General features: G+C 46.7%; 13 protein-coding genes, 5 long non-coding RNA genes, 2 other non-coding genes and 1 pseudogene across 66 annotated transcripts; 13 read left to right on the top strand and 8 right to left on the bottom strand.

Moving 5' to 3' along the window:
- Positions 1 to 36,749: 36,749 nt before the first annotated feature.
- On the top strand, positions 36,750 to 37,902 carry SP6 (Sp6 transcription factor). Its single transcript, XM_081582369.1, has one exon. The coding sequence runs from the start codon at positions 36,750 to 36,752 to the stop codon at positions 37,875 to 37,877; it is 1,128 nt and encodes a 375-aa protein (XP_081438495.1). The 3' UTR covers positions 37,878 to 37,902.
- A 6,479-nt stretch (positions 37,903 to 44,381) lies between these two features.
- SCRN2 (secernin 2) lies at positions 44,382 to 48,009 on the top strand. Of its 3 annotated transcripts, XM_081582362.1 has the most exons (8): positions 44,382 to 44,450; positions 44,832 to 45,005; positions 45,312 to 45,493; positions 46,034 to 46,233; positions 46,679 to 46,894; positions 47,016 to 47,181; positions 47,272 to 47,452; positions 47,690 to 48,009. In XM_081582362.1, the coding sequence occupies exons 2-8, from the start codon at positions 44,832 to 44,834 to the stop codon at positions 47,846 to 47,848; spliced, it is 1,278 nt and encodes a 425-aa protein (XP_081438488.1). In that variant the 5' UTR covers positions 44,382 to 44,450; the 3' UTR covers positions 47,849 to 48,009. The 3 variants fall into 3 exon arrangements, with proteins under 3 accessions (XP_081438488.1, XP_081438489.1, XP_081438487.1); XM_081582363.1 differs by lacking the exon at positions 44,382 to 44,450 and having other exon boundaries at positions 44,734 to 45,005; positions 47,381 to 47,452; XM_081582361.1 differs by lacking the exon at positions 44,382 to 44,450 and having other exon boundaries at positions 44,734 to 45,005.
- LRRC46 (leucine rich repeat containing 46) lies at positions 47,980 to 52,933 on the bottom strand. 4 transcript variants are annotated; one of them, XM_081582366.1, is made up of 9 exons: positions 52,880 to 52,933; positions 52,633 to 52,707; positions 52,427 to 52,532; positions 51,055 to 51,178; positions 50,185 to 50,231; positions 49,791 to 49,900; positions 49,533 to 49,602; positions 49,218 to 49,366; positions 48,518 to 49,013 (listed from the first exon to the last, which is right to left on the bottom strand). In XM_081582366.1, exons 2-9 carry the CDS (start codon positions 52,640 to 52,642, stop codon positions 48,643 to 48,645), a joined length of 987 nt encoding a protein of 328 aa, XP_081438492.1. In that variant the 5' UTR covers positions 52,643 to 52,707; positions 52,880 to 52,933; the 3' UTR covers positions 48,518 to 48,642. The 4 variants fall into 4 exon arrangements, with proteins under 4 accessions (XP_081438490.1, XP_081438491.1, XP_081438492.1 ...); XM_081582367.1 differs by having other exon boundaries at positions 51,055 to 51,163; XM_081582364.1 differs by having other exon boundaries at positions 47,980 to 49,041; positions 49,185 to 49,366; positions 52,633 to 52,933.
- Positions 52,934 to 53,105: 172 nt separating this feature from the next.
- MRPL10 (mitochondrial ribosomal protein L10) lies at positions 53,106 to 58,823 on the top strand. The gene is made up of 5 exons (XM_081582368.1): positions 53,106 to 53,169; positions 55,061 to 55,230; positions 56,421 to 56,585; positions 56,839 to 56,983; positions 57,866 to 58,823. Exons 1-5 carry the CDS (start codon positions 53,118 to 53,120, stop codon positions 58,120 to 58,122), a joined length of 789 nt encoding a protein of 262 aa, XP_081438494.1. The 5' UTR covers positions 53,106 to 53,117; the 3' UTR covers positions 58,123 to 58,823.
- A 1,646-nt stretch (positions 58,824 to 60,469) lies between these two features.
- On the top strand, positions 60,470 to 72,499 carry OSBPL7 (oxysterol binding protein like 7). Of its 3 annotated transcripts, none has more exons than XR_014080147.1 (23): positions 60,470 to 60,585; positions 61,950 to 62,099; positions 62,208 to 62,333; positions 62,506 to 62,559; positions 63,152 to 63,265; positions 63,578 to 63,688; positions 63,783 to 63,900; positions 64,532 to 64,635; positions 64,963 to 65,055; positions 65,133 to 65,265; positions 65,355 to 65,449; positions 65,646 to 65,741; positions 66,377 to 66,514; positions 67,084 to 67,177; positions 67,856 to 68,088; positions 68,201 to 68,338; positions 69,118 to 69,181; positions 69,282 to 69,360; positions 70,335 to 70,479; positions 70,576 to 70,720; positions 70,851 to 70,933; positions 71,145 to 71,267; positions 71,450 to 72,499. XR_014080147.1 is itself a non-coding variant. In XM_081582359.1 (23 exons), the coding sequence occupies exons 1-23, from the start codon at positions 60,574 to 60,576 to the stop codon at positions 71,556 to 71,558; spliced, it is 2,550 nt and encodes an 849-aa protein (XP_081438485.1). In that variant the 5' UTR covers positions 60,470 to 60,573; the 3' UTR covers positions 71,559 to 72,499. The 3 variants fall into 3 exon arrangements, 2 of the variants coding, with proteins under 2 accessions (XP_081438485.1, XP_081438486.1); XM_081582359.1 differs by having other exon boundaries at positions 62,001 to 62,099; positions 70,807 to 70,933; XM_081582360.1 differs by having other exon boundaries at positions 70,807 to 70,933.
- Positions 72,500 to 77,647: 5,148 nt separating this feature from the next.
- Positions 77,648 to 99,726, top strand: LOC145542791 (uncharacterized). 2 transcript variants are annotated; one of them, XR_014080145.1, is made up of 6 exons: positions 78,188 to 78,245; positions 79,470 to 79,607; positions 80,850 to 80,931; positions 97,013 to 97,620; positions 97,814 to 97,975; positions 99,143 to 99,726. It is a non-coding gene; the product is annotated as an uncharacterized LOC145542791 (long non-coding RNA). The 2 variants fall into 2 exon arrangements; XR_014080146.1 differs by lacking the exons at positions 79,470 to 79,607; positions 97,013 to 97,620; positions 97,814 to 97,975; positions 99,143 to 99,726 and adding exons at positions 77,648 to 77,949; positions 79,608 to 79,776.
- Positions 99,727 to 113,604: 13,878 nt separating this feature from the next.
- Positions 113,605 to 113,709, top strand: LOC145544058 (small nucleolar RNA U13). The gene has a single exon (XR_014081282.1). It is a non-coding gene; the product is annotated as a small nucleolar RNA U13 (small nucleolar RNA).
- A 20,778-nt stretch (positions 113,710 to 134,487) lies between these two features.
- TBX21 (T-box transcription factor 21) lies at positions 134,488 to 145,361 on the bottom strand. Its single transcript, XM_081582357.1, has 6 exons — positions 144,617 to 145,361; positions 137,145 to 137,299; positions 136,661 to 136,782; positions 136,033 to 136,182; positions 135,820 to 135,881; positions 134,488 to 135,580 (listed from the first exon to the last, which is right to left on the bottom strand). The coding sequence occupies exons 1-6, from the start codon at positions 145,105 to 145,107 to the stop codon at positions 134,965 to 134,967; spliced, it is 1,596 nt and encodes a 531-aa protein (XP_081438483.1). The 5' UTR covers positions 145,108 to 145,361; the 3' UTR covers positions 134,488 to 134,964.
- A 20,664-nt stretch (positions 145,362 to 166,025) lies between these two features.
- TBKBP1 (TBK1 binding protein 1) lies at positions 166,026 to 183,775 on the bottom strand. 15 transcript variants are annotated; one of them, XM_081582351.1, is made up of 11 exons: positions 183,100 to 183,160; positions 181,444 to 181,703; positions 180,947 to 181,069; positions 180,605 to 180,709; positions 179,409 to 179,589; positions 178,252 to 178,427; positions 177,997 to 178,058; positions 169,496 to 169,614; positions 168,585 to 169,312; positions 167,244 to 167,569; positions 166,026 to 167,132 (listed from the first exon to the last, which is right to left on the bottom strand). In XM_081582351.1, exons 2-10 carry the CDS (start codon positions 181,666 to 181,668, stop codon positions 167,441 to 167,443), a joined length of 1,848 nt encoding a protein of 615 aa, XP_081438477.1. In that variant the 5' UTR covers positions 181,669 to 181,703; positions 183,100 to 183,160; the 3' UTR covers positions 166,026 to 167,132; positions 167,244 to 167,440. The 15 variants fall into 15 exon arrangements, with proteins under 15 accessions (XP_081438477.1, XP_081438479.1, XP_081438475.1 ...); XM_081582353.1 differs by lacking the exon at positions 183,100 to 183,160 and adding an exon at positions 182,091 to 182,766 and having other exon boundaries at positions 178,252 to 178,424; XM_081582349.1 differs by lacking the exon at positions 183,100 to 183,160 and adding an exon at positions 183,612 to 183,775 and having other exon boundaries at positions 166,026 to 167,569.
- LOC145542789 (uncharacterized) lies at positions 183,359 to 190,497 on the top strand. Of its 2 annotated transcripts, none has more exons than XR_014080144.1 (4): positions 183,359 to 183,632; positions 184,628 to 184,734; positions 186,778 to 186,870; positions 187,584 to 190,497. It is a non-coding gene; the product is annotated as an uncharacterized LOC145542789 (long non-coding RNA). The 2 variants fall into 2 exon arrangements; XR_014080143.1 differs by lacking the exon at positions 183,359 to 183,632 and adding an exon at positions 184,004 to 184,112.
- Positions 190,498 to 190,881: 384 nt separating this feature from the next.
- Positions 190,882 to 214,946, bottom strand: KPNB1 (karyopherin subunit beta 1). The gene is made up of 22 exons (XM_081582339.1): positions 214,588 to 214,946; positions 214,426 to 214,484; positions 212,172 to 212,354; positions 209,713 to 209,913; positions 208,684 to 208,836; positions 207,118 to 207,177; positions 206,463 to 206,552; positions 205,729 to 205,839; positions 204,730 to 204,831; positions 202,974 to 203,198; positions 201,884 to 202,075; positions 200,986 to 201,116; positions 200,296 to 200,443; positions 199,899 to 199,970; positions 198,242 to 198,386; positions 196,937 to 197,019; positions 196,346 to 196,453; positions 195,821 to 195,964; positions 195,604 to 195,709; positions 194,851 to 194,965; positions 194,034 to 194,195; positions 190,882 to 193,105 (listed from the first exon to the last, which is right to left on the bottom strand). Coding segments are annotated over exons 1-22 (2,631 nt in total). The 5' UTR covers positions 214,628 to 214,946; the 3' UTR covers positions 190,882 to 193,104.
- Positions 214,317 to 227,583, top strand: LOC145542787 (uncharacterized). Its single transcript, XR_014080141.1, has 5 exons — positions 214,317 to 215,706; positions 222,038 to 222,176; positions 224,893 to 224,975; positions 225,266 to 225,325; positions 227,017 to 227,583. It is a non-coding gene; the product is annotated as an uncharacterized LOC145542787 (long non-coding RNA).
- On the bottom strand, positions 217,272 to 227,857 carry LOC145542788 (uncharacterized). The gene is made up of 2 exons (XR_014080142.1): positions 227,257 to 227,857; positions 217,272 to 219,351 (listed from the first exon to the last, which is right to left on the bottom strand). It is a non-coding gene; the product is annotated as an uncharacterized LOC145542788 (long non-coding RNA).
- Positions 227,858 to 231,259: 3,402 nt separating this feature from the next.
- LOC145542786 (large ribosomal subunit protein uL11 pseudogene) lies at positions 231,260 to 231,830 on the top strand (annotated as a pseudogene).
- A 12,854-nt stretch (positions 231,831 to 244,684) lies between these two features.
- Positions 244,685 to 380,776, bottom strand: NPEPPS (aminopeptidase puromycin sensitive). Of its 7 annotated transcripts, none has more exons than XM_081582332.1 (25): positions 380,149 to 380,231; positions 377,727 to 378,310; positions 345,160 to 345,331; positions 337,352 to 337,436; positions 291,687 to 291,764; positions 282,725 to 282,846; positions 274,765 to 274,872; positions 273,368 to 273,568; positions 272,815 to 272,911; positions 272,666 to 272,699; positions 271,715 to 271,829; positions 269,349 to 269,513; positions 268,393 to 268,497; positions 267,924 to 267,984; positions 266,388 to 266,497; positions 263,723 to 263,786; positions 261,513 to 261,652; positions 259,584 to 259,718; positions 258,412 to 258,631; positions 253,516 to 253,658; positions 252,839 to 252,895; positions 249,990 to 250,097; positions 249,354 to 249,509; positions 249,031 to 249,078; positions 244,685 to 246,160 (listed from the first exon to the last, which is right to left on the bottom strand). In XM_081582332.1, the coding sequence occupies exons 3-25, from the start codon at positions 345,280 to 345,282 to the stop codon at positions 246,008 to 246,010; spliced, it is 2,628 nt and encodes an 875-aa protein (XP_081438458.1). In that variant the 5' UTR covers positions 345,283 to 345,331; positions 377,727 to 378,310; positions 380,149 to 380,231; the 3' UTR covers positions 244,685 to 246,007. The 7 variants fall into 7 exon arrangements, with proteins under 7 accessions (XP_081438458.1, XP_081438457.1, XP_081438456.1 ...); XM_081582331.1 differs by having other exon boundaries at positions 377,727 to 377,837; XM_081582330.1 differs by lacking the exon at positions 377,727 to 378,310 and adding an exon at positions 350,757 to 350,927.
- Positions 284,350 to 284,454, bottom strand: LOC145543875 (U6 spliceosomal RNA). The gene has a single exon (XR_014081121.1). It is a non-coding gene; the product is annotated as a U6 spliceosomal RNA (small nuclear RNA).
- On the top strand, positions 380,446 to 398,086 carry MRPL45 (mitochondrial ribosomal protein L45). 2 transcript variants are annotated; one of them, XM_081582337.1, is made up of 8 exons: positions 380,446 to 380,522; positions 381,469 to 381,646; positions 382,033 to 382,150; positions 385,953 to 386,051; positions 393,978 to 394,026; positions 394,925 to 395,074; positions 395,440 to 395,613; positions 396,022 to 398,086. In XM_081582337.1, the coding sequence occupies exons 1-8, from the start codon at positions 380,457 to 380,459 to the stop codon at positions 396,106 to 396,108; spliced, it is 921 nt and encodes a 306-aa protein (XP_081438463.1). In that variant the 5' UTR covers positions 380,446 to 380,456; the 3' UTR covers positions 396,109 to 398,086. The 2 variants fall into 2 exon arrangements, with proteins under 2 accessions (XP_081438463.1, XP_081438464.1); XM_081582338.1 differs by lacking the exon at positions 394,925 to 395,074.
- Positions 398,087 to 398,092: 6 nt separating this feature from the next.
- GPR179 (G protein-coupled receptor 179) lies at positions 398,093 to 414,910 on the bottom strand. Of its 2 annotated transcripts, XM_081582327.1 has the most exons (11): positions 414,117 to 414,910; positions 412,726 to 412,834; positions 411,021 to 411,108; positions 410,365 to 410,600; positions 409,497 to 409,565; positions 409,023 to 409,132; positions 408,492 to 408,730; positions 408,186 to 408,324; positions 407,466 to 407,571; positions 406,610 to 406,756; positions 398,093 to 405,203 (listed from the first exon to the last, which is right to left on the bottom strand). In XM_081582327.1, the coding sequence occupies exons 1-11, from the start codon at positions 414,908 to 414,910 to the stop codon at positions 400,131 to 400,133; spliced, it is 7,110 nt and encodes a 2,369-aa protein (XP_081438453.1). In that variant the 3' UTR covers positions 398,093 to 400,130. The 2 variants fall into 2 exon arrangements, with proteins under 2 accessions (XP_081438453.1, XP_081438454.1); XM_081582328.1 differs by lacking the exons at positions 411,021 to 411,108; positions 412,726 to 412,834; positions 414,117 to 414,910 and adding an exon at positions 410,792 to 410,952.
- Positions 414,911 to 420,758: 5,848 nt separating this feature from the next.
- On the top strand, positions 420,759 to 449,313 carry SOCS7 (suppressor of cytokine signaling 7). Of its 9 annotated transcripts, XR_014080134.1 has the most exons (11): positions 420,759 to 421,851; positions 429,239 to 429,303; positions 431,874 to 431,978; positions 432,458 to 432,559; positions 433,444 to 433,574; positions 434,045 to 434,213; positions 436,281 to 436,409; positions 444,916 to 445,051; positions 445,466 to 445,619; positions 447,678 to 447,761; positions 449,053 to 449,313. XR_014080134.1 is itself a non-coding variant. In XM_081582324.1 (10 exons), exons 1-9 carry the CDS (start codon positions 420,884 to 420,886, stop codon positions 445,587 to 445,589), a joined length of 1,929 nt encoding a protein of 642 aa, XP_081438450.1. In that variant the 5' UTR covers positions 420,759 to 420,883; the 3' UTR covers positions 445,590 to 445,619; positions 449,053 to 449,313. The 9 variants fall into 9 exon arrangements, 3 of the variants coding, with proteins under 3 accessions (XP_081438450.1, XP_081438451.1, XP_081438452.1); XR_014080135.1 differs by lacking the exon at positions 432,458 to 432,559; XR_014080138.1 differs by lacking the exon at positions 447,678 to 447,761 and having other exon boundaries at positions 436,281 to 436,447; positions 444,870 to 445,051.
- A 1,585-nt stretch (positions 449,314 to 450,898) lies between these two features.
- LOC145542779 (uncharacterized) lies at positions 450,899 to 453,413 on the top strand. The gene is made up of 2 exons (XR_014080140.1): positions 450,899 to 451,454; positions 452,675 to 453,413. It is a non-coding gene; the product is annotated as an uncharacterized LOC145542779 (long non-coding RNA).
- Positions 453,414 to 466,164: 12,751 nt separating this feature from the next.
- On the top strand, positions 466,165 to 549,107 carry ARHGAP23 (Rho GTPase activating protein 23). Of its 8 annotated transcripts, none has more exons than XM_081582318.1 (24): positions 466,165 to 466,338; positions 500,212 to 500,373; positions 502,883 to 502,910; positions 504,122 to 504,217; positions 504,419 to 504,497; positions 504,661 to 504,715; positions 507,645 to 508,809; positions 510,429 to 510,584; positions 510,807 to 510,918; positions 511,069 to 511,126; positions 513,038 to 513,181; positions 518,363 to 518,680; positions 519,987 to 520,048; positions 520,316 to 520,446; positions 520,987 to 521,108; positions 523,010 to 523,165; positions 529,095 to 529,173; positions 531,760 to 531,833; positions 532,098 to 532,187; positions 533,075 to 533,200; positions 539,326 to 539,367; positions 539,930 to 540,026; positions 542,026 to 542,057; positions 546,635 to 549,107. In XM_081582318.1, the coding sequence occupies exons 1-24, from the start codon at positions 466,330 to 466,332 to the stop codon at positions 547,661 to 547,663; spliced, it is 4,422 nt and encodes a 1,473-aa protein (XP_081438444.1). In that variant the 5' UTR covers positions 466,165 to 466,329; the 3' UTR covers positions 547,664 to 549,107. The 8 variants fall into 8 exon arrangements, with proteins under 8 accessions (XP_081438444.1, XP_081438443.1, XP_081438442.1 ...); XM_081582317.1 differs by having other exon boundaries at positions 466,166 to 466,338; positions 504,119 to 504,217; XM_081582316.1 differs by lacking the exon at positions 466,165 to 466,338 and adding an exon at positions 474,931 to 475,032.
- The last annotated feature ends 10,108 nt before the right edge of the window (positions 549,108 to 559,215 follow it).

Genomic DNA, 559,215 nt, shown 5'->3' with positions numbered 1-559,215 from the left:
CCTGGTTTACAAAGTAATGCCCTGGAGCCAGTGACAAGGATGAGAGTGGTGACATGTGGCCAGTGTGAACACAGGTTCCAGTTAGCTTGGATGCTGGGACTGGGAGAGTCACACGTGGGTGGGTCCCTCCTTGGAGAGAAGAGCAGTGGAGACAAGGGTGACTGCAGCCTGGCCTGGATCCTTCCAGTCACTGATCCTTCCTGACGGGGCCCCCACCCACCAGCTCCACTCCTGACTCTCGTCTCATCCCTGAGCCCTCAGGGACAGTGCCTCCCCCAGCTCCTGGTTTCCCCGACTGAAACCGAGGCTCCGCATTGCTGAGATTTTACTAGAGCGCCCAGCTGGATCCCACCTTTGATCTGGCTTCAAAAAATAAAAAAAAGCAGTACCAGGAGAGTAATTTTGCCAACCTGCTGGGAAGGAAGGCAGGCTGGAGGCAGGTCCTGACCAGCCCGACCCACTCCTCCTTGGGCCTGTCATCCGAAGGGGGCTGGGGGCCAAGGGAGCAGAAAGCCCTCTCTCCCCTTTGATTCCCCCCTCCCTTCTGGAGTGCTGACCTTGAGTTTGTCCTCCTTCCATGCCCTGCCCGCCTGCCTGCCAGCCAGAGAAAGGCCAAGAGGACAGTACAGCTGCACCCCACCCTCTCCCGAATAGGGGGCTCCCCACTCCAACCTCTTCCCTGGTGGGTTGGATTCCGGCAGTGCCCTGCTTGGACTGGCTGTGCCTCCATCTCCTCCCCACTGTGCCCCGGCCTGGTCCTGGGGGTGCTGACCCACCACTCAGGGTGGGGCCTGGCAGTGAGTGAGTCTCTGTCCACCTGGCTGGGCACCCGAGACATTACTCAGTTGGCTGTCTCAGCGCCAGCTCTGGTCTTGGGAGGCTGGACTAAGAGGCGGGGAGCGGAAGGCTAGGCTGGAGAGAGGGTGGATCGGCCTTTTATGGCGCTTCCTCCCGTCCCTCTCCCTGTGGCGCTGCCAGCCTGGCCCAGGATTTCCATCTTCTGGCAGCAGCCCCGCCCCCTCCCAGTTCAAAGGCTCTGGATCTCCACCTGTCCCACGATGCTCACCCGGCCCCTTTCAAGTGGTTTGCAGTGCACCCCTCCCCCACCCAGCTGAAATTTAGGGCTTCTCCATACAGGTGCAGGGGATGTGGGGGACCAGGATGATGGGGTGCTGAGTCCAGAGTCAGGGAGGAGACCGAAATACACCCTTGAACCAACTAAACTGCCCCCAGTGTGGAGCCCTAGACACAGATAATCCTGCCACAGATTGAGTGGGCAAGAACTGAGGGTGTGGGGCTGAGTCAAGTGCCTTCCACTCCTGAGAGTCCCAGCTCAGCTTTTTGGCTCATTGGCTGATCTGAGAGATGATCACTCAGCACCGGGGTTTTCGTTGTTTCTGTGTCCTTACTGGGCCATCCTTATCTCCAGGTAAGACTCCTACCCCACGTACACACTCTACAAGCTCTCCCTAAATGTTGAGACTCTTCCAGAATTGTTGGGAACCCATCCACCCTCCTGCCCCCACTTCCAGGCCACTGTTGCCCTTTCCTTATCTGGGAAAAGGGACCATGGGAGCAAGAGCCCCACCGTCCCCAGAGGGAGGCCCTCCTGGAGGTTGTCCCCTCTTCCTCCCCCCACATAGCCCCAGGCACCTCTCCCTGACCTGCGGGCAGAGAAGAGTCCAGGGTAGGGGAGGAAGTTGGGAGTCACCTGGTGGGGCGGGGTCCCCACAGTGATAGCCATCTTTCTGGCAGCTCCAACCTGTTCTCGTGGTGAGTAATTTTTTTTTCCTAGAGGAGAAAGGTGAAGGCTTTGGTGGGGAGTTACTCCGGCTCTGAAGTGTCCTCACAACTTCCCCGGGTCCCCTCCAGGCCTTGTGCAAGAGCTGTAAATCTCTCACCACCCACAGGCCTAGGGGGTGGGGGAAGGCTGCACCTGAGACTTTCATGTTTGGAGGTTTTATGCATTTGCTCCTCAGTCAGGCTCCACAGCTCCTGCCTGGGGCCTCTCCCCAGCCTGTAAAAATCCAGTCCCATAAATCTCAGCTGCCCCCCAGGGGCTAGCAGTGTGGCTCCCACTCCACCCCCTACCCATAAGCATCCCCCCACCCCAAGAGACAGCAGACACAGAGCAGCAGCAGGGGATGGGGAGGAGGCAGAAAAAGTTCTGAGCAGGGCAACAGTTGGCTGAGGGGTTTTCCTCTCTCTTGCTGCAGCCTAGCTGGGTCCTGACCCTGTCACTGGGTGATCTGTTGCGGCAGCTTCCAGCGCTGGAGGGGCTTATGGGGGGTCCCTGATGGGGAGCCCCTGGCCTCCACTGCCTGCCAGCATCCACCTGAGCCTCCTGAGACAGGTGGCTGTCTGTCTGCCAAGCCCCCAGGTGCAGTCAGAGGTGGCAGGTAGCCCAGTGACTATGCCGCTTTCCTGGATCAAAAATGGGGAGCCTGAAGAATGGGAAAAGGGGTTATCATGGCTGAGACCCAGAGGGAATGACCTTCATGGTCCAGAGGGATCAGTAATAAGACACAGGTCGCAGCTTCGAAGGCTGATGGGGGAAGACTGGACACCCACCCAGGACTGAGGAGAGACATGGAGGGTCTCAGGTTGCAGGCCCTGGGGAGTCTCAGGGCGGGGACAGGCAAGGAAGGGATGGGCTTGTGTCCAGCACAGGAGGGGCTCAGGAAGGACCAGATGAGAGCTGCAGAGGGTACAGGGTGTTTCCCAGAGGAGGGAACAGTCTGTTCGAAGACTCCCAGGGGGAGAGGATGCAGCCTGGGCGGCAGGTTTGCCAGGTATGTGAGGAGCCTGTGCTTGGCTCTGCCGTTCCTGGAATCAGAGGTAGGAAGAGAGGAATGGCCTTCCTGCTGAAGGTCAGGAGAAGCAAGGTGGGCGTTGGGAGAGAGGGGTGGGGGGAGCTGAACACAGTCTCTACGGCAGAGGATCTCCCATCCTGGGGTCTCACTGACCCTCCTGGCTTTCAGGGCTCTCTGGCCCAAGCTTAGAAGCAAGTAAGTGCAAATGTTAGTCGCTCAGTGTCCGACTCTTTGCAACCACATGGACTGTAGCCTGCCAGGCTCCTCTGTGCATAGGGATTATTTCGGCAAGAATACTGAAGTGGGTTGCCAATTCCTACTCCAGGGGATCTTCCTGACTCAGGGATCAAACCTGGGTCTCCTGCACTGCAGACAGATCCTTTACCATTTGAGCCACAGGGAAGTCCTAAGCTTAGAAGGGTTGCCCTCAAAATGGGAAGAGAAGAAGCCATCCAGCATGGTGACTATGCAGTCTCTGGCTAAGACCCAGGTAGACAGATCAGGTCCATTATCTCCAAGAGGAAGCAAGGAGAACTGTGTTCAGCATGGGCAATCTCGGAGAAACCCTTGGGAAACCCAGCTTCTCTGCCCCAGAAATCATCTCACCCACCCCTCCCCTTTCCCCCATGTGGAAATTCAGTTTGACTTACATCCCATCTCTTTACTCCCATCGCCAGGCTAGGACAGTGCTAGTGGCTACAATCATTCAACACTTATTACATGCCAGGGACTGCTCTAAGTGCTTTGTATGTGCTTAGCCCCACTTTCTAGATGAGAAAGCTGAGGCACAGTGAGCTTAAGTAACCTGCCCAGAATCAGCAGCTGGATAATGGCACAGTCAGGTGCAGCCTGGCTTTGGAGCCTGTGTTCTCCTCCCCTGCCCTCTACTGCAGAAGCAAAGGTGTTGCGGCTGAGGCTAGAGCAGAGAGCATGCCTGCACTCCTCCTGACTCCCACAGAAGCTAGGGAGTGGTGTCCTCTTTCCCAGGTTAGGAGCAGTGTGGCCTACCTAACATTCTGGTCCTCCCTGGGGCCCTTTGCCTCCCTGGGGATGCCTACTGTAGAAGCAGTATCATGTACTAGCTGCTGACTCCCACTGGGTGCCCTGCTTCCGCTAGCACCCAGCAACCAGGGGGAGGCTACAATAACAAAATGAAACTAACTCAGCCGGTTTCCCGCCCCCACTAGGGGAAGAGGGAGCAGCCTCAGCTGGACAGCAACCAATCAGGCACTTTTTACTGCCCACACTGAGGACTGTCATAATCCTCAGAGCTTGGCCAGGATGAAGAAGAGGAAATGGGATGGGACGGAAGTCCAAGATGCCTTCAGAGTTCATCCTAGCCATCTCCCTTCTTCCAGGTGGGAGAATGTTCTTCCTTCAAGGGAGGCCTGCAGCCATGGAAGTCAGAAGGTCTTTGTGTTTCACAAGAATTCTTCAGCCTTGGAAAGGGGTTTTCTCTTGTCCTCAGAGAAGAGGAATCCCAAGTCTGTTTATTCCAGGGATAGGGTCAGCAGGGAGCTAGGCTCACACCTGGGACCTGGACACAGACATGGAAGCCTCTGGCTGGTACTGTTAGGGGAAGCACACTGATTGAAACCGCCCACCCTGGTCAGGCACCATAGTAACCATTCGCATGAGTTATTTTATGACAGGAGATCCTGTTAAAGAGTACGGAACTAATAAGCCACCACCAATGGAAGAGTTCGGGAAAGGTCAAAAGGAGACACCGCGTGTCCATCCACTTCCCAGAATCCCTCTTGCTAGCATCCATCTTGGCTGAGCGATGCGTGCGCCACCAGGAAAAGACTCTGAATTAGAATGATTGGCCAAAGACCACATGGAAACTAATCCTATCACCATAAAACCCAAGACTGTGAGCCACGCGGCAGAGCTGTTCTCTTGGGTTCCCTTACCCTACTGCTCTCCACCCGGGTGCCCTTTCCCAATGAAATCTCTTGCTTTGTCAGCACGTGTCTCCTCGGACAATTCATTTCCGAGTGTTAGACAAGAGCCCAGTTTTGGGCCCTGGAAGGGGTCCCCGTTCCTGCAACAGTACCACTGGGATGTTGGCATCAGGGATCAGGAAACCACTGTTTTTTCAAGTACAATCTGACTCTTCTCTCAGATCATCAGTGCCCTCCTCCAGACTGAACACCCCACAAGACAGGTGTTTTGGGACTTCTGGTGGTCCAGTGGCTAAGACTTCACACTTCCAAAGGAGGGAGTGTGGGTTTGATCCCTGGTCAGGGAACTAAGATCCCACATACTTGGTGACCAAATAAATCAGTAAATAAATAAAACACTTTCAAAAAGAGATGTCATTCCAAGAGAGGGCCAGGCGTTTGTCCACTGACCCTTCCCTCAAGTGCTCAGAGCCTTGTCCACAGTGGGCACCCCCTGCTGTCTATCAAACAATGATTCTGCCTTTGGCCCAAAGGGAGGCTGGGAAATGTAGCCGTAACCTTCACTTCCTCATCTATAAAATGGAGTAATAATAATACCAACCTTACAGAATGAGGCAGGGCAAAGGCTGATAGAGTTTTGCCAGGAGAACGCACTGGTAATAGCAAACACCCTATTCCAACAACACAAGAGAAGACTCTACATGTGGACATCACCAGATGGTCAACACCGAAATCAGACTGATTATATTCTTTGCAGCCAAAGATGGAGAAGCTCTATACAGTCAGCAAAAACAAGACCAGGAGCGGACTGTGGCTCAGATCATGAACTGCTTATTGCCAAATTCAGACTTAAATTGAAGAAAGTAGGGAAAACCACTAGTCCATTCAGGTATGACCTAGATCAAATCCCTTATGAGTATACAGTGGAAGTGACAAATAGATTTAAGGGACTAGACCTGATAGACAGAGTGCCTGATGAACTATGGACAGAGGTTCATGACATTGTACAGGAGACAGGGATCAAGAAAATCCCCATGGAAAAGAAATGCAAAAAAGCAAAATGGCTGTCTGAGGAGGCCTTACAGATAGCTGGGAAGAGAAGAGAAGCGAAAAGCAAAGGAGAAAAGGAAAGATATTCCCATCTGAATGCAGAGTTCCAAAGAATAGCAAGGAGAGATAAGAAAGCCTTCCTCAGCGATCAGTGCAAAGAAATAGAGGAAAACAACAGATTGGGAAAGACTAGAGATCTCTTCAAGAAAATTAGAGATACCAAAGGAACATTTCATGCAAAGATAGGCTCGATAAAGGACAGAAATGGTATGGACATAACAGAAGCAGAAGATATTAAGAAGAGGTGGCAAGAATACACAGAAGAACTGTACAAAAAAGATCTTCACGACCCAGATAATCACGATGGTGTGATCACTCACCTAGAGCCAGACAACCTGGAATGTGAAGTAAAGTGGGCCTTAGAAAGCATCACTACCAACAAAGCTAGTGGAGGTGATAGAATTCCAGTTGAGCTATTTCAAATCCTGAAAGATGATGCTGTGAAAGTGCTGCACTCGATATGCCAGCAAATCTGGAAAACTCAGCAGTGGCCACAGGACTGGAAAAGGTCAGTTTTCATTCCAATCCCAAAGAAAGGTAATGCCAAAGAATGCTCAAACTACCGCACAATTGCACTCATCTCACATGCTAGTAAAGTAATGCTCAAAATTCTCCAAGCCAGGCTTCAGCAATACATGAACCGTGAACTTCCAGATGTTCAAGCTGGTTTTAGAAAAGGCAGAGGAACCAGAGATCAGATTGCCAACATCTGCTGGATCATCGAAAAAGCAAGAGAGTTCCAGAAAAACACCTATTTCTGCTTTATTGACTATGCCAAAGCCTTTGACTGTGTGGATCACAATAAACTGTGGAAAATTCTGAAAGAGATGGGAATACCAGACCATCTGACCTGTCTCTTGAGAAACCTGTATGCAGGTCAGGAAGCAACAGTTAGAACTGGACATAGAACAAAAGACTGGTTCCAAATAGGAAAAGGAGTATGTCAAGGCTGTATATTGTCACCCTGCTTATTTAACTTATATGCAGAGTACATCATGAGAAACGCTGGGCTGGAAGAAACACAAGCTGGAATCAAGATTGCCGGGAGAAATATCAATAACCCCAGATATGCGGATGACACCACCCTTATGGCAGAAAGTGAAGAAGAACTAAAGAGCCTCTTGATGAAAGTGAAAGAGGAGAGTGAAAAAGTTGGCTTAAAGCTCAACGTTCAGAAAACTAAGATCATGGCATCTGGTCCCATCACTTCATGGGAAATAGATGGGGAAACAGTGGAAAGTGTCAGACTTTATTTTTTTGGGCTCCAGAATCACTGCTGATGGTGATTGCAGCCATGAAATTAAAAGACGCTTTACTCCTTGGAAGGAAGGTTATGGCCAACCTAGATAGGATATTTAAAAGCAGAGACATTACTTTGCCAACAAAAGTCCGTCTAGTCAAGGCTATGGTTTTTCCAGTGGTCATGTATGGATGTGAGAGTTGGACGGTGAAGAAAGCTGAGCACCAAAGAATTGATGCTTTTGAACTGTGGTGTTGGAGAAGACTCTTGAGAGTCCCTTGGACTGCAAGGAGATCCAATCAATCCATCCTAAAAGAGATCAATCCTGGGTGTTCATTGGAAGGTATGATGTTGAAGCTGAAACTCCAATACTTTGGCCACCTCATGCGAAGGGTTGACTCATTGGAAAAGACCCTAATGCTGGGTAGGATTGGGGGCGGGAGGAAAAGGGGACGACAGAGGATGAGATGGTTGGATGGCATCACCGACTCGATGGACATGGGTTTGGGTAGACTCTGGGAGTTAGTGATGGACAGAGAGGCCTGGCGTGCTGCAATTCATGGGGTCGCAAAGAGTCAGACACGACTGAGCGACTGAACTATAGGGTTTGTTGTGAAGATTCAACCAGAAACTGTGTGTGCTTGATCCACGATAAGAGCTCAGTAAATGAGAGCTCTCATTAGCTCTTTGGGCAGCTAGCAAAAGGGAAGAGACTCCTTCCTGGGCAGCAGCTTTCTGCCAATCAGAAGCTAGATGGGACCCCAGTCTCCTAGGTTTAGATGGGAGTAGCCAACACCAACCACTCTGTTGGCTCTGTGTGGGTCTGTGCATTTCATTGCTTCAGAATGCTGGGGAGAGGTGTGGCGGTTTCTTTTTCTTTTTTAACCACCCTGCATGGCTTTTGGATCTTAGTTCTCTGACCAGGGATTGAGCCCGGACCAACGCAGTGAAAGCGCGAGTCCTAACCACTGGACTGCCAGGGAATTCTCAGGCATATGATGGTTTCTTTGCTAGGATGGTGGTGGTCTCAAACCCAACAGAGATGCTCATTCAGCATGGGCAGGAGGATGGACACAGTGACCTCTCTGAGACCGTGGATTCTAAAATCACTTGAAGGAAGTGAAAACGCACCTAAGCTGAACACACACACCTTCTCTGTCGTGGATCGAGAAATGCCCCTGAGTTCAGAGTGGTCCACAGGCTGCTTCACTTATTAATACTGCATCTCGTCACGTGGAAGGGGGCCTTGGGGTTGACAGGTTGACAGATGTCGGAAGGAAAAGGAGGCACTGTCTCCCCAGCTGGTTCTGCCCTGAGTAAGGACCCTGGGTTGGGCTGGGCAGGTTGACACTTGGCTTGGAGCCAGGGCCCTCAGGCGGGCGTGACAGGCCAGTGGGAGGAGAAGGGAGAACCATGACAGTCTGAAAGAGATGGGGCAGACCCTCTGCCTCTGTCTTAGGCCTCCAAGGAAGAAGCAAGTGAGAAGGGGAAGGCAGGGTGGGATGAGGCGCTCTGAAACTCTTGGGGGGAAAATGCTTTTGCTTTTCCCTTCTTTTCAAATTAAAAGTCTCCCCCACTGGGAAGGAAGCCTTTCTCATTAGCTCCTATCACTCCCTGGGTTTACCTTTGGGGTGATCTGTTTACAGGAGTGGAGAAATGAATGTGCCCGTCTCCCTCCACCCTCCTCCCTCCCCAGGGCTGGCTGTTGGCTCTGCCTGCCAGTGGGCAGGGTCCTGTGCCCAGCACTGGGAATAGGTCCAGAAGGAGACTGTTCCAGGGAGCTCTTGGTTAGGTACGGGAGACATGGTTCTAGACCACAAAGATCTCCCAGTCTGAGGGGAAAAACAGAACACATCCCTGATTCGTCATCAGAGTCCAGAAACAAGGACACACAGCAAATGAATGAAATCTTGAGGTGGTGCTGGAAGGATGGGGAGAAAATCTAGGAGAGGGGCTTCCTAGAGGAGAAGGTGAAGGAGATTTAGGGGGAGAGGCAAGTGAGTGTCATTTATCCTTAAGCTATGCCCATTTATCTGAAGAAGAAACTGCCTGAGACTTCACGGTAAATCTAAGCTAGATTCCAAATCCCCCCTTTTTCCCGGGCAAAGATAAGGTGCAGAGGAGGGGAAGCAGCAGAGAGCAGGACAGACCCAAAGGGGAGGGGGGAGGGGAGCGTGTCATTTGGTGAAGTTCCTCCCTAGCCCATGGATGACCCAAAGTCACTGAAATGACAAAGAGAGTGAGGCAAGTTGAACAGGTCCCTGTCTGGTGAGTCAGGGAGCCGGCTGGCTGGCGGTCTGATCCTATGAGCTAAATCCCCAAATCTCCGGGATTTTAAAGGCTCCCTCCCTGTGTCCAGCTTTGACCACCAGGTAGGAATCTGCCCCCTCCCTGACCCCCTCCTCTTCCTGCTCTTTGGCTTCTCTCTGGCCTCCAACCCTGGGGCCTGAGGGACCTGTTCTCTCTGGAAGGCTGAGTTACTTCTCCCCCTGCCCAGATTTGGGGTAGACCTGGATCAAAATGTCAGGGTGAAGAGGCCATGCAGATGGGCACAGGGCAGCGGAGGCCAGAGAAATCCGTGTTGTCCAGCTGCTGAGAGACCTGGGGACTGCTGGATCCCACTCCAGTAAATTCCAGTGGAATTTACCCTATTTAAGAGGGTGCCAGGGGCAGGAGTATGTCATAGGAGAGAAGGAAGAGGTCACAGGGGTCCCCGGAGCCCCTCTGTGTGGGTGTTAATTACCATTAGAGGGAGATCATTAGAAAGAAACAGTGCAGGGACTTTCCTGGCAGTCCAGTGGTTAGGCCGTCCAGGCCTCTGCAGTTCCACTGCAGGGGCCTGAGTAAGATCCCTGGTAGGGGAACTAAGACCCCACAAGCAGTGTGGAAAAAAAGGGAAAAAAAGAAGGAGAAGGAGGAAGAAATACTGCAGGGAACCAGACACTTTGGCTCTGAGTCTGACCCCTTGGAGACATCAGGAATCTCCCATCAGCCCCTGCTCTAGGGAGGCCTAAGCCAGGCCAGCCCAGGGGGCTCTCCAGACACTTCCAAATCCAGACACTTGAACTGTGTGGCCTCTCCGTGAGAAGGACCTCCTGAGGTGGTGTCTAAACCATCCCCCTGTCCCCAGGCACATTCACAGGAGTGGGTCTCCTTGGCAGAGTCAAAGGTTCTCTATGTCCCATTTGGGGCAGGGTAGGGCATAGGGGAGCAGGACACGAAGTCCTCCACTTTGTTGGAGGTAGACCCTGAGCCCTGGACGCTCTCCCCCAGGCTCCAGGAGCTGGCACCGCAGGCCTGCGCCCGACTGGCGACTGGCGGGGGAGGCTTGGAGCCTGGCTGAGCCCCAGTCTTAGGAGGGAGGGAAGACGGTGGCGAGGGGGTGGGATGTCTCTTCCGCCTGGTAGATTAGTGACTCTGAGACAGGAGAGGGCCTGTCACCGGGCCCATAAATAAAGCAGCTGAGTCTCTCCCTCCATCTGTGTTTATCTGTCTGGCCTTGAGTTTCCGGGAGAGGAGATGTCTCCGCACCCCCAGCATCAAACGCCAGGCGCAGAGGGGAGGGGGGCAGCTTCTTCTCTCTGCTCTCTACCTCTACCGTTTCTGCTTCCTCAAGCCCTTCCTCTCAGCCCCTCTCTCTTTAGCCTGGTCACTGACTCCAGGAGGACCTCTGAGAGCAGGTGGGGAGGGGAGTATGGCCTGGGGTCTCTGCCAGAGGGCTCTGCCATCCCACCCGGTTGGTGCTGACCCTCCGTGGACTCCAGAGAAGGTGCCCTGCTCCCCGAGGGAGGTGAAGGGCAGGAATCAACAGGCTGCTGTGGAGCAAGGCCCTCCTCAGGAGAGGGAGCCAGGCGTGCTCCTTAGGAGACAGAGACCATGAGGGACCAGCGAGCTGGGAGCAGCTCTGAGGAGGCCCTGCACCTCCCCTCCGACTACCTGCTCATTCTTCCTCTCAGCACCCTCCTCCCCTCTTTCTGCCTCCTGGGGGCCTCGAAACTCCAGGATGTTCTTAGAATTCAAAACATACCACCAGGGATTTATAAAAGACTTTTCAAACATTAATCTTTTTTTTTTTTTTTAAATACTTATTTACTTATTTGGCTGCATGGGGTCTTAGTTGTGGCGCACAGGTTCAGTAGTTTCAGTGCAGGCTTAGTTGTCCCGTGGCAGGTAGGATTTAGTTCCCTAACCAGGGATCGAGCCCACGTCCCATGCGTTGCAAGGCAGATTCTTCTTCTTCTTTTTTTTAAATTCTTTAAATATTTATTTATTTATTTGATGGCTGCAATTTGTCTTCGTTGCTGCACAGGTTTCTCTAGTTGTGGAGACTGGGGGCTACTCTCTAGCTGTGGCTCTTTTGTTGTGGAGCATGGGCTCTAGGACCTCGGGCTTCAATAGTTGCTGTACATGGGTTCAGTAGTTGTGGCACATGGGCTTAGCTGCCCTGAGGCATGTGGGAACCGGTATCCCCTGTATTGCAAGGCAGATTCTTCACCATTGGACCACCAGGGAAGCCCCCCTTTTTAAAAAACTTATTTCTATATTTTTGGCCACACCCTGTGGAACTTTCCCAACCACGGCCTGAACCTGTACTCCCTGAATTGGAAGGGTAGAGTCTTAACCACTGGGCTACCAGGGAAGTCTCTACCAGGGTTTTCTGTCCCCAGACCACTTGCATGGATATCACTGGGCAAGGGAAGGAGAAATGCTTGTCTAAATGCACGTTCCCGGGACCTCAGAGACTTACTGAATCAAGAGGGGCTTGGGACCTTTTGTTTTAATGAGCATCCCAGGTGATGCTGGTGTAATTCAAGCTTGAGAACAACCCCCTTGTGCTATATGAGGGAGGGCACTCTTCACCACACCCGCAGGCCCAGCTCAGTTCTTGGGACATGGTAAGTGTTCAATAAACGGCCGTCAAGTGAATGCATTTCTAGCGATTACTCCTTTCACTCCAGCTTTCTTCCCTGGCCCTCTCCAACAATCGCAAATCTACACTTCCTCCTCTCTGCTGAGGTGATAACCCATCAGCCAGACCCCTTAGTGCCACAGGTCTTTAAGTAGACGTCACCTGCATTTATCACTGGCACTTACAGAAACATTCTAATAGCAGGGATTTTAGGCTCATGGGCAGATTGGTGGGGAGCATCCACTGGGGCAGGTGAAGCCCCTCAAGAGTTGATGTGGGGAACCATCTCTGTCACTCAACTACAGGGAGTATGGTGGGGTTTGGGGCTCCTGTGCAGAGGGCAAGGAGTGGCAGGAGCCAGAGAAGGAGCAAGTCATGAGAAGGAAAAGAGTATTAATAGAAACTGTGTGAAAGAAGACCCACAGGCTAGATGAGGTCTAAGGAAGGCGAGAGCACACCTGTTGCACAACTCAGGTCAGTGGCCCCTGGAATCTTCCAAAGGCCCCAGCATCCCAGCCAGGAAAGCATTCTATCTAAGCCTCAGTTTCCCTGAATTGCAAATTACCACCTCTGGAAAGAGAGGCAAGTCTCTTTCAGATGTGGAGCCTCTTTGTATCAGGTTTGCATTGCATTTGCATTAATTTTCTTGGGCTGCACCAATAAAGGTAGCATACGAATTAATACCAAGTGGCAAGTTCTCAGGTAAGGAGTCTCTCGGAGGTGAAGACAGAGAAGATGTGAATGAGCAACACTCCGGAAGATGCAAGCAGTGTCAGAGCCCCCCACTCCTACCCCCTCAGGCTTACTCTGACAGGTTTTCCAGCCCCGGAGTAGAGAGGATAGACTAGGACTTTCGGATCCTTGACACTGCCGGCCCCAGGAAGCCTAGGAGGACAGAGAACAAGGGACCTCCAAGCATTCTGGTGGTGGTGAGGGCAGTTCTGATGAGAAGTGTTCTCAGAGCCCCCCAGGGCAGCAGAGAGACTGGGAGCCAACCCCAGGATCGCACTAACAAGGCAGATGGCAAATATTTGCCCTGAGGCCTTAGAGAGGGATGAGGGAGGCAGGAGGCTGGGAGAGGAGGAGGGGGAGGAGGAGGCAGATTCCAGGCCAGTTTCCTGAGGAAGGAAGAGGCAGAAGACCCCCAGGCAGGAGAGGGAGATGGCAAAATCAGCCACCTGGCCATGGCACAAAATTGAAGGAGAAGCTGAGAAATCAGCCAGCTGGTGAAGAGCTGGGAGAGGCAGACTGCCTGGGTCCCTCCTCCCCTGAGAAGGGCCCCTCCTGAACAAGGCTCTAGGCAAGTCGGGGAGGCAGAGTCCTCAACCCTAGGGGAAGGTCCTAATCTGATGGTAGAGACACAGTTCCACCCAGGTGGGGGCCTCTGTCCCAAGGACACCGTCCAGGCCCTTAGGAAGGCCCTAGTCCAATGGAAGAGACACAGTCCTTGCCTGCAGCCTGTGCTGGGGGCAGGGGGCGGGGGCAGAAGGGGATATTACACACATTCTCAAAATTACTTAGGAGTTCTTTCAGCAACAATAACAACACAGCCAAACTTAGGGGACAAACAATGCCTTTCACAGACAGAGGGGCCCCAACATAAGGGAGCAATCAGTTCAGCAGGGTTAATCAGGGGAGGCTTCCTGAAACAGATTCTGAGTGAGATTTTGAAGAGAAAGTCAGGGATTAGGGGTTCACTCTCTGTGGAACTGAAGCAGGGAAGGGTGGGAGCTGATGGGGATGAAGATGGAGATGGTGGTCTCAGAGGTCTCTGAGCAACAACACCAGATGGCCCTGATACATCTGGAAGAGCTTTTTTCCAGAGGTGGTCATTTGACATTCAGAGGAACCAAGCCCTAGAGAAGGGCTTGAACCTAGAGAAGTGACTTGAACAAGATAACCCAGCAAGTTAGGGGCAGAGCTGAGACCAAAGACCAAATTTTAGGGCTCCTAGTCTGAACTCTTTCCCCTCCCACAGTTGGCACATGGATAGCCTAGGGTAGTTGTCAGAAGGCTCCAGGAGCCCTGCCATCCTCCAGGTGGGCTCTTAGCGCAGGGGAAAGTACCTGAATTTCTTGAGGCCTCTTTTTCCCCATCTGTACTTTGGGCTCTTTCATCTAAAGAGGGGAAAGTCCTTTGCAGGAAGGCCCTAAATGAATCCAAGGTATTAACAGGACTTTCTAACAGTTTTCCTGTAGCAAACTTGGGTGGATGAAGAGAGTGGGGGTTGGGGGGGGGTCAGCGGAGACTGAGGTACTCCCAGCTCATCAGGCATACCTCACTTCCAAAAGGGCCTGATCCGAAGATTTTTGAGGGGGCAATAAAAGAAGACAAATTTGCATTTTATTTGCATATCAACTGTGTGAATTCCAGGTCTGGCCACGTGCTCTGGAATCTCCCTGGCTCCTGCTCCCTCTTCTGTGGTTTCCCACCTGCCTGGGAGCCTCCCGGTTGCCAGCTGTGTGGCCACAGCTGGGGAAAAGGGGTGAGGGGGGTTCAGATGCTGGCCACTGGCTTCCCCAGGACTGGCACAGAGTCCTCCGCGTCCCAGCCCCGCCCTGGGTCCTGCTGGCCTCGCTCTCCTGGGTGCCCAGGAGGCCTCCCCGAGGCCTTGTGGGAGGCTCCGGGCTGGCTGAGCGATGGCTCTAATCATGCTGAGGGCCTCCTACAGCTCTGCCTGCCCCAACCGGGACCCCCTCTGAGGGTAACCCAGCGGGAGTCCCTCGGGCCCCCCTGCCCGCGGGGGCCGGTGAGAGCGGTCCCTGCTCTCTCAGCCCCCGCGCCCTCAGCGAGGCCGGGTGCTCAGCGGCAGTGGGCCGGCGAAGGGCTGTCCCCTCCCACTGGAGCCAAATAATTGCCTCCTGCTTTGTTGTGTGGTGTCTGGGGCCCGGGGCCTCTCATTTGTGGGGACGTGCTGTGGCGAGAGCCTCCCAGCGTAATTACCCTCCTCCCCATCGCCGCCGCCGCCGCCACTGAGCCTCCTGCGTCCGCTGGGCCTTACTCACCCCTGCCGGCCTGCAGCTCCCCCCGCGGCCCAGACACAGGGAACTCCCCTCCCCGGTCCCCAAGTGTCCTTTCCCGGCAAACTACCTCTCGGCCTCCCCCCCCACGCACCCTTCCCGCCTTCCACTCCCGCAAGCCAGAGTGGGGAGGAGCAGTCCCGGCGGCGGCGGCAGCCGGGGTCTGTGTATCCGGGACAGGGACCTGAAAGGCTATTTCTGGTCTGGACAAACCCCCACCCCTGTCCCTGCCCCGCAACCTGATCCAGGCCTGGGCTGTGGGCACGTGCCTCGCTTTGCGCAACATCTGGACAGGCGCTGCACCTGTCCAGACTCGCTCCCAGGGAGGGCTGGAGCTACCTGCGACCCTGATACCTGGAAGAAAACACTCCACTCTAGCTTCTTCTGTTTTTTTTTTTCTCCCATTTGCCATTTCTCAACCACCTGTTTACCCATTTGCTGTAAAGGAAAGGAGGAAAAGAGAGAGAGAGATTGAGAGAGAGGGCCTGAGGCACACCCAAAGACAAAGGAAAAAACAAGAGACACAAACAAAGAAAGTCTACAGAGGAGGCTACTCGGAGAGCAAGAGGCACACGGAGACGAAGGACAGAGAAATGCAGAGCCCTTCGCCTAAAATGGGGACACAAGAAGAAACAGATGAACACACAAAATTAGAGAAAACAAGCTCCTTATTTCTTGTATTCTATTAAACCTTGGGTGACTCTTGGAGCATAGATCATTGAGGTTGGATGAAGGTTGGACTTGGAGGATGAAGGGAGGTAGTAAGAAGTATTGGGATGAGCCAAGACTTTTTTTTTTCAGTTGAAGTGTAGTTGATTTACAACAGCATGTTAGTTTCAGGTGTACACCATAGAGACTCAATATTTTTATAGATTATACTCCAATTAAAGTCACTACAAAATAATGTCTATATTTCCCCATGCTGTACAAAAGCTCTTCAATTATGAAAAGATAGTCACATATCACAAAGGTTTGCTCACAGTAGGTGTGCAATCCATCTTTATTGATGGCAGATGACCCCTCTCTTCTGAAGCTCAAACAACTGAAAATTTGAATGGCATTTATAGGGATGTAGGATGGACTTGAGGGGGACTTTTCAAGCATAAGAACCATTTGTCATTCAACAAATATTTATAGAGCTCCTACTATGGGCCAGTCACTGTTCTGGGTGCTTCTGATATAATGAATGAACACAAAAAGGATCCTTGAGAATACTTGAGAAGGTCAAGGACTCTGCCTGCTGGAAAGAAGCTCAGAAAAGTACAAATCCCTCTTAGTGTGTTTTAACGGAGCTGCTTAGAGAGGATGAGTTCAACGGGTGCTGAGACTTGCCAGAAAACTAGGGAAGGTGGTTCTCAGCTCCAGGTTATGGAGACCATCAATCAAACCAGTGGGCACCAGGTCTCCCCACTGAGTTCGGAGCAGGAAAAAGTAGGCCCCTCCTGAGGTCACATAGCACAGGCAGAGGTTCAGTATCTGATATGACTGTGGGTTCTGGGCTGCCCACTGAGAAACCCAGACATTTATCCCAACCAGACAGACAATGTCAGGGGAAGCACCATCATTGTGTTCATGCATTTCTCTCCTGGTTCTTTTCTCAGTCCCTTCATACACGTCTCGCCACCTCAGTTATCAGGAAGTTGTCCCAAAGGTCCAGCTGAAAACCCTCTCCCTCAGTGGCAGTAGAAGAAAGAAATGCCTCCTACCCTTTTCCAGGGTAGAGGAAAGACAAAGAAGCAAGGATGTCATTTGATGAGGTGGAGACCAAAGGCTCTTCCACCAACACCCCTCCACCTCTCCCCAGATACCTCTTTTAGGCCCTGAAGCAGAGGAGGAAGATGAAAGGGACAGAGCTGACCTTAGGGGATAGGGGGGTGGAGAAGGTGGGAGCTGACTGGAAATGGATTTCAGGAGCAGATAGAGGGGGTGGGGCAGAGGAAAGCAGAGATTCTGGCAATCTCATTGGTCCCCTGGGCATCGAAGCATCCATTGGCTCTCAGCAAAATAGCACTAGTTAGCGTGTTAGTGTGAGTATTTGGGGGGGTGGTGGCAGGAAAGGGGGTGCAAGAGCCTCCCCCAATGTGTTGACTCTGTACAGTTTCTTATCCCCCTTATCCACGCACACACATACAGTCCAGAAATTCTCCAGGAATCCGGCCCCACTAGGTCTTCATTCTGGAGTGATCACTATGATCTTCTAGCCGAGGAAAGAGACCGATATGAGAGGTCCTTCAAGGATTCATAAAGCATAGTTTTGGCTTGACATGTAAAAATCTGTTAATGCAAACATTTATTGAAGTATGAGATGCATATAGAAAGGTGGCTCAAGAGGGAGATAGGATATGTGGCTGATTTACCTTGTTGTAAGGCAGAAACCAGCACAACATTGTAAAGCAATTTTCTTCCCATTAAACAATAAATTAAAAGAAAACAAACAGAGAAAGGTACCACAAATACATGATAGAAGTAAATTAAAAAATGAAGTGAAAATTCACAAAGTGAACACACTTGGGTAACCAGCACTCAGCTCAAGGAACAGAATTTGACCAGCACCCCAAAGCCCTCACTGTGTCACCTCCAGTTATTAACCCCCACCCAAGAGTAACAGAATATTCTGACTTCAAAGAGCATATAGTGTTTTTTTTTGCCGATTTTTCAACCGTCATATAAATGCAGTCATGTGGTGTGCTCTTTGTATCTGGCCTATTTCACCGCAGGCATTTGTGAGATTCATCCTTTGCTAGAGTTTGAACCCATCCATGAGGAGACGGATGGGATGTATCAGAGATCTTTCCCTTTGGGTCTTAAATTCAGGCTCCCCTGAGATCCCTTTCAGTATCCCCAGTTCCCAAACAGGAAGAACACTCTGGGAGACCTTGTTCTCTCGGGCCTCCTATCCAAGCAGGGATCTGGGAACTGCTGGTCCCAGACCACACCCCTCTAAAGGGACTCAGAGGAAGTCCCCAACCTGGGCAGGGTTAATTAGATGGCGCTTTGAGATCTCAGGATGAAAGGACTGCCTAGGGCCATTGTCCTTGGCCTGCTGTCCAGCTTGGCAGGGGAGGGGAGGAAGTATGCTACCCCCTCAGGCCCAGGGATGGAGTATCAGCCTACTGGGGTTGGCACCACCAGGTTCTGGAGGATTCTCCGCTCTGAGAAGCTTCTGCCCAAAGAGGCAGGAAGCCCAGGGCTGAGAGACTGGGGAGAGGGGATTCAAGGGCCCACGCCCCTGGGGTCTGCCTCCCTGCCTCCCGGGCAGCGCCCAGACAGCCCGGCTCTGGTGCCGTGTGTGGTTTCAGGATAAGCTGCCGATGCCACCCAGAGCGCCCTGCTGACAGACAAGGATCTCACCCGCTTTCAAAGACGCCCTTTCATCTGCCAGGGCTAATTACACCTGCAGAGAGGAGGAGAGGGCACTGGAGCCAGCCCCCTCCCTCTTCCCCCTTCCCAGCTCCCAAGCCCCCTGCCTCAGGAACCCTTCTCCCTCCCATCTGCCTGTTCTAAAGCTCCAGCAGCAGCCTCAGCACCTGCCAATTATGGCTCCTCTAGTGACAAGTGGCCCTGTCTCCTGGGAGGGAGGACCCGTGAGGTCAGCAGGCTGGAGGGTGGGCCTGTGTGTGTACAAGAAGATTGGGGCTTGGGGGCTCTGGGTGGCATTAGGAGGGTTGCTGAATGGCTCTAGACAGTAGGTCCTGAGAGTGTCAAAGTTCAAGTCCCCAGTGGAGGCAGTTTAATGGTTGCCATGAGCACCTGGGCTCTGACTCAGGCAGCTCTGGGTTGGAGTCTGTTCCATTACCTTATCAGCTGCAAGACTTTCCTCTCATTTATTCAAGCCTCAGTTTTCTCTCCTGTAAAATGGGGATATTAATACCTACCTCACAATGATTGTGAAGCCTTGAGCCTTTAGCAGGTGTGCATTTTTAGAAACGGAAAGATGTGGGAAGACTCTTTGGACCCCCAAGACTGAGTAAGTCCCCATAGTACTTGACGTCTACTTCTCTGCAGCCCTTAGTGCATGCTTGGCAACAATCTGTTTATTGGTCCTGTCATCTTGCAAATTCTTTGAGGCTGCATATTGGATCTGCCTCCAGCCCAGTGCCCAGAACACAGCAGGTGCTCACTACAGGGTCTGCCGGTGAGGGAGGGAGAGTGTGTGATGGAGGCACATGAGTGCAGGGCTCCTCTGAAGTGAGGGTCTCTGCGTGAGTGTACGTGACCACTGCAGGTCACAGTGACACCATGAGGGAGTATGTCCGTCAGCACCTGCATGTGTGGTCACTGTGGGCCGACAGGGAGTGGAGTGAGTCCATGGTATCTGTCTGTGTTTGGTTCTGAATGAGCCTCTCAGTGAGTGATGATCTATGAGAGTATGCGGATGAGTGAAGGTGTGTGTGTGGGTGTGATGGCAGAGGATCGACGTGATTGTGTGTGAAGCTGTGTCTGGAGTCTGAGGGTGGTGGGGGCCACATACAAGTCTGACTGAACCTGAGGGTCGGTTTAGGGTTTCCAGTGGTGATGAGGTCTTTAGAGGAGCAGAAAAGGTCCCCAACCAGAGGACTTCTTCCTTCCCAGGCCCCTCACCTCAGAGCTGGGAGGGAAAAACCATGCCAGCCCACTCCTTAACACCACAGCCCTCCTCCTTGTCCTGGTCCATGGGAACAGGTGAGGTGCTGGTGGCGAGTTCCCTTCGGAGGCCTTGGAAGCTCGGTGGCTCCAGGGGAGGGGGCCGGGGGAGGGCCAGAGCCCCCTCCCGCCCTCCCCTACCCCTGACTGGCTGTAGAGCCAAGCAGTGATCTGCCCTTGCACGGAGCCCTGATTTCACACTTCTAGTGTTGACTGTGGGGCTCTACACTCAGAGACTTATTGGTCCTACTACCCCAAAGCGAGGGAGTTCTTGGGGTCTAACCCAAATTTTCTGTATGCTAGGCCCACCCATGCCCTGCCCTCCCCTTGTCAGCATCCTTACATAGACACAAACCACTGATGGTGGGTACCCTGGATGCTCAAGTCAGGGGGTACCACCGACATCACATTTTTACCCCTTTCCTTCTTTTTTTTTTTTAATATTTTTTATTTATTTGTTTTGCCCCTTTCCTTCTAAGCTTCCTCATTTCTCTTCACCTCCCCACGTTCCTTCCTCTGACTACGCAGCTCGGGAAACGCGATTGCCCAAGCTCATCCTGACAGCAGGTCCTGCTGGGAGTCTAACTGACTTTCTTCATGTTCTCAGGCTCTGTTTGGGGGCAGGCTCCAGGGGGACCCCCCTGGAACAGCATGATGAGACGGGATCTGACGGCCGGCTGAGGTCACCGGCCACTGAAGTACGTCAGCGGAGGGTGTGTATGTCCCAACTGGCCACACAACCTCCTTTCATCCTTTGTTCTGCCTGCCCGGCCCATTCCCACCACGGATTCTTGGGTTCCCAGCGTGGCATGTCCGATGAGCCAGAGTCTTCGCCCGGACATGATCCTTTCCAGGCCCTGCCCTCTGCTCATCTCCTCCTCCCTGTCTCCCTTCCAGCCACTTTCAGGGTGGAGGGGTGGGGGCGGTTGCTTGCAGTCTGCCCCCGCCACCTCCGCCATCGCCCCTCTCCTTACCAAGCCCCCAATGGCCACCAGGGGAATTGTGGTCAGACACAAGGAAGTTTTTTGTTTGTTTGTTTGTTTGTTTTCCACAAGGAATTTTTATCAGGAGTATCCTGTGGCAAGGCCCTACTTCCCTTGGGAGCAAAGGAGCAGCGCTGGTCAGCGGGTTGGGAGGGAAGGGAACGCGTGTGCCTGGGCAAAGAGTGGATGGGGGACTTCTCCCTTCTGCCCTTGATGCTGTCCCCAGCACCATTCACCACAGATGTCTGGCTGCTCCGGTCTGGCAGCCAGTCCCCAAAGATGTCTCCATTTACCCTGGCATAAAACTGGGTTTCCACATCCTAGAAATGGTTGTTCACATTGGACCCTGCCAGCGGCCTGTCTGACCCCGTAGTTGTCCTGGCTCCCAGCTCCCTCCCAGGCGTCACAACGCTGCCCCAGCCTGAGCCCGTCTTCTTCCTCGTCTCCAAGTCTCCAAGGACTCTGTGGCTTGGATCTTCCACTCCAGGCGTCTCCTCACATCTTCCTTCCCCTTCTTTTCCAGGGAGTCCTCACTCGACCGTGCTTCCTCCTTCCTTCCCTGCCCCTTCTCCCCAACCCTGGTGCCCCTGTTTTCTGAGAGTCTGCCGGGGTGTGCACTGGGTCTCTCATAAGTAAGCCAGGAGCTCCCTGAGGATGGGGCCTGCCCGATAAGAAACACACCAGGGACAGGAACCTTGATATTTTCCTAATTTCCAAAAAAAGTTCATGAGGGCAAGGCTGGGAAAAATGAGGGAGGGAATTAGAGGGTATTATCAGGAAGTGATGGGAAAGAATTGACAGGAGCTGAAGCACAGATAAGCACGGAGTCTCCCTGAGCCCTGGCCCGGGAGCAGGGCAGAGAAGAGGAAGGAAGAGTCTTGAGAGCTGAGAGGGGAGTGGCAGGGTGGGAAAAGAGACAGTCTTGGTGGCTTCTCTAGCAGGTCTGACAGAAGGTTCCCTGGAAGAGTTTACCAAAGCGAAGGCCCAGAGAGGTGAGGTTTCCTGGGGGAGCCAGCCTTGGCGGTCAGTTGTTGAGATGGAGGAAACCTGTGTAACTGGTCCCTCTTCCTTGAGCCCTATAAACCTGGCAGTAGTATTTGGATGCCATGGGCTCACTGCGGCCATCCCAAGTCAAAAAGTTCTAACTGAAGTCTCCGGGCATCCTCCAGTCTTGGCCTGGAAGAGAACCTATTGGGTTCTCATCCTAGATCTGCCATTAATTAATTTGCTGAGTGATCTTTGGCAAGTTTCTCCACTTCTCTGTGCCGCCCTTTCGTGTCCCCACCTCTCCATCCCCTAAACAGGTGCCCGAGGGAGGAGGTGGAGCCTCTCTCCAACCTGGCTCTGAGGCAGGAGGATGAGTGAGAATGACCTCCCCAGAGTCTTTTTGCTGCCGGTGGTCAGAGCCTGTCTCTGGTCAGTGGAGGAGGTTGACAAGAGGACAAAGCGCTGTTTTCCTCCTAATGGGGACATTACTCTCTCCACACCTCCTCCCTGCTCCTCCTCAGGTGCGGCCTGAGCCCTGGGCCCCCTCCCCTGACACACCCATCTTCCTGCCCACCTGGGGCCCTGCACTGGAGCAGGAGAACCCTCTGGGAGAGAGACTAGCCCAGCACTCCTGATGAGCAATAATTTGTTTTATGACAGAAAAGGAAATTGTCTTCAGTTTCACAAGAGCGAAACGAATTCGTTTGAAGTAGTTTGCCCTGCGGCAGGCAGGAGAAGGTTTCTCCTGAGCTTGTCTTCGCACTCCTTCTCCCCCTTGCTCCCTCTTCCCTTCTAATTATTGCAGCTTCCAAGCTGTGGGCATGAGTTGATGCCAGGCTGTCAGATGCCAACTGCCCCAGGATCTCACCTCTTGGGTGTGGATAGGGGGATGGAGCCACAGGAAGAAGGTGAGGTGGCTCTCAGTTCAGCTTCTGCCATGCCCCAAGACTGGCACCACCATGGAGGGCCAGGGCAGAGGGCAGCTCGCCAGGGCCCAGGAGGGCCAACAATTCCAGGCTTGGGAGACCACTAGCCCTGTAATGTCCAGGGAGGGGTCTGTCATGCCCTGGTGGGCTTTGCCTTATGGACCACCCATGTTTCCTGATCAGCCCTCCTCCTCATCCTCTCTGATCTCGGCCTAGAAGTTGAACTCCCTGGTGGCATCTGAGCAAGTGAATGGACCATGGCCACTTGCTGGCATCAAAACTCAAAGATTCATTTGAGGGCAGCCAGGATGGGGAGGAGAACACCAGTGGATCACCAGTGCTTCCACTAAGAAATCCAGTGGGACGAAAAATCATGGGACCCTCCTAGACTCTTCTCAGGGCCCCTTTCTTCCTCCCTTCCACCTATCCATCGTTCCATTCATCCATTCAGCAAACTCATAAAGCCTTCATAGAGTGCCAGGCACCTTTCCAAGAACTGGGAGGGAAGTGATACACAAACCCCCTGCCTCCATGAAGCTTGCTCTCCAGCAAGGGTTTTGTTTAGTTACAGAGGTGAGGGGCTGTGCCCAGCCTGGGCCTGGGACAGAGCAGGCACTTACAAACATTTGCCCAATCTGAATCAGAGGTGACACTACAAAAGTTCAGCTGGTGAAGGAAAAAAGGAACCCTTTGTTTAACTCCTTCCCTGCCACGCTCCACCTCCAGACTCCCTTCCTCTCCAGGGAGTCCTCCTGCAGAGGTCCTGACTAAGGGTGTGAAGCGGGACCTGCTGTGTGGCAAGCATACAGACGCCAGGCTCCAGGCTGCCAACCTGGCACCGCTGCTTGGCGCTGGGCGCCCTCTAAAACAACAAACTTCATGTCTCTAATTCAGCACTTCCTGTTTGTCTTGATATTATCTCCTGTCCTTGAAGCCCACAGGCCCAATCAGGGATGCGGTAAAGGGCTAGAGCTCTGGGGACTCAGAGAGAGGCAGAGGCCAGAAGACCCTGCCCTGTAGGTTTCTAGTCTGTTTCCAAGGGCACCAGGCAGAGGTTAGTGGTCTCATGTTCCAGGGCCCTCAGTGAGGAGCCTGAACCCCTCCATGTCCACACTAGAGGAAGTTTCTAGATTCTGGGTTCTGATTATCACAGGTTCTTGGAGCAATAATACACCTTCCCCTCTATGACTCTTGGTTTTCTGGACACTGCAAAACAGGGGGAATTCAGAATGGAAATCACCGAGATTCACTGACCTCTTTCATTTTCAACATGGCTGGGAAGTTCTTCTTGATGTCTAACTTTGGTACCTTTCACTAGCCTTTGGGGAATGACTCTGACTTTGGGTGCTTTGACACCTATGTCTTACGTGTCTCAGGTTCCTGAATCAATATTGTAAGCACTTTACAGACGAAGCTTCTTCTAGACTTTAAAATCCTGCTGGGACCAGCTGTCTCCCATAAATCAGTCCCCCACTGTGTGAGCATGTCCACCATGTTAGGCATCAAGATGGCGGCCCCGTGGGTGGTAGGATCAGGGCAAATTCCAGACAGGCCCCCACCCCGGCCAGAGGGGCAGCCTCTGCCACCCCCAGAGCTCCAGGTAATAACCTAGGGGCCACGCCAGGCTCGCCAGCACCTGAGCCATCGGCAGCAGATAATGACTGGGGAGCTGGGCAGGCAGAGCCAACCCCTCAATCAGGAAGCAAATTAAAAAGGGGAGGAATCTCCCAGACAGACCACAACAATGAGACCGGCCCCCTTTCCAGGGCACTGCCTGCCTTCCCCCTTCCCTGTCAGATTTCGCCTGCCAGGTCCTGAAACCTAGCCCTCCCCTCTAATTCGCCTCTCGTGCAATCCAGCTGGAGGTTGTCCGGGTGACCCTGGCTGCAGGTTGGTGGCAGTGCTCAGCCGGCCACAACACAGGACACTGGGCCTCTCAGTGAGCCACGTCTGCCAGCCTGGTCTTGGATTCCTGACAGGGCCCTGGGCATAGTGGGAGTGAAAGAGGAAGGGTCAGGGCATGCTTTTGTGATTTTGATGCTCCATCTTGATGCCCACAAGGCAAACCCCGGGTGGCTGGGACAATAGGATTTATAGATAACCCACAACCCCTGGCCTGGCAACCCCTTCTCCTCTGCAAAGGGCGCAATTCAGTTCAGTGCACCATCAGTTTATTGTACACTCAGCACTAGTCATTGTACCAGATGCTGCAGGGATACAAAGAGGAACAGAAAAACTCCAGTCTCTCAAGGGGCTTATGAGCTCACACACATACCGCTAACTGTATCACCCATCAGGCCGTGTTCAGCCCTCTGTATTTTAGGACTCTGGGAACACAGAAAAGGGTAACTTAGAGAACTGGGAAGGCTTCATAGATGAGGGGAACATATGAGTTGGGCTTCAAAGGATCAAATAGGAGCTCACAGACAAAGAAATGAGGAAGAGCATTTCAAATAAAGAAGACTATGGGGTGTAAAAATGTATGGGCAATAAGGATGAGAAGCAGCCTCCTGTGGCTGGAGCCTGGGAAGTGAGAGGGGTGAGGTTGAAAAGGTAGGCCAAGACCCGATGGGGATATGGGGCTTAAATTCCAGGCCAAAGTGTATACCTGGTCAGATTTCGCCTGCCAGGTCCTGAAACCCAAACTTCCCCTCTAATTCTCCTCTCGTGGGATCCAGCTGGAGGTTGTCTGGGTGCCCTGGCTGCAGGTTCCCTGTAAGACTTCCTCTTATAGGGAATGGGGAGCTATTGAATGTTTTTAAACTGAGGCATGACATGATCCGCATCTGGTAAGAAGAACTGTAGCTGTCCACAGAAGGACAAAGGGGCTTCTGCTTTTTCTGCCTCTGCTTTTCTCTATGGCTGGTGTGCAGCCAGCCCTTTCTCCCAGCTCCCACTCACTATCCTTGGCCCTTTTGTCCCAAATCTCCAACTCTTTGTTCCAAGCAGGCTAACAGGGCAGAGCATTTCACTCCTCTAGCTCTCACTCCAACCCTTCATGTCCTTCCACCTCCATCACACGACTGGGGAGGAGGTGGGACAGCTGGTGGGGAAGCTGGGTTCACTTCCTTCATGGATCTTCGGGTGTCCAGGCATCTGTTGCGCCTTCCCTCCTGACACAGGTTTCTGCCTTCACCACTACCCTCCTCACCTAAGGAGCTTCTGGAAGCATTGATTCCAGGGAAGTAGCTTTCCAGTTCCCTCAGCTGTGGCTTATGTGCCCTTCTCAGAGAAAGGCGCTGTGCTGAAGACCCCGTGGCATGAAAAGGACATGGTTCCTGCCCTCCGGGAGTCTACTGACCAGTAGGGAAGATAAGACAACTCCATGGAAACAGCATGTGGAAATCAATGCTACGGAAGTTCAGAGGAGCGAGCCAGTGACATGCTGCTAGGAGCTGATTCCACAGAGAAAGCACGAGCCAGGAGCATGAGGATGAGAAGATTTCTTGAGGGCATAGGCAGGGTGACGGGTGGAAATAATTGGAGCAAAAGTAAGAAGGCTATACATGTTTTGTGAAGATTAAGTCCAGTGAGGGCTGGGCTGGAGGGTTGAATAAGGACCAGTGCAAGTAAAGACTATGAAGGTGATGAGGCCACGTAGAAGGTCTTTTTCTTTTTTTTTTAAGGAGGGTCTTAAATGTCACAGTCAGCACTGGGGAGCCACTGGACATGTTTGAGATGAAAGTCGGAGTGGCATTTCAGGATAATTAATCTGTTATTGGTCTGCAGGATGGTTTGGGTGGGTGGATATAGAAGTGGCAGAAAACCCCTAGGAGACCTAAAAACTAATCCAAATGAGAAGTAATTCCTGGCAGCTATTCACCCTGGTTGGCCCGCTATCCCCCTCAGAACCTCCTACCACTTCATAAACCCTTGCTGTGCTTTCTTGGGGGGGAAAAAAAAGTAATTCCTATCACCAAATTGGCATTTCTCTATAACTTTCACAGATCAGTGCTCATTCATTCATTTGTTCATTCATTCATTCAATAAATATTTAAGCAAAATTTGTTGGTATTGTGCTCAGTCATGCCTGGACTGTAGCTGGCTAGGTTTCTCTATCCACTCCAATTCTACAGGCAAGAGTACTGGAGTGGGTTGCCATGCCCTCCTGCAGGAGATCTTTCGAGCCAGGGATCGAGCCCACATCTCCTGCATTGGCAGGTGGATTCTTCACCAGTGTGCCACCTGGGAAGCCTTTAAGCAGTGCTTACTAAGTACCAAAAACTGTTTCTTCATTGCTTTCTCCTCTCTGTCTCTATCTCTGTCTCCCTCACTTACTTTTGGATTTGAAGACAAAGGTAAACTTTCACCCACACACATTTGGGGAACTTAGTCCAGCCTCCTCATCTCCCCGCCCCCTCCCCACAAGCTAACCCAGTAGCTCTTGCCTTTGGAGCAAGTTTACAGGAAAAAAATGAGATAACTACCCGCAGTAAGGATTTGGAGAATGGCATGAGATAGGATAATCTGAGGGCAGGAGCGTAAGCAGCTTGGGCAGCAGAAAGCTGTTGATGGAAAGGAAAAGCAAAGTTGAGAGCTGAGTGTAGAGGGGACCCGGGATGTCTAGGGGAAGAAGGCTGGGGAACAAGGACAGAGGTGTAGAGAAGAGTGGGAGATAGGCCTCTGGGAAAGGATGGGGGCCAGGAGGGAGGAGGGACAAATTAGAGAGCTAGAGAAGGAAGTAGAGTCTTAGCAGCTAGAGGTGGATGAGGGAGGAGGTGGGGACTGGGAGGCGAGGGCAGAGGAAATGGGCCCAGGCACTGGAGACAAAAGTCTGCGAGTCTGAGCCTCTGAGGAGCCACCTGGAAGGTGCAGGCAGCGGCAACATCAAACTTGGGATCGGAGGGTTGGCTCTGGGAGTGAGCTGGAACTGGGCGGGGGGTGGCTGGAGGGGGAGCTGAGAGCAAGAGAGGGGCTTGAATCTACAATGGACCCTGCTGGGTCTTAAGCTTCATCCAATACCCCCTCTTTCCTCTGAACACTGGAAGCCTGGGCTCCAGAGTCCCACCCCCCACATGCAGGTTGAGGCCCCGTCACACCACCCACCCCCACTTTCCTACCTCGTCACTGGTGGGAAAGCACTTTGTTCCAAGGTGCGAATAGAGATGAGGAAGGGGGTCTCCTGTCAGTTAGGGTCCAGGTAAACCAGGATCTGGGTAAAACCCCTCCCTGCAAACCAGTCAGGGTCTCCAGGCACTCTCTACTGATCGGAGAGCTGGGGAGGGGTGTGGGCCAGCAGGTCCAAGCCAAGGGCTTCATCCTTTTCCTCCCCCAAAACCCCCCACCCCAAGATTCTCCCATTTTGGACTGGACCTGCTACCTAAGCATATGGAACCGATTGAAAGAATTTGTATGCTCACCTTATAATTTATGCAAATCAACTCTGTAATTAACTATAATTTGGAGGCATCCTTTGGTATTTGAGACATTTATCCATGAGGAAATGCCCTAGTGATAATGCTCCCGTATTAACATTATTTACTCCACCTGTGTGGTCTCCTCGGCTTGTTTCCCCCCTCACTCTGATTTTCTGGGCTGGAAGGTGGGGAGGGCCAGGGAAGCCCCTCCCTGGAGCCTGCCTCCATCCTGACGCCTGGGCTCTCCCAGGGAGTTGTACATGAGCCCTGTCCTCTTAATTTTGCCTGGGATTAAAAGAGAGGGTGCAGCCGTGACTCCTAAGCCCCTTACCACTCTACTCTCTCCTGCCTGATGGGTGGCTTTCTGCTGAGCTTTTTTACACTCTTAAGGGCTTCAATGTTCTCATCTCTGAAATGGGTAGAAGAAGGACCTGTCGGGGCCTTTATAGGATAATTACTGAAAAGCTAATGAAGGGACTGGGAATCCCCAGTCTAGAGATTTCTGGGGGTGTAGGGGGAGGAGCAGGACAAGAGTTCAGGGTGCAGACGCCCTGACTCACCCTGTGGGAGACTTGGTGGGGGAGGTGGCAGGCAAGCCCTGGGCTATTGGGATCTGCGCGTGTGTAGGGGGTGCACAGCAGCTGCTGTCCCAAGTGCCGAGGGCACTGGGCAATGGTCAAGAATGGGATGTGGTCACATGAAAAGTCTCCAGGCTATTCTATGTGGGTCAGAATTCCTAGCTTAGGAGAGCTTTGGGAAACTGGTCTTAGCCTGTTTCATCTGCTTTCCCCTTCCTGATCTTCTGTCCCTGTCTCCTCCAGGACACGCTTCTGTTAGCCAGCATGCCTAAATACACAACCACTCTACCATTCAGTTCTTGTGGTTGGGGACCATGGGGGTCCACCTAAACCCACCTCTAGGCCCCTTCTCCCTTTGCAGGCTGTGTTCCCAGCCTCTTCACTCTCCTGGCATTCCAGGATGGCCGACCCCCCTATAAAAAGTTCTTGGCTGGGCTCTGCCTCTGGTCCTAGGCGAACTCTTGTCCATCCCAAGCTGCCCCACCCTATCCTAAGTCAGGGAGAATGTCTTCCCTTTCTATTTGACAATGAGAGATCCAAGATCCAAAATGTGAATTACATTGGATCCTCCTGGCAGTTCCGAGTTGAGAAGTAATTGAAAGGGGGACAAAAAAAAAGGGAGAAGGAACAAGGCTCCAGCAGAGAATGAGAGACCCACCCCAGCTGCCAGAAGAGCCAGGAACACTGCTGGGGAGCTCTTCAAGAAGGGACCATGTGAAGGGTGTGTGTGTGTGTGTGTGTGTGTGAGGTCTTAAAAGTGCCTTCTTTCTTTCCCATGTCCATGGTGGAAACAAAAGAAGGGGGACGGAATTGGAGAGCTCCTGCCACGCCAGCTCTTTCCTCTGGCGATGCTCTCATTTCCTCCATCCTGGGAGAACCACTTTGTCCCTCTCCCATCACCTGTCCAACCTCTGGGGAGGGAGATGTCCAGCATCCCTCCATACCCACCCCAGCTGTCTCTTCCAGCTGAAATCCTCCTTTCTTGGCAGACGTCAGAGACTCAGATCTCAGCCCCACCACTCCCCCAGGACAGCCGGGGGCCACTGTTTCCTGGATTATCCTAAAAGCTTCCGAGGCCGTGAGGACTTGGCAACATCCCTGCCCAAGTCTCTCACCTCCCCCTCTGGCTCTGACTGTTTCATCCTTTATAAAGCCTGACTCTTCCATCACCCCCACTTGCCCCTCACTGCTGCTGCCAACTCTGGGCTCCATGGACTGGTAAGAGGGGCTGTTCGCTGTCCAGTTTAGGGGACAGGAGGACCATGTCTCCATTCCAAAGTTGGGATCATTGAGAAGGGGTTAAAAGGTTTGATTCTCTCTGAAGTGGGGAGGGGAACATAAGAGGGAGATCTTGGAGGGGTCTGCATGGAGAACAAAAGAGGATTTTTGGAGGTCTCTGGACTGGGCTGAGATCTGAGGGAGAAGTAGAGTGGGAATTCATCAATTGATAGATGACGGAGGATTTCACTCTGAGAAAATAGAAGGGCTAATATAACAGACATTCAGGGCACACACTCAACCACATGGAAGTCCATACATGATAGCATATCTGCAAAAGTCATAAGGGGGAAACAACCGTTTATGTCCTGTGAGGACCATCCTTTATGATGGAGGAGAGAGGACCAGCACCCCACATTCCAGACCTAAAGGTACACACAGGTGTGGTGAGTACACATACGTTTTTAGACACACACACACACACACACACAGATGTACTAGCCTCAGTTGGGTTCATCTTTCAGACTGAGAGTGAGTGTGATGCTAGGGACATTTGGGTTTATAATAGAATTAGTGCACAAGTAGTGCTTTGGGAAGACCCCCAAAGAGGGAAGGAGGAGGAAATAGCAACCCACTCCAGTATTTTTGCCTGGAAAATCCCAGGGATGGATGGAGGAACGTGGTGGGCTACAGGCCATGGGGTCGCAAAGAGTCGGACACAAGAGTCGGACACGACCGAGCAACTAACGCTGAACGCTAAGTGCTTGGCCCTGGGTAGGCTCTCAGTAAGTGTTAGTTCAGTGAATAAAGGATGAATGAAAGAATAACATTTGACTCCAGCTCTGGACTCTGTCCAGTTTCCCAGGAGCTTGGGAGAAGGGGGGGCGCGGACGGAGGGGGGCGGGACAGGAGGGGATATGAGGAAGGTATTAGTGTCTGTGATCACCAGCTTGCTGAATGCAACCTGGAGGCGGGGGTTGGGAGTAGAGAAGAACAAGCAGCTAGGAGACCAAGAATCAGCAGACTGGGGTTCTGGCCCCTGCTCTGCTTCTTACTTGTTGAGTGACTTTGAGCTACTTGCCTCCCTGTTCTGGGATTTAATTTCAAAATGAGGGTTTGCACTGGACAATTTTTATGGGCAGAAATAGCTTTGATATTCTCATAGTACAGTCTCTTCAGAAGGACACTTGAGGTTTGGAAGGGACCACAGCAAACCAATCCAAGATGGGACCAGTTTGTCCTATCTTAACATCAGGATCTTAATAGCTCTGTGCTGGGGAATATTTTAAGAATTTCATCCTATCCACCTTCAGGATCTAGGGGAGCCAGACTTCCAGGGCCATCACTACAGCTGAGGCTAGATTGAACAGGGGGCAGAATGTATGCTTTAGAGCCTGACAGATCTGGAGTTGGTTTCCTTCTCTGTCCCTTAACAGCTCTGCAATCTTGGGCAGGTTGTTTAACTTCAGCTTCCTCATCTGTACAATGAGGGGATAATAGCAACTACTTTGCTGCATGCTCATGAGAATTAGAGATGTTTGTGCGAAGCACCTGGAACACAGTAGGTGCCCAATAAATAAATGCTGGATATGATGAACATGGAGACCAACAAGGCTGCTCCAGCTACAAAGTGGATTGCTGACTGTAAATGAGGCAGGAGAAAGAGAGGAGTGGCAAGAATGGGAGACAGACACTTTTGGCACAATCTGTTTACCCCTTTAGGGGGATGAGAAATGGCCCAAGTCCTGGACAGATCTCGGTGGGCAGCATGCTTCAACTTTGAAGTGAGATATCAAGGTAGTAGGCAGGGGTGATCTTGGCAGTCATGTCAACATTAGACTATGAGCATCATTAAGTAATGAAACTCATAGCAAGTGGGAAATTGAAAGGGCTGGAACCAAAGGAACAAAAGCAGAGGGGGATCTGGAAGAAAGAAATTGTTCTGAGTCAGAGGCAGAAACCCAGGGAGGGCAGGAAGTGAGGAAGACTGACTTTTCTGAGACAACTGCACTGTTGTTGAATTTCACAGTGACAATGAGCTCCAGGCAGATGGAGGGTCTTTGCTTCTGGGAAAACTAGGTGGCTGTGGGTCAGGACCGGGCGGGGTTAAAGGGGAGCAGGGTAAAAGCGCAGTGGGATGTCTACCATCCAGGGGCAGTATACCTTTCTGTGTTCTTTCCAGGGAAAGATGGAAACAGGAAGACAAGACAAGCTGGTGCCTATACATAAATGAGAGAGGGGCTCGGGTTTCCCACCGAGAGTTAGATCTGTGCTCAGGCGTTAAACCAGAGGTCAGTGGGCTGCTGGGAGGACGAGGAGGAGGAGGAAGAGAATTCCTAGGGGTCAAATCAGACTTAACCCAGAAATTCGAGTAGCAGGCTCTTCGATGTGAGCCTGTACCTCCGTTCCAGATGTGGTTATGAACTCAAGCGCAAATCCAAGTCAAGATTTGCAGGCTGAATGCATGGAAATAAAACCATGTGGACAGAAAGGGGGTGTCCATTTAGCCGTGGCCACAAAGACCCAGAGCCGTTCTTGAGAATCAACATCTCAGGGGTCCAAGAGTCAGGAATGAAATCCCAATCAGAAAGTGCAATCCCTGACATCTGGGCGGTGCCTCTCGGCTTCCTAAGTGCCCGCCCGTCCTTTACCCCACAGGGCGGCTGCTCTAACCGCATTTCACCCATGAGGAAACTGAGGCTCAGAGCAACCTGATTCACCAGATTAGAGTAGCAAATGCAGGGCTAAAGATAGAATTTAGGTCTGTCAACTTCCAGTCCAAAGATCTTTGTGAATATATCTTAATTCAACAAACACTTGTTGGGAACCGACTTATTTAATAATTATAACACTATAAACGATACCTTCCCTTTACTACAAGTTTACCAGGGGCCCCACGGGTTAAATGCTTTAGGAACATCAGTTTCTCTAAGCCCCAGGAAACCTCCCCCCCGACTTGTACCCAGGTTGTCCAGATGAGGAAACTGGGTCTTACAAACGAAGGATTTGCACAGATGAATCAAACACTGATTCTGGATATGAGAATATGTATGTTTGGTGGTGGAGAACCATACACAGAAAGATCGATTTTCAAGTGCCTTGTGGACTCAGTTTGGCAGTTTAATAGTTGCACTTCCTACTCAGGACAGGTAAACCAACGGCGGTGGAACCGGGGCTCTATCTATGAAAATGAATAAGCCTAAATTCCATTCAGCCTGTATGAAATAGATGTAAAGACAAAAACGAAATTTAAAAAGCAGATGGTAGAGCGCATAGGGAAAGCCAGCCGGGGCAACGAAAAAAATTAGGAAGTTGATTAGAATTCCCCTTGCAACATTTCAGGAGGTCGAAGAGGCAAGTACCGGGAGGCACCCCCTGGGAAGGGAGACTCCTAGCCTGGCGCCCAGGCCAGGCTGACGGGGAGGAGACGGGAACTCCCCGACCCGTCCGCCCTGGTTATCTCAATCAATTCCGATCTGGAGAGAAGTTTTTAGGTGGGCGTCGCAAACGCCCTGAAACTTTGCAGAGGGCTGCACTGTGTATGTGCATTTGTTTTTCTCAGAGGAATCCAAGACCCTTCCCCAAAGTTATGAAACTTGGGTTTAGACATTCAGATGAGAATTGGGAAGGAGAGAGGCAAGGGGTCGCGCACATCTTTGCAGAAGTGTCCTTTCCCCAGGCTATCCGGGCGCCTACCCCAACTTGCACAGTCGGGTACGCCAGAGGGCGAGAGGGGCTGGGCGCAGGCTGAGAACCTTCGGGTCCGAGGGGAACGCGACTGTATTTGAGACGCGGACCTGGGAGGCGCTGGGGTTGCTGCTCAAGGGTAGATGGAGAGTGAGAGCTGAGGGGGCAGGTAGATACTGGCCAGACGGGTGGGAAGAGGAGAGGAGGAGGTTACTCAAAAAAAGGTGAGCGGCCAGAGAGTCGGGTAGCAAGAGAGAGCGCAAAGAACCTGGAAAGGTGGTGGTCGTGGAGAGAAGCGGCTCGGGGAACGGTGAAGGAGGGCAGCGGCCAAGACCAACTTCTCACGGCCCAGGCCTGGGGTAGACCGGACACATACTCGGAGCTCAATCTTGTTTCTTTCTTTCCTCTTCGTTCTGGGGCAGCTCTGCCCAACCGGGGTGGGCGGGTGGGTGGAGGGCCGTCGAGGCAAACGGCGCCCTAGGGTGACTTGGTATCACCCTCAGGACCCGCCTCCTCCTCCATTCCCGCAGGGTCTGAGTCCTGCGTGGCCGCCAAACCGAGCCAGCTCGAGGGCAGTATTCCACTCGATGGGGCGGGCCCCAGAACCCGGGAGACACTCCGCCCAGGCCCCTAACCCCAGCAGTGGAGGGGCCAAGGAGGAGCAAGGGAGGGGGCGGAGTGCGACCTAGTTAGAGATCACCGCCCCCCCGCCGCCCGCCCGCCCGTCCGCCCTCTCCCCCGGGCCCGGCCGGGTCCGGCCGAGTCCGCAAGGGTTAAAGGCGGCCACAGGTGAGGTGGGCGGGGCCGTGAATTCGGGGAAAAAGGAGCGCAGGGCAGAGGATGAAGGCAGAGAGCGCGGTGAGTCACGGGCGGAGCTGGCCTCGCTCGCTCGCTCGCCGGCTCCCGCCCGCCCTCCGCCCTCCCGCCGCCTCTCTCCGCCCCTCCTCCGCCGCCCGCCGCCGGGTCTGCTCGCTGCCCCCGCTAGCCCTCGGCTCCTGCCGCTCGCCGCTGGAGAGCCCGCTGGCGCGCGGGGCTCAAGAGCGCCCATCTGGAGCGCGCCAGCCTGCCGTGCCCGGAGCCCGAGCGCACACTCGAGGTAGGAGCCCGCCCGGGTCCGGGCGGCAAGGGGCGCGCGCATCAGGGATCTCCTTGGAAAGACGTGCCTGGAACGCGCTGCAGCTTCCTCTGGCCTCGGGGGAGGTGGTCCTAAAGAATCTAAGGGGTTCAGAGCCCCGGCGGAGTGAAAACGGGGCGGAAGGGAAAGGCTGCAGACTGGGGAAACTGGAGCGACTGGGACAGCTGGAGGACTAGAAACTTGAGGACCGGGAGTACGGAAGTCTTAACCACCTGAGCGCCTGTGATGGGAGAGGCAGCCGGCGGAAGAGGGAAGAAGGGTGTCTCTACCCGCCTTCCCGCCTGTGGAGCCGCAAGCCCGGCTACGCGCCCGGCTGTCTCCCTTACCGAGATCTCGATAGCAGGCTAGTGCATCCCAGGATTGGGTTCCCTGGCCCTGCGGCTGGAAAGGCCACTCTGGAGCCTGCATCGTTAGCCTGTCCCCCAACCCCCACTCCAACCCCTGGGGCAGTTCCCAGGCGCCAAAAGCTATTAGGGTCCCAGACCTCACTGCTCCCACCCAGCCCCTTCTGGGCTGCCCCGCCTGGGCCTGAGGCTCTGTTCCTGCCGTTTCACCCAGTTCCTTTCTTGTGGTGAAGCAGCAGGAGCTTGAGTAGGCGCCCTAGTTCCCTTCTCCCTCCCTCTCCCAGACAACCTAGGCGACCTCCCTGGTACCCCAGAAGCAGAAGATAGTAAGGTCATCCAAATCCTGATTTGGAAGGGAAAAAATCCCTGCCCTAAACCACTGCGTGTCCTCCCGCCACAATCAGCAAAGGCCCAGGCACCCGAACTCACACACTCCAGGCATCAGGGCAGGGCTCCCAAATCTTAGGGAGAGGTGGTGAGATGAGGGGTACCTTCAAGTGACAGGTATGTGTTCCAGAAAGGGGCCCACTCTTTCTGGAGGGGGGTGGTCTTTAGGTTCCCAACGGTTTAAGGAAAGAGAAACAGACCAGGAATGGAGAGACCTGGTTCATGGAGATACATACTAGTTGATTGAATGAATAGATTGAATGTCTTTTTTCAAATGACTTTTCCAATTATGGCTCAGTTTCCTCTTCTTTAAAATGAGGATTGAAAAATAAAATAAGAGGATTGGCCAGGAGCAGTGGTTCTCAACACTTGGTTGCATGTTAGAATCATGTGGAGAGCTCCTAAAAAGGATCCAAGTCTAGAATGCACTCCCTGTATAATATCTCTGGGTTATTCTTCCTCTTAATTTCTGTGCGATTCTGGCTTTTCCTGTTGCTTCCCTCACTCTGTCCCTGAATCCCTTACGGGGGCGGCAATTTTATCTTCCTGAGCTTGCTGGTAAGCTCTTCTCTGGCTGACCCCTTCTCCAGGGAAGCAGACCCCTCCAAGCTTCATATCTGGGTCTCCCCTAGATTGGAGGAGGGTAGAGGTAGCAGCCAGAAGGCTGGCTGGGCGCTGGTGTAGGTCAGGCCGGAGAGGGGGGCTTAGCTTTCTCTGGTGGAGAGAAGTCCTCTGGAAACTGTCACTGTAGCTGTACCCCAGGAAGGTGAAGTCCCTGCTAGAGAGAAAGGGAATGGGGGCCAGATATGGGAGTGGGTTTGGTGGGGCTGAGACAATCCAGCCAGGCAGGGAGCTGGGGGGAGTGGTGTAGGGCAGAGAAATGCTCTTCTTCACTGAGCATGCCTCAGGGATGGAAAGGGCTCTTTTTCTAAAACCTCAGAACCTGCTTGGGGCTTTGGGAAGTCAGGTCACCTTAAGTTTTGGGTTAGAACACCTCCCTCTACCCAGCTGAGTCCTGAGTTAAGGTGGGGACTTAAACTAGAGATGACCCTAGATTCTCCATTCTGGCCGGCAGCAGATCTGCGGGGGGGAATTTTGGAGGAGGGATATGGGAGCAATGCCATTGCCACTTACACCCAGCTGGGCAGCTAGGATGGTTCTAGAACTGTAATCTAGGTAAATATGACCTGCTCACCTGGGACCAACCCAACTCCCAGGATGAGCTGGGTCCTATAGGAAGTATCACGTAGGAGAAGGTGAACTTCTATTAGCGTCTGCCCGCGGTGGAGGGCCTCACACCCTCAACCCTTCCTAGCACTCTTAACTGGTCTTTAGTCCACACCCAGAGGTGCTTTCCCCCCTTTTCACCTGGGGGTGGGAAAGGAGCACTTGGTCCGGGAGGGGATCTGGGCTGGGAAGGAAAATGAGCCAGTTACTTTCCTCACTTTATCTCTTCTTTGCCTCCTTTAGGTCCCACTTGAGGTGCCCTTGACTATCCCTGTCCCCCATCCCACCCCGGATCCCGGCAATGCTAACCGCCGTCTGCGGCTCTCTGGGCAGCCAGCACACGGACGCGCCTGCCGCCTCCCCGCCGCGCCTCGACCTGCAGCCTCTCCAAACATACCAGGGCCACACGAGCCCGGAGGCCGGGGACTACCCCTCCCCGCTGCAGGCTGGAGAGCTGCAGAGCCTCCCGCTGGGGCCCGAGGTGGACTTCTCACAGGGCTATGAGCTGCCAGGGGCCTCCTCTCGGGTAACCTGCGAGGACCTGGAAAACGACAGCCCCTTGGTCCCGGGACCCTTTTCCAAGCTCCTGCAGCCGGACATGTCACACCATTACGAATCGTGGTTCCGGCCGACACACCCAGGCACCGAGGATGGCTCGTGGTGGGACCTTCATCCGGGTACCAGCTGGATGGACCTCCCCCACGCTCAGAGCGCGCTGACCTCACCTGGCCACCCCGGGGCGATTCAGGCTGGCTTGGGGGGCTACGTCGGAGACCACCAGCTTTGCGCCCCGCCGCCCCACCCACACCCGCACCACCTCCTCCCAGCCGCCGGAGGGCAGCACCTCCTGGGGCCTCCCGACGGGGCGAAGGCGTTGGAAGCGGCCGCCCCGGAGTCCCAGGGCCTGGATACCAGTCTGGACGGGGCGGCCCGGCCCAAAGGCTCCCGGCGGTCGGTGCCTCGCAGCTCAGGCCAGACCGTTTGCCGCTGTCCCAACTGCCTGGAGGCGGAGCGACTGGGGGCTCCGTGCGGGCCCGATGGGGGCAAGAAGAAGCATTTGCACAATTGCCACATCCCAGGCTGTGGGAAAGCTTACGCCAAGACGTCACACCTGAAGGCGCACCTGCGCTGGCATAGCGGCGACCGTCCCTTCGTGTGCAACTGGCTCTTCTGCGGCAAGCGCTTCACGCGCTCCGACGAGCTGCAGCGCCACCTCCAGACCCACACCGGCACCAAGAAGTTCCCCTGCGCCGTCTGCAGCCGGGTCTTCATGCGCAGCGACCACCTGGCCAAACACATGAAAACCCACGAGGGCACGAAAGAGGAGGCAGCCGGGGCAGCGGCGGGCGAGGGCAAGGCTGGCGGAGTGGAGCCCCCCGGGGGCAAAGGCAAGCGCGAGGCTGAGGGCAGCGCGGCTCCCTCCAACTGAGCTCCTCCGTCCTGCCTCCCCGCTGGTCTTCCCTGGGGCCATCAGAAGAGAGCCCTCGGGCCTGATGCCCCGGTGGGGGGGCGGCTTGAGTAAGAGGAGAAAGTGGTTATTTATTGAGAGGGAGGAAAAGTGGTGTGGGGGTCAGGGAACCGGGGCGCTAGGGGTTTCGTAGTCTCTGGAGCTGGACGGGACAGACGCGTTTGACTGTTTTGACTGGGCAGGGAGGAGCTGCGCATGCCGGTCAGTTCTCCCCTTCCTCTCTATTTCACTCACGCCCTGGGCTGGGGGTTGGGGAGGGATACCCCTGTGGCGGCTGGAGGGCGGAGGGCACAGGTTGGAGGAGACAGCGTGTCCCGGGAGCAGAGGAGAGTGGGGCCGCCCCGGGCGCTGGGGGTAGCTGTCTGGACACGTCCTTAGCGCCTGGGAACCGGGACATAAAAGGGCCTCCGGAGCCGCCCTGCGCCCCGGGTCCCTTTCATCCCCCTTAGATTGCTTTTACCCCAGGGTTTCCGGAGGGAGAGCTGAGATGGGGTATCAGAGGCTGGGGGTCCCCTTAAGGGAGGAGATTCTATCTGGCTGGGAGGGTTGTCGCCACAGAAGTAACGCCTTTGATGTGCCTCCTTATTAAGCCTTCCAGACCCAGTCTGATGGAGCCATGAAGGAAGAGGGGAAGAGGGCCAGAATCCAGCGACAGCTTCCAGCAAGACCGGTGGGGTGGAGAGAGCTAGATGTGGGGGTTGAGCAAGGAAGTCTCTTCTAAAAAAATGGGAGAAAGGAATTTGGTCAGGGAGTGGAACTAAGCCTTTCCCTCTCTAACTCTGATTCAGCCCTTAACTCTTGGTCTTTATAAAAATAAAGTTCAGTAGCCCACTCTGGTCTGTCACCCCAGGTAGGCCTTCAAGGCAGCCAGGAGCCCCTGCTCCAGAATTGATGTAGTTCCTCACCCTAGGTCCCTCGGCATTTGCCCTCCCCTTAGGGATAGAAGGAAGAGGGTTATCTCGGCTGCGTGGGGTTAGGTGGGAATGTCCACCTCCAATTGTTTGGCTCTGAGTGGAGAAGTCTGTCCCTGCCTGGCCATCTTCTCTGCTCTGCTCCTTAGCAGAGACGCTAAGCCCCACTCTTTTTTTTAGCTCAACCCTCCCCTTTCCCGCTGCCTACCAGCCTTGCTCCTCCTGTAGAGTATATTAGGAGGCTCCCCTTCCATATGAAGAGGTTCTCTTGTTGGAAGGGGTCTGCCTTCTGAGGTGATGTCCAGGAAACATTCCTGTTCCCTTCTTGAGATGCTAGAAATACATCCTGATGGTGATCCTGGAGTCGGGAACGTGGGGAGGGGGGAAGCCAGCAGAGGCTGAGCCAGGCACTTGGAAGGAAGCTGATGGGGGAAGGGTCTGGTGGGCCATAGGACCCTGGAGCTAGTGGGCTTTTCCAGGCTCCAGATAGAGGTCTTAAGGTTTCTCCTGACCTCCCTTTTCCCTGCCCTTCTTTCTCCACCCAGAGCCCTATGCAAGGGTTAGTTGTGTATTGATTTTTTAAGTTATAAGCAAAGGGTATTTTATTTAATATTAGGACATGTGTGTGCATGTTGTGTGTACCTATGTGTGTGTGTATTTCTGTGTGTATGTGTGTTTCTCTACTGAGCCTGGGGTCTCCAGCCAGGGAGACCCCGTCTTGTTCAACCCAGCCAAGGTCCTCTGGCCTAAGGCCCATAGCATCTTTTCCTTGGGGATGCTGGAGCCCAGTCCAAGGACTGGGTGCTTTTTGGGAAGTGGGGCTGGGATCTGTGGAGGGATATGTTTGTATAGAAGAGAGCCCTTCTTATGAGGGGTAGGGTGACTCTCCCTGAAGGACCCATGGGCCTGCGGTAGGTTAAGAAGTCACGTCCTTTCTTTATGCTCCCTCGTCCCTACCTCCTGCTTATCTGACCAGAGGTCCCTTTCTTTGTGGAGAGAGTTGGGGGCAGAAGAGAATGGGCAGTGCCTGCAGGTTGCCGGGCCCGGTGGACAAGGGGGAGGGAGAGAGGGTTCCGTGGGTGTGAGATGCCGTTTTCCTCCACCCATCGAAACCAGCTGCCCTCTCCCTGTGCCACCAGGACAGTCTTTCCCAGTGACCATTCTCAGGGGAACTCCCTAGTGGGTGTTGAGGAGGGGGTGTGGATGTTCCCCCCACGGAGGCCCCGAGCTCTAAGGTGTGCGGGTGAGGGCTTTGGATAGGTTTTCTTCTGCTCCCCTTTTTTATAGACCGAGGTTGCTTGGCTGTCTGCCCCCTTCTAGGCAGCCCCCTAGAGGAGAAATGTAGGATTTTTTTTTTTTCCTTTAACTGCTGTGAACCCACTTTAGGGGGGTGGGGGGAGGAGGAGGAAGAAGCGGCCTGTGTTTTTTATGCCATAATAAAGTCATCAACCACATCACTGCTTCATTTGTCTTCCAGCTCTGGCTTCCTTTTTGACTCAGGGTCCCTCAGCAGCGAGGACCAGGCTGGTTGCTGGGTGGGGTGGACACTTCTCTTTGATCCTGCAGCCCTGGGCAGCCTCCCCTCCCTTTGTTTGGGGGCAGAGCTGAGCTGATTGAAGGGTCCGATCCTGCCCTGCCCAGAGGTTGTTGGTGCAGGAGGAGGGTGGGGTTCCCTCGAGGTTGATAGCTGGGCCGACTGTCCCTCCCTGGTCTTCACCTGTGGAGATGAAAAGATTCTAGATATTTCCTTCCTCTTCCACATGCAAGCCCCTTCTTTAGCCTCCCCCACCAAGAATGCTGCTTCCCTGCCTTCCCAGAGGTGGCCAGCCTCTTGGCCCCCTCTCCCCGCCCCTGTGGGGGTGTGCCTGTCAATCAGGCCTTCTGGTTGTGAGTGAGGTGAGGGTGACTGACAGCGATTTCTTCACCCAGGATGATCCCTATCAGGGACAAGGTGATGAAAGGCAGCCCAGATATCTGATGGGCTCCCGCCCAGCTGGAAAGTATGAAGGAAAGGTTCCTACTGCAGCTCCCAGCTAGAGACCCGCCACAGTTACACAATCACGCTGTGCACAGAAGTACCTCACTGGGTTCGTGGAGCACCCCCAGATATGTGCGAATGCATACTTTTCCAGCCTGCTCCGTGCCTGATGCACAGTCGGTGCCTGACACATGTCAGAGTAAAAGCCTCATGACTCCAGAGTCCTAAACCTAGGAAGGTTGACAGGGATCAGTTTTTGGCTCCAAGGGTGCAGAGTAGGTTACTATATTCCTTCCATCTTCCCATCCTACATGATGGCCAAAATTATCTACCCTAGTGGGACTCCTATTCTCCTCACTCTAACCCTAACCTACTTTCTCAGAACCAAGTCTGGTACCCAGATTGGCCAATTCCATCACTTGTTTGGGAGAGTCTGATGTCCCCAAGTTTCTTAAATGGGGGTATCAGCATGATTTAGGGATTACAGCAGACTGGTGAGGGGGCCAAATGTTTATTTTCATATGCTGCTGAACTTAGACACCTGGGTGGAGGCGCGGTCCTGTGACCTCAGTCCCACTCCACTCCCTGTGACTCTTCTTTTTGTCTTCCTGGTTCTGGGGACTTAGACCCCAGGAAACTGGCGAATCCTCTCCTCCTGTCCCCCATCACTGCCCCCAGGGAACAGGAGGGCAGCTGTGGGGCCGGCTGGGCCTGTCTGGGCAGGGCTGGGGCTGCCCTTCCTCCCCTTGCAGCTCCTCCCGCTGACCTGCATTCTTAGCGGGGGCCTTTGGTGGGGCTCTGACGATTAGTCGCTGGCCCTGGCAGCAATGCTGCCTGGCTGCCCCCGTCCCCCACAGTGGGGCCTGGGGCCACCTCTGACCCCTCAGTTCTGTTGCCCCTGGTAGGACAATCCTGGAGGGGCTGAGAGCAAGTTTGGGAAATAAGAACATGGGTCTGACCCCTCTGGGCAACGTCTCTGAGCCACTCTCTTCTCTCCTAGGAAGTGGGAGTAGAAGCCCTCTAGGGTGGATGAGAAAGTGACAGGGGAACCAGCAGCCTGGGAACTGCAGCTGGAGGCTGTGCTGTACGGCCCCAGGCCTTTCCTCCTGCCTGTTCCTGCCCCCCAGCGGGCACCTGGGGAAGTGAACGACATGAACGGGCTTTCCAGCCCAGCAAGGCGGGTAGTCAGTGTTGATCACCACACAGCCTCGATGTTTGCTTCTGGAATGACGTCCAGTGGCAACCTCAAGACCCCACCCCACCCTGTACATCACACCAGAAGCAGCCTTCACTTGCCATTAATTCTAGCGAGTCTGACTGCTCAGCATCTGAGCAGTGTGGGTTTGAAAAGAATCTCAGGAATCAAGTAGTCCAGTTGTTCCCACCTGGAAGAGGGCATATTAGAACCATCCATGGAGTTTTTCCAGATACCCCGATTCACACCCCAACATCCCACCAAATTATGTCCCTTGGGGGTGCAGTAGAACAGCGCTTCTCAAACTTTACACCTGGGTGTCTTGTTAACATGCAGACTCCCATTCAGTAGGTTTGAGGTGGGGCCAGAGATTCTGCATTTTTAACAAGCTCCCAGATAACGCTGATGCTGGCAATCCTCAGACACTTTGAGAAGCAGAGTATTAAACTATTGTGCTATGCAATGGGAGTTGTGTGGTTGAAATATAATCCCTCCTCACCCCACCCATGATTCAGAACCACTGATCTAGTCCAATGCCTTCATTCGTTACTGGAGACACTGAGGCCCTTGCAGATAAAGTGACTTGCCCGAAGAGGCCTGCGGCACTCTGTTATAGCAGGAAAAAGGAGCAGGATGCGATGTTGGTCTGCACAGTTCCAGGTAATGCTCTTCTCCCTCCAGCCCAGCTTCTAGGTCAACCTTCTGTTCAAGTGGCAGTCCCCTTTCTGAAAGTGACACCCATTTCCCTGGAAACAGCACCCTCTTGGGAACCAACCTTGTTTATCTGGAGGCAATCAGAAAATGTCTCAGGACTTTCCAGTGGTTAAGAATCCGCCTGCCAATTCAGGGGACATAGTTCGATCCCTGGTCCAGGAAGACTCCACATGCCTCGGGGCAACTAAGCGGGTGCACCACAACTACTGAGACCACCTGAACTCTAGAGCCGTACTACGCATAAGAGAAACCACCACAGTCAGAAGACCAGGCACCACAACTAGAGAGTAGCCCCCTCTCGCTGCAACTAGAGAAAGCCTGCACACAGAAATGAAGACCCAGAACAATAAAAAAATAAATAAATAAATAATCTTTTTTAAAAAAGAAAATGTCTCAGATTTCAGATGTCCCAACAGCCTTATCTGGTAGCTTTTCCCCAGCCATCAGTCCCACAACTGCCCACAGCCTGCCTCCTGGGGAAACCTCAATCTCCACCTTCATTCCCATCCCAGGAATGACAACAGGCTGGGATGCTGTGGCCAGAGCTCTGAGCAGCAACCCTGATTGGTTGGCACGGTGAATGTGGGTGAAGTATGTAATTCTGCAGTGTCTCCTCTCCCCACATTCCAGAGGGCTCCATAAAGCAAACAGGAGTGAGATGCATTCACTTAAATGCTGGTTATGGAGATAATTTTTACAGGAAAATCACCTGGAAAGCAAGACATTTGAGATCAGAGTCCACCTCCATATGGATATGTGCCCCCTTGGCCAAGATTTCTCCTTTGCTGTTTCGGTTACAAATCTTTGGACTAGAAATTTCCAAATTTCCTTTCAAAGCTAACTTCCAATGAGTCTGAGCACTGTGGGGCAGAATTGGCCTTTGGGGACTCGGAATGGATTTTGTGCATATGAGTTAGTTGCTTAGCCGTGTCTGACTCGTTGTGGCCCCATGGACTGTAGCCCCCAGGCTTCTCTGTCCACAGAATTCTCCAGGCAAGAATACTGGAGTGGGTAGCCATTCCCTTCTGCAGGGGATCTTCCCCACCCAGGGATTGAACCTGGGTCTCCTGCATTGCTGGCAGATTCTTTACCATTTGAGCCACCAGGTATATATGCCTTAAAAAAAGGTATTCACTTATATTATTCCCAGGCCTCCTGGCCTGTGACCACTCTTGTCGATCTTCTTTCTTTCTTTCTTTTTTTTCTATCTTATTTCTGAGGGTTGGGGAGTGGGAGGTGGGGGATGGGGAGGAGCAGGGGGACCAGGGCAGGACGGGGATGTGAAGGAGGGTCCACCAGCCTGGAATTGTGCCTTTGGAATTCAAATTAGATCACAAGTAGCAGAGGTTCTTCTTTAAGCTCCAGATGCCCTAGCTGTCCACGTTCTCTAACAAATCAGCCAAGTTTTCTTTCTTCCCTTTTCACGTGGGCTTCTTTCCACCTCCGGCTCCCTCTCCCAACAGTGACCCCACTGGAGAAACTAGCGGATTCGTCGCAGCCTTTATCCGGCCTAGAAGCTGCACCCGAGTACGGCAGGCAGCAAGCAGGAATCCGAAGGCCGCTTCGCTCCAAGAAGTGGTGCTGGCGCGCACTCTGCTGGAAAACGAAAGAACTGCAGGCGCTCGATTTCGACTCCGCCCCCGAGCACAAAGCCTTCCAGGTCACCTGGGACAGACCTTACCAGAAGCGGAGGCTGTAGGACTCCGGACTAAGCTGGGGATTTGCACGGAGAGAGGGTGAGGAGCATAAAGTATAGGGGGAGCGAGAAAAGGGCCGACAGAAGAGGGGCTTGGGACTCTTGGAAAGAGGTTGTGTAGCGAGGGAGGCGCTCCTGCGACTGCCCTGAAGTGTCACGTTCCCGAGTTGAGCAGGGCCCTCGTAGCCTGCGGTCTGGCCGTCTGCCGATTCCCAAACCTGGAGCCCGAGGAGAGAGTGGGCGTTTCCTTCGCTCACGCCGAGCAACGAGCATGCGTGCGGTGCTGTGCTTCGTAAACCCGTCGCAGTGTCTTCCCCTAGTGTCTGCACGTGTGGGGACGGGGGCTCCCTAGGACTGCTCCCCGGTCAGGATGGTGGAGAGGTGGCTTGAGAGGGACACACGCATCCCCATCTCTCCCCAGATGGCATCGTGGAGCCCTGACACCCCATGTTCCTGCGACTGCTTTGTCTCGGTGCCCCCGGCCTCGGCCCTCCCAGCCGTGATCTTTGCCAAGAACTCTGACCGGCCCCGGGATGAGGTGCAGGAGGTGGTGTTTGTACCGGCAGCTACTCACGCCCCTGGGAGCCGCCTCCAGGTGGGTTAGGCCTTATAGAGTGCTGGGAGGTGTGGCAGAACTAGGAATTCTTCTAAAACCTTCCTCCTCGGTTCCCCCCGCCTGAGAAGCTACCAGATGTGGTGAAAAGAACACGAGCTTTGAGTCTACTGACTGGGACCTAACCTGTTATTTCGCCTCTGTCGACCTCAGTTTTCTCATCTGTATAATGGGGATAATAAGACCTTCCTCAAAGGGCTGTGTAGGGTGATGGGCACAGCGCAACCACCTTATAGGTACCTTCCCCCTTTCTAAGCGGATTTTCCCTTTCTCCTCCCTCATCTCCAGTGCACCTACACTGAGGTGGAACAGGTGTCAAAGACCCATGCTGTGATCCTGAGCCGCCCTTCTTGGCTGTGGGGGGCTGAGATGGGCGCCAATGAGCATGGTGTCTGCATTGGCAATGAGGCAGTGTGGACCAAAGAGCCAGTCGGGGAAGGGGAAGCCCTGCTGGGAATGGACTTACTCAGGTGCGGACCTGCCCTCCTTCATCCCCTCAATACACCAGAAATCTGGGGCTGAATACTGACCCAGGCCACCCTCACTGCCCCCAAGCACCTCCCCTTTTCTGCCCACTTTGTCGTCCTCCCCAGGTAGGCTCCCCCCCACCCCTCCCCTCTCCTGGCCCCATCTCCACAGTCTGTTGAGGAGCTCTGGGCGTCTCCTGGCCCAGAAATAGGGCAGTGGTTTAACTTTTTTTCAATAGAAGGAAAATTTTTTTCAAGTGAAATCTCATGAAGAATTTTGATTTGTAAAACCAATAAACATGGAGCAGCTCTGGTAGAAGAGATTGGAGGGCTCAGGGCACTTCTTCCTCCAAGAATGTGTTTCAGTCCGTTTCATGAACCCCTCAGAGCACAGCTTGAAAACCACAAGCCTATAGATGGTGGCAATTTTCTCTGTGACTTGGGCTCATCACCAAACCTCTATGGGACTCTACTGTCCACTGAAGCTCTGCCATCAGCACTGATACCCCATCACCCTTCTTTCCCCTGGACTCTTTGTGCCAGGCTGGCTTTGGAACGGGGCAGCTCTGCCCGGGAGGCCTTGCACGTGATCACAGGCTTGCTGGAGTGCTATGGGCAGGGGGGCAGCTGCCGGGAGGAGCCCACGCCATTCTGCTACCACAACACTTTCCTGCTGGCCGACCGGACTGAGGCCTGGGTGCTGGAGACGGCGGGGAGACTGTGGGCTGCACAGAGGATCCAGGGTGAGGGGCCTGGCGCTGGGGCCTGCCTCCCAGAAGTGTTCTCCTTTTGGGGTGGGAATGATGGTGGGGGCAAAGAAGGCCCAATCCAGGTGCAAATGTCTCGGGTGGTGGGGACGTCCAGGGACATGGGAGATGAGCCCACTCGGGTACCTTACTTCCCCCCTCACTTGGTTGAGTCCTCTTGTGTTTCAGCCTGCAGCTTCCTCTGGGGAGCCTTCCTGGACTTCCTGGTGGCCAGGCTTCTCCCTTCTACACAAGCTGGGGTGCCTTCATGATGATGCTCTCTGCAGCTGCCGGCTCTCGTTTATTCATGTGATCAGTTTATCTGTCCCCTCCATGAGGGTTGTCTTGTTCTTTTCACCACTGTTTTCCCAGCGCTTAGCTGAGCACCTGGCACAGGACAGGGGCTCAACAATACATGAGCGACCCCCCATCTCCTCCACAGAGGGGGTCCACAACATCTCCAACCAGCTGAGCATCAGCACGGACATCTCGGCAGAACACCCTGAGCTCCGGCCCCACGCCCGGGCCCAGGGCTGGTGGGACGGGCAGGGCACCTTTGACTTTGCCCAGGTCTTCTCCCTGAGCCAGCAGCCTGTGCGCATGGAGGCTGCCAAGGCCCGCTTCTGGGCCGGGCGAGAGCTGCTGCAGCAACAACAAGGTCAGTGAGTGGACAGCGTGGGGCCCAGCTCTCTTCTCTCCCACAGCCTCAGGGGGCTTACTCGGAGGCCGGAGGGCCCCTTTATGCCCCCCGGGGGCCCTCACTGTGTCCTCCTTGGCAGGGGGTATCACGGCAGAGGTGATGATGGGCATCCTCAGGGACAAGGAGAGCGGCATCTGTATGGACTCTGAGGGCTTCCGCACCACGGCCAGCATGGTGTCCGTGCTGCCCCAGGACCCTGCCCAGCCCTGTGTGCACTTCCTCACTGCCACACCAGACCCATCCCGGTGAGAGGGTGGGGAAGCTGGGGGGAACGTCCCAGGCAGGGGAGACGGAAGGGTGCCAGAGCTCTCATCCTTCCATCCTTGTCCCTCTAGGTCAGTGTTCAAACCTTTCATCTTTGGGGTGGGGGCGGCCCAGGCCCCCCAGGTGCTGTCTCCCACTTTTGGAGCACAGGACCCTGTTCGGACCCTGCCTCGATTCCAGACTCAGGTGGATCGCCGGCACCCCCTCTACCGTGGACACCAGGTGGCCCTGGGGCTGATGGAGAGTGAGCAGGTAACCCCGGGGAAGAGGGCCTACCCTGGGGGGATGACACACTTCCTCCACCCCAACTGGGACTCTGGAAATATGAGGGCAACTGGGAGCAAAGGAGACTCTAGAGCTGAGGAGAGGAGTCTCTCCCTTCAAAGTCAGTCCAGGAGAATGTTGGATGTATATCCTTTCTCCTGCTTATGTGAGATGGCTAATCCGGAGGGAAGCCTGTCCTGGGGATTCATCGCTGCCTTTCCTCAGGCTCGGGGGCAGCAGCTTCGGCAGAAGCAGCGGGACCTGGAGCAGGAAGGCCTGGAGGCTGTGCGGGGGCTGCTGACCAGGGAGTGTGCTCCACCCACCCAGGAGCTGGGCGGCCTCTTCCAGGCCTTTGTGGAGAAGGAGAGCCAGGCATATGCCTGAGCCCAGGCCCTCCTGACTTGGCCTGGGGTGCAGGGGGCTGCGGTGGGCACAAGATCCTCGGGGTAGAGGGCTAGAGCAATCCCCTCACCTCATCCCCCACCCCAGCCTTGTTCTGAGTGGCCAGGTCGGCCTTCGCCCTAATAAATGTGTTTTATTTTCTTGTTCAGTGTCCAGGTCCAGTGGGGGTGGGAGAGCCAAGAGAGGACAAAGGGCAGCCCTGAGGTGGCTGCAGGGCCTCTGGGAGCCTTGCTGGGCAGCACATTCTTCTGACTTGGTGAAGGTGGTGGAGGAACCTGGGAGAAGAGGTGGCCCCCAGCACGTGGGTGTGGGAACACGGGGGAGCATGGCTGGTACAGCAGGTGGCTGCTCATGGGGAGAATTAGAACCACATGTTTTTGGTTCTTGGCTTGAATCTTGGAAGGGCAGTCCCTGGTCGGGGGGCGGTGGTATGCGATGTGTCTACTGTGAGATGGCATCTCCACCAGGCAGTGCCCGCCTCCTGCCAGCTCAGAAACCAGGTGGGGGCCCTGAGGTGGGGTGCCAGTCCCTTGGGCAGTTCCTGAAAGATCCTGTTCTTTAGAATCAGGCTCTGTATTCCTGCCATTGTTTCTGGGTGCTTTTTACTGACAGCTTCCCCTGAGATGCCCCAAGTGATGTGGAAGACTCAGGCAGGGCCTGGAGATACTTTATTGGGGACAGGCTCCTGCCACAGGCCAGGGCTCTAAGGCCAAGGTGGGGCCCTCTCCTCATTCCTCCGTGTGCCTGGGGCTTCGCTGATAGCAATGGGCTGCATTTCACTTCTTGATTCTTTTGGTCACAGTGTTGGTTGTGCTGGGGGCCCCAGCCAGAGAGGCCTTGGGGGCTGCGGCCGCTCTGGCCCCTTTCCTTGCCTGCACAGTGCTTTGCTGGCTCCTGGAAGTCAGAGGGCAGAGTTTCTTGGTGGTAGAGGAGGCCTGTGGCAAGGAAGCAGGCTCCGGAGGTGTGTCTTTCTCTTGCCTGGGGGTGATGGAAGGGCTGCTGTCCCCAGCCATGGGCGCCCCCGGCCGCTGGGGGAGGTCTGTGAGGGCCGGCTGCGTCTCCACCCTCAGCTGGTGCTCCAGCAGGGCTGTCTGCTGCCTGTGCTCCCGGTGCCTGCTCGTCTCCTGCTCCAGCTCCTTGAGGAAGCCTGTGAGGGGCGGGATGGTGGGTGGTGGCTAGAGCCCCGGGCTTGGCAGAAGCAAACTCTCCCCTACCATCCCTAGTGGGGAGGAGACAAGGCAGGTTGGGAAGAACTATTCTGGCCCTGGGACCACCTCCCCAGACACCACTGCCCGTCTTAGCTTCTCCAGGACCCCACAGGGCAGCTGTGCACTTTGGAAAGCAGGGTCACCTCGTTCTGAGCAGAATGGGCCTCTCAGCTCTGGGAACTCCTCGTCCTCATCACTCAAGGCTGTATCCTCCTCGTCCGAGGTCCACCGCTCTGCCACAGGCTGCCCATCCAGGTCTAGGAGCAGTGGCAGCGCTTCTGTCACCAGCTTCCTGCGGGGCGGAAAGAGCAGAGGTTACCCAGGAGGGCACCCTGGGTGTGGAGCTGGGAGGATGTGCAGACACAAGCTGCAGCAAACACACCGGGAGGGGTGGTGTTCTTGAGCTAGAAGATGGGCCTGTGGTCAGGTCAACACAGGAACCTTCAGGTCCTCCTCACCTATAGCCATCCTGGTTGGTGCAGCTGTTTCCAGTCAGGTTGAGGATGAGAAGGCTCTCGGGGAATTCATCTGCACACAGCAAAGAGAGGGGGGATGAGGTTCGCACCCCCACCTTCCAGTCCAAAGCCACTGCCCCTCTGCACAGCCCCCCAGGCCCCCTGGAGGATGTGCTGCGGATGCAAGCACAGGGAGGAGGGCAGAGAGGAGGGAGGGCACCCAAGGACTTATTCCATGAGGCAGGGCAAGGGCGTTCCTACCCAGCTTCAGTATTTCTATCAAGTTCTCAGAAAGGTCCAGAAACTGGAGGTGTGGGAGATCACGGAGGTTTTCCACTTGCCTAATCTGGTTTCCTGCCAGAGACAGGAAGCTGTAGGGGAAGGGAGGGGGAAAGACAGCTGAGTCACAGAAGAGCTGGGAGAAGGGATGGGGGCCCCAGGTGCCCGGGCCTCCCTGGCTCAGCAGCTGGATGAGTGGGGACACAGGGCCTCCTGGGGTGAGGGAAGCAGAGCTAGGCTTGTGGGGTCCTTGGCTGACCAGCAACTGAGCTTGGGGACATTTGAGCCAGTTTTCTGGAGTATTACCAGGTTTCCTCCCCTTCATTCTAGCTCTTCTCCCCTCCCCCAACCCTGCCGGAGCCCTGGCACCATGTACCGTAAGGAGGGGACGCAGGCCAGGTTCTCAATTCGCTGAATCTTGTTCTGCAGGAAGAGACCAAGGTGGGGAAACCAAGCTAAGGTCAGCTGAGTGGGGTCCCTTTAAAGGGACAAAGCCCTAAGACCATGTCTACTCTTGAGGCTGGAGACCTGGCCCTTTGGGAATGATCACCCCACTCCTTGAACAAGTCGTGAGTGCCTTGGGATGATTTGCTTTCTCCAAGTCAATGGCTGAGGACATAAATTTGGGGCTGGCTAAACTTGATTTAAGTACCCTGATCACCCCACAACCTGGAGATCAGAGAAAGGAAACCAAGAGGGAGCCAGGAAATGGAAAGGCCTTGGTGGTGGACTGTACACACAAAGGGAAGAGCAAACCTGTACTACTTTGATCTGGCCAGTGTCTGTGGGGGAAACTTTGAGGGATCTGGGTATATTCAACCTAAGGGAGCCTAGAGATTAACCCCCCACACCCCCACACCCCCACCAAAAAGCCTTTGAGGTTCTGAAGAATGCAGAGAAATCTTATGGTTCCCTCTTCCTTTCCTTCAAAACAGGGAATGGACTTGAGCTGTAGAACATGAGAGATTTGGGACAGATACCATCTAGGACTTCTAGAACAAGAAAAGTGTCTGATAAAAAAAACAGTGATTCAAGAGCATGGTCAGGATCTCTTTTGGGTGCATTGGTCTTTCAATTCAACAGAATTCCTGGTTCATCTGGAAACCATTTCAATGAAGGTCTGCCTGCCTGAACACCAGTAAATGGGCAAGATGACCTGGTTGGCGTCTTTCAGATTAAATAGACATGGCTCACGGGATGGAGTCCCCTCCCCAGGGAGAAGGAAGGGCAGGAGGCAGGACATTACCCCTTGCAGATAGAGGCTGTGAAGATTCTGGAGGCCCTCTAAGTTCCTGATAGTGGTAATTCCTTCCCGGTCCAGGCGAACAGTCTGCAGTTCAGCAAGCGTGTGGAACCTGGGCAAATGGGTGCTGTGACAGAGTGCCACTTCTGTGGTCTCTTAGCAGGAAGATGGAAGGGAGGGTGTTTTAAGGAGGGATGGATGGCTCAGTGACTCTGATCAGATGTCAGGGACACTGCTTGACTCATGAGGTGGGGTCTAGATTGGGAACCTGGGTTGGCTTGGAGACCTTACTGGGAGGGATAAGAATGAGAGGGGAGTGAGAGTCCTTGGACTGGGAAACTGGGTGATGGCAGCTTATGGTTCCTGCAGAGGTGAGGGCAGACTTCCTCCAGCCAGCTTGGGTTGGGGAGGCAGGGGCTGGGACAGAGAGGAGATCCTTCCTCACATCCCTTCTGAGTGGTCCTTGGAAGGAAAATCACTTGTTCCACCCATCCATTTGTTCATCCCGCAACATTTACTGAATGCCCATTAGAGACAAATGAGAGTCCCTGCCCATCACTACTAGGGAAGCTGGCCAAACATCTATGACAAGTGGATGACAGAAGCATGTGCAGAGGATTAAGAGAGTACATAAAGACTATACATTGAATGCAGAGGGATTCGGGGAATGCTTCCTAGGGAAGGTGACACATAAGTAGGAGTTATACTGGAAGGAGAGCCAGGATGAGAAGGCATTTCAAGCAGAAGGAATAGTATGTGTGATTCCAGCCTTTCTTGAACTGCAATGTGCCCATGAATCCTTTAAGGAGGTCTTGTTAAAGTGCAGATTTTGATTCAGTAAGTGGGCCTGAGATTCTTCATTTCTAACAAGCTCCTAGGTGATGCAGATGCTGCCCACCCACCCTAGCACCACTCTGAGTAGTAAGTGCTAAGCTGTGAGAACATAGGGTCTTAGAAGAATCACACTTATGGAGACTGGCAAAAAATAAGGTTGAAAAGGCACTAGGCTAAAGTGTTTGGATTTTATTATGGAGGTGCTAGGAAGTTAAGGAAGGTCCTATCAGGGAGTGTCTGATCAGATTTGGTATTTAAAAGGATCACTTTGGCAACAGTTTGAGGTGCCTGGACTGGAGGCAGAGAGACTAATTAGGAGTTTGTTGAGAGGTGATGACTTTAGACCCTTATTTAAGGCAGCTGAGAGGGCAAGGTGAAAAACAAATAGAATGATTTTTAAGGAGGAAGAATCAGCTGGACATTGCCACTGATTGTGTAAAGAGAGGGACAAAAGTAAGTTGACAGATCAGTAGAGCTCAGGGGACTGGTCATTCTGTGTGTTTCAACATTCCAGCACCCCTTTCCTCTCCAGTGCACTTACATCTCTGACAGATCCTCATCCTCAGGGAAGGCCAAGTTCCGCCTAGTGATGAGGGCTTCAGTAATGCACACGCCACTGACTTCCTCTGGACTCTGGGCAAGTTTAGCTGTGAAAAGATGAGTCCAACGGTTACATTTCCCTGTTTTTGGAGGCCTGACTCTACTGTTAACCAACTGTTCTACCTATCACCCCACCTCCCTACTCACCTCCAGGCATGATCTAAAAGTTGCTGGCTTGCGGAGCGATTGGAATGAAGAGAAGTAGAGCAGCTTGGACAGCCCCTGGGAATGGAAGAACCCAGGATGGTATGAGGAGAGAGAAGCTCAGAGAATGGGGGACAAAGGAAAGGGGTTGATTCAGAGCTAATTGTTGGGGTGGGGCAGAAGACGAATGTAAATCGAAGCGGAGGATCTGGAGTTGGAGGGGTGTATAGGGGCTTTCCAGGCCGCCTACAGGGGGATTGTAGGTAGATAGCTGGGCAGACGGATGGAAAGAGCGGTTCGAGGCGTCGTTGCTAGGAGACCGGACGCCTGATGACGCGCCGGGGAGGGCGGGCTCGCAGGTGCCGGGCCCGGCGCATGCGGATTGCTGCTCCAGCCGGCGGCTCCGCCCTCCGCTTCCGGTCCTGGTACTACCCACAATCCTTAGCTCTTTCCGTCGCGCCAGTCTCCTAGTCGTTCTTCCGGTGGCGATGGCTGCGGCCGCGGCTGGGATGTTGCGAGGGGGTCTCCTATCCCAGGCGGGTAAGGAGCGGCCCACGTCTTCTCGGCGCGTTCTGGCCGATGCTCTCTACTCGTCTCCCTCCTTTGCTGCTGGTCCTCTCCCCAAGTCTCTTATCCCAGACAGCTCCCGATAACTGTAGATATTAGTTTAATGAGTGATTTTTGAGTACCTTATATAGACCAGGCACAGTGATAAGTACTTTACATGTATTATTTCTTTTAAACTATAAAGCATCCTATGAAGATCGCTGGCCTGATCTAATTTCCTGTGATTCCAGATTCTAGTAGTAACAGCAACATAGCAGAAGCGTCGGGGACAACCACAGCACTTATTTTCTATCTCCTAGTCCCCCTGCCTTGTTTAGGGTTTTAACCCATCACCCAGTTTTTTCTGCCTCCAGAAATTAAGATCTCAGGCCTTCTCTAGCCACCCTCTGCAAAGAAGGTCTCCCCTATTAAGTCGGTATCTATCACCCTGTTTATTAACCCCTTCGCCTCATCACAAACTGTTTGCATTTGTTTGTTTTCTATTAGACTTTAAACCCCATAAAGGCAGAACCGTATTCATTCAGCATAGCCATCAGGTGGCATGGTGCTTGACATTAGTAGGCATGCTGTAGATATTTAACGAATGATTTTGAGTACCTTATATAGACCAAGCACAGTGATAAGTACATGTATTTCATTTAAACCTTAAAGCATCCTGTGAAGAAGGCATTCTGTTCCCCTCTTTACAGGTGAAGAATGGTCAAGGTCACAGCCAGTAAGTGGCAGAAGAAAGATTGAAAATTGGCTCCATGTGTGTCAATTCTATCTCAATAAAACTGCAGAAATTTGGTTCCATCTGATACAGAGCTTGTGCTCTCAACAGTTAGGTTTTGTGGCCACTAGCAAGAAAACCGCTCACTTCAGGAAAATCTCCATGCTCTCTGATTATTAGAGCCACCTTCTGACTGAAACTTTCCCTGAGATCCCATCCTAGGCTTGGGGAGGGCTGAAAATGGGAAGCTGTAACCTGAGTCCTTTTGTTGAGGATGAAGGGGTTTCTTTGGCCTTGGTATTTTGAGTGTTTCCCTTGTCTTCTGAAGGGTGCTCTGCAGCAGTGCCTGTAAAAAAGAAAAGTAGACAGGAGAAAAACTTGGTTGGGAGGAGGTGTGAGGACAGTATAACTTTTTCCTCCTGCTTCAAATCCTGGGGGAAGGAGTAGTGCTTAGAGCAGTGATTCTCCAACTTCAGCTGTCATCAGTATCAGCTGGAGGGCTTAACACGCTGTTCTCTGGGCTCCTCTTCAGAGCTACTGACTCAGGAGATCTAGGACAGGGCCTGAGAACTTGTATTTCTAACAAGTTCCTGGGTGATGCTGATGTTGGGCTGCGAGGTGGTGGTAGTGCATACTTTGAGAACCACTGGCTTAAAGTTGGCAAATTATGGCAGGGCTGCTCACTGTCTTTTCTCCATAGTTGTATTAGAAACAAGCTACATCTGTTTGTTTACATAGTGACTATGGCTGCTTCCACGATACAGTGGCAGAGTTGAGTAGTAGCGACAAACCATATGGCTCTCAAACATAAAATTTTTGTTTGGTCACTTAAGAAAAAGTTTGTTCAACTCTTTCCTTTTAAAAATGTGTTCGAAATACTTTCTCCTTTGTTCCTGTTTTTCATCATCTCTGTGCATAAAGAAGAGCTGGAGAAGTGGGCTCCTCCAGGATCAAACACCTGAGCTAAGGTCACCCATTAAAGAGAAGAAAAGGTTTGGGGATTCAGGCTTTCCAGCAGACAGTTCCTTGTTCCACTCAATGCCAAGGCTAGCTTTGTGAGCTCTGTGCATAGAGGGTGGGTTCTTTGTCACTGGAGCAGACTAAGGCTTCCAAGAGGCTACATCTCACCACATGGCCATTTTCTTCTCCCAGGCCGGCTGCCCACCCACCAGATTATCCGCTATGGCTCTAAGGCTGTTACCCGCCACCGTCGTGTGATGCACTTTGAGCGGCAGAAGCTGATGGCTGTGACTGAGTATATTGCCCCCAAACCTCTTGTCAACCCAAGATGCCTGCCACCCCCTCCCAGCCCCCCGCAGGAGGTAAGGAGGAGGCTGGGCATGTGGCTTGGTGGTGGGATGGTGGATTAAAGTGATCTTATATCTGCAGCCATAATGAAGTAGCACTCCAGGACATGGTCATCCACATGGTTACTTCCCCACTTTGATCCCAGAGTTCAGATCCTTTAAAATGGAATCTGCCCTTGATTCTCTGTTGGCCTCTTGGACTCAGTGGATTGGACAGGTGTGGGTTTCCTTCACTCTTGTCTCCAAAAATGTGTGCCTGACACTCTCCACATAGGTGAGGGGAAGAGAGAACATCCCACCGATCTTGAAGCTTCCAGGTTTTCTTAGAGGAACAACAGAAAGTTTTTGGTTCTTGAAAAAGAGCAGAAAGATCAGTGGAGTATTGTTAACTTGATAGTGGTTCTCAACTCCCCAAGTTCTCAACTTTGAGAAAAACTGTCTTGAGAAAATGAAGTCTTGTTCTGTGAAAATACCTTAATTTTTAATCAACGCTGCAAAAGAGTAATCTTATATTTAAATTGGTAAAAGAATTCAACACGAGTACTGTGTCAAAGGGATAATTAACTAATTTTGACAGTATTATTATCAAAATAACATCAGCTGGGTCAGACTGCTGTCCATTTCAAAGGGACTGAGTGTTCTCAGGTTTTAAAAACACTGCTCTAGGCACATGGAACTGTGTTCAATGTTATGTGCCAGCCTGGATGGAAGAGGGGTTTGGGGAAGAGTAGCTGCATATATATGTATGGGTGAGTCTCTTCGCTCTGCACCTGAAACTACCACAACAGTGTTAATCAGCTTCACTCCAATACAACATAAAAAGTTTAATGTTTGAGAGGAAAAAAATGCTGTTCCAGGGGATTTCCTGGCAGTCCAGTGGTTAGAACTCTGCGCTTTAACTGCCAAAGGCTTGAGTTCAGTCCTTGGTCAGGGCACTAAGATCCCACAAGCCGCATGGCGCCATCAAAAGACGATAGTACAAAATTTAAAAATAATAAATACTGCTCTGAAGCCTGTAGTTATCAGATGGAAATGAAAGGGTGGAATGAGAGAATGTGTCTCTGAGAGTCAGGGGCCCGGTTCTTCTTCCTGTGCCCTAATCTTCACTTGGGCATCACTGGAAGCTCCGGCACCCATTCCTGATCAAGTAAGGAGTACTAGAAGGGGCAGCTTATGTCCCCTTTGTCCTCCCTTCTTGACCTCAGGAGACAGGCCTCATCCGGCTCCTCCGTCGGGAGATAGCCGCAGTTTTCCGAGACAACCGAATGATAGCTGTCTGCCAGAACGTGGCTATGAGCGCGGAGGACAAGCTTCTCATGCGGCACCGGCTGCGGAAGCACAAGATCCTGATGAAGGTCTTCCCCAACCAGGTAGGGAGCGGACCCTCATTCCCCACCTTTTTCCCCACCCGCTCCACCCCCATGTCAGACTGCAGCATCTCTCCCAAGAAGTGGCATTCCCAGCTCACTTCCATGGCAGCTCTCTAGTCTGGGGCCTGAACTGTGTTAGGGGTTGAAGAGACCTTCATTAGCTTGAGCCCACAGCCTGGTATGGCTTGTGACCAAGGTGGGTGACTCTTCCTCCAACTCAACCCCAGTTAGCCCTTCTCTCCTGCCGATCCAGATCCTAAAGCCCTTCCTGGAGGATTCCAAATACCAAAACCTGCTGCCCCTTTTCGTGGGGCACAACTTGCTGCTGGTCAGTGAAGAACCCAAGGTCAAGGAGATGGTGCGAATCTTGAAGAGTATGCCTTTCCTGCCGCTGCTGGGTGAGCAGCCGGTTGGGGGTGGGACTGAAGTGGAGGGTGCTCCGGCAGCCTGGTGTCACCTTCAAGGCTCGTGTGGGTAAAACTGTGGCCATGCCTGGAGGGGACCCCTTCTCACAATGGGGCCTGCCTGTGTCACTCTGGGGAGGGGAAGTTCAGACACCTGGAGTCTAGTCAGGGGCTGTTTTGTTGTTTGTTTAGTCACTAAGTCCTGTCTGACTATTTTGTGACCTTATGGACTATATCCCACCAGGCTCCTCCCATCTATAGGAATTCCCAGGCAAGAATACTGGAGTGGGTTGTCATTTGCTCCTCCAGGGGATCTTCCAGACCCAGGGGGTGAACTCGGGTCTCCTGCATTAGTAGGTGGATTCTTTACCACTGAGCCACCAGGGAAGTCCAGTAAGGGGGTAGTGGGTGTTGAAGCCCACACAGATGAAGATACTTAAATAGGCCAAGGGAAGGGTGCTGAGGGACAGGATTCCTCTGATGCTGAGAAACCCTGGAAGCTTCTGTTAGAGAATGCTGATTTCACAGTTATCTGTTGGTGGGGCAGGAATCTGTGTGTATAATACAGATAATAGAAATTCCACCCCCGCCCCCGCCTCCATCAACACACGCCATGGTTCTTCAAGGAAGTTTAGGAGGAAACACTGATGTTGTGGGGTTACATAATACATGGAAGGGTTTTCCAGGAAGAGTTAGGAAGGAGAGGAGGGGACTGATGTGAAACGTTGGGAGTAGGGTGGGACACAGGTGGGAACTGGACTTGGGGGAAGGCTGGGAGGTGGTAAAGGGCGGGGAGAGCAAATTCCTAGGGTGGGACCATTGTCCTTGAAGAGGAAAATCATTTGTGGGAGCCTCGCTGACCCTGTGTTCTTCTAGGTGGCTGCATTGACGACACCATCCTCAGCAGGCAGGGCTTCATCAACTACTCCAAGCTCCCTAGCCTGGCCCTGGCACAGGGGGAGCTGGTAGGAGGGCTCACCCACCTCACAGCCCGGACCCACTCCCTGCTTCAGCACCACCCCCTCCAGCTGACTGCCCTGCTGGATCAGTACGCCAGACAGCAGCATGAGGGGGACCCCGTCGTGCCAGCCAGCGTGCAGCCAGATCCTCCCAACCCTGTTCAGGACTTGTAGCCAGCCTCCTGTACCCAGCCTGCCCATAAATACACTCTGCCCTGTTGGCTGTCAGAGACATGGGGAACTTAGGGTGGGGAGTGGTGTTGTTACCTGGCTTTTACTGACAGTGATCTCAGTACATGGCCACCCAGAGATGTAGGGGAATTCCATTTCAGAATGGAGGCTTGTAATCACTATCTTTGTTCCTAGTTTTCCTAACTTGGGACCTGATAGGAGCCATCTCTTTCTGTTTTCCAGGTCCAAGGCGGAGAAGCCCTGTCTTCTGTGTTCACTGTGCCTTGCTGCACATGCCTCCCAGCCTAGCCCCTTGTGGCTCCTATGTGCCAGAATAGCTCAGCTGAGTAGTTAATTGTGCTGAGAGTGGCATCTGTTGAGAGCCTGCTGTGCCAGGCTCACTGCTAACCACTTTACATGTGCTAGTTCCTTGATTTCTCACACATTATCCCCATTTCACAGAGAGGAAGACTGTGGGGAAAAGAAGTTAAATAGCCTGTAAAAGGTCATGCTGTTAGTAAGAGGCAGCACAGGGCCTGAACCAGGCTCTTTTCAGCTGTAAAGATGCTCCCCTGGTTTTCTACACTAGAGCTTTCTCATTAGGGTCCCAAGAGTGCTTTGAGTGTTAATTCTGTACCCTCAGGGTGTGTCATGTCACGGGAAGGTTGGAAGCACTGCTTTATGATAAAGTGAAATACATTTTACTTAACTGTGTTTTGCTCTTTATAAGCTTATCCTCCCTGTAGACATATTCCCGGGGTCACCTCTGACTCACTTCCCTTCCTAGAACATCTCCCTCTTCCCATGTCCAAGCCTGCCCCTTCCCTGTACCTGCTCCCACAAATGACACTGCTTACATGTTTGTCCTTTTGAAGGCAGCCACCCGCTTTACCAAGTAGCTGACATGTCTCAGGTTGTTCAAAACAAAAGAGCTGAGGGAGGGAAAACCAGAATTCTGTTTTAATGACGGGGTCTGAGGGCTCTTAGGAGGCCTCATCGAACTGAAAGTTTCTTATGGAGGATGTTTAACTCGGAGCCCGCCCTTGTCCTTGATGGGAGCATGTTCTGGGTGGACACGGGCGATGCACGGAGGTGGCCGTGGATCATTTCTGGGACTTGGCACAGTGCCGCAGTTTCCTTGGTCCTAGGCAGACGCTGCTCTGGCAGTGGTGATCTGTGGCAGCTTTTCCTTCCCTGGTCCAGGATCAACTTCCCACCGTGCCCAGCTCTGTGCCCTTCACGCAGGGATGCTCAATCAACATAAAGTGAATTAAAAGGCCCTTGAGGCTCCTGGGTGCCAGAGCTAGTCTGGCCAGTGCTCTCCCTGACTCCAGAACCCTGCCAGGTGCTAATAACGCCCTCCTGGGGTGGTGGGAATAGTGCCGAGGTTCTGAATGGAACAGAGAGCATCTTCTGAAAGATGTAAGACCCTTCAGGGTAAGCCGAGACCCAGGCGGTGATAGCTGGATGGGAAAATGGCTCACATCATATTGGGAATCAAAGAACCTCAGACTGCACCCTTCACCCACTGGCAGTGCCTGAGGCCACAGCATTCGAAATCCACTTCTTTCTAGAAAGGGGCTGTACTGCACTTAAAGCTGTCAGTCCAGTTCACATCCATTTGAATAAATTCCAGACTTTTTAGCAAGAGCAAGTTTTTAATTAGAACTGAACAACTGGACACTACTCTAGCAAAAGGGCAAAGGTGCTCAGAGAGGGAGGCCGAGCTAGCCCTTTACCAGCCAGCTGGTTACTGCCCTGGACCTGATCCTGATCCAGACTTGGTAGGCCGGGAGTGGGTGGGTGTGTCCTACCACCTAGGTGCTTCTGGCCCCCATGTGTCCTGACCTGGCAGCGCATCACCCCCTGTGATAACCTCACTGTGGCCCTCTTAACCTTGACTGCCCTGCTGACTGTGCCCTTGGCAGCATCAGCTGTGTCCCCTCGGGGCATCCCTCCCTTCCTGTCAACTTGATAGCTCTGCTGGCTCCAAATCTAGCCACCTATTTTTGGTTGTAAAAGGAGAAGTGGAGGTTAACAAGGAAACGGCCTTGGGTACTAACAGGTCAAGGCAATGCTGGTATGAGTAAATTCTTTACCACCGCTGGCTTGAGGCCAGCAACTCCCCAGTACTCTGTGATCTATCTGGAACTGTGCCCAAAGGGGACTCTGTCCTCACTCCCAAGCCTCCTGGGCACTGGGGAGTCAGCTCAGCCCTGAGTCCTCCGGGGAGCAGGGGGGCAGAGCTGAGCGGCCGCCTGGAGCTCGGCAGGAGGAGGGGCCGAGGAGGGGGAGGTGAGGAAATCCGGCTAGAGGGGAGGCTCCGACGTCTCCTTCCTTCCTGGTTCCTGCTGCAGCTGCCACTACTGCTCAGCTCTGAGAGCAGGGAGCGGGTGGCTCAGAGACCGTGACTCAGAGGCAGAGCGGTGCTCGGGCCAAGGAGCACTGACGTCCATGGACCCTGGGGTAAGGGGGCTGCCCTGGCATCAGCTGACATTCCCTGAGAGGGCTTCCTCCCACCTGAAGCTGGTGGGTCACTGCTCCGGAGATGAGGGCGGGAATGGAGCTGGAAACGGGGCACCCACCTGGCTCACCTCTACCTGCGCCCTCCGTAACAGAGTCTGCCCCTCCACCCACAAGCAGTGAGGGGCCAAGATCCCACGGGGCCAGGAAGAGGGCACAGAGATGTCCCAATACTGGAAGAGTTTGGGAACTTCCAATGGCTAAATGCAGGCATTTCCCCCAGATCAGCCTCTCGTAGCGTAGCATGGACCCCTCTGCCCTGACCTTCCCGCCACCCGCACCCCCCATATCCCTGTCCCTCCTGGCCTCAGCTCCTCAGGTGCTTGCTAGCTCCACCGGAAGATGTGAGCTGTTTTCCTGGCCTCAGGCCAACCTTGCCCCTCCAGTCCCCTCCCCCATCTCTCACACACGCAGTCTCATGCATTATTGATCTCCCCGTGGAGTCAGGATGGCCAGGACTGGTGCCCAGGGTGCCTGTGGGCACGGCTGAGGGACCAGTGTGGACCTCAGCATGTGTCTCCATCAGCCTGTCCCCAGCTCTCTCCAGGCAGGTGGTGGTTCTCAGGAGCCCCAAGGAATGGGATGGAAAAAAGGGTCTGGGGGGCGGTGGACCGAGGGTCCGAAGTGGGCATCCTAAGAGAATGATTGATGGGGGCCCAGGGGAAACTGGGGGCTGTCTCAGGGCTCAGTTTCTCCGGGCAGAACAATGGGAGCCCATGAGCTAGAAGATATGGAGGCCAGTTGGTCAGGCAGCTGGGGGGCTCTGTATGGAGCTGGGGTCAAGGGTTGGGGGGGAGCTCTGTAAAAGGTTGATGGCAGGGGCGTCTGCACTTCTGTGGTGGTGGTAGTGGGGTCGGGATCCTGAGGAAGAGAAGCTGGGGTGAGATCTCGCCTGCCCAGTCCCTGAATCCCTCTGTCCCTATTTCGGAGCCTCTTCCTTCACTGCCCGGCTCACCTCTGATTCCTGGGTGAATCAGAGAAAGCACCCAGGGAATCCTCCAGAGAAAGCACCCAGTGTGTCCTAGAGCCAGAGAATGTGTGTGTGCCTAAGGTGGGGTGGAGCGGACTTTTCAAGGTTTTCTCTTGGCACCGGCCTGCCTGCCGCGCGCTCCACCTCTCTGGGCAGCGGCTGCAGCCAGAGGGTGTGGGCAGGGAGATCTGCCCAGGGTGGGGATGGGCTCGGGATGGGCTTGGCAGGTGAGCAGAAGATGTGCTGGGGCTCTCAAGACTCAGAGGGACCAGGAGGAGGTGGAGGTGGGGAAGGTGACAGCCAAGTCTGTGCTAACAGGGTCTCTCTCTGCTTCAAGGGCCCCCTCAGGACAAGGTGATGTCCCTCCCCTTTTGCTCTCCATCCACAGCAGGGAGTGGCCACTCCCTTCCCCATGGACTTCCAAGAGTGGGACCCTCCCTCCCTGGCCGAGAACACTCAGTCTGCAAAGCCCAGTGGTGCCCAGCAGGTCTGAGGGTGGGAAGCAGGCGGGGGTGGGGGGCAGGGGGACTGGCCCTCAGGGGACAGACAGATGTGGTTGCCTCACTGCTCCCCTGCCCTTTGTCGTGGACTGCAGGCCTCTGAGCTGTGGGAGGTGGTGGAGGAGCCTCGGGGCCGGATGGGGGCAGAGGGTATCATGCCCGAAAGGCAGGAAGGCCACCTGCTCAAGAAGAGGAAGTGGCCTCTGAAGGGCTGGCACAAGGTAGGGTGGCAGGGCAGAGGGAGGGGCCAGATGTGGCGGCCAGAAGGGATGTGTGGGGCCGCTGGGCAGTGCAGGTGGTCTGTGTGTGAGGAGAAACTTCCATGTGGTTGCTCTCCCCCACATCCTTTCCTCTCCGCCCCGCCGGTCCTGTTCCCTCTGGGCATCCTCACAGAGATACTTCGTGCTCGAGGATGGGATTCTTCACTATGCGACAACTCGGCAAGATGTGAGTTGGGGCTTCAGCTGGGGGTGTGAGAGGAGGGGGCCCTGGGCAGGCAGGGGGCTTCTGGAATCCCCCAGAGCCAGGCCTGAATCCCAGGTATGCCGTTTTCTGGATGTGGGGTCTTGGGCAAGTTACTTCCCTGGGTCTCAACTCCTCACCCCTAAGGTGGAGAGAGGGTGATCACCCACTTGTAGAGTCTTTGATGGGTGAGGGCTCTCGGGACAGTGCCAAGCTCAGATTAGTGCCCAAGACCGAGGGGCTTTATCATCCCTGTCCTCATACCGTGCTCAGGCAGGAACGAGAAACTAAAGGCCTAGACACCCAGGCTCTCTACAGGAGGTTCTTCTTCCTCAGCCCTGCCTGCAGACTCATGAGGGTGGGAAGTGTTCCTCGCTCTGTGACTATCTGGAGCTCTGGTTGTGACGTGAAATAGCGGGCTGCCCAGTGCACAGATGGATGACTGACATGTCCTGCTGACACTGTCACTTGAGCCTGAGGGTGAACCTGACCTTTGAACGTAGCTTGACCTCAAGGGGATGGTGGCCCTGGTGGCCTCAACTCATCTCCCTTCCCCTCTTTGGTCTCTCCATCCCAGATCACCAAGGGGAAGCTCCATGGCTCCATTGATGTCCGACTGTCGGTCATGTCCATCAACAAAAAGGCCCAGCGCATTGACCTTGACACTGAAGACAACATTTACCACCTCAAGGTGACATCCGTGGGAGGCAGGGGGTGGCTTGCCCCCCCAGCCTAGCAGAGGCACTGGGTCACACAGGAGAGAGGGGCAGGGGCCGAGGGGCCACCTGAGTTTGACCAGAAGGGAGTTCCCACCATGTACAATAGCCAACGGCAAAGTGGCCCTGTTGGTTCTTATGTGAACAGACACAGAGAGGGGCCTTTGCACCATCTGTGTGCTGTAGGGAGAGACCCTGCCTGCCTGGGGACCAGAGCCCTGACTTCTTGCCCCTAGAAAGCAATCCTTCCCTTCATGCATCCCTCTCGTTCTCCATCGCCTCTGCAGATCAAGTCCCAGGACCTGTTCCAGAGCTGGGTGGCCCAGCTGCGTGCCCACCGCTCAGCCCAGCACCTGGATGTGCCCCGAAGCCTGCTGCCCAGCACCACCCACCGGAAGGTAAAATGGGCCCCAGGGCAGGACCTGGTCACGTGAGGATTCAGGCTGAGACTCAGAGAGGAGGCGCCTTCCTGACCTTTGACTCGCCCCACAGGTTCCCGGTGCCCAGCCTCCGGCAGCGGGTAGTGCCTCGGCTCTGCCGGGGGTTGGACCTCGGGAGAAGGTGTCTTCCTGGCTGAGGGACAGTGATGGGCTGGACCGCTGCTCTCATGGTGAGGGACCCCTGGCCCCACGCCTCCGTGGGGAGGGCCCATGCTCTTGTGTCTAAGTGACATCAGCAGTCACAAGGAGGAGAAAGTGTGACCTTTGTCCCTGCTCTGGGAGGCCCCGTCTGGTGGGGGAGACAGCCTCTACCTCTAGGCTGATCAGGTCTCCTCAGCCCCTACCCCTGGAGCCTCAGGCTCACACAGATAGCGGGGCTAGAGCTGGACACAGGGCCGGGACCCATGACACAGAAGATCCCGGATGCCAACGCAGGGCGGGGTCCTGAGGAGGAGTGCCAGGGAAGGGGTGTGTTCTAGCGCCAGGTTCCTAGAGTTGGGGGCTGTGATGTTGGCCAGGGAGAGGGAAATGCAGACCGAGTCGGGAGAGCCAGGGTGAGGGCCACCTGGCCTGTGTGGAGGCAGCTGAGGTGAAGTGTGGTCGGGGGACAGAGTGCCGACTGGGCTGCAGGTGCTCCCTGGAGGCCAAGCCGTAGGGTGGGAGCCGGGAGCGGCTGTGGGCTCGTGAGTGGGAAAGGAGAGGCAGTGTCGGGATTCCCAAGGCTGCTGGTGAAGTCTTTGGAGGAGGGAGGGAAGCCAGCCAGTGCTGGGAGAGGGCCTTCCTCATCCATCCTCCCCACAGAGCTCTCGGAATGTCAGGGCAAGCTCCAGGAACTACACAGACTCCTCCAGAGCCTGGAGTCCCTGCACCGGATCCCCTCCGCCCCTGTCATCCCCACACACCAGGTGAGGTCTGGATGGAGACAGGGGCCCGCCCAAGGCTCTCTCCCCTCTTGCCGTATTAATTCCATCACCTCCCCAGACAGGTCTCCTGTCCCCCTTACATGCTGCCATTTCCTGGAGAGCCACCGTCTCCCAGTTGCCCCTCCCCACCGTGTCCAGACAGCCTCCGGGCTGTCTCTCTGCCCCTTTGGAGCGACCCCTCCCCCCGGTGCCTAGGCGGCTGCCAGGCTGTCGGTCTTCTGCTGCCTCCTCCATGGCCGTCCGCCTCTCTCTTGGCTTTGGGGGTCTTCTCCACCCTGAGACCAAAACTCGCCCACCTCGACTTGCCAGGCCTCAGTGACGACGGAGAGACCCAAGAAGGGGAAGCGGACGAGCCGCATGTGGTGCACACAGAGCTTTGCCAAGGACGACACCATCGGGCGGGTGAGGTGGTCTCTGAGATGCTGGGTGGGAGGCACTGAAGGAGGCTGGGCCCTTCCACCCTTCCCCTTCACCCACAGGTGGGTCGTCTCCATGGCTCAGTTCCCAACCTGTCTCGCTACCTGGAGTCCCGAGACCCCTCGGGCCCCCGAGGGCTGCCACCCCCAGACTATGCCCACCTGCAGCGCAGCTTTTGGGCCCTGGCCCAGAAGGGTGAGTGTGAGCTGGAGGGGTGGCTGGGAGCAGGTTGGGGAAGGGCGAGGGAGAGGAAGGGAGTCTGATGGCCGGGCCTGCCCCCACAGTGCACAGCTCGCTCAGCAGCGTCCTGGCTGCCCTCACTGCTGAACGGGACCGACTGAGGGACCTGCACCAGGGTTTGGAGCCATCCAGGCTGGGGGTGAGCCTGGGGACGGGGTGGTCAGTGGGAGGAGCGGCCTGAAGATGGCAGGCCTGGGCAGGCCTGGGGGTGGGTGCAGGCCGGGGCTGGGAAGGGGGTTGGTTGAGGCAGGCCCTGTCTGACAGGCCTTCAGTGTGTGTGTGGGGGGCTTCCCCTATCCCCGTCCTGTACCTGCACTTTCACTCTCTTCCTGCAGGTCTCTGAGACCTCGGCCGGCCCGAGGCGCCTCCACTCGTTGTCCGTCTCCTCCGACACCACTGCAGACTCCTTCAGCTCCCTCAACCCCGAGGAGGTGGGAGCTGGGTGGGCGGTGGGGCCCTCCTTTCTCAGCAGGAGTGAAGGCAGGGTTTGCTTTCAGACCTGAAACTCCAGCCCCTTTCACAGAACACAGACAGCAGCCATATCCAGATCATTTAATAGTGTGTAGAGTGCTTTTAAGTCAGGATCTCGTGAGGAAGCCGATTCTTACCCTCAAGTTCACAGATAAGGAAACTGAGCCTCAAAGGATCTAATGATGGGCCCAGGCTCCTGTACTATATGGGTTTGAATTTGGCTGTACTGCATGCCGGCCTCGTGACCCTGAGTCTCCTAATCTACAGAGTGGGGGTGATAATGGTACCTACCTTGCAGAGTGAGTGTAGGGATTGAGTTGATACATGCCAAGGGCGTGGAGCTGGGCTCAGAGTCAGTGCGGGGAAATGCAGGCAGTTATTATGGAACCCGTGTCTCCTCACTCCCAGGCCAGGATCTTTCCCCAGGCTTCTTACCACATGATGCTCACTCCCCTCCACATCTCCTCCCGTTCTCCACGATTCAGACAGTAAAAGTCCCCAGTCACACTTCCTCTCGAGGGAACTGTCAGGCCAGGGGAGTCCGGCCCACCTCTCCCGGTTGGGCCTCAGGCCAACACCAGTCTTGCTCCCACAGCAAGAAGCTCTGTACATGAAGGGGCGAGAGCTGACCCCTCAGCTGTCCCAGAGCAGCGTCCTATCCCTTGCTGACTCCCACACAGAGTTCTTTGATGCCTGTGAGGTTCTCCTCTCTGCCAGCTCTTCTGAGAATGAGGTGAGGGAAGGAGGAAGTTGCCAGTGAGAGGGGAGGGACCCTGGGCATTGAGGGCTGGGGTCCCGGGAGACTAGAATCTGTAGATTCCCAAGTCCTTTCTAATCAGCTTAGCTGCTCTCTCTGGGAACATGGCCAGACCTGCTGGGTTTGTGTGGCCCTGCTTAGAAATCTCTGCTGAGGACCCTTCCAGTTTGATGTGCTCTATCTTCATGGGTTCTCCTGAGACTGCTGCCTCAGCTCCACCCCCAGTCATCCTTCTGTGACCCCATTTCAGCCTCTGCACTCCCTTGACCCTTGCCTTCCCAAACCTGGATCCCAGGAATCCCTTACTTCCCTCCCTTCATGTCCACCAGGTGCCTGAGCTGGGGGTCCTCTCCCTCCCAAGGCGGCAGGGCACACCATGACACCAGGCCTCCTGGGGCAGTGTCTTAGGGTTCAGATCCCCCAAATATGTTCTCTTCCCCTTCCCACCAAAGGGCTAGCTGGGCAGATACTCGCCAGGCCCTGGGTACTGCCCAGCTGCCCCGGGGAGGCCTAGTCTGCCCGGCCTGTCATCTGTCCTGGCCCAGGGCTCGGAGGAGGAGGAATCGTGTGCCAGTGAAGTCACCACCAGCCTGTCCGAGGAGGTGCTGGACCTCCGGGGAGCCGAGCGCTGTCAGAAAGGTGCCAACCGGGCGAGCAGGAGGGAGGGCTGGAGGTGGGCCCAGAAATGGAATGTGTCCGGGCCCAGGCCCCTTGGGAAGTCGTCCCTTGTAGGACTGGTGGGCTGATGGCTTTGGATGTTGACTCCAGGATGACTTCGGAAGTGAGGAAGGCTCAGCTATGAGCTGGGTTCCAGCAGTGGCTCTGGGGGGGTGGGGCTGGCTCAGCTTGGGGCCAGCCTCCACGCTGGGCTTCTGAGAAGGCTCATGTGGGCCTCACTGAGGCAGAAGAGCCCACTTTGCCACCTTTTATTATAGCATCATGGCTTTGTAGTGTCACTTTAAACTTTACTCCTTGGAGCCTGTTTCCTTGTCTATACAATGGGCAGGATAATCTACATCCTGACCTTGGTTTCTGTGTTTATGAAAGGGAGTAGAAACCAAGGATGGGACTCAAGAAGGGATTCTGGGGTGCAGGGTTTCCATTTCCAACAGTGGGAAGTGTCCTCTGGTTCTTAGCCCTGTGCCCACCTAAATCCCCGGGAGCTCATCAAGAATTAGCCCCCAGCCACCTGCCCCGGCTCCTTGTAGTGAGTCGATCCTGGAGCCTGGGAGTGAGCACACTTCGGGGCACTGCAGGAGCTTAGGAGGGGCCTCGATGTGGTGCGCAGTGGAGAGGGACAGGCGAGTTGTGTTCCAGGAGGAGCCGTGGGGCCGCCCCGCCGCCGATGCCTGCCGGCCGCCAGCGGGCCCGGCACTGACGTGAGCTTGTGGAACATCCTGCGGAACAACATTGGCAAGGACCTGTCCAAGGTGTCAATGCCAGTGCAGCTCAACGAGCCGCTCAACACCCTGCAGCGGCTCTGCGAGGAGCTAGAGTACAGCAGCCTCCTAGATCGGGCCAGCCGCACTGCTGACCCCTGCGAGCGCATGGTGCGCCGGCCCCAGCCCCAACCCCACCCCGGCTGCTGCCACCTCCCACCACCCCACGGAGTGGCCGTGGGGTAACATCTCCTCTGATCCCCTGGTGCCCCGCCCCCTGCAGGTGTACATTGCAGCCTTCGCAGTGTCTGCCTACTCCTCCACGTACCACCGGGCGGGCTGCAAGCCCTTCAACCCTGTCCTGGGGGAGACCTATGAGTGTGAGCGCCCTGACCGAGGCTTCCGCTTCATCAGTGAGCAGGTGGAGGCCAGGAAGAAGAGGGCTGGTGGGGGAGCCATGTGGATGAGGCCAGGGAGGATCCAGGCTTCAAGGGGCCAGGGCGGGGGTGAGAACACCCCACAGACGGGCAGTCAGGAAAGGAGGTCCCCGCTCTTTGAGGAGATAGACTTGAAATACCTGCATCGTGTTCTGGGTCGAGGAAGCTCATAGAAGGTTATTCAGCTCTAGTGAATGATCTTGAGCTCAGTCTTGAAGGATGGATTGGAATTGGCCAAGTGTGCAAGGAGGTGGGAGACCAGGCTGTTCCAGGCAGTGTAAAGGTATGGATGGAGCACGTTTGGGAAGAGTTAGAGACAAGGCTGGAAGACAATGCAGGACCAAACCTTGAGAAGCCCTGTGGGTGAAGATAAGGAACAGTTGATTGGTTGATTGGTTGGTTTTTAAATCCTGAAGGCCACAGGGAGTCATGGGAGGGTTTTAAGCAGTAGAGTGACATTCTTAGAATTGCACTTTGTAGAGCACACTCAGGCAGTGGTGGGCGCTAAGGGATGGGGAGAGGCAAGGAGAGCCCTGGAGGGGAGTGAGCGAGAAGGGAGAAAGTTGAGCCTTGTGGGAAAGGAGAGGATGATGGAATTTGGGTGGTGGCCAAGGATGACAGGGACAAGAGACCTGGAACTAGCTGGTCTTCTGGTTCACAGGGGAACTGGGGGTGGAAGTGAGGGGTGTTGGGGGCCTGGGGTCAGGACCAAGACTCCGTGGTCCTCAGGAGCAGCCTCCAGAGAACTTCCTTGCTCTTCAAGGTCTCCCACCACCCCCCCATCTCAGCGTGCCACGCGGAGTCTGAAAACTTCATCTTCTGGCAAGGTGAAGGTTGGCGCTGGGAGTGAAGGGCAGGTGGGGAGGGGCTGGAACACCCTATGGTCTTACCTCTGCTGTCACTCTCCCTCCCCCAACCCAACTCCAGACATGAAGTGGAAGAACAAGTTCTGGGGCAAATCCCTGGAGATTGTGCCTGTTGGGACAGTCAACGTGAGCCTGCCCAGGTGAGTATTCCTAAGTGCTGGGCAGCCGGGCCCAGCCCACAGGCCATCTTCCAGGCTGGGATGGGGAGGTATCCTGAAGCTGCTCAGGGTAGGGCAGTGTCTGTACACTTTACACCCATGTTTACAGCAGTTGTCAGTAAAGAAAGGGGAAAGTCTTAGAGCTAGAAGGGCTCATCAGGGCCATCTGACCAAGAGGCTTTCACAGTTTTTGACCATGACTCACAGTAAGGAATGCATGTGAGACTTGTAACACACACACACACACACACACACACACACACACACACACACCTAAAGTAGTTTTAGGACAAGTCACAAACCATATTTGAAACACCCTCATCTAGCTCATGTTACAGGTGGGGAACACACACACACACACACACACACACACACACACCCCTAAAGTAGTTTTAGGACAAGTCACAAACCATATTTGAAACACCCTCATCTAGCTCATGTTACAGGTGGGGAACTGCCACCAGAGGCCAGTACGAGGGGTGCAGGAGACCCTGGGCTTCAGGGCCAAGAGTCCTGGGTGGGAGTCTTAGTTCTGCCACTTAACAGTTATGCAGCAGCAAAAATACTTGAGTCTGCTCATCTATAAAATAAGAGTAATAAGTAATAGCCAGCAGAAGTGGGTAGTAAACAGGCTGTTGTATATGATCAGCCTACCATGGTCCCCAGCATCCAAGAGTAGGGACCCTGTCTATGTTTTCACTCCCATGACTTAGGCACTTAGGAGCTTTCTCAGTAAATGGAGATGTACTAGTTGAGTACTCTCTGGGAAGGCTGCTCTACTTAATAAATATGTCATCCTTCATGGAAGGGCCACGAGCTGGAACCAGGACTCCAGGGTTCCTTCCCCAGACCTGAGTGACCTGCTCTGATGAGAGAGACATTCCCTGGGTCAGGGTAGCACTTGTTTCCCAGGGCCAGCCAACTGCCCCTCACCCGCCCTGCTTTCTCTCTCTCAGGTTTGGGGACCACTTTGAGTGGAATAAGGTGACGTCCTGCATTCACAACATCCTCAGTGGCCAGCGCTGGATCGAACACTACGGGGAGGTGCTCATCCGGAACACGCAGGACAGCTCCTGCCACTGCAAGCTCACCTTCTGCAAGGTGGGCAGCCCCCGCCCCCACTCTCTGCCCCAGCAGCCCCTCCCCCAGGAGGGGAGGGGACCTCTCCCTAAGCCCCCTACCCCACCCCCACCCCAGGCCAAATACTGGAGCTCCAACATCCACGAGGTACAGGGGGCTGTGTTCAGCCGGAGTGGCCGTGTCCTCCACCGACTCTTTGGAAAGTGGCATGAGGGGCTGTACCGCGGACCCCCGCCGGGCGGTCAGTGCGTCTGGAAGCCCAGTAAGTGGGGTGCTCAGGGCGGGCTGGGCAGGGACGAGGGCAGCTGCGCACAGTCCACCTGCCCCAGCCCCCTGCCTTCCCCCTAGACTCAATGCCCCCAAACTATGAGCGAAACTTCGGCTTCACTCAGTTTGCCTTGGAGCTGAATGAGCTGACCGCAGAGCTGAAACGGTCCCTGCCTTCCACGGACACACGGCTCCGGCCAGACCAGAGGTCAGTGCCACACGGGAGCCACTCTGGCAGCACCAGGCTTCTCCCTCCCCATGGGGGTTTCCGCACAGACCTGGGACTGTATCCTTCCTTCTTGGTGTTGCCTCCGGGAGATGGGACCTATCTGGGGGCAGAACTGGGCAGGGACAGAAGCCTTGGATTTGAGGGCCCCTGAGGGTGGGGCGGTTCCACTGACGGTAGTCTGGGTGCCCAGGTACCTGGAGGAGGGGAACATACAGGCAGCCGAGGCCCAGAAGAGAAGGATCGAGCAGCTTCAGCGAGACAGGCGCAAAGTGATGGAGGAGAACAACATTGTCCACCAGGCTCGCTTCTTCAGGTGCCTCCGTGCCCCCCTCTGCCACCACCCCCTTGCTGCTCTGCCTTTCTCTGAACTCAGGGCCACCCCCTCCCCACCAGTCCCTTGCTGCTTTGAGTGGGGCCCGTAGTGTGAGGCAGTATCTCGGGACCAGCCTCAGTGCTGACGTTCACCCCTCTCCTTCCCTGGTCCCTTTCCCCCAGGCGGCAGACGGACAGCAGCGGGAAGGAGTGGTGGGTGACTAACAACACGTACTGGCGGCTGCGGGCCGAGCCGGGCTACGGGAACCTGGACGGGGCTGTGCTCTGGTAGCCCAGGCCCCAGGGGCAGGAGGCCTCGGTTCCTCCCTCCTGCCCCCATGGACACATGGACGAGGCCAGGCTCTCCCACTCACTGCCCTAGAGACCGAAGGGGCAGCCCTGGCTCTGGGCCTCTACCCTCTGCCGGCCAGAGGGCCTTCATCTCAGCCCATCACCCACCCCTTGTTTGGGGTGCGAAGCAGGATTCGTGCTTCCCCAGTCTTGTTGCCCCCAGACAACCGGCATGTAAGACCCTCTTTGCTCTGTCATCCCCCTTCCTTCCCTCCCTGGGGTACCTGGGAGAGTCTCCAGGCCCTCCAAGATCTTCCCCATTTCAGTGCCTTCCTAGGACACAGGGGACCCCTTGATGCTCCCCAGGCTTCCTTGGCCCAGGACTCTGGCCCCAGCTGTGAGGCTGTGAGGTTGGAGTGAGTGAAGGAGAGGGGACGGCCTTTTTTCCCACCCCCGTCCCTCCCATGCCCCATCTCCAGCATCTTTCCTCCATGCCCTGACCCAAAGGGGCTCCCTTTGCTTGGCCCTGGCAGTCTCTCCCATCCTCCCAGATCCCCTTCTCCCAAACCACAAAACGCCTGCAGCCGCCAGCTCCTTCGTCCCTGGTCCTCAAGTGGTTTCCTTCTGTCTCAGCTCAGCGGATCCCCCCAGAGCAGGCAGGGCAGGAAGGGTACCTGGCCTCTGACCCACCGGGAGTGAGTGAGCACACGTGAGTGTCTGTGTAGAAGTGTGTGTGTGTGTGTGTGTGTGCGCGTGCACGTGCACGTGTGTGCCTGTGTACTGCTTGCGGGCGAGCAGGATCCCTCATGTAGGCCGGACGTCCCCCCCACCGGCAGGGGGAGGGGGTGTCTGTTGCCATTGCTGCTCATCTTACCAGTCTGCCTCTGATAAAGGTGAATTGCTATGACATTCCAAGCTCCAATAAAGACTGTCTCAAACTTTGGCCTGTGACCATTCCTTTAAAAACACGTGTGCTCAAGCTCGGGCTTTCCTCGTGGCTCAGCTGGTAGAAAACCTGCCTGCTAATGCTGGAGGCACAAGAGACTTGGGTTCAATCCCTCGGTTGGGAAGATCCCTTGGAGAAGGATGGCAACCCACTCTAGTATTCTTGCCTGGAGAATTCCATGGACAGAGGAGCCTGGAGCTATAGTCCATGGGGTCGCAAAGAGTCAGACTCGACCGAGCAGACAGTAGGCAGGCAGGCTCAAGCTCAGTGGAAGTCCGTAGCTCCCCACTCACCTGGGCTAAAGGCCCAGTGTCATCTCTCTCCCTAATCCTCACCTCAATTGTGCCTCAGTGGCTCTCAGCTCTGGCCCCTTCCCCAGTGATACCTGGCTTAGACTGGCCCTCATCAACTTTCACCTGGACTATTGCAGTATCCTCAGAGCCTCCAGTCACTTCCATTTTAATGCTGGCTTTCAGGCCGATATTTCAAAAGAGAAATAAATTTCAAATACATCCATTGCTTCTGAGTGCCTCAGGGAAAACCCAGACTCTTCAAACAGGCAGAAACCTATGTGGTCCCTGTCCCCCATCCCCAGCATCCTTGGTCAGGTCTGTGCTTACCCTCTCACTCCCTCAGTGACTTCAAGGAAAGGGCGCGGGGAGGAGAGGGACTGGAAGGGATGGGAGAACAGGGCCAGCTGCATTTCCCCACCTACCCCCCACCACCTCCCAAGTTCAAACCCCAGCCCTGTTACTCCAGAGTTGTTCTGACCTTGACCAAGTGCTTCACCTTTCTGTTCAGAGACTCCATTCCCTCATTTGGCTTCCTTTGTGTCTTAGAGGAGAACGTATGTCCGGGCTCCTGATTTCATTAGTGGTCTCCTAGCCCCTCAGCCCACCCCACTGCCCCTACAGGCTCTGCTCTGGTGTGAGGGATGTCCCAAGAGGAGGTCATGCTTTCTCAGGGGAGCAGCAAGAACAGAGGGGTCCCCTGAGCTAAAACAGCCCTTCCAATCCTAGTCCCTTCTTCCCTTGCCTCGAGCCCTGCCCCCACCCCGCCCACTGCCACCCCTGGGGGGCTGTGGTCCACATTTCCACAGTTTATTTACAGAAGGTGCTAAAAGGAACACACTTGTCTTGACACCATGCACCAGAAATAACCTCAACCCATTCCAGAAAAAGCCGAAGCCTGCACACATTCAGGATCTTTTTAAAACACGATGTGCTCTCTTCCTCCCCGACCCTTTCTACCCAGAGTCACACACAGCCTGACAGACCAGCCTGTGTTCAACTCCCACGTGTTTTAAGAACTAGAGTTTCAAATAGACCGAATTCCAAAGTTATTTTTCTAATGGAGACAGGAGACTAGCCGCAACTCCTCTGCCCACAGGAACCAGGTCATCTGTGGCTTTTGCCATGGAGACCAGTATCCTCTCTCCTCCCCGGAGCCAGCTCAACAGCGGGAGGGAAGGTGCTCAGGCCGGTTTTGCTCCTGCTGTGGCATTCCTGCTGGAGGACCCTTGTCTCTCAGAAGACCTCCCCACCCAGCCAGGGCCTGGTGCACGGCTGCTGATGGGGGCGCTCAGGCCAGGCTGAGGGGAGCCCGGATTTCTGGCTGCAGGCTGTGCTCTGTGGACAGTGTGAAGGGGAGGAAGCAACTGTGGGTACAGAGGGCGGTGGCCACCTTCCGGGCACCAGGAAGACAGGCATGGAGGGTGCTCGAGTCTGCTCTGAGGAAGGAAGGCCAGGCCCCCTTCTCAAGCCCTCTCAGTCTAGTCTGAGGACGGACGCACAGGAAGACTGCTCTCTGTGGGCCTCAGGGCAGCCCAGCACAGACCCCGGGCCTTGTTCAGAGAATAGGGCAGTCCCGGGCAGAGGGGAGGATGTAGGCTCAACGGCCCATATTTTGATTCAGCTTGGGAAAGAGGTAAGGTGGGAGACACCAGTTTGTAAAGCCAGGGGCCTGTTTCCCTGGATGAGCAAAGATCAGAGCTTGAACAGCAGAGAAAACCAGGGCCCAAGGATGGTGGCAGAGGATGAGGGAGGCAGGCAAGAGCCATCAGTCTTCAGCTCACCTGCCGCGGACGCTCCAACCCCAAATCGCTCCACCTAGAGAGATTGAAGTTGTCTTTTAAAACTTAACGACTGAGTTGCTGTTGGGGATATCCAGGTAGCAAGGGGCAAAAAAAGGCCAGATACACTTAAAACCTGCTCCCACGCCCCATTCTTGGATCTTCTGAATAAAGGGTGGTTTGGTGTGTGTGTGTGTGTTTGTGTGTTTGTAGTGAACCGCAGAGGGGAGGGAGTGCTGAACCAGGGTTAGGCCAGGAGCCAGTGTCAAAGGTAAACATAGTCGAACGTTAAAGTGGTGAAAACAGATTTTCCTCAGTGATTACCAACGGGAGGGGAAAGAGCTGAGCTCCATTCTGATCTGTGCAGAGGACCCTGGGTGGTTAAGGGGAGCATGAAGGAGTGGGGAAGGGCAATGGGGTCTCAAGCAGCTTCAGAGAAGAGAAAACTACAATGTCAGGAGTATCAGTGCGATGAGGCCAGGTTGCCCACGAGCGGCAATTATCTCAGGATTCTGTCCTCCGAGAGGGACCAGGAGACACGGCCTCTATCCTTCCTGAGTGACTTCAAGAAGTGGCGTTCAGGTTCTTGTGAAAAACACTCTTGTTGGAGGAGGAGGAGGGGGGACAGAGGAAGGAATCATAATGACAAGCCCTGTTTAGTAAATGCTCTAAGAAAGGGAGGTCAGGGGCCTGGGTCAGGTGTTGGCTAGAACAAGCAGTGAATTCTGCTGGCGGCATCGAGCTTTCCCAGGCAGGCATCCTGAGGGGGCTGGGGTCACTCTAGGGATGCAGGGCCTGGGTTTGGTCCTCTCCTATTGCAGGTGTTTGGGTGGAGTCGTTATGTGCTGATCTGCAGCTCTCAGGGGGCCCTTCACATCCCCTTCTGGAGGACAGGATGCGGATCTGACCCTCCCCCTCAAGCTGGAGGCACTCACCTCCTTGCTCCCCGACACCATGCGGCCCACGTGGCCATGAGAGAGGCTTTCCCACCTGCTCCACGGCAGGGAGAATGAGCGCCACATCAGGCAGCAGTGGGGATGCCCTCAGGGTCCGACCGACGCCCACTCAGGATGCAAAGGTTCCGATGCCTGACTCCAAGTCCACTGGTTTCGGTCTGTCCCCAAAAGGGTACACGGCTCTCCTGTCCTCAGCGCTCTCATTCTAGTCCCATTCTCCACAAGCACCTTAAAGGTCCCGGGTCACATTTCCTGGGATCCTTTTTAGGGAAAGTTTAGGGGGCCCCGTGTGGCTGGTCATTAGTTTAATGATGCCCCCTTCCTGGAAAGGACCTGCTGATCAACTGACTTTCCCCTTCAGAGACCCTCTGGTTCCAGCATGGGCAGAGGAGGAGACGGGGCTTAGTGCTCTCCCCCCTGGGCTCCGTCTCTGTGCCCCTTAGTGATCAGGGAGGGCAGAGGGACTTCACAGGGACCCTCACAGGCTGGCCTGGGCTGAGTCTTGCTCACCTCTTCCTCGTTCAGACTTCACCAGGTCAATTGACCTAAAAGTTCAGGGACTGATCCACCCTGCTTCTTGCCATCCTCCCCTTACCTGCCCCTAAGAGCCCATGTAGGGAGGGGTCACTGAGAGCTCTCAAGATCCCCACTACAACAGGGTCAGCTCTGCATGGGGCTCTGGGCAGGGTGCCCCTGGGGGCTGAGAGAATCTTGGCCGTAAAAGTTGGAGTTAATGAGACTATCCATGTCTCATGAACATATGTTATCATGTAGTACAAAATCCTCAGGTTGCTGGAAGATGCTTTTGGGCCCTAACATATTTGGAGGGGTGCTTTCCTATGGGTAAGTTCAGACTGTTGGCACTATGCCCCATGATGCCAGGACACTGGGGATGCTGAGCCTTGCTGGTTCCTAATAGGAGAGGCCTCTCAGAATGATAGGTGGGCTTGACTATGGCAGAGGCTGTAGGTGGAAGAAGAAATTGGAAGGGTCTGGACAGGAGCTAGAAGGAGAGAGAATGCGGTGAAGAGCTGGCCTCAGAGTCCAGGATGGAGGCGGTGAGATTCTTCAAGCATCCTGGAGAGGGCGTCTGGGTGTTTTGAAAGGACTGATTCAGGCACATCCTGAGTAGCTGGCTGCACCCACTATTGTGCAGTGGCTGGCCCCCAGCTCACAGCACAGACACCATTTATCAGCAGTGCACTCAACCCCTGTCCACCTTCACTGTTTTTTCTTTTTTAATATTTATTTATTTGGCTGCATCAGGTCTTAGTTACTGCATGTGAACTTTTAGCTGTGGCATGTGGGATCTAGTTCCCTGACCAGGGATCAAACCCGAACCCCCTGCATTAAGAGTACAGTCTTAGTCACTAGACCACCAGGGAAGTCCCCACTTTTATTCTTCAGAAAACACTCACTGGGCCAAGAAACCCCCTTTCCTGGGAAACCCAAGTGTCCCCAACCACACCCAGAAACTGCCCTGGAGGTCTGGGGGTCAGAGAACTGCCCCAGGGGCTGTTTTAAGACAACCCCCCCCACGCAGAGCCCTCATTAGAGAATTTGCCACTAAGTTTCCACTAAGCTTCTATTAACACCTTTCCTGCTTCTGTAGCCCTTATTAGACCCATTACCCACTGGCGCAGGAAGCTCTGAATTAGTCTTGTCCCCTAACTTTGAACTTCCAAAGAGAAAGGCAGGCAGAATGCAGAGTAGGAAGAGGGCCACCCTTCAGTCCAGACAAGAGGTGTCCCTGCCAGCGCCCTCAGCTTTGAAAGGTCCGGTTCTAGCTTTCCTCTGACAGTGCTCCTCCCACGGGGAAAGGGATCTATAAGGTGGACGGAATTCCTGACCATCTGGCTTCTAGACCACAGCGCAGGGATCTTTCCCAGGCACACCATGTCCTGGGTTAACTGCCTGCCAGAGTGAGCATTTCCAACCCATGGCAGAAATGGGGGTCTGCCATTGGCCTGTGCCAGGTCTCCCCCCATTGGTGAGGAACTTGGAGAAGTCTGGAAATTCTGAATTGGAACCTGACCTTTCAGGTCATAATGAAGTTACACTTTGTCAAGTTTGGACAATAGAACATATTTTATCTGCTAGCTCGGTCTACAGTATTTAATACATGAGGGGCTTCCCACGTAGTGCTAGTGGTAAAGAACCCACCGGGCAATGCAGGAGATGTGGGTTTGATCCCTGGGTTGGGAAGATCCCCTGGAGAAGGGCATGGCAACACACTCCAGTATTCTTGCCTGGAGAATCCCGTAGATAGAGGACCCCTGGTGGGCTACAGCCCGTAGGGTCACAAAGAGTCAGACATGACTGAAGCAACTTAGCACGCACTCATACAGGCCTGCATTTGTACTCCTGTCCCAGGCCTGGGTAGATTCTTTGTGTTGTGCTTCTCGAGGGTGTATGCATGGTATGTGTGTGTGTGTGTGGCATGTCGAGGGGTGTCATTGTGTCTCCTGGGAAGGATGAGATTGGGGATGAGAAGGAAGCTAGGCCAGTGCCAGTTTAGCAGAGAAGTCTTGGCTGCTGTGGGAAGTCCTCTGGCCTAGGACCCTGGAGAGAGCTAGAGAAGTGCAAGGTGGGAAGTCCTCCCTACCTCCACCAGCAATACTAGCAAGAGATGCCCAGGGCAGTCTCTCTCCTCCAAGCTAGGTCATCAGAGGCCAGCGCACTCCCCTTCCACCATCTTCAAGGCATAGAGGGCAGGTGAGAACCCTGGACTTAGAACCAGGGAGATCTAAGTTCTGGCTCTGGCTCTGCCATTTCTGCCCTTCTCCAATTCTCCTTCTGTAGGGTGGGTATCAGAGATCCCCTGGTGGCTCAGTCAGTAAAGCATCTGCGCAGAATGCAGGAAACCTAGGTTTGGTCCCTGGCTTGGGAAGACCCTCTGGAGAAGGAAATAGCAACCCACTCCAATATCCTTGCCTGGGAAATCCCACGGACAGAGGAGCCTGGGGGGCTACAGTCAATGGGGACTCAAGAGTCAGACAGGACTTAGCAATTAAACTACCACCAGGGTGGGTATAATGATAATGGGCCAGTTTCTCTCCTTTTCAAAGGAGATTGTGGGACCCAGCGTTCTCTAAGCAGTGGGACTCGGGACAAGGGTGGCTTCAGATGACCTTGACCACAGTCACCGCTAGCTCTGCTGCCTTCCTGTGCAGCACTAGACCTCCTGAGAGAGAAAGAAGCAGAGGTCAAGTGTGGGCATGCAGACACCAGTCGATGCCTTAAGTTTCCCAATACTTTTGCCAAGAAAAGAAGGATACAAAGCATCTTCCCCAAAAGATGTGAGGTTCAAGCATTGGTGGAGGGCGAAGGACAACACCCCCCACTCTGTGGGCCCCTCACCATCAGTCCCTGAGACAGAACACAGCACCCCTGTGCCTGTTAGCCTGACCCCCTCCCCAGTTAAGGAGCCTCGGGCTGTGAGGAGCCCCTGACCCACCTGCACCAAACACTCCAGGCTAAAGTAGTCAGAAAGTCCTGAAAGGGCAACACGTCCTAGGCTGATGAAGATGAAGGCTAAGGGGGCAGAAACGGGCACCTGCCCCAGGCATCACCTTCACTTTAACCTTCATCTTCACCCGTGGCACCGATACAGGATGGCCGGGGTGGGAGGTGGCCCCTGCGCGTGCGGACACCCAGATTCGCAGTAGCACTGGGGGCCAGAGCCGTGCAGCCCGGGTGCAGCTGGCCCTTTGGCCGCGGGGCGGAGCCCGAGGACCGCAGACGCCCGATCTAGGGCCCCGGCCAGGCGGGAGGGAGCGGCGCGCCGAGTCCTCGGTCGCCTCTGCGTTTCCCCGGGGGCTGCGGGGCTCGGGGTGCGGGGGACACCCGGGGTATGGGGGAGACCCGGGGTCCGCAGAACGGCTGGAGTCTCCGCTCTTTTCTTCCGCGCGGACGATCGCGGGTCCCCTGGTCCAACAGGTTCACCGGGCGCTGCGGGACACGGGACCATGTCTCCGTCTGCAGCGCTCCTGCTGCAGAGAGGGCAAGGGACCTGGGGACCCAGTTCTGGACAGTCTCCCCCGACAGCCTGGACCACTCATCCTCTCCATCTCATAGGTATGAAATGTGTCACATGGATGAACATTGGAAAAGGAAGTCCTGACCGAGGGGAGGACAGAGAAGGAGCTGCGTGGGCTGGAAGAGCCCGCAAGGGATGAGGGCAAGAGGCATGGAGGCGGAGATGCCTGGAAGCAGGATAATTTAGAGACCCCTGTCAGGAGAGGAGGTAGTGACCAAGTTCCCTTTCTAGGTTGTTGGGTTTTCCTTGGTTTTTGTTTGTTTGGTTGATTTTTTACCCCTATCCGCCCGTTAAAAATAATGCATGTTCATCCTTGGACAGTTAGAAAATACAAAAAAGATCCGTCTCCCAAAGCAAAGGAAACAAAAGCAAAAATAAACAAATGGGACCTAATTAAACCTAAAAGCTTTTGCATAGCAAAGGAACCCATCCACAAAAGGAAAAGACAAATAACTGAATGGAAGAAAATATCTGTAAATGAAATGACTGGTAAGGAGTTAATATACAAAATATATAAAACAGCTCATACAGCTCAATTTCAAAACCAAATAAATCGATTTTAAAATAGGCAGAAAAAGATAAAAATCAACAGAAGATGTGAATAGACATTTTTTCCCGAAGAAGACATACAGATGACCAATATGCACATGAAAAGATGCTCAGCATCGCAAATCAGCAGGGAAATGCAGATCAAAACCACAGTGAGATATCACTTCACACCTGTCAGAAAGGCTATCACCAAAAAGACCACAATTAAATGTCTATGAGGATGTTTGCCACAGTGGCTGCACCAATTTACATTCCCACAAACAGTGTACAAAGTTTCCCTCTTCTCCCCAACACTTGTAGTTTTATGATAGCCATTTTAATGGGTGTGAGGTTAGCAAATAGTAATATTTTTGAAGGGGGTTAATTTTGCTCACTGTGATTTGACAGGATTTTTAAGAGGTCATTTTTTGCTTGAAATATGATGTAAACATTTCATGGAAGGAAAGTATGTTTTCAGACACTAGAAAATCATATTGTCAACATTAAAAGGAAAATACTTTCTTGCATATTTTTACATATGAGAAAAATATCAGGTGGAGGAGAGATGGAAGCCTTAATTAAGCATCTTATCTCCAAGCCTAGACTCAGTACAAATCCTTTGGCTCCCAACTTGGGCAAAATCCAGAACCAGAAGAGTAAATGTGTCTCTCATTCAGAACACTGATGGTTTAGGATAATGTTGCAAAAACCCAAGGGATGAAACGAGGAGAAATTTTTTTTTTTTTTTTCAGGAGAAGGGAAGGCAGCAGCGCACTTGAGATGACTCTGATCTGTCCAGGGTGCTGACAACTCACAAGACATGCTATCGAACAGGTTGGAAAGATTTGATGCTAATTATGAAATTAGCTCCAGTGGCTTTATGGCTTCCAGTCTCAAGAAGGGTCCAAACTCCTCCCTCACCCTGGAGAAAATAAAGTCTAAGACATCGTGTCTTGGACCAAATAGACTAGAATCCCAAGGAACTTCTAGAAGAGTTAGAAAGCTCAAAAAGAAGTACAACTAAATAATGATTTAAGAATATATGAACATTGGATTAAAATTTTTTAAGCAAAAAAGTAATCAACTCATGACTCAGGATAATGGTAAACTCTGGGGGAGACTCAGGCATCCAGGTAGGAAAGGAGGACACAGATAGATGCAAAGTTATTGGTATTGTTTTGGTTCTTAATTGAATGTTTGATTCATAGGCATTTATTTTAATATTACACTTTAAGTCCAAGGCATATGCCACATGTATTTTTTTACATGAACCAAAAATGCAATATAAAAGATATGAAGATTAAGAATATTCCTTAAAAGAATCTTGAAAAAAAAATTAAGCCTAAGGATGTATTTACCTGGTGCTGAAAGAAATGAAAGCTTTTATTTTTTCATTTCTAACACTGTTTTTTACTATCAAAAACATTTAAATTGCTAATTTTACACTTTTATATTGAAAGTGTCATTATATAAAATTATCATAGACTAGAATAGAAATATTTCTTTGTCACTCTCATTTTATGAAACTTTTTGATCCAAACTGCTCCTTTGGTATCATTGTACTTATTTTCACTACTGGGACTGTTTGAGCACTTCTATCTGAGCTACTTGAGGAGAAGCATTGTTTGCATCATGTATGATGTTGTCCCTGGAGATGTTATCCCAAGATACCCACTCACCATTTGTGATCTTCACAATATAACCATGTATTGTATAAATGTTTAATTTTTATTACAAAAGCATTATGAAACAATGTAGAAGGAGCATACAATGAACCCCCATATTCTCATTCTTCAGAACTAGCAATTATCAAGCTTTTCCCACACTTGCGTAATCTAGTCTTCCTATTATTGTTTTAAACTCCAGACCTCACATCTTTTCAATTCTATAAATTTCAGTATGTGTCTTTAATGTATGGATTGTTGTTGTTGTTTAGTCGGTAAGTCATATCCAACTCTTTGCAACCCCGTGGACTGTAGCCCTCCAGATTTCTCTGTCCATGGGCTTTCCCAACAAGAATACTGAAGTGGGTTGCCATTTTCTTCTCCAGGGGATCTTTCCAATCCAGGGATGAAACCTGAGTTTCCTACACTGGCAAGCAGATTCTTTACCACTGAGCCACCAGGGAAGCCCTTAATGTATGGATGTTTTCTTCAAAACCCCAGTGCCATTATCATGCCTTGAAAAAAAATAATAATTCTTTGGTGTCATAACATCTAGTCCATTTTCAAATTTTCCAAGGGTTCCAAAATTTTTTTTACGGTTGGGTCATTTGAATCTGGATTCAGTCAAGGTCCACACACTGTACTTGATGATATTTCTTAATATCATCTTAATATCGTCTTTCTATCTAGAGTAGTACACCCTATCCTCACCCTTCTATTATTATGTTGTTGAAGAAAACTGGCCAGTTACCTTGTAGAATATCCCATATTCCAGATTTCTCTGTGCCTTTGGGATGGCATTTAAATTTTCCTTTGTCCTCTGCGTTTTCTGTGAACACAAATTTAGGTCTAAAGCCTTGATTCAATTCAGGTTCAACTTTTCTCTTGGATAAGAACATTTCAGAGGTGGTGCTAAGTCCTTCACATCGCATGTCCCCAGAAGGCTCATAACGTCAGCTTGTTCCATTCTTAGTGGTGCCAATATTGATCTGTGGCTTCAGGAGGTAACAGCTTGAAGCCTTCACTGTGAAGCCGTTCATCAACCTTGCATACGCAAAGTGCCTTATGTGCCTTCTGGGGACATGTGATGTGAATGACTTAGTACCACCTTTGAAATGTTCTTATCCAAGAGAAAAGTTGAACCTGAATTGAATCAAGCCTTTAGACCTAACTTCAAGTTCACAGAAAACAGAGGATATAGGAAAAGTTAAATGCCATCCCAAAAGCACAGAGAAATCTGGAATATGGGATATTCTACAAGGTGATTGGCCTGGTTTCTTCAACAACATAATTTCAATAGTAGAAGGGTGAGGACAGGGTGGATGGACTACTCTAGATGGAAAGAAACTTCATCAAGTTAACCCAATCCTCTTAATATATGGGCTTCCCTGGTGGCTCAGATAGTAAAGAATCTGCCTACAATGCAGGACACCTGGGTTTGATCCTTGGCTAGGGAAGATCTCCTAGAGAAGGGAATGGCAACCCACTCCAGTCTTCTTGCCTGGAGAATTCCATGGACAGAGGAGCCTGGCAAACCGCAGTCCGTAGGGGTCGCAAAGAGTCGGACACAGCTGAGTGACTAATGCTTAATATGTAGAAAAAAATGCAGAAATACAGAAAGGAGAAATTAATCACTCATGTTCCTGCCTCTGAAAGCAATAATAAATGCTACTTTTTAGATCATTTCTTTCCATGTTATGCATTCATTTTTCCTTGCTGTGGTCATATTAATGTGCATTTTTATAATACCACTAAAGAATTTATAGGTGTTATTAAAACTTTACGCACATCAGTTTAGTTGCAGCAATGGACTAATTGTTTGACTGTTACTAAAACTTCTGAGCCTGTGTAGCATAGGGCTGGCAGTCACTGGGAAAGAGGCTTGATGTCCTCCTAGGTGGGTGGGCTGGACAGTGACTTGTAGAGCTCTACTGTGTCGGGGAGCAGACTCCAGGTCCCTCACTCAGGCTTAGAAGCTTCACTGTCTGCTTTCACCTACTCAGAGAGAGAAGTGCCCTCTGATTTTGGCATCCTAATTTTAAAATGAATTATTGTATTTTTTCTTGTTTGTCCATAGGATAAAAGTCAAATGTTATATGCTAAATTTTCATTAAATAGTCATGTTATCTTAAAAAAAAATAAATAAATAAAGTCATATCCCATATAGTAAAAGCACAAACAAGAAGCGGATATTTGTTACAGCTTTGGTTTTGATGGCAAAAACCTTACTATCCCACATGGGCCCAAATGGATTAATCCAGCAAAATAGAAATTGAAAGGCTGCTTTTCACATGCGTATGAAATGGCTTTCAGCAAAGATGACAGATTGTACACATGCGCATGATGTGTCTCTCTGCCAAATCACCACTAAATAAATCAAGTTGAATCATTTGGGCAGTATTTATTAATAATTGAAGTATAATCATACAGTAAAATTCACCCTTTTAGGAGTACAGTTCCATTTAAAAATTTTTTCTATGCATTTTTACTTTCTCTGTGCATTTTCAACAAATGAATATTGTTACCCCCACACACGGTTTCTCTTGTGCCCTTGCGTTGTCAACTCCTTCCCCTACCCTATTCCGGGCAACCTCAGATCTGTTTTCTGTCGCATAGTTTTGCCCGTTCCAACATGTCATATAAAGAGAATAATAGTATAATATATATAGCCTTTTGAATTGGCTTCTTTCACTTACCATAATGCATCTGAGATTCATGTGGTTGGGTGTATCAATAGTTCATTTCTTTCTATTGCTGAGTAGTTTTCCATTGTATGGATGTATCATAGTTTGTCCATTCACCAGTTGAAGGACATTTGGATTATTTCCAGTTCTTAGCAATTATGAATAAAGTCACTATAAATATCCATGTACAGATTTCTGTGTGAACTTCAGTTTTCTTTTCCCTTGGATAGATATAAAGGGGTAGAACTGCTGAGTCATATCTTTAACTTTATTAGAGACTGCAAACTGTTTCCCAAAGTGGCTGTACCATTTTGCATTCCCACTCAGAATGGATGAGATCACTACTTGCTCCACATTCTCAACACCACTTGTATTATTAGGAATTTTTTAATTTATTTTTTTATTTGTTTGTTTTTAGCTATTTTATTTTTGGCCTAGCTGCATGGCTCATAGGATTTCAGTTTGCCAATCAGGGATTGAACCTGGGTTACAGCAGTGAAAGCATCAAGTCCTAACCACCAGACCGCCAGGGAATTCCCATTTTTGAGCTATTTTAATCGATGAGTAGTGTTATCTCATTGTGGTTTTAATTTGCATTTCTCTAAAGAGTAATGATCTTAGCATCTTTCATGTGCTTGTCATTAATATATCTCCTTTATTGAAGCATCTCGTTGAATCTTTGCCCCTTTATCACTGGGCTGTTTTCTTATTATTGCATTCTAAGAGCTCTTGATATATTTAAGGTCAAGTCCTTCATCAGATATTTATCTTGCAAATATTTTCTCTTAGTCTGTAGCTTGTCTTCTTATTCTCTTAATGGTATTATTTGAAGAGCATAAGTTCTTAATTTTGATAAAGTCCAATTTTATCTATTTTATTTATTTATTTATTTACTTTCAACTGCACTGGGTCTTCCTCGCTTTTTTCTAAGGCTTTCTCTGTTGAGGAAAGTGGGGGCTATTCTTCGTTGCAGTGCATGGGCTTCTCATTGCGGTGACTTCTCTTGTTGTGAAGCATGGGCTATAGGTGCATGGGCTTCAGTAGTTGCAGCATGCAGGCCTGGTAGTTGCAGCTGGTAGGCCCTAGAGCATTGGCTTCGTAGTTGTGGTACAGTGCACAGGCTTAGTTGCACTATGGCATGTAGAGTCTTCCCAGACCAGGGATCAAACCTGTGTCCCCTGCAGTGGCAGGCAAATTCTTATCTACTGCATCACCAGGGAAGTCCAATTTTATCAGTTTTTTTTTTTTTTTTTTTGCTTTTGGTATATAGTATTTAGCAGATTTTTGCCTAACCTAATGTTAAAAAATAATTTTTCCTACATTTTCTAGAAGTTTTACAGTTTTATATTGAGGTCTCTGATCTATATTGAGCTATTTTTTTTAAAGTAAATTCTCTTTTAGAGTGATTAAAAATAAGGAAAGTAATCCTATTGTTACTTTAGTTTTTACCATTTTTACCACTCTCCATTTCTTTAATGGAGCAAAACTTCAGTCTGCTTATCACATTCATGGGTTATTTTTAATAGCTATTTATAGACATTAAAAGAAAAACATAGCAATTGAGATAGGAGACAGTATCAACAAAATTTTGGCAACTGGGAACAAGTGGTGAGTGGTAATGACCATACAGCTAGCAGTGGGAAAAGCCCAGTAAGGAATCTGATTTCTATGTAATTTCCCAAAGGCTCTGGCATAGAAGGTACCAGGCACTTCTAGAAGTGGGATAGAAGGTAAGATTCAAAAAAGGAAAAAGAAGATTGTTTAAAACCCTGTTTAAGTAACATCTGTATCCTCTGATTCTCTTCATACTCAACACAGCTGAACAACTTCCCCTTCCAATTCCCAAAAGAAAAATGGAGTTTTACTGCGTGGAGAAATTAAAATCAATAGTTTCTGCCCTGTGAGGTCCCAGATGTAGGTGAGAATGGAATTACTATTCAGGAAACAAGAGGGTAAGTGATGTGATAAATTTTGAGACCCCCTTCCTGGACCTCTTCTTCTGCTCAGCACCCAGACACTGGCCTCAAGGTTTAAACTTTATAGGCAAGGGGTCCAGGGGACCCTCTTGGAGAATCTGACTAGCTTATGAGGAAAGATTCAAAAGGTCCAGCCAGATCACTACATGAGCCCACAGTAGATGAAACTCAGGCACTCCACTAACTCAGCTACTCCAATAAGTGTTCCATGTCCTATTCTCAAACATAAGCAGACAAAAGGGTCACTTGCTCTTGGAAAAGTCTAGTGACAAGGCTTTCCCCAGGTGTGAGTTTCGACCAGAAGGTTTTACAAGGGATTTCTTTTTTAGGGAGTGGAGAGGCACCATGAACCCAGGCCCATGGCAGTGAAAGCGAGGAGTCCTACCCACTGGACCGTCAGGGAATCCCCAGAAGAGATTTATTCAAAGAAGATAAAACTGGTTAAAAAATCAGGGTTTCCCTGGTGGCTCAGTAAAGAATCCACCTGCCAGGGCAGGAGACACGTGTTCGATCTCTCATCCAGAAAGATCCCACGTGTCTCAGAGCAACTAAGCCTGTGTGTCACAACTACTGAGCCTGAGAGCCCCAGAGCCTGTTCTCATCAAGAGAAGCCTCCACAATGAGAGCCCACCCACCGCAACTAGAGAGTAGCCCCTGCTGACCGAACTAGAGAAAAGTCCATGTAGCAAAAAAATATAAACTGACTAAAAAATCTAAAACAGATTCACATGAAAGCACACGATGTCAAAATTTCCAAATACCAGGAAAAGATCCTACAAGTTTCTTGAGAAAGAAAAAAATTTTTACCATATGAAATGTAAACCAGAAAAGCTTTCCCCAAAGATAACACCAGAAGTCAGAAGAAAATGAACCATTACTTCTCTGAGGGTAAGTTAATTCTTAGAATTTTGTACCCACAAAAACTACCAATTTAACATGAATTGAAACCAAGAATTCAAGATGTACAAATTCTGAAAATACAGGCCATGTCCTTCTTCTCAGGAAGTTACTAAAGGATATATTCTATCAAAATGAGAGTGGAAGTCAAGAAAGAAAAAACAAGGAAAACGGGCATCAGGAATTCAACCCAAGGGAGAAGCAGAAGGATGATTGCGGAGAGTGGCCAGCCCAGACTGGCGCAGAAGGAAATATTCTGCTCAGGAAAGATTCTTCCATAAGACAAAAGCATCAAATTACCCGATGCAACTGAAAATACTGAGAAACAATTTGGACAACTGGCAAAAGGTTTGGGGTTGAAGTAGTAATATATTTCTAGAAAAATAAGTGAACAAAAACAATGACTGACTTTGGAGGGCAAACAAAGTTGCTCAGAAAAGGAAAAGTACTCATAGGACTTCTGTGAATTTCAGCTGTAAATAGGGCTTTACATGGTTCCAGTGATGTGAACATGGACTACTGACCTAGTCAACCAGGTTTCAGCCAAATTTATGATATAATTATGTGGATAAGTGAGGATGTATGAGTAGGGGTTGGAGGTGAGGAAGGTAAATCCTTATTTTTTATCCTGGGAAGTAAACAGATAATGTATCAAAATTGAAAAATTAGTAGCTATATGAACATGTTATTTTGAGTTAAGAGAGTTAAGGGAGTTGCCTCCAAGGAAAAAAGAATAGGGAATGTGAGAGGCTAAAGCTTTTCATAACAAATCTTCCAGAACAATTTAGTTCTTTAAACTACTGTATGATAAAAAGATAGAAAAGCTAGATCATAAAATTAAATGATGAGTAAGATTTATGTTTGTTGACCAGGAAACATTTCTATTATTTACTCTTGAATATGATAAGCAAATTTCAGAGTAATGTAAATAATGTGATCCATTGTTTTTTTTAATGAAAAGAAAAAAGTAATCAATGTGTATATATATTTAATTGTTTATATAGCATAAAATGGCTCAGACGGTAAAGAATCTGCCTGCAATGTAGGAGACCTGGGTTTGATTCTTGGGTTGGGAGGATCCCATGGAGAAGGGAATGGCAACCCACTCCAGTATTCTTCCCTGGAGAATTCCATGGACAGAGGAGCCTGGCAGGCTACAATCTATGAGGTCCCAGAGAGTAGGACATGACAGCGAACTAACACTTTCACTTTCACATGAGCATAAAGAATGGTGTGTAGGGATACACATTAAACTCTAAACAGTAGTTATGTCAGAGGGACGGAAAACAGTGGGGAGAGAGAGAAATGATATCATGGTCTTTATGTCTTTTGCATTGTTTGAATTGTTATGAACATAAATTATTTTGTAATAAAACAATTAAGAATGGCCTCTCTTTGCAACATGACAATGTGATTCTAAATGCTATTGATCTTCTAGATGTCTGAAAAAAAACACATGAGGCCATTTAAGAAAAAAAATTTGAGAAATAGATGTTAAAATTAAGTAATTTTCATCAGATATTAAAATAGTTTCTAAATTAGTTAGGTCAAATGTGTTTTTTACTAATCATCAAATGGATTATGAAAAATAACACAGAGCAGAGGAGACAGGGGCACATGTAAGAATTTAGCCTGTGCTAAAGGCAGCATCATAAATCAATGGGAAAGAAAGAAGAGTTTGACAAACAATGCTACAATAGTTTATAAACCATTTTGGTCAAAAATAAAGTCAGATTTTTACCAAACACCATACACTAAGATAAACTGCATATATGTTGTTAATACAGCAAACAAAATTAACATATTTATGTTTATATATCTGTCCTTAAAGCGATTTAGACAAAAGATTTGCTTTTTTTTGTTGCAGAAGTGATGCTTTCTTGATGTAGAATATATTGAAACCAGGCATACAAAATAAAATGTATAAGTGACTCTTCCTCCTATCCCCACTTTTCAAGGTCATCAATCTTATCATTTTGCAGTAAATGTGTTCAAGGGTTTTGTTTTTTTTAATTTTTGTTGAGCTAATCGTAGGCTCATTTTACAGTTAAAAGAAATAATGGAGAGATCTGACATTTTGTCCAGTCTCCCCCACTGGTAACATTTTGCAAAACTATAGTGTTATAGTATTACAACCAAGATGTTGATATTGATACCATCCATGCAATTTCTCCAGAATCCTTTAGTTTTACTTGTTCTCATCATTTGTGTGTGTGTATTTAGTTCTGTACCATTTTACCACCTGTGCAGGGTTGTGTATTCACCAGTACAGTCAAGATGCCGAACAGTCCCAATATTGCAATGATCCTCTCCTGCTGCCCTTTTATAACCACATCTCCCTCCCTCCATCCCTTCTCCCCACCGTCCCTAACCCCCTGGCAAACAATAATCTGACTGCCATTTCCAAATGCTTGTCATTTTAAAATATTTTATAATTGGAATAATACAATATACAACCACTTGAGAAAGGCTCTTTCTTTAATTTTAATTCCTTGGTGATTCATCCAAGTTGTTGTCCATGGCAATAGTTCATTCCTTCTTATTGCTGAGTAGTTTTCTATGGTATGTATGTGTCACAATTGGTTTAACCATTTATCTGTTGAAGTACATCTGAGCTGATTCCAGTATTTGGCTTCAGTCAGTCAGTTCAGTCGCTCAGTCGTGTCCGACTCTTTGCAACCCGATGAACTGCAGCACGCCAGGCTTCCCTGTCCATCACCAACTCCCGGAGCTTTCTCAAACTCATGTCCATTGAGTCGGTGATGCCATCCAACCATCTCATCCTCTGTTGTCCCCTTCTCCTCCTGCCTTCAATCTTTCCCAGCATCAGGGTCTTTTCCAATGAGTCAGTTCTTTGCATCAGGTGGCCAAGGTATTGGAGCTTCAGCTTCAGCATCAGTCCTTCTAATTAATATTCAGGACTGGTTTCCTTTAGGATTGACGGGTTTGATCTCCTTGCAGTCCAAGGGACTCTCAAGAGTCTTCTCCAAACCACAGTTCAAAAGTGACCCTACAGACTGCAGCCCAACAGGCTCCTCTGTCCATGGGATCCTCCTGGCAAGAAAGTGGAGTGGGTTGCCATGCCCTCCTCCAGCATTTGGCTTATATTCTATTTATTTGTATTAGAAACAAAGCTTGCTATGAACATTCATGTACATCCTTGTGTTTGTGTAAACATGTTTTTTTCACTGGGATAATTGCCCAGGAGTGCAATTGTTGACTCCTATGTCAGTTGCATCATCCAGATGTTTTTACACATGCAAACTACGTATGTGTATGTATTTGTGTGTGAGTGTGTGTGTGTATGTGTATGTATTTTAAAACAGCAATAATTTGATAAACATCTTTCTATAACTTTTGTTTCTTTTTGAACCTAACAGTATATCTCGGGTATCTTTCCATTTGCATATGAGGAGGACTACATCAGTCATCTTAACAGATACACAATACTTTCCACTGCATGGATTTACAGAAACTGTGGCTTGGGCCAAACAAGGCCCCCAGAAGCATCCTCTCCCCAGAGCCCAACCAGTACTGCTGCCAGCTCCCACAGTGAGATAGCCTGGGGTGAGCTTCTCAGCTTGTCATTTCTTTCCCTTTTTGCTTATCAACAATTAATTAGACTGAAGGACACTAATTTCTTTGTCCCCTGCCCTTTATTTACCCCACATCTTCCTCTTTTTTGGATTCATTGCCTTTTCTTCTTGAGTGCATCCTCAAACCATTCTTTTAGAGAGTATGTAAGCTTTCCAGGTGACTCAGTGGTAGAGAATCTGCCTGCCAATGCAGGAGCGGCAGGAGATTCAGGTTCCATCCCTGGGTTGGGAATATACCCTGGAGGAGGAAATGGCCACCCACTCCAGTATTCTTGCCTGGGAAATCCCACAGACAGAGGATCCTGGCGGGCAGTCCATGGGGTCGCAAAAGAGTTAGACACGACTGAGCAACTGAGCACTTCATGAGTGTTAAACTTTATTAAGGTTTGCATACCCAAGAACCTCTTTACTTTGTCTCCTCATTTGAAAGTTATTTTGGATGCATTTAAGATTTCACGTTTAAAATCTTTTCCCTTAGAACTTTTAGGCTATTTCTCTCTCTTGTCTTCCAGCTTTGCGTTGCGTTCATGACGCAAGTCATTCTGATTCATGATCTATCTACATAGTCTTTAAAAATTACTTATTTAAAAAATTTACATATAGTAAAAATCACCCTTTTTGGTATACATGTCTGAGTTTTAACAAATGTATACATCATTAATCACTACAGCAGTGTAGACATGCAAGATTCATCACTTCAAAAAGTCCCCGGGTTGCCCCTCTGAGGCCAGCTCTCCTCCCACCTCTGCCAACCCCTGCTCAATTCTCCATCAGCTATTCCAGTATGCTGGGCATCTGCTTAGCTTTCCCCACTCTTGGTTTCAGAATATTCTCAACATCACTGGACTCTAAATGCCAACACAATGTGTATGTGGGTTGATCTTTTAATTCTTCCTCCACTAGACTTGGTGGACTCTCTCAAATCGAAGATGTATAAGAAATGCTATTGTATTTCTTTATTGTTCCTCCCACCCTCTACCCTCTGTTCTCTTCTTATAGCACTTCTATTAGATGGATGTGGAAATTCTACAAATACCTTAAGCTTCTCACTTACTCTTTCCATCACTTTCATCCTTCTTTGCACTGTATTGTGGGAGATTCTTCAGTTAAATATTCCAGTTAACTAATCAGCTGTTTCCGACTGTTATTCAACCATTTTTTGAGGTTTTTCTCCCCCCGGCAATCAAATATTTAATTTCTAGGATTTCTGGCTGTATGTGTGTGTTTGTGTGTGTGTGTGTGATATTTTGCCTTTGGTTTTCAGTCATTCACTGCAGTATGACAAACTACTCCAGATCTCAGTGTCTTGAAACAACTATTTGCTCGTGATTCTGTCCTCTTGACAGGGCTCTATGGATGGTTCTTCTATTGGTCTTGCCAGTGGTCCGTACAGCTGCATGAAGCAGGGATGACCAGATCTCACTTGCTGTATGCAATTTAAGTGACTTTTGTTCAGTCTCTTGACTTGATCTTTCCAGCAAGGTAGCTGGACCTCTTAAATGGTGGCTCAGGGCTGCCAAGAACACTAACAGGGAACATGCCAGACCTACTTAAGGTTAAACCCAGAACTGGCACACAGAAGTCATAGTGTGCTGATTAGAGCAGGTCCCTGGCCAGCCCAGAGCCAACGTGAGAGGGGACTACCACGGACAGGCTCAGCAGGAGGTATGGTTCTTTAGAGACTGCAAGTGACAGGTTGCCAGCCACCTCTCTGGAGATACTGATTGTACCTCTTCACACGTCTCATTTTTCTGTTAACTCTCAGGATATTAGACACAGTGTGCCGCCAGGAGGGATGAGCTGGGAGTTTGTCTTCTGGGTGTGAGGATGCCTTGATCCTGCTTTCCAGTCGCAGGGCCCACACTTATTTTTATCATTTCGGCATCACTCCTGTCTGCTGCTCAGCAGTAGTGACTAAAGGGATGCAGTGCTGCCCACTCCTCCAGATGCAGCATTTAATCACTCTGGTTCCAGCTCCAGATCCATTCCCTGTGTAAAGCATGAAGGTATTAGTCGCTCAGTTGTGTTCGACTCTTTGTGGCCCCATGGACTGGCGCCCACCAAACTCCTCTGTCCATGGAATTCTCCAGACAAGAATATTGGAGTGGGGTGCCATTTCTTTCTCCAGGGGATCTTCCCCACCCAGGGATCCAACCTGGGTCTCCCACATTGCAGGCAGATTCTTTACCGTCTGAGCCACCAGGGATGTCATGATTTTCTTCCTCACGAAGACTGATCTGGACTGATCTCCATGTTGAAGAAACTCTTCAGCATTTCCAGTTTGCTCGTACTATTTCCCTCTCCCATCTTTTCTGTCCTTTTGTGGGATTTGGGGTGAAATGGGGTGCAAAGGTGTGCTTAATCTACCATAGCAATGCAAAGTCATGGCAAGGATTTGCCATAATTCAGGTAACCATGTTCCCGCAAAGCCAGGGCACCAGGTAGCCCTGGGATAACCCATTGCTCAGTCCTGGATATCTGGCGCCTCCTTCTCCCACTCTCCTCCAGGAACTGACAGAGAAGTCAAAGAGGATGGTGGTACTGAATAAACTTTGAACTCCAGGGGTCAAGCAGGTGGTAAGTGGGGCTTTGGGAGTCATCAGACTAGTCATCAGCCTGGGCTGTCTTTGGCTGTGCTGCCCACCACACGTTGGGCTCAAGGACCCATTTCTTTTGATGGTCAGGCAGGGGCCCCAAATCCTGGCTCCTGTCGAGTGTACTCCACGGACAAAACACAATATCCTCTGTATTTCTAACCGCTTATATCTGACCTCCTTCTCGAATTATTATGGAGCCTCGGGCTGTGAGGAGCTCTTGACCCGCCCACCTCAAACAGAGGAGAGACACACCCAACTAAAGGGGGCCAGAAAATATGGGGAGGGCAGCGAGTCCCAGGTTGGAAAGGATGAGGGTTAAGGGGGCGGAAATGGGCACCCGCCCCAGGTATCACCTTCACTTTCATCTTCATCTTCACCTGTGGCACCGACACGGGGTGTCCAGCGTGGGAGGTGACCCCAGGCGTGTGTAGACACCCACCTTCGCGTGTGTGTGGAGACCCAGGGGCAGAGCTGCGCTGCAGTGCCCCGTGTCCGCGGGGCGGAGCCCGAAGACCGCAGACTTCAGAGCGCCGCCCCGGCCCGGCGGCAGGGAGGGGCGGCGTGTCGAGTCCTCGGCCGCTTCTGCTTTTCCCCTGGGGTTGCGGGGCTCCGGACGCGAGGGAGACGCTGGGTCCGAGGGGGCGGCCGGAGTCTCCGCGCTCTCCCTCGTCATACACGAAACGATCGCGGATGCCTTGGCCCGACACGCTCACCCGGCGCTGCGGGGCCGGGGACCGCGCCCCCGCCTGCGGCGCTCCCCGCTGCAGAGAGGGCAGGCCGGGGGACCCAGTTCTGGGACCCTCTACCCTCAGAGTTAGTGACCAAGGGGATGGAGAGGCTGCAGGATGACGAGAAGGCTCCTCAGGTCCCGTGAAAAGGACTGAGGACCAAGAGGTTTTTAGGGGCAGGGGAGTTTGGAGAAAAAGGTGTGGTGGGGGCAGGGGGAACAAGCCAACGCGCACATCGTTAGAGGCAGGGGTTTTCTAGGCTTAAATGCTCTTTGCATTCATTTAATTAAATCATTTGCAGATAAAAGTGATGCAGATCTATTTGAGAAAATTTGAAAATTTACAGCAAAATTAAGAAAATTATAAATTGTATTTAAATGTGTATCCTGCTTTTAAAACTTAAGGGCATATATTAAGGGCATTTTCCAATATCAAGTAATTTATAAAAGTGGGATTTTTGAAGTTGTATCATATTTTATTGAAAAAATAGATGACAACTTATTTAGCCAGTTCTTTATTGATGGAAGATTAGGTTGTTAGTTTCTAAATATTCTCTAAATCATGCTGTAGCCAACATCCTTACACATGAATCTGTGCCAACAGAGGCTTATTATTTTAGGATCATTGAGTGAAATATTATGAATACTTTTTCTCAAATTTATTTTAACTCTTAAAGAAGTACTTATAAAATGTGTAAGCAATCCTAAAGGATACAAAAGAAGACATTGAAGATCTGCTCTCACTCTAACTCCCCAGATGTGACATTGCTCACATTAAAAAAAAAAAAGTATTTATTTATTTGGCTACATGAGGTCTTAGTTGCAGCATGAGAACTCTTAGTTGCAGCATGTGGGGATCCAGTTTCCTGACCAGGGATTGAACCCAGTCCCCCTACATTAGGAGCAGGGAGGCAGCCACTGGATCACCAAGGAAGTCCCTGTTCACATTTTTGTAGTAAAGGTTCAAGATTTTTCCGTATGCATTGAAAGATAAGCATACGTAAGGTATAATATATTTGTATAGATAGGGGCACAGCAGATCACATAACCAAAACATCATTAAAAAAAATTTTTTTTAAAGAAAATAAATTATTGTAAAAAAATACATTCATTCATTCATTGTAAAAGCAAGAACAATCAAACAAATTAGGGAAAAGGAACATAATTGCTATGATAATGATGAACACCCCTCAAATCCTTGACTCAAGTCTAACTTCAGGTACATAAGATGGAACTGCTAAGCACTTAATTAGGAGCAGTGAGCTGAGACGTGCAGTCATCTGCTTATTTACCTGCCCATGACTGAGCGGGGGCCTGTCCTAGGGAGGTTGTCAACTCCTCCCTCAGATCACAAGAGCAGGAGGGAGCCCATGTCATTGGACTTATTACTATCAGTGTGCAGAGTGAAAAATTCACATCTCTACAAGCACCATCACACTGTGCTGTGCTTAGTTGTTCAGTCGTGCCCCCATGGCCTGTAACCTGCCAGGTTCCTCTGTCCATGGGATTCCACAGGCAAGAATACTGGAGTGGGTTGCCATTTCCTCCTCCAGGGGATCTTCCCAACCAGGGATTGAACCCAGGTCTTACTGAAGCTCTCTTCTAAGCCAGGCCCGGCCGGGGCACCTGGAACATGGTGGATAATAATCCTCAGTGGAGGCTTCCTAAAGGATTTCTGCCTTGAAGGGCAGGTTAGAGCTGACACAGAGTGGGAGGCCCCGGGGGCTGATAATGCTGAGACCTTGCAAAGCCAGCGCTCAACCTTTCCAAAGGCCTGAAGGAGACTGCTCTCCTGAATGCCATGGGGGAGGGGGAGGATGGGCATTCCTTACACACACAGCCACACCCAAAGCATGACAGAAGCCCAGATTTGCCAGTCTGAAAGGGGCCCACCGTTCAGAGGCCCCAAAACACAGAGGGCTGGGCGACCCTGGCTGACCCACGGGTGTCTGCTCTCATCCCTAGTCCTTGACACAGACCCTGGAGGACGGTTCAGGCTTGGGTAGCCTAGGGGTCCCCTTCACTGGTGCAGCCTTCCTAGGGGGCCCTCCTAACACGATCTCTCACTTAAAGTACTGAGTCATCTTAAGTGACCTGTGATCTTAGTTTGCCCACACTCACCACGCCCTGTGGTTTCTCTGTTTGCTGGTCAGTTCCTGGAAATTTCCCCAGCTCTGAGGGTTGGCGTAGACAGAAGAATGTCTTACTGCCTGAGGAGGGTGGAGGAAGCCTCTGGGCTCTCAGACTCTAGGGGAGGGTGTGAGGAGAGCAGTTCAGCCTGACAGAGCCGCTGGGTCAGTGGTGGCCATGTCTGGGCAGGACCCTTCTGCTTGCTTGGCCTGCAAGACTTTGCTCCAGGCTCCAGGAAAGAGTCCAGCCTTTCCCCAGGCCCTCAGGGCCCCTGTCCTCTCAGAATCTCAGATGGTAATGGCACTGGGATGATGGCTTCCGTTCAGTCTGCACCAGGCTGCTCTGGGGTCTCCCCTCCAGCACCCCAGCTTTAGAGGTCTGAGGGCCTGTCCTCCAGACCCTCACAGGGAATCACTAGGCTTTTATCATGTGACCACAAAGCAGGCCTGGGGACAGAGGGAGGCAGGGACAGGCACTCATCTTCCTGGATTCTACTTTCCTTCCTAATGTCATTTGATTAGTTGTCATTTTACAATAAATGTGCCTTTTCCTCAAAATGGTTTATTATATTTTCAAAGGGGGTGAGAGAATTGTGTGAGCTGCTGGTCCCCCACAGTATACAAATGTACACCTTTAATTCACAGGACCCAGGTGCCTTTTTGTCATCCTGCAGCCTCGGCATCTGCTCGGTAACTCTGAGGGGCCTGCCGTCTCTGCAGCGGGAGCGCCGCCGGCGGAGGCGCGGTCCCGGGTCCCGCAGCACCCGGTGAGCGTGTTGGGCCGGGGGACCGCGATCATGTGCGCGGAGGGAGGGCACCAAGACTCCGACGGCCCCCGCGGACCCCCGGTCTCCTCTGCGCCCAGAGCCCCGCAGCCCCCCGGGCAAGAGCAGAGGCGACCGAGGACTCGGAGCTCCGCTCCCTCCTGTCCTGCCAGGGCGATGCGTTCGGGCGTCTCCAGTCCTCGGGCTCCGCCCCCGCGGCCATGGCCCCAGCTACACCCCAGCGGCCAAGCTGAGCAACGCAGCCCTGCCACCAGTACTCCTGAGAAGCTGGGTGTCCACAGGCGTCGGGGCCTCCACCCACCCCGGCCACCCCGGGTCTATGCCACAGGTGAAGAAGAAGGTGAAAGTGAAGGTGATGCCTGGGGCAGGTGCTCATTTCTGCCCCCTTAACCTTCATCTTTATCAGCCTACGATGCGCTGCCCTTCCAGGACTCTCCGGCGCTTTTTAGCCTGGAGTGTCTGACTCAGGTGGGTCCGGAGCTCCTCATAGCCCGAGGCTCCTTAATTGGGGAGGGGGTCAGGCTAACAGACGCAAGGATGCTGTGTTCCCTCTTGGACTGATGGTGAGGGACCCCATCTTTTGAGAGAGACGCCAGGTCACCACCTGCTCTGTTTCAGCTGTTAGGGAATTTTAGAAAGTGTTTTTGGCTCTCACCTGCAGTTGTCAGGATCCCGATTCCTTCCAGCCTTCCAAGATCGACTACATCTTCTTCAGGAGCCAGTCTGCCACACCATTGCCTGAGCTGCATGGCATAGTTATCCCCACCTTACAGATGAGAAAACGGAGACCGAGAGAGGTGACGACAGTCGATGACGGTGCCAGGTATAGAACCCGGTTTTCCTGTAAACCCAGTGTCATTTCCTTTGCCCCTGGCTTCCTTTGTTGTGAAGCAGGGAGGGGCTGGAAGTGACTTTGCCCTGACTGGGCACCCGAAGGCTGCATCCCCTCAGAGTTGGCTGCAGGAAAGGTGGCCCTGGGCCTGAACTGTGGAGAGGAAGAGAGGGGGAGAGGTTGAGTCTGTGGGACTTCCCTTCCCTACATCCCACCTCTTCTACCCTTTACCAGAGGGATGCAAGAACAATGGCATCCCATTGGGTCCTGAGTTCTCTGCTGAATCAGACCCTGGGCCTAAGCTCCCCACCCCAACCCTCACCGTCTCAGCCAGCGCCAGGTCAAGGAAAGTCTCTGGTCTCACCACCTCACAATCCCTCCACTTACGCTATCTCTGGAAAATCAGGAACTGCAAGGACCAGAGCTGGACTCACATGACCCAGCCCAGACTCCTGACAGGCTCAGTTAGCTGGGGGAGGTGGTCGGGTGGGTGAGGGGTCTGTGATGGCATAAGGCTATGAACCATTTTGAGAGCCTGGTGGGTGAAGTTAGTAGAGGGGTCTGACTTCCGGGTGTTGGGGTGGGGATGAGACAAGCAGTGAATCCAGGCACCTGACACTCCCTTTCCCAAACATCCAGACCTCAGGGTAGCAGGTTCAGGGACAGCGCTAAAGGTGGAGGATATCTGGGTCTCTGAGGAGTAACAGGTGGTGTGTATTGAGATGCACATAGCCTGAGTTTGGAGATGATTCTGTATGAGTCCTTTATCATCACTGGGCCAAACCTTCGTTCACTATGGCCTGTGAAGACAGTAAGTCCTGGTCAGACTCTCCATATGGAGTGGGCTCTTTCAGGAAATTGGGTGCCCTCTTGTGGATACTTGAGGAAATTCACTAGATCTTTTCCACTCCAAATATTGAATAGTTCCATGACCATTTCCACCCACTAGCCTATTCACTCACAGACCATTTGGGGGGTGGTGGTGGGGGGCGGTCTCTCTATTAAGGACGAAAAGATCCTATGATTGGATTTCAAAACATGAAACCCTAATATAGTCTAAACAAGCATTTGCATAGCACTTACTATATACTTTACAAGTATCAACTCATATATCCCTCACAGCTTACTCATGAATAAGTACTAATTCTTCTTTTACAGATGAATAAATTGTGGCACAGAGAAGTCAAGTAACTTGCCTAAAGTCACACAGCAACTCCAAATTCCAACTTCCACCACGCTGTCTCTTATCATTTGGGAAGCCTCACCCAGTGACACAGGCCCAGCCAGTGGATATGTGTGCTGCAAAGTAAAGAATGTCCCCAGGCTCCTTCTCTGACTCCCCCAAAGCTCACCTGACACCTCTCACAGATCGTGTCCTGCTACGTGAATGGAGGGCCAGGAGATTCCCAAGAATCTTCCTTCTCTGACCTTTTTGGTTCTGGGAAGTGGACAGTGAGGGAGGAGGCAGGCTACTCAAAGTTCTGCAAAACTCAGGGAGAGTCAGAGTTCTCTAGGGCAACATGGTCCCATTACTAACTGAACCAGAAGCCAGTGTAGACACAAGCCAGTCGGACGGCATTCACACTGCCTTTCTACTCCCTACCCTCTTGGCATGGAGAAGGTCCCAGGGGGAGATCATAAGACCCACCTCTCTTCTGAAACCTGGAGGTATATGGCATCAGAGGAACTCCCTCTCTACCATTCAACGAAGAAGGAAATTAAACTTCTTCCTAAGACCTCCACTCACTCATCACGTGTTAGTTGACAGTGTGCTGGGGGTGATGGGAGATGGGGGCGTGGAGGTGGATAAAGAGCAGCTCACTCCCCTTTAGGAACTCTGTCTAGTAGAGGAAGGACAGATGAGTAAATGACAACTGCAACTCAGTGTGACAGGTGGGCAGTGGAGGCGACTGCTGCAGAAAAGAGGGCTGGACTCTGCTCGGGGGAGGGGCGGGAAGGCTTTGAAGGAGGTGCCACTTGAGATTGGTCTTGGAGGGTGAATTGGGATTCATGGGGAGGGCGGCATTCCAGGCTGAGGCTCAGAGGCTCAGCCAAAGATGCAGCAGTTGAAAACGGCAGAGCAAGTGCAGGACTCTGAGCATTTGTCTGGCTGGCATAGAGCCTGTCTGGGAGGAAGACAGGACACTGGCCAGAGAGTTGGGGTCAGATCATTTGCGAGGCTGAGGAGTTTAGAATTGGCATCATAAGTGCAGGCAGGGGGTGGTATTGACCTGGCCAAAGAGCATAGATGAAGAGGCAACTCGCCATGCTCAGAGGGAGCCCGTGGGAGAGAGAGGCACTGGTCCACTGGTTTATTAATGTTTTCATTAAACTTTTATGAAGTTCTCTATTAGTCAGAACTCTTTTGGCTCAAGTGGTAGAGACCCACCCAAACCACCTTAAACAAAAAGGAGATTTTTTTGGTTCACAAGACTGGGGATGGCACTGTGAGAGCCTCAAGAGAAGGAAGCCATCAGAGCCCCATCTTGCCCGCCTGCGGCTCGTCTCCATCTCTGCTGGGGTCTGCTCGGCAGAGACCCCTTCTCATGGAGGAAAGGTGGCCACCCAGAGCCCCATGCCTGTGTCATCTCAACCAGCACTCCCAATGTGGAGAGGACCTCCTTCCTGTGTCTGCATATTAACCCCAAGGGAGGGTCTCATTGGTCCTGCTCAGTCAGTAACACCCATTGGTCTAATCACTGTTGCTGAGACTGTGATTAACCTGGGCTAAGTCATGTGTTCACCTCTCTAGAGAAAGCACCCCCACTCACAGCTCCTCAGGACCACACTGAGTAAAGGAAGAGGTTTCCCGAAGAAAAGAGGGTTCTGTTATCAGGAGGAGATAATCCAGACTGGGGGGGAAAAAAGTCATTTCTACTTTTGTCTGCCAAACACTCTAGCTGCTGGGGATTCAGAGATAAGATCCTGTCTCTACCATCAAATAACTCCCATCCAGATGAGTTCGATGGTTGGAAATTATCATGATAATGAGGAGACAGAGGGGCTCTCCAGACACTTTGGGAACCCAAGAGAGGAGCACCCAACGCAGACTGAGACAGAAATAAACCAGAAAACACATGCTTCCAAAAGTTGCCCCTCAACTGAATTAGGAAAGATGAACAAGAAATTAGCGAAGGGAAAGGGAAGCGGCAATGAAGAGTCTGGTGGCCCGTGAGCTGGTCAGGTGGAGAGACCAGGAGATGAGTGTGTTGTTTTGGATCTAGAGGTTGAAAAAAAGGCTTACGTTGTGGATATAAATTTGGAATTCATCCCAGTGGGTGGTAGCAAAAACCACAGGAGGATGCTGTCACTCAGGGAGAGCGAGAGGAAAGCTGAGAACGCCCACGCTGGATGCGTGGGTGGACACAGAGGAAGCAAGAAGGAAAGTGTCTGAGAAAAGGACAAGCAGATCAGCGGCCCGTGGTGAGAACATGATTTGTGCTCTCAGGTCCCAAGGCCTCTGCAGAGGTAATTCACTCTCACTGGAAACTTTCTAGGGGAAAGAACAGATTACCTGCAAAGGAATGAAAACTAGATTGTTAACAGACATCTCATCAGCAAGCCCCCATGCAAGGAGAAGGTGGGGCAAATCCTGCAGAGGGCAGGGGGCATGGCAAGACTGCTAGCTGTCCCCAGCATCTGCTCCCCCACTCTCCCTTCATGATAGAATCTTGGGTGTTCAGCTGTACACAGAGTCACCCAGAACCAGGTTTATGTCTCCAGGCTCCCTTGATGCTGTTTGGCCATGTGAGTAAATTTCAGCTGTGTCTTCCTTCCTCCTTCTCACCTTCCTCTATCCATCCTGCTGCCGGGAAAGCCAATAAGAAGCCATTATCTTGGACCATGAGAACAACAACCACATCTAATGTGTGCCAGAAAACTGGGAGGAGCCTAGTCCCCTGCTGGCTTTTACATGAGAAAAAAAATAAACTTCAACTTGTTTGAAGCACTGCTATTTTAGGTCTCTTATTTACAGTGCTAAACCTGATTCAGACTGATGTTGAGAGGAAATTACAGCCAGCATATCAATCAAGTGTGAGAATAAAGTGAAATCATTTTTGTACAGACAACAACTCAAAGAGAAGTCAGGAAATTGATGTTTAAATGTATTATTTAAAGCCCTAAAAATAAGTAATAGAAGGAGTAAATAAATAGGTGACTGGTAAGGATCAGGGAAAGACAGGGAACAGTGAAAGCAAACTAAATTCATCACCTTTCATTGCAGGGAGTCAGGAGATACTGTTTAAACTTGATGAATTAAATACACAGATATTAGCATATTTTCTGGCACCATGAAAGTACCATCAGGAAGGATAAAAGGAGAAATGGTGGAAGATGATTACTTCTGGGGAATGGGCCTCAGAATTGATGGGGGAAGACTTTAAATTTTCAATTTTACTTTCTAGGTACAGTGTAGACGTACACAGGAAAATATCTGAAGGATACAGACCTAACTCTTAACTATGTAAACCTCAGGGAGTACGCACTCCCAGAGGAGGAGGGTCTGGGGACAGATAAAATTTCACTTTATAACTTTCTGGGGACTTCCCTGGTGGCTCAGAAGGGAAAGAATCTGCCTATAATGCAGGAGACCTAGGTTAGATCCCTGAGTGGGAAAAGATCTCCTGGAGAAGGAAATGGCTATCCACTCCAGTATTCTTGCCTGGAGAATCCCATGGACAGAGGAGCCTGGTGGGCTATAGTTCAAGGGGTTGCAAAGAGTCAGACATGACTGAGCGACTAACTTTAACTTTTCACTTTCTTTATAACTTACTATATTATCTGGTGTTATAAAAATGAGCACTTATTATTTTTGTTAAAGAAAAAAACTTTTAGTGTATATTTTTTAAAAGAATAGGAGGGAATAACAGATAGCAGTCTTCAGTCTGGAAAATGCCACAGGCAGAAGGATGGGATCTGCGAGGTCTTATTTCCCTGCCAGTGAAATAGGGTTTCTCTTAGCAAGTCTGATCACCCCTGATTTTGGCCACTGCTTGGATTATCTTGCCCACTGTCCATGGCCAGATCTGAGAGGAGTGTAAAGAGCATTCCCCTCTCTGGAGGTGTCTGGCTCAAGTGCCCCACTCTTGCTGACATAGTTAGAGTTGGAATTATCTCAGGATCAGGCTTGGGATTTCTCTAGTGACTTAAGTCCCTGAAATCCTAGTTGGCTGTCTGCCAGTTCCGTTCCTAGGGATGCCATGTGTGAGTAATGAGTGTCAGAAATCTTGCCTAGTCATGAAACCTGATTCTGAACCCACTTCTTGTGGCTTGTCTCTTAGCAACAAGCTTGGGAGCTCTGACTATCCATCTAGGCCTTAGGTCAAGATTCTTCCTTGGCGTATGGTCATCTGGGGTTCACAGCCCAGCATCCTTTTTGTGACTGAGATCTTGAAACTCCTTTGAGGAAACTAGCTTTCCCCTTCTCATTCTCGGCCAAGAGATTTAATCCGGGGTTGTTTCCTACCTCTAAGTCTAGGGAAGTGCCATCAGTATGTCCCCATCTCTCTCATCAAAATGATTGCTCAGGGATGGGCAGCCCAATCAGAACTAATCAGAGGACTCTTGCTGAAAATGCTGGGACATGGATGTGTTCTTTCTTGATGATATTAAACAAGGAAGCTTGTAGCCCCAGGAGCTGCTCTCAACCATGAGAGCTGTTGGGACTATGAGGGGAGTCATCCAACACTGAGGAAACAGAATAAAAAGATGAAGAAAAAAAATTAGGTTATGATTATGATGGATTGTTTCTTCTGAGTACTCTTAACTTTACCACTGAAAATAAAATTCTGCTTTCGCAATTATAGGTAGCTCACAACTGTCTCTAAGTGATGTTAGATGATCGGACTTAGATCATTGGTTAGATCTGTATTAACAAATCTTAATTATACAACCTCCTCTAATGGTCCAGTTTAGAAGAAAGATTTTTGGTATCTTGTAGCACCATCTGAGGGCTTCCCTGGTGGCTCAGAGGTAAAGAATCCGCCTGCAATGCAGGAGATGGGGGTTTGATCCCTGGGTTGGGAAGATCCCCTGGAGGGGAGCATGGAAATCCACTCCAGTATTTTTGCCTGAAGAATTCCATGGACAGAGGAGCCTGGTGGGCCATAGTTCACAGGGCTACACACAGCTGGACACGACTGAAGCAACTTAGCACTCACACAACACTACATGAAGGCCACAGGTAGTAATCACATTCAGTATCTAATAAAAGTATTATTTTTAATAAAATCTCCAATAATTCCAACAGCATTGGGCACATAGTCTGAGCCCTAAAATAAAACAGGAGATGGTTAGACAAGCTGATCCATTTCCATGAGGATAATGAGATTAGAAAGAATGGTTTATTACTGCTTTCCACACCTCTTGGCCAGGTCCACATTTTTAATTCTGTGTCATACAACACCCCACTTCTTGTACCAGTTCTTCATGGTCAAGATTCTTTTAGTTGCATGTAAAGCAACCTCACTTAAAGTAATTTAATGAAGAGAGGGCTTTTTGGCTCATGGGATGAGAAGGGCAGGGGTATATCGTAAACAGGGATGAAATACTGCTCTCTCTTTCTCAGTTGAGAAATACTTTCTCTCCCTTTCATATTCTGTTTCAGCTTCATTGTCTTCCAAATTAGGGTGGCTTTCTCTAAGCAAATTAGAGAACATTGGCCGCCCATGGCATCCAGGATTGTACCTGACAACTTCATGATCAGAAAAGAAACAAACCTCCTTCCTGTCAAGAACAACCGTAAAAAATACCAGGAATGGGTTTGATAGGTTTATCTTGGGTCATGTGTACACCTCAGGAGTGTAAGATGCTGTGATCAACTTGTACTGGATTATATATGCAGTCCAGTATCTGTTACCAGAAGAAATGGGGAAGGGGATGTTTAGTAGAGAAAAAAAAAAAAACACTGAAAAAATTTATGAAAAGATTGAGTAAAAAACAATACTTCTACATGCACTCACATTTACCAGTTAGAACTTGCTGGTTAATAACATCTCATTTACAACTTTAAAACATCTGTAACTGTCAGAATAAATTTAACAAAAAGTGTTCGAGAAAACTATGGATCTTCAATGAAGAACGTAAAATACAGCATGAGCAAAAATAGATTTTGATCTCAGATGCAACAAGTTAATATTCTAATGCAGTGGATACCATCTTCAATTAATCTATAAATTTTATATAATCCCAGTGGGATTATTAAAAAGGGAATTGAAAGCACTGATTCTAAAATTAATCAAGAAGATAAAAGCATGAGTATAACCAAGACAACTCTTTAAAGAGAAAACTAATGAAGGAGGTGTTGCTATCAAATCGAAACATAATATAAAACTACAGTAATTAGACACGTCTTTTTGGAGGGACTTCCCTGGTGGTACAGTGGTTAATATCTGCCTGTCAATGCAGGGGACACAGGTGCTCCGCAATAAAAGAAGCCAACACAACAAGAAGCCTGTGTACCACAACCAGCGTATAGCTCCTGCTGGCGGCAACTAGAGAAAGCCTGTGCGCCGCAACAAAGAGCCCCATGTGCCCCAGTAAAGACCCAGCACAGCCAAAAAAAAAAAAAGTGTATTCTTGGCGATGGTTCAGTTTCCAAGTAAATGCAATAGACATATTTTCCCCTCTTCCTACTGCTAAGTGCAACTGAAAACCCTGGATCTCTTGCATAAAACAACGTAAGAAAACTCTGAAAGGTGAAAAGAAGAAGGTGGACTGTCATAGGGACCTTGTGACCTGAAAAATAACACAGAGGTGAGTTCTCTGGGTTTCCTTTTTGCTCTATATATCCCAGACTGGGTCTTGAGCCAGCAATCTGGAAACACCAACAGGCCACAAAAAAATAAGCAAACCCCATGAAAACCTACTCTCTCCAGCTAAAAGATCAGGAAAAGGGCAGCTTAGCGATATAGACAAAATTTGAACAATAGCCGTTTTACTACAGCCAAACACTACCAAAATATCCCCCCAAATGAACAACAGAAACTGACATAATCTCCATACATGCCAGCAAAGACCAAGTGAGGAGTCAAGACCCAGGCTTGCCAGACTGTAAGGAGACAACTGACTCTTCTTCCCCCTACCTACTGAAGTCAAGGAAAGGCTGAATAAGGGGTCAGGACTTTCACTGCCACTGAGGGCGGTCTCCTATTCCTCAGTGTCAGTGGAGACGATGTGAAGAATCTGGACTTCCATTTCCACCTGGCAGTAAGGAGGGGGTGTCAACTCTTTTATTGCTGGAGCAGTGTCAGAGAATGCTAGCTAAAACAGGAGGTTTAAATAAGATCCAGAATATCATAACATAATACTCAAAATGTACAGATTTCAGGACAAAGCCACTTATATCAAGATCAAGAAGTTTTCAAACTGAATGAAGAAAAGAAAATCATGCCGACATAGACAACAGGTATGTTAATGCTATATGACCATGATTGTAAAGCCGCCAGGATTTTTAAAAATTCTTCAATAACATGCTTGAAACAAACAAACAAATAGGAAGCCTCATCAACGAAATAGAGTTTCAGCAAAGAAATAGGAGACACGAAGAACCAATAAAATTGAGAAATGTAATAGCGGAAATTTTAAAACTTGGCTGATAAAAGATCTCTAACACTCCTGTCATCAGAGTCTCAAAGAAAGGAGAAAGAAGGTAGGATTTTAAAAGTATGCAAAGAAATGACAACTGAAAGTGTCTCAAATTTGGCAAAATATATAAACCTACAGATTCAAGAAGCTGAGTGAACTCCGAAACTCAAAGAAACCAGCACCAAGGTACTTCACAGTCAAACTTCTGAAAACGAGACAAAAACAACGTCTTGAAACCAGTAAGAGATAAATGACATCTTTCCTATAAGGGAAAAACAACTTGAATGGCAGTGAATTTCTCATCAAGAACCATGGAGTCCAGAAAGAAGTGGCATGTTTTCCAAGTGCTGAAAGAAAAGCGGTGTCAGCCCAGAATCGTATATTTAGCAAAAATGTCCTTCAGGAATGAGGAGGAAATCAAGACACTCTCTGATGAAGAAAAACTAACAGAATTTGTTACCAGCAGACTTACCCTTTAAAAAAAAAGACTGAAGAAAATTCTCTAAACATAAATGAAACTACAAAGGAAAAAAAAAGGAATTTTGGAGCATCAGAAAATAAAGAACATGAAAAACAAAAATATAAGTAAGTTTGGGTTACCCTGATGGCTTAGTGGTAAAGAATCAGCCTGCCATTGCAGAAAACATAGGTTTGATCCCTGATCTTGGAGGATTCCACATGCCTCAGGGCAACTAAGCCCTTGGGCCACAACTACTGAACCTGTGCTCTAGAGCCTGGGAGCTGCAACTACTGAGAACTACAGAAGCCCGTGCACCCTAGAGCCTGTGCTCTGCAACAAGAAGCCACCACAATGAGAAGTCCACACATTGCAACTAGAGGTAGCCCCTGCTTGCCGAAACTAGAGAAAAACCCGCACAGCAGCGAAACCCAGTACAGCCAAAATATAAATAAATAAAAAATTTAAAAATATATGAGTACATTCAGCAAACTTTCTTTCTTCTCTTGAGTTTTCTAAATTATGTTTGATGGTTGAAGCAAAAATTGTAATACTGTCTAATGTGGTACTACATGTACAGGGAGGAGATATTTAAGACAATTATACTAAATATGGGGAAGGTAAAGGGACATAAAGGGTGGTAAGTTTTCTGTCTTTCATTCTAACTGGCAAAATGACAACACTAGTGGATTGTGACTAGATATACATAATATATAGTACAATAACTAGCAACTACCAAAATATACAAAGAGATATATTCAAAAATGTTACAGACAAATAAGAGTGAAATTCTAAAATATGTTCAAGTAACCTATGGAAAGGCAAGAGAAAGAAAGCAAAGAAATGAAATACAGAGAAAACAATCCTAAAACAAAACAAACAAGCAAAAAAATGGCAGACTTAATCCATAACATATGAGTTATTACATTAAATGTGAATGATATAAATCAGTGGTCCCCAACCTCTTTGGCACCAGGAGCCAGTTTTGTGGAAGACAATCACTCACTTCCTACTGTGAGACCCAGTTCCTAACAGGCCACAGACCAGTGGCCTGGGGGTTGAAATCCCTGGTATAAATACACCAATTAGAAGACAGTGTGGCAGAGTGAATGAAAAAATATGAACTAACTAGACTGACCATTGAACAACGTGGGGGACAGGTTTCAGGACATGCTACCAATATCAAAATTCGTGAATGTTCAAGTCCCAGAGTAGGCCCTCCATATCTGCAGTTCCACATCCATTGATTCAACTAATTATAAGTATTTATTGAAAAAAATCCACAAGTAAGTGGACCCACACAGTCCAAGCCTGCATTGTTCCAGTGTCAACTGCATATGCTGTCTATAAGAAACTCACCAAATATAACACTGGTGACAGACTGAAAATAAAAGGATGGAGAAATATATACCATGAAAACATCAAAAGAAAGCAGGTGTGGCTACAGTAACATCAAAGCAAAGAAAATTACCAAACAGAGATGAAAGGGTCAGTCTATCACAAAACATAGCTACTGGAAATGTGTATGCACCAAAGAACAGAGCTGAATCAAAAAAACAAAGAACGAATCAAAAACTGAATGTAAAAATAGTAATTTGAAAAGATATATGCATCATCTCTATGTTCATTGCAGCATTATTTACAATAACCACGACGTGGAAGCAACCTAACTGCCTATCAATAGATGAATGGATAGTGAAGATATGGCATACATGTACAACGGAATATTACCTAGGCATAAAAAAATGAAATCTTGCCATTTGTGCCAATTTGGATGGACCTAAGAAGGTATTATTCTAAGTGAAATAAGCAGACAGAGAAAGGCAAACACTGTATGATTTCGCTTATATGTGGAATCTAGAAAACAAAACAAATGAACAACAGAACCAAACAGAAACAGAGTCATAGCTACGGAGAACAAACAGATGACTGCCCGAGGGAGGAGGTGGGCAGGGCAAGGAGAGAGATAGGTGAGGGAGATTAAGAGGCACAAGCTTCTAGTTGCCAAATAAATGAGTCACGGGTATGAAATGCACAATGGGGCCAATATAGTTAATAACTATGTAATATCTTTGGACAGTGACAGATGGTAACTAGACTTTGGTGATCATTTTGCAATGTATAGAAATTGCAAATCACTGTGCTGTATACCAGGAACTAACATAGTGTTGTAGGTCAATTATACTTCAAAAAGCAATCAAGGTCATAGAAAAAGAGATCAGATTTGTGATTAGCAGAAGTGTGATGTGGGGGAGGGGGAATTGGATGCATGGTCAAAAGTTACAAACTTTCAGTCATAAGACAAATAATTACTAGCTATGTAACTTACGTCATGATAAATATAACCCATAGATGTATGCTATATATATGAAAGTCGCTAAGAATATAAAATCTTAAGAGTTCTCATCACAAAGAAAAACTGTTTTTTCCTACTTCTTTAATCTGATATTTATATGAGGTGACAGATACTCCATTAAACTTATTGTGGTAATCATTTCATGATATATGTTAAGTCAGATCATTATGCTGTGCACCTTAAACTTATACAGTGCTTTATGTCGATTACATCTCATAAAACTGGAAGAAAAATGGATGAAGGAAATAAAATTATATAACTGAAAGAAGAAATAGACAAATCCACAATTAAATTGGCTACTTCAACATCACTCTCTCTACAACTGATAGAACAACTAGACAGAAAACCAAGAAGTATACAGAAGAACTTAAGTATACCATCTACCAACAGGATCTAATTGACATTTATAGAACACTCTACTCAACAACAGCAGGATACATATTCTTTTCAAGTGCCCACAAAACATATACTAAGAGAGACCACATCCTGGGTCATAAAACAAAGTCAATTTTTTTTAAGAATTGAAATCATGTAGAGTATGTTCTAAACCACAGTGAAATCAAACCAGAAATCAATAACAGAAAGAAAACAAGAAAAATCTCCAAACACTTGGAAACTAAATAACATATGTCTAAATAATCCATGCATCAAAGAGGAAGTCTCAAAGGAAGTTTTTAAAATGCACTGAATTAAATGAAAGTGAAAAGACATATCAAAATTCATGAGATAGAGCAGTGCTTCAGAGAGAAATTTATAGAAAAGAAGACATGATCTAAATACACCAATTAGACATCAGAGATTGGCAGGCGGAGTGAAAAAATATGATCTGTCTATTTGCTGTCCTCAAGAGATTAATTTTAGATACAAAGACAATGAAGAGGTTGAGGTGAAAGGATGGAAAAGATAAGTCCATGCAAACAGTAACCAAAAGAGAGCTGTAGTGTCTATACTATTGTCAGACAAAGTAGAATTTAAAATTTTGTTAAAAGTTACAAGAGACAAAGAAGGAAATTATATACTGATAAAACGTTTGATAACAATTACAAACAAATATGCACTTAATAGCAGAATTCCCAAAATATTTGAGGCAAAACTTGACAGAGAACAAATTAGGGCATAACCCCCAGGGATTAAGGAGGAGGTACGGGGGTCCAGAATGGAAGTGAGTGTGGCTATGAAAGGGTCACAGGAGATTTTGTTATGGTGATGAAAATATTCTATCTCTTTATTGTATCAGTGTTGATATCCAGGTTGTGATACTGTATCACAGTTTTGTATTACCATTGAGAGAACGGGATAAAGAATACCTAGACTCTCTCTGTGTTATTTCTTACAAGTGCATGTGCTTAGTTGCTCAGTCATGTCCAACTCTTTGCAACTCCATGGACTGTGTAGCCCGCTGGGCTCATCTGTGCAAGGGGATTCTCCAGGCAAGAACACTGGAGTGGGTTGCCATGCCCTCCTCCAGGTACAACTGCATATGAATCTACAATTATCTCAAAGTAAAATGTCATTTAAAGTGTGTTATTGAATCAGTTCAGTCACTCAGTCATGTCTGACTCTTTGTGACCCCATGGACTGCAGCACGCCAGGCTTTCCTGTCCATCACCAACTCCCAGAGCTTACTCAAACTCATGTCCATTAAGTCAGTGATGCCATCCAACCATCTCATCCTCTGTCATCCCCTTCTTCTCTTGCCTTCAATCATTCCCAGCATCAGGGTCTTTTCAAATGAGTCAGTTCTTCGCATCAGGTGGCCAAAGTATTGGAGTTTCAGCTTCAGCATCAGTCCTTCCAATGATTCAGGACTGATTTCCTCTAGAATGGACTGGTTGGATCTCCTTGCAGTCCAAGGGACTCTCAAGAGTCTTCTCCAACACCACAGTTCAAAAGCATCAATTCTTTGGTGCTCAGCTTTCTTTATAGTCCAACTCTCACATCCATACATCCATTCATACTGGAAAAATCAAAGCTTTGACTAGATGGATATTTGTTGGCAAAGTAATGTCTCTGCTTTTTAATATACTGTCCAGGTTGGTCATAACTTTTCTTCCAAGGAGCAAGCGTCTTTAATTTCATGGCTGCAGACACCATCTGCAGTGATTTTGGAACCCCCCCAAAATAAAGTCTGTCACTGTTTCCATTGTTTCCCCATCTACTTGCCGTGAAGTGATGGGACCAGATTCCATGATCTTGGTTTTCTGAATGTTGCGTTTTAAGCCAACTTTTTCATGCTCCTCTTTCACTTTCAAGGTTCCTCTTTGCTTTTTGCCATAACTGTGGTGTCATCTGCATATCTGAGGTTATTAATAGTAATGGGCACATGTATGAATTTTTAAAAAGAAAATATCCAGAAAAATACCCATGTATACCTTTGAGTGTGATATTTGGTAAGGACAGTGTTGCAAATAAATGACAGACTAAAGGACTAATCAACAAATGGTGCTATGATAATGAATGTTATCTTTTATGCACCTATTTCCCCTGATAACTTAGTGGGGGATGTATTGATTAGGACAGGTTAAGCTGCTGTAACAGAGATCTCAAACTTTAGCGGTTAAAAGAAAACAACATATTTCTTTTCCTTTGGAGACCTCTAATTTTAGGGTGAGTAGGTGGCCCACCTCTGAGCATGATTAGAGGGCATATCCCAATCTGTGGAAAATTCTTAAAGAGATGGGAGTACCAGACCATCTCATCTGCAGGCTGCAAAACCTGTATTCAGGTCAAGAAGCAACAGAACCAGACATGGAACAACGAATGGACTGGTTCAAAATTGGGAAAAGAGTACGTCCATGCTGTTTATTGACACCCTGCTTATTTAACTTATATGCAGAGTACATCATGTGAAATGCTGGGCTAGATGAAGCACAAACTGGAATCAAGACTGCTGGGAGAAATATCAATAACCTCAGATATGCAGATGATACCTCCCTTATTGGCAGAAAGTGAAAAGGAATTTAAGAGCCTCTTGATTAAGGTGAAAGAGAGTGAAAAACCTGGCTTAAAACAACATTGAAAAAACTAAGATCATGGCATTTGGTCCTATCACTTCTTGGAAAATAGATCGGGAAACAATGGAAACAGAGACAGACTTTATTTTCTTGGGCTCCAAAATCACTGTGGATGGTGACTGCAGTCATGAAATTAAAAGACGCTTACTCCTTGGAAGAAAAGCCATGACAAACCTTGACAGCATATTAAGAAGCAGAGACATTATTTTGGTGACAAAGGTCAGTATAGTCAAAGCTATGGTTTTTCCAGTAGTCATGTATGGATGTGGGAGCTGGACAATAAAAAAGGCTGAGTGCTGAATAATTGATGCCTTCGAACTGTAGTGCTGGAGAAGACTTTGAGAATCCCTTGGGCAGCAAGGAGATCAAACCAGTCAATCCTAAAGGAAATCAGTCCTGAATATTCACTGGAAAGACTGATGCTGAAGCTGAAACTCCAATACTTTGGCCACCTGATGTGAAGAGCCAACTCACTGGAAAAGACCCTGATGATAGGAAAGAGGGAGGGCAGGAGGAGAAGGGGACAGCAGAGGATGAGATGGTTGGATGGCGTCACTAACTCAATGGACATGAGTTTGAGCAAACTCGGGGAGATGAAGGACAGGGAAGACCGGCATGCTGCAGTTCATGGGGTCGCAAAGAGTTAGACATGACTGAGAGACTGAACAACAACAATCTTTGAAGATATGACCCCAGACTCTGCATAAATTTCATTTACAAAGTTGGTCAAACAGTTGGTCAAAAAGTTGGTCAAAAAGTTCTAGCTGGACAAGCAGACTGCATTCTAATGTGAAAGACTCTCTCTCTCCATATATGTAACTGTGTTATATATTATACTATATTCTACTATATTATATAGAAATATATATTTGCATGAAATGAAGGAGAAAGAAGAACAAGTTAAATGATACCATGAAAATCAACTGGTCAGATCCAGGAGGTGGGATACTGTTCTACAGAACAGTGGATCTGGCTTCTTAGAAAGTCAACAGCGTGAAAGAAAAGGTCGGGGAACTGTTCCATATTAAAACATTTTTAAGAGGAATACAATCAAATGAAAGATGTTGACTCTGGGAGCAGTGCAGGCAAATCAATCATGAAATACATTTGGGGGACAAGGACTTAGTATGGGAACTTATTAGCAATTATTGTTTATTTTGTCAGGGTGATAATAGCATTGTGATTATGTAAAAGAGTGTTCTTCTAGATCCTTTTGTAGTTCATGAGTGTGATGATTGGGTGTTCACGCTGTTGGGTGACATGTGCCTCCCTGCAAACCTTGTTACGACACTGGCACATTACCTGTCTGAGGTGAGGAAAAAAAAAAAGAGTGTTCTTGTTTTTAAGAGATGCCAACTGAAATATTTGGAGTTGAAATATTCTAATGTTCATAATTTTAAACACATCTGAAAAGGAAAGATGGAAAAAATATGGGAAAATATCAATAATGGTGGAATCTGAAGCATTTGTTGTATGTTTGAATTTTTCCTAATATAACATTTTAAAAGAATAAAGCTGTTACAGAATATAGCATCCAAGAAAACTCCTTGGCCCTGGTGATGTTCAAGAGCCACCTTGGAGAGTGCCCTTGATCTCTGCCAACCTGCCATCAGTCCCACAGGCTTGATTCCCATCCAGATGCATCTCACAGTCTTTCTTTTTAAAAGGCAACCTGCTGTTCCTCCAAAGTCACAGCATCCATCCAAAATGTACGCCCACTGCTTTTTCACTGAACTGTAGCGCTAGGTTTCTCTGCCTGGTATTGAACAAGAGGAGCAGGCAGACCTTGGGTATGACTCTCCACTTCAGCCTGTGGTTGGGGTCCTCATCACCAAGCTAAAAGTTTTCATTGCTGGCTCTCACCTTTAACTCCATGATCAGAAATTGGCTATTAGCTAAGCTTCACAAGCTTTTGCTGCTCATACGGAACCTGTACCTCAATACTTCACAAGTCCTAGGAAAGGGGGTGTCAACCTTCTGAGGGATCAGCAAATAATTTCCACTGGGGTAAAATGAGGATGTGGTCTCTGTTCCCTCATTCTAACCCACCCCCACACTTTTTCATCTTGTTTCCTGATCCTCTTGATATCACTTTGGGATGAACTGGATACACAACCTCCCACTACGGGAACAGAATGTGAAACATATTTTTCATCCTCTTACTCACAATGATACAATTTGCATATTATGACTAGGGAGGGGTGTCTTAATCAATGTTCTCTTAGTAGTCCCAGAATCCTGCTCCAAACTAAAAGGAAATTATTGTTAGCACATGGAAGTGGCTCAGAGGACAAAGAGAGGAAGTTCAAGAGGACCTTGCAAGGAACTGGAACAAGGAAATTCTTTCTCACTGTCACCCTTGCTCTTGCTCTCACTCCCTCTCTCATCCTTTATTTCTGTATCTCTTTGTACATCTTCTTTTGCTCCTGTATCTACGAACTGCATTCTTTGTATTTTCATATACTTGGCTGCGTTGTTGCATTGCAGTCTACACAATCTAAATCAAGCTGTACTCCAAAGTAACTAGTGATTCTCAACTCCAGTTCCTTCATGCATCAATTCCTCTTCCAACCAGCTATGATGGGAAGGAAGGATCACGCTATATAAACATGGCCTTCAGGGTCTTACCCCTGGAGGGAAGGGGTTGTGATTAGAGTCTGCATAAAGGAGGAGTATAATCTAAAGACACATATCTATTATTTTTTCCCAAAACCTTTATTGTTCAACTATTCATTTAACTTATTTGTAGCTAATAATCCCAATTAGTAAGTTGCCTCACTCAATTATCTTGCCATTTCAAGGTCCAAAAGAAAATTCCAGGGAACTATCAGCATCCTCAATTAAGTAAAAGAAATCTGGTAGGAGAGAATTTTTATCCAAGGATAAGAGGAAGATAGATAACATAAAATTAAAAAGGGAAACAAATCTAATATCAGAATTTAAACTCTTAGTGAAGGCTCTAAAGAGCACGACTGAACTGTGGGAAAACTGAATCTGTGTAGTAAACGATCATACTGGTGTGTGTGTGTTTGGACGTGATTCAACCACATATCTGTTCCACAATTTCTCCTTCATCACAGAAGGATGCTTGTCATATAAGAATATGAGCACAGGCAGTTATACTTTCTCAGATATTTCTTGATGCATTTCCTGTGTCCCCTTCCCCCAGTTGGAGAAACCATTGGTAATTTACATATAAGTAACTCAAACAGGCTGAGCTTTGCTGAGTCTGACAAAAGATTAGACTAGTGTTTAGTGTAGTTTCACATATTAAGCCCGGCAGTTACTTTTATATCCAGCTATTTAGAAGTGTTGCCATTATCAACTCTCCCAAAATAACATATAAAGACAAAGCCGTAACCATACACATTCACAAAGGCATTCATGTAAATTATAAGTACAGGTTTATATAGTCAGAGATATGGTTTTTCCAGAGTTATATATGGATGTGACAGTTGGGCCATAAAGAAGGCTAAGTGCTGATGAACTGATGCTTTCGAGTTGTGGTTCTGGATAAGACTCTTGAAAGTCCCTTGGACTGCAAGGAGGTCAAAGCAGTCAATCTTAAAGGAAATCAACCCTGAATATTCATTGGAAGGACTGATGCTGAAGCTCCAATACTTTGGCCACCTGATGTGAAGAGCTGACTCATTGGAGAAGACCTGATGCTGGGAAAGATTGAGGGCAGGAGGAGAAGGGGATGACACAGGATGAGATGATTGGATGGCATCACCAACTCAACCTACATGAGTCTGAGCAAACTCCAGATTACAGTGAAAGACAGGGAAGCCTGGCATGCTGCAGTCCATGGGGTCACAAGGAGTCGGACATGACTGAGTGACTAAACAACAACAACTGAGATAAACTTGGAAATCTCTCTCAGAGTACAGAACATAAACTTTGAAAGGTGAAAATAAAGTCATAGGGAGAGAAACAGAGAGTAGAGATCAAGTCAAAGAATGACAGATGTTCCTGAAAAATAAATACTGGATGAGAGATAATCAGAGAGAAAATTAAATAAAACTTTCCTAATAAGGGGGGATAAAAAGGCCAACTTACAAAGACTGAAAGATTTATAAGTTTCTATTCAAACTCAATGACGAGTATTTAGTTTAAAAATTGTATATTAGCTCTGGCCCCCAATGTGACAATGCTCCCTCAGAATGAATACTTAAAACAGAAATAACAATAACAACCTTAAATATGGAGCAGAATCAGGTTGCTAACTGTCCCCTTCAGAAGCTAAAAGAGAAGAAAAAATTAAATCTGAGGAAAATAAAAGGATGTATTAATGATTAAAACAAAAGTTAGTGAACTAAAGCATAGAAAAAAGCAACAAAAAATCAGTAGAATCAAAGTTTCTTTGAGCAGATTAATACCAGTTATAAACCTCTAGCCATGGGGGGGGGGGAACAAAGTCAGGAATGACAAAGGGGCCTCATTTCATAGCCTATTTAAAAAGATATTTTTTAGAATTAAAAACATATTTCTTGCTACTCTCTCCATTCATCTCATCAATCAATTAAAAATAAATGTTTAAAAGTTTTAAACAAAAGTATTTAAAAATTTTTTTAAAATATTTCTTCTTTGTCAATTTTGTGATTTTCATCATTCCCTCACCCCACATCCAGCCACCTTGGGACATGAGCTCATCACCCTAGGACATGAACCCACCCACCACTGGGCTGGCACCAACTCCGGGACCCCTGAGATACACAGCCAGCTGCACCAGGACACAGCCCTGTCTACCAGCATGCCTGGAGCCACTACACAAGGCAGGGCCTGGCAGCCAGCCGTGTTGAGGGCTGCCTACCAACTTGCCCACAGTAGTCAGTCCCACCACACACAGAACACATAAGCGGTACCCCTAGAGCATATACCTTTGGTGACCAGAGGGGAGTGTTCTGCTCAGCCCCACAGGATGTCTTCTATGGGAGTCACTTCTCCAAATCCAGGAAATATAGTCAACTTACTTAATACATAGAAATAAACAGAGACTTAGGCAAAATGAGAAGACAGAGGAATATGTTTTAAATGAATAAGACAAAAACCTGAGACAAAGAACTAAGTGAAGTGGAGCTAGGTGATCTACCCAATAAAGAGTTTAAAATGGGACTTATTTGGTGGTCCAGTGGCTAAGACCCTACACTCCCAATGCAGGGGGCCTAGGTTCAATCCCTGGTCAGGGAACTAAATCCCTCATGCTGTAACTAAGAGTTCATCTGCTGCAACGAAAGATCCTGCATGCCACAACTAAAGCTCTCACAAGACACAATGAAGATTGAAGATACCACGTGCTACAGCCAAGACCCAGTGCAATCAAATAAATAAATAATTTTTAAATTTTTTAAAAAAGAGTTCAAGGTAATGATTGTAAGGATGCTCAACAAACTCAGGAAAAGAATGGATGAATGGATGAACACAGTGAGAATTTTAACAAAGACTTGAAAAATACAAGGAGGGACCAAACAGAGCTGAAGACTACAGTAACTGAAATAAAAATTTCACCAGAAGAAACTGACAGTAGATTAGGTGATACAGAGGAACAGATCGGGAAACTGGAAGAGATCTATGGAAATCACTCAAGTTGAACAGAAAAAAAGGAAAATAAGAAATTTAAAAATGAAAATAGTCTGAGAGACAAATGATATAACATCAAGTGTACTGACATTTACATTAGAGGGGTCCCAGTTGGAGAAAAAAAGAGAAAAGGAGGCAGAACACTTATGTGAAGAAATAATAGCTGAAAACTTCTCTAACCTAGAGAAGGAAACAAACATCTCAGTCCAGAAAGCACAGAGAATTCCAAAAAGATGGACCCAAAGAGATTTAGACCAAGACAGATTCTAATTAAAATGGCAAAAATTAAAGGTAAAGAGAGAATCTTAAAACCATCAAAAGAAAAGCAATTAGTTATAATACATACAAGAGAATTACCATAAGACTATCATCTAACTTCTCAGCAGAAACTTTGCAGGCCGGAGGGAGTGGCATGACATATTTCAAAGTAATAAAAGGAAAAAACTTACAACCAAGAATACTCTACACGACACGGCTATCATCCAGATTTGAAGAGTTTTACAGACAATCAGAAACTTAAAACATAGTTCCACTATATATTACAATTATCTTTCAAGTAGATAAATTAAAATTTTTAGTTGGAGTTTCAATAACAAGCTTAGAATGCATTTGAACTGAAGAGATCATCAACTTAAAATAATCATATATATAAAGATATGAATATATAATATATCCTAAGCCCCAAAACAAGTCTCAATGTATTTAAGAAGATTTAAATCGTATCATGCCAAGCATCTTTCCCACTCACAATGGCTTGAGACTAGAAATCAACCAAAGAAAAAAACTGCAAAGAAAATGCACACACGTGGAGGTTACACAGTATACTACTAAATAACCAATGGGTCACTGAAGAAATCAAAGAAAATGTTTAAAAATATCTGTAGACAAATAAAAATGGAAACACAACAATCCAAAATCTATGGGACGTGGTAAAAGCACTTCTAAGAGGGACGTTTATAATGATACAAGCCTACCTTAGGGAATAAGAAATAGCTTTAAAAAAAAACAAACAAACCTTACCTGATGCCTAAAGGAACTAGAAAAATAAGAACAAACAAACTCAAAGTTAGTAGAAGGAAAGAAATAAGATCAAAGCAGAATTAAATGAAATAGAGACTTAAAAAAATGATAGAAAAGACCAATGAAATAACAGCAGTTTCTTTGAAAAGATAAACAAACTGACAAGCATTTACCTAGACTCATCAAGGAAAAAAAGAGAGTGGGCCCAAGTAGATAAAATCAGAAATGAAAGAGAAGTTTCATTTCACACCACAGAAATACAAAGGATTGTAAGAGATCACTACAAACAATTATATGCCAATAAAATGGGCAATCTAGAAGTAATGGATAAATTCCTAAAATAATAATCTCCCAAGACTGAGTTAGGGAGAAATAGAACAGGCCAATTGCCAGGTATGAAATAAAACATATTGAATCATTGAATAAAACATTGAATCAGTAATAAAATAACACCCAAAAAACAAAAGTCCAAGTTCAGTTCAGTTCAGTCACTCAGTCATGTCCCACTCTTTGCGACCCCGTGAACTGCAGCATGCCAGGCCTCCCTGTCCATCACCAACTCCTGGAGTCCACCCAAGCCCATGTCCATTGACTTGGTGATGCCATCCAACCATCTCATCCTCTGTCGTCCCCTTCTCCTCCTGCCCTCAATCTTTCCCAGCATCAGGGTCTTTTCAAATGAGTCAGCTCTTGCATCAGGTGGCCAAGTATTGGAGTTTCAGCTTCAACATCAGTCCTTCCAATGAACACCCAGGACTGATCTCCTTTGGGATGGACTGGTTGGATCTCCTTGCAGTCCAAGACCAGACAGTTAATAAGTGAATTCTACAAAACATTTAAAGAAGAAGAGTTAACATCTGTCTTTCTCAAACTATTAGAAAAATTTGAAGAGGAAAGAATGCTTCCAAACTCACTCTATAAAGCCAGCATCACCCTGATACCATAACCAGACAAAGATACCACACACACACAGACAAAAAAATTTACAGGCCAATATTATCGATGAACATAGATGTAAAAGTCCTCAACAAAATATTAACAACCTAAATTCAACGATACATTAAAAGGATCATACACCATAGTTAAGTGAGATTATCCACTTGGCCACGGTACATGATGCAAAAGTGGTTCAATATATGCAAATCAATCAATATGATACACCACACTAACAAATTAAAGAATACAAACTATATGACCATCTCCATAGATTAAGGAAAAGCTCTTGACAATATTCGACATCCATTTATGACTAAAACTCTCAACAAAGTGGGTTCAGAGGAAACACACCTTAACATAATAAAAGCTATATATGACAAATCTACAGCCAACATCATTCCCAAAGGTAAAAAGCTGAAAACATTTCCTTTAAGATCAAGAATAAGACAAAGATGTCCACTTTTATTCAATATAGTATTAAAAGTCATAGCCTTAGCAATCAGACAATATAAAGTAATAAAAGGAATACAAATTGTCACTGTTTGCACATGACATGATATCAAATAGAGAAAATCTTAAAGACTCCACCAAAAAAAACCTATTAGAACTAATAAATGATTTCAGTAAGGTTGCAGGATACAAGATTAATACAGACAAATCTATTGTATTTTTTTATATATTAACAATGCACTATCAGCAAAATAAAGAAAACAACTCCACTAATAACTGCAATAAAAAGAATAAAATACCTAGGAGTAAATCTAACTCAGGAAGTAAAAGAGGGCTTCCCAAGTGGCTCAGTGGGTAAAGAATCCGCTTGCAATGCAGGAGTCGCAGGTTCAATCCCTGGGCTGGGAAGATCCCCTGGAGGAGGAAACGGCAGCCCACTCCAGTATTCTTGTCTGGGAAATCCCATGGACAGAGGAGCCTGCTGGGCTACAGTCCATGGGGTCAAAAGAGTCAAACATGATTGAAGTGACTCAGCACAAGCAGGAAGTAAAAGACTTGTACTCAGACACTGATGAAAGAAATGGAAGACTATACAAACAAATGGAAAGATAAATCATGTTTATGAATTGGAAGAATTAATATTGCTAAAATGCCACTCCCTAAGGTAATCTTAGATTCAATGCAAGTCCTATCAAAATACCAATGACATTTTCCACAGAATTAAAATAAATAACTCTAAAATTTGTATGGAAATACAAAAGGCCCTATTGAGAAAGAAAAACAAAGATAGAGGTATCATGCACTCTTATTTCAAACTATATTACAAAACTACAGTAATCAAAAAAGTATGGTACTGGCACAACACACACACACACACACACACACACACACACACAGATCAAGGGAATAGACTTGAGAGTCCAGAAATAAACCTGCACTTATATGGCCAATTAATATATAACAAAGGAGACAAGACTATACAATGGGGAAAAGACAACCTCCTGAATAAATGGTGTTGGGAAAACTGAATAACTACATGCAAAATGAATCAAACTCTACTAATTTTTCATACCATATGCAAAAACAAACTCAAAATAGGTTAAAGACTTAAATAAAAAAACTGAAAACCATAAAACTCACAGAAGAAAACATAGGCAGGGGACATATGTATACCAATGGCTGATTCATGCTGGTATATGGCAGAAACCAATACAATATCATAAAGCAATTATCCTTCAATTAAAAATAAATAAAATTTTAAAAAATATATCCAAAAAGCTTCCCCTCCACAAAAAGGAACAAGAGAATTTTGGGGGATGATGGATGTGTTCCTTATCTTGATTGTGGTAATGCTTTCATGGATACATACATATGTGAAAACTTTACAAACTGTATAATTTAAATATGTGCCATTTATTTTACTTCAATTATATTCAATAAAGCTGTTAAAAAAAAATATAGACAGTATGCTTTTTGACATCTATCTTGGAAATACCTTTTTGGATATGTTTCCTCAGGCAAGAGAAACAAAAGCAAAAATAAACAAATGGTACTACACCAAACTAAAAAGCTTTTGCACAGCAAAGGAAACTATCAACAAAACAAAAAGGAAGTCTACTGAATGGGAGAAGATATTTACAAATGAGATATCTGATAATACTCAAAATATGGAAAGAACTCATACAACTCAACATCAATAAAACAGCCAATTTTAAATTTGGCAGAGATTTGAATAGACATTTTTCCAAAGAAGATATACAAACAACCAACAGACATAAAAAGATCACTAATCATCAGAGAAATGCAAATCAAAACCACAGTGAGATACCATCTCACACATGTCAGAGTGGCTTTCATCAAAAAGACAATAAATAACAAGTGTTGGTGAGGGTGTGGAGAAAAAAGAACTTGTGCACTGTTGGTGCAGTCACTATGGAAAACAGTATGGAGGCTCTTTTTAAAACTTTTAAAAATAGAACTTCCATAGGATGCAGCAATTTCATTTTTGGATATTTACCCAAAGAAAGCAACAACACTCATTTGAAAAGATACATGCATGCCAACTTTCATTGGAACATTATTTACAATAAGCAAGATATGGAAGCAATCTAAGTGCCCATCAATAAATGAATGAATAAAGAAGATGTGGTATATTTATGCAGTGGACTATTATTTGACAATTAAAAATGAAATCTTGCCATTTCTGACAACACGTATGGATCTAGAGGGTATTAGGCTAAGTGAACAGTACGAGAGCTGAGAACTTACAGATGTACAACATGGATTTAGAAAAGGCAGAGGAACCAGAGATCAAATTGCCAACATCTGCTGAATCATAGAAAAAGCAGGAAAATTTCAGAAAAACATCTACTTCTGCTTCATTGAGTACAATAAAGCCTTTGACTGTGTGGATCACAACAAACTGTGGAATATTCTTTAAGAGATGGGAATACCAGACCACCTTACCTGCATCTTGAGAAACCTGTATGCAGGACAAGAAGCAACAGTTAGAACCAGACATGTTCTAACTAGAACAATGGACTATTCCAAATTGGGAAAAGAGTACGTCAAGGCTGTATATTGTCACCCTGCTTATTTGACTTATATGCAGAGTACATCATGAGAAACACTGGGCTGGATGAAGCACAAGCTGGAATCAAGATTGCTGGGAGAAATATCAATAATCTCAGATATGCAGATGACACCACCCTTATGGCAGAAAACGAAGAGGAACAAAAGAGCCTCTTATGAAAATGAAAGAGGAGTGTGAAAAAGCTGGCTTAAAACTGAACATTCAAAAAATGAAGATCATGGCATCCGGTCCCATCACCTCATGGCAAATAGATGGGGAAACAATGGAAACATTGCAGACTTTCTTTTCCTGGGCTCCAAAATCATTGCAGATGGTGACTGCAACCATGAAATTAAAAGACGCTTGCTCCTTGGAAGGAAAGCTATGACCAAACTAGACAGCAAGTTAAAAAACAGAAACATTATTTTGCTGACAAATGTCCATCTAGTCTAAGCTATGGTTTTCCCAGTAGTCACATGTGGATATGAGAGTTGGGCCATAAAGAAAGCTGAGCACTGAAGAACTGATGCTTTTGAACTGTGGTGTTGGAGAAGACTCTTGAGAGTTCCTTGGACTGCAAGGAGATCCAACCAGTCCATCCTAAAGGAAATCATTCCTGAATATTCACTGGAAGGACTGATGCTGAAGCTGAAGCTCCAATACTTTGGCCACCTGATGGGAAGAACCGACTCATTAGAAGGTGGGAGGAGAAGGGGATGACAGAGGATGAGATGATTGGATGGCATCACCGACTCAGGGAGCATGAATTTGAGCAAGCTCCAGGAGATAGTGAAGGACAGGGAAGCCTGGCGTGCTGAAGTCCATGGGTTAGCAAAGAGTTGGACATGACTGAGCGACTGAGCAACAACAGCAGCAATGCTAAGTGAAATTAGACAGAGAAATACAATGCTACATTATCTCACTTATGTGTGGAAACTAAAAGACAAAATAAGCAAAATAAAACAGAGCAAAAACAGATTCAGATGCAGAGAAAAAAATGGATGGTTGCCAGAGGGGAGAGGGTAGAGAGTAGACAAAATAGATGAAGGAGATTAAAAGGCAGAAATCTCCAATTACATATCAGACAAATCATGGAAATATAATATACAGCACAGAAATATGGTCAATAATATTGTAATAACTTTAGGGACAGATGGTTACTAGACTTATTGTGGCCATCATTTCATAATACATGTAAATGTCAAATTATTCTGTAGTACACCCAAAACTAACATAATATTGTACATCAACTATATTTAAATTAAAATTGTGTATTGATTACCAAAATGATAATAGAAGAATTTTCCTAATGTATAAAACCACAGAAGCAACAGAGGTAAAGGAAGCAGATAATAAATTTCAGCAATTTTTGGAATATAGAAAATAGATAGCGGAATCCCAGTTCAGTCGCTCAGTCATGTCCGACTCTTTGCAACCCCATGGACTGCAGCATGCCAGGCTTCCCTGTCCATCACCAACTTCCAGAGCTTTCTCAGATTCATGTCCATTGAGTCGGTGATGCTATTCAACCATCTCATCCTCTGTCATCCTCTTCTCCTGCCTTCAATCTTTCCCAGCATCAGGGTCTTTTCCAATGAGTTAGTTCTTCCCATCAGATGGCCAAAGTATTGAAGCTTCAGCTTCAGCATCAGTCCTTCCAATGAATATTCGGGACTGATTTCCTTTATGATTGACTGGTTTGATCTCCTTGCAGTCCAGTATCTGATTAAGCAAGATGGAGCAACAAACTGAAATGTAGCCACACCCAAAATGCCTTCAAACAGAATCAACAAGGGTGAACTGATTTACCAACCAATAACCCTTAAGAAGGGCTTCCCTGGTGGCTCAGATGGTAAAGAATCTGCCTGCAATGTGGGAGACCCAGGCTCGATCCCTGGATTGGGAAGATCCCCTGGAGGAGGGCATGGCAACCCACTCCAGTATTCTTGCCTTGAGAATCCCCAGGGACAGAGAAGCCTGGCAGGCTACAGTCCATGGGGTAGCAGAGTTGGACACGACTGAGCGATGAAGCCCAGCACAGCAACCCTTAAGAAGGGCTTCCCAGGTGGCACTAGTGGTAAAGAGCCTGCCTGCCAATGCAGGAGACATTAGACCCAGGTTCAATCCCTGGGTCAAGAAAATCCCCTGGAGGAGGGCAACCCACTCCAGTAAAATTGCCTGGAGAATCCCATGGACAGAGGAGCCTGGTGGGACTGTAGTTCATGGGGTCACAAAGAGTCAGACATGACTGAAGCAGGCACGCAACCCTTAAGAAGCTCAGGACTTGGGAGTATATCAGGCAGGTGGAGTTAAGGCTAGGAACTGAAAATTAGTGAATGGGCTCAAAGTCTGAAATCATGAGTATCAAGATATCTACCACCACCTGAAAGAACAGAGTGTTGTTCTCTGAAGAAAGTGAGAAGAGATATGGGACTTGGGGATGCTAAAGTAGGTGGCAGGGTGAGGCAAAGCTGAAAGCAGAAAGTTTAAACGAAAATTTATAAAAGAAAAAATTGGACCTCTAATTTCTCTTCTTATATTCTACTCCTAGAATGCTGTCAACCATGAAACAATTTGAGTCTCCTTTAAAGAATTGAATGGTATCTTAGGAGAAAAGACCTCTGGACATGCCTCTCAGGTTTCACTGTGAGGTTTCCAACCTAATGAACCACCTCCCAGTGATGTGGCAGTAAATGTTTAACAACCAACAGTTTGGGAGAAAGTGTGCCCTTGCTTGTACCATTTGCTGATTTTCCTAGTATAAATATTCCCACAGACAATTTCAAGTTACCAACTTGATGTTGCTGAATGCAGAGTTGGGATATGTGTGCCCATTCAGCTTTTGCAAGCTGGTATAAGCCAGCTCCAGCACACCATTGCCAGGTCCCCAACCTAACCATCCTTTGATATCACCCTGAAATGAAGCCCTTTTATTAAAGGGCTTGATTAACCCCTTCTCCACTAAATGGCAACCCACTCCAGTATTCTTGCCTGGGAAATCCCATGGCGAGAAGGAGCCTGGCAGGCTACAGTCCATGGAGTTGCAAAAGAGTCAGACATGACTTAGCAACAACAGCAATATGAACACACAAGTGCTTTCAGGTAAGCTTCAGTGCCTGCTTCTTTTTAAAATTATTATCTTTATAGTGCTTTGTTCTCAAACACAGTCAAGGATTACTAAATACAAATAAGCAGAAAAAAAGAGTTTTGGAAAAAAAAAAAAACAGATACATTGCAAGAGGCAAGGGAAAAACTCCACCTTCCAATTACTATGCTTAGAGATATGAAAAGATATTTTACCCATAAAAGAAATACAAGGTGCTATAAAAAACATTAGGAAGACAAAAGAGAGTTTGTAGAATTCAAAACAAGAAAAATTTTAAAGTCTATAACAGAATCAGAAGATAAAGACAAGAAACTCACTTGAAATACTAATAGAAAGAAAAAGGATCAAAGTTAGGAAATAAAATTAGAGAATCACCTTGGATATCTACCATATGATTAAGACATTGAGAAATAAAAAAGAATGGATAAAAGGGAAAATTTCTAAGAATGAAGAACAGAGTCTCTGATTTGGTAGGTCTCATTGAATGCCCCAGAATAATAGACCAAAAAAAGGCTTCCAACCAACACATATAATCTAGAATGTTCAAAACCCTGGGGATAAAGAGAGGATCCAAAAATCCAACACAAAGGATCATGAGTTAAAATGGCATCAGACTTCTTCAGAGCAATACTGAAAACTGAAAGACAATGGAAACATGCCTTGGCAATTTTAAGAGAAAATTATTCCCACTGAGGCTTTTATATCCAGCCAAGCCACCAACCAGACATGCAAGTGAAATAAAAATATTTTCAGACATGTTGAACATGTTAGTTTTACCTCCTGTGCATCATAAAACTCCTTCAGAATAAAAAAATGCCCTTCAGTAAAATAACAAAATAAACAAAGAAATGGAAAGACGTGATCCAGGAAACAGGAGATCCAACACCAGAGAGACAAGAAAGGAATTCTCAGACTGATGGTGAAGGAACGATTCCAAGAGAACAGTTAGGCACCACATGTTACTCTCCCACCCTGAGAGGAAATCGTTTCCCTTCCTCTTGTATACGGTCTGGTCTTAACCAATAGAATGTAGTGTGACTGATGCCATTCCAGTCTCAGGCTTGGCTCTTAGTGATCTGGAAGCTTCTGTCTCACTCTTTTGGAGCCCTTAGCCAAGAAATAGAACTTTACTGCTGGAAAGAAAAGTCCAGCCGCTACTTGGTGTTCCATATCTGTTGAATGAGAGGCAACGCCTGTGGAAGAAAGTTTCCCCAAGTTAGTCTTATCGGATTTGCATGGTTTAAAAGTCAAACATGACCTTACAAAGACCATCAAGCGTAAAAGAAGGCAAACACACTATGAGTGAGGACCAGAGGAAACAACATATTTAGGCAATATCCCTACCATCACCCCCACAAAGACAGCACATGTTGAAAATTTCAAATATAAAATACAGAATGGCTATGTACAGAATCGTTACAGAAACAAAAAATGCAATTATAAGGAAATTATAAAACAAAATCATCAGGATTGTACAGATTGGAAAAAATAGAACTTACAAAAATGCAAAGTACAACTTTGAAATAAAGCAATGGAGATATAAAATACTTACGAAAAGTGTTTTGTAAACTGTGAAAAAAGAAGCCCTAAATGGATGGGCTAATCAATCAGCATATTTGATATAGCTGAAAGTAGACTTTAACTTAAAAATATATCCCAGTAATTTATCCAAAATTCAGCAAAGAAAGGCAAGAGAAAAGTATAATAGAGAGTTGTGTGGCATGAATAATAATAGAATAAAAATGTCTGACATCCATCTGATTGAAGTCCCAAAGGGTGAAATTAAAGAGAATGGAAAGAAGCAATATTTAAGGGGATAATGAAATAATATAATATTATAAATCAACTATATTTCAATTAGAAAATTATAATTGACTGAGAACTTTCAGAACTGATGAAAACCATGAGTACACAGATCCAGGAAGCACAAAATATCCTAAATATGAGCAAGAAAAATAAATTCATAACTTGTAACACAATAGTGAATATTTTGGACATCAAACATAAATAGAAGATCTAGAAAGCAGAAAGAAACAGACAGATGACCTATGAAAGAATGGCAATTAGAACAGCATCAGATTTCACAAACAACAACAGAAGCTAGAAAACAGTGAAATAACTTCTAGTAAATGATAAGAAGAAAATTACTAACCATTTAAAATCTTCTTCTCAGCAAATCTCATTTATTAATGAGGGCAAAAACAAGCATTTTTATAAGAAACAAGTGCACGTGGGGTTTATAAAGAGACTCTTGCTAAAAGAACATATGAAGAATTTAGTTCAAGAAGTAGGAAAATAATTCCAGAAAAAGGTAGAAATGATAAAAGGAAAAGTGAACAAAAAGAATAGTAACATAAAAGTAAGCCCAAACAAGTACTGTCTCAGTAAAATAATACAGGAGTCTAATCTGTGGGGAATGAAAGAGTACAGAACTGAAATGTTCAAAATCAGTAAGTTGGGGAGCAAAAGCAATAGTGAGTCAGAAGGGGTAAGAGCAGAGCTAAAGTGATCTAAACATGAGTTTGAACAAACTGCGGGAGACAGTTAAGGACAGGGAAGCTTGGTGTGCTGCAGTTTATGGGGTGGCAAAGCTACCAGGGCTTCTCTGGTAGCTCAGTTGGTAAAGACTACCTGTAATGCAAGAGACCCTGGTTCGATTCCTGGGTTGGGGAGATCCCCTGGAGAAGAGAGGCTAACGCCAGTATTGTTAGAGCTTCCCTAGTGGCTCGGAAGGTAAAGAATTCTCCTGCAATTCGGGAGACCAGGGTTCAGTCTCTGGGTTGGGAAGATCCTCTGGTGAAGGGAACAGCTACCCACTCCAGTACTCTTTCCATGGAAAGAGGAGGCTGGCAGGCTATAGTCCATGGGATCACAAAGTCGGACATGACTTAGACTGAATAACAAGGTGATCTAAAATTGCTTTATTGACCAGAATGGAGGGCAAAATATCATTCAACATTAAGCTGTTAGGTTAAATGTGCATCTAAAATGTCTAGAGATACCATTAAAATGAGAGAACTAGGTTACAGAAATACCAAACCAGCATTAAGGGGAAAAGTGGAGTAAATAGGGGAAAATTATTCCCACAAAGGCAAGGAACTAGCACTTGTAGTTCTGGCTGGTACAATAAGATAACAAGAAAAAATTACAAGGATAATGATTCAAAACGAGGGAATAAATTTCTCATTATTTGAAATAACCAGGTTGTCCATAGAGAAAGTAATGAATTTATAGCAAACTACTAAAAAATAATGAGCTTAAGAAAATGGCTGGATCTTATGATCAGTATACAAAAATTAATTATAATTCTACACACCAGTAACAATTAGGAAATATATATTTTTAAAAGATGCCTTTTACAGAGAAAAAAGCTTAATACCTAAGACTAAATCTAATAAAAGATATACAAGATCTATACTTAGAAATTATAAAGTTTTACTGAGAGATCTTAATGATGACCTAAATAAACAAAGAGGAACTTTTCTGGCAGTCCATTGGCAAAGACTTTGTGCTTCCACTGGAGAAGGTAAGGGTTCGATCCCTGGTTGAGGAACTAAGATCCCACGTGTCCCATAGCATGGCCAAAAAAAATTTAAATAAATAAATAAAGGAAGGAAGAAATATTCCATGTTCATGCATAGAAAAATAATATAAAGATATATACATATTATAAAGTTCAAAACAACGAAAAGCTAAATAATATTAGATATATAAAGTGTTAACACATAATTTTAAAAAGCAAGAAAAGGATGAACACAAAATTTAAGGTTGCTGCTGCTGCTTAGTCACTTTAGTCATGTCCAACTCTGTGCAACCCTATGGACTGTAGCCTGCCAGGTGCCTCTGTCCATGGAATTCTCCAGGCAAGAGTACTAGAATGGGTTTCCATGCCCTCCTCCAGGGGATTTTCCCAACCCAGGGATTGAACCCTGGTCTGCATTGCAGGCAGATTCTTTACTACTGAGCCACCAGGGAAGCCCAAAGTTCAAGGTTCTGGTTATCTATAAGGATAAAGCAGGAGATAGGATGGGGTAATATATATAGCTAGCTATGATGTTATTAATGTTTTAGTCCTTAAGTTGTGTGGTGAGTTAATGTGATCATTATATTTATAAATAAATAGAAAATATTTTGAGTCCTAAAATTTGATTTTAGAGGCTTCCGTGGTGGCTCAGTGGTAAAGAATCTGCTTGTTAATGCAGGAGACATGGGTTGGATCCCTGATCCAGGAAGATCCCATATGCCTCAGAGCAACTAAGCCTGTGCACAACTACTGAGCCTGCTCTCTAAAGCCTGGGAGCCACAACTATAGAAGCCCACATGCCCTAGACCCTGTGCTCTGCAACAAGAGAAGCTACTACAGTGAGAAGTCCTTGAACTGCAACTACAGAGTAGCCCCCACTCACCCCAACTAGAGAAAAGCCCATGCAGCAATGAAGACCCAGCATAGCCAAAAATAAATAAATAAAAATTTTAAATAAAACTATTAAAAATTATTTTAAAATTGGTTAGTTTGCTGCTGAACACAGATATAACTACAACAAAAATGAAACTAAAACATTATCAACTGAAAAAGAACAGTTACTAGATAAAGTCAAATAAAAACAAAGCACAAATTAGCAAATTAATAGAGGCTTCCCAGGTAGTGGTAAAGAGCCTGCCTGTCAATACAGAAGATGTAAGAGACATGGGTTGGGAAGATCCCCTGGAGGAGGGCATGGCAATCCATTTCAGCATTCTTGCCTGGAGAATCCCTCGGACAAATGAGCCTGGTGGGCTACAGTCCATAGGGTCACACAGAGTTGGACATGACTGAAGTGACTTAGCACGCATACACACACACACACACACACACACACACACACACACACACACACACACACACACACACACACACACGGCGTGTGAAATCCTGGGCTGGATGAATCACAAGCTGGAATAAAGATTGCTGGGAGAAATATTAACAACTTCAGATATACAGATGATAACACTCTAATGGCAGAAAGTGAAGATGAACTGAAGAGCCTCTTGATGAGGATGAAAGAGAATGAAAAAGCTGGTTATCATGGGATCTGATCCTATCACTTCATGCAAATAGAAGGGGAAAACAGTTGAAGCAGTGACAGATTTTATTTCATCGGTCTTCAAAATCACTTTGGACAGTGACTGCAGCCATGAAATTAAAAGACGCTTGCTCCTTGGAAGAAAACCTATGACAAACTTAGAGTGTATTCAAAAACAAAGATACCACTTTGCTGACAAAGGTACGTATAGTCAAAGCTATGGTTTTTCCAGGAGTCACGTAACAGATGTGAGAGTTGGACCATAGAGAAGGCTGAGTGCCAAAGAATGAATTGACGCTTTTGAACTGTGGTGCTGGAGAAGATTCTTGAAAGTCCCTTGGACTGTGAGGAAATCAAATCAGTCAATCTTAAAGGAAATCAACCCTGAATGTTCATTGGAAGGACTGATGATGAAGCTGAAGCTCCAATACTTTGGCCACCTGATGCGAAGAGCTGACTCATTGGAAAAGACCCTGATGCTGGCAAAGACTGATGGCAAAGGAGAAGAGGGCTGCAGAGGATGAGATAGTTAGATGGCATCACTGATTCAGTGGGCATGAATTTGAGGAAACTTAGGGAGATAATGAAAGACAGGGAAGCCTGGCGTGCTGCAAGCCATGGGGTCACAAAGAGTTGAACACGACTTAGTAAGTCAACAATATACATAGGGCTTCCCAGGTGGTGCTGTACTAAAGAATCTGCCTGCCAAGCAGGAGACACAGGAGATGTGAGTTCAACCCCTGGCTCAGTAAGATCCCCTGCAGAAGGAAATGGCAACCTGCTCCGGTATTCTTGCCTGGGAAATCCCATGGAGAGAGGAGCCTGGCGGGCTCCAGTCCTTGGGGTCGCAAAAAGTTGGACACAACTTAGGCCTAACTACCACCACCATATATATGTGTGTATGTGTGCGCTCAGTCGTGTCCAACTCCCATATATTTTGCATGGCACGTGGGGGTCTTAGTTCCCCAACCAGGGATTGAACCCAAGTCCGCTGCAATGGAAGTGTGGAGTCTTAACCACTGGACCACCAGGGTAGTCAGACTGTATAATTTTAAGGTAAAATGCATTACATTGACTAAAATCTCTGTGTATGTGAATTCATATATATTCAGTAAAATAAATAAATATATTTTGGAAAATATATAATATTTGGGAATGTTTATCTAACTGAAGAAATGCTAGTAATGAACTTTTGTGAGTCAAATAACAAAGCATCAAAACATCTGCAACCAGACTTCTAGAAGAAGATAGAAGAGTATGACTTGATCACAACTCCCTTCACTTCATCTCTAATGAAGTAAACTAAAACCATTTAAAAATAGTGAGGGAGAAAAGTATTGTAATTACCCACCAGAGTTCCCAAGAAAGGAAATAAGATCAACTTAATATCATTAACTTCAAAGAGTGAGAGCCAAGGGGTAGGGCAAATGGAGAATTAATCTGTATTCACAGAGTGCAATATGGCTGACTTCCTCATGTCACTTTAAAAAGATGAACTTCCAAATCCAAAGAAGATGGAACCAAGGATATGTCTGTCTCCTTGTCTCTTCCTTCTTCTAAATAGATGGTGATGAAAGTTACCTCTGGGCAGAGACCAGTAAAAGAGTCGATGTGAACTATGAAACATAAGCAAAATTTTCCAGACTCTAAACAGAACTAGAACAATACCCCAAAGCCTGTAACATTGTTCCCACATTAGAATGGGGTATACTCTGGGCTGGGGTGAGGCAAACATAGTAACTCTGACCTGTTACTGTTTCCCATAAGCTCCTTTTTTAACCTTTGCATGCTCTTTCAGGAAATATTTCTTATCTTGAAGGAAGATTTATTTTGAGTTCAGCAAGTCTCTTCACTCATTTGAGAGTTTAGGGGGTCTTGATGGTTTGCTTGGTGGGTTGTTATTATCATTATCATTAGCTTCTGTTAATGAAAATTCAATAGTTTTCATTAAGAAAAAAAGCATTTTCAGTATGATTCCAATATCATAAATATATTTCTGTCTATCCAATCCATCTATTGTTAGTGATAATTATTGATGGGTGGTAAGATTTAAGATAATTTATTGTTGTCTTTATATTTTTCCACAATGCTTCAATTCTTTAAAATAAGCATGTATCATTTTACAACCACAATTCAGTATGTGTGCAAGGAGAGAGAGAAACAGCTAGAGGATGATAATACTGACAATGACAATAGTGTACACCTTGAGGGCTTACTGTTTTTCTGGCACTGTTCTAAACTCATTACATATACCAGGTTGGATCAAATGAAACTGCCAATATTTGGCTGTTCTTGACCTACGAAAACAGCAATTTCATGTGGTCCTATTTACATTTACTCCTTTAATCTTTGAACAACCCCAAGATGAAGATGGAGATCCCAAGCTGCCAGAAATGCACAGAAAAATCAAGTGTCATCCTTTTCTGCAGAGCCCCCATCTGCACCCTCACACCCTGCTCTACAGTCAGGGTATCCCAAGATACCTTAAGAGGTGGCATCAGCCATCAACCTGAGCACCAAGGCAGGACACGTTGCTCTAATTCAGTTTATCCCCTGAATGAAATCACCTCTAGTTTCTAGGAGGGTCTTCGGAACTTCAAGTTCTGTTCTAGAGCAGAAAGAACAGTTTGGGTACAGCTGCAATTCCCAGTAGACTCCCCGCCTTTGTTCCCCACCCAGGTACCAAAGGAGGACACACTTGACAGTTTTGTGTTTATTTCCAGAAAGTGATGAAGACAAAAGCAATATATCTAGACACCACTCTCTGTACAATAAATAGCCTCCCGTTTCCCAAAAAAGAGAAATGCATCCTCTCACACCATCCCCTGTCCCCTACGCAAGACAGTGCTTCTTCAAAAAAAAAAAAAATTATTTTATTTATATATTTTTGGCTGTGCTGGGTCTTCAATGCTGTGCGGAGCTTTTCTCTACTTGCGGGCTACTCTCTAGCTGTGGTATGTGGGTTTCTCATTGAGGAGGTGTCTTTTGTTGCAGAGCCCAGGCTCTAGGGCTCGCTGGCTTCAGTAGTTGCAGCGCGTGGGCTCAGTAGTTGCAGCGCGTGGGCTCAGTAGTTGCGGCTCCCGGGCTCCAGAGCACAGGCTCAATAGTTGTGGTGCACCGGCTTAGTTGCTCCATGGCATGTGGGATCTTCCTGGATCAGGGATTAAACCCGCGTCTTCTGCACTGGCAGGCAGATTCTTCACCACTGAGCCACTTGGGAAATCTCAAGACTTTGCTTCTTGAGTCATGCACAACCCCCACCCCCTTGCCAGCCCCTTCCTCAACACTCCACTGTGTCTAAGAGGGTGGGGCCCAGGCCAGTTGTTCAAAGTCACTCGGGTCCTCTCCCTGACCCTGGCTGGCTGACTTACAAAATCCACATGTCTTTATTTCCATATCAGGGATTAACACACACACAAATGAAAATGCTGACAGTTACTCTACAGAGGAAGAGATCTGCGTTTCCAGCCGGGCCATCCCACCTGACCCTGACTCCCCCACCCCCAACCCCAACCCGCAGAAGAGAGGAAGCTCTTTTGTGTCCCAGACCTTCCGTGCTCCGTTTTATGTTCTCCAGCTGCAAACCCACAGCCAGAAGCAGCACCAGGTATATGACTGTAGTTGGGGCAGAGGAAGGGGCAGAGGACAGTCTTCGCAGGTTTCCCTGTGGGCCAGGAGACAGGAAGTGAACCTCAGAAACCTTCTTGGCCCCCCACTTCCTCAACCAACTACAAAAGGAGACAGGACAGAAGAAGCTGAGGATGGCTCAGTCCTGAGTTTGTGGTGTGGTTGGTGTCACCAACCTAACGACGCTCTTCCTGTTCCTTTCACGTCATCTGTTCAATTGGGAAAACAGTTATAAAACTGGCCTTCAGTTTCCTTATCAAAAGAAGGGGCCCCCGCAGGGGAGGAGCTGTCACCACTGGAAGGATAGGGGGACACACGCCTCCTCTTAGAGTCTCCTTCACCCAGTCCTGAGTCGCTGGACTCTGGCCGGAGTGGGGTGATCCCAGTCCACAGGGAGGGGGAACCCTGCTCCTCTGGCCCCCGCCCCTCTGAGGCTCCAGGGCCAGGTTCCATGGGCAGAGTTCGCATGGAGCGGAACCAGTTGGCTGGGCCCACCTTGGGAGGGTACTGGGGAGCCACAGGCCAGCCAGCTCCAGGTGGCAGGACTTCCTGGCTTCGGTAGTAGGACATGGTGGGCCCGGGCGCGGAGGGCAGGAATGCAGGCTTCATGCTGACAGCTCGAAACTCGGCCTCGTAGCTGTGGTCCCGGGGGGCTCCCAGCCAGTAAGTCTGGGGAACCACATCCTTGGCCTGGCCGGGAAGGTCGGGGTAGAAACGGCTGGAGACGGGATACTGGTTGGGGAGGAGAGGAGAATAATGGTCTCCCCCAAGCAGTTGACAGTTGGGTCCAGGTGAGGAGGGGACGCTGGTATCAACGGATGCATACATGCTTTAAAAAAAAAACGGGGCAAAAGACAGGGGGTCATGAATAGAACTGGTCAATTAGGAACCTGCCTGTTGCACGACCCTCCCCATACCTCCTTCCTGACCTGCCCACTGCCCTTTGGCACCCCCCACACACTTCCCCACCGCAGAGGCAGAGAGGGGACTGAGCACTTGTCTGGAGTCCCAGTCCCAGACAGACAAGGAAGGCCTCTGCCAACACGAGTCGAACCCAGGGGCACTTACGACTCAAAGTTCTCCCGGAATCCTTTGGCAAAAGGGTTATTATCAATTTTCAGCTGAGTAATCTAGAGAGAAGGGAAACAGAGTCTTCTGAGTGGCGAGTCTGAGGCTGGGGAACTTCCAAATTCACTCCCAAGAAGTCGAGGGGCCCTGCTCTTCCCTTCTTCCCACCCCAGCCTCCCAGGTTCAGCCCACCCTCGCCCAGGCAGCCCTCACCTCGGCGTTCTGGTAGGCGGTCACGGCGATGAACTGGGTTTCTTGGAAAGTGAAGATGTGCGTGTTGTAGGCCGCCTCCGGCTCTCCATCCTTGACTTCGACAATGTGCAGCCGGGGCTGGTATTTATGGAGGGACTGAAGCACGATCATCTGAGAGGGGGTGAGACGGCTGTGAGCGTGGGAGGAGGGAGTATAAAGGAACCCTCTCCTCCCCCACCCCACCTATGGCTCACCCTATGGCCAAGCTACAAAGGACCCTGAAGTCATCATGATCACTCTGCCCTGCCAACAGGTAACTTCTCCCAAGCCTCCAACCTAAGTCCTGAACCTCCTCAGGGCACCAAGGGCACTTTTAATAGGCTTGCCCAACTCAAAGAAACTCTGCATCCACTCCCTAGGACCACCAGTACCGACTTGATAACAATGCCCAGGCTGGGTTGTCCCATGTTGGCCTGAGTGTGACCCCCGTCTGCCTTGAGATTCAGCTTCCTCTCAAGGTGGGTGGAAAAGAACCAGAGTGAGAGAGGAAGAGAAGTCACTTTTATAGAACAGAATCAGCCTTCAGGACCCACTGTGGCCTCAGGGACAGGGAAAGGTGGGGGGGCTTTCCCAAGCAGAGGCATCCCACCTGGGTCACATTGTTGGAAGCCCCCTTGTTGTTCGTGAGCTTTAGTTTCCCGAATGACACCTCCTGGCGCATCCAGTGGGCTCCGGTGTTGGGGGAATCTGGATGGACGTACAGGCGGTTCCCTGTGGACAGTTAATCTTTTTGGCATGCAGCCCCTGGGACCAAGCCCCTGGTCATGTGGGGCTTCTTTGCCTGTTCTGAGGGGCATGGCAAGAAGGATGGAGGGGAAGGACAGACGGGGCAGGATGGAGGAGGTGTGGGCAGAGGACCAAGCTGAAGACAGGATAGAGCAAAGTAGAAGAGATGACAAACAGAATGAAAGTGAGAAGTGGGAGGGGAAGGGATGGAGTGGGGTGGAGTGGAACTAGAGAATTAAATCCTAGGAGTCAGAGGAAGGGGGTTGGGGGGGGTTCCTCTTGGATCCACCAGGGGGCGCACAGTCTTAGAGAAATATCATGCCCCCGATTCCCAAGGAGGCAGGTACCTGGAATGCTGCCCTCCGCCTTTCCACATTGCACCCACTTGCCGCTCTGATACCGCCAGTGGTGCTGGTCCACCAAGACCACGTCCACAAACATCCGGTAATGGCTGGTGGGCTCCAGCCCAGCCACAGTAAATGACAGGAATGGGAACATCCGCCTGGGGAGAACAGAGAGGCCCACCAATATCATCAGCCCCCAGTCCCCCGGACAGCCGTTCCCTGTGCAAAGGCCGTCCATCAGTGGTGTGCTGGAGGCAGCTCCCATCCTCACCAGAGCCAGCTGGGGAAGTCCAGGAAGTCTGCCAGCCAGTTATTAGACAGCAACAATTAAAAATTAAATCAGGACTTCCCTGGTGGTCCAGTGGTTAAGAATCCACCTGCCAATGCAGGGGACATGGTTCGATCCCTGGTCGGGGAAGATGTCACATGCCGTAGGGCAGCTAAGCCCATGAGCCACAACTACTGAGTCCTTCGAGCTCTAGAACCTGTGCGCCACAACAGGAGAAGTTATTGCAATGAGAAGCTGCTTACTGAAATTAGAGGAGTAGTCCCCGCTTGTGGCAACTAGAGAAAGCCCGTGCAGCAATGAAGACCCAGCACAACCAAAAATAAATATCAATAAAGATTAAATCATATAAACTACCATGAAATATATTACATTACAAGTCAAGGTAATAAATACTCAAAAAAATCACTTCTCAATATTTTTTACTACACTTTACTATTATCTCTGCTCTTGAGACTGTTTATCGGTATGGTGGAGATATACTAGGTAATATTTGCTGCCTCACATCTCTTCCCAACTCCAAGTTCAGTGATAACATGTGGGCAGCTTACAAGTAGCCATTAAAGGGATATTTACCATGGAAATCAGTAAACACTATGAAGCAGGGCTTTTAAAATTTTTTTTCTTTTTGAGTGTCAGTTGCTAACATTAGCTGCACAGCCCTGTCTCTAGCTTTAGTTTGCTCCCTGGAGGGGAGCAAAGCCACAAGCCAGCCCCAACACAGGCTGTTCCTAGTAGCTCTTCATCTCTGAGTTCCCCGAACCCCGGTCTGGCCTCAGTCTGTCGTCCATCTTCTCGCTGCAGCTCTCACGGTGCTAACACACAGATAGCCCCAGAGCGGTCATCCGCAGGCTTTCCCTGCCCCGTCCTCCTGAGCCTGACGTCTACAGTGCCACCTGCTCCAGGCCTGGGTCTTCAGAGATGTAGCTAAAGTCCAAGCCGGAGCTTTCCATCCACCTGGAAGAGGGACTCTATTGAGCACAGTTCTCATGATCAAAGTCCTGGTCCCCAGGAAAAGTGGAGGAAGTTGGATTTGGGATGCAGTGCTATTGTGCTGAGTAACAGATTCAGAGGAATAAGCACGGCCATACCACAACCATCTCCATCACCTCCACTGTCACCACCCCATCACCAGCATCACTACAACCAGCACCTCCGGCATCACCATCACCATTACTACAACCACTATGATCATTACCTCCACTATCACTCCCCCAACCCCAACACCACATCAGTACAACCAGCACCTCCACCACCACCACCATCATTACAACCAATATCTCCACTATCAACCACCGTTACTACAACCAACACCTCCACCATCACCAGCATCACTACAAGGAACACCTCAATGATCACAACTCCCATCACCACCATCACTACAACCAGCACCTCTACCGTCACCACCGCCTCTCCGGCTTAGCCTGTCTCTTCTAACTCAAGCAGGAAGAGCAGACTTTTTAAGATGGCAGAGTCAAACCCTCAACAGAATTGCTTTTCATTCCCACACACTTCTCTCCTCCTCCTACAAGAAGCCTTGCAGGGTGGGAAGAAAGGCACTGGTCCATGAGTCAGGAAACCTGAGGGACTGAGAGTTCCAGGGGCCAAAGAATGGTTTCAGGTGGATCCCAGTCTACAGTCCAAAGAATTGGACACAACTGAGCATGCACGTGCACACACACACACACAGTCCCCAGAGGGTCCCAGAACAACATCCCTAATAACCTTGGAAAGATCTCTGGGGAAAGTACTGTCACGTTCCTGCCTTCCCCAGACTCTCCTGGGCTGAGAAAAAGAGACTTACTGGCCTTATGGCCTTGGATAAGTTAATTCCTAAACCAAACCTCACTTTCTTCACCCATAAATGGAGATAACAATTCCTGTCCACTTTTCCTCTCAGAGCTGTTAAGAAGTTTGAAAGATGTGCAACTCAGCTCACCGTCTCTCCTATCCCACCCTCATTCCACCTTTTCCCAGGCCCAGAGTGATCAAAACCCTCTGGCCTGGCTGAAGAACCCCAAGCACGAGTCCAGAGTTCTGGTTTGAGGCCTTGGGTCCCAGGAGCTTAGCATGCCAGTCAGCTGGAGAAATCAAAGTTAGGGATGAGGCTTTGAGCAATCGAGAGTGAGAGCATATTTTCAACCCATTGCTACTGCTAACTCATTTTGCAACAGTGGTCAGGTCATTCATGCTTCCTATATTGTACCCAGTTCCTATCCAGACATGTAGTAATAAAGAGAGAGAAAGGAACTTATTCATTGTGCCTCTACTTATGGAGCAGCCAGTTCACTTAAAAAGTCCTTTGAGGTACAAAATGTTTTTTTACAATTTCATATCTGAAGAAAATGAGGCTCAGAGAAGTTTGGTGATGGCTTCTTGGTGGAAGCACAGAGCTGGTGTCTCCTGATGGCAGGGCACATGCTATAGTCTCCACCGCTCCCTCCTGCTTCTTACTAGTAGAGGGAAAAGCAGGAGACACAAGAAGACTGGGGTGGGGTAGGGGAAAGGGAGAGGAGAAGGGAGGTCTCAACTTCACCCTAAAAATCTAGACTCACCACCAGCTGGGATCCCAAAATAGCCCTTGATTTACATGACACTTTGCTGGGAAGGAAAAGGGAGTCTGGTGCCAATCTGAGCCCCTAGAAAGACAGCTCACCACTCCTTAAGGACCATCCACCTTGCAATGATTCACAGAGTCATTATATCCCTTCCCCATCCTGAACACTTCTGACAATGCTCCAATTCGCGGTTATTAGGCATAAATTTAAAGGAGATGGTTTTTATCAGTCTAGGCTTCCCTGGTGGCTCAGACGGTAAAGAATCTGCCTGCAATGCAAGAGACCTGGGTTAGATTCCCGGCAGGAGAAGATACCCTGGAGAAGGAAATGGCAACCCACTCCAGTATTCTTGCCTGGAAAATCCCATAGACAGAGGAGCCTGGCAGGCTACAGTCCGTGCGCTTGCAACGAGTTGGACATGACTGAACGACTAACACTTTTATCAGGCATGTTCACAAAATATTGCAAAATTGATAGCACCTAATTTCTATGGAGCATGCAGGATAATTGGTTCTTTGGTGGAGGTGTAAATTGAAACCACTTTTGAGGAGGGATTTTTTATTTTTATTTTTGGCCATGCTCCACGCGGAGTGCAGATTTTTCCCAACCAGGGATCAAACCCCCATGATCCCTGCAGTGGGAGTGCGGGGTCTTAACTACTGGACTGCCAGGGAAGTCTGAGGAGCGTGTTCCGGCAATGCCTTTACGGATCCAAATGCAAAACGGACCTGAGCATCAGGAGAGCGCCTCCTTTCAGTAACCTCAGATCCACTGAATAGAAGTCAGATGGCCACCAGCAAACAGGGGAAGAGAAAAAGCAAAGCCATTTTCACCTACCCCACGACAAATGAAGCCCATCAGCCCAAATTAAAGAAGGCTTAAAGCTAAAAATATTTTTTAAAGATCTAAAAATTTCTTGGAGTTGGAATGTAGAGAAGAGAAAACCAAAAGGGCTGAGGCCTGCAATCGAGGATAATGCAGGACTGAAATTGTTTTACCAAGCCCTAACCTCGCACATATATACACAAATGCAAATTGAGCTGCTTAACAACAGAGTTATCTTAATTATAATAATCAACTAATCACACCCAGAAAAGTGGGGATTGCCGGCAATTACTGTACACCCACACACCCACACACGGAGACAGCCGCCTCGCTCTTCCTCTGCTGAGAATATCTACCATTGACTATCAGACAGGCTGCCTCCCAGAAACAACATGAGGCCGGGCAACATGAGTGCGCTTATCGGACCACAAACACACAAACTTGAACTCCAAACCCTCCAGTTGGCCAGTCCATCTTCCTATCCCCTGTTTCTCCTCCCGGTCCCATCTGAGCCGCCTGGATCAGTCTCTGGACCCCAGAACCACCCCCCCGCCGCCCCCGCTCCCCATCCCACTCCTGCCATGGAGGAGAGCATGACTGTGTGTCCTGTCCACACTGCGGGGTGGGTCTAGGGTGGGTAAGAATCTGGGAGGGAGTGAGTCAGCCCCAAGGGGAAAGGCTACGGGGCTGTGGGTGGGCCTGCTGGAAGGATTTTTCAAAAAGGAAGAAAGTCGTGGGTGATGTGGTGGTGACTGATGGATCACTGGAAACCATGGAGGGACAGGCCAGTCTGCCAGGGCAGGAGGACAGAAAGGGAGCTGGTCTCTGAACCCGTCTTACTTTTCAGAAGCCAGTAGCTGAAGGAAATGGCCGCCGACTTCCCAGATCACTGGAGCCTAAGTTCACAGACCTGGGTGCCGAGCTGGGGGCAGTGTGTCCTCGGTCTCCTCCACCCCACCCTGGGGCCCCTTGAGGCCTGATCCAAGAGGAGGCCTCAAGGGAAATGGTGAGAGGCCACTGTCCCCTTCCAACAGCTCCAACCCACGAAGTGTCTGAAGCAGTCCGTCAGGATGGATTGAAAGCGTGAGGATTGTAAAACTGGAGCGCGCGAGCATACAAAACAATTAGGGAAATTTGATAATATTTAAGAATTTCTTTTCAGGTTTGCTAATGGTATTGCGTTTATTTTTAAAAACCCATTTTTAGAGGTGCACAGAGAACTACTTAAGGATGAAATAATACAGTGTCTAGGATTTACTTACTAATTACGCTATCACTAACATAGTTTCAGACCAGAGGTATGGCCAAAAGGAAAGGAAGCAAAGCAAAGGAAAAGAAAAGTAGAAACAGGATTGGACCAGTATCGACAGCTAGGTAACGGGTAGCTGGAGATCTGTTACATGTTTCTCTTCACTTTTGTATATATTGGAATTTTTCATAATAAAGGAAATTAAGTGTGTGGGTTTAAATAAAAGAGACAACAGGGGACTTCCCTGGTGATTCAGTAGTTAAGACTCCAAGCCGCCTAGGCAGGGGGCTCAGGTTCAATCCCTAGTTAGGGAACTAAGATCCCACATGCTGTGCAGGAGTGCAGGATGGACAAAAGATAAAAAATTAAAATTAAAAAAAATAAAAGAGAGACAACACAACTGTCAAGAAAGGATTATTCAGCAGGAATGTAAAGGAGGTTGTAGATGTAAAGGAGACAACCAATACAGCAATATGAACTGCACTGTACCCTAAGACCCACAGCCAGTCCTGCACCTCCAGATCCCTGAAGTTCTGCTGAAGCTCTGCCCACCCCAGCCCTCAAGACTGGAGGGGCAGAAGCCTGGCCGCAAGTCTGTGGGGAGACCCCAGCAGGGCCCGGGGTGGGAACGCTTCCTGACCACTCAACGGAGTGGAGGCTTGAGTTCGGGTCTGTGTGTGACCAAGTGCAAGCCATCGGCCCCCCGGGCCTCAGAGCTCTCAGCTGCAAACGGGGAGGCTGCCTGGCCTACCTAGTGCAGTGAAATAATGGAAGTGAAAGCACTATGAATGCATCAAGGCCTTAGGACAGTGTGGGTAGCTGTTTTTACTCCTGGTCTTGGGGGAGCAGAAAAAGAAACCCAGGCACATACCATCTGGGAGTTGGCACCAGTTCTGCCAGCGATGGATGTGCTGTGTGACCTCAGAAAAGTCTCTTACTGTCTCTGGGTCCATTTCCCTGTCTGTCCAGGAAGAAGACGGTACAGGATCTTCTGGGTTCCCTCCAATTTAAACATGACAGCCTAGAAGTCTAGGCTGTGCCTAGGTGCACCCAGAAGGGGGCTAGGTTTTGGGGAGAAGAGAGGAATTATCAGATGGCCTAGAAGATGAAGGCCAGGGGATAAAAGAAAATGCCGTCTTTCCTGGGTTCATCCCCGAGAAAGAAGAGTTCAGCAACTTGAAGCCAATTGTGATTGGTGGACAGGTCCCTCAATCCCAAGCCATCCCACAGAAATCATTCATCAGGACAGAAAAATGTTCCAGCAATGCCCAGATATTCAGTCTACCCTGAGGGATCTAGTTCCATGGCTCAGGCTCCCCTGAGCCCAGTGCATGCAGGGTGGGGTTTGGGGCCAAGGGTGCTGCTTGAATGAATGTCAACCCTCTGGCCCAGCCTGGCCTCTCCCTTGTCCCTTCCCGAGCCCCACACTTCCTATCTGCTCTTCAACACCTCTCAGGTCCACTGATGACACAGTCGCTCCACACAGAGGCCCTCGGGAGTTCTCTGCCCACACAGACCCTCCCCGGGAAGGGTGGGTGCACACTCTCACCCACCAGACGCAGTCAGGGCCCACTCAGAGTGGAGTTTGCTACAGAAATAACACACAACTTGCAAGTTTCTCTTTCTTTCCCCACGTAGGAGACTCTCTCCGGAAGCAGCACCCTTGGCCCCAAAACCCTACCCTGCATGCACTGGGCTCAGGGGAGCCTGAGCCACGGAACCAGGGGTTTCCCAGGGTGGACTGAATGTCTGGATCAGGGTGGGGCAGGCTTTCAGGGACAGGCCTTGAAGGGTACAGAGAGTGGGACTGGCTGCCAGCTGGGACCCTTGAGGTAGCTTCACCTGCTCAGGCCCATGGCCATCTGTGCCCTCAGGCAGGGACCGTGTCTGGAAGGAATCTATGCCCTCTCCCACTGTACCACCTCCCTCCCCCCACCACACGCACACATCAGACACATGATCTCAAAGTACTACCGGAAAGGAAACTTGGCGAATACGTCTCCATGTCACCAAATCCCAGTTTTACACGTCTCCCTCCCCAAGAGCTGACCTGTATACAGCAGCAGCAAGGGCACTGGGAGAGGTGGGCACAGAGGGCCCCTGAGATGAGGGCTGGTTTGTTGTCCGCTTCACTGCAAGGTTCTGCCCTCCCCTCGGTTTCCCAGCGCATAGGGGTGAAGAGGTGCCCTGCTCTGTCAGACCCACAGCACACACTCCCCCTGCGCCCTGGGTGTCCCCCACTCAGGCAGAGAGCCGCACACCAGTGCCTGGGGAAACCATAGGCACCCTCGCCCTAAACCAGGACCATGGCTCCCTATGTCTCCTCCGTTCCTCATGGGTTTCGGGTTGCGCCTGTCAGTGCAATGTCCAGAGAGTAAACAACTCCCAGATTGTCCCCACCTCAACTCCCTCCTTCCCCTCAAGGCCTGAGCCAAAGCTGCGAGGGACACGGAGACACTAGCAAAGTCTAGACAGAAAAAAAGAAGCGCGTCTCGGTCAGGGCAGGCAGGACCAAGGGGCTCCCATCATTCGGCGCTCCGGCGCGCGCCTCACTCACCGTCCCTGCTTGGTGATGATCATCTCCGTCTGGTGCTGATTAAACTTGGACCACAACAGGTGGTTGTTGAGCGCAACTCTCAGGTTCCCGGACACCTCCAGCCCCGCCCGCAGTGCATAGTCCTCGCGGGGGCCCGAGTAGAGTGTGGCGCGCGGGTCCGGAGCCGAGTAGGCGTCCCCCGGCTGGTAGCCCTCGGCGCCCGGCGTCGGAGGGAAGGGCTCGCTCGCCCCGGGGAAGCCGACGGCCTGGGGCCGGGTCGTGTAGGCGTAGGGTCCGAGGAAGCAGCCTGGCGTGGCGGACACCAGGGGGCCCCCGGCATAGGGCGTCTCCAGGCTGGCACCCCCGCGACGGTCGGTCGCGTCCTGCGCGCCCGGCTCCTGGCAGAAGTAGCAGTTCTGCGGGTCGGCGCCTGGCGCCCGGCCCTCTTCGCTCGCCGGCATCGGCTCGGTGCCCGTTAGCATGTCTCCGCAGCCTAGCTCCACGATGCCCATCCGGGGCGGGCTGGCACCTTCCCGCGGGCCGTCGAGGACCGGCCCCTCTCCGCGCGGGGGCGGGCGCGGGGGTCGGCTGGGCAGAAGTGGGCGGGGGCGCGGCCGGGGCCCTGGGGCTGGGGGGAGGGGCGGGGCCCCACCTGAGCCCTGGCTCGGACGCCTGGGTCCTGCGCCCGCGTTTGGCGGGCGCGCGGCAGCTCCCGGGCTCCCTCTCCAGCGGGCCGCTGTCACTAGCGTCGCGGCGCCTTTGCTGTGGCTTTATGAAGCTCTCTCGGCCACCACCACCCCCCACCCCGCCACCTCGGCCCCGCCCCGCCTCACCCCGCCCCTCCTGGCTAATAACTCGGCAAATTCTACGCTGTTGGTGAGGACGGTAGGGCCCCCACCGTGCAGAGCAGCGAGTCTCCGGTGCGCCTTGTAGTTCACGCTCAAAGACTTTATGCCTTCTGGGAGAGTCAACCCCTCCACGTGAAACGCCAGACTGTTTCTCTCCTCTGGACCCTCGTGGAAATTCCACCCATCCTTGAAGCTTCAGCTCAAAGGCCCCCTCCTACGGGAAGCCTTCGGTGATGACCCAGATGGGCTTACTCGCAGGCTCCAAGCCGCTTCACCCATGGCCATGTGACAGATGTTCAGATGCTCACTGTGTGCCCAGGCTCCGTGCTGAGTGGCTTTGTGTGAAGTGTTGCCCTCTTCCTCTTTGCCAGAGGCCCGAGCGGGCTGTGTCTCATGCATCTGTTCCTTCAGCCCTAGGGCAGATGTGGGACCTGGTGGGCAGCAAGTCCATCAGGTGGACTGCATAGCAGTAGCTGAGGGTTTGCACGTGGGTATGTCAGCCATGGGCACTGGAAGCAGCACTGGACTACCAGTGCTCAGAGTCCCAGGACTAGCTCTGACCATCACTCAGGCATTTGTGACCTGGGCAAATCGCTTTCTTTGCCTGAAAGTCAGCCTCAAGTCCCCTAGGCTAGAGGAAACAAACTGATGCATTTTTTCAGAGGGCCTGGGAACCTTACATGAAAGAGGACACCTGGGTGGCACTTTACAGTCTATTATTATACCTGGATGGAAAAGCAGCTTTGAACAGACCCAGAGCCGGCTGACAGGAAGGAAACCCACCACATGTTCTGAAGGGCTGCCTTGGTGGTAGGACTCTGGGGGCTTGTCTTTCTCTGTTTTCCTTTTCTGTTGACTAATGTAGTTATATTCCTTTTGTGATGATTGTTTTCCCCCTGGTTGAAAATATCTTCATTGGGAGTTTTCCTGTGAATAAAGATAAAACACACTCATATAGAAAATTTAAGCAGTACAAAGAAGTAAGATAGGACCCTATAAATCACTTCAAATTCCACCCCCCAGAGGCAAATAGGATCATCATTCGTTGCACACCCCTTCTTGGTCTGTCTTTTGCACATGCACACACGCATACCATACATACATACATACATGCTTTGTAATGTTTTTTCACTCAACAAGGTGTAATGGAATTTTTCACATGTCAATATATAAAGATTTACATTTGTAAGAGTGTTTTGAAAAATACCTTAACATTTTCATCATGTTAAAGGTTAACCTCTTCTCTCTTCCCTTCCGCTCAAGCCCTCCTCAGTTCTCCCCTGGGAGCTGGCCCCATCTCTGCATCCCTGTCCCAACTCAACAGGGTTTCACCTTCAGGGGCCCACGGGGACTCTCAGCTCCCAACTAGAGCTGAACCAAGAGGCAGGTTGGCAGGTGAAGGCAAAGCTGGGGACCCCAGGAGGCGGGCATGACCCAGGGAGGAGGGGAGGAAAGAGCATGAGCACATCCTCTGGGCACAGAGGCCAGCACAGCACAGCACCAGAACCCGGGATTGGCCTCCTCCTGGCCCTTTACCCACCTTCTCCATCCTTACAGAAGGGGAAAGTTTCTGCCTGCTGTTCCATGTGGGCTGCATTGCTTGAAAGACAGGGTGACCTTGAGACCCTTGGCTACTTTTGGGGAAACATGAAAGATTTTAGTAAGTCTTCCTTGAATGATGACTGGTTTCCCCAGGAGACATGAGGCTGTTGAATGCTGACACCTCTTCTGGGAGACATTTTCGCTAAGTGCTTGGCTGTGGAGGGCCAAGTGGGGCCTGTTCCTGTCTCTCCCCCTCCTCCTCTCCATGCTCATCCTCGGGTCAAGGGATCCATCCCCCCACCTCTGAACAGAAGAACCTGAGCCCCTGCCCAGCTTTGGGGACAGGAGGGATTATGAATCTCAAAATCAGGTGGACCTGGGGACATGTCCCTGAAGGAAGAGGATGGCAGGAGGCAGTCTTTGTGTAACCTGATGGACGGTTAGAGGGTCTTACAGCCTGGCTCATCAACCCCAGTTCCTCACTCACTCCCTCCAATTCCTTCCACCCAAAAAAAGAAAGTGCCTGTGAAAAGCGGGGGCTGAGTAGCCCTGGTGTCACCACTGCCAGTCCCGCCTCTCTGCCAGCTTGGGTGAGAAGAAGAACCCTGGCAGTGAGACCTCCTCCTCCCTTGGCCACCTCATCCTCTTCCCAGGCCCCAGGGCTGGAGAGGTGGGGGAGGTGGAGCAGGATAAAGGCCCCCCTGGGATCCGCTCACTTCCATCGCTGCTCATCCCAGTCCCTCTCTCACGGATCTACCCACTGATCATCCAGAAGGCTGGTCTGGGTGGGGAAGGAGCAAAGGACAGTTTGTGTCTCCTTGTGTCTCCAGGATGGGAGAGACACTGTCTCCAACAAACATCAAACATCACGAGACAGGCTGGATGGGAAATGTGGGAAAATGAACAATTTACCAAACTCTCACACACTACTTGTGGCAGAGCCAGGGCTGGAACCCCCATCTCTTGACTCCTGATCCAGTGCTCTTCCCACAAGAGTGTTGCCTTCCCATTTTGAGGAAGAACAGTCGTGATAAATGAAAAGTCACATGATCATATCAGAAAAGGTTTGGAAAACAGAAAAGAAAATTGCCCCATATCCCACCAACCTGGACAGCAGTTTTCTTCACCCTGTTCTGCCTGTATTCAAGGCTTCTTTTCACGCCATTTCCTATCAAGACTCTAAAGGAGCTTGGCTCCCCCGATGCCACACAGCACCTGCCATGACTGTGGGTCACAGGTGGTGTCTGGAAGCTTTACAGTGTGAATTCCTCAGACCTACCTCTGAAGATTCTGATTCCCAGGTCTGTGGCTGGTTCTCCAGTATCTGTCCAGGTGATGCTGGGCCCCCCCGGAGTCCATGCATCCCACTCTCAGGCCCACTCCCATTTTGCCATTCTACCTCCAAATCATGTCCCAACTTGAGAAAGCCTGTGCCCTGACCCTGCTTGTTGTGTGCCCCTTGGCACCTGGAAGACTGTGTGATGGTTGAGGATGGCCACTACAGGCACCGAGTACATTTTCTTATCGAAGTGCCAGCACTAGGCAATTCCTCACCCCAGAATCTAACCATCACCTGTGTCCTCTCCTTACAATGTGTGGATACTTAGCACTCCCAGGAACTGGAAGGCTCTTGAATGGGCTCATGCTGCATGGTGCCAGGGTAGGGTGCTGAACGGCCCACAGGGCAGTCACAGGGGGTGGCTGTTGGTAGAGACCTAGCATATTAGGACACTGCTGCTGCTGCTGCTAAGTCGCTTCAGTCGTGTCCGACTCTGTGCGACCCCATAGACAGCAGCCCACCAGGCTCTGCCGTCCCTGGGATTCTCCAGGCATGAACATTGGAGTGGGTTGCCATTTCCTTCTCCAGTGCATGAAAGTAAATAGTGAAAGTGAAGTCGCTCAGTCGTGTCCGACTCGTAGCGATCCCATGGACTGTAGCCTACCAGGCTCCTCCGTCCATGGGATTTTCCAGGCAAGAGTACTGGAGTGGGGTGCCATTGCCTTCTCCAATTAGGACACTAGGATCCAGGATTTCTGCCTCCACGCTGCTGGGCATAACCTGAGAGGCTGTGAGAGGGTAGATGAGTGAAGCGGGGAGGGCAGCATGCTGGAGAAGAGGCAGGACAGGAAAAGGAGAGAGCACAGTGAGAGGGGGCTGGGCTGGGTTTCTGAAAGATTCAGACATGGAGAGGGACAGGGACCACACAGTCAGAAACCCAGAGTATGACTCAATAGAAAGTCTCAGGCCAGGAGAGGGAGATCTGAAAAGAAGACAGAGGAGATGGGCCAGGGAGAGGGAGGTTTGCAGGCAGAGATACTTGTGGCAACGGAAATGGTGTAATTGGCTTAGAACCCCAATTCCAACTGGCTGTGTGGTCTGTTCAAGTATCTTCACCTCCCTGGCTTCCTCGTCAGTTCAGTTCAGTTCAGTTGCTCACTCGTGTCTGACTCTTTGCGACCCCATGAACTGCAGCACACCAGGCCTCCCTGTCCACCACCAACTCCCAGAGTCCACCCAAACCCATGTCCATCAAGTCGGTGATGCCATCTAACCAGCTCATCCTCTGTCGTCCCCTTCTCCTCCTGTCCTCAATCTTGCCCAGCATCAGGTTCTTTTCCAATGAGTCAGCTCTTCGCATCAGGTGGCCAAAGTATTAGAGTTTCAGCTTCAACATCAGTCCTTCCAATGAACAACCAGGACTGATCTCCTTTAGGATGGACTGGTTGGATCTCCTTGCAGTCCAAGGGACTCTCAAGAGTCTTCTCCAACACCACAGTTCAAAAGCATCAATTCTTTGGTGCTCAGCTTTCTTTATATTCCAGCTCTCACATCCATACCTGACCACTGGAAAAACCATAGCCTTGACTAGATGGACCTTTGTTGGCAAAGTAATGTCTCTGCTTTTTAATATGCTGTCTAGGTTAGTCATAACTTTGCTTGCAAGGAGTAAGCGTCTTTTAATTTCATTGCTGCAATCACCATCTGCAGTGATTTTGGAGCTCAGAAAAATAAAGTCGTCAGTAAATGGAGCTAAAAGACTTTCTGTCAGGATGACCAGGTCTCAAGTGAGGTGTGAGGCAGTGTGAAGGCCATGGGGTTCTGTCCCGAGGCAAGAACAGAGCAGAGGCACAGGCAATGCTAATGTGCTTCCTCCCCTTCTCCTCCAAGCTGCCCGTAGTTCCCTTCCCTCCCTCTGGCATCCACTGGTTCCCCACAAAAGGCCCTTCAAATCCAGATCTCAGTCTCCACTAGGACCCTGGGCCCAAAGAGAACCTCTCTGTGTAAAATCCCATCCCAGGAAGGACAGTCTTCCCCTCCAGACACCCATATACCATTCCCTGGAGACCGGGACAGACCAGACCCCAGGGACTCGGGGGTCACAGAGATAAATTAGGCTCAGCCTCTGCCTCCAAAAACTCCTAGCAAGGTGACCTTGGGATCAGAGTTCTCGAGCCCCTCAGTGCACTTGCCCTTCAGATGTAGGCTTGAAACATGCCAGCCTGTGCACATACAATGAACAGCACCCATGTGTGAGCAAGCACATGCACGCACACACAAACACACAGCAACACTAGACAAATCCCTGCAGCCTCACCCCCTTCTCGTGTCCCACATGCAGCCTCCCTGAGCTCCTTGGGCATCTGCTCTGCTCACCCCCACCTGCTCTGAACCTCCTCCCGCTCTGGCCCCAGAGTGCCAGTCCTTCAAATAGCATGGCCGGAACCATCGGATTAACAGCCAGGGAGGGCAGAAGGGGAGTGACAAGCACCTGTAGAAGCCCTTCCCTGTGACAGCTGCGGGAGTTTCAAGTCCCCAGCACCCAGCCCCAGGTGATCAGTGTGGGCTCAACACTGATCAAGGTCAAGGGCTCCGGGTTCTCACTCCCAGGCTGGTTCCCCTTCCCCACCCCTTACACCCTGCAAGGCTGGAAAGCCTTACCCTTTAGATCCAGGCCACACCGGGTTCTCCTGTATTTCAGGCCTCCCCTGGGGGCATCCTATCCTGGATCAGCTCTTCTGTCTTTAACCGCTGTCACCCGGGGCCCCAGCTCTTCACACTAGACCCACACCCCACACACACACCCACAGAGCACCCCACCTCCACTGCGTTCCCAGGCTAGGGTTCCTGCCCCCTCTTGAAGGGACCTCAAGATGTTGGGTGCTTGAGCAACATCTTGGGGGCATGCCAGGCTATGAGTGGGCAGTCCTGAGCTTCAGGGAGGCCCTGGGGAGAGAGTGTGTCCCTCCCCTTCCTGGGGAATCTCTGCAGACAGGCCCTTAATCTCAGGCAGGAAGCAGAGTCCGGTTACCAGGAGTTGGGGGTGGGGTAGGGTGGGGATACCCAGGGCTTTGGTTAAAGGGAGCTGGTGTTGGAGGGGTGCAGACAAGAAAGAGCTGAGTAGTGGGATGCGGGCCAGGGGTTAACCCCTCCACAGCCAGGCTCCTCTCTGCTCCGCATCTTGTGCCTTTGGAGACCGTACAATCCCTTGGCACTGTCAGGCCTCTGCCAGGCCAGGCCTGTGGAAGGCCACTCCCTAGGGCCTCTGGCCACAGGACAGCCAAACAGCCCCTGCCTGGCCCCTCGCTCTCCAAGGCTCTTGCCTGGCTTCCTGTGAGCCATATGTATCCCTGTTTGCCCCGTGACCCTATTGGTCTCTCAGGGCCTCTGAGTCTCTGAGTTTCTTCTCTGCTATATCTGTCTGATTCTGGGTCTCTTGGGGTCCCCTATGTTCCTGCCTGCCTGGCCATGTGTTTTCTTCACACCCATCTCTAGCTCTGGGATCTGTAAAATCTTGGGGTGCTTGTCCTGAGAGTAGTTTCCTTGTTGCTCTCTCGGTGTCCGTCCATCTGCTTACTCTGGGGCTGAATTTGCAAATATCTCTGTATCTCCACGTCTCTGTCAGTGCCTTGAGGTCTCTCTAGGTCTCAGTGTGCCTGCTGCATGTCTGTCTGTCTGGGACTGGACCCCCATCTGTGAGTCTGCTCTGGGCCTGTCTCTGGCCTGAGGCCCTTTGGCTTGTCCATCTGGTTAACACTGTGGGGGTGGGAACTAGATGAGGCAGACTTAGGGGATGGACCAGAGAGGAAGGGGAAAGGGGGGCACAGGTGGTAGTGTGGGGGGCAGGTGAGGGGACAAACCCCATTCCTGAACGTTGCCTGAAGCCAGCTGGACAGCCCCGAAAAACCAGGCTAGAGCTCTTCCCGGACAGTGGGCAAGGGAGAGAGAGACCTGGTAAGAACCCTTCTGGTGTGGGATGAGGGTAGAGCTGCACAGATACTGAGACAGATGTCAGGTGAGGAAGACTCAGAAAGAAATGGAAAGGCAGAAGGGGAGTTCTGGGTTCTGACCACAGCTCTGTCACCAACTCCCGATGACCTCGGGCTAGGTACTTTCCCTCTTTGTGCCTCAGTTTCTGCTCTGTAAAATGAAACAGTCAGTAGAGACCATCCTCTAGAGCCAGGGGGAGGCAGAAGACTTCCCTAAACCCAGGGCAAGAGACTGGTTGCCCTTGTCTGTCCCCTGAGGGGTATCCCAAAGTCTCTTCCAATACCAACATCCTCTGTGTCAGTCCCTCAGCTCCCGGCAGGACAGAGGGAAGAAAGGGGATTAGATAGCAGGAAGGACTTCCTGCTGCACAGCAGGAAGGTGAGGATTCTCCTCCCAGCGGTCCTGGGGCCCCTCTGTTGGGGCTGAGGGTGGAAGGCCAGGGAGGGGGTGGGGGCTCAGCAGCTGGCTAATTAGCCCTCGCTCTCAGGCCCTGGGGGAGGGGCTGGCTGGACTGAGAAACCAACGCAAAGTGACAGGGGCAGTTTTGACACACGGTGGAGCTGACGGGCCCAGGGGGCCAAGGCTTTGGTTTGGTGGGCGGGGGATCCCATCAGATGATTAAAAAATAGGTCAGAGGGAAGACGCCGCAGCCGGCATTGGGTCCGTAGTGAGAACGCCAGGCAGCTTCCCCAGGGCTGCAGGCCAAAATGGGGTGAGGGGGCTGAAGAGTGTTTGCAGGGGTGGGAGTGCTGGGAGTGGGGACAAGGAGGCTGCAGGCCTAGCAGCTGGCCCTCTGTCTCCCTCATCCCTGTCTCATGGGGACACTCTGAAGTCCTACCTGCAGTCCGCCTTCTGGCCTTCCTGCTGCACTGTGGTCTTCCTCCTCCAAGGCAGGAAGATATAGCTCTTCCTCTGTTTGGCCCTACCTCACCCACCATACCCATCCTATTCCACAAACACTAAGACCACCGCCCACTTTGGAAGTCCTCCTTACCCTCTGCCTCAGGTCCCCCTCTGCAAAAGCAGCTTGCTGACTTATCCCTCATTTCTTGCCCATCTGAACAAACTCACTTCCCACTATGTGCTCTTTGTTCTTGCCAACTCTGCATCCTGCTTGTTGGGCCCTCTAGCCTGTTCTCATGGCTTTCTTTTCTCTCCTTTCCTCCTTTCTCCTTCTCAACTCTGTGAAACATAACAGTGGCCTGGGAAGGACAGAAGGCAGAGAGCAGGGAGGAGTGAGGTAGGAGACCCAGGAGCCTGGGACAGGTTCATCTTCCAGCACTTCACGGGCGAAGGCTGAATGACCGAGTCTGGACTGGATGATACAAAGCCCTGAGACGCTTGGGAGCATTCCCTCTGTTTAAGCAGTTTAGAGTCACCTCCCACCTCATCCACTTAAGGCTGAGAAGTTGTCTGCCCACAGCCCTTCAGACTGCAGCTCAGTCTCATTTCCCTTTCTGAGATCCCCCAACTTGGGAGTATGGAAAGATTAGCACACACAACTCGGGGGGCAGAGCCGAGGCCTTGGCTCTCTGTGCTGCGCTCCATTCTCCTAAATCCCAGGCACAGGCAGAAATCCCCAGACAGCCAGCGGAAGTCCGGGCAGAGGGACAGAGCTGGCAGGAGCAGAGCCATCTCCAGCTGAGTGGACGCCTGGGTCCCAGCCACTGCAATGGCACCCAAGGCCATGTTGGCACTGAAATGGATTGGCTAGATCTGACCTTGAGTTTAACCCCACTTACCATACCAGACGCAGATCTGCTCTGACACAGTAGTCGGAGATTTCCCCGGGAGCCTGTTGGCTGCTGCCCACCCCCTCAGTTACCCAGGAAGTGTCACAAGGCGTCCTGCTAACATCTTTCTACCAGAGCCATGGGCGGCTGGAGGCCCCTGGACCCTCATCTCCAGCCACAGCGGTCGTGAAGCTGGTGTGACTGCCCTTAGCCTGCCCACCTCATGCCTGCCTCCATTTCTTTCCAACCAGTGGCACCAGAACCTGACATGTTCTGTGGGTTGGGGAGGGATGGCTTTGGCTAGGCAAGTTCTCAGCAACTGGACCAGTGGCTGGGGTTAGAGATACTGGGCCCATGGTCTTTGCATTTCACACACACACACACACACACACACACACACACACACACACACACACTGACCTGAAATCACCACCCAAGGCTCAGGGCCCCAGGAATGGACTGTGTACCAGGGTCCTCAGGCTCTGGCTGTCGTGGACATACTGCCGAGTCCAGTTTGTGCTTTGTCTCGTCTGTTGACTCCCAGCAAGTTGGAAACTGGAAAAACCCGAGTTCTTCCTAATAATCCCACTGCTGCTTGGGGGCACAGAGAATGAAAAAAGAGAACACTCCCAGGCAATTCACACTCTTGATTTCATTAAGCTCCACAACACCGCAGGTCAGTGGGGCAGGGATCACTGTACCCATTTTGCAGACAAGAAAACTGGGGCATAGAAAGGTTAAGTACATTGTCAAGCTGGTGACCCCACACTGAACCCTTATGCTTGCACACTTCCCTTCCCATGACCTCACCTGTAAAGAGGATACTAAGGTTCTTCATTTTACAGATGAGGAAACTGATGCTCAGAGGGTGATTTGACTTCCCCAGGCTCTCAGCTATTTTTATCCCCTATCCTTCTCTGCTCACAAGGATCCTACTCAACCAATTCTGGCTCAGAGTCCTTCCCCTCTCTCTGGAGAAAGGCAAGACCTGAGGGCCACCCCAGGTCACCCTGGTGTGTGTTCCTCTGTCTTTGAGAAGTCATTCCTAGTGTCCTGTCTGATGACCCTGCAGAACTGAGCTCCATTACTCAGCAAAGCCCATCCCACTTATGGGGCAAGGGGGTGGAGGAGCAGGACTGAGGAACTAAAAGGGCCAGGGACTGGCTCAGCCACACAGCGCAGGCCAGGCTGGGCATGGCAGCAGTAGAGGAAATCGGGTCCAGATGGAAGAAGCCAGGAGTTCTGGTTTCCAGGTGCAGGCTTCCAGGGGTGGGAGCAGAGACCTTCCTCACTCTTTTGAACTCCCTGCCCCTGAACACTGGGCCCACTGCCACACATCCAAGCCGTATGATGATTCTGTCTGAGTGGGGAGGAGGCCTGGGAAGCTCTTAGAGATGGGAGGAGGGCACCCCTGGGCATGCTCCCTACCAGGCAGTGCTGCCTCCCATTCTCTGCCCACTCCGAGGTTCATCACACCTCAGCTCTGCCCTTCTGCTAATAGAATCTGTGCTCACTTCTCATCTTGCTTCTCACCTGGAGACCTGTGAGAAGCAAGGCCAGTGGCCATGACGGGGGCACAGAGCTGGCTGGAGCTGACAGCTGCCCCACCCCTCTCCATGCCACCTGGATGGCCTGTGATTCTGGGACCCCTTCAAGCCGCTGCTGTAGCCTCAGTAGCTCTAGAACAGCAAGCGGGACTTAAGAGCTCCTGTTCTTGGCTAGGAGGGAGGAGGGGGCTTCCTCTGACAGCTCATGTGGGGAAATTGTGGGCCCCAGACTCCTCTAGATCTAGACCCCCTGAAATGCTCCACCCTTCCTTAACAAACCCAGAGAAGCCTTCCAAAAAGATCAAGCGAGACAGTTCTTTCCTCCCCTGCACTGTTAAGTTCTCCCTCGAGCCTAACTGTGATCCCTTGCAGAGGGGTGGAAGGGGGCAGAGATGAATCGCAGTTTCTTATAAACCTGGTGGCTTCTTGTTCCCCGACGACAATACAGCGGAGTTCTGTGGTTCTGGCTCTGAGTCAGGCCCCATCGCCCGGGCGTCCCCAGTGCCACCTCGCTGCGCCCCGCCCCAGACTGGAAAATCAGGCTCATGCCTCTGCCCGAGTCAGTGCTTCCCCTGCTTCCCCTCACGATCTCGCTTTCCCCTAAAGGGAGGTATTTCCTCGAAGCTGGGAAAAGTCAAGGGGGCAGAGACGTCGCCAGTTACCGGGAGGCAGGAGGCGGACGGTGGGCATGGGGCATGGGGCGGGGGTGGGGCTACCCTGCCTTCCTGTCCCTCCCCTCCCCTCCCCTCATTCAGCCCAGCTCCTCCGTCCTGCTCTTCTAGCTAGTCGGATGTGTGTGTGAGTGCAAGAGCATAGTATGTGTGTGTATGCACACTTGTACAGCTGGTATTGGGGGTGGGCTCCTTAATCCCCAAGGGTGAGCGTGGGATGAAGGAGGGGAGATGTCATGCCACAGGTGTGTCTGTGAGTGACACAGGGTTTTTCCACATGTATGTTATTCACATGTTCCTTGTCCACCATATACTCTCCAGACCTCCCAGAATCACAAGTCTGGTCCATATGGACCCCACTCCTTGCAGCCTGGGTATTAACCATATTCCCTTCCTCTCCTTAAGTGAGAAGCCTGCCCTCCTTGAGCTTCCCCACAGGATGGGGGATTCAGGGATTCAGTGAGGAGGTAGGCCCCTCCCTTCGCAGAAAAAACAGCCCTTCTTGGTCCCACCAGGGGACCCCCAGTCCTTAGCTGGTCCGGACAGGTGACAGCTAGGTCCTGCAGACCTTCAACCTTTCCACCTAGTCAGAGGCTCAAAGAGACACGAACCTCATGAACCCCACTCCCGGACCCCAGATGAGGGCAGGATGAGTGCAGGATGAGTTTGGAGAAATTGAATCCCAGGGAGGCGGCAGTTGAAAAAGCCTGAGTCGGCAATCTGGGACTCACGTGCGCCCACCCGCAGCCCGGGGGCGGGGCGGGGCGGGGAGAACGAAGGAGTGAAACAGAAAGAGAGATGGAGAGACGGAGCATGAAAGCCGGAGAGAGAAACTGAGACAGTGGACAGTCAGAAAGAGATCGAAGGGCCGGACTGGGGCGGGGGGCGGGGCACTGGGAGCAGAACTGCGGCGGCGACCGCGGGCGCGCTGGCAGCAGGGGTCCAGGGAAGGGTTGCCTTTTCCTTGCCTTTTCCTTTTTTCACGGGCATCACAGATGCACAAGCGGTCACCGCGGAAAGAATGCAAGTCTTTCATGTCAAGAAGGGGAAATCGAGGCTTAGTGATAGAGTCACTTAAAAGGGAAAACCGAGCTGGGGAGGACCCACCCTCCTGCTTCCCAGATCGGGTTCGTTTTTTTTTTTTTTCCCCGAAGCTCAGATGGGTTTCTGGAGGATACTCAGGCTCAGCCGGAACTTCCCACGTTCTCTGTGGTGGGGCGGTGGGGTGGGGGGGGATGGCAAGGGGGAAGGAGACTGGAGGTTAGTCTTGACACGGATTTGCATGGCAAGCGCACTTCTTCCTCTGAGATGTTACAGATCAATAAAAATAGCAAAACTTTCGAAAGGATGCTTTTACGCCACTTTACAAAACACAACATTGAGAGGAGGGAATGCAACCTCCTCCCTTGGTGCAGGAAGGAGGAGGTCGCCAAAGGGGCCAAAAGTGTCAACATCCAGAAGAAAGACAGCGACTCTCTTACCCACACACCTCCAGCCCACACTCAGGATGACCTGGATTGTCTCTTCCTGACTCTGAGAAGGATGGAGAGTTAGGCCCTGTCAAACTCCAGACCATCAAACTCTAGGTGGCACTGACCAGGGGCTAGGCATTCCCATTTCAGCCTGGCTTCTCCCATCTGCAGCACCCTGCCTGAAAGACCACCAGCAGAACTTGGCCCAGAGAGTGGACGGGACTATCTCCAGGTCACACAGCCACCTGGGAGGGAGGTGGGAGAACGCCAACTGAAGACTGTGGTCCCAGCCCCAGCACCCAGGCCCTGCCCAGGGGACCCACTGCAGCCAGTCATACCTGCAGCATCATCTTGGCTCCTGGCTCCCTTGAGAATTGGAACTGGAATCCCAGGCTGATTGAAAGGAGACTTGCTGGGGACCTAGTGTCCTCACCCTCAGCCCCTGTCTTTTCTAAGCTGCTGCGTGAGGCAGCCCAGGGATATCAGCTCCCTCCACCCGGTGATCACCCGAGACCTTGGGCTCACGGTCATGCTGGATACAGTGACTGCAGCCCTGCCACCTGGGAGCTCAGCTTCCAGTGAAAACCTCCAAAAGAAACCACTTTTCCAAGTCTGCCTCTGAAAATCTGGGGGGCTCATAGGAGGGGCTTACAACCCCCTTAGTCATCCTAGGAAGCCAAGCTGAATAGCAGTGACTGATATTCACCCAACCACAAGCCAATTTTGTGGTTTCAATTGTTTTCAGAAGGAGCAGCAGTGCAGTGGCAGGAGGCCCTGGGTAGAGGAGTGGGCTGCCTGCTGGACCCCAGCCCCTGTCTGGGGCAGTGACGGGGCAGAGTGGGGGCACTCTACTCTGCCCTAGCACAACTCAGTCCAAGCTCAGGAAGGCACAGAACTGCCCCCACTTCACAGATTCACAGGGCAAGGGTTCATAACACCCAGGAACACCGCCCTCCCCCATCCTCTCCACGTCCCCCCAGTAACTTGACTGGTCAGGCTGGCTGCTTCCTGGATCCAAGGTGAACCCTTTTCTTTTCTTTCCTTTTTGTTTCATTTTGTTTTTCTTTCCTTTCCTTTTCCTTCCTTTCTCTCTTTCTTCTTCCCTTCCTTCCTTTTATCCTTCCCTTCCTCCTTTCCCTTCCTTCTTCCCTCCCTCTCTTCTGTCTCTCTCCCCTTTTCCTCTAATATGTGTGGCAGGAATAATTCAGGAGTCATAGCAAAGTGAACAGAGGCTGCTAGAAGGTTCCTGTAAATGAATATGGCCTGCCAGGCCCCAGATCCAAACCTATGGATGCCCAGACCCAGCCTCCAGCTCCTGGGGCTGTGGCACTCACTGCTTCCCCTCATCCAACCTCAAACTACATCTGATCACTTCCCTCAGGAGCTGGGAAAAGATCTGGATTAGCAATAGGGGAGTAGATTTTAGAGGAATCTCAGCAATATAGAATGCCAAAATGTCAGAGCCAAGAGGGAAATTAAAACCATCCAGTCCAGTCCCTTCCTTTCTTTTTCCTAACTGGGGAGCAAAAGCTCTGAGAAGTGATGCAACATTTCCAGAGCTTGAGTAGAACGAGAGGTCCTCACTGTCAGGATAGGCTCTGGGCACCTCCTGCCACTGCCCCACAGGGTGCAAACTTTCTCCCTTTTCAGCTTTTAATATTGATCAACTTCTGGTCCTGATGACCAGGAAGAAGAATCAGGAAATGAGGGGTGGGCCAGAAGCAAGGGGGCAGATGCAGATCAGAAGCAGCTGGGCACAGAGGTTTCAAGCTTCCCTGAGAACATGCAGCATCTCCTTGCCCTCTTCCTCCAGGAAGCCTGCCTGAATTACCTTTGGTGGGTGGGGGGACCGTCACCCTCCACACTTGGGACAGGAAGTGGGGTCTGGACAGGAGCAGGGGGGGTGTGTGTGGGAGAAGCTAGGGAAGGGGAGGCCCCCCATGGGGAAAGAAGCTGCCCTAATGAGTCACTGCTGCCCAGGTGCAGCCCTCCTGGGGGCTGCCCATCTGTGGTTAAGATTAGCATGTGATTTCTACAAAGGATTGTGGAGTGGTGGGCTAGAGCTGGCTGCACCAGCTTGCAAGAGGTGATTGTGTGGGTCTCTCCCCACTACTCAGTGCCATCCCAGTGGCAGCTCAAGCTGGAGGGCTGGTTGTTGAACATGTACCAGCACACCACTGGGTAATGGGGTCAACTGCAAAGCCCAGAGCATACGCATGTGGGACTTCATGCATGTGTTAGTGTACAATGTTCCTGGGGTCCACATGAGTCATGTGTGAATGAATGGCAGTGCATGTCCATGTCCATGTGGCACCTGGGACATACTGTGTGGCACTGTGGTCCTGTGAGACTCTGTGCGTGCATGCATGTTGGGAGAAGCGTGTCTCTGCAGATGGGTGTCACTGGGAGCCTGGTAAGTGAGGAAGGGTGTGTGTGTGTGCAGTTGGGTCTTTGGAAGGGTGTATCTAGGGCTATGTGTGACAGGGTGAGTCTGGAGGACCAGTGTGGGGAAAAGACCCACATGTGCCGACTGTAGGGGACTAAGGGTGCGCCTGAGATCAGAGACACCCAAATCCCCTGTGCCAAGACCCCCTGTGCCAAGTCCTGCTCAGGCCCCCCTCTGTCCTCAGGCTTAACCACCTGCCATGCCCAGAGGGAGTGGAATCCCAGGGCAGGCAGGGGGCTCTCTGATCCTCCAGGTGAGCTCTCTGTGTGTGCTGGGCACACCATAAAGGCCAGCACCAGAGGGCACTCTCCCCTTCCCTGCCCCTCACCCATGCTTCTGGGTGACCTATCTCCTTCACACCATCTCCTCCTCCCCCACCTCCCATCCACAGATTGCTTTTGCTGTGGGGGGTGAGGGTGAGAAAGTTCAGCTCCCGCGACACTCACAAGGTCATGGGCCCCAGGAAGGGGGAAGGATCTGATGATCATTCAGTTGGCCCCATCCATCTACTCACTGTGGGCTGAAAGCCTGGACTGGGCATCCCTCTGGAGCAGGGGGCCCCGGACAGAATAATAACACAGGCTCCTGCATCCCCATGCCCCTCTGCTGACCACCCCCAGCTCCTCTGCCACAGGGAGTTTGGCTCCACGATCCCATCTCCCCACCCTCGGCCAAGAAGTCCTGCAGGCCTCCTGCCCCAGGCACAGGGGAAGCAGCCTGTTTACTATGGCTGCTTTCCTCTCCTCTCCTTCCCTCCCTGGTCTGTAAAGGCCAGAAGAAGAAGAGCATGATGCTCGGACAGTGGGAGAGGGACTGAGATGAGAGACAGGCTTTCACACCTGTGATCTTCTCACTCCAATCCCTCACCTTGTCTGGTGTGAGGCCATATGTCTTCTGATGCCTGAACCCACACTCATCTTTCCTTTCTGGAGCCTTCAGTCCTCTCCCTGGCAATGGGTCATTCCGCTCTTCTATCTGCCTCCGTCCTGCACTACCTCGATGCCGGCCCAAACTCCCAGCCTCTGAGAGAGCAAGGGATTCACTGTGGAAAACATTCAGGGAACTGGTTCCCTTGGTTCCTCTAGGAAATGTGCCCTAGTGTCTTCATAGGAAGTTCTTCCTAAAGTCTAACCTAACGGTCCTTCTGCTGTGGCCGTGCCCAGCATCTTCCACTCTAAGCCAGTCTTGCTCCTTTAGCTGAAGCTGCGCTCTCAGGCAGTAAAAAAGTCAAGCTCCAAAAACGAAAACAAAAGTCTCCCCTTGTCCCCACAGCACTCTACACACCCTGCCGCCACAGAAACCCGCAGGGCATTGGAGCCTTCATCCCAAAATGAGTCAGGGCCCCTCAGAGAGGTTGATCTGGGGCACAGGAATTTCCCTTCATGCCAAGCAAGGCTCTACTTGACACCGACCCCTGTCCAGCCTCCTTGGTCCAAAGGGGCAAGATATGGGTTTCCACCCAGAGGGGCTGGGCCTCTTGTGGGTGAACCCAGCTGGCCCTGGAAGAGGGCAGAGGCCTCTGCCCTGGTCTCTTTTAACACCAGATTCACTCCCTGTTTGATGCTAGAGGGGGATCCATGCCGAGCTCCTAAGTACGGAGCTGGAGGCAAGAAGTGCGCAGGCCCCCTGAGCAGTCTGCGTTGCCTGCCCCACCCGTGCTCCACTGTAGCCGCCATTTTCATTCCAAGGCAGGAATGGAAATAGAAGCATCTCCCTAGGTCTGAGGACCCAGGGGACCCTCAGGCGGGTGCCAAGAAGCCAGCTGCAAATCTTCAGGCTCCTTCTTTCTCCTCCTGTGCTCAAAGGAGCAAGATTTCCCAGTGGGGAAGGAAGTGCTGGGTGGGAGTGGGAGCGGGAAAGGGGTTCCTGGCCCTGGCCAGGAGAGGGGAGAGTGCAGGCAGCGGGTGCACTGACCCCTGTGGAAGCTGGCATACTCCCCCTCCTGCCCCCTGCACTGCATATATTCTCTCCCTCCAAAATAGCATCTCTGGAGGGGGAGTGGGGGTAGTTCTCAGCTCATCCTTCACTCCTTCCCGCAGTGTGTTCACAGCTCTTGTGGCTGTCTCTTGTGACCTGGTTTCCCTGCCAGGCCCTTCTGTTCTGCTTCCACCCTCACCGTGGGCTCTTCCAGGTCCCAGGACCCACTGGCGGAGGGTCCCATCTCCCTCTACTTGTCCCCTCACGTTCACTATCTCCTGCCTCCAAGCCGTGACTGCCATATCGTTCCCTGCCCTCTTTGGGACAGAAGTAAATTCAATGCATGTAAACTGAGCACCAAATGTGTTCGTGGGGGTCTGTGTGCTAGTCCCTGGGGTAGTGGAGAAGTAAGTCAAAATGAACAGTCCTGGCCCTTTTCTCCAAGGATCGCAGAGGACAGAGAGCTGACAGTTGGCAATACCTCCAAGTAAAGGTGGACAGAGGCCTCTTCCATGGGAGTGCCTGCTCCCTCCCACCTCATGACCCTAGGGCCAGGGTCGCACCTCTGGTCTACCTCTCACCATTTCTAGGATCTACTCACAAGCTCCCCTGCTAGTGTTAGGATTATTTCTCGGGCAGAATGTTCTCTCGAGGTTGGCAGGGGACATCTGGGCCCTGCCCTGGGAAATGAAGCGCCTACTCTGAGGGGTGAGGCAGGACAAATTGAAGAGAACAACACCGCTGGGCAGAGCTGGGGTCAGCACAGCTGTGCGAGGGGCTCCAGGGAGAGGGTTCCCAGAGGAAGGAAGGGAGGTGGTGTAGGCTCCCAAGAACGGGGCCAGACTGGGGTGCTTGGGACCCAAGGGAGGTGGGGTCTGCGACGGGATGACTGCCCAACCTGAGGAGGAGCAGCAAATGTAAATACATTTCCCCACCAGGGGCCAGCGAGTGATGGGGGGTGGGGGGTGGCTGCCCTCTGGCCTTCAGCACCAGGAGTGTTGGAGCAAGGAAAGAGAACCTCAAAGGCCCCCCCCAGGGAATCACCTTCCTCCTTGTTATTTCTGGCTCCATTTCTTGGTCAAGAGGGTGTCAGTGGTAATGCAAATGAGGAGGTGTTGGAGGTGCTGGCCGACACCCATCCTGTCCCCCTCCCAGCCCTCCTCTGCCCTCCCTTCCCCTAGGCCTGCACTCACAGCGGATTGGAACATAGGCCGGCCCGCCTGGGGCCTTTGCCCTCAGCTGAGTCGGCATGGAGGGGCAGGGTGACGCTGCGGGTTCTGGGGGCCTCTGCCTCTGCCACAAGGACAGGGAAGCTACCACATGGGCCTTCAGCGGATGCCCACAGGCCTTCCCCTACCCCAACCCGTCCCGCCCTCAGCCCTGACAGGCCCCCCTGGGTTATTAACGTCTGCATAGACAGTCAATGCCTCAAACCAGGCTGCCAATGGCAAGGGCACACCCGGGAGCTCTGTCCGCAGCACCCCCTTAATCGGGGCCCTCTGCAGAGGTCCATTAGATTTCAAAAGGCACTGAGGCAACGGGGAGGCACAGCTCTGAGTGCCAGAGATTTCTCTGGAGTGAATCAACAGAGAGATTAGAGGACGAGGGCAGGAACAGGAGCGTACTGGATCTCTCACGGTTCCCCTGAATGCGGTCTCTGTCCAGACTCCTGGTTCAACCCCTTCTCTGTGAGGACTGCCTTGCCCCAGGCGGTTCATCTCTGTGTCTAACCGCCATTCTTCCTGCAGTAGCCAAAGTGGCTCTGTTCTTTGCCCTGGCTAAGGGAGAAATGGGACTGGGGGAGCAAGCAACCCTGCCAAGATATCACTGACTGAAACCCCCACCAGCTCTGTTCTTCCTCATTAGTCCTAATCAGTGGGGTGTGGTGTTTCTCATTAACACGGCTGACTCACCCACACACCCCTTCCATTTGCTAGCGATCAGCTTCCCACCCCCCAACCCCCGCATCCCCCGCCTCTCACACACATACACCACCACCACCAACAGCAGCAGCAGCAGCTTCTGAAAGAAGCTCTCAATTCCTCAGCTGATCGCCTGGCACAGCTTCTACAGGGACCCAGGAGAGGGGTGGGGTGGCTGTAGGCTGGTAGCTCTGGCTGAGGAGATCAAAGATGAGGCCGGGAGGCCCACAGGGCAGCTGGTGGATGAAGGAGAGACAGAGGGCAGTGGGGCCGGAGCTGGGATATTGGGTGTAGGCCTTTCCTCACCTTGGAGGTGAGGCCACGGATGGCTTGGAGTCTGTGACTCCTCCCTGCCACTGACCCCCTCCTCCCCAAGTCCAGCTCTGCATCTGTGCTGGTGAAAGTAAGTGGGTTCCCAGGTGTCATCTCCAGCCTTGATAGGGTCTTCCCCTGCTTTGCTCCTGTTGAAGTCGTCCCACACTCCTCACCTCTCCAGGAGCCCAGAGATCCAGACCCCTCTGCCTCCCACTCTCTCAGGCCCTGGAGTCCCTGAATTACTCCCATAGAGTAACGAGCATCCTCACGTCGGATCGCAGTCCAGATCCCGTTGGGAAGAGAAGGATGAGTGTTGGCAGGGCTCCTCACACCCTAGTCCTCTCCTTCGGGGAGGCATTAAGTTAAAAGTTGCAGGTCTAGAGGAACTGGGCTAGGGAAACACCAGCTTTTTCTTCCTTCCTCCCCTTCCCTTCCAGCCCCAAGCAGCTTCCCGTCCTGCATCTGAGCCCTTTCCCACGTCCCCAGAGATCGAGGAGACATGTTGCTGGAATCTGCACCTGACGTTGCCATACTCCCTCCCCCCATGACAGGTGTGTCCAGGTTGCAGGTAGCTGGGTTTCCTCACCCCTTGAGATATATGCCCAAGGACCAGGTGAGGTTACACAAGCCACGCCCCCACACAGCTCATTTCCAGGTCATCCTTTGCCCTTTTTTTCAATGGCTGGGATTTCTCTTTGCTTTGTGTCTTTTTACCACTCCTAATTTTCTCGTGTCCTTCTAGCAAATGCTTCCAGGGATCCAAACAAAACCCAGACACCTGGGTGCTGCCTTCATCCGTGGCGGAAAGAAAACCTCTTCCATGAAGTGGATGAAAAGCAAACCAGGGGAACTCATGTGCCAGATTCCAGAACCCTCTCTCCCAGGGCTTGTAAAAAGCCATGTCCTATGGGGATGTCTGTTCTTGCCTTCCCTGGTACTCAGGACTTGGCTGCAGATGAAATCAAGTTTGGATGAGCTTTTAGCAGCTATAGTTGTCAACTGCAACACAGGAGCAGGGAAGTCTCCCTGTGGGGGCTGCACCTTGGCACTGAACGGGGAGGGATGTAAACCCCAGGTCTGGAGCTGGATCTTGGGTCTTCAGTGAAGAATGGCTCCTGCCTTTTGCTTTCAAGTGAATCTTTGGCCAAAAAGTGTCACATGGAAATGAAAGGCACCGAGATTTGATGAGTAAGTAGGTCAGGCCCTTTCTGCAGACAAGAGGGCACAGCCCAAGGTGGGGCAGAAGTCATAGGTTCACGACCTGGCTCTGACCTCCCAGGCTATGGCACTTTTCAAGGCAGCCGCTGAGCCACTCCCCAGCTCTCTGACCCACAAGGACATGGAACCCAAATAAATGTTCCTTCCTTTTTAAGGCTCCAGTCTGGTTCCTGGCATGAGAAATCATTTGATGGAAAAAAAAATAGTGCTACGGGTAAACGAATCCTCAGGCTACAGAACCTCTACCTGCCAGACCTGCTGGGAGGGAAAATTCACGAGTCCCTGACACTTGCTCAGGGCTGGTCATGAAGCCACCCTCTGCTGCTCCCCATCTGTTCCAAATAAAATCCACATCACAAGTCACCTGTAGCCATTCGCATGCCTGCGTCTCCAGAACCACCTGGGAACACAGGGGCCCTAAGCATCCCCTACTTGCCCTCCCGTGGTTGTGATTACTTGAGACAGTTTCCAAGACCTTCCACCTGGAAGGGTTCCCTCCCTCCCCCAGCCACAGAGAGCACAGACGGAGCGCAGATGGAACAGGTAAGTTTTATTTGGACTTTCAACTTGTTCAGAGAGCTCAGGGGCCCCACCTCCCCTTTCCAGTCCCCCTTCCGTTTCCCCTCCCTAGGGGGACACTCAAGGTACAATGCCATGTGTCCCTGGAGTCCTCGGCCCCTTGCCCCCCCCCGACACACCCCCTCCCTCCCCTGCACTAAGGAGGAGGGGAGGGGTGTGAGGAGGTAGGGGGCCTGGAAGAGTTGGATCAGAATGGTACATGCACTGACAGCAGCACCCACTGCCCCCGCCCGGGGTGAGACCTGGGAGAGGCTCGCAGTGGAGGAGAGTGGATTCATCGTGGGGCAGCAGGCTCTTGCCTGGGAAGCTCCCCACCTCAGCCCTGGGGACCCTCTGGCCTCCTGCTTACCCGTCCTTCTGAGGGTACAACTCTGAGGTAGATTTCACAGAGGGAATGTGGGTTGCTGGGGTGTAGGAAGGGGGTTAGCTCTTTTGAACTTGATCTCCACAGCACCCTGGGCCCATCCTCAGGTTCTGGCCTGGGAGGCCGGGCTGATGACATCCACCCAGCTAACGGAGGCTGAGTCACACCTGGGCTCCAGGGCACCTGTGGTGTCGGGGCTTGAGTGGGGTCAGGTGGCGGGGATGCACCTGCCTTAACAACCTGTGCCTTGACGCTGGGGGCTCCAGGAGAAGGGCATAGGCCTGGGAGGCAGACACAGATGGTTCCCCGGACTGAGGGTCATGGTGCTTCAGGGCAGCCTCTTGGGGCCAGATGCTCCCAGTCCTTCAGGGTCCTCCCTCTCCTCTCCCACCCTCCCTATTCCCCAGGGTGGGCTGAGGGGGAAAACAGGGCTGGCCTGCAGGGAATGGCAAGAAACAAGATGCCTCCTTCCCCCAGTGGGGGGGCCCATGCCATGAGCTCCAACCTGGCCAGGGGACGGAGGAACCGGCATCAGTGTGCAGGGCAGGCTCTGGGACCCCAGAGGGAGGCGCTCCCTGGACAGAGCACAGCCTGAGAAAGGTGGCCATCTGGGTAGGGGCTGGGGGAGCTCCTGGAGTCTTCTGATACCCTCCCCTCCCCCAGGCCCAAGCACTAGACACCTTCTTGGATCCACCTGTTTGAGAACAGAAAGGCAGGAGAGGCTGGGTAGGATATGCCCCTCCCCATCCCAGCCCATCCCACCTCCCCAGCAGAAGCCAGGGAGCTGGGGAGAGCCTCAGCTGACCTCCTGGGAAGAGCCAGGGCTGAGTGGTGCCTCAACCAGGGAAGACGGCACACACGTTGACTCAGTAGCTAGTGGAGGTATCTGGGGGTCGCAAGGGGCAGGGGCCCCCCACGAGATTCATGCAGCATTCAAAGTGAGTGAGTGTTTGGGGGTGATGGGAGAAGGCGGAGAAACTGCCAGTGGGGGGGGGAGGCACCCTAGATCTTGCTGTTCTCCAGGTGGGAGTCAATGTGTTTGATGAGGGCATCATCTGGGTACCCGACTGGGAAACCCAGCTGGCAGAGGGGGCAGCTGCGGATATCAGAGCCCACTGTCTCCATCAGCAGCTGCGGGGAGAGAAAGGAGTTGTTTATGGTCCACATCCGTCCTTCACAGTCCCCACGTTCCAGCTTGCCCTTTCCTAAGACTCAAGGCAGGGAGTGCTGCAGCGTGTAGAAGGCGTCTGGGCACTTCTGCTCCTACATTCCCCCCCTCCCCCTCCCTAACCCCTTTCCACCAGTTCAGCGCCCACTCTCCCAATCCTGGGCATGGTGTCCCCAGGTGGTGCTGAACGGGGAGGTAGGTACGCTCAGCTTGCCAGGATATCTGTAGTAATGAGGGAAGCCAAGACCCAGACATGCCCTCAGAGTGACTCAGACACAGCTCCCTGATAACTCAGAGCAACGGATAACCCTAAACAATGTACAGCCCCGAAATAGTTTTCTGCCTGCCTTTGGAATGTATTTCGGTCCTTCCAGGTGGCAAGGGTTGGCTCTGATATCCAGGAAACTCACTATGTCTGTGAAACGATACAGCCCTGAGAAATGGTTGTCTTCTAGGACAGACAGAAAAAGGCAGGGGCTATGAGGCCTGATGAATAGAATTGAATGAGCAGGACTGTCCCTGTCGGGACCCAAGACCGGTGTCAGCATGACCTCCATCACCAATTAATAGCAGATGTTTACTACTGAGCCAGGCACTGGGCAGAGTGCTTTGGGTTCACCGCTTCCCTCTTTAGAATTCTCTAATGGAACCAGATAGTAAATTATTGTCCTCATTTTCCAGATGAGAAAACTGAGGGCCGAAGAAGACAAGGAAGTTGCCCGAGGTCCCAAAGCTATTAAGTGTTGAAGTCCAGAATCAAAGCAAGGACTGTCACTCTGAAGACTGGGTCTTTAACCATGAAACTGAACAAGTTTTAAACAGTGGGGCCCCAATTCAAGCCAACAAAAGGCCACTGGAGAGAGATGGGACGCGCCGTCAGGGGGAGGGGCGTGGAGTCAAAGGAAGGGAGCCCCGCCCATCAATCAGGTGCGAAGCCGACGGCGGGGCTCCCGGGTCTACCCGCCAGAGCGCACTCACGTTAATGGACGGCCAGGACTGCGCGTGCTCGGCGTGAGCGTAGGCAGTGGCAGCAGGCGACTCGGGGACCGGGAATCCCGCGCAGAATGAGGCGCAGCGGATGGCGCCGGCCTCCGGGCTGGGCGGACTGGCGGGCACGGCCCACTCGTCCTCCTCCGACGGCTGCTTCTCGAAGCGCAGGCGGATGCCCTCGAAGGCGCGCCGCGGACTGAGGGGCCGGCCGGGGCCGTAGAGCTCGCCGCCGTAGGCCCGCGGCTTGGGCAGCGTGGCCGCCTCGGCCTGCAACCAGGGCGGGGAGGCGCCCGCGTAGCCCGCGCCCTCCGCCATCTCTGAGTAGCTGCGCCGGCCCTGGAAGCCGGCCTTCACATGGTGGCTGGGCGGCTTGGCGTAGCCTCGCTCGGCCAGCGTCCTCTCCCCGGGCGGCGGGGGCGGCGGAGGCCGGGGCTGCGGGGCTGGGCAGGTGGGGGGCCCTGGGGAGCGGCGCTGCGGGCTGGGGGACTGACACGGCGGCGGCACCGGCGAGCGGCGCTGCGGGACGGGCGACGGACAGGAGGGCGAGGCCGGAGAGCGGCGCTGCTGGGGCGAGGGGCAGGGGGGCCCAGGAGAGCGGCGCTGGGGCACAGGGGATTGGCATGGGGGGCATGGGGGCGCCGCGCGGGCCGGCGGGGAGTGCGAGGGGCACTGGGGGGCTGGGGAGTGGCGCTGCGACAGCGGCGAGTGCCTCTGGCCTAGAAGAGAAGCAGAACAGGTCAGGTGACAGTGGTGCGGATAGAGGACGTCAGGACTGGGGAGCCTGGGCCTTGCCAGCGACCAGTGCCAACCCACCCTCCTCCCGAGTGGAACGGGCCGGGGCACCGGGGAAGGAAGCGGAGGGTGGCCACTGCTGCCCTCCGCCCTCTGGGTCCTCTCACCGCCACTCCGGGCCTGCTCCTGCAGCAGCGTCCTCAGGATCCTCCCCTGCAGGGAACTCAGCTCCCGAAGCCGGCCCAGCTCCTCTGTCAGCTCCGTATAAGCCAGCGCCAGATTCACCCTGAAGGATACCCAGTCACCCGGGTCAAGGCTTGACCTCAGCCTGCCCCAACCCTCAGGTCAGAGGGCAGAGAGTGGGTAAGAGGAGAAGGGAAGTGGGTTTACTGTCACAGCTGTGGAGGAAGAACGGCCTCTGCCCTGGCATCTGGCCCTCCCCTCCAGACCCTCCTACCCCCGCTGCAGAAATTCTCTTGGGCATTAAGGGCCACCTCAAAGGGGAACCTCTTCCAGGGGTTCCCTACACCTTACCTGGGGCTAGGGCAGTGGTTCCCAGACTATGGGCGGGGGCTGGAGCGCTCAGTGTTTCAAGGGCTCCCTAAATCTGTGTATTCACTGAGCATTGTCTGTGGCCTGAACACATCTCATACAGGTATGTGTGAATGTGTTTCTAATCTGTGCAGAAACTGGTGACAAATAAAACACAGATTCATCAAAAAGCTGCACTGAATTTATAGTAGCTTTTGTCGCTGTGAGTTTTCTCAAAGTACTCATACTAATAGTGAAGTACAATCAGCATATGGGGGCGGGGGGCCAGAGGAGTTCTCACCTTTGGAAGATTAGAGACCGCTGTTGCACAGCCTATGAAGAGCCCCATTCCATAAGTGAAGACATGGCCTCCTGGCTTGGCAGAGGTGCTGACTGATACACTTGAACCCAAGTATGCCTAGGTCCACTGCTTTGCTCCTTTCAGCCTTGCAACTCCCAGGACCACCAGGGAGCCCTTTACCTGGAGATCTCTGTGAACAGCTATTGTGCCCAGCACACCTCCAGAGGGCACCACTCACATTAAACACCTAACAAAAGTTGCCTTATTCTGGAACTTCACTGAGAGTTCCTCAAACGTAAAGATTATCATCACTGTGTTCGTATTCCCAGCATCTTGTCCAGGATCTGGTACCTGGTAGCTGTTCAATAAGTCAATATTGAATTGAGCGTCTCTTACCATTTTTCTTTCTCGTTCCCTTTTTTTTTCTTTTTTGCCAGACCATGCAGCATGCAAGATCTTAGTTCCCAGGCCAAGAATTGAACCTGTGCCTCTTACTGTGGAAGTGTGGAATCTTAACCACTGGACCACCAGGGAAGTCCCTCTTCTTCCCTTTTTTCCCTCCGACTTCCTGCTCAGGCCTCCAGGGCACCCACCCTCATGGAGCTGGAACAGACTCAGCAAAGACTTCAACCACTTCCTTTTCTTTCCCTTTCTCTTTGGGTCCCTTTGACCCAGAATCGCTGAATGAAAGTTACCATTCTCAGCATTGCCCCTCCTCTCTCTCCCACCCCAGCCTGCACACCTCCAGGGAGCCGATCCTGATATCACAGGAGACTCTGCCATGGCCTTAGGTCACCACTTTCATCTCTGATCTGGGCCTGGACAGAGCCTGGGAGGCAGGGGATTTTGTTTCCCCAGATCTTGCCGCCTCACCCAATCCAGAAGGGACTCTGGAACTTTGTGGAAGTTGGAGCTGGAGGGGACATGGCAGGCAGAGGCTTGGCCACTCCAGAGGGATTTGTCTCGGGGAGGAGGCGGGGGCAGGGGGGTGTTGCCCCAGTAGCTGGGAAGCAAAGAGAGGGCCCTGTTCTCATCTCATGGTAATGGGACATGTAAGAGAGGGTACCTGTGAATGGGAGGGAGCAAAGGGAGGTGTGAGACCAGTGTGATGAGTGAGGAACAGTGTGTGTGTGTGTGTGTGTGTGTGTGTGTGTGTGTGTCTGACCAACCCCAGAGAAGAGGAGGACGGGAAGTTGTGAGGTTAGGGCTTCAGAGGGCAGGAAAAGCCGAGGTGCAGCGGGTAGATGGTGACTGAACTCATTCGCTCTCGCCCTGTTCTCTCACTAATCCTGGGGCACAGCTGGGTGGAGGGGGGAGCCCCTCCCACAACAAAACTATTTTTAACCCATCTGGGCCAAAGCCAAATTATTGCAAACAGGCTGGGATTCTGGGGAACAACCCCACTTCTTAGCGAGGGAGAGTGCCCTCTACCAGTCTGATGGTGGACAGGGGTGGAGAGGAACAGAGGGAAGGAGTCCTTTGGGGAGCCTTTGCCAAGGTGCTGCAGCCTCCGTCCCATCATATCTCAGCCCTCGGGTGTCCTATGTCCCCCACCCTCCTCCTTAAGTGTGGGTCTATGGGAAGGAACGGCATCACCCTCATCAGACTGAGAGGTCCAGTCTATGGCCCATAGTAAATTGGGGACTTCCCAGTGGCAGGCTCCCCGCTTCAAACCAAGGGGATCTGAGGGTAAGAGCTGCATCTCCTCCCTCAGACCGGGGGCTTTCCAGACAATCATGCTAACCCCTCAGTGGTGAGGGCAGGAGGGGGCTCTGGGCAGGGCACAGATAGAACATCCCCTCTGACCAAGCAGCCAGTTTCTCTCCCCATCTGCCTTCACTGCGTATCTCAGGTGACAGATACAGGTCGTCGCCTTCACACCCTGCCTCAGAGATCTCACCTGCCACACTCAGTTGCCAGGCCCCATCTCTCCTCTGCCTGCCTTCCTCCCCTTGTCAGGAGCTACCCCAGTTTCCAGCACCGAGTTCCTGGCACCCTCCTCGCAGCAAAATAGACAAGGCAGCACGAAATGGAAGGGAGAAGGCCCTAGCCCAGGACGCCCAGCCCCTCTTCCAGCTCTGCCCCCTGTGTCCTCCCGGAGCTCCAGGCAGCCCTCAGAACTGCCTCTGAGACCCTGGGCAAAGTTAGGCGGACCAGATCTCCTGGTGCTGTGGGACCTCCCTCCTGCATTGGGCGACTCCTCACCTCAAGATGCGCAGGCCCGGGCTGCTAAATACGCTAACGACCTGAATGACTCACGTTAGAAAACACTGCCAATTCAGTGGAAAAAAATCTCAACTTCACAACACAACCAAGAGTCGCATGCGTGCACCTGAATACACATTTCGCTTCCTGGCCCACACCTGAGTGCTATTTTCCACCATCACGGCTGTCTGGGAAGGCTGGGTCAGGTGAACGGCAGCAGATGCCTGCATCTGGGTGCTTCCTCATTGCTTAAATTATGAGGGGCAAGTTTCGTCTGAGTCTCTCAGAACTTGGGAAGCACCCAGAAAAGAATCATAATCTGTACGAGCCCTCATCAGAGGCCCGGCATTGTGCTAAGAACTTAATCTTCACAACAACCCTGCAGTGTTGGCCGGCTTATTACCTCCATGTTACAGATGAGAAAACCGAAGCTTACAGAGGTTAAGTCAGTTGACCAAAGTCATAAAGCCTACTAATAGTGGAGTTGCTGGAATGGGAGCTCTGGTCTCCTAGACGCTGAAGTCGAGGCTGCTCACTACTTAGCCATCAGCTGCCTTCCAAAAGGATCAGGGAAGGAGGAAAGGATAGGTGGGAAGGCAGCAGAAGGCTAAGAGGAGGAGAAAGAGGCTGGGGACCTCCAAAGTGGCCTGGGATCCCTGAGCATCACCAGCCCTGCCTGGGGAGGGGAGAGGAAGGTGCTCGACACATGTGGAAGTGGAAGGACAGAGTTTATATTAAGAGGCCAGCTCAAGGTCACAGAGCAGTAGTAGCACAAAGCAGGGACTCAAACAGGCTCTTGGCACCTCAGCCTGCTGAGCTGGCACCTTTGGAGAAGCCAGAGTGCAAATGGCAGTGCTGGAAGGAAAGAGGGCTCCCAGCCGCTGTACACCATTCCACCCTCTGTTGACTTATCCTTTCATTCTTTCTTTCCACAAGTTATTCAGGGAGTTCAAAAACTCATGTGGAAACAATCATCTTCACTGTTATTGATAAAGCAACAGAGATGAGAAAGGCTTGTTCTTGCCTGGAGAATCCCAGGGACGGGGGAGCCTGATGGGCTGCCGTCTATGGGGTTGCACAGAGTCGGACATGACTGAAGCGACTTAGCAGCAGCAGCAGCAGCAGAGACCTAAGCATCTGCTTCTGTAGAAGGCCTCTTTCTGCCCCAAACCAGCTGGGAGACACACAGGCCTGGTTCACTGGGTGCCCTGTGATGCGCTGAAGCCTCCATGAGGATGCGGATGTGGCAGGGTCAAGCTTCAGGCTAGCACTGGGTCATGGAATTAGAACTAGGGACGGGCTCGAGGTCAGGATTAAGGCTGGAGTCAGGGTCTGATGAGATCATTTTCGGTCAGGACTGGAGACCGAGTTGGGGTCAGGATGAGGGATAGGGGTTTACAGGCACGGATGGGATCAGGATCAGAGCTGGTCATGTGGTCAGAATCCCTGGCTGACAGAACCAGGAGGAAAACAGAAATCCAGCATTCCCAGCTCCTCCATCCGTGCCCATAGCTGCCCCTGCTGCCGCCCAGCCACCTCACTCTTGCAGGGGCATTTAAGGACCAAACTTTCCACTCCCCACAGGCACACCCAGCGCTAGTCTTCCCGCCCGGCCTGACCCTCAGGGAGGGGACCACAGGCACCCGGCCGTGGAGCGGACTTGAGGTTGCGGGCTGGGGGGAGGAGGAAGTCGCTTGCAACAACCCAGCGATCTACCACTTCCTTTCAGGCGCCTTGAGCCCCTTCACTCTCCTCGACCAGCTATGACTTGTGGTCCACAGAGCCCGGCTCTTCATGGCAGCCCTTGCCAGACTTCCAGCTCAGCCAGATGTTCTCTGTGTCTAGAAAGCCTCCCCAGATGCAGCTAAATGAAGTTTCACAGCAGGGATGGAATCAGAGTCCTCCTCCAGGCTGGGGGCCCACAGATCCCAGCGTGCCCAGGGCTGTCCTGGTTGACAGGAGTCACCTGGCAGAATTATTAATAGGGCTTCCTTTCACTTTCAAAAGTGATCAGTCAACAAATCATCGGGCCGCTCCTCGTATAAGGACCTCCTACCTGGACAAGAATTTGAACCATAAAAACACCACAGAACCTGCTTGGTGTTTGCACTTAATTTCTCTGATTACTTCTTTGTACCCTGATTTGCTCAGGGGACAACACTGTCACGTGGTTTTTGGTGAGACTCAAATGAGACTTTATAGGTAAACTGCCTCGCATGGTGTCTGCTGGAATGAGGACTCGGGGAAACGCCTAGGAGATGGGAGGTGAAAGGGGGAAACCAGTTTTGATCCATTTAAGGAGATACCAGCTCAATGAGTTTGGTTTGAATGAGGGGAGGATGTGGTGTTCCTCATCGAGGGAGAGAGCATGGGTAAGAGTTGCTCTCTGCCTCCCTGGCAGGGAGAGGGTCAGAGATGGTTCAAAGTCCACCAACCCTTCAGACCACAGTTAGGTGGGCGTGCTGGGCCCGCGACTTCAGAACCCCTCCCCACCCTTGGGGAGCCCCAAGGCTGCAAGTGCTCAGGGCTTCAGTCCTGTGGGCCGGGCGTCCGGGCTGAAGGAAATTTGAAAGAAAGGAAGTAGGGAGGGTGAGAAGCGTGAAGGGGGAGGCCCTAGGCCCGCTGGCTCCGGGGCATGAGACTGAGCTCAGGGTACACGGGGGTCTCCGACTTCCGTCCTGACCCCCCTACACTGCCCTTGACCTCTGTGCAGAGTTTCCATCCTCTCTCTCTCAGAGTTCACACTTCTCCCCCACCACTAACCGCAGCCCACGCAGAGGCTTGTGGGCGGAGAGAGGGGGGGTGGGGGGGTGGGCGGAAAAGCACCCAGGCTGCAACACTGAGCCCCCCATGTTGGGGAAAAAGACCTATAGTTTTCCCCCTCATCACTCATACTGAACCCCCATCTTCTCATAGGTGCTCCCCTCGTGGATGAGCCCCCTCCTTCACTGGCCCTGCGTCCCCTCACTGAGCCCCTTTTAGAAGCCCCCTCTCCACAATAGCTCTTCCACCCTCAGTGCTAGCCACACCCTCAGGAAGGCCGCACTCAGGACCTGAGACCCTGAGTAGGCCAGAGGAGGGGGGCCATGGGTCTGCACCTCTCGCTTGCCTGTGACCCGTCTGGTCTCCACTCCCATCTCTTCCTTCATTATTGCCTTTAGCCCCTGGTCACTGAAGGTGGGTCACTTCAGTAGGCACTGACCACCAGATGCTGGGCTAACCAAACGGCCGGGAAATCTTGCCCCGAGGTCAGATTTGGAGGGTGGCGGTCTGGTCTGGGTGCCCATTTTCAGAGGAACACTGATGATGGTCTTGTGAACCAGGGGCTGGGATGGGGGAGACTGGAAACCTTGGGGCTGGGACTGCCTCCAGGCCTGGCCCCTCAGCACCGGGAGGCCTCACAGAGGGGAATTAATAGAGGCAGCGGCAGTACAGGGAAGGCTATGTGAACAGTCAGGACTCCCATGATAAAAGTGACGACCACCCTGGAGGCATCCGCGCCAAGGAGGGGGAGCACCTCTCGGGATACACTGAGTTCCCACTGAGGCGTGGGCTGGGCTCAGGAACCTCTGTGGCCCCCTATTCCGCCTTCACACCTCCATCCGGATAACCCATCTCGGCTATCCTCTCCTGGAAAGCCCACATGTAAAATTCCCACGCGCCTGAAGGGTCAGGCAGAAGTAGAAGGAAAGGGAGGGGCTGGTGTGGGGAAAGGAGCTGAGAGCAGGTGACTGAGGCCTCCTCAGGTGGGAGGACAGGGGAGGGAGCACTCGGGAAGCAGCTTATTACCAAAAGGAGCTGAGCTTATAAGAAAATAAAACTACTGGGGGAGTGAGGACTTCCTCTGAGAATTAACTCTTGCCAAGCTGGGGCTGTCCAGAGATGCTTGGCCTGAAAGGAAGTGTGAAGCTGGGCAGGCAGGGCCCGGCTGGCTCCAGGGGCAGATGTCCGGGAGGCTGTGAGGCAGAGTCCAAACCATGGAGACCCGGGAGAGGAGCTGGAGGTCACTTCAGGTAGGACCAGCCCAGAGCAGAGCCCAGCTCCCTCTGGCTAAGAGACAGGGTGGGGACAGGTACCTTGTAGGGGGAAGGAAAAGGAGCTGTTCTGGCCAGGATGAGTGGCATAGATGGCACGACCTCCAGAGGCATCCGTGGGAGGGGTTCTCTTTTACCCACTCACTCACTCGGCCCCTGGGGACATGCCACCTCTTCTTGGCCCCCCCATCACCTTCCACTCACATCCCTCAGCAGTGATGGACCGCTGAGCCTATGAGGGAAATCTGGGGCCAGAGAGGTGAAATCAGCAAAGCTGAACCACTCTGCATCCCAGGAGGGGTCCCTGAGATTCGAAGCCTGGCTGTTTATAGACTCCAGCCAAAAAAAAATTCCTCTCTCTGGGTTCAACCTATTGAGGAAGGCTTCTCTACTGGCCTTCTGGGAGCGAGGTGGATTCAGTGAGCCATAAAGGGACCTGCAGTGTGACTTTAGGGGCAAGCTAGGATTCTAGAACATGTATGTGTATGTGTGTTTTCTGGGTCTGGGCATACAGGCTAGGACAGGCTCTGAGCCCCAGCCACAAGCTAGGGTGGACCCTCTCTGCAGAGGCCCCTAACAGGAGTCCCACCCATTAGTCCCACAAACTAGGTTCTCACTCCCCAGCTATCACAGCTCCACCCAGGTCCTCACCCCCAGGGTGCAGGGGGAGGTGAGGGTACCCCTGACTGACCAGAAGCAGGGAGGAAAGTGAGGAGGCCCAGGGGGTCCTGGAGCTGGGTGTGTGTGTGCTGGAAGGTTGGCTCCTGCCCTCTCCAGGCCTCAGTCTTCCCCACCAATGAAACGAGGGAGTCTGCGTCACACTCCTCATCTTGTTGGGGGAAGGCTTAGGCGGAAGGACGTTTGTGCTCTATTTCTCAGAAAGTGGGAGAGGATGAGTTCGGGTGAGGATGTGAGAGGCACCAGGCTCACTGCTGCCAGGCTGCGTGCACCCTCTCCCTGGCTGCCCAGTGCTGCCCCAGAGGCCCCGCTACTAGGCACCCCACTGACAAAGCACCCTTCCCACCTACTGTTGCTTCTCTTTAATGGTAGGATCCCCAAGGGACACCCCAGCCTAATACATTCTAATTCCCGGCTTGCTGCTGCATGAACTCAAGGAAGTCTGTCCTCTCCTAAGTCTCAGCTTTCTCTCTCCTGAGGTAGGAGACAAGGTACCACAATCCTGAAAGAGACCATCTCCTTCCTCCTCGTCAGGGAGGAGCTGGTTAACCCAACTGGCTGGGCCTTGTTACTGGGATATAAAATGAGTCCCAGAGAGACCCAAAACTCACCAGAGGACACAACACAGCAGCAAAGCTGTCAAGGAAGTCTCTCTCAACCCGACACCTCGGCAAGACACAGGCCTGGGTGCCAGAGAAAGCAAACAGAACCTCCCAGAACCTGAGCATGCCAGAACCTTGCCTCCTTCCCTGTGAAGGATGCAGAGTCATACAAGCAACCCAAAACACAGCCCTGACTGCTTGGAAGAGAGGTCCCCCAAACAATGTGGAGGGGGAAGAGTGAACCAAAGAAGGAACCTGGAAAATGCCACCCCCTGGGTTGCAGAGGTTAAGAGGAAGAGGATTACAAAGTGACTTACTGATCATCCCCAACTCTTTTCACCCACGCCATGTCCCGCTCCGACTGGTTGGAGGCTAGATCCTAAGGGAAAGATGGAGCAGTCAGACCCCAACCTCACTGGCCTGGACCTCCCTTCTTTACCATTCCCAGGGCTGGTCTGTACTCAGTGAGGAAACCCCAGATCTCTGTAAGAGTTCTTTCCAGCAGCTCCCAGCACTCCACAGAGCTCCACAGGTGCAAGAGCAGGGGCCTGGGGTTGGTGCCCCTCTTTTACCTGGGCCCGGGTCTCCTGCAGCTGCTTCAGCTCCCCCTGCAGCCGCTCACACTCGGCCTGGAGCTGCTCCTCCCGAAGCTGAGCCCCCCGGGCCTCTCCCTGGGCAGCCTCCAGAGCCTCTTCCAGCCGCCGCCGCTCCAGCTCACTCATACTCGGCGTGGCGCCTGGCCAGCCTGCTGCAGAGGAAAGGACAATGTCACACTGGAACCAGCTGCTGGGCACCCTCCACCCACTCCCAGATCAACACAAAGTGAAACAGGTGAGAACTGCAGCATGAGGGTTCCAAGAGAGACAGCCAGAGGCAGCCACCCCAGGATGACAGATAAACCTCTACTGAGAGCAGAGGGCAACGATGGGCTGAGTTGCTTTTTCTACCCTTCCTGGAGGTCAGGGGAGAGATAAGATGGGCTTTGGAAGAGTTTCCCTGGTCAGACTCCTCTGCAAGCATCCTTAGTGTCCTCTCCTAATCACAACCAAAGACAAGCAGGGGGACTCTGGGTGGGGCCGCCCTCTGCTGGCATATATAGGAATTGCAGGGGGAGCCTGTGAATGAAGGATTTAAGGGCGGGATGTCCGTTGGGTGGTGAGGTGAGGGGACAGTTGGTAAGGAGGGATGAGGTGATTATGGGAGAAATTTAAGACAGTATAAGCTGAGTGCTGAAGAACTGATGCTTTTGAACTGTGGTGTTGGAGAAGATTCTTGAGAGTCCCTTGGACTGCAAGGAGATCCAACCAGTCAATCTTAAAGGAAACCAGTCCTGAATATTCATTGGAAGGACTGATGCTGAAGCTGAAGCTCCAACACTTTGGCCACCTGATGTGAAGAACTGACTCATTAGAAAAGACCCTGATTCTGGGAAAGAAGAATTCTGAAGGCAGGAGGAGAAGGGGACGACAGAGGATGAGATGGTTGGACGGCATCACTGACTCAATGGACACGAATCTGAGCAAGCTCTGGGAGATAGCGAAGGACAGGGAAGCCTGGCGTACTGCAGTCCATGGAGTCGCAAAGAGTTGGACACGACTGAGTAACTGAACCGAACTGAATGGGGTGCTGATTAACAATCTGAAACCCTGGAGGTGTCCAATGGGGTTGAAATGGGGGGCTGGCTGGGGGGACTTCGGAGTATGGAAATCAGGGGTCACTGAGATCTCACCGTGACTCAAGCCGGATCCCCCTCTCAGTGCCAAGTAGTGCAGGTCCAGATCAGCACAGGGCGGGGCAGGGGCGGGTGGGGGGCTCAGGCTGGGGAAGTCTACATCCCGGAGGCCTTGCTGCTGCCGCAGCTGCTGCTCCAAACCACAGATCTGCCGCAGGTGGGTCTCCACCAGGGCCCGCTATAGAGGGAGAAGAGGGGGTGAGGGTCTGCTCCAGGCCAGGGCACCCCAATGGGCTCCCTAAACTCAGGACTGCCCCATGTCTGGGTATCCATCACCCCTCTAAACTGAGCAGAGGCCCCAGGTCACACATCCCAACTCCACTCTCCAAGTGGCCATGAGTACAAGGTCCCTCCCATCAACTGCAATGCAGATGTTTCTGGCTACTGCCCCCTGCAAGGTCACAGCTAATGCCTCTTCCCTGTCACTAACACGCAGAAACACTTCTAAAAACACTCAGCCCCCTATCCGAACACTGCCACCCCCTCAAGAACATAAAAGCTTCCATTTGTATATGTGACATAACTACTCTGGGCTTTGTGTACCTCATCTGTAATATGGGGCTAACCACACCTACCTCTGAGGTCAGTTTGTTACAAGGATTGAAATCAGTGAATATACCTGAAGAGATGAGAATTATGCCTGGCACACAGGTAAGTGCCATGTAAGTGTTTGCAATTAAGTCAAAGCATTTTTACATGAATGTCCCATAACAGCTCAGCAAGGTTGTTATTATTTGCCCCACTTCTCAGAGGCAGGACAGAAGCTAAGTGACTTGACCCAGGTCATAGCTAGGAGTCAGTAAGAGATCATGTCTCCTGATTGACACCTGCCCACTTGCTCACCCGCATGGCCATACTGTGACTTAGAATCACACACAGGCCAAGGCCCATCCCAGCAGTCACAAACACTTCCAGTCCCCTCTGCCCACATCCATACAGCCTTCCAGCACAGTGCTATAGGCAGAGGGTCAGCCCAGCGTGAGACCCAAACATACACACAGACTCACAGTGTTCTACAGGGCCACTCACATAGTCATCTTCTATCACTGCAGGGTCAGGATGTACACAGAGTTTCTCACAACTTGTATAACACACACAACCCCACTCACAGACAGACATGAACATGTGGAGTGCGTACCACAAGCACACAGCCAAGGTCACACCCTCAAGCACCCAGGCTCCCTGGACCTCACCATCTCCCCCAGCTCTGTCTCCAGGTCACTCTTCTCCACGCAGAGCTTCTCATAAGCCTGGATCATCTCCCCAAGCTGTTCTTCCTGCTCCTTGTTTTTCTGCAACTGGACGAGGCCCAGAGAGGGTAGAGGGCAGCCACAGTCAGGCCTACCTTGACTTGGGGGCAGAGCAGCACCCTGGGCCTCCCACCCCCACTGCCAGCACCCAGTGGAGGGGCAGGCGGAGTTGAAGCTGGTACTAGGGAGGACCATGGCCATCACTGATCAAAGAGACGGAAGGCCAGAGGCTGGGGTTGGGGATTATCAGAAGTGGATTGGAGCAAAGACTCAGGGAGGGCTCACCTCATGCTGGAACTGGTTGAGCCGTTGCTGCAGGCTGACTTTCTCCACCTCCAGCAGGGAACCATCCTTGATTTCATATAGAGAGAAACCGTGCTCCTCCCCAAAGTCACTGATCAGTGGGTACTGCAGATGAGGTAGGCCCTCAGAAGAGCTTCAGCCTAGCTGTGTCCCCATCCCACAACCTGACTCAAGAGTTCTAGCCTCTCCCGCCCAGCTCCAGTCAGATCTGTTCATTCCGATTCCCATGGCCCGGTAGGTGTCTCCCACCAACCAGATCGTTTTTTAGATCTAAGGTCTAGTGCTCCTAAGAGGACCCCTCCCTGATTGGTGCTGGTCTCTCCCGAGTCCCCATCCATCCAGAGCAGCCACAACCCTCACGAGGGATCCTCGAGTGCCCCAGACCCCTCTTTCGGATCCCTGGAGTCTCTGCCGGATCTCCGGCAGCCCCCTCCCCTGCCACACACACAGTCAGACCCCCATCACCCCCAGGTTCTGACCTTAATCTCGTAGACTTTGAGGCGGCGGCGGAGGGTGGCATTCTCCCTCTCCAGGCCCCCCAGCCTCTCCTTGATGTCTCCGTAGGCCGTGATCAGGGCAAAGTGGGAGGCAGAGCACATGTCCTCCCCCAGCGAGGGGTCTCCAGGGGCATCCAGCCACACCTCACTGGGCCCCAGGGCCTCCTGGGTCAGGATGCTGATGTCATCCTCAAACATGGACTCCATGGCAAGAGCCTGGGCCACGGTCCACCCTGGGCCTCCTGGAGAGCAGGAGCAACGGTGGGGATGGGGGCCCAGAGCTTGTCCCAACACCCCTTGTCCTGGCCTGAGGAGCTCTGTGGCCAGCTGAGATGCAGCCTGGTCCTGCCCCTGTGTCTCACAGCTCCCTCCCAGACCCATCTTCTCTTCTCTGCTGCCCTGGGGAAGGGGCTGGGACCAGAGACAAGTAAGACTTGCAGGGGACAGGGGGAGCGGTGACAAATAGGGACAAGTAAGCGAAGCCAGAAGCAGAGAAGGACTCTTTCCGGAACCCAGGGAGACCTGTGGACAGGAGAGCGCTGCCTTCCCAGCACAGGGGGCCCAGATGAGGCCTGCCTTGACTTACTCCTCAGCCCCCTCACCACCCCACGCCTCACTTCCCCAAATACCTCTCTGACAAGCTCCTCTTGCCAGGCCTCCGGCACCCCTGGCTCCTCCCTAAGGAAGGCCCAGTGCTTCTGGGAGGGTCAGCCCCACCACTGTCAGCATATCCTCTGCTGGGCCCCCGCCCAACTTCCCAGCTTCCTCCGGTAGGATCCCAGAGTTCAGGAAAAGGAAGCGCCTCCCCCACTCACACTGGGTTTGTGGCAACCCTCCAGGCCCTCCTCACCCCTGACCTGGGACCCACAGGAAGTCCTCGGCTGAGTGTCTGAGGGAACACAGAGGGAAAGGGGATTCTGGGAGAGGGCCACCGGGCGCAGGTGAAGAGGGCAGACAAAGAATTCCTAAGCCCGGCCTGTGTGCCAGCACACAGGGAAGTGGGGAGCCCTGGGAGGGGGCAGGAATGACTCAGGGCTCCCGAAAGAGTAGGCGAGGGGGTGCGTGTGTACTTCTCCTGGCCCTGTTTATGAATGTGTGTCTGTGGCTGGCATGTGTGGGGGGAGTGTGTGTGTTTGTGAATGAGTGTAGGTGTGTCATAGTCAATGAGCGCCTTAAGCGGAGATGCAGGCGGGGGTCGGATGGAGGGAGAAGTGACCGGGAGGCCGTGAGTGTTTGTGTGTGCGTGTGTGCACGCGTGCGTGAGCGTGTGTGAAGGGTGGGGACGTTCGGGGCCGTGTGTCACGTGAGGCACTATGGGAATGTCCGAGGTGTGCGCGCGCGCCGGAGCATGTGTGCGCGTAAGAGAGGGGGCTCCCGAGGTGTGAGTTGAGGCAGTGGGGTCCGCGACCTCCCAAAGCCGGGCAGCAAAAGCTTGGGTGGAGAGGACTCGGGCCCAGGCCCCAACACCGCCCCGCATTAAGTGCCAGGGAAACGCGTGTGACCGGGTCTCAGTAAGAAGTGTGTGCGCGTGTTTGTAGGGCTGGCCCCACCTTTAACCCTCTCCTCTCCAAGCCTATACCCTCTCCCCCAGCTCCGCTCACCAGCGCTCACCACACCCCCGACCCCCCGACCCGCCACCTCGAGCCCAACCCCACGAGCTGGGGCTCTGCCGCCTGGGCGATCGCGACCCGCGTTTGCTTCCTCTGCATTCTCTCCCTTCGGCCCAGCGGCCCCGCGCGAGCGCAACGACAGGCGGATGGGGAAGGGGTGCCTCATCGGCCCGGGCCCCTTCTGCGGCCCCTTTAAGAACCGCCCTTTAAACCCCTTTAGCTTGGCCGACAGAAATTGTCGCCCCTCCCCTCTCAGAGGCCGAGACCAGGCAGCCCCCTCCCCCACTGCCGCCGAGCCCCGGGCCCCTAGTCCACCTCCCGGGGCCAGGGAAGGGGCTCTGGACGCGGTGCGGCCTGAGAAGCGGCAGAGGAGGGGGGAAAGGGGGAAAGGGGGAATGCGAACGGCCGACGCCGGACCCTTCCCCTCCCCGCTACCCGGGACCAGCTGCGGCCAACCTCCTCTCCAGCCCACCCCGCGACCCCCGGGGGCCGACCCTAGGCGCCGCTCCCCTCCCCCAGCCCAGCCCTGCCGGGACTCACAGCTGCTGCCGGTTCCTGCTGGTAATCGCAGCTTACCCCCTCCGCCTGCTCCCTCCCCAGACGGGCACCGGTGCCCCCACCCCCCTGGCACCGCGCTCCGCTCTCGCCTTGTCGCTGCCGCCGGGTCTCTCCCCACCCCCCACCCCTCCCCCCAGCCCCCCTCCCTCGCTCCCGCCCCGCTCCTCCTCCGCCGCCGCCGCCGCCGCCGCCGCCTCCTCCTCCTCCTCCTCCTCCTCCTCCTCCTCCTCCCCGGCTGCTCCGGGTTTCTCTGGCTGGGAAGGCGCCACGGACCCCGCCGCGGCCACCACCACGTGGCGAGGGGCGGCCGGCTCCCGCCGTGCGGCCCGTCCTGGCTGTGCGCCCGGCGCCCACCGGCTCCCTGCCGCGCGGCCCGCTCTCCGCGCAGTATGGCGTGGCGGGTGTGTGTGGGCGTCTGCGGACAGCGTAGGGACTCGGGTGGTGCGTTGGGATTTGCTTTGAGGATGTATATTTTAGGGGAAAGTGAGATTCTTTATTGGATTGTTTTGGTCTTTGCTCTTTTGAGAAGGAAAACATTAGACCTACTCTTCATTGCTTTTGGGGGAGGGGACATTGCTCTGATAATAAATACAGTAACCGTAGGGTTCAGTCAGATTAAATCAGTAACTTTGGAAATGAGAATGAACTGAGGAGATAAAAGTTCATTAGGAAGGAGAACAGCTTCCCTCTCTCACACACAACCCCCTCCCTCCAACACACAGAGGCACCCACAGGCCAGCGAAATGAACAAACAGATTTCACCCTTTCCACAAAGAGTATTTGAGCACCTGCCAAACTGCTGGGCAGGAGTCACAAGTTTTTGTCCCTTTCCCACTGTGTGACCTTAGGCCAGTTACTTAACCCCTCTGAATTAAATTGGAGATAATTCCTGACCTGGACAACTGTAGAAGAGGGATAGGAACTTAAAGGTGATCTGTGACTCGTCTCCTTCGGGGGGGTGTTAAAGTCTTTTTGGTTATTCCCTGATGGATTAAAAGACGTGGGCAGAGGCATGGTCAGCCTGGCTGCAGTAGGGAATGATCCGGGAAATTCTGGAGGACTCTGGCTAACTCCTGACAAGCCGACCCTGGAAGCAGGGTATAGGGTAAGTCAGGGGCTTTGGGTGGGCTCAGCATTTATAACTTGAAGCCTCACATCTGGAGAGAAGGTTCAGGCTGCTGGGAACTTGAGCCTACCTTTTAGGCTACTGGAGGAAGGGGTGGTGAATGTGGAAAGGACAGGAAAAAAAACGTTTCTTGCTTGCTATGAGCTTTGAGAAGCAGCAGCAGCAGCAGCAGCAGCTCCCATTTTGTCCCACTGTAGGGAGAAGAGTGGACTGAAGGGTGAACTCTTCCCAGAAGAGCCAGCAGAGGCTCTGTACTCCTTCCTTTCAAAGAAAGGGATTCTCACCGGCTTCCTACCCCCTCCTTTTCCTGCTGTTTTCCCTCCCAGTCTCTCCTTCTAGCCTTTTACAGTCCAGAACACTGGCTTTTTCTGAGCCATGTGGGACAATCCACCTGCCCTTTAGATAGGAAGGCTACCCAGCTGGGACATCTGTCACCCCACTAATCCAGAGGGCTGGGCAGGTGTCATCTTCCTTAAGACTGCACAGGTTCTCTTCTAAAACTCTTAGAAGACCAGGCAAAAGACTGGAGGCTGGGCTTAAAGGTAGTGGGGTTGCCTGAGGTCTTAATGAGCGTGGACTGGGCCATCAGCTGGACCTGAAACTGACTGGCAGACCTCTCACTGGAAAGGGTAATGGGCCCAGGTATAGTCTAAGCACACACCTACAGGATTCGTTGTCAGCTCCTGATGCTTTTGGGCTGCTCAGGGTTCAGGCCAGAGATACCCAGCAGGGCCAGCCCAGTGATTTATCTGGGATTCTAAGCAGTTAGTAGCAAAAGCCCAACAGAGATTATGCCTGGTTCAGGTGCCCCCAAAATACCTCCTTGGAATCTAGGCCTGATTTCATAGCATTCTCCCATTTCTGGTTCTGTTGTTTGTATTGGACAGAAATTGAGAACAGGGACTGCATTTTATCAGTCTGTATCCCCTGCTGCCCTGATAGTACCTGCTCGCTGTACATTTATTCAACAAGGATTTCTTGAACACCTGTTGTTTCTCCTGCCTTCATGGAGCTTATATTCTAGTAGAGGGGTCAGATGGGAAAGAAAATTTAATAAATGAAACAGTTGTTATAAATTGTGATAAAGAGTAAGAAGACACAAGGGGCAACAATAAAGAATAATTTTTTTTCTGGGGGGGTGTGAGAATCTGCTTTAATAAAGTAGTCAGAGAAGGTCCTCTGATGAGGTAATGTTTAAGCTAAACTTTAAAGGGTAGGAAGGAGTGTTCCTGGTTGAATAAGTGGGTGAAGTTGTGTGACTTTTGGATGTTACCTTTCTCACCTGAGAAAACTGGTGATTGGTCTGAATCCCTTCTAAGAACCCATATTATCAGAGTTCACCATGATAGAGACAGAAAAAGGTAAAACCCAGGGTCCTGGTGAAAGGAGAAGTGGGGGGTGAGAGGAGAGGAGGGAATGTGGTGGATGGCTGAGTTACTGGTGGGAGAGACAGAAGCAGGGCCCAAGTCACCCAACATGTTTTCTCCTTGGAAATCATCAGGGTGGGGACTGTCTCCCACTCCCAGGACTCTTGCTCTGGAGAAACACTATCTTTCCTGTCCCATTCTTGCCTGAAATGGAGGAGGTGGTGTTAGCAGCTGGCAAAAAGATTGAATCAAAATAAAATGCAGATGACTCCAAATAGAATCAGGCAGGCAGAAAAATTGATTAGACACGTGACAATGCTGGATTCAGTTGCCACCTTAGCTCTCTCATTCTAGACCCTAGAAAATTAGGGTTTGCTGCAGAACCATCCTGGGATTCCAACTGTAGCTGATAGTCTTCCATCAAATCAGCGGTTTGCACAGTGGTGACGAAACTCATTCCTTCCCCAGATACGCCAGTTTCTGTGGAAGTAATGTACATCTTCCAATCAAATCTGCAAGGTTTGGGTGCAAAGTTTGTATAACTATTTGTGCTTCATATTTTTCACAACTATGTTCATTTCTGCTATCTCCCAATTAAAAATTAGTCTATAGGCATATCTTGTTTTATTGTGCTTCACTTTATTGCACTTCCCAGATACTGTTTTTCACAAACTGGAAGTTTGTGGCAACCCTGCATCGACCAAGTGTATTGGCACCAATTTTCCAACAGCATTATTTTTAAATGAAGGTACGTACATTTTTTTTCAGACATATTGTTGTTGCACATTTAATAGACTACAGTATAATGTCAATGTAACTATGCACAGGGGAAACCGAAAAATTGGTATGACTTGCTTTATCAAGATAATCTCTTTATCGGGACGGTCTATAACAGAATCCAAAATATCTTTGAGGTATACCTCTACTGAATTTTTTTTTTTATTTTTACTTTACAATATTGTATTGGTTTTGCCATACATTGACATGAATCCGCCATGAGTGTACATGTGTTCCCCTTCCAGAACCCCCCTCCTACCTCCCTCCCTATCCCATCCCTCTGGGTCATCCCGGTGCACCAGCCCCGAGCACCCTGTATCATGCATCGAACTGAATTTTTGAATACTATGTGCTGTCCAGCAGATGTGAGCTCCATGGGAAGGTGGTTTTATTTGCTTCATTCACCACTGTATCCCTGGAGCCTGGCACATAATTCAATGATAGTTATTGATCAATTAATTAATTAATGCATGTGTTGAGATCCTGTGCTTAGAACTTTCTATTTTCCTTCATTGGGATCCCTATTTTGCAGATGAGAGTCTCCTGATCAGAAGAGAATTTGTACAAGGTTATACTCTAAGGACTTAGAATATTTTGAAGGGCAGGGCTCAGAAAATAGGAGGCATTGCTCATTGCTATGAAGAGCTAATTCACAGGAAACCATTTCTCAATTATTTTCTTCAGGATGGTGACAGGCTGCCCCTCTGCATCCAGAGGTCAGGCCCGGCTCCAAAGCTGAAATGTACTTTGCTTTCAAACAAGAAAGTATGTTTCATACAAAGAGTTAAGCTCAGGAATCTATGGCCTAGGAGCACCTGGGAGACGGAACAGCTCAGGCCTCCTGCCCGGACTGCACTGCCCAGGATCAGCTGATGGCACAGGGGTAATTCAGAGGTGGAGTGTACGTTCGGGCCACCAGGCACCAACATCCACCCTGCCCCCCAGCCCTGGTTCCCCAGCTTCTAGCTCAGAGGGAAAGTGAAGCAGAAGTACAGGGAGAAGATTCAAACTCCAGCTGGGAGGAAAGTTGGCTTTAGGAAGTATGTCACACACCTCCCCCCTCCATCCTTGAACTGAGTTTGACAGTTGACAAAAGGTTCACAGTGGACCTCATAGAATTAAGGCAAAATGACTTCATCATTTAATTCCAAAATCCCTTCATCCATGTCTCTCCCTGCTTGTTACCTGTAAGCTCGCCGGGAGCAGTGGCTCATCTGCTCATCCTTGAGCCGCGAACAGCACAGTCTGCAACAGTCCAGCGGGACAAGCCCAGTATGAGGAGTCAGCACTGCTTTGCTTACCGGTGTCTTTGGGCAAGGTTCTTGCCCCTTCTGCACTTCTCTTTTCTCATCTGTGAACTGGGACTAAAATGGTGTCTTTGTTATAGGGTTGATGAGGGTTACTTGTATTAGTCTATTTAAGATGCTTATTACAAGCCTGGCATCTTGTTAAGTGCGTAAAATTAACACTGTATGACTAACTATTGACTAATCCTGCTTCCATTCCTCCAATTAACCCAAGGTTAAGAGGCTAGCCTGAAGTCATCCAGCAAATGAAGAGGGTAAGCGCCAGGAACCCAAGTCTCTGCCATTCCCAAGTTTCTGAATGCTCTGCCCTTCAAAGGCTAAGTGATGCCATTTCAGAGACTCCCTCAACTGTACTGGCATGTCATTAGTTCGACAAATATTTATAAAGGTCTACTGTACTTCAGACACTGCCCTAGGCTGAGGAAAGACAGTCAAGGTCACCAAATTTGGGAGCCTTCATTATAGTTGGGAAATCTGGCAATAAATAAGCAACAAATGTTACCTTTAGATAGTGCTGTGAAGGAAATGGATGGCATATCTTTAATCTGTACAGTATGGATCCTTGTTTTGTATCACTAAGATGGACAGTATCTGTCTAGGACAAATGAGAGAACAGCTTGGGTTTTGGTATCTGACCGACTTGGGTTTGAACTCTAGCTCCTTTGTGACCTTGGTCTGATAAATTACCCTTTCTGCCCTTCATGCCTGTATATTCTCCCATACAGCAATCTGTTAAGGTTGTGAGAATTAAGGTATAATAAAACAAAATCTTCTCAACGTTTACAGTTTTTCACATCAGGGAGGTCAGGCTGGAATCCTTGATGAGGCCAGGTGCAACTGTAACCTTGTACTCTTAATGTCCTTTCTCAGTGTTAGTTGAGGAGGGAGTTAAATAGGAATGGGGAATTATCTGGAGGACTGTTGGGACGATTCTTAGGGGAAGCAGCTCCTCATCATTTGATAATGAACAGATCCCATTCTTTCCTCCAAGTATACTTTCAATGGAGAAATGTTCTTGCCATCACTCAACGTTTAATGCAGTCTAGTAAGAATGACAAGTTACCCTCTATAACCCAGTAATCTCCAAAGTTGGGTACAGGAAAAAAAATATTAGCACTCCTACTTATATTTATTTTTCATATAATTGCTTTTTAATATCTATTTTTCTGTCTTATGATTACACAATATATGGGGTACAGTAGTACAGGTATATAATTTATCAACACATAGGGCTATGCATGATCAAAAATTTCTTACTGACGGGTGTGCAATCAGAAATGGTGAAAGGCCACATGGAGGCTAAGGTAGGAAAATGAAGGTCAGCCCTCATTTTACTTGCCCAACATAAAGTAAGAAAGTGCATTTTCCCATAAAGTAGCCTGCAGGCATCTCACTGCACTAATAAACAGCAGGGTGAAAGAAAAGACCGTTTCTTAATCTTAAGTTAGTGTTCTTTCCTCTACAAGTTTCGGGCCTGGGGGGGCAGAGGTGGGGAAAAAGTGTAAGCAGAAATTAAGTACACGCTGCCAACTAAAAAATCCAACTTTTGGGTAAGCCATTAAATAGACCAGATCATCAGCCTGAAAAATATGCACAAGACAGGACAGTCTCCAGCAGCTTCAGATTTCTCTGGGCAGGAAACCTCCTCCATGTAGTTCTTTCTCACTGCATTTGTAGGAAATTGTTTCTCACTCATTTCCCATTGGTAGAGCTTGTCCTTAGATGTGTCCTTCCTCTCCCCAACTCACATATCTATCACCATACATACCAGCTTCTTTCAAACAGCTCATTTCACCTCCAAGGAGGTGACAACATCTAGAACCAAAAATGAAGCGGCAAAATGTTGAAAATAAAAATAAAGAGGACTTTATTTAGAAGATAAAGGTGGTGGTATCAGTTTTGGTTAATAAAGTTGGGCTCAAGTGTTTTAACAGGTCTTTTACTGCCATCACAGACTGGCATGCCAAGGGCATTCTGAATGCCAATTACAGATTGAAGTTGTTTCAACATCCAAGATACTATCAAAAGATGATGGAGTCTGAATTTTTCTTAAAGTTGGACTAACACACTTTTATATAAGAGTGACTAGATTACTTGGTTCTGAAAATGAAAATACTACACTGAGCAATTCCCCTCCTCCACAAGTCCCTAAGGCAATGTTGCAGTTGCCTCTGACAGCCAAAATCTCAACATTTCAACAGAAGGGAGCTGGGAGGAACTGGGAAAATGAAAAGCAAAATTAATAAATGTAATTGTAATTGATATAGGCAGCTGCCACTTGTGGCAAACCAAAGCCTAGTCTGATGCCTCTTTTCTTCACATTTCACTGACATCTTACCAGACGGTAATGACATTCTTGAAGGAATGTGCCAAGACTAGAGTGGGGAAGGCCCAGACAGTGAGTGGACAGAATGCATTTTGCATCCAGTTGCCTTAGGTGGTACAGCTGATTAAGGACAAATACCCAGTGGGAAGACCCACTAGCCAAAGGTAACTAGAAAAGAGGAGGATAATAAATGCGTAACCAGTGCAAAGAAAACTGCGAGGCACCAAGACCACAAACCAACCAGCCCACTTTCCTCCTCTCCATCACTGAATGGATCTGGGAGAAAGCATTAGTAACAGCACTTGTCAACTGCTTCCCTGGAACAAAACATGACAAAACACACGGAAGGTTTTGTTTTCATTATGGTTCTCGGTGTACTTTATTCTCCTGCTGTCTAGCTAAGCAGCCCACACAGGACAGAAATGGGTAGCACTGAGGAATGATCAGATTTTTTTTCTCCCCAATATTCCTGCCCCCTCCCTAAGCCCTGACCAACCCTTATCAGGAATGGTTAGTATATCATCCTTTCCCTTAAGGAACTAAAATTTAAACAAGGCATTAGAAGGCCAGGTCTCTTCATAGGGCTTAGGAGCTGGTGTGAGCTCTTTATTCACAATGGAGCGTCTTTCCTTCAAACACCTGGATTTTTTTTTTTTTTTTTGTACACTGGTTCATAGATCGGCACTTGACTTTGAACCTGGCACCAAAAGGCACAATATCTGATACCCTGTACAAGAGCTATTAGAGATGCTGCCATATGGATGGGCAAAACTGAGCCAATCCCGCTTACGAATGGAAGGCCTGAACAGGGAGTTGGCAAAGAGAAAAAAATGTAAGCCCATATTTTTTGCTAGAATGGAAGTAAAAGTGGGAAGTTAAGGTCTTATTTTTTAATCCTCCAAATACCAGGAAGCAATTTAAAATCTTCCTTGGTGCTTTTGAAAGCAGCATATTCAAAATGCCAGCAAAAACTCCTAATAATTGCAAAATCAAAAGGGGATCAAAGCTCACCGACATCCCTCCTTATTGCTGAAAGAGGCTAAAACCAAAATTCAAGGTGCCCTGTTCCCTTGTAAAAGGGAAAATAATTGTCTGATTTATCGTTATCATAGCACATCACACTTTAAACAAAAATATTAAAGCGTGTGACCAGGGGAATGTTTTGACACCATTTTATTAATCTTCAACTTCAGTGGAAAAATATAACCTTTTCAAGTGCCATTTTCATCACGAGTTTTAATGTATATATGTGTGTATATATTTACACACACACATATGTATTCTTTTGATCACTTGGTTTTGAAGTGCAGCAAGAGACCAATACCTCATTATAATCAAATAAATGAGAACAGAAGGCCAAGCAGTTTCCAAATGGTTATTTTATCAGATTGTTTATAAACATTAAATTTATCCTTGTTTGCAATCCAAAATAGTTACCTGAAGTTTGCTGTTTGTATGCGTTTTGTTTTTAGTATATGTTTTCTAAACTCTTTGGCACAACTTTCTGGGGGCGTTCAGACTGCCACGATACGTATCAGGAGAGAACTTGTCTTTTGTGCTGCCAATTCTGAGCATTTAAATTTTGGTTTGTTTGGGTTGTGGCTTTCTTTTGAAGTCTGCATTCTTTATTTGTAACAATTGTATTTTTATTTTTTCTATATCCTCTAACTCCAGAGTTTTTTTTTTCTCCCCCCACCCCCCCACTTCTACATTCACAGTTGAACCATATTATTAGGAAAGGCGCCTTGATGAAAAGATCAGGATGGGAGCTCTGACCATTCGTCAGTGTTTTCCCTAAAATTAAAAAAAAAGAAAAAGGAAAAAAAAAAAAAAAAACCCCAAAAACAAAACCTAAAGAGCGTCTTTTCCTTTTTTTTTTTCTTCTCTTACATCTCTTGTGCTGCATCAGTAGACCGAACTTCAGTTAGTTTTATGAAATGCAACATCTAACCCCTTTTTTTTTCTGGGAAAAAGAAACTGCAATGACTTGAAGTTGAGAATGTGGATACCGCCTCATTCACACACACTCATTCTCAGACTGTAAAGAATCCCTCACCCTCCTTTTAGCCGGCACGCATACAGTACCAGTACCATGTGGCAAAGGTACACCAAAGGTGGGCTTGAGACTCAGGCTCCATCTTTCTCATCAGTAGCAAAGGCCAGGCTGCCTTTTACAACAAAGCACCACAGCTGAACCCAGTCCCTCCTCCTCTCCCAAACTAGTCATTCCACTTGGCACCGGCCAAAGGACAGAAAAGCTAGTTCTAGCCTCTCCTGGGAAGAGAGAGCTTCCTTTTTTATAAGTAAATCCACTGTTTTTCTCTTTTCCAAGATGGCCGACGTTATGGTTTTCTACGAAGTCAGTGCTTACTTAGCTCACTAACAGCACTGCTGTTGGTGGCTGCAGCTGCTGCTGTGGCAGGATTTTCAATATGGTGTGTTTTCAAGCCTCACTCACTCATTCTCTCATTCCCAAACATTCAGCATCCGTGCACACTCCTCACTTCCGGGTTTTTCAAAAGATTGGAGATTTCCAGTGGGGGTCTCAGGTTATCATCCCAATGGTAACAGATCTAAAAACAGATGGAAAAAAGGTCAATTTTTGAGATCACATATAGCCAATAGAGCCAAACATCTCACTGATTCCTACAATTAAGTGCTCAAAGACCTGAAGTGAATTTGTCAACTTTTCAAGGACTGATTATTTTTATTAGTTCCCTACATGCCATCTACCTGCTTTCATTAGCACTTACAAAGGGTGGGAAACTATAAAAATAAAACTCAAAATGGCCAATTTTATTGAGATATGTGTGTGTGCGCTAAGTCACTTCAGTCGTGTCTCACTCTGAGCAACCCCATGGACTATAGCCCACCAGGCTACTCTGTCCATGGAATTCTCCAGGCAAGAATACTGGAGTGGGTTGCCATGCCCTCTTCCAGGGGATCTTCCCAACTTAGGGATCAAACCCACATCCTTAATGTCTCCTGCACTGGCAGGTGGATTCTTTACCACTAGTGCCACTTGGGAACCCCTGAGATCTGTGATGTAAGATAACTGAGTATGTGAGAGAAAAACAAAGCTACACTTCAAAGCAGAGATCAGACAACTCCAACTTTGGATATCTTTTGTAAAAGAAAGCCATGTCTAAAAGCACTTCAGTAAAGAAAAGAACATGAGGAAAGAAATAGCAGAAAAAGATTTACGGGAAAAGGCCATTATCGCTGACTTTATTAAGGTTCCAAAATGATTTGGGGACTTCACTGAATTCTAGTCATATAAATTCTGTCCTTTATCACCAAATACTTGACTCAACGAAAGATGGGCTGCCTGACCCTTCCACTAGTCCAAGGCTGACAAACAAGTCCTAGCTCAGAAGCACTTGTATGGGGAATAGTACAAAACAAAACACCAAAAGAAAGCCCTTGTCAGAAAAGTCTAAAGAAAATGTACCTCCTCCCCAAGAAAGCAGAAGAAAGAGGGCAGTGGGAACAAGCTCTTACCAAGCTTGGTTCTTCAGTTTCCGCAGTTCTTTTGTCGCCCATGTAGCAAGGGTTTTTGCTTTGTTAGTCTTCGATCTCCGTCCTTCAGTTAACAGTTCATGGATCATTGGCCTAGCTTCTACTAATTTCAGTACATCCTTCCCAAATGCTGTACACAAGTCCCTGTGCAAAATAAACACACCTGAAAATGAGCTTTTGGCCCTACAAAAAGATCACGTTTAGAACCTTCCCAACCTATAGCTACGCTAGCTATAGGTGTCTTGGTATTTACCTGCTTTTTAAAGCCAGAAAAAAATTTCAAGATAAGTAAGTCTAACACCTGCCCTCAACAGGTTACAAAAATGAGATGTAAAGAAAAATAGAATGACTTACCCAAGGTTCCACAGCTAATTCATGGTAAAATCAGAACTAGACTCCAAGTCTTTGAGCTCCTCAAAATCAGTGTTCTGTCTTCTAATGATGCCTCAGAAACCCTCAGTAGAGGAGGCTAAACAGAGGTAATTTGTTGACCAACATCAGAATATGAGATGGACATAGATCTGATGTTGCTTCTATACCTCTTTGAGAGCTCACTTCATAGAGTTTGGTGGGAGAAATTAGAAATCTGGAGGGCCTGGAATGAGATTAGAGCTAAGTCCGAAATGAATTATCACCTAAGAACTCAAAACAGGGTAGGATGGGGTCTATTAAAGAAAGAAGTCCCCTCTGTGCCAAAAAGGGTGGGTAATTACCATCCAGGCTCAATATTCTTTACAACATGTCTTCTCATTTTCTGTGAGAAGTTCTATTCAGCTATCAGAAGCAGGGTATAACCTACCCTATCAGTCCAGCAGCACAAGCTACTACTCCGTCTGTATGATCCTCATCTCCAGCAATGTGGTCAATGAAAGACAGAATAAATTCTACTCGGGGCTGTACCAGCATCACATCCGCTATAAAATAAAGAGAAGGTCTAATGAGGTTGCCCTCCACCTGGCAGGAATACACCCTGTTTCAAAATTCCCAAATACCCTACCCCCATCATGGAGGCTTCAGTCCAGAGAACTAGTCGTACACGGTTACACCAAACTATTTTTCCTCATTCTTCAAGTCAACAGAAGAGGTAGATACTCCTTAACAAACAGAAGTATGTATATATGTAGAAGGACAAATGGAATCTTTCCTTTAAGCCTATGATATCAGAAGTGTGAATACAATATTTCCCCAGTCAATAACAAAAACATCAGGTGACAGAGGAAATCTAATCCTCCAATCCTTCAATTCAGATGACTGGATGGGGGGGAAGAGCAGCGTATCTCAAGAACTCCCACTTGGGGTTGGTATACATGCACCAGCATTAACAGCCTTGCTGGGTTCCATCCCTTGCAATGATCAAGGTGTGAAACAACACAGCTGAGGAAGCGGTGGTCAGAAATAATAAAGTCTATAACCTCCCCTAAAGCTAGAGCACTGTTCTTCCTCCCCTTCTTTTAAGCACTAAGTGTTAGTTTACAAGTAAGCCATGCAATGAACACATAGTCCATCTGGCTATGTGCACACTAGACTAAGTCAACTGGAATGTATACTCAACGGTGTACGTTCTCCTGGTCTCCCTTCAATCCCTGGACAATTCCGGTATAGGCTTCCAAGCAGCCTTCCCGTAGCTCATTCAGATAATCCACCATGTCATAGTCTGACTGCAAGAGAAAAAGAACAGAATCACTGTATTTGATGGCCTTTGGTTGTGCATTTGTCAAAAGTCCCACTCCTTCAATCAGGGCTGGACTTGAAGATACCTTTAAGCTTACCTTGTCCACTTGGGCCTGGGAGGCCTGCTGAAGAGTATTCAAAACAACCTCTAGGTATTTTTTAAACTCTCCACCAATAGCAAGGGCAATATCACCAAACACTGACAGAATCTGTGGCTTCACAGACCTGTGGACATTTTCATTCTGACAAGGAGGAAAAAAAAAAAGTTCTGTCCAAAGACTCAAAGAGCTTTTTTTTAACAATAAGCAACTAATATATTGGTATAGACCCAATATATTGGTTATAGACCTGTAAGTGACATACACAAAAATCAGCAGTGATCATCTCTAGATAGAGGGAGAGATTATATTTACTTTTCCTTTGCACTTTACAGGTTCCCACCTGTGCCTCTAAGGTTCCATACATTGAGCATGTATTCCTTTATTTCCTTAGGTTAGAATCATTGTGTGAAAATGAACAATTCCCTTCATAAGCCCACAGCCAACATTCTGGAACATACAAACTCTCTGTCACGGATCTTGATGTTTAATCATCTTTCTAAGATTGTGTGTGTAGACACTCACCCCCAAGTTCTCCAGTAAGAGCTGCATCACCTCATCACAGAAAGGTAAGATGTTGGATTGCAGGGCACGGCATAAGTCTCCCACTAAGCCCACAGCCGCCAAACAAACCTGCAAAGAATCAACTCGATCATCTCTGGAACAGAAAAGGCTGCCTGCAGGGGTAAGGCATGATTTTTACCTAGCTACTGATCCTTTACCACATGAACCTAGAGTCAAAGAAGGAAAGACCCTTCTTCCCTGAGCTTAGTTCATTTTAACAAGCAATATGGCAAAAAGAGAACTAGGATTATTTAAACTATCATTAAGAAAGGACAGAAAAGACAATATTCACCAGGGATGGTGGTGGCAGAGAAAGGTGGTTTATTGAAAACAAAACAAAACCTTTCTGAGGGTGCTACTCTGGTGTGTCTAATATCCAGTTTCTTAGTGACTACTTTTAGTTCAGACACTTATGGCAACAAAGTAGCTCAACCCTTGGAGTGATACATGGGGAAGCGCCACCTGGGTTACAGGATCTGGATTTCTGTACTATAATGCCTACCAGGTATAAATGAGGACATAAACATATTCTTTTTGAAAAGCACAGCTTACCTGGTACTCAGCGTAATTTTTCAATCCAATGCCCAAGAAGGGTTTAAAGGCCTCCATGTACTTTAGGAATTCACCACCCAACACTGTAAAAAAACTCAATCTATTAGCATCACAGAAGTGAGCAAAAATAACCATCTTAGTTCTCCCCAAAATGTACACACTCCAATCAAAAGGCTGGGTAAAATGAGAGTTAAATACCAATTTTATCATAAAGACATTATTGCTGTCTTGGACAAGCCAAATTCATAACTGCTGGAGATAATGCCAAATCTCCAGAGTGGGATTTCATTCTGGTTGAAACTACCAAGCGGTACAGCTCTCAAGGAATGTCAAGGTTAATTATGAATTGGCTGAGCTAGTAATACTGACTTCCACTTCTTCATCTGATTGTAACATGAACTCTTTGGGAGCCAGTTTGTTTTTTTTGGCCTCACCATGTGGCTTGTGGGATTTCAGTTCCCTGACCAAGGACTAAACATGGGCCACAGCAGTGAAAGCACCAAATCCTAATCACTAGGCCACGAGGAGTTCCCAGAAGCCAGCTTTATAAAACAGGATCTTTAAGCAATTCCATCAGGGACTTATTTAACAAGCCAGTCAAGAAAAGCTGTCTGGGTTTCATATTCAATTCAGCTACTCTGGGAACCAAAATTAACTCCTGTGCCCTGCCAGGATGGTCACAAGGTGCCAGATTGGTTGGACATAGGCTCCTTATGCTAGAAATGAGTCTGCCTTAATAATACACCTTATAGACCACTACTGAAGAAGCATTCCTGGTTTCTGAATCACATATGGTTTCCCCAAACCAATTCTGAATAGTTAGCTATGTAATAATCAGAAAATCAATTAATTCCTAGAACTCAGTGTTTCATTCCATTCCATACTAGGCACCATATTATCTCAACCTAGATCCAAAGCATTAAAACCCAAACCAGAATGTACCAAGTGCCAGGAAAGAAAACATAAACCTTTGCTTCCTCCATCCTTTACAGGCGTCAAAGCTTAATAAAGCAAGTTAAGTTTCAGGGGGAAAAGGAACCTGATGAACATGAGGTAGATAACAGCTCCCTCTACCCCACAAAGAGCTGCCAACCTGACTTGCAAATTGGCTCCCATTCACTTCAAGGAGAGTGGCAAAGCAGTTATACACAGACTTATACTTATGTTCAATCCAACTCTGAACTGACTCAATATCCCATAAGTGAAAAGACAGGACTATGCCTTTTGTAATCAAAAATTCTTCATGGCTACTGAAACTCTCTTGCATTCTAAAGAAATTTCCTTGCCTGATTGAGGCTCACTGACCTTCCACCAATGTGCTAACTGCCATTAGGGCATCCTCTTGCACTCCCCCAGACCCAGCTGTGCTTTGGAACATCCTTAACAGGGAGGCCATGACCACATCAGAGATCTGCAAAGCATCTTGATGTTGCACCTTCCGGAGAACATTCTGTAAAATGAATAAAAGTTCAGAATCTGTTGATTCCAAACCCTCCAACCAGCACACCATACTGTGTCTTTAATTTTTTTTTTTTAAATCAGTTAAGTCTCTAGAATTTTTGGGGGGGAAAAGCCTTTTCTGCTCAAAAGTTTTGAAAGTGCAAATCACCTGACACAAAACATACATCTAAATAACTCATCTATTTCCCAATTCAGAACAAACACAAGAGGATCTTCCATCAAGTGTGACAAATCAGCCTCCATATTTAGCTGTATTGAAATGGCAGTTAAATTATTTCAGCTTTGAAGAAGGACATATCATATGAGAATTGCTACTCATAAAACAAAAAAGCAACCCTTTCTATGGCCTAACCCATTTACAGATTATGGTCAAGAAAGTCTTGATAAAGCCAATCTGACTTTTCCCAATTCAATATTCCTCAAACCTCCCTCCCGGAGAAGGCAATGGCATCCCACTCCAGTACTCTTGCCTGGAAAATCCCATGGACGGAGGAGCCTGGTAGGCTTCAGTCCATGGGGTCGTGAAGAGTCGGACACAACTGAGCGACTTCACTTTCACTTTTCACTTAAATGTATTGGAGAAGGAAATGGCAACCCACTCCAGTGTTCTTGCCTGGAGAATCCCAGGGACAGAGGAGCCCGGTAGGCTGCCGTCTCTGGAGTTGCAAAGAGTCGGACACGACTAAAGAGACTTAGTAGCAGCAGCAGCAAACCTCCCTCCTTACCCTTTGTTTCAACTAATGTCACTGGATCAGGAAAGACCTCTTAACAGTCATGTTTTAAAAAATTAAGTCTCACATAAGGAGACTTAAGGAGAAGGGAGTCATAGGTAAGACGACCTAGTTAGCATCACTCAATTCTATAACCTAGTACCTACCCTTAGCACTAGACAAGTTCCAAGGTTTCCCTTTCTTAGGTAAAAAAGGGAGTAACTCTTCAGCCATGCCATCACTCTAGTCATGATCAAGAAGCAACATTTTAATTTTCCTTGTCTCTCCTCAGAAAAAAAAGTCTACTGTGATTATCAGTAAATTATAAACTTATAATCTATATATTATAATTATAAATAACAAAGTTTCCAATAGCGATTGCTTCAAATGATGATGGCAAAAACACAAGGCTCTGTTTTTAGCTCAGTGAACCATAGCTGGGAACCAAATCTGATTGGGTTACACTTGAACAACCTAATGAAAATCAGAAACTAAAGGCTGCTAATACAAAATAGCTTCATGTTTGGGAGGACCATCACAAATGGAGGAGTTTCCTTCCCTACATTGTACAAAAGGTAAATTGCATTACATTGTACAAAAGGCAAATTTTATGGACAGACAAGAAAGGAAAATGGGAAACTCTCCTAATCAATCTGACGAACGTCTTTTGAGAAGGGCTTTTGACCATCATCACCCACAATATCATCTGTGTGTTCTGTGTGTGCGTGAACTTGTCATCCTGAGACACAGTGCTTTCCCTGGTGCTATTAAGTGATAAGGCACCATCATACCTGAAGAGTTGCGCAGAGTAAAGACTGAAGGTCATTGAACTGGATCCTATCCGATGTGCTCTGGATATGTGACTACAAAGAAAAGAAGATCGTGTTCTGAATAAACACTTTCTAAAAGGCTCTAAACGCCCTCCCAAAAATGCTTCCATTTTTGCTGGATAAATAATCTCTACTAGTGCTAAATGAAAGTAAATAAAAAACTTATGTATATATATGGTGTAACACATATATGAATAAACTGTAGCAAGCAATGCAATTGGAAGTCACAACATTTTTTGTATAAGCCTTAAGTCTAAGAACATGTATACTTAAACACCAAAAAAAAGAGAACAGCCTTGAAAACAGAGCTATGTGTAGAGTACCACACCCTTCCCACCAGGAAGGTGTTCAGTCTCACCTCCATCTGGAGCACCTGTTGCAGTCGTTCCATGATGACTAGAGTAGTTTTCTGAACCGCAGGGTAACAATCCTTGGCACTGTTTTTCACAATTTCCATTAGTGATTCGTATGCAGAACTCCTCAGGTTGTTCTGGTGTCCATCAGGTCTGTAAGGAACACACAGCAAAAAACCTTAAAGTCTTAACTGAGAAAGGACAGAGAGTCGTTATTACGTAAACACACTGAAAATAACCCAAAAACCAATATGGCTTCAGACCTGATCTGAATTTGGCAGACACAATACAGCCTGGAACCAAAATTTCCATCTCTGAGCCAATGATTATGTTCAATATGGTTTCCAGACCTGATAATTAGAATGGCCCTTTTAGAAAGAGGCTAAAATCATATGAAAAATAGTCAAAAATGCTGAAGAACCCATGTGGACAAAAGAAGAGGTTGCACAAAAAGCTATGAAAAAGGTATCTTGGGAATTCCCTGGTGGACCAGTGGTTAGGACTCCATGCTCTCACTGCCAAGGGCTCAGGTTCAATCCCTGGTTGGGGAACTAAGATCCCGTAAGCCAGGCAGTGAATCAACAGGATTCTTTTCATTTCTCCTATTGCAATGTTTCATATTAGACAGCCCCCACAAAGAGTGTAAAAGGAGTCGGATGCAAAGACACCACTCATTTCTGTATAGTATTAGTTACCTGTCTGTGGTCTCCAGGAGCTTCTGAACTATGAGTTCAAAAGAAGAAGATAAGCAATAGGTAGCTGGTTCTTCCTGATCATCAGCTACATCTGCAGCTTCGTAAGCAGCTTCAGCCAGACTGGAGAAAGCCTTAAACACAGACAGAGTAACTATTAATTAGTCCTGAAAAGAACCCCATTCCAGGATCACCTCATTTTCCCTTAAGATACCCTGGGCAGTGTTCCTTTCCAACTGATCTAAGAATAAATCAATGGCAGTGAATCTTTAATTCTTCACGCCAAGGTCATCTCAAGACAACATCTTTAAGTATCCTTAAAATTAAATAAATGTATGTATCTATATTTATATTTTGTTTCTCCTCTAAACAGTACAGTATTCTCACCTACCATGAACGTCTGCCACTCCACTTCTTCTCTCACCATCCACAGAAAGCCTTCCAACCCCACTCCTTTCTTATTTGAACTTCTTCCTCCTAATCCCAAAGGTCCCTAGTGAACTATGCGCAGCCCATACTGACTCAGCACTTGGACCGCCCACCTTCCTTCCCTCGTGCCCCCTTCTCAGCAATGGTACTTCTCGTAGCCAGCAACTCTCTACCTTAAAATTTCTTGTCCCCAAGCCACTGAAGAAAAGAAAGAAAACCAAGTCCAGAGAGTTTTCCCACTGGGTTAGCGTGACTGTTCTAAACAGTTTGGGAACCAGTCACCATGAGTCAACAGCTCCCTCTGGGTCATGCAGCTCACATCTCCCCCACATTTTAACTGATGAAATTAGGAAGGAGATGCTATTCAAAAAGAGCCTTCTAGTGAGGTAGACCCATTTCTCTCCCACACCTCCTACTTCCTTGCCAGTGGCTTAGTCAAGCTCCTTATCTCAACAGGAAGAAAACGCCTCACCCAGCACACATTTGAAGCCACTCTGGGTTCAGCACTGAGACCCTCAATCAGACACTGCAGCAGGGGAGTCAAGTAGACATCATTGATGGCGGCTTCAGGGAGCAGCTCACAGATTCTGCCCACTGTCCATGCAGTTGTATCTCGAACAACTACACTGGGGTCTTTCATTAATTCTATTAAGGTGGGCATAGCCTGTAAATATAACAGTTATTGGCAAAACAAAACAAATAAAGCCTGTAAACTAACAGTTATTGGCAAAGCAAAACAAAGATTGACATTCATGCTGACCAACACCTCAGAAGAGGCAATACTGATGGTTGGGTTTTAACTCAAAGTTATCAGAACAGTTTGGTCATTTTATAAGATATGCTTGTCAAATATTCAACAATATAACAAAAGTAACTAGAAACATGAAAAAGTCCCTCTCTCTTCATCAAATCTCAGTATAGTTTTATTAAGACTTTGGTACGAATACTTTCAGCCATCTTTACTGAATTTATTCAGGCAGAGATCCCAGAATGCAGCTGAAACAGCATTTAGCTATTCCTGAAAGGTTGAGTTCTATATACTAAACAACTAAAATGCACTTTTGTGTCACTTGTTGTAGCAAAATAAATACAACACTTTCATTAAGATTTTTCATTACATGTCATTTTGTCCTGAGGACTGAATACTCACATCATTAAAAACCATGGAGAATTATTTTTGTTATAATATTTAGTGAAGAAAAAAGAACAACAAGAAACAAGTTGTAAAAACATTCATATGGTTAAGACCTCCACCCTAGTACACACACGCACACGTAGAAAAAATCTTCAAGGATAAATACAAAACATTAATAGTGTTATCCTTGGGCAAGAGGATTAAAGGTAACTTTTTTGGGGGCCTTTTCTCCATTTTTCAAGTCATATGGTTTTTGTAATAAAAGTTAACTAAGAAATGCATTGTATGCCTCATTGACAGCAAACAGCTATCTAGAAGTGACCTTTGTGGATGATTATTTACAGCTTTGTTCTTAAAGACAAATCTTCAAGCAAAAAACTAAACAATAAACAACCCACTTTCCACCCCTACACTCCCTGAGCTTCACCTGTATAACTAGTGGTTTGAGTTGATTGGGCTCCGGTCCTTCCAAGATGCAGCCAAAAGCCATCACTGCTGCATCCCGGTACCGCCAGTCAGGGTTCTTGATGTGTTCTTTGATGAAGGGAAGGACATGCGGGACAATGTCGTCCTCACAGCAGGTGGCCAGGAGCATGAGGCACACCCCTGCCGCTTTGCAGGGGTTCCAGTCGTCATCGTCGTCATTTTCATCCTGGTGAAAGAACGTAGCACTAGTTCAGTTCTTGATCAAAGAAGCTCTTCAACTCAAAAGGTCCTCCGACTACAGTACTCCCAATTATCATTACAACTTAAGCTTTGGGGAAGTAAATAAAATAGAAAACCTTCATATCTTTATCTCCTCCACAAAAACTCAACACAGCCTCTGTTAAACAAGATGCAGACAGAGGGAAGGTATTTCTCACTACTGTACAACAAGATGAACAAACTCCCACTACATGGAATACAGATGAATTTCAAATACATTGAGTAAAAGGCAGAACAGAAGAAAGCGAAATGACTAGTAATATAAAGTTCAAAATTACTCAAAACCTATGGAGTTAAAAGGGAAGAGGAAGAAGGCATGGGGGGGAGCCTTCTGATATGCCAGTAATTATTATATTTCAATAAAAATTAAAAAAAGATTACATTTGGATCTCCCTTGAAACTAGAAATCAAGGTCTTTTTTATTGTGGCCATTCACACCAAAGTAATTTAAGACAATTATACTTATCCAGTTTCAGAAAAATCACATAAAGAATGATTTGTTCCCAAATGAGAAGCACAGCAAAAATATACAAAAGGAAAAATACTCAGGTCAAAAGATTAAAAAAAAATAAATAAAAGCAACTGTAAAACTGAAAGATGAGATGAAAATTTAAGGGAACACCCAGTCCATTTGAAAGTAATATATCTCTACTTATCTTTTGAGACTGCTATATTAAGAATCATGAAATTCCCTAAAAACAAATTATATTCCTGTATACAGAGAAATTTTGCAGTGCTCAGTTACAGTATTACTTCCTCAGAGCACTGCCAGCTCTTTGGTATATTTCACATGCACCAGAGAACAGGTGAGGTGACAGAATCTTTCTAAACACCATATCAAAACAAAAGGAACACCATAAAGCCAAAAAGGAACAACGGAAACCAAAATACACTTCCTGGAAGATAACTTCTCAGGGCTTCCCTGGTGGCCCAGTGGTTAAGGATCCACCTTGTAGTGCAGGGGACACCGTTCAATCCCTGGTCCGGGGAGATCCCACGAGCTATGGGGCAACCTAGCCCGTGTGCTACAACTAGGGCTGCACCCTAGAGCCCACATGCAGCAATTCCTGAAGCCCACGTGTCCTAGAGCCCATGCTCCGCAACAAGGAAAGCCACTGCAGTGAGAAGCCAGCTCAGACAACCAGAGAGTAGCCCCACTCTCCACAACGAGAGAAAGCCTGCGCGCAGCAACAAAGACCCAGCATAGCCAAAAATAAATAATTTTTTAAAAAAGAGATAATTTCTCTATTTACTCATTAAACCCACATTCTTCATGAAGTCTTGTTACTCTTATCTGGTCACAAACTACTCAGAGCCTAAAGGACCTTACAGATCCAGTTCAGCTCTTTGAAGTCATGGATAACAGAACATCAAGTTGTTTCAGAATTGCGGAGTTCCTTCATGGCAACTGTTCCACGGCAAACCAACCATTACCGAGGCTTCACAGTTCACTTGACTAGATTTGGAGTGTAACTCACCTGTTTAGTTAGTGTCTGTGTGAGGATTGGAACCAGGTACTGCAGTGCTCCCTTGGCATAAAATTTGCTGGTGTGCTCAGGGGGCCGTCCTTGTTCTGCTGCCTGAAGAGAAACATACAGCAAATTCTGGATGGCAGCAAACACACTATCAAGGCACAGCATGTAAAGGTGCACAGTGAGAGCTGCCCCTGGGTCTGCACAGAAATGCAGGGACACAGAGACTTCCCTGGCAGTCCAGTGGTCAAGACTCCACGCTTCCACTGCAGGGGCACGGGTCCCACCCCTGGTCAGGGAAGAGCCTGCAGGCCCTGAGGAGCACTCCATCCCCCGCGAAAACACACAAAGCACATGGCAACACACAGGATGAGTGGTCTTTGGAGGCACTCATTTTGTCTAGCTACTTCAATGAGATTCTTTTAGGCCATACATATAATCTACCTTAAAGGATCAAGGCAATCTTAAGAATTACATTCTTTTTACACTAATTGAACTTTGGATAAAGAGATGCACTAAGCTCCCATAAGGAGGCCAAAAATAAGACGGTGCTTTCTGAAGGACATAAAGACAATTAAGGTTGGAAACAAAGCCGGAATTTTAATCTGCAAGTGCAGAACTAACCCCTTTCTCCATATCTAATTTCTTCACCAGAGTCAGTAAGCTATCAATTATACATCCCATCCTTGCATTAGGACTTCCAAAAGAAAATAATTCAGCATCAGATAGCATCTGGTTAAAATGTGACTGCCTGCTGCCCCCTTGTGTTCACAGGACTAATATTTACAACAAATCCCTGACTGGTAAAAATAGATGCCTCATCGCTTTGGTTAGTAAAAAAAAAAACAAACAAACAAACACCCAAATCTCTACAAATGGAGATACCCTCTAACCCCAGTCAGAATAAAGCTCTCCCAGAGGAGAAAAATAACATCCACAAAAAAGGTAAGTCCTAAAACCCAGTCAGAATAACAGCTCCCACCACATCAACCCTCCTAGGCTCACCTCTGAGGCTTCAATGGCCAAATCCATTTCCTCATCACAGACGTTGGACCAGAATTCTATCCCTTGTAGGGCCACCTCATCAATGTCACTTTTCATTGCTTCAATTGTGATCTTAAGAGAGAAAACAAGATACCCCAGGTTCCAAATAAGTGCTGGTTCAAGTTCGACCCCTCCTACAACCACAGATATTCAAGTTTCAAAAATGTAGATTTATGAAAGCTAGGTCTGAAATGAAAGGCAGGAAGAAGAAACAGAGTTTTAAAATATACTCTTTTTATGAGTACAAAGTTAGCACAAGTTTTCTTGGCACACTGCTGATGAATTCAAATCTAATACTCAAGGAATTTCCTTGATTTCACAACATTAAATAAAAAAATTACGGAACTGACAGAACAGCAACTAAGAATAAGGGGCTTTTGCAATTAGCTACATGCTAAGGCAATGGCACCCCACTCCAGTACTCTTGCCTGGAAAATCCCATGGACGGAGGAGCCTGGTAGGCTACAGTCCATGGGGTCGCTAAGAGTCGGACACGACTGAGCGATTTCACTTTCACTTTTCCCTTTCATGCAATGGAGAAGGAGAAAATGGCAACCCACTCCAGTATTCTTGCCTAGAGAATCCCGAGGACAGCGGAGCCTGGTGGGCTGCCGTCTCTGGGGTCGCACAGAGTCGGACACGACTGAAGCGACTTAGCAGCAGCAGCAGCAACTGCATTAAATAGAAGTACTTACTGCAAAAAGAGCAGGACCCATATATGTCTCCATGTACTGATAATATAAGGACATTATCTTCACCAGATTCTGTAAGGCAGCCACTCGTACCTTGTGCAAACAACAGATTAAACAGTTTACTTCTTAGTTTAATAGCAAGGCAATCTGACAAAGGTAAATAAGTAACTGCTTCACTTAAGTGGGTCAATAATCTATAGGGTCAATCGAGGTATATTTGGGTAATATTTTCCTCTCCTTCTTTTATACTTTAAAGGTGTCTGTGGAACCCTTGGCAGGACTAAATTCACTATTGCCCTCAGACTGGATGTTACTTCCACCTGCTTCAAGGGTCAAGGTTTAGGTTCCCAAAGTAGGAAAGCTGTTTCAAAGGCTGTAACGGAAAACGAGGCCTTGAACAACCTACAGCAATTAAGTAGCAAGGCTGATCACAAACCATTTCTCTCTTAAATCTTTTTTAAGAGGGTGGTAACTTCCATCATGTTAGCTTTCCAAGGACTATTCTTCCCTCTTCTCCAACATATTGAAGAAAAATTCTTTTATTAATAAAAGTATTAGTCAAACGCTATTTCTGAAGTCACCAGATTCCAACATTTCAAACTACTATGCTAGAGCGAGCATTTCCTAGGAAAGATAGAAGACATGACCTCACACTTACCCTCGTATCTGGACACTGTGTGGCTTCACAGACTACCTGCATAATAAAGTGCCTTTCGGACTGCAGAAGAACAAAAATAAAGAGATTAGAAGCAGCATTTATACAAAGATTACTAGACTATCCCTTCAAGTAAAACTTCTCTCTCCCTCAGGGACCCACAGAACTCTGGACCATTTGCAGGTTTTCCTGGACACAGCAATGGGACTATGAGGACTCTAGTGTTTGCCCCAGTGTCTACTATCTAACCTGCCCTCTATGGAGGTCCCTAATCGTTTAATCCCTCAAATGATCTTCACTAAAACAAGACTTGAAGAAGGAAGCAGATAGGAAAATGCAGGTCACAGGATTTAAATAAAGATGGTTAAAACAAACAAAAAAAACCATACATCAGGAAAACTCCTTTCCTCGCATTTAAAATTTAAGAGAATTTTTAATTTAAACAAACCCAGATCAAATGTGGTTAAAATATAGAAAACTAGTGAATTTTGTTTGCTACCATCCTCTTTTGATATCTACGAGGAAAAACCCAGTTTTCTAAGCAATCAGAACTGCAGTTTGCTTTGGTTTTTTAGACATCCCAACTTTGTCCAATCTAAGGACAAAAAAAAACCACAAGGCCCAACTGAAGAGTCAACAAATACACACAATGCTTTCAGACCATATCATCCAGCAATTCCACTTCTGGATAATATATCCAAAAGAACAGAAAACAACTTCTCAAAGACATGTTTGTATACTCATATACACAGCAGCACTATTCACAACAGCCAGAAGGCAGAAGGAAGCAAACCAAATGCCCATCAACAAACAAATACAATGGAATATTATTCAGTTTTAAAAAGGATATTCTGACACATGCTGTAACAGGAATGAACCCAAGACATAATGCTAAATGAAATGAGCCAGTCACAAAGACAAATCAAATCCTGTATGACTCTGCTAATATAAATTATCTACAGTAAACAGACTCATAGGAACAGAAAGTAGAAAAGTTGGGTTGCCTGTGACTGGGAAGGGGAAAACAGGGAATTAACAATTGTTTCAGTTTTGCAAGATGAAGACAGTTCTGGAGACTGGCTGCAAAACAACATGCAGACACTTAACACTACTGAGCCATAAATTTAAAAATGGTTAAGATGGTAAACTTTATTTTATTATACATTTTAACACAACTAAAATTAAATAATAGAGGAAAATACTTTCAGTCAAAACAGAATTTATATGTTAATTTCCAAAAGCACCTTCCTATGGAAGTACGAAACAGCCCAATTTCCATAATTAAAAAAATACATATCCCCAAAGCATACTCACACTTTGGACTGCAAAAGGGAAAACCTAAGCCTAGAAACATTTTAGACCACATTGTTCCCCAAAGCCAGATGAGAACTGGCAAACACCTACTCCATGGCCATGTTTCACAAAACACAAATCTTAACTAGACTGGAAATAAATACTTCTAAACAAGATAGTACTTTCTAAATCATAACCTTAAAACAACACAAAAGTTTCATTTAACTCCCCTGCCTCACCCTCTGAACCTATACTTTTTAACCAAAAGACACTTACCTCTTTGTCAAAGTTTGCTTTGGTGAACTCCAGTGAGTTCAGGAGTGCATTAGTAGCTGCTAGCTTCACATTATTACTAGGCTCTTCTTTCCTCATCCCCTGGATTATGGCAGTCAGAATCTCATTGGATTTATCCTGTAGCTGCTCTGGGTCCTGAAACAAGCAGAAGTGCAGTGAATATAATAATTGAGCTCATGACTAATCAGCAGCCCTTCTATTCAAGAGAGTATCATGAGACTTTCTCTGATCTTTCCCCACACATTTCCATTTAAGGACAAACCACCTGCAAAATATCCCAGGGTCTGATAGTCCAAACTTGAACCAGAACAAGTTAAACTCATCAAGTCCATCTCTTGACTTCTTAGCGTAATGACTCTGGGCATGAGGTAATGCTGGCTCCCCCCACCCCCATTCTATGCACATGGAGATGGCAGTGTGGTGTTTTTTACAGGCCATCTGTACCAACTGAAATAAAGCTTCAGAATATCTGAGGACCAAGGATCTACACCTGGGCACATTTATGGAGTCAGGTGCTGTGGACTCCTTTGTTTCATCAAATCTGTGTATCAAAACTGATCCCAAGAGTGGTAATCTCAGCAGCAAGAGTCCTAGAAGTGCTGCATTTAACATACTGTGTCGTGGCTCCAGTAGCTAAACCAACCACAGCAAAGTTGGCAAACTGTTTCTGTAAAATAGTCATTGAAAAAGTAACACAGCATCCCTGGTACATTGAGGATCTTCAGAAAGGGATTAGGTCAAGGAGAGGAGACAGAATCTATGCCTCTCCAAACGGATTTTCATCTTGAGTCTGTGGCCCTTAAAAGTCTCTTTCCTTTAGGGCATGATTAGCAATATGAGGATAAATTAACTATCCAAATATAGAAGTCTAACAAATAAAGCAGCCCTGCTTTCAAAACACATTGCAATAGCTTGTTTGTTTTCTTTTCATGATGATAAAGAATAATTCTAATACTGTGCATATTACAACTAGAGGGAATCAGCGGTATATAAGTTAGATACAGTACTTACTATATCTTGGCAAATGTAACCAATAGCTTCCAATGTAGACTCTTTCATGTGCTCTGTGCTGTTGGGGTTTGTGACATTGGCCACCAGCTGAGGAATGAGTTCTGGCCACTGGTTCACTGGGATCTCTGCACAAGCAATACCAGCCACACACTGCGAGGCAGAACTAGGCCGGTAAGTTTCTGTGCCCAAAGTCTGCAAAACCTGTGCGGGGCACACACACACAAAGACAAAAGATAATCAATTTCTAATACTGTTGGAACACATTGTGCCTACCAGCACACATCTAATATCAGTCTCTGAATTATCTTTAATATAGAGAAGTAGGAAAAGGCATATACAGCATAAGCCAACTGTTGGGAATAAAGCTGGCCTCAATACCAAGAGCAGCATAATCAGCATTGCCCCAGAGCCTAGAAATGAAACCCATCACCCCCTATTTCCAAATAGAATCTCCAGAGCCAGACACCTCACCTCGATTTTCAACCCAAGGTAAGAAAGTAGCAAAGGCACAAGTGACAGACAAAGAATGAAGCCACAATGACCCAGAGTTAATCATTACCGTGATCAGCTAATTTAGTCAATGAACTCACTAAGACTCACCAGTCCACTCAAAAAGGCAAACAGTTAACTGTTCCTGGCATGAACACAGGACAAAGAGTAGCTGCCAGACATTCAGGCCAGCTCTGCTGACTGGGTCAGGTCACTTAGTATCCTGCTTTGTAGCTAATAATAATGAACTCCCTCCTATCTTTCCCCCTTATATGGTATATCATCAGCTCAGTAACAGTCTGATTCTAAATGAAGGTTTTGCTCTCTAGGCCTACCAGAGCTAGACTGGACTTTAACAAAATCTGTGTGTCCAAGACATGGGCAGGGAGCAGGGATGAGATGAACTGTCCAAAAGGGCATGGGATGAATAGGTATTAATCCAAGTCAGACTAAGAAATCATGAGGTGCCTTCACATTGTATTGCACCATCTCCTAGTGCATATGGAACGCATACTGAATCCCAGTCTCTATGTTTATCTTTTCTCCTTTAAGTTGCTTCTAGAAGACCATTAATTAATATTACCTCAGGTGATTTAGAAACTAAATGTCTAACTCTTGAGTACTACAAGCTATTTTTTTTAACCAAGGATGACCCTAATGGTAATACTCAATTATCAGAAAGAAGAGGAGTAAGAAATTAGCTCTCAACTCTGTCCAACACCCAGATTTCAAAAAAAGAAATAACCACCAGCACTGACAGAGTATTACCAGATGTGCTAAGAAAAGGAAAAAAGCCCTAAATAACTGCTATTACCTTTCATGCACAAAAACTCAATAATGCTGACAGAAATTCTTACTCAAAATTTTTTTAAAAATTCTGGGGTTAAGATTGATGTGCCTCACCCCCAATTACAGTTCTGATCATGTCTTCTCCCATTTACTATTGTGTAATTTGAGGAAAATGAGAAATTGAATGAGTACACTAAATATCAAGATTTCCAGTCATTAATGGAATAAACTTTATTTATATCAAATTACTGAGAAAAGGATTAAAATGTTATTATATAAGCAAACTCAAGTGGATAGAAATAGCTCTATATATTCCAAAGATTCAAAATAAGTTGGCTTTTGTAACCGAGTTTTCTGTCATCAGTTCCTCCATGCAAGACTGGAGAAAGAGGTACATAATTAGAAACAAAAGTTACTGCTGCAAAGGGCACTAATTTACCTAACGCTGACACCCAGAACCAGGGAACAGAAAATATGATATTCAGGACCATGACCAGCACAAGTACAGACGCAGGAATCCTCCCAATGGCTTCCCCTCAAATAGCAGGGCCCATCTGACTGCACAGATTCTTGACTTACTACTCTCTGCACCTTATTCATGTAAGACAGGCCACTAAAGAATCTAATTTTTAAAAAGCATATATGTATACATATATTCTGATACTCTGCTGTGGCAGGAATTATGGCAAGAATAATTCAACAAGAAACTCACAAAAACCCCATAATGCACAGCAACAAGGGACATTCAATTTTCCTCAAAAAAAAAATCCATCTGCTAACTCTTTTAAACACTGACAAAAAGCCAGATATTTCTAAAAGTTTCTCATAATTTACCAAGTAGATAAAAACAAGATTAAAGTCATAATCTTATTTCATAAACTCTTTAGGCTTGAAAGGCCCAAGAGATCATTTAATTCCCTTCCTGACAACACAGCACCTATGCCTAACCCACCAAACATTGAGAATTATCTACAGTAGATGTTCAAGAAAAGCTCCGCGCTAGTTAACTAAGGAAGAGTCATGTGGAAAAAGACTGTATGAGAAAGACTTAAATACAACTTTCATCTTCAAATTTAAGTCCCCCAAACAATTATTACACTGTCAGCCCTATCCCATGTAGATGACAAAAAAACTGACATTCCCTAGGCTAGTATGACCAAAGGGAGATGAAAGTTACTTACATAATTCTTGACTTCCCGTCGAGCATTAGCATCAATAGCTAGCCACCTCTGCTGATATTGTGCCTTGATATCTGGATCTTTAGATGTCAAAGAGTTCTTGATTTGTAGACCAGCTGCAACTCTGGCAACTTGACTGTTTCCTGGATTTGCCAGCACTCTGGACAGTTCCACAAGGAAAGTGGGCTGTTAAGAGATGTGAATAAAAATACCTCTTAAGAATTTCACCAATCGAGAATAGCACCAAAAAACTTGGGAAAACCTAAAAATTTTAGGACATAACATAATGTCTCAGAAAATGCCAAAATATTTACTTCAAGATTCCTATAAAAATGTTACTTGGTACATAAGGAAGTCATCCATCTTCTCACACAGACTCAGCATTTAACAAGGAGTTACAGCTTAGGGCCAAAATCTTCACATTAGATCCCGCAGAATTAACGCAGGTTTGACAAACTGGTAGTCAGAGGATTCTTCTGCATGTCTAGAATAGTATCTGGTACCTCAGTAAATTATACTTATTAAGTGAATATGTTATGACAAGGTAGAAAGTAAAATTGTTTAATTTAGATTAAAAAAACCCTTAGTCCATAAAGAATGATATTCAAGGGTAGCTTTTGATCTCATGAAAGCATGCATAAGAGAGGGAAGTACTTCTAAACCTGAAACAGACTTAGGAGGCTAATCTTTAGTTTTAAGCGCTTCAGCAAGAGGGTAACAATGTAAAATATATATATAAGGAAAAAGCAAAAACAAATATTTACAAATAGGGGGCAACTGAAAGGATAAAAACGTCAAGAAAAATGCCTTTATGGTTACCACACTAAAGGTTCCTATTCATTCTGGTCTTGAGTTGTTTAAACACAGTGGATTTTTTAATCCACTCAACCTTTTGTACTGCAGAGGTCCCCCAAAACTACTCCTTTGGTTTAAGTATCTTAACACACATTACTCTTCCCCACAAAAAGCTCTCTCCAATGGAAAAGTTAACAGGAAAACCCAAAAGCAGACAGTTTCTTACCACTAACAAGTTCCTTAATCACAGTGGAAGATAATTCTTAAAACTTTTATTAATTATGTACCACTAAAGAATGTTAGGAATGTTGGGAACAAGACAAAATAAATGTTAGGAATAAGAAAAGGCTTCTTGCAAATTTAGCAAAACCAGAAAACAGAAATATATATACCAAAAGTTTCATACTAGTGAATAAAAATCTTTTCTATGGAAAGTTAAGGATAAAAAGATTAGCAGCAAAAACTAGCGCATGGAAGGGGGGGAACCCACAAAACACAAAAAAACCTAGCTTGTATAAAATAAAAATACTCCTTGTCACTGTTTTTATTATTTTGCATAGATAACACAAAAGAACACATCTGGTTAGTGTTATTTACCTTAAACCACGTCTAGTATCATTGAGCATTCTCTCTGCTCCCCATCCCCCCAACAGGAGGGAATGAATACAGAGAAACATCACTGGTACACAGGCTGTTTCAACCAATCCATCTAACAATTCTTATACAGAGGTCCAGTCTCTAGTAAGCTTAACATTCATTTTTCCCTGTACCCCTTAAATATGATAAACGAGGAACTTTCCTCTGTTATTTCCTCTGGAAACAGGCCCGATCTCAAGGATGAGCCTCAGCCTGTTATCTGGGTGCAGATTTAGTCTCTACTGATTGAGGGGGATGGGGGACCTGGGAGACAAATACCCAGCCAAGAAAGGGAGAAACATTGCCGGAATGGGTTAAGAGGCATTCAGGTGCAGGCCCGGCCAAGAACATAGATCAAGGAAGATTGGAAAAGGTAGAGCTCTGCAAGTACGTGGAAAATCATAGGGGCCATGGGACAGGAAGGAGAAGCCGGTCCCGATCAGAACAGGGCGGGCAGCGGGGCTCCGAGCTTCCACATGGCCCCTAGGCCCGGCTCCCCCACCCCCACCCTTGCTGAACACGCAGCGCGGCGCAACCTAACTTCCCCTCCCTCCCTCTTTCTCCCTCCTGCTGCACCGCCGCCCTCAGGCCGTGCGCCGATTGGGCGGCAGTCACCCCGGCGCGCCGCGCCATTGGCTAGCTGCCGGGGCCCGGGGCGGGACACACCCACCGGCTTCCCGATGGCGGGGTTAGGTTGGACCGGGGGGGGAGGGGGACGGGATGGGGCGGGGTGGGTTCCCGAGGCCTGGGCCTCCGGGAGGGCGGGAAGGCCCGCACGCAGGGGATGGGGAGACGTCGGGATGGGGGACGGTGGGGTGGCACGCACCAGGTTCTCCACGGCCGCACGCTCCAGGAACTTCTGCGCCGCTTCCAGTTCCAGCCGATCTGGGGGGAAGGAAAGTGGGAAAGGGGCCAGGGTCAGAGGGGCCAGGGTTTCCCCTCCCCCCACCCAATCACCTCAGCCCGACCCCCGGCCCCCGCGTCCTACCAGGAGACACGGTCTTCTCGAGGATGGTGATCAGCTCCATGGCGAAGGTGGTGGCGGCGGCGACTCCTCCTAAGACGACGGCCCGGCCTCTCGGGCGGCGGCTCTTAACTGGGGATGGGGGTTGGGGGTCGGGTGGGAAGGGAGGGTGGGGTGGGGGGCGGGGGTCACCACAAGCCCATTCACCGGCTCCCTCTTGGTAGTCGCTCCAGCTCCCCTTCCTTCTTCCTTTCCTTCCTTCCTCCCTCTTCCTAATTTGCTGCTGGCGGCGGCGGCAGCTGCTCCTCTGACGGCGGGGGAGGGACCCCGGGGGCAGCTCAGAGCGCGGCTGGTGCTCGGGTGGCGGAGGGAGAAAGAAGGGAAGGGAGGCGGTAAGTGAACGGCGGCTCGCAGGGAGGGAGAGAGAGGGAGGGAGGAAGGCGGAGGGATATTCGGCCGGGTCTCTCCGCGGCGGCACCGCGCTCCATGTCGATTGGTTGCCTCCGTGGCCACGCGGAATCCCCAATTGGCCAGTCGGTCAGCGTTGAAGGGCCGCCCTGCGCCCATTTGCCCGTTGGTTTCAAGGCCCGGGGTTGGCTGGGCGGGCAGCAGAATGGGGCGCACGGATTGGCCGAGAGGAGGGACATTGGGGTGAGGCCGGCCAGAGCCGGCCACTGATTGGATTGGCCTGCTAAAGGCCTTGAGCTCGGACCGGCTGGGCTCTGGGAGGAGGGTGGACCGAAGGTAAGACTCCGGACCCGCGTGATTGGCTGGGATGCTAGACGTTGATAGGATAAGGCACTCGAGAAAACTGGAGAGAGGAGTTCGGGGTCGGGGCCGCGGAAAGGCGGGAGTCGACCCATCACTTTAGAAGCCTGGCGCGGGGCACGACGGGATGTCCCCGGGAAGAGGCGGAGCCGTGTCCAGGCTGCGGTTGAGAAAGCGGCGTCACTCCGAGGGGCGTGCTGAGGGTTTCGCGGGCTCGAGGGGGGGGAGGGGGGACCGTTAAAGCCCTACACCGCGCCCACAGGAAGCTGCTTTAATGGCTAGGCCTACTTGTTACCAGACTCTGCTGGGAAGGACCTTGAAGACCGTGCGGTTCAACTTCCAATTTGCTGATGTGGAAACTGAAGCCCAGAGAGGGTATGCCACTTGTCCAAGGTTACTCAGCCGATTAGTGGCCTGATTGGGACTGGATTCGAGCACTCCTCACTGTCCTTATCCTTACAGGCCACTCCAAAGAGGTGAATGCTAATGCAATTCCTTTAGACCTATTTCTGTACGGAGGCCTGTGCTGTTACAAGGTCAGACTTAGGTGGGTTGGATATTGGGATTCCTTCTAGACCCACATCCGTAGCTATCAGGTACTTGAAGGAATAGAAATGTTTAATCCTACGAAGGTGCTCCTATTGTAAAGTTCTGGTTCCATGAACCAAAATGAATGTGTGTACAGGCATAAAGTTCTTAGCCTTTTTAGTTACAGCCCTGGAAGAAACTAATGAAAACTTTTCCTTAGCAAAATGCACTTAAAGAAAATGTGCGTACAGTTTCTTGACTTCCTTTACATTGGTATTGAGGCTTTGGGTGAAGAATTTCCTGAATTGTTACATTTGCATCATATTGGCCTAGGGTTAATTGGATGTAGCTAGCTTATAGAGCTCTTTACCGTATAACTTGAGCCTGTGGGATAATTTCCCCTACTGTAGCCATAGTGGGAAAACCTATGAGCAACTCCGACCTTGCTGAGAAGTTCCAACCAAGAGTGAGGACGTTTCCTGGTAGCCTAGCGGTTAGAATTCAGTGCTTTCACTGCCACGACCTGGGTTCAATCCTTGGTCTGGAGAACTGGACACTCCACAGGCAGTGCAGGGCAGCCAAGAAAGAATCAGGAAAATTAGCTAGCTACCTTTAACCCTTAAGAAAGAAGAAGAGGTCTTTCTCTGCCAGAAATAATGCATTTCTAAAACTGGAAGTATGGGGACATCTTCCTTACCCATCCTGTGACTAGTTAATTTCTGATGATTTAGCAGTCCTAATCTCAGCCTTTTGCTTCATCTGTCAGCTGATGCAGAATTGCCCCGTGTGTGTAACTTTATTAGGAATCAGTGCAGGTTAAGTGAGATGACGTCTATGAAAACCTTTGAATTGTCTTTATGAGGATTACCCATATTACAAATGATCCACAGTTCTGTTCCACTCCAAGCCAACTTTTTCCTGGCATTTTACCAGTTTGCCCCTCTGCTCAGCATCAGTCATGATTCATGATACTACCAGTGAGGGCAAATGGATTTTCAAGTAGCTGGAATAAAATGCTAAGAAGATAAATGATTTGTAGCAAAGTTCCAGTCAAACATAAGAACCTTAACATAACCAACTGATTTTTTGGTTGAACTAAGATAGGTGCTGTGTAGTCCCTGTCAAAAGCACTCAACACTATGATGCATTCAGCAGATTTACTGAGGCACTTAGCACTCAGACTCCAGAAACTGACTGCCTGAGTTCATGAACCAACTCTGCCACTTCTTAGCTTGTGTGATTTATTTTGCTTATATGTAAAATAGGGATAATAATTGTACCTGCCCCATAGAGCTTTTGGGAGGTCTTAGTGAGTTGGTAAGTCCTAGGATCACTGCCTGGCATATTATATATGTTATATATACATTAGCTATTATTTATTTAGCATGTATTTTGTACTAAGCAAGTGGTTCTTGGTCGTTGGCCTGTTAGGAAAGGCCTATTAATTTAATCAGTTAATCTTACAAATAAATGTAAAGTTGTAAAAATGAGAGATAGCAAAGAATGACCCAGCCAAGAGGCCCAAGGAAAGAAGGTTTACCTGAGAAAGAGAAGAGAGTTACTCAGATGAAGAAGGGACGAACTCTGTGTGCAAAGACCCTGTAGTGGTAGGGAGCTTGGGGATTATAAGGAACTGAAAGAAGGCCAGTATGCCCAAAACACAGGGAACAAGGGATGGCGATAAAGCTAGTGTGCAGAGTAGTTCAGTTCAGTCGCTCAGTCGTGTCCAACTCTTTGCGACCCCATGAATCGCAGGACGCCAGGCCTCCCTGTCCATCACCAACTCCTGGAGTTTACCCAGACCCATGTCCATCGAGTCGGTGATGCCATCTGACCATCTCATCCTCTGTTGTCCCCTTCTCCTGCCCCCAATCCTTCCCAGCATTAGGGTCTTTTCCAGTGAGTCAACTCTTCGCATGAGGTGGCCAAAGTATTGTAGTTTCAGCTTTAACATGAGTCCTTCCAGTGAACACCCAGGACTGATCTCCTTTAGGATGGACTGGTTGGATCTCCTTGCAATCCAAGGGACTCTCAAGAGTCTTCTCCAACACCACAGTTGAAAAGCATCAATTCTTCGGCGCTCAGCTTTCTTCACCATCCAACTCTCACATCCATACGTGACCACTGGAAAAACCATAGCCTTGACTAGACGGACCTTTGTTGGCAAAGTAATGTCTCTGCTTTTAAATATGCTATCTAGGTTGGGCATAACTTTCCTTCCAAGGAGTAAGCGTCTTTTAATTTCATGGCTAGAATCACCATCAGCAGTGATTTTGGAGCCCAAAAAAATAAAGTCTGACACTGTTTCCCCATCTATTTCCCATGAAGTGATGGGACCAGATGCCATGATCTTAGTTTTCTGAATGTTGAGCTTTAAGCCAACTTTTTCACTCTCCTCTTTCGCTTTTCATCAAGAGGCTCTTTAGTTCTTCACTTTCTGCCATAAGGGTGGTGTCATCTGCATATCTGAGGTTATTGATATTTCTCCCGGCAGTGTTGATTCCAGCTTGTGTTTCTTCCAGCCCAGTGTTTCTCATGATGTACTCTGCATATAAGTTAAATAAGCAGGGTGATAATATACAGCCTTGACGTACTCCTTTTCCTATTTGGAACCAGTCTGTTCCATATCCAGTTCTAACTGTTGCTTCCTGACCTGCATACAGGTTTCTCAAGAGACAGGTCAGATGGTCTGGTATTCCCATCTCTTTCAGAATTTTCCAGTTTATTGTGATCCGCACAGTTAAAGGCTTTGGCATAGTCAATAAAGCAGAAATAGATGTTTTTCTGGAACTCTCTTGCTTTTTTGATGATCCAGCGGATGTTGGCAATTTGATCTCTGGTTCCTCTGCCTTTTCTAAAACCATCTTGACCATCTGGAAGTTCACGGTTCACATATTGCTGAAGCCTGGGTTGGAGAATTTTGAGCATTACTTTACTAGCGTGTAAGATGAGTGCAATTGTGCGGTAGTTTGAGCATTCTTTGGCATTGCCTTTCTTTGGGATTGGAATGAAAACTGACCTTTTCCCATCCTGTGGCCACTGCTGAGTTTTCCAGATTAGGGAAAGACCATCTGAGAACCTTGAATGCCATGCAGATGCTTTTGTCTATATCCTAAGACCGAAGGGCAGCTACTCAAAGGTTTTAAAAAGGTTGGTGATTGTAATGTAGAGAGCAGATGCAAGGAAACCAATTAGAAGGCCATTGTAATAATCCAAATAGAAGATGTTACTTGTAAAATGGAAAAGGGTAGAAGTAATAGTGGAAATAGAAATGGTACTAAACTTGGAAACTGATTGACGATTTCTGGGTGGTGATGCCACATGCAGTGTTAACCAAGTAGGAGGAATTGGCGGCCATGCGGTTGAGTAGAGTATGGAGAAGTACACAGGGGCTTCAGGCTGTATCTCTTGAGCTCTGAATGGAGTACGTGGGTTTTAATAGGCTGTTCTCTATAGCTTTTATCAGGAATATTCATGTCCGATAAACAAATTCTGAAATTAAAGAGAGAAACTGGATCTCAGTCTTGTTCTTCCACTTCCTGCTGTCTGATCCTGAGCAAGTTACTTAATTCCTTAGACCTGTGAAATGGGAAAATCTGGCACACCACTGGGTGGACTGGGCGTAAATGGGAGCTGGGAAGTGCTCGGTGCAAGTATCTCATTCCGGAATATGTTCACCAGCATGTGTTAAAACGAGTGAATTGGTGAATGGATGAGATCAGATGGCACTCCAGGCTCAGTCTCCCCACTAACCCATAGAGCTTATATGTGAGGTGACTGGCTGCGAGGGGAGAAGCTGTCAGACTGTGACCTGATGCCTTTTCCTCCAAAGCAGAGCTGAGTGACCTCAGAGGGGCACGTGCGTCATATCCTTATGGCCCCTGAGAAGTGATGGTCTAGCTTTGTTAAAGGCAATTTATAACATCTTATACTTGACCCTCTTTTCCAGCGTTATCCATACTAGCACCCATGTGTACCATTGGGCCAATCAGGCAGCCCCATCCCTTCGTCCTCCATAAGTGCTCTCTGTCCTAGGCCTGTCCCTGCTTGGAGTCCCCTCCTTGTCTCTCCCAGTCCTCAAGTCACACACAAGTTTGTATCTTTGATCATTCATTCAAGTACATGAATTTATTAGATGTACCCCCCACCTCCCAGGTTATTTCAGGTGTAACATGGGGATGTGATGAAGTCCATAAGAAAGGTGCAAACCAGATGTGGTTGTGGAGCTAAACTGTCAGAGGAGGAGGAGAGTTGTTTCCTGGCTTAGGAGAATACTTAGTAGACAGAGGGTCTTTGAACTGAACCTTTAAGGATTGGAGACCTTCATAAATACAGAGATTGCAATGAAGCCTTCTCTAAGATAGTGTACATTTATATCTTCACTTATTAACTGTGATCTTGGAAATGCTTATTTGATGCTTCTGTGTCTCAGTTTTCTCATCTGTAAAATGGGGATAATAGTTTTAGCCAGGGTTGGCTTATGGGTGTGAGACCTGTACAGCCACACACGTGCCTAGAAATGTTGGCCCCTCACTATGGTTTAATGCTCTGCTGTCACCATGGTGAAATTCTTAATAATTTTTTAATGAGGGGCCCTGCAGATTGTCCTGATCTTGCTTTACAGGATTATTGCTAAGTACTAAGAAGTTAATACTTGAGAATTTCTTAGAACAGTGAGGGCCTGGCATATGAGGAGGTTTCAGTAAGTGCTAGCTGTTACTGTTACTATTATCCTCTGAACTCTTGTAACAATATAGCTCACACTGTACCTTATAATTTTTTAGCATATAAATAACCAACAGAGGGCTTACCTGGTGGTCCAGTGGCTAAGAATCTGCCTTGCAATGCAGGGGACGCTGGTTCGATCCCTGGTTCAAGAGGATCCACATGCTGAGGGGTAGCTGAGCCCGTGTGCCACAACTACCAAGCCTAGGCTCTGGAGCTCTCCAGCTACAGCTGTTGAAGCCCATGTACATAGAACCTGTGCTTCTCAACAGACAACAAGAGAAGCCATCGAATTGAGAAACTGCACACTGCAACTGGAGAGTAGCCCCCCACTCACCACAACTTGAGAAGAGCCTGTGCATGGCAATGAAGACCTAGCACAGCCATAAATAAAAATAAATATTTAAAAAAGTAAATAACAAACAGGGATTTGGGGGGGGGGGTGCGGTGCGGAATCTTCCCTGATCTGGGATCAAACCTGTGCCCTCTGCAGCAGAACTGTGGAGTCTTCACTACTGGACCACCAGGGGACTCCAACAACCAACAGATATTTTCCAGTGCCTGTTCTTCAACGGTACTGGATGGGTCACAGAGATGAACAGGACACTATTTCCTCCACTAGTTGATGGAATAAGGCATGTATGTTAAGCATACCTAGTTAGTAATAAGTAATATGTCATATGACGAGTATAGAAATTTTTAAAAATAGATTTTTGGGTTCCACCTTCAGAGAATCTCATTAGTAGCTCTGGTATGGGACTTGAGAATCAGTTCCCCAGGTGACTTTTTTGCGGGGGAGCGTGGGGGGAACTGTGTTGGGTCTTCCTTGTGGCATGCAGGCTTTTCTGTAATTGTGGCATTCAGGGCCTTTTCTCTCTAGATAAGGCATGCAGGCTTATCACCCGCAGCATGTGGATCTTGCTTCCCCACACAAGATTGAACCTGTGTCCCCTACATTAGAAGGTGGATTCTTAACCATTGGACCACTAGGGAAGACCCTTCCCAGGTGCTTTTAATGAACAGGCAAGTTTTGAACCATGGGCATTAATGCCAAGGAGGTGATGTGGAGTAGAGGCAAAAAGCTTGGCATTGGAGTTGGTCAGGCTGGGGTTCATGTTCTACCATCTACTAGTTTTGTTACTTTGCATACTTAGCTTCTCAGTTTCCTCATTTGTATACATTAAAACCATTACTTTAAAGATGAAGTTTTAGGGACTTCCTTGGTAGTCCAGTGGCTAAGACTCTGAGCACTGGGAGCTCAGAGTCTAGTGCAGGGAGGAGCTATTAATAGATTCCACATGACACAACTAAGTTCACATGCAGAAACTAAAGATCCTGCATGCCCAGTGCAGCCAAATAAATATTTTTAAAGAAGTAAGTAAAGGTTAAATTTTAAAATGGTTGAAAAATCTGAGCATATAGAGGACACTTAATTACGTGCTTTTTCCTCTAGAAGGGGGGAGATGGTATCCCAGGAAGAAGCAGTCACAGAGGACTTCCTGGAGGAGAGGCTAATCCACCCCCATAAAAGCAGTATGGTTTTGATGGGGAGAGAGTGTGATTACACACTCTAGCAACAGCCAAGATATTAGGTGAATATTAGAGGAATGCCAAGTCACAAAATAATTGATGGGATTTAGTGACTGATTAAATACAGAGGAGAGGGAATGCAAGGTGAATCCTCAGTCTTCAGCCTTAAGTTTTTCTGAGAGTAGTTACTTTAAAAACAAGATCCTACATAGAAGCCAAGTTGGTGCAGGAAGGTGGGGTAGAGGATGGGGGAGGGGTCATGTATCCAGTTGCAGAAATATTTTGTCTTTAAGGTCATAAGGGGACAACCAAGGGAAACTACATTCTCTCTCTTTCTCTTTCTCTCTCTTTTTCTCTATTTCTCTCTCTCTGTCGCGCGCGCGTGCAAACACACACACACACCTTGGCCTGTGGTATTGGAAGTGCAAAGTCCTAATCTCTGGGCTGCCAGGGAATTCCCAGAGACTACATTCTTGATTGGGATCTAGGAGAAAGGCTGGTGCTTGGGAAATAAGTTAGAAGTCAATAGATCAGAAACAATCATCGAACTCCCAAGAATAATAAATTATGTCTTGAAGGACATAGAGAAACAAAAACAATAAAGAGATTTGGGGGCTGGAAATGGTGTTACAAACTAGTGGGCACTAAATGTGAGAGGGAGAAGAGAAGGAACAGCAAAAGTAGAAAAAGAAATGGGGAGAGGAGTGTCCATAGCTGTGGTGGTCTGAATGTCTTCTCTAAAGGATGTCCAGATGCTAATCACTGGAGCCCAAGAAAATGTTACTTTACCTGGCAGGAGGTACTTTGCAGCTGTGGTTAACTGCAGTGGGGGAGATTATCCTAGATTGTCTCAGTGGACCCACTGTAATCACAGAATTCTTAGAAGAAGGAGATAGGATACGCGTCAGAAAAGGAGACGTGATGACAGGTAAAGGCCTGAGTGATGTGGGGCCATGAGCCAGGGAATGTCAGCAGCCTCTGAAAGCTGGAGGAGGCAAGGAACAGATTCTCCCTAGAGCTTCCCAAAAGAAAGCAGTTCTTTTTTTAAAAGTCTTTATTGAATGTGTTACAGTATTGCTTTTGTTTTACCTTTTGGCTTTTTGACTGCTAGGGTTGTGGGATCTTAGCTCCCCGACGCCCTGCATTGGCAGGTGAAATTTTAATCACTCGAGCATCAACAAAGCCCCAGGAACACAAATCTGCTGACTCATTTTAACCTTCTTTCAGAACTGGAAGAGAATAAATTTGTGTTGCTGTAAGCCACTAAGTTTGTAATTTGTTACAGCAGTGATAGGAAACTAATGCAGGGGTTAACAACTGAAAACAACCTAAATACCTAACAGTGATAGATTGGTTAAATAAGTTACAATACATGACTGTGATGGACTATTGTAATTGTAGTTAGCCATTAAAAATTATGCCATTAAAGATCATCTAATAACGTGGGCAGTGTTCATAATAGATTGCCAAGTACAGAAAGCAAGTAAAAATATTGTAGGTATTTATGTGAAAAATTCATCAAGAAGTACACTTAAGAGTTACACATTTTTTGCACTGAACATAGGCATGGTATGCCTCAGTAAAAAAGTTTTGCAGATATTATATAGATGTCCTGTTTTGTTCCAAAAAGAGAAGTGTATTAAACCTGCATTAAACCATGTATTAAACCTGTGTATCTGAATAGGAAAAAGACTGAGAATGTATAAACCAAATGTTAATAATGGCTACCTCTGGGTGGTAGGATTAGAGATGATTTTTATATTCACTTTTTTATTTCTGTGAATTCTAATTTTTCCTCAGTGACAGGTATCACTTTTGTGATCAAAAAATATGTTTTAAAAATTAGTTTTTAAAAATCAAGGAAAATGGGTAGAGAGAAAGTCTGAAGAAAGAGTTGTATGCTCAAGGGCAAGGGCCCTGAAGTGCCTGGCACAACCAAGCCTCTATCAACAATTTTCTGCAAATAGGTGATTTTTTAAAAAATTGTATCCCCCCCACCCCCAACAGAAAGGGATTCAATCCTGGGGACATAAAAAGAAGAAGAAAAAAGGCAAGAATATAGAGGTAAAAGCTTCTTGGATCCTGAGTTAGGGCCTCCAAGAGATGGGAGGGGAGTAGGGCAGGCTGTCTAGCCTTGCCCCTGCCCTCTCCTGTATTGATCGGAGAGCAAGCCTGGAGACAGACCACACACCCTCAGCCGCTTTCTCCTTTCATTTTCAGTCCTCCATTATTTCCTTCCTTTTTTTTTTTAATTGTATTTCTGTATGGCTGTGCTGAGACTTTCTCTAGTTGCAGTGAGCAGAGGCTACTCTTCATTGCAGTGCACGGGCTTCTCGTTGTGGTAGCTTCTCGTTGCAGAGTATGGGCTCTGGGTACATGGGTTTCAATAGTTGTGGTTCCCAGGCTCTAGAGCACAGGCTCAATAGTTGTGGTGCACAGGCTTAGTTGCCCGGCAGCCTGTGGGATCTTCCCAGGCCAGGGGTCCCCTGCATTGGCAGGCAGTTCTTTACTGCTGAGCCATTAGGGGAGGCTCCTTTGTTCTTTTCCTAGTTATCAAAATAATACATTCTTCTCACTGGAGAAATCTAAAAAGGTGTGAAGAGTTAAGCAGAAATCACCTGTAATCCCAAATTATAATACCAGTGAAATATTGGCGTATTTCTCAACATAGTTCAATTTTAAATGAAAAAGTATTACTATGTAACATTTTTGTAAACCCTGCTCCTCCCCCAAGAAAAGTACTTTTAAGAATTTTTAATTGCTTGATCTCATTGTCAGATTGTGTTAAAAAGTAGTATATGAACTGAAGATATTTGAACTGATTCCAATTGGGTTTTCATGCTGCGAGTGCAGATGAAGAGGTAAGTAAAGGCTTTTAACATTGACTTAAGCTTTTTAAAAACGTACCAATAAAATAAGGTAAAAATTGAAAATCACTGAGTATGCCCAGTGGATCACAAACCCTGAAGCTCACTGAGGCTGCTCCTCCTGGCCAGGTGTTACAGGAGTCCTGTATTCTGGGCCAGCACTCTTCTAATGTTCTGTTCTTTTTTTTATTTAGTTGAGTACATACTCAATTTTGATGATATGCTTCGTTGTTCTAAGAAAAGGCGAGCTGTCTTTCTCTTGCGTGTCTCCTTTGTTCTTACAGGTTTCTGACACCAGTTGTGTGGAAGTCTCCCCCGCACCCAGCAATTCTCTGACAGTGAGGGTCAGTTTAACTCAGTTCTGACGATGCCTACCTGGAGATAGAGTCAGCTCCCTCAGGTTAAGGGTGCGGTACTTCCCAGGTGGCACAGTGATAAAGAATCCGCCTGCCAGTGCAGGAGACATGGGTTCAATTGCCTGGTCAGGAAAGTCCCCTGGAGTAGGAATGGAACCCACTCCAGTATTAATGGGCAGAGTGGGAAATTCTGTGGACAGAGGAGCCTGGCGGGCTACAGTCCCTGGGGTCACAAAGAGTAGACACAGCTGAGCACAACACAGCAGCTCACGAGCTCACCTCCCACTTCGAATGTCAGTCTTAAGTAGTAGCCCCCAGGTTACCTACAACCTCTGACTTGGCTACAAATCTGAGACTTCCATGACCCCTCCTTGGGATCTCTATAAATTTGCTAGACTGACTCACAGAACTCAGGGAAACACTTATATTTACCAGTGCATTAAAGGATATGATAAAGGATACAGATAGGGCTTCCCTGGTGGCTCACAGTTTCAATCCCTGATCCTGGAAGATCCCAAATGCTGCAGAAGATCCTACATCCCACATCCCACCTAAGCCCGCGCGCCACAACTGTTGAGCCTGTGATCTAGAGTGTGGGAACTGCAACTGCTGAAGCCCAGGAGCCCTAAAACCTGTGGTCTGCAACGCGAGAAGCCACCGAAATGAGAAGCCCTCGCATCACACCTAGAGTAGCCCTTGCTCTCTGCAAACTAGAGAAAAGCCCATGCAACAACAAAGACCCAGCACAGCCAAAAATAAATACAATTATTTTTTTAGGAACTTCCCTGGTGGTCCAGTGGCTAAGACTCCACACTTCCAATGCAGGGCCCAGGTTCTACTCTGCGTCAGGGAACTAGCCACATGCCACAGCTAAAGGTACCGCATGCCACAACTAAGACCCAGTGCGGTGAAATAAATAATAAAATTTTTTAAGTTTTTTTTTTTTTTTCAAAGGATACAGATGAAGAGATACATACATAGGGGGAGGTCTGGGAGGGTCTGAACACAGGAGCTGCTGTTAGGGCACATCAGGTGTTCATTCCAGGTATTCACTCCTCTGGAAGCTCCCAAACCCCTTACTATTAGGATTTTTATAGGGGCATCCTCATGTAGACTGCGCTTCCTTGATAGCTCAGTTGGTAAAGAATCCTCCTGCAATCCAGGAGACCCTGATTCGATTCCTGGGTTAGGAAGATCTGCTGGAGAAGGGATAGGCTACCCACGCCAGTACTCCAGTTTTCACAAAGAGACGTACACAACTCACCAACTTTCACTTTCACATAGACATGATCAACTGTTAACTCCATTTCCATCCCCTCTGCCCTATTTAGAGAAGTTGAAGGTAAGAGGCAGGGCTGAAAATTCCGAGCTTCTGATTATGTTTTGGTCTTTCTGGGGACCAGTTGCCATCCAGGAGCCCATCCAGAACAAAAAATGCTCCCAATGTAAGCACTTCAGATTTACAAGGGTTTTCAGGATCCCCGCATCAGGGATGGAGTATAATATCTTTTGTCCCCTATTAGACTATAACTAAAGGTTTATCGACCTTGGAGCCATTAATATTTTGGACCAAATAATTCTTTATTGTGGGGGTGCTGTCTTGTCTACTGCAGGATTTTTTAGCTAACTTGCCAGTATTGCACCCCACCCCCAACCCTGACCATCAGAAATCTCTCCAGGGCTTCCCTCGTGACTCAGTGGTAAAGAATCCACCTGTCAGTGCAGGGGACATGGGTTTGATCCTGGTCTTGGAGGATTCCACATGCCACGGGACGGACAACTGGGTGCATGAGCCACAGTTACTGAGCCAGCACTGCAGAGCCCATGAGCAGCAACTACTGAGGCCAAGCTCCACAACAAGAAAAAACCACAGTAATGAGAAGCCCAAGCACGGCAGCCAGAGAGTAGTCCCCACTCACCGCAAATGGAGAAGACGCTCATGCCGCAACGAAGACTCAGCACAACCGTAAATAAATAAAATCTTGAAATGTCTGCTGCTGCTGCTGCTGCTAAGTTGCGTCAGTCGTGTCCAACTTTGTGTGACCCCACAGATGGCAGCCCACCAGGCTCCTCTGTCCCTGGGATTCTCCAGGCAAGAATACTGGAGTGGGTTGCCATTTCCTTCTCCATAGATAGCATACTGCAGACCTTGCTAATTGTCCCCTGGTAGCAAAAATTGCTCTCCTACCCCTGCAGTTGTGAACCACTGCTCCTTGATGTCTAATAAATGCCTGTATTCCATATAGTAAGTTTATTGTCCAAACAGTATCATTGCCTCATGAGAGTAATAGCTAATCTTTATAAAGTCTTTGCTCTTTGTACTATTCTAAGATCTTCACATATATTAACTCATTTAATCTTCAGAACAACCCTGTGAGGTAGGAACTATTATTATGCCCTTTTTACAGTCAAGAAACTAAGAACTCAAAAGTAGTTAGGTTAGTTGCTCAAGGTCACCCACCTGCAAAGTAACATCTGGGATTTGCATACCCAGGCAGTGCAGCTGCAAATTCTGGACTCAAACCATTTTGCTACCTACTACTTTTAAATACAAAAGAAACTAACTTAAAAAAAAAAACGCCAAACATTCTGCCTGCAGAATTTGCATAGGCAAACACAAGCTAAAAATAAAATTCCCTATTTTGCCTTTTTCACAAAACATAGCAAAGCATTTTGCCATGTTGCTAAAATCTGATAAATTGTTTGAATGGCTGCATCATACTCTGTCAGGAAGATAGACAATAACATGACCAGTCCTTTCTTATTGGGCATTGTGATCTTTGCTGATACTTCATTTGAAGCGTTATAATCAATTTTTAAAGTATAACTTGCAAGCAATAAAGTGCATCCATTTTAAGGGTACGGTTTGAAAAGTTTTGACAAATGTTACAACCAGCACAAGATACAGGACGTTTACATCACCTTTGTTCCTCTCTGTAGTGGTGTGATGAAGCTGACTAGTACACTAGTACCAGCTCAGGAGAACCAATTTTATGTACATCTCGTCTCAGGTCTACATTTAGTGATACCACATTAGTAGCTCAAAAGTGGCCATGGTGGGAATATTGACACCACAGAAATTGGTAGAGTGCGACAAATCAGGACTTTAAAAGACTTTCTTAGACCCAGTTTACCTGGTTCTAAATTGTGCCTCTTTGCAGTCAACTCTCCATCTTCAACCACAGTCTGCTTTCTGGCATCTTTCTTTTGCATTTTTATAGACTTCTTTAAATGAAATCATGCAGCACGTACTCTTGTGCCTACCTTCTTTTGCTCAGCTTTTTCTTATTTTTGAGATTCATCAGCATGGTGTCACATAGCAACAGTTCATTCCTTTTTATTGTGTTCCCTTGTATGGATATAGAACTTGGCCAGAAACTTTGTTGTGGTTTCCACAAGAAATAACAGGTGAGACAGGGTAACACAGGCTTAGGATTGGCTAGTTTAATGATTTCAGTGGACCTTAGGACATAGGAACTGTCTTTAGTTGTCTGATATCTGGCCCTGGGGTGATTAGGACAAAGGAATAGTGACTTTAATTGTGAGCTTGATAAATTAGGTGGTTTGGAGTAAGGGTTTTGGATTGGTTGGTGGTTTTATAAAAGGTGCACTGGCAGGAGAATGATTTACTATCTCTTAAGAATTGGTTAGCATTCAGAGGGGCAGTCTGTCCTAGGCTGGAAAGGCCCCAAGATGTCAAAGCATCATTAAATACAGAAAAAATGTAAAACCATGATTAATACATCTTGGAAAGGTGTATTATCTGAACTCAGGGATGCTAAGCATAGCTGAAACACAACTACATAGCATATAGTGAAACCTGGCCCCTTTGTCACACTTGGCCCTAAGATTCTCCTAACCAGATTAATACTCTTCAATCAGTATATTGGAGGATCCTTTGGGAAAACTGATGATCTCATGAAGAAGTACCTGCAGATACTGTATTAGTCTCCTGTTGTTGTTCAGTCACTCAGTCTTGTCCGACTCTTTGTGATCCCATGGACTGCAGCACACCAGGCTTCCCTGTTCTTCACCATCTCCTGGAGTTTGCTCAAACTCATGTCCATTGAGTCGGTGATGCCATCCAACCATCTCATCCTCTGTTGTCCCCTTCTTCTGCCTTCAACCTTTTTTATTGTCCAGCTCTCACATCCATACATGACTACAGGAAAAATCATAGCTTTGACTATACAGGCCTTTGTAGGCAAAGTAATGTCTCTGCTTTTTAATATACTGTCTAGATTTGTCATTGCTTTTCTTCCAAGGAGCAAGTGTCTTTTAACTTCATGACTGCAGTCACCATCCACAGTGATTTCGGAACCCAAGAAAATAAAGTCTGTCACTGTTTCCATTGTTTCCACTGTTTCCATTGTTCCATCTATTTGCCATGAAGTGATGGAACTGGATGCCATGATCTTAGTTTTTTGAATGTTGAGTTTTAAGCCAGCTTTTTCACTCTCCTGTTTCACCTTCATTAGGAGGCTCTCTAATTTCTCTTCACTTTCTGCCTTTAGGCTGGTGTCATCTGCATATCTGAGGTTACTGATAGTTTTCTCCCAGAAATCCTGATTCCAGCTTGTGCTTTAGTCTCCTAAGGATGCTATAACAAATCTTGGTACCTTAAAACCAAAGAAATTTATTCTCTCTCAGTTCTGGAAATCAGAAGTCCAAAATCAATCAAGTCTGAAAACATGTCAGGGCCATGTTCCCTCCAGAGGCTCTAGGGAGCATTTCTTTCTTTGCCTCTTCCAGATTCTGGTGGCTCCAGGTATTCCTTGGGTGGTAGCAGCATCACTCCAGTCTGCCTCCGTCTTTACATAACTTTCTCCTCTCTGCGTCTCTCTTCTGGGTGTCTCCTATAGACACTTGTTATTGGGTTCAGGGCCCACTCAGAGTATCCAAGGTGGTCTTATCTTAAAATCCTTAATTGCAAAGACTCTTTTTTCCAAATGAAGTCACATTCAGAGATTATGGGAATTAGGATGTGGATAAGTCTTTTGGGGAGCCACTGTTAACCACTGTAAGAGCTGAGAGTCCAAAGTGAAAGTCGGCTCACTGCAGTAAGGTCCAGCAACTGAGAAGCCCTGTCTCATGAATATAGAGTGTCTAGAAAGTTTTAGTGCCTCAGTTTGAAATGTGAATGGATGTCAAGGATCACCAGATAGTTGAAGAAAGTCTCTAACGTGAAAGACAAAGACCAAACAAGAATAAATGAACTTGGAGTATATAGAAACAGCACAGAGACCAGAACAAAATGAAATATAACTTAAGAGATGATAAATGTTCTCAGATATGGAGATGTTTTTACATCCATGAAATGAAAACATGGGTATAAAAAAAATTAGGAAAAAAAAATTAGGGAACAAAACATCTTAAAAATTTGATAGCCAATAACTGCAATCAAGGAGTTACAGGCCTTTCATGGTGGTCCAGTGGCTAAGACTCTGTGCTCCCAGTGTAGGGGGCCCAGGTTCAACTTCTAGTCAGGGAACTAGATCCCACATGCAATAGTTAAGATCCCACCTGCTGCAACTAAGACCTGGGGCTAATAAATAAATACTAAAAAAAAAAAAAAAAACAACACCAAAACCCACAAAAGGTTAGAAGATAAAATTGAGAAAATATCCTTTGGAAAAAAAAAAGAAAAGCTGGGTGAAACAACTGACAAGGGATTAATCTCCAAAATAGATAAGCAGGTCATGCAACTCAATACCAGAAAAACAAACAACCCAATCAAAAAGTGGATAGAAGACCTAAACAGACATTTCTCCAAAGAAGACATACAGCTGGCTAATAAACACATGAAAAGATGCTCAACATCATTATTAGAGCAATGCAGATCAAAACTATAATTAGGTATCATGTCACACTGGTGATAATGGCCATTATCAAAAAACCTACAAACAATACCTTTAGGCTTTTGGCTCAGAGGAGGCAAAGGTGCAACTTTCTTTGGTCCTCCTGAATCCATGTTCATCCGACACCAGCTGCCTCCACCATGCTGTTTAAGTTCAACCCCAACAAGATCAAAGCTGTGTACCCCGAGGTGCACCGGTGGGGAAGTCAGTGCTATGTCTGCCCTGGCCCCCAAGATCGGTCACCTGGGCCTGTCTCCAAAAAAGGTCGGTGATGACATCACCAAGGCAACTGATTGGAATGGTCTGAGGATTACAGTGAAACTGACCATTCAGAACAGACAGGCCCAGATTGAGGCGATACCTTCTGTTTCTGCCCTGATCATCAAAGCCCTCAGGGAACCACCAAGAGACAGAAAGAAACAGAAAAACATTAAGCATAGTGGAAACATCACTTTTGATGAGATCCTCAACATTGCCCAGCATATGCAGCATTGGTCTCCAGCTAGAGAACTTTCTGGAACCATTAAAGAGATCCTGGGGACTGTCCAGTCTGTGGGCTGCAATGTTGCTGGCTGCCACCTCATGACATCATAGACAACATCAACAGTGGTGCAGTGGAGTGCCCAGCTAGTTAAGAACGGCAAAGGAAAAAGAAAAAGGATTATTTGACAACCAAAAAAAAGAAGTCTACAAACAATAAATGCTGGAGACTGTGGAGAAAAGGGAATCTCTTGCACTATTGGTGGGAATGCAAATTTATACAGTCACTATGAAGAATAGTATGGAGATTCTGTAAAAAAAAAACTAGCAGTAAAAGTACCATATGATCCAGCAATCCCACTACTGGGCATATACCCTGAGGAAACCACAAGTGAAAAAGACATATGTACCCAGTGTTCATTGCAGTACTATTTACAATAGCTAGGACATGAAATAAATAAATGAGCAGGGTGACAATATACAGCCTTGACGCACTTCTTTCCCAATTTGGAACCAGTCTGTTGTTCCATGTGTGACTGAGCAACTGAACTGAAGACATAAAAGCAATCTAGATGTCCTTTGACAGATGAATGGATAAAGAAGTTGTGGTACATATACACAAGGAAATACTACTTAGCTAAAAAAGGAATGCATTTGAGTTGGTTCTGATGAGGTGGACAAACTTAGAGCCTACTATACAAAGTGAAGTAAGTCAGAAAAACAAATATATTAACATATATGGAATCTAGGAAGATAGTACTGGTAAACCTTTTTGCAGGGCAGCAATGGAGACAGACAGAACAGAGTTGTAGACATGGTGGGGAAGAGGTGGGACGAATGGAGAGAGTAGCATGGGAACATACGCATCATGATATGTAAAATAGATAGCTAGTGGGCATTTGCTGTATGACTCAGGGAGCTCAAACCAGTGCTCTGTGATAACCTAGAGTGGGATGGGGTGGGAGGGAAGTTCAAGAGGGGGGGGACATACATATACCTATGGCTGATTCATGTTGATGTATGGCAGAAACAATATTGTAAAGGACTTATCCTTATATTAAAAATAAATAAAGATCAAAAAAAAAAGCTGGGGAATTCCCTGGCAGTCCAGAAGTTACGACACTTCACTCTCACTACCGAGGGCCCGAGTTTGATCCCTTCTTGGGGAACTAAGATCGTACAAGCTGCACAGTGTGGCCAAAAAAAAAAAGCTGGAAAATGGACATGAAAAGATTTTTTAAAATTGGAAATAGCCCAGAAGGGTTAACATTCATCTTAGGCTGCTGCTGCTGCTGCTAAGTCGCTTCAGTCGTGTCCGACTCTGTGCGACCCCATAGACGGCAGCCTACCAGGCTCTGCCGTCCATCGTATTTTCCAGGCAAGGTACTGGAGTGAGGTGCCATTGCCTTCTCTGATTCATCTTAGGAGTTACAGAGAAATAGAACAGATGTGTGAAAAGTGGAGAGAAAGGAATCATCAAAGGGATAATTCAAGAAATCAAATCAGGGGACTTTCCTGGTAGTCCAGTGGTTAAGAATCCACCTTTCAATGCAGAGGGCGTGGGTTCCATCCCTGATCGGGGAATTAAGATTCCACATGCCATGGGGTAACTAACCCTGAGTGTCGCAACTACAGAGCCTACGTTTCCTGGAGCCCATGTGCCACAACTAAGACCTAACACAGCTGAAAAAGGAAAATTTTTAAAAAGTCAAATCAGAACTGAATGACCTCTATCTCCAGAATGAGAAGCCCACTGAGTGCCCAACATCAGTCAGTTCAGTCATTCAGCCATGTCCACCTCTTTGCGATCCCATGGACTGCAGCCTGCCAGGCTTCCTTGTCCATCACCACCTCCCAGAGTTTGCTCAAACTCATGTCCATTGAGCCAGTGATGCCATCCAACCGTCTCATCCTCTATTGCCCCCTTCTTCTCCTGCCCTCAATCTTTCCCAGCACCAGGGTCTTTTCCAATGAGTCGGCTCTTTGTATCAGGTAGCCAAAGCATTGGAGCTTCAGCTTTAGCATCAGTCCTTCCAGTGAATATTCAGGGTTGATTTCCTTTAGGAATGACTGATTTGATCTCCTTGCAGCCCAAAGGACTCTCAAGAGTCTTCTCCAGCACCACAGTTCGAAGGCATCAGTTCTTTGGCACTCAGCCTTTTTTATTGTCCAGCTCTCACATCTGTACTTGACTACTGGAAAATTCATAGCTTTGACTATATGGACCTTTGTGAGCAATGTGATGTCAATAGTGGATGGAAAAGAAATCAGATATTTCAGCTTGTTGAGTAAATAGAGAAAGGTTACTAAAACCTTGTGAGGGAAAAAGCAATTAACATTCAAAGGAACAGTTGTCAGAATGGTACCATGCTTCCCATCAGGCCTTCTGGAATACAGCAGAGGAATGCTTTCGAATTATTTATGACCTATAACTTTATGAATTAGTCAAATTGTTAATTCAGTAATGTAAGCATATTTTCAGACGTGTGAAATCTTAAAAAACTTTACTTCCTACATATGTACCCCTTCTCAGGAAATGACTGGAGGATGTGGTACGCCAAAATGAGAGAATAAATCAAGAAACAAGAAGACATGTGATCCTGGAAACAGGATCAACAGAGGTGAGAAATGAAGAGAATTCTTACGATAATGATGGAAGGAAATCCCAGGGTGATATAACCTGGCTGCAGGCCTTCCAGAGTAATCAGTCAGGACTGGGGTAGGAGGACAGAAGGCCCTAGAAGGGATGTCTCCAAGAAATCAGATGAAATTAACATAGGAAATATCTACACTTTCGGTGATGGTAGAGAAAAACTCATTATAGGGACCTGGAAATCTAAGTGTGCACCCCCCAATTTTTTTTTTTTTATTAATGATTAGGAAAAAAATATTTTTAAAGACTAAAAACCAAAGCTTAATCACAGTAGACTGGCTTGGCTGTGGATAATATTTATGGAAACATAATTGTGTCAACAGAATATGGAGGCTGGTCTCCATCAACCTGCACACTTCAGGCTTTCTTCCTTGTAGACTGCTGTCCAGCCAGTAGGAGTGCTCTTTGTTCCAGCTGTCTGGGGCTTCTTTTGTTTAAATGGGAATCAAGTTGATTAAATGCAATTAATAAATCAGTACATTAATAAACTAATTGAATTAAAATATCAGTTAAAAAATGCATCTAAGCAAAAGGCTATGGATGAAAGTACACACGCACACACATTTTTTTTTTATTTTTACACTAAACACCTGGAAAAGATTATCTAGATTTAAACTTGTGCTCTAATTTGAGACTGTTGATTTACCCAAACAACAGGTCATAGTGTATGTCCAACTTTTATCCCATTAATAGGGAATTAAATTGTATATATTTGAATCTGTCATGTGTTAGACTGACCTGTGACAAATTTGACTGACCTGTGGTAAATTTTTTTCTAGTTCTGTTTTAATTTTTTCCACTAGACTGTGAGCAGTTTGAGGACAGGCTCTTGTTCTTTCCTCTGTAAGGTTCTGGCACTTAACACAGACCTTGGATTTTTTTTTTTAACCTACGGTTAAGTCACCACAGAGACCATGGTTTGAGTTGATGAGCACATCTGATATTTGCAGAGCATTCAGTTGTTCACCCTGCACTGTCACATCTGTCTGCCCCACACCAAGGCTGGTGTTTTTATTCTCTCTTCTCCCCTCTCATTTTTTGGAAGAGGACCTGAGTTCCAGAGAGTGCCTTCCCGAAGGTCACAGAAGTCAGTGTTGGAACCCCTAGCAGAACTCAGATCTCTAATGATGCGTTAAAAAACAGTTTAAAAAAAATATGGTTTAAAAAATTTACCATCAACCATTTTTATAGTTCAGTAGGGTTAAGTATAGTCACATAGTTGTGACTATCACTATGGCTCTCTAGAACTTACTCATCTTGCAAAACTGAAATTCTATATCCATTGAACAACTCTCTACTTTCCCCTCACCCATCCCTGCCCCTGGCAACACCATTCTACTTTGTGTCTCTATGAATTTGAGCACTCTAGATACCTTCTGTCGGAGAAGGCAATGGCACCCCACTCTGGTACTCTTGCCTGGAAAATCCCATGGACGGAGGAGCCTAGTAGGCTACAGTCCATGGAGTCGCTAAGAGTCGGACACGACTGAGTGACTTCACTTTCACTTTTCACTTTCCTGCACTGGAGAAGGAAATGGCAACCCACTCCAGTATTCTTGCCTGGAGAATCCCAGGGACGGCAGAGCCTGGTGGGCTGCCGGCTATGGGGTCGCACAGAGTCGGACACAACTGAAGCGACTTAGCAGCAGCAGCAGCAGCAGATACCTTCTGTAAGGTATCTAGAGACAGCGTATGTCTCTTTGTGATTGGCTCATCTCACTTAGCATATGTCCTTGAGGTTCATCCATTTCCTCTCTTGAGGCCAAACAATATTATGTTGTATGTAGCACATTTTATTTATCCATTCATCCATCAGTGGACACCTGGGTGCTTCCATCTCTTAGCTATTGTAAGTAATGCTACTATGAGCATGGGTATATACATCTCTCTTTGAGATCTTGCTTTCAGTTCTTTTGGATATATACTCGAAGTGGGATTCCAGTAAGACATTTTAAAAATTCTCTATCTCATTACAAAAATGATTTGAGGACTTCCCTGGTGGTCCAGTGGTTAATCCACGTGCCAATGCAGGGGACATGGGTTCAATCCCTGGTCCAGGAAGATCCCACATGCCTTGGAGTAATTAAGCCTGTGGGCCACTACTACTGAGCCCAGGGTCTAGAGTCCATCCTCTGCAACAAGAGAAACCACTGCAGTGCCCGCACACTGCAACTAGAGAAAGCCCACACGCATCAATGAAGACCTAGCACAGTCAAAATTAAATACATGAATGAATGAACAAAATTTTAAAAAATGATTTGAGGCCATTGTCTCGGCACCTTCTTAAGTATATATATTATAAAAAAAGGTTCTGAATTTTGAATGAATGAAAAAAGGGCCAGAATGAAGGAACAGAGGAGACAACAGAAAGGAGTGGCCTAACAGAAGTCTGGTGGGATAAAGTTTTTTAACTTTACCCTTGGGAAGTAGCTGCAAATAATTAAGACCCAGTAGACTGGAATGGCCATTGGAGTGGCCAAGGCATTTTTTTCTCATCTACACAAAGATCTCCAAAACATTCTCAAAGTTGCATCCAAACAGAATAAACCCTATGCATATGAAAGAGTCACAAAGGAGGGATTCCATATTCATGATGCCTGGTGTGTATGGGGGTAGGTATACAAATTCATATTCTGGAACTGTCATGGGACCTTCATAAAAGATCTGGTCAGAGTAGGGACAGAGGTAGAGTGTGTTAGTCAGAAGACTCTGCTCATCTCCAGAGACTGATGTCAGATCTGATTTTTCAAGAAAAGCTGGATACAACTGAAACTTAACACTGTAAACCAACTATATTCCAATAAAAATTTTTTAAAAAGGGAAAAGCTAGAAATCTGAACTTTGATGTGCAATTTAACTTTTAAAAACTGGCGTTAAAATTTTCAAAGAGTTTTAAAGACATTCTGTATGTCAAAGACAAAATGCAAGTTTGCAACCTCTGGCGTGTGGTAGTGTGGAGCATTGATGATATTGACCTCTGGGGAAGAATTAGGTCTGGTTTGGTTGACCAGATGAAATGCTACACTTGCAGAAACTCTGCCCTTCTGTCATTGGATAGAACTTAATGTGCTGCAGGCAGAGAGGAAGTGGCCTAAAATGAACCATTAAGTTCTCCTGGTGGCATATCTGTGCCAGTCAGATAGGAGAGGAGAGCTCCCGGTTTTGCATCGTTTCTATGATATTCGGTTGTGCCTACTTCACAGAACCATTGTAAAAGTAAAACGTCACAGAATTGGAAAGGTGTCAAATTTTTCATAAAATGTAATGCAGGTGCTAACTGGGATAATTATCTTGCCATGAAGAGCTCAGAAGAGTGTAATGTTTGGGGAACAGTGACAGCTCCCACAAAAGCTGACCTAGGAAGGAGATGCTGGGCCCCAGCTCTGGCTGGAAGAAATGAAGAGGAAAGAATGTGTCAGCCGTTCTGCTCTGGTGGGTTTGAGAAGGAGGCAGAATACTGATCTTTTCTGCAAGTGGTGATGGGGAGTCAGTGTGGAGTTGAGAAACACACATGGCCATAAATGGTGTGATCTTGCTCCAAAGAGCTGAGCTAACGCCTGGGCTTCATGCACCTCACACTGCAGGTTTCAGCTAAAATAAACTTCTGACCTTTCTATCAGTTCCCTTGAATTAAGTAGGAGTTTTATACTTTATAGACTGTTTCAGGGACTTCCCTGGCTATCCAGTGGTCAAGACTCTGTGATTTCACTGCGGAGGGGCACAGCTTCGATCCCGGATCCAGGAGCTAAGATCCTGCAAGTTGCACAGCATGGCTGGGGAGGTGGGGTGGAAATGACCGCCTCATGTTCCCACTTAGAAGATTTATGCTATTACTTCTATTACTTGAGAAAGCAGCCCTGCTTATTATTACTACTAATGATATTGCAATGTTAGTAACATTCCTATCATGCTTTGTAACTTACAAAGATCTTTCACTTGCATTTTTCTCATCTTGTTTCCTGGTAACTCTGAGATTATTATTTCTCACTTTATGATAAGGAAACTGATGGTTTCCCATTGTCCTTTAGCTAAAGTTTAGCATCTTCAACGTGGCCTAAGTCCCGCCCTAGCCTGGGCCTTCCCTACCTCTCCAGAGCCTCTTTCACTACCTTCCCAGGAACTCTCTTTGTTATAGATATTCTGGATTTCTTGTGGTTATTTCAATAGGTCAGGTTCTCTTCAGCCATCAGCCTGGCATTACATGTGCTGTTTCTGCCATCTAGAACGCTCTTCCCTGTCCTCTTTTCCTGGCTAGCATCTTTTGAGTCACAGTTTAACATTTCTTCATGGGAGTCTTTCCTAAACACTGAGGCTACATGGAGCTTGCCAGTAACATCCCTTGTACCACCCAGCACTTCCCATTCCAAAGACTCATCACACTTCAGATTACTCATCCAGGAGCATTACTTCCTTGGTGGCTCAGTGGTGAAGAATCCACCTGCCAGTGCAAGAGACGTGGGTTCAACCCCTGATCCAAGATCCCACATGCTGTGGGGCAACTAAGCCCCGTGTGCCACAGCTACTAAGCTCATGCTCTAGAGCATGCAAGCCCCAACTACTGAGTCCACCTGTCACAGCTACTGAAGCCCACATGCCTAGAGCCTGTGCTCTGCAACAAGAGAAGCCACTGCAGCAAGAAGCCCATGCACTACAATTAGAGAAGACCTTGCTTGCTGCAACTAGAGAAAGCCCACATAGCAACGAAGACCTGTGCAGCCAAAAATAAAAGTACAAATTATTCATTCAGTAGTTCTTGTTCCTGCTCTGTGCCGCGTATAATATACTTTTACTCTGAAAGCTGTTGTAACGCGTCTGCTGTCTGGATTCCATGGCCATGGAACTAATGCATCAGAACCTTGCCTTCTAGTCCAATGCTGTGGGGCTTCTGATATTTCAATAATCAAGGTTCTTTGTGACCAAAAGGCACACCTCCCGCATCAAATAGCAGGTGGTAAGGTTAGAGCACAGTGCCACTGTATTCTTTGTTAACGACTAGAAAAGACTGGTGCTGTTCTCACCTCTTCGGTTGTCTCTGTGATGCTCCTGTACCACTGACCACCTTTGCCCAGCACCCTTTTGAGATAGTCAAGGGTGGATCACAGATGACAGGGACATTGAAAGCTACTCAGACTACTCGTGTCTCAGGTCTTGCCTTGGTTTGATGTACACAGGTGGGTCATTTAGAGTTGTGTGGCACATTCATTTTCCATGTTGGAAGCAGTGAGGTACAGTTACCAAATCAGTGGTACAAGCACAGGAGTGGAACTAACACAGTGGCCCAAGCTGGCGAGGCAGGCATCAAGCAGGTAAGCAGGGGCCAGTGGGAGGAACTCATGGCCTCATTTCAACAGCTGCAGCAAGCTGACCTCCCTGTGGGTTCTCAAGCCAGCTATCTCTCTCCTTAGCACTGTCTTCATGAAATCCGTCACCATATACCTTCCTCAGTCCAGTTCATGGTAATCAAAATTTGTGGCTAGATAGCCAGGCAATGGTGTATAAGGTTGCAAATGTTAGTTCCAAATATAGTGCAGTTCACATTGCCAGTGAGGAAAGAACATTGAGTGAATTCATTACATGAACCACTTAAACTAACTGAACCCAAGAGCTTAAAGCCACATTCTTCAAATACATACACTCCATAGAACTGGCACTTAGCGTCAGGCAGTCAGGCTGGAAAACATTCATGAGCCAAAGAATCTAAACAAGGAAGATGTTCTCAAGGTATGCATTTGCCAATTATTTCCTTGTTCTCTAGTCATCTTTGGTGGTGAGCTCCATGACTTAAGAGCTTGACGTCAGGGGTTTCAGGTGTAAGCCTGGCACACTTAGGTGCATAAGGCAAAGACTGAAACTTTATGGCACTGGTTACAAAGGGGAACAGGCAAAGAGGGCACAGCCTGTCTTCATACTAAAAATAATTAGATGCCTAGTATATAAAAACATAGCTGGAAGAATATGCCCCAAACTTACCTGGCAAGCATGATTGTCTTTGGGAGGTGGATTTATAAGAAGGGATAGTCATTCTCTAGGGTGTTTTTTTTCCTTTCAAAATTTGGAAAATGGATATGTATTACATTTTTGAACAGAATTAAAATTTTAAGGGGATACAGTGTTACATGAATAGCAAATTGTTACAAAGAGGTTGGTAAAAGCATGCACGCATGCAAAGTCACTTCAGTCCTGTCCGATTCTTTGTGACCCCATTGTAGCCCATCAGGCTGCTCTGTCCATTGGATTCTCCAGGCAAGAATACTGGAGTGGGTTGCCATGCTCTCCTCCAGGGGATCATCCCCACCCAGGGGTCAAACCCACGTCTCTTATGTCTCCTGCAATGACAGGCAGGTTCTTTACCACTAGCGCCACCTGGGAGGCCCAAAGAAGAGCATAGACTATCTAATTATTCTCTATACACAAAGAATACACTTGCACATACTAGACGTAGAACAGGGTGCTCAGATAGAACTTTCTTCGGCTGTGGATGCGATCTGTATCTGTACTGCCCAATATGGCAGCCACTAGCCATGGGTGGCTACTGAGCACTTGAATGTGGAACTTACTTTAAACTTAAATAGCTGCATGTGGGAAACTTTAATAGCTGCATGGGGGAAACTTAAATAGCTGCATATGGCCGGTGGCTGCTGTATTTGGACACACAGGTTTAGAATTTTCCATTTATAAGGAGCAACGTCTCAGCAGAGGCAGGGAAAGACCAGCTTTGATAGCCAAGAGATCTTCTGTAAGACATGCTGTCTATCCAGTGGAGAGAGAGTCTGTTTCAAGGATGACACGAGAGGAGGCACTTCGTTACACTTGTAAAGGCCACAGCATTAACTTCATCCTCTACACCCTTCACATTCTCCTGACTTTAAATGCTCCATTGATAGAATTGCCCACTGACCTATTAGAAAAGCAGTAATCATCTCACCCATCCTCATTCATGTCAAATATTTTAAATGTTTTGTATTTTTTTCTTATAAACTGTTTCTCTTCACCTCTCCTCCACTATCTTGTATCCTGTGTTGTCTTGAGATTTCTCCTATTAAATCATCACCCATTCAGTGTACTGTTTTCTTCTTAATTTCTTTAAAAGTCAAATGAGCATGAAGAAGAGTATATCCATAAGGTTAGTATACATAATACAAGGTAATCAACACCTTAATGAATCAGAGTGGGTTAAGATTGCAGTGTAATGTATACTTGTACAATTTGTCAAATTTATGAGAAAGGTTAAGGTTGTCTGGAGGTGAGAGGAGGTGGATGTCACAGAGGGCCATATTGGTATGATCAGCCAAACTATGGCAAGACTGTTTTTCCCTTCTTGGTTTTCATTTTAATTGGTATATAGCATATCTACTGTCAGCTGGTGGCAGCTTCCTGAGAAAGCACAAGTTATGATAGTAAGCTATGTTCCTTCTCTGTTGCTAATTCCACCCCAGCATTGGACCAGGAGCTCAGGGGTGAAAGCTACAGCTGCCAGATATCAGCAACGAAATCAGAGAAGCAGAGTTCTCTTTGGCCACCTGATGTGACGGGCCAGCTCATTGGAAAAGACCCTGATGCTGGGAAAGACTGAGGGCAGGATAAAGAGGTGACAGAGAATGAGATGGTTGGATGGCATCACCAACTCAACGACATGAGTTCGAGCAAACTCCAGGGGATGGCAAAGGACAGGGAACCCTGGCATGCTGTGGTCGATGGGGTTAAAAAGATTCAGACACGACTTAGCGACTGAAGAACAACAAGAATTATCTACAAGTGGCAGTAACAACCCAATCAACTTTCCTTCCTGACACTACCATTTATCACAAAGTTAACCATCAAAATGTTAGAAGAACCAATCCTTTGACTTGGTTTCCTAGGGAAAGCAGTTATTTGGCCCACATGTTTCATTAATATCAGGGTCCCTTCTCACTCTTGCATTTGAAACCAAACACCTTGACCACTTCGCTTGTCCTAGGATTGTTCTAAGAAGGCAGGTCAATTTGGGGTGGGTATTTTGCATTACCACAAAAGATGCACACTAAGTCATGCACTCTTTGCTACCCTACTCCATGGACTGTAGCCCACCAGGCTCCTATGTCCATGGGATATCCCCTGCAAGAACACTGGAGGGGGTGGCCTATCCCTTCTCCAGGGCAACTTCCTGAATCAAACCCGAGTCTCCTTCATTGGCAGGTGGATTCTTTACCACTGAGCCACCTGGTATAAGCCCACAGAAGACAGAGTCCTAGTAAAAACAACTCCGAGATCCTAAAACTAGTATCTAGTAACAGTAGATTAAATTCTCATCAGCTGATTTATTATTCAGTCAAATATGATACTGTAAGTAGAGAGTCAACATTGTATTACCAAGAACTTTTTATTTTCTTCCTGAGAAAAAAATCACTAGCCCTACAAATGTGGCTCCAAGTCCAGGACTCATTTGGATAACAGAGTTGAAAGACTTGATTTAAAGCTATAAAACCCCTCATATTCCCCAAATTGCACACTACAGAGATACATTCTTTATAAAGGGGTTCCTTACTTCCTGAAACTCATTCTTAGAAAATGCCAGATAAGAATTCATCCACTGCTGCCCACTGTCCCAAAAGCCTTTACTGCTTCCCATGAATATAAAATAACATTCTGTATAAGAAACTAACACATTTGTCTTTCTTCCAAACCTTCTCATTTCTCCTAAAAATTTTAACCAAAGGATATTACGGAAAGGGGGTTTCCCTGTTATCTCCATTGGTAAAGAATCCGCCTGCAATGCAGGAGACCCCAATTCGAATCCTGGATCAGGAAGATCTGCTGGAGAAGGGATAGGCTACCCACTCCTGTATTCTTGGGCTTCCCTTGTGGCTCAGCTGGTACAGAATCCGTCTGCAATGTGGGAGACCTGGGTTCAGTCCCTGGGTTGGGAAGATCCCCTGGAGAAGGGAAAGGCTACCTACTCCAGTACTCTGGCCTTGAGAATTCCATGGACTACAGTCCATGGGGTCACAGAGTCAGACGACTGAGCAACTTTCACAAAAATTAGGGAAAAGGAGAATCATTATCTTTAAAGCTACTGCTTGTATCCATTGTGACTGCATGATCTTCTAATTGTGGAAACCTCGCAATCAGCTGGAAGAACACAGGTTCGTGCAGACTGGCAAGCTTGAGTTGACCACTAGGACTGAGAGTTATTTGCTGTTTACCTAATTTTTCTGAGCCTGCTTTGTCATCTGTAAAATGAGTATATTACCTAGGATAGGGAGCTATTTGGAAGACAAACAATAAACTAAAACATCTGACAGGGAATTCCTTTGCAGTTCAGTGGTTAGGACTCCATGCATGCTTTCATTGCCGAGGGCATTGGTTCAATCTCTGGTCGGGGAACTAAGATTCCACAAGCCTCACGGCGCAGCCACATAAAACATCTGACATGGAAAAGGCTGGATTAAGACCTTTGGAGACCAAAGCATCAAGACTATGGTGCCCAAATCAATCAAGATATTAGTGGAAAAGAGAGAATACACTCAAACTGGGTAATTTGAGGAAGGTTTAATAAAGGGACTGTTCACAAAGACATGGGCAGAGTTCAGGAGCTAGTAAATGAGTGGTCCTTTCTATCCCTAGATCTAAAGGTGCAGAGAGAAGGAGCTGGAAGCTAAAGAGGGCTGCTTGTTAGGAGTCACAGTCTTTGGTAGAGGAACACAGACAACCTATGTGACCTGGTGACTAAGAAGCCAGGGAAATAAATACCCAGGCTTCTAAATATCCATTCCTCAGCCTTTTGATCTTCTGAGGATGTTACTAATTGGATCAACACAACCTGAAGTCAGAGGGCAAAGGAACCCCGTTGATGCAGTCCACGGGGGTCAAGACCTGGGACACAAAACAGGATGAGAAGCAGTTCTGAAGAGGAATGCAGCCAGCACCATCTCCTCCCCAACATGATTCAAACCACTGAACCGTTATATACACACCACTTGCACGTGTGCTAAAACTGAGACAACTTCTTTCCAGCATTTGATTGTGAGTTCTTTCACTAAAACAATTTCTTTCAGTCGGTTTGGTGTCTTTACTTTGCTGGTGCCGTAAGCACATGCCTAGACAGAAGGAAGCCTCAGTACATAGGAACTGGCAGGCTAAGGTTAACTCCTGAATGTTGACTCTAAGAAGCTGTAAGAGGTTTCTGAGTTAATCCAGAAGTAATTTAGGAGGAATCTTAGGGTTTTTCTGGCTAGGTACTATTCATTAGAAATTCAGCAACTGGATTTTCTTAGACTCAAAAAACCCCTATGGTAGTAAAACTTCTTATAATCCTACTGAATGACAGAAAAGGTTTTAGTTGCTTACCAAAGAGAATAAAGGACATCAGGACATCAATTTCACATTGACATTTTTATTAACGCCAACTGTTTTTTAATTATTATTTTTTTAAAACAATAGCACAAAAATGTTTCAAGGAAGCAGTCTCACAATCTGATGACCTTCTGAAATACAGTTAAGCCACACCAAATATGAATTCCTGTTAATAACACACAAAAATATTTTTTTTTTTTAAAGAAAAAGAAAAGAAAAAAAGTAGAGAAAGAGGAAAGGAATGAGATTGAGAGTTAAAACTCACTGGATTAGGTTGGTGAGGCTTGTTAGTAGGATACACTGTGGAAGCAGAGTGGCACACACAGGCTTATAGTCTTTGTTTTTTTTTTTTTTAAACCAGTTACCACTAATACATGGGCCCTGCATCAGCAACCACTGACTTCTTACAGGCCCCCAAACCAGGAGAAGCCAGTGCTGATACTGTCAGAAAGAGGGTCAACAGTTGGCCTGTCAGACCATTTTCAGCAGAATAACTCCTTCAGAAAGGCGGCTGAAAACTTTTCATTCCTATTGTCTCACCTATTTGCATTTCAGGATTCTTAAAAGTCATCTTAAAAAAGAAAGAAAAAATAATGTATATCAGTTTCTCTTATTTAATGTGGCTATAAAAGATGTTTCCTTATTATTTATCTCTAAGAAGGACACCGGGGTGGTGGGTTGGGATGGAACTAAGGGAAGGAAGAAACCCAGACCAGGATAGGTTTGTTTTTTTTTTAACTTTTTTTTTTTTCTTGCCAAGGGGTCACACAGAAGGGAAGGCAAGGAGGAAAACTACAATCCTTGGTTCAGATTGAGTTATGCAGGAAAATATATCTTCCTGATCAGTCCCCATGCCAAATAAACAAAAAACAAAAAACCCCACTTGAGATTATGCACAGACTCTATGTTATACCAGCTATCAGCCTTTAATGTTTAACCATTCCCAGCAATGGACACTTGGCTTGTAGGCTGCTTGTAGAACCCACTTCACAAAAATCCTCTTTACAGAAGCCTCTAGTTTCCTTTTGGTAGGTTATAAAAACAGAACATCTGTCATTAACAGGAGAGTGTTAAATACTTTTAACCACTGACAAGGCTTCAGGAAGTTTCACAGTTTCGTTATGCTCTATTTTATTACTATCATATTTACATTTTTATTTTTTTGCTGAATTGCTGATTTTCCTTTTTCAATAGAATTTAATTCTGGAGTGTGAGCAGGAACCAGTTAACTACATTCATTGTCCAACCCCCACTGGCTTGAAAGGAGACTCCAAGTTCTTGGCATGTGAGTCAGCTGTTCAGTCGCTGCACCTTATCCCTGCACGAAGCAGCAGAACCGCTCCAGGTTCATGCTGTGGGTGGCGAGGCCTTTCGCTGAAGGAGGTACTGGTGGATGCTCTCAGCATCACGCTTTAGCCAAGCAGCATTCAGCAGGATATTTTCACAACATTGCTGGATGGTACGCTCAGCTGAAGGAGCTGGGTGACTCTCGAAGAAAGCCTGGCATAAAACAATCCAGAATATAGGATCATTACTAGTAACAGTAAGAAGCTAATATCACAGGTCATGAAAAAATATCCACTGTCTATGAAGGATTCATAAGCTTCACTCATGAAAATTTACCACTGCCAGGCTAAAAGAAAACAAGCTGCGCCTTAGACCTACAGGAATTCTTCCCCTAATGTATTATATGCTAAAAAACCTAATCAAAGAGAAAGAACCTATATTCTTTAAGGTTCATTGTCCAATCAGCAAAAGAAAGTAAAAAAGAACTATTGTCAAGGACCAGGCCCCCTGTGTTACTTCATCTAAATGACAATCTTATCACCCAATTTACAGATGTGACTGGCACACAGGGGTTAAAAAAAACCTACTTGAAGTCTAGACTTTGAAATCAGCCTTGGGACTTGATCTAGGCTCCATCATGTACAAAAGTGTGACTGAGTAAATTAACTGCTCTGTTTTATCATCTATGAGAAAATATAATACTTGGCACAGAGTAGTTAAGGACTCAACACATTTTGGCTACTTCCAATAAAGATTAATTTGTAAGGGATAATAAAACTAAGAAGCTTAAATTGCTGCCATATTCTAATAATTGAAAATTTTATAGACACATTTTCATACAATAAACTACTTCAGAGTTCATTGTAATTATTGCAATGCTTATTGATTAAAGGTTGAATAAACCATTTTCTAATAAAGTACACCTGGTTTCATAGAAAATACCAACCAGCAAAAGGATGGGGACCGGGTACGGGGGTCTTTCCTTTGAACTAGTCATCACAAGTATATAAGAGAATGACTAATTCATCAGATTAAGTTTAAACCTCTTAGAAATCAGTAACTTTATTGTCATGGATGACAATGGCTCCTGCTCCAAGGCTCCTATCACAGTTGGGTTCTTAGGGCCCTAGTAAGATACAAGACTTCCTCTCATTCTACCTCAACAAATAGTACCAATGCTTACATATAAGAAACCTGGAAATTATCCTTGACTACTTCCTTCTTCCTCCCCCAAATATGTTCACAATACAGACAAAACATTCAATAAATATTGGTTATATTAAAGATTAACAAAATCAAGCCCTGGAATCAAGATTGCCAGGAGAAATATCAGTAACCTCAGATATGCAGATGACACTACCCTTATGGCAGAAAGCAAAGAACTGAAGAGCCTCTTGATGAAAGTCAAAGAGGAGGGTGACAAAGTTGGCTTAAAACTCAACATTCAGAAAACTAAGATCATGGCTTCCGGTCCCATCACTTCATGGCAAATAGATGGGGAAACAATGGAAACAGTGACAGACTTTATTTTGGGGGGCTCCAAAATCATTGCAGGTGGTGACTGCAGCCATGAAATTAAAACATGCTTGCTCCTTAGAAGAAAAGTTATGACCAACCTAGACAGCATATTAAAAAGCAGAGACATTACTTTGCCAAAGGTCCATCTAGTCAAAGCTATGGTTTTTCCCGTAGTCATGTATGGATGTGAGAGTTGGACCATAAAGAAAGCTGAACGCCAAAGAATTGATGCTTTTGAACTGTGGTGTTGGAGGAGACTCTTGAGAGTCCCTTGGACTGCAAGGAGATCCAACCAGTGCATCCTAAAGGAAATCAGTCCTGAATATTCATCGGAAGGACTGATGCTGAAGCTGAAAATCCAATACTTTGACCACCTGATACAAAGAACTGACTCATTTGAAAAGACCCTGATGCTGGGAAAGATTGAAGGTGGGAGGAGAAGGGGACGACAGAGAATGAGATGGTTGGATAGCATCACCGACTCGATGGACATGAGTTTGAGCAAGGTCCGGGAGTTGGTGATGGATAAGGAAGCCTGGTGAGCTGCAGTCCATGGGGTCGCAGAGTCGGACACGACTGAGCAACTGAACTGAACTGAATCTCTTTCATCACTCCATCTCCTCCAAGCTACTATATCATTTTTGCTTGGTGAGTTGGCTTCCCAATATCTCCCCTTTCCAAACTGCATTCTCTACACTGCAGCCAGATTGAAATTCTTATCATATAAACCAGGTTAAGTCACCCTTTGTTTATAAGCCATTTCAAGGGCTTCCCATTCTTAGGAGCATTTTCATATGGCCTACAAGGCCCTCTTCAGTCAGGCTACTTTACTAGTCTTAGCTTGGCCACTGCCCTCCCCTTGAACTAATTATATGTATTTCTCCTTCAGGAATATTTATTACCTTTACAACAAAGTAATTATTTACATAATACAATACATAATATATTGAATCTTGATCTAGACTCTCCATTATGTACTAACCTGTGACTGAGGAAATTAACTCATAATGTGAACCAAACATTATAGCTCTCAGAATTTCCAAATTCACCCCTGAAACCCTCTTGCTTTCAAGAATGAAGGTAGAAGTGACACTTATAAGGGCTAAGAGTAGAGTCCCTACATAGTCATCTTGTCTCTCTGTGCACATAAAAGACCTATGAAGAGTATTAGAAGGGAAAAAGAACTAATATGAAGGATCTATGTTCCCGGCCCCCTATATTACTTAATCTAGACAACCTTATCACCTCATTTTATGGAAGAGGAGAGGGGCTCATAGAGGTTAAAAAGCCTGCTTGAAGTCATGCAACTAACAAGGGGCAGAGTACAGATTTACATCCAGGTTGACTGACTCTAAATTCCACATTCTTTCAACCACTTTAATGCCCTCAAAGATGATTCCAACTCTAAATTCTTCGGGCCTTAAGGATACAACCTAACCTTTCTCCAAGAAAAACATGGAGACACTACCAAAGCACAACATCACCCCAACAATCTATGATTATAATTTGATTAGTACTTTTATTTTCTGGATTGAAAAGTGAAAAGTAAACTGTACTTTCCTTACCTTAACTTCTCCAGCCATTTTATCAACTGCAAATCCCTCAACTGATAGCTGAAAAAGCAATGGTTTATAATTAGTAAGTACAGCTAAGAGGTTAGGAACAAACTTCCATTTACCATAAAAACAAATCATTCCACTCTTTCCCAACTTGAGTTTATTCTAGAGGGTACAGGATGGGTTATGGAGAAACTCTTTAGTAAAGCTAGTAACTACTTAAGGAAACTTTTAAAAAGCAAAGACGATAATCTATGGGTTGAGTGAATCATGGATGTCTCTCAATAATATCCATGATAAGCAAGCTATTCAAAATAAACATTTTCACCTACCTTTATTAGTCTAGATATTAAGAATCCTCCCTGGTATCGATTATAAAGTTCTTCCCAGTTGTCCTTTATGAATTTCCAAGCAGCCTTCCTTCCATGCTTACTGCCTCCAGCCACTCCACCAATTACTGACACAGTGTCCTGTGGACGTACCTCTTCCTAAAAAAAGAGAACCACAAGTCTACCGTATCCAGAATATTGTCTGATGCCAGAAAGGGCAAATACTGTTGAGGTACCCAAGTAATCCCCTTCTTGTTTTAGGAATAACTGGCACCAGAAGCTTCTAGCAAAGAGGAAAATGTTTAACCTACAGATCAGCCAAATTGAGAATGAAGCACTGAGATGGGTAGAATAGATGGCTGCTCAATAGATACCTGCTCTAGGGTAAAGAAAGAAAGAGACAGAAAGTAGGCACAGGGATGTGTCAACCTTCCAGTTTATTTTGTCTCCCAACTACTCTGATTCTTACCACTAGAGGGAAATATACTGGTTACTAACAAAAGCTTACTCCAGTTTTTCAAGAAAGAGGAAGCCTTTAGTCTAGGATTAAGACAGATCAAAAGAATACTGAATCAAGGACACTTGCTATAGATCAGTGGGTAATAATTCCCTCTAAAAGAAGTTTTCACTGTAACTTACTGAAAGTGCAAACGTGAGGACTTTTTGAATCAATTCAGGTGAAAGAGTAGCCCCAAGGACTCTTTCAATTCGGTTTTTCTCTTCCTGCATATCTGCTTGTTTGTGAAGCTATAGTGAAAAAAATACAGAAAGAGACAATTAACTTCTCCCTGAATAAGGTGAAACTTTTGCTTTACATTCTCATTGGCTAAGATTGCAGGACATGAAATTAACAAAAGAATATTTTTCAAGAGCTCTGAGCACTAAATTTGTCCCGTGCCCCGGCAGTAAATCATCAGGTGTCAGTCACTACACGAACAGCTTGTCATCGGTTCTAAGCGGTTCAACCTCAAGATCTCAGGGGTAAGCCCGTCATGACCAAATTCTTTATTCATTGATGTCTGACTAATGTTCTATGTTAGATAGGCAAAATAATCATCGTTACTAATATCACTGGAAATCAATTCATCAGTAAAAAATACAGGAAGCATTATTGAAAGTAATATTTTAAGAATAATTTGATGACATAAACATGCCACTGATATATTAATTGAAAGAAGGGATACAAAGCAAAATGGTTCTAAATTTTTAAAAATTGAATGAGAAGGAGAGAAAAAACTCTGAAAACACATCAAAATGTTGACATTAATAATGGTCTCTGATGAGTAGGATTATGCAGCATCACATTTTTAACTGCAAAGTATTATGAATCCGGAACATTAAGAAAATAGAAAAGCATAAAGAAAAAATTACTATATTTACATTAACCAAATCACAAATAAGATCATATTATACATGCTATATTTGTGATCTTTTTAAAATTACAAGTAAGTTCTGTTTTCTTCTTTATACTTTTCTATCCTCTAAATCTTCCATAGTGAGTATACCAAAATCTCTTTTCATAATTAGAAACAAAATATTATTATGTTTTTTTAAAATTAGAACTTCAAATGTATATGAGATACTTCTCTAAGACAACTTAATTTATAGACTCTCTTGACCTTTTTTTTCCCCTCTGAAGAGTTAACACTGACCAGTGTCTGGAGACCCCATCACAGCTCCCAGTTTCCTCTTCCTTTCCTTTGGACTCTTTTGAGCAGCAGTGTAGTAAAATAGATAGGAGGTCAGAAGACCTGGGTTCTAGACCCAGTTTTGCCTCTAACTAGCTGTGTGATCTTGACTAAATCCTTAACCTCTCCAGGTCTCAGTTTCCCCATCTGTAAAATGAGCGGGGTGGACAGATGATTTCTAAGGTCCTTTTCAGCTCTAATATTCAAGGTCTGAACTCTGGCATTTAGGAAGCATTCCCCACCCCACCCCCAAGAGGACCTGTTACAGGCGTCCACTAGATGGCACCATAACACTACATTTCAAGTATACTCTGAATTAGTTATTTATCCTGCTTCATTATTCTTAAATTACTAACACAAAATCCTCCTCATCTCTCATCAACTGGCTTCGTTTCCTTTAATTTTATTTAGGTATAGTTGACTTACAATGTTGTGTTAGTTTTCAGTGTACAGCAAGTGATTCAGTTATACATATATAATAACAGTTTGCACCTGCTAATCCCAAACTCCCAGTCCATCCCTCCCCAACCTCCCCTAACTGGTTTCTTGAAGAACCCTGATTCTGCCATCATTAGCACTCTTTGCATAGTAAAGTTGAATCACTGTGGGCTCCCTTGTGTTAAACAGATGCAAACTCTTATTAAATAAACACACTGGTATAAATTCTTAAACGTATGCCATGACATGAAAATGTTGAAGGACCTGTCATGAAATTTTCAGAACCCTTATTTTCCCCATATCTTTATGGAATAGACAAAATATACCAACTATCTCATTTCACATAAAAAGAAATGCATGATTTACAGTGCACAGGGTCACAGAATATTAAGAGTGAGAAGAGACCTTAATGTCATTTAGTTGAAAGGTAAACCCAAAGTATAATTTTTTATGTTATTAGAAAGGAAATCCTTATACAAGGTAGGCAGTTAAAGCAATACAATTGCAATATAGTTTCTTAAATAATGCTTGTGTATTTTTAAAACATTCTAATCATTTAAATAGGATTTGTTTAAAACTAAAATACCAGAAGTTAGATTTGTAATTCTGATGCACTTGGGATCAGAAAAGTATTCTGATTAAGATCCCTAAGTGTGGATCTTTTAATGAATGGGTCTGATGGAGGATTTGGGTATTTAGGCACATATTGCATATTTTATTTGATAAGTAGCATCAGCTCCCTCCACCTCTAATGCAACCAGGTTAGACTAATAACTGCATGGATAAGGACTGGAGATAGCACTTGTTCTACAGTATTAGGACTTTCAAACAGATCACTGCCATTATAAGGACATGGAAAGTTTTATCTATATTTTTTCTAAGTCAGAGTTTAATTATATGCCAACCACCCTGGGAAACTACAGAGGCTATGAAGGCAAGTGAATTAATTTCCTGTCCGTTCATGAGGCACCAGCATAGACCAAATCCTTGAGGCACCTAATCATCTATCCCTTTCCTAAGCACAGAAATAAACTTAAAATGGGCAGAACCCCAAGTAAGTTTGCACTGATGGGAAAATTTTTAAGAACTGGACTTTTTAATCAAACTTAACATTTTAGTATTAAGACACATAAACTTGTGATTTATAAAAGTGAATAAATGAGATGACTTGGCATTTGTATTGGTAGTACAGATGAGCAGATATTTCTCCTATAGCTTCCTAAATATTTGCATGCCTACAGTATGCATATCAGCATATATTTCTTTTGTTAGGACTTTTTTTTTTAACCATTCAAGCTCTTACTCTCGATGTCAATTCAACTTCAAAAGCAGAAAATAGGAGCCCTTTCCAAATTTACTCACCTTCAGCATAATGTCTAAGGTAGTGCCATCACCATGCTTCAAAACAGTCAGATAGACCTACAAGAGAATACAGGAACAAAAAAGAAGGCATCTGATTATATGTAACTTATTCCAAATATTCTAATATTAAGACAAGACAGAAAGCAAGTTAAAAAAAATTGTGTGGGTATTATATACAAATTATGGCAACAATCTAAGAGCCCACTTGAATAACCAGAAAAGTAGATGGCAGGTAGTAACAGCAGAGCACAGGAGACTGTGCACTGATAATCAATCACCTTTTACTACCCTAGTGTGGACTGAGAAACTTTACACAAATGAGATGTTGCCTACAGACTCCCTAAATGGTGTGTATTAAAAGAATTAGGCGTGATTTGTAGGTAAATACTTAGGTCATTTTTGTTGTTGTTTCATCACTGAGTCGTGTCTGACTCTTTTCAACCCCATGGCCTGTAGCCCGCCAGGCTCCTCTGTCAACGGGATTGCCCAGGCAAGAATACTGGAGTGAGTTGCTATTCCCTTCTCCAGGGGATCTTCCCAACCCAGGGATCAAACCCAGGTCTCCTGCACTGCAAGCAGACTCTTTAGGTCATTTTTGGTTATTATTAAATACATTCCACACTACACAGAATGATGCAGACACCTAGAAATCAAAGTACTTTATTATGAAAACCTACCGGACTCCTCAGATCAGCAGAGAGAATCTGTTTCCCTTCCACATGGTCCTTAAACCGACGACGGGCTTCTTCTAATGTTGCCTTATGTCCTGCTTTTCCTAGTTTGCCCAGGACCAAACCCCTCAGGAGTGCATCTAGATGACCTGATTGAGAAGTAAAAGAGGTACAGAACTACTTAAAAAGCTTATTTTTTACAAATATGCCACCTGGATATTGTATAATTGTGTTATACCATGCCTACAATCTTGAACAAACAAAATCAATTACCTTAGTACTTGAGAGAACACTTGATTTAAATTTATCAAATAATAAGAACGAAGTACGTAACACACTAAGATAGGCAAATATGCTGACTCTATGCCAACTGTATTTTTTACAATGCTAACTGTATTTATTAAATTTTTATTCAATGCCATCTGTATCTACTTAAATATTAAATATTCTCTCCATCTAGGTAATTACACCAATAAGAATTATGTGTGAAAGGAATACACTTAGATCATATAGTTTTGACCCAAAATTTAGAGAAAGGTCACACACAGAACTAGTATGCCAGGGATATTAAATTGAAATCTTAGATCTTTAAAATCAAAATCTGATGCATTATTCCAAAGATATGCAGGTAGTTGATGAGCACATGAAACCAATACCATTAGCCATTAGGGAAATGCAAATCAAGACCATAATGAGATGCCACTTTATACCAATTAGGATGGCTAAAATAAGAAAAGACAATAACAAGTGTTGGCAAGGATGGAGAGAAATTAGAACCCTCATATACTGCTGGTAGAAATGTAAAATGGTGTGGGTACTTTGAAAAAAAGTCCAGTAATTCCTCAAAAGGTTAATAAACACATTCTACTCTGTAGAAATGAATTCATAACAGTCAAAAAGTAGAAACAATCCAAGCATATATACACCGATGAACGAACAAAGAAAATGTAGTATAACCATGCAATACAATGAAATATTATTTGACTATAAAAAGGAAGTACTGATACATGCTGCAACACAGGTGAACCTTGAAAATACTGTAGTAAGTGAAAGAAGCCAGATAAAAAATGCCACACAGAGTATGATTCCATTTATATGAAATGTCAGAACAGGCAGATCTGTGAGGCACTAAGCAGATTAGTGGTTGCCTGGGACTGGGTTGCCAGGGAATAGAAAGTAACTGCCAACGGGTATGGAGCTTCTTTTGAGGGTAAAGAAATTTTTCTGGAATTAAGATAGTGGTGGTGGTGGTAGTTGTACAACACTGTGAGAAAAGACTGAACTGTATATTTAAAAGGGTGCATTTTTTGGTATATTGATTATATCTCAAAAAAAAGTTAATACTAGCACACAAACTGATCGATTCCAACAGCACAACAGACAAATAAATTGTGATATATTCATACAATGAAATACCACTCAGCAATAAAAAGAAATGAACAACCTAGATGTATCTCTAGAACATTATACTGCGAGAAGCTCGAGTATACTGAGAGAAGCCAGATAAAAGAACAGAATATATATTATGATCCCACTTATATAAAGTTCTAGAAGAGACTATATTAATCTAGGGTGAAAGAAGTCAGACTAGCATTTGCCTGCAGGGGGTGGCAACGGCAACCCACTCCAGTACTCTTGCCTGGAAAATCCCACGGACGGAGGAGCCTGGTAGGCTGCAGTCCATGGGGTTGCGGAGAGTCGGACACGACTGAGTGACTTCACTTTCACTTTTCACTTTCATGCGTTGGTGAAGGAAATGGCAACCCACTCCAGTGTTCTTGCCTGGAGAATCCCAGGGACGGCGGAGCCTGGTGGGCTGCCCTCTGTGGGATCGCACAGAGTCGGACACGACTGAAGTGACTTAGCAGCAGCAGCAGCAGGGGGTGGAAGGGTAGGGGGGTGGCAGGAACTGACTGGGAAGTAGCCTCAGGGCAACTTCCTGTGGTGATGGAAATGTGGTATGCATTTGCCCAGTCACTGAACTGAACTTATCCGTTTTGCTGTATTTAAATTGTAACTCCATAAAAAGTTTAAGGAAACCATAAGAAATCAATAGACAACACAACTAGAGACTAGTGGAGGTTCTTAAAAGAACCAATTTATAATTCTGGTGCTGATTTGGTGTGTTGATGCAGTAATATCTTTATTATTTTGCTATATGTGATTCTTCCATCTGTAAAACTGGGAAACTAAAGACATTCTCCCTATTTCAAAAAGGTGTTTTTGAGCCCTCGAAGTCTCACATATTATCATCATGAAAGAAAAGTGCAACACCCGTCAATTCACCTCCATCTGTGTCCATCTACTTCCTGTCTTGTTCTTATGGATCTGCTGTTTTACAACCTAAAGCCAACTCCTCTCAAGTATTCAGCCATCACTCCAGCAGCTACTTCTCTCTTTCACATCATGAATTTTTCTTTACTGTATCATTTTCATCAACAAAGACATATTATAAAATTCCTCACCATGAAAAAGTGCCTCCTTGGTCCCACATCTCTCTCCTAATCCCTTTTATCTGATTTTCTTTTTAGGAAAACTCCTTTAAAAAGTTGTCTGAAACTGCTGTCTCCTTTTCCCCCTTCCATTGTGGTGATGTTCACCACCGTGCCATGCGAAGTCGCTCAGTCGTGTCTGACTCTCTGTGATCCCGTGGACTGTAGCCTACCACACTCCTCCGTCCATGGGATTTTCCAGGCAAGAGTACTGGAGTGGGTTGCCATTTCATTCTCCAGAGGATCTTCCCAATGCAGGGATCAAACCTGGGTCTCCTGCATTGTAGGCAGACGCTTTACCATCTGAGGAAGGAAGTCCTGGTGGACTTCCACCATGCCATAGAACCCAGTTAATGTAACCATCAGTTCTTCATCATCATTCTGCCTGACTTGGTACAGTACTGGCACAGTTGATCACTTTTCCCCCTCTACTGCTTAAGGCTTCTGGGACACTCCTCTTCCTCCTAACTCTCCTACATCACTGGCCAGTCTCCTTTGCTGATTCCTCCTCTTCTACCCAGTCTTTGAATCCTGAACTGCCCAAGGACCCAGTCCTCACACCTCTTTTCTCCACCTACACTCAAGCCATAGGTGATCTCACCCAATCTTATGGCTGTAAATACCATCTATGCACTAAATGTATTACTCAGCCTGCACCTCTAGGCATGGTACTCTCTACTTGGATGTCTAAAAGGACCTCAAATTTAACATGTCCAAAACAAAACTCCTGATTCCCTTTTGCACCCAAACCTGCTTCTACAGCAGTTTTCCCTGTCTCTGTATACGGTAACTTCACTCTTTCAGTTCTTCAGGCCAAAATTTGATGACTCCCCTCTTTCTGCACCACACAGTCAGGCCACCACCAAGTATTTTTAGTTCCACCCTCAAAACATACCCAGAATTTAATACTTGCAAATGCTAGTCGCAGGCAGCACCCAGATGCATTACTGAAACAGCTTTCTAACTTGTCTCCCTGCTTCCTCTTTTGCCTCCCCCGCTACAGCCTGTTCTTCACACGGCTGAGTAAATCAAGCCATGTTCCTCTGCTTCAGACTTCCAAATGAGTTTTTACCACTAAATGTGAAAGTCCCAAAGGTCCTATTGGAGCTGCTCTGCTCCCATCCTCCTCTCTCCCACACTCACTCTGTCCTGACTTTACCAGCCTCCATGTTACTCTCTGAGCACCTAAGCGTACCTCTATCTCAGGTCTCTTGTACTTGCTGTTTTCTGTTTGGACCATTTCCCCACTACATAGCCTCACAGTTCTCTTCTACAGGTCTCGGCTTATGCTTCAATATCACCTCACTGGGTTTTCCTGCATTTTCCTGTCCACTCTCTATTCTATAAAACAGTGGCTTATTACTCCTACTCCTGACCTACCTTACCTAAACTTTTTCTTCATGATACTTGCTGCCACCTAAAATACTGTCTATTGAATTGTTTGCTGTGTCTTCCCCTAGAATGTAAGCCACACAGGGCAACTTTTTGTTCACTGTTATACCACCAGCTCCTAGTACAGTACGTGGCATTTACTGGGTGCATTAAGTGCTTGCTGAATCAGTGAAAAGAAAGATCTAGAGCTCTAGACAATTTTTACTATTCTTACTGCAAAAGACTCCCAGAACAAGAAGGGCAGGAGGAAATACAACCTTCAGTTATTAGCATATGGTAGAAAATATATCTAAAGCCTGTACTCACTATTCCTAACATTTACATGACAGCAAAAGAATAAATACATGATTACAGAAATAAAGAGAACACATGTAGAAAGCAAATAACCCCTTTAATTCAGAAAACTGGCCCCTGTGTCTCTCAACACCATTTCAGGTTGTACGTAAGGTGTCTGGTATTTATGGTAACAACAAAATAATCCAAAATCCCCTTCAGCTTTTCTTGACTAAAAATGGGCCTTTGGAACTCTGTAAAAGACTTATTTTCCCCATTTGCTCTGTGTGTAAATCATATTTAGCAACAGATACACATACCACCGTTTTTATGTTGGTTACTCATGTAAATCCACCAGGAGGCTTACAAGTCCTAAGTCTTAATTTCTAGTTAGCTGAATACATAGTAATGTCCAGTAGATACAAAGATGATGTTACTGTTAACCATAGCTGAGTTTTCTAATGAGCTGACTCATTAGAAAAGACCCTGATGCTGGGAAAGACTGAAGGCAGGAGAAGGGGACGACAAAGGACGAGATGGTTGGATGGCATCACCAACTCTATGGACATGAGTTTGAGCAAGCTCTAGGAGACGGTGAAGGACAGGGGAAGCCTGGCGTGCTGCAGTCCATGGGGTCGCAGAGTCGGACATGACTGAGCGACTGAATAACAACAACAACAACAATAGCTGAGTTAAAAAGGACCAATTTCTGATCAATTCTTTCTGCATTCAGTACATTCATTACCTTCTCCAGGTTTGGGGTCCCAGCCCAGTCTCTCCCCTATAGGTGAAAAGACATCTTTCACAAACTCTTGGATTTCCTCATAGAAGTCTGTGTGGGACAAGAGAGTTGAGAGAATCCCCAGGTTACAGCTCAGGTCGCTCCATACAGTATAATTGGGCTCATTCACAAAAGCCTCCATGACTTTTAGAACCTCTACAGTGCTAATGATTCCAGCTCGAGCCTGGGATAGGAAAAAAACATAAATTAATCTAGTCTTCAAACAAAAACAAAACAAAAAGCACAAGCATGCATTTTTGGCATTGTCTTCTGCTAATTAGTCATCCCTGAGGGAAGAGACTAGACTATATAAGTTCAGAACACTATAGAATTTTATAAAATAAAAACTGTATTATGACAACATTCCTTACTTTTTTGCTATTTATAAAACAGCTACTTTTCTAAAATGCTAAAATTTCACCAATTTAGAAAGAACAAAGAAGAAAGAGAACTTCCTATTTCTATACAGTTTCTAGGGTCTTGGTATTGTTTGTCTTTTGAAAATTTTCATAGTGTCAGAAAAGGTACAAAAACAGTTGGGGCTTTGGTTTTTGACAGAGGCACTTTCAAAACTGGAGCTGCAAACTGTGTCAACTTCAGCCTGTCCTTTACTCATTTCTAAAAGAAGACAAACTGGAAGGTACTACAAATTCTTCCCTTTCAGAATTAACTAACACGAGTTAGGAAAAAGAACTTCTGTTACAGCAGCCAACTGCACAAACACACCACTCTCCTGGGACAGGTCTCTCTCAGCAATGAGCTCAGCAGATGTGAGGTTTTGTGCATCAATGCTAATCTGTGTTTATACAAAGGAGGAATCCAAAACCAGTTACTATAGACGGGAATGAAAATTTCAAGTCCAATTAAAGGAACATTAAGAGGAATCTGACAATTTTATCACAAAGACATCTAGAAATTATCTAACCTGTGTTTTGGAGTTATAAAGTGAGATTTGTTTCTCGGAAATTATATAGGTTCAATCTTGCATATCAATTAATAATTAGTCATTTTCTTTAGGCCCAAAGGCGTGCACCTCTCAGGAAGAACTCTATTCTTCTAATTATGTACCAGTCAGCCATTCCAGGAAAAACAAAACCATTTAATCAACAAAATCCATCATACTATTTAAGGCTCACCAAGGAGAAGAGGTCATTCTGTAATCCAAGTCGATCCACCGGGGGCAGAGAAAGGTCACGAATACCTGGTAATAAACTTTCCAGCATGGCTGAGCTGTATTGGGTCCGGTAAAACCCAACTGTTCCCAGGTTTAACTGAAAAGATATCCAACAGGTATTATTAAACAATTGTATTTATTTTTTAAGTCATTTTGTTGTAGACATGAAAAGAGTTTTAGTTTTAGTACACCTGGATGAAAAACAATGAAGCTCATTTATGTTAACAGACGGGGAATAAAATGAAACAACACATAAAGATAGTCATCACTTGTCCAAGATAAAAACAGAGGCAATACAAAACAGAAACTTGACATAAGTGGGAGGCAAAGTGAGTGACAGTGGAAAGAACATGGCTGAAAAGGAGGAAATAATCTGGCTAAGTTTCTAATTTCAGTGGATAGTTTTTAGTTTATAGAAAATATTTACTATATATAAAAACTCTTGGATAATAAAGTCTCCAAGGAAGACTACACCTTTACAAACATTGATCTGCTGAACCCAGAGTCTCGACAGAATAGCAACTGCCAGGTCCTAGATTTTAAAGAATTATGTGGACTTAAAAGGCAACTTCATATGATTTTTGGAGTGAGGTAATCATTGACTATCATTATTTTCTATGCTCAGCCAGTAAAGAGTCTGCTTGCAATTCAGGAGATTGCCTGTGATGTAGGAAACTAGTGTTTGATCCCTGGGTCAGGAAGATCCCCTGGAGGAGGAAATTGCAACCCACTCCAGTATCCTTGCCTGGGAAATTCCATGGTAGCAAGAGTCAGACACAACTTAGTGACCAAAGCATTATTTGCCAACACTCAAAAATATTTTTTATAATATTTATATATATTTAAAAATCACCTCATATTTCTAATACAGTAATTGTTTTGATTCCCTATATCTTTTACTATATGAATAATACCTTTATTTACCTAATTATAACCATAGTGTACTTTTTTCTTACACGAAAAATTTCATACTGGTACATATGCTCCAGGTTATAATTTCAAATGGCAATATAGTAGTCCACTGAGAATATTTTTAAATATATTTAAAATAGAGTGAGAAATAGTTCTGCAAGCATGAAAGTCTGAGACAATATATAATTCTATTGCATGTGTGCATGTTTAGTCGCTTCAGTCGTGTCCAACTCTTTTTGACTCAATGGACAATAGTCTGCCAGGCTCCTCTGTGCATGAGATTCTCCAGGCAAGAATACTAGAGTGCATTGCCATGCCCTCCTCCAGGGGATCTTCCCGACCCAGGGATCGAACCTGTGTCTCCTGCATCTCCTGTATTGCAGGTGGATCCTTTACTCACTGAGCCACCTGGGAAGCCCATAATTCCTATCAGGAACCTATAACTGGGAGAAAAATTTGTCGCAGCTATTTTCATTATGAAAGGTAGAGTACAGAATAATGAAAAATAATATTTACTGTTATTTTTGTGAAATGACTTTAAAACACCAGCTAAAAGGAACTTCCCATTTGAGTGACACAAACTGATTATTATGTCTGATCTAACTTGATTATAGTTGTACACACATGATGACAACATATCACTGAAGTTAACATGTCACTACAATGACAGGGCAGTTTGAAGCTGCAAGACTACAAATGTTTTGGTTAATGTGACTTTACACAGAGACTACTCTTTTTTTCCTCTTTAATCCTATCCCTTTGTAACTGTTTACTGACCACTCCCTTACCTGACATAAAGGCAAATAGCTAGACAATACTAAATTTCACATAAGAAAGTTTAGAAATGTCTTTTTCTTTGCAAGTTCTAGACCAAAATGAATCAGTAGAATTTAGAGCCAGCCATAAAATGCATACAGGAAATGAAAGAAATAAATCAATTTAGTTAAGATAAAAATGGCTATGGCCTTTCTGGACTCACCTTCACCCACTGGTCTGGTTTGACATCTTTTAAAACTATATTCATCTCTGGCTTGTCCATCAGAATCTTCATTTTGGCATGGTTGGGATCTTCACTAGTAGAGATTGTGATAGGAACCATCCATTGGGGACAGTCTTCTCCTTAAGCAAGAGAATAACAAACAGAAAACTTGAAAATAATTTTTCATTGGAAGAAATGGAAAGTAAGGTAGAGAGAGAGGACTGGTGTCCCATTTATGGGCTTGAATCTGTTAAGCCAACAGCTCCTTTTTAATGATACGTGAACTCTTCTAGGTAACCTGAATAATAATAAAGGAAGAAAGAACTTACTAACTAAATCACAACAGCCTATAAAAAAAGAGAACAACAGAATCTGTATTTGTGTAGAATCACAAATACAATGATTTGGTTGTAATGATTTTGTTGTTTTTCCCTTTTCAGAGCAATATCACGCTTAGTCTGCTTAGTCTTTGTGACCCTACGGATTGCAGCAACAGAGATTATGATTTTAATGATAAAAGACATTTCGAGTGGGTTAAAGCTCTCACACAGCACTTAAAAACAAATTCTAAAGTGCAGTCCTTCATAGGTATATATACTGCTAAGACACTGTGATAGGATGGATACACCTTGGGAGCTGTTAAGATTCCATCACTGAGGAGTCATAGCTAAAAGCCAAAGGTTTTGTAAGACAAATACATACACTCTCTCAAGTGTTAGCAAAACAGATTTTGCATTAAGATGCCAAACAAAAGAAAGTCATTGCCCAGTACATTCATGGAACTATCTTAATCACTTAAATAGCTTTATGCTATCAGGCTAAACCACAAATGAAAATTCTCTCCTGACACTAGGATAATTCAGGTTTTAATATAGCCTACAGTGGTCACAGAGTATTAGAAAAACCCACAAAACCTGTTAGTCATACAATGCAGATTGCAGGTATATGTGGTAAATAGCAACTGCGACAATATTTATTTAGATAATAAACCTGTCGTTCTGACTTGTCAGACACATTTATTATGAGAGTAATTCTCAGTGCTGGGAAGGCTAAGAGTTGAAGGCTGTACCACTTAACCCTGGCAGAATGCACCATCATCTGGTGGGTCGAACATGAAAAGGCACTGGTGGTTCTGATTTACCTCTCCCTGTTGAGAACTATTTTAAAGGAAGTGAGAAAGGTGCAGAAAAATACTTCTTAATTTTTCAATTTATCTTTAATTCCCTGGGTACAAGAGTCTAATGTCATGTAGAAATATTTGAAAAAGCACAGCTGAGTGGTAGTTAAGAGTATAAACTTGTATAATGCAACTATTTCATTTGAATTCCTACTCTAAAACTCATTATATAGGTGATCCTGGACAATTTAACTTACCTAGCTATGCCTCAGCTCCCTCATTTGTAAAACAGAAATAATATGACCCACTTTGTAGGGTTACTAAGAGTATAAAATAAGGGCCAGTTATAGTGCTTATTAGCACAATGACCGGAGAAGGCAATGGCAACCCACTCCAGTACTCTTGCCTGGGAAACCCCATGGACAGAGGAGCCTGGTAGGCTACAGTCCATGGGGTCACGAAGAGCTGAACCCGACTGAGCGACTTCACTTTCAATTTTCACTTTCATGCACTGGAGAAGGAATTGACAACCCACTCCAGTATTCTTGCCTGGAGAATCCCAGGGACAGATGAGCCTGGTGGGCTGCCGTCTATGTGGTTGCACAGAGTCGGACACGACTGACGTGACTTAGCAGCAGCAGCACCACAATGACTGGTACAAAATAAATCTAAATAATCATTGGGCTTTATTTGCTTAGCTACTTACTATGACCAAGAATTTTTTTAAAAAAAGTCACTGTGTATACACTCGGTACACAAGTATACCAAATGTACTTAGTACACAAGTGCATAAGACTTACTACAAAATTGCATACCAAGTTTTCTTTCAGGGATTCTGGCTAGAGACATCACTTCTTGATGTTCATATGCTTATTCATTCATTATAGCCTCCAATAACACAGAGAGACATAGAATACTACAAATACCCCATGAACTTCCTTTTCCTCCCCTATCATTTTTATTCTATTACCATTTCCTTGTTTCTATTTAATTCTATTATTTTTACATGGATAATTATTTATTATTAGTTTGAACACTACTGGTATAGTATCCAAATTCACTGATTAGCTCCCATGTATAGCCATTTGCTTACCAACATATGGTCCACTGGCACAGAACTTTTTCTGGGACAACCTCAGTAATCTGTCATCTTCCACCTAAAGAAGCAAAACAAAACAAAGATGGTAGTAGCATTAACACTTTTTGTTCTTGGGAGAGACATTTCTGTGACAAAGCCGAGGTGAAACCAGTACAGCCAAATGGCTCCTGAATACACAAAATGCAATGGTGATAAACATGATGATACTACAGAATGGAATAAAACTCACTATTTCTCATTAAGGCCTCAAAATAACAACACTCTAAAAATAAAAGGCCAGGTACTGTGTAATATTGCCCATGAGAACAGAGATATATCTAGATAAGAACTTCAATGTTTCAAAAGGGATACATAGTTAACTTTTATAGAGGAGGGTTATGTGTTTAGTCTTTTCCATTTCCAAAAAGTGGCAACATTAAATTAGCATGTGTATTCAATATTCAAAGTCATTTAGAATGGATACATGTATATGGATGGCTGAGTCCCTTCAGCTATTCATCTGAAACCACCACAACATTGTTAATTGGCTTTACCCGACACAAAATAAAAAGTTTCAAGTTTGGGTAAAAAAAAAGAATGACAAACATGAAAGCAGAACACACCCTGTTTCAAAGGATGAGCTTTGTAATGAAACACAAAAAAGTCAGGGGGAGAGACTGCAACAAACTAAAAAATCAGAAGCAATAAAGGCAAGTACATTAAAAAAAAAAAATACTTCAACAATACTCAATCTTTTGTTTAGTTATTGTTTGTTACTATACTCTAGAACATTTTAAATAACACAAGCTATAACAGATTTAAGATCACCTAAAGCAAACGAAAAATTGGGTCAGTGACCTTTATAAAGGGATCAACTGACTATAAGAGACAGAACTGAAAACTTAAAAAATCTGAGTGGGTAAGCAATGGCCACTTCAATGCCATAAAGGAACTACTAAAGGAACTACTACATCACTGATGAGTTATGTATCACACAGATTTCCTTGAAAAAGTTACCAGGTAACTTTTAAATAGATTGAGAAATAAAGCAAAAATATTTAAATTTAGGGACTATAAGGTGAGAGACAGATCATAATCAAGATGCTATGTTGCAGAGCTCTCCTATTTGTAAAAGAACTGAGTCATAGGCATGCATTTTATTGTAATGTAAAAAGGAGGATGAATTTGGCTATGCTTGTAGACCAAAAAAGTGCAAAAAAAGTAAGATCTTGAAAGTAGTTTGATGTTTTAAGTTCCTTGAGTCTCAATAACATTGGGAGGAAGTGGGGTATTAGTATCCTCTCTTCTGATACATTATTATGCTCTTAAAACTATACTCTACTTGAAAAAATTATGGCCTTAGTTTGCTTTATATATAATCATTAAATAGTTTAATAATTTTGAGGTATTGACCGTTTTTGAGGGATAGAAATTCCCAGAAGTGAAAGCAACAATCATCTTTATATATTATTCTTTAAACAGTCAGGTAAAATGAAAACCATCTGTCAATCTGTATCAAGTGTCAATGTCAAGTTTGATCAAGTCATCTCCTATAACAGACTAGTCCAAAGTGGAGAAAGAAGACTAGAAAGAAACAGAATGGTCACAACGGTAGCTCACTAAAGTTTTAGATATCTTTTCCCACCAAGTAGGATTAACTGTATTACCTAAATTGCGTTTTCAAATGCTTGCAGCCCATCTGAGAGGTCCTCCAATGTGTATACTTTATTATAAAATACAGTCATATTTAAGGTTAATATGTGTCTCTAAAAGGTTAACTTGCAAGCACTTGGGTGCATTCTGAGAGTACAGGGCTGATTTAAATGTCACCTAGATTCTTAAATTACAGAAAAGCAAATTTACTAACTACCACAATGATAAGGCTTTGTAAAATATCATCTTTAGGGACAATGTAGAACCACAAGGACAAACACATACCAAAAAAAAAGCTATGAATCTTCCTCCCTAAAAATGAATAGAATTAATTCTCTATGCAGCTCATAAAACCATGGCAAAGAAATTTAAGAGAGATTTCACAATTTCATACAATTAAATTAAGACAAACTTTCTGGTGTGCATTATAGGATGATGTGTAATTTTCAATCCTTCTGGAGGACAACTCATTTTGAACTACACCTGTCTGAATTCAGATAACAGTTCAACTAATATGAATGCAATTCTAATCAAAATCACACTGCCATCCAACATTAAAAACTAATTTTGAAGAATGATATTATAAATGGGTGTTGAATTTTATCAAATGTTTTTTATACATCTAGTAATGCATATGGTTCTTCTAATTTGATTCTGTTAATGTAGTAACTATGAGTCAATACCTTGATTAATTTGTTTAACATTAAACCAACTTTGCATCCTTAGAATAAATCTCCTTTGGTGATTTTAGAATTATATCAACGATGTTACAGTGTTTTCCTCGAGGACAGTAAGGGCAGACAATATTTTGTTTTCTACCGTACTCATGTATAATTTTAAAGATTAAAGATCTTTTTAATGGGGCAAACTTTTGGGTATAGAGATAATAAATCATTGAGAAAAGAGCATAAGGGCTGGTTTACATCTTACCTAGAAAACTTAAAGTACAGAAAGGCAAATTTGTAACACTGATTGAATTTAATTTAATATAATATCAGACAAATTGAAGAACTTTGTATAAATTTACCTGTTCTGCTTCTACATAAATGAGAGGGAATCCCATTTGTTTGGTCCAGGTATTCATCACAGCTGCTATAGGTTTACCACTAGCATTTTCTAAACTTTCCCAGAGATCCTCTAGAAGATAAATACAAACAATGAAAATCTCAAATGTTTACATTTTTATTTTTGCAAACAAACAAGAAATTTTATGTAACTCGAAACTGTATCACTGACCAATTTTGTGTTTTTTTCAGGTTCAGGAAACAAACAGTGGACCAAATTAATGTTACCCTTGCCTTGCCATTAAGTGAACTATATTACAAATTGTTCCAATTTATTAAAAAATTACAAATTATAAACAAAATACAAACAGGTGAGTTCAAACAAGAAACAGGGACAAACAAATGGAAACATATTCAAGAACACTACATGGAAAATCAAGTATTTAGAAAAAAATAAAATATTGTACTCTGAATAATGTGCCAACATTCTCTCCATTTCTATCTCAAGTTATTAAAATACTACAAGACAAACAGGTGAGTTCAAACAAGAAACAGGAACAAACAAATGGAAACATATTCAAGAACACTACAAAAATGATCATTCACAAAATTAAAACCATTATACCCATTCAACTAACAGAAGTTAAAAAATACTCAATGCTTATGAGGCTGAAGTAAAGTCCATAGGGTCAAACAACTCTGGTGGCTGAATAAGCAAAACAACCATACAATGTAGCATAACTATAACAGAGGAATGAACAGAGGAAAAAGCCCTTAAAGAAAAATCCAAAGAATAAAGGTTTCACAAGACATAATTTTTATTCTGAATCTTGAAGAGGAGTTGCTCATTAGACAGGGGAGAAAGGAACATTCCAAATAGACAGACTATATGTACAAAAAGGAAAGTACAGGGGAATTCCCTGGCAGTCCAGTGGTTAGGACTCTGCGCTTTCACTGCTGTGAGCCTGGGTTCGATCCCTGATCGGCGATCTATTAAATTCCTGGTTGGGGATTCTATTAAACACTAATGACATTACACAAATCTTCTTGCTTTTTAAACTATTTTTGTTCATTAAGGAACTCAGTTACATAATCAATCAACTAGTATATCTTTAGTCTTCCTTTTGACTCTAGTATCTAATAAATCATAGATTATCATAAAATTTTAAGAACTTAACTTCAATGAAAATCTGCAGTTCCACAAGTTCAACTCCTACAAATGGTTAATCTGCAGCTATTTTAATGGCCAATGGTCAATTAAGGGCAACAAAACCCACAAATCACCAAAAAAGAACAAGGTATGGTAAAGTAAACAGAACTTTTCAGACTCTGTAAAGGGACAAAACATTGAGCTGTGGAAAGCAGACTACCGGAGGTTGACCAAAAGGATAATAGGTCCTTATTCATACCGATCTATGATGTAATATATCTTCAAAAAAGTCGACTTTATTTCCTATCCATCACATGGAAAATCGAGTATTTAGAAAAAAATAAAAAATCGTACTCTGGATAATGTGCCAACATTCTCTCCATTTCTATCACAAGTTATTAAAAATTACCTGTGGCAGCATTCTTTTGTTGGAACTTGGTTAAATACATGTTCATTCCTTTTTTAAAGTCCTGAGAAAACACAATTTTTAAAATCCAGGAGAGTCAGAACTCAGAATTATAGTCTATTTTGACTACAGAGTACTCAAAAACTAATCTTCTCAAAGGTACTTATTAGATTTACTAAAACACAGTAATGTCTATTGCTTTTTGTTTAAGAATGCATATGCTTTGCCTTCAACTTTTGCTTTTAAGTTTTATACCAGACTTCCACCAACCCCCAAAATATATTTGCAACATCATTCATTTAGGAGACCAAAACAGTCAACATAAAAAGAAATAAAGACAAGCCAGAGTAATATTCTTATAGATTCTAGAAAAATTACTTAGGAACTTAACCTAAATAAAATCAAACTTTTCTTTTTCATGTAAAACTCTGTGGGATCACCATAAAAGAATTTAATTAATTAATTTTTTTACCTTATCTCCAATGTAGTCATGTAGCATTCGGATGACGGATGCACCTTTGCTGTATGATATTGCATCAAATATCTCATCAACTTCAGAAGGATGGCCTACACTGACCTGGCAGACAGTGTGATTCAAGGTTAAAACAGGAAGCAGACAGACTGTAATACTGAATTACATAAAAAGCTTTCTAGGAAAACTCTTCTAACTCATAAGATACTTTTGCCTTTAGGTGACTCATACTGTGTAATTGTTTAAAAGGGTGTAATAACTAATACTAATAAAACAGAACACATAACACGATCCCCATCATCTCTTTAGGGCCTGGGTTCCAGTCTTGACACTGCTTTGTTGGGAGGCAAGTCACTGTGGATCTCTTTGGAGATAGGGAGGTGAAGGTAAGGAAGGGAGAAATGAAAAACATTTGACTTCTTGCACTTATTGTAATGGCTAACAGCTACACAGGACCCAGGTTAAATATGTCAAAGTAGACTATAAGTCTAGCTCTTTGGAGGCAAAATTTATACATATAAACTAGCTTAAATAGGACAGATTAAGTCAAAAGAATTAAAATATATATAAAGCAATGACAACAACAAAGAGTATGTTTAGAATTTTCTTTGAAACAACAGAATCATAATATTACCCAACAGGTATGGTTCCCCCATTACTCTTCAATAAAAATCTATTCAGTGAATGTTTATGGATACAGAAAACTTGCCTCTACAAAGATATAGATGTTTCAAATTAAATAGAACTAGAACTTTGTTGAGTTTCAAGGGGATTTCCTTTGTAGCTCACTCGATAAAGAATCTGCCTGCAGTTTCAAGATGGAAATATAAACTACAAAAGTAAGTGACATCACTCATGCAATTTTCTTTTCAGAGTCCCAAGTATTTCTATTTAAAAAAACTACATATTTCATTGAAAGTAAAAGCAAAGGCCAATGACTGAAAATTACGTCTCACTTCAATGGGATGGCTGTTATCTAAGGCGTCAAGCTCCTGAGCTCGTGTATAATCAGCAGAAACAAACTGAGTCCAGATATCATACTCTGGGAAGCAGTGGTCTACACACAGATACTCAATCCATGATGCAAAGCCTTCATTTAACCAAAGATGAGTCCACCATTCCTAAAAACAGAAGATGGAAATATGTAAAGAAAAGAAGATGCTTGTCACTCCATTAATAAAAAAAACTCTTATGTCCCTTCCATTATACTCTAAAACTCTTAATGAACTAAAATTCAATTCAAAACATTTAGTAAATAACTCACATCTATGAACAAAAGAATTGCCAAGAACGGCCAACTGGTGACACTAGCATTATCACCACTGCTAAGTAACTAAAGGTAGAAAAGGAGGAAGAAGGGGGATGAAAAACACCCTCAGGATGGAAAATGGGAAGAGAGTGCATAAATGTGTGCAAGAGCTACACTGTCATATAAAATTTAGTTTAATAAACAACTCTCTTTAAGAAACCAGAAAGTTATTAGGACCAAACAAGGAAAACTGGGAACTATCTCCATAATGACAGGAAAAAAAATCATTGCTGAGTGACAAGTTAAACTTTCTAGATAAACAGAAAAGTGGTATAGCTTATACAAGAATTACATGAAATTAACAAAATGTCATAGCAGTAAGTTTAAATACAACTGGTATTTAAACATTTATAGAATATAAAATTCTCATTTGTTAATAATAAGAATTAATAGTGGAGTGGACAAAGAATATAATGGGTCACAGACAAAATCAACTTTTTAAAATAGAAATAAACTTTCTAGAAAGAGATTTCAATCTAATTTTCACTAAAGTTGATTAAATCTCTTATTTAAAAAGCAATACTATATGAATTCAAGATAAAAGACAAATGCAATGGTGAAAAACAAAAGGGTATTTTAAAATTCTGAAAAGATCAAATGTTTTCAATAAAGCGATAAATGGCTATCTGTCTACATGCTTTGTGTACTTATTTAACTAACAGACTCCACTGGGATAAGCTGGTACAAAGCTAGTAATTTTCCAACTCTCTCTAAACCCCTATATTAAAGTTAATGAAAAAACTGACATCCAATAACTAGAAGTTACTCAAATACAACAAAAAGTTGTTTAAAAGCATCATGAGAATGCACACATTTCCCCTACTAAAATTTATTACTGGAAGTTTAAAAATAAAATCATAAAAAATAAAATCTGCTCAACAGAGCAAAAAAAATTGTTTAGTAGCAACAAACTTGCTGCATTAGGAGAAAGGAACATTTCTGACATATTTGAACACAGGTACTAGCATACTTAATTTCATGTAAAAGTATTTTCTTTTTTTTTTTTCTTTTAACCCTTAAGCAAAATTTTAAACAACCAAAGCAAAAAGGAAAGGATTTACTTTCAAGGGCTGACTTTCTTTAGGAACTCTTTCAGACACATTGCTGTTTCGGTCACTAAGTCATGTCCGACTCTTTGTGACCCCATGAACAGCAGCACTCCAGGCTTCCCTGTCCTGCACTATCTCCTGGAGTTTGCTCAAACTCAGACATTTAAGAGTTGCTAAATGTTTTTCTTTCTTGCTTATTTCTGTGACATGTGGTCTCAACTAACATCCAAGTTGGGCTCTGCTCTTTGGCAGCCTAAAATGCCATCAGGGAATTTGGCTGGCTCCACAATCTCCAGTTCTTTCTTTGCAGAGGTACTTCTAGTTCACTTATTAAAAGCTGTGCTCCCAAGCTCTAACACAGTTGGTTGCTATAGATAGTACTCATTTAGAGTAAAAGGGAAAGGTCAAGACTAGAGGACAGAGATCATTCACTACAAACATTATAATAAACAAGGACTTCAATAGCACAGCTGGAAATTTTAATATACTTCAGTTATTCTGTAGTTTCTTTGCCTCCATTTCTATCAAATTTCAACTTAAAATTTTAGGCAATGAAGAAAATGACCCTTAAAAACATTTCAACCTTATTAAAGATAGTTTGCTATTCATCAGGTTACTTTACAGCTAGTGACACATGACACAAGAAACTTCAGTTAGTCTGAATCTCACTGCATGGAAATTGTCTATCCAAGTGGAATCTCTTCCTTTCACCCAAATTAATATCATGACCTGCCCCATTTGCAGGCAGTATTTAGAACAGTTTAGGTAGTATTTTCTGTTGAATAAAGATTACCTATATGTTCTTAATTAACATGGATATCCTGATAAAAACTTTTCAAAATAAAGTTTTTCTATCAAAAAACATTTTTTGGTACAATGTGCCAGCCAAACCTGAAATACTATTTAGCCAACATAAGGTGTAGCAGGAAAAAAATATATTTGAGCACTTAAAAATATTAAATACCATAGTAACAAGATTTCCAAACCATTGATGGGCGAGTTCATGTCCCACAACCAGAGCAACCCACTGGCGTGATGAAGAACAGGAGTTTTTTGGATCAATAAGCAATGCAGTCTCCCTGTGTTTAAAAAAAATTTTTTTTTTAAATAAAAGTATTTCAATAAAAGCAGGCATGCAGAAGTCGGGGAGGGAGATTCAAACAGTAAATAAGATGGTCAAGTTAGGCTTTAAAGATGTCAAGAAAACATTTCCTCAGAATACACAGGATAGAAAAAGTTCTGGGAAGATTAAAGACTACTCCAATTGAATTCATACAAAAGAAGATCAAAGATATGACACAAGTTAAATTATCTGTTTGTTTATAGGATAGCTGCCTGAAATTTTAGAAAAACTATCTAAAGGATTAGGGATTACTATGCTAGGCAGAAAGAGAAGACAGTTCTTCCATTAAAAGCAGAGAAGTGGCAAGCTGGGGGAAGATGCATTCCACAGTCCCAAAAAGAACACTGAACAGAGTGTCCAAAACTTAGCTCATCGAAGAAGGCAATTGAAAGTAGAAGGCCAAAACTTGTTTACAGACACTGCTTTTAAAATTATACAACCCACATGTTTGTATTGTGGTGACAGACATGTAAGAATTTGGCTAGGAGACATTAAATCAGGGGAAGTTCTTCAAGCTGGATATATAACTATGTAACTACCAGGAGGAAGAGAAGGCACTGAAATGAGAAACTCAGCCAAAAATACATCTACAAATGCTACTAATGCCAGATGCTCACTTTAAAATCTTACACTCTCAGAGAGTAGCATTCTTGAAATGTTCAAGGAAATGGGGGAAGGTAGGAATATTTATGGCAGATCATAAAGCAGAAGCTACTGAACTGTGATTAGGAGTGAAGCACTCATGAAATCAGTGATTTAAAAGACAGGCAGGGTAATACATCATTAACATACCTATAAGTAACAAGGCCCCAGTTCTCCATGGCACCTTCATAAAATAAATATAAACATTTATTGATATTTATACATGCTGCTTCTTGAAAAATCATAAAATTCAAAATAAAAGTTATTACAATTTATCAATAAAATGAAATTTACTTTACCAGCTGCAAAGTCTGCAATAGCAATGAGATCAATTTTAGGTAGAGGATAAGGAACATTGAAGTAGTCCTTATAAAAAGGCAGAGTTTTAGCAGCAACCTATAAAAGTATAAACAAAAGAACCATCTGATAAATCCTATTGCCATTCCTACAGAAATCCACAAAGGAATCCAGTTGCAAGCCAAATATCTCAAGTTACAAGAAACCAACCCTGGGGGACCCCACCTCCAGAGACTGCTTTGGCCCTAAGCTTTGTATATGTCAGCCAAACTTTAATCTGTTTATAACTCAGTATGAAAAAGTACAATTACATATGTTCCCACCCACTCTCTACGTTAATAAATTCCATTCTAATATTCTCTTAATCATTATCTTTCAAAATGTTAATACAACACCAAAGTTGCTAGTTCCAAGATTCTATTAAAAGTAAAACCAAAGTAGCACAAGATATTTCAGATTAGATTATAAATAATTGTACTAATAATTGATCAGAAATGTAAATTCCCCAACCTGGAGTTATGGACTGTTGGAACAATCCTCTTCAAGTACATTTACCTCTAACGCAAATTTTCCTTGCTCTGCTTTGCCAACAGGGGTGTAAACACGGACACACACACCATCTTTTGACCTTGTTTCTACAAAGTCATATTCACCCACAACAAATGCCACCAGATATGTAGACATGACAGGTGTGCGAGCAAACTTCACTTCCACTACATTTTCATCATCAGGGTATGGTTTCCGATCAATTACATTCTTGAAAAAAAAAAAAGGAAAATTTAACATTTTTACATTAAATACCTTAGAGCAAACACTACCCCAAAACTGTAGGCTTTGTAGCCTTTTCTTCCCCCTTTCCAGCACTGCTTACTTCTCTATTCTAATTTACCCAGTACTATTACACTCTCAAGACTTTTCCTGTTAAGAAAGAAAGTGAACTGATGAAGCATACACACTAAGAAGTTGGAGCTGCAGTGTTAAAACTATCAAGGATTTGTAAGGTAAAAGAAGCAACTTTTCTTGAATACCTATTAACATAACAGACAGGTATTGTGATGTTTTAAGACGTTAATACTTTTCAAGTGAAAGAAGGATAGAAGACAACAAATAGTAATGAAAATAAAATGTAGTTGTGAAACTGGACATTTCAAAGGGCATAGACTTCTAGATTTAGAGCATAATCTGTATGAAGGTTGGCTCTAAACAAATTTGTGACAAATCTCGTTTACTTTTAGAGTTCCCTAATTTCCCTCTTTTTTCCTATTCAGGCTCTCAGTTTCCTCAAGTTCTTGCTATTTTTTCTTCCAAGTGAGACTTATTCAAGAACTAAGAATGTTTGAGAAGAGCATCTTTAAGAAGAGAATCTACAGAATTCTCTCCACTAATAAAGGAAGCAAAAACCAGTTATTTCAGGTCCAGCAGGTGTTTCCAAGTTCCCTAGACTCCTATTATAGTCTACCGCTACTCTATGTCTTAAATAAGGCAGTCTTAGACAACACATTGCAAGTAGTAAATGCTTATTCTATTATGAATGACATTCAATGACATCAGTGAAGGAAGCATATCCAAGAACACAATCAGTTAAAACCTAAATACACTTCATTACGTGGCTATAACTTTTGGCGTTTAGTAAGAATATCAGATTCTTTTTCTCTCAGGTAACAGTTATTAAGTTCATTTTTTACTTAGATTTCCAAATCAAAGGAAGCAGGTAATCTTGTTAACATAGCTTACAAGGAATTTCTTCCAGGATGCGGGAAAACTCCCCAAATAAGGCAATAAAAAAAAAAGAGGGCTTACAAGAAACTAAGAACACTAACATTTGTGCTCCCGTTATGTGTCAAGTACTGTGCTGGGTGACTAGGTAGTTCCATGCTATCCCATCTAATCAGCAAACAAAATATGCTAAATGCTTATTCAAAATACAAGAATACTCACTAACACATACATACCATGTTTGATAAAGCTACTCTGTCTTTAGGAACAACCAATGAAATATCAAAAGTTGCTTTGATGGCAGGTTCATCCCAGCAAGGAAAAGCTCTCCGGGCATCAGTAGCCTTAAAAAAAGAATATGAAATATGAACTATCACTGAATGAACCTACCGGACTATTTCATGAAGTAACAACCATTTCTTTCTTTCTATCATTTATTCATTCACATTTTCAAATATTTATTTTTGACTCAGTGCTAGGCAATAAGCTAGGCACTGATTACAAAGAAAATACAAGGTAGCACTTTCATATACAACACATAAAACTGCCAGCATTTGACTTATTTAAAGAGATCTCATTCTTTCTGTAAACATAAAAAAGAGTAATAAACTTTAACGCAAAATAAGATTTAGTGGTCAGCAGGATATCAGTTATAAAAGGAAGAATCTTTAATAAAATAGAAATAGAACCGCTGACAGGATTCTGTATCTTAAAAAGAACAAACAAAATATGCAGAGGTAGAGAAAGCATATTGTTGTTGTTGCTGTTGAGCACCTCAGTCGCGTCTGACTCTCTGTGATCCAATGGACTGCAGCACACCAGGCTTCCCTGTCTTTCACTATCTCCCAGAGTTTGCTCTAACTCATGTCCAGTGAATCGATAATGCCATCTAATCATTTCATCCTCTGTTGCCCCCTTCTCCTCCTGCCTTCAGTCTTTCCCAGCAACAGGATCTTTTCCCTGATGAGTTGGCTCTTCCCATCAGGTGGCCAAAGTATTGGAGCTTTATTATCAGTCCTTCCAGTGAATATTCAGGGTTGATTTTCCTTTAGGATTGACTGATTTGATCTCCTTGCTGGCCAAGGAACTCTCAAAAGAGTCTTCTCTAGCACCACAGTTCAAAAGCAACAATTCTTCGGTGCTCAGCCTTCTTCACGGTCCAACTCTATATGGACCTTTGTCAGCAAAGTGATGTCTCTGCTTTTTAATACACTGTCTAGGTTTGTCATAGCTTTTTCTCCATGGAGCAAGCGTCTTTTAATTTCATGGCCGCAGTCACTGTCTGCAGTGATTTTGGAGCCCAAGAAAATAAAGTCTGTCACTGTTTCCATTGTTTCCCCATATATTTGCCATGAAGTGATGGGATCAGATGCCATGATCTTAGTTTTTTGAATGTTCAGTTTTAAGCCAGCTTTCTCACTCTCCTCTTTCACCTTTATCAAGAGGCTCTTTAGTTCCTTTTCAATTTCTGCCATTAGGGTGGTGTCCTCTCCACACCTGAGGTTATTGATATTTCTTCCGGCAATCTGGATTTCAGCTTGTGCTTCATCAAGCCCAGCATTTTGCATGATATACTCTGCGTATAAGTTAAATAAGCAGGGTGACAATATACAGCCTTGACGTACTCCTTTCCCAATTTTGAACCAGTCCGTTGTTTCACGTTCAGTTCTAACTGTTGCTTATTTTTTGTTTGTTTCTTTTTTTTTGCCTGAACAGCTTGTGGGATCTTAGTTCCCCATCAGGGATCAAACTCATGCCCCCAGCAGTGGAAGTGTGGAATTTAAACCACTGGCCTGCCAGGGAAACATATACTTCTGAAAAAGGATTTCTTGGGGCTTCCTTGGTGGCTCAGTGGTAAAGAATTTGCCTGCCAATGCAGGAGACATGGGTTTGATCCCTGATCTGAGAAGATTCCAAGTGCCATGGAGCAACAAGCCCCCTGTGCCACAGCTACGGAGCCTGTGCTCTAGAGCGCAGGAGCCGCAACTACTGAGCCCACATGCTGCAACTACTGAGGCCCATGTGCCTTAGAGCCTGTGCTCTGCAACAAGAGAAGCCATGGCAATGCCTGCATACCACAACTAGAGAGTAGCCCATGCTGACCACAACTAGAGAAAAGCCTGCACAGCAATGAAGACCCAGCACAGCCAATAAATAAAATATTTTTTAAAAAAGATTTCTCGAAGGAAAAATGTGACATGTTTGACTGCACTGTCAAAGAAATTAAATAAATTATGAATTCTACTAAACAGTAAATAAGATGTTTGAAAAATTAAGTAGACTATAAGGAAAAAAATACACAGAAAAATTCAAATTAGTGGCAGCACTAAATAAATGAATTTATACTAGAGGAGATTTAATGAATGACACAGATAGTAAGATCTAAGTTTCTATTTTCTTTTTTAATATATTTATCTATCTGGCTCCATTGGGCCTTAGTTGCTGCACACAGGATATTATGGTGTAGTGGGTGGGCTTCTCTCTAGTTGTATCTAGTTGTGGGTGACCCACAAACTGGAGAACAATAATACCAAAGAAGTTCTTGCACTATGGTGAAGGTTCTGAACCCCAAGTAAGGCTTCCCAGCCTGGGTATTGGACAAAGGGACTGGGAATCCCCAGGAAATCTGGCCTTGAAGGTCAGTGGGATTTGATTACAGGACTTCCACAGGACTAGAGGAAACAGAGACTCCAGTCTTGGAGGGCACAAAATCTTGCACGCACCAAGACCCAGAGGAAAGGAGCAGTGACCCCACAGGAGACTAAATCACAACTACCTGCTAGTGTTGGAAGGTCTCCTGTGGAGGCATGGGTTGACAGGCTCACCACAGGGACAGAGGCATTGGCAGCATCAGGCCAGGAAGGCCCCCTTTGGCATAGTAAACCCTCTTGGAGTTTGCCACTAACCCTACCATAGGGCAAACAACTACCAGGGAGGGAGTGCAACCACACCCGTCAGCAGATGATTGGATTAAAGCTTTACTGAGCAAGGCCCTGCCCACCAGAGCAAGACCCAGTTTTTCTCACTGCCAGTCCCTCCCATCAGGAAGCTTACACAAGCCTCTTAGGCCTCCTCCATCAGAGGCCAGATCAAAGAAGCAAGAAGAAGCACAGTCCCACAGCAGCTAAGACAAAAACCATAACCAAACAGAAAGTTAATCTCCATGAAAAAGCAGGAAGTTATGTCACAGATGAAGGGACAGGATAAAACCCCAGAAAAACAACTAAATGAAGTGGAGATAGGCAACCTTCCAGAAAAAGGATTCAGAATAACGATAATGAGGATGATCCAGGATCTCGTGAAAACAATGAAGATGCAAGAAATGTTTATCAAAGACCTACAAGAACTAAAAAACAGATGAATAATATACTAGAAGGAATCAAGAGCAGAATAACTGAGGCAAAAGAAGAGATAAATGACCTGGCAGACAGAATGGTGGAAATCACTGCCGCAGAACAGAAGATAGAAAAAAGGATGAAAAGAAATGAAGACAGCCTAAGAGACCTCTGGGACAACATTGAATTCACCAACATTCACATTATAGGGGTCCCAGAAGGAGGAGGGAGAGAAAAAGGACCTGAGAAAATATCTGAAGAAGTAGTAGCTGAAAATTTCCCTAACATGGGAAAGGAAACAGTTAACCAAGTCCAGGCAGCACGGAGGGTCGCCGGAGGGTCGCCGGAAGGATAAACCCAAGGAGGAACACACCAAGACACACAGTGATCAAACTGACAAAAATTAAAGACAGCCAAAATATTCAAAGCAACAAGGGAAAAACAACAAGTAACATAAAAGGGAACTCCCATCAGGCTATCAGCTGATTTCTCAACAGAAACTCTACAAGACAGAAGTGAACAGCATGATATATTTTAAGTGATGAAAGGGAAGAACCTACAACCAAAAACACCCAGAAAGACTCTCCTTCAGATTTGATGGAGAAATCAAAAGCTTTCCAGACAAGCAAAAGTTAAGAGAATTCAGCACCACCAAACCAGGTATACAACAAATGCTAAAGGAACTTTAAGAAGGAAACACAAGGAAAAGACCTTCAAAAAATAAACCCAAAGCAATTAAGAAAATGGTAATAGGATCATACATACTGATAATTACCTTAAATGTAAATGGATTAAATGCACCAACCAAAAGACACACACTGGCTGGGCAGATGAAAGCATGTGCACATATGTACTTCCACTTACATCACTCTGCTTGACCCCCCCAAATTGTATGGAACTATTTTATATTGTTAAGTTAATCATGTTCCTAATACAGCTTAAAATTATAATTATCTTTTATTTTTTGTCTGGCTATTGATTGGGAAAACTGTTAAACACCTTTTATTATGGTGATTATGTAACTATTACTCACTTTATCCCACTGTATCATGACTGGTCAACAGAAAATTAATAGAACTCTATGTCACCAAACAAAACTACAATTTAACAGAAAAATCTGTAATCACTTTTTAAAATCCAGATGCTTATCAGAATTATCTTGAAATTTTTTGAAAAACACAAATGCCCAGGTATTGCATTTTTTCCTCCAGAGCTCCAGGTATGTTTCTAATGAGCAGTTATGTTTAAAAACAACTGGACTATATGGTGACCTTTTACTCTTATCTAGTTTGTTTCACTTTTTCTATTTCATATTCAGTCCTCCCATTTCATTTAGTTTGTTTTCCAATTTCTCCACCTTTTTCTTTTTTTTAATGTTCTTTCTCAAGCCTTTATCAAGCATAGTAGAAAAGCTTATTATACAGATACACAAATAATATGTATGATATATATATTTTAGAAAACTTATGAATTTTTGCCTAACTAAAAATTTATGATATTTTGATTCCACTTCTTTGACTTAGTATGAACAGAATGCTAGATTTCTAATTAGGAAGATGAAATAAGCAACAAAGGTTTACTGTATAGCACAGGGAACTATAGTCAATATCTTATCATAAACTATAATGGAAAATAATTTCAAAAATAATATATGCATAGCTGAATCACCTTGCTGTGCACCTGGAACACTGTAAGTCAACTATGCTTCAATAATGTGTATATTAAGCAAAAAAAAAAAGGACAAGGTGATAAAAGCAATCAAAGGTACATTTAGGGGATAGACACTAGAGCTAAATCTATTATTAAATGATGTTCCTGAAGAAGAGATCAGAACAGAAACATAATGAAGATGCAATATTCAAAGACAATACTGCTACACTGACAAAAGATCTAAATCTGAATATGAGTAGGGATCACCAATTATTAAAAGTTAATGAAAAGTGAACACCTAGTAAAAATTTTTAGGTATGAAGAAATAATTTAACAAGCAATCACAAAGAAAATCAAGCAAAATTTTAAAATGTGTTACTCTACAAAGGGAGAAGATACATTTTAGTCTGACTCCTCCCATTTGACAAAATGAGATGTAAAAGACTTTAGAACATATTTTTTAATATTTATTTTTATTTATTTATTAGGCTGTGCCAAAAGACAGAGAATTATCATTAGCAGACCTGCCTTATAAGAAATACTGAAAGGAGTCCTGTAAGCTGAAGTGAAATACAGTAAACGGTAACTCAAATCCATACAAAGAAATGAAGAACACCATGAAGGGGAACACATAGGAATTATAAAGACAGCATAAATATTTTTATTTGGGTGTTGTCTGTTTTTCATTTTTGGCTGCACCACACAGCTTACAGGATTTTAGGTCCCCAACAAGGGATCGAACCCTGACCAGCTCCCTGTAGTGGAAAGTCCTAACCACTAGCCTACCAGGGAATTCCCATAAACACTTTTATTTGTAATTCTTTTCTGTTTTGTCTTTAACTCTGTCTTTAAAAGGCAATTGTATAAGGTAATAATTAGAAAATGATTGACAGGCTTAGATGTATTAATACTATATAAAGATCAAATTTTTATAACAATAATAGCACGAAGGAGTCAGGAGCTACAATGAAGCAAAGTTTTTATACATTAAGAAAATTTTTCATATTAACCTGAACTATGTTGGGTTTCTTTAATATTTATTTATTTGGCTGTGCCAGGTCTTTGTTGTGGCATGCGAGATCTTCAGTTGCAGCACACAGGATCTAGTTTCCTAACCAAGAATCAAACCTAGGCCCCATGCATTGGGAGCTCAGTGTCTTAGCCACTGGACCACCAGGGTGGTCTATGGACCAACATTTATGCACCTCTGGAGGAGAAAAACTATAAGCCAATTGTATCACTCTTATTGAAGAAGTTGGGCTTAAGGGAAAAACTCACTCAAAAGAAACCATGGGGTGTCTCAGTTAAAATGTAAGAAACTATTATGTGATTTGGAATTTGCCTGAATGATTTGGAGATGATTTAAGGAAGAAAGAATTCTAAGTTGAGTGCTGTTAGAAAGTGAAGGCAATTTTATCAGTGAGTATTATCTTTTCTGTTAATATAAAGAGGGCAAACTACAGCAAACCTAAGACTGCATTTGGTAAAAAAGCAGCAGTCACTCATTTTAACCAAGAAAGGGAGTTGTTTGTCTTTTGTGATGAGCAAATGACCTTGTTTTTGTCTGTGCTTGGAGGAAATTATGAAGGGTCCTTGTTTGGTCTCACCTTATCATGGTGTCAAAGAAGTAACCTTGTCTGAGGTTGGCACTCTGTTTACATCCAACAGGAAAACAACACGTATTAGCTTCAGTGCTAGGACAACTTCTGATGTCAGGGGGCTGCTTTTTTTTTCTTCCCCTCCCCCCAACAAATCTTTTATATGTTCAGTAAAACTGGTTGTATATAAAGGCAAATGAAAGATTTTCTGATATCCTAAAATTCAGGAAGTATACCACCTACATACTCTCCCTTTAAAAATCATTTGGAGACACACTCCAACAAATCATTCCAAGATGAAGAAGTGCTCAAAAGGGCTAGAGATAAGCACTGGAATCACATTCTCACATATACACACATACACACAGGTAACAAAATTATATTTAGATATATACATGTATATATAAATTCCATATATATCTGTATATAGCTATATATGCATACATACAGGTAACAAAACTTCAACACCTGGATTGCTTTTATACTTTGTACCTGTGGCTTTTCCTACTAAATTAATATTGATACTATTATAAAAATATCATTCCCCAGACCACATCCCTAATTCACTCCCCTGTATAATAGAGATAACTGAATATAGAATAAAAGTTTCAAAATCATTAATACAATTATGGTTACAGGCATCTAGCCTCAAATAATTGGGTGAATAAGAGAACAGACCTTTGTCAGAATGTCTTACTGAAGATCATGATTTTTTTTCAGCTGCCCTGGGTCTTTGTTGTGGCACATGGGCTCTTCATTGCTGATGTGGGCTTTCTCTACTTGTGGCAAACGGGGGCTACTCTCTGGTTATGGTGTGCAAGCTGCTCACTGCCACGGCTTCTGTTACTGCAGAGCATGGGCTCTAGGGTGCTAGCTCAGTAGCTGTGGCATATGGACTTTGTTGCCCTGCAGCATGCGGAATCTTAGCACCTGGACCAGGGACCAAGCCCATGTCCCCTGCATTGGCAGGCAGATCCTTTCTTTCTGTTTTTAAAAAATAATTTTATTTCATTATTTTTTTGGTTGTGCTTTGTTTTTGTTGCTGCGTGGACCCTTCTCTAGTTGTGGCAAGCGGGGACTACTCTTTGATGTGATGTGCAGGCTCTAGGGTGCACAGGCTTCAGTAGTTGTGGCAGGTAAGCTCAGTAGTTGCGGCTCCTGGGCTCTAAAGCACAGGCTCAATAGTTGTGGCGCATGGGCTCAGTTGTTCCACAGCATGTGGAATCTTCCCAGATCAGGAATAGAACCCATGTCTCCTCCACCAGCAGATGGATTCTTTACCACTGAGTCACCAGGGAAGCCTCTGGCAGGCAGATTCTTAACCACAGGTCCACAAGAGAAGTCCCAAGATCATAATATTTTAAAGAATGCATGCATGCTAAGTCACATCAGTCATGTCCAACTCTTCGCAACCCCATGGACCATAGCCCGCCAGGCTCCTCTGTCCATGGGATTCTCCAGACAAGAATACTGGAGTGGGTTGCCATTTCCTCCTCTACGGGATCTTTTCAACCCAGGGATTGAACCAGCATCTCTTACGTCTCCTGCATTGGTAGGCAGACTCTTTACCACTAGCACCACCTGGGAAGCCCATACTTTAAAGAATACCATACCTCAAACTGGGTGACAGCAGCATAGCGCACCTCTCCAGAAGGGGTAGTATATTTACTTCTATAGAAACCTTTCATTTTATCATTCAGTTCTCCAACAAAATCTATCTTTAAGGTTCCTGTACCTGTGATTGAAGATAAATGAAAACACTTTCATGGAGATATTAAGTACAAGTTATCAGAAGTATGTCATTAAGCATTAATTCATAGCTATTGACAATGTTCAAATCATTCCTTCCTTTCCCAAACACTCCTTTTGGCAATGTAGAGAATATAGTATTTACTAAAGTAAATAGCAAACTAATCCTAAAGGAAACCTTAAAGTCATGTTTAGAGTGACTGCTAAGAAAGTTCTTTAATTTTACCAACGAGTTTCAAATTACCAACACATGAAAAGCAGAAAAAGAAATAAATATATTAAATGTATGACTGGCTATTATGCACTAGTGCTTCAAAAATATTTAGTTGGGTAGGCATTGTCTCCATTTTGTGAGATGCAGAAACTAACCCTGAAAAGTTAAATAACTTGCCCAAGGTCACACAATTAGTAAGTAGCAAGAATGAGATTAAAAACTTAGGTCTGCTTAATCCAAAATTCATGCTCTCTGCCAATTATGCCATATAGATTGATCCTTTCCTGAAATCTAAGAATATTAAAGAAATAAATTTAAACCAATAATTATTAAATGCAAATAAAAATACAACCTGAATATATATTCTATTGTTAAGAGCAAAATCAATTTAGATAAAATAGGAGGTTTTTTTAAATTGAAGTATAGTTGATTTACAATGTGCCAATCTCAGCTGTACAGTGGAGTGACTCAGTTATACACAGAGAGACATTCTTTTAAAAAGCAGAAACATTACTTTGTCAACAAAGGTCCGACTAGTCAAGGCTACGGTTTTTCCAGTAGTCAAATATGGATCTGAGAGTTGGACTGTGAAGAAAGCTGAGCACACAAGAATTGATGCTTTTGAATTGTGGTGTTGGAGAAGACTCTTGAGAGTCCCTTGGACTGCAAGGACATCCAACCAGTCCATCCTAAAGGAGATCAGTCCTGGGTGTTCACTGGAAGGATTGATGTTGAAGCTGAAACTCCAATACTTTGGCCACCTCATGCGAACAGTTGACTCATTGGAAAAGACCCTGATGCTTGGAAGGACTGGGGGCAGGAGGAGAAGGGGACAACAGAGGATGAGATGGCTGGATGGCATCACCAACTCGATGGACATGAGTTTGGGTAAACTCCAGGAGTTGGTGATGACAGGGAGGCCTGGCGTGCTGCGATTCATGGGGTCGCAAAGGGTCAGACATGACTGAGCGACTGAACTGAACTGACCTGAACTGAGAGGTTTTACGAATATATATAAAGCTGACTCTTGAATAATATGGGGGTTAAATCACCTATAATTTATAGGTGCTTAGTTGCTAAGTCGTGTCTGACTATTTGCGACCCCATGGACTGTAGCCCACCAGGCTCCTCCATCCATGGGATTTCCCAGGCAAGAATACTGGAGTGGGTTGCCGTTTCCTTCTCCAGGGGATCTTCCCAACCCAGGGATTGAACCCTGGGTCTCCTGCCTTGGTAGGCAGATTCTTTACCACTGAGCCACCTGGGTAGCCCAAAAAAAACATGGAACGATTCACAAATTTGCATGTCATCCTTGTGCAGTGGCCATGCTAATCTTCTCTGTATTGTTCCAATTTTAGTATATGCACAGCCTAAGCAAGCACAATAAAAGCAGCTAACGCCTCCAGAGGCACCACTGGGATAGGGGCCTTCCATATCTGCAGTTCCTCCACATCTCCAAATTCACTCAGTCTTGGACTACGTGGTACTCTATTTACTACTGAAAAATATCTGGGTATAAGTGGACCCATGCAGTTCAAACCTGTGTTGTCCAAGCATCAACTATACTTTCTTTCATAACAGAAAAAACCTTATCACTATTATCTAGTGTCATCTACTAAATTCAGATGCATGACAAAACAATAATCCCATTCTACATTTTATAAATCCAGTCACAAAAAACCCCCAAAATGTTGACTTTGTAATTGATCCCTTTAAAAATGCCTATTAATAAAAGAATCCAGAGCATGGGAATCTAACAAATCAGAGATATAGTAGGACCATAAAGTAATTAGCCACTTATATCAAAACTTTTATATCCTAATGTTTCAAACTGACATTTTGGAATGCTTGCAGAGCAATGACACTGACATTTTTCAAAATGTTCTTGACTTTCTGACATATCCTTTTGGATGTTCACAAAGTCAAATCTTCACCTTCCAAAACTGAATTTGCTTTTTGGAAAGGTCCAAGTCATAAAGGGTTCAAGTCTGCAGATTATGTGAATAACAAATTGCAATCTATTTCTAGACAAAACACTAAATGTGCCTATTAAGTAATTAAGCTAATTTCCTTATATGCCTCAAACTGGTTCTGAAAGTAATTTCAAGTAAAAATTTCAGATGTTGGCAGCAAAGTCACAACTAAAGAAAGTGCCACATTCTGAATCATGCTAGGAAAATAAAACCAAACAACTCAATTGAAGGTCCACTGAATAGACATTTGTGATAGTATTTTTTCTTTAAATCGGACATTCAGTCTGAAGGGGTCAATAAATTTTTTAAAAAAGAAGAGAATGATAGATTACTGGGACAGTAAATATAAAAATAGTAAAAGAATCTGAAACAATTCTGACTGACACTAAAGAATTTAGCTATAAATAATATAACATTTCTCTATTTTCATTAGGAATTCACTGATTAAAAAAAAAAAGCACATGTGTTCACAGTAATCAAGTTTCTGTTGTTGTTGTTGTTTAGTCGCTAAGTCATGTCCAACTCTGCAACCCAGGCTCCTTTGTCCAAGGGATTTCCCAGGCAAGGATACTGGAGTCAGTTGCCATTTCCTTCTCCCTCGATCTTCCCAACCCAGGGATCAAACCCATGTCTCCTGCTTGGCTGGTGAGCCACCCCCGGGAAGCCCCAATAAAGTTCGTAAAGAATATCTATTAGACTACGAAAACCTCTTTAAAAATAGAACTGTTTGATGAAATTTTATGTTACAATTCCATAAATGGAATTGGTCAGTCTGTTTTTCAATAAGTCAACTGTTAAGATGTCTTCATATTCCATGGTAAATCTACTTTTGACTTTTCCTACTTGGAATAAAAGTGGATTTAAAACTCTTAACTAAATAAGAAAGTCTGCTCACATTTTCACTCGGTTTTAAATCTCCAAGGTCATAATACTATAACAAGATATTGACAATGACCATTTCTGAAAAGTGGCAGACTACAAAATACAAATTATTGGGAAGCATTATTACTTGAACTTCAAACAAAACACAAGTTTTGTTTTTTTTAATATATTACTAAATTTAATTGGTGTCACATTATATAGTACTAATTACAGAATATTTGCTATTGATACAGAATTTTAGGGCAAAAACAGGAGAAAACAGGACTTCATGATAAGTTTCACCTGTCAATTTTATACCACACTAAAGAACCAGTTGCCAGAAAGCACGATGTTATACCTATTTTCACATATAACTGACTTTGCTTCCTCAAATTAGATGCCTTATTTGAATATCCAATGTATACAATATCTTCTGGGGGTGATAAGCCCCTTAAAACATATAAGCTCATTTATTAATTAAACAACTGAAAAATTAGGACTTCCTCCAAAAAACTTTGGCTTTAAAGCTTAGGAGAGTATAATAATTGTTGCAAAACCTGAAGAAACAAAATTACTAAAAATTATATCATAAAAAATTTAATGCATCTAGCTATGAAATTTAAGACAGATTACTTTATAGAAAGAGAATAAGTCTCTGACTTTTTGTTACCATTTCTTATGATCCTGTTTTCCACTCTTCAAAATGTTAAACTCTTCTAGCATTTTGCAAATGATTGTCACTCTACAGGATCCTTAACTACTGATTCTAAGGTTGTTAGGCCTTACCATGATCATGGGAAGTTAACCAATATTCTAAAATGGTGCCAATTTCAGAAACGAAGATGTTTTACTTTGTTATATAGTATTTGGCATGACTGTTAAGTTTGAATTGGCTAAACACAAAGGTTACTAATGTCCTCCTGATACATGCTCAGTATTTATTACCAGAAGAGAGACCACTTACTGAAATTTGAAAAAAAAAATCAGGATTTTATTCTTAAAGCAAAGAATGACTAGGTAACTCTGACCCAGATATCTGAGGAAAATGTGAAAGCCGATGATTTTCAAACAGATATTTATGTATATTCAATAATTTTATACAACCACACCTGTAAATGAGATAATTTTTAATTCTAATATTCATATTAGTTACTTAAGTATATTATATTAGCTAAAAATCTCCAAAACTTTGTCAAATATACTTTGTATGTGCGTGCTAAGTCGCTTCAGTTGTGTCTGACTCTTATTTAGAGTCCCCATGGACCATAGCCCACCAGGCTCCTCTGTCCATGGGATTTTCCAGGCAAGAATACTGGAGTGGGTTGCCATTGCCTTCTCCAGGGGATCTTCCAGGCCCAGGGATTGAACCTGCGTCTCTTAAGTCTGCTGCATTGTCAGGCAGGTTCTTTACCACTAGCGTCACCTGGGAAAAAAGTATAGTGTATACTAATGGTCATAATCTTCAATGACTTGTTCCTGCTTTTATTAGAAATGACTTAACAATTTACCAGGTCTACTGTAAAAAGTCCTTATCAAGAATGATGTAGCTCTTATATACTGATAATAAATGACCTCTTATATATCAAGAAGGAGAAAAGAAGGGTAGAGAATACATATGACATGATAACTTCTGTGTTCTTAAATGGTATAAACATAAATGCTTATAAAAGCATGGAGCAGTTTTGAAAGAATACATAGGAAACTGATCACTTTGGAGAAGTGGCACTGAGAGAGCAAGACAGGAACAGAACAACCAACAAATCATCACTATGTATCACCTGAATTTCAAACCACGTGCACATGTTATATTTTTTTAACATTTAATTTAAAAAATAAAAGAAGCATAATGTGGTGGTTAGTAGTACAAAATTTTGAATTAAATTGCTTGTGTTCTCTGACTGCCACTATATTAGCTGTTGACCTTGGGCAAGTTATTTAAGTTAAATACATCATTTGGTGCAACAGTTTATCTTTAAAGCAGAGATCATAGAATCTATTTCAAAACGGATTAACAAATGTTTATGATGCACATGAAACAGTACCTGGCACAGATTAAGCACTCAGTAGATACACGTGTGAATATACAATACACACATACATTCATATACATGTATACCTCACACACACACATACACACATACATATATATCTTCTGGGAGTTTATGTCCTTTCTTACCTGATGAGTTCCAGCAAATATATTCTGGCTTCTTTTGATAAACACACTAATATTTTTTATTTAAAAAATTATGTCAAATTTCCTAATGCTAAACAATTGAATCTATGCTATTTTTTTTTCTATACATGCTAACTAGGTTTATGTATCTTCTTAGGCTATTCTAAGCCACCTTTAAATATTTTTGCTTCTCTCTTCCTCACTTTTATTTCATTAATTTCTGCTCTTAAATCTTTCTCTTCTACTTTCTTCAAGTTACCTATTCTTTATGTCTAACATTGATCTTGATGCCCACTTAATTAATTTTTAGCCTTTCTGAAAATAATGCTTTACCTGCATCCCACATGCTCTGTATGTAGCAATTTTATTATTCAGTTCTAAATATTTTCTAATTTCTATAACAAATCTTCGACCCATTAATTTTCAGAAGTATCATTTTTCGAATATATGACAAGGCATTTTTTTTTTGTTTGTCTTTTGCTACTGACTTTAATCTTTTCACAGTATGAACACAGAATATAGTCTGTAATGATACAGATTTTAAGTTTTTTAAAAATTTCCTGTCATTTCTATCAAAATAATAGTTCACAGTTTTAAACCTCATATATCTGCCTGCAATTCAGGAGACCCAGATTTGATCCCTGAGTTGGGAAGATTCCCTGGAGAAGGAAATGGCAACCCACTCCAGTATTCTTGCCTGGAAAATCCCAAGGACAGAGGAACCTGGCGAGCTACAGTCCATGGGGTCGCAAAGAGTCACACACGACTGAGCAGCTAACACACAACACAGTTCTATAGGCCCACCTATATAAGCTGCAGGCACGCCCAATGCTACTTACTCCCTATACTTGCCTCAGTAACAACTCTGTGATTTCTAAATACCTTGCTTATTTAGCTATTTTTTTCATTTTTCAATTTTCTTCTTACTATAAAAAGTGAAGTTTGAGCTAAACTACATCTCCACTACTATATCTTTCACAAAGAATTAAAATTTTCCATAACTTCAAAGATCTGAAAATATTTTCTTTAAACTCATTGTGTGGCTAAGCATAGAATTCTAAATTGAGAGTCAGATTCACTTATAATTTTCAAGGAATGGCTTTATTAGAGTCTGGTTTCCATTGTAAATCTACCGCTCTTCTGATTTCCCAACCTTGAAGGTAACTTCCTCCCAACTCCCTCGCCTTGGGTAGAAACTCTTTGAGAGCCTCACTTTATCCCCTGAAAATTCTAAAATTTGCTTTGATGTGGGACTTCTTACCTTTATTGAGTTTCCTTTTGATAGTGTATTTTTTCAAACTTAAGGCTTCTGTCTCATCAGTTCAAATAAATTTTCATGTTGTGTGTTTTTCATAATTTCCTCTTCCCATTTTCTATGTCTTCTCTTTCACTAGCTGGATGTCTGGTCCTGCTAGATCAGTCCTCCAATCTTCCTATTTGGAAGATGCCTCTATTTCACCTTTCAAAACTTGTTTTGTTTTTTTTACTCCTAATATATTATAATTTCCAAAAGTTTTCTTATTCTATTCCATCCTGTTCTTATTTAATGAATGTAATATTAGTAATACTCCTTAGGATATTAATCTGTTTGGGCTTGGGGGGGCTTTCTTTTCATTTTTCTTTGCTTCTTTCAATTCTCTATATTTCTATTATACTTACTGCTTTCCTTTTTGCTTTATGTTTCATTTAGAAGTTTATCAAATGTCTGGTAATTGTTGCCACAGTGACTTTGGGCTTGGCCATGCTATTTGCTTTGCTCAATGAAATGTGAATGCACATCACCATCCACGTAGAAGCTTTAAATGTCTGTTATTTGGTGCTGTCTCCAGCCCCGAGCTTCTGCCCTCTGCCATATGAGAGAACAGCATGCTGCACATAGCAGCTACTCACTACGGAGCCTGGCATCAACAGGCACACGAGCTTAGTGGGGTTCAGGGAAGTTGGCAATATGTCTGCAGATGATCAGCAGTCCTCAGGGCCATGTGTAAACAAGAAATATTTGTTGTAAGCCACTGATATCTGTGATCCCATTTGTGGGTTAAAGTGTACACATACACTTATGTATACATAGAATATTTCTGGAAGGATTCACTAGACAATAAAAGTAGAAGGGGTCAGAGAGAGGAATTCTCAATTGTCAGGTTATTATCTTCAGTATCTTTTAATACAGGTTCATGGCAGACATTTGTTTTTATAATAATTTCACACAAAAATAATCCTAGTGAAAAAAAGACAAAATGAAAGGTCCTTAAGAGTACCAAGATAAAACTTCTCCAATTTAAAATTTTTCTATAAATACTTTCATATTGAGGGAATATATTCTCAATATAAAAATTATGGAAAACTGAGAAGGGTATGAATAAGAACAAAAATCATCAATTATGTCAACAACCAGACATATAATATTATTAATACCATTTTAGAGATATGATTCATCACCTTATTTATATGTGTAATTCTGTATTCTGCTTTTCAATTTTACATTACAATAAGTACTTTACAGTGTTAAGAATTCACAAACCTCACTTTTAATTGCTGGATGTATTCACCATACATATATGTCATAATTAGCTTAATTATTCCCTTAGTGTTGGACAAATGTATTAATTCTAATTTTTTACTATCTTAGTAATGTCTGAAGAGACACTTCTAGGCATAAGGTATTTTTTGTATTTATGACTTTTCTTTAGGATACTGTATTCCTAATACCAGAATTGACAGGTCAAAAGACATGAATATCTTTGGGCTCTTAACACATACCTCCATGCTGCCTTCCAAATAAATTACATGGATTTACATTCTTACTAGTAATATTAAGGCTGTCACATCGAGATTCATTTTTTTACTTCTGATTACATGACAGACAAAAACTGGTATTATCAGTAGCAGTTATTTTAATATTTCTCATTACGAGGAGGGCAAATATCTTAATACTGTTACTATTCATTTGCATTTTCTTTCATATTATCTGTGGCTTTTCATATGCTCATTTATCAAAGTCTCAGTACTTTACCAACTGATTTGTATATCACTTCTTCCATTATATAAAGCTCAGAACGTCTAGTTTCTTTGTGCTTTTAAATAGCACATACAGTAATGTATCAACGAATCTTTCCTTCCATGCCCTCACTTAGCACAGCATCTCTCTAATCTCTGATTGTACCTCAAAATCATCTGTGGAACATTTGCCTCAGATATTTGGATTCAATTAGTAGAAGAACTAGGTAGATGTAATTTTAAAAAACTGAAACTGAAAAAGTGAAAACAATGCATTATGTTCTAGAATAGAATGACTGTCATTTTTTACTTTTTTCTAGTGGGCTAAAAGTTGAAATGAACCTGACTGTTTTAAGCTCTATCTTAATACTTTGTTATTGTTGTTCAGTTGTCAAGCAGTGTCTGACTCTTTGAGACCCCATGGACTGCAGAACGCCAGGCATCCCTGTCCCTCACCATCTCCCAGAGTTTGCCTAAGATCTTAATACTTAATCTCCCTAAAACAAAGAGCTTTTTAAAAAAAAAAAAAAAGACATGCAATAAATTGTGGGGGGAGAAGTAAGATGTCACTATTCATTATGGGATTTTATAAAAGTCATGTCTCCTACCTGGTTGGAGAGTACTAGGAAAAGACAAGGTGACTTTTTCATCTTCATTTTGATAGTTAAATCCTGTAGCGTGTATTTCTGGAATGGAAAAAAAAAAAAATTACTTCACAAATCTGACTGGACCAAATCCAGGCTGCAGCAATTAACATTTTCAAGAGCAAAATCTCAAATAAAATTAAATATTCTGAATTTAATAAATTAAGTTCCTATTAACAAGAGTGTCATTTCAAACTAACCTATTTTAGACTATGTAACCTAAGCTAAATATGCTCCTTAAAAACAATTACACATCCTACATTAATTCACAAAACTTTCATGATATAAGGAAAACAGGGCTACTATAAATGTGAAAAGGTTTTCTACCAGATTTTCAGACACACACACTTCATCCTTCTTTGTGTGATGATACTGCTTTATACGTTGCAGTCTTACTTCTGAACATTTGAAATACAGAACAGGTTGCCAAGATTTCAGTGTTAAAGATATGTCAGTGATAAAGAACCCGCCTGCCAATGCAGGAGACATGGGTTAGATCCCAGATCTGGGAAAATCCCACATGCAACTAATTTGAGCCTGTGCACGCCCATACACCACAACTAAGAAGCCTGCGCTCTAGAGCCCAGAAACTACAACTCTGGAGGCCACGTTGCGCAACTACTGAAGCCTGTGCACCTAGAGCACAGGATCTGCAACAAGATGAGCCACTGCACCGAGAAGCCCCTGCACTGCAACTAGAGAATGGCCCCCGCTCCCCATGACTAGAGAAAAGCCAAAGACCCAACACACTTAAAAATAATTCAAAAAAATAAAACAAAAAAACATATATCAGTGAAAGTTCTGTTCTCCCACTCAAACATAGGTAGCAATTCCAACAAGATATAAGTCATATTTCCACTGAAATTCTTTGTTGTTACATTTTATAGAAATAAGGAAGGTAAAAACAGGTGTGCGGATTAAATTAAAGTTTTGATTTACTCCCTACCAGTAGTAAGAAGAGTCTGCTTATTTAACTGATACTTCAGAATGCTTAGTTAACACTTTAGGAAAAGAGCTAAGCAGATCAACTCCCACCCACATCCTCACTCCAAAAGAAAAACTGCCCAAAGAGGCAGCCTTAATAAGCACTTGAAAAGATGTTCAACATCTTTAATCATCAGGGAAATGCAAATCAAAACCACAATGTGTTACCACTTCATACCCACTAGGACAACTATAACCAAAAAGACAATGATAAGTTTAGGGAGGATGTAGAGAATCTGGAACCCTCACCCATTGCTGATAGGAATGTAAAAATGTTTCCAAATGTTCTGGGAAACAGCCTGGCAGCTCCTCAAAAGATTAAATACAGAATTAACTATATAACCCAGAAATTCCACTCTTAGGTATATACCCAAGAGAAATGAATACATATGTCCATACAAAAATGTATACACAAAGGTTCTTAGTAGTCAAAAAGTAGAAACAACTCAAATGTCCATCAACTGATGAACAGATAATATGGGATATACAATGGAATATTATGTGACAATAAAAAGAAATGAAGTGTTAATATATGCTACAATATGGACAAGCCTTGAAAACATGTTAAGTGAAAGAAACCAAACACAAAAGGCCACATGTCTATATGAAATGTTCAGAATTGGTAAATCTATACTGACAGAAAGTAAACTAGTGGCTGCCTAGGGCTGGAAGGTCATGCAGAAATAGAAAGTGACAGCTCATGGGTACTTTCTTTTTGGGGTGATGAAAATGTTCTAAAATTCATTCTGACGGTGGCTTAAAAACCACTGAATTGAATTCTATAGTGTGTGAATTATATCTCAAAAAGTTATTATTAAAAGAGAGGCAGCCTTACCAGTCACAGGCTTAAGTTTGATATTGGTAACAGTGATTCAGATTTAATAACATTCTATGAGTCAGGCAAGATGCCCACAATTCACTCTTTTCTCATAAGTTACCCAAAGATTAAATTCCCAATGTTTCTAATATGATGGTTCAAACACGTTTTATAAAGCCAAAATCTTTATAAAACCAATAAGAATTTATAATTTGTTTTTAAAAGAACTTTATAATCAATTATTTCTCATTTTACAGATGAAGAAAATGAAGTATATAAAGTAAATGATTTACCCAAGGTCACACCGATGGACTAGAACTCAGTTCCTGCACACTGCTGGACTAGAACTCAGTTCTTCTCCTATTCCTATTGCCAAAATTCTTTCTACTATCATAAGATAGCTCCTAAATTTGAAGAGAAACTCAAGGTTTGGTATATATATAATATTGATGAAATAAATCTCTACTGAAACAATGACCTTGGCTGGCAAAAATCTGAGATTTGCTCTAACTTGATCCCCAAGAATAGAAAATTCCTTAGCCTACAGGGAAGCTAAAAGGCACTTCAAGGATTAAGAATGCACTTTTCTAACTCAGATATAAAGGAGAATTATGGTACCTCTAAGGTACTCTGCAGAGAAGGCAATGGCAACCCACTCCAGTATTCTTGCCTGGAGAATCCCAGCGACTGGGGAGCCTGGTGGGCTGCTGTCTACGGGGTCGCACAGAGTCGGACACGACGGAAGCGACTTAGCAGCAGCAGCAGCAGTAGCAGCAGCAGCAAGCTACTCTGATCAAAAACTATCTCTATAGAAGTTTACTAAAACTAACTTGTTTTTATAAATGCACAAGAAAAGCTTCAAACTGGTAAGAAATGAAAACAGAAAAGCAAAAGAATAGCAGTTTTTAAATTGATTTTAAATTGAAACAATCAAATACTGTATTGCTAGATTATATTCTACTGCATATCCTTCCAAATGTACACATATCAACTACACCTGTGTATAAAACAAAGAGCAAAATTTCCTCTAAAATTCTCTCTCAGTAAAAAGAAAGTAGCCATATATCTTAATTCTTTAAAAGTGTCCTGGATTATGGGACACTCTTCCAATTACTTCGCATGGACAACATGGTACTTTGCAAAAGTAGTGTGTGAAATAACCTCAGTCAAGTAGTTTTGTACATCACCACCATTATTCAGTGGCACAAGCCAAAAATAAGAAATCATCCTAACTGCCTCCCTCTCCATTTCTGTTTGTCTCTAACACCATACATTCAACAAGCAAATTCAACATTCTTAATCCCAGAATTTTCAAGGTTCTACCACTACAGCCCAGTCCTGTGTACCATTACTTCTCTTCTGCTGCTAAGTCGCTTCAGTCGTGACCGACTCTGTGCGACCCCACAGACGGCAGCTCACCAGGCTCCGCCGTCCCTGGGATTCTCTAGGCAAGAATACTGGAGTGGGTTGCCATTTCCTTCTCCAGTGCATGAAAATGAAAAGTGAAAGTGAAGTCGCTCAGTCGTGTCCGACTCTTAACAACCCCATGGACTGTAGTCTACCAGGCTCCTCCGTCCATGGAATTTTCCAGGCAAGAGTGCTGGAGTGGGGTGCCATTGCCTTCTCCACTTCTCTTCTAGGTCACCATAATGGCTTCTTAACTGGTATGTTTCCATTATTGCTGCCTTATAGTCTACGTTATAGCAGCTAGGGTAATCAGTGAGATCAAAGCCTCTAATGGGAGTCCTACAATATTCAGAACGAAAATCTAAATCTGCTTGAGATGGGCAATTATTTCTTGGAGAAGATCCAAAAAAAGCACTAATCACAAAATAAAAAACTGATAGATCAGATTTTATTAATATCCTACTGTATAACACAGGGAACTGTATTCAATAGCCTTTGATACCTTAGAAGATAGTATTTGCTCTGAAACAATTAGATTGTTCAAAGTGTGGAAAGCCATTAATACAATGCTAAAGGTACATGAAAAGTTTCAATAAATATGCTTCAGTAAAGTAAAGGCAATATTACCAAATTAATGTTTACATTAATATAGTTATAATTTAAATTGTATATATGTAAATTGAGCATTATAAGTAGACACTTCCCTACGTCATGTATAAACAGTATCAATAACCTCAGATACACAGATGACACCACTCTTATGGCAGAAAGCAAAGAAGAACTAAAGAGTCTCTGGATGAGGTGAAACAGGAAAGTGAAAAAGTTGGCTTAAAACTCAACATTCAAAAAACTAAGATCATGGCATCCAGTTCCATCATTTCATGAAAAATAGATGGGGAAACAATGGTAACAGTGACAGACTATCTTCTTGGGCTCCAAAATCACTGCAGATGGTGACTGCAGCCATGAAATTAAAAGATGTTTACTTCTTGGCAGGAAAGTTATGACCAACCTATACAGCATATTAAAAAGCAGAGACATTACTTTGCCAACAAAGGTCCGTCTAGTCAAAGCTATGGTTTTTCCAGTGGTCATGTACGGATGTGACAGTTGGACTATAAAGAAAACTGAGCGCCGAAGAACTGATGCTTTTGCACTGTGGTGCTGGAGAAGACTCTTGAGAGTCCCTTGGACTGTAAGGACATTCAACCAGTCCATCCTAAAGGAAATCAGTCCTGAGTGTTCATTGGAAGGACTGACGTTGAAGCTGAAACTCCAATACTTTGGCCACCTGATGCGAAGAGCTGACTCACTGGAAAAGACCCTGATGTTGGGAAAGACTGAAGGCAGGAGAAGAAGGGGACAACAGGGGATGAGATGGTTGGATGGCATCACCGACTCAATGGACATGAGTTTGGGTAAACTCTGGGAGTTGGTGATGGATAGGGAGGCCTGGCGTGCTGCAGTCCATGAGGTCACAAAGAGTCGTACATGACTGAGCGACTGAACTGACTGAGCTACTGAACTGAACTGAAGCTTAACCAAACTTGACCTTGACAAAAAAACTTAAAAATATTTTAAATGGGAGAATAGTAATCTTATAATCAGGCATATGCAGTTATCAAATCTGAGCCTTCCCTGTCACATCTATAAAATTAAAATCATTACCTATTCCTTAGTTATTTGAAGATTATATATAATGCACTCTATGTAAAGTGCTTAGCATAGTGTCTGGTTATGACCATCAAAAACATTAACACTCTTTTTCCAGATCATAATATATCTAACAGTTCTTTGTTAACTACAACTAATTCATTGTTGTTGTTGAGCCCCTAAGTCATATTTGACTCTGCAACCCCATGGACTGTAGCCCGCCAGACTCCTCTGTCCACTGGGTTTCCCAGGCAAGAATACTGAAGTGGTTGCCACTTCCTTTTCCAGGGGATCTTTCGGACCCAGGGATCAAACCTGTGTTTCCTATTTGGCAGGAGGATTCTTTACTGCCACCAGGAAAGCCCACTAATTCATTATACCTGTATAAATAAGGACTCTTGCTGAAATTACTTACAACAGAGTACTGCGTTTCAGAAAAAAACTAAACATAATTGGCGTTTTGAAATATGTGGACATAAACACACATATTTGGGTATAAGCATGCATGTGTTGAGTATGTATGTATGTATTTTAGTAATCAAATAAACAGAAGCAAAACTTTAATATAATCATAGCATGTACAAAATCATAACAAAAAGATCTTATACTCAAAACTACTAATATTCAGTTTGACTAAAAAAGTTTATTCATGACAATATATAGTCTACAAAGTTAAAAAATAATTTAAGATACAATTTTGATTTATAAGTACAAAGAATTTCAGAACTATGTTCACAGTATGCTATCATTTATGAGCACACACAATACATATGTAGATACAGATACATACACATACATATATCTATAGATATCTGTAGATATACAGACACACATGAACATATATGTCTATAAATGCTTAGAACATCTGAGGAAGGATACATACAAATCTGACAACTTTGTCTCTAGGCAGGAGAGGTGGAAGGCTGGAGTGGGGGAAAGCAGGCTTATTTAGTACTGTATACCTTTTAAATTTGGCATCATGTAAACATATTAATTATGAAAAATTTTGTAATGGTAAAATCTTTTGAAAGATACTCCTTTTGAGATCCTGGTCAAATCTGTATAGCATGTCCATTTATCAAACAAATCTAAATGAATATGTGTTCTCATTCTGGGTTTTCCAATTATGGCTTATTAAGGAGGAGGCACTCTTGCCTAGATCTTTAGGACTCTGGCCAATCATAACTCAAAAACCACAGTGATTCTTAGAGAACACAAAAGGTGAAGTGGCTCATCTTGTTTGCACAGTCTACCAGTGCAAAAAGCTTTCACTATAACCAGAAGAAGGCAGACACTCTTAATAACTGTACCACTTCAGTTTAGTTCAGTCACTCAGTCGTGTCGGACTTTTTGAGACCCCATGAACCACAGCACACCAGGTCTCCCTGTCCATCACCAACTCCCAGAGTTTACCCAAACTCATATCCATTGAGTCAGTGATGCCATCTAACCATCTCATCCTCCATCGTCCCCTTCTCCTCCTGCCTTCAATCTTTCCTAACATCAGGGTCTTTTCCAATGAGTCAGCTCTTCACATCAGGTGGCCAAAATATTGGAGTTTCAGCTTCAACACAGTCCTTCCAATGAACACCCAGGACTGATTTCCTTTAGGATGGACTGGTTGGATCACCTTGCAGTCCAAGGGACTCTCAAGAGTCTTCTCCAACACCACAGTTCAAAAGCATCAATTCTTTTGCACTCAGCTTTCTTTATAGTCCAACTCTCACATCCATACGTGACTACTGGGAAAAAAACAGCCTTCACTAGATGGACCTCTGTTGACAAAGTTATGTCTCTGCTTTTTAATATGCTGTCTAGGTTGGTCATAACTTTCCTTCCAAGGAGTAAGCGTCTTTTAATTTCATGGCTGCAATCACCACTTAGTCTCTGACAAAATTTGAGAACCTCTCTCATATGAGTTCTTCTAGAATACAGAGTTTGTTTTCTGTTTGATATTTGTGCAGGTATGCTATCTGGTCCAGTACGTTTCCTTTAAATTACTCTGCTCACTTCCACAAAGAATACCAGGATCCTCAGGCCCCTTCATAAATCTACTTTACTTATGAACCTATCTGCAGGGCAGGAATAGGGACACAGACATAGAGAAGTAAAGACAAAGTAGAGACATAGAGAACAGAACAGAGAACTGTTTTGTGGACACAGCGGGGCGGGCAGGGGGGTGGGGGTGGGCGGTGGGCGGAGGGGGTAAGAGAAGGTGGGACGAACTGAGAGAGTAGCACTGATACACCACACACACACACACACTCTACCATGTGTTAAATAGATAGTTCATGGGAAGCTGCTGTGTAACATAGGCAGCTCAGCTGGGTGTTCTGCGATGACATAGAGGGGTAGCATACTGGGGTGGTGGGAGGGATGCTCCAGAGGGAGGGGATATATATATTCTTATAGCGAATTCACGTTGTTGTACAGCAGAAACACAACACTGTAAAACAATTATCCTCCAATTAAAAATATTAAAATTAAAAATTACTTCATTGTAATTTTCCCCTTTTCTGCTGGCCTTTCTCATTTTATCATTTAATATACTAATTCTGGTGCTCTCTTCTGCCATAATAGGCCTCAAGAGGGATACCATGCTTTTTATTTAGTAAGCACCTACCCCTATGAGGGAACCTACAGCTGTTAAGGCCAATTTGTATTAACAATGAGTAACACAATGAGTAATTTTAAGGTAACTCCTGTTTTCCCTATTAAAAAAATCTAGGTCAGAGTTTCTCCTAACTGAAAATTTCTAAATATATCCATACGCACTTACAATCCTGTATTTCAATTTAATCTTTTATTCCATCTGTACCATGCTACCTAAATATTAAAAAGTAAAGCATTAAATATAAAAAATAAAGAATAAATAAACAGTTTCCTTCCTATTAAACACAGGCTTTGTGCAGGTCTCACTGGTTATCTGATCTCTTTATTGCACTGACAATGTAAACATAAAACATTATCTGGGGATTTCCCTGGCAATCCAGTGATTAAGACTCCATGCTTCCAATGTAGGGTGCACATTTCAATCCCTGGTAGGGAACTAAGATCCCCTATGCCATGAAGCCCAGCCGAAAAAAAAAATTATTTAGATGCTAAAGTGGCTCACGTTTTTTTTTTCCAAATTTAAAAAATAGTATCAGTAGTCACATAAATTCTATTTTAAAGTATCACTAAATCCACAGAAGGTTGACCAAGAACTTAATCAACAGATACTAAAAGTATCATTTCCTCCATGTCGTCTACTAAATGGAACACTGCAGAGCAGTGGGGGAAGGATCATGTTCTCATAACCAGCACTGAGACAACAGAATTCCCATTAAGGAGTAAAAGCCAAGCTTCGGGATCTGGATTCACACTGCACCTAAAAAGTAGATTATTTTTTAGTCGCTCAGTCATGTCTGACTCCTTGCAATCCCATTGACTGCCGCATGCCAGGCTTCCTGTCCTTCACCAACTCCCAGAGCTTGCTCAAACTCATGTCCCTTGAGTCGGTGATACCATCCAACCATCTCATCCTCTGTTGTCCCCTTCTTCTCCCGTCTTCAATCTTTTCCAGCATCAGGGTCTTTTCTAATGAGTCGGCTCTTCGCATCAGGTGGCCAAAGTATTGAAGCTGAGCTGAAGCTTCAGCATCAGTCCTTCCAATGAATATTCAGGATTGATTTCCTTTAAGATTGATTGGTTTGATCTCCTTGCTGTTAGGGGGACTCTCAAGGGTTTTCTCCAATACCACAGTTCAAAAGCACAAATTCTTCGACACTCAGCCTTCCTTACGGTCCAACTCTCACATCCATACATGACTACTGGAAAAACCATGATTAGACGGATTTTTGTTGACAAAGTAAGGTCTCTGCTTTTTGATATGCTGTCGAGGTTGGTCACAGCTTTTCTTCCAAGGAGCAAGCGTCTTTTAATTTCATGGCTGCAGTCACTGTCTGCAGTGATTTTGGAGTCCAAGAAAATAAAGTCTGTCAGTGTTTCCATTGTTTCCCCATCTATTTGCCATGAAATGATGGGACTGGATGCCATGATCTTAGTTTTTTGAAGCTGAGTTTTAAGTCAACTTTTTTACTCTCCTGTTTCACCTTCATCAAGAGGCTCTTTAGTTCCTCTTTGCTTTCTGCCATAAGGGTGGTGTCATCTGCATATCTGAGGTTATTGATATTTCTCCCAGCAATCTTGATTCCAGCTTGTGCTTCATCCAGCGCAGCATTTCACATTATGAACTCTGCATATAAGTTAAATAAGCAGGGTGACAATACACAGCCTTGACGTACTCCTTTCCCAATTTGGAACCAGTCTGTTGTTACATTTCCAGTTCCAGCTGTTGCTTCTTGACCTGCATACAGGTTTCTCAGGAGGTAGGTAAGGTGGTCTGCTATTCCCATCTCTCTAAGAATTTTCAAAAGTTTGCTGTGATCCACACAGTCAAAGGCTTTAGTGTAGTCAATGAAGCAGATGTTTTTCTGGAATTCTCTTGGTTTTTCTACAACCTAACAGATGTTGGCAATCTGATCTCTGGTTCCTCTGCCTTTTCTGAATCCAGCTTGAACATCTGGAAGTTTTCAGTTCACGTACCTTTGAAGCCTAGCTTGGAGAATTTGAGCATTACTTTGCTAGCATGTGAGATGAGTGCGATTGTGCAGTAGCTTGAACATTCTTTGGCATTGCCTTTCTTTGGGACTGGAATGAAAACTGACCTTTTGCAGTCCTGTGGCCACTGCTCAGTTTTCCAAATTTGCTGGCATATTGAGTATAGCAATAAACTCAATAGCATCATCTTTTAGGATTTGAAACCCAGATCTCCCACACTGCAGGCAGATTCTTTACCATCTGAGCCACCAGGGAAGCCCAAGAATACTGGAGTGGGTATCCTATCCTTTTTCCAGGGGAACTTCGTGACCTAGGAGTTGAACTGGGGTCTCCTGCATTGCAAGTGGATTTGTTACCAGCTGAGCTACCAGGGAAGCCCAAGAAGTAGATTATGAAAGTCAAAACAATGAAGTTTTCAGAAGATAATACAGGAAGATACCTTCATGATGTTGCAATAGGGGGGAAACTTAAGAACAAAAGAGCAATAAAGGAAAACAATGATAACCGGGGCTCTGTAATAAGCTGTGCTATGCTGTGGTTAGTTGCTCAGTTGTGTCTGACTCTTTGTGACCCCATGGACTGTAGCCCACAAGGCTCCTCTGTCCATGCGGATTCTCCAGGCAAGAACACTGGAGTGGGTTGCCAAGACCTCCTCCAGGGGATCTTCCCAACCCAGGGATCAAACCCAAGTCTCCCGCATTGCAGGCAGATTCTTTACCATCTGAACCACCAGGGAAGCTCTCTGTAATAAGCTAGAGTGGGAAAGGTTGGGAGGTCAGAGGGAAATTCAAGAGGGAGGGAACATATGTACATCTATGGTTAATTCGTGTTGATGTATGACAGAAATCAAACCAATATTGTAAAGCAATCATCAATCAATTAAAAATAAATATAAATGAAAACAATAATAAATTTGACCCTGTGAGAATTAAGAACTTCTGTACATTAAGAGGCATCATTAAGAAAGTGAAGATGCAGAAGATATTTGTAACATCTAAGTGGCAAAGAACTTATATCCAGAACATAAAAAGAATTCTTTTAAATTCTAAGAAAAAGACACAAAGCTCAGTAGAAAAATGGGCAAAAAAACTTTAACAGATACATCACAATAGAGGAAATAAATATGTTCAATATACATATAAAAGGTAACCGACCTCATTAAAATCAAAATCAAAATTAAAACCTCCATCAAATACTCACCAAGTTAGCTAACAGTAAGAAGTCTGAAAATATCAAGTGTTAACGAGAACACAGCATAGCTGGAACCCACTCGTGGAAGTAATATAACTGCTATAATCCAAAGATATGCATACGCTATAACTGAGCAACTCCACTCATAGGCATATACTTTATGGAAAAGTGGGCTTACATGCACCAAGCTGAACATTAAGTACGAACACCATTGTGCGTAGTAGCCCTAAACTGACACAATCCAAATGTTCATCAGTGTCCACCAATGGGAGAATGGATAAAAATATTTGGTATATTCCTATAATAGAATACAGGGCAGTGACAAAAGAGAAAAAACTCAAGCTACACAAAATAATGTGGCTAAACCTTTAAAACTTAATACCTTAAGTGAAAGAAACCACACAGTATTTACTATGATTCCATTTTTATAAAATACAAAAAAGGGTAAATGAAGCAATATTGTTCAGGGATGCACACTTAAATTGTCACTATAGAGCAAATTAAGAAAATGATTACCTCAAAAGTAAGGTAATCTCTTCCAGGAAGGCAGGATGTGACCAGAAGGGAGCATGTGAGAGGTTTATGAGGTTTAGTACTAAGCTATAAAACTGTTACATGCACATTTTTGAGGTAATGATAATTTTCACAATAAAAAGTTCAAAAATTTTGAGAGGGGGTCATACAAAAACAGATGGATACCAAGACTTTGCTGGTGGTCCAGTCCAGTTAAGAACCTGCTGTGCAATGCTGGAGATTCGGGTTGGATCCCTGGTCAGGAAACTAAGATCCCAAGTGTTGCAGAGCAACTAAACCTGAACGCACAGCAGCTACTGAGCCTGCATCCTCCAGAGCCCATGAACCATAGCTAGAGAGCCCACATGCCACAAGTGGAAAGTCTGAGCAGTGCAAGGAAAAGATTCCTCAAGCCTCAACAAAGATCTAATGCAGCCAAATTAAGAAAAAAAAAAGAGAGAGAGAGAGAAGGATATCATCTACCCTAACCCCAAAACATTTCTTACACTGTTTTAAACACAACTAAACCAATTTAGTAAAACAGATTTCAATGACAAAAGGAATTTACTCCACAGAAAAGTAAAACCTTTATGAAGAAAATTTTAAACACTACTTAGAGACATAGAAGAGAAATAATAGAAAGGTAAATAATATTCTTAGTTAGAGATATAACAATGTTGTTAATTCTTTTAAGTTTTGTACCATATGATCTCAATAAATACGCCAACAGGATTTTTTTTCATTTTATAATTATGCAATTTGACTCCAATGTCCAAATGCAAAAATAAATAAGAAAAACTCAGTGAATTCAGGGTCTTCCCAGGTAGCTCAGAGGTAAAGAATTCACCTGCCAATGCAGGAGACGTGGGTTGGATTCCTGGGTCAGGAAGATCACCCTGGAGGCAGAAATGGCAACCCACTCCAGTATTCTTGCCAGGACACAGGCAAGATAGATGGACACAGGAGCCTGGCAGGGTACTGTCCATGGGGTCACAAAGAGTTGGACACGACTGAGTGACTGGGCACATACATACATATAGTGAATTCAAAAAAGAAAAGTGCAATGAGAAGTCTTGTACCACCAGATAGCACAACAGATTACAGAGTTATAATAATTATAGTAAGCATGGAAATAAACTCAGGAATACAGAACATATTCAAAAGTAAGAAGCAGAATCAAATATATATATAATTTAGTATATGATAAAGGTAGCATTTGGATATGGGGAAAAAGATGGATATTCCATAAATGGTGTCAGAGCAAAAATTTAAGTTGTAATCATATCTTATACCTAAGAGGAAAATTCCAGATGGAACAAAGATTTATAAGTAAAAGCAGGAACTATTAATAATACTGATAAAAAAATAATCTCTGGCTAGAGAAAGCTTTTCTAAATATGTCTTTAAGCATATGAAAAGGTACTCAACATCATTAATTATTAGAGAAATACAAATCAAAACAACAATGAGATTTTCACCTCACATCTATAATAGAATAGTTATCATCAAAAAGTCTACAAATAACAAATGCTGGTGAGGATGTGGAGAAAAGGAAGCCCTCATACACTGTTGGTGGGAATGTAAATTGGCGCAGCCACTGTGGAAAACAGTATGGAAGTACCTCAAAAGACTAAAAAGAGAACTACCATGTGCTTGGTGATAAGTCACTCTTTGTTGTCCATGAGTTCCAATAAGTTGGCTCTTTGCATCAGGTGACCTAAGTATTGGAGCGTCAGCTTCAGCATCAGTCCTTCCAATGAATATTCAGGGTTGATTTCCTTTAGGATTGGCTGGTTTGATCTCCTTGTTGTCCGGGGGACTCTCAAGAGTCTTCTCCAGCACCACAATTTGAAAGCATCAATTCTTCAGCATTCAGCCTTCTTTATGGTCTAACTCTCTCATCCCTATATGACTTTTGGAAAAACCAAATTGACTATACAGACCTTTGTTGGCAAAGTAATGTCTCTGCTTTTTAATGTGCTGTCTAGGTTTGTCACAGCTTTCCTTCCAAAGAGCAAGTGTCTTTGAATTTCATGGCTGCAGTCACTGTCTGCAGTGATTTTGGAGCCCAAGAAAATAAAATCTGTCACAGCTTCCACTTTCCCCCATTCTATTTGCCATAAAGTGATGGGACCAGATGCCATGATCTTAAGTTTTCTGAATGTTGAGTTTCAAGCCAGCTTTTTCACTCACCTTTTTCACCTTCATTAAGAGGCTCTTTAGTCCTTCTTCAGTTTCTGCATATCTGAGGTTGTTGATATTTTTCCCAAAATCTTGATTCAAACTCGTGATTCATCCAGCATGATGTACTCTGCATATAAGTTAAATAAGCACGGTGACAATATGCGGCCTTGATGTACTCCTTTCCCAATTTTGAACCAGTCTGTTGTTCCATGTCTGGTTCTGCTGCTTCTTGACCTGCATACAGATTTTTCAGGAAACCGGTAAGGCAGTCTGGTATTCTCATCTCTTTAAGAATTTTCCAGTTTGTTGTTATCTGGCAACCCACTCCAGTATTCTTGCCTGGAGAATCCCATGGACAGAGGAGCCTCATCCATGGGCTTGTAAAGAGTTGGACACGACTGAGCGACTTAACACTTTCACACAGTCAAAGGCTTTAGCATAGTCAATGAAGCAGATGTTTCTCTGGAACTCCTTTGCTTTCTCTAAGATCCAATGAATGTCGACAATTTGATCTCTGGTTCCTCTGTCTTTTCTAAACTTAGCTTGTACATCTGGAAGTTCTGGGTTCACATATTGCTGAAGCCTAGCTTGAAGGATTTGGAGCATAACTTTGCTGCCATGTGAAATGAGCACAATTGTACTGTAGTCTGAACATTCTTTGGCATTGCCCTTCTGGGACTGGAATGAAAACTGACCTTTTCAAGCCCTATAGCCACTGGTGAGTTATCCATATTTGCTGGCATACTGAGTGCAGCACTTGAACAGCATCATCTTTTAGGATTTTACATAGCTCAACTGGAATTCCATCATCTTCACTAGCTTTGTTCATAGTAGTGCTTCCTAAGGCCCACTTGACTTCATACTCCAGGATGTCAGGCTCTAGGTGAGTGACCACTCCACTGTGGTTATCCGGATCATTAAGACCTTTTCTGCACAGTTTTTCTGTGTATTCTCGCCACCTCTTCTTAATCTCTTCTGCCTCTGTTATGTCCCAAATGTTTCTGCCCTTTATTGTGCCCATCCTTGCATGAAATGTTCACTGATATCTCCCAATTTTCTTTTTAAATACATGAAAAGATTTTTAACTTTATAATATAAAGAAACACAAAGTAAAAGCAGTGCAAAATAACAAATTTTTTACCATCAGATTAACAAAAGATCAAAAAATTTGAGAAGATATGCTGCTAAGCATGCGGTTTGACTAATAAGCTGGTAGATGGTGGTACAATCTCTATAATGTAAATCTGACAACATGATCTCTATAAATTTGACAATATCAAGCAAAATTATAAATATACCTCCTGACCCAGCAATTGCACTTCCAGGAATTTATCCTAGACACCTAGTCACATGTGCACAATGATGTGAGATATGTACAATACTACTCATTGCAGTATGAGTTCTTAATGAGTTATTATAAATTCATTCCATTAAATCATAAAAAAGAGGAAGCTCTTTATGTACTGATTTACAACAAGCTCCAAGACAAAGTATAGATCAGTTTCTCAGCAGATGCTACATTTATATTAAGAAGGAAGTCTACAATTAACTAAAGTTGGTACTTCACCAGTAAAATTTAACAGAAGCAGTAAGTTTTAAGTTTATAACAACACATCCTCTTCCTTACTTTACCTAACTTTTTAATGTTAGCCTTCTACATACACATATATATTCTGTCTCTCTCTCTGCATTCAAAAAGTCTTCCTATATTAATACTTGAGCACGACAATCTTGGGTTGAAAGGTAATCATTAGTTGAGCTATGAAACTAATGAGCCAAGAAACTAATTGGCCTACCCCTTTTGTTTAAACATAATGAAATTTTTAATCACAGAAAAGGAAGTATGAAGAAAGAACTACAAGGTGGTACATGCAAGAGACCACATTTGTAAAAAGACTGAAATGGAAAAAATTATATAAAATCAGCCAAAGTTGTCAGTGCTTACATCATCTATGAAATCCATAATGGATTCTGCCTTCATATTATATTAAGATATAAAGTTCCAGAAAAACATCTATTTTTGCTTTTTTGACTATGCCAAAGCGTTTGACTGTGTGGATTACAACAAACTGTGGAAAATTCTTCAAGAGTTGGGAATACCAGACCACCTGTCCTGCCTCTTGAGAAGTCTGTATGCAAGTCAGGAAGCATCAGTTAGAACTGGACATGGAACAACAGACTGGTTCCAGATAGGAAAAGGAGTACATCAAGGCTGTATATTGTCATCCTGCTTATTTAACTTATATGCAGAGTACATCATGAGAAACACCGGGCTGGATGAAGCACAAGCTGGAATCAAGATTGCCGGGAGAAATATCAATAACCTCAGATATGCAGATGACACCACCCTTATGGCAGAAAGTGAAGAAGTACTAAAGAGTCTCTTGATGAAAGTGAGAGAGGAGAGTGAAAAAGTTGGCTTAAAGCTCAACATTCAAAAAACTAAGATCATGGCATCCATCACTTCATGGCAAATAGATGTGGAAACAGTGGCAGACTTTATTTTCTTGGGCTCCAAAATCACTGCAGATGGTGACTGCAGCCATGAAGTTAAAAGATGCTTGCTCCTTGGAAGAAAAGCTATGACCAACCTAGACAGCATATTAAAAAGCAGAGATATTACTTTGCCAACAAAGGTCTATCTAGTCAAAGCTATGGTTTTTCCAGTAGTCATGTATGGATGTGAGAATTGGACTAGAAAGAAAACCGAGCGCCGAAGAATTGATGCTTTTGAACTGTGGTGTTGGAGAAGACTCTTGAGAGTCCCTTGGACTGCAACGACATCCAACCAGTCCATCCTAAAGGAAATCAGTCCTGAGTGTTCATTGGAAGGAGTGACGCTGACGCTGAAACTCCAATACTTTGGCCACCTGATGTGAAGAGCTCACTCACTGGAAAAGACCCTGATGCTGGGAAAGATTGAAGGCGGGAGAAGAAGGGGACAACAGGGGATGAGATGGTTGGATGGCATCACCAACTCAACGGAGACAAGTTTGGGTAAACTCCGGGAGTTGGTGATGGACAGGGAGGCCTGGCGTGCTGCAGTCCATGGGGTCGCAAAGAGTTGGACACAACTGAGTGACTGAACTGAACTGAACAAATGTAAAAACTAAAAATCTCAACTTAGAAGCTCCAATTCAACTGTACTTGCAAGGTTTCTTTATAAACTGTCTATGTGGAACTCAGAATGTTATTTCCTCCAAGCCACTGCTGTATGTAAGTAACAGGAAACCTAGCCTAAGTGGTTCTATGTAGCCCACATACACCTGTATAGTTCAGTACTAGATTAAACATGTGATGAGGTGCTTTTTTTTTTTTCGGCAAGCTACCTACCATATTATGTCCGTAGTTTTAGAAGCCATTCTGCTGTATGCACAGTTGCACTTCAAGCAATACCCAGATTCAAAGTTCCATATTTTGAAATGGATTTATATAATAATCATCCTACCCTATTAAGCAATCTAAAAATTCTAAAGAGAATTAGCCATATACCAAATACACATGAAACCCAAAATAACCGCTGCATAATTAGTTAAAATGACTTATCAGCAATGCAAGTATCAGAGTAACACAAAGACAGATTCTAGACCTGATTCTGCCACTGATTATGTGGTATTACAGTATTACTTAAATCTCTGGATCTGTTTTCCTTATGTATAAAACAATTAGAAACTTTATTTCAAGTAATGGAGTAGTATGTAAAGAAACTTTCCTCCTCACTTATCCAGCTCCCTTAAAACTAAAAAAGTTAAATGGGGAGAAAAAAAATCTCAAAAGCATCAAAAAGAAACAAGATAAGGAAGCCAAGATGAAGAAGAAATGCTGCTAAGTCGCTTCAGTCGTGTCTGACTCTGTGCGACCCCATAGACGGAGCCCATCAGGCTCCGCTGTCCCTGGGATTCTCCAGGCAAGAATACTGGAGTGGGTTGCCATTTCCTTCTCCAGTGCATGAAAGGGAAAAGTGAAAGTGAAGTCGCTCAGTCGTGTCCGACTCTTAGCGACCTCATGGACTGTAGCCTACCCGGCTCCTCCATCCATGGGATTTTCCAGGCAAGAGTACTGGAGTGGGGTGCCATTGCCTTCTCCGTGAGTATACAGTAGAAGTGACAAATAGATTTAAGGGACTAGATCTGATAGACAGAGTGCCTGATGAACTATGGACAGAGGTTCCAGTAAAGCATCCAAGTTGTAATCCATAGTAGTTACTTTGGTTGCCAAAGGAATTGAATTTGTATTTTCCTTTTCATTGAAGAAATAGGATTCCAGAAATAGGAAGCTATTCTATGCCAGGCCACTTTTGTTCTTAAGTCATTTGCTGATCTGGTATACATGCCTTAAAGGCTCAGTCTGGTGGGCCCCTGGGACAAAAAGTGGAATTCCGGGTCTGTCAAGACTTCGGGGTGGGGGGGGTCAAGGTAAATCAATTCCTCCTTTGGATCTGAACCTCAAAAGGTGATAACTTTATAGTAAAGGTGACTAAGAAAAAAAGTAGTCCACACAGGAAACCACTTAGACTTCAGAAAATCTAAAGCCCTGATACTGGAAAAAGATTATAACTGAGTACCAGTGACTCCCAGATAAAGTAAACAAAAGTCTTCCCTAGATGAAGAAAATATCATCATCTTATTTTGATGACACAATTTTCCTAATTTAACATCCAATAATCGAATAAAGCCTGGCATGGAAGACAAGACAAATTAAATGAAAACAGTTAAAACAATGTCTTTATTACTCAAAGACATTTAACTAACTAAATATACATATATACATAAGAAAATTAAACTATACCACAATAATACCATATAAATCAGAGGAAGATAAATGGAAATTAAGTGCTCTAAGATACTTGTACTACCCAGAAGGGTAAAATGATCAATTAATACTGTATTTTTTTTTCCACCTGCAAAGTGTGGCATGCAGGAATTCCCTGACCAAGAATCAAACCTGTGCCCCCTGCAGTGGGAGCATGGAGTCATAACAATCAAACCACCAGGGAAGTCCCAACACCGGATTTTTTTTAAAGTCAGGGATGGCTGTTAATTCCTAGAGTATTGACACACATCCAAAAAACAACTACAAATAAAAAAAATTTTTTTTTTAACTTTTCTAAAATTATATACATAAGAAATACATAAGAAAATGGTACATAAAAAAAGCCAAATAACAGTAATTACATTAAATGTAAATAGATTAAACGCTTTAGAAGACAAAGATTTTCAGACTGGATTTTAAAAGGAAAAAAAAAGGAAAAAGAGCTGTTTACCTAAAACATAAAGATTTGAAAAGAGTGAAGGTAAAGAATGAGAAAACATTGCATACAAACATTAACCAATAATTCATAAAACAAACAGGAGGAAAAAATTGGTAAAAATGAAGATTTAAACAAAACTAACCAACTTGATTCTGTAAGACATACATAAAACACTATATCCAACAGCTATACTCTGTTTCTAGTTTTTTTAATTTATTTTTAACTTTTATTTATTTATTTCTGGCTGTGTCGAATCTTAGTTGCAGTATAGAGGCTTCTCTCTTTAGTTGTGGCTCAAGGGCTCCAGAGTGCATGGCTCTATAGGTGCAGCACACGGGCTCTCCAGTTGTGGCGCAAGGACTCAATAGTTGCAGTGCCTGGGCTTAGCTGCCCTGCAGCAAGTGGGATCCTAGCTCCTGGACCAGGGATAGAACTCAGTTCCTTGCACTGAGAGGCAGATTCTTAACCACGGGACCACCAGGAAATCCCAGCTATATACTCTTTTGAAGCACACACAAGCACTTTAAAAGTTGACCATATCTTAGGCCATAAAGCAAGTCTTATTGAGCACACAGCATACATATAGACACCATACAGTAATCATACAGTAAATTAAACTAGAAAATCTCCAGGTACATATAAAAATTTCATAGACCAAAAATGAGAAAATATTTTTCACTGAATGATAAAAACTGAACATCAAAAAATGTAGAGGCAGATCAGTGGCTGCCTGGGGATAAGGAAAGGGAGAGAAACAGATTACAAAGGGGCATGAGGAAATACTGTGTGGGTGATGAATATGTTCATGACCCTTGCATTCACAGGTCAAAAAGTTATCAAATTATACATTTTCTGATATGTAGCTTATTATATATGAATATTGCATATACCTTCACAAAGCTATAAGGGGGGTGGGAAGGGAGAGGAGGGAAGGTGCAACAGCAATAGCAAGCAACAAGAGCTATAGTCAATGCCTGGAGAATTTTCCCCAAAACAAACAATCCAAAAAAGTGTGTGATATAGCTAAAAGCAGGACATTTTTAGGAGGAAAATTTACAGCTTCAAATGAATATAGTAGAAAAGCAATTAATAAGCCAACCATCCATCTCAAGAAATTTAAAAAAAAATTTACAGTTGTTTTATAAACAAACTCAAAGAAAGTAGAAAGAAATAATAAAGATAAGGGCAAAAGTTAAGGAAACAGAAAACAAACATTCAAGTGAGGATTTTTTAAAAAATCAAAAGTGAGGGTTTCCCTGGTGGTCTTGATATTTTATTATAAGGGATCTTAAAGCAAAGATGCCTTGCAATCCTAAACATTTGAAACTATTCACAGCAGAGATTTTTCACACAATGTTCTATGGCAGTTCTAAATATAGATTACAGGTTTGCCAAAATACTGATTCCTTGGCCTTTGGGTCAGCCAGCAGATCTTGAGCAATGAGAGGCTCACCCTTCTTTTGTGAGCCTCTCCTTTCCAGTGTACCAAGAAAATATTTTTTTCTATTAATATCTTGGGGGAAAAAAAGTTTCAGTTTTCTGAATGTTGAGCTTTAAGCCAATTTTTTCACTCTCCTCTTTCACTTTCATCAAGAGGCTCTTAGTTCCTCTTCACTTTCTGCCATAAGGGTGGTGTCATCTGCATATCTGAGATTATTGATATTTCTCCCAGAAATCTTGATCCCAGCTTGTGCTTCATCCAGCCCAGCATTTCTCATGATGTCCTCAGTATATAAGTTAAATAAGCAGAGTGACAATATACAGCCTTGACGTATTCCTTTCCCCATTTGGAACCAGTCCGTTGTTCCATGTCCAGTTCTAACTGTTGCCTCTTGATCGGCATACAGGTTTCTCAGGAGGCAGGTAAGGTGGTCTGGTATCCCTATCTCTTGAAGAATCTTCCACAGTTTGTTGTGATCCACACAGTCAAAGGCTTTTGGCATAATCAATAAAGCAGAAGTAGATCTTTTTCTGGAACTCTCTTCCTTTTTCTATGATCCAACGGATGTTGGCAATCTGATCTCTGGTTCCTCTGTCTTTTCTAAATCCAGCTTGAACATCTGGAAGTTCTCGGTTCACATACTATTGAAGCCTCACTTTGAGACTTTTGAGCATTACTTTGCTAGCATGTAAGATGAGGGCAATCGTGTGGTAGTTTGAACATTCTTTGGCATTGCCTTTCTTTGGGACTGGAATGAAAACTAACCTTTTGCAGTCCTGTGGCCTAAGTTTTCCAAATTTGTTGGTATACTGAGTGCAGCACTTTAACAGCATCATCTTTTAGGATTTGAAATAGCTCAGCTGGAATTCTATCACCTCCACTAGCTTTGTTCACAGTGATACCTCCTAAGGCCCACTTGACTTCATACTCCAAGATGGCTGGCTATGGATGAGTGATCACACCATCATGGTTATCTTGGTCATTAAGATCTTTTGTGTATACTTCTGTGTTTTCTTGCCACCCTTCCTAATCTCTTCTGCTTCTGTTAGGTTCACACCATTTCTGTCCTTTATTGCGGCCATCTTTGCATTAAATGTTCCCTTGGTACCCCTAATTTTCTTGAAGAGATCTCTAGTCTTTCTCATTCTATTGTTTTCCTCTGTTTCTTTGCATTGATCACTTAGGAAGGCTTTCTTATCTCTCCTTGCTATTTGGAACTCTGCATTCAGATGGATATATCTTTCCTTTTCTCCTTTGCCTTTTGCCTCTCTTCTTCTTCTTCTTTTTTTTTTTAAACCAGTGGTTCTCAAAGTGTCGTCCTTGAATTCACAGCATCAGCACCACCTGGGAACTTCAGTGAACCAGTGAAGTTGCCCAGTTGTGTCCGACTCTTTGCCATCCATGGACTGTAGCTTCCCAGGCTACTCCTCCATGGAATTTTCCAGGCAAGAGTACTGGAGTGGGTTGCCATTTCCTTCTCCAGGCCTCTCTTCTTTTCTCAGCTATTTTATCTTCTTTTTTCAGCTCATCAGTCTTTCACTATCATTCAAACCAACTAAAGTGAAAGTGAAAGAATTCAAGTATGTACAATTGCAATCTTCATGTTCTTTATCTCTGATTTGTACTAAAAAGGAATAAAAGAGTTGGCTAAAGCTATCATTTGTTCCTTCTAATGCAAGATTTATTCAGTCTGACTCGAGTTTACTTTCTGGCCACACAGCAGGACTTGTAGGATCTCAGTTTCCCAAATGAGTTCTCAGTTACCAGGGGCTGAACCTTGGCCACATCAGTAAAAGCCTGAAATCCCAACCACTAAGCTACCAGGGAACTCCTGAAGATTACTTATTTTAAAATGGATCCATTCTGGGAGTTCCCTGGTGGTCTAGTGGTTAGGATTTGGCACTTACTTACACTGCCATGGGTTTCAATCCCTGGTCAGGAACTGAGAGCTCCCACAAGCCATGACGCTGCCAAAAAAAAAAAGATCCATTCTGCATAAAAAGCAGAATACAGTTCACAGATAAACTCAGAAATCCCAACAAGATAAGGAATTTAAAATGTGAGGTTTTATTTTACTGTTAATACCATACATTAGTTCTTCCCTTGAAGAATATGTCATGTGTTTATCTCTATTGTTTTTGCAATTGCTTTTAACTTTCTTGTAGATAAAGGATACTTCAGACATGCTTTCACACTTACCACTTAAAAACCAATATTAAATAAAAACTTGAAAGACTACACAGTGGCCACTTAAGCAAAAACAAACAAAAACTCTTGACATTGGGGACAGAAAGGTTTCAAATAAATAATAAACTTCCTTAACTAATTTATCTGAAAAGCAAGCATAACCTGGGAGATAGAGGGGAACTTTCTGCACATTACTTGCAGTTCCAAAATAATCAAAGTATGCACGTGCTTCTAACATAATTTACATAAATAATTATTTATTTACACATCAACAAGATTTAAATAGGAAATTCCTTGGTGGTTTAGTGGTTAGGACTCGGTCTTTTCACTGATGTGAGCCTGGGTTTGATCCTTAGCTGGGGAACTAAGATCCAGAAAGCCACACGGCATGAACAAACGGAAAAAAAAAAAGACTCAAATAAACCAAAAATGCTAAATGTTTATAAGGCAGCCACATAACGTAGGTTTGGAACCAGTGTTTAAATTTTAGAATATATATACCTTCAGCGTAAAGTTCAATTAAAATAGGAAATCACAAAATGTTGGGAGGAAAAAAAAAACAACATACTCTCCAAAACTGTCTCTGAATTGCTTACGGTTGTCAAAGTATCCAAAACATGATCTGCAGGGAATTCCCTGGCGGTCCAGTGGTCAGGAGTCCAGCTTTCACTGCCGAGGGCCTGGGCTCAATCCCTGGTTGGGGAACTATGATCTCACAAGCCATGTAGCATGGCCAAAATAAAAAAAGGATCAACAGGTAATGTATCTGGACTAAAAGGTAAGAGAAAGTTTTAGTTTCTACTTGAAATGGTCTCACTCTCATCTTTCCAAGGAAGAGAGGATAGAAGAGTAGACACCTCATACTCAATATAGTTAGTATAACACGGGACTTCCCTGTGGTGCTAGTGGTAAAGAATCCACCTGCTAATATGAAAGACCTAAGAGACAAGGGTTCAATCCCTGGGTCAGGAAGATTCCCTGAAGAAGGGAATGGCAACCCACTCCAGTATTCTTGCCTGGAGAATCCCATGGCCACAGAAGCCTGGTGGGCTATAGTCCGTGGGGTCGTGAAGAATTGGACACGACTGAAGTGACTTAGCATATTGGCAGTTCAGTGGTTAAGACTCCATGATTCCAAAGCAGAGGGCTCAGGCTTGATACCTGGTCAGGGAACTATGATTCTACATGCCAAGTGACAACAAAGCCCATGAGTTGCAACTAGAAAGCCAATGAGCCACAACTAGAGAGACGGTGTGCCTCAACTATAGAGCCTAAGAATTCTGGGGCCTGTGTGCAACAACTAGAGAAGCCTCAATAAAAGATCCCGCATGCTACAACAAAGATCCTAAGGGCCACAAGTAAGACCCAACACAGCCAAAAATAAATAAATATTAGAACAAGAAAAGAGATGTATATCACATTAGCTTTAAAAAAAAAAGCAAGTTGTGGGGAGGGAGATGGGAGGGAGGTTCAAGAGGGAGGTTACATATGTATATCTATGGCTAATTCATGTTGGGGTCTGACAGAAAACAGCAAAATTCTGTTAAGCAATTATCTTTCAATTAAAAAATAAATTTAAAAAAAAGCAAGTTGTAAAACATTATGTATAGATATCATAATCTAACTTCTGTAATTATAGGAAAAAACTTGCATGTATAAAAAGAATTCATATCAGATTATTAATAAGGGTTACTTCTGAGACTAGTGGGGTAGGTGGTATAATGAAGTGAGGGAAGAAGACTTTCACATCTCATATTTTCTATTATTGGATTTTATTACAACAAGCATGTATTTCTTTTATAATTTTAAAAGGCAGGCAAACAATATATTAAATACCATGTCATGAACATAACCTATAACTGCTCATTTTAAAAATTGTTCCTGTGCAAAGTTTACGAAAGTATTTTAAACTTTAATAACAATCTTCAGATCGTTAAACCATCATTTGAAAACACTTCCTAATGATCATTTGTGTGTGTGCATGTGTGTGTGCACGCACGTGCACCTCACCTCGGTCATGTCCAACTCTTTGCAACCCCATGGACTGTAGCCTGCCAGGCTCCTCTGTCCATGGAATTCTCCAGGCAAGAATACTGGAGTGGGTTGCCATTTCCTTTTTTTGGGGAGGATCTTCCTGACCCAGGGATTGAACCCACAACTCTTATGTCTCCTGCACTAACTGGCAGGAGGGTCCTTTACCTTATCTGGCCAGTAACCACTGAACTTACACAATCAAGTAAAATATCATCTTCTGCTACAGATTTCATAAGGAAATATATTTCACATTTTAAATTGATGAATCTAACTCACTCCAGTATTTTTGTTTGGAAAATCCCAAAGACAAAGGAGACTGGCAGGCTATGGTCCATGTGGTCACAAAAGAGCTGGACACAACTCAGCAATGAAACAACAACAGAGAAGTACAGAGGAAAAAAAAATGATGCATCTAGACTTCCACTCTGGCTCTTTAGCAGCTTAGCTGGTATCAGAATAGCCATAAATACTGAATTTTAAAAAAAGTTTTAAGTGTTTGAATGTGAGTCACACACAGATCAGCTCTAGATTCACAGGCTCTTTATTCCCTTGTTGGCATTTGCTGACTTCTAAGCAGAACATAGAGGCCAATGGAGAAAGCAGAGTAATAAAGCTTGCAATAATTTCACTAGGCTGAGGAGATAAAACTTGGAATTCAGGACTACCAAAGCAGCCAGTCTTCATATGGCCAAGATCCCAGAAAAATGGAATAACAGATAAAGTCTAACATTCTTCATTCAACTTCCCCTCAAGACATTTACTGCCTCCTATATTACAGCAGTTTTATGATGGCAAAGAACTAGAAATTGGATTTCGGGACCAAGAAAGAAAGGAAAAATCTTAGCAAAAACCTCTAACAGGGCTACAAACCAGAAAGAAGGGCAAACTGGGGGCAAGGGGGAGATTCAACAGGACCAGGATGACCTTGGTTAGTGAGAGACTGAAAGCTCTCCCCCTAAGATGAGGAATAAGGATGCCTGATTTTGCCACTTCTATTCAACACAGGACTAGAGGTTCTAGCCAGAGTAATTAGGCAACAAAAATAAATACAAGGTCTTCAAATCGGAAAGGAAAAAGTAAAATTATCTCTGTTTGCAGATGAAATAATCTTATATGTAGAAAACCCTAAAGGTTATAGACATATACACGTTAGAACTAATAAATGAATTCAGCAATGTTGCAGGATAAAAAAATCAATAAAACAATCAGATACATTTCTATACTCTAAGACTGAACAATCTCAAAAGGAAACTTATAAAACCGATCCACTTGAAATAGCATCAAAAAAATAAAATACTTAGGAAAAAATTTAACCAAAGAGGTGGAAGACTTGTACACAAAAAACTACAAAACCATGCTCAAAGAAAAAAAACACAGATAAATGGAAAGACATCCTTTGTTCAGATTGTGTGCATATGTGGGTACACATATGCTCAGCTGTGTCCGACTCTTTGCAGCCCCATAGACTATGGCCCATCAGGCTCCTCTGTCTATGGGATTTTTCACGCAAGAATACTGGAGTGGGTTGCCATTTCCCTCTCCAGGGATCTTTCTGACTCAGGGATCGAACCCACGTCTCCTGCATTGGCAGACGGATTCGTTAACACTGAGCCACCTGAGAAGCCCCTGTTTGTGGGTTACAAGACAATACTGTTCAGATTGCCAGAAAACTGTGTGCTATGCTTAGTCACTAAGTCATGTCCAACTCTGCAACTCCATGGACTGTAGCCCACCAGGCTCCTCTGTCCATGGGGATGCTCCAGGCAATAATACTGGAGTGAACTGTCACGCCCTTCTCAAGGGGATCTTCCAAACCCAGGGATCAAACCAAGGTCTCCCACATTGCAGGTGGATTCTTTACTACCCAAGGAAATCTATGTTGTTGTTGTTCAGTCTCTCAGTTGAGACCAATTCTTTGCAACCCCAGGGACTGCAGCACACCAAGCTTCCCTGTCCTTCACCATCTCCTGGAGCTTGCTCAAACTCATGTCCATTGAGTCGGTGATGCCATCCAACCATCTCATCCTCTGTTGTCCCCTTCTCCTCCTGCTTTCAATCTTTCCCAGCATCAGGGAAAGAGTCGCCTCTTCACATCAGATGGCCAAAGTATTAGAGATTCAGCTTCAGCATCAGTCCTTCCAATGATAATTCAGGACTGATTTCCTTTAGGACTGACTGGTTGGATCTCTTTGCAGTCCAAGGGACTCTCAAAAAATTTCTCCAATACTGCAGTTAAAAACTATCAATTCTTCAGAGCTCAGCCTTCTTTATGGTCCAACTCTCACATCCATATACGACTTTTGGAAAAACTATAGCTTTGACTATACGGACCTTTGTTGGCAAAGTAATGTCTCTGCTTTTTAATATGCTGTCTACGTTGGTCACAGCTTTTCTTCCAAGGAGCAAGCATCTTTTAATTTCATGGCTGTAGTCACCATAAGCAGTGATTTTGGAGCCCAAGAAAAATCTGTCACTGTTTCCACTGTTTCCTCATCTATTTGCCATGAAGTGATGGGAACGGATGCCATAATCTTGGTTTTCTGAATGTTCAGTTGTAAGCCAGCCTTTTCTCTCTCCTCTTTCACCTTCATCAAGAGGCTCTTTAGTTCCTCTTCACTTTCTGCCATAAGGGTGGCGTCATCTGCGTATCTGAGGTTACTGATATTTCTCCCTGAAATCTTGATTCCAGCTTGAGCTTCATCCAGCCCAGCATTTCGCATGATATACTCTGCATATAAGTTAAATAAGCAGGGTGACAATATGCAGCCTTGATGTGCTCCTTTCCCAATCTGGAACCAGTCCATTGTTTCATGTCTGGTTCTAACTGTTGTTTCTTGAACTTGCATACAGGTTTCTCAGGAGGCAGATAAGGTGGCCTGGTATTCCCATCTCTTGAAGAATTTTCAAAAGTTTGTTGTGATCCACACAGTCAAAAGCTTTGGTGTAGTCAATGAAGCAGAAACAGATATTTTTCTGGAATTCTCTTGCTTTTTCTGTGATCCAACGGGTGTAGGCAATTTGACCTCTTGTTTCTCTGCTTTTTCTAAATCCAGCTTGTACATCTGGAAGTTCTCTGCTCACGTACTGTTGAAGCCTAGTTTGAAGGATTTTGAGCATTACCTTGCTAGCATGATTGTGTGGTAGTTTGAACATTCTTTGGCATTGCCCTTCTTTGGGATTGGCATGAAAACTGACCTTTTCCAGTCCTGTGGCCACTGAGTTTTCCAAATTTGCTGGCATATTGAATGCAGCACTTTCACAGCATCTTTCAGGGTCTAAATAGTTCAGCTGGAATTCCATCACCTCCACTAGCTTTGTTTATGGTGATGCTTCCTAAGGCCCACTTGACTTCGCACTCCAAGATGTCTGGCTCTATGTAAGTGATCACACCATCATGGTTATCCAGGTCATTAAGATCTTTCTTGTACAGTTCTTCTGTGTATTCTTGCCACCTCTTCTTAATCTCTTCTGCTTCTGTTAGTTCCATATCGTTTCTGTCCTTTATTATGCCCATCTTTGCATGAAATGTTCCCTTGGTATCTCTAATATTTCAATAACCTCTAGTCTTTCCTATTCTATTGTTTTCCTATATTTCTTTGCATTGTTCACTGAGGAAGGCTTTCTTATCTTTCCTTGCTATTCTCTGGAACTCTGCATTCAGATGGGCATATATTTCCCTTTCTTCTTTGCCTTTTGCTTCTCTTCTTTTCTCAGCTATTTTACCTTTTTGCATTTCCTTTTCGTGTGGACTGTTTTGACCACCACTTCCTGTAAAATGTTACAAACCTCTGTCCATATTTATTTAGGCACTCTATCAGATGTAATCCTTTGAATCTATTTGTCCCTTCCAATGTATAAACGTAAGGGACTTAAGTCATACCTGAATAGCCTAGTGGTTTTCCCTATTTTCTTCAATTTAAATCTGAATTTTGCAATAAGTATACAGTACTATGTAAGCCTGCTTTTCCCCTCTCCAGACTTTGTACTCCAAGGCCAAATTTGCCTGTTACTCCAGGTAGCTCCTGACATCTTATTTTTGCATTCTAGTCCCCTATGATGAAAAGGACATCTTTTTTGGTGTTCACTCTAGAAGGTTCTGTAGGTCTTCATAGAACTGTTCAATTTCAGCTTTTCAGCATTAGTGGTTGGGACGTAGACTTGGATTACTGTGATATTCAATGGTTTGCCTTGGAAACAAACTGAGATCATGCTGTCATTTTTGAGATTACACCCAAGTACTGCATTTCGGACTCTTTTGTTGACTATGAGGGCTACTCCATTTCTTCTAAGGCATTCTTGCCCACAGTAGTAGACACAATGGTCATCTGAATTAAAATAATCCATTTCCATTCATATTAGTTCACTGATTCCTAAAATGTCCATGTTCACTCTTGCCATCTCCTGTTTGACCACTTCCAATTTACCTTGATTCATGGACCTAACATTCCAGATTCCTAAGCAATATTGCTCTTTACAGCATCGAACTTTAATTTCACCACCCATTCCCTTCTCCAGGGGATCTTCTGGACCCAGGGATAGAACCTGGCTCTGCACTGCAGATGGATTCTTTACCATAGGAGCCACCAGTGAAGCCCAGGTAATCTAATACATAAATTAGTGCAATCCCTCTCAAAAGCCCAACATTTTTTACAGAAACTTAAAAACCCACCCAAAAATTCATACAGAATCTCGAAGAACCCTAGAGAGCCAAAACAATCTTGAAAAAAGAACAAATTTGGAAGTCTCACATTTCCTGATAATAAAGCTACATGTCTGACTCTTTGCAACCCCCACAAACTGTAGCCCGCCAGGCTTCTCTGTCCATGGAATTCTCCAGGCAAGAATACTGGAGTGGATTGCCATTTCCTTCTCCAGAGGATCTTCCTGACCCAGGGATCGAACCCTGGTCTCCTGCATTGCAGGCAGATTCTTTACCATTTGAGCCACAAGGAAGTCCCTAATAAAGCTACCGTTAACGCTGAAAAGTGTGGTACTGGCATTAAGACAGACATACAGACCAATGAAATAGAACGGAGAGCCCAGAAATAAACTCTTCCATGTGCAGTCAAATGATTTTCAACAAGAGTGCTGAGACCATTCATTCAATGGGGAAAGGGCAGTCTTCAAAAAATAGTATTTGGGAAACTGGATATCCATATGGAAAAGAATGAAGTTAGATCCTTTATACCATATAAAAAAAATGAATCAAAATGTGGGAATTAATGCTATAAAATGGACCTAAATGTGGAACTAACACTATAAAACTCTTAGAAGAAAATATAAAAGTTTCATAACATTGGATTTCACAATAATTCCAAAAGCACAGGCAGCAAAAGGAAAAATACACAAATTAGATATCATCAAAATTTAATGTATATTCTTCATGAATAGTAAACTTTTGTGCATCAAAGGACACAGAGAATTCTAGTGGTTAGGACCGCTGAAAGCCAGGTTCACTCCCTGGTCAGGGAACTAAGATCCCAAAAGCCATGCAATGGGACAAAAAAAAAAAAAGACACAATCAACCAAGAGAAAAGCCAACCTACAGAATGAGAGAAAAGTGTCTGCATAATATATCTGACAAGGGGTTAATATCCAGAGTATATGAAGAACTCCTACACTCTACAACAAACAATCCAATTCAAAATGGCAAAGAACTTAAACAGACATTTCTCCAAGATATACAAATGGCCAATAAGTGAATGAAAAGATACTTAGTATGACTAATCGTTAAGGAAATACAAGTCAAAAATACAATGAGATACCACTTCAGACCTATTAGGATGGTTATTACCAAAAAAAGAAAATAATACATGCTAGCAAGGGTATGGAGTAATTGGAACCCTTGTGTACTATCAGTGGGAATGAAATATGGTACAGCCTGTACAGAAAACAGTACGGTAAAAAAAGTAAAAATAGAATCAGCATATAATCAAGCCATTCGTTTTGGGGTATATATCCAAAAGAATTAAAACAGAGTCTCAAAGAGATATTTATACACTTGTGTTCATGGCAGCATTATACACAATAGGTAAAAGGTGGAGACAAACCAAGTGTCTACTGATAAACAAAATATACAAACTACATTTCCTTTAAAATGAAACACGCTGCAACATGGATGAACCTTAAAGACGTTACTGAAGTAAGTTGGTCATGAAATGACAAATGCTGGAAGATTCCACTTATATAAAGTACCTAGAGTAGTCAAATTCATAGACAGAAAGTATAATCGTAGTTGCCAGGGGCTAAGGGATAGGGGAAGTGGGGTGTTATTATTCAATGTGCCCTGAGTTTTGGTTTTGCAAGACAGAGTCATGGAGACGGATAGCAGGAACGATTGTTCTACAAGGTAAATGTGTACCAATGAACTCTACATTTATAAACGATTAAGATGATAAATTTTGTTTTGCGAATTTGATGATTTTTTTAAAAAGATGACCTAGCTGTATCCTGTCTGCAGAAGAAAAAGAAGAAAATACCTCTCTAGAACGAGTTAAAATCTGCTGAGAGAAACTAAGGAAGATCTAAATAAAGGGAGAAATGTATATTCTTCATGAATGGTAAACCTCAATATCGCTCTCCCCAATGGAGTTAATGCAATTCCTATAACAACATCAACAGGCTTTTCTGTAGAAAATGACAAGCAGATTTTAAAATGAAAATTAAAGGGACCAAAATCATTTTTAAAAGGAACAAGTATGGAGCCCTCACACGACCTGATTTCAAGACTCAAAATACAACAGAAAGAGACTAGAAATTCAAGGAGGAGAGAATAACCTCTATAATAAATGGCGCTAAAAAAAATGTAGACACCCATATACCAATAACTAATCACTTAATTAAAAATAGAACCTTTACCCTTATCTCATTACATAAACAAAATTTTTAACTCAAAATGGATCAAAAGATCTAAATGTAAAAGTTAAAATTATAAAACTTCTAGAAGATAATCATAATGTCCTTGAATTCTGCAACATCTTAAATAGGTCATAAAAAAAGCCATACACTGTAAAAGAAAAATTCAATTAACTGGAATCCATTGAAATTTAAAACTTATGCTCTTCAAAAAATAAAAAGGCAAATCACAGAACTTCCCTGGTGGTACAGAGGATAAGAATCCTCCTGCCAATGCAGGGGACATGGGTTCAATCCCTGGTCTGGGAAGATTTCACATGTCATAGAGCAACTAAGCCACAACTTCTGAAACCTGCACACTCTAGGGCCTGTGAGAGACAACTAATGAGCCCCTGTGCTGCAACTACTGAAGCCCATGAGCCTAGAGGTTGTGCTCTGCAACAAGAGAAGCCACCACAATGAGAGAGCCGTGCACCGCAACTAGAGAGTAGTCCCTGATCTTTGCAACCAGGTAAAGCTACACATAGCAACAAAGACCTAGTGCAGCCATAAATAAATAAATATTTTTTAAAAAAGGCAAACCACAGACTGGGAGAGTATGCAAAACATATATCCACCAAAGACTTAAGCCTGGAATATATGAAAACTCTTAAAATTCACTTAGAAGATAAACAACTTCCTTCAGTTGGCAAAGGTATGAACAGACACTTCATCAAGGGGAGATAATACAAATGGCAAATAAGGACTTTACATCAATAGGCATTAGGGAAATACAAGTTAAAACCACAATAAGATACCACTACACAACCACTAGAATACCTAAAATTGAAAAGATGGACTATAACAAATGTTAGTAAGGATATGGAGCAACTGGAATTCTCACACAGTTGATGGGAATATAAAATGGTACAGAGATTTTAGAAAACTGGCAGTTTCTTTAAAAATTCTCCATTTACCATATGATGCAGCCATTGTATTTACAGATATTTACCAAAGAACAATGAAAGCATACGTCCACAAAAGGCTCAGACTGCTTTTACATTTTAAAAATAACAACCTTTTTATGTTGGAAATAAAATCACCCAGAGGATTTCTGATATCTGGTCACACATGTAAAGATCTTAGAAGTTGACATCCCATCCTAAGAGCACAAGTAAAAAGCTGGAGAAACTGAAGATCAACAATTCTCCTCAGATCCACCAGAGAAGTGAGGACAAAGGGCAAACCACTGCTGAAAAATTGGAGACAGGCAAATACAGAAAATCACAACTTATCAATGCAGAAACCCAAAAGAAGAAATCACCTCTGGCAACCAGTGCTGGGGTAGGAAAACCTGAACTGTAATTGATAAAGTGCTGGAGGCTCAGTGTGAACAAGCTTGAGAGTTTAAAATTCCAGGAAGACCTCGTCATAGGGGGACCTTCAGGCTTTTGTGAGTCTCACCTCTAGGAGCTATACAAGGTCCTAAAAGTGAGTATCAGGGAAAAATCCCCTCAAGCTTCTGGCAAGGGGAGGGTAAAAGAAACCATTCTGAAATATACTGGCATATTCTGGTTCTTCTTAACAAAACCTGCTCTCGGGAGAAACTGTTTTTACCAGAACTTAACCTGCTAGGGCTTTATCAGAGCCTAGATATTTCAAATCCTGAAAGATGAAGCTGTGAAAGTGCTGCACTCAATATGCCAGCAAATATGGAAAACTCAGCAGTGGCCACAGGACTGGAAAAGGTCAGTTTTCATTCCAATCCCAAAGAAAGGCAATGCCAAAGAATGCTCAAACTACTGCACAATTGTACTCATCTCACACGCTAGTAAAGTAATGCTTAAAATTCTCCAAGCCAGGCTTCAGCAATACGTGAACCGTGAACTTCCAGATGTTCAAGCTGGTTTTAGAAAAGGCAGAAGAACCAGAGATCAAACTGCCAACATCCGACGGATCATCGAAAAAGCAAGAGAGTTCCAGAAAAACATCTATTTTTGCTTTATTGACTATGCCAAAGCCTTTGACTGTGTGGATCACAATAAACTGTGGAAAATTCTGAAAGAGATGGGAATACCAGACCACATGACCTGCCTCTTGAGAAACCTGTATGCAGGTCAGGAAGCATCGGTTAGAACTGGACATGGAACAACAGACTGGTTCCAGATAGGAAAAGGAGTACATCAAGGCTGTATATTGTCATCCTGCTTATTTAACTTATATGCAGAGTACATCATGAGAAATGCTGGGCTGGAGGAAGCACAAGCTGGAATCATGATTGCCGGGAGAAATATCAATAATCTCAGATATGCAGATGACACCACCCTTATGGCAGAAAGTGAAGAAGAACTAAAGAGCCTCTTGATGAAAGTGAAAGAGGAAAGTGAAAAAGTTGGCTTAAAGCTCAACATTCAGAAAACTAAGATCATGGCATCCGGTCCCATCACTTCATAGCAGATAGATGGGGAAACAGTAGCTGACTTCATTTTTCTGGGCTCCAAAATCCCTGCAGATGGTGATTGCAGCCATGAAATTAAAAGACACTTACTCCTTGGAAGGAAAGTTATGACCAACCTAGACATAATAAAAAGCAGAGACATTACTTTGCCAACAAAGGTCCATCTAGTCAAGGCTATAGTTTTTCCAGTGATCATGTATGGATGTGAGAGTTGGATTATAAAGAAAGCTGAGTGCTGAAGAATTGATGCTTTTGAACTGTGGTGTTGGAGAAGACTCTTGAGAGTCCTTTGGACTGCAAGGAGATCCAACCAGTCCAGCCTAAAGGAAATCAGTCCTGGCTGTTCATTGGAAGGACTGATGTTGAAGCTGAAACTCCAATACTTTCGCCACCTGATTCGAAGAGCTGACTCATTGGAAAAGACCCTGATGCTGCGAAAGATTGAGGGCAGGAGGAGAAGGGGACAATAGAGGATGGGACGGCTGGATGGCATCACCAACTCAATGGACATGGGTTTGGGTGGACTCAGGGAGTTGGTGATGGACAGGGAGGCCTGGCGTGCTGCAGTTCATGGGGTCGTAAAGAGTTGGACACGACTGAGCAACTGAACTGAACTGAACCTATGGGAAATGCCCAACTCCAGCCCTTCCAGTCATCCTGTCAAACCTAAGGGGGTAAGAAAACTTGAGAAGCACCAGTGAAGCTCTGCCCAGGAGTACAAGCTCACCAAAAGAGTAAGATTTAATCATAGGACTAAAGAATGCTTCCCCTCTGCTCTTACCTCACTGCTGCATTATTAAAGGTCTATTTATCACAGTTCCTTTTACCGAGGACATCATGTCTACCTTTCAACAAAAAATTGCAAGGGATACTAAAAGGCAGAAAACACTTTTTAAAGAGACTGAACAAGAATCAAAACCAGAATCAGATATGGGACAATATGGCACAAATGTTAGAAATATCGGATTAGTAATTTTTCTAAAAACTGAAGCACCAACACTTTGACTACCTGATGCAAAGAGCCAACTCAGTGAAAAAGACCCTGATGCTGGAAAAGATTGAGGGCAGGAGGAGAAGAGGGCAACAAAGGATGAGATGGTTGGAAGACATCACCAACTCAATGGACATGAATTTGAGCAAACTCTGGGAGATAGTAAAGGACAGGGAAGCCTGTTATGCTGCAGTCCAGGGGGTTGCAAAGAGTTGAATACAACTTAGCAACTGAACAACAACAGCAATAACATCTAATGATGGATAACACAAGCAGGGAGATGGAAGTTCTAAAGAAATAAAAAGAAATGCTAGAGATCAAAAACACTAACAGAAATAATGTCTTTGGTGGGCTCACAGACACAGCTGAGAAAGGAATCTCTGAGCCTGAAGATATGACACTAGAAACTTCCAAAACTGAGAAGTAAAGACAGGAAAAAAAAAGCAAAAACAAAACAGAACAAAATATCCAAGAACTGTGAGAAAAGTACAAAAGACATTAAGTACATACAAAAGGAATACCAGAAGGACAAGAAAAAGAAACAGAAGCAGGGGCTTCCCTGGTGGTCCAATGGTTAAGAATCTACCTTTCAATGCAGGAGACATGGGTTTGAGCCCTGGTCGGAAAAGGGGCAACTAAGCTCGCACACCACAACAAAGAGCCCTCACGCAGTAAGGAAAGATCCTGCATGCTACAACTAAGACCTGATGCAGCCAAATAAATAAGTATTTTTTAAAAAAGAAAGAAATGGTATTTATAGCAATAAACAGTAAGAATTTCTCTAAATGAATGTCAGAAACCAAACCACAGATCCAGGAAACTAAGATAAGACCAAAAGGATAATGGGGAGGTGGCAGGGGGTGGAAAGAAGAGGGGGAAAAAAAACCCAACTACACTTAGCCATATCAGAGTCAAAATTTAGAAAATCAAAGCTAGAGAAAAAAAAAATCTTGAAAGATGCTGGAAGGAAAAAACACCTTAAGTATAGAGGACCAAAGATAAGAATTACATTTGACTTCTCAGAAATTATACTAACAAGAAAAGAATAGAATGAAATCTTTAAAGTGTTGAGAGAGAAAAACTACTAACCTAAAATCCTGTACCTTTCAAAACTGTCCTTCAAACTGTAGGAAAATCTTTCAGTCTTTTTGTGAATCTAAACTGCTCTAAAAAAAAAAAAAAAGCCTTTTTAAGTGAAGAGAAATAGACTTTTACAAACAAAAATTGAGGGAATCTGTTGCCAGCATACATGTTTTCCAAGAAATGTTAAAAGTTCTTTAAAGAGAAGGAAAACAATGTAAGCCAGAAACTCAGATTTACATAAGAAAGGAAGAGCATCAAAGAATCAATAAATGAGAGTAAAATAAAAATGTTTCTCTTATTCCTAATTCATTTAAAAGATAAGAATTTGTTCAAAATACTAATAGCAGCAATGTATTTGACTATGTTGGTTCTGTGTGGAAGCGTATGCATAAGCGAAACAAATGACATCAATGATACAAGGAATGGGAAAGAAGAATTAGGAATACATTATTATAAGGTACTCACATTACCTGTGAAATATTGTCTTTTTATTTGAAAGTGGACTAGATTAGAAGTAAACGTGCACTGCAAACTCTAAGGCAATCACTAAAAAAAATTTTTAAGTATAATTGATATGCTAAAAAAGGAGAGAAAGTGGCATCATATAAAATGTTCATTTAAAACCATAAAAAGGCGGGACTTCTGTGGTGGTCAATGGTTAAGAATCCACCTGCCAGTGCAAGGGACATGGACTTGATCCATTTTCTACAATCTCTTACAGAATACAGAGGCAGAGGGAATATTTCCTAACTCATTCTACGAGACTAGTTGTTACCTCAATATCAAAACCAGACAAAGACATTACAAGAATATTATAGACCAATATCTCGTATAAAGTGAAAGTGAAGTCACTTGGTCGTGTCCGACTCTCTGCGACCCCATGGACTGTAGCCCACCAGGCTTCTCTGTCCATGGGATTTTCCAGGCAAGAATACTGGAGTAGGTTGCCATTTCCTTCTCCAGGAGATCTTCCCGACTCAGGAATTGAACACAGATGCAAAAATTCTCAACAAAATATTAGTGAATAAAATCCAACAATGTATATATATGTATGTAATGTATGGCTGTATCCTTTCACTGTTCACCTGAAACTACCATAATATTGTTAATCAGCTATACTCCAATACAAAATAAAAAGTTTAAGGTTTGAAAAAAAATAATTATAAAAATAATTATGTACCATGACCAAGTGGAATTTAACCCAGTATGAAAGGCTGTTTCAATGTTTAAAAATCAGTTAATGTACTCCATCACAGTAATAGGCTAAAGAAGAAAAACCACATAACCAAATGAATAGATGCACAAAAAACATTTGACAAAATACAACACCCTTTTATGATAAAAACACTCAATAAACTAGAAATGAAGATGAACATCTTTAACTTGATAAGGAATATCTACAAAAACCATACAGCTAACATCATACTTAATGAGAAACTCTGAATTTTCCAGCTAAGATGAAGAACAAGCAAGGATGGGTCCTTTCACCTCTGCTTTTCAAAATCACACTGGAAGTTCTAGCTAATACAATAAGACAAGAAAAGGAAAAGGTATACATACTGGAAAGGTAGAAATAAAACTATCTTTGTTCACAAATGATATGGTCATGTAGAAAATTCAAAGGAATCAACAAAAAACTCTTGCAACTAATGAACAATTAAAGCAAGCATGCAGGATTAGGTTAACACACTAAAGTCAACTGCTTTCCCATATACCAGCAATGAATAAGTAGTATCTGAAATTTTTCAAAATGTATCATTTACATTATCACCCCCACAAAATGAAATACTTAGGTATAAATCTAACAAGATGCATACAAAAAAAACTACAAAACTCTGATGAAAGACACCAAAAGAGTCAAAGAAGAAAAAGATATTCCATGTTCATGGATAAGAAGACCCAATATTGTCAAGCTATCTGTTCTTCTCAACCTGAACTACAGACTCAATACCAATTCCAATCAAAATCCTAGAAAGTTATTTTGTGGCTATTTTTAAATTTACTCTAGAGTTTATATGGAGATGCAAACAATCCAGAATGTCCAGCTCAATACAGAAGGAGAAGAACAAAGTCAGAGGACTGACACTACACAACTTCATTCAAGACTTAACAATAATAAAGATGATGTGGGATTGGAGAAATAAGAGAAAAACAGATAAATGAAAAAGAACAGACAGCCTAGAAATAGACCCACATACATACAGTCAACTGATCTTGACAAAGGAGCAAAAGTAATACAATGGATGTATCTTTTCAATATATGGTGCTGGAAACCGAACACCCAAATGCAAAAATAATAATAATCCAGGCAGACCTTACCCGTTTTATAAAAATTAACTCAAAATAGATTATAGTCCTAAGAAAACTCTTAAAGAGATGGGAATACCAGACCACCTTACCTGCCTCCTGAGAAATCTGTATGCAAGTCAAGAATCAATAGTTAGAACCAGACATGGAACAATGGACTGGTTCTAATTGAGAAAGGAGTAGGTGAAGGCTGTATATTGTCACCCTGCTTATTTAACTTATATGCAGAGTACATCATGTGAAATGCTGGGCTGGATGAAGCACAAGCTGGAATCAAGATTGTTGGGAGAAATACCAATAACCTTGGATATGCAGATGACACTACCCTTATGGCAGAAAGCAAAGAGGAACTAAGGAGCTTCTTGATGAAGGTGAAAGAGGAGAGTGAAAAAGCTGGCTTAAAACTCAACACTCAAAAAACTAAGATCATGGCATCCAGTCCCATCATTTCATGGCAAATAGATGGGGCAACAATGGAAAAAGTGACAGGCTTTATTTTCTTGGGCTTCAAAATCACTGCAGATGGTGACTGCAGGCATGAAATTAAAAGATGCCTGCTCCTTGGAAGAAAAGCTATGACAAACCTAGACAGTGTATTAAAAAGCAGAGACATTACTTTGCTGACAAAGGTCTGTCTAGTCAAAGCTATGGTTTTTCCAGTAGTTATGTATGGATGTGAGTGTGGGACCATAAAGAAGGCTGAACGCCGAAGAATCGATGCTTTTGAACTGTAGTGTAATCCTAAAGGAAATCAGTCCTGAATATTCATTAGAAGGACTGATGCTGAAGCTGAAGTTCCAATACTTTGGCCACCTGATGAGAAAAGCTGACTCATTAGAAAAGACCCTGATGCTGGGAAAGACTGAAGGCAGGAGGAGAAAGGGATGACAGAAGACGAGATGGTTGGATGGCATCACTGACTCAATGGACATGAGTTTGAGCAAGCTCCAGGAGATGGTGAAGGACAAGGAAGCCTGGTGTGCTCTAGTCCATAGGGTCGCAAAGAGTTGGACATGACTGAGGGACTGAACAATGACCAAAATGCAAAATACAAAGCTATAAAATTCTTGCAAGATAACATACAAGAAAATTTAATTGACCTTGGGTATGGTGAAGACTTTTCACATACACCACCACCAAAGACACAACCCACAAAAGAAGTAAATAACCTGGACTTCATTAAAATTAAAAGCTTTAGGGACTTTCCTGGTGGTCCAGTGGTTAAGAATCTCCCTTCCAATGTAGGGGACACAGGTCTGATCCTGAGTCCAGGAACTAAGATCCCACATGCTGCAGGGCAACTAAGCCTGTGTACCGCAACTACAGAGCCTGCACTCTAGGAGCCTGTGCACCACAAACCAACTAGAGAAGCCTGCATGCTGCAACAAAGAACCTGTGCACCACAAATAAGATCCTATGCAGCCAAACAAATGTACAAAGAATCCTTGAAACTCAACAATAAGAAAAAGAACAATCCAGCTAATATTGTTCTATTGTTCTTTTTCCAACTAATATTGTGCCAGGCTTTCCAGGTGGCTCAGTAGTAAAGAATCCGCCTGCCAATGCAGGAGATGGAAGAGACACAGGATTCGACCCCTGGGTTGGGAAGATCGCCTGGAAAAGGAAATGGCAACCCTCTCCAGTGTTCTTGCCTGGAAAATTCCATGGACAGAGGAGCCTGGCAGGCTATAGTCCGTGGGGTTGTAAAGAGTCAGACAAGACCGAGCACGCATGAATGCAACTAATGTTGCACAAAAGACCTGAACATACCCACCAAAGAAGATATTTTGATGGCAAAAAATCATTATGGTCCTGCAAATGGTGGTGTACGGTCCCACACCACTACACACCTATAGAATAGCTAAAATCCAAAGCACAACAACAAATGCTGGGGAGTATGAGCAACAGGAACTCTCATTCATTGCTGGTTGGAATCCAAAATGATAACAGTCCTTTGGAGGACAGTTTGGCCGTTTCTGACAAAACTAAACACACTTTTATCATAGGATCCAGCAATCATGCTCCTTGGTATCTAGCAAAAGAAGTTCAAATCTTACATCTTCTCAGCTCAGTTGAGTTCAGTCGCTCAGTCGTGTCCGACTCTTTGCGACCCCATGAATTGCAGCACGCCAGGCCTCTCTGTCCATCACCAACTCCTGGAGTCTACCCAAAGCCATGTCCATCGAGTCAGTGATGCCATCCAACCATCTCATCCTCTGTCGTCCCCTTCTCCTCCCGCCCCCAATCCTACCCAGCATTAGGGTCTTTTCCAATGAGTCAACCCTTCGCATGAGGTGGCCAAAGTATTGGAGTTTCAACTTCAACATCAGACCTTCCAATGAACACCCAGGATTGATCTCTTTTAGGATGGATTGATTGGATCTCCTTGCAGTCCAAAGGACTCTCAAGAGTCTTCTCCAACGCCACAGTTCAAAAGCATCAATTCTTCGGCGCTCAGCTTTCTTCACCGTCCAACTCTCACATCCATACATGACCACTGGAAAAACCATAGCCTTGACTAGACGGACTTTTGTTGGCAAAGAAATGTCTCTGCTTTTAAATATGCTGTCTAGGTTGGCCATAATCTTCCTTCCAAGGAGTAAGCATCTTTTAATTTCATGGCTGCAGTCACCATCAGCAGTGATTCTGGAGCCCAGAAAAATAAAGTCTGACACTGTTTCCACTGTTTCTATCTCCCATGAAGTGATGGGACCAAACGCCATGATCTTAGTTTTCTGAACGTTGAGCTTTAAGCCAACTTTTTCACTCTCCTCTTTCACCTTCATCAAGCAGCTCTTTAGTTCTTCTTCACTTTCTGCCATAAGGGTGGTGTCATCTGCATATCTGAGGGTATTGATATTTCTCCCGGCAATCTTGATTCCAGCTTGTGTTTCTTCCAGCCCAGCATTTCTCATGATGTACTCTGCATATAAGTTAAATAAGCAGGGTGACAATATACAGCCTTGACATACTCCTTTTCCTATTTGGAACCAGTCTGTTGTTCCATGTCCAGTTCTAACTGTTGCTTCCTGACCTGCATACAGGTTTCTCAAGAGACAGGTCAGATGGTCTGGTATTCCCATCTCTTTCAGAATTTTCCACAGTTTATTGTGATCCACAAGGGAACAGTACTCAGAGATAAAAAGAAAGGAGCTACCAAAAAATGAAAAGACATGGAAAACTGCATATTACTGTGTGAAAAAAGCCAATCTGAAAAGGCAACATACTGTATGATTCCAACTAATGACCAACTGGCAAAGACAAAACTATGGCAAAAAGATTAGTGGTTGCCAGGGAAAAAGATGAGTAAATAGGCAGAGCACAGGAAGATTTTTAGAGGAGTGAAAAGATTCTGTACAATACTATAACGGCAGTGGCAGAAACATGTCATTACATATTTGTCAAAACCCATGGAATGTGTAACAGCAAGAGTGAACTCTGAACTACGGACTTTAGGTGAGAATGACATCAACGTAGACTCATTTGCTGTGACAAATGTACCACTCTGGTTTGGGATGCTGATAGTGGGAGAGGCTATACGTGTGGGTAGAAGAGAAATCTCTGTACTTCCTCATCAATTTTGCACTAAATTTAAAACTCTAAAAACTAAAGCTTTTTAATTCAAAAAATAAAATCAACATTTAATTCTGAAAACAAGCTGCCCTGATAGTTACCAGAGAACCGGGAAAGTATTTGGTTCCTTAATGTAGCCTGGACACTATAGCAAGCTTATGCATTAATTTATCTATTCTTCAGAAGAATAACAGCACATAATAGACTTTATGTTCAAAATTTCCAAAACTTGGGAGCTCCCTGGCTATCCAGTGGCTAGGGCTTGGCACTTTCACTGCCACGAGCCCAGGTTCAATCCTGGTTCAGAAAATAAGATCCCGTAAGTAGAGTGGTGCAGTCCAGAAAAAACAATAGTAAATAAACAACTGGTGGTGGTTTAGTCACTAAGCCAGGTCCAACTCTTGCAACCCCATGGACAGTCTTCTCTGCCCATGAGATTCTCCAGGCAAGAGTACTGGAGTAGGTTGCCATTTCCTTGTCCAGGGGATCCTCCCAACCCAGGAATTGAACCCAAGTCTCCTTCATTGCAGGCAGATTCTTTACCAACTGAGCTATAAGGGAAGGCCCCAAATAAACAAAAGACAAAATAAAAACAAGTTCTCAAAAATAATGCCATTTTAGTGTTCAAAAACTCTAAAAGCTACCTAAAAAAAGATGTTATGCTATATTTTGAATTTTTTTAAAAGTACATACCACAGGAACTCTTATCACAAACTAAAACTATTTGCTAAACATATTTAATAGTAATGGCATATTATACATAATTTATATCAGTTTCAATTAAGAACCAAGAAGAATCTCACAAGGGATTTTCCTCTTTTTAATGATACATCTATGCTCAAGTCTTATCTTCATGTCCAAGTGATAAAGAATATGCATAACACACCACAGTTCCCTGGAATCCCTCTTCAGAGGTTGCAAAATCAACAGCATTCTGGCCCACAAAAATGTTCTGTTTGGCCAGAAAAGTTGTTTAAAATGTTAATATATTTATGTGAGATATAGACTCTTCGGTTCAGCCTGTGCCCCAATTTCTATTTTCCTACATCCAGCCGAATTCATTCAAGTTTGTTGAATGAATTGGTTTTAGGCCCTACCCTATATTGTTATTAGTATAACTAAAGTTATATTCAGATTTCTTTAAAAATTTTCATATGAATCGTGGTATCATATTTTAGTACATTTATACTGGAAAGGGATATATTCCCTTCTTTCACTCTTCCAGATTGGAGAGCTAGCACTTAATTAGTCACATATGTATTTTCAGAACAATGCCATAAACAACTCTATCACAAAGAGAAAGTGGTGTATTAATGTTTTTACTAATCCACACATAATTGTATGGAAGAATAAAGGTTACTAATAGTTGGATAAAGGCTTATGATTAAGTGTGAGGAACCTTCCTATTTTTGAATAGTTTTACTCAAAATTAGTATTTGGCAATATTTCTGTTTGTTTTATCCTTTCATGAAATACACATGCACATATGCATCATACCGAAATATACAATCCTACTTCAAGAATAAATGTGTTAAAATTTACATGCTTTATATGGCTAAACCAAAGTGATGCTGGTGGATCTGAAACTATATAATAGAACTTCGCATGATGTATTATGTAACCAATGGAAAAGCTTTTTCTTACATAGCTAATTCTACAAACACATACCTGGCAGAGTATACTAAGGGAAAAGTTGGTACAAAACTGTCAAGTGATCATTCTCTATGTGGTTATGCCCAAGCCATCAACTATTAATGATAAATTAAAAGACTATTTACCTGTCAGGACCTGAGTTCAGGCACTCAAAAGTTTCGTATTTCTCTTGCAGAAGCTGATGACAATACTAATCCCTGCACTGTGTAGGGAGGTGCATTCCTTGCACTGGCTTAAGTGCTAATGATTTCACCAACCCTTGAAGTGCAGAACAGTAAAAAAACAGTTTTCAGCCGTTTTTCTTACTGATTTCTCATTTTAAAAATTACAAAGTAAGATTTCAAATAGGTTTTAAAATAAATTATTTCTGTTTAAAAGGCAGTGCCTTAGTTTAAAAAGACATGCCAATAGATCTATCTGGATTACTGCACATATCACAAGATGGCCTTTTTCATCAATTAAAAATTTACACACAGAAGCAACAATTTCATGCCTTCAAATAGTTTTCTGATTTTACCTTAAAGCACCAAGATTTTGGCTACAGATACGTAAAGCGGTCTTCCAGAAGGCAATCATAAATATTAACAGGTACTGGATGAGATTAGCTGGGTTAAAAAATCCTATCTCTCCTGTTGACTCATTTATTACCCTGCCACCAGCTTACAGCCCTGGAAGAAGCTGACAGTCAAGTTCACAAGTACTAGTTTCTAAAGAAATAGTGCTATACTCTCCTAATAAGATAAAAATCAAGAAATGCTTCCGTATCTAAGGGCAAAATTAAGCTATGTATATATCTAGAACGCCAAATCTATCTGTTTCTGTCTCCTTAAAATATCAAATTAATGTAACTTCCTATTCTGTTATACTCTAAAATTAAGTGGGTTTACACATGACTCCAAGTTTTTCCTACTGCTATAGGTCGAGTTGAGAAATGTACCTTAGCTAGTTCTGAAGAAAATATTTTACGTATCTAAAAACATTTAATGTTTTATATGAATCTCTCTCCAAATCCTATTGCCTATGAATTTTCATTAAGAATACTAACACTGCTTCTTTAAGATTCAGATCTTTATGCACTTGGCACATTCAGTTACACATATTCAAACATTTAAATTCTCTGAATTCTTTCCTGCCACTTTAGTAGAGGAGGATAAAAACAAACCTGAGCTGAAACTATGCCAACTGGAGGATACACATTTATGTTGCTAGTACTACCTAGCTAAACGTAACAACATATTGAAACCCTATATTGAATTTAAACACTCTCTACCTACAACAAAGAAAGCTTGCCTTGATATGCTTACCTAAGGTGCTTCCATTTTTCCTCAGTTAAAGAAATTAAATAATCGCTTTCATTTACCAAAGATTTTTTTTTAAGTTGGCACTCACTCAAAGTCCATTTGAAGGATCTGTTCCTCTAACTTAAAATGGCAGCAGTTGACCTCATTTACAATCAACTGAACTTCTAAGCACTTCTTGGCAATAATATTCTCAACTGCTACATATCTTATCTTTCTATGGACGCAATAATTTAAGAAAAACTGAGGAGACACATATAGCCAGGCCTTAAAATGTTACTTGTATGCTTATTTTCAGTATATTGTGAAGAAGGGAAGCAGCAATACAGAATGTAAATCAAAAGGTCAAATTTCTAACAATTCATATCAAAAGAGAAGATTTTCTAAGAGGAAAAGTCTGAGTAGCAAAGACTAATCAATAAGCCATTTTAACAGGGAATGTCAAGTCAAAAGTAAAAAGCAATTCAGATCCAAAATTGATATATTTGTGAGTTCATGCCAAACTTGGTAACTTTTTCAAAAGCAGTTTATGTGGGAATAAGAATTCGGGCAGAAATGGATTATTCAGTTTAATTCTTATTGTAATTACAAGATCTAAAATATTCCTTTGTTAAAGATCCTGAGTTTCCACACATTCGATGCTATGTTTCTTTTCAACATTTTCTTCCTCTATAACTAACTCCATCATTTAGTTTCTAACCTTCACATCAGATCTCATAAAGCAAATGTTTTCTGCCAATTATGAGTAACACTATCTCAATTTTAATCTATTATTTAAGAGAATAAAAAAAAACTTTAAGAAACTCACATATAAACTAGTCTGCTTGAGAAACTTTTCATGTTCAAAGTATTTAATTTTTCAAAATAACTCTTCAGATCTACGTGAATGGTATTATATTTATTTTACACTCATGAAAATGTTATCTGCCTAGGGTCACAAAATAACTTAAATGTTTGAAGTAGAAGTAAAATTGTGACATTTTCTTTATTTCATATTATTCAAATATCTATGACCATCTAAAGAATTTTCCTATTTCAAATGTAACAAACATTGATATCTTAATCTGAAGTGTATGTATTAAACACACACACACACCAAAGCACACACAGAAGTACATATTATACACAAACATGGAGACAGCAAACTAAAAGGGAAAATAGCGCTTACCTTCATCTCCTTCTGGTACATATGAAGCTGTAATAATGTCAATATCAGCACAATTCATCACAATCTGATTGGTTGCCTGCCTCACCTAAGACAGCAAAAAAAAAAAGTCAGCAGTGTCAGAAATAGCCTAGATTATTAATATGTACATCTTCAACTTGGCCTAATACATGTCATAGGCAATTTTTTAAAAAATCCAGACATGATGAAAACCTAAGCTAAGTATTTATGCAACAATGGTAGAAATAAATGACTAGTTCTAAATATCCAAAGCAATTCACATTTTTGTGGTAATATTCAAAGCAATAATACTTAGATATTTCACAGAATTCAAGTATCTGACCAATGAGCTAAATAAAAGGCTTCCCCCCACACACTTAACCCTTAATTTAAAACAACTTAAATTGTTTAATTTCAAAAAAATTTTAATTAGGAAACCTTTCTTATATGTTGCAAATAATTATGTATCTCAACCTCCACATCATACCCTTCATGAGTGTAAGCTCTTTTTGTAAGAATAGAGGAAGAAATCTGGTATCATAAACTATGTCAAAACTTCATAAAACACTCTTTAAATTTTTTCTTTTCCCAAAGAAACATCTTGAATGTAACAGACACTAATGACTCATCACCAAGATTAAATAAACTTTTACGGCTTTGTCTTATTTGATTTAGATCCAAAAAAGTAGAATATAGGTATAAAGAATACCCCTTCCTCTCTTCCTCATTCCTTAATCACTATCCTAAGCTAATGTATATATTTCTCATATATGTTTAGTACTTTTGTCACATATATAAAGAACAGCAAACAATGTTTTTAATCTTATACAAATGATATCAAAGTGTCTATAACCTTTGCACTGTATCCATTGTTGTTTAAATGAGAATTTTTCTGATCACTAGTAACATTAGTTACCTCTTTTGTTTCTTCTCTTTCTCTCTCCCCAACTTCTACAACCACCCCCCCACCTCCCTTCCTCCCTCCCTCTCTCATTTTCTTTCTTTTTGGCCCTTAAGTTTTTCCTCTGCAACTTATTCATAACCCCTGCTCATTTTCCAATTTGGTTGTAACCTTGTTTTTATATAATTGTTGCATTAAACAAAACCTCAAATTCATTTTCAGACATTTGAACAGTCTAAATCTAAAATAACAAAAATAGAGATGTCCTAAATCACAAACAAATGCCCACAGAAGCCAATGAAACAGGCGAGTACAGTAGGCCAGGTGAAGGCTATGCATAAAGGAAAGCTATGTGCAAAGGAAGGAGGAAGTATACATTTCTTGGAGCCAACTAATTATTGCTAAATATGGGGAAAAACAAACAAACAATGTTGCCAGATCTTTCAATTTTAAAAAGCCACAAATACAAATTCCACCTGCAATCTCCCAATTTTTAATTAATGACAATTAATTCAGATTTTTCAAAAACACTGTGTAGATCAAACAAAACCAACTGTAGTCAACAGTGCCTTGAGGTCACTGAACAGACCACAACAGTAGGTAAAGAAACAGAGTAATATAAAATCTGTATGAAAAACCTACCTAAGAGTAATTATTTTATTAGGAACCAATACATACATATGATTAATATTAAATTAAAATTACCTGGCCTAAATTACAGGCAATATATTATTAAACTTATAACAGATTGTCAAAATCTCTAACATGTAAAGAGAAACTATTTTGGCTCATAAAAAAAAAAAATCTTCTCATAAATCTTCCTGTTTCTAAACAAAAATACCATTTAGTGAACAGTTTTTTAATTTTGTAAGTGGTAATATTCCATTCTTCACACTGTTTATTTTGTCAGAACACATCTAAACAACACTAAAACTTTTAGTCCCAACTGACTGTTTATAGCACTATATTTAAACAAAAAGAAAAAAACAACCTTGCCTATTCACAAATTGACTTTTAAAAAAATTTTCAGAAACACAGGAATAAAGCATTTACCAGCATATGTTCCAAAGGGTGAAATGAATAAAAAACTTTCCAGGGTTTGAAGCTGGCATACAGAATAATAATAGTGGTTTAGTTACATGTCTTAATCTTTACCTAGGCAACTTTTATTTTCATCCATCAGCATCTATAATGAATTTAATGGTAGCCAAGCAGTTAATCTACCATGTCAAGATACCTGTACTACACTACATATGCCAAATGACGTTTATCTCACTCCTATTGTACCATTTTGAGGAAAAGTGTTTGGAAAGGCACAGGATACAACATCCAGTTACATTCCAGTACATTCCAATTCCTCCTGGGTTTAGGGAAAACCCACCAGTTTATAGAAAGGACAGGGAAGCCTGGTGTGCAGCAGTCTGTGGGGTTGCAAAGAGGCAGACACAACTGAGCAACTAAACACCACCACCACCAGTTTATACTAATGAATTAAGCTGCTTGTTGAACAGCAACTAATTTTTTTTTCCAGAGTACTGCCATTTCTGGAAGGCAATACTCAAATTTCAAAAATCAGACAGTATATTCTGTCTCATATTAGAAATGCACTTTAAACAACAGGATAATCCATAGAAAGTGTTTCTTTTACCACTTAGGGCCTCACACAGTAATCATTTCATAGATGTTGTTATTATTAAGACACATGCACAGAGAATGAGACTAAATATGCTCTAGTCATAAAGATATTAATCTGAATATCATCTAACAGCATTCACCTAATGGTTTAGAAAGCACCTAATCAAAACGATAGCAAACTTAAGAATTATGTGCTGTATTATAAAGCACATATTATATATTATATTGGATATCAGTATACTCTTATGTACCATCCAAGGAATGTAATTTAAAACATCCAGGTAGACTTAAGCATGCACTCAACTTTCACACTGATCTTTTTGATGCTTTACCAACAAGAGCTCTAACCTGATGATTCAGTGATTTCTCAGAGGTTAACATCATCATGTTACTGAATACTGCTTGTATGTTCCACTATCAAAAATACAGGTAATAATGTAAGTCAACTATACTTCAATTAAAAAAAACACTAGTAATAAATTAAAAGAATTTCAGCATTAAGATCTTCACTTTCTAACCTTAAAATAGAAGCAGAATGCTAAAGGTGGGCATATAAATTATATTGATAACAAACTTACTTTCAGCCTTTCCATCTGGTGCTATGAATAAATGGGTTTTTAGTGTATTTTTTCTTTAATTCAAACTAGGGCTAGTTAAGTCTTCTTGGAGTCCCATACAGACTGTATTTCAGCTAAACCAAACCACACTAAGTAACGTTTCTACTGAAGAGACCACTTGACCATCAGTAACAATTTTGCAATGGAAGTTTCCTAAGAGCTAGAAAGGGAGCAATCTGAGACAATTTTTTTCCTGAATGAGTCTTTACCACAGTCACTCAGGAACACACCTTACGTGTACTATTAAGACTCAAAAGGGTTTTTTCCTGATTGCTAAAACCCTGAGATTTTAGTAAAAGGAAATCTCCAGTGTGACAATTCCAAAAACCAGTCAGTCTGAAGTCTGAGTCACTTTGCCTAACAAGCAATTTCATCATTAAAATTTTGTAATAATCATTGCCTTTGTGCAACAGTGCTATAATTTTTAAAGACAATAAGGAGCAAATAATTAGTAAACACAAATTGAGCCAAGTTTTCTAACAAAAGAGCCATTAAAAAGAGCAAGATGCAGAAAGTCAAACATAACAAGTAAACATACAGAACATTACTATTTATTGTTTGTATACCATAAAACTTTAAAATTATACATAGGAATAACACCTACCAAAAAAGAGAATTTACTGCTCAAGGTGGAGGTGGAAGAGATGGAAATGGACTTTAGTGGCATCTGTGATATTTTATTTTCCAAAAAACATCTAAAGTCTAAAGCAAATGGGACAAAGCACTAACATCTGCTAAATCTAAGTGGTGGGTTACTTCTCTGTATTTAAAATATCTCCTAATTTAAAATAAAATTTTAAAATGATTGCAAATGGCCAAATAAACTGAGAACTACATACTTGTATGGTGTTCAAAATGGAATCTCCAAGATCTAGAGAAATAATCTCAATTAACAACAAAACAGCTATCTGAAGACTCAGTCCTTTGCCACTGACTCACATACAGATTACAATAAGATTTACTTTACAGTAAGAACAGGCTCATTTATGTAGCAAAGTTCAGAGAAGTCTCATTGATAATTTACTATTCAAGACCACATTTATGTAGGCTACATTGTACAATATCAATTATCAAGAACCAGGAAGTTAAAAAAAAAAAAGCCTTTATGAAAGCAAGAAGAGATGATACAAAGTCCATACAATAAAGCTCATACCCTTCACTCAGAAGAGAATCCATCAAACACATTTAGAAAAAATTTTTAAGCTCAAACAAGCTTGTTTATCTGGTTACTTAGACCTATTCAGATCAAGTTTAGTAAAACAGAAGAGGGAAGAAATTGCACAATAGGGAGCAACAACACACAATAAGCAGCAAGTAATAACTTGAGAATAAGGAAAACCAAAAACTTTAAAGAACAGATATGAAACTAACAAATTATAGTACACAGTTCCGGGTAATCTATGGTTATAAGTATCAGTGACATATTGAGAATGCTGTCCAGTATTTAGAAAACCTAGAATATGAGGAATCACAGAGTTTAAAAAGATAAATATTTCCATCAAATCAGTAAATATTTTTTAAAGTCTGAGTGTCTCAAAGAGTAAGCTTCATTTTATCTGGAAAACTCACTGCAGAATTCACTGCCACATGATACTGGATAAAACTTACCATACAAAACTTTCTTATACTCGGGGGTTTCCTCAATGACACATTTCAAGAAACATAATAGAAATCTGAACAAATTCAATTCCTTATGACCAATCTTTCAAATTTACTTTAAGACCATTTAGTGATTTAGCATAATGCTGGACAAAATTAATTACTTTTATCTTTTTTAAAGGTAAAAAAAAAACCTACCAAAATGACTGCATAGAAAATCTGCAAAATTTGGGCAGAAACTTCTGTAACACAGGGTTGACAATAACATCCATTTAGGTGCCAAGTTTCAGTCTGCCAAACAATCTACTGTATCTGTAACTCTCCTCAAAGTGCCAATTTAGTCATCTCCATCATGAATATTTTGTTGGCAGAGGCCAGGGATTGTTTAGGATATCCTGACTGCTATTTCTCTGGCACAGGTAAACTATTTCCATAACACAATTACTGTATAAAGCACTATACACTCATAACTAGGAACTGTCACCACTCACATAAACTTGTAATCTATTTTTAAATGAATTACCCACAAAGAAACAGAGTCAGAATTTGAAATAGCTATGAAAGTCTATTCCTCTCATATATCCTAATGTAAAAGGAGGGGAAAGGGAATGTCCCATTTTTCTAGGCCCATGATAACACATTTTCAAAACCTGCTGAATTAGACCACACACACTTATGTAAAAGACAACTATTTTTTAAATCAGTGCACATTGACTAATTCATCTTTCCCAGGAGTCCACACCCAGGCCCGGTTAAAAATCCACTAAATTTCTAACATGTAACCTGTACAAATACTCTGGGCTTATTACAAAATTTTGCAACTAAAGCAACCAAGCAACTTGTACACTTTGTGCAATGTAATTCCAAACTGTTAGGGAACTGACACAATATCAGTTATCAATTTGGCTTCCAGAGATATAATTTTCTCCACATTTTTAGACTTCCACAGTCAGATACCACCTAATCCCACAGGTTAAACTTACTGCTCCAATCTATATTTCAAAAACATCAATATATGCTAACAACTGTTAACTTTTTACTAATGTTAACTCCTCTTTACATTTTCAAATGCGGCAATGTGTACAATTAAAAAGTCCAATCTTCCTTTAATAAAACCTGTTTTTTTTCCTTGTATCAGATTAACAAGTCCCTGCTAATACCTAGTACATTACCATGTGCTCCCTCAATGTCCCAAACCAGCCTTCCATATATTTCTCATTTCTTTCAAAAAGCCAAGTAGAAAATGAGCCAAGTAGAAAACAGGTAAGGATAAGCATGTCACTGCTTGCTGTTCTACCCTAACATTTAAATAAAACCTTTATTAACAATTTTTTTCTGAAATTTTCCCCTATACCTCTCAAAATTATGAACCCATTATGGGATATACCTCTCAAAATTATGAACCTATTAGGGTATACTTCTCAAAATTATGAATCCATTATGGGGTAAAACAACTATGGAGTAAAAAAACAAATGATTTTTTTTTTTAATGTTAGCCTTTTGACATAATGCGAACTCATTCATTGCTAGGTCCTTCTTCCCGCAGGTCTGCCAAGTCACAAGACACACTACTGTTTACACTCCCTCCCATCTGCCCCCAGCCAATATATATCAAACATTCTGTAGTCACTTGGCTCAAACAAACAGTCTCCCAAATAACCCTCTCAAAGCCTAATTTAGACCCAAGGTGCACTCATTCTGATTCATATTCTCAATGGAAAATTTTTAAATCACCTGACTTTCACAGGGGTAAGTTTCGTCTTTAGGTGCAGCCAGACCACAGAGCCCTCATGCTTTCCTACAAGCACCCCAAATCTGACAGTATACTTTTTAATTCTACACTTTCAGACACATTTTCAACCTGAGTACTCGGCTTTCAAATACAACTGCCAACTTTCAATTCATTCCAACGCTATGCTAGTCTACATTTCTTGTATTTCATTGCTACATACACCCTGTTCTTTAAGATTGAGGCCTACTGATTTTCCCCCCTAACTGCAGTAGTAAAAGAAATTAAACAAAATATATTTACCATCATTCTTTTTAAAGGTAACAAGTAAAAGATATTTAAAGATATCGTTACAAGATATTTAAAGGTACTAGTAAACAGTTCTCATTTTTCATTACTAACTTCACATAATACATCACACAACACGGTATCACAAATGTCTATTGTTCCTGACCTTTGTAGGGCATCAATACTAACGATCTCCAAAATCAAACAATACTTTAGATAATCTGCGGGGGGAGGGGCGGGGGAGCATGATTCACCAAAAACTGCAATGAAGAGTAATGGAATATTTTCACCAGTGGTATACTAAAACTAATGGCTTCTTTCAGAGAAGCAGAGGGTACCGCTAAGCCACCATCACTGTAGCAATAAATCCACCTGCTTCAAAGGCTGCAAAGCTAGGAAGATGGGAGGAAAAGCGGAGACGGGGGTCCTCCTTCAGCTTCTCTAGATGTTAGGAGAGAACAAAGTCACTGCTGCGCTGTCACTACAGGGGAAGGGGGAGGGGGCGGATCATCTTAGAAACCCTGCCCCTGGGCCGGAGCAGGCGGAGAGAACTCAGCTAGGCTGCACGGGATTAACATTCTCCTTCTCACTCTCTTCCCCCTTCTAGAATCCCCTCCTCTCTAACGCGCGGCACCCGGAGTCCCAGATGACTGCCCCTTCCAAAGTGTCCTCCGTGGGGCGTAGGGAGAACGACGGAAAAGGCTGAGCATGGACTTCGATGACCCCCCTGGCCTCCCCAACACCCTCCAGCCTCTCTCAGACCACGACCAAGCCTGGAAGGGCCACAGTCTGGGGGAGGCCCCACACAGGTGTGCTGGCCCCAGAGGCGCGCGGCCCGGGCCCTAGCCCAGCAGGGCAGAGCACACAGACCGGGCGCCCAGCGGCCGCCCCAGAGGGGCGCGCCCGTCCCCGAGCCGGCCTCCCCAGCCCCAGGTCCGCAGCGCCCAGGCCCGCCCGCCCGGTCGGGCCCCCAGCCCAGCCCGCGGGCGCGGCCTAAGTGCTTGCCCGGCAGCTCGCCCCCGGCGCCCGAGGGTCGCCGTACCTGGGCGGAGGCCTCCAGCTTGCCCTCGAAGGTGAAGTCCAGCAAGTCGGGCTTGAGGCAGAGGCTGTAGTTGATGGGGGAGACGTCGGCAGGCAGCCGCTCGAAGGGCCTCTTCTCCGGCATCGCGGCGAGGCCCAGGCTGTGGAGGCGGCGGCGGCGGCGAGAGGAGCGGCTGAGGAGGAGAAGGAGGAGGGGAGGAGGCGGAGGGCCGAGGAAGAGCAGGCGGCGAGCAAGGGAGGGGGCGGCGGCTGCCAGCCACATCCACCGAGCGCCGGCGACCGCCTGAGGAGAGCGACCGGGGGAGTCTGGGGGCGGGAGAGAGACCCAGCCCGAGCGTCAGGGGCCAGGAGGGAGGCAGTGCGGGCGGGCGGGCTGGCGGGCCGGCTGCCTACGGGGAAGGGGGCGGAGGGGAGGGAAGGGGAGGAGGGCCAGCAGGGAGGGGAGGCGGTGGCAGCAGCAGCTGCGTGCGCGGCCCCGCGGGGCGGGCGCGCCTCCGCCCATGTGCGCGCACGCGCCGAGGCTGGGGAAGGAGCGGCGAGGGCGCGGCCAGCTGGGCGGGAGAATGCGGGTTAGCGAGCGAGCCTCGGAGGCGGGAGGGGGCTGCTGGCGCTGCACCTGTCGGCGCCGCCGCGGACAGCGGACTCCTCCCGGAGCCGGAAGAAGCCCCGAAGGGTTTGAGAAGCAGAGAAAAGGTGTGAGGGCTCCCTTATCACACCCCCACGCCCCCCACATTCCCCTCACCGCCCCCCCCACCTCCATCCCCGGGCTGTCTTTGGAGTAGAAACCTATGCAGTTGGTCAGTGCAAAATGTTAAAATACCAATTCAGAACAAAATCCCAGCCTAGATTTTTAGCTCCAGATCAACAGAAAGCCCTGACTGGAGTCTCTTTGGCCGTAATTATTCCTGTTATTTTCAGTGTAACCTCAAGGGATGATATGAAAAATTTTGTCAGAAAATCTTAATAATCCAGGTTACTAAAATCAGTAAGATTTGGACCTTTGAGCAAGTGCTTTCAAAAGTTAGAAGTTTTGTTTTCATGATTTCATGTTAAAAAATAAGATATGTTTCACTTTTTTTCTGGTTTCATCTTTGTTTCTACTTTTAAAAAATAAAGAAATAAAAGACCTGGATATTCCCTGACCGTCCAATGGTTAGGACTCTGCTCTCACTGCCAGGGTCTGGGTTCTATCTGTGGTGGAGGAACTGAGATGCCACAAGCCCTGCAGTGTGGCCAAAAAAATTATAGTCATAAAAGACCTTTTACCAATTGTGGCCTCTTTAAAGGTAAATTAGCTGTGGCTCCCTCAGTTTTATAGCCATCTCACAAATTGAGGCATATATTTTTTAACATAAATATATATTATACATAAATGTGTATATATTTAAATATGTTTTAAAGTGTCAAGGATGAGGAGATTTTATCTATCCCCTTGTTCCTTTATAGAACCTTCTTATATAGCACCCCTTAATTGTCAAAACTCAGTGCTGAAGGCTGTACTGAACCAGAATTGTCCAATAGAAATATAATGCAACCTAGCTAACTAACTTTAAATTTTCTAATAGCCACATCAAAAACAGGAAAAATGTGAAATTGATACATCTTATTTAACCCAGTATATGCAAAATATTATCATTTCAGCATGTAACCAATATAAAAATATTAACGAGAGAATTCTATGGTGGCCTGATGGTTAGGATTCCTTTCACTGCCATGGCTTAGATTCAATCCTGGTTGGAGAAACAGATCCCACAAGCTTTGCAGCCATATATATATATATATATATATACATATATATATGTATATGTATATATGCATATAGTATATATATGTGTATATATGCAACTTTTTTCCATAATAAGGGTTGAAATCCAGTGTATATTTTACATTTACAGCACATCTCAACTCTGACTTGGCACATTCTGAGTGCTTAACAGTTGCATGTGACTAATAGCTATTATCAATATATTGATCAGCACCATCTTAGACTCTAGGCCTGTCCTCCTATCCTCTGAATCCTACAAACCTTTTAGAACAGACTGAAAAGCTGCAATCCTTTCAAACTAAGATGTGAGATGGGGCCTTTTGTTACATGGATGCATTTCTGTGACCATTTTTGGTCATAAACTAATAATATAATTCTAATATAATTTGTTAATCTACTAATAACATATTGAATGCTTACTAAACACTTTACATGTATTAATTCATTTAATCCATTCAACAATTCTTGTAGGTCAACACCATTATCCTCATTTTACAGATGAGAAAACAGACACACAGAAATTTAGTGACTTGCCCAAGGTTGTACAGCTAGTAAATGGCAGAGCTGGCATTAAGACTCAGCCATTTTTTTTTCCCTCCTGGAAAATTTTGTTGCAGCTTCCCTATTTCCTAATTCTCCAGAACCATACAAAAAAGATCTTAATTACCCAGATAACCACGATGGTGTAATCACTCACCTAGAGCCAGACACCCTAGAGTGCAAAGTCAAGTGGGCCTTAGGAAGCATCACTGTGAGCAAAGCTAGTGGAGGTGACGGAATTCCAGCCGAGCTATTTCAAATCCTAAAAGATGATGCTTTTCAAGTGCTGCACTCAATATGCCAGCAAATTTGGAAAACTCAGCAGTGGCCACAGGACTGCAAAAGGTTAGTTTTCATTCCAATCCCAAAGAAAGGCAATACCAAAAACGTTCAAACTACCACACAATAGCACTCATCTCACACACTAGCAAAGTAATTTTGAGCTAGCCTAGCTCAAAATTCTCCAAGCTAAGCTTCAACAGAATGTGAACTGAGAAATTCCAGATGTTCAAGCTGGGTTTAGAAAAGGCAGAGGAACCAGAGATCAGATTGCCAACATCCGTTGGATCATAGAAAAAGCAAGAAAATTCCAGAAAAACTTCTACTTCATTGACTACGCTAAAGCCTTTGACTATGTGGATCACAACAAACTGGAAAATTCTTCAAGAGATGGGAATACCAGACCACCTTACCTGCCTCCTGAGAAATCTGTATGCATATCAAGAAGCAACAGTTAGAACTGGACATGGAACAATGGACTGGTTCTAAATTGGGAAAGGCGTACATCAAGGCTGTGTATTGTCACCCTGCTTATTTAACTTATATGCAGAGTACATCATTCGAAATGCCGGGCTGGATGAAGCACAAGCTGGAATCAAGATTGCTGAGAGAAATATCAATAACCTCAGATATCAGATGACACCACCCTGGCAGAAAGTGAAGAGGAACTAAAGAGCCCCTTGATGAAAGTGAAAGAGGCGAGTGAAAAAGCTGGCTTACAATTCAACACTTAAAAAACGAAGATCATGGCATCCGGTCCCCTAGATGGGGAAACAATGGTAACAGTGACAGACTATTTTCTTGGGCTCCAAAATCACTGCAGATGGTGACTGCAGCCATGAAATTAAAAGACACTTGCTTCTTGGAAGAAAAGCTATGACAAACCTAGACAGCATATTAAAAAGCAGAGACATTACTTTACCAACCAAGGTCCATCTAGTTAAGGCTGTGGATTTTCCATAGTCATATATGGATGTGAGAGTTGGACCATAAAGAAAGCTGAGCGCTGAAGAATTGATGCTTTTGAACTGTGGTGTTGGATGAGACTCTTGAGAGTCCCTTGGACTGCAAGATCAAACCAGTCAATCCTAAAGGAAATCAGTCCTGAATATTCATTGGAAGGACTGATGCTGAAACTGAAACTCCAATACTTTGGCCACCTGATGGGAAGAGCTGACTCATTGGAAAAGACCCTGATGCTGGGAAAGATCAAAGGCATGAGAAGGGGACAACAGAGGATGAGATGGTTGGATGGCATCACCAATTCAATGAACATGAGTTTGAGCAAGCTCCGGGAATTGGTGATGGACAGGGAAGCCTGGCATGCTGCAGTCCATGGGATCACAAAGAGTCGGACACAACTGAGCGACTGAACTGATCTGTACCTCAACTTCTTTAAAAGTTATTTTCATTATGCAAGAACCCATGAGGCTCCCTTTTTCTGTTAAAGCAAATTTAATATATAACCATTTAAGGCTCTCCATGAGCTGTCCTTACCATTTTCTCAGACTTGTTTCTCTTTACCCTTTAACACAGATTCTCCAGTCTTAGCAAGCTAACCTGTTTATCACTTGGTTCTTAGAGCTTGCTCACTATCTCTTCTTTACCATTGCTCATGCATTATTGCTTGGAAAGACCTCATCCTTCTTGGCAAACCCATGCCCCTCCCTTCCTTCAAAACTCACCTCTTCCAGAAAGTCCTCATTGACTAACTCCACCCAGCGGTAACCCATTTCCTATCATCTCTCAAGTACTGGCTTTTGCTGACTTATTTGTACTTGTTCTGTTCTGTCATTTTAATTTGTCTTATATACATATCTTTTTAAGATGTACTACCGGCAAGAGCTTGACTTCTTATTCTCCTGTAACTGTCAGAACCGAGCCCTGCACAAAGTACATCTCAATTGTTATTGACCCGACTAACCAGTTGACCAAGAGATAATACTTTACCCTTTGTATTGAAGGGTAAGAAAACCCTCTGTGTTGTGTGCTCCACAGAGAAACTATGTGAACCTAAGGCTAGAGGCAACCTTTTTTTATAAAATCACAGGAATGATTTTTGAAAAGCAAAACAAAAACCTACTAGGGCTAATGGACTTCATGGCAACAGTAATTGTGACCTTGCTGAAGATAAAGGGGAAAACCTTACTTGGCCCCATCCCTAGTCCCATGACCTGGAGGTTCCTATGCAGCAAGTCAAGATTGAACCCAGGCCTTCTGGGATAGAGGAATGGAAGATAGCATATAGTTCCCATAAAAAGACTAAGGATCTGACATATGCTGCAGACAGTCTTCTCTGGGATGACTTAAATGAAGTTTAAGGCTCTCAGAAATTAATTTCCCTCCAATGGGGCTTCAGAAAGAATGGAAAAGGCAATATATTTTAAGGTCATTAGCAGCACTTCCAACAGATTTCTTGGCTTCTCTCTTTAACTGGTAATAATGGCCTTAAAGCATGTAAGTGCATAATGCATACTTTTCTCAAAGAAAAGTATTATATTCACTTGTGGTTTGAGAATTTCTAAAAAAAAAAATCTGTCATGTTCTTAATATCAGAATGATCTTCCTAGCATGAGTTGGAGTAAAAGGATATACAGTTGGCCCCTGGACAACCCAGGTTTGAACTAGTCCACTTATACTTGGTTTTTTTTTTTTTTTTTCAGTTAATACAAACCATAGGACTACATGATCTGTGGTTGATTGAATCCTCAGATGCAGGGGACTCACTATAAAGTTATATTAATAGACAGATTTTTTTTGACTGGAGAGAGTAGTCAGTGCCCCTAATCTCTATGCTGTTCAAGGGTCAACTATATAAGGCAAATGTAAGTCACTGAAAGAGATGTTTCACAGCAAAGAGAATATAAAGGAACTGGGTTACGGATCCAAAATACTCCCCACATTACATGAAAGTAAAGCATTATTGTAACCATTTAGTTTCACTGACTCAGAAATTATAGGCTTCAATGTCAGTTTTGAACTTGTAACTCTAGTACCACTAAGGTGAGTCTTACCTGAGGAAGATGGTGAAGGGGTTCCAAAAACCAGGGAAACAAAAAGTTGGAGAGCAATCCATAGGTAGCTGATGCCATGAGATCGCAGCCTTCACTCTTTTCTGTAACTTAAAATGGCTGTTGGAATGACCGTTGGGGAGTAGAGAGAATGTTGCCTGCCTATCCTGTGTTCTTCATGAAAGAGAAGTAGATTAATTCCGTATGCTTTATTTAAAATATGGATAATAACGATACATAACAGGTGATATATGTATGTGTGTCTGTATGTATTCATTCCTTTATTTATTTGAGGATGGCAATATGACATTATATACATCCAAATATGGCCAAAGAAAGGCCCTCAGAGTTGGAAAGAGTTTTATTTCTCTTGGTATCTTTCCATCAGGAAGTTGAAAAAGTCATGCATTTCCACCTCCACCTGTCTTACTTCCTTTCTAGCACCTCCCCTCCTTTTTTTCTTCCCTTTCCCAGTACTTCTGCGTCCTTTTTCAGTAACACCACTCCAGGATTATTTACCAATCCTGAGTGACTGGGCAACTACATGACTAAACGCAGGCCCTTTGTTGATGATCTTCAAGTTGAGATGAGCCTGTTTGGCCCTGTCCTCTTATGAAGGGTCAGTCACCAGACTCTTGCAGAACATGAATTACAGAATAAGGCCAACGCCCTCTGCTGCAGGGAAGAATGCATATATCTGTGTCTGATGCGTGGGTCCCTGGAATGCTGCTACAACATTTCCCATGAAATCACAAGTCTTTAAAGGTTAGTGTTCTTCTGGAGCTGGCATGCTAGAATTAACTTAGCAATGGTGTTGCCTTGACTTCAAATCCCAAAAAAATAAGTGAGGGCTCAGGTTGAACTAGACCAGTGAAGTAGCCAAGAGCATTATCTCGGCAACTTGGCAACAGTCAGATAGCCTCAGTTTCTCCACCCTTGGCTCTATTTCTATTTGTTTTTTAAATCCCTGACAAGAAGAATTTACATCAGAATTAGTCCTCCCTTAAGTCTTGACCTCTTACCTCAAAGAGAATAATCTCACCCATGTCCAACCCTAGGTTAAGGGTGGGGTGAAGAAAAGACACTCAAAACATTAAGGCCTGCCAACCTGCCTTTGAAATTTTAGCCATATCTTAAATAACTGAGGATGAAAATCTGCTGCTGCCAGGCTCCCTACAGAATTTGCATTGGAATCAAGATAAATAAACACTTGAAAAGTGTAGAGGGAGTTAGAAATTAGCTTGTGGTCTGCTTATGCACAGGACTGAACTGAAAGTTATCTTGTCCTCAATAAAAAAAGAATAAAATAATAATTCCAGAGGGGAAGAGAGATTGAAAGGTAGGCATCTAGTCCCCTTTCATTTGCAGATGTTCTGCATTATTTTAGGAAAATAGTCTTGGAATATGGAGGCTAGCCTTTGAGATCTGGTGCCTGTTTTTTCCAAAATAAAATTTAGAGGGTATCATCTCTGTATTGTGGATTGACTCAAGAAGAAGCCACAGAGACAAAAAGCAGTTCAGACTATTCATATTCTTTAGTCCTTGGGAAGCCATACCAGCAGATTTCTAGATATGGTCTATTTTAGTTCAAAGTGAGATCACACTGTATAAAATATATATTCACTGAGAAGGAGGCAGAGCACAGATACCCTGGGGACCTGACATCAGAAATTAGGGCAGGCCAAAAAAAAAAACAACAACAAAACTCTTTAGACAAAAAGGTACAATTCAGACATTCAAGATACATAGATATATAGATATATATTTATTTATTTGACTGCATCAGGTTGTAGGCTTAATTGCTCCCTAGCATGTGGGATCTTAGTTCCCCAACCAGAGACTGAATCCACGTTCCCTGCAGTGCAAGGCGGATTCTTAACTGCTGGAACACCAGGGAAGTCCTGGGAACAATGTGTGTGTATATATATATATATTTTTTTTTTTTTTTTTTTTTTTGCCCCAAACCTAGATTAGCTACTTAGTGGGAACACAGTCTTTGGAACTCTACATCAGGAAGCCCTGAACTCTTTCTGTCCTGTTCTGATATGTCTCAGTGCCAAGTGATGCCAAAATATGACATCTTTGTTTGACCCTATGTACTTTTACGAAAATGATTTATTATTATCTTATCTCAGTTTAAGAGGATATCATGTAGAGGGGAGGCTGACAGGACCAAAGAAGTTGAAAAGTTAGAGGAGAGGAAAAGGAGTTGCTATTTTACCGATAGTGCTATTCTTACTGTTTGACAGGGTAAATCATGTTCTTTGGTTTATAAGCCCCTTTTATTTTTTCTGAGAGTTAGAATACTTCAGTTCTGTCCAGGTTGAGTTCAGACTTGAAGTTTACAAATTGCAGTCCTGAAAGCTGACACTTGTTTTATACTCCTAAATAAGAAATTAAAATTAAATGGTAAAATCTTTAAGATCTTAGTTTTCTCTGACTTTCCCCATCCTCATGGTAAAGGGACAGAGAAGCCCAATATGCTGTATTACAAACACTAGGATTCAAACTTAAATTTTAAGGATAGGCACAGTCAATTGAAAACAAGTTCCTTTTGCTCTGTTCTTTTTATTATTTTTATAAGGGATTTCAAATAAAAAGGATCAGAAAGTTACAGAGATAGATTTTTACAGTTAATTTGGGGGAGTAATTTGCCCCAAATTAACTGCAAAAAAAAGCCATGAAGAGAATTTGTGATTCCTGGTCCTGTCCTTTCCAAATATCCATGCCATCATAGGTAACTGTCAGAGGACAAGTGCTGAAATATTAGGAGGACTGACTACATGCCCTAGATTTTACTGGACAGTCCTGTTTTCAAATATTCTCCATGGCTGTTGTCATAGCCATATAAATGTCCTAGAAATCCCAAAATTCTGGCATTTGAGTTTAAAGAAAATGAAAGAATTGTGGGCCTGGGAGTCAAGGCAAAGAGGGCACATGATAGCTGGTAAGGCCAGGAATAGGGAGGAGACAGAAAGATCTGATTGCTAGAATAACCAGGCAGCTCAAATGAAGGTAATAGAATCTCACACCACAGAGCATCAGCTAATGCTAAGAAGAATGCTCCCTCCATGAGCATTCAAAGCAGACTCAGAACAATGTTGCTGTTTTCAGCCTACCTCTGGAGTACTGGTACTCCAGCCTCCATTAAAGAGTATGAGATCTGACAGAAGGAGATTTGCCATAGTAACAAGTCCTATAAAGTAGAACAACGCCAGTAATCCTTTAGTGAAAGAGGTGGGGGGAATACTCTCATTAGAAAAAAAATATTTTCATGCAGCAAATTTGAAGTCTTCCAGGTGCTTTACAAAATCAGGTCTGTTCATTCCTCAGGACTAGCAAACCTAACAAGAGAAACAAGTTCTCTAGGTTCATAAATCCATATGGTTAATCCTAGGCTCTCAGCCCCTATACAAACAAACTCTAGAGATCCAACTGAAGTATATACTCTTTACTTACAACTAATCCATTACCACTCTAAATAATAGGGATACGTTTAAATGTTTTTCACAGTATTTTTTGTGAAAGAGTGTAGGAATCTGTGGAGCAGAAGAAAGGTTCAGTTCTTTTTGTTTTATCATGATCATTGTTGTTTGGTCACTAAGTCATGTCTGACTCCTTGCAACCCCATGGACTCTAGCCCTCCAGCTTCCTCTGTTCATGAGATTTCCCAGGCAAGAATACTGGAGTGGGTTGTCATTTCCTTCTCCAGGGGATCTTCCCAACCCAAGGATCAAACCTGCATCTCCTGCAGAATTGCAAGTGAATTCTTTACTGCTGAGCCCCCGATAAGTCCCATCATGACAGTTGCTAATCTTGTAATTCCATGGAGTAAACCTCAAGGTACATTCTCATCAGCCAGATTGGCAGGCAGGGGTGGGGGGTGGTGAGGGGCAAGGGAGGGCTCCTGTTCTGCAGAATAGGCCAAGTTCAGTTCAGTTCAGTCGCTCAGTCGTGTCCGACTCTTTGCGACCCCATGAATTGCAGCACGCCAGGCATCCCTGTCCATCACCAACTCCCGGAGTCTACCCAAAGCCATGTCCATTGAGTCAGTGATGCCATCCAACCATCTCATCCTCTGTCGTCCCCTTCTCCTCCCGCCCCCAATCCTACCCAGCATTAGGGTCTTTTCCAATGAGTCAACCCTTCGCATGAGGTGGCCAAAGTATTGGAGTTTCAGCTTCAACATCAGACCTTCCAATGAACACCCAGGATTGATCTCAAAATTTTAAGATGGATTGATTGGATCTCCTTGCAGTCCAAAGGACTCTCAAGAGTCTTCTCCAACACCACAGTTCAAAAGCATCAATTCTTCGGCGCTCAGCTTTCTTCACCGTCCAACTCTCACATCCATACATGACCACTGGAAAAACCATAGCCTGGACTAGACGGACTTTTGTTGGCAAAGTAATGTCTCTACTTTTAAATATGCTGTCTAGGTTGGCCATAACCTTCCTTCCAAGGAGTAAGCGTCTTTTAATTTCATGGCTGCAGTCACCATTAGCAGTGATTCTGGAGCCCAAAAAAATAAAGGCCAAGTAGCTTTCCCAAATACTAGGATTGCCAGATAAACTACAGGTCGGCTATTTAAATTTGATCTTCAGATAAACAATAAGTTTTTAAAGTTGGTTTTTATTACAAATATGTTTTAAATATTTCATGGGAGCTGCTAACACTAAAATATGCAATATTTGGGAGGAACACTTATACTAAAAACTATTGTTTATCTGAAATTCAAATTTAATTGAAGATTCGATTCTAGATTTTTATTTGCTAAATCTGGCAACTACACCAGTAGCCTGCTTTCAGATTTTGAAGATGGCAGCCAATGGCTTTTGAACTGTTTGATTTTATTAAAGGGAATTTAAAAGTAGCTTTGTGTGTTTGCAAAGATCTTTCTCTTGAGAGTCATTGGCATTCTGTCATGTTTAGTCTTTTAGGTTATGAAACCCCTAAAAGGATTCTCTGACTCGCTTCAAATTTTCATATTCCCCAGGGTATTAACTTGAGTGGAAAACAGCATAGGTTGATATCAGCTGGCTCCATAAAAATCAACTTGTCTCTTCAAATATTTCAAATACTTTAAATACTTTTTCTGAGATTATATACCCATGTTCAAAATAGGGTGGTGATTGTGCCATATTTTATAAGAGAAATTGCTTTGAGAGTGATCTTGGCAAGATTATGTGGAATAGCAGCCAAATGCTGATCTACCACACTGGGAAACCAATGATGGTTTTTTATTTCTTTCTCCCACCACTGTTACTATCTTAATATCCTTTTAACATTTCCACTCACCTGCAAATGATTCAGGCAGACATTATAGACCCGATTCTGCCACTTTGGGAGAGATCAAAGCTTAGCCATTTTAATGCAGGAGGGAAAAAAACAACTGTGAATAATAAATATTCACAGAGCTGAAATCAAAGACTATCCCAAGAGAATCACATTTTGCCATAACCCAGGGAGAGAAATCTTTTCCATAATTATTAATAATTTGGTTCTTTAGAAAAATCATCTCTTCACTTGTTTATTAAACATTTACTGAATGCCTAGAGGAACTCATTGTGTGTGTATGTGTATGTGTGCATGCTCAGTCTCTCAGTTGGGTCTGCCTCTTTGCGACCCCATGGACCATAGCCCACAAGGCTCCTCTGTCCATCAGATGGCCCAGGAAAGAATACAGGAGAGGGTTGCCATTTCCTCCTCCAAGGGTTCTTCCCGACCCAGGGATCGAACATGTCTCCTGTGTCTCCTACATCTGCAGGTGGATTCTTTACCACCAAGCCACCTGAGAAGCCCCATGTATGTGTATAACTTGACTGAAATATAATTTTCATGAATAAAATGGACAAATCTTAAATGTTTAGGTCAGTGTCTATCGACAACTGTAACCATTGTGTAACTACTAGTCAAAACAAGATACAGAATATTTTCATCACCCCAGAAAGTTTCCTCATGGCATTTTCAGTCAATCTCCATTCCTGCCCCCACTTCACCCACTTCACCCAAGCAACCCGAGTACTTCCTGATTTCTGTCACCATAGATTCTCTTTGCCTGTTCCTGTACTTCATGTCAGTGAAATCATTTAATATGTGTTATGTGTGTTTGTGTGTATGTGTGGTGTGTGGCTTTATACAACATAATGTTTCTGATCTACCTGTGTGTATCAGTATTCCATTCCATCATATTGCTGAGTAGTATGGTAGGAGGATACTGTAATTTATTTATTCCTTCTCTTATTGAAATGACATTTGTATTATTTCCAGTTTGTGGCTATTGTAACTAAGGCTACCTATGAGGATTCTTATACAGTCTTTTATATATATGTCTTCATTTCTCTTGACTGCGTACTTAAGAATGGAATTCCTGGATCATGGGTTAAATATATGTTTAATTTTGTAAGAAACTGCCAAACAATTCTCCAACGTGGTGGTTCCTTTTTACACTCCCACCAGCACTATATGAAAGTTCCACTTTTTCCACATCTTCATGGACATGTGGTGTTGTCAGTCTTTTTTTAGCCCTTCTAGTGGATGTAATTGATATCTCCTCATGGTTTTAATTTGCGTTTTCCTGCTGGTTACTGGTGTTGAGCATTGTCACAGGTTGAATTCCCTTGGAAGCAGACTCACTGGGAGATTAGTTAGCAGTAGGTTTTTTCAGGGAGAGCACTTGGGCTCAACCTCTGTGCAAGAAAAAAGACAGAAGCATTATTGGACAAGGGAAGAAGTTGAGCTGTTGTACAATGGAGTCTCAGAGGCCTCAGCTGACCTTACCAAGAGTGCTGAAAATGTGCTCAAAAAAAAAAAAAATACAAATGTTCTGAGTTTAGGCATGTGGCTGGACTTCTCTGCCCCCATATTAATGGCCACTGTGACCTTGGGCAAGTCAGTGCTGAGCATAGGCAGTCACTGAAGTGGATTGATTTAAGGCTGTCTGCTGACAGCCTCTCCAACAGCTGAAGAATAAGTCCTTCATTCCAAACGGGAATCAGAGTGTCACATCATAGCACTTGCTACAAGCAGTTTTCATGCCTTATCGGCCATTTATATCTCTCTTTTTGTGAGGCATCTGTTCAAGTCTTTTGCCCATTTTTTAATTGAGTAGCTCAACTTTTTGCTGTTAATTTACAGGCACTCCATAAATTATCTGGATATGAATCCTTGGTCAAGTATATAAATATACAGTGATTACTATTTTTCCCAGTCTGTCATCTGTCTACTCATTTTCTTAGTGATGTAATTTTGATGAAGTCCAGTTTTTCAATTTTTTTCTCTTATGGCTAGTGCTTTTTGTGTCCTCCTGAGAAATGTTTTCTTTCTTCAAGTTTACAAAGATTCTCTTCTGTATTTTTTTCTAGAAGCTATATGGTTCTTGTGCTATTTTAAAAACTAAGGTTTAAAAAAAATTTGTTAAATAAGGTTTACTTAAGGAGGTTTCTGATTATAAAAGGATTACTTGATCAATGTAGGGAATACAGAAATTTTAGATGAGCATTAATAAAATAGTATCAGTAATTCTAAACAAAATCACTGTTAATAATTAGTACACTGACCACCTGTATTTTTTCCAGTGATACACCAACACATGCACTTACACACACGCTTACCATTTTGGGATCATAACCTATTTCACGTAGTATATCATTCAAATATTCATGCTATTAAATATTCTCCATATGACAATGGCTATAAATATATTTTAACTTATTTAATTAACTTATAAACTAGTTAACTTATTTTACTAATTTCCTATTCTTGGATATTTAAAGTGTTTCCAATTATGTTTGCTGTTTTAAATACAATCCATAAAGAACCAAATGCTAAAGTCTTTGACTGTGTGGATCACAACAAACTGTGGAAAATTCTTCAAGAGATGGGAATACCAAACCACCTTACCTGCCTCCTGAGAAATCTGTATGCAGGTCAAGAAGCAACAGTTAGAATGGGACATGGAACAATGGACTGGTTCAAAATTGGGAAAAGAGTATACAAGGCTGTATATCATCACCCTGCTTATTTAACTTCTATGCAGAGTACATCATGTGAAATGCCGGGCTGGATGAAGCACAGGCTGGAATCAAGATTGCCGGGAGAAATATCAATAACCTCAGATATGTAGATGACACTACACTAATGGCAGAAAGCAAAGAGGAACTAAGAGCCTCTTGCTGAAAGTGAAAGAGGAGAGTGAAAAAGCTGGCTTAAAACTCAACATTCAGAAAACTAAGATCATGGCATCTGGTCACATCACTTCATGACAAATAGATGGGGAAACAGTGGAAACAGTGACAGACTTTATTTTCTTGGGCTCCAAAATCACTGTGGACGGTGACTGCAGCCATGAAATTAAAAGACGCTTGCTCCTTGGAAGAAAAGCTATGACAAAACTAAACAAAATATTAAAAAGCAGAATCATTACTTTGCCAACAAAGGTCCATCTAGTCAAAGCTATGGTTTTTCCATAGTTACATATGGATGTGAGAGTTGGACCATAGGAAGGCTGAGCACTGAAGAATTGATGGTTTTGAACTGTGGTGTTGGAGAAGCCTCAAGAGTCCCTTGGACTGCAAGGAGATCCAGCCAGTCAAGCCTAAAGGAAATCAACCCTGAATATTCATTGAAAGGATTGATGCTGAAGCTGAAGCTCCAATATTTTGGCCACCTGATTAGAAGAACTGACTCAGGAAAAGATCCTGATGTTGGGAAAGATAGAAGGCAGGAGGAGAAGGGGATGAGATGGTTGTATGGCATTGCCAACTCAACGGACATGAGTTTGAGCTAGCTCCGGGAGATGGTAAAGGACAGGGATGCCTGGCATGCTGCAGTCCATGGGGTTGCAAAGAGTTGGACACGATTGAGCAACTGAACAACAATATAAAACCAAGCAGATGGGTAGCCCAAGCTCAGATTTTAAAGAAACATCATTCCAGCATTTAAAAATAAAATAATCGAAGAAAAAGAGGCAGAAAATGAGAATAAAGAAAAGAAAAAGTAAAAATATTTTTTTTGGCTGCACTGGGTCTCCCTTGCTGCACATGGGCTCTCTAGTTGCAGTATATGGGGGTTACTCTTCATTGCAGTGCACAGGTTTCTCATTGTGTCGGCTTCTCTTATTGCAGAGCATAGGCTCTAGGCATGGGGGCTTCAGAATTTGCAGTTCATGGGCTCTAGAGCCCGGGCTCTGTAGTTGTGACACACAGGCCTAGTTGTTCCGTGGCATGGGGAATCCTCCTGGACCAGATATCGAACCCCCCGTATCTCCCACATTGGCAGGCAGATTCTTATCCGCTGTACCACCAGGGAAGTCCAAGAGAAGTAAATTTTTACTCTCAAGATAAAACCAAAGGAAGATTTCACTGAAGTCCTCTCTCCTCGTCTTCCTCTTTCTCTTAATACTTCACTCAGAGGACAGTTGTTTGAAACTTTCTCCCAACTAACTCTTTTCCTGGTTCTTCCATTCCCTTCCTTCTTTTCCCCATGTCTGTTTGTCTCCTGACACCATTCTGATTAAATTCTTCTCATTTTCCTATAAATATCTGCCTTTTTCAATGTAAATTAAGTTGAAGCTCTATTGCATTTTCTCTAGGACTCAACCCTCATTTTACCAGTCTGGTAGAAAAACACTCTTTTTGCCTCTGGGAGACAGAAGGGTTGTGAAAATTCATACTGATTATATTTTTTCTGTCATGTAAAGAACCTATGTGAACAAACTCATAGATATATAGATATCTTTTTCCTCCTACATGTCATTGTTTCCTTAGGCTCAATATCTACAAGTGAAACCCTGAATCAAAGAGCATCAACACTTTTAAGGCTCTTAATACATGTTGTCAAACTCCCCTCCAGAAATGTACCAACTTACGTTCTTTTTAGCAAAACATGAGAATATCTGCTTCCATACCCTCCAGCATCAGGATGTAAAGTTTGTTTTCTTTTAATCTTTGTCAATTCAGTAAGTGAAAGTGCTATCCCATTGTTCTTTATTTGCATTTCTTTGATTCCTAGTTAGGAAGAACTTTTTTTTTTCTTCTAACACTGGTCACTTTAATTGCTTTGGTGAATTGCTATGCACTTGATACTATGTATTTCTTTCACTTATTCCTCCAAATACAGCATGAAGCACATGGTATTCTCATTTTGGAAAACTGAGAAATGCATTGATTAACTGACTTGCCTGGGATTGCAGTGGCTGCTGCTACTGCTGCTGCTAAGTCGCTTCAGTCGTGTCCAACTCTGTGCGACCCCACAGACGGCAGCCCACCAGGCTCCGCCGTCCCTGGGATTTTCCAGGCAAGAACACTGGAGTGGGTTGCCATTTCCTTCTTCAATGCATGAAAGTGAAAAGTGAAAGTGAAGTCGCTCAGTCGCGTCCGACTCTTAGCGACCCCATGGACTGCAGCCCACCAGGCTCCTCCCTCCATGGGATTCTCCAGGCAAGAGTACTGGAGTGGGGTGCCATTGCCTTCTCCTGGCAGACCCAGGCCAACCTGACAGAAGAGGCACTCTTTCTACCTCAACACCCAGTCTTCCTGTGATCTCTTTCCATAAACTCTAGGGTTGATGTAATTTAACCCAAAGAATGCCTGGAACAAGACAAGTCTAGAGCATGAATTCCCATTTAGTTCTTCCCTAACAGATGGTGCATAATTTGGTCCATGCATGAGCAGATGTGCTTCCATCACCTGTTTCATTTAAGTATTGAGAACTGTATATAGCAGCAGTATTCACAATAGCCAAGACATGGAAACAACCTAAATGTTCATCAACAGATGAATGGATAAAGAAGAGGTGGTACATATATACAATGGAATACTACTCAGCCATGTGCTGTGCTCAGTCACGCAGTCCTGTCCAACTCTCTGCGGCCCCATGGACTGTAACCCATTGGGCTCCTCTGTCCATGGCATTTTCCAAGCAAGAATTCGGAGTAGGTTGCCATTTCCTATTCCAGGGGATCTTCCCCATCCAAGGACTGAACCCATGTCTCCTGCATTGGCAGGCAGATTCTTTACCACTAGCGCCACCTGTGTATTCTGTGTATTCTTTGCTTTGTGGAAAAATGTCCCTATAGTCAAAGCTACGGTTTTTTCAGTAGTCACATATGGATGTGTGAGTTGGACCATAAAGAAAGCTGAGCACTGAGAAACTTATGCTTTTGAACTGTGGTGTTGGAGAAGACTCTTGAGAGTTGAACAACAAGGAGATCAAACCAGTCAATCTTAAGGAAGTCAACCCTAAATATACATTGGAAGGACTGATGCTGAAACTGAAGCTCCAATACTTTGGCCACCTGATGAGCTGACTCATTGGAAAAGACCCTGACGCTGGGAAAGACTGAAGGGAAGAGGAGAAGCGGGCAACAGAGGATGAGATGGTTAAATTTCACCACTGACTCAATGGACATGAATTTGAGCAAACTCCCAGAGATGATGAAAGACTGGGAAGCTTAGTGTGCTGCATTCCATGGGGTTGCAAAGAGTTGGACATGACTTAGTGACTGAACAACAAGCGCTACCTGGGAAGCAATAAAAATAACAAAATAATGCCAGCTGCAGCAACATGGATGGACCTAGAGACTGACTGCCATACTGAGTGAAGTAAGTCAGACAGAGAAGGAGAAATATCACGACATTCCTTTTATGTGGAATCTAAAGAGAAATGATAAAAATGAAATTATTTATAAAACAGAAATAGACTCACAGACTTAGAGAAGGAACTTACGGTTGTCATAAGGGAAGGATGGGGGGGAAGGGAGAGTTAGGGAGTTTGGGATCATCACGCACACACGCACATATTTAAAATGGATAACCAACAAGGTCCTACTGTGTAAAACACAGAACTCTGTCAATCCTATGTGGCAGCCTGGATGGGAGGAGAGTTTGGGGGAGGATGGATACATGTAAACGTATGGCTGAGTCCCTTTGCTATCCACCTGGAACTAGCACAGCATTGCTAGTTGGCTATACTCCAACGTAAGATAAAAAGTTAAAAAAAAGAAAAAGAATACTTCCTTCCTTTCTGACTTGCTTTTTTGTCCTTCTCACTGTCCTGTCCCCCTGATATGTCGCATAATTTTCCAAAGGATCTCTGTCTGTGTCTCTCTGCCTCTTTCTCTCTCTGTTCCCTGCCCAGATGTGGATATTCCCCCCCACCCAGTTTTGTTTCCATGGTCACACCCTCTGCGTTTCTACTTTTACCCTCTATCTTTCTCTAGACTCTTTACCTTCCTCTTTGCATCTGTTCTCTATATTCATCTCTGTAGAAGCTACAAGATAGTCACAAAGTCTGCAAACATACAGAATAGTTTATATTTTTACAGATTGAACCCCCTTGATTACTTCTTCTGGGATATGTATGTTTATTCAGTGAAAAAAAATCAGATAAATTATATGAGATAAGGCATCATAGACTCATTTGCAAGGAATGGTAGGAACAGCATTAGCACTGCATGCACTGCAGGTTGGCCCATGGCATTGAACAAGGCATCCTTAGTGAGGAACATATCATGTAATATTATTGAACATAGCATGTTTTGTATTGTAATATTCATAAATCTTTTATTAAGTATATTCACCCATGTTTCCAAATTTTATGACCACTTGTAGTTCATTGGTGGATTTTTTCCTTGCCTTTCCTTTCTCTTTGTGTTATCTATATTTCTTCATAAGTATGCTCTTCATTAGAACTAGCCCCTGTTTTGATGACTTAGCTTTGGAATAGAACAAAATCCTTAAATGGAAGTCTATTGAGAACCAGAAGCTGTAGAACAGTCGAGTTCTATTGTGGCCCTTTTATGTTTCTATCAATGGCCAGAATTTCTGTCCCAATTAAGAAGAGGAAATTACTCAAAAGAGGCCCCTTAGCAACACTCAGCACCCATTTAATAAAACAGCATATCAACCGTGGCCTTTTTATTTTACTGAAACAATCTGAGAAATTATTAAAAACAATAAAATATATCCCTATTGAGTACTGTTTCCTGAGGCCTTTAAATGTTTATCTATTATTCCTTTCTTTCCTTTTTTGCAATATCATTGAGAGACAAAAACGTATTATTCCCACAGCACAAATGAGAAGTGGATGTACGGATAGGTTGTGAATTTCCAAGGCTCACAAAGATCTGAAGCCAGAAACTGGGTCTCTCTGCTGACTGAATCCCTTGGCCAGGCCTTTTTATCCTACAAGAGGCTGTCTAGTTAATGTAGAAGATGTGGCTTGCTTATTCATTTGCTCATAGAAAAATGAATCTCTTTTTTCATTCCTCCCTTCCTCCTACCTAGAAAGAAGTAAGGAAAGAAAGAAAAAGAAAGGGAATTCCCTGGCAGTCCAGTGGTTAGGACTCCATGTTTTCACTACCAAGAGCATGAGTTTGATTCCTGGTTAGGGACCTAAGATCCCACAAGCAGAAAAAAAGAAGAGGGGTTGCCTGGTGGTCCAATAGTTAGGACTCTTGGATCCCACAAGTTGTGTGGTGGTTGGAGTGGGGGAGAGAAAGAAAGAAAGGAGGGAGGAATAGAAGGAGGGAGGGAGGAAGAAAAGAAAGGATCCACAGCAGCCTGTCAACGACTGGAATGGCTCAGATGATAGCCAGTCACCCAGAGGCAGGGAAAAGGTTGTGGTGATTTCAGTGATTTTTCCCACCACCAGCTGTCATCACAATTTCCAGAAAAGCTGCCAAGAAAAAGTAGGAATTAACATTTCACAGATCCCCCTGCCCCCACTATTATGGATCTTGGAACTTCTCCTGACTGCCCTTTGCCCTTGAACCTTCCTACCCACAGATAAACAGGCAAGGTATTTGACCTCACCTGCATTTGAAGACCTACAGTACTTGCAAAGGTGCCTCCCTTCTGCCAGAAATCCTTCCTGAAGCTGAGTTATGATTTCTAACTTGCCCTAATCTGGATTGTTTCCTTACTATTAAAACACCAGGGATATGCACTTTATCCGTACTTTCCCTTTTCCCTTTCTCCTCTTGCTTTCCCCTACTCCAAACAATGCACTCAAGGTTCTAACTATTGAGATACCATGTTGCAGGTAACTGGTAATTGAAGTGCTTATCTTCACTTCTAGAGTATGTGACTTACCCATGTTGTACCCTTACGCTGCACAGGGTCTGGCCCATTGTTGGGACTCAAACGAATGTTCATTAAATAAATGTTCATTAAATTAAACTTGCCTAAGTTGGCCTCAGGCACTCCTGAATTTCACAGTGTGCTGAGTTCCAGGGTAAATTAGACTGACTAAGCCAACTGCTCCCTTCCTGTCTGGGAAGAACCACCCAGAGAACAGAACAGGGAGGCCGCACCTCTGCAGAGGGAGAGAGGGCTTGACCGTTGTCCCCTTTGCCTGTGATCCCACCCCACACTTTTTCCTCTGTCACAGGCTAAATAAGGCAGTTCTGAAACTCATTTTTTCCAGACACGTTTGTGGGCAGAGCTACTAATAGAACCTGATGTGGGCTAGATGGGGATCAGGGTAGAGACCAGAGTCTGAATTATACCATAGGAAGCCCTAATAAAGGTTAGAATTTGATAAGAACCTAAGTAGATTAATCTCTCAGGAGAGGTATCTGTCTGTAGGGGTTTAGAGTATGATCTCTAGAGACATGCTATCTAGGTTCAAATAGTATTTGTGCAATTTTTAAACTGTGTGACCTTGGACAAACTACTTAACCCCTTTATACCTCAATTTCCTCACACATGAAGTAGGGATAACAATGGTACCTGCGTCACAAGGTTGATTAAATCAGTTAATACATGAACATGCTCAATATCGTTATTACTAAGAATGATGCCTTTGGATGGAAGCAGGTTTACTATGCTGAGGTTTGTATGTGTAAATGCAGGGCTGGGGCAGAGTTAATTATCAGGGTCTGGAGACAGTGGAATGACTTTGTACAAACGAATGAGAAGAATTTGGAGTTCAGGGTGGGGGAGCAATCAGACGGAAGAGTAAGGAGGAGAAATGAGGGAGAAGGGAAAAATTAAAAGCCATTTCAAATTTTCAATAGTATAATAGCAAGATATCTTTTAAGAACAGGTATACTTAATTCAAAATCGTTTATGTTGCTGAGCTGTAAACTACCACTGAAGTAAAATGGTACAACTCCTTGGAGAGCAACTTGGCACTATCAAAATTAAAAGCTACATATCTTTTGATCCTTCAATTCTATTTTCAGGTATTTATCCTACCTTGGTACTTGCAAACAGACTCATGGCCTCTTTGTAACGCCAAAATTTGGGGAACCACCTAAGCGTCCATCAGCATTGTCTATCTATGCAATGGAATACTATGTAGTCAATAAAAAGATTGAGGCAAAGTTATACATATTATTTGTGGAATAATAGCCAAGCTAAATAAAAAGAGAGCTCTATCATAGACAGAGAGAGAGCACTAAGCCAATTGGAGGAGCAATGATGAAGTCCAAGCTGGAGTCTATATCCTAGAACAGAGAGACATCACATAGGTCTGGTGGGGGTGGGAGTGGCTGGTGGGGGTAGTGAGAGTTGGGAATGACATAAGTCTCTGCAGATTTGCACAGAGGGAAGAGCAGCATGACAACAGGTGGGGAATTAGTAAATGGAGAAGTCACTGATGATACCTTTAAAAGCTGCTGGTGTTTGTAGGGCCCAAACAGAAATCTGTACTTGTGTGGTACCTGAGTGGTTCTGGTTTGCTTAATGGACTAGGAACAGATCAGAGCAAGGTAGTAAAGGAGCAAGTAGATAGGGCTAAGAAAATGAGCCTGAAGCAATGTGGGTAGATAATCACAGCTATATAGATTTTTAACTAGCTTATCAACTGAGCTCAAAGGATATTGATTAAAAATTTTGATATCAATAAAGAGAGGGACTTCACTGTTGTATTGTTGTTCAGTCACTAAGTCGTGTCCAACTCTCTGTGACTGCATGGCCTGCAGCATGTCAGTCCTCCCTGTCCTTCACTATCTCCCAGAGTCCACCCAAATTCATGTCCATTGAGTCGGTGATGCCATCTCATCCTCTGCCACCCTCTTCTCCTTTTGCGTTTAGTCTTTCCCAGCATCAGGGTCATTTCCAATGAGTCGGCTCTTTGCATCAGGTGGCCACAGTACTGGAGCTTCAGCTTCAGCATCAGTCCTTCCAATACTTATTCAGGGTTGATTTTCTGTAGGATTGACATGGTTTAATGTCCTTGCAGCCCAGGGGACTCTCAAGAGTCTTCTCCAGCACCACAATTCAAAAGCATCAATTCTTTACTGCTCAGTTTTCTTTATGGTCCAACTCTCACATCTGTATATAACTACTAGAAAAATCATAGCTTTAACTATCCAAACCTTTGTCAGCAAAGTGATGTCTTTGCTTTTTATAGGCTGTCTAGGTTTGTCATAGCTTTTCTCCCAAGGAGCAAGTGTCTCTTAATTTCATGGCTGCAGTCACTGTCCACAGTGATTTTGGAGCCCAAGAAAATAAAATCTGTCATTGCTTCCACTTTCTCCCCTTCTATTTGCCATGAAGTGACAGGATCAGCTGCCATGATGTTAATTTTTTGGCTGTTGAGTTTCAAGCCAGTTTTTCACTATCCTTTCACACCTCATCAAGAGGCTCTTTAGTTCCTCTTCACTTTCTGCCATTAGAGTGGTATCATCTGCATATCTGAGGTTGTTAATATTTCTCCTGGCAGTCTTCATTCAAACTTGTGATTCATCCAGCCCAGCATTTTGTATGATGTACTTTGCATATATATTAAATAAACAGGGTGACAATATACAGCCATGAAGTAGTCCTTTCACAATTTGGAACCAGTCAGTTGTTCCATATAAGGTTGTAACTGTTGTTGCTTAACCTGCATATAGGATTCTCAGAGACAGGTAAGGTGGTCTGGTATTCCCATCTCTTTAAGAATCTTCCATAGTTTGTTGTGATCCACAAAGTCAAACGCTTTCACGTAGTCAATAAAGCAGATGTTTTTCTGAAATTCCCTTGCTTTCTCTATGATTCTAGCAAATGTTCGCAATTTGATCTTTGGTTCCTCTGCCTTTTCTAAACCCAGCTTGTACATCTGGAAGTTCTCAGTTCACTTATTGCTGAAGCCTAGCTTGAAGGATTTTGAGTGTAACCTTACTAGCATGTGAGATGAGCGAAGCTTGTACATTTGGTAGCTTGTACAGTCTTTGGCATTGCCCTTCTTTGGGATTGGAATGAAAACTTACCTTTTCCAGTCCTGTGGCCACAGCTGAGTTTTCCAAATTTGCTGACATATTGAGTGCAGCACTTAAATAGCATCATCTTTTAGGATTTGAAATAGCTCAGCTGGAATTCCATCACCTCCACTAACTTTGTTCATAGTGATGCTAAGGCCCACTTGACTTCACATTCCAGGATGTCTGGCTCTAGGTGAGTGATCACACCATTGTGATTATCTGGGTCATGAAGATCTTTTTTGTACAGTTCTTCTGTGTATTCTTGCCACCTCTTCTTAATATCTTCTGCTTCTGTTAGGTCCATACCATTTCTGTCCTTTATCAAGCCCATCTTTGCATGAAATTTTCCCTTGGTATCTCTAATTTTCTTGAAGAGATCTCTAGTCTTTCCCATTCTGTTGTTTTCCTCTATTTCTTTGCATTGATCGCTGAGGAAGGCTTTCTTATCTCTCCTTGCTATTCTTTGGAACTCTGCATTCAGATGGGAATATCTTTTCTTTCCTCCTTTGCTTTTCGCTTCTCTTCTTTTCCCAGCTATTTGTAAGGCCTCCGCAGACAGCCATTTTGCTTTTTTGCATTTCTTTTCCATGGGGATGGTCTTGATCCCTGTCTCCTGTACAATGTCACGAACCTCTGTCCATAGTTCATCAGGCACTCTATCAGATCTAGTCCCTTAAATTTATTTCTCACCAGGATGCCAGGCTCTAGGTGAGTGACCACACCATCATGGTTATCCTGATCATTAAGACCTTTTCTGTATAGTTCTTCTGTGTATTCTTGCCACCTCTTCTTAATCCATCTCTTCTGCCTCTGTTAGGTCCCTACTGTTTCTGTCCTTTATTGTGCCCATACTTGCATGAAATGTTCCCTTGATGTTCTAATTTTCTTGAAGAGATATCTAGTCTTTCCCATTCTACTGTTTTCCTCTTTTTCTTTGCATTGTTCATTTAAGAAGACCTTATCTCTCCTTGCTATTCTCAGAAACTCTGCATTCAGTTGGGTATTATCTTTTCCTTTCTCCCTTTTTACTTCTCTTCTTTCCTCAGCTATTTATTTGTAAAGCCTCCTCAGACAACCTCTCTGCCTTCTTGAATTTCTTTTTCTTTGGGATGGTTTTGGTCACTGTTTCCTGTATAGTGTTATGAACTTCTGTCCATAGTTCTTCAGGCACTCTATCAGATCTATCCCTTGAATGTATTCATCACCTCCGCTGTATAATCATAAAGGATTCAATTTAGGTCATACTTAATGACCTAGTGGTTTTCCCTACTTTCCTTAATTTAAGTCTGAATTTTGCAATAAGGAGCTCATGACCTGAGCCATAGCTGGCTCCAGGTCTTATTTTCACTGACTGTATAGAGCTTCTCCATCTTTGGCTGCAAAAAATATAATCAATCTGATTTTGGTATTAACCATTTGGTGATGTCCATGTGTAGAGTCGTCTCTTGTGTTGTTGGAAGACAGTGTTTGCTATGACCAGTGTGTTCTCTTGGCAAAACTTTGTTAGCCTTTGCTCTGCTTCTTTTTGTACTCCAAGGCCAAAAAAATGAAAATGAAAAGTGATAGTGTTAGTCATTCAGTCATGTCCAATTCATGGAATTCTCCAGGCAAGAATACTGGAGTGGGTAGCCATACCCTTCTGCAAGGGATCTTTCCAACCTAGGGATCAAACCCAGGTCTCCTGCATTGCAGGCAGATTCTTCACTGTCAGAGCCATCAGGTAAGCCCCTGAACCACCAAACTTGCCTGTTACTCCAGGTATGTCTTGACTTCCTACTTTTGCATTCCAATCCCTTATGATGAAGAGGACATCTTTTTTTGTTGTTAGTTCTAGAAGATCATGTCAGTCTTCATAGAAGTGGTCTACTTCAGCTTCATTGGCATTAGTGGTTGGGGCATGGACTTGAAGTACTGTGACGTTGAACGGTTTGCCTCGAAAACGAACCAAGAGCATTTTATCATTTTTGAGAATTGCACCCAAGTACTGAATTTGGACTTTTTGTTGACTATGAGGGCTACTCCATTTATTCTAAGGCATTCTTGCCCACAGTAGTAGATATAATGGTCATCTGAATTAAATTCACCCATTCCCATCCACTTTAGTTCACTGATTCCTAAGATGTCAATGTTCACTCTTGTCATCTCCTGCTTGACCACATCCAATTTACCTTGATTCATGGACCTAACATTCCAGGTTCCTATGCAATATTGTTTGTTATAGCATCGGACTTTACTTTCACCACCAGACACATCCACAACTGAGTGTCATTTCTGGTTTGGCCCAGATGCTTCATTCTTTCTGCAGCTATTCATAATTGCCCTCTGCTCTTCCCCAGAAGCACAGTGGACACCATCTGACCTGGGGGGCTCATCATCCAGTGTCGCATCTTTCTGCATTTTCATACTGTTCATGGGGTCTCACAGCAAGAATACTGGAGTGTTTTGCCATTCCCTCCTCCAGTGGACCACATTTTGTCAGTACTCTCCACTATGATCCATCAGTGTTAGGGGCCCTGCACGGCATGGCTCATAGCTTCATTGAGTTACACAAGCCCCTTCACCAGGACAAGGCTGTGATCCATGAAGGAATCACTGGTGTATTAAATATTTTTAAAATTAGTAGCTTAGACAGTGATCTAGCTGGGAAAGATAATATAATGGATGACAGAAGCAAGATTTATTTATTTATATAAATATTTATTTATTTGGCTGCATGGGCCCTTAGTTGTGTCGTGCAGGATCTTCCTTTCATCATGTGGGATCTTTCGTGGTGGTGCACGGACTATCTAGTTGTGGGGGGCAGGTCCAGCAGTTAGAAGCAAGATTTAAAATTATCTTAGACTGACAAATATCGTGATACTACTTATATATGAAATCTAGAAAGAAATGATACAAGTGAACTTATTTACAAAACAGAAATAGACTCACAGACACAGAAGACAAATTCATGGTTAGCAAAGGCGAAACGTGGGGAGGGATAAATGAACAGATACAAAGTACTATATGTAAAATAGGGAAGAACAAGGACCTGCACAGAGCGCTTACTCAGTATCTTGTAATAACCTATAATGGAAAAGAATCTGAAAAAGAATATATGTATAACTGAATTGCTGTACACCTGAAAGCTTGCAAATCAACTATCCTTCAATAAAAAATGTTTTAAAATAAACTCATCTTGACAGATTAGAATAAAATGCCAAAATCAAGAAAATGAAACTTGACAGGGATAAAATAAAACCCCACATTTAGAGGACTTCCCTGGCTGTCCAGTGAGCTTCCACTCTGAGCTTCCACTGCAGGGGCATGGGCTTTATCCCGGATAAAGGAACTAAGATCCTGCATGCTGAGTGGTGCAGCCAAGACAAAATCAATTGTATAGGAAGGAGTGGGGCTGCCTTGACAGCATTTTATGTGAAAAAGATTTAGGACTCACCAAACCCAATGTAGTCACAGTTTCATGAAAAGACACAATGTCAGATCAAAAGAGATAACAGTGTCACTGTGCTTTCAACTGACCAGTTCTGGGTACCTCATGTTTAAAAAGATATTGATGGGGACTTCCCTGGTGGTCTAGTGGCTAAGACTCTGTGCTCCTAATGTAGGGGGCCCAGGTTCAGCTCCTAGTTGGGGAACTAGATCCCACATGCCACAAGTAAGAGTTCAAATACCACAACTCGAGATCCTGCATGCCGCAACGAAGATCAAAGATCCCGTGTGCTGCAACTAAGACCTGGCACAGCCAAAATAAATAAATGAATGAATATTAAAAAAAAGAAAGACACTGACGAACCAGTGTATGTCCAGGGAGAGATAAGGTTGAAAAAGGATCTAGTGACTTCCCAAGTAAGGAAGAATTTGATGGAGTTTAAAGATATTAGATATTGGGAAGAGAAGAGCAAGGTAGATAAATAACTGTCCTCAAATAACTGGCTTTTTTCAAGCACAGGCTAACAACATGGAATTGCCAACCATCCTACTATCTTGATTTATAAAAATGCAACTTCATTTGGTTCAACCTAATAGAAGGCAATGTCAACTCCTTTTGCTATGCTGCAGAAGGTAAACGAGAATCAATGGTTGAATAAGGGAAGCAATTACATCAGTATAGGAAGGAATTTGTCACAATCAGATGCTCAAGAATACAACGAGCTGCTTCACAAAATTCTCGGTTCTATCTCATTGAAAGAGCCCAGGCAGAGGTGTCTGTTAGGAATATTAATCATTTCTGTATTTAGTGGGAGACTCTCCATGATCTAGCCTAAGTATCCAACCTCTCTACAGTACAGGGACAACACATGAGACCACTTGGACAGCAACCCTGGCCATCCTTGTGTTGTCTTACACTGCTGTGTCTTTGTGCATGTCAATCCCCTTGCCTCAAATTGCACATCTTCTTACTATGTATCCTGCAAATTCTTACTCATCTCTGCAGACACTACCCAAGCGTGGCCCCACCTGAACTCTAAATGACGTGTCATACTCTTATTTATTTATTGTTGGTCACGCTGGGCCTTTGCTGCTGCACACAGGCTTTCTTTAATTGTAGTGAGCGGGGCTACTCTTCGTTGTGGTGCACAGGCTCCTCACTCTGGTGGTTTCTCTTGTTGTGGGGTACATGCTCTAGGTGTGTGGGCTTCAGTAGTTGTGACACATGGGCTTTTAGTTGCTCAAGGCACGTGGAATCTTCCTGAACCAGGAATCGAACCCATGTCCTCTGCATTGGCAGGTGGATTCCTAGCCATTGTGCCACCAGGGAAATCCCATACTCTCTTTTATACCCTGTACCCTGTGCTTACTTCTGCAGTGGGACTTAATATTCTTTTGCAATGTTTTTGTGTACTTCTCTCTTTCCTACTAAATGTGAGCCACTTGTGGACCAGAAATGTCTCTTTCATTTTCCATATTCCCAGTGATCAGAGCAATATCTACGGTAACTCAATAAATATTCATGAAATGAATGAGATTAGATGTTTTGATTTTATATATAAAAAATTATCATACATATGCATTTTGAATCACATGTTAATCAAAACTAGTGTCCTTACTACACATGATACACATTGAAATTTTCTATTTTTTTCATTTTAAAAAATAGAATTATTCTAGTTTCCAAAATTAACTTGGGTTCTCAGCCTTACACTGAAACACACTCAACTACAGGGTCAAGAGGCAGGGATCTGAATGGAAGATCTGAGAACTTGATAGGAGTTATGGGCCTTCTTGCCAGAAAGATGTATATATGCACTAAATTAGCATTCAATTTCAGAAGCTCTCTGGACCCACTGAAGTCCTTCCATACATCACAGGTTGTGAGAAAGTTCCTTCTAATTCTTCAATCTTATTTTTGTGAGACGCATTAAGAAGTAGTCTAGGAATATTTTAGAGTCACCCATAGGGAGAGCACAAAACTGGAAGGGAAGTACATAAAGAACAAAGAATAGAGGGAAAATTCTGAGAAGGGATAGGCAAAACAGATAAATACATGTGAAAAGTTAAAGGAATGGGGAACAGAATAAATCCTGGCTAAGGGTTAGGAGGAAGGGGAAGGTAGGAGCTGCCGGGTCAGGGTTTCAGGCCTGCAGAATCTGATATTCTTTCCAGACGATGGAACTTGGGGTTCCAGCCCTGTAGCTTTCATCTTCCCTCCTGAGGGCTCACTATTCCTTCCTCCCCTTTTTTAGGCAGACCTTATGGAAACTCTGAAACTCTTTTTCTCTTTTCTTCCAGATGGGAAGCTCTGGCAGAAAGAATGTTCTGGCCTGTGTGCAACGACTCCATTCTCTCTGCCAAGGGATAAAGTGAAAATCTGCTTTTTTGGAAACCAGCTCCTGTCTTCAGGAAGCATGACCCTAGTGAGGGAGTGACTGGGACCTTTGCATAAAGGGGAGGTAAGGAAATAATCGTCAGCATCCACTAGCACGGTGGCACACAAGGACAGTAATACGTGAACACCAACGAATGATTTAAAAATGGAATCTCCTGTCTCCAAGATCTCAGCTCACACAGACAACTTACTACATTGGTCTTTGAATCTTAAATAACTCAGAAGTGTTTTCAACAGTCTGTTGAGGAGGAAACAGACATACAACTCGCATTTCCACAGGACAAACAGTGAGAGGGACATGTATGAGGTCTAGAAGCACAATACAATTGACTTCCTATTAAGCTCTCAGGAATCTTGGAGATTTTAAGAACTTCTGTGAGGGTCCAGAAAACCTGGAACATTACAAAAAGTCCAAAAGTAACTAGACTGAGGCAAAGAGAATGGAATTTGGGGTGGGGTTAGGAGACCTGAGTTAGTCCCTATATAGAATCCTGACTCACTATGTGATAACAGCCAGTCACTTCCTGGCTCAGTGTTCCAGTCCTCGTCCACCTCGTCCACCCTTACCCCAGCCCCTTCCCCTGCCCAAGAAAAATAAAATCACAATTTTATTCTCTCTGGAGAAAGTTAAACATGATTATTTCTGTCAAGTAATCTGGAAAATACCCGATTTCTCAGGGTGAGATGATTTTGTTCACTTTATAACCAGTGTAACCTCCTGGGTGGTATATAAAGCCATGAGAATGGCAAACTTATTTATTATTGGGATCCTCAGATGGGCATGGAGTTCACAGGTGATGTGCTTGCTTCTTCTGTTTTCTGGGATGACACTGTTGTGTTGTAAAGGCCTCTGGAGAGAGGTTTGGGAGATAACTGGGTAACACCCAACTAGGTCAGGGAATGAGTCAGGGCTCAAGACTCGATACCAACCTCTCCCACTCCTGCCAGGAAACCTCTGGGGTGAGAGAGAGATGAGAGAGGAGCTGAGGGGCGGGCCTTACGGCTGCCTGCCCTGGGGCCTCTGGCTTGCGGTTTCACCCTGGTTTGCCCTGCAGCTGTAACGTGTCTGCTGACACGCAAGCCCCGACACGCTCACCCTCCCTCTTTCCCAAACTTCTGCTCAGTCTCAGAAACAGATGGCACATTCCACCCCAGAAGTGACTATAGGAGAGATGAGAAGGGAAGAACAGAACCAGGTGGAGAGGTGGCTCTTCAGAAAACACAGGGCAAAATACAAAGGACTTTTTGTCAAGGAAGTGAGGAGGAAGTAGAGACTAAACTCACCTCCAAGGAAATTAAGATGAGAAAAGGGCAGGAGTGCTATGGCTGGGCTGACACAGAGAACAGAATACTAACGAGGGCTGAGGCTGAACAGGACCAAGAAGCACAAGCCTGGAAACCCGTAAGACTCAAGAGCAAAATGGCAAAAGTCACATTTCTTGTTTGGAGTTATACTCAGCTTTCAAAAATTCATCTTTCCTCAACACCATTCCCTGTTTGTGGCAATTCTGAGGACTCTCCACTAGTTAAGACACAATTTTATGTACCTACTGTGTACCAGTCACAAGTTTTCATATAGGATTTCATTTAGTGTTCACAACAGCCCTACATGGTAAATTTTCTTATTTAAAATGGTAAATTTTATTATCCCCATTTCACAGATGGGTACACTGGGCCTCAGAAGAGTTAAATGATGTGCCCCTAGAATTCTGAAGTAGTGGACCCAGCCAGTTGAATTCCACTATACCAAGCTGCCTTTGATTTGATGTCAAATTAAATCAAAATAATGTCAAGAGTAGAGACTTCTTAAGCCTTCCAGGAGCAGTAAGAAGCAGACCAGGTAAGGAATAATGAACAGAGATCTCTTAATCTCTGAATGTAAGTACTAAAAAAAACCCTGTAACTGTTGGGTTTGCATAGGCCTCTTTGTGCTCGGAGATCCCAGTGAAACCTTGGTACCCTCTAGTGGAAGTTTCCTGCATTCACACAGCTTCCCGGGCTTCCACCTCGAAGAGCTGGAACTGGAGAGCATCCCCAAAGAATGGCCAGGTAGGAGATACAAGTTCATATGTCAGGGCCCACAGAGGGTAAAGGAAAGAACAAGGACCAGAGGGAAGGTGTGTTGAGCAATTGGTTCACAAGGGTCCCTAAAGGGAGTCTTTGTCAGGCCTTTATGCATTATTAACAGGAGCTCAACCCTGGTGGCTCTCTGTCAGTAAAGAATCCACCTGCAGTTCAGGAGACTGAGTTTGATCTCTGGGTAGGGAAGATCTCCTGGAGAAGGAAATGGCAGAACACTCTAGTTAGTATTCTTGCCTGAGAAATCCCATGGAGAGGGCTACGGTCTATGTGGTCGCAAGAGTTGGACAAGATTTAGCAACTAAACCACCACCACACATCAGTAGGGGCTGTAGGTTTTTAGGACTCTGGAGTGCTATTTTTTTTTTTTAATGGGGAAAATTAGTGATCAGCGATTTGAAGTGACTCCCAAGGCCACAAGGAAGTCAACCATCAGCAATGGTGAGACTAGAACCCATGTTTCCTGCCTTCCAAACCAGAGTTCTTTCCATTATATCACACTTTCTGTTTGTTGGGAACCCAGCCTATGAGAACAAGCTCCCAGGCTCCTGAACCTCATGCTCACACTCTGCAGGCACTGCTGGAGCTTCTTCCGCAAGTTCCCAGTGCCAAGATGTCAGATTTATTTCTGTCTCTCTCCTCCTGCAGAGGTAATCCCTGGGAATGGAAGTGGGTTAGAAACAGATTACTCTGATCCAGGGGCTTTGTGCTCTCTTCCCTGAACGTGGCCGGTAGGGAGCGGAGAGGGGAAGTCACAAATAGCCTGAAATTCCCTTTCAGGATTATCGCTTGATTTAGCCAGCTGGGGTGAAAGTGGAGCAAGAAGAGGGGAGGGATTAACTTGAGACCTTGCTTGAAAAGCGGGATGCATGGGTTTCTTTTCTGGCTGAGCCAGGTCGAGCAGTATCTCTTCCTAAACATACCTTTAGAAATAAAGAGTCTGAGGCAGGCAGAAAAAGATAAAGGAGAAAGCCTTTATCTTCAGCTGCAGGGATGAATGGAAGGATAGATGAGATGGAACAGCTAGGAGAAGAAAGTCACGCAACACAGAAATAAGGAATCACTTTGGGGTATGGAAAACAACCTACATTTTGACAGTTTTAGCTTTAACATAAGCTCTTAGCTTCTCCCTAGCAAAACAGACCTAACACACACAAGGCTTCCTGAGGATTTCCAATTCATATCCAGGTTATGGGCTCTTTTGCTTTAGGGACAGGAGAAGGAAATGGCACCCCACTCCAGTACCCTTGCCTGGACAGTCCCATGGACAGAGGAGCCTGGTAGGCTACAGTCCATGGGGTTGTGAAGCGTCGGACACGACTGAGTGACTTCACTTTCATTTTTCACTTTCATGCATTGGAGAAGGAAATGGCAACCCACTCCAGTGTTCTTGCCTGGAGGATCCCAGGGACAGGGGAGCCTGGTGGGCCGCCATCTATGGGGTCACAGAGAGTCGGACACGACTGAAGCGACTTAGCAGCAGCAGCAGCTTTAGGGACACTGCACTCGGGTGGAATCTAAGACCACTGATATTATCTGTCTCAGCACAAGGAGCAGTTCCACTTACCAGGACCCTGCTAGGCTCCATCTATCCCTTCTACGGCTATGATGGGGCTTGGAAGCAGTTACCCTAACTAACCAGAGAGGGACATGTATTAACTCATTTACTAAGTTAGTAACAATTCTGAGTTAGGCACTTAATTACCCCTTTTCTATAGTGAAGAGAAGAGGTAGAACTAAGATGTACAGTCAGGCACCATTATATAAGAGCCTTGTCAACTCTTCAAGTGACGTAAAAGCTCTGCTAATGTTGTTAGCTAAAGATTGGTTGAGACCATTTCTTAGAAAGTTAGAAGTCATGGTTTCTGTGTCACCTTACCTTGGACAGTTCACTTCCTTTGCTCTTCATGCTCTCACCCAAGGGAGGGAAGTACAGTATAAACACATGGCAAGCCTACCGCTCACTTCAATCCAAGTGTCATATTGTTTACTGTAATCAATAAACATATTGTAATCAGATTCTTCCAATTTTCCAGAAGTATTTTTCTTGTTCAAATCAACAGTGCTTCTCCTGAAAAGTAGGTTGGTGTTTAGTCACTAAGTCTTGTCTGACTCTTTTGGTGACTCCATGAACTGCAGACTGTAGGGCTTCTCTGTCCATGGGATTTTCCAGGCAAGAATACTAGAGTGGGTTGCCATTTCCTTCTCCAGGGAATCTTCCTGACCCAGGGATCAAACCCACGTCTCCTGCATTGGCAAGCAGATTCTTTACCCACTGAGACAGCAGGGAAGCCCAGAATGTAGGTCTACCAAGCAGAATTTCAGAAGTTCCAATCTTTGACATCATCTGCCACTGTGGTGGGGTGGGGGGATGCAAGCACAGTGTATGTCCTACTGCTCATGGGATATCCCATCCTCTTCGGATCCATTTAGAATAAGACAATGAGTGATCCCAGGAACTCCCTATATTGGGGGAAACACAGAAATCAACTTTGCCCTTTGCCTCATCATAATTTATCTGGGATTCCACTGATTTACTTATTTTTTTCCCATGATCCACTTAATGAATACATATTTGAGTGTCTACTATGTGCAAGACTGTTTCTTTGCAAGGCTGAGCCCCTAACCACCTTATTTCTTCCTCTAATTACAAAATGAGTTTCCTTTTCTTGTCCTTATCTTGATTTTTCTGAAGTGTGAACTACTATGTTTGTGGGATTAAGAAGTATCCATTTCATGTTAACATCCCCAGGTAGATAGCTCCCAATTTTCCATGCAGTTAATGAGACAGGAAGATAATATGAATTTTCCAAAGAACAGCTATAAAACCCACTTACAACTGATCTCAGAATGTATTAAAAGCAATTGACTCCTCTTATTATTTCATCCAGGTTGATATGAACAAGTTTGTGTTCCCTGAGAAACTGACCAGAGGGAAGGCGGAGACAATCTAGGATGGGTTGGCTACCATGTGAGACAAACATAAGACTCAATAATGAAGCAGATATTCCCAGAAAGACTATCAATGTTCTGCATTAATAACCACTCATCATGGAGTGGGGTTTCCTCACTTTTCAGGAAAACCAGTTAAAAAAAAAATCATGTTCTATTTTGGGGAGCATAGAGTCGATAGGACTTTGTTAAGAAATAACTATATATATATCATTTAAATGCTTAATATATCCTTTAGCATATACATATAACACCTAATTTCATGTCACTATTAATATGTCATCCTATAGGTTCAAGGCTATGGATAAGACTTGTGAGAAAATTCTTAGCCTTGAAGACTATATAGGTACTTTCCTGGCAGTCCAGTGGTTAAGACTGTGCTTTCACTGCAGACAGCATGAGCTCAATCCCTGGTTGGGGAACTAAGATCCCACAAGCTGAGGTGAAGCCAAAAAATGTGTGTGTGTGTGTACACAGTATAGTCAAAAAGTCAAGATTTAAGACATCAGATCCCCAAATCCAAAAGTAATCTCCCTTTCCTTTGACAGTCGTTAGCATTTTACTTGGACCAATTACTACTGATTTACTTTGTAGCAATTCTATTCTAGCCTGTACAGCTCATAGATCCCAGCTCACTGCAAAATACCATAGGTAAGTGTTCAATAAACATTAATTGGCAGAACGAGATAAAAACATAAGGGTAAGTATGAAAAGTGTTTATCATTCACCTATGGTTACAGTACTGGATTTTCCAGGATGATCCCAACATGAATCCTTTAACCACTTAATGTTAAGAAATACAGTACAGTAGTCAGTGCATGGGTTCTGGAGGCAGACTGCTTGAGTTTGAAGCCCAGTTCTGCCAATTATCAGCCGTGTGACCTTAAATAAATTACATACTTAATTTTGAGGCGATGCATCTTGTTGTTATATACAAGAATATTACTCTTGTTTGTGATGATGATTGAGTTAAAAATATATAAAATACTCGGAAAATTGCCTAGCATCTGGAAAATTATTTCTAAGTATAAGCCATTTTTTGTTAATAAAACCTGTGCCTCTGTCCCCAAATGGCAAACAAATGCTTTTGTCAGTCCATGTGTATTTTGCTTCAATAAACATAGCTGTCATTAATTTCCTTAACTCGATAGAATATTCTTCTCATAGTACAGACTGGGAAAATTAGAGCTCTGGCTAAGGTTACCCACTATATGGGATATAGACCCAGAAGCTAGACATTTTTGTCCTTCCTAAGAGCCAAGTAGGCACTGAAGAAAACACTTGTCTCAGAAGGGAAACATCTTTTCGTTCTTTACGGAATGGAAAAAAGGTGCAGCTCTGTCCCAAACCTGGAATGCAGTAGCTCCTGGCCGCCAGAAAGCCTGGTGCGCAGGCGCAGTTGTGGCTCCATGCTTTCCGCCCGGCGCGTGACAACCGTGCCTCCGCCCTACCCCCAACGCCATCTTACTGTGCATGCGCAGCCCAGCACCACCCTCGCTCCCTCCCGAACGTGTACGTGCGCGTTCGCGCCTTTCACACTTGGCGGAGGGCGCGTGCCCTGGAAAATTCCACGCCCGAGCTAGCTCCGCCCCATGAGCCTTCTTTCCAGCCGCAGGCTCTTCACTGTTTCCTTCCCAGCTGCCTTTGCGTGAGCAAAATGGCAGCCCCTATGCAGCGGAGTTTGTCTTGCTTATCCAAGGCTGTAGGACGGTGGTCTCGGCAGGTGGGTAGGGATGGGGTGGCTGGAAGTCTGGGGGCTGGAGAAGGACAGAGTAGAGGGAAATACTCACTTTACGGTTGTCCTTGGTGAACTTGGGCGATGCAGATCGTGCCTAGGTAGGGAGCAGTTGAGGTAGGCTAGACACAGCTATTGTATAGCTATGTGGCTGAGTGAGGAGAGCCTTGGTAGGGCAATGAGGGCGGGCAAGTTTTCGGGGATTAAGTTTCTCCGGTTTGCCCTGGGTCTCACTGGCGTACGGGTGTTAAATGGGAAAGAAGTAATGGTTTGGAAGGTGGTCTCGCTTCCCGTTGATTTTTTTTATAAATGTCCTAAATTGATCAGTAGCTGTAAAGGAGGGAGAATCGTTCTTGCCTGAACAAACCTTATGGTCAGCGAGAAAAGGGATCTGGCCTTTTAAGAGCTTATTGGTTAATTGGGAGCTAGAACGACAAAATAAAGTTTACAGCTGAGGCTGAGCACAATGTAATCTGAGTAAATGTAGAGATTTCTGAGTTAACGTAGAGCAGAAGAAAAGAGAGTACTGGGTTGGTGTTTAAGTTCCGCATCAGACTGAGCGTTCTTTCATCAGTCTGATCAACCTTGCTTTCATCAGTTCAGTTGCTCAGTCGTGTCCGACTCTTTGCGACCCCATGAATTGCAGCACGCACTTTCATCAGCTCTGCATCCTTGAGTTGGCATAGCCCTGTACTATGGAAAGTACTAAAAGAAAGCCTTTAGTAAAGGTTGAGTGGTGTTAGTATTAGTAAAAGTTGCTTACGGACTTTTAGTAAGAGACAGCTATAACTGTTAAGATAGAAGCATTTCCCCATGATGTGTGGCTTTATAATTGTTCCTAAGTCATTCTTTGGATGTGCACTTTCTATCTTTGCTTACAGTTTGTATAAGATTTTTTCCCCAAGTTACCTAACCTTTTTCTGCTATCCTCCAGCCAATCCTGATGACTCAGTCCACAGCAGTAGTTTTGGTGAGAACTAAAAAACGTTTCACACCCCCTACTTATCAACCCAAATACAAAACAGAAAAAGAGTTCATAGAATATACCCGGAAAGCAGGACTGGTCATTCCTCAAGAAAGTTTGGAACGTCCCATACATCTGGCCTGTACAGGTAAGGCCCTAACCCAGTCCCTTCTGTCAAAGGTCTTCTTGAAAAGTGGAATGATTTGGACTGTAAATGATAGCATTTAATTAACCCCCAAATCAGTTCAGCTTCAATAATTTGTATACATTATATTTCATGAGGTCATCTTTGATCTTGTTTTCACAATAGTCCCAGAAGACCAGGGTAAAATTTCTCCGTTTTGTACAAGAAGAAGCTAAGACTCTTTTGGAGACTAAGATTATCTTATTCTACTTTTTCTAATCCTGCATGATTTCCTCTGCATGGAAAAGTCTATTGATAGTCTATTTTGTATCCAGGAGCCCTCCCAATTTTTTATGATCTCAAGATGACCAATCTTGCAATGCTTTCTTAGTTTTCTCCTCTCTTTACAGCTAGTATCTTTGATACCTATGTTCCTCCTGAGGGTGATGCCCGAGTGTCATCTCTTTCTAAAGAAGGACTAGCACAGAGGACTGAGCGATTGAAGAAGAATGTGGCATCACAATTGTCGTAGGTATCTGAGACAGCTGGAGTTAATATTAGAATAAAAATTTCTTCTTGCTACTTAATCCAGAGAGGCCATCTTGGATTAATTGTGTATAACTCCTTTGATAACTTGACAGTATATTCTTTCCCTGTAATTGACTTGATGTATTAATAGTATGGGCATTCTGAATCTTAGCATCTCAGCCTTTTTGTCACATCATTTAGGAAGTTGACATTGAAGTTTGTAGGACACTTTTTTGATCACATATTTAACAATTTAAAGTAGTAATAATAGAGCATATTTATAAGAGAAATACCTGAGATTTTAAGAGAATAAGAAAAACCAAAAAGGCTTAAGAAGACAGACCTGTTCTAGGGAGCTAACTATGCTTTAGCTAAGGAACAGAAGCCAAAACTGTCTTCTTAAAGAGATTTTCAATATCTGTCACTCTGGCTCTGACTGTATCTAAATTATAGGCTCTTTATGGTCATGTATAGATGTCTATGCACAAGTGTATTGAGTTAGTGTCAATTCTTCATGTGGCTGCAACATTCCTCTAAATACAAATCTTATCAACACCTCTGCCTCAGACTCCCTGTGACTCCTTATTATCTGAAGAATGAAATATAGATTTCTTAAGTGGTATTCAGGGCTTTTTAAAAAATAATTGGGCTCTTACCTTTCTCTCCACCATCGTCTATTTCATTTTTCTCATCCTAAACTTTAACATTTCCAAACTAATTGCTAGTTCCTTGGCGATTGCTGTGCTGCATCTCTTTGCATATCCTTTCCTTTGTCTGAAAAATGTCTTTTTTCCTCAAGCATTGTGTCTGCTGTTTTTTGTTTTTTTAAATATTTATTTTTGGCTGCAATGGCTTCTCTTGTTGTGGAGCACGGCCCTACACTAGGCCCTACACCCCACACTATATGTGAGCTTCAGTAATTGCTGTATGTGGGCTCAATTGTTGTGGCTGCTGGGCTCCATAGCACCGTAGCTGTGGCACAGGGGCCTAGTTGCCCTCAGCATGTTGGATCTTCCCAGTCAGGAATTGAACTGGTGTCCCTTGCATCACAAGGTGGATTCTTAACCACTGGACCACCAGGGAAGCCCTGCTTTTTTTTTCTTTATAATCAAACCCCCAGTTCTTCCCTCTCCTCTCCCCTCCCCCTTGGCAACCACAAGTCTGTTCTGTTTGTTTCTTTGTTGTTGTTCAACTGCTAAGTTGTGTCCAATTCTTTGTGACCCCATGAACTGCAGCACACCAGGTTTCCCTGTCCTTCACTATCTCCCGGAGTTTGCTCATGTCCATTGGGTCGGAGATGCCATCCAACCATCTCATTCTCTATCGCCCCCTTTTCCTGCTCTCAATCTCTTTGAGCAGCAGGGTCTTTTCCAGTGAGTCAGCTCTTTGCATCAGGTGGCCAAAGTATTGGAGTTTCAGCTTCAGCATCAGTCCTTCCAGTGAATTTTCGGGGTCAATTTCCTTTAGGATTGACTGGTTTGATTTCCTTGCTGTCCAGGGGATTCTCAAGAGTCTTGTCCACAATCAAAAGCATCAGTTCTTCAGTGCTCACACTTCTTTATGGTCCACCTCTCACATCCATATGTGACTACTGGAAAAACCATAACATTGATTATGTTTCATAGATATGTTTCTTTCTGCCTCTTTTTTTTTTTTTGGTCTGCCCCACTCAGCATATGGGATCTTAGTATACTGACCAGAGGGATCAAACCTGCACTCCCTGCAGTGGAAACTCAGGGTCTTAACCACTGTGCTGTATTTTAGACTCCACATACAAGTGATATTGTATGGTATTTGTTTTTCTCTTTCTGACTTACTTTGTTAAGTATAATAATCTTTAGGACTGCTTTTAATTTCTGTGTCTGCTTTTAAGCCTTCCCTGACTTTTTTTGGAGTTGCCTTTGTTATAACTGTATGCTTATTTTTACTGTCTCCGATAACTCTGTATTGTGATGATTTCCTCTCATGTATTTCTCTCCTGGCCTGTGAACTCTTTGGTGGAAGAGTTCATGATGTTGATGAACACAACACTTACTGTCTAGGGGAGGAGACCAGTTATTAAATACTGATTGTACACACATAGGAGAAGGCAATGGCACCCCACTCCAGTACTCTTGCCTGGAAAATCCCATGGACGGAGGAGCCTGGTAGGCTGCTGCCCATGGGGTCGCTAAGAGTCGGACATGACTGAGCGACTTCACTTTCACTTTTCCTTTCATGCACTGGAGAAGGAAATGGCAACCCACTCCAGTGTTCTTGCCTGGAGAATCCCAGGGACGGCGGAGCCTGGTGGGCTGCTGTCTGTGGGGTCGCACAGAGTCAGACACGACTGAAGCGACTTAGCAGCAGCAGCAGCAGCAGCAGTACACACATAATTACAGATACGGTGAAATATGAGTGCTGTGGAAACACAGGACCGGGAAAGATAACTTTCCCCATCTGGGAGTTCAAAGTAGGCTTCTCTAAGAAAATGACATTTAAAGCTGGGATCTAAAGGGTTGCTTGGAGTTAGCTGAGTAGAGAAATGTGGTGAGGAATAGCATTCCAAGCAAAACAAGGCTTTGAGGTGAAAAGAGTCTAAAGGAGTTGATTTTGTCAAATGCTTTTTCTCTGATCATTGACATGATAATGTGATATTTGTCCTTTACTGTATTGATATGGTATATTACATTAGTTGATTTTTTAGTGTTAAGCCAACCCTACATTCCTCGGATAAATTCCTCTGGGTTATGGTGTCCTTCATCTTAATACATTTCTGGTAACACTGATTAGATCAGAATTCCCTGTTTACATTATTATAACTATGAAAACGCTGTTGATAGCTGAGTCATGCAGTACATTATTATTACATTTCCTTTCCTGCATAATAGTTCCCCCACCCCCGCGTTGTCTTTTTTTTTTTTTTCATTTCCTTATAGAACCCCTGGTTGTGTTAATTTTCTCTCACTGTTTAGAAAACATTATTTTATCAATCTCATCATAAAGAAGAAAGCCCTTCTGGAGCCTTCTTACCTTTTTCAGTCTGGATTGGTCACTCTTCAGGCTCACTGTACATTGTGGGATTTACTTTTATCATCATCGTGCTAATCCGTTTGCCTTGCTCTTATAATATTCCCTGTTTCCTGGATTTTATGTCTTTCTCCTTCGTGGTACATTCAGTTATTTTGGTGGTATGCATTCCCTAGCAGCTTCCTGAGAAAGAGTGGAAGGTAAATAAATGAAATGTTGCAAGGCTAAGAAAAAGTCTTTCGTTTAGTCTCCCACTTCATTTATAATTTGCCCATAGAGCTTCCCTGGTGGTCCAGTTGTTAAGACTTCACGCTTCCCCTGCAGGGGGCACAAGTTCAATGCCTGGTTGGAGAACTAAGAACCTGTTGTGCTGTGCAGTGTGGCCAAAAAAATAAATAATGTGCCCAGATATAGAATTCTGAACTGGGAGTTATTTTTTTCTCCATCAGAAAATACTCCTCCATTGTCTTTCTAATCTTTCTAACTTCTGATGTTGCTAGTTAGGAGCCCGATGTCTTTCTGACTCTTGAGCCTCTGTATGAAACCTGTTTTTTCTTCCTTAGTGCTTGTAGGATATTTTCTTTGATGTCAAAATTCCAGAAATTCACTATGAGAAGCTTTGGTTTTTCTTTAGAATAATTGATTTAAGTGTAAGTTAGGAGGCTGAATTTATAGGACTTGGCACATTCAAAAAACAATAAATGGACAGACATTAATGGAGGTGAAGTAAGCTGTAAGTTATGGAAACTGAATGACATCTTCTTTAAAATGATTCTCATGCTTAATTTTACAGAATCCGGAGGATAAAAGAAAGTGATCCTAATTTTAAAGTAAAGGACTTCCCTGAAAAAGCCCAGGATATCTTCATTGAAGCTCACCTGTGTCTAAACAAGTACGTGAACTCCCTGTCTTATACCCATTATGTTCTCAGCAGCTATTATTCTAGGTTTTTGTTTTTCTTTTTCCTTCAGGTAAGAATTCTAGAGTGAGAGACCTTCCTCTTTGGGAAATAATTGGAGCCTGGAGCTCTCCTTGACTTCTCTCACTGTGTCTGGGAATTTTCACCATTTGGTCTGGCTCAGCTCCACTGGCAAGTGTTAGGACTCTGCTTAATGGCTGCTGTTTTCACCCCACCTGATCCCTAACTCATCCCAGTCCTTTCTGTGTATTTGTCTTTTAGTCACTAAATTGTGTCCAACCCTTTGCAGCCCCATGGATTCTAGCCCGCCAGGCTTCCCTGTGTTATACTGTCTCTCAGAGTTTGGTCAAATTCATGTCCTTTGAGTCACTAATGCTATCTAACTACCTCATCCTCTGTTGGCCTCTTCTCCATTTGCCTTCAGTCTTCCCCAATATCAGGGTATTTTCCACTTGGCTCTTTTCATCAGGTGGCCAATGTATTGGAGCTTCAGCATCAGACCTTCCAATGTCTCATTGATTAGACCTTCCAGTCTCTGATTACTCAGGGTTGATTTTCTGTAGAATTGACAGGTTTAATGTCTTTGCAGTCTAGGGGACTCTAAAGAGTCTTTTCCAGCATCACAATTTGAAAGCATCAGTTCTTTAGCACTCAGCCTTCTTTATGATCCAACTCTCAAATCCTGACTACTGGAGAAACCATAGCTTTGACTCTGGTACCTTTGTCAGAAAGGTGATGTCTCTGCTTTTTAATACGCTATCTAGATTTGTCATAACTTTCCTTCCAAGGAGCAAACATCTTTTAATTTCATGGCTACAATCACTGTCCGCAGTGATTTTGGAGCCCAAGAAAATAAAATCTGTCACTGCTTCTACTTTTTTCTCCTTCTGTTTGCCATGAAATGATGGGACTGGATGCCATGATCTTAGTTTTTTGAATGTTGAGTTTTAAGTCAGCTTTTTCACTCTCCTCTTTCATCCTCATCAAGAGGCTCTTTAGTTCTTCTTCACTTTCGGCTATTAAAGTGATATCATATGCATATCTGAGGTTGTTGATATTTCTCCTAGCAGTCTTGATTCCAGCTTGTGATTCATCCAGCCCAGCATTTTGCATGATGTACTCTGCATAGAAGTACATAAATAAGCAAGGTGACAATGTACAGCCTTATTGTATTCCTTTTCTAATTTTGAACCAGTCAGTTATTTCATGTCCAGTCTGTTTCTTCTTGACCTGCATACAGGTTTCTCAGGAGACAGATAAAGTGGTCTGCTATTCCCACCTCTAAGAGTTTTCCAGTTTGTTGGGATCCACATAAAGGCTTTAGCTTAGTCAATGAAGGAGAAGTAGATGTTTTTCTGGAATTCCCGTGCTCTCTCTATGATCCAGCAAATACTGGCAATTTGATCTGTGTTTCCTCTGCTTTTTCTAAACCCAGCTTGTACATCTGGAAGCTCTCAGTTCACATATTGCTGAAGCCTAGCTTGAAGACTTAGAGCATAACCTTACTAGCATGTGAAACGAACACAATTGTTTGATAGCTTGTACATTCTTGGCATTGCCCTTCTTTGGGATTGGAATGGAAACTGATCTTTTCCAGTCCTGTGGCCACTGCTGAGTTTTCCAAATTGCTGACATATTGAGTGCAGCACTTGAACAGCATCGTCTTTTAGGATTTGAAATAGCTCAGCTGGAATTCTATCACCTCCACTAGCTTCTCAATACTGAAATCAGATTGACTATGTTCTTTGTAGCTGAAGATGGAGAAGCTCAATACAGTCAGCAAAAACAAGATCTGGAGCTGACTGTGGCTCAGATAATGAGCTCCTTATTGCAAAATTCAGGCTTAAATTGAACAAAGTAGGGAAAACCAGTAGGTCACTCAGGTATGACCTAAATCGATCCCTTATGAATTATACAGTGGAAGTGACAAATAGATTCAAAGGATTAGATCTGGTAGACACAGTGCCTGAAGAACTATGGACAGAGATTCGTAACATTGTACAGGAGGTGGTAATCAAGACCATCCCCAAGAAAAAGAAATTCAAGAAAGCAAAGTGGTTGTCTGAGGAGGCATTACAAATAGATGAGGAAAGAAGAGGAGTGAAAGGCAAGCGAGAAAGGGAAAGATATACCCAATTGAATACAGAGTTAAAGAGAATAGCAAGAAGAGATAAGAAAGCCTTTTTAAACAAACAATGCAAAGAAATAGAGGAAAACAACAGAATGGGAAAGACTAGAGGTCTCAAGAAAATTGGAGATATCAAGGGAACATTTCATGTAAGTATGGGCACAATAAAGAATAGAAATCATACAGACCTAACAGAAGCAGAAGAAATTAAGAAGAGGTGGCAAGAATAGACAGAAGAACTATATTTAAAAAAGTTAATGATCGAGGTAACCATGATAGTGTGATCACTAAGCTAGAGCCAGATATCCTGGAATGTGAAGGTCAAGTGGTGGGCCTTCAGCATTACATCAAACAAAGCTAGTGGAGGTGATGGAATTCCAACTGAGCTATTTAAAATCTTAAAAGATGATGCTGTTCAGGTGCTCCACTCAATATGTCAGCAATTTGGAAAGCTCAGCAGTGGTCACAGTTGGGTTGCTATTTTGTTATTGGGTTGCAGGAACTCTTTATGTGTTCTGGATAGTAATCCCATATCAGATATATGCTTTGTAAATATTTTCTCCGATTTCATGGGTTTTTACTCTCTTGGTAGTGTATTTTGATATAAAAATGTTTTAATTTTGATTAAGTCCAAGTTACATGTTTTTTCTTTTGTTGTCTGAGTTTTTAGTATCAAATCTACAAATCATTGCCAAATCCAGTGTCGTGGAATTTTTCCCCTGTGTTTTCTTTGAAGAGTTTTATAGATTTGATTCTCACATTTTGGTCTTTGATCCCTTTGGAGTTAATTTTGCGTATGCTGTAAAGTAAGCATCCAAGTTGAATTTTCTTTTAAAATAATATCACTTATGTATTTGTTTGTTTATTTTTGGCTCTGCTGGATCTTTTGTTGCTGTGCTCAGACTTTCTCTAGTTGCACCAAGCCAGGGCTACTCTTTGTTGTGGTGTATGAGCCTCTCATTGCAGTGGCATCTTCTGTTGCAGAGCAAGGGCTCTAGGCACACTGGCTTCAGTAGCTGGGGCTTGAGGGCTGTAGAGCATGGGCTCAGTAGTTGTGGCGCACAAGGTTCATTGGTTCCAGGAATGTGGGATCTTCCGGAACCAGGGTTTGAACCAGTGTTCCCTGAATTGGCAGGCGGATTCTTAACCACTGGACCACCAGGGAAGTCCCAGTGGTATACCTTTCTGATTCCCTTCTTTTCCTTTTCTATAGATTTTTAAAAATTATTTTCTTAATGGTTACTTGGGGGATTAGAATTAGTATCTTACAGTCTAGTTTGGATTATATCAAAGTTTCAATAGTGTACAAGCAGTCTGCTCCTGTGTATCTCTGTCCCTTCCGCTTTGCATTGTTACTGCCGCTGATTATGTGTTTATACATTATGTGCCCATAACATAGGTTTGTAACTGATGTTTTATGCATGTGCCTTTTAAATCAAATAGGAAAAAAATGAGGAATTACAAATCAGAAGTACAAGAATTCTGGCTTTTATTTTTACCTCTATAGTAACCTGATTAGTGCTGGTTATTTCTTCTTACTGCTTTCAGTTACTGTCTAGTGTCCTTTCATTTAGGTCTGAAAAACTCCTTTAGTATATCTAATAGGACAGATCTCCTGATAATAAGCCCTCTAAATTTTTGTTTATCTGAAAATATCTACAATTCTCCTTCATTATTTTTGTTTTTCTTTTGCCGTACCTCATGGCATGTGGAACTTCCCCGATTTAACACATTTAACCCATGTCCCCTGAAGTGGAAGTGCAGAGTCTTAACCACTGAGCCACCAAGGAAGCCCTCTCCTTCATTCTTAAAAGGTAGTCTTTCTACCTATAGAATTCTTGGTTGACAGATTTTCTTTTAGGCCTTTAAATATATCATCCCACTGCCTTTTGGCCTCCATAGTTTCTGATAAGAAATCAACTGTAACCTTTTAAAGGTCCCTTGTATGTGACAAATTACTTCTCTTTTGTTGCTTTTAAGATTTTCTCTTTGTCTTTTGGTTTTGACACTTGCACTGTACTGTGTCTCAGCATGGATTTCTTTGAGTTCATTCTGCTTGGAGTTTGTAGAGTTTCTTGAATATGAACATACATTTCTTTTACCAGATTTGAAATGTTTTCAGCCATTCTTTCTATTCTTTTTTTTTTTTGGCTACGCTATGCATTGTGCGGGAACTTCCCCGACCAGGGATTGAACCTGTGCCCACTGCAGTGGAAGCACAGACTTGTAACCACTGGACCCTTAGGGGTCCTTCAGCCATTATTTCTTCAAATGTTTTTTTTGCCTCCTCTCTTCTCCTTCTGGGACTCCTACAATATGTGTGTTGATACACTTGACAGTGTCCTACAGGTACCCCAAACTCTACTCATTTTTCTTCAGTTTTTTCTTCTTTTTGCTCCTTAGATTGGATACTTTCAATAGTTTTTTCCTCCAGGTAACTGATCCGTTGTTTCTGCCTGCTCAGATCTGCCCTTCAACCCCTGTAGTGGATTTTTTTTAAGTCTTCATTGAATTCATTACAATATTGCTTGCTTTTTTTTTTTTTTTTAATGTGTTGGCTTTTTGGCCAGGAGATATGTGGGATCCTAGCTCCCCGACCAGGAATTGAACCTGCACCCCCTGCATTGGAAGGTGAAATCTTAACCACTGTACTGCCAGGGAAGTCCCTAACCCCTGTAGTGAATTTTTAATTTCTTTCACTGTATTTTGCAGTTCTAGAATTTGTTTGGTTCATTGTCATAATTTTTATCTCTTTACTGATGTACTTATTTCGTAGATTGTTTTTGAATTTCCTGTAGTTCTTTTTCCCTGGTTGCCTTTATCTCAGTGAACATGTGGGACAGTTGATTTAATGTCTTTGGCTAATAATTCTAATGTCTGGGCTTCCTCAGGGATGGCTTCTGTCAAACTTTTTTCCTGTAAATGGGCCATACTTTCATGTTTCTTTGTATACTTTGTAATTTTTTGTTGAGAATTGGACATTCTGAGTATTATTATGTGGTAACTCTGAAAATCAGATTGCTCTGCTCCTCAGGAATTGCTGACTTTGTTGATTAGTGCCACTGCCATCCATTTGTGACTTTTCCAAACATACTGCTAAGTGTATATTCATTATTGTGGGTAGTAGTCATTGAAGTTCCTGTTCCATTATCTCTGCAGTCAGCCAGTGACCTGACAAAGATTTCCTAAATTGTCTGACTGAATAAAAACAAAATAGGTGTTCTTTTCCCTTTATCCCTTTATATCTGTTGATGGGAAAAGCTGCTGCAGCTGGCAGGGTTGAAACCATGGCACGGTTTGTGCTGGTCTCTCTGCCATCCACCAGATTGACCAGAATGTGCAAACTCAAATTTTGGAGGGGAAGGTCCCTGCTGCCTGCCCAAGTACCAGCCATCCACTCCAGGAACACAGACCACTGTCCCACAGTCATGGCAGGGCTGAGGGAAAGAGGAGGGTAGGTGGTTTGTACATGTTCTTAAATCCAAGCTCATTAGCTTCTCCCTTCATCAGGCACTCCTCTGGTGGTTATAAGTATCCAGAGTTGTGAGATTTTGTTTTTCTTATACATCAGTTATTTCAATGAAGGGACCCACCCCTAGTACTTCCTGGTCTGTCGTTTTACTTGATGTCTGTGTCTGTTGATTTTGCTATATTGATTCCAGGTCTGTTTTGTAGTGTTGATGATGAAATGTGTTTCTTCTGAGGGAATTCCAGACAACCTAAGTTATGAATATGCTCCCAGAGGGGTTTTCTCTGTGTGTTTCTGCCAGATCCTCTAGGGATAGCATTGGCAAGGTATTAGTTTTTATGTTAATTTCTTAGTTTAGGAATTCTTGCATCATAGAGATACTGTAAATTTTGTGTCCACATCTGAGTGTAATGTGTACTTAAGGCTTTAATTTTTCAGTTTTTGTGGGTTTTTGTTGTTGTTGTTGTTTAGATTTTTTTCCCCTGCTCAGAGCTCTAGACAGAGGGAATCTTTTTCTCTAGGTTGGTAGACTGTTTTTTTAGTTTCCTTTTCCTACAGGTTCTGGACTCTTTTGAGGGTCATAGCTTTATACAGGGATTTCAATTCCAACTCCCTGTCCTTCCGATGTCCTCGGTTTTAGGAAAAGTCAAGCTGTAGCCATCAAATCCTATTTCTGGATCCCTAAATCTCTCTTACCTGATTGTGGTATCAGGTTATGTTCTTTCCATTCTATTTTTAATTCCCTCTTCCTCTCTGGCACCTATGGACTTACCTTCCTTTCTCGTGTACTAGGCTAGAGGTTTAAAAATGTGTGTGTGTCTGTGTTTATTATATTCTCTCCAACCTTTCTGGATGTTTACAGTGGGAGGGTAAGTTTTATTGCAAACTTACTTATAGGATAAGTTCTATTACAAAATACTGAGTCAGCTCATAAAAGCGGGAGTTTATTTCTACTGAAGATTTCTAGGCCAAGATAGTGATGAGGAAGAATTCATTCAGAGGTGCCAGGCGTGATGGTTGTGGTATCTATCACCACAACTTGGTCTAGTCTAGTCTAGAGCTACAGTGAGGGGAAATGACTCAGAATCTTTTTTATTTGGAATAGAAGTGGAAGGGAAACAAATAGAACTAACCTATCGCCCACTCTGGCATTAGAGACACAATTTTTCAAAGAGCAAGACTTTAACCATTCTGGAAGTGTTAAATTGCAGAAGATAAAAAAAAGAAAAAGGAAAAAAAACAATAAAAAAAATAAGTTGCAAGAGAAAGTCATGAATGTGTATCTGAAAGAAACTAATCTGTGGTCTTAGGTTTACTTGAAGCCTACTTCAGTTAGGAACCCTCCTAAAATCTTACATGTACAGGAGCTGGGGTTTGTTGTCTCATTTTCTTACTGAATAGAATCAGCATAACTTGGTCACTCTGGCAGCCACAAAGATGGGATAGAGGGACAGTTTGTGTGGAAAGGACCAGAAATGACAAGTGGTTATCTTTTATTTTTTCCAAACCTTAAGCTTTTTATTTTGTATTGGGGTATAGCCATTTAATGGAAGCTGTTGACTTCCTTGGTGGCTCAGATGGTAAAAGCGTCTGCCTACAATGTGGGAGACCCAGGTTGGATTCCTGGGTCGGACCCCTGGGTCAGGAAGATCCACTGGAGAAGGAAATGGCAACCCACTCCAGTACTCTTGCCTGGAAAATCCCGTGGACAGAGAAGCCTGGTAGGCTACAATCCATGGGGTCGCAAAGAGTCAGACACGACTGAGTGACTTCAGTTTCTTTCTATAGCCATTTAACAATGTTGTGGTAGTTTCAGATGAACAGTGAAGGAACTCAACCATACTGGTTATCTCTTGGCTAGGTTCAAGGATGAAAGTGTAAGAAATAAGGCTAAGCAGTTGGTATTGATGATGTATCCATGATAAGAGAAGATAAGTTGAGCTTTTGGTTGTTGTTTGTGTTGAATCTTGTTCCAGCTTAGAACAGGAATCAGTCCCCATGTCCCAGTGAGGGTCCCTTACCCATCTCAAGGATGTATAATAATTTCAGAGAAATTTCTTTCTGCTCCTGAGATTCAAACATAACTTTGCACTGCTTTTAGAGCTTATGGTTTGCTGAGAAATCATGTTATTCTTCATCTTTGTGTCTCTAGGACTTAGTATATTACTTGGCTTATAGTAGGTGTGCAGAAAATATTTGTAAAAATGAAGGGAATGGTTTTCCATTTTCAGGGCCATTTTCAACTTTCATATAGAGTATCATAAAAGCAGTAGGCAGTGATACAAATTTCTTTCCTTTTTAGCTCAGACCATGACCGACTTCATACCTTGGTAACCGAAAACTGTTTTCCGGTAGGTTCTCATCTTCCTTAGAACTGTGGGATGCCTGAGTAGACAGATTCTAGATAGCACCTCAGTTTTCTTAAGGATCAGTTTTGAGAGTACAGCAAGTTTAAGGCAAAAAGATGAAGTTGTTTGGCTGCATGGTAATGACTTGATATGGAGTCTGCTAAAGGCCATGCAGTTGCAGATAGAGGAGGTCCTTGAGCAAGCAGTACTGAGACTACAGATCCTGAGGTTAGGGGATGGTCACATTAGGCCAGCCCTGCACATGCCTGTGCTACAATAAAGGACTTAACCAGTGTGCGTGAGGCTTACACTATGTGGTAACAAGGGTGCTAGGTACTCTGGGAGACTCCTGACAATGAGGACTTGTGGTTTAGTTAGAGGTTCAAGAATAAGAACTTCAGTTGCTCTCAGTTCTGCCTCATCTCCCCAGGCACGACTATAGCTATTCTAGTCTAAGCAGGTTATTAGCCTTTATAAAAGTCTATAAAATTCCTATAAAAACTGCCGAAAGGTAAGAGGAAAAAACAAATGTGCAGCCAACAGAAATGCATGCAATAATGAGCAGATTATGAAAATGTGTGGGAGGGATAACGTATTAGGTAAGCTGGCAGTTTGGAATGAGGTCTTCATTGATTTGGAGGAGGGTCCTCCAGGTGGTAATTGGCTCTTGAGTCATGATTTAGAAACGAAAAGAGAGTTGTTGTAAGGTCAGCTTGAGCAGCAGCTTAAGCAAAATTTAGAAAAGCGAGTCAGAAAATAAGCACCAGAGTGCATTTGATGGGAAACGTTGCATGTCAACTGTGGCATTGCAAGAAGAGGAAGCGTGGAAATAAGCACCCACTTCCCTAAGGGGGTGGGAGGGTGCGGGCAGGAATCCAGTTGAACTCTTCTCTGCCCTCAGGACATGGTCTGGGACATCAAATATAAGACTGTCCGCTGGAGCTTCGTAGAATCATTAGAGCCACCCCAGGTGGTGCAGGTTCGCTGTTCGAGTCTGATGACCCAGAGCAACGTGTATGGCCAGGTCACCGTCCGCATGCACACCCGGCAGGTAGAGGCACCCGTCTGCTTTCCTCCCAGCTTTTCTTCACTCTCAGGTTGAGCACCTACCTCTGAGTCCTGGGTATAGCTACTCAGGACTGTGAGTTCTAAGGAAAGGCTTACCATGGTCTTTCTCGCCTTGTCACTGCACCCTTCCCACTGCTGTATGTTAGCTGTGAACACAGGTGTGGGGATATTATTCCCTCCCCTTCCTTGGATCCCTTCTACCTCCTTCCACTCCCTCCACCCTGACCGCCCTCCCCACCCAGTCAAAAACCCTCTAAGAGTAAAGTGTCAGTGGTTGATTGGTTAGTCTGGATTCAGAATTAAACAACTCTGAGGACTAACCAACTGGATGTGCTTTCATCTTTGCAGACTCTTGCCATCTATGACCGGTTTGGCCGGTTGATGTATGGCCAGGAAGATGTGCCCAGGGATGTCCTGGAGTATGTTGTCTTTGAAAAGCACCTGGCGAATCCCTATGGCAGCTGGAGAATGCATGGCAAGATCATTCCCCCATGGGCACCCCCTAAGCAGCCCATCCTTAAGGTAAAGCAGCTCGCATGGTTTAAGGTGTGCTAAGTTGCTTGAGTCTTATGTCCAGCTCTTTGCGACCCCATGTACTGTAGCCCACCAGGATCCTCTGTCTATGGGATTATCCTGGGAAGAATATTGGAGTGGGTTGCCATGTCCTCCTCCAGGGGATTTTCCCCACCTAGGAATTGAACCACATCTAACGTCTCTTGTATTGGCAGATGGGTTCTTCACCACTAGGGCCACTTGGTTTAAGACATGGCATCCTCAGCCACTCCTGTTGGGCACCTCCTAATGGAGAGGGAGGCTGATGCAGCCCCAGGAAGAGGAATCCTTTGGGGATGGGCCTGGAGGCAGGCGTGAATCTCTCCTGGGTAAGCCATGGACCTGGATAGTAGATAACTCAGCTTCCTGCTCTTTCAGACGGTGATGATCCCTGGCCCCCAGCTGAAACCTGGGGAAGAGTATGAAGAGCTGCAAAGAGAGGCCCATAAGCCTCAGCTAGCTTGATGGCAAGAATGACTCCTGGGGTGAAGCATGGGTGATGAGGCAACTGGAAGCTGTGAAGTCCGGGTGTCCGGAAGTTGTGAAGTCACCTGTCTTCTTCATGCTATAGAAAGAACTGCCTTTGTTTTCTCCTGCCCTGCTTGGGTCTTTTAAGCAGTCTTATCCTCAATAGCAACTGCTGCTGGTTGGGCCCTGGTGGGTTGGTTCTATGCACAGCAATGGCTCCACTGCTTTTTTTCCATCTTATATCTAGTTTCTAACTCCAGATGAAAGATGGTATGTTTCAGAGAGCATGATACCAGCTTTCCCATAGCAAGAACTGTCAGGAGCAAACTGGCAGGACTTTCTAATTACAGGGCAGGGATCAGAGTTGGAAATAAAACACTATCAAGTATTAGACAAATTGTGGTGGGTTCTCTACATTTCTCCTGGTTCAGGCTGGAAGTGGACAAGCCTTCAGATGTAGAAGTGGAAGTTAACTGTGACTGATGTGACTTATAGGAAATCCAGACTTGAGAAAAATAATTAGTGTTTATAAAAGTGATGTCATTTAAGAGGGTCTCTTCTCATACACTGATTCACTAAATCAGTATCTGTATTTCACCAATGAATGTAAATCCAAAGAAATAATTTAGTCCTCAGCTTTTGGATTTTGTTCTTAATTATCGACTGTATTCTGGTGTAATCCCAGGAGGCATTGGTGGAGGCAGGGGCCATGGAAGTGCGGATACATTTGGGAAATTCATCAGTAAGACTTGGTTCCCTGATTTCTAGCACCTTTTGGAGATGGTGACTATTTTTCCAGCCCAAATTTGGAGGCAAAGATTCCAGGATATGAACCTGTGGAGAGTAAAACAGCCCAGCCCCTACTTGTGCCTTAGCTCCAGCTGGAGGAGGATGTAGGACTTCACATGCTTATGTCCTGGGTCATCTGTGGTGTGACAGGGGAGTCACTGTCCCAGCAGCAAGCTTGGCTTGTAGCACTATTACACTGATCAGCCCATGAGGTCTCCCCTTAAAAATTAGAACCTTAATTCTCATGTTTCTGTTTTTTTAAGTCTAGAATTTTCTTTTAAGGAGTTTATCACTTGGCTAAGGATTAATCTGTTCTGACCTTATCTTGAGAGTAGAGTCCAAGGAAACGAATCAGGTTGAGAATAACCTGACTCCTCTCTGTAAAGCTACCATCTCAGCAAAGCAGCAAACAGACCAGGCCTTACTGGGGAGAACTAAAGTTTTAATAACAGCTGCCAAGTGCAGACCACAGAAACGAGATGTGTATGCTTAGGGGAGACGCAGCACTAGCGGGTTAATCCAAAGCAGTCACTCTCATCATGCTACTTAGTCTCAACCCATTTGGCTTAAAAATGTACATCAGTCTCCAGCATTGCTGCCCAAGTGAGGTTTGGCCATATCCTATTTGCTTGAGCCCCAGATTAAGGCAAAATGAGAAGGGAAGTGCTTTCAGTAGGATCCACAGCTGGGCAGGTGGGTGTGGAGTAAGGGGGTGGGGCAGTCCTGGGCGGGACAGGGAGCAGAGAAAGCACACTTAATGACCAAACAACATTTTGATTTCTATGAAAAAATACGTATATAAAGCTTTCAAATAAGCTATTTCACCCCACTCCCCTAGATCTGTCTCAGGGGTCTGTAGATAATCCTAAATAGCAGCTAAGCAATAGCTGCCATCAGGGAGCCAGAGGATAAGTGCAGTTTTCATTTCCCTTTGGGGTCAAATCCAGCTGAGCGGGTGGCCCAGATGTACAGGATTGGCTCGAAGGGCTGGGCAGAGTCCATCTGCAGTACTAGCCATGTAGCTGGGCACTGGCTGAGAATTAGCTAGACTGCCCCATAGTCTCTAAGGCTGCAGTGTGGCTACCTTGGACTTTAGACCAGGCACTGTCTTTTCCTTACCTGTCTACTATTAATGTTTAGAAATGTTGAAAAAATAAATTTACAGTAACAAATAAGCTAAAAACAACTACAATGGTCAAGAAAGCATTCTTTATTTTTTCCCCATGGCTTATTTCACAGCTGTGATTACAGGGACAACTATTCTGTTCCCAGCTAGTCCTTTCTCAGTGGGATTGTTCTGAGGTGCAGAATTTGCATTGGTTCAGAAGCTATGAGGGCTTCCCAGGTGGCTCAGAGGAAAAGAATTCTCCTTGCCAATGCAGGAGACACAAGAGATGTGGGTTCAATCCCTGGGTCGGGAATTTTCTTGAGTAGGAAATGGAAACCCACTCCAGTATTCTTGCCTGGAAAATACCATGGACAGAGGACCTGGTGGGCTACAGTTCACGGGGTCACGAAGAGTCGGATGCAACTGAGTATACACACACACACACAAGCTGCGAGGCTGAGAATTCAGCCCAGAGCAAGAACACGCTTTAGTTAACTGCTCTGAAAGCCTGGGGGAGGGCACCTAGGTAAGAGGGAGAGCTTAGATAGGGAACAAGGATGTCTGGTCTCTGAAAGTGGGTTATTCCATGCTTTCTCTTCCTTTTTGGGAACGGAGCACTTTGCTACTTTCTGTGAAGCCCTGTAGCTGCCCAGAATATTTACATGCAAACTTTTTTTTCCCATTGGATATTTGGTTGCCTTCTTTTGTCTTTTTTCCTCCTTGTGAATGGCATCAGTATCTGTCCAGTTAGAAGGTGGGTCCCTGCCCAGCTCTGCCGTGTTTAGTCTGCCTATTTCCACCCTCTCACCTCTGCCAGACCTGGGATGTCTGTGACCAGTGTTTTTCTCTTCTCCTTTCCCTTTGGTAGTATCACTTATTTCCAGCACTCTGTTATCTAGGACCACTTAAGTAAGAGTAGCCTGAATTGGCGTGAAAGAATAGAAGAAAGAGCTCCCTAAGAAAGGAGGCTTTGTACTTAAGGATGCCATTTCCCTGGCCGTTGAGCTCTAACCTGCCCCCACCACTACTGTTTCTGAGGACAATTACAGTGCTGGCTGTAAACAGGACCTCCTTTCTTTCTCGAGCTTCTTGGGAAAGAGACTGATGTGGGCCTCTTGTTACTGAGCAAGTGAGCTGGAGTGGTTCTAGCCTCGGAACCAGAAATTCCCGTCTCCCGTTGCATTTGACAACAGAGAGGAGTCCCTTTGATGACAGTACTGAAAGGCTAGGACAATGAGGCAGTGGGGTGAACTCTGCAGACTGTCAAAAGATGGGGCAGGAAGAAGGGAAGGCCATCAGAGAAGGCTAGCAAGAGGCATGCTTCTTCAACTGTGAGACAGTGTCTGGAAGGGAGAACTCTCCCTCAGCCTGCGTGGGCAGGACCTGGAGCCGCTGTCTTTCCCTTTATGCTCTCTGTCTCTTATGTTGCCTTGGATGCCAGATGTTGATATGGATGTAAATGCGCTTGATTGGCTCTATTTCAGCAGTCAAGCAGGACAGGTAAGAGGATCAATAAAGCAGAAACTGGAGATCCAAAGTCAAAATGACAAGATCTTTAAGGCATTACAGGGACCTCTTTTGAGCCATTTAAGTTTTCCTCCTGATCTGCCTTTGAACTTGAATTAAGTAGCTTCTAAACTTCCTGTGGTGACCTTTTATAATCTTCAGCCCCTATGTTGCCAATGCCTTGAGTGGTTTAGTTTCTTCTCAAAAAATATTCTTGGGAGACTTCAGAGAAGAATGGGTCTACCTTTGAGAAAGTGTGGGCTGGGTACAGCTGACTCCCTTTTGTCATTAACATTAGCTTACAAGTGATGTCATAGATGGCTTGTGTTGAATACTCTAGCTGGATGGGAGGATTAATTAGAAGCAGAAGGTCTGGGCTTTGTCCTCTGGAGCAGGAAGAAGAATTGGAAGTAAGGAGAGGATGGTACTTCCTTTTGGAGTCTGAGCTGCACCCTTCTTGTACAGTTTGTCTTTGGAATGAGTTGACTTATGGCCTTCTTGGAGAGGGAAAGTGGCCAAGTTTGTTTGATTCAGTTTTTAAATACCTAGAACTTGGAAAGAACCTTGACTGTTCTGAAAGCTAGCCACCCAGTGTATGACCTCACCGATGGAGTTGTTACTCCCAGTCCCGAGGATAGACAGTTGGAGGGGTGAGTTCTTCAAGTTGAGCTTCAGAAGCTACTTCTTGGTCTTCAGTTAAGGAGGAAGACTTCTGAGTCTCAGCTTCTTGGAGGGTTGGCTCTGGGGCTAAGCTGGTCCTCGGCCCAAGTTCTGGAGAGACTTGGAGTTCTCTGACACCCTCGAGAGTAAAGGTACTGGCTGGCTTGTTCACTTTGAGGCAGGGGCTTTTGCTGTCTGGAAGGAAGCTACCCAGAGGTCTCTGGACTAAAAGGCATGGTGGGTTCTCAGGGGCTGTGGGGCAGAGCATTTGCTTCTGAGTTGCTGTTAAAGTCAGGAGACCAGATTCCTCAGATGGGGCTCCAGTTCCCTCCCAAAGACATGTGTTGATGTCTGCCATGGTGCCTGTTATTTTATTTCCTTCGGGATCTGTGACTTCCCATTGACACAGCTCTGCCACCCGGCTCCCCATACTGCTTGCTCCATGGGGACTGACTTTGGGTTGGTCCGTGGCTGGAGCATCTAGCTGGGGAGAGAGCCCTTCTGACCTTGTGCCTTCCCAATGGCAGATTGTCTCCATCTCTCCGCTGACTTTTACTTCTGAAGAGTGTTCTTCAGTCCTTCCAGATTCTGCCTTTTGCAGGAACATTTCTCCTTGCCTTTGAGATTCTCTGTCCACCTCTTGTTCACATCCCCCTTTCTCTGCTGTTTCTTGGCTCACTTCCCAAGGGCAGATTTCTGTTTTCTTATCATGGGGAGCTTCTTGCGCTTCCCGTGGACACTCTTCCGCTACCCTGGCCCCCACACTGCCTGCTGCCTTGGGACTTTCTTTGCTACTGTCAGAAGCTTGTGGGGCTGGTTGTGGAGACAGACAATCTTGACTCTCCCAGGGACACACAGCCTCCTGCTTTCCATCTGCCCTCTCGGGCTTTTCCTGAAGGGCCACAGCTTTGTGCTCTGTTTTTTCTGGGGCTTTCCCCTTCTCCTCTTGAGTTTCCTCATCTCCATCCTGTCTTGACACCCTTTCCTCAGGGATTCTTTTAGTCACTTCCCAGGGACAGGTCTCAGCTTTGGCGCTGCTATCAGGTTTGGGAGCGTCCGTGGCAGGAGCGTGCCACAGGCAGACCTCAGCGAGCCTGTCCCCGGCGCTGGACAGTGACTGAGAGCCGGCTTTAGGTTGGTCAGGGCACCGATTGTGTGGGTGGGAGAAAGAGTCGATGGGGGCCATGCTCTCCTGTAGATGGATAGGTTGTAGTTCTCTGCTTGCTTTTTCCCCATCTTCAGCAGTGACTTCTGCTTTTTCTGGGGCTATGTGTTCTGGGGAGGAGTCCATCTTTGGGTCTTGTGTCAGGCCCCCTTTCTCTGCTGCCTCATTACTCATTTCCAGGGAGGGCCCCTCTACCCCTCTGCTGGACATGTCTAAGACCTCAGGGGCCTGAGCAGAGGGTGCCCTCAAGTCCTTCTCCCAGGGACACACAGCTTCCTGCTCTTGACTCAGTTGTGTTTCCCATTTCGATCTGTCTTCTCCCAGGGAGGTGAGTCTCCCCTTTTCTAGCATTTTCTCCCTCTGCCTCACTGAGTCAGTTCTCATATCTTGTTCTAATTCCTTCCCAGGGGCTCCTTCATCCACCTCCCAGGGACAGAGCTTGACTTTTTCACTAGTAGGTGCTCCCTCCGCTTCCCAGGGACATACCTCTGCTGGTCTGCACTCCGCATGGTCCAGCTCCTGGAGCCCAGGTTTTGGCCTGTCAGTGCCCAGAGTGTCTGAATGCCAAGAGGAGCCCCCTGGATCCATGCTCTCCCAGGGGCAAGCCCGTTCCCGCTCCTGGGCCTGCCTTTCTGGAACAGCAACAGCTCTCTCGCTAGGTCCAGAATCTGCAGAAGGCTTCCTCGTTTTGCTTGAAAATTGCCTAATGGCCTCTGTTCCCAAAGCCCTTCTCTCCCCAGCTCCAGCACTCACTTCCCAGGGACAGACCCCTGCCTTCTCTGTAGGCAGGGTTTCCTCCACGTCCCAGGGACAAATCTCAGCAGTTTTGCTTTCCACCCTGCTGGACATCTGGAAACTGGCTTTGGGTCCACCTATGTCTTGAAGACCAGGTTGTGGGGTGAAGCTGTCAGGGTCCACACTCTCCCAGGGACAGACTGCTTCCTGCGTTGGCATCTGTCCCTCAGGCTTTGCCCAACTTGGGCTAGCTTTGATGCCTGATGTTTCAAGCATCTTCTCCTTGTCCTTTTGAGATTCTCTTCCTTTTGGTGCCTGTCCTGATGTCCAGTCCTCTGTTGTTCTCTCATTCACCTCCCAGGGACAGACTTCTGCCTTGGCAGGTGTTGCTCCCTCTCTCTCTGACCTGAGATCTGGTGGGCAGACCTGCACTGCTCTACTTCCTTCATTGCTGAGGAGTTGGCCATCAGCTCTGGATGAGGAATTGTCTAGATGTGGGCCAGAGTGCCCAGCAGGTGTGCTTTCCCTCGGACACACTGACTCCTGCTGTTGGCTGAGTTTCTGCACTGCTTTCCCAGTCCATCCCCCTGTCTCTCCAAAGCTCCCTGTTCTGGAGGTTTCCCACTTTTCCTGGGGAGATTCTCCACCTGGCCCCTGACTCAGCATTTCCTTCCCCACTACCTCATCACCCAGCTCCCAGGGACAGATCTCTACCTTGCCGATGGCAGGAGTTTCTCCCGCCTCCCATGGACAGACTTCAGTGATGCTACTGCCCAAACTCCCCGAGCAACCAGGGGTTCCTGGGGCCTGAGTAGAGACCGCTGAGGGGCCCCGGAAATCTGTCCTTTCCCACTGACAAAGAGACTCCAAGCCTTCACCCAGTTTCTGTTCTTTCCAGAAGATTGTTTTCTTGGGGGTTTTCTGCTTTTCCTGGGGGAGTTTCTTTACTCCCTCCTGGGATGGTTTCCCAGTCTCTCCTCCTTCACTTGCCTCCCAGGGACACAGCTCTGCCGTGGTGATGTCAGATGTACAAGCTCCTGGGCCAGCGGCTTCCCACCGATGCGTCTCCACCTCTGTAGGCTCCACACTACCCACTGCCTCAGTCCTGCCCCTGGTTCTGTCCGAGTCCTGAGGGGCTGACCCGGGAGACGGACCCCCAGAATCGGCACTCTCCCAAGGACAGACTGCCTCCTGACCCCTGACTAACCTCTCTGGCTTTTTCTGAGCCACAGCCACTACATCTTTGGGCTCTGATTTTTCTGAGGCTTTCCCCTTCTCACCTTGGGAGGCATCTAGATATTGCCTTAGGGCCTCCTTCTCAGGGACTCCACCCACCTCCCAGGGGCAGATTTCAGCTTTGTTGCTACCATCAGGCTGACACAGTTCTGACTCGGTGACTTCCCAGGGGCATACTTCTGTCACCCTGTGGTCAGCACTGCCCAGGGGCTGGAGGCCAGCTTTGGGTGGTTCCCGCCACCCCACAGGAGCTTCTTTTGCTTGCTTAGCATTTTTGTCCCCAGCTGTACCCTGCCTGAGTTGCCTCAGCATGGCAGGGCCTGTTTTACCTGCTCTCTCAACCTTCCCCTCCCCTAGACACTGGGAAGTCCTCCTGCCTCTGTCTTCTTGTTCCCTGCTGCCTTCCCGGTGACAGACTTGGAGCATCCTGCTGGTGTGAGCGTTCTGTTGGTTCTGGAGGGACTCTTCGTCATCACAGGGGGCAAGTGCGGCCTGTTTACTCACCACCTTGGGCCGGCCTGGCCTGGGAGATCTAGGGCATGCCCCCACACCCTCTCCAGAAGCTCGGCCCTTCTCCTCCTTCTTAGGACTCCCTTCCCCACTCTCCTTCTCTCTGTATGTGCTCCGAGAACGGGTCAGGGCTTTGAGAGCCAGGCCCAGGCTGCGCATGGAACCCTGCTGGACAGGAGTCTTGAGGCTGTGGGATTTAGAGAAGACCTTGGGCCTGTCCTCATCCTCCTCAGTTTCCCCCTGGAGACGCCCGTGCTCTGTGTCCATCCCATTCTCCCCAGGCCCCTTCTTCTCTACCGCCACAGAGAGGGCCCTCCAGAGACGGGCCCGAGCTGGGACATGAGACTGGTTGCCTTGCTCTGGCCCCGAGGGGCCTTCCTGAGCCACATTTTCTTTCTTCACCGGCAGTTCTGCATTCTCCCAGGGGCAGATGTAGGTAAGTAGGCTGGGGCTTTGTGGGGGTACTGGGGTGGGTGCCAGGGCAGGGGCAGGAGCTGGCATCAGAGCTGGGGCCAAAGTGGAGGTGGGAGACAGCCTCCCTGGCTCCGACAGGCCCACCCCGGACATGGTCATGATGGGTGTGGAGATCTGGTGCCGGATGGGCGGGTGCGGCAGCCTTCTGGCGGCCTCCTCGTGCAGCCTTCCGGAGACGTGGGAGCTATCCACGCTGCGGCTCTTGGCCGGGGAAGGTGGGGCCGACACGGGGGCCGCTCGAACTCGCTCCAGCCTCCGAGCCGAGGGCCTCCGCGCCGGGCTGGCCAAGGCGGCCTCTGCCTTCCTTCTCTCCTCCCGCTCCTTTGCCTGCTGGTATGTCTCCTCCAGGTAGGCCTGGCTGGCCACGAGCAAGGCCTTTTCCCTGGCGCCGGCCACGACGCTCAGCGACTTGTGCAGCGAGGCGGGCCGGGCGCGGGGCAACCGCTCTCCCACCGTCAGGTTGTGGGCGCTGGCTGACCTGAACCCCAGCGCGTGGGACCCGGCCGCCAACTCGCCGGACTCGCGGCTGTCGGATCGTGGCCCCTTGCGGGCCAGCTTCCTCCGCAGCAGCGAGTCGACCAGAGGCGGGCTGTGGTCCTGGTGGGGGTCACAGTCCTGCTCGTAGGTGCTGCGGGACTTACGCAGGCCGGGCGGCGCGGCGGGCTCCCGGAGGCTGGCGCTGAGCAGCCGGCGGCGGGAGGAGCCGGGCAGGCTGCCGCGGCCCACGGAGCCCGAGTCCCGGGAGTGCTGACGGGCCAGCGCCTCGGGGAACTCGGCCAGATACCTCATGAAAGAGCGGCCCAGGCCCTGGCGCCAGCTGGCCCGCTTCTTGGGCAGGTGGGGGTTGTTCGCGGCCATTTCCTTGGTCTTGTGAACCTCGAGCTGGGCATAGAGCTTCTTCAGCTCGTCCTGGGGGCCGGAGAGCAGAGCCGGCGTGAGGACCATCCTCTCCATCCCCTGGCGGTGCTGCTCTGCCCCTCAGCTGGTGTTGAGACCCTTTTCTCTGGGGGAACACTTTCCCACCAAGCCGTGTCCCCTCCTGGCTTTTAAAACACTTAGAAAATTCACCTCTCCGTTTCTGCAGGGTCAACACCAACCTAGTTCTGAGCCCAACCCACTCAACCCTGAGGACGCAGGGCCTTGCCTTCTACCCGGCACTGTGGTCTGGTGGGCAGTCCCAGCTTGGCGCACAGGAAACCTGGGTTTGAGGCTGCTGACCTATGGTATGCCTCAAGGCTATTCTCTTGCCCTCTCTGAGCCTCTACTTCAATAAAGAAAGGAAATCTGACTGCCTAGTGTTCACTGCCTTAAGAGAAGTGGTGCAACCAGTGGGTGTGAAAACGGCCATATTCAGGTGTAAGTGACAAGATGGGGCTTTGAAAGCTGTTTCTACTTTGGGGCTCTCCCCACAGCGAGCATAGGGAGAACACACCCACTGCTGATCCCCAGGCCGGAGGGTCAAGGATGGCGTGGCAGTGGCCACCTGCCTCCACTTAGGCCTACCTGATGAATTGGGGTCTCAGTTCAACCTATCCCCAGGAGGCAGGAAACAGGCAGAACTCAGAGGGTGAGGAGGACACGGGGGCAGTTGAGACAAGGAAGGAAAGAATTGGGGGATGTAAACAAGTCAGGTGTGGAAGGGGCTTCAGGGAAGGTGGAGGGATGGACACAATGGCTTCCTGGGACTGTTCCCACTGTAGATTCTATAAAACAATGGGCTTTACTGCCAGTCTCTTTATTTCCTACCCTCTGAGCCTCTCACCAAGGTTCCTATCACCATTATGATATTCTTAAGCAGAAAAATAAGGTAAGGATGCTCTCCTGATGTAAGACTCAGGAAGCACTTCCTTTCTCTAACACTGCTGAGTCCAGGGAAAGGGGATCCTGGTATGGAAATCCTTGGTAGCCATTCACTGGCTGAATTACCCAACCCTAATGGCCCTAGGAGCACTAACTGCTGGGTGTGCTGGGGGCTGAGGGGCTTCTTAGTCTGCCACTCATGGTGGCCCTGCTGCGTGGAGGACACAGGTGATTTGAGCTCCACTCATGCTTCTGCCTCTACCTTGCCAAGTGGGCCTCAGGAATGTGAGTTTTGGTATTTGGGGGGATCTTTTCACGTGTGTGGTCTGCTTTGTGTAGAATCAGGAGAAGCAGCTTGGGGCAATGGTGGAGAAGAAAGGGAGGCAAGTCTTAGAGGAAAAGCTAGGGGGAGGACAGGGCACCTGCAGTGGCACACAGCCTGAGTGGCAAGGCATCACTGCTCGCTGTCCGGTCCCTAGGTAGCATCAAGAGGAGGTCAGGAGGGCAGCGCCTACCCGAATGTCTCCAGGGTCCAGGCTGCGCTCGCTCCAGGCTGAGGCAATGCTGCTGTTGAGGTAGGAGCCTGAGCACTGCAGGTCCAGCTCATCCTCGTACACCTCATCCAAGATCTCCTCTCGGGGAGGAGCTCCCGGCTTCCGGAACTGGCCAGGGCAGGCATGATCAGGAAAAAGACTCATGTTGGCTCCCTACCCTGTGGAATACGTATTTGCTCCATAAATCCTCAACCCCTTCTCTGATTTGGGATTCTGGAGGTCCAAAGAGTATTGTTCCATCTCATCCTTCCTGATTTTCTCTAACTTAGAGACCAGGGGTCGCTAATGCCCTGCACCCACAATTCCTAGCCATGCCCTTCAGCCCCCTCACCTATCTTAACTGTTTCCAAGTTGATTTTCAGAATCTGCCAACCTTCCAATTGTGTTACAAGGACCCCCTTCAGTATTTCCCTTGTCCAGGGATTGGAGACAGAGCGTCCTTCCCCAACTCCTATATGCATGCTAAGTCGCTTCAGTCTTGTCCAATTCTTTGCAACCCCAAGGCCTGTAGCCTGCTAGGCTCCTCTGTCCATGGGATCCTCCAGGCAAGAATACTAGAGGGGGTTGCCATTCCCTTCTCCAGGGGATCTTCCCTACCCAGAGATCAAACCTGGGTTCCCGCATTGCAGGAGGATTTTTTACCATCTGAGCCACCAGGGAAGCCCTTAGCCAACTCCTAAGCGGGCTCCAAATCCCTCTGGGCCCAGGTGTCATTCTCACCCTGACCTGGAGAGGGCACTGTGGGCACAGCAGGTCCACAGTGGCCCTCGCAAAAGGGCCGGGGGTCACCTCACTTCAAGGCCAGAGAAGACCTCACCTTAGGGATGAAGATCAGAGCCAGCGTGGCAGTGACTGTGCTGTGGGTGTGAAAGAAGAAGAGGAGGAGTGTCCAGTCCGGGTGCAGGGAGGGAACCAGCACAAACCTGGGGGTGGGGGGGGGTGGTGGTGGGGTGATGGTTAGCTGCGGGTCAGAGCGGCCTCTTCCCTCTCACCTGTCCCAGTGGCTCTCCTCCCAACCCCAGCCCTGACCTCCTGCAGGTGCTCAGTGGAGTGAGGAGGGCACTCTTCCTTCTTCCTGCCCTCCCACCTCAGGGCTCACATTACTCCCCCCCTTCTGAGAAGCCTTCCCAGACTACTCCAGCTTGCCTTCTCTGGCTGCTTATAGCACTGTTATGAACCACCCTGTGGATTGGTTCTACCTTCACCACAGGGCTAGGTCCTTGTGGACACTCACAGCAGGTCTGCTGCTGGGATGGCTGAGGTGTGAGGGCAAGAAGGGAGGGAGAATGGAGTCCGTGTGGGGAGGAAAGCAGTGGGGGATAGAATGGGAGAGCACTTAGGGTGTTGGGTGAGACATAGGGTACAGGAAGAATGTCTGTAGGGTAGGGAGAGAACTCTACGTGAGGGACTTTCCTCACCTTGCTGCACTGTAGCAGGTGTTGCCAGTAGGGTTGTGGGATGGGGGTACCCTCACCTGGGAGAGGTGAGGAATGGTGTTAGGGTGGAAGGCGTGGTGGGTAGGAGGGCCTGTCCTCACCTGGCTGCGTGGAAGGCAGCAGAAAGCAGCAGCTCGTTGTGCAGGGCGATGCCCATGTACCGCGGCTCGTGGAAGGCTGAGGGGACAGCCCGGGTGGCATAGCAGAGGAAGCTGCCCCAGCACAGGAGCAGCATCTCAGCTGTAGGGAAACAAGGAGGGACAGAGCCAAGTACCACCTCAGCAGCCACGCCACCCCTTTCTCTGTAGGGGGTTCTGGGGGGAGCCTGGTCAAGTATAGGCGGAAGAACCCCTGGAAGTATAGGGCAGGGGACCAGAGTGAGGCTGGACTCTGTGGAAGTAACTCACCCACCACCATGATGTAGTCCCAGCGGTCGTGGTGGCAGAGGTAGAAGTGGCGTCCCGTGTGTGTGTGGCCTCGTGTTACCAGTGACGTGTGCTGAATGCCTGGCTCCAGGACCCCTGCCGTCCATACAGCCAGGAAGCCCAGCACCAGCAGCAGGAGCAGCCCCAGACGCCGCAGCAGCCGCCCGCTGCTCATGTGGGGACCCCGCTGGGCCGTTCGAGACAGAAAGAGCTGGAGCACTCTACAAGGGTCAGGGTGTGGCTGGTAGACGCGGGGAGGGGGGATGCCTCTGGCCATTGCTTCCCTCCCCTCCACACATCCCTGTTTTCCCATCCTTTCCATCGGTCACTGCCTCCTCTTACCACCCTCCCAACAGTTACACGGTGGGGAGGGCTACAGTGATGGGAGCAGGCCTTGGGGGCCCAGAGGAGTAGAGTGGGTAGGGGGTCTGGCTGTGAAGAACTCCATCCCATAAACGAGTTGAGGCGGCCTGGAGGGAGCCGCGTGAGAACAAGGCCCGACCCAGACCCTACCTATAAAGCTTGAGTATAATGGTGCCGTAGACAATGGCAAAGCCCAGCAGCCGGACCCAGCGGAGGGCGATGCAGCGAAAGACACTGGGCTTGAAGTACAGAATGAAGACCTGGTGGGGAGGGGGTAAAAACAATTGCTCTCCATTGCACTTGCGCTGTGTGCCAGGCCTCTGCTAAGCACATTGCTGATCCTTCTAACAGCCTCCTCATAGAGACAGCATCACCTCCATTCTGCAGAGGAGCAGCTTTGTTATCAGAGAGGTTAGATAACTTGTCCTAAGTTACACAACAGGTCATAGAGCTCTTTTAAGCCTCACTAGGCCAGCCTGTCACCTGTACATACGAGCAGGGGGATTTTGAGGTCTCCGAATCCCCCCACAGGATACAGAGGACAGATTCTGGGGTATGGAGGATGCCAGGTTGGGATTGTGGGGGATCCCAGGAGGTGGGGTCAGGCTCTAGCCACAAACTCACAGGGAAGTAGAGCAGCAGGGATCCGAAAAGGATAGCTTCCAGCAGCACCACTCCAGACGCCCGGATCCTCTGTGAACCCAGGAAAGAAAGACTCATGTAAGCAGGAGAGTGAGAGGGTGGAGCCTGGAGGATGGTGCAGGAGGGTCTCTCGTCTGTTTGAGGGGTCACTCCGTGGCCCTGAGCTAAAGCATCCCTCTATAACTTTAGCTCTGCCTTCTTCATCCACAGGCTCTTAGCTCCATTGGCACTAAACTTGGCTGAGGCCAAGGTTTCACATAGCCCCTGCAGCCCCATGGCCCTCCCAATCTCACCCTGGGCCTTGCTGCAGACCTGGGCTAAAATCGGAGGCTGCTGGAGCTAGAAGGGATCTCAGGCTTTCCCCCAAGCTTTGGGTCAGACAGCTTCCTTGCCTAGAAACTCCCTTCTCTGTCAATTGACCTTCAAGCTTGGCTCAAGTGTCATGTTCTCCAGTAAGTCATCCCACACCATCTCAGGCGGGATGACTGGGTCCCCTCTCTGACCTGCCACAGCAACTGACACCTCCATCCTGGCCTCTGTCTTACTGTGCTGTCATCCAGTTTACATGTCTGCTTCTTCCACTCAACTGGGAGCTCCACGAGGGACCAGATCACTTCCCCTCATGCCTACACAGTGTTTTGAATCAAGACCAATGACTTCATTGCACAGGTGAGGAAGCAGGTCTACGGTGGTGAGGTCACGTGCCTAACATCACAGAGTGAGTTAGATTAAGGATCAAACTTGTATTTTCCAAGTTCTAGCCTTAGGTAGTCTTTGGTCTCCCCCTGATGCTAGAGATTCACGATGGGTAGGACATGTGCAGAGAAGAGAGATGTGGGGCCTTGCTTGCCTTGCTCTGGCGGCAGCGATAGGAGACCAGCATGCTCAGGAAGACGACCAGCATGCAGCAAGTCTGACAGGCCAGCACTGCTGCCCTCAGTGTGGGGGCTTCCTCCACCAGGCATGGCGTGGCATCCAGGCAGCTGGCACAGCCCTCGGCACATGGTTGGCAGCGCAGCAGCCTCCCGGGGCTGCCTTGAGGGGACCCAAATTGCCCAGGAGACTGGGCAGCACCCTCCTCTGAGCCTATAATGAACAAGATGGGTACAGGGAGATGGGCGTGGCTGGGGCATCCTGAGGCCCCAGCCTTCTCTCCTCATGGTTGGCACAGTTCTTATCCTGCCCTCTTAGGGTCTGTGGCCCCTGGAAGAAGGAATGAGGAAGTGAGTACTTGCAGGGGAAGGCAGAAGAAGAAGTGATACCAAGCTAGGACTCACCATGAGGTCAGCTTGCGTCAGATTGCCATGTTTTAGGCTCATTCTCAGAAGGCATAGACACTCCCAAATTGGACCCTGCCTGCGTCTCCTGCTTCTCTTGACATTCTGCCCTGGCCCCACAAGTTTTTCTCCCAGTATCTCACCCCAGCCTGCCTTTCTTCCCCAGATACCCACCTCCAATCAGCCCAGCCTGTAAAACACCTGCCTGGCCCTCACCATTGTTACATACCCAAGGAGTTGCTTGCGCCATAGAAGCCAGGTCGGCAGCGGCAGAGGTAGTGGCCAAGGACAAAGCCCTGACTCTCCAGGGGGACACACTGTGGGGATGACAAACACAAGTATTTATATGGGGCTTTCCCACCAGGGAAGAGTTGGAGGGTCATCTACCCTCCTATCCACAGCCCCTGGATCTACACTGGGGAGCCACAGTCCTGGGGAAGCCTTCCCTCCCTGCAGACCCTACCCTGACCCCACATTGTCTCTCTTATCAAAGAGACCTCCAAACACAGAGTTTGGAGATGGATCAGCCTTTTATCCAGACTAGCTGTGACAGGAGCCTCATAGGTCCCATTTCCCAATCCCCAGCTGTTGCTAGAGCAAGGTGCTGGGGCAGTGGAAGCCGAGAGAACTCTGAGGTCAACCACACCTGTGTGCCTACATCCTGCTTCAAAGGGTTAACATGAGCCCCCATCTTTGGCACACAGGTGGGTTGAAAAGGCATCCACGGGGGAGCAGCTTCCTCTATTAGGGCCTTCTGCCTTTGGTGTAGGACTGTTCTCCCCAGCCCTAATGCCAGGCTAATGCCAGGCTGGTGGGATGCCAAAGCCAGCTCTTTATTCCAACTCCACCCACTGATGTTTGCCCAGCAGGAGACAGAGCAGACCTCAGAGCCAGGCAGGGAAGATGAGCACATGGATGAGGTCAGATCTACTGTAGGGAGTGGCCAGGAGCAGACAGCAGTGGGGCAAAGGAAGGAAGATTCCATATCCAGCCCCTGACTTCACCTAAAAGGTGCTTCTGAAATCATGACCCAACTTTCCCCCCTGCTCAGATTGCTAGAAAACGCTCTGTTCCTGCCACAGTCTGCACCGTCAGACAAATGCATACCCAGAGACATGAATGTGGCTGGGTTTAAAAGTGCACTGGACAATGGGAGCCTTTATGCATCCCTGGATGTATAGCTTCAGACATATGTGCCCTGAAGAGCAGCAAGCAGATGCCCAAACCCGCTCCACTTCCCAGCAGGCTGCAGGGCTCGCCTTGGCTTTGGTTCAGCTCAGGAACAAGCATGCAGTCAGTGTTACTGTTGAGCAGATTAGTTCACTGGCCTCCCAGCTTCCCAGTAGCGGGCTTGCAGGATTACCAACTATTGCTTTCCATTATCCAGATTCTCCTGCATCCACGGCTTTGATTTTGCCAGCACCTGGCCTGGGTTCCATCACTTTTACCAGTCCCAGAGTTCTTCAAGCTCCTTCTCTGGTTAGTCTCCTCCTACATCTCAACTTCTTCCTACATCCCAATTCCACTTATTTTAACAAACACCCAACAGAGCATCCTTTGTGGGTTAGAAGGAGCCCAGAGCTCTGTTGACATGGAGAATGTGGTTCAGGAGAAGGAAAGGGGATGATTAATAGAGGCTCAGGAAGTAGTCCTGGGAAGGGATCCTGAAGCACCCAGTACCAGAAGGAAGAGCAGACAGGGAGGCACATTGAAATTGCAAAGGAATGAAGGTGGCTGTCTCAGATGGGGGTTGGGGCTAGTCTGTAAGTGTCTTCACTTTTAAATAGCCTGGTATCTCATCTCTATCTGTCTCATCAATAGGGACTTCCCTGAAGTCTCGAGTGGCTGATATGCCTTTGTCAGCTGCTCCTGATGGCATGATGGGAAAAGGGAAGGGAGGTAGGACACTAGTACCCCCTGCTCTGTATCCTTACCTGGGTGCTGTTGAGATCACACAGGTGTGTGTTAGAGTACCAGCCTGGGCCACTGGCACACTGATTGATGTCCACGCTCTGAAGGTCTACGTCCATCTGCACCTGCCCCCTAGGGCAGTGAATTGGCAGTTAGGGGTATAGTGAAGGGTGCCAAGGTGAACATGTATCCTTGGACATCAGATCATGGTGCAATGCAAGCTTTACGAACTTTAGCACAGTGGCTGTAGTGTGCCAGGAGAGAGGGCACACATGCATGCAACTTCTCCAGTGCTATTAACCCTCACTGTCTCTGCAGCAACAATCCTCCTCCCACTAGGTTTTTTCCCTGCCCCACCCCCATCCCTTAGCTTTTCAACATCCTAGCATTTCCTGATTTCTATCAATGGATAAAGGGAGTGGGTAAGACATATGGGAGATGCAGCTCTGCTGATCTGTCTGAAAGGGATTTTCACACTTCCTCACTGCGTATATACACACTCACACTCAAACAGGCACACAAAGCTCAGCTATTAACAACGCCCCACTCTGCCCACTCTGAATTGATCACAGTGAAGGAGATATGGAATAGAGGGGCCCAGATTCAAGAGCTGCCTGGCCCGAGGGCTCTCAACCCTGGCTCTGAGCCCAATGGGGAGAGAGCTGGCAAAGAGCCAGGCTGCCTGTGGCCAGGAGAAGAACTCCGCTGGGGGCAATGAATGGGGACACAGAGCTGGGAAAACAACGTTGATTTTTGAATGCCTAGCGGTACAGTATCCACCTGCTCCTTCCCATCATGGCTCCCAATCAGCTCTTTACTCCAGTTGAGGGAGGAGGTCAGTTATTCAAGGAGCATCACAGGCTCCTGGGTCAGGACTTGATGTAAGAATACAGCCATGGGAGTGATGCTGGGGACCCGGCCAACTTCTGGGCAGAAAGGGCAATGGTTCCAAGCCTCCCCCCAGGTGTTTTCCTTCACTTGCAGAAGCCTCCTTTTCCAGTTCTAGATTGCTAGAGAGTAGTGGGTTTCACTCCTGGAACACCCATCTGACTCCTCTGAGAAGCCGGTACACAGATTGTCACTGCTATCCCTGCCAAACCCTCTCCTGCATTGTACCCATTACTCAGATCTGGGAACCAGGACCTATGTCCAGCTGTTCCCCCATCAGTACACACACACACGTGTAAATACCTATATGTAAATGGATCGATAGTACACACACCTGTATATGTTAACACATAGTTAGATTCCTAGAGTCAGCTGCAAATATACACAGCTGAATGCAAATACACACATCTGTGTCCCCCAGACGCAAATGTGCATACCACATAGCCTATGCACAGCTAGGGCCCCCCTCCCCCCCGCCACCTCCACAGATCCACAATAGCATCAAATCCTGCACAAACCCACTTACCTGACCTCCGGGCTGAGGTCTGGCTTGAGTCCATAGAAGGTGGCTGAGAGTGTGATAAGCCAGCCGGGACGCAGTCGACCCTCCTGGCATTCCAGGAAGGGAGGAGACAGTCTCACATGCTGCACGTCCCCGACATATCCATCCCCCTGTGGCCACTTGGGGCTGCCAAGGCTCCCTAGGTCATTGGTCAGCACCCTCTTCTGCAGGTCAGTGGGGTGCAGGGCTTCAGCTGAGCTCTCCTCCTGCACCCTGTTCCCGGACAAGTCCTGAAGGATGGTCTCCTCCCCAATCCGGGTGGCCTGCAGGGCCAGCTGTAGGTGGCTGGCCCCCAGTGGAGGGTTAAAAGTCAGCAAAGCCCGGTATGCCCTTGGGTCCCCCTCGGCCACACTGCGGACCAGTGCCTGGTACCATTCCATGTCCTCCTCCACACTTGACTCCCGGATATCGTTGGCTTGTAGCAGCATGTTGAGGAAATTGGCGGCCTGGGTCACAGTGCCTGCTGCCCTCCATAGGATTGGGGGGAGCCCTGGTCTGGCTCCTGCCCCGGGGGCTTCATAGCGCTCACTGCAGTTAGCCCCAGACAGCTGTTGAGCATCTCCAGAGTAGAGAAAAGCCAGGGCTGCCTCCGCCCCCTCTGGGGGCACCCAAATGGGTACAGACCCTGGCTTGACTTTGGAGGACAGTGCGGGCAGAGAGCGGTGGGTCCTTGGAAGCCCCAGAGCCCAGCCAAAGAGGAAACAGCAGCCTAGCAGCCCTGCCGCTGGAGAAGGCATGGCCACTGTCCTGGTGTCCATCCTCAGGGCAGCCTGCAGGGCCCTGGGGTCCAGGCTGCCTGCGCGATTTGGTGGCTGCAGTGCTTCCACACCTCGTATCCTCGTTTCCTCTCTTCCCCTCTCTCATGCTTACGCTGTCTTGCTCGGGGTTTGTTTTTTTTTTTCTTCTAACATCATCATCTGGCTTCTGGACGTCAGCATGAGGGCTCTGCTCCCTCCTCTCTCAGTGTGGCCCCTCACTGCAAACCCTCTTAATCCTGGCACACCACTCTTCCCTTCCACTCTCATCCAATATCCAGGCTCCCTCCCCCTACTCCCCACCCTACATCTGCTCCAGAGAGAGACAGAAGGGAGGGGGATGAAGGGACCAGCAGTTCTCTCTCTTCCTCTCTCCCTCCCTCCCTCTGCCCTTTGCTCCATTAGGAGAGATGGGCAAATCCAGGATGGGGTGCCATAGCAACCACAGATGAGCCTGTGCCCCTTTCTCTACTCCTCTGCTCCACTTAGCCTCCTGGCAGCAATTTCGACGGCCATGATAAAGGGCCAAGCTGCAGCTCCCTGCAATCTGCTCTAGCTGCCTGTGCCTCCCCCCAACCCTGGCCCGCCTCAACCCTGACACCATGCTACTAAACTGGAATTTGAGACTAGGGATGGCGAGGGGTGGGCAAGAGAGCTCAATAGAACCATAATCAGTGTGTGTACAGACTGTGGCTGTGTACAAAGTCTTTTTCATGTGTGTTATCTCAATGAATCTTCCTCACACCCACCTGTGCTGAATGTTCTTATCTCAATTTCAAAAACAGTAAGGCTCAGAGACTCACTTAGCTGCTCCATTTGAGTTGAGACTCAAACCCAGAGCTCTGATTCCCCTACAGTGTCCCAGCTGGGACATTGGTTTTTCCCTTGTCTTCAGACCTGCAGTGAAACATCAACTTTTCCTGAGTACTGAGCCTGCTGCTCATGGCTGCTCACGGCTGCTCACTGGCTTTCATGGTTCTCAGGCGTTCAGACTCAGCCTTGAATTACACCATCAGTGTATTAGTCAGCTTGGGCTGCCACAGCAAAATACCATAGACTGGGTGGCTTAAACAATAAGAGTATATTTCTCACAGTTCTGGAGGCTATGGAGTCCAAGATCAAGGTGCTGACCAATTTGACTTCTGAGAGCTTTCTTCATGGTTTGCAGATGTTGTTGTTTGTAGAGAGCACGTGTAAAGCAAGGGAAGTTTTTAGCAACCACCACCCAACCCTTCCTACCTATACTCAGGGATCTGGGGCATCAAAGGCTTAAGAAGGGGGGTGGGGCAGAGTGAGAAGGAAAGAAACTACCAGATAGCACATGCACAGGAGCCAAATCACTGGGTGACGGATCAGCAATGGGAAGGTGGTGGAAGAGGGGCAGAGAGGAAGGCTGAGGTTTTGTTTTGTGGCTGACTTCAAGAATCCACACTCTTCTGGATCAAGCAACATCAACCCCCTATCATCACCCTGTTATTCATCCTTAGAGACCTCAAGAAAGCCTCACTATATAGAGGAGGAAAGCAAGGACCAGAGCTGAAGTGCCTTCCCTAGGATCACGCTTGTTGGCTTGTGATGGAGCAAGTGTCCACTACCCCACCCAAGGGAGCCTTCCTTTTCCTTCATCAGAGTGGTTAAGATTCTGTGTACTTCCACTTCAGGGAGACAGGTTTGATCCCTGGTCGGGGAACGAAGATCCTGCGTGCCAAGCAGTGTGGCCAAAATGAAACAAAACAACAAACAACAAATGCCTGGAGGTAGGGGAGTCCTGGTGGAGGTGGAGTGGGGTAAGAGAGTAAACAGTTTTGCCTCTGCTTCTTTCACCTTCATTTTGTCATCCTCAGTCCTGTCTTCTTTCTTTCTTCATGAAGACCATGGCTAACCTCTCCTGCTCTTCCCAGTCTCCTTTCCCACCACATCCTTCTCCCTGTTGGACACAGTAACTGGAAAGCCCAGAGTTAGCACTGTCTGAGGCAGCCTCCTTGGATCCAGAAGGGTGTGGATCCTTGAAGTCAGCCACAAAACAAAGCCTCAGCCTTCCTCTCTGCACCTCTTCCACCACCTTCCCATTGCTGATCCGTCACCCAGTGATTTGGCTCCTGTGCATGTGCTGTCTGTTAGTTTCTTTCCTTCCCACGCTGCTCCACCCCTCTTCTTAAGTCTTTGATGTCCCAGATCCCTGAGTATAGGTAGGAAGGGTTGGGTGGTGGTTGCTAAAAACTTCCCTGGCTTTACACGTGGCCTCTACAAACAGCAATTCTGCTTTGGAACCTTCACTGGGAATGGAAAGGGTGGAGGAAGAGATGGAGGCTAGAGGACAACCCCCCACAAAATCCCTATAATGTTAGAACTAAAGGTGCCTATAGCAAGTGGTCACTGGGGTCAGACCGTATCACCCATCCATAGTTTCCTCCTTTGCCTCTCTGATTCCATGTGCTAACAGAGAGAGGGATGGCAGGGGGCGGGCGTGGTGAGCAAGAGCCCCATTCCATGTTCTTGGTATTACTGGTTACTGTTAGCCAAGAGCCAACAGGACACTTTTGGTGAAGACATAATAGTTGTTTTTTCCTCCAAGAAGTTTTTCATAATAACAACTAATGTCTGTATAGCACTGTAGCATTTGTTTCCCAGGTGGCGCTAGTGGTAAAGAACCGACCTACCTGGTGGGCTCTAGTCCACAGAGTTGCAAAGAGTCTGAAACTACTGAGGTGACTTAGCACACACGCAAGTAGCATTTGCATGTAAGTTTTCATTTAATCCCTACGACAGCCCCATCAAGGGGGGAGTGACCTATTTTTACAAATGAAACACAGGTTCAAAGGTGTTTGATTATTTGCTCTTGGTAGTATGTTCAGGAAGTGGCAGGACTAGGACTCAAACTAGATGGCAAGCTCCAGAGGGGCAGAGACGGTGCCTGTCTCACTCATCACTGTACTCCTGAAGCCGTTGCTGAATGACTGCATGAACTCAAGACTGGTTTAGATTTTCTGTGTTGTTCTTTGCAAACCTTTAAAACTAGGGTTCTACCACTGCAGAGACAACTTATATAGCCCTCAAGAAAAAGGCATCTGTGGACACAAAATCCACCCAACACACACTCACACAAATCCAGCTCCCACAAAAATACACTTCCTTTGCTTGGAGCTTAATTTTCAATATTTTTTCCAGGAACTGGGCTACAGGCCTGGATATTAGGGAAATGGAGAAAGGCAGCATTCCTTGCCTTGCCTTAGAAAGAGACTGTGCACATTCCCCTTGGCCTCTGTGTGTTCTGGGCTGGTGGAGATAACCCAGGGGGCAGATGTGGCCGGCTTCCCTCTGGGGCCAAGAAATTAGCTGGACAGCAGAGGGTGCTGCAGAGCTTCAAGACCTTGCATTGATGGGGTAATCTGTTCCCCAGCCAGAATTTTCCAGAAATAACCAGGGTCTTGTTTGGGTGGTCTTCTTAGGCCTCTGGTGTTCTATGATCCTATAGCAATTTCTCTTCTTTTCTCCAGAAACTTAAGTGACACCTAAGAGGGAGCTGAGGGAGAGAGGGTAGAAAATATACTCTTTAGGATCAGAACTGGTTTTGAATTCCACTGCACCTTTTTGGACTGTGTGACCTTAGGTAAGTAACTTCAGTTTTTTTCATGGGAAAGGGAGGTTATTAATTCTGTTGTGCAGAATCAGAGATGAATTTGTATCGGGAGTCTCTTACAAGCATGGAACAATCATTCCATGTATCAAGGGCCTACTCTGTACCAGGCAGTCCTTGGCACTGGAGAGTCCATGATGGACAAAAAGCAAACTAGACCCCTGCTCTCATGGAGCTGACGGTTTAGTATGGAAGACAAACTTTAATCAAATAACTCCACAGACAGATGACAAATCACACTTGTGCAATTAAGTGCAACAAAAGAGTAGTCTTAGAACTCGGTGAGGAGGAATTACCCAGGCAAGGAGATTTCCCTAAGGTAGAAAGGAGTAAGTTTAACTTGAAGGATGAGTAGGAAGCAAAAAGTGGAGGGAAAACGCCTTTCAAGAAAAGGGAATCACTTGTGCAATGGCCATAAAGTGTGTGAGCCTGACCCAGGGGGCTACTGGAACTGCAGGGCAGAGAGAACAAGGTGGAGGTTGGTGGAAGATGAGGCCAGAGAAACAGGGGTTGGATCACACAGGAACCCATAGGCCTTCTATCTTTAGCCTAAGAACAATGGGAAACCACAGAGAGTTATAATCACAGGTTACTGGCAAATATTCAGTTTTAAAAGGTTTCTCTGGCTGTAAAACACAGAGCAGATGGCTCAACCATTTATCCCTCAATGTACCTTCAGGTACTAAAGTTGCTAAATACTGCTATCCTTATCCTTGGCATCCTTCAACATCTCTTCATGGGATGATTGCAGTGGAACTGGTCTCCCTGCTTCCAGTCACACCTCCTCTACACAGGGTTGATTTTATTTGATCTTCACAGCATACTTGCAGGTAAGCAAAGGAGCAATCCTTATCCTGAGTTTGCAGATGAGAAAACTGAAGTGTAGTGGTGATGTGGAACTGACTTGTGAAAGACAACTGTTAAAATTTCAGAAATTTTGTAAGCCAGTTGTTAAACACAGCCAATTATTGAAAGTTAAATTATACAAACTCATAATTAAATTTACTAAAAACAAAGGTAATAAATTCCCAAAACTCATCACTTCTTAATAATCTTACTGTTATTATTTACCTATGCTCTTGAGGCGTATTACTGTTTCTGCTACATAATATGAAACTACCACATTAAATAGTATTCTCTGTATTCAATAAAGTCAGGATGGTAGATTGAAACCAGCTTTGGTGGGAATCTTTGCACCATAGAATTGGCAAACACTACAGAAAGGGACTTGATTTATTGTTTCGTTCTTTATCTAGATTTAAGAAAGTGATGGAGAATAATTCAGATTTTAAATGAATGTATTATGTCTGTAGCCATTACATTCTGGATAGACAAAGCTTGAGGAAACATTCTTTCAGTTATTTGAAAACTGTTTTCTGATCAGCAAGGAAATTGCTCCCATAATTGACAGTTAAGACGTCTTTGTTTATTCATTTTTTTCTTACACTGACACAGAGGACATCAACCAATAACCATGTCGCAATTACATTCCCCCCCTCAACAGAAACCAGTTTGGCTATCCATATAGGAGTTTGGCAAAAATCAGTGAAAGTATTCTGTGAGAATAAATTGGTTATAAAGAATTTGCAAATGTACATTATTATTTGTAAATTCTGTGCTACATATCCTTTACATCAGTTAACTTTATGATAAATTTATGTACACATATATTATATGCATGCATTCCCCCTTTCTCCCAACAGTTGGCTGTTCAGCATTTATCAGCACAGCCTTGGCTCTAGAACATACTCCTCATGTGTCATTTTATAAATATTCACTGGATGCCAAGGCGGGGATACAGTCAGTGAACAAACGACTCGGCCACGGTCACACATCTCAAGCTGCATAGGTAGGACCAGAGCCAGAGGTATTGTCCTCCCAAGACCTGTGACTCTCTCCCAGGACGATACCAGGCTTTCCAGGGCCATCCCACCTTACCCTCACCCGAAGGGGTGGTTTCGCCCAGAGCGCCCGGGAAGTGAAAAACCTGGGTCGGGGTTGAGGACTAAAGGCCAGGCGAGAAGCAGCTCACGACCAATAGAGGCCCAGGCCTCGCGCAACGTCACTCTCTGTAGAGGCCAGGGCGAGCAAGCCCTGGGGAAGGGGGCGTGACCAGCATCTCCCGGAAGTGACGCCATCTGGGGGCGGTGCTCGGTGGCGGCGACGCGCGGCCTGGGCTCGCGCTGGGCTCCGCGCGCCCCCCGCCCCCTCTATGAGGCAGAGGCCGCGGCGGCCGTTAGCGCTGTCGCTCCGGGGGCCGCGGCGGGCGGGGCTCCGGCGGGGCCCGGCCTAGTCCCCACCCCAGCCCGGCTCCCAGCCGCCCGCCCTCCCTCTCCCCGATGCAGGGGGCCGAGCTCCGGGATGGCGAGGCGGCGGCGGCGGCCGCTTCGTACCGAGTCCTGAGCCGCCTGCTCGGCTATGGAGAGGCGGCCCCAGAGCCAGGCCCGCCGCCGCCGCCCCCGGGCCATGGCCCCGCGCCGCCACCCTTCCTCGCGCGGCCCGGCCCGCGGGGCTCCAGGCCGCCTCAGCTGATGGTGTTCCGCAACGTGGGTCGGCCGCCGGAGGAGGAGGACGCGGAGGCGGCCCAGGAGCCGGGACCCTCGGAACTGCTGTGTCCCCGGCATCGCTGTGCCCTGGACCCCAAGGCCCTGCCGCCGGGGTTGGCGCTGGAGCGGACCTGGGGCCCGGCGGCTGGGCTAGAGGCGCAGTTGGCCGCTCTGGGGCTCGGGCAGCCGGCGGGGCCGGGGATCAAGACGGTCGGCGGGGGTTGCTGCCCGTGCCCGTGTCCCCCGCAGCCGCCCCCTCCGCAGCCCCAGCCGCCTGCTGCCGCCCCGCAGGCCGGGGAGGACCCCACGGAAACGAGTGACGCGCTGCTGGTCCTGGAGGGCTTGGAGTCGGAGGCAGAGAGCCTGGAGACTAACAGCTGCTCGGAAGAGGAGCTCAGCAGCCCGGGCCGCGGAGGAGGAGGGGGCGGCCGGCTTCTACTGCAGCCCCCCGGCCCTGAATTACCCCCGGTGCCCTTCCCGATGCAGGACTTGGTCCCTCCAGGGCGCTTGAGTCGAGGGGAGCAGCCGCAGCAGCCTCCCCCGCCGCCGCCTCCTCCTGGGCCCCTCCGGCCACTCGCCGGCCTTTCTCGGAAGGGCTCCCTCAAAATCCGCCTCAGTCGCCTCTTTCGCACGAAGAGCTGCAACGGTGGCTCTTGCGGTGGGGATGGGGCCGGCAAGAGGCCTTCTGGAGAGCTGGCTGCTTCAGCTGCGAGCCTGACAGACATGGGCGGCTCTGCGGGCCGGGAGCTGGACGCGGGGAGGTGAGACCGGCTCGGGGGCATTGGGGCTGGCTGACAAACTCCCTTTTCTCGTTTCATTTCCCTTTTATTCTACTGCTAAAAAGATCTTGACAGTGCTTAAGATGTGGCCTTCATCAGGAGGCAGAGACTTGGGGCTGAAGGTGGTAATATCGCCCAATAGGTCAGAGCTGTTTGTGGGAGCAGCCTTCACTCCCTCCCACCGCCACCCACAGTTCTCAGCTGGTTAGCATCTCTCTAGTTGGGCGGTGATTTGAAACCACCCTGCTCCCCCCACCCCGCCCCGGCCCAGCTTTTAAAGTTTTTTCAAGGTATGTACCCCTGGGTTTCAAGGTACCCCTGGCAGGAAGCTTGCTGGAAAGGTGTGGCCTTTGGGGCAGAAAGTTTGAATTTGACCACCTTGCTTATTCTTTCTGTGTACCAGCACTCCATCCCCTTCACACTCATGCATGCAAACGATGTGACAAACTTGTGTAGTTGTAGGCCAGCAGTCAACTGGGCATCTCTAGTCAAAATTTTAATGTTTTCTTGATTGGTTTCTTAGACATACTTGATATCTGAAGCCTGTGTGCTCACCACTGTGAGAATAGAAAATAGCCTTGTTCTCAAACTTGTATGAGACTTCTAAGTATGGTGTGCATGCATACTCAGTCATGTCTGACTCTTTGCAACCCACCAGGCTCCTCTGTTCATGGAATTCTCCAGGCAAGAATACTGGCATGGGTTGCCATTTCCTACTCCAGGGGATCTTCCCCACCCAGGGGTCAAAACTGCACCTCTTGGTCTCCTGCGTTGGTAGGCGGATTCTATACCACTGGGCCACCTGTATTGGTACATGAATTCTACCCCAGTTGATGAAAATTCCAAACAGACGTAGAGTTTTTTCCTGCATTTCCGAAGTGCAGACAGCTCTCTGACATCCAGTGTTAGATTTTCCCTTGTGGTAACTGCCATTGTGGTTTGCACAGCTGAATGGGTTCTTAGAACGTTTGGAATTGGTGCAGCTCGTGTGATGGATTCATGAGATACACCAGCAGCCACAACCCAAGGCTGAAAAACAGGTAGACAAATTAAGAATTTTACTGTGCACCAGAATTACGTGGGGAGCTTTGGGAAAAGATCAGAGGGCCCCCAAATTTGAATTAAAAAAAGCTCCCTTATATGATCTGGACTGAAAATCACTCATCCATGGATTTCTCCTTTCAAAGGAACTTTTACTCCAAAAGGAAAGTATGGGGTCATTTTTTTGTTGTTCTTGTTGGCCGCGTGGCCTGGGGAATCTTAGTTCCTTGACTCAGGGATGGAACCTGTGTCCCCTGCAGTGGAAATGTGGAGTCCTAAGCACTGGACCTCCAGGGAATTCCTGGTCAGTTTGATTTGTTGCCTTTTCTGAACAGCTTGCTAGGGTCTCATCTTGGAATCAGACAAAACCTAAACTCCCTGAAGAAACCAGTAAGTTGACGCGTATTGTCCCTTCAGGTAAATGTATGTTTCCCCATTTGCCTCCCAATGAACTCACGCTGGGAGTTCAGTTCTGAAAAAGCGTGTGGCTGCTGAAGCAGCTTTTTCCTGGTAGGCTCTGCATTCGACGCTCCACTTAGCGGTGTAGATGAAATTTTCATTTGCTGGGGGCAGGGCAGGATTGAAGCTGTGGGTAAAGACTTAGGATAGATTGCTAATTTTCTTGTGGTTTGTCCTGCCTTTGTTCCATATTGACCAAGACTTGGTCTAAGATTCCAGAGACACCAAATATGAGGTGTGGCGTGAAATTAGCTGCAACGTCTAATAGATTCGGAAGAGGAAAAGGCATATAACATTATACGGTTTTTTGCCTTTGGAAGCAGAATTTAATGGTCATTGGCTGCTCTGTCACCAACCCTCACGCTAAGCACAATACTGATTTCTCCTGCAGAGCAAATTGGTCTGCAGCTCTGCAAAGAAGCTTAGTTCAGGGCACTGGAGAATTACATTTTTTGGTCCAAGAACTTTTTCTGATGAATTGGAGAAGAGGTAGGTATTCGTGTATGAATGTTTGGTTGACTGCTGTTAGGACGCAGCATGTTGTACAGAGAATGTGAACATCTGGATTCCATGTAAGACTCTAACATCACCTGTGAGATGCAGGCCAGTTTTGTTTTCTTCACGCTTCCCTCCTTTTTTAATCTGTAAAATGGGAGTGATTCCTGTTCTGTTCCTGACCTTACAGGAATAGAGTGAAGACAAGAGAAATTCAGATGGAATATTTTTTTGCTTTTGGAGGAGAGGTAGTAAAATAGAACTGGTGAAGTTTTAAAAAAATGCTTAGGATTTGGTACTGTTAGATTTTCTCCTTAGCTTTTCCATAGCTTACTATGTGCCAGTCTTGCTGGCAGTCTTGCAGCTGTGAGAAACTTGATAAGTCTGGCCAGGGTAGTTGTGATTTCTATGGATCTACACCTCCTTAGTAAGTCTGCCCTGTTGGGAGGAAGGATAAGTTTGGATTTTTAGCTTGTTCTCTTGTTTCGATTGGTAGGACCTGGAAGCCATGAGAAATGTCAGCCTTTTGCCAGAAGGTATATGCCTGCCTTCTTATTATTGGTTGGAGTTAATTATGAGTCTCTGCAGTCTTTGCTGTATAATTTGGGGCTTTTTAGTAACCTCTGGGCATGATTCTCTTTGCTCTTCTCAGCATTTACCTTTCCCACAGCTATCACGAGAAAGTATTTTAATTTGTTTATTTTATTTTTGGCTGTGCTGGGTCTCCATTGCTGTGCACAGGCCTTCTCTAGTTGCAGTGAGTGGGGGCCGGCCACTCTTCGTGGCAGTGCACAGGCTTCTCATTGTTGTGGCCTCTCTTGTTCGGAGCACAGCCTCTAGGCTTCAGTATTTGTGGCTTGTGGACTCTGGCGCACTGAGTCAGTAGTCACCTCAGGGTATATGGGATCTTCTTAGAGCAGGGATTGAACCTGTGTCCCCTGCACTGGCAGGCCGCCTCCCAGCCATTGGACCACCAGGGAAGTCCTCCTACAATTATTTTAAATTTTATTTATTTTTTTTTGGCACTGCCGCTTGGCATGTAGGATCTTAGTTCCTTGACCAGAGGAACTAACCTGCACCCCCTGCGGTGGAAGCACAGAGTCTTAGCCACTGAACCACAAGGGAAGTCCCCCTATGATCATTTTACAAGACTGAACAGTTTCCGTATTTAAAAACAAATTATTTATTTATTTGGCTGCGATCTTTAGTGGCGGGACACAAGATCTAGTTCCTTGACCAGAGATTGAACCTAGGCCACCTGCAGTCTTAGCCACTGGACTACCAGGGAAGTCCCTCATATTTTAACATTAAGCAAAACTTCAGTTCCTTTCAGATGCTTTGGAGTCTGCTAAGTTGACCTTCCTGGATACACGGAGTCTTAGGTCCTGAGGTCTAGTATGAGTTAGCTTAGAGAACTCTTGAAGTGAAGGAATACATGGGCTCACCAGCTAATCAGGTTTCTGTTCTGGAGAACTGGGCTAGGCTGTGTAACACACATATGTTGAAATTTAGAGAGCTGGGCTTGATGCCTGTGGGCTTCGGTGTTATATAGGATTGCTATTTCAGGAAAACCAGTGAAGTTCCCTTGTCTGGTTCACATATGTTTAGCTGATTGTCTTCCTTTGTATTTGGTGAGAAATAGCATTCAACCCGACTTTTTTTTAATCATTCCACAATACATATTTGGTTGGAAATGGGTACCTTGTTCATTTCTCAAGGTTTTTTTTTTTTTTTCCCTACTTAACGGTTGAGGCTATTGCTGGCAGTCTTCATAGTTGTGAGGTGGAAAAATGGAGAACAGTTTTGTAGTGGTTTCCTATCTATTTGTTTGGGAAAAAAGATACAATTTTGGAAAGAGAGGCTGCCTTGGCATCAGTTTGGGGCCCTGCTGTCATGGATAGACCTGGCAGACATGAGAAACCCTTTTCTCTGTTTTCTTGGGTCTTCAGGTCTAAGAGAGTCTTTTTGAGAAAGAGCATGACATACTGAGAGAAAAATGATTTTATGGTGTGGTGAAGAGGGTCTGCCTTTATGTTTAAGTTTTGGGTCCATATTCTGTTGATCTTTTCAGCTATTTTTCCATGAAGTGGTTGTAGTTGGCAGCTCTGTTTTGGAATGAGCAACCTGGCTTTAGAAATATCTGTCCATTTGAGTCTTGTGTCTTTTACTCCTTTACATTTTGCCCACTGACATAATTTCTAAGGTTTTAGACCTTGGGCTACCCTACCCCTCTGGGCTTTTCCCTGGAAGTTCCCTCCATAGGTTCTTTAGTTGGTTTATGGTGGGGTTTTGGATCTGACCTGTTACACAGATGTCTGTGTATTGGAACTAAAAACGAGCACATGGTTTTTGTGCCTGTAGCACATGAACAGACACTGGCTTGTGATGTGTTAGAAATGGCACAGGCTGGCTGACTTGGCACAGTATGCTTTAACAGGGGCAGAGGTAAATTGTGGCTGCAAAACCTGATATTTGGATCCTACTTTAAAAGTTAGCAAAGGACATGTGTAAGTCTTAGGACACTGTAGAGGGAATTTATGGACAAGAGAGAAAGAGCATTACTATGTCATTGTTGGTATTTTAGGTTTCAAGGAATTTGAAAAGTGGCTAGTAGTTATATCAATGTGTTGTCAGCCTGTCCAGTCTAATGTTTTTAACTCCTTTTATCCCACAGATCTGTTGCCATTTAATCAGTAATTTGCAGAGTGGAAATGGACAGAGACATCCTATGTCTTTGTTACCCGCAGCACAAGCAGTGCATAGCTGACACAAAGGACTGTTAGCCACAGAGAAGACCTAAGGTCTTCTGCTTGCCACCTGGGGCATAGCCAACCATGTCCTACCTGACATCACCCCTCAGGTCTTTCTGCTGCTAAGATGCAAGTGGTCTACTGGCAGGGTTACAGTGGCTTAACTTTGTACCCTAATGCTTGTCAGGGTGATTTGGGGATGAGAAGAATAATATGGGAATGTCATATAGAAGGGTTAGTTAAAAATTTTACCTGGAGCCATATCATTCTTGTTGCTTTCCAAAAAACAGCATATCTAGCTTAGAATGGTTATCATTTTAAATGTTTCAGATATACAAAAAGAAATTTATAAAATGTATATACTATAATAATAATGAAATGTATATTTAGGTAACCATCACTAAGCTTAACAAATAAAATGTTATCAGTATCTTTGAAGACCCCTGAGTGTGGCTTCCTGATTACATCTTCCCCCTCCCCAGTGTAACCACCATCCTCAATTTTATGTTAATCATTCCTTTGCTTTGTTTTTTATAGTTGTCTAGATTGGTCTTTTCATGAATGACTGCCATTAGAATGCTCTCGGGATCCTTGAGACAGAAACTGCTTTGGATTTTTAGTTAGACTATATCTCCCCAAAGAGAGAAGGAAGCATTCATATTTGTTATTGGCCTTTCAGCCTCTTAGACCTTCTACCTCTCTAGGCTTCCTTATTTGTCAGAAAAAAGCCATTCTGAGACACTCAAATGGCTCTGCTTGGGTTTAGAGTCATATATATTTCTTTTTCTAGATCCTAGAAACTATGATTTTCTTCTTCAAAATGCCGGGGGCGGGGAGAAGATGAGCTGGAGTGAGGAGGCCTCGGCAAGATGTGTGCATTGGGTACTGCTGTTCTTCAGTGCTTGGCACTGAGGAGCTTCGTCCTCAGCACGGGCAGATGGCAGAGTAATGCAGCTTCCTTTGAAAAGAGGCAAACAGCCAAATGGCAGAGGTGTGAACCCTCTGAGAGGCCAGTGCTTTAGGTTTCTGCTTGCTGAGTTTAATGTTGTATCCACAAGTTACTGAGTAAAAATCAGCTTGGACGCTCTTCAGTCTTAATGTCCAGTGGAATTCATTTTCCGTCCCATACCTCTGGAGTGTTGGGACTAAGCTGCAGACTGCCACGAGCAACTTTTATAAATAGAGGGACAGTGTGTGCTCATGTCTTTTTCTGATGCAGCTACCTCTCCTGTGTGTGCTGTGGGCGGGGCATTCACTGTGGGCACCTTCATTAGACTTCTCAAGTCTCAGCATGGAGGCGGTTGCAAAGGGAGTGTGAGATGGGTCAGGAAAGGGAATCCAGCATCTCAGCTATTTCTGAGTAAGGTCTTCACAGTATGGTTTTGAAATTCTGTTTGAAGTGAGTTCTGAGAAGCACAGACATCTGTGTTAAAACATAAATGCATAAAGATCTTCCAAAATCAAATAATTCAAAGTAGGATTTCATTTTGGATTTTCTTTGCTTTTCCCCATCTCTTGGTGCAGTTGAAGTTTTATTTAAACCTTTGGGTGAGAGTAATTTTGGAAAGTGAGCCAGCTCTAAGGTGTGGAGTCCAGCATTTAATTTGGCAGTGGATTTTTTTTTTAAGTCTGATTTATTGAGATACAATTTATATACTACCTAAAATTCACCTTTTTTTCATTGCCTAGTTCTGTTAATTTTGACAGATGTCAAAATCATAACCTCTTCCACAATCAAGATAGAGCATATTTTCATCACCTCCACTTCTTTCCCTTGTAGTCAGTTTAATCATCCTGAGGTGATTGGCACATTTCTAGCCAGAAAGACTTTTATCAGTCTTTTGGATTCCTTCATTTCATTTCTCACCCAAAGCCAGTTGAAATTGGTGCAATGTGAAGTTACCTTTGGTGTGTCTTCAGAGATCTGGGTTTTCCAGCTGGTTTGGGAGCAGCATCAAGAACAGGCATGGGGTGGTGGGGAGTCTATTACTGGCAGCTCAAAAAAGAAGAGGCCACCTTCTTTGGGTGCCAGGCAGAGCATCTTAACTTGAAGAGGCTCCCTTATTGGCTGTTGGCTTTGACCCATGGCTTGGGGGCATTTTGCTGAAATCAGAGGCCTTACTGGTTGAAGATTGCATGTATATCCTGTAGTGCTATTCTCAAATCCAAAAATCTTGCCTGGTTCACTTTGGGACCTCCTGCTCCTAAGAGCAGGCCCAGAGGGACAGCTGGTGCTCTGAAGTGGCACCTGTTCAGGTCAGGAGCCTTTCTCTTGGCTTTCCTGTGAGAATCAACTCTGCATCTGAATTCCTTCCTCTAGAAATGGACTTACTAATTACCACTCAAGATGTTTTACTCTCTTAAGGTGATGGGTGTGGAAAGCTCCAAAGAGATTTCTTATTGCTTTGTAGGCTGGTGAATTCTGTAGCCAAATCTATTTAAGGAATCGCCTTAATTATTTTGTTTTTCCCTCTTTAAATTTTAGTCTTTATTGCGAAAGTGTGGTTGACAATGACTTGGGTTTGCTTTATTTTTCAGTGCATCTGGAATTGAGTGCTGCAGTGATTTAAATGCGTGTGTGTTCATTCTTCACCTCATTCTCTGTGTGCTTTCTCACCCCTCAGGAAACCCAGGTTGACAAGAACTCAAAGTGCCTTTTCTCCAGTCTCCTTTAGCCCGCTGTTCACAGGTAGGTGATCTGTTTCTTCTTCTCTAACATCTAAAAGCAGGACTGTTCTGAGACGTGTCAGGAAACACTTGCAGATGCATCGCAGAGGGAGCTGCAGGCATGTCTGCAGTTATTTTTTTCATTCCGTGCCTGCTGGGTTTGGGGTGACGCTATTTTTATGGTATGGAATGTGTTCTTAACTTTGGATGCTTTATAGTTTGAGGTAGAGACTGCTTGCTGGTAATTAGGTGGCCCTGGCAGTTATGCAGGCTTTAGTTCAGGGTCATCACATATAAATTAAAAGTAGGAAATACAAATTTATAGGCTCATAGCACATAAAGGACTCTGGAAGTCATACAGTTCCTGTGCCTGCTTCCAAAGGGAGTTCATGGATTATCTAATAAACATGATCCACGATGATCTGGTCTATTTTTAAAGACTTTGGGCAAAGGGGAATGACATGAACTCTTGTCTTACCCGTTTTGGGAGCTAACAGTTCTTGCAGCTGTTAAGAGTTCTTATTGGATCTAATTTAAGTCTCTCCTCTTGCAGCAGAGAACACAGTTGCTAAAGTAAGAAAGTGGTCAGATATCCTTTCACCTTCTCCTTTGAAGGGGAGCTTTTTCTGAGAGGGAAGCCTTTTGTTCTGTGAGTCAGGTGTGGAGTTTCTGCTTGAATGAGCTGTGGAAAAGGACATCTGGAGCACACAGCCTCAAGTTTCAAAAACTGAGCGCTCCTCGCTGGGTGTGGCCGAGAATCCTTTAAACCTAATCCTAGTTTCAAACTCTTGTGGATATTGTGTCCCTCGAAAAAGATGATTACAAGAATTATGATCTAAGACTGGACATTTTCGGGAAAATGTTCAACAGGCTAGTGGAACCCCCATTACTGAGTAGACTGCTGTGAACTGTCAGAACAGGTGAGTTTGGTGCCAGTAATAGGCACCAGTGAAGAAGGAGGTCCTCTGTTCTTAGCCTAAGCAAGGAATTAAAGGATCTTATCCTGTAGCAGAATGTCTTTCTAGTTAGTAGTTGTTTCCCTTTTAAAGTAATGAAACCCACATTTGTAGTTTCAGGTCCCACGTTCTTATTTCAAAGAACCTTAGCTCTTGAATTACTTCCTTCAAGTGCTGTACTACCTGCAAGCTAGACCTCTCTGACCCTTCCGGAAACCTGGGCTCATTGCATTGCTCTGGGCAGCTAAAATGAAAGTGAAAGTCACTCATTGGTGTCTGAGTCTTTGAGACCTCATGGACTGTCCATGGAATTCTTCAGGCCAGAATACTGGAGTGGGTAACCTTTCCTTTCTCCAGGGGATCTTCCCAACCCAGGGATGGAACCCAGGTCTCCCACATTGCAGGCAGATTCTTTACCAGCTGAGCCACAAGGGAAGCCCTGGGCAGCTAGGCCCTCAGTAATTAAGCTGTGTGGTGAATTCCTAGAACTTCCACTGATGACTTTTGGAAGAGCTTTTCTGCTTATCTTAGTGTTCAAAACCTTTGTTGAAAAAAAAAAAAACACCACAAACTGTATTAGATACTGAATGCCCAGTTCCTGCCCTTTTAGAGATATTTGTTACCTCATTTTCTTAACTGGGAAACATTAAGATTCTAGCTAGGGGCTAATTCAGCTTCCTACATAAGAAAAAGGTGTTAGAAATAACACCCTAAGGGCCAAAATAGAGAAATCCCAAATTCTGACTTGTGGATAAGATCTACCAAAACAAACTGACTCTTTGTGACCTTCAACAGAAGGTTGATAAAATAGCCTTCATTCTCTGGTGATTCGTGTGGAGAGAGGGTAGCTGTGATGGGTGGCAAGAAGGAGTGAATATGATAGAGAACAGAACTGCATAATGTGCTGGAAAGTAAGAGAAACCATGTGTACCTCCCCCAACCCCGCTACCTCGCCGTATTCCTACTGAGAAGCTTCCTCTAAGCTTACCTGACTTTTGCCTGACTGTGGAAGTAATTAATTATTAGAGTTGTAAATGCACTTTTCAGCCTTTGTAGCCTCAGCTGTTAGGAATTAATTGATATCTGAAATGGTTGGGCCTCTTAGGAGTAACTATTCTGGAAAATCTCGATGTGGAAAGCCATTTAGGAAGAAGTTGGGGCTAACATTGGGACCTTTATCTGCATTCAGCTTAACGGTTTTTATATTTTAATGATGCTTGCTGTCCATGTCTATTTGGGCTTGTAAAAAGTTGCTTGCCTTGCTCCCCGAGGCAAAAATTGATATACAAATCTGTAAAAATAAATGGTGTGGGTTCCATTTGAATAAAGAAGACTTCTTGTTCAAGGTTATATCCTCAGTGGCAGAGCCAGCATTAGTTGGCTTTTTCACAGTCAATCCCATGATTTTGTCTTAAAGATTCTTGATCTGTAACAGAGTAAAGGAACGATGGAATTTAAAATTGACTTCTCAGGTGTCTGGACTAGGGGGATTCCAGCCGTGGGAGCATTAGATTTTGAACTTTCTGAGAGCCATGGACCTCTGGCGTCCCTTGCTTGCTCTCTGCTTCCTTTTGCTTCCTGGCCTTGGCTTTGGGCAAGGTGCTACTGTAACATGCTTGCTCCATGAATCCCTCAGGTGAAACAGTGTCACTTGTGGACGTGGACATCTCTCAGCGGGGCCTGACCTCTCCACAACCTCCAACTCCCCCTCCTCCTCCAAGAAGAAGCCTCAGCCTCCTAGGTATAGTTTCCTCCCCTCTTCCTTCTTGCCCTGTGGGAGGTTGAGCTCTGTCGACCAGTTGTTCTTTGCCAAGAACCAAACAGACTCCTGGGTTTCTGATGATGACCCAGTTATTATATTTCTTGTCCCATTCTCAGCACCCCTCTCAGCTCCGAAATGGTTAAATGGGTCTCTTACCTGCATGCTGTGACATCTACAGTCCATATATTGTTTCAACCTTTATTTATTTATAAAGAGTATTTATCTTGTTCTGAATCTACTGCCAGTGGGCAGCTTTAGGGATATCCTTACTTTCCTACTTTCAAGCAAAGGAAACCAGATTAAGATGATTGTGGCCCTCTGTGCAAAAAAGACAGGGTGAAGCTCAGGCCATTTTGCCCCAGAGGGCAGCCTGATGATCCATTTCCCTCTCCTCTGCCTTCCCTGTGCTCACTCTGTGCCCATATTTCTGAACCTTTTGCTTTTGTTCTCTCTTCTAGATGATATCAGTGGGACGCTGCCTACATCTGTCCTTGTGGCTCCGATGGGGTCTTCCCTGCAGTCTTTTCCCCTACCTCCGCCTCCTCCACCCCATGCCCCAGGTTAGCTTAGCTTAGAGGCAAGACTTGCAAGAGTGGGGAGTACAAAGTGAAACACTTTTGAAGGATGGGAGAGATCTATTTATGGAAATAAAAGAACTTAGGAGAAAGCTTAAATCACATCCCCTTGGCTGGACCAGAACTCCTTGGAAATGAGGCCAAGCGCTAGTTATTTTAGCCTGTTTTTTCTTTATGGAGGCAAATCTGATTTTTGGTAGAGATAAAAGACTGTTGGATTTTTTTTGTCTCTTTGCTACTGAAACTTGTTTGCAATCTTTGAGTCAATATCACTTGGGAAACTGCCTTAATTTCAGTAGAGTGAGGAGGTTTAATATGTTGCTGGTTTTCAAAGTTCTGTGGTTTTTCTAAGCTTTTAGCATTTACTGCAGCCTTGTAAATAAGTACCAAGCATTCAGTAGCCCATACCTGTTTGGCCAGCCCCCAGTGCCCAAGGAATGAAATGAATGAAATCAGCATTCTTTTCTACTTGTCTGGCAAAATCGTTGCTCTTCCTGGGCAAGTTAAGCGAGTCACTATTTCCAAAGCTGCCTTACTGGCACTTCACCTCGAGGTGGGAGAAGTTGGAATCGCTCTAGGCTGGTGAAGGCCCTGAAGTAGTCACCTTAGTCAGGTTAGTGAGCTGCTGCCTCCCCCTTTCCTGGGGTTAAACATCCCCACCCATCCTTCACAGCTTACACGAGCCCACACAGCTTTTTGTCCCAGTCCATCCAGCTCTTCCCTACTGCTTTGGCTTCCACCCTTTCCAGCTTAGCTTCTAATGCCTTGCCCGTCTTCAGTTAGCATCTCTGTTTTGGGGGGAGGGAGGGTCTACTTGAGGTTGGGAACGATAAGGGTCAACAAGTGACCACCGCTCTCTTGCCCTACAGATGCATTTCCCCGGATTGCTCCCATCCGAGCAGCTGAATCTCTGCACAGCCAGCCCCCGCAGCACCTCCAGTGTCCCCTTTACCGGCCTGACTCGAGCAGCTTCGCGGCTAGCCTTCGAGAGCTGGAGAAAGTAGGTGGTACCTGAGGACTGACAGCTTGCCTCCTCTCACATTCTCCTAATTCTAAGCCAAGCGCTCCTTTTATTCTTTTTAGAGGAAGAGTAGTTTCCTTGCTTCTGTATTTACAGTGACAAAACAATATGTTGCTATCATTAGTTCTATGAGATGTTGTAAAATTGAATTTGAAAAAAACATCTGAGCCTGATGAGAAAGGTTATGGAGAAATATTTACATAGTCTAAGCTGACCAGGGTCCCTCGTCTCTTCTTTATAGAGCTTTGGTAATGGAACTGTAAATTATTTTTCTGTTACTTTGGAGGCCTAAAAGTGTGATGAATCCGATATTCATTGCTAATGGTTGAGGCACTCCTAGCAGCTTTTACCTACTGCAGTGTTTTGGAAATGGGGGGTTCTTGTGGTCAGAGTAATTGTGCTGAAAACTGACATTTCTGTGTTCTAACTCCTTGCCACTTCTTTGATAGTGTGGTTGGTATTGGGGGCCGATGAATTGGGAAGATGCAGAGATGAAGCTGAAAGGCAAGCCTGATGGTTCTTTCCTGGTACGAGACAGCTCCGATCCTCGTTATATCCTGAGCCTCAGTTTCCGATCACAGGGTATCACTCACCACACCAGAATGGAGCACTACAGAGGTGAGAGGTGCTGGCATTTGAAGGAAGCCTTCTTTCCTCTTTGGCTGTTTCTACCTTTGCTTTCTGACTTTCTCATTGGAAGGATTCATAGAAATGGAACTGTGAATAGGTAGGAAAATCTCATGGACTCAATTGAATATTAATATATGGGCACTGATTTCAATCACGAGAAATATTGGTGGGGATAGGGAGGAGCATAAATGTTCCGTTTAAAAGTTTTCTCAGCATCTTGTCTCCTAAATAGAGTCTGAAGAAGACTATTGAAGAACAGAATAAAGCCAGTAAAACTCTCTTGGTACAGGAAGAAATAACCTAGGACCATGAAACAAATTCTCCCAAGCTTTGGTTCATGATTAAACTTACCATCTAGAGATATTAGTCACATATATAAAGAGGAGAATTTGTTGATCCTGTGACTGTTCTGTTCTGAATTTCTTTGCCTGGCAGTCATATCGATGATAATTATGTCTTTTTCTGGTTAGCTTTGTAGTCTTGCAGGAAATAGTCATCAAAACTCTATGAGAATTTGTGGAATCAACATACTGTCTATCTTCCTCTGTGGTCAGGTTGTGCGTAATATTCCAGTTATGTCAAGAAGCTGACTTGTTCAATACTGCTGTCTGGATGGACTTTGCTTCAGGACATTTGCTATTTGATTTGGGCCACAAACTTGTAATGGTCATTGGTGGTGGGGCTGGCTAATACATACTTTGTCAAAATACCTGCAATATGCTACAAATTTTAAAAATGTGGAGAACTCTGGGGAGTTTTATGGACTTGCCCCTCCGATTCCTCCTGCTCTTCCCACATGTGATCAACCTTAAATGAACTGTATGAGATACACGTAAGGGGCTCTTTCATGCTCTTCTCAGGCACCGCTGTATCTTTCCTGCTCTCAGCTGCATTCTGCTGAATTAATTTGGTTTGCTTCTCTTGTTAGGCAAGAAGTAGCTGTTAAGGTCAGCATAGCTTAACCATGGTTTCCTCTGCCCCCACCTCTGCTTTCAAGATGCATGAAGAGAAAGGAACTTCAGTCCAAAGACTTGAGAGAATTAGTTAAAGAACTGTGGGGTAGACTGCTACTTGTTTTCTTGCTGTTTCTAAAAGCAAAAGTCAAATAAATAAAACAAAAACATAGCATTTTAGAGTGAAGTGCTTTTATAAACCTATTAAAATTATAAATGACTAGGCCATGAAAATGATGAATAAATGCTTGACCTCTGGGTTCCTGATAGGCGAGATGCCTATCTGAGAGTATTTTCAAATGGTTCTCCAATTACTTTTTGTTCAAAGGAACTTTTCTTCCTTGAATAAATGGAATTTTTAATAGAAACCCTGGGCCTTTCAGTTGCCAGGTTGCAATGGAACATTTGTCTTCATCTTTTAAGTGATCCTGAAAGAAGTAGCCAAGGTTCTCAAATCTACAGTTCTCTTGAGTGATTAGTATCCCTTTTGTGACTCTTGGATTTAGTGTTTTAGTTGTTGAAGTTTTTTGTTTTTTTTTTTTAAGTTAGGGGAGTTCAGATTGCTTTTTGTCTTTGGGATTCTAAAGTTTGTGGTGGGATCTTTGTAACATGTTATTGGGGCGTGGGATTTTAGAAGTTACAGAAGGAAAAGACTTAGAACTTGATTTTTGTGCTTAACGCGTACATGAGTGAGTGAGACCCACAAAACCGCTGTTCCTGTCTTTCCTATTCTATGCATACTTGAAGATTTAAATCTTTTTGAGGGAATGTCATTTAAACTCACTTTAGCATAGCCGCCTTTTCTTTATGGTCTGTGGTTTAAAGATTAATGTTCATACTCAACAAAATCTTTTTATATCTTTTTTCTGACTCGAATTTATTATCGTTTAACAGAAACATTGTAAGACCTAATTTATATCTTATTAAAAGCAACATCTTTCTTTCCATTAGTTGTAGAACAAGCAGGAACAGGGACCTCTGACTCAGCTTGACCACAAGCTACCTTTCCAGGAGGGAAAATCATTAAAATGTTCGAGCCAGCTTCTCAAGTCTTCCTAAAGTAAGTTTTGCATTTTTACCTCTCCTTAACTTTCCATGGCAGGAACCTTCAGCCTGTGGTGTCATCCCAAGTTTGAGGATCGCTGTCAATCAGTGGTGGAGTTCATTAAGAGGGCCATCATGCACTCCAAGAATGGGAAGTTTCTCTATTTCTTGAGATCCAGGGTTCCAGGTAAGGCTATCGTTACATTAATTATTTAACTTACTTGGGTATGATCAAGCATAATATTCACTCCCCACCCCTCCCTTCCCTCTTCCCCCACAGTTATTCAAAGCTTTATATTAATTATTTAACTTACTTGAGTATGATCCAGTGCAGGATCTCTACCTCCACTCCTGAACCCACTCACCCAAAAAGCCCCCAAACCAGAAACATTTAAAGCTTTTTTTCCTGGCGCTTGTAGCCTCCACTCTTCCTCAAGCCTAGTGAGTAATATCCCAATCCCCCAGGAGCCTGGTGGGCTATAGTCCATGGGGTCGCAAAGAGTTGGACACGGCTGACTAACACACATATTGAGAAGGAATCTTTGCTTCTCTGATCACATGAATGAGAAAACTGATCCTGCCTCCGATGTCTGGGTGTCATGTGTTTACATTTAACTTTCAGAGGTCCTTCCTTGTCCCTGATCCGGGCATCTCACATTTACATGTGAAACAGAGCACTGGGGGCATTTTCATGGGAAACTGGGAAAGTGAAGGAGTCTTCACTAGAAATGGGAGTGTCAAGGAGGCTGAATTGAATAGCAGTCTGTTCTGGATTCTGCGCATTTGTACTAAAGTTTCTGTCAGGGAGTAGATACTTTGTTGTGTCCTGTATCCCTGCCAGTATTGAATTCAGAGACTAGTCTCCGTATGGGAGCACTGGCAGTACCTACCCTGCCTGCTAAGTAGGGGGTGTCTATATCATCTCTGTTGAAGGCTGGGGCGAAGGGATGGTTTGAAGGAATCTGCTTTTATAATGTTGGAAAAAAGTAAAATGACGAATTTACAAGTTAGAAACAGAACTTAAAATGAGAACATCATGCTTTCCTATTGAATCAAATTAAGATTCTTAAACCAGGTGTCAAGAAATCGCTCTAAAAAGAAGTTACAGGGAAGCCTCCGGCGGAACATCAGTAACAGGATTGAGCCAGGTTACAGGAATGTGTTTTATAATCTTGGTGATTTAAATAAGGCATGACAGGGTGTGAACTGTATTAATTCTCACTTCATTAACTACTTGCCTCAGTGCTGTCAACACAGTTGGGTCTCATGCAGTTGACTTGGTTAAATGGAAAAAGTTAGAATCCTTTCTTATAGGAACTGATTCTGCCTAGCAATTTTTAGAGTTTGTGGCTTTTGGGGGGTGGTTATTTAATAAACAAACAGTATCAAATAAACTCAGTATCAAAAATAAGCCACTTCTCCACCTCAGAGAGGGATTCCCAGGTGGCTCAGTGGTAAAGAATCCCCCTGCCAATGCAGGAGACGCGGGTTTGATTCCTGGGTTGGGAAGATCCCCTGGAAGAGGGATTCCCAGGTGGCTCAGTGGTAAAGAATCCCCCTGCCAATGCAGGAGACGCGGGTTTGATTCCTGGGTTGGGAAGATCCCCTGGAAGAGAAAATGGCGACCCACTCTAGTATTCTTGCTGGGAAAATCCCATGGACAGAGGAGCCTGGCGGGCTACAGCCCTTGGGGTCGCAAGAGTCGTATTCGACTGAGCACATATGCTACCCTCAGAGAGCTCTTAGCTTCAAAAAGGGGACAGGTAGAAAGAGAAGGCAAGAGCCCATGTTAAATTCTATATAAAGCCTGGTGGTGATTGACAGGGACAGGGTGGGTAGTCATCTCTGTTTGTAGGTGAACTAGGGAGATCCTCTCAGAGGATTCTGGAGCCTGGAGCATGTATCACTTGTAGAGTATTGAGAGACTTCATGGAATCTTGGACTCCTCGGGTATAGCTCATTTCATTCCACAAATGTGCCCTGTCTGCAGAAATTTTAAGTAAGATTTTTAACGTTGCTGAAGGTTAGTACCTGCAATGATTCCTGCTATTTGTTATGTGCCTACCTACCATGTGGCAGGTATATTGTCAGGGTCTTTATTTAAATATCTCTTAATTTCTTGCAACAGCCTCAAAGTTAGCTAATAGATTGGTCTCTTGAAAAAAAAAATTTTTTTTTTTTACTTTGTCAATGAAGAAACTAAGGGTGTGTCAAAAGTGAAGCCACTTACTCTAAAGGTTACTCAGCTAATCATTGCTGAAGCCAGAATTCAAACCAAGGCCCAACTGACTCCAACTCCTGTGTTTTACTTCCCACCCTCTGCTATGGGAAAAAAAAAATAGCAAATTGCAGATTGAGTTTCCTGACATTTGTAGAGAGGACATAAAGAAGTCAGAATTGTATTTATCTGTGGATAAACACAGTGGAGAGTGGAGAGTATCTTTCTAGGTACAAGTAGGATATCTATTTGCACTTAAAATTGTAATCAAGCTGAGAAGGGAAAGCAAATTAGTATTTGCTCCTAGACCATAAGTGACGTCTCTTTGAAAGATTCGGACAAAGAAGGCCAGGTCAGTGTTCTCCTTTACCATTGTTTGCTGCCTCCCTTTGCTTATCAGGGGTTGAGGCATTCTGTAAGGCTGACTTTGTTAGGGGAGAGAATTCCCGTGAGGAGGTGGTAGTCATTAGATTTAGGTTGAGCTCTGTCAGCTTATACCAGGGATTATAACTCAGTGGATGGTAAAAGGAGCCCGTTTGTTTAGACTTTGGGATGCTGGTAACTGCCTACAAGGGGCTCATATTGTTTCATTTAACCCTTATGAGATTCCTTGAAGGAATGTTATAGTCTCTCCCTCGTTTTTTTATCTTTTTTAAAATACAGATTAAGAAACCAATGCACAGTGAATTACAAGAGGCAGGATGCAGAGTCAGGTTTTTCTGGCTCAAATCTAGAGCTGGATGTACTAGCAGCATATCCAGCCTGGTGTAAAAGGATGCCAGGGATTATACGGGTTATAAACCCAGGCCTAATGAAAGTTCTAGATGGCACCAAGTGAGGAGCAGAAAGAATTTATAAGTAGAATACTTAGCAATTGGGGGAGGAATCTTTGGTCAAAAGAATGGCCCCTGAGCTTGGTTTGCCTCTTATCTCTTCTCATGACAGTGTTGGAGCATGGTCATGATAAATCTGAGATTGCTGATTATATCTCAGTCTGGTCCGATTCATAGCTGTAAGCTAAACACCTAACACCAAGCAGCAGTCTCCAAAAGAGAATGTGATTGGATTAGCAGAAAACTTCTGATGCTGTGAGAGCCAGAACTCAACTTGAATGTGTTCTTCTTAGTTGGAAGAATCTCCCATCATCTCTGAAGTGCGTGAAGAGAAAATACTTTTTGTTTTTTTAGTCACACTTTGAGTCAGACACGCTAAGGAAATCAATTGCTTCCTCTTTTGCACCATCATTAAGACTATAATTAATTGTTCAGTGATATGTTTTCCTTGTATCTCAGATTTTTCAATTCAGTCCTGTTAACAGACATTTGGGGTTGGATATTTCTGGTCTTCAGGGAACAGTTTGTTGTGGGAGAAAGACCTGGGCGTTTGGGTGTTCAGACCTGAAAGAGATTCTTTTTACTTTTTTTCTGAAAGAGATTCATCATGCCTGCATGCATGCCTGCTTAAGTCTCTTTAGTTGTGTCTGACTCTGCAATCCCATGAACTGTAGCCCGTGAGGCTCCTCTGTCAATGGGATTCTTCAAGCGAGAATACTGGACTGGGTTGCCATGCCTTCCTTCAGAGGATCTTCCCAACCCAGAGATCGAACCCACATCTCTTATATCTCCTGCATTGGCAGCTGGTTTCTTTATAACTCGAGCCACCTGGGAAGCCCTCATGCCTAACCCTGGTCCTTTTGGGGGAAAGAGAAAAGAGCAAAGTGGCTGGAAATTGGATTTGTGCACAGCACCCTGGCATGAGGACCAGAGGAAAGTTCTTGATGACCACTGTTGTATCTTGCCTTTCCCTTTCAGCTGCACTGGTGTCTTATGTTGGATTTATCTCCATTTCTGACCTCTTCTGTGAACATGCTTTGGATGTCAGAGCTCCAATTGTTTGCTGTGTTTGGGGGCAAACACTAAACAGTCAAGTTGACACTAGGGAATATCAGAGAATTAACGGGTTTCAAATTCCTATTTGTGAACCTAAGTCTAAAAATAACACAACTAAATAGGCAAGTATATATGGTCATTAAAATTTAAGTAGGCAGTCAGATAATTATATGCTACTATTATCCTGACCTCTTTAAGTGCAAGTCCTATAGTACTGTCTTTGGGAATAAACAATTAGGTACATAAATTACTTTTGTCTCTGAAACGTCATGTTGAGTTTAGCAATATTACAACCAAACTCCCAAAAGCTTTCTGTTCATCATAGTGTAATTTACTAAAGACTATTTTTAAAGCATATGAGTGAAAAGGTAAAATTCAAAGAGGCATTTGAACCCAGAATCATTTTAAAACCACTTGAGTTTAAATATATTCAAGAGAGAAATCCATGTGTGAATTTTTTTTTAATGGTATATGAGAAGAGGGCCAACCAATGGCGTGTGTGGGTGGATGAGGGCTTTTGTTGTTGTTCAGTCGCTAAGTTGTGTCCAACTCTTTGGGACCCCATGAACTACAGCACACCAGGCTCCTCTGTCCTCCACTAATCTCCTATCATTTGCTCAAATTCATGTCCATTGAATTGCTGATACGATGTAACCATCTCATCCTCATCCTCTGTTGCCCACTTCTTCTCCTGACCTCAATCTTTCCCAGCATCAGGGTCTTTTCCGTTGAGTCATCTCTTCAGATCAGGTGGCCAGAGTATTGGAGTTTCAGCTTCAGCATGAGTCCTTCCAATGAATATTCAGGGTTGATTTCCTTTAAGATTGACTGGTTTGATCTCCTGTCTAAGGTACTCTCAAGAGTCTTCTCCAGCACCACAAATCGAAAGCATCAGTTCTTCAGCACTCAGCCTTCTTTATGGTCCAACTCTCACATTCATACGTGACTACTGGAAAAACCATAGCTTTGAGTATATGGACCTTTGTTGTCAAAGTGATGTCTCTGCTTTTGAATACACTGTCTAGGTTTGTTACAGCTTTTCTACCATGGAGCAAATGTCTTTTAATTCCATGGCTGTAGTCACCGTCCACAGTGACTTTGGAGCCCGGGAAAATAAAATCTGCCTCTGCTTTCACTTTTTCCCCTTTTATTTGCCATGAAGTGATGGGACTGGATACCCTGAACCTAGTTGTTTTAATGCTGAGTTTTAAGCCAGCTTTTTCACTCTCCTTTTTTGACCCTCATCAAGAGGCTCTTTAGTTCCTCTTTACTTTCTACCATTAGAGTGGTATCATCTGCATATCTGAAGCTGTTGATGTTTCTCCTGGAATCTTGACTCCAGCTTCTAATTCATCCAGCCCGGCATTTCACATGATGTACTCTGCTTAGAAGTTAAATAAGCAGGGTGATGGTATACACTCTTGTCACACTCCTTTCCCAATTTTGAACCAGTCAGTTTTTCCTCATCCAGTCCTACCTGTTGCTTCTTGACCTGCATACAGGTTTCTTAGGAGACAGATAAAGTGGTCTGGTATTCCCATCTCTAAGAATTTTCCATAGTTTGTTGTGAGCCACACAGTCAAGGCGTTAGCATAGTCAATGAAGCAGAACTACATGTTTTTTCTGGAATTCTTTTGCTTTCTCCATGATCCATGTTGGTAATTTGATCTCTGGTTTCTCTGCCTTTTTGTAAACCCAGCTTGTACATCAGGAAATTCTTGGTTCACATACTGCTGAAGCATAGCTTGAAGGATTTTGAGCATAGCCTTGCTAGCATATGAAATGAACACTGTTGTTTGGTAGTTTGAACATTTGGCATTGCCCTTCTTTGGGATTGGAATGAAAACTGACCTTTTCCAGTCCTGTAGCCACTGCTGAGTTTTCTATATTTGCTGGCATACTGAGGGCAGCACTTGAACAGCATCATCTTTTAGGATTTTAAATAGCTCAACTGGAATTCCATCACCTCCACTATCTTTGATCATAGTAGCGCTTCCTAAAGCCCACTTGACTTCACACTCCAGGATGTCTGGCTCTAGATGGAGTGACCACACTATTGTAGTTATCTGAGTCATTAAGATCTTTTTTGTATAGTTCTTCTGTGTATTCTTGCCACTTCTTTTTAATCTTTTCTGCTTCTGTTAGGTCCTTACTGTTCCTGTCCTTTATCATGCTCATCCTTACATGAAATGTTCCCTTGATATCTCCAATTTTTTTGGAGAGATCTCTAGTCTTTCTCATTCTGTTGTTTTCCTGTTTCTTTGCTTATTCATGTAAGAAAGGCTTCTTACCTCTCCTTGCTATTCTCTGGAACTCTGCATTCAGTTGGGTATATCTTTCCCTTTCTCCCTTGCCTTTTGCTTCTCTTCTTTCCTCAGCTATTTGTAAAGCCTCCTCAGACAACCACTTTGCCTTGTTGCATTTCTTTTTCTTTGGGATAGTTTTGGTCACTGCCTTCTATACCGTGTTACAAACTTCCTTCTATAGTGCTTCAGGCACCCTACCAGATCTAACTCCTTGAATCTATTCGTCATCTCCACCATATAATTAAAAGGGATTTGATTTAGATCATACCTGAGTGGCCTAGTGATTTTCCCTACTTTCTTCAATTTAAGCCTGAATTTTGAAATGAGGAGCTCATGATCTGAGCTTGTGTTTCCATAGTGTAGTGGTTAGCAGGTCAGCTTTACATGCAGAAAGTCCTGGTTTCGACCCTCAGGGGGACCAGCCCCTAAGGATGAGGGTTACAGTGCTTTAAAAATATAAGCATTAGATTTGAAGGGATAGGGGTGAGAAGTCAAGGACTAAGAGAGACTGGTCCTGAATCAAGAAGCTGGGACTGTCTCGACAGCACCCCCGTTAGACAGTCGCATGGGCAGGTGCTCTGGGAGTCTCCTGGAGAACCCTCCTTTGAGGTTCCCTGGGCTAAACTCTTCCTCAGACAGAGCAAGTATTCAGGGAAGGCCAGCTCTGCTGGTTCTGTGCTGTGAGCAAATTCTCTAAGCTCAGTAGGCCTCAGTTTCTTCATTCTGCAGTGGGGGTAATAGTGGTATCTGGGAGCACAGCTTTGAAGACTGAGCTAAATGATTTTAAGGTAAGCTTACTTATATAGCATAAAATGTATTTCAACTTTTTTTAGAAAGCCTGTTGTTAACAACCATGAAAAGGCTTTGGGAGACAATCAGCAAGCTTTAATTTTTTCTTCTCATGGCTTCAAACAAAATTTTAAAACTGTTTGAAATTAAACTCCAAAAATAGATATTTTATTTTCCAACAAGTTGTGTCTACAGAATTTCATTTGATTCAACAATGGTTGAGAAAAGAATTCTTTCAAAGGTTTTGCAACTCAGATTCTTTCTGAGCGCAGTTTGCTTGTTTACCTTCCATAGTCCTTTGATTATTGAAACAAGAGTATTCTTTATCCTCTTGAACATGTTTCACTGTCCCTGCCATCGTGGGTGTCTCCATTCTGTGGCATTGTCCCCTGGGGGTTGGAATTTCCCAGCGTGGAGCCCGCTGATACTGTGATGAAACATGAGTGTGGGGCTTCCATTGGGCCTGACTGGCTTTAGTCAGCAGGCACTTGTACACAGAGCAGTACCAATTCCAGCTCGCCCAAGCTGCTATGGTTGCTTTTCTTTTAAAAGTATTATCCTGGGCTTCCCAGGTGGCGCAGTGGTAAAGAATCCACCTGCCAAGCAGGAGACGCAAGAGATGCTGGTTTGATCCCTGGGTCGGGAAGATCTGTTGGAGAAGGAAATGGTCAACCCACTCTAGTATTGTTGCCTGGAAAATTCCATGGACAGAGGAGCCTGGTGGGGTACAGTCCACGGGGTTGCAAGGAGTCGGCCACAACTGAGCACACACAATTAAAGTGAACCTTTTAAAAAAATAATTAACCAATATGAATATTATTTGGAAGCTGTTTATCTAAAAAAGAAAAAGTATCATCATCTTTTTTTCTGTTCCTGTACCCAACCTAAATTTTCAGAAGTAAGAAGGGTGGTTGGTGGGGGTGGAGGATTGGCGAGGAGTAAAAGGTAGCTAAACCTGACTGTCCTGGGTTGAAGTAAATGACCGTGTGACCGGCCTGTAAAATTTGATCCTAGCTGCTGCCTTCTGCTTACTGTCTCTCAGTTGGAATTTGGTGGGGACCACTCTGAACAGCCTTTTTGAGTCCTCACCTTCAAGATACTCTAGATACTAAACAAGTGTCTCCCATTCCCAACAAGGATGCCTTTGACTGTTGTCCTTCACTGAGAGCCTTGGGCCTGAGATTGGCCACTTGGCTCCAAGCAAAGTCTCTAGCTCGGCGTTTTTCATTGAGCTGTCTGGAGAGCAAGACTCTCAGTTGTTAGAAGTCAGGCTGGGGAGGCCCCCTGCCAGAGGGTAGGCTCCCTTGAGTATGAAATATGGTAGCAGTACTATGGAAACCAAGTTTTGGGAAGGGCGCTTTTGCACAGAAGACGTATGTGAACTGTAAAGAAGCACTGGTTCCCTTCCTTGGATTCTCTTCATAAGGAAGATTATATATAGTTAGCTGCCTTTTCTCATCTGAATATTTCTCTCGGTTTTTGTTCTTGAAGGACTGCCACCAACTCCAGTCCAGTTGCTCTATCCAGTGTCCCGATTCAGCAATGTCAAATCCCTCCAGCACCTTTGCCGATTCCGAATCCGACAGCTCGTCCGGATTGATCACATCCCGGATCTCCCACTGCCTAAGTATGATGGGGTCTTTAGAGCCGGAGCAGGAATGGAGGGTTACTTACAGTGTCAGTGAGGCCTACAAGTGGAGTGTACAGGCAGAGCCTGGCAACTCACAGGCGTCGTCTCTTCACTTCTCCTGTCTTAGCACCTAACTTAGAAATGTCACAATACAGCCAAGAAGCAGGAAGGTGTGTGCGTGTGTCACTTTCCCTTCTGCAGACTCTGCAAAGAGTAGAGTGGAGATGGTAAGAGGGAGGGAGACAGAACTATAATAAGTGAGAAAGTGGGAATTTTCTCAAGTTGGCAGAGATTCCTTGGTGTTGTCTCAACCATATAGGGATTGAAAAGAAGGGAGGGTTGAATAAAGGTGATCTTTCTTTTTTAAGTTCTGTATAACACTTGTGTGTATCCCTCTTGTATTATTCGTAGGCCTCTGATCTCTTATATCCGAAAGTTCTACTACTATGATCCTCAGGAAGAGGTATACCTGTCTCTAAAGGAAGCGCAGCTCATTTCCAAACAGAAGCAAGAGGTGTTGGAACCCTCCACGTAGCGAGGGGCCCCCTGCTGGTCACCACCAAGGGTATGCATACTCCGCCTCACTGTCCAGCCTGGTCTCTTCCTGGGCGGTTATCCTGCACTGGGCCTTGCCCCCTTTCTCCCACCCCAGGCACATACCCCAATCCAGGCATCTGTCCAGAGAGTTGCCACATCTGATCACAGAGTCCCAGGGGGGCACATACTCCAACGGGGAGAAGAACAAATAGACAAGAGAGGCTTGAATATTTGCAAAGCAACATGCATGCTAATCACTGAATATATATAAAGAGGACATAGAAGTGCAGCTATTGCACAAATGACATGTAAAGCAGGAAACCAAAGGGGAAGAAAACTTCATCAAAGGGAACACAAAATGCCCTTAATTGCAATAGGCATGCACTTCAGTGAGAGTTCTACTGTCCCATGGCTTGGAATATGGGGATGAGGAAAAAACAAGCTTGCTCTTCTGTTTAAAATTCCATCTGGGCCACTGAAAAGTAAATTGGTGAAAAGAATAAATGAATTAACTAAGGAATTCATTTATATAAGAGTGTATCCCATTGCTATACTGAGTTTTATTTATTTGTTTTCCCATAAGATACCTTGGAATACTGGTTTGTACAGATATATTCTAATTAGTCTTGGGGATTCCCTGGTGGTCCAGTGGTTAGGACTCCGTGCTTCCAGTGCTGAGGGCTCTGGTTCGATCCCTGGTTGGGGAATTAAGATCCCCATATGCCTCGGGGCTCAGCCAAAAAAAAAAAAAAAGTCTTCTTAAATTACATTAATGTGAATATTGAAAGTAGAGGTAAGTAGGGAACAGAATTACCAGAAAGTGGTGATTTTGGTAGTAAGGGTTACATGCAAGATCTCACATTCTAGTGATCTACTGCTGGGGTCAAAGACTACCCTCACCCCTCTCAGTGGGGAGTGTCCTTTCTAAGCACTGAATTCTTCTAACCTCATCTGTTTCTAATCCCATCCCCCATACAAAACAAAGGAGAAAAACCCATAGGTGTGACAGCTTTAGAGTGGAAAGGGGGCTTTAACTCTTCCCACACTCTCAGCTCTCTTCATAATGGGAGAGAGTGACAACTGGTGTTTTTGTTCTGTGGGTGTTTTTGGGCCATGGCTCAGATGACCCCAGCTGTGTGTCTCCTCTTGGCTCTGGATGTCTCTGATCCTGTGCTCATGAGGGGAGAGCATGTGAGTCAGGACTAGCCAGGGGAGGAGGAATGAAGAGAGATCAAGAAATGGTAACTCCGGGAGGCAGTTGAGTTTTAACTTAAAGCATCCTGGGCTGGGCGTGCAGTTTCTTTGTCAAATCTTCAGTTATAGGCATACCTGGGAGATGTATCACAGGTTCTGTTCCAGACCACTGGAAAAAAGCAACTATCGCAATAAAGCAAGTCACATGATTTTTTTGGTTTCCCAATGCGTATAAAGAGTTTTATCTATATTGTGGTCTGTTAAGTGCGCACTAGCATTATGTCTAAAAAATCTACATACCTTAATTTAAAAATATTTTATTGCTAAAAAATGCTAACAATCATCTGACAACGTGGAGTTGCCACAAACCTTCAACTTGTAAAAACGCAGTGAAACAAGTTAAATGAGGTATGCCTGTACTGACAAGTTGTGTGCACTCAGAAGTGTCTCCTAAAACATTTAAGTGCCCTGTTGTCTAGGAGGGTTTCTCTGATGGCTTTGCAGTGATTAGGGTAGGGAACTAGGGGGACCCATCTACTCATCTGCACTGTTGAGGAATAATTGGGACCCTTCAGTTAGAGCACTGCTTCTGTGGGTGCTGTGCCTTAGGAGGAGCCTACATGAGCACATGTACATTCAGAGAAAGGTTCAGGATGGTGAGGGCTGTCCACACTTCATAATGCAGGGAATAAATGACTATCATGGACCAGAGAAGTTTTAGGGTGAGAGGGGCTTGGAGGCCAAAAGAAGTGTTTGATAGATTTTCCTAAGAGTGATCAAACTTATTCTGTGTGGTTCCAGGGGGCAGGGCAGGAACACAGAGTAAGTTATAAATAGAGTTCAGTCTCCAGCTTTATATCTACTTTATTTTGTTTTTGTTCGCACTGCGCAGCATGCGGAACTTTCCTGACCAGGGATTGAACCTGTGCCCCAAGCAGCAGAAGCTCGGACTCTTAACCACTGGACTGTCAGGGAAGTCCTCAGTTTATCTTAAGAACCTTTTGAACAGATCCAAATATGGAATGGTTGTCCACAGGAGTTAGTGAGTTCCCCATTTGTAGATTCAGCAGACCTCTGTATATTAAGTAGCCAGTATGAATTGGGAAGAGAGTGCTGAACAAGATAGTCAAAGGCCCTGTTCTCACAGAGCTGCAGTTCTTTAGGGAGAGATAGACAGCAACAACTGAGGAAGTGAATAGGCTAGTTTCAGTTGACTGTACATGTTGTGAGAGAAATTAAATTGGGTGAAGTTCAGTGGTTAGTGGTAACGTCATTCATACTCAAGTTTGAATGATCAGGGAAGGCTCTTGTGAGGAGGTGACATTTCAGCTAAGATTTGAATATCAGGGAGTTAACTGTAAGAGGACCTGGGAGCAGACATTCTAGGCAAGAGATCCTCTAAGTACAAAGGCCCTGCTATGATCAGGCATAGGCTGGGGCTGGCCATTGGTCATGAGTGTGGAGGGGCAGTCAGGTATTAGTAGAGGATTGCACCGAACTCCCGGGGTCTCTTTTTTGCTGTGACACTGGGATTGTTGCTTGTAGCAGAGAATAAGTGCCCTGCTGTGCTTGCTCTGAGGACCCCTTGAAAAAAAGGGAAGTTCTCTTGGGAACACTTCCCAAAGGAAAGGCCTTTTAAGGTATGAAATTTGGCCATTATGATTTCTCGTTGGTTAGACTTGTTTTAATTTCAGAGTTCTTAGTGGCCATTTGTTTTGTGCATGCTGTTTCCTGGAGAATTTCTTGCCATGGTGCTTGGAGTTATGGGACAGAGTGACAGCTGGCACAGTGCCCTTCTTGAATCGGAAGGTTGATGCCGCACTGGCCTTTGTGATGATATGTCAGCCCTCTTCACTGGCCAGAAGCCGCAGGCTTGCAGCTGTTTCTGGCCTGACTCACCAGGGATTCCTCCATGGACTCAGTTCCTTTTTTGGTCCCTAGAGCAGGTGGGCCTTAGGGGAGAAGCAGAGGGGAAAAGTGAATGGAAAATGAAGGGGAAAGGGAAAAAGAGAAGGGAAGCGGTGTGAGGGGCATCTTTATTTGTCATTTTAGGACCTTTTTTGGCAACCAGGTTGTAGGCTGCTCAGGTCTCCATGACAAAGGCCACCACTGCATCCCCAGCCACCTGAAGTGTTTGTGGAAGCACTGGGCTTTCCAGGCTCCATTCTCCCTTTGAGCTGTACTTCTCTACCTCCAGAGGCTGTCCTTTGACTCCGTTTTGTTTCCACTGTATTGAGCCACTCTAATTTTCCCCTTTTTTAACCTAGGCATTTGGTTGCCAAGCTCCAGTTTCAAAGAACCAAATGAAGCTACCATGAAAAGGAGAGTGAGGAAAACAGGAGGGAGTAGGAAGGATTGGGATCCTCTGTGCAAGAGACTGGTTCCCCTCACCACCCTGGGGCTTGGACGAAGCACACCAGCGGACTCTGAGCAGGGCTCCACCATGTCACATCCAGCCCTGTGCTCCTGGAGCTGGATGAACTCCCTGGAAAACGGGAAGAAGTCTCAACACTGTTCCTTTTTCAGAAGTTTTGTTTTGTATATTTGCATTTCTTGATACAGAAGACTCACCCTAAAGGCAACTGGGGTTTGTGCCCATTGGATTGGAAGTGGTGCTGAGGGTGAGCAGGTCTGGGGAAGGGAAGGAGAGGAGAGCGGGTTGCCAGTGATGGTCATTCAGCTGGTGCCAAAGGCAGAATTCCAGTCTTCACATTGACCTTGGAGAAGGGGAAAGGAGGAGTCAGAGTGTAGATCAAGTTGGGAGTTTCTGATTGAGGAGAACCTGCTTCTCTGTAAGCATGGGTAGCTTTAGCAGGAGCAGGAAAGAAAGGGTGGATAGTCTCAAATAGAAGATGCTGGGCAAAACCTGGCACATGGCCCTACTGGGGAAGTAGTGACTCCTCACATACCTTCCTTCTAAGGTTTAGGAACCTAATTTCAGAATCACCTCTCATGAAGCCGTGTTCGTTCTGTTTTACTGAATTGTATGACTTTACGTTAGCCCTGTTCCTCTCCCCTCAACCCCTTGCCTTGAGATAACTTCATTTCACTCTGGTCATGGTAACATCATTCCTATTGCTTCTGCCAGCTGTCAAGGCAGTAGTATTTTCATCACCTGAGCAGTTCAGAGCTGCAGTCTCGGGCTGCTGCCGTTAATGGAGCGTGCTTCCAGATTCTTAATGGCAAATGGTACCCGTGACTTAGGAGTCAGTGTTCCTTACCTCCATATGTCTGTCAAGTAGTAAGAGGGAATGTGGAGGAAGGTGAGAAAGGAAACTATTGTGCTCTTCCTAGAGAAAGCCCCCTCATGGCTCAGCTTTAATGGGATGTTTGAGATCAGTGAGGAAGGAGGAGAGCATTACAGCTCATCTTCTTAGGTTGGTCTGAAACAGGAGGTAGCAAAGGCTTCTTTATTTTCCTGAGTTCTTCCTAGCAACTCAGACATTTTCCTGAGTTAGATCTTGTTTGCCCTCCTTTTGCTGGGAAGTCTGTCAGATGCTGGGTTGAGGGTTGCCTCTTTTCCAGATGGAAGTAGAGGAAGAGGGAGAAAAATTCCAGTGCTTTTCTGAACTGGGCCATTGTCAAATCGTGAAGCATTATGAGTTTGCTTTTCTGTAGAGTTACTCTGGGGAGAGGTTTGTTATTAAGATGTGAAAATTGAGCTGTTTGATCTTTATTACTCATTTGCAGTAAGTGTTCCAGTAGACTGCCTCTTTTGGTTCCCCTGTGTTTATATCTGCCTCATCTAGTGAGATAAATACTGTCAGGTTTGTGGTTTCCTGATGGTTTAGGGTGAGGCCCCAGTGTTTTGGTAATTTATAGAACTGCCTCACCTGGAAACATTGACCTTCTGCCTTACGTCCTGCATGGAATGACCGTTCTTCCTCCTTTTAGCTGAATAGGGTGGAAACTTGCATTGTTACCTAGCTGTCAAGAGGTAACCCACAAAATGAGCTTTGTAGCATAAACACTGGAGAAGGCAATGGCACCCCACTCCAATACTCTTGCCTGGAAAATCCCATGAACAGAGGAGCCTGGCGGGCTGCAGTCCATGGGGTCACTGAGTCGGACACGACTGAGCGACTCCACCTTCACTTTTCACTTTCATGCCCTGGAGAAGGAAATGGCAACCCACTCCAGTACTCTTGCCTGGAGAATCCCAGGGACAGGGGAACCTGGTGGGCTGCCGTCTATGAGGTCGCACAGAGTCGGACACGACTGACGCGACTTAGCAGCAGCAGCAGCAGCAGCATAAACACAGCCCACCTCTGCTTTGTTGTGTGGTACCTCTTCTCTCTTTGGCTGTCGTGGTAGTATTACCAACCAGTTAAGATAGTGACCCCAGGAATTGGCTTAACCAATGGATCTTACCTCTTGAAGGTGCAAATTAACTTGCCATCTTGCAGAAAGTGCCACCCACCAAAAGCCTACTGACTGGAATCTACTGAGATCCTCAATTGGCTGTTTTGCAGCTACCTGAAATCTTTTTTTTTTTTAATTACGTTTTAGTGTGCACTTGCCTGGCTCTAGGCTAGCTACTGTGGAAAACACAAGAGGTGGAAGACATATCATCGGACCTAAGGGAGCTTTTAGGTGACGGCCACATTTGGAGAATGACTTAGCACGGCAGAGGAGAATCAAGGGCTGGCTCTAAAGAAGTTCAGAGTGGGTAAGATCATAGTAGACCAGATGGTCTAGGAAAGCTCTGGGGCTTTGAGACTGGTTTTTAGGTAAGGGGAGGACACTGAGAAATGCAGAACAAGAGCACAGAAGCAGATATGTGCGTGGTGTGTACTGAACAGTGCACAGCCCCAAGTTAGAGCAGTGGCATCAAAGAATCCTTTTTCTGTGCTGTGGTCTAGACCAAAACTTCCTAGTCATCAGGTAGATGTGAATGCTGAGGGATTATGATGGCAAGGTGGAGCCCGGAGCCAGAAGTCAGCCAGGGGCCCCCCCTGCCCGTGGCTGGGGCCTCACTGCTCTCACCATAGCCAGAGGGAGGGAGGCAGAGCCCTGGACCTCTTGTGGTGCCAGCAGTTTCCACTGGAGAATCTGTACTCTCAGGTACAAAACCAAACCAGCTGAGCAGGCGTGACCCACCCTCAACCACCATCCTTTCTCCTCCCGGGAAAGGTGGTGGTGACTGTGTCTATGATCTGTCTGTGCATGAGGCACGGCCCAGGCTATACCCTACTTCTTCCTCAGTAGAGTGGCTACAGAACAGAATTGTGCCAGAGGAGACAGGCTCCATCCAGAGGTGAGGAGGAAAGGCCCCAACCCGGTCAGAGTCCACAGGGAGAGGGAGCAGGAGCAGCTGGCTATTGTCAGCACCTCCCCTTCACCTGCTGGCTGTACCCCCGTCCCTCTACCAGTTCTGCGTAGTGCTAATTGAAAAGCAGTCTGCAGAAGGAACTCATTCCTTTTTGGTTGTTGTTGTAGTTTCAAGTCACAGACTGGAAAAGGTTCTCACTTCTAGGGACCCGTCATTGGTTGTGGCTAAGTGATGTCAGTACCTCAGATCTGCCTGTTTAACCTTTGCTTGTTTATGACTGATCTGCTGTAACCTTCCTCAGGACAAGTGTGAACCACTGTGATCTAGTGACAGTTACTGCTACAACTTGCTATTACTTGAAATGCGTGTGCTGTGGTCACACAGGAGTGAGGAGGTGTGGGGTCTTTGGTGTGGGACTAGATAAATAGGTGACGACACTAGGTCTTAGGGACAGCTGGCGATGACCTTGGCCTGGTTGCCTGCCTGTGCCTAGATACAGTGAGTGTGACTCCCTGGAAAGCCAGCCCTGGGTGGCAGCTCCCAGCCTCGTGAGGGCAGAGGCGTGGTGGGGAGCCCGTCATCATAGTTTGTTCTCCTGCTTTCCTGCTTGTCCCTAGGGCTGATTCCACAAGCCCCTTATTAAGGTTGGCAGTGACGTGGGGATGGCCACAGAACCCCTACGCTTCCAGCAAGAACTGGTAAGAGGCAGGGTGGTTAGTGTTCCTAGATCCAGGGGTGAGAGACTACAGCAAAGCTGGGTGCCAGCCTTGAAGCCCTCACCCCAGGACCCAGAAGAACATGGCCTGCTTGAAACCCTTGACCCTGGTAGGAAATGGCGGTTGGAGGAACTTGTCCCCTAGGTTAGATTCCCCGCTGCCCTACCACCTCTCCCTAGGATTTGAGCCGTGAAGTTAGAGGCCTCAGCACTGGGATGTACAGCTCTGTGGCTGCTGGAAGGAGGTCTGAAAGTCTGTGTGCGTGTGTGTGTGTGTGTCTGTCTTTGCAGAAGTCTTGCCACTAATGGGGGTGTGGAGAGCATCTCCACTGAGGGGAGACCTGCTGTTTGTTATCCACTTCTAAGAGAATGACATGCCCCTGTCCCTAAGGGAGGAGCTTTTGAGTTAGACATTTTCCCTATGGGAATCCTCTTGGTTTGGTTTGTGGGAAAGGGGGAAGTGGAGAAGTGATTTTTAGCTCTAATTGTCGACACAGCTGTTCTTACACGGAATTTGTGCTATTGCATACATGGAGCCATCTTTCTTTTCACTGCAGCAGTGTTTATCACTAGTTCAAAATGATTTATTTGCTCCTGGGGAGTAAAACCTTTTTTATTAAAAAAGAAAAAGAAAAAAAAAAGCATGCCCCCGTCCCCCCATGATAGCTGTAGGATTATTGGGCCACGCAGCTCAAGAAGGCAAAGTCAAGTCTGGCAGTCCCCGCGATCTATCCTGTTTTGACTTTGAAGTCTTCATGCTCAGCACAAAATGGCAGGAGGCCTTGAGAAGATAAGAGTGAAGCCTTGGGAGGTGAGGTGAGAGTTGGAGCATAGAGACAGAGGCACTGGGGACTCAGATGCTGCAGTTAGAAAAATAGAGTAAGGAACTGTATTTAAATTATCGATTCTCTAATCTGCCAGGGAAAGACCTTTCTTTACATGCAGATTCCATATTGTCTTTGTCCTTTTCATGCTTCTTAACCTTCCTGGTAGGTGCCCCTGAATTCTTCCTGTTTCCTATCTCTGCCCCTTCTCCCATTCCTTCCCACTCTTGTCCCCCTCCCAGGAAGCCAGTCCTGCATGCTGGGTCTGTGACATGCCTCCACACCCATTTCATCTTCTTAAGAGGGTACCTGGAATTGCTTCCTCTCCCCTCCTACCCCCTCTTTCAAAATGCTGAGAGGGACAGGCAAACAGCAACCAGTCAGGGCAGTGGAAGACCTGAATGTCTGCTCGCAGCTGGACTGCGATCCTAGTTGCTCCTGGAGATGGAGTGTAATTGAACTTAGGATACTTCTGATCAGAACCCAGGAGATCACAAACCACACAGCCCCGCACCGAGCTGCATCCTAAGCCCCCTACTCAGCTCAAGTGGAGCGGGAAGGCTGGTCTGACTGCTCCATCCCTGGTGCTCCCTTGAACAGGGACCTGCCCCTCACTGTTAGGCCCAGAACCTTTTCCAAGGGACAAGCATAATCCAGGCACCGCTCTGTGGGCAGGCCTGTTGGAATGTCCAAACTGGTGCTGCCCATGGCACAGCCACTGCTGTACATTTTTTGGTTGTTTTTAAGGAACTCAATGAAGAGGGGTGTCAATCTGGGCTCAGGGTGGTTGCCAGTTCTTCACCAGAAGGGGAGCCACATCCCCCTGTAACCACTTCCGTCCTCTTCTGCCACCCCACCTTCCTCCAAGCCAAAGCGTGGCCTGGCTTTTGTCTTCCCATTTAGTTTTTCTCCTTTCCTCAACCTTTTTGTGCTTAATTTATTAAAATATTTGCTGTATAATTTATTTTCATAAACTATAAAAAATTACTAAATGGTTAAAGTAGACTTGCAGGCCAATCTTAAATGGGGTGGGAGGGTCTGAGGGTGGGGTGGGGAAAGGGAAAGATGTTTTGATAAAAACAAAACAAATGCACTTTGGATGTGTTTTGGTATTTTTCTGGGGATAGATGGGGGGTGTTGGGATGTCCCTGTAGATTAGTTCCAGAATGGGGTGTCTGTATATACTGTATTAATAGGCATGTTTGACTCTTGTAAAGGGACATTAGTAGCTGCTGCAGGTCCTGTTTGGAAAATCCATGTACAATTCCCAGTTTTTTGTAAAGTGTCAGTGCGGGAGACATTTGACTCTTGTGTTTGTATCTCCTTTTTATGATTGCTGTACTGACCCATGTCTTTTTGCGGAAGGGGTGAAAAGAGATTTGAAATAAAAATGTTTAGAAATTATTTCATGTTATTTGGGTGGTTGTTTCTCAGTCCCTCTCTCATCTCATGACTCCTCACACCATAATGACCTACTTAGGGTCAGATGGCCCACCCTGGCACTTGGGGAATCCCTGTGATGTCAGCTAAACAGATCACATCCAGAATTGGTCTTGTCAGAATTAGAGAGATTGGAAAATTCTTGAGGCTGATGGCCGTTGCTCATAGCTGCTTTCTCCTTCCCTAGTAAGTGCAGAATTCCAGAGAGCTTTCTGGGCCTTTCTGCTCTATTTTGGGAGAGTTCATACTGCATACCATAATGGTCATTCTTAGTTTATATCTAGACTGGCAGTCAAGGTTTTTCATGAGTTTAACCTGTGTCCCTCTTGTCTTTCTAGCCCACTCCCTCTTGAGCGGTCCTCTTTGGAGAGGAAAGGACCAGAAATATTTCTCTGATTGTGGTTACTTGGAGCCACTCAAATCTTCCCTCTTAACTTTCTTACCCCGTCCGTCTCCAAGTTCCCCACTTAGAAGTCTGGCTCACTAACCTTGGCACATTTTGGAGAGTTTTCTGCAGTTTCTCTGCATCCTCAGAGTGGAAAGCACACTCAAGTGAGCTGAAACCCTGGTTCTCAGCCGTGGCATTGTCTTAGGGTTGATTAGAGTGCCCCAGGAGGGAATCTCAGGATCCCCGCTGGCCCCACTCAGCTCACTCCCAAGTCACAGGTCCATATTAGGGTGAAACAGTGTCTTAGCAATTTTGATAGCTATTCTGTGAAGGCATGAACTCCTGATGAAAGTTCTCGTCCCTTTTGGAAGAAAAAATGCTCCAAACTATGAAGTAAGAGGAACGTTACAAAGGAAAATGCTTAACTTGGAATCAGTAATTCCAGTGCTCTAATGTCCCCCATTTGGATACAGTTTGTCAATCATAAAGATCTTTGCCAATACCAACCATCAAGAGTAAGAGTGTTAGTGGGTATTTCTTGAAAGTGAAGACATAGGTTTTCATCCTTTCAAATCAACATTGTTCATATTAGTGACGATGTGTGAGGTTTGTTGGGAAAGAGGTACTAGTCCCCTCTGGCTTGAGTGATAAAGCCATAGAAGAAAAGGCATTCTTTTGGAAAGAGGGAGCCCCAGATAAAATAGTCCCTTCCCTCCCTCCTCACCCCAAAAACCACCTCCTTCAATTCCTGTTTCCTGTCTACTTTCAGCTTCCACTTTTCATTCCATCTCACTTCAGTTGTGTCTCACCATGCCTGTTGCTAATGTACTTGAATTCAGTTATAAGCACATGACAGTAACTGTGCAGGATATTTCCTCCTCCATTTCATCTGTGTCCCCCGATTGAGGGTGAGATGGGAAAAGTGAATTTTCTGTTTTGGTTCCTCTCCAGTCTCTTAGAGTGCAAGCATCTTGTGCCATATGGATTCTGAAGACCAACCGTTTTCCTCTGGTGCTCAGCCAAAGGCATCCGAGTTGACTCCAGCTCTGAAGAAGTACTAAGAACTGAGTTATCATTAATCTCTAATGGAGCCCCTTCCCCAGAGGTTCTCAAGAGGAATTTTGACTGCAATTTTACTTTGTTCACAATCCCCATTTAAGCTACAACCTGTCATGCATCCCTCCTCCGTTGCCATGCCCTAGTTTAGGCACTTCCCCTTTTTCACCTGGACAATTTCAGCAGCTTCCCAGCTGGTCTTCCTGCTTCCTGTTTCCCCTCTTGTCTGGGGGGAAGGACTGGGTCCTTCCAGAATAAAGATGTGCTCAAGTCACTTCCCTAAATCACTGATGACTTTTAAACTAGATACGAAAACCTTAACTCCTCAACCTAATGTTCAAGGCCATTTCTCCTGCTCCCGCCACACAGGATGCACTTGGTCGCAACGCATGACTTGAAGTTCCCAGATCATGGCATCCCTTCTCCTGACACTCCATATTCCCTCATGCTCTCTTGTCTTCCTGGAGGACCATTACTTCTTACCCTCTTCACCTGCAGAACTGCTCGTCCTTCAAGGATTTCCCTCCACAGTCATCTCTGGAATTTTCACCTGCCACTCTCAGCCAAACAAATGCTCCTTTCTCTGTTAAAATATTTGTTCATGTGTCTGCGGTTACTTGACTATAACCCCTGGTCTGTGAAGGACAGAACCTGTGTCCTATTTAGCTGTCTGCCTGCCTCCGGGCTGGCACAGTGCCAAGGTGGTGGTGCTTGAGGAAAGGTGAGATCAGCCCCCCTCCCAGGAGGGCAGCCTCGTTTTCCTAGTCAGCCAGCCTTGAACCTGGATTTTCACGGTTTGCACAGGACAACTTGGTTGTATGGAGTCATGGGGGTGGGAGGTTTAGACCCTAAACGTCAGGCTTCTTGAGAATTTTAAGGAAGGGATTGGACTTTTGGTGGGTGGAGTAAGAGCATGGATTAAGTGATGTAGCTGTAATGTAAGATATTTCAAGGAGGGATGTGGACTGCTTCCTCCTGGTGTCAGTGGTGTCAGAGAGAATGACGAAGATGCTGCCAACGTAGGGTCAGCAGGCTTTGACCAGTGACCAGAGGTTGCACTGAACCACTCACTGGCCCCTACTGGATAAGAAAGACTGCAGTTAAACAGCTCAGCTCAGACATCTCCTTTTTTTATTTTATTCCATTTTTAAAAACTTTGACTGCAATGGGTCTCTGTTGCAGCGTGTGGACTCAGTAGTTATGTTGCGTGGGTTTAGTTGTCCAACAGCACGTGGGATCTTAGTTCCCCTTAGTTCAGTTGCTTAGTCACGTCTGACTCTTTGCGACCCCATGGACTGAAACACACCAAGCTTCCCTATCCATCACCAGCTCCTGGAGCTTGCTCAAACTCATGTCCATTGAGTTGGTGATGCCATCCAACCATCTCATCCTCTGTCATCCCCTTCTCCTCCTGTCTTTGACCTTTCCCAGTATCAGGGTCTTTTCCAGTGAGTCAGTTCTTTGCATTAGGTGGCCAAATTATTGGAGCTTCAACTTCAGCATCAGTCCTTCCAATGAATATTCAGGACTGATTTCCTTTAGGATGGACTGGTTGGATCTCCTTGCTGTCCAAGGGACTCTCAAGAATCTTGTGCAACACCACAGTTCAAAAGCATCAATTCTTTAGCACTCAGCTTTCTTATGGTCCACCTCTCACATCCATACATGACTACTGGAAAAACCATAGCTTTGACTCTACGGACCTTTGTCAGTAAAGTAATGTCTCTGCTTTTTAATATTCTGTCTAGGTTGGTCATAGCTTTTCTTCCAAGAAGTAAGCATCTTTTAATTGCATGGCTGTAGTCACCATCTGCAGTGATTTTGGAGCCCGAGAAAAAGTCTGTCACTGTTTCCATTGTTTCCCCATCTATCTGCCATGAAGTGATGCCAAGATCTTTGGTTTTTGAATGTTGAGTTTTAAGCTAGCTTCTTCACTCTCCTCTTTCACTTTCATCAAGAGGCTCTTTAGTTCTTCTTCACTTTCTGTCATAAGGGTGGTATCATCTGCATATCTGAGGTTATGGATATTTCTCCAAGCAATCTTGATTACAGCTCGTGCTTCATCCATTCTGGCATTTCTCATGATGTACTCTGCATATAAGTTAAATAAGCAGGGTGACAATATACAGCATTGACGTACTCCTTTCCCAATTTGGAACCAGTCTGTTGTTCTATGTCCAGTTCTAACTATTGCTTCTTGACCTGCATACAGATTTATCAGGAGGCAGGTAAGGTGGTGGTCTGGTATTCCCATTTCTTTAAAAGTTTTCCAGTTTGTTGTGATCCACACAGTCAAAGGCTTTAGTGTAGTCAATGAAGCAGATGTTTTTCTGGAATTCTCTTGCTTTTTCTATGATCCAGCGGATGTTGGCAATTTGATCTCTGGTTCCTCTGCCTTTTCTAAATCCAGCTTGAACATCTGAAGTTCTGGGTTCATGTACTGTTGAAGCCTAGCTTGAAGAATTTTGAGCATTACTTTGCTAGTGTGTGAAATGAGTGCAATTGCGCGGTAGTTTGAACATTCTTTGGTATTGCCTTTCTTTGGGACTGGAATGAAAACTGACCTTTTCCAGTCCTGTGGCCACTGCTGAGTTTTCCAAATTTGCTGGCAAGTTGAGTGCAGCATTTTAACAGCATCATCTTTTAGGATTTGAAATAGCCCAACTTGAATCCCATCACCTCCACTAGCTTTGTTTGTAGTGATGCTTCCATCACCTCCACTAGCTTTGTTTGTAGTGATGCTTCCTAAGGCCCACTTGACTTCACACTCCAGGATATCTGGTTCTGGGTGAGTGCTCACACCGTCGTGGTTATCTGGCTCATTAAAATCTCTTCTGTATACTTCTGTGTATTCTTGCCACCTCTTCTTAATATCTTCTGCTTCTGTTAGGTCCATACCATTTCTGTCCTTTATTGTGTCCATCTTTGCATGAAATGTTCCCTTGGTATCTCTCATTTTCTTGACGAGATCTCTAGTCTTTCCCATTCTATTGTTTTTTTCTTTCTTTGCATTGATCACTTAGGAAGACTTTCTTATCTCTCCTCGATATTCTTTGGAATTCTGTATTCAGATGGGTATATCTTGCCTGGAGAATCCCTTGGACAGAGGAGCCTTGTGGGCTACAGTCCATGGGGTCACAGAGTCAGACATGACTGAGCAACTGATACACACATAGACACACACACCTTTCCTTTTCTTCTTTGCCTTTCACTTCTCTTCTTTTCTCAGCTATTTGTAAAGCTTCCTCAGACAACCATTTTGTCCTTTTGCATTTCTTTTTCTTGGGGATGGTTTTGATCACTGCCTCCTGTACAATGTTACAAACCTCCATCCATAGTTCTTCAGGCACTCTATCACATCTAATCCCTTGAATCTATTTGTCACTTCCACTGTATAATCATAAGGGATTTGATTTAGGTCATACTTGAATGGTCTAGTGGTTTTCCCTACTCTCTTCAATTTGTGGCTGTATTCTGCAATAAGGAGTTCATGATCTGAGCCACAGTCAGCTCCAGGTCTTGTTGTTGCTGACTGTATAGAGCTTCTCCATCTTCGGCTTCAAAGAATATAATCAATCTGATTTCGATATTGACCTTCTGGTAACATCCATGTGTAGAGTTGTCTCATGTTGTTGGAAGAGGGTGTTTGCTATGACCAGTGCATTCTCTTGTCAAAACTCTGTTAGCCTTTGCCCTGCTTCATTTTGTACTCCAAGGGCAAACTTACCTGTTACTCCAGGTATCTCTTGACTTCCTACTTTTGCATTCCAGTCCCCTATGATGGAAAGGACATCTTTTTTGGTGTTAGTTCTACAAAGTCTTGTAGGTCTTCATAGAACCATTCAGCTTCAGCTTCTTCAACATTAGTGGTTGGGGCATAGACTTGGATTACTGTGATATTGAATGGTTTGCCTTGGAAATGAACAGAGATCATTCTGTCATTTTTGAGATTGCACCCAAGTGCTTCATTTCAGACTCTTTTGTTGACTATGAGGGCTACTCTGTTTCTTCTAAGGCATTCTTGCCCACAGTAGTAGATATAATGGTCATCTGAATTAAATTCACCCATTCTGGTCCATTTTAGTTCACTGATTCCTAAAATGTCAATGTTCACTCTTGCCATCTCCTGTTTGACCACTTCCAATTTACCTTGATTCATGGACCTAACATTCCAGATTCCTACACAATATTGTTCTTGACAGCATCAGACTTAACCTCTATCACCAGTCACATCCACAACCAGGCGTTGTTTTCGCTTTGGCTTAGCCTCTTCATTCTTTCTGGAGCTATTTCTGCACTCTTCTCTGGTAGCAAATTGGGCACCTACCAACCTGGCAAGTTCATCTTTCAGTGTCGTAACATTTTGCCTTTTCATATAACAGTTCCCCTATATGGGATCAAACCTGCGTCATCTGCATTGGGAGGTGGATTCTTAACCACTGGACCACCAGGGAATTCCTCAGGTGCCCTTCATATGGGCTTCTCATCTTATCCCTGGCACTTCCCCTTCCCCTTTCTGAGAAATATGGCTTTGTTTCTGGGCCTTTATTCTGCCAATCATGAGGGGTGATGGGATGAGCAGGAAAATAGGGGAGGCTAGTTAGATTTATCCTTAGAGAGAAAAGTAAGTATGAGAAGGTTAACAGCTGAGCCTGAAGGAGTTTGGAAGATGTGGAATGGGGCAGGGGCATCGGGCAGCAGCTATCTTGTTTGAAAGATTGGCAGAGTTAAAGAAGATTTCAAGAAGTTTCACTGTGGATTGGGTGTCATCTCCTGGTTCCCCTTCCCTGTAACTGCCACCTTTTCCAATGTCCTAATGTTGTGAAGAAAACAGCAGTAGAGATGGATATCCTTTTCTTCTGGATATCAGGCTATTTTTTGAATGGGACACCATATGTAGAAGTGATGGTAGGACCAGCTTTAGACAAATGAAACACTTGTTGCACATGGAAGGAGTGTTTTGTGTCTTGTTCTTCAACTTGTCCTCCAGCCCCACAACCTAGTGGTGTGCCAGCATACCAAGAGATGCCCCCATGAATGTTTGTTGAAAACCCTGGAGCAGGTCAAAGACAGCCAGGCTGGAAGTGGAAGCAGCAGTGGAGGAAGGCCCTCTGGGCTGGGATTACCTTTGCACCTGAATGAGGGGCAGTCACACTGCAATGCCAACGCACACCGGAAGCAAGGTGGGCAAGGGGAGAGCCCAGAATGCCTTGTGGAGCCTGGAGGAGAGGCCGGGGGTGAGGGTGCAGTGGTTCTCAGCCAGGGAGGGGTTTCTGTGAGCCTGAATCACTTGTGTAAAGTTTTCAAACCTCACACTCACCCCAAGACTAAGGCACCCTCCTAGAATCTCGAGAGGTGGGGGAAGGGAGAGGTAAGGACACAGCTCAGATGCATCCGAGGGGTCCTTCCCCTCCTCCCCACGCCTACACCCACTAGATAACACTCCAAAGTCAGGACCCTGGGTTTGAGAGCAATCTATTTATGCTTTCTCTATCTCCTCTTGAAAAGAGAGAGAGGTTTTTTTTGTACTTACCTCATGTGTGAGTAGATGAGATAATGCATGTGAAATGCCTGGGACTCCTTCAGCACTCAAACAATCACGGGCACTAATTATTATCGTTGCTATTAGTGGCATTTTCCCTTCCCAAACGCAAAAAGGAAGAATGAAAAGACTTCAGGGGCCCCATCATGGGAGGCAGGAGGTGCAGAGGTGCAGTGAGGGATGGGATGGAGGGAGGAGGGAGGAGAGGGGAGGTTGTGGGTGGGTAGGACTCTGGGGGTGGTGGTGGGAGCAGGTGGTGGGAGCAGGTGGAGCTGGCTGAGTTGTTGGGCTTTTTCTGCCACCTAATGGCTGCTCTGGGCTAGGCCACCCAGCTGTCCTCTCCGGTCTGGGTGATGGTGGGGGGAGGTTGGGCTAAGATATCCTGAACGCAGTTTCAGCAATCCTCTCCTGCTGCCCCCATTTAATATGCGCTGTCCCCTTGGGGACCCTGGCCGGTGACCCATCCTTCCCATGGCCCTGGAGGGTGGGACAAGCCCCTTTTCTCCAGGTGGAAGAGGGGGAAGCCTTTGTTCTCTTGGCTCCCAGACAGAGTGGGGAGCTGAGGCAGACACCCAGTGAGGTGGGGGGGCACCTCCCACCCCACCCCCACTGGCTTGATGGTTGCTAATGGTACATCTGCCACATGGGGAGGCCAGGGTCTCCTGGCATTGGGGACCCAGGCCTGGATCACTGTCTGCCTTGGGATTTTCTTTAATTCTATAAAAATGTACTACTTTGTGCAGGGCCTGGGTGAGATTCTCCTGGGCCTTCCCATCCCACATTCTCTGGAGGATTCTGCCCTTTGTCTCCAGGCAGGAAGGGGACACTGAGGCTTGCAGCCCCAGGCCTGCTGGTGAAGGGCCCAATGGGGGCTTCCGAGTCAACTTGCTGTCTGGGTCTCTTGTCATCTCCCGCCCCTTGTGGAATGATGTCCTTGTTGCATCATGTCTGCCTCCTGTATTGAAGGCAGCTGTGACTCTTTGGGGTGGAGTCTGACCCTGGGTGTGGGGCTTCAGGAGGCAGCCAGAAGCCACAGGAAGGAGTCACATGTTGGGCAGGGAACCAGAGTCCAGCATCCATAGGGCCCTTGCCTCTGCCTTGCTGCTCCCACTCTCCCCACCCCCCCAACACCCACTTTTCCCTCTCAGGGCCTTGTAGCCTCAGCTGCACCAGGCCAGGATTGCATCATTCTTGGCTTTGTTTGCAGAGCAGCAGGTGGAAGAGTGAGGCCCCCCCGCCCACCCCCACCGCTCCCCTTCCCTCTCATCTCCTGCTCTCTCTTGGGTACTCCTCCTCCTTCCTCTCTTCTCAGGCCCCTGGCACCCAGGGATTGTCTGCCTTACCTGGTGACTCTCAGCTCCCTTTCCGCTCCTTCTGCTCCCCAGGGAGCCCCAGAGGCTGCTGAGGCAAAGAGAAGGAGGCTGGGGGGGGGGAGGGATCAGCACCAGGCTGGAAACCGCCCTTCATTTCTGTTCCTCCACCCAGCTCAAGGCAGGTGCCACCTTCAAAAGAAGCACCTGGTTGTAGACAGCATTTGGCCTCCCAGAACTTGGGAACAAGGTCAAAAATTGTCACCGGCTGAACTAAGGCTAATAATAATCGACATGAGATGAATTCATTCAGCTCTTTGTAGAAGGTACTTAACTTTTATTGATCATTTATGGGGCCTTCAGGGGACCGAGCATTTTATACTCCCATCTCATGTAATCTTTCATCGACCCCATGATGTGGAAGCTGGAGCTCAGAGAGGTGAGATTACCTGCCGGAGACCACAGGGCTACTGAAGAGCAGACCCGGGACTGGAATCTTGGTCTGCTTCCCCCCAGCCTGACTTCTCAACGAGATGGAAAGGAGGACGCTGACCAGACTTGGACATTTTTTTTTACCCCCTAAAAGGAGGTTTTTGCCCAAGACACTCTTCAAGAGATAAGACAGTCCTTTTTTTAATCTTATGAAGCAGATAAAATAAGACAACCTGAGCTGGGCCCCCCGCTCCCCACCGCCCCTCCCTCCCCGCCCTCAGGTACTGCTGTTGTTGAAGGTTCTGAACCATGTCCAGTGTAGAAACAGGAATCGGAGTAGGAGCTTGTCAGAGATCCATTCTGCCAGACAAGAGGGAGGCCTGCACATGTGGACCCCGGAGGCTGGGGCAGAGACAGTCGGCAGTATCATCCCTTCGCTTCAGTGCACTGGCATGCTCTGTTTGTGAAGCTTCCTGTAGTGCTCAGGGTCCATTGATAAAATAGCTTTGGTGTCTAGCAATCTAGACACCAAGACTTTGGCCAGTAGGAGTCCACTCTTTAGGGCCATATCAGCATCTTTGGGGACAGACTGTTCTCAACCTTGCAAAGCCCAAGCCCAGAACTTAGGCCTGGCCAAGCAACAGTTGTTTCGGAGGCCAGCATGGGCGGCTGCTGACGCTGGGCCATCTCCTCCGCCTCCTAGTTTTTACTTCCAGTGGCTACTTCAGCCCTGAAAGAGAACCAGAGGGCTCTGGGAAGAATGGAGCCTGCCTTCCACAGCCTAGGGCCCAGCTCCACCACAGCCTGGGAGAGGCCAGGTCAGGGTCTGGGGGATATGCTTCTCTGTCTCCCATCTCTTTAGCCCAAGACAGACTCCATTTGAAGGGACAAAGGGCCCCATTGACCCCATAGCCTTGTGACCTCACCAAGTCTGTCCCTCCCTTCTCCTGGCAGCCGGCAGGGCACTCACTCTGGTAGCAGACAGGGCCACGAGGCCGCTGAGAGGGCATGGCTGGGAAGACAAGAGAGTCTGCTGCCAGCTGGGTGGGGCAGACTGGGAGTGTGTGGGCAGTGCCCCCCAGATCCCCAAGAGGAGGGGAGGCCGGGGATGAAGTTCTGCCGGGACTCCTGGCTGCAGTCCCAGGAGCAAAGCAGCAAATGCTCTGCAAGGTCAAAGCATGGGAGGGCAGGGGGAGTCCAACCCCAGCCCCAAACTGGGCTGCCCAGGGGGCTCAGGGCCTCCCCAGCCTGCATTCCTGAATTCCTCCCCTTAGCATGCCCCCTACACCCAGCCTATAAAGCCCCCTTTGTCTGGGCCCACTGAGGATCTTAACTCTCCCCATCTCAGCTTCCAGCCCTCTGCTCCCTCACCCCCTGGTGCTAACAAAGAGGCCAGGGTGCAGTGGCAAGCGTGCAATCCCCTTCATGCCTCCCGGCACTGGACCAGGGGTGTTGGGCCGCCAGCCCCTGGACACCGATGCCCCAGCCCCACTGCCCGCCTCAGGGCAGGTTAATTCCCACCCCTGTCCACCCAGGACTCCGCAGTCCTGTCCTGGGCAGCATGCCTGCCTCTCACATGCCTGCACACGTGATAGCCCCTTGGTGTGGCCCTGCCCTCACAGGGGCAGGAGAGAGGGGCAGCAGGTAGTCATGAGCCACCCCTGATGGGGTAGGGGGGTTTCAGTGTGGGAGGCAGTCTTTTTGCCACCTCCTTGGCTTTCACCAGAGTTGGTGGCTCCACTGTCCACAAGGCAGGTCCCCAACTGGCATCTGGAGCTTCAGATCACCCTTCTTTGGCAGTAGACAAACAGTTCAGCTCCTCCTTCTGCTTGGCACATGCCTGGGGCAGGGAACACGGTAGGCGGCAGGAATCTCCATTCCTGTTCCCGACACCCACCCAAGGGCCTCAGAACACATGTGAAGAGACCCAACAGGGAGTGGCCCCTCCCCATCAGCTCCTGACCTCCTGGGGTCACAAGGCTCAGACCTCTGCTCATCAGGGTGGGGTGTCCCTGTGGTCCAGGCTCTATGGTTATCTCTCTGGCCTGCTCTTGGGCAATCACCGTGGTCTGGGCGAGGGGGTCAGCTCTGTCATCAAGCTGCTTGTGACCTTGGGCCAGCCCCTCCTGAGGCCTCTGTAAAATAAGGGGTGGGGCCCTTTCGACTCTGATAACCTCAGAAATGAGGAGAGGGGCTTCCCTTGGAGACGATCTTCTCTGGACTAACAGTGCCCCCAGGACAGGCAGAACAGGAGAAGCTGGCAGGGATGCGCCCCTGGATGTGTGAGGAGTGTGTGAGGAGTGTGTGTGTGTGTGTGTGTGTGTGTGTGTGTGTGTGTGTGTGCGCGCGCGCGCGCGCGGTGCCTCTACCCGCGGGTGGGGTGTGGAGGGAGGGGACGGAGGGGCGGGGCCTGCGGGCGGGGTCTGAGTGGCGGACTCCAGGCGCTCCTCGCGCGCGGCGGTGGCCGGGTGCGGGTGCTGCACCACCGACTGGGCGCATGGAGGGGCCGCCGCCCACTGCGCCCCACCAGGCTGGCTCGGCGAGGACCGCATAGCTGGCGGCAGCATGGAGCAGGTCAGCGGGTGCGGGCCCGGGGCTCGGGTGCGTGTCTTGGGGGGAAGGGGGGGCGGGAGGACTGGCTGAGGGTGGGCGCGCCGAGAAGGAGCGGGGCCGCCACGGCGGGAGGGGTTTGGGGCTCTGGAGCTCCGGGCGGGGCCAGAACTCTGGGGAGGGGATACGGCTGGTGTGACATAGAGCTGGTGCGCGCGCGCGCGCACACACACACTCACACACGAGTACTCTCCCACCACTGACACAGAGGGAGGCTTTCACCGAGGGCTCACACGCTCCCTCGTTCCCCATCCTTGCTACAGAAGGAGAACATTTAGAAGCTCCCCTCCCGCTCGATAAGGTCCCGGCGCCCCGTTCCAGGATCCTAGCAAGCTCTGCATAATAAGGAGTGACAGAGGTGGGGATGGCTCTCCCAGGGCATGTAACTACCGCTGACCCTCCCGACCTTGTCCCCTCCCCACCGTGGGACCTCACGATACAACCATCCCCTCCCCCCTTGCACATCAAGGGGCTTCTCGCTGCCAGGCTCCCCCTCCAGTCCCAGTTACAGCAGCTGCAGCAGCTGCTGCCACCATTTCATGGCAGTGAAAAGATGGGGTGGGCTGGGCAGCTTGTCCGCATGCCCCCCAAATACAGACAAGCCGCCCCAGCCAGGCCCTGGGTGGCTTCCTTTCACACAGTCTCCATCAGAGGGGTCCCGGTGATGGCCCCCTTAGGTCAGAGCACCTCACCCCCTCCACAGAGCTCAGTAAATCCTGGACAAGAAGGGCTGGTCCCCTTAAGTGAGTGGGAGGGGCCCTCTATCCTGACTTGCTGCCCCCAGTTCTAAGAGGGGCAGCATCCTGAGGTGGGCTGGAGGGAGGGGGTTGCCTTGCTCCCTTCCTGGTCACAACTTGGTGAGAGGTCTTGGGGTGGGGTCTGGAGTGGAAAGGTTTTCTGCTCCTGCGTGTGCCTTTACGTGTCCATGCTTCCAGGCTCAGCTTAAAGCTGTGTCTGGGGCCTGGGCTCTGAGACCCCTCCCCTCTGTGGCAGAGGGGCTCTTGGGTTGCCTATGATGGTGGTGAGAAGGGGCATGGAGGGGTGGAGGATGAGGAGTCAGGGGATGGGGTGATCCTCAATTCTGGGGGTTGGAGGGAGGCTCTGAGGAGTCATGAAGACTCTCAGCATCTTCCCTGGGCTGGGTGTTATGTGTGGGGAGGGCTGTGGGCTGGTCTAGTCTCCAGGCCTGCTGGGCATCTTGGCTGTTAATTTAAATCGCCCATGGCAGCTCCCTGGAGCACCAGGCCTGGCAGGGGTCCATTTGTCATTCTCTGCTGTTGTCGTTACTGACTCTACCTTCAACTCCACTCTGAGCACAAAAAAGCAGGGGTTGAGGGGGACAGGACTAAGTGCCACTGAATTGCTCGCGTTAAACTAGTTAAATTTATGTTATGTGAATTTCATCTCCATTTCTTTTTTTTAAAGAAAGGAGAGGTAGGGCTAGGGAACACCACTGCTTTCTGCCTGGAGGACCCTAAACACATCTCAGTGGGCCTGTAGCTCAGTCTGAGCTGCTCCTCCATTTGCCTTTTGTACTTCTTCTGGGGGTCAGGTGCTTTCCATTCCCAGAGGCAGAGCCTGTCTCTCCTGTGCCCTGGCATTGTGGAAGGGAGGACAGAACACGGAGGAGAGTCAGGACATCAAAGGGGCACTGGGAGCCCTTGGACATCTGTCCTCTCCGGGCTGCCACAAAATCCCTGCCAGCTTTGCTGAGCAGTGGCTTTCCAGTCCTTTCTAGGTGTCCTAAAACAGCCCTGCTGAGAAGCACAGCAGGCAGCCTGTCCCCTGGACGGTGACACACCCTCCCCCCCATCCCACAAGGGGACTCTGACGATCAACACAACCGTGGAGGTGCCCACGCTGATGTCAGCGCCTGGAGGCAGCCGCGGCCCTGCCAGCCCTGTGGGTGTCGCCAGCTTCCTGAATGTGTCAGAAGCATGGGGTGTATGGGGTGCTTCTGAAATCAGAGCTTCTTTCACCACCCTAGGGGAAGCTCCTATTTTAAGTTTCCCATGTGCAGAGCCCTCTTGTAAAGCAAAGAATCCTTTTATAGTGCAAGGACCGCCCTGATGTGTCTGTTTGGTATGTGTGGATTTTGGCATGGAGGGTTTCCTTAAAGGGGAGCATGCCTGGAATCTCTCACAGGGGCTGGAATGGCTGGGTGGAGTGAGTGCCAGGACAGAGGGGTTTGCCCCTCTGTGGTCAGTGCCCTGCCCCTCTTTTTCTCCATTTAATTCCCCTCACTCCCTCCCTGGGCTGGCTTGGCGCCAGACAGAGGAGAGGGGAGCAGCTGCCGGGGATTTCCAGAGCTTCCAGGGGGAGGTGGAAGCCACCCCTCCCCACCTCCTTTCGCCGCTCCCCTCCGTTCCTCTCCTACCGCCATCTCTTCCCTGCTTCTGCATTCCCCTCTTCTCTCCTCTTCTCACCACCCCTCATCCTCCCAGAAGGGCAGAGAGACTGGGAGGAGAGTGGAGCAAATCCTGCTCCATTCAGGGATGTGCACAGGCCAGGTAATGTGAAGCAGGGTACAGGTGGCCTGTGGCAGAAGCAGGGATGCAGGCCAGTTGCTGGCAGCAGTTAAAAGCCCTCACCTAGAACCATGAATTTAGCATCCTGGAGCTAAAAGGGACAACCTGGCCTAGCTCCTCCCAGAGGTATCGTGCTTGGTAGAAAGAGTAAGGGTTCAGCATCAGACTTCAGCAAATTATTTATCCTCTCTGAGCCTGTTTCTTCATTATAGAGTGAAGCTAATAATACCTACCTTATAGTGTTGTCATGGGGAGTCATGTTGGTAAAGAAATAATGTTTGCAAAGAGCTTTGCACATAGTAGATGCTCAACATACTTCAACTCCATTCCTCTCCATCTTGGTGTTTTCAGGCCCCTGCTAGGTGATGTCACAATCTTCATCAGTTGTCTCTTAGCTTTGCACACACACTCACACACACACACACAGTCCTCACCACCAGGTCAACTGCCTGGTGTGAGCCTGTGGGGCTGAGACCCCAACCCAGGGCCAAACTATGACATAGGTTTTCCAACATGATTCCCCAGGGTGGGGGGGTGCTGCCAGTTGAGAGTGGCAGGCGTGGGTGTCTTTTGACCACCCCTGACCTGATGACCTGATACTAGGGTTCACGGGGTGTGGCTTGCTCGCTCTGCTGCCGGCCCAGGGAAGCAGCCACCTCTCTCTCCACCAGGGCCAGAGGTCCAGAAGTTGCTGGACTGGGGCCCCAGCTGTTTGGCAGGTTGCCAATGCCTCTCAGCCCTTGCCTGGCCAGAGAGCTGTACCTCCCTCCTCAAGTTGTTTCAGATAATGGGATCCCTCTTGTCCAGGATTCCTAAGGGACCTGGCAGCAGGGATGAAGGTGAGGACTGGCATGGTCTCAAGTGGACTGAGGCCCTACCCTAAAAGGGGCTTGATGAGGCCCTACCCGTTCAAGGGGCTTGATGAGGTCTGAGGTCCCCTCTCTAGGATGCCTGGGGCTCTGCCAGAGTGGGGCCCCCCACCCTTCCCCAGATCTCCACCTTCAGGCCTCCTTTCCCTGCCACCTGTCTGTTACCGGCCTTCAAGGTCTAAGCCAAACACTACCTCCCAAGGCCCCTGCCTTCTCCCCCTCATTATGGAAGCCTCCCTCTTTTTTTGTCCAGTGCTCTGTTTGTAGCACCATCACAGCACCATCCCAGCCACCTTTGCTGTGCTTGTTGCCCTCCCTGGAAAATGAGCTCTTTGAGGATAAACACATCACCTGATTCATTCCCTGCTATCCCACACAGCAGTTTGCATGTAGCCAGAGCTCAATAAATGTCTTTGAACTTGACTGGACTGGGCCACCGCCTTCTTTTTTTTAATTAATATTTTTATGTATTTGGCTGTGCCAGGATCTTCATTGCGGCATGCAGGATCTTTAGTTGTGGTATGTAGACTCTTAATTTGTGGCATGAGGGATCTATTAATAGTTCCCCCATCAGGGATTGAACCTGGATCCCTTGCATTGGGAGCTCGGAGTCTTAGCCACTGGACCACCAGGGAAGTCCTATGGGCCACCACCTTCTTTGGAGATGAAACTTAAGGTGGGCATGAGTTGCTTCAAGGGAACAAGCAGAAAACCTGGGGGCTGAAAGCCAGAGGAACAGGTCAGGTCTCTCTTCAGCCCTTCCCTCTAGTCCTGCCCTCCTGCCCTTCTCCACCAGGGGGTGCTCTCTCCCCTTCTGTGGAAAGGCCGGAAGCTGTAGCCAAGTGTATGTATGGTCATCACCCCTATAACCCCCATGACCATAACCCTTATGGTCATCACCCCTATAGCCTTCCACTCATTGCTTTGATTCTTTATCAAATGTGAGCTCTCAGTTGGAGACTGGTGGAGAAGGCCTATTGCTTTCATCTACAGAGGGTGAATCTAAGGCTCAGGGTATGTACTTTTCCTCAAAGACATTCAGCTACTACGTGGGCAGGTTGGGAACTTGAATGTGCTCTTGGTTTGGGGCTCCTTGATGACACCATAAAACCCCTCAACGGCTCTTAGGCCGGGCCTGATCCTGGCCCTGGAATGCTCTGGTCTGGGGACTCCCTGACTTCCCCCCACGCTCCTCTCTTAGCCCTACCTGGGTCTGGGGAAGGCAGGTTCTTCCACTGGCAGGATGCTGGGGGGTCCTTTTCCTCTACTCCACTTATCACCCCCTCAGGCTCTCTCTCCCTTGGCTCCTGCTCCCCAACCAAAAAGCCTGCTCAAGTGTCCCCCCCACCCTGCCCCGGAATTGGAGTTGTGCCTCAACCCCACTCACCTGTGCTGTCCCGTCCCTTCCTGCTCACTCTCTCAGTGGCCCAATTCCATTTCTTCACACTTGATGCTCTTCCTCACTGCACAGTCTGGCCTCCGCCCCACCTGTCCCCTGCTCAACGACACAGTGCCACTTCCTCCAGCTCTCTCTCCTCAATCCTCCTTGCTGCCTCTTCCTTCCTGCCTGCCCTGAAAGGTGGGTGCTCCTTGGGTCCCATCCCACATCTCATCTCCTCTCTGCAGTGTCCCTGGAGAATCCAAACTCCACTCCTGATCCACAAATGACTTCCAGAGGCATGTCTCTAGCTCAGGCCTCTCTTCAGGGAGAAGGACCCAGGGTTCAAGCTGCCAATCACTACCCCACCAGCAGCACAGCCTGTATGTTAAGTGTGTGGACTTGAGCCCAAATGGTGTGTGTTAACCGCCCAGTTGTGTCTGGCTCTTGTGACACCATGAACTGTATCCTACCAGGCTCCTCTGCCCATGGAATTCTCCAGGCAAGAATATTGGAGTGGGGAGCCCAAATGCCTGGGTTCAAATCCTGGGTGGCCTTGGGTAAGATGCTCAAGCTCTCTGGGCCTCAGCTTCCTTTCTGTAAATGAAGATTATAATACCTATTTCATAGACCCTTTATAAGGCTGAATTGGAATAATATATACAAAGGATTACTTAGCCCAGTGCCTGGCATGGCCCCTCTCCCTGAGAACACTCTAGACAGCTAATATCTCATATTCTGAGCCATAAAACTTGGAGTTGTTCTGAAGTGTAATGCAAGTCACTCAGTCATGTCTGACTCTTTGGGACCGCATGGACTATACAGTCCATGAAATTCTCCAGGCGAGAATGCTGGAGTGGGTAGCCATTCCCCTTCTCCAGGGGATCTTCCCAACCCAGGGATTGAACCCTGGGTCTTCTGCATTGCAGGGGGATTCTTTACCAGCTGAGCCACAAGAGAAGCCCACTGGGAGTTGTTCTAGACTCTTCCATTTCCTTTCCTTAATACCTACTTGGTTAACAAGATCTGGGGGCCTCTGATGATTGGTGCCCCCTGCCTAGGTGCAGGGCCCTCCCATCTGATCCCCCACTCCTGGCTCCTTACTGCCCCCACCGCCACCTCCGTTCTTTCCCACATCATGGCATAGTAGCTCTGGCAAATCTCTGCTTAAATCCATGCCACAAGCTAGCCTGGAATCTAAGTGCCTCAGGCCCAATCACTCCACATCCCCACCCACATTTCCTTCCTCATCCCTCCATGCTTCCTGCCCACCAACCTTCCACTTGGCTCCAGCCACACTGCTGGAGTCTGCTTTCTCCTGCCTCCCTGCTTTTGTCCACGATCTTCTTTCTTCCCATGGCTCCCCCCACCCTGTCCCATCCATGACACCCTCCAAAGATCATGGCCTCTTGCTTCTGGAAGCCTTCCTCTGCTTCTGCAGCCTTCCATGGCTCCTCTCCTGGGATCTCACACCAGAGTCAGGATTGGTAAGACCAGGACTCCTAAAGCGAAGGAGCTAAGCCTTATCACCTATCCCCAGGGGCCACCTCCACTCTCCTACCCCAGGGTATATTAGGACTCCCAATAAACCTTTGTGAAGGAGGGAAGCTGAGTGGGCTTAGAGAGGAATTTAGAAAGAGAGGAGTATAAAGAAGGTCCTCAGTGAGGAGCACCTCCATCCCATGTTGGACTTTATTGCCCTATTCCCCAGAGTGTGCCAGGAATAGAGTGGATTCCGGGGTGGATGGTGGGATGCAGGTAATGGGATACAGATGTCAGAGGGGATGGGGAACTGAGGTGTAAAGGAAAGATGGGAGAGATGCTGGAGAAGATGGATGGGGGAGGGCAGGACAGAATGGGGGTGCAGGTCAAGGTGCAGGAAGAGGTGGGAAGGGCAGCAGGGTGGGGGAAGAGTGCACTTTCTGGGAAGTGGGAGAGGGTGGGGGAGGTGAGCGCAGTGCATTGTGGAGGGAGGAATTGCCTGCCGGCCAGTGTGAGCTCATTTCCTCTCACCACCTCCTGCAGTGTCTGAGGGCCTGAGGCTCTGGAAAAAGTGAGCCAGGGGCACCCCAGGGGCCACCCTCCCCCCTTCCCCACACCCTCAGTCCAGTCTGGATCTCAGATGCCACTGCTCCCCCCCTTACACAGACAACCCATTTGTTTTGAGAGGAAAGAACCCCTGAGCCAGCCTTGGATTGTTGGAGCTTCAGGGCAGAAAGTCAGACATAGGGACCTGGTTGAAGACTAAACAAGAAAATACAGGCAGTGTGATGGGTTACAGTTAGATAGCAGGAAAGACTTCTCAGAAGTGGGGCATAATTCTGGCTGCATATGACCTTGAAGAGAGGTGAGGAAGGAAGAGGAGTCATTAACTGCCCCTCCATCATTACAAAAGCATCCTTTTCTACTGACTTCCAGAGAATTTGAAATAAATAAAACATAAAGACTTAACAAGTCAATATCTCCTTCCTCAGGCTTATAGGAGTAGGGATGGTCTAGATGGTGTCTGCACAACACTGTCCTCTATAGGGTCTGAGTCCTTGATCTTGAGGGTCTAGGACTTGAGGCTGATCGGCTCTCAGGAGTCAGGGTGGTGGTGGTAAAGCAAATGGGTTTTATGAGGCTCGTTGCCCCAGGGGGGGTGGCCCGCTTCAGTAGGCAGAGTTGGCTTTCCCGCTTTCGTTGCCTTCTTCATCCAAGTCATATTCCTATTTATCTGTGACCTCTGCCTTCCTTTCTTCACAATCTGGTTGAAGGAATACAGGAGCCCTTTAGAACTACAAGAAGGCAAGGAAAAGAGGTAAGCATAGGCTGTGAAAAAGAAGAGGTAGGAAGGATGTTGTTAGACAGCAGAAAGAACTTTGCAACAGAAACTAAAGACTGAGAGACTGTCCCTTCAGGGTCATCAGGCTGCTTGGGGGCAGGGAAATGAGAAATGGACTCAGGACCCTGGTTTGTTCATTGGGCTCAGCTCGGATTGAGGCTGGAAAAGGAGGCTGTGGGAGCTTGTGACTGGGAGGCCTGGAGGGTCTCTGCTTTTATTGTCACCCACTGCAGAGTGGGTCTGTGAGCTGTCCAAAGGCCTGAGCTACAGGCTGGCTGGGTGGGGGTCTGAAGGTCTGCTTCTCTCTTACAGCTTCCTCTCCCCTGCCTGCATGAGCGAAGACTGGGAAGGGAGTCCTAGATTGAGGAGCATAAAAACTCCTGAAAGCGCCCCTGTTACCCTCACCCCCTCCCTCTCCTCCATCTCTGCTCTTGTCGCAACTCCCATGAGTCCCTGAATGGAAGGCTCCCTAAGTCTTTTTTCTGTCTCTCCCTTTCTTCCAACCTGAGTCTCTTCATCTTTGTCTCTGGTTTTCTCTGCCTCTCTCTTTCTCTATCTTGTCTCTGCCTCTCTCCTGCTTTCTGAGTCTCTGTCTGTTTCTGATCATCTCTGTAAGGCTTTGTTCCTCTCTGCTTCCCTTTCCGTTTCTTCCTCCCTCCCTCCCTCTCTCGGTGCTAGTCCTGTGTTCTGTGCCCTTATCCTCTTTGCTTGGCCTGCCTGGATCATCGTCTTTTCTGGGCTGGGCCAGCCCAAACTATCTCCCTGAGACCGTCTCTCTTCTGCTGGCTCTGTCAGCGCCAACCCCAACCTCAGCCCTCCGGTACGCATCTGTAACCTAGCAAGAGGCAGTGGGTGCGCCCCGTCTGGAGCGCAGGGGGCGGAGCGAAGAGACGCCCCACCCTCCGCGTTCGACCCCGCCCCTTCGGCCCCGCCCCTCTCGGGTCCCTGCCTGCGCCCCCAGCAGTGCCCTGGCCACAGAGCCGCCCCTGCCGCCCGATGAATGGAGTCGCCTTCTGCCTGGTCGGGATCCCGCCTCGCCCGGAGCCCCGGCCCCCCAAGGTGAGGGCGCTGATCCAGGAAAGGGGGCGGATCCAGGCGCTGCCGGGGAGGTGGCGGCAGGGCCGGGGTCGCTGCGTCCCGGCTCCGTGGGCACAGCCTGGGGCACACGGCGCGGGCACCGCGGGGCATGGCCGCAAGGGACATCCGCTGGTGGTCGGGAAGGGGGCTGGAGCGGGAGCTGCCCTGGGCGAAGGACGGGAAGGAGGAAGGTAGTCAGGGGGTCGGGACGCGCACCGGGCTGCCAGGGCCAGGGGCACCGACCCGGGCAGCGGTGCCAGGCCCCCGGCGGCCGGGCAGCGAGGGCGGGAGGCCCGCGCCTTTTGTCCGGGTTTTTCAGGCGGGGCGCCTGCCGCCGTTTCCTCTGCCCGAGTTTTCGTTTTCCGTTGGCGAGGCCCCGGCACAGCTGGAGGGAGAGGGAGTGGGGGAGGGTGTTCCCAGAGCTGGATGTCCTTGGCCACTGTGGCCGGACACCCCCTCCCTGGGCCACACTCCCCTCCTGCCGGGCCAGACCACCCGACAAGCTGCCTGGCGCGGGTCCACCGCCCCACTGGGTCCTGGGGAAGAGAAACAGGGCCGGGACCCCCGATCCTTCAGACGCAGCAGCCCTCCCTTCTGCCCTCTCAGGCTGGCTGTGGGTGGGTCTGGGCACGGGGTGCCAGGGGCATTACTCAGCGCTGGGCTGCTTTGCTTGGGTTCTTTCATCTGCCAGCTGCTGAGGCTGGGGAGGGGCCAGCAGGGGCCTTCAGGCTCTATTGGGGCCAGCCCCCTCCCTACCTCTGAGCCTGACTGCCCAGTTCTGCTGGAGCACCACCCCAACACACACTCCCCCTCTTTCCAAGCTGAACAGTTGAACACTGTCAGGTTAGTGGTTTTTGGAGCTGGGGAAAAAAGTTCTCTGGGGGGTCTAGGTTGGGATCAAGGCCTGAGCCGAGGTCTCTTGCTCTTTCAACGGGGCTGGAGGATTTAGGGCCATTCCTCGCTAACCATCCGCTCAGTGTTGAGCTGGGGTCTGGTGCTTTGGAATCTCTGAGGCTGGTGTGTACCTCAGGAGCTGGATGTGTGCACAGTTCTCCCTTAATCTGCATCTCTATCCCCGACTCCCCCTCTACCTTTCAGCCAAAAGTGTTTCCTAATTACAAACTTGAATTTCAGGATGGACAGGGGATGGAAGTGGAGGTCATTAACCCTGAGTTCCTTGGATCGCCCCCTCCACACACACTCCACCACCTACTTCATCCCCACGCCCCTCTACTATCTCCACCCCCCAGCCCCACCCTGTGGCTCTGCTGGGGGTGGATGGCATTTGATCCCCTGGGGTTCTCACCATCTGCCAGGACAACAACCCCATTCCTCAGAGTGGCCGCTCTCAGGGCGATGCGCTCGTCGGCATGCAATTTGAATCTCAGTTACATAACCAGTCATCTTACCTCCAAACACAGCCCAAAGGCCCCCAGCCCCAGACTCTTCTTCTACTTGCTCAGAAACTGTTTGGGTCCACCCTAGGTAAATCCTTCAATTCTGGATATGAAGGGCTTACAAACCAAGCCCTGGGAGCAGGTAGGGTGGATATTAGGGTCTGAGACTATACAACAATAGTGCTGGGTCTTCTGATGGGAGTCATGGCACAAGATGAAACTCTGAGGAGGAGGGTAGTATTAAGAAGGTGGCTTTGGGACACCATGGAGAATGGGGCTTTTGAGGATCTCAGCTCAAGCAGAAACGGACTGGACTCTGGGAATAAGCCCTGTGTTTAGGCAGCCTGGATGGGACCTCTGTGCCCCCGCCTCAGGCCAGCTCTGAGCTCATGGGCTAGGGGAGCAGGAGGCCTGACTGGCCCCCCATGGGTGCAGCATTTTGAGCTAGAGTGGGGGATGTGGGAGGGTGCTGGTTACAGAACAGACAGTGCAGGAGTGGGCAGAGGCATTTATTGCTTCATCCTGTATTGCAGAGATACTTAAGGACTTCTTGATGTATCAGATTAAAAGAGTCTACAAAGGAGCATGGAATCAGTTACCAAATGAAGGACTGCAGTTAGCTCTTTGGGAGAACTTCTAGGGAGAAGTTTATAAGCTGTAGCATCCCAAGCTAGCCTGGAGCATCACACAGGGAAATTTCCTCTGGTGTAGTGGGCTAGGTAGATTCCTATGATGTTGGATTCCAGTGTAAAAATCTGGAGAGATTCATGGGAGATGCAAATATACTCAAATGAATATATACATTAGTGCCTGAAAAAAATGTGTTGTAAGGATGAGGAGTTGCTTTAATAGTAGAGCTGATAGCCAAGACATTGATAGCAATTTCTCTAGGCTAAGATTTATGTTACCTCTTTCAGTCCTCACAAAACCACAGTGATGTGGGTACTATTATTTTATTATCCCCACTTTTCAGTTGAAGACACTGAGGCACAGAGAACCAATAGCTTGGCCAAAATCACATTGCTAATGAGTGGCAGAGCCAGGACAGGAACCCAGCAGTCTGGCTCAAGTTCATGATCTCACTCCACTACCCTACATCTCATGACCTGACTCATCTGCTGTTACTCTCACCCTGAATCTGGGTCTGTCTTGGATACAGGCCAAGACCAAGGTCAGTCTCATGCTGGATTGGAGCTTGGTGGCTTGTCTTTCAGCTGAGACAGAAATGGGGACAAGATGCCTCAGGATGGCCAAGCCTCAGGTGTCCATCTGTGTTTGGTGGGTGGAGAATTGGCTCATTTACTCCTCCAGCCCCCTATCCCACCCCATGCCAACCCGCCACACTTGATCCATGGCTTGGTTCATTGGTGTTTTCCTTCCAAAGGGGCATCAGCTGTGCTCTGTTGGCTGCAGGGGTTCAAAGGTGAGATATTGGCTTGGTCAGGGGTTTGGACAAAGCCTGGTTTTAATTATCCTGCTCTCTCTCCCTCCCCAGAGAGAGCCATGAATAGGGCCTGTGGGAGCTGGCTCTGCCTTTCCCCTAGCACCCTCCACCCCCTTCAAACACCCGCCTTTAGATCCAGGCCCCCCTCTTTCATGTGAAATTGTGCCAGCTTGTCAGCAGGGCAGTGCCAGTCAGTACCAGGCTGGCATCTCCTCCTCACTGCCTCAGTGGGACAGCAGGCTGGGATGGACTCTGGGGCCAGTTGAAATCTCTGTAGGGGTGGAGCTTGTCACCTATCAGAGCGGGTCAGGACCAGAGGGGCCATCTTGTCCAGCAGTGGGGAGCCTGAGGCCAGAGAGTGGCCAAGGCCAGACAACTGGAGAGTGGTGGACATGAACCCAGGGGTTCTGACTCCCAGGCTCCTGGGCTGTGCCTTTCCCCACACAGCTCTGTCCTGGGTGCCCCATTCCAGTGCAGGGTTCTGACACTGGGAGGGAAAAGGGAGGGCAGGGAGGAGCAGGGACAAGTGGACAATGTGTCCTGTTCATCTCTGTGTCCCCAGTGGCCAGCACAGTGCCTGGCACAGAGCGGCCAGCCCTCCATAAATGTTTGTGAAATGCAGGCCGGGGAGCAGCCCCTCCCCTGGACCTCTGGGTGCTCTGTGCCAGCTCAGCCCAGCATCGGGATGCTTGGTCTACACATCAGTCTCCCTGCCAGACTGGAGTTATTTGAGGGCAAGAAAAATAATCAAGGCCACCACTTCCACGGGGGTGCGTTGTCCCCATCCCATGTGACAGATGAAGACACTGACACAAAGAATTATATGACTGCCTGAGGTCACCCAGCTAGTAAGTGGCAGCACTAGGGAGTGGACCATGCTTATTCCAGCAGCCCCAGAGGTGCTGTGTTTATCTTGGTAGCCACAGAGTCTGATATCCCAGAGCTCTGGGAATGTTTGTTGACTGACTGACTGACCAACTGTGTGGAAAAAACCATGGAATCCTGTAGTCTAGTCCTTTGGAAGTAACTGGGTTAGAGTCTTGGGAAGGTAGCCTAGAGGTGCATCATCTTATTATCTGTGCCAGGACTGCCTGAGCCAAACCTAGAGAGGAAAGGAAAGCTCACCCTGGGGACTTACCTGGCGGTCCAGTGGTTAGGAGCCTGCACCCCAACCCTGGACGGGAGCTAAGATCCTGCAAGTTGTGTGGCATGGCCAAAAAAAAAAAAAAATAGCTCACCCACACCCTATCACACCTGCCCTCCAAGGCCACTGGGGGCCCCCAGCTTTCTGACTTCTCTCTTGCTCTCACTCCCTCCCTTCCTCCCCCAGAGTTCTAAGGGAGTGGTGTAGAGCAACGGGCGGGTGGGAAAAAGACTACAGGTTGGATTAAAGATATCTGTTCCCTTTTCATCTCTCTGGCCCTGAGATGTTCAGTCCAATGTACCATCTTGGTGGAAGATTCCTTCCCTTTCAAGTTGGAGGGTGGACGGAGTAGCAGGTTTGGGACAGGGCCTGGCACAACTGCCAGTTCTCCATCTCTCATGGGAAAGGGTGCTGGGTTTCCAGTCACCTCGAGTTGTAAACCTGAAGCCCAAGGCCACCTCCTCCAGCCTCCTCCAGGCTGTGTACCCCTAGGCAGGTGACTTCTTCCCCTTTGATTCCCTCTGTTCCCCATGGACTGCTTTGAATTAGCATCAAACTGTCACTATCTGCAGGCCACACTTCATCTGCTGACAAAGGCTGGTGGGAGCTACCTAGGAAAAAGGAAGTGTGGGGAGTGTGGTCTTCCTTCTAATATAGACAGGCCACGCAGGAGATGAGAGCCCCAGGTCTGGAGTGGCCTCTGGTGCACTGGGAGGCACATTGGGCATCTGGCCTTGCCTTCAGCCTGAGGAAGTTCAAATTTCAGCTTTACCCCTTATTAACTGTGTGACCTTGGCCAACTCACTTACTTGTTTTTAGTTTCCAGTTTCTTATCCCTGAAATAATCGGTCAAAATTGTTGAAAGGATTAAATGAGGTAATACTTTACCAAGTGGCTGACATTTGGTAACTGCAACTATTAGCTGCAACTATTATTAAACAAACAATAATCAGTGGATGGGAATGAGGACGACACACTTTGGGCTCAATAAAGAGAACCCTTTATGGTTGGAAGTAATCTGAAGCGCTGTCCTTGGAGGTAATGAGGCCCCCATCAGTGGAAGTAAGCAAGCACAGGTTGGCCTAGAGAGAATTCAGGCATTGGGTGAGGAGTTGACACAGAAAAACCTAAGGACCCTGCTTTGAGATCAGCACTGTGTGGTAAGAAATTAGAGGAGCAGGTGAGATGTGGTCCCCGCTGTCAGGAACTGGGGAGAAGAGTGAGGGGTTGGCTGCTGTGGTTTGGGCTGTGAGGCCCTCTGAGGAAAGGGAGTCCTGAAAGGCTGCCTGGAGGAGGCCTGGGAGGATGGGTATGGTTCTGATGGGTGTGAGAAGCGACCCAGGAAGGGCTTGGTGACTGAGGGGCAGTGAGGTGTGTCTGGACTGCAGGCTCTGCAGTCAGCCCAAAGCTGCCTCCACATCTTGGCTGCCCAAAGGTATTGGGTGCATGGTGGGGGTAGGAAACGGGTAGTTTCCTGACCTCCCCACCCCCAGGGACTTAGCTGGACGAGGGACCAGGACTACTCCCTGTGGCAAAGAGCCGGGGCCTGTAAGGAACAGAACTGGGGAAAGAAAGGCTTCTCATGCCCAGTGCATTTGGGGGCGTCCGGGGGTCGGGGGAACAGTGAGGCCTTTGTCCCCGGCCACCGGGAATCTGGCCCAGCAGCCAGCCTTGGGTCTGGCTGGGCCCTCGGCAGGCAGGTCCTCTTTGAAGTGACCCTTTCAAAGCTCAGCCTGAATCCCTGGGAGGAGAGAACTGGGGCGGAGCACGGGGATGACAGACCCACAGCCAAGGATGGAAACAGACCCCAAGGATGGAAACAGACCCGGCGCCGGCCCCTTCGGGCGGGAGGGTTGGTGGGAGGTGTGTGGGCCGGAGGAATGTGGCCAGACTGGGGGGACATGTGGGAGCCATGTGGAAGGACAGCCGCTCCAGGGTCTTGGCTGCCAAGTGGGGGTTAATTAGGGAAGGACAGAGTCCATTTTGGCCTGGTTTCCAACAGCCCCTAGCTTGATTTCTATCTGACTCTGGGCTCTTAAATCTGCAGCTTCTTCCTTTTTAATTTCCTCAGAGTGTGTGAGAGCTCCTTGGAGAGAATTGGGTGTAGATGCAGGACTTAGAGGCTGTGTCTGACAGCCCCCGAAAGGCTGGAAGGGGAGGCTGCAATGCAGACCCCTACCCTCCACCGCAGAATTTCCATCATTCTCTGAAAGAGAGTGAGGGGCCAGGGAAAGCTGCCTCCCCAGAGAGGGACTATCTTTGTAAGTTTTAGCTGAATGGATACTAGACGTCGCCCCCACCTCTGGACCTAGAGAAAGTCCAAGGCCGAGGGGTAGAAGCAGAGGGGAAGGGACAGGCAAAAGTGGGAGGAAGGGGAAGGCTAGATGCCAGGTGAGAAGCAGGTTCAGGCTGCTGAGTTCTGACCCGAGGGGAGTGGACAAGAGCCCATGGTCTCCCCAGCTCTGACCTGCTGTATTCCGTGAAAGGGAGAAAAGGAAGGGGCGAATGTCTGTTGGTGGGTTTGGACCGAGTGGTGGACTGCGGAGCCTTCGGAGCCCAGGTGAGGCCCCTCCCTCCCCCCGAGGCTGTTTACTGGTTCAGGCCCCTCATCCCATCTTCCCCTGGCACCATGGCACTCTCTGTACTTGGGAAGACACTTCTAAATCTCCCTTTCCTCTTCCGAGGGTGTGGCCCCTGGTTCCTCCCCAAGAGAAGGGGAGGAGGGAGCTGAGCACCAGGCCTTGGTGGGGGGGCTTCAGGTGGTTCTGGTACTTTCCTGTATCTTGCACTGGCATCTGAAGGGCTGAGCCCTCATTAGCTCTAATGAAGCCTTGGCACTGTGCCCCCCTCTGCCCTGCAGCACCTGGTGGGGGTGAGGGGATAAGGGGGCAGCTGAGGTTGGACCCACAGCCCAGGAAGGGATGGCATGTCTCCAAGAGGGGAGAGTGGGAGTCAGGCAATGGGGGTCACACAACAAGGTCAGGATTGCTGGTGGGATGAGAGACGGGTCCCCCTCCCTGTCCCACTGGGACCTTTTCCTCCTCCAGTGGCTTCCAGGTGCTTAGATCCCCACAGTCCTAGGGAAAGCATTCTCTGAGACTGGGTGTGGCCCAGGGTGCTGAGGACATTCCCAGGCCTGGCTTGCATGAGAGTGTCCCTCTCCCTAATTTCAGCCTGGGGCAGGAGAAGGACCTGACGCCAAGAACTGGAGGCTCAGTGCCTGGGAAAATCAGGCAGTGGCAGGATCTTAATGCAGACCAGACCGGACTTTGTTCATTTGGTGGCCGTTTCCTGTGCACTGTCTGTGTTCCAGGCTCTCTCTGTGGATGAATATGAAACAGCCCTGCCCTCAAGGGGTTCCTTGTCTGCTTCCCCACCAGCCAAAAGCTCCACTAAGGTTTTATAAGGGGTTCTGAGATGTGCATGTATACTATCCACCAGTGCAGACACCCCTTGCCACCCCAAAAAAATATTACCATGAAAATTGGCCTGATCCAACCAGAGAGACAGACCTACAGTAGATACAAATGGTGTCTTCACCACGACATCATATCAGTGTAAATGTGGTCACAAAAGTGGTGACGGAAGTTGAAAGATGGAAATAGTGCCACTGGGTAGAATCGCTGTAGGGATTGGTTAGAAACCAGTTGGTGATATGATTAATCTCCTTTCTCTCATCTCCTCTTTCCAAATCTATTGTTGAGAATTCTTTGGTGAAACCTGTTTTGATCAGTTTTCAAGGACTGTCATGAAGTGGTTGTACATTTACAAATAACAAGAACCAAGGCCCTGAGAGGCTAAATTACTCCACCAAAGGGCATCCAAATTTAAATCTGGGTCTTTCTGAATTCTAACTAAGGCTATCGTGTGTCATGGCTACTTTCCCTGACAAGAAAGAGCCTGGGAGCACAGTCCCCATCCTGGAAAGGTGGACACTTCTCCTTGCCCCCAGCTGAGCCTTGAAGTCCAGGTAGGGGCTGGCATAATGAAGGAAAGGTGGTGGATGCAGGCAGAGCGATTATTTCCTGCTTCTCTGTGACCCTGCATGCACAGGGGTTCCCCCTGTGTCTGGGATTGCTCATGAGCGGTATGGAGGACCCCAGGGCTCCATCAATAAACGTGGGCTGAGTCCCTGCCCTGCTAAAGATGCTCCAGCTCTGAAGGGAAGAAGGCTTCCCCAAGGAGGTGAGACTTGCCAAGGCTTAAAAGATGCCTGCTGGGACAGTGGAATAGTGAAGAAGGGAGAGAAGGGCATTCTAGCCAGAAGGACTCAGCATGAGCAAAGGCAAGGAGGTCTCAAACAGCCTGGCTTCTTATGGGGCCAGTGAGTGCAAGATTGAGAGGAAAGAGAGATTGCGACTGTCAAGGCCAGTGAGGGCCAGATCCTGGACCTCTTCTCCATCTCATGGCGGATCCTTCATGCCGTACTGTGGAACTTGACTTGCTCCCATAGATACTGTGGAGCCATGGAGAGGTGTCAGGAAGTGGAGGCAGCAGACCAGATGAGAGTTGATGAGGGCTGAATGTGGAACTGGAGATGCAGAGGACAAGATGGAAGTGGGATGTGTCATCCTCTTCCCCTTCCCAGAAACATGCCATACCATCTCTTCCCCTTGTCTGATAGAACTTCCTTGTCTTCTCCATTTCACAAACTCCTGTTTATCCTCAGTGTCCAGTTCAAATATCCTTCTCTGTAAATCTGCCACACACACACACACACACGTATCAGCCACCAATTCCTCATATATACGGGGATTTCCTCCTCTGGGCACTAGAGGCCCCACGAGGGTAGGGACTTTGTCTTGTTCAGTACTCTATCTCCAGCTTCTAGACCTGGCCAAATTGAATGAATATTGTTGACTGATGAACTGAAAGTTACCATAGTACTTCACACTGCCTTGTGAAAATCGCATAATAATAACAATAGGAGTATTGGTTGCAACTAATATTTATTGAACATTTCAGTGTCCGGCACTGCTGTACTGAGCACTTTATACACATTTATCTCTTTAATGTGTACAACAGCCTCATGGGGAATAGAGTATCTCTATTTTATAAATGCAGAAACAGAAGCTCAGAGAGGTTAGTAACTAGTCCAAGGACACACAGCTAGGAAGTGTGGCCAAGTTGAGATTCAAAGCCAGATTCTTCTGAATCTTGTTTAGGAATGTTTAAACACTATGCTCTGCAGCCTTTAAATTTTCTCTCATGTCTGTCTCTTCATAAAATCAGGAGCTGTTTTATTAATTAAAAAAAAAATCCTTTGTGGACTACTGAACTCAGATTTATCAAAAACTCCTATGTGCTAGGCACTCCACACTGAGCCCTCTCAGGGACCTCATTCACAGATGAGGCTTGGAGAAGGAAGAGACTTGACTGGGGTCACACAGCTGGGACCTGATCTTAGGTCTCTTGGACTCCTTGCCCTCGGGGACACCTAGTCAGTCATGCCAGAATGAAAGAGGAGCCAGGCTCTGAGGTTGACTGAATCTTTTGGGGGCACACAAGGGGTTGCACCGGGCTGGGGACTGAGTTTCCTGCTCCGGGCCCAGGGTGCTCCCCACTTCGGTCACTGATGAGAAAAGGGGAGGCAGGGATGGGCTGTTGTAATTTTCCAAAAGCCCAGCTGTCAGACATACGAGCTCCAAGGAGGAGAGGCTGACCTGGCCCTGGGGTGGGCAGGGAAAGGTATCTCAACCGCAGAGCCTTACCAGGGCCTCGACAGAACAGGTTGAGAGGTTGCACCTATCACTGCGACTCATCCAAGGGGTGACCCGAAGGACCGCTGGGGAACCGCGACTGCCGGGGCAAAAACAAATGTGAGCAGGGGCCCAGCGCGATGCTAGAGCCCATTCGGAGCACTCTTCCGGAAGGGCAGAGACCCACCAATCAGATAAGCCAGCTGCTCTCTATTTGCATTTTATCTGCATGACCACACCTCTTCGATCCCGCCTCTCGTTCTCCGCCCCGAAGCGTGACTCCTTGGCCTCCGCCCCATTTCGGGACCTTGTGCAGGGCTGGGCTCGGGGGCTGCGGGCGTGAAGGGCCGACCTGGGCGGCCAGCCTGACCGCCCTATTCATAGCTCAGGGGCTGGCGTAGTTCGCGTACTTGGAGTTACTCACGTCTGGCTGGTCCGAGGTTGCCACTCTTCTGCGCTCCTCCTTCCCTCCACTCCTCTTTCCTCCCCTCGAACTTCTCCCTGTGTCTCCTCAGCCACTTTGCATCTCTGCCTGTTTTCCTGAAGTCTGGGGGTGCCCGAACCCTCGAACCCTCGGGAGGAAACTGAGGCCTAGAGAGGGGGCGTATCTCTCAGCCGGGCCTTAAGGGAGAAACGTAGTAATGAGGCGTGTGATGAGGTGGCTGAGCCTGGACTCTGCGGGCAGACAGACCTGGGCTTGAATCTGAGCTGCTGCTAGCGGTGGCTCCTTGGCAAGTCCCTTAGCTTGCAATCCTGGAAGCTTTTCAGAAACAGTCAAGCTGAGACCTGGAGGGTAAGGGAGAAGTTAAAGGAAGGTGGGGGAGGGAAAGACAAATGTTAAATTCCGGGAGTGAGAGCTGTGGGTGTGGTGGGCCAGCGCTGAGTGGACAAGGGCTTGGCCAGCTGGGGGTAAGGGGACAGTGGACCCTGCAAAAGAGACGAGGCAGTTCCCTTTTCTCCTCACTCCTGACTCTCTTCTTCCAGCACCCCCACTTTCTGGATCTGGTTCCTACTGAGGAAGGAGTTGGGGGGGTACAAGAAGATGGACAAAGATCTGAAGCAGCCTCTGCCCCAGACAGACCTTTCCTGGGAATGAGGGTTTGCCAACCATCCACCCTCTCTGAGGCGAAGCTCACTCATTCCTGCACATTCAATCCACGCTGGGCCAGGAGCTGACATGGTCCCAGCCTTCCAGAGCCTACAGCCCCAGGGGGGAGATGTTGGTCAAAATAACCTCATAAATATATAGACACCATCTCGAGAGTACTGTGAGATCTGACCTGGTCCGGGGGCCAGAGGAGGTGTCTCTGGGGAGGTGTCTCTGGGGAGTGACTCTTTTGGTGAGAACTGCAGAGTGGGTTGGAACTAATTAGGGTGTGGGTTGATGAGGCAGGGAGGGAGCTGGGGAAGAGGGAACAGCATTCCAGAAACAGCATGTGCAAAGGGCCTGAGGCTGGAAGGGTGCCTAGTTTTCAAAGGAACTGGAAGGAGGCCAGGGTAACCGGAGCACAGAGGAAGGGAGTGTGGTGGGCATGGAACCCAGAGGCTCATTGCACAGGGCCTGATGGTCCTCATGTTAAAACAATGTGTCCGGACTGTCAGGGGCCAGAGGAGTGACGGAGACTTGAGTAGAGTGGTGGACATGGTGAAGTGGGTGGACTCAGGAGACATCTGGGAAACAAAGTCCGCTCTTGGATGGGTTGTAGGGCCGGGGCTATAGCCCCTCCCACTTTTCGGTTCCCAGGATGCTTTCCCAGCAACTTTGTCAGACTGCTATACCTAGCTTTGTTTTGTAACTGAAGAAATAAGAAAACCTGTGTGAACTCGAGGACACAGCCATAAAAGGACTAGAGTCAAAACCGTTGGCAAGTGTGACCCTTTCTCCAGGTCAGCTTTCTCAAGGCTGGGCCAGAAGTCTCCTTCTCACCAGCCTTCTATCCCACACCCTTAGGTGCCCTGTGGTTTAGCTCAGCACCAGACTGGGTGAGGGGCCCAAGAGGCCAAGGTGGTGTGTGGGTGTGTGTCTTGCTTATCCTAAGAAGCTGCTCTGCTGTTAAATGAGTTAATGCATGTGAAGCGTGCCTGGCTTATAGCAAGGACTCAACAAATATTAATTACTGCTGCGGCTGTCACAGTGTCCCCAAATGCAGAGCCCGGCACCTGGTGAGGGGGAGGATCTGGGGCCGAAAGCAATGCCGTCTGTCCTCTTCAGACCACAGAGCCCAGCCCAGAAACCATCCTAGCTCCCTCCTGGGCAGAAGCCAGGGGAGGTTGTTTGTCCCTGCAGAGCCACCATCCCCTCCACCCTTCCAGCTGCCTCGGGGGCAACATGGGCTGGATTAGGGAGAGGTTCAGCTCTTACGCTGGGGCTGGGGAGCTGGGCGTAGGATGACCTGGGCAGGTTGAGCAGGGCCTGGGCTGAGGGGGTGGGTGGTTTCAGGGGTGGAGCTGAGAACCTCTCCCTGTAGGGAGCCCCATGTGCCCTTGGGGAGACTTTCAGAATCTGCTGAGACCTGCCCTGGGAGGGGATGTGGTCTCAGCTTGACTTGGACTGAGCACTCCCCTGAAAGAAACCAGTGGGTGCACCTGTTGTCTCTGCCTAGATGGTCAGACAACAGGAAGAACTTCTGAAGAGAGGTGTGGGGGACCATGGGAAGAGCCACGCCCAAGATTCTCCCCCAGTCTCCTCTGAAATGAGGTTTTCAGTGTGGAGTCAAAGAACGGATATGATGACTTTGGGGAAGAGTCACTGCAGGCATCCTCTGGCCTTCAGGAATGGCTGCCCCTAACACGATCTAGTCTGAGAAAGGGCTCTGGCCTCTCTCCAGGCCTCCTTGACCAACCAAAGCAAGACCCTTCCTAAGGGTCCACAGTCGCTCTGTCCTTCTGCTCCTCTGTAACAGGTGGGGAGTCTGACCCTGGGGCCTGGCTAGGGGCCTGGACAGTGCAGCAGGGAAGGGGAGTGGAGGGAATGAGGGCACCCTGCCCACTCTGGGCTATGAAGGAGATAAGTGTGCCAGACCTGGGCCAGCAGGGGGCTCTGCCGCATGCGGGCCCTGCCTGCATCTCTGCCAAGGCTTCATCCTTCAGTGTGCAGGCGTGGTTTTCTTGGAGTGTGTGCCTGAGAGAGCATTGGAGAACAGGGATTTGCCTCTGTGTGCACACCCTGGTGTGTGTGTACATGTTACAAGTGGTGTGTAAACATATGTACATAGGCTTGGGAAAGACATGTGTGTTGAGGGGAGGGTCGGACCTGAGGGGATCAGGAGCCCCATACTCAGCCTGACTTTGCTAGAAAAGCTCTTCCAAGGTCCTGGCACCTTGGAATGTGGCATTTCAAGACACTGCATCCGTCTGTCTGGCCTCCGATAGATGGTAAGTGAAAGTGTTAGTCGCTCAGTCGTGTACGACTCTTTGCAGCGCTATGGACTATAGCCCGTCAGGCTCCTCAGTACCTGGAATTCTCCAGACAAGAATACTGGAGTGGGTTTCGATTTCCTTCTCCAGCGATCTTCCCAACCCAGGGATCGAACCTGGCTCCCCCGCATTGCAGGTAGATTCTTTACCGTCTGAACCACCAGTGAAGCCTGATATATGGTAGGTCCTCATCAACGCCAAGGATCTACTGTGTGCGAGGTTCAGACTCCCCTGGGCCTGAGAACTCCCCCTGCACGGGGACTACTAGGGCCCCAGAGATGACAGTGGGGGCTCTGAGAGGGCACAATGGAAAGGGATGGGAGGGAAAGGTTCTCCCCACAGGAGGTGCCCAGCTGTCTTGGGCATCCACTGTGGGCAGGGCCTGCTTCTGGGCCCCATTGGAGGACCCATTCATTTGTTCTATTTTCTTTCAATAATATATATATTTTTAATTTGAATTCTGACTTTGCCATTTTCTTGGTGTGTGCTAAAATATAGGCAGCTCAAAATTGATCATTTTTAAGTGTGCGGTTCAGTGGCATTAAGTCCATCCACATCGTTGTGAAACCGTCACCACCACAAACCTCCAGAACCTTTTCATCTTCCCAAACTGAAACTCTGTACCCACTAAATGATAACTTACATTCCCCTTTCCCCTAGCCCTTGGTAGCCACCGTTCTATTCCCTGTCTCTGTGAATCTAGGTATCTCATATAAGCAGAATCATACAATATTTGTCTTTCTTTTTTAAAGCAGTGTTGTCTCTCTCTTTTTTTAAAAAAACTTTTTGACCATACCATGTGGCCTGTGGGATCTTAGTTCCCAGAGCAGGGATCAAACCCATGCCCCCTGCAGTGAAAGTGTGGAGCCCTGACCACTGGACCACCAGGGAAGCTCCAATACTTGTCTTTTTGATCTGGCTTATTTCACGTAGCATAATGTCTTCATGGACCGGGTCATTGTAGCTCAGATGGTAAAGAATCTGCCTACAATGCGGGAGACCCCGGTTCCATCCCTGGGTTGGGAAGATCCCCTGGAGAAGGAAGTGGCAACCCACTCCAGTATTCTTGTCTGGAGAATTCCATTGACAGATGAGCCTGGTGAACTACAGTCCATGGGGTCACAGACACGATTGAGTGACTTTCACTTTCAATTCACAATGTCTTCACGGATCATCCATATTGTGGCATGTGTCAGAATTTAAGACAATGAAATTCCATTGTGAATATATATATATACATATATATGCATATATATGTATATATATATCACATTGTGTTTATCCAATTCATCTATAATGGATTGTTTCCACCTTTTGACCTTTATGAAATATGCTGCTATGAACATCATTTTATAAATATCTATTTGAGTCCCTGCTTTCACTTCTTTTGGCTTCACGGCCAGATATGGAATTGTTGGGTCATATCGTAATTCTATGTTTAATTTTTTTAGTAACCACCATATTGTTTTCTACCATTCAAAAAATTGAAATATAATTATTTTACAATGTTGTATTGATTTTTGATGAACAATAACAGAAATCAGGCATAAATATACATATATTCCCTTCCTCTTGAGCCTCCCTCCCACCACCCCCACCCCACCCCTCTGGGTCATCACAGAGCACTGGAACTGGGCTCCCTGTGTTTTATAGCAGCTTCCTGCTAGCTATCTGTTTTACACATGGTAGTGTCAATGCCACTGTCTCAATTCATCCCCTCCTCTCCTTCACCTTCTATGTCCACATGTCTGGTCTCTGCAGATGCAAATAAGCCATTTTGCATTCCCACCAGCAAAGCACAAGAGTTTGAATTTCTCCACAGTCTCACCATCAGCAAATACTTTTTGAGAGTCTACTACAGACAAAGCACTCTAGCTGTACAAATACATTTCTGAAAATGTAGTAGCTAGGATCCTTAGGAAGCTCTCAGTCTAGTGGGAGAGACTCAGGCCAGGCCCTTGAGTACTCTCCGATCTGAGGGAAGGACACAGGCCTTGACTGCTGGGAAGAGACTCTGGACTAACATGGGGCAGAACAACAACAAGCCTGCTCTCAAGGAGCCCAATCTGATGGAGAAAGGACCGCTTCTTCCTTCTGAGGAGTCCCTAGACAGGCCCAGAGACCAGAATGGCTACCGGAAGGGCATGCCTTGAGACAGTCGAGGGGCTGCTGAGTGGAGTAAATCAGGGGTTGAGAGGGCCTGTGGTGCGCCCTGGCCCACGCCGGGGCCACGGTTGCCTGGGCAATGGCCCCACTGTTTACTTTGTGGCTGGCTCCAGGCTCACTCTGCTCTGTAAGCGCTCATTTCCCACCAAGAGGAAAGACCCCTCCCTCTGGTGTCCCTGAGGAGGGAACTGGCTCTCCTGCTGGGAGGAGGCCCTGCCAGCCTGGCACCTTCGCCATGCTCCTTGTCTGCCGGGAGCAGGCTTGTCCTGGGGTCTCATGTTGGCCACCCCTTCCTCATTCCCAAAGGGCCTACAGACAAGGCTCTGGGCCTGAGGAAGTTCTGCTACAAAAGTGGGGGGCTCCTGATGATTCCTCCCTGCTTATTAGGGGAAGGTGGGGCATGTAGGGGGCTGGCAGTGGAGGTGATGGTGCTGCCCATGTGAATAGGTTCACCTGGGTCTGTACAGACCTCCTAGAGCGTCTGTATGTGTCACTGTGTCTTTGTGTACGTGGGGCCAAGCTGTTTGTATGTCTGTGAGTGTGGTTGGGTGTGTGAGTGTGAATATCCAAAAGATGCTGAAAACATCTTGCACTGACCTTGAGGGCAAGTGAAATAAATCAGAGAGAGTCAGATACTGTAAGTATGATTTCACTTATATGTGGAATCTAAAAAGAAACCCCCTCCAAACAACAAAAAAAAACCAAACCAGGTTCACAGACTGGTGGTTGTCAGAAATGGGGGGTGGGTGAAATGGGTGGAAGGAGTCAAAAAGTAAAGTCCTGGGGATGTCATGTATAGCACAGTGACCATAGTTAATAATAGAGTATTACATGCTTGAAGGTTGCTAAGAGAGTAGATCTGAGCTCATGACAGGAAAAAAATTCTACAAAGTGTGGTAACATGTTTAACTAGACTTGTAGTGATCACTTCAAAATATATGTGAATATCCAATATGTGAATATCCAGTCATGCTGTATACCTGAAACTAATATAATGTTACACGTCAGTTATACCTCAATAAAAAAACCTTTTAAAAGAAAAAGCAACAAACAAAAGCTTGCATTTATTGAATTCCTACTCAGGACTTCCTTTAATTGACTTAATTCTCCCAACAACCTATGAGGTGGAACTTAAGTGTCATTCCCTTTTTACTGGTGAGGAGCTGAGGCTCAAAGAGGTTAAGTAATTTGCCCAAGGTCTCACAGTCAGGAAGTAGTAGAGACAGGACACAGACCCAGAAGTTCTGGACTCCAGAGGACCCTGGAGTCCACGTGCTAAGCTGAGCCATACTGCCACTGGAAGAACTAGGGGATTCGGTGCTGCCTGAGGGTGCTGCTTGACTGTGGGCCCCTCCTGACTTTCTGGCATCCAGTGCTTCCTCCTCCCTTTTCTCTCACCTTCCCCTCCCCCAGCCTTCCTGGGGCCCAGTTTCAGAGTGGGAGAGGAGTGTCACCACACCCCCACTCAGGGCAAGACTGACCCTGGATAGGGAGAGACCCTCTGAGCCACTCCCCCACTGCCTGCAGGCTAGACCGAGTATGGGGTCCCCAGGTTCCCAGAGATGCGGGGTTATCCGCACATTCAAGAATGTTGGGGAGACCCGGGCCTGCCTGGCCGGCTTGTCAGCTTCGCCTGTTGGGGCACGTCAGGCTGCACACAAGCAGTGCTGAGAGAGAAGCAGGCATCCGAGTGGGGCAGAAGGGTGGAGGAGGAGGGAGGGGGCGGCCGCCCTTGAGCGAGGAGACTGGGGCAGGGGTCAGAGGCCCAGGCGTGGGCGGGCGGGCATGCCTTGGTATCACATTGCCTGCATGCCTGGGATGGACTGGCTGGCAGAGGATTTGCTCTGTCTGTATGTGAGGTTGTGGGGTGGTTATTGTGATACTGACCAGGGTTCTTGGCCTTCCCCAATCAATAAAAATTGACTAGAAGCCAGATAAGAAATTCAGGCAAGGCCTTATTAGGGCCCCTGCTACCACAAGGTCTAGAGAGAACAAACAAGTTCCCTTGCTTGCTGCTACCTGAGGAAGGGGCAGGCTTGTTCCTTATATGGGGGGAGGGGAGGGGTGTGTCCAAGAGTCAGGCTGGAGGGGTGTCTTAGGTATTTTGCCCACCCCTCTCGTGGTGTTGAGTATAGAGGGCATTCGCAATACCCTTCTTTTTCTCCCCAACTCCTGCTTTTCTTCTGGGCTCTTCAAAAGTGGCAGTTGGGTTTTTTGGTCTGTTTGTATCTTTAGTCCATAATTTTGTCCCAACTGTGAATGTGTACAGTTATTTTTAGTCCCATATAGTTTCTTTGCATTTTGTTGCTGGAGGAGAGTTTTATCCAGGGGCAAGCACTGCAGCAAAGGGTCCCAGGTCCCAGCCTGTGTCAATGGGTCCCAGTTTGGCGGTGTGCAGTGGGCATATGGAACCAGTCAGACCTTCGGAAATTCCACATGATTCTCTTGGGGTGGTTGCATTGCTTGTCTCATGGTTTGGAGCCTATGTTCTGGGAGGAGGCACTAAGCAAGCCAGAGGAAGAAAAAGCAGGCAAATTGACCCAGAGACCCCTCTTTCTCACTTCCTGAACCACATGCCCTTCAGCAGTACCTGTTTCCCTCCTTCTGCTCTCACCTGACCCTTGGGCCCCAGGATGCTCTCCTCTCCCCAGCTCCTGGTTGTCAGGCTGGCCCCGGTAGCCTTCCACTCCACCAGCCCTGTCCACCCTCTGGTTCAAAGGCTAACCTGGGAGGCCCCGAATGCCACCTTCAAACAAGCTGTCCCCTTCCAGAGAGAAGAGGCCCTGAATCCCTGACACAGGGGCTCCTTTGGTATGTGTGTAGGGGTCTCTTTTGGTGGGGGTGAAGGCAGCTGGCTTGGACCTGAATCTAGAACTCGAGACCCCTGAAGATTTCAGGAGCTAGGATAGCACTGTAAGTACCCTGAGAGTGAGGTCTGCATTTGTCTCATTTTTCTAAGGTGTCCCAGCTCCAGCATAGCGCCTGGCCCTTAGCAGGCACTCAAGTTTCTGAACAGATAAATAAGGGGATAATGGAAAGAGATTTGAGTCAGTTAGAATCCTAGGATGGTCCCAGCTTAGTAAAAGTGAGCCTTGAATCAGTTATTTGTCCTCTCTGAGCCTCAGTTCCTGCATCTGAAAAATGGGTATAAAAACAATTTCACATATCCAGTTCTTAGGGTAAGGATCAAATGAGATAAAGTGAAAGTGCTTTCAAACAGTAAAGGATGATCTCATCTGGAGAGAGGAAGACTGGACGCCCTCCCTTTGGGAGTGTAGTCCCCAAGCCCTCCCCAGGGACCTTCAGGAAGATAACTTTGAATGGATTTTGCAAGCTGGTCAAACTAGAGAATGATGGGAGAGACTGCTCAGCGGGGTAATTCCTGATTTGGGGGGAGGAAGCTGGGAGGGTGTAGGGGAGGACTCACACCAGGCAGGAAGGCTTGGAATAGAATCTCAGCTACGCCTGGTATTTCCCAGCCCTTGGCCCCCTCCCTGACGGCACTCTGGGGCCCACCCCACATTCCTTTCCCAAAGGAAATGGGGGAGGTGGCTGAGAGGCTCCCCAGGCCTGGAGGATCATTTATTCAAACTGTGTATAGGTTTCTAGGCCCTACTGTATGTACCCTGCACCTGACATCCCTACAGAGGAAGCTGGGGTGGAGAGGGTGGGGTGGGGAAGGTGTAGGTTTGTGTTAGAGGAGGCTGTTACCTACTTTTGGGGGCCTTGTTGCCCCTGCCAGGTTGGAGGGCAGGAGATGGGTGTCACAGATGGCCTATATTTCCCAGGTCTCTGCAGCCCTGAACACAGAGACCTGGTGCTGCTTGTCCACCTTGCCTCTCCCCGCAGCCCTCAGAACCTTCACCAGTTTCGAGGGAAGGAGGTGGGTTCTTGATCTGGACACACGGACACGTCAGCACCTGTTGGCCATGAGAGACTCCATGGGGTACGAGAGGGGAGAGTGAGTCCATTTTCTCAGAACCAGGGACCAGACTTGCAGCAAGAGGAAAGGAAATCTGGCAGCTGGAGGGACTAACTGGCTGCCTTCTGGGAAAGCAGGCCAGGCTTTGAGTCAGGACATCCCTATGGTCATAGCCCTTCATTTGGGGTGGCAGAGTCTGAGGACATCTGGGCAGAGCTTCCAGGTGGTCTGAGGCCCTGGCTTTTGGAGGGCATGACAAAGGCAGGAGTGGTCCTGACCCAGGAGCCTTGCTTTTCTAATGATGTGGAGCTTGCTGATGGAGATGCCAGGAGTCCTGCTCCCCTTGACCATGGATGGTCCTTTCCAGCTCTACCCCAAGCCCTCCTGACTCAGCGCTGATGGCAGCCTCCCTCTTCCCGTCTGGCTTCCGCCAGGGAGGGGGTGGGGGTCTGGCTCCTGCACTGGGGGCCCAGCTAGCAGCAAACAGGAAACAGGAGAACAAAACCACTCCCCGGCCCCATATGCCTCACCCTCACCCTTCCCCCTCCCTCCCTCGCTCCTGCCCACCCTCATGGTCCTTTATTTCTCCTCCCTCTGCCCCTTGGTTTCACCTCCTCTCTGTGCCCCTCTGTCTCTCTCCTCTGCCTCCCACATGATCCTCCATCCTGGCCTGTCCTTTCCTGGGACAGCAGGTGATGGGAAGGGATGCTGACTGTTCTGCCTGGTTCTCCCTTCTGGTGGCTTCCCCTGCAAGGGCCCAACCCTATGACTCTTCCTCCCTGAATCCTAGATTTGAGAGCAGAGTTTGGCTGGATCTGTTCCCCGCTGCCCTCAGCCTTCCTTCCCTGGTGTTGGCTAGAGTTTAGGTGTAAGACCAAAGTTGGAATGAAGGGCTCCGGACTTGGAGTCCCAGTGCCGCCCTCACAGACTGGGTGCTCTTGGGTTTCTGTCGTTTCCTTCTCTGAAAACTGGGTCAGGGCAGTGGTCCCAGGCCCCAGTGAGCCGCTGTGTGGGGCAAGCACACGGTGAACAGTCAAGTGGATGGAAACAGTGGTGGCGACAGCACACCTACTAGCCCAGGCCTCTGTCGGCCCCACCCGGGAAGGGGCCTGGGAAGAGAGAGCAGGAAGGGGCGGAGGACAGGGTCTGCCGTGACTCCGGCTTCCTGTCTGACTCACGTGCTGGGGGTGAAGTGGGGGCCAGCTTGGAGCCCATTGTTGGCTTGTGGTGTCCCCTCTGGGTCGAGCTAATGGGCAGGGGGTCCTGGGAAAGAGGGGTGGTGATGTGTTCCCATAGCTGATGGTGAGAAGTGTACAAGATGACTGTGAAATGGGGTGGTATGAGAGAGAGCTGCTCTCTGTGCAGGGCAGTGTGTGTGAGTGTGTGTGTGTGTGTGAGAGAGAGAGAGAGACAGAGAGAGAGAGGGAGAGAGAGAGACCTGAGGGGGCACAGCAGCAATGCATTGAGTGGCTGTGCTGAGTAGTGTGTACATGTCCTATAGGTGTGTGCCTTTGTGGGTTTTGTGGGTCTCCCTGTGTGTGGGGGTGTGTGGGCAGGTGGGGGTAGGTAGGAGGGGGCCTGGTGTGCTTTTAAGGGCACAGTGGATATGCTTACAAATGTGTCTCAGTGGGAGGTGGGGGCCATTATACCCATGGGAGGGTGTCCAAAGCCTGTGTGCATAAAGAAGGGTGTCCATGCGCACCATGTGTATGAGGGGTGTAGTGTGTTTGTGTGTGTGTTTCTGTGGGGTATGTGGACATAGGGAGAATGAGTGTGCCTGTGGGGGGAGGGTGTAGGGTGCCTAGATGTGTGTGTGGGTTGGGTATGTGTTGGGTGTGTGTTTACATGTGTACCCATGCGAGTGTGTATCTCTCTGGGGTGCAGCAAGATGCGTGAGCTTTCGACTGGAAGGAGTATAGCGTGTGCGGGCGGGTACGGAGAGTTTTCCTGTGAGTGGGGTGTGTGCCTGAGTGTGTGTGTGTATGTACGCACCCGCGCGCGCCTGCACGGGGTGTGCAGTGTGTGACTGCGGGGGCAGTGCGCAGGGCCTCTTCTGTGTGGGGGTGTGTGTGTAGGATGGGGCGGCCGTGGACAGGGGCCGCCCCGGAGGGGGAGGTGTCAGCCCTGCGCGACTCGCCGGTGTGTCCGGGCTCAGGCGCCCTCGGCGTAGAGGCGTGGGAGGTGCGGAGCCGCTACAGCCGTCCTGCCGCCGTCCGCGCGGGCCGTCCGTCCCCTCGGGGCCCCAGGGCCCCGGGCCCGCGGCTCCGGGGGGCGGGCGGGGACCCCCGGGGCCCGCCCGCCGTCGCAGCCGCCGAGGGTACCGAGGACGCCGCCCGCCGGGCGCCGAGGAGCGGCCGCCGGCCCCCGCGCGGCGCGCCGGGCTCCGGAAGACGGGCCCGCGGCGCGCTGGGGCCGGGGCGGCGGCCGGCCCCGGAGGCTCCCGCCAGCCGCGGCTCTCGTGGGCAGCGCGGTGTGGCGCGTGGAGCGTGCGGGGGCCGGGGGCTGGCGCTGGGAGCGCGCCGTCGGCGTGGACTGCAGCGCCCCGGAGCCGCGCTGCCTCTGGCTGCCCTGCCTCAGCCACAGCGACCGCCGCGCACCAGGGGCGCGTCCAGCCAGGGTGAGCGCCGCGCGGGCCAGCGGGGCCGGGGGCTGAAGCGGGGCAGGGGCCCGGGTAGGCCTCGCCCGGGTGGATGGGACCGGGTCACCAACAACTCCCTGCGATCCTTGAGCTGTGTGCGCCGCCCAGTCTTCCGGGACCCATGCCCTGGAGTGGGGAGGGAGTGAGGAGCTGGAGAGATGCAGGTGTGGGCGGCAGACTGATGGCTGAGACCTTTTCTGGGGTTGCTGGTTGACAACTCAGTGTGGTGGTGGCCTGCAGTGGGCTCAAGCCTCTTGGTTTACAGGTGGCAGAAAGATGGAAAGGACCGGGGTTTGAAGAGATGCCAAGGCATGGAATCCTGGAGAGTTTAGGCTGACAGTGACTCTGAGTCAGAACTCTGCCCTCTTCCTTGTAGGGGACCTGGGCACAGAGACACACAGGGTTTTCAAGCGGGCCAAGGAGGTAATGAGTGACCTCAGGGTGAGGACTGATATGGCAGGGGTGGGGGGGTGGGGACAGTGTTTCTGAGGTCCGAGATCGACCAGGCTGGCAGGGTATGAGTCACAGTGGGCGTCATGCCCAGCGTGAATGCTGTGCTCCCGGCAATGACCTCTTTATGCTCCTGGGGGAGGGGAGGAGCTGGACTCCCCTGGGTTCTAGCTCCTGGTGTTGCCAGCCCATCACATGTCCAGTTCTGTCTTATTTGTGGCCCTGGGGCCGCCTGCCCTTCTCTCACCATCAGTGGGAATTTCTGGATGTCTCTCCTGACCCTAGGGTGGGAGCATTTGGAAGTATATCTGGGCTAGGGCATTACTTGGTGATGTCCCTGTGTCCCCCGAGCCTCCCTCTCTCCTTCCTCTTATCTCTGTACCTACCTCAGATAGCACAGTTGGGGATGTGTGTGTGAGCTGTACCTCTTCCCAGTCTAATCGCTTTCCACTGCTGGTTCCTCCTCTGTTTCTTCATCTGTCACCTCCCTCCCCCTCAAGACGAGAGCAAGACCCAGCACTGTCCCAGATGGGAGGAGAGCAGAGGAAACATGCATGTGTAATAGCATGAAGGATTGAGGTTAAACCTAAGGAAGAACTTCCCACGGAAGGGCCGCCAAATCTGGTCATTGATGGGGGCTGCAGTGTCTCCTTTTCAGGCAGGGCTGTGGTTCCTGTGGCAGGGGGATTACCACACTGACATTCTCATGCGCCTAGTTGGCAGGGATGGGGGAAGGGGCCTTGGAAGGAAGGAAAAAAGGAAAGGGAGAGGCAGAGATAAGGGAGGGAGCACCAGTGGTGCCTGGGTGAGGGGAGGACCCGAGAGAGAAAGGCATGCCCACTGCCCTTGATTACAGGCCCCTCCTCCCCGGGGAGTGGCACCCCCAGGCAGCTGGCAGCTCCAGGCAGGATGTGTGCTGGGGGAGGGGTGGGGGGCGTGCGGGGACCTGTCCCAGCCACTTCTCATCACTGGGGCAGCTGGTGGCTTAAAACTTAATCCAGGACACCAGCAAAACAATAGGCCCTGCACACAGCCTCAGCTCAGAGCCCCGGTGGAGGATGTGCAGCGGAGGCACTTCACCCTGGGCAGGAGCAGGGGGTTTGGTAGGAGGGGGCAGTGGAGGGTCCCCGGAGGCCCTCTTCTCTTTCTCATCTGTTCCTTGCCAGATCAGCAGAGATAGGAAATCCAGGGGATTTCAGATCTCAGCAGAATTCCCAGAGAATTTTCTCTTCTGGGCTCCTCAGACCCCCGTGGGGGTGTGGGGCTCAGTGGGAGTGTCCAGGCTATAGCCACAAGTGGAAGGAGCTGAGGGGGCATCATCGGACCTTCCGCCTGATGCCAGAAAACCAGCTGAGGCCTCCTACGGCCTCCCTGATGGGGGTCATCCAGCTTTCACTTGGGCCCTTGTGAGGACAGAGAGCTCAGAGCCCCATCTGGGTCACTTTGCAGATGTATATGATTAGAATGATCTCCCTGGCTAGGAGTTTTGCTCAGCCTTCTCAAATCTTCCACCTGGCTGTGTCTTCTGGAACTATATGAAGCAGCCTGTTACTTCTGTGGCACTTTAATCTTCTGAGATTTGAGGATATACCCTCCCCAAACCTCCTGCCCCATGGAGCCCAGCCCCCACCCCACGCAGAAATCGCTAGCTTACGGCTGGGCACAGGATCCACTCCTTCTGCCAGATGTGTAAACTGGAGGGTGGCTGGATGCGGGCAGGAACTTCTTAGGATGAGTACATTAGAGTTGCAGTTTTGAGGTGGGGAGCGAGGGGGATTTCATAGTGAAGGGGGAGCTCCTCACCCCGGAATCTTCTTCCCTCTGCACCCAGCTGCACCTTTCTTTCTGCAGCTGAAGGCTCCTTCTGCCTGGTGCCAAGGAGGAGCGAGGGGGTGAGGACTGTTGAGGGAGGGGAGGGGCTTCTTGCCCTCCGAGGGGTTTGGATTAGGGACACCAGGTGGGTTAGGCTGCCCGAGATCAGGGGTTAGTGAACCCCTGAGGGAGGTGTCCTGGCTGTTCAGCAGGCAGACTGCCCTTCACTTTGACACCCTCCTGTCACCCACTTTCCCACCTGAAGCAACCTCCTCTCAGGCACTAACCTCCTTCTCTCCCTCTTACCCCAGAAACAGACCCATGTGCCCCCAAACCCTCATCTTCAGACACCCTCTGCCCTGCCATCTTGGGGAATCCCAAGTACTCAGGTGGGGTGGCCAGAGGGTAGTGGAGTGTCTCCCCAGCCCGGTTATCCACTCAGTTCTGGTGAGCCAGCCAGACATGTGGGCTCGGTCCCTTCAGCGGACTGTCTGCTGTCCAGTCCACTCCCTTGTGACTCATGGTCCCTCACGTCTTCTTGCTGCTGCTCCTGAAGGATGCATGTGTGCGTCAGTCTGTCTGTGCCTGTGTGTGTTGTATGCGCATGTCTGTGTCTCTGTGAGCACGTGTGTGCTCATCGATGTGTCTGTGCACCTTTGCACACGAGCGTTCTTGTCTGGGTGTTTGTGGTGTGTCCTGTCTATGTGAGTGCATGTGGGTGTGTTTGTGCCCGTGTCCGTGTGCACGTGTGCGTATGTGAGATTGTGCAGTGGGCAATTCCCAGGCAGGAAGGCTGTGTGTCCAGAGTCAGTGAACTTTGGCTGAACTGAACAGAACGGACACCTGACTTGCTGCACTGTTATTTCCCTGGACGCATAGGTGTCTTGAGGGGACTGAGGAAAAAAAAGAAAAAGAAGCTGTTGGGCTGATGAGTGTGGGAGAAGAAGAGAGAGGGGAGCAGGGGTCTGGGCACAGCCGGGTCGGTGGGCCCCGGCCGTCCCCCCAGGTCCTCCAGGCTGCAGGAGGCTGTGTGCGGACTGGCATCTCACCCTTGCTCGCTCTGCTCCCACAGCTGCCCCTGGGCCCGAGACATGGGTGCTCTCCAGCGCGCCCCCTCCCCTGGCAGGGCCCACGGACACTGCTCCTGCACAAAAGCCTCCAGGACGGCTTCGGCTTCACCCTGCGCCACTTCATCGTGTACCCGCCCGAGTCCGCCGTGCACTGCAGCCTGAAGGTAGGCCCACAGCCCCGGCCTGCCCTGAGGGAGCTTTTAGGGTAACTCCTTTGTGCTCTCCTCCGAGTGCTCCTGTGCCTGGGGAAGAGGGTCACCGAGAGGCAGGGTCAGCCCTGGCTGGGTCATCTGTGTGGTATGACAAGCCCCCTATCTGCTCTGGGCTCAGTCTTCTAAAGAGAACGGGGTGGTTGGCTTGGGACAAGGAGCTAGAGGTGGGGGAGTCAGGATGCTCCCCCCGCCCCGGGACTCTCGGCCTCTGGAAGGTGAACAACTTCTCAGGAGATGGGCTTCCAAGGACCCTTTGTCTACCGGCCACTTCTGAGCTGGGTTAGTTGACCCTCCCCAGCCTGAGCTCTAGGGCAGTTGTCCTCACACCTCCGGGACCCCTCCTAGAGCGCCCCAGGCCCTTGCTGGCCTCAGCTCTGTGCCTAGAAAGAGCCCTGCGCTGGGCTGGAGACCTGGGCCCCAGTGCTGGTACAACTCCTAACTCACGGTGGGTCTTGGGCAGTCTCACCCTCTCTGGGCTGCATGTCTGCTGCTGTCACCTGAGGGCATTTATCTATTTGACCCCTAGGAACCCTTCCAGCCCTAATATAAATATCAGGTTCTCTGAGTCCAGGAACTGGGGCTACTCAAACCGAGCCACGATATGGGCTGGGGGCGGGGGGGGTCCCTGACAGGAAGGCTTGAGGGGGGCCTAGGCAGGAACCAGGACTCCCCAGGAGGGCCCAATTCCCTTCCTCTCCTCTCTCCCAGCAGGAGGGGAGAATGATTTATTTTGGGGCCCATGAACCTGTTTCTTCCCTCCCCCAGGGCTGGGACCAGCCTGCACAGCTGTTGAGGGACAGGGAGCTTAGTCCCACCTGCCAGAGAACCAAGGCATTGGATTTCTCTGCCTGAGGCTGTGTGCCTGCTCATGTTTCTTTGTATGCACACATGCGTGCACGGTATGCTAGTCATGTACACGCATGTGTGTATATCTAGACATGTGTCTATATATACGCTTCACGCGTACATGTCGCTGTGTAGCTCTCACACCCGTGTCTGAGTCTGGGTGTGAGCCAAATCTTCTCATTGGCTGTAAGAGGGGCTGATGATGTGTGGTAGGGGCACTGCCTCACCCCTTAAGCCCGAGGACACCAGCCTCCCAGTTTCCTGGAACCTCGGGTCCTTCCTTCCCCAGAATGTACCCCCTTCCTGGACCTTCCTCCTTCTCTCAGGGGACCTCCGGAGGGTGGCCCTGCAGATGCAGCTCGAGTGGTCTAGGCTGGGTGGTCGGCCTGTGTCTCAGAGAGACCTCGCTCACGTGGAAGACCCCAGGGCAGGGCAAGCCAGGGACGGGCTCCGTCCCTTTCCAGAACATGCCCAGGGCTGGGAGCCTGCAGGGCGCTCGCCCGTCTAGATGCATCCATCTGCCGCTGCCACCCGCTCACAGTGCTGTCAGCTCATATCAGTGGGCACGCTCCCCGCTCGGGAAGACGGGCGCCAAGGGACTTCTCTCCAACACAGAGCCCCGCGGCTTCCTGTCCTGGCTGAAGTGCCCCAGACTCCTGGGGTTCAGCACTGGCTGCTCTGTTGTCTCTGAGTGGCCCTGGACAAATCACACCCTGTCGTCTGTAAAGTGGGTGATCTGTGGGGCGGATTAGACAAGATGACCCCAAAGGTCCTATCCAGCTGGAAAGTGCTGCACCCCACTGGCCTGGCCTGTCTCTCTGACTTCTTGCCTTTTTCTGATTTTTCCCCAAATGCAGTGCCCTTCCCTCCTCATTCACGAGGATGAGCCCAGAGACCTCCCTCACGGGTCTCTTTGAGGCCATTTCTTAGCCCTGCACCTAGATGCTGGAAACATTTTCGTATCTACTCTCTCCCACTCAAGAACTTCAACTGGCTCCCTTGTTCTTTCCTTTCGGACCTGAAAGCTTGAGTCTGACTCTTGTCACTTGCTGGTGTTGATTCTCTGCTTCAGCTCAGCTGACCCAGTCCTGTTTCTGCCAACAAGTGCCTGCGTATTCCGCTCACCCCACCCCAGTGCCTTCTTTCAGTCGGCCTGAAACTTGCCTTAAACCGCCCCCTCCCAGAGGGACTAATCAGGTCTCCCCTCCCCATTCTCTGAGAGCTGATAGCCACTGTTTGCACTTGTCATGCCTGCTTATCTGTGTCTGCCTGGGTCCTGTCTGTGTGTCAGTGGATTTGGCCCCTCCTCTGCTGGGCTTCGAGCTCTCCAAGGGAAGGGGTCCTGAGTTCCCCATTGGGTTGGGGGCTTTCAGATGGCTGAGATGCTGATGTGGTAGGACTAGCAGGCATGAAAGAGGGCTCCTGTGACTGGGGGACATTGCCTGGGACGTGACCTCCCCGTGGACAACCCTCCCTCCCCCTCTGGCTTCTGGGCTAGTTGAAGGATGATAAGAGGGGAGGCTGATGGGTGGGGGAGCTTGAAGGGGCCCACCCCAGTGAAGCTGGGCCTCCCCCTGTGCTGCCGAGGGCCCACACCCGCCTCTGTCCCCTGCAGGAGGAAGAGAATGGAGGCCGAGGAAGAGGTAAGGAGTGGGCTGGGCTGGGCTGGGCTGGGGTCCCGCTCTGTGTCTGGCCCTCTCCTCCAGGTCGGCCTGGATTCTGCTGCACCCTCGCCCTTGACTGCAGCCCCTGTCTGCTCTTTCTTGTGTATCCGCTTGCACACATGCTTACTCTCTGCTCCTTCTCTTTTCTCCACATTTGTCTTCCTTGGACCTGTCCATTTCACACTGGGGGAGGTGTTCTGGGGAGCAGGTGGGTTTCTAAGCCCTGGCCCCTGCCCTAGAGTTACTCCCAGCCTAGATGGAGGCTCAGGCAGGACCTGCAGGGCCTTGGGGGTGGGAAGGCTGATTGAGGGCTGTCCCTGGGGGCAGAGACACTAGGGTTCTCAGGGTATAAGGGCGGCCCTGAGGTCCTTCTGTTTTCAGATGTGAGACTAACTCCCCTGGCTGTCACCTTTGCTCTCCCAAATGCCTCCCCAGGGTGTTCAAGGCAGAACTCCTTGAACAGGCAGGCTTCCATCTCTGCAGCTGAGGCTTCTACTGGGCGCGCATGGGGACTCTTGTCTTTCTGAATCCCTGCTGCAGAGGCCTGCGGTGGGGGAGGAGCCAGCCGACCTAGTGCAGGCCTGTTTCTCTGAGGGATACAGCACTTAGCAGCAGAGGAGTAATGCTGGGATGTAGCGTGATGTCATCAAGGAGCCGGTGCCAGTCCTGAGATCGCAGGCCTCTGCAGCCCTGACCCTGGGGAAGGGAGTGGGGTGGGAGGTCAGGGTGTCTGTGAGCTTCAGGGCCTTGCTCAGCTCTCCCTGGGTCTGGATGTGTACACTCTATGAGCGTGCGGGTGTCTCTCCTTGCTGGACTTTTATGGCACCCTTCTTTTGTTTTGTGATGTTTGTGTGTGTGTGTGTGTGCCTGCCTGTCTGTCTGCCCCACTAGACAATGAGCTCGGGAAGGGCAGGGGCCACGTCTGTCCTTCCTCTGAGGTCTCCTTTCTAGCATGGTGCTAGGACACAGGAGCCATTTAAGGAGCGAATCCATGTGTCCGTGTAACTTTTCATCCTCCCAGCAGTGTGTTTTGTCTGATCCTGTGTGTCCGTGTCCCTGTGGGTGTGTGGCTCTGTTTTGTGTCCGTGTGAGTGCGCTCATTCTCTGTGTGTGTGTCCCCCATGTGTGTAGCTGTGCATGGGTGTGACCTTCAGTAGCCACCCCCAGCTAACCTGGCCGATGCTCAGCAGGACCCTCCCCCCGGCACCGCCTGGAGCCCATGGACACCATCTTTGTCAAGAATGTGAAGGATGATGGCCCTGCCCATAGGGCGGGCCTTCGCACAGGTGAGCTGTCCCAGTTACCCGGCTCATTGCACCACTCGGGAATTTCTCTTCCCGCCTCTCTGGTTAGGATGGAATTCTGGGAGTCAGCCATTGGGGAGGCTCCTGCCCCACATTGCCATCCATATGTGATGCAGGGGGTCTCAAGTGGGGCTACTGACACCCTCTGGCCTGCTCACCTGTGGCCCTGCCCCTGGTCCCCAGGAGACCGGCTGGTGAAGGTGAATGGGGAGAGCGTCATTGGGAAGACCTACTCCCAGGTCATAGCTCTGATCCAGAATAGGTGAGCACCCCTGCCTCCCTTCTCCCATCAGAGCCCCCAGCCCACTCCCCGAGTCCCTCCACACCCTCCCCCTCTGCCCTGGTGGTGCCCTGGCGACCAGGATCCCTGTTCTCCCAGACCCTGTTGCCTCAGCCTGGCCTGACCCCCTGCCCTGTCTCCGTAGCGATGACACTCTGGAACTCTCCATCATGCCCAAGGATGAGGACATCCTCCAGCTGGTGAGTCCTCCCCGCTGTCTGAGGTGGAGGACCCTGGGTGCAGGGTGGGACACAGCCCTTCTCCTTGGCCTCTCTCCCACATTGGCCCCTCTAGGAGGCAGAGGAGAGAGTGTGGGGGCACCACCAGCCTGGCACTGCCTCTCTGGGGATGCCAGGCCCGTCCCTGGGCTGGGGCTGCTGGCTGCTTCATTCAGGGCTGCACAGGATTCCTGCCAGGGTATCTGGGAGGAAGGTGACCCAGCAGGCCCTGCCAGACTGGCATGTTCCTGTGGTTCCTGTAAGATGTCTGTTCCCCACCCCCTCCCCGCCTGGCCTCGCGTGAGCTCGTCTCCTGTAGATACACACACAAACACACACACACAAAACACTGTTGTGTGCTCGCATTCACACAACATACCACGGACCACCCCATACTCAAGCAGACACACTCGGTAGACAGCCACACCACATAGCCCATAGCCCACCCTTCATCTAGCCTGTCCTATGTGATAACACACACCAGACACAACACACCACACACACAACCCCTCAGTGCTGCACGTAGGCACCCACTACCCCACGCTCACGACCACAGGCATCACAGCATACCACACACTCCTCAGCATCTCAGATCCCCACAACACACCACCAGTGTGTCACAGCACACACACTCGGGTTTCTCACCACTGCAGCACGAATATTTAGGACATCACGAATGCTTGCTGCTGTCACGACACGTGTGCCCACAGACATCCCAGCCTGCTCCATCCCAGCACCGGTGTGTGTACTCAGCAGTGCGACAACCACATGAACTTCCACAATCGTGATACACACTGCAGACGCCCCTTGCTTCACCCCACTGCTCACAGAGCAGGCACCGCAGACGTGGCATGCAATGTACCCTGCACTCACCTGTGTACCCGTTTATACCACACACTCCATGCATGACATGTACACACACACAAACACACACGCTGCCTCTCTGTTCCCTCCCAGCTCTGACCCAGAGCCCAGAGCAGTCCTTTCTGCCCAGTGCCCAGTTCCCTGGTCTCATGGGTACCAGCCAGAAGCAGACAGCTTGCTTGCCCCCAAGGTCACTGCCCCCCGGGAGAGGGCTGCAGGCCAAGCCTGGAGGCCTTGGGAGCCGCCGTGCTGGCTTCTGCCCTGGATGTGTGCTCATAATCACTGTAATCTCAGTGCCATGCTTGGCACCATGCCCCTCTGGGAACCTCCACCCCATGACCTCGATTGTCCCCTCGCCCTTCCTGGGGAGGGGGAGGCAGGGATGGATGGGGGCCCAGAGAGGTGGGTGGACGGCTCTCCCCAAGTCTCAAAGGCCCTGCCCATTCACCTTCCCCAGGCGGAGGGAGGCACGCTGTGGTGGGGTGGGGGACTGTGTGTGACCGGCGGGACCTAGGGCGTTGCTTTCTTCTCTGGGCAGGGTGGGGCAACAGCTTTGAGCTCTGCTGCCCCAGCTCGGCTGGGCAAGCAGCCCCAGCTGTCAGCATCTGGGGGCCTCCGCCAGCCCCCCTCTCCCTGGCTAGCCGGAGGGTGGGGCCCAGGCATTCCTGTGGTTGGGAGCCAAGGCTGGAGGCCAATGGGGCCGCGGCAGCTGCTGACGCCACCGCCGACGCGGCGAGGCCCCTCCACACCCATCCTCCCCTTCCTCCTCCTCCCGCCTGCGAGAGAGAGTCGGTGGGGGCCGAGGGCAGCCGCCGGGAGGGCAGGCTGGGGTGCCCCGAGGCCAGGGCCGGCACAGTGGTCAGTGGGGGCTAGCGGGGGCGGGGAGGGTGGAGGCGGCCGGGATGCCACCGTAGCCACTGTGATGCGGGGAGTCCGGGGAGCCGGCAGGATGGCAGGAAGGAGAGGTACGTGAGTGTCCTGGCTGGTGTGTGGGTCCTAAGGGGGCTGAGTACGGGGTGTGGTTTAGCTCACCCTCGTCACGTGATGCGTGTGCCCGGGACTGGAGCTGTAGTTATTTGTGTGTGTGTGTGTGTGTGTGTGTGTGTATGTGTGTGTGTGTGTGTCTCATTGTGCTTCTCTGGGTGTGTGTGTCTCTGGGTGTGTATTTTCCTGTGTCTCCTTGTGATGTGTGTGTATCTGTGTTCGATCTCACCCTCCCTCTTTGATACTTCACCCTGAGCTAGGCCCCTGGGTAGCCCCTCAGGGCCAGGCTAGGCCGGGGCCACAAGGCCGCTGTCCCTAGGGGCTGCCTCCTTTTTGGGCCGGGCCTGGGCGCTGGCCCTGGCACTCCTCAGCAATGCAGCGTCAGCCTCAGCTCCCAGCGCCAAATTCCAGACCTGGGGTGGCAGAAGGTGGCGCAAGGTCCCTCAACCAGTCCGGCCTCTCCCTCAAGCCTGGTCCAGAGAAGCAGGGGGTGTGGAAGTCCCTCCCTCGCCCCCCAGCGGCCCAGGAGCCAGGCCCTCAGCTTCCCATCCAGGGGGATGGAGGGACAGCTGGGCTCTCCCAGCCCCCGCCCACCCCACCCTGGACACACCCCTTAGGCGGCTCCCTCCCCTGTCATCTGCCACCTTGACTGGGTTTCCCAGCTCTGCCCAAGGGTCTGTGGGCACCATGGGACACAAGGAAGCAGGGAGGCGGCTGAGGCCAGCATGAGGGGAGGACCCCAGAAAACAGATGTTGGAATGTTTGTGGCTAAAGGCAGTCCTTGTCATAAGCCTTAGAAAAATCCTGGCTCTTTCTCGAGTGAGTGTGTGTGTGTGTGTGTGTGTGTGTGTGTGTAAGACTCAAAGGCCTCTTATTTCTTTGTCCTCCCCTTGACTCTCTTTGGAGCATGCCTTCTCACCCCCGCCCTCTCAGGACCGCCCCCCACAGCTTGATCCCCTTCCTTCAGGCCCCTTTCTGGGGGACTTGACCTCCAGGGGCTGCTGTAACCCTGCCCTGTGGGGCCTGTTCAGCCCTGCTCACCTGCCTCTGTGTCCCCGGGCAGGCCTACTCCCAGGACGCCTACCTGAAGGGGAACGAGCCGTATTCTGGAGAGGCCCGGAGCATCCCAGAGCCACCCCCGATCTGCTACCCCCGAAAGACCTACGCCCCGCCAGCCCGGGTCTCCACCTGGGCCACTATGGTTCCTGAGCCGCTCTCAGCACTGCCTGGTGACCCCCGGAGTCCTGCTGCCTGGAGTGACCCGGGGCCCCGCATCCCGTCTACCGCCCGCTCCCATCCGGACCACCCTTCCTTGGGGATGAGCCAGCCCCGCCCCAGCCCTGGTGCCTTCCCCCGCCTCCCCCCAGAGCCCCGGACGCCTCGTGCCTTCCCGGAGCCTGGCAGCCGGGCACCCCCCAGCAGACTGGAGTGCCAACAGGCCTTGTCACACTGGCTGTCAAACCAGGTACCCCGCAGGGCAGGGGAGAGACGGTGCCCCGCTATGCCCCCCCGGGCCCGCAGTGCCTCCCAGGACCGACTGGAGGAGGTGACTGCCCATCGCCCTTGGCCCTGCTCCACCTCCCAGGGTGCCTTGAGCCAGCTGGGCCAGGAGGGCTGGCACCGAGCACGCTCAGACGACTACCTGAGCCGGGCCACCCGCTCTGCCGAGGCACTGGGGCCAGGAGCACTGGTGTCACCCCGCTTCGAGCGCTGCGGCTGGGCTTCCCAGCGAACATCTGCCCGCACCCCTGCCTGCGCACCCAGGGACCTGCCCGGGCCCCAGGCCCCGGCCCCGCCTGGCCTGCAGGGCCTGGACGACCTCGGGTACATCGGGTACCGGAGCTATAGCCCATCATTCCAGCGCCGGACTGGCCTCCTGCAGGCGCTCTCCTTCCGGGACTCCCCCTTTGGGGGGCTGCCCACCTTCAACTTGGCCCAGTCCCCCGCACCATTCCCGCCGGAAGCCTCTGAACCACCAAGAGTTGTCCGACCAGAACCCAGCACCCGGGCCTTGGAGCCTCCCGCCGAGGATCGCCGTGATGAAGTGATCCTGAGGCAGAAGCCTCCCACGGGCCGCAAGGTCCAGCTGCCCCCCACAAGACAGATGAACCTTGGGTTTGGTGACGAGTCCCCAGAGCCAGAGGCCAGTGGGCGAGGGGAACGCCCGGCCAGGAAGGTGGCCCCTTTGGCCACTACTGAAGACTCTCTGGCTTCCATTCCCTTCATCGGTGAGTGATGGTGCAGGTGGCTTGTCTTGGGAGACTTGCTTTTCTGTGCCCCTGTTGTACTCCACCTACCTGCCACCCGGGCAAAACTCTGGGTTGGGTGCTGATGGGATCAACTCATTTCCATGGCCATCCATCTGTCTGTCCATCCATCTATCCATTCATCCATCCATCCATCTTTCTCCCATCACCCTGTCATCCTTCCTCCATTTGTTGATGCATCCAGTCTTCTTTCCATCCATCTTTACTTCCTCTCTCCCTCCTTCCCTTCCTTCCTCTTTCTTTCCCTCCCTCCTTCTCCCTCCTTTGTTCTGTTCTTCCATTCTTCTTTCTTTTCACCCTTCCTTCCATTCTTTTCTGTCTTTCCTTTGTTCTTTTCACTCTTTGTTCTTTCCATCCGTCCTCCATCCTTCCATGCATTCAGCACACAGCGCATTCAGGCACTGTGCTAAGCTCTGTTCTCCTGGAGTGCATGGTCCATGGGAATATATGATCAGACAAGAACGATCCAGTTGAACGGGTGTGTGATAGGAGTCAGGGAGCTCTGAGAGACAGAGAAGGGCTGGGCTGGGGCACAGTGGCCAAGGAGAGAAAGGAGATTGTGGCTAAGATGAACAAGTTAGTCAGGGGAAGAAAGTTCAGGGAGAGAGAGGAGAATATGCAAAGACCCCGAAGTGTGAGTTAGGATGTCCTTCCAGGTCACCGCTTGGGTCGGGAGGGGCTTTGTTAGTTGATGAGGAGTTTGTACTTTACTCTGAGAGCAGAGGGAATACTGAAAATGCGTTAGGAATAGATGCGTAAAGGAGGGACGGGACAGTGGAAGGGTTGGTGATTCCCAAGTTTCTGGCCTTGCTGGAGGGTAGAGCCTCACCTCTGTATCAGGAAAGAGAGGGAGCGAGACGGGAAAAGGTTTCAGGTTTGCTGAATAAGAGGTGCTCATGAGGGAGAAGGATGAGCTGGGCTGGGTCTGGGGGCTTGGAAAGACTGGGCTGCAAGATCATGGAACTGGAGCCCAGACTTGACGGTGGTGAGCTCACCCAAGGGCAGCCATGGGAGTGACCCCGGGGAGAGCCCCAGGCCAGGAGAGGAGGCACAACCTGCCCCCCGCACCCCCACCCCCCGAGTCCGCTGAGCCAGCCTTGTCTAACAGGGCAGACGCAGCCTGTCGTCTCAGTAAGCTCCCAAACTGAGGGTAGGAGGTACTTCCAGTCTGAGGGGGAGATGTGGCACCCACTTCAAGGAGCCCCCAGTTGATGGGGGAGATAGATGGTCCTTATCCTCAAGAAGCTCCCAGTCTGGTGGGGGAGACACACTCCATGGCCTCAGAGAACCGTCATTCTGGTGGGGCAGACACCGTTCCTGCCTCTAGGAGCCAGGTCTAAGCGGGGTGACTTGTCCCCACCCCTTGGTGCCCTCAGTGTGATGGAGGAGGCAGAAGCTGAGCTTGCATGACCACAGTGGTGGGTCAGTTCCCTTGGCAGTGGGTGTGTTGCCAGGAGGGCCCTGGAGGGCTTTTGGAGTCTGGGGATATGGTCCCAGTCTGGATGTGAGGTTGCGGCCCAGGGTGGCAGGCAGGTTCAGGCTTCTGGGACCTTTACCCACCACCCCCTCTGCTCTCGCAGACGAGCCCACCAGCCCCAGCATTGACCTCCAAGCCAAGCACGTCCCTGCTTCTGCTGTGGTCTCCAGCGCCATGAACTCCGCCCCTGTCCTGGGCACCAGCCCATCCTCCCCAACCTTCACCTTTGCCCTCGGCCGCCATTACTCCCAGGACTGCAGTGAGTGCTTCCCGCAACCCCAGCCCCAGCTGCTCCCTTGCTGCCTGGTCCCACTGGTCCCTGTTGGGCCTGCTGCCTGATGGCTGGTCTCCCCCACTTGGCTTCTGCTCCTCCCGGGGTCCCCTGGGGACCAGGTCCCCGGGCCCTGCCCGGATGGGAAGGCTCCAGGTAAGCCCCCTCCACTGCCCTGCTGATCCAAGGCCCTTCTGGGCGGCTTTGCAGGCAGCATCAAGGCCGGCCGCCGTTCTTCCTACTTGTTGGCCATCACTACCGAGCGCTCCAAGTCCTGCGACGATGGGCTCAACACCTTCCGGGACGAGGGCCGGGCTCTGCGGTGAGGACTGGTTGTGGCAGGACTCTCGGCCCTGGGGTCTTCTACACGTGGAGTAGCAGGCTTCCTCCTGCAGGACCTTTGAGCCTTGGGGCTTGTGGGAGGTCCAAGCGGTGCCTTCCATACCCCTCATCCTTGATCCTCACCCCCTAGGCGCCTGCCGAACCGCGTGCCCAGCCTGCGGATGCTTCGAAGCTTCTTCACTGATGGGGTGAGTGGCACGTGTGTGCTGGTGAGGGTGTTGGAGGGCTGGGGTGTCCCACCCGTCAGCTCTGGAGCTTAGCCTTGGCAGCAGGGCCTGGCCTGGCCAGGCCCTGGCCAAATGGGTCACCCGGGTTCCTGTCTCCTTCCTACCTTGACTCTCCCCACACTCACTTTGTGCCAGCCACGAGACCCACCCTCTCTGGGGGCTCTGTCATCCCCTAAAGACACTGTGAGCCCCCCCACAAGGCCTTTGCACTGTCCTGCCAACCCCCCACCTCTCATCTAGAAGGTTCTTTCCATGCCCACCTCCATAGCCGCAGGACTGACTTTTTCACTTTCTCTAGATATATTTTTTTCTCTAGATAATTTTTAGGCCTTCTGTCAGATTTCAGCCTAGCCCTGACTTTCTTGCCTCCCTCCACTGCTGTGCTTTCCTCTGAGCACTTCTGTTAAGCACTTTATGCACCCATCTCCTTTCTTGCCTGTCTCCCCAGCTAGAATGTAAGCTCCATGAGGGCAGAGGTTTCATTTGTCTTATTCACTGTTTGACCCTACTGGGTATCTAACACAGTGCCCACAGTGGGAGGCACTGGGTCAGCATTTGTGTGGTGTCTTCAGGGGACAGCAAACACCCTGGAAAGGGGGTTGGGGACACAAGGTTGAGAGCGATGGAGAGGCCAAAGTTTCCAGCCTCGGACCTTGGGAGACACAGGATCAGTTCTGAAATGACCTTAAGTGTTTTGTTTTTTTTTTTAATATTTTTAAAAATTGTATTTATTTATTTTTGGCAGCTCTGGGTCTTTTTTTGCTGTGTGAGGGCTTTCTCTAGTTGTGAGCAGGGGCTTCTCCTTGTTGTGGTGCACAGGCTTCTCATTGCAGTGGCTTCTGTTGTGGTGGAGCTTGGGCTGCAGAGAACTCGGGCTTCAGTAGTTGTGGCGCACAGGTTTAATCGCCCCCCCGGCACGTGGAATCTTCCCGGACCAGGGATTGAACCCATGTCCCTGCATTGGCAGGCAGATTCTTTTTTTATTTTTAATTTAATTTACAACGTTGTGTTGTTTTCAGCCATACAACAACGCAAATCAGTCGTAACTATGTATATGTATATATATTCCCTCCCTCTTGAGCCTCTCTCCCACCCACCACCCCATCCCACCCCTCTAAGGTTGTCAGACCACCGGGCAGGGCTCCCTGTGTTATACAGGGCAGGCAGATTCTTAACCACTGGACCACTAGGGAAGTCCAGGCTTAAATCTTTTTGATTATAGATGGGCTGGAAAAGGCATCTTGATTTCTGTTTTCTTCTTCTTGGCCACACCCTGTGGCTTAGTAGGATCTTAGTTGAACCTGCACCCTCAGCAATGAAAGCGAGTAGTCCTAACCACTGAACCACCAGGGAATTCCTGGCATCTTGATTTCATTAACACCTTGATGATTCTGTCACCTGGCTTCCTCCTTATCACTTCCTCTGCTTACTTAACCCTCCCTTAAGCTGTCACTGCTATTGCTGGAGTCCTGCTGACACTGTCACTTCCTCTGTTAACTCCTTGTGGGCATGACCACCTGCTCCACTAACTCAGTCTTTGTTGATGTTCCTACTTCCCCTGTTTATGTAACTTCATGTGGACACAATCACTTCCCCTGTTGCCTTAATTCCTTCAAGTCTGTAAAGTTAAGTGTGGTGAGGCATGTGGCCTGCAGGTCACATAGCCTTTCCTCCTTTTTGGCTTCCCCATCACATACGTCTCATGACATCAACACAGATGGATCAGAGAGGGCAAGCAAGGCCTCTGAGACCACACAGCACAGAGGAGTGTAGCACACACCAGGCCCGTGGGGCTGCAAGTGGCCCACGGGGTTTCTGAGATGCTGGTACTGTGGGAGCCACCCTAAATTGCTCTCTGTCGTCTCTCTGCAGTCCTTGGATAGCTGGGGCACTTCCGAAGATGCTGACGCTCCTTCCAAGCGACATTCAACCTCTGACCTCTCAGATGCCACCTTCAGCGACATCAAGAGAGAAGGCTGGTTGTATTATAAGCAGGTCCTCACCAAGAAAGGGAAGGTAAGATGGCTGGAGGAATGAGCTGGAGGTGGATGGAAGCTGGCTCCAGCAGAACTCTCCAGTTTTTCCTACACCCACCCCACTGCCTCTGGAGCTAAAGAGAGCCAGCTAAGACTGCTGCATGAGAAGTAGAGGTTAGAGGCCAGGAAGAACTTCCCAGGGGTCCTAAAGAACTCATGAAAAAGAGTTAATCAGAGAGACGGTCTTTGCTGTGGGTGGGTCTGATCAAGTTGTGCTTGGAATTCTGACAATACTATCCCATGGTTGATCCTTGGTTGGCAGATCACCCCCAGAATGGCCACTGGGGCTCATGGAAAATGAGAGAGCAAGGCCAGGGTGATTGTTTTAGGGGAGCTGGAACCCCAGAATAAAGCAGAGGTCAGCCTTTTCAAGGCCATCAGAGGTTTTAGTTTTTATCCTGAAAAGTGTTAGTTGCTCAGTTGTGTCTGACTCTTTGAGACTCCATGGACTGTAGCCTGCCAGGTTCCTTTGTCCATGGGATTCTCCAGGTAAGGATACTAGAGAGGGTTGCCATTCCCTTCTCCAGGGGATCTTCCCTACCCAGGGATCAAACCCAGGTCTCCTGCATTGCAAGCGGGCTCTTTACCATCTGAGCCGCCAGGGAAGTATTTATACTAAGGGCTGTAGTTCATGGGGTCTCAAAGAATAGGACATGACTTAGCGACTGAACAACAAGGGACAACTAAAAGCCCCTGGGGCCTCTTCCACTGGGCTTCTAGGGGGAGTGAATTAGACAGGGTCAAAGGGAGGCAAGAAGGCCAGGTAAGGGCTGCTATGGAGATCCAGGTGAGAGATGAAGGGGGCTTGGGCGTGGGCGGGGCAACAAGCAGGATCCCAAGGGACGAAGGCAGGGCCCCTGGATCTATGGAGTATGAACCCTGGCTCTAGGCAGCACCATGGAGCACAGAAGCAGGAGGAGGAGCCACCCCACTGCTGTGCCCGCCAGCAGCACTGGCAGAGCGGAGCAGAGCGGTTAATGTGAACCTGGGCTTGGCTCTTAACTGTGCTACGAGTTGCTGGTGAAGCTCAGGCGGCTCGCTGACCTATGACCGTTTCCTAGTCTGTAAATGGAGCGAATGCTAATCCACAGATCGCGCATCTTTGCTGAAGATTAAATGAGATGATCTAAGCAAGAGTTTACCCGGGTTCCTGGCCCTCGGGAGCTGCTCTTTTGCTTATTGCTATTGTTTGAATTTTCCATCCTGCCTTCTAGGGGATCTTGTACCTGGCAGGAACTTAAGCTTTGAAGTCAGACAACAGACTTGGAATTCCTGCCCAGCCACTTATCAGGCACAAGGCAGCTGGTAACCCCCTTAATGTCCGAGTCTCACTTTTCTGATCTGTGAGATGGGGACAGTGTTATTCTACTCCAAGGGCCCGTGTGAAAGTGAAGTGAGAGTGTAGTTGAGGCAGGGCCGGCACTCCTCCGTGCCCTTGTCTGGCCTGTTCATGATGCTGGACAACCTGCTCGGCTCCAATTTTCTGCTGAGGTTCTGCAGATTCAGGGATGAAGGAGCCAGGCCATTCCTGCCCTGCTGGGGTTCATGCTGGGCAGAGAAAGCACAGTGCTCGACTGCTGTGATGGGGGGCTCGGGAGCAGCACGTAGTAACCTATGACCCTGACCTCAGCGGGATGGGAGGGGGTGTCTGGAAAGCCATGAAGGGTGTCTGGGGATCCATGAAGCAGGAAATGTGTGATCTGACAGGGCAGACGCCCTCTTGGGCAGCCTAGGGGAAAGGTGGCAGGGGGTGCTGGGCAGCTGGGAGCCAGGACGAGAGATGGAAGCCAGGTGTGGAGTTGGGTGCCTGCCCGCTCTCAGGCCCATCCCATGGGGTAAGCCTTTGCAGGTGAGGGGGTGGGATGGAGATGTGAGCCCAGGAGGTAAGTGTTGCATCTGTGACAGGTGGAGACAAGGCCATTGCTGTTGTCCAGGTGAGCGAGGGGAGCGGGGCAGAGGAGAGGGGACAATTTAGAGAGGTGCGAGGGGGAAGGAAAGCTGGGCGGGCTGCAGACTGGGAGGTGAGGGAGGGTGGAGGAGGCAGTGTTGGTTCCTGGGGTCCCAGCTTGGGCTGGAGGGTCAGTGAATGGGGGGACCCTTCCCCCAGCTGGAGGGGCAGGTTTGGGGAGAGGAAGCCAAGAGGTTCTTTGGGGGCCTGTGGCGTCCGAGGGCCCTGGGGCATCCCCGGTGGAGGTGTCCTGGTGACAGAGGCTCCGAGGGTGTGGCATCAGGAGGGAGGTCCACCTGGAGAGGGCGCTTGTCCATCAGAGAGGACACGAGTGTCTGCAGCCACAGGCGCAGGAACACTGAGGGAGAAAGCAAGAGACGGCTGGGCCTTGGGAGGAGTAGGCCGGTGTGGACAAACGGTCCAGCCCAAGGCTTGAGGTGATAGCTGCTGACTCCTGCCTGCCAGTGGGCTGCCCCCCGCTCTGGGAGGCCTCTGGCAGCCCAGCCGCAGGATCTCCTCAGCAAAGAAAGGACCTGGCCCCTCCCGGGCCCTTCAGTCTGTCCAGGATCTGGATTGCCATCCAGATGTTGTCTGCTCCAGCCAAGTCCAGCCTCCCCTCAGCTCCTAGCTCCCAGCCTCTTTCGGAGGCCACTGACTATCGGTCAGAGGACGAGATGGGTGGGTGTGACACAACCCTGCAGCCAGACCCAGCATTGGAGCTGGATGTGACCTTGGAGCTGGGTCACAGCTGGTGACCCAGCTGAGTCACCTCTTATTTTTCTAATATGGCATACTGATGCTAGGGGCAGGGGGCCTGGCTTATCCAAGGTCACCTAACTGGTTTAGTCCCAAAGGGGCTCCTTGTCACCATCTCACTCTGACACTAAACTTCTCTTGGAGGGCCCTGCTGTTTCCTGCTGTGAACATCCCTGCCTGGGTCCAGTAGGTATGGGATGATGGGCAGGGTTCATGGCCAGACGTGGCTGTGTTCACCTGCCAGCCATGAAGTCTCCTCATCTAGTTTGTTCTGAGGACAGAGGCTCATGCTGGCTGAAGAGTTGTAGGTAGGCTGTGAGCCAGAGGAAAGTGCCCTCAATCTAATGGGGGAGATGGAGCCCCAGCCTGCAGGGTGTCGTTCCAAGAACGACTAATTCATTTACTCAGTAAATATCGATGAGCACTTCCCCTGTGCCAGCATGGCTCTAGGCTCTGGAGTGTGGAGGCGAGAGGGCAGACAAGCTCGCTGGCTCAGGAGCTTTTCCGAGCTTTCCCGATATGGAGAAAGCTGCCCTTAGCCAGTAATCTGAGGCTGCGGTGGGCACTCAGAGAAGATGAACAGAGTGATGTGACTTTTTAAGTGGGGAGGAAGGAGGAGCTGCCATTAGGGGAGAAATGCTTAGAGGTGGTTTTGCTGAGGAGGTGATGTTGGTAACACTTGAGCTTAGACCGTAAGGGTGAGAAGGAGGCAACCACATGAAGAAGAAAGACTAGGGGCTCTGGGCAGAAGGAAGAGCATGTGCAAAGATCTGGAGAAAGAAAAGTCTTGGCTTGTTCACTAGAAAAGGCCCCTGTGGCTCAGCATCATGGGAAAGAAAGAGGGATGGGTTAGGAGAAACAGGGACCTGATCACAAAAGACCTTAGATTTGATTCCAGCAGCGATGGGAAGCCATGATGGGAACCAAGCAGGGGCAGCCAGGACCTCGTCTATATTTTCAAATGATCGCTGTAGCTGCTGCATGCAGAGTGGGTTGCAGGAGGGAGAGTGGAGGCTGGGAAGGTTCATGCAGTGGTCCAGGCAAGAGGCGTTGTTGGTGGTGGCAGGAAAGATGGAGAGAGGTGATATTTTGGAAGCAGAACAGTTGTGATTTCCTGATGGGTTGCAGTCAAGGTTGAGGAACAAGGAGGAGTCAAGAGCAATTCCCAGGTTTCTGGACAGACGACTGGGTGGATTTACTGAGCTGGAACAGATGGATGGAAGGGGAACAGTAAAAATCAAGTGCTCCATAGTGAGCAAGCAGCATCTGCAGTGCCTGTGGGACACGCAGGTGGAAACACTGAGCAGACAGTGGGAGGTACTGGAGCGCGGCTCCGGGGAGATGCTGGGCCAGGGCTATGTCTGGGCATAAGCATCAGCAGACAGACAAGATTTTGAAAAACGGGCGCGGATGGTGTCATGGGGGAGGTGTGCAGGGGGTGGGGGCCCAGGACAAAGTTCTGGAGCTCCCCCTCCTTTAGGGCAGGGACTCTCAGCTCAGCATTGTTGGCATTTTGGGCCAGATGACTCCTTGCTGTGGGGTTGGCCTGGCATCAGCATGTTTAGCAGCATCCTCGGCCTGCCTCTGCCCACTAGGTGTGACAGGTGTGACAACTGAAAATATCTCCAGACAAACATCTCCTGGTTGAGAACTGCTGGTGTAGAGGATGTTGGTTGATGGGTGGAGGGGTAGAAAAGGAGTCGGTGAAATTAGGAGGGAAACCAGAAACTGTAGGATCCTGGATGCCAAGAGAGACTTTGGAGAGGGAAGGAGTGACTGACTGCTGGCTGGGTCCTATACCACCAAGAGACTAAGCAAAGGGCTGAGAAGGGCCTGGGCGCTGCCACAAGCTTTGGCAACACTGGGCCCAGGTAGCCTGGTAGGCAGCTTCCCAGGAAGGGGAGACGGAGTGGAGTCTTGCGTCAGAGGCAGAGAAGCAGGGAGATCAAGCGTGGTTGTTAGCTTCTGACTATCTTTGCCCGCGAAGGGGAACAGAATGTGGACCGGGAAAGGCTTTAGGAGGATTGTATGGAAGGTGGGTCCTGCTTGGTGGGGGGCCTGATTGCCCTCTGGAGCCCCCTGCCGGTTTTCTGGGGGCATTGCCCTCTGGAGCCCCCTGCCGGTTTTCTGGGGGCATTGCCGATGCCGCCGGAGCGTGGATGCTAGCACTTGAAGAGAAGGTTGGGGACCCTCTGGGGCCACTGAGAACGATGGGTAGGGGTGTCCAGGCCGCTGCGGGGCTGAGAGAGGTGGGAGACTGCGGGCAGGAGGCCGCCCCAGGTGCCGGCGGGAGTGGCGCAGAGCAGGGGGCTCCGGCGGGCAGTGGGGTGGGGTGCCCACCGCTGTCCGCTGTCTGCAGCTTCTAGGGCCCCCTCGGGCTCTGGGGGCGGGGAGGGCAGGCCCAGCCTCTCACCTCGCCCCCTTCCCCTCTCTCCCCCTCCCCGTGTCTCCCTGCAGAAAGCGGGCGGCGGCCTGCGCCAGTGGAAGCGGGTGTACGCCGCGCTGCGGGCGCGCTCGCTCTCGCTGAGCAAGGAGCGGCGGGAGCCCGGGCCGGCGGCGGCGGGGGCGGCGGCGGCCGTCGCAGGTGAGGACGAGGCGGCGCCCGTCTGCATCGGCTCCTGCCTGGTGGACATCTCCTACAGCGAGACCAAGAGGAGGCACGTGTTCCGGCTGACCACCGCTGACTTCTGTGAATATCTCTTTCAGGCTGAGGACCGGGATGACATGCTGGGCTGGATCAGAGCGATCCGAGAGAACAGCAGGGCCGAGGGCGAGGTGAGGGCCCGGCTCGGCCCCAGGCGGGCCAGGGAGGGCAGGGCAGGCCCCAGAGCCCCTCTCACCGGCCGGGCTCCCCTCTTCACCGCTCGGAGCCTCAGTCCCCTCTTGCATAAAGTGGGCCAACAGGAGTATACCTGGCAACTCTGCCTGCCCAGAGTTTGGTGTGAAGAGACAATGCATGGGACAGTGGCTCACAGAGGGCCTGGCGTCCTTAATGGGCCTGGCGTCCTTAGTGTTCCACGACTGGCAGTAACAATAATAGCTGTCAGAGTGACAGTAATTATTATTATTATCATCGTTGTTATGACTGCCTTGGGCAGGCTCTGGCACAGTGAAGTCAGGTCCAGGCCAAACCTCAGCCTCTGGGTGGAGCTTTGGGAAGCAGGGGGTCTCCTGTGAAATGTATTACAGAAAGAGGTCCCCCTGGGCCAGAGCTGTGGGGGACCGCCCTGCCAGGGCTGGCCTTTCTGCAGGGGCAAAAACACATTGACCTTGGGAGGAGGCCAAGGGGATTGGCCTTTGGCAGCAGGCAGCAGGGGCTGAGCCAAGGGCTTTGGCAGGGAATCCAGGAGAAGTTTTAAATGGCGCCCCCTCCACGGTGCCACTGCATGCCAGGGGCCTGCGCTGCGGTATCTGCCTCCACTCACTCCAGCTGCCAGGTGCCTGCACAAAGGTGCCTCTGCACACCTGCAATTATGTAGGAGTCCTGGGCTGGAGGCTGGTCTCTGCCAAGAGGATGGTGGACTTGGGCCCTGGTCCAGACATTCATCTGTTCTGGCCACAGGAGGGGGTCCTAGTGTCCACTGAGGACACACCATCTCACTGATCCAGGCTCTGCTGCCCCAGGACATTGTCTGTCCTTGATGCAGGGAAAAAAGCACCTGAAATTTGGGGCCCTTCTCTGCAGGGACTGGCTGGGCTGTCCCCAAAAGGGCATGAGCTGAGGGTCCCAAGTCACCTGCATTATTGCAACAGCTGCCCCTCCTGGGGCTCCTGGGCTGTGCCTTGCCAGAACTGTGATGAATGCCACATGCATAATTCTGTACCCCAACCCTGAGGTTGCCATATTATCTCTCCAAGGAGGAGACTGAGGCTCAGAAAGGTTAAGTGCATTGCCCAAGGTCACATAGCTGGTGAGGGGTTGCTCGGGAATCCGGCCCTGGTCTTTCTCGCTCTGGGGTCTCTACCCTCCAGCTGGCAGATGGAGGAGAAGGGAGGCAAAGCCGAGGCAGGGGCCAGGGAGAAGTCCTGGTGGTTTGGCCATGGGCACTGATGGGATCTGCTTTCTCTTTCCCTCCTCCAGGACCCCGGCTGTGCCAACCAAGCTCTGATCAGCAAGAAGCTTAATGATTATCGCAAAGTGAGGTAAGGCCCAGTCCTTGTCCTGGCCACGGGGTGGGGGACACCCCGGGCAGAGGTCATTCTCCTGGCCCACCTCCAGACCTGAGGGCAGCCCCCGAATTGCCCTCTCTTGGGAGCAGGGAGGGCAGAGGGGCATTGAGGCCTCCAGTCCCCAGAAGGGCATGGGCAGAATGGGCTTGGGGGTAGAGGAGAGGTCTGAAGAGGTGGGAGGCCAGGGCAGGTGGCATGCTGGGCCACCCCAGTGAAGACCTCTTCCCTCTTCCTACACAGCCATAGCTCTGGGCCCAAAGCTGATTCTTCCCCCAAAGGCTCTCGTGGCCTGGGGGGACTCAAGTCTGAGTTCCTCAAACAGAGTACGGCACGTGGCTTCAGAACTCAGGACCAGCCTGCAGGGAGCAAGGGTAGGAAGGTGGCTGCTAAGGGGGTGGTATGCATGTGGGTGTGTGCCGTGGTTATCCTCATGTATCTGCCCATGTGTGTATGCCTGTGAGGGTCTGGGGGTCTGAGGGTCTCAGAGGTGGAAAGGCCTGGAGCCTGATCTCCCTACAGGACATCCCAGCTGGGTGGTCCTGCTTGTGTCTTTCAGGAGCAGGAGGCAGCCTTTTCCATCTTCACACACCTTTGACCATTAGAAAGTTCTTTCTTTGGTTGTACCAGAATTTATGGCGCCCACCTTGTTGGCAGCCCCTGAGCCCATACAGAAGTCCCCTTATTACTCTGAGGCCTCTCTTCCCCAGGGTAAACACCCTCATGACTTTGGCCTTCTCTGTTGGGACAGTATAATTTCCCATCAGCCCTCAGCATCTTGGTTGCCTTTCTGAAGAAGTCCCTTTACGTCCAGTGTGTGAATGTGATGCACAAGTGTCTGTGACCAAGTGTGGTTGCTGCCCCTCCCTGGGCCCCTAGCTCACCCTGGCTCTCTCTGCCTCCTCCAACCCCAGATGACAGCGTCTCCACCCCCAAAACCCCCTGGGGCATCAACATCATCAAGAAGAACAAGAAGGCAGCCCCCAGGGCATTTGGGGTCCGACTGGAGGAGTGCCAGCCAGCCACGGAGAACCAGGTGGGTTCCTGCCACACTCCAGGGCAAGCAGGGAAGTGGAGCGACTAAGGCACAGAGGATCAGAGCTGCCAGGAACCTTGGCACCAGCTCTCCTCCTCGTCTTATGGACACAGCTGGGGAAGCCACCCAGGGAAGGAGCACAGAGCTGAGTCAGAGTCCCTGATTCCCAGCTGGTGCTCCTTCCCAGACCATGGCAAGGCTTTGGTGTGATTTCTGGCTCCCAGACTGGAGGCAGCGAGAGCCTTTAGTAACCACCCTCCATGGGATTCTGGCCTTTCTCTGCTCCCATCTTGTCCTCCCCACCTCCAGCCCACTGGTGGAGAATACTGTTCTTTTTAAAATTGTATTTCATTGAAGTATAGTTGTTGTACAATATTATGTAAGTTATAGGTGTACAATGTAGTGATTCACAATTTTTTAAGGTTATACTCCATTTATCATTATTATGGAATATTGGCTATACTCCTTGTGTTGTATAATATATCCTTGTAGCTTATTTTACACCCAGTAGTTTGTACCTCGAATCCCCTACCCCTGTCTTGCCCCTGCCCGCTTCCCTCTCCCTACTGATAACCACTACTTTGTTCTCTGCATCTCTGAGTCTGCTTTTTTCTGTTGTTGTTATATTCACTATTTTACTTTTTAGATTCCACATATAAGTGATATACAGTATTTGCCTTTCTCTGTGTGACTGATTTCACAGAGCATAATGCTTTCCACGTCCATCCATGTTGCTGCAAATGACAAAATTTTGTTCTTTTTTATGACTGTGTAGTATTACATTGTATACATGTACCATATCTTGGCAGTTTTAAATAATGCCACTATGAACATTGGGGTGCATGTATCTTTTCAAATTAGTGGGTTTTTTTTTCCCGGATATATATCCAGGAGCAGAATTGGTGAGTCATCAGTCAGTTCAGTTCAGTTCAGTCGCTCAGTTGTGTCCAACTCTTTGCGACCCCATGGACTGCAGCATGCCAGGCCTCCCTGTCCATCACCAACTCCCAGAGTTTACTCAAACTCATGTCCATTGAGTCGGTGATGCCATCCAACCATCTCATCCTCTGTTGTCCCCTTCTCCTCCTGCCTTCAACCTTTCCCAGCATCAGGGTCTTTTCAAATGAGTCAGTTCTTCGCATTAAGTGGCCAAAGTATTGAAGTTTCAGCTTCAGCATCAGTCCTTCCAATGAACACCCAGGGCTGATCTCCTTTAGGATGGATTGGTTGGATGTCCTTGCAGTCCAAGGGACTCTCAAGAGTCTTCTCCAACACCACAGTTCAAAAGCATCAATTCTTCAGCACTGGATCATATAGTAACTCTAGTTTTAGTTTTTTGAGAAATCTCCATGCTGTTTTCCACAATGGCTGCATCAATTTACACTCCCACCAAGAGTGTACGAGGGTTCCCTTTTCTCCTCATCCTTGCCACCTTTTGTTATTTGTGGTCTTTTTGATGACAGCCATTCTGACAGGTCTGAGGTGATATCTCACTGTGGTTTTGATTTGCATTTCCCTGATGACTGGCGGTGTTGAGCATATTTTCATGTGCCTGTTGGCCATTCGCATTTCCTCTTTAGAAAAATGTCTGTTCAATTCTTCTGCCCATTTTTTAACTGGGTCACTTGTATTGTTTTTGGCTGTGACTTGCAGCTTGCAGGATCTTAGTTTCCCAACCAGGAATCAAACCTGGGTCCCCAGCAGTGGATGCATGGAGTCCTAACTACTGAACCACTAGGAATTCTCAGGTTGTTTGTATTTTTGATGTTGAGTTGTATGAGCTGTTTGTGTATGTTGGCTATTAATCCCTCATTGATCAGTCGTATCATTTGCCAAGTATCCTTTCCCGGAGAATGCTGTTCTTACCCTCCCTAACACCCCTTCCCTGCCTGTGTCTCCAGCGTGTCCCCTTGATCGTGGCTGCATGCTGTCGAATCGTGGAGGCACGGGGCCTGGAGTCCACAGGCATTTACCGAGTCCCAGGCAACAATGCAGTGGTGTCCAGCCTGCAGGAGCAGCTCAACCGTGGCCCCGGGGACATCAACCTGCAGGACGAGGTGAGTCTGACTCGGGGGTTGGTCCATGGAAGGGGGCCAATGTGGTGTGTTCATTGTACCCTGTGATGTGCGCGGCACTGGGCCAGGGCACCAAGATGGGCACGATGGGACTTGCCTTTGCAGACCAGCCGCAGGGATGGGCCTCACCTGGCTGCAGCCTAACAGGTGGATGCGGTCAGGGCCTGGGAGCCCTGAGGCAGAGGCTGGCAGGTGACAGGTTTTTGGGCCTGGAGGATGACTAGAGTTCATGAAAGCCGGGGAAAGCCAGGAAAGGGCACTCCAGGCAGGGAGCTGGCCTGGGGAAAGGCGTGGCTCTGAAGGCTTGCTGGCAGTCACCATGCCTTCTCTGTAAAGGGCCAGATGGCAAGTATTCCAGGCTTTGGTTCTGTGGTCTGTTGTACACCCTCCTCCTCCTTGTTCTCTTTCTTCTTCATCTTCACAATGTTTATTTGTTTATTTATTTACTTATTTTTGGCTGTGTTGGGTCTTCATCGCTGCCCAGGCTCTTCTTTAGTTGCAGCAAGTGGGGGCTACTTTCGAGTTGCGGTGTGTGGGCTTCTTAGTGCTGTAACTTCTCTTGTTGCGTCGCACGGGCTCTAGGACTCGTGGACTTCAGTAGTTGCAGCTCTCGGGCTCTAGAGCATAGGTTCAATAGTTGTGGCACACGGGTTTATTTGCACCATAGCACGTGGGATCGTCCCAGATCAGAGGTTAAACCCGCGACTCCTGCATTGGCAGGTGGATTCTTTACCACTGAGCCACCAGGGAAGCCCTTCTTCACAACATTTTAAAAATGCAAAACCCATTCTTACCTCAAGGGCCACACAAAAACAGGTCATTGGCTGGGTTTGACCTATGGGCCATGGTTTGCAGACCCCTGGTTAAAAGAAAGGGAGTATATGGAGTTTGCTGGAGTGGCCAGCAATGTCGGTGGCTGATCAGATGAGACAAGACTAGCCTGTGAAGGGATCTGACAACGACACTTAAGAGTTTGAAGCAGGTTATAATAACAGTGGAATATAACCAATCCCAAAGAAAGGCAATGCCAAAGAATGCTCAAACTACCGCACAATTGCACTCATCTCACACGCTAGTAAAGTAATGCTCAAAATTCTCCAAGCCAGGCTACAGCAATACGTGAACCATGTACTTCCAGATATTCAAGCTTGTTTTAGAAAAGGCAGAGGAACGAGAGATCAAATTGCCAACATCTGCTAGATCATCATAAAAGCAAGAGAGTTCCAAAAAAACATCTATTTCTGCTTAATTGACTATGCCAAAGCTTTTGACTGTGTGGATCACAATAAACTGTGGAAAATTCTGAAAGAGATGGGAATACCAGACCACCTGACCTGCCTCTTGAGAAATCTGTATGCAGGCCAGGAAACAACAGTTAGAACTGGACATGGAACAACAGACTGGTTCCAAATAGGAAAAGGAGTACATCAAGGCTGTATATTGTCACCCTGCTTGTTTAACTTATATGCAGAGTACATCATGAGACACGCTGGGCTGGAGGAAGCACAAGCTGGATTGCTGGGAGAAATATCAATAACCTCAGATATGCAGATGACACCACCTTTATGGCAGAAAGCGAAGAAGAACTAAAGAGCCTCTTGATGAACGTGAAAGAGGAGAGTGAAAAAGTTGGCTTAAAGCTCAACATTCAGAAAACTAAGATCATGGCATCTAGTCCCACCACTTCATGGCAGATAGATGGGGAAACAGTGGAAACAGTGGCTGACTTTATTTTTTTGGGCTCCAGAATCACTGCAGATGGTGATTGCAGCAATGAAATTAAAAGACACTTACTCCTTAGAAGGAAAGTTATGACCAACCTAGACAGAATATTAAAAAGCAGAGACATAACTTTGTCAACAAAGATCTGTCTAGTCAAGGCTATGGTTTTTCCAGTAGTCATGTATGGATGTGAGAGTTGGACTATAAAGAAAGCTGAGCACTGAAGAATTGATGCTTTTGAACTGCAGTGTTGGAGAAGACTCTTGAGAGTCCCTTGGGCTGCAAGGATATGCAACCAGTCCATTCTAAAGGAAATCAGTCCTGGGTGTTCATTGGAAGGGCTGATGTTGAAGCTGAAACTCGATGTGAAGAATTGACTCATTTGAAAAGACCCTGATGCTCGGAAAGATTGAGGGCAGGAGGAGAAGGGAACGACAGAGGATGAGATGGTTGGATGGCATCACCGACTCAATTGACATGAGTTTGAGTAAACTCTGGGAGTTGGTGATGGACAGGGAGGCCTGGAGTGCTGCAGTTCATGGGGTCACAAAGAGTCAGATATGATTGAGCAACTGAACTGAACTGAACTGATAACCTTTAAAAATTGTGCATCACTATGCTACATACCTGCGGAGAAGGCAATGGCACCCTACTCCAGTACTCTTGCCTGGAAAATCCCATGGATGGAGGAGCCTGGTAGGCTACAGTCCATGGGGTCGCTGAGAGTCAGACACGACTGAACCGCTTCACTTTCACTTTTCCCTTTCATGCACTGGAGAAAGAAATGGCAACCCACTCCAGTATTCTTGCCTGGAGAATCCTAGGGACGGCGGAGCCTGGTGAGCTGCTGTCTATGGGGTCGCACAGAGTCGGACACGACTGAAGCGACTTAGCATAGCATAGCATGCTATATACCTGGGGGCTTCCCAGTGGCACTAGTGGTAAAGAACCCACCTGCCAATGCAGGAGACATGAGACACAAGTTTGATCCCTGGGTCGGGAAGATCTGCTGGAGGAGGGCATGGCAACCCAGTCCAGTATTCTTGCCTGGAGAATCCCATGGACAGAGGAGCCTGGTGGGCTACAGTCCATGGGGTCACGAAGAGTTAGACATGACTGAAGCAACTTGGCACACACATGCTATACACCTGAAACTTATATAATGCTGAACATCAATTAGATCTCAATTTTCACGAAAAGATGTGTTTAAAGCATGAAAAAAATTACATAGAAGGACTCTGGTTCAGTTAAGATAGAAAAAGCACACTCTGATCAGTTTTTCCTAGTGATTACATCTAGAAGTCCTGGACAGAGTATATAAAGTAAATGTCAAATAACTCTGAAAGGTGCGTAACAGCAGACTGGGGAGGAAGAGTGCAGCCTTCCAGAGATCAAGGCCATCTAATGCAAACTCCCAAAACGTCTGTCCTGTCTAAAAATGTTTCTGTGCTTTCATTACAGTTTGTCCTCTTCTGCTATAGAGTGAAACATTAGTGTCTCTAACCAGTGTTCACAATCCTGTTTTGGTATTTCCTCCAGAATTCTACTCTCTCATCTCCCCTTTCTCTTGTGCTGTGAGCTGAATCATGTCCTCCCAAAATTCATACATCGAAGCCCGAACTGCCAACATGACTGTATTTGGGGATTGGGCCTATTGGGAGGTAATTATGGTGAAATGAAGTCAGGGCTGCGGTATGATAGGGTAAGTGTCCTTTTGGAAGGAGACACCAAAGAGCTCCCGTCTTCACCCTCTCCACCTCGTGAAGATACAGCAAGAAGGTGACTGCCTGCAAACGAGGAAGAGAGCCCTCACGGAAAACTGAATGGGCCGGCACCTGGATCTTAGATTTCCCAGCCTCCAGAGTTGTAAGAAAAGAAATTTCTGTTGTTTAAGCCAAAAAAAAAAAAGAGTTTGCAGCAGGTTAAATGTCAATTATATCACAATAAAACTGGGGGAAATATCCAAATAAACATTTCCATTTAAAAAAAGAGTTTGCAGTAGGGCCAGTGTTTCCCAGAATCCTAAGGTTCCCCAGAGGTGCTGTGGGAGGCTGAGGGCAGGTCAGGACCTGCATCCCTGCTTGAACTAGAGTTACCTGCTTTGCTCTGTCTGCTTTTTATTTATTTTATCTTTGGCTGTGCTGGGTCTTCGTTGCTTTGGGTGAGCTTTCTCTAGTTGCCGCCAGCAGGGGCCCCTCTTGGTTGTGGTGCGCCGGCTTCTCATTGTAGTGGCTTCTCTTGTTGCGGAGCAAGGACTCTTGGGAGCTCAGGCTTTAGTTGCATTGGCTTCAGTAGTTGCAGCACGTGGGCTCAGCAGCCATGGCACACAGGCTTCATTGCCCCGCGTCATGTGGAATCCTCCTGGACCAGGGATCAAACCTACTCTCCCCTGAATGGGCAGGCAGACTCTTTACCACTGGATCACCAGGGAAGTCCTTCTGTCTGCTTATTTTAATGTTGATTTTTTTACTGGACCAAAGAGACTCTGCTGGAAAAGATGTTTCAGAAAACCATGAATTTGGGCAGTAAAGTCCTATGAGTCACATACTCTGAAGCTGTATGTGAAGATATAAGACAGTCTTCCTGCCCGTAGGAAGGAGCTTAGGAGACAATATGAGCACATGTGAAATAGTGGACGAGAGAAAAGGCTGGTTCTCATCAGGGACCAGATTGTGTTTCCCAGAGAAGGATCTGAGTGTCAGAACAGAGAGTGGACCCACCTCTTGGGCTTGGCAGTGGGGAGGGTGAGGCCCAGGGCCAAGGACAGAGGGCTTTTGGTGGCTTCACTAAAGCCTTTGACCTTGAGCTAATGGACAATGGGGAGCCTTGGATGGTTCTTCAGTTGGGGAGGCATAAATGAGAGTAGGGTTTGAGAAGTAGGGCTTTAGCATATGCCTAATGGGTATGTGGCCTTCCCTGGTGGCTCAGCTGGTAAAGAATCCGCCTGCAATGTGGGAGACCCTGGTTCGATCCCTGGGTTGGGAAAATCCCCTGGAGAAGGGAAAGGCTACCCACTCCAGTATTCTGGCCTGGAGAATTCCACGGACTGTATAGTCCATGAGGTCGCAAAGAGTTGGATACAACTAAGCACCTTTCACTTCACTTCAATGGATGTGAACTAAGGAGGCCCAGAGCGGGATGTCTAGGGAAGAAATTATCCATTTTGTGGGAGGAGTCAGGAGGACTCAGTGGTCCCAGGGAGATAATGGGGATGGGAGCAGCTCTAGGACTTGGCTGCCCGAGAGGGAAGAAGGAGGGGTAGGAAAGGGGCCAAAAGTTTGAGCTGCGGACTGGTGGTATCTGTCCTTGGCAGACCTGGGGTGTAGGACAGGAAAGAGGATGTGTCATGTAGCGACCCGTTGCACTTGGGCTTGTTGATGAACATTCAATTAACTATCAGTTAAGAAGAAAGAACCATTGAGCTATGGACCCATTGTAATGAGTACTGTATTGCTGAGTTGTGTGTCTTTGCTGGAGGATTCTGTTGCTTTCTGAACATGCCTTGTTCTGAGCAGTTCCTATCCGGGGAGGATTTTGCATAGGGTGATGGCGCCCCCTGGTGCACAGAAGGGACACTGACCTGGCTGTTCTTCATTCTTGTGTTCAACAACCATTTGTTTAGCCCAGTTTCTCAACCTTGACACTTTAGGCAGAAGAATTCTTTTTTTGTGGGAGGTTGTCTTGTGCACTGGAGGAAGTTTAGCAGCATCCCAGGCTTCTGTCCACTCGATGCCAGTGGCATGCCCCAGTTGTGAAAACCAAACGGTTCCAACGTCCCTGCTTGAGAATTTGTGATTTAGACCAGCAGGAGTCGGCATCAGCAGGTCCAATGGGCAGGTTCATGTGGGGGTGGGTTTTGGTCACTTCTGTCCCCCACAGTGCCTGCACCAGGGAAGGTATAGTCTCCTTTCTGTGGAGAGACAAATGTCCAAGCCCACTGGGCTGGCTGGAGCAGGGGGCGCTGGGACTAGGGGCTCAAGGGGCTTGGACCTAGCTGGGGACTCTGTTCTGCTGTAATGGGTATTCTTAGCCCAGTGACCCCTGGTCTGGGCAGAGCTGGATATGGTATCAGTAGATCCCAGAGAAGGCCAGAACCAGGCTGGACTGGGCTCTAGGGCTGGACCAGCATGGAGGTGTGGGCACCGGGACAGCGCATGACTGCAGCCTTATGTCTTTGCCCCCTCCCCAGCGCTGGCAAGACCTCAACGTGATCAGCAGCCTGCTCAAGTCCTTCTTCCGAAAGCTACCTGAGCCTCTTTTCACCGATGGTGAGTTGGGGGCAGACGTGGAGGATGGAAAGGGGAGGGAATACCTGTCTACGCTGCGTCCTGACTGCTTTTTAAATTGAGTGTGTGGTTTTACTTTGGGGGATTAATACAAAAGAAACACGTGCTTGTAAAAAACTTCATCGGTACCGATATAAATATAGTGAACACAGAGGTCCCTGTCATCTTCCCATTTCCTGTCCACAGAGGTTATGCTAACACTTCCTGGGCATGTGCTGTGTGCTAGGCACTACTCCCTTCAACTCCATGAGTAGGTACTATTATTTCCACCCCATAGATGAGGGAGCTGCTGCACAAAGAGGTTAAGTGACTTGCCCGAGGTCACAGAGGTTGTAAGTGTCAGAGCCAGAATTGGACCCCAGGCATCTGTCCCCAGAGCCCAGCTCTTGGCCGTTTGCTGCACTCCGTGTTAACAGTGCGCTGTTTGCTCCCAGGCCCTCTTACACGGGGCTTCCCTTGTGACTCAGCTGGTAAAGAATCCACCTGCAATGTGGGAGACCTGGGTTCGATCCCTGGGCTGGGAAGATCTCCTGGAGAAGGGAAAGGCTACCCACTCCAGTATTCTGGCCTGGGTCGCAAAGAGTTGGACACGACTGAGCAACTTTCACTTTCCTTTTCCCTCTTAGGCGTGTGACAAAGACACACATGCCTACATAGGGCTTGCAGTTGGGTGAGCTGAGTGGCACGCTGGTAGCTGGCTCTGAAAGGAATAAAGCTGTGATGATAGAACTTTCCAGTTTCTGTAGTATAGATACCCCCGCCATGGCTGTCTTCAGGCTCCCAATCTGCTGTCACCGACATGAGCTGGGACAAGACAGACACAGCCAGTTGTCAGGAGTCCTGTGAGCGAGTGGCTCCGCTGCCTGCGTGGTTCTCAACAGAAGGAGGCTCGTTAATTTTGAGATTCATTCGTGTCAGTACAAAGAGCTCGACCTTGTTTTCCTTTTAAATCAACCACATAGTGTTTCCCGGCCTGAATAGACAATAAGTTGTCTAATCACTCCCCTTGTTGTTTAGTTGCTGTGTCGCGTCTGACTGTTTGGTACCCCATGGACTGTAGCCCACCAAGCTCCTCTGTCCATGGGATTTCCCAGCCAAGAATTCTGCAGTGGGTTGCTATTTCCTTCTCCGGGGGATCTTCTGACCCAGGGGTCAAACTCATGTCTCCCGCTTGGCAGGCAGATTCTTTACCACTGAGCCACCTGGGAAGCTCAATCACTCTCCTACTGATGGATATTTAGATTGTCTTCACAGTTTTGCTATTTCAGTACATGTTACAATGACTTTCCCTGACAATGTCCCTGCATGCCTGGACCAGGGTCCCAGAGGTAGATTCTTAGACATGGACTCGCTGGCTCAGAGTCCTGGAAAACATTTTTGAAAGCTAAAGTCAAGTTGCATGCTGGGGAGCTGACCCAAGCTCACACTCCCACCAGCGGTGTAAGATATTTTGCTTTCCCACATCCCCATCACACTGGATGATGTTATTAATATTTTAAAGTTTTGCTGATCAGAGGGGAAATGGCATCTCATACTATTGTTTTCATTTTCATTTCTGTCATTACTAGGAGATTAACTGTTAATGGATTCTGTACTGAGATACACACATAAACACGAGTGTTTAAGAATGCCTTATGATTATAAAAATATTTTCTAATTTTTCCCAATACTTGAATAACTTATTTTTGACTCTGTAATGCAATTAAATTTGTTTGTGTATTACATGAGCTAGAAATGGATTTATTTTCCCAACAAGATAGCTAATAGTCGCTGGGACATTATTGACACCACCATCCTTCCCCACTGACTTGAAGTGCTATCGGGAAGATCCCCTGGAGAAGGGAATGACAACCCACTCCAGTGTTCTTGCCAGGAGAATCCCATGGACAGAGGAGCCTGGCAGGCTACAGTCCAGAGGGTCGCAAAGAGTCGGACATGACTTAGCGACTAACACTTTTTCATGTAGATCCACAGGGCCTGTCTCCCTCCTTTCAGTCCTGGCCTTTCATCCCCTTTCCCTGTCAGTGTCACGTTGCCTGAGCTGTACTATCTTTTTAGTACATTTCAGTATCTCACAGTGCAAATCCTCCCTCATCATTCTTCCCTTGGAGAATATTCTTGGCTGTCTTTGCACATTCTCTCATCCAGGTGTATTTCAGGATAAACTTACCACGTTCCCTTTTTTAGAGTTCCCCGTGGACTTCTTCTGAGGGGAGTTGGGGGAACCTTGATACAGATGGGGAAGGGTGTTTGGAGGCTGAAAGGACCCTCCCTCTTTCTAGGTAACCTCTCTCCTAACCTCGTGGTGTCCTTGTCCTGGAGCCTGGGCCAGGGACCCCTTCACCAGGGTTAACAGGCAGCTGAGGTCTAATTTCTTCCCAAATGAGCCCAGCTGGGCTACTCCAGGTCAGGTGCACGTCTGAGGGCAGCTACAGTGGGTTTGGTCACAGGAGCACAGGGCCCTGGCACCCCCCCACCAACTGAAACAACCTCCGCACAAACGTGACCTCCCTGCAGGGCCTCCTCAGCCTGGAAGCCCCCCTCTCTAAAGAATCCTCACTGTTCTAGACAAATACAACGACTTCATCGAGGCCAATCGCATTGAAGACTCGAGGGAGCGCTTGAAGACGCTGCGGAAGCTGGTAAGGAGACGGGGTGCTGCTGGGCCAAGGGCAGACGGCACAGGCGAGCGCCGTGGGAGCCCAAGCCCAGGGCCACCAGCTTCCCATGTGACCTTGGCAAGCCCTTCTCCACTCATGGCCTCAATTTCTCCATCTATCCGCGGGGGACAGTTAGAGAGTGGATTCCAGACCCCCTGAAATATGGCAGCGGAGCCCCTTTGGGGGGTGGTGGGGAGGCAGAAGCCGTCACAGCCTGGTCCCATGCCCCTTCTTTCTCCCACCCAGATCCGGGATCTCCCAGGACACTACTATGAAACACTCAAATTCCTCGTGAGTCATCTGAAGACCATTGCTGACCACTCGGAGAAAAACAAGGTGGATCGAACTCCAGTTTGAAGTGAGGGGGAGGGAAGCCAAGTGGGGTCTCCTCAGCATATTCTATTCAATAAGCTCCTCCAGGTCAGATAACCTCAAGCTTCACTGGCCCCACCCTCCTACCTAGGGGGTCCTTCTGTCCCCCTCCCACATACTGGCCAGTACTTCTTCCTGAGCTGGCTTCTGAATTTCTGAGGGTCTTAAGAGGCGGAGAGCCTCAGCACCTGTGTCTGGTGGAATCTACCCTCTGACTGAGCTCGGATCCTTTGTGTTGCATTTTCCTAAGTGAAGTGAAGTGAAGTCGCTCAGTCGTGTCTGACTCTTTGCAACCCCATGGACTGTAGCCTACCAGGTTCCTCCATCCGTGGGATTTTCCAGGCAAGAATACTGGAGTGGGTTGCCATTTCCTTCTCCAGGAGATCTTCCCGACCCAGGGATTGAACCCGGGTCTCCCGCATTGTAGGCAGACGCTTTACTGTCTGAACCACCAGGGAAGCTCGCATTTTCCTAAGCAAACCCCTATAACTTCTAGTTCTGCAGTGGGGGAGAGTGAGGGGACCTACAGGATTCCTGCCAGTCCAAAACACCCTTGGGATGTCCGGTGGGTCTTCACTCTGGCCTCTCCCACCGTGGAACAGTACGGGTGTCCAGGTGGGGAACTGCCCGTGAGAGCTGGGCCTGGGGTTGAGTCGGGCTGAAATCCGGCCTATTCTCTACTTACCAGGCACCTCCACGCCCAGCAAGGAGGCACATGGCTCCAGGCCAGGGCCAGCTCAGGATGTGGTCGGGCTGGGGGCCAGAGGGGCCCAGAGTAGGGAGGCCCAGGGGACTGGAGGTCAAAGCTCACAGGGATAATTAACACTGACCTGCTTCCCTCCCCTGCCCAGATGGAACCCCGGAACTTAGCCCTGGTCTTTGGGCCGACGCTGGTGAGGACGTCTGAGGACAACATGGCCGACATGGTGACCCACATGCCTGACCGCTACAAGATTGTGGAGACGTTGATCCAGCACGTAAGCAGCCTCCCTGGGCACCTGGCTCCTGCTCGCTGGGATGGGTGTGCTCAGAGAACGATGTGGAAAATGCTCCGGGGGTGCAGGAGGCCCTTCAGAAGCAGTAGGCTGCATTTTAAGGCCAGACGGGTATGAGTCCTGAATGCCTGTCCCCAGCGGGAGAACCAGGAGGCCGCTGAGTTTCCAGGATGCGTGTGCGGGTCAGAGGGAGGAGGAAGGTCAAGGAGAGGAGCTGCTGGGTTGGAGGGCAGAAGGGGTCAAAGAAGGGGTGCCTTCAGAAGGTGACCCCCGGGAGAGGTGTCCAAGCAGAACCGGGCAGACAGGTGGGACAGCACTCTCCCTGCAGGCCCACTGAGACTTTAGGGAAAAAATGGCGATTCCCTGGGGGAGGGGGAGGCGTAGGCAGATAGGGCAGGGCGGATGATGGGCTGGGGCTGGATCCTGGCTGCATGGTCACTGTGTCTTGGGCTGGTCACCTTCCTCCTTAAGGCTGCCTGGAGGCCCCACTAGAGCTTGTGGTTTCTAAGGAATCTTATTATCCACCACAGGATGAGAACCCAGAATGGCCAGCAGAGGGCGCAGGAGGCTTTTTTTTTTTTCTTTCTTTCTTTTTTTTAAGCGCCAAACCCAGGGCAGCACTGCCCCCTTCTGGGGCACTCAGAGATGTTTTTATGAATCATTGATTTTTCCATTTCCAAATCTTGGTGGGACCTGTGGTTTAACCCACAAAGAATGGAATCAGAACCCTCCTGCCAGGAGAAATAAGATGGGCAACTGGTCAAGAAAAAGTTTTGCTTCCCTGGTGGCTCAGTAGTAAAGAATCCACCTGCCAATGCAGGAGATGTGGTTTCGATTCCTGGGTTAGGAAGATCCCCTGCAGTAGGAAATGGCAACCCACTCCGGTATTCTTGCCTAGAAAATCCCATGGACAGAGGAGCCTGGAAGGCTACAAGTCCATGGGGTTCCAAAGAGTCGGACATAACTGAGCACATATACATAACAAGCAACAACAACAAACAAGGGAAAGGAACTTCAGCTTCCCCCACCTCATAGACACTTTAGGGAAGGGAAGCCAGGTCCTGTTACTCCTATTTCACAGATGAGGAAACTGGGGCTCAGAGAAGCAAAGTGATTTCTTCAAGATCACACAGCTATTAAGTAGCAGCCTCAGAATTTGAAGGCAGGTCTGTCTGACCAACTCCTCTGCTTTACTCCCCACCGAATGGGAGGGCCGACTTCTGGGCCCATCCTAGAGCTGGCTTTTGAGTGAGCGAGGTGGTCCGAGTTAGCCAAGTGAGGCCGTGGGTAGACTTTGGTCACGCTGGCTGGCCTTGCCTGCTTCTTTCCTTCCTTCACTGCGTGTCAGAGCTCTGAGCCATAGGAGGGTATGTCGAGGCCTGTTCTCACTAACATTGGGACCACCAGCCCGGAGGCCCACTCCAGAGCTGCTGGGAAGGCCAAGGCTGCTGGGCAGTGTCAGGGATCCTGATGAGGCCTTGGTCTGGGGAAGCTTTCGTCCCTTGGAAAAGTTCAGCTCCCCAAACGAGGAACCCATGGAGCCCCCATGAGTGTATGCTTGGTGGGGAAGGCAGTGAGGAAGAGAGGGAGACTGGCCCCCTGACTTCTAGCAAAGTCCAAAGAAGCCCAAAGCCTTGGTCAGCCCAAAGCCTTGGTCAGCTGGAGTGTCAGGACCTTCAGGGAGATGGGAGGCCCAAAGTGTGTCCACTTTCCCGACCCTAGGGTCTCAGGGGGACATCCCCAGCCAGTGGCAGCATCTTTTCTGGGTAGGGTGGGGGAGGTAGAGCACATTGGTCTCCATCATAGGTGTAACCCCAGTACTGACTCTGTGCCTGGCATAGAGTGAACCTTCAGTGTTGGTTGAATGAATGAATGAATAAATAAATGAATTGCTGTTGAAGTTATGCCAGTCTGGGCATTCCTACCAAGGGAATCATTCCTGGGGATTGACCAAACATGCACCTCTCCATTTTCTGCCCCCTTGGCATTAAAGTAATCAGCCCTGGATGATTGTCAGTTGTTAAGAGAGTGAGCTGCCTGCTCATTCACACTGAGCCCACTTAGCCCACCCACCCAAGTTGGCCAGAGTCTGTCTAGCACAGAGACTCTTGAGCCTGGGTAGTCCCAGGGTAGTCCTGAGCCCAGGCAGGGCAGGACTTGTGGCATCAGTTGCTCTGGCTCTGAGCCCCTGGCCAGTGAGCGGGTGGTTGGAGTTCATGGGTGACATGACCTCCCGTCCCACTGGGAGTTTCAGCTGTGACCACCCCCGCCTCCCTGCCTGGGGCCCCTGTGTTCCAGGGAACTTTTAAACAGCAGAGCTGGAAGGAGCCTTAAGGTATGAGACCTGACCCTGCACTGTACAGAGGGCGGAAACCAAGGCTTGAAGAGGAATGGTGACCTGCTCAGGGTCCCACAGCCAAGATATGGGCTGAGTTATGAGCAAACCTAAGTGTTCAGCCACCTGGCAGCAAGTCACCAGCCAGCTCATACCCGTGATTACTAAGCCAACTGAGACCGAAACAAAGACCATGCCAAGGCATTTCTTCATTTATTCACTCAGCAAACGTGGTGATTCCTACTGTGTGTGCACTGGAACTTCTCACCCCAGCACTAGTGACCTTTGGGGCCAGATCATTGTTTGTTGGAGGCTGTCCTGTGGCTGGTAATATGTTTCGTAGCATCTCTTGGCCAGATGCCAGGAGCCTCCCTCCACTTGTGACAATTGAAAATGTCTCCAGATGTCACCAAATGCCCTCCTGGGGACACAGTCACCCCAAGGGGGTGGTAGAAGTACTGGTGCAGGGGTTCAGGACACTGCCCCTGGAGCCAGCCTGCCTGAGGCTGAACCCTAGTTCTGCCCCTTATATGCTGTGGTGTCTTGGACAATTTACTTACCCTTTTTGTGCCTCTGTTTCCTCACCTGTTTGTCTCCAGTATTATTGTGAGGGTTGCATGAGTTATTATCTGTAAGGCACTTAAAAAGGTGCCTGGCAGGTAGTAGGTGTTAAAGGGTTAGTTATCACCATTGTCATCATCACCATCATTGTCATTGTTCCATACCAGATATAAATGCAAGTGCTGGCAACACAGAGATGAATGGAGCTCAGACCCTGCTCTGAAGGAATCCTGCCCAGTGAAGGCATCACTTCTCCATGGTCTGGGCTATGTCCAAGGAATCCACATGGAAGGACCCAACCCAGCCCTGGGTGCAGGGCTGGGACCAGAGTCAGGGAGTTCCTGAAAGACACTAGGAATTTAGCCAGCCAGAGAAGGGAGAATGAGCATTCCAGGCAGAGGGAACAGCATGTGCAAAAGCAGGGTGGCCTGAGCTAGTGTGAATTCTTCCAGAGAACTGTGGGCCATCCGGAAGCTTCCTGTAGATTTCCAGAAGCTTCCTGCAGCCTTCTGGGTTCTCAGAGCACTTTCAGGTACTTTCAAACTTGAGTTCAAGGCTGGCTTTTTAGGGCTCCTTCTGGTCAGTCTGGCTTCAGGGACTGCACCTTTTAATAATAGCTAACATTTATTATACACTAATGTGTTGTCCTAAATGCTCTACATACAGTATTTCTTTTTTGCTTTTTTAAAAATTGAGATGTATTGACCTATTAGTTTCAAGTTTACAAAATGATGATTCAATATTTGTATAGACTGTGAAATGATCAGTGCGATAAGTCTAGTTAACATCCAACACCATACATAGAAAACTTTTTCTATGATGAAGCCTTTTAAGATCTACTCTCTTAGCATCTTTGAAACATACAATACAGTATTATTAGCTATAGTCACCACGATGTACATCTCCATGACTTATTTATTCATTTTACAATTGGAAGTTTATACCTTTTGACCATCTTTGCCCATTTCAGTCACCTCCCCATCCCTTTTCCTCTGGCAGCCAACAATCTGTTGTCTATAAGCCTAGGTTATTTTTTTTTCTAATTCCACATATAAGTGAGATCATACAGTATTTGTCTTTCTCTACCTGACTTATTTCACTTAGCATAGTGCCCTCAGGGTCCATCCATGTTGTTTCAAATGGCAAGGTTTCCTCCTTTTTTATTGTTGAATAATATTCCTTTGTATATATATACTACATTTTCTTTATCCATTCATCCATTGATGGACACTTATGTTGGTTCCATGTCTTAGCTATGGTAAATAAGGCTGCAACAAACAGGGACGTGCATATATGTTTTCATTTCCTTCAGATAAATACCCAGAAGTGAATTTCATGGATCATACGGTAATTCTATTTTTAATTTTTTGAGAAGCCTCCATACTGTTTCCCATAATGGCTGCACCAATTTACATTCCCACCAACACCGCACAAGGGTTCCCTTTTTGCCACATCCTTGCCAACATTTGTTATTTCTTGTCGTTTTGATAATGGCCACACGGTATTTTATTTTAATCCTCAGCACAGTTCTCAAAGTAGATACTCATATATCATGCCCATTTTAAAGATAAGTAAGTAGACTCAGAGAGATAATTTACCTGAGGTGAACTGGAGCCCGAAGTAACTGACTCCAGATCTTGCATTTCTCCTTCATCGTCTCTCACTCTTTTTTCTTCTGTCTCTTCCTTGTTTCTGTTCTGTACTGCTGATTTGAGTTAATCATATGCCTGATTATGATGAATAATAACTGAAGTTCATGGCCCAAGGTCATAATCAACTTTGCAAGTCTCCTTGTTTCCTCCCTTCATTCCAAAGCCCACTCTGCCCAGCCTCCAATAATTACCCCCCTAATAGGTTAATGTGTGTCTTTTTAATCCACCGTTTACATGCTAATTTCAAGTATAAAGATATAGTGAGCTTAGCTCATTGCTTTTTGTAATTTCTGTGCTGTTAGGACTTATTTCTCCCATCTTAAATTTTCTGTCTACTGCGTTTTCATTTTATTTGCTTTTCTGGGTGTTTCCAACCTTTGTATGGGTTGATTTTATTTTCCTGATATAAAACTTACACAATTTATAAAACCCATACTTATGTTGATTGATACAATTGCAAAAAGCCTGTAGTCATGTTTAATTTTTTATTATCAGTTTCTAAAGTTTATCAGTATCCCCGTCTTCCTTCCACCACATCTAAGAGTCAAGTACGTTAGTCTATTTTCACCTGTCACTGGTTTCTCCCTATGAATTTGAAGTTCACATTGTCGTGGGTATACCTGGTGTCTGTTTGTGTATGTATGTGTACATCATTGCTTAGTTTGATAACAATTGACTTTTCTACACTATTATCCATCCTTACTTCTTAGAACTTCCTGTTCTGTCCTGGATTCATTTCTTTACTTGCTCATGCACTCAGATAAGAGAATATTCATGTAGCAAACTTTCTGATGTGTTAGAATAGCTTTATTTCACACTCAAATGTAAATGAGAGTTTAGCAAGATACACAATTCTAGATTCAAAATCCCTTAAATTTTAGTTCAGAAGCACATCAAAAATATTACTTTCATGTCTTCTTGTATCTGTTGCTGCCGAAAGTTATAGTTAAAACTGATACTTGTTCACAGGCAAGCAATGTTGTTGTTTTTGAGAAAACTTTTAGGGTTTTATCATCAAGATTCTCGAATTTTACAAAATATATTTGAGGGGGATTTTTATTTTCTATTCTGTTTGGCATGTATGAGAAAACCCTTGCCTGCCTGACCCTCAGGGAACCTCCCGACACCTCATTGTAGGCACTTGCCTTATCTGGGGTTGGGGGCACCAACCCTGTTCTTAGTGCGGAGCCCAGGCTGGGATGGGATTCACGCAGCTACAGCCGCAGGGGCTGGCCTTCTCCCTGCAGCGGAACTCACTGGCACTAGATGGCGCTGCTGCTCCCTCTCCTAGTTTGCAATAGGGCGTGCGCTGTGGTGATGGCAAAGGGACTGTGTGTAGTGAAACACAGGCAGAGAGAAGCTCTCTGAGCCGGGCATCTCTCTGTACTCGGACCCTCTCCCACTCCAGGCTGTGTTTCCTTTCCACACTGGGTCCCAACTTTCCCATCAGGTGCCTGAGTGGGTCCTCTGAACCGAGCAGTTTGGGAGCCCTTGTCTCCCTGTCTTCCCTCAGCTCCTTCCCATGCTGATTCCATCACTTCCTTTTGTCTCCCCTGCAGTCAGACTGGTTCTTCAGCGACAGCGAGGACAAGGGAGAGAGAGTGAGTGACGCAGGGGGGCCGTGGTGTGGGGTCAGGTTGGTGGTGGGCCCTCATCCCAGGTGGGTGGGGTGGGCAGCAAGTCTGAAGTGGGAGAAGGCTCCTGCCCTTGGGACGTCCCGGTCTGATGGAGGAAGCAAAGGCCCTCTCCTCAGGAGCCTCCAGTCTGATGGGAGACATAGTCCTCGCTCTCATGAACCCCAAGTCTGAGGGGGAAATAGAGTCCGTTCCCTAAGGATTCTGAGTCCAGTAGCAAAGGCAGACCATGCCCTCCAATCTTATGAGGATAGAGGGCTTAGGAGGGTCCAGTCTGATGGAGGAGACACGGATCCCACCCTCAGCCGAGGGAGCAGCTCGGTCTTTAGGGTTCAGCCAAGGTGCTGGGGAAGGCAGGGACATGTAGGACCTGCCCTGGAGTCCCTGACTGATGAGGGGGACACTCCCTGCGCTGGTGAGCCCCAGTCTGATGGAGGAGACCTGCGCCCCGTCTTCGGGGTTCCCCGTTCCGAGGGGTCTGCAGTCACCCATCTGAGGCTATGGGGCCTGACCCTCCTCCCATTTGCAGACCCCTGTGGATGACAAGGAGCCTCAGTCAGTGCCAAACATCGAGTACCTCCTGCCTAACATTGGCAGGACAGTGCCGCCTGGAGAGCCAGGCTCAGGTGAGAGCACGGGCCCAGGAAGGGGTGGAGAGGCCGTGGGATCTGCATTCCTGAGGGTCCCAGATGCCTGGCCAGGCGCCCAGCTGCCCTGCTCCTGCCCCACGGGGCCCCTCCCTGCCCCCACCACTGGGCTGGGCTGTGGCGGGGGCTTCCACCTCCTTGGCTGCCCTGGGCTGGGTAGGAGCTTTGTTTTCACCAGTTTCTTTCCTGAGCTTTTTGTTTCTCGAGGGCTGTGTCCTGGGCACGTGCCTCTTTTTAATTTTTCTTCCTTTTCTCCTTACACCCCTCCTCCCCTCTTCCTTCTTCTCCCTGTGCTCTCCCCCCACCCCCTGGATCCTGCTCTTCTCTTCTCCTCCCTTCCCTCCTCCAGCGGACCTGTTGGAGATTTAAAGGGTACAGTGTGGCATTGCGACCTCGGTCACTAACAGTGGCGGGTGATTATAAGAAGGCTGGGCAGGCACGGGGTGGGGGGCAGGCAGAGCCGTCCAGGGCGGTGAGGACCTTTCCCTGACAGTCCAGCTCCCCATGCTTGCTAACAGCGTACCAGCCTCCCATCTGAAAGCCCCTTCTCAGGAGGAAGGAGGCACTTGCTAGAGCCAAGTCGGGTCCCCTTGCCAGGAAGCCTGGGCACCACATGGCTGCTCCCCCCCCCCCACTCTATGGCTTTCTCTCTGTGCTGAGCTCGGCCACTTCTGATTACCTGGGTGGAGGAGGCTTGGCTCGTAGTGGGACCTAGCATCTCCAGACTTCAGTGATACCACTCCAGAAGCCTCTGTACATCTATAGCTCCTGCCTCAGCAGCCTCTGAGGGCTGGCTCTTCCTGCTCCCGAAATCGGAGCCCCTGGTCACTCAGCCCCTAAGTCCTGCTCCCAGGCCTCTGGCTGTCATAGCAGAGGAGTCCAGGGATGAGAGGGTAGCCAGTCCCTTCTTGGCTCTAGCCACTAACTCCTCCCACTCTGTGCGTGACACCCCCCCACCTCCTTGTGTCTCTGACAGAGGCATACCACAGCACTCCTCGTTGCAAGAGGCAGGCTAGGGAGGGGGCCAGAGGACATGGGGGTGGGGATGGCAGAGGGGAGCCCCCCGTCTCTTCTAATCACCTGCTGCCACTCTCCTGCCCGTGTGTGTCGCTGTGTGGTCAGCCCATCTGCTCTTCTCACTGTGTGCAGGGGAGGGCTGGGGAGGAGGCATCTAACTTGCTTGCTGGAGAGTGTGGATTAACTGCATCTGCCCCCCTTCAGACCCCCAGAGATCCTTGGGTGGGCCTGCTCCCTCCCCAGTCCTGGGGACAGCACTGCAAGACTTATTTCTGGGTCCTTCCCCACCCCAGTGTTAATAAGGGAGTGGAACCCACATTCCTTCATAACTCTGATAATAAACAGGGGCTTTGCCCCTGAGGACAGCCTGACCTCTGGTCTGGAGGTAGACCCTTTCCAGGCTGTAATCACCAGCCCTCTCTACCTCCTGCCCCGCTTGTTTCCTGTCTGCCCCATACCCCACTGTTCACATGGTCCCTCTGCCCTCTCATGTCTCTGAAGTTGGGGGGAGAGGGTAGGTATAGAGCCCCCACCTCTCTGTGCACGGTGTGGTCTCCATTTCTCCAGAGCGTCTGTGATTTGCTGTCTTTTGTTGTTGTGGTTTCTGTGAATCTGATGTTTGGCATTTTCTCTCTAGTGCTTCAGAGTAACAGGGACAGGAGGGGAGGGGAGAGGCCAAAGAAAAGTCGGCCTTGCCCTTAACCCTGGGCAAATGCAGGTCCAGTGGCCTGATGTCACTTCCTGCCTCAAAAGGAAGTGGTGATTGACATCCTTCTCTGCTCCATCCTTATCCCCCAGGAAATGACATCAGAAGTCCACCACACTCCCAGGAGCTGGGGAGAGCTCAGGTTTCTGAACTCCCTGGTTTCTGAAGCCTTTGAGGAGAGGGAATTGTGTTCGCAAGAATCAGCCTTCTCTTGCCCAATCCAACTTTCATTGTTCTTTTGTTTCTTACCAACAGATTCCACCACCTGTAGTTCAGCCAAGTCTAAGGTAAGTGCCATGGTGATTCTGAAAGTTATATCCCTGTACAAGCCAGCCGTTTTGCTTTTTGGTCACAACAATTAGGGGAGTTGTGATTGGAGCCTTGAAGAAGATTGTTAGTCACTGGGAGGGAAGGTGGGAAACACCTGAGTGTCCAAGGTAAGCTGAGGTCGCTCACCTTGGCAGTGCTTGGGGAGATAACTGATGAAGTAGAGGCTCTGGCTTGGGAGTTTGGTGGCCCGAGGCAGTGTTGCCTACTGGTTAGGAGCCCAGACAGTCCTGGGCCCGCGTCCTGGCTCCACCACTTAGTAGCTTTGGGACATTAGGTAAGTTATTTAACTTCTTTAAGACCCTCAGCTTCCTCACACGATTTATGAGGATAATATTTATCCTCATAAATGGGGTTAACAACAACTATGAGTGATATAATGATTGTTTTTAAGGTCTTTGCAGAGCCCAAAGCACATGAAGGAAGGGAAATGTTAAAGATAAGAACAGAAATCAATGAAATGGAAAACAACAAAGCCTAAGCTGGTTCTCTGAACCAGGTCTCATAGGCAGCTAGTCGCCTGTTCCAGAGCCTGCTCAGTAGGGCAAGGATGCTTGCCCCAGATGAGCCCTGCCTGACTGTTAGGTTAGAGCTTGAAGGCCAGGGGTGTGTCTTAATCAGCTCTGGCTGCCATAACAAAATACCACCTGCTGGGTGGCTTAAAAACAGAAATTTATTTTCTCACAGTTCTGGAGACTAGAAGTCCAAGATCAAGGTGTTAGCATGGTCAGTTTCTGGTGAGAACTGTCTTCCTGGCTTGTAGATGGCTGCCCTCTCACCGTGTGCTCATATGGCAAAGAGAAAGTGAACAGGTGTGTGTGTGAGACAAAGAGCAAGCTCTCTGGTTTCTCTGCTTATAAGGGCACTAATGCAGCCATAAGGGCCCCACCTTCATGACCTCATATAAACCTAATTACCTCCCAAATGCCCCAAGTACCATCACACTGGGGGCTTAGGGCTTCAACACATGAATTTGGTGGGGGGAACAGTTCTGTCCATAGTAGTGGGTGAAATCAGCTAAATGTTGGCTGGTCGAACTGGGCTTATTTGTTTCTGGATCTCTAAGCACTGGCTGAGTCCCAGCAAAATCAGTGTGCCTGACACCAAGCACATTATGTTATCTAATCATTATATTCATTATATATTAACATATATATATATATATACATATATTATATATTCATTATTTATAACATATATTCATTAGTTCATTATATGTCAGATGAAAGCCCGGAAGGAAGGAAGGCTGCTCTAGTCTGGTGCAGAAGTCCACTGTAACCTCTCCATAGAGCCTCTGCTTGCACACCTCTGGTGACAGGGAGCTCACTCCATCACAAGACTGCTATGGCAGGGAGCAAATTAATTATAGTGACCTGTATCTAGTTCCTTGTCACCTCCACCCCTTGCTCATGCCAGACCCCTGGTTTCCTGTAGCCTCTTGTGGACTGACCCTTCAACTTTTATGTGAACCTGCTGACCTCTGTATTCCCTAGAAGTGACCATTCTGACCTCACTGCTTCTGTAACTCACCAGGATGAGAGTGTAATTTGATCAGATGAGCTCAGTGGTCTCTCAAGTCTCCCAGAAAGCACAGGCCAGGAAAGAAGGCCAGGAAAGAGGCCACCATGTGCCTCACGCTGGTTGTAGCAGTGCTGCACCTCACACAGCTTCAGATAGTGCCTTCTAGAGTCACCTATGTGGGCAGCCGCGGCCCGGGAGCCACAGGCCTATGAATCCTGTATCCCTGACAGACTCCAGTTTTTTCAGAGCTAACTGATATGAGAGACGGCGGCGGTCATGGGAGGCAGCGTTGTGTCTCCATCCCCTGCAGGCAGACCTTGTTTTCTTACACTTTCCTTTGTGCTTTACAGCTACTACACTTTTTTTTTTTTTAAACAAATTGAACGTTTGTGGCAACACTATATTGAGCAAGTCTATTGACACCATTTTTCCAACAATATTTGCTCACTTCGTGTCTCTGTTCACACTTGGATAATTCTTGTGCTGTTTCAAACTTTTTCATGATAATTATATTCGTTATGGTGTTCTGTGATCAGTGATCTTTGATGTTACTTTTCCAAAAAGATTACGACTCCCTGAAGGCACAGGTAATGTTTAGTGTTTTTCAGCAATGAAGTATTTTTAAATTAAGGTATGTACACTTTTTTAGACATAGTGCTAGTACACACTTAATAGACTGCTGTGTGAACATAACTTTCATATGCTTTGGGAAACCGACAAATTCATATGACTCGCTTTATTGCGGTATTTGCCTTATTGCTGTAGTCTGGAACTGAGCCTGCAGTATCTCTGAGGTATGCCTGTTACACTGTGGCTGCAACAGGAGGTGGCCTGTGAGAAGGGGTGGCAGAGCAGGTCATTCATTCCAGCCCAGCAGGGGACCAGTCCCAGCATCTGCTTCTACTGAGCTTCTTACCTTCGTTCACCTATTTGTTTAATCACTTAACATTTCTCGAGTGCCTGTTATGTGACAAGGACTGTACTAGGAGTCATGGATGCAAATACGAGCCATGTGACCTTGCTCTCAAAGGACTCAGGGTTTGATACAAATGATGTGGAAACAAAGCTATTCTGATGTGACAAAGAGCTGCTGTATGTGTATTTTCAAAGGTCTATGGAACAGGTAGAGAAGGGATTTCCCAGCTCAGCCAAAGGGAGAGCTGGGTGGGAGGCTGCTGTACAGAAGATGCTGTGTTTGCACTGTACCTAGTAGGCGGAGCAAGAGTTCATCCCATAAATGGGGGTGGGGGGGTGCGACTAAGAGCTGCCAGTGTTAAAGTGCAAGGCCTATCAAGGGAAGGGTCTGCATCGCCTGAGTGATGGCTGTGTTCAACTGGGGTCAGGGCAGAGGATCCCCAGGCAGGTTGTGAGGGCCCTGTGTCTGTGCTTTATCCTCATGGGGGTCTCATCCTGCAGAGGCCAGAGGCAGTCAGGTTGTTGCCTTGCCTTAGAAGGACTGACTGCTCTTGAGGAGGAGGGGCTGGGATGAGGCAAGGGTGGAGGCAGGGAGTCCTATTTGGAGAGGGCAGAAAAGTCTAGAAAAGGCAGAGTGAGAGTCTGAACACAGGATAATGGGGATGAACCACTTTGGGAGTCATTTCCAGAGAATCTAGAGGAAGGAGGGGAGAGGGCGGAGTCAGAGTCACCTGAGGTGAGGACGTGAATGTTGGCAGTCTAGGGCAGGGGTAGGGAATGTAATGTGGCTCCAGGTAGGTGAGTTTCAGGTGCTGGCAGACCCCTTGGTAGAGACAAATTTGCAGTTGGAAGAGGAGTTCTGGATGGAGCTCGAGAAATAAAGAATTTGGTGTTGGAGAGGGAGACCTCGGGGGCAGGATATTCCCAGGGAGAGAGAAGAAAAAAGGGGCTGGGAACAGATCCCTGAGAACATGGCTTCTAAAGGAGTAAGAAGAGGAAAACGAACCTCCCAGGAGACAGAGGAGAGGCCAGAAAGGCAGGATTAAAAACCAGGTGGAGGAGGCAGTGATGGGCAGCTTGGGCTCTGCTAGGGGATCATGGAAGGCCAGGACCAAAAAACACCCACGGGCCCAGCAGTGAGAACAGTGGCAGAAAGCTGCCCACGTTGCAGCTGTAAATCACAATTTGGGAGTGGCTTCAATCCAAACCATCGGATTGTGCAGGATTCTTAAGCCACTTTTGGCAGCAGAACTGGTGGTTGGATTGATGTGGAGTTGGGGATTGTGGAGGTGGAGAGCTGGTGAAAAAAAAAAGTGAAGATGTTAGTCACTCAGTCCTGTCTGACTCTTTGCGACCCCATGGACTGTAGCCCTCTGTCCGTGGAATTCTCCAGGCAAGAATACTGGAATGGCTGCCATTCCCTTCTCCAGGTGATCTTCCTGACCCAGGGATCCAACCCGGGTCTCCTGCATTGCAGGCAGATTCTTTACCATCTGAGCCACCAGCGGGGTGCTGGTGGGACCACAGAGATGCTTAGGGTGCGGTGGGAAGGGACATAACTTGGGTGGGTTGCCACAGAGAGGCTGTTCCTACTGAGTAGGTAGAAAGGCAGGTTTCCTGGTGAGACTGAGTGAAGAGGAAGTGAGGGAAGAGTTGTGATCAGAGAAAGGTGCAGGCTCTGGTATCATAACCCAGGATAGTATACATGAAATAGGTTCAAACCGTCAAGTGTCATTTTACTGTTTAGAGTCTGGTATTAGTAGAGCTGGAGTCTAAAACGATTTATGCGACACTGGATGTGGAGAATGGAATGAAAGTTGGGGCGAGGTGAGAAACCAGCCCCCAGCTCGCAGGAAAAAGCTAGGAGTCTGGATTAAGACCAGAGGAGGCGCCAAGGAGGCTTCAGAATTGAGGGGGCGGGAGTGGTAGTCTCTAGAGCGGATCTGGTTGGGACAGCCGTCCGGGGCGGGGAACAGCGGACGGTGCCGGTGGGGGTGCTGGGCTTGGCTTGGCCCTGTCGAGATTAGGTGCTGTGGTGTGGGGGGTGTAGGGGCTGGAGCTTGGAGGGCGCCTCCGGCACACTGACCTGTCTCCCGCACAGGGCTCATGGGCCCCCAAGAAGGAGCCGTACACCCGGGAGATGCTGGCGATCTCCTTCATCTCGGCGGTCAACCGCAAGCGGAAGAAGCGGCGGGAGGCGCGGGGACTGGGCAGCAGCACAGACGACGACTCGGAGCAGGAAGCGCACAAACCTGAGGCGGGGGCGCCGGCGCCGGGGGCCCAGGACCGGCCGGAGGGGCAGCGGCCGGGAGCCGCCGCCCCCGAGGCCCCCGGACGCCTCAGCCCCCCGGCGGCGCCGGAGGAGCGGCCGGCCGCGGACACGCGCTCGATCGTCTCGGGCTACTCCACCCTGTCCACCATGGACCGCAGCGTGTGCTCGGGCGCCGGGGGCCGGCGGGCGGGCGCGGGGGACGAGGCGGACGACGAGCGCAGCGAGCTGAGCCACGTGGAGACGGACACGGAGGGCGGCGCGGGGCCCGGGGGGCGCCCGGCGCGCCGGCCCTCGTTCAGCTCGCACCACTTGATGCCCGGCGACACCCTGGCGCGGCGCCGCCTGGCTCGGAGCCGCGCGGACGGCGAGGGCGCGGGCGCGGCCGCCGGGCTGCCGGGCTCGGCCTCGTCTAGCAGCCAGGAGTCGCTGCGCCCCCCGGCGGCCGTGGCGGCGGCGGCGGCGGCGCTGGGCTCGCGGCCCTCGCGCCTCGAGGCGCTGCGGCTGCGCCTCCGCGGCACCGCCGACGACATGCTGGCCGTGCGGCTGCGGCGGCCGCTGTCCCCCGAGACGCGGCGGCGCCGGAGCAGCTGGCGCCGCCACACAGTGGTGGTGCAGAGCCCGCTGACCGACCTCAACTTCAACGAGTGGAAGGAGCTGGGAGGCGGGGGTCCCCCGGAGTCCGCGGGCCCGCGGGCGCACAGCGACAACAAGGACTCGGGCCTCAGCAGCCTGGAGTCCACCAAGGCGCGGGCCCCGTCGACCGTCGCCTCTCTGCCGCCCGCGCCCGGGGACCCGGGGGCCCCGCAGAGCCAGCCCCCGCGCCGCTCGGCCGCCTCCCGCCTCCATCAGTGTCTGTGACACCGCCCGTGCCGGTCAACCCCCCCGGAGCACCTTGGTTTCCCAGGAGTCGTCTCTGCCTGCACCCCGTCTCCGGTAGCCCATGGGAGCATCCGGGTGCAAGCAGGGGGCGCTGAGGCCGCGTCTCTGGTTTGTGCGCTGGAATTGGTCGGGAGTGGCTAGAGGAGAAGCCGGAGCTGGACACGGAGTGTGAGTGGAAGGCAGGGGCTCCGAGGCTAAGGAGACCGAGAAGGGTTAGGCAACTGGGGCTCCGTGCAGGGCTGTGAGGGTCTCTGTCCCCTGGATAAGTGTGCCCTTCTGGGCCCTTGTGTCTGCACTTAAGGACCCTTATCGGCCCATGGGGTGTGGATAGGGAGCCCCTAAGGCTCAGATTAAGGAGACACTGGGTGATGCTGGCTCCTCACGCCTTTCCTTTGTCCTCCCCGCCCCGCATTAGCTCCTGGATGCCTGCTAAGGTGGGGTGTGTGTGTATGTATGTTGGGGGAGAGGAGGTAGGGTGATAGTGTCCCTGGGGGGAGGGGGGTGGTGTGTGCAAGTGTGTGTCCTCACTGTCCAAGTGTTTCCAGTAGCAACTTCTGCCGCTCCTGCCCCTTTCCTCCTCCTGCCCCCATCAGGGCTCCCTGTCTTCCCTGCACATGGGGATCCTGCTCCCCTGCTGCTTGTCAGAGCCAGAAGAGGGGTTGGGGCCCCTCAGAGGCAGGACTGACACTTACCAGGGTTACTCCCCACACCAACCTTTTTCCAATCTTTACATTACGACCATGGGGAGCTGCCCGTGCCCCAGACCGTCTGGGGAGGGTCCAGAGTCCCCCCTGCTAGAACTCTTGCCCCTCTTTTTGTTCTTCCAGCTGTGCCTGCTCCTTCCACAGCTCAGGCACACAGGCCCCACCTTCTTCCCTTTAAGAGGGAGGGTAGAAAGCATCCCTGGTGTCTGAGTGTCTGTCTCTCTCACTCTCTCACACACACACAGACAGACGGATGGGATCTGCGCTGGGCTGCTCCTTCAGGAAGGGCAGGACCCAGCCCCCTCTTCTCCCCACAGTTGTAAATAGATCTCAGATCACAGGCCTCTCCACCCACGTCCTCACTCATCCCAGGGAAGCCCAGGGGGTTGTGAACCCACTGCCACGTCTATCGGTCCTCTTGTTTTATGCAAAGATTTGCTGTAAAGTAGATTTCTTGATGCTCCCTCCCTCATCCTTTATTGTAAATATTGTCTCTAAATGTGTAACATATTATAAAGAATTTATAAGGATTTTTAAAGATGTTTTGCTCATTTAAAAAAGTGTTGTAACAGTGTTGGATAAGCCTTTGCCCGACGTCCGCATGTCTCCTTTCACTGTGTCCTTGACACACCTCTCTAGGCGACAACTAAGATTTCCTGCTTCTGAAAAGTCCTGTCTGAACAGTATAGTCTATATCTTGGAAATAAATGGCCTTCCTTGAGGCATGAGTCAGCTGTCTCACTTGTTTGGAAGGGAGAAGAGGAACAGAGTGGGGCTGGGAGGGGTTAAAAGTGAGGTACCTGGCCCATGGAGCAGGGGCAGTGGGGCTGGGCCAGGTGGAGACAAACCTCTGCTTCCTGGTAGCTTGGAGGTGTCCTGGGAGACTGGCTTGAGCAATGACTTGGGCACAGAAGATAAGATAGAAGGGTACTGACCCTCATCGCTGCAGAAGATTTTCACGCACCTGCTCTCTTTTCCTGGAGAGACCAGGAAGTGCACAGGCACCTTCCTTCTCAGGTCAGTCTGAACCTTCAGAATGGTCCAGAGGTGCTGGCCAGCAGAGAGGAGGCTTTGGGAAAGCCCGGGGTCCCTCCTGGCCAGCTGTCATCATAGGCATTCCGGATCCAGACAATAAAGACAGTGTGGATTTTGCCCTTTACAACCTGGGATGGGCTTTCTTCCATGTCATGTCTCTATAGTTGCTCCTGCCAGCTTCAGGCTGTCTCTGATGACACTAGTAGCCATCTGTAGGAAAAACAGATGACAGTCAACAAAGAGAACCTAGGGAGGAGCCTTGGAACTGGGAAGAGCTTAGTGGCTCACTGAAATCTGCTTCCTTCCTCCACCTCTGTCCCAGAGGTTGTTTTTGATTGGCACATGAGCTAAGAGCTAGTGTTATTGTGGACTCACACCAGCCCCCAAGGGCTTTATATGTCCTTAATTAATCCTCCAAAACTCTTTGGAGCTATGGTCACAACATTGTTGTCTCCATTTTTATATGTGAGGAAATTTTAGGCACAGAGAGATGACATACTTGTCCAGGGTCACACAGCTAATAAGTGGTAACTGCTGCTGCTAAGTCGCTTCAGTCGTGTCCGACTCTGTGCGACCCCATAGACGGCAGCCCAGCAGGCTCCCCCGTCGCTGGGATTCTCCAGGCAAGAACACTAGAGTGGGTTGCCATTTGCTTCTCCAATGCATGAAAGTGAAAAGCGAAAGTGAAGTCGCTCAGTCATGTCTGACTCTTAGCAACCCCATGGACTTCAGCCTGCCAGGCTCCTCTGTCCATGGGATTTTCCAGGCAAGAAGTAAAGGCAGGATGAATCTAAGCTCAGAAAGGCATAAGGACCGGGTTACTGCCCACTGGGCTTCCTTCATGCTATAGTAGGCTTTGTGTGAGAATAGATCAAAAACAAGGTTTCTCTGGTGGCTCAGTGGTAAAGAATCCACCTGCCAATGCAGGAGACAGGTTTGGTCACTGGGCCAGGAGGATCCCCTGGAGAAGGAAACGGCAACCCACTCCAGCATTCTTGCCTGGAAAATCCCACGAGCAGAGGAGCCTGGTGGGCTATAGTCCATGAGGTCACAAAAGAGTTGAACACGACTTAGCAACTAAACAACAATGACAGATCAAAACCCTGTGCTTTCCTTCAAAACCAAAGAGAAATGAAGACAACTCCAGTGAAGAAAAGCAGGCAATTTGTCATTAGCAGGTCTGCCCTATAAGAAATAACAGAGTCCGGTGAACTGAAATGAAATACACGAGATGGTAACTTGAATCCATACAAAAACATAAAGGACACTATTAAGGGGAACATGTAGGCATTATAAAAGACAGTGTAAACATATTTATTTATTTATTTATTTATTTTTTGGCCATGTCACATGGCTTGTGGGATTTTAGTTCCCCAACCAGGGATCGAATTTATGCCCTCTACAATGGAAGTAGGGAGTCCTAACCACTGGACTGCCAGGGAATTCCCATAAACACCTTTATTTGTAATTCTTCTATTTTTTTGTCCTTAACTCTCTGTTTTTGAAAGGCGGTTGCATAAGGTGATAATTACAAAACTATGTTGACAGTCTTATAATGTATAAAGATCAAATTTTTATGACAATAATAGCATAAAGAAGTCAGGAGGGAATGGAGTTATAATGAAGCAAAGCTTTTGTATGTTATGAAAATTAAGTTAGTATTAATCTAAGCTAAGTTGTTTTAAATTAAGATACTAATTGTAACCCCCAGGGCAACCATTAAGAAAATAACTCTCTCAAAATATTATAAATGAAAAAATAGAGAACTAAAAAGGTACACTAGAACTATCTATTTCACACAAAAAAAGGGAAGGAATCAAGGACTAGAAGAACAACAAGAACATAAGACATATAAAAAACAGCAAAATGGCAGGCATAAATCCTACCTTATCAGTAATTATATTGAATGTAAGTGGAGTAAACACCCTAATCAAAAGACAGAGATTGGCAGAATAGATTAAAAAACATGCTCCAACTACATGCTGTTCACAAAACTCTACTTTAGATTCAAAGACACAAAACAGTTGAAAGTGAAAGAATGGAAAAAGATACAGAATGATGAAAAGACTTATGAAAGAGAGCCAGAGTGGTTTTACAGGTATGAGATAAAATAGGCTTTAAAGATAAAAAAAAAAATCATTACTAGAGACAAGAAGGATGTTTTATAAGAATAAAATGGTCAGTCTACCAAGAAGATAAAATGATTATAAATATATACGCTTCAAAAAATGATCTTCAAAAAATGAAGATCATGGCATCTGGTCCCATCACTTCATGACAAATAGATGGGATAACAATGGGAACAGTGACAGACTTTATTTTCTTGGGTTCCCAAATCACTGCAGATGGTGACTGCAGCTATGAAATTATAGGATGCATGCTCCTTGGAAGAAAAGCTATGACAAACCTAGACAGTGTATTAAAAAGCAGAGACATTACTTTGCCATCAAAGGTCCATATAGTCAATCTATGGTTTTTTCAATAGCACGTATGGATGTGAGAGTTGGACTATGAAGAAGGCTGAATGCCAAAGAATTGATGCTTTTGAACTGTGGTGTTGGAGAAGACTCTTGAGAGTCCCTTGGACTGTAAGGAGATAACCAGTCAATCCTAAAGGAAATCAATCCGAATATTCATTGGAAGGACTGATACTGAAGCTGAAGCTCCAATACTTTGGCCACCTGAAGCGAAGAGCTGACTCCTTAGAAAAGACCCTGATGCTGGGAAAGATTGAAGGCAGGAGGCGAAGGGGACGACAGAGGATGAGATGGTTGGATGACATCACCGACTCAATGGACATGAGTTTGAACAAGCTCTGGGAGATGGTGAAGGACAGGGAAGCCTGGCAAGCTGCAGTCCATGGGGTCGCAAAGACTTGGACACGACTGAGTGACTGAACAACAACAATATATGCTTCTAACAACAAAACCGGAAGCAGAAACTAACAGAATTGAAAGGAAAGTAGACAATTTGAAGCAATAATTGGAGAAAATTCCAGTGGGTAGAGCTCCATGCTTTCACTGCCAAGGACACAGGTTCAATCCTTGGCCCCTCAAGTTGTGTGGCATGAACAAAAAGCAAACAAAAATCAAAACAATAGTTGGACACTGTCACTTTCAATAATGACCAGAACAACTGGACAGAAGATCAATAAGGAAGTAGAAAATGTGAACAATACTATGAACCAACTAGATCTAACAATCTCCAAAGAAGCTTCCACCCAACAACAACAGAATATACATTTTCCTCAAGTGTGCATGGAACATTCTTCAGGGTAGACCAAAAGCTAGGCCATAAAACAGGCCCAGAACATTTAAATGACAATTTAAATTTTAATAAATTTTAAAGGATTGGAATCACATGAAGTTTGTTCTCCAAACACAAGGGAATTAAGTTAGAAGTTAGCAACAGAAGATTTTGGGAAGTTCACAAACATGTGGCAATATAAAAGCACAGTCCTAAATATCTAACGAGTCAAAGAAGAAATCACAGGGAAAATTAGAAATATTTTAGATGAATGAAGGCAAAAGCACAGCATGTCAAAGTTTATGGGATGCAGCTAAATTAGCTCTCTGAGGGAACTTTATAGCTGTAAATGTCATACTGGCAAAGAGAGATTTCAAATCAACACCCGTAACCTTTCATCTTGCATGCATGCATGCATGCTAAGTCGCTTCAGTCGTGTCCGACTCTGTGCGACCCCATGGACAGCAGCCCACCAGGCTCCTCTGTCCACAGGATTCTCTAGGCAAGAATACTGGAGTGGGTTGCTATTTCCTTCTCCGAACCTTTCATCTTAAGAAACTAGAAAAAGAAAAGCAAACTAAACCCAAAACAAGCCAAAGGATGGAAATAATAAAGAATGGAAATACATGAAACAGAAAATATAAAAAAATAGAGAAAATTGATAAAACTAAAAGTTGGTTTTTGGAGAAGGTCAACAAAACTGACAAATATTTAGTTTTTTTTTCTTGGTCAGTCTAACTAGGTATTTATCAATTTTGTCAACCTTTTCTAATAACTAACTTTTAGTTTTATAATTTTTAATTAATTTTATTTTTTTCTATTTTCATTTGTCATTTAAAAAATGCAAATCACAACCATAATGAGATACCATTTCACACTCACCAGGATAGATTAAATAAAGAAAATAGAAAATAATAAGTGTTGCTGAAGATATGGAGAAATAGGAACCCTGGTACATTGCTGGAGGCAGTGCAGAACAGTACAGCTACCCTGAAAAATAGTTTGGTGGTTCCCCAAAAAATTAAACATAAAATTAACATATGATCCAGCAATTCCACACCCAGCTTTATACCCAATAGAAATGAAAACATATGTCCCAACAGAAACTTGTACCTGAATGTTTATAGCAGCATTATTAATCATAACCAAAAGGTGGAAATAGCCCAAATACCATAAATGGATAAACAAATCACTGTATATACATACAACGAAATATTATTCAGACATAGAAAGGAAGAAATCTTGCCATTTGTGACAACATGGATACATCTTGAGGACATTATGCTACAGGAGACAAGTCAGATAGAAAGGACAAATACTGTATGTGCTCATTATATATGGAATAAAAAAAAATCTTACAGAGAACAAATGGTGGTTGACAGAAGTGGGGGTTGGAATGGGGTGAAATGGGAGAAGGGAGTCGAAAGGTACAAGCTTTCAGTTATATTTTATTGATTTCAGTTATATTTTAAGTCAGTCCTGGGGATGTAATGTACAGTGTGGCAACTATAGTTAATTATACTGTTGTATTGCATAGTTGAAAGCAAAAGAGTAAATCTTTACTAAGAGAGAAAATCTTAAGAATTCTCATCACAAGAATAAAATTTTCTCTAACTATAGACGGTGAGACATGTTAACTAGACTTATTGTGGTGATCATTTTACAATATACACAAATATTCCATAATTGTGTTGTATACCTGAAACTGATACAATGTTGTATGTCAATTGTACCTCAATAAAGAATTCTTTATCACTCCTCCCACTTTATTTCTATAAGCGATGAACAATCTAAAAATGAAATTAAGAAAACAATTCTATTTATAATAGCATCAAAAATAATAAAATACCTAGGAATAGATTTAATAAAAGAAGTGCAAAACATGTACCAAGAAAATTAAAATATCGTTGAAAGAAATTTTAAAAGATCTCAATAAATGGATAGTCCATGTTTCAAAAGATCTTATGTTGTTAAGATGGCAGATTTAATACAATCCCTATTAAAATCCCCATTTTTTTGTCTTTTTCAGCAGAAACTGACAAACTGATCCTAAAATTCCTATGGAAATGTGAAGGACCTAGAACAACCAAAACAATCTTGAAAAAGAAAACCAAGTTGAAAGTTCCCAACTTCAAAACTTACCACCAATCAAGACACTGTGGTACTGGCACGAGGATAGACATATATATACTTCATAGGAAAACTCCAAATCTGTTTGGGTTGAATTTAAGGAATAAGGACTTTTCTCTGACATGGGCAGGTCGAAGGACTACAGTGGTGGGCCTGAGCTGAAGCAGAGAGTCTGTGAATTTGAGTGAAATTCCTGGCAGGTGGCCAGGGGTATGGGGTGGAGCTTCCTGTCAGATGTTGTTAAGAGTGCTGTCAACCAGTCAGCATTAGGGACTGCTGAGGGAGCCTATGTCAGCTAATGGGTACGGTGGCCTTGGGCCCAAGGCCCTGGCACTGTAAAGGATGCTTTGCTGCCCTGTGAGTTTAGCATCACATAAGCCACTCAGATCAAAGAGGAAGAACACTCCCCGGGGACTCAGAGATGTGCAGACGGTGAGGGAGAAAATATGTGGACTTCCCTGGTTCCTATTGGTAAAGAAGCCCCCTTTCTACTATCAGTTAGAATCTGGCTCTGAGACCAACCTGAGGTCAGTCAAATCCTTTGCTCAGTCACTCTCCCCATCAGTAGACAGGAGGTAATAGCACATACGGTAAGGATTAAATGAACACTTAATATGTGTGTTTGTGTGCTCAGTTGCTTTAATCGTGTCCAACTCTTTGCAACCATGGACTGTAGCCTGCCAGGTTCCTCTGTCCATAGGATTCTCCAGGCACATATACCGGAGTGGGTTGCCATGCCCATCTCCAGGGGATCTTCTCGACCCAGGGATTGAACCTGTCCCTCCTGCGTCTCCTGCATTGCAGATGGATTCTTTACCCACTGAGACACCTGGGAAGTCCTTAATATGTGTAATGATGCATATTAAAAGCACCAAGAAAGCATGGCTAACAGGAGAGATGAGTCATGGGTTTGAGTCCATCACTTTGTAGCTACAAAGTCTCTAAGACTCAGTTTCGCCTCCCTCAGCCATCAGATTGTTCACTGTGATTGAGTTCAGGCAGCCATCATCTGCACCCTACCCTCACCCCACCTCATCACACCACAGCCATAGGTAAACTCTGAAAAACAGCATCAGATCATGTCACCTTCTGACTTGACCCTCCTATTGGTTCAATGGCTCTGAGAAGAAATCCACCTTCCTTGTTACATCTGCCCAAGACCAAGACCTCCTGTGCTGCTGTGCCCCTTTGCCGATTCTCAGTCTACTTGGGTTTCTTTCATTTTCTAGAACACAAAGATGACTTCCCACCTCAGGGCCTTCTGTGTGGGACACCCAGCTGCCAGCTCCCAGACAGCCCTCTTGTGGATACTGAAGACCTTCCCTCAAATGTGACCTCAGAGCCTCTGGTCACTCTCTCTGAGGTGGTCTTCATTACTCACAGCCACCACCTTTGTAGGCCTGCTTGCCTTCCTGGGGCACAGCTCACTGTCTATCATGATTTTGCTCAGGAACTTCTGTTTTGGCTGGGTCTCCTTCTAGGTGCTGAGCCATAGCCCCAGTGAATCAATAAGCAGTGCCCAGCCAGGAGTAGACAGTTGGGAGGCGTTTTAAGGACGAATGAAGTGCCTGGCAAAGCTTCTGCCGTGCACTGATTGTCCTGTTTATGACTTGATCTTGAACGGTTGGTGAATGGGGTGATTTTGGAAGATGAAGGGGTTTGGGCTACTTGCCCAGCTTTCTGGAAACAGGATGGGTGAGAGAAGGCAAGATCTGCTGCCTTTTAAAAAGGACAAAAGGGGTGAGGTCTGACTGAAAGGGCTACTTGGCACGTGGGTGACCCAGGGAGGGGGCATTCCCTGCAGACAGCGAGCACATCCTCAACCTAAGTGTGACTGGGTTCCAGCGAGGCCTGGAAAAGGGTGGTTCTAGGCCATTGTCATTATCTCACGGGATGGAAGGGATGGTTTTACGGGAGGAGGTAGAGGAGACCCAATAATACCCCAGGTCTCAGCCACGCTGGAGAATGCCTAGAAGGGCAGCCTCAAGGATGATGGGACAGTGGCACAGCCTTTAGAATCCCAGGGAAACCTGAAAAAACCAACACGGGTCATCCGGCCCACTTGATGGCAGGGCAGGCTAGGCTCTGACGTGAGAGCCTGGAAATGTTCAGGCAGCTTGCTGGCTATAGGGTTAGGGTCCAGGGCTCCACCCAACCAGCATCTAGGGTAAATCTCCTGTCAGGGGTCTTCCAATTTCAGAGGCGACCATGGTGTAAGAGGAATTAGTAGGCCTTTGAGGACAAAGCAGAAATGCAGTGTGACTGGGGCTAAATCTTCAGACTAGTATTTTGCAAACTGTGGGCTTTGATCCTTTCAAGGGTCATGAAGTCCAGAGTGGGCTGTGACCAAATGTTTAAAATTTAACAGAAAATAGTGGAGTGCATAGTATACAGTAGAGGTGCTATTTCACTAAATATGTGGGTGTTTGTGTGTGTGTGGACATGTCTAAATCACTGAGATGTAAAATGGATTTCTTACTGAGATACAGCTGAAAAAAAACATTTTGAAAGCTGATGTTCTTGAATAGGATGGGTCGAGACCATTAAAAGGTGATCTCACCCAAAGGGCAGGAGGCTGAGGCCTGATCCAGGGAACAGCTGGAGAGAAGCAGACTGGATTCACTTTTAGGGGGAAGGCATTGGTTTTGGAGTCAGGCAGAGCTGGACTCCAATGCTGACTGTGCATCTAACTAGCTGTATGACGGTCGGTAAGACACCTAACACCCCTGGCTTTGTTACTTGCAGGTGTCAGTGATGCCAGTAGCATCCGCGCTGATGGTGGAGAGCTGGCACCCCATGAGTTAGTGGGGTTCCTCTCCAACGTCCGGATGATGTTGGCTCTCAAGGGCTCTTGCAGGCAGCAACAGCCCCCCCCAGGCCCTGATTCCACCTCTTCCACTTCGTGCTCTGCCTGCTAAGTCTTCAACCCGCTAAGTCTTCTGCCCACTAAGTCTAAGTCATAAGGCAGTTGGCTGCCAGGAATTCCCCCTCCCCCCACCCACCCCAGCACCTTCCAGGGTGAAGATGAGAAATAATGAGACAGCAGCCTCTAGGAAGGAGATCCAGGAGAGGAAAAAGAAACAAGTTTTATTTAAGCCCCAAACACTCAGCTAGAAAAACCGAAAAGGAAAGAGAGCAGGAAAGTGAGGGAAGAAAAGGGACATTAAAAAAGAGACAGAGAAAACACAGCAACCCTTTTCCATTTAGAAATTGTCAAGTTACACTGACAGAGGTCACAGAATACCCACAGAAGCCATCACTGCTACACCAACATGGGCCCTACGGAGGACAGGGTGGGGTGTGAGCCGGGCTCGCCCTGGGGGGTCCCACCTGGGACCCCTCGCAGAGCCTCAGGCCTGAGGCTCCTGGGGAAACGGCATATTGTGGAAGGGGTGGGAGAGAAACCCCCCATGCGAGTAACACAGCACAGTGGGCAGGGGCTGGGGCGACCAGGTACAGGGGTCCCCCCAGACGTCTTGGTTTTCTCTTGGTCAAGCACACAGTGATGGACACAGCAGTGAGGCGCATGCAGCTGGGGGGGGTTGACGTGCTGGGGACTTTGAGAGGGCCCAGGGGCTGAGGGCTTGAGAAGGGAGCCAGAACCAGTGGTGCAGGGATGAGGGAACACACACTCAGGTGCTTCTACACTTGGGGTCTACACGCATGTGCACACACGCACCTCCATGTACACATACAGGTCTCACAGCTGCCATGTCTGCACACACATATTACATACATTCTTACACCAAGGTTCTCCACGCCAAGGTGCAGGTGGGCATGTGTCAATGCCCAGGCTGGTTACATGCACCACTGTGGGCATGCCTCCCTGCACACACATGTGGGAGGTCATGTCTGCATGCTCATGCTTCCTTCCCTCTGCACACCAATAAATGGACTTGTGCCAGTGGATACACACACACATACACACACACACACACAGAAGTTATGCACAACTCCTCCTATAAATGTGCTGGCACCAAGTAAAAGATACAAATTCCACTGGGCTCCACATTAGCAGCGGGTGCGGTGGGGCACACGACTCCCTCCATTTGCCCCCTAATGGATGGACACGCCCCCTTCCCCTCCCCCACAGAGGGACATTCAACTTAGGACAATGACGGTGGGGCAAACATTCAGGGCACAGGGCTGAGGGTGGGAGGTGGGGCAAGGGAAAAGTAGCAAGCAAAGAGTAATGGAGTGGAGGGAGGAGGGGGCACCACTCCCCCCTCCCCTCCCAAGTCAGGGGGTCTCTGTACAGCCGAATCAAACCAAACCATTTCACTGGACCACAGAAACCAGGCCAATGCGCCCACCCTCCAGCCCTCTCCCCCGCCAAAACAGTGGCCAGGGAGAGTGCTGTGGTTTTCTTTTTTTTTTCTTTTTTAAATATTTATATATATTTATATTACGTATATT

Source organism: Giraffa tippelskirchi, chromosome 3 (genome assembly GCF_054371585.1).
Source record: "Giraffa tippelskirchi isolate mGirTip1 chromosome 3, T2T-mGirTip1v1.2.pri, whole genome shotgun sequence".
NCBI classification, from domain to species: Eukaryota; Metazoa; Chordata; class Mammalia; order Artiodactyla; family Giraffidae; genus Giraffa; species Giraffa tippelskirchi.
This window is presented reverse-complemented; position numbering and strand designations above follow the sequence as displayed.

Bases quoted from the DNA above. Each gene is read 5' to 3' on its own strand.
- TBX21 (XM_081582357.1), bottom strand. From the start codon at position 145,107: ATGGGCATCGTGGAGCTAGGCTGCGGAGACATGCTAACGGGCACCGAG. The intron at 137,300-144,616 runs GTGAGTGAGGCG...TGTTCTCCCCAG, and splicing joins ATCATCACCAAGCAGGGACG to GCGGATGTTCCCATTCCTGT. The intron at 136,183-136,660 runs GTGGGATGCCTC...ACCCCCTCTCAG, and splicing joins CTTCCAACAATGTGACCCAG to ATGATCGTGCTTCAGTCCCT.
- NPEPPS (XM_081582330.1), bottom strand. From the start codon at position 380,210: ATGGAGCCACAACTGCGCCTGCGCACCAGGCTTTCTGGCGGCCAGGAG. The intron at 345,332-350,756 runs GTAAGACTCACC...TCTCCTCCTCAG, and splicing joins CCCTTCACCATCTTCCTCAG to CCGCTCCTCTCGCCGCCGCC. The intron at 259,719-261,512 runs GTGAGTCCAGAA...ATATCTTTTCAG, and splicing joins AACCAGACCAGTGGGTGAAG to TTAAACCTGGGAACAGTTGG.
- KPNB1 (XM_081582339.1), bottom strand. From the start codon at position 214,627: ATGGAGCTGATCACCATCCTCGAGAAGACCGTGTCTCCTG. The intron at 204,832-205,728 runs GTGAGCCTAGGA...GTTTCTCTTCAG, and splicing joins TGGCCATTGAAGCCTCAGAG to GCAGCAGAACAAGGACGGCC. The intron at 200,444-200,985 runs GTAACTAATACT...TGTTCCTTACAG, and splicing joins CTCCTGGAGACCACAGACAG to ACCTGATGGACACCAGAACA.
- OSBPL7 (XM_081582359.1), top strand. The intron at 63,266-63,577 runs GTGACATCCGTG...TCGCCTCTGCAG, and splicing joins ACAACATTTACCACCTCAAG to ATCAAGTCCCAGGACCTGTT. The intron at 65,450-65,645 runs GTGAGCCTGGGG...CTCTTCCTGCAG, and splicing joins TGGAGCCATCCAGGCTGGGG to GTCTCTGAGACCTCGGCCGG.
- MRPL45 (XM_081582337.1), top strand. From the start codon at position 380,457: ATGGCAGCCCCTATGCAGCGGAGTTTGTCTTGCTTATCCAAGGCTGTA. The intron at 382,151-385,952 runs GTAGGTATCTGA...TTAATTTTACAG, and splicing joins AATGTGGCATCACAATTGTC to AATCCGGAGGATAAAAGAAA. The intron at 395,614-396,021 runs GTAAAGCAGCTC...CTGCTCTTTCAG, and splicing joins CTAAGCAGCCCATCCTTAAG to ACGGTGATGATCCCTGGCCC.
- ARHGAP23 (XM_081582315.1), top strand. From the start codon at position 474,970: ATGAATGGAGTCGCCTTCTGCCTGGTCGGGATCCCGCCTCGCCCGGAG. The intron at 523,166-529,094 runs GTGAGTCTGACT...CCCCCTCCCCAG, and splicing joins ACATCAACCTGCAGGACGAG to CGCTGGCAAGACCTCAACGT. The intron at 539,368-539,929 runs GTGAGTGACGCA...TCCCATTTGCAG, and splicing joins GCGAGGACAAGGGAGAGAGA to ACCCCTGTGGATGACAAGGA.
- SCRN2 (XM_081582361.1), top strand. From the start codon at position 44,781: ATGGTGGAGAGGTGGCTTGAGAGGGACACACGCATCCCCATCTCTCCC. The intron at 47,182-47,271 runs GTGAGAGGGTGG...TTGTCCCTCTAG, and splicing joins GCCACACCAGACCCATCCCG to GTCAGTGTTCAAACCTTTCA. The intron at 47,453-47,689 runs GTAACCCCGGGG...GCCTTTCCTCAG, and splicing joins GGCTGATGGAGAGTGAGCAG to GCTCGGGGGCAGCAGCTTCG.
- SOCS7 (XM_081582324.1), top strand. From the start codon at position 420,884: ATGCAGGGGGCCGAGCTCCGGGATGGCGAGGCGGCGGCGGCGGCCGCT. The intron at 431,979-432,457 runs GTATAGTTTCCT...TCTCTCTTCTAG, and splicing joins AAGAAGCCTCAGCCTCCTAG to ATGATATCAGTGGGACGCTG. The intron at 445,052-445,465 runs GTATGATGGGGT...TATTATTCGTAG, and splicing joins CCGGATCTCCCACTGCCTAA to GCCTCTGATCTCTTATATCC.
- MRPL10 (XM_081582368.1), top strand. From the start codon at position 53,118: ATGGCTGCGGCCGCGGCTGGGATGTTGCGAGGGGGTCTCCTATCCCAG. The intron at 53,170-55,060 runs GTAAGGAGCGGC...TTCTTCTCCCAG, and splicing joins GGGTCTCCTATCCCAGGCGG to GCCGGCTGCCCACCCACCAG. The intron at 55,231-56,420 runs GTAAGGAGGAGG...TCTTGACCTCAG, and splicing joins CTCCCAGCCCCCCGCAGGAG to GAGACAGGCCTCATCCGGCT.
- GPR179 (XM_081582327.1), bottom strand. From the start codon at position 414,910: ATGGACACCAGGACAGTGGCCATGCCTTCTCCAGCGGCAGGGCTGCTA. The intron at 409,566-410,364 runs GCAAGCAAGGCC...CTGGGTTCACAG, and splicing joins ATCGCTGCCGCCAGAGCAAG to AGGATCCGGGCGTCTGGAGT. The intron at 408,731-409,022 runs GTAGGGTCTGGG...TGACCCTTGTAG, and splicing joins ATTATACTCAAGCTTTATAG to AGTGCTCCAGCTCTTTCTGT.
- SP6 (XM_081582369.1), top strand. From the start codon at position 36,750: ATGCTAACCGCCGTCTGCGGCTCTCTGGGCAGCCAGCACACGGACGCG.
- LRRC46 (XM_081582364.1), bottom strand. The intron at 49,901-50,184 runs GTACATGGTGCC...CTTCCCCTACAG, and splicing joins GCCTGCGTCCCCTCCTTACG to CTTCCTGTCTCTGGCAGGAA. The intron at 49,042-49,184 runs GTGGGGTCCTGG...CCGGGGCTCTAG, and splicing joins CCAAAGTGCACAGCTGCCCT to CCACCACCCACCATCCCGCC.
- TBKBP1 (XM_081582354.1), bottom strand. From the start codon at position 181,842: ATGGGTCTGGGAGGGAGCTGTGAGACACAGGGGCAGGACCAGGCTGCA. The intron at 179,590-180,604 runs GTGAGGTCCAGG...CTCCCTCTATAG, and splicing joins AGACAGAGCTGGGGGAGATG to CGGGCCCTGGTGGAGACCCA. The intron at 167,570-168,584 runs GTGAGTGCGCTC...CTCTCCCCGCAG, and splicing joins AGTCCTGGCCGTCCATTAAC to CTGCTGATGGAGACAGTGGG.